This window comes from Panthera pardus, unplaced genomic scaffold (genome assembly GCF_024362965.1).
Source record: "Panthera pardus isolate Hobbes unplaced genomic scaffold, ASM2436296v1 HiC_scaffold_25, whole genome shotgun sequence".
Taxonomy (NCBI): domain Eukaryota; kingdom Metazoa; phylum Chordata; class Mammalia; order Carnivora; family Felidae; genus Panthera; species Panthera pardus.
In genome coordinates, this window is record NW_026526821.1 from 3553597 (window position 1) to 4128474 (window position 574878).

Below are 574878 nucleotides of genomic sequence, written 5' to 3' on the forward strand. Positions count from 1 at the left end.
GGGTGGTTCTCTGTGGGGGGTGTCCTGTGCCCTGCAGAGGTTCAGCAGCACCCCAGCATCCACCCTGCCTGTGCCCGCACACCCACCCCCTGGTTGTAACAACCAGAAGTGTCTGTAGACATTGCCTGGTGTCCCTGGAGGCACAGCCACTCCCGTTGGAACCACTGACCTGTGAACAGGCTGGTAAAAACAGCCCTGGACAGGCACCTGGGTGGCTCAGTCGGTTAAGCCTCTCTGACTTCAGCTCAGGTCATGATCTCAGTTTGTGAGTTGGAGGCCCAAGTCAGGCTCTGTGCTGACAGCTCAGAGCTTGGAGCCTGCTTTGGATTCTGTGTCTCCCTCACTCTTTGACCCTCCCCTGCTCACGCACGCGCTCTCGCTCTCTCTCTCAAAAATAAACATTTAAAAGCAAAAAAAATTTTTTTAATTTAAAAATTAAAGAACAAAAACAAAAAAAAAACCCTGGAGCTCTCAGTAGATACCAGCTGAAAACTTCGCCAAACTGGGTTTTTCCCCCAGAGACTGGTGCTTGTGGACCGTTGGAGGTGGCTCATTAATGTAACGTGAATAACCCTAACAACAAAATCATTCTCCTTTCTTTCCCCTCAGTCAGGTCACCGGTTAGTTAACACGGGCACTGCAGTGTCTGGAAAGGGAACAGTGGCCCCAACGATATGGTTCTGAGAACCTAGGACCTGCTCACCGCCCTGTGCCCAGTGGGGGCCTCCTTCGTGGGTTCAGATTCATGTGTGGATTTTTATGTCTCCAACCGCATGACATAGCAGCCTTGAGAAATTTCCTCTTGGTTAAAGCAGAGACCCTGGTAACACCACCCCACCAGGTAAGCGTGCTCATTTGGGATCCAGGGGGCCCGACCGAACGTCTCAAGGCACAAACTATAGAATGAAGCTCCTGGTCTTAAAATAGGGCATATCGGGACCTCAGAGGGCCAGCTGGGCACGGTGAACCCACCCAGCACGGCTGCCCAGGGAGCCCACAGCTCAAACATCTGACAGGTCCCCTTGAGAACTTCCCCGGACCCAGCTCCTTCCCGGTCTGGCTACCTTCACCCCTACTCCCAGCTCTAAACAGAATCACTGACACCCATCACTCACTGCTTACCCAGCAAGGTCCCGAATGACTTTTGGCAGTTTCCAAAAATCTAATCCAGTGCCAGAAAGATACTATGTAACCTATGCACTATGTGTCCTTATATTTTAAAGGATCTGCCACGGGATAGTGACAGACATTTTTGTGTGTGTTTATTTATTTATTTTTGAGAGAGAGAGGGAGAGACAGAATCCCAAGCAGGCTCCACAGTGCCAGTGCAGAGCCCGACACGGGGCTCAAACCCACCAACCGTGAGATCGTGACCCGAGCCGAAATCCAGAGTCGGATGCTTAACCGACCCAGGCGCCCCTGTAACAGACATTTTTAAAAAGAATTGTAGAAACATATTAAGGAAAAATGCAGCATGTTATAACTGCAAAACACTAATCATACAAAAATGTGTTTGAACATAATGAAAAAATATCTCTTCGGTGGATAAGACGAACTAACAAAGGTAACTTCTCTAAAGCATAACGCACATTAGTACACACACAAGGGTTTTTTCTATTTATAGGTTCGTTTCTCAGGTCATATAATTTAGGTGGCTTACTATTCTGCTTGGCTGTAAGTGACAGACAGCCCTCCCCACCCCCAAGTAAACAGTGGGCTGCGTTTATTTTCCTCTCCCGTAAAAGTGCGCTGATCCGGGCCCTTGTGGCTGCCGGTGTGAGGGTCTAGGCTCCTCCCAACATGCGCTGCGTGGTGGGTAAAGCTCTACACGTACATTCCAGAACCCGGTTACCTGGTCGCATCCAGGTCAGGCAAGTCCGGGAGATGTTTGCATTTGAGGAAGCCATACTCTGGCTAAAACTCAGGGACTTTATTTCTTAGGAGAAGGAAGAAGGCACGGGGTTGTGGGCTGGGTAGCAGTCTCGGCCACCGCCCACCCTGCAGCCACCCACATATCGGCGCTCGCCCTTCTGCTGCACCCACGACCCACCCCCACCGCACCCCCGGACACAGCGGCAGAGCCCCAGCCTGTCCCCGCATGTGCCTCAAAACGCAGGGTCCCAAGGATAAGGCGGAAAACCTCCCCACCAGAAACGGTTCGAAGCTACGAACCAGGCAGTCCCCGGCTCCCAGTCCACCCAGCATAAGGCGGGTGAGTGGGAAGGAGACGCCGGCACGAGAAACGCCCCTCTGGAGCGAAGACTGAGAAGCACAACCTCCCCTGGTCCATCCACGTGCGCCAATCCGAGCAGGAGGAACAGCCAGGAGGCCACGGCCCCCCGCCGGGGTCCTCGCGAGGTGCGTCTCTGCCGCCCCTGCCCCATGTGGGCGTCAGAGGGCGTGTCGTCCTGGGGTCTCTGTGGTGGTGGCTCCAGGGATTGCTCTGGGGCTGGGCAGTCCCGGGCTCTTGCAGACCAGGCTGTGGTTTCTTTGGCAGAGTGTTTGTTCCAAAACGTGTGGACCTCGGATCCATCAGTTGCCCATCAGCTCTAGCCGTCAAGGCAGTTTCTAACCCTGAAGTGTCGGCCGTCTTCACTCACTGGCCTGCACGCGGCCCCCCCCCCCCGTCTCCTGGCACGATGTCCTGGCCACCCCGAGCCTCCGGGGGCCACGGGCTTTGCTGCGAACTTCACACGTCAGTGGGACGGGGCTCGGTTTTCTTTTCTGCTAAGTGTGCTGCTTTGTGGAAGACCATCCCAGTTCCGGATGCCGTGGGAGAGCCTAGCAGTTGCTTTTTCAACCCTGCAAGGCTCCAAATTACCAAGCTCTCGGTCACTTTCGGTGGCAGGCTGCAGGCAGGGAGCATCTCCATCATCACAGGGCGTCCCCTCTTCCCACGCCTACGCCGGCCGCTCTCTTGTAAAGCTTTGCTAAGGGCAGCAAGCAGCGGCTACCACGCTTCTGCGTCATGGCTCTCTCCTGTCATCCCTCCCTCGATCCGAGCTCAGAACACGGGCTGCTTTTCAAAAAACAGCAGGGGACAGCTGTTAGCAACTGCTTCATTTCTCCACGCTGTCGCCAGGCCTCTGGCCCACAGCGTTTGAGTCCCTGACACCTGCCAACATCCACGGAGTCGGTGCCACATGTCTCTGTTCTGCTACTCACAGCTCACCTCTCTTGGTCCTTTTTTTTCTATCAGTTAAGATTAGATTTGCCCGGAAAATCCAAAGGAGCAGTGGCTTCAATGGGACTTTTAAATCTCCCGCATTCTGAGTCCACAGTAAGGTGGTCCATGGACGGTCCAGCGGGACTCCATGGCGGCAGGAACTGACCCGTCTTCTGTCTTGCTGGCATGCCATATATCAGCACTAATGGTGATGCCCAGGATGGCTGCCTCAGCGCCAGCCATCAAATCCTCATTCCAACCCAGTAGAAGAAGAAGAGTGGGAACAGACAGACACATCTGCCCTCATCAGGGACACTTCCAGGAAGTTGCCTTCCGTTGGCCAGAACTTAGTCGCATGGTCATACCTGGCTCAAGGGAGGATGGAAGGGTCACTTCCATTCTGGATGGCAGAAAAGTCAAGTTTCTGTTGAGGAATGAGAGGTGATGGATTTGGGGGCAATTAGGCTCTGCTAATGTGGAAAAGTTCAGTATCAGTGTCTCTCCTATTCTAGCTCTAGAATTCTCTAGCCTCCTCCTTCTTCAGGACAGATTTATGCCTCTGACATGCACCTTGCAGAAGAGACAATGACCAGACAAGGTGTGCAGTCTTCTGCCCACGCATCATTCTTGAGGTTGCTTTTGCTACACCTACTTCATGGGGACATAAAGTGAGGGTCTCCGGGCTACTGTTTCTGTTGGGGAGGTTTTAACAGCTAGGAGGGCTTCTGTGCTCAGTGAATCACAGAAGTGACCAAAACAAACACCTCCGATGAGAAGCACCCATAAAACCAACGAGACTATTAATTCAAATGGAAAACCAAAATTGATGAAATGCAAAATATTTAACTTCCCAGACTGCAGCTAGCCTTGGACTACTAAGTCATTTAGAGGCTAATGTTCTTAATAAAATCACATTTTCCCTGAAAATATTTACTATTTCTGTTTTTATTGCCTTCTTCATTGCTATTAATAAGATTTTGATTTAGTTCACGAATATATGTAAATTCAGCATTTTCACCAAAACCTCCTGATGCCAGTGTTTCTAATAGAAACTTCTTATTTTAAAAATTTTTTTTAAATGTTTATTTATTTTTGAGAGAGAGAGACAGAGTTGGAGCCAGGGAGGGGCAGAGAGAGAGGGAGATGATGTCGAAGCAGGCTCCAGGCTCTAAGCTGTCAGCGCAGAGCCCGACATGGGGCTCGAACCCACAAACCATGACATCGTGACCTGAGCCGAAGTCAGACGCTTGCCTGACTAAGCCAGCCAGGTGCCGCAGAAACTTTTTAAGTCATGTACACAGACTTGAGAAAAACCTTGTGGTGAGAACATCCATGAATCATGTCAGTCGGGGAAAGTGATCATACATAATACAGACCGGCATCCTAAAGGGAGGGGCTGTATGCCTCGTGTGTGTTACACAAACATCGTCTCTGCTGGACACCACGCCCCCAACGCTCGAGACCTATGAAAATGGTCAAGATCTGAAAAAATATTGCCTTCCAAACACACTAAGGGAGCAGCAAAATTAAAATTAATAAATGTCTAATTAAGCATCTACAAAATATAATACTTTGTTCTCCTCATTAATTGTTAAATTCCGCATTCATGAATTTTTCATCGGTATTTTATTACTTTTGAAAACAATTAGTTGCAGAGTCTCTCATAATGCAAGAATTCACAAGTATACGCAGCTGCCAAGATTTCATAACCAGTAGTAAATGAAGCAAGCTGCCTGTAGCCAAAAACAAACTTATTTAAAACCTTTCAGAATTTGTACGGCAGTGTGTCTGTTTTTAACACAGGCTGTGGATACATCTTCAAATGTGTGATACGGGTGCGTATCCGCCTTACGCGCCTGGGTGGCTCAGCCGGTTAAGCATCTGACTCTTGATTTTGGCTCAGGTCGTGATCCCAGGGTCCGTGAGATCGAGCCCCTGCGTCGGGCTCTGTGCAGACAGTGTGGAGCCTGCTTGGGATTCTCTCTCTCTGCCCCCTCCCTGCTTGCACACCCTCTCTCTTTCTCTCAAAATAAGAAAATAAACTGAAAAAAAATTTAAAACATAAAATGCAAATGTTTGATACGATACGGGGTTTCCACTAAAAAATGCCTTCACCAAGGGTTGGCACACGTTAAATATGTTTGGCTTTGTGGGCATACAGCTCTACCGTGACAGCACAAAACCAGTCATAGATGATACACAGACACTGCAAGAACATAGCTGTGTGCTAATAAAACTTTATTTACAAAGGCAGATGGTGAACCATATCCGCCCCACTGCCCTGGTTTTCTGGCCGTTGCCTCAGATCCAGGAAGGTCTAATGACCACCTACTGATCCTGGCAACAATTCAGTCTCAAAAGGCGTAGTTTTCTAAAAAGTTACTTTTATCCCTAATTACCCAGAAAATGTCCTAGAGTCTCTCCTGAATCGTTGAAGCATTCGCACAGCTATCGTACACACTCAGGCGCCACGTCGATGTCCCAGTGTTTCCGAGATGGTTTTCTTCCTCTTCAGTTACCCAGAGCCCTAGGTGATGAGTGAAGTAACCACGTACAGACCCTTGAGATTTCTTTGAAGGAAATGCTTCTTCAGAAAGAAGGGGAAGTTGTGACCCTGAGTCAGCTGAAACTGCTTAATGTAATACTTCACTGATTCCACAGCCAACGTGTTTCTCCTGATACTTCCCGGGGCGCGAGAGGGCACGGCAAAAGATGGTGCCTATCAATTATATACTTTTTTTTTTTTTAATCTTGGCCCTGGGCTTTTAGATAGCCAATGTATTTATTAAAGTGTCCTGATAGCACTAGGCTTTTGCTGAGCAAAATTACTCACACAAGAAAACTATCTTGTTTGTATTTTGTTACTATCAACATCATCATACCACTGTTACTCTACTGCTTGGCGGTTCGCTTCTCTTGGTCCTTTCTTTTGTTTTGTTTTGTCTTGTTTTGCTTTTATTTTTTTTAATCTTTATTTATTTTTGAGAGAGAGAGACAGACAGAGCATGAGCAGGGTAGGGGCAGAGAGAGACGGAGACACAGAATCCGAAGCAGGCTCCAGGCTCCGAGCTGTCAGCACAGAGCCCGATGCGGGGCTCGAACTCACAAACCGCGAGATCATGACCTGAGCCGAAGTCGGACGCTCAACCAACTGAGCCATCCAGGTGCCCTGCTTCGTCCTTTCTTTTGTATCAGTTAACATTAGATTTGCCCAGGAGTGGCAGAAAATCCGAAAGAGCTGCAGCTTAAACAAGACATATTTAAATCTCCCTCATTTTGAGTCCAGAATAAGGTGGTCCAATGATCGGTCCAGCGGGGGCTTCCTCATGTGAGGAACATACATTCGCTTCTGTGCCACACATACATCTGTTACCCAGACAAGAGAACTCTTTATAGGGCAAATGTCCTGCTATTTAAATTTTTTTTAAAGAATTTTAAAAGAAACTACCCTCCCCACCCCCCCCCACCCCCCCCCCCCCCACACACACACACTTAAACTAGCAGTAAGTAGACAAGTAAAAACTCAGTTTGGGGTTTTTTATAATACTTCTCTTTTCTTTATTTTATTTATTTTAAGAGAGGGAGAGATAGGGTACGAGGGGTAGGGGTAGGGGCAGGGAGAGGGAGAGAGAAGCTTAAGCAGGCTCCATGCTTAGCACAAAGCCCAACTCGGAGCTCGATCCCACGACTCTGGGATCGTGACCTGAGCCAAAATCAGAGTCAGGCACTCAACCGAATGAGGCACCCACGTGTCCCAAGTTTGAGTTTTGCTTAAAGATAAAATCTAATTGGAATGTATTCATTCCATGGCTACTAAATTCTTTTACATATGTATATAAATTCTTTCATATGTAATAAATACAAGTTAAATCATACCTATTCATGTTTTAAAGTATGTACAGCTTATAAAGTGATAACCATGATCCTTTGTCTTACGATAACATATTTCTTTACTCAACAAGTACAAAGGAACCAGTATTTGTTTTTTGACCATCACTAAAAATACTGCTCACAAATATTCCAAAAACATTTCCCTGTTTACCTATTTTTTTACTTAAACTGAAGCAGAATCATACTTATAGAAATAAATAATCACTAAAAACTGTCTAGTTTACATTTTCCCCCAGTATTAACCTGTTGTCACGAAATTGCTGGCTAATCTATAAATTATCATTTCATTTCCCCTCAGAGCTGGGCTGTTAACAGAAGGAGGGAGTCTCTCTTAAAAAAAAAAAAAATCTGTCTGACAAGTCACATTTATAAAAAAGCATAACCTGTTGTTTTGCTTCGGCTCAAGATGCCTGGTCCGAAAATATCAGAATCCAGCCTCACAGTTTACCCTTAGTTTAGGACTAGGAGGAGGGTTGGGGAGAAGAAAAGTCCCTTGACTAGCATAGCAGGTGAACTCCCTTGAATACCCTCCACGAATTATCCCAGTTGTCCAAAATGGGCTGTTCTAGGCAGGACCACCTGACTCAGCATACATTTCTTGAAGCGGAGCAGCCTTTGAAGCCCGAGTCCGGTTCCGAGCAGGCAAGAGAACTGAGGCTTTCTGCTCCTTCGCACTCTCCCTCCTCCGCGTAGATGTGAGGCCGGTGACCAGTGTCACCTGCTAGGGCGTCAACGCCACAGAGCTTCTGGAGAAAAACCAGGGGAAGAGAAGGTAAGTGCCAGGTTCTTCCACACGCCGTCCGTTTTCTCCAGGGTCCACGGGGGGCCGGGGGGGTTGGGGAGGGGAAGTCGGGGGGGGACTGCCCCAGTGCAGTGTTAATGGCGCGCTCTTCTTTGTCCCCGGCTGTCTCAGAAGTTTCTGCAGACTCAGAAACGGCAGCCGAGGGGAAGGAGACCACCCTCCCGGTCCCCAGCTGCTCTCCCGGAGGGAACCGTGGCGAGCTCGCGGCCTGCGCGTCCTGGCTCCCCCTCCCACCCCCGCCTTGACCCCTTGGGTGAGCCTCGCCCCCCGCACCCCGATGCCCCCCCTCCTGGCTCCCGCTGTCCCGCCCCCACCTGCCAGCCTCCACTGAGCAAACTCCCGCTCATCCTTCAGGGCCCAAGGCGTCTCTCTGCGAAGCCTTCTCTGGCTTGTTCTGGCCCGAGAGACTCGCTAAATGTTTGCCGGACAGACTCCCACCTGCTTGCTTTCCAGCGCCTCGGGGAGGGTGCCGTCTGGACCTGAGCCACGTCAGCCCAGGGGGGAGCGGGTTTAGCGGCAGATCCCGAGAGGGCGAGCTCACAGAGGGCACGGGGACGTTCAGAACCAGAGGGCCCAGAGCCCGAGGAGGAGGCGGGAGGCGGGAGAAGGCCGGAAGGAGGAAGTGGAGGGGTCCTGGACACCATCCCTGTCCCCAAGCTCCCCGCTGTACCCAGCTTCCTGGGGCTCACGGGAGCCCCTCCCAGGCTCTGTGTTCAGCGGGAGACGCAGCGTCTCAGCCCCGTGTCCACAGGCGCCCACAGGTAGGCCCCTGCCCGCGTCCGCTCGCTCGGGGACTGTGGTCACCGTCTGGCCCTCACCCCGGGGGGCGGGGGGGCGGGGGAGGAAAGGAAGCGCCTCCAGCTGGCGACGTGCCCACGCTCTGGCCGAGGCCTCACCAGTCCCCTCACGTCCCCCCAGGGGCGCCGGAGGGATCATGAATGACAACCCGCAGCGGGGTCCGCACTGTGCAGGCTCAAAACCCCCGAGGCTGACGACGCGGCAGCGGCCCCTGGGCCCTGATGCAGCGATTTCAGAGGCCCCAGAAGATCAATAGTTGATCATCAAGCCCCACCTAAGGTAGAAGGCTCATCGGGGAAGGAACCAGGCCTTTAATCTGTTTTCCTCCACCGATTCCACCGAGCACAGCGCTCCGGGCTCGTACCCAACACAGGCCGCCTTCCTGCCTGGAGGATGGAGGACGACCCGGGCTGGACCCAGCGGGCGGGCACCTTTGGCCCTTCCCCACGGCCCCCTGGGTGCAGCTGTGTGCCACTAGGGGCTGCCAGATGCCACGTGACCATCCCCAGGTGCCGGTGACTCTATCTGCCGGGTGTGCAGTGAGCCGCTCGCTCGGGTCTCCCTGCAGGCGGGTGGATGGGGGGCCCCCTGGACGTTGCTCAAAGCTGGGGGTGGTCATTCAAGGAGAGGGGCCCTCGGCGGCCCCCGGTCCGGCCTTGGGTCTGAGCACCTGTCACCTGCTCTGTCCTCCATCCTTGGCCACCACGTGTCAGGCGTGATGCGGCCCTGTCCCCACAGGGAGAGACAGGCAGACGCTGTGGTCTGGGTGGCCCATTCCCCGTCCTCCCCGCCCGCAGCGGGGCCGATGACGCCTTGGGACGCAGCCACGACCGTGCGGGACACTCGGCCCCCTCCCAAAGGCGCCTGGACCGTGTGCCTTCGCTCCCAGACTTGGGCACATAAAGTATTTGTGGTTTTGTCCATCTGCTGGGCTGGGGAGGGACCACGCTCCCTGTGGCCTCAGGGCCTCACTGAAGTTCGGAGCTCCCACCCCAGGGACTGGCCGGGCCCCAGAGGGACCTGACACAGGGCAGGCCCCAGGCGGTGACTGTGGAGCGCCAAGGTCTGGTTCCTCAAGCCACAGTGGTGCCGCCCTGCCTGCCACCCGTCCTCACGGCCAGGGGAGCATCACCTGGCTTCACCAAACAGGGTCCGGGGACCTGGAGTCAGAGGCAGAAGCAGAAGGCACACTGACAAAAGGAAGCCTTTCCCACCTGGCTCAGGGTCTCCGCCATCATCCCCACGCTCACTTCCGGGCATCGTCTGGGCACCACGGCATCCCGGTACACCTGAGAAGCCAACCAGCAGAACCCCAACACCAGTGAGGGGGGCCCTTCACTTTGATGACCTCCGCTGCCCGGCAGGGACAGGGCCACCTCCCAGCCGGAGGGCCACCCCAGGGACTGGCAGGCCAAGGACTGTGTGCACACATGTCCCCTATTTGAGCGTTGGGAGAGGGGGAGGCCCGGCAGGTGCCGATGCTGGACCTTTCAATGCAGCGGCTCTGGGGGGCTGGGGAAGGGAGCCCCGGCAGGACCAGCCAGCAGGCTTTAGGTAGGTTCGCAAACTCCGTTCAGTGACCAGATGATTCTGGAAGAGCTGGTCCTGGCTCTCAGTGGTGGGCAGGCACCCTTCACTCACTTGGCAAGTGTCTGCGGGTCTGGGGCTTTGGGCCTGGCAACGGCTGGGGCACCACGGTGGGGAAGCGCGCTAAGCCTGCAGCTTGCACAACTGAATCATGGGAGTCGGGGCCACTTGGGGCCAGGCAGGCAAGGCGACTGGGCACGAGAGCAAGGCGGCCTCACTCCCGTGCTCACACAGGTGCAGGGGAGCACCTGAGGGTGAAAAGGAACAAGAGTGAGGCGCTGGGGAGCAGCGGTGAGGGGGACCCCGCCCAGCCAGGGCCAGGGAGGCCTCTCGGGAGGAGGGGGAGCGGGAGGAAGGAACACCAGGGCCACCGAGGAGGAGGGCCTTCCAGGTGGAAGGCCCAGCAGAGGCCCGCAGTCCAGGGGGAGCACGGAGAGACTGGAGCCCGAGCGGCAGGTGGAGGCCAGGGGTGAGCGGAACATCCCAGAGGACCCTGGGCCACAAGGCTGCGGACTGTTTCCCAAGTGCGGCGGGAGGCCGTCGGGAAGTTTTAAACTGGACGGCAATTCCATACGATTTGTGTTTTAAGACACTGACGTGGCTCCCGGCCATCCCTGAGTGCAGGGGTACTTGTGGCGGTCCAGAGAGGCGTGTGAAAAATGGGAAAGTCTGGGACAATTTCATGTATATATAAAACCTCACATGTCCACATAAGATATAAGTTGTACAAGTTCATGTGTAACACACACACATGCATACACACACACACACACACACCTACACACATATCTGCCTACCTGCCACATCACACCCACTGACCTGAACTAAACTCACTTAGCCAGAGAGCAAGTGTGGACGGCTACAAAGAGTGCTGAGGACCCGCGGCCCCGACGAGGGTGCTGGCTGGGGATGCCGTGCCAGGTTTGGCTCCTGGAGATAGAGACCTCTCCTGCCACCCGGGCCCTTCACCAGGCGCTCACTGGTCGGACACTGGTCCTTCTCCGTCTCCAGTGAGACTCGGGGCCATTCTGCCCGAGCGCAGACAGCATGTGCCCCCGCCCTCACCAACGGGACAGCTTCCCGACCTCCACACTGAGTCACTGGCTTCAGCCTGTGTCCCCGGGGCCACGACTCCCCCAGGACACTCCAGCGAGAGTGCTTGAATTTCATTTTAAATATATGCACATTATTTGAACATATTATTGAATGTTATTTTTATAATATAATGGAAAATCGTTTACCTCTTTTTAATCGAGTCCTCCCCCAACATGTTCATAAAAGCAAAAGTGTCACAATTTGCTTTCATGAACTTGGATGAAATTTTCATCTCCTGTTTGCTTAATCAAAGGAGATACTGATATTATAAATCGATCTACCTAAAAACTTAATATTTGAAACTGCCTGTTGGCGTAAATTCAGATTTTCTTGATATTTTAACAACCGATTTACAACAATGTGGGGCAATGAATCAGGTGCTGGGATAACATGATTTTGCATTCTTCATCCACAACGTCTCACTTGTATTTTTTGTTTTTCAGCAGGACCACTGTTTCCACTGATTGCTCTGGCAATGGGTCTATGTTGTGAGTGTCGGTATCCTCAAAGTGGGTATTAATAAGAAGCCTCCCTTATCTGTTTTACTTACAATGGCATTCTTCCCAGGATCTTAGATGAACAGAAGAATTTTGCTGCTAGTAAGGTCTAGGAACAAAACGAACCAGAGGGCCTCTGGGGCCCTCTTAGCTCAAAACTTCTGTAAGCCTGTGAAGAGGATGGCAAAAGAATATTCGGGCCTTGGCCAAGTTCTTAGCAACTCGGCAGCAAAAGGAATTTGCCAGGGACTGAAAAACTCTATGCTTCCAAGTCTAGATGTGTGGTTTTTTACTTATTTCGAATTCATCCTCCACACTCACGCCTCCTTTTCGTTCATTTGGGTGTTGGGCAGAATTTCTCAAATTTCCAATTTTCAGGGCTTTCCACAGCTGTTAGCAAGGTAAGGGAACCCTCTCCCTGGTGACACATCCATCTGTACTTACGGGAGTAGAATATTTGTTCCTCGCGCCTCTTGGCTCAAAAGGCATGTCACAACCCTTAATTTTAAAAAGGATGAAAAATACATAAATCAGTAAAGGAAAAGTAACACGGATGGAACGTCTATTGGTTTCATATTAATTTTCCAAGGAGGCAAACGTGTAACTAGACATTCTTGCAATCACATCGCTTCTAACTTTTGTACTACAGGTATAACAATTCCAGTGATGGCAATGTTGTTGTCCATAGCAAAAATCCACAAGACAGCTACATGGTGCTTTGTGGAGATGGAGGATGAACACGTGAGATTTTCAAGCCCCATCTTTGGTCTAGGAAGGCCCAGGAAGGCTCGCTTTGAGCCATGGGCGTAGGCTCAACATCTGCGTATGAGGCACATTCATCCCTGGGACCCAGAACCGGCTACACGATTTGCAGGGCCCGCTGCAAAATGAAAACGTGGGGCCCCTTGTCCAAACAGTAAGACTTTCAAGGTGGTGACAACAGGGCTTTAAACCAGGCACGGGGCCCTTGTGAGCACAGGGCCCCGTGTGACCGACCAGGTCCAGGCCCACGAAGCAGCCCTTCCAGGGTTAGAGGGGCACGTTCACAAATACACAAGCCCACTCAAGGGTGGGTCCACGGCATCATCTTTGTGCAAAAAAGAACAGCACGTTTTTATCTCAAACACAGCCTGAGAAAAGAGAATGAAATGATAGAGATCATGAATTCTTTTTTAGAAGTTTTCCATCATAGAAATTGTGGCTTTTTGGACCTTGAATACCTCTTTTAGTTGTCGTCAAAACTGTACATTTTTTGTTAAAGTCGTACCTAGTTATGCTGGTGAAGTCCAAGTAAGGTCTCTATTTGAGACCCGTATTAGTAGTTTTGTACCGGGGCACGTGGGTGGCTCAGTCGGTTAAGCATCTGACTCTTGATTTCAGCTCAGGTCATGATCTCATGGTTCCTGAGTTCAAGCCCCACATTGGACTCCGCACTGACAGTGTGGAGCCTGCTTGGGATTCTCTCTCTCCCTCGCTCTCTGCCCCTCCCCCAGTTGTGCCTGCTCTCTCTCTCTCTCTCTCTCTCAAAAATAAACATTAAATACAAATTTAAAAACAATAGTGCTGTACCAAAGTCAGTTTTCTGGTTTTGATAAAATGTTCTGGTTGTGTTATCTTTGGGGGAAGCTGAGTGAAACTGTACACAGAAACTCTCTGGCCTATTTTTACAGTTTCTTCCAAGCCACATGATTTCAGAAAAACCACTTTTTAAGGCCCCACGCCCAACATGGGGATCGAACTCACAACCCTAAGATCAAGAGTCACGTGCTCCACCGACTGAGCCAGCCGGGCTCTCCCCACCCCCGAGAAAAATCATTCCAAAAATCAAAACAATAGTTCTAGAATTTGTACATAGAGGGCATGAAGACACGATGCAGGAGGATGTCAGGGCTCAGTCGGCAGGAGGGCTGAAATGTGATTGGGGCCAAAGCCACGTGTTTGTAATCTTATGGGTTATCTCAGGTACCCTTAGGTGGACACAAGAAAATGTATTTCTTTGTGGGTGTTCTAAAAAGAAGCATCATATGGGGCGCCTGGGTGGCTCAGTCGGTTGGGCGGCCGACTTCGGCTCAGGTCATGATCTCACGATCCGTGAGTTCGAGCCCCGCGTCGGGCTCTGTGCTGATGGCTCAGAGCCTGGAGCCTGTTTCGGATTCTGTGTCTCCCTCTCCCTGACCCTCCCCCATTCGTGCTCTGTCTCTCTCTGTCTCAAAAATAAATAAACATTAAAAAAATTTAAAAAAAGAAGCATCATATTTGATCAAAACTATCAAACAACAACTCTTAACAGCCAACAATAACCATAGCTAGTTAGGTAAATGAGAAGGTTTTCATTGACTGTGTTTGTTCTACCGGCAACACAGAATCTTCTACAAGGGCTGCCTCTCAAGGGAGCCAACTGTCAAACATTAGGGGTCCTTACCGCAACAGGCGGTGAGCTTCTGTAATGCACTGAAGTCCCCAAGACGAAGTATTCCTGCTCTGCTGTTCTTGACGCAGGTGCGAGCACGTCGTGTGCATCCTGGGGGGCGGGGGAGGCAGATGATTTACTCGGAAGATAATGCATTTCCCCCCAGCTGCGAGCAGAGCGCGCGCTGTGCGCATCCTTCCGCACCTTTCCCTCGGGCTATGCTCATGTGCAGATAGAAGCTAGTGTGAGGAGAAGGGGGTGGAAGGGGACAGAAAGGTGGAAAAATGCAAGAGCAGGGCTGGGGACAGAGCAGGTGGCCCACCATGACTGCAGGCGGGGACTGGAACATTCCATCCGTAGTGCCGTGGATGCCCGAAAACCGAGGGTGTGCGTGCACAAGACCTAGCCGGTGACACAGACCAATGAAGCTGGATTCGAGGGTGGGGCTGTCGGCAATTTCTGCTTTGGGTGTCTGTTATTCTGTTAGGCCCTTCGATGGCGAAACAAAATTTCCAAGGGAATAAAGCAGGGAGTGGATCTTAATGGTGGCTTTAACAAAGCTCATGCTTTGCAGCAGATTTTAACGTATCAGGTTACCCAATAAATCATACGTGACACCTTGACCGAGGGAAGGTGTGTGAATGGCACTGTATTTAACCCGTCACCACAGGGGAAGTTACTATTTGCAGGACTTTCACTTTCTGGGTGAAAGGAACCCAGAGGCACATGGAGAAGCAGAAGCGGCAGGCCTCGATCACCCTCCCCCGGGGGCTCTGGGAAAGAGCGGGTGGGGCCTGCAGGGTGCATGCCTAGGACACGCTCAATGCTTCTGGCCTCTGGAAGCTGACAGGCCCACCGACGCAGCTCACACGTATCGGTGTGCAAGGTGTACAAGAGAGAAGGAGCAGTCGTCCTCCCCCAGGGGCATGGATTGGTGGGCGGGACGCCCGTGGACCGGCCCCTGCTCACCCCCAGCCAAGCACCTGCTCAATAATTTATGGCAGCCCGGATTAACTCGCTGTCTTTGAAGTGGGATCATCTATCACGTAGAGAAGGGAAGATTTGGCCGGTTTGGCAACACGGGTTTAAATGACATTGAGTTGCAGGGTGAGACGATGCTTCCCCCTCTGACTCCTCATCCACACTCCTGATGGCATCGGGGGTGGGGGGGTCTCCACCCAGTGGCAGCGTGGCTCTCCCGTCTCTGCCTTCTTCAGAGACCTGAGCCTTTGGCAGGCGGCATTTTCTACCCAGAGTTATGGGGTTCTAGTTCAATTGTATCTACTTTCCACTTCTCAGCTCTTCGTACAGGTAAAACTAGTTTTTTTGTTTACCGTTGAAATATAGGATTTCCTGTTTAAAGAAACGTGCTTTATCCGGACAGAAATCCACTGAGAGAAAGAAATATTGTAAAAAGGACACTGGCACGGGTGGCATGTGCGTGTGGCAGAAGGTCGTGAAGGTGGCACCGCTGAGGCTGAAATCTGGGCGTGGGGTCACCCGATGCTGCTGACCTGTTAGGCTGAGTCACAGGGCTTTGCAGGTGAGGCAGGGGGCAGGCAGGCGCGGAGCGGGCTCGCAGAGGGGCGTGAGGGATGTGGGCCGGGGGCTCCCTGCCACGGGAACCCTCCGCAGAGCCGCCCTCCGTCTAAACCCAAGCAGCCGGTGGGCCGTGCTTACCTGAGCACCGAGCTCGGCCTCCGCCCCCGCTGTGTTTAGCAACCGGACTGACATCTGATCCCTGACATCTGGCCTTCCCTGTGGGCACACGGAAAGAAATACGACGGGGTTGAAATTACAGACGGCAGAAATAAAGGCAGAGAGCGAGGAGTGGCATCCCAAACACGGATCAACACCCTCACGGGAAACATCCCGACTCTGGAAAATACACCGATCCCGTAAATCCAGACAACGGCTTCGGAACTGCTGGTCAGGAGGCAGAGTTTCTTGTTGTTCCGCGTCTCACAGGAAATGATGGTGAAAAAGACTCCTGTTTTGATGGGGCCTCAGAGTCCAAAGCTCATTCTCTTCCAAGGCTCGCGGCGACGCTCTCGGGGTCCCCGGGGTTGGGCCGTGCTGTATGTACTGGAGAGTTTGTACCACACCTCCTGCCTTCTCGACCCCACCCCGGGAGGGCTCAGAGCAGTCCTTTGTGGGCGCACAGGCAGGTGCACCCACACCATGGCCCAAGGCGGTCGCTTCCCTTTCCCTCACGCCCGGAAGGAAGAGAAAATGTGAGAAGAAGCCGAGGGGTCTGGCTCACCGCCAGCTTCTCCAACCACCCATCACTTCTGAGAACATCTCCCTGTTTACTCAAGCACGTGGCCAAAGTGAATTGGACTGTCTTTTCCCAAAAATGTCTCACTTGGCGCGACAAGTCTCTTGTTCTCCCAGGAGAAAGTTGTGGGTGGAGATCCGAGACGAGAGCAAGATGGGGCGTCCCGTGTCCCCCGCGCAGGAAGGGTGGTGCTCCCTCCGCACGTTTCTTGGCTTTCGGTTTTTAGATCAACCACCCTTAGTTCCAGGTGAAGTCAGGCAGGAGAGCTCGCAGCGCCTTCCTTGCGCTGCCCGGCCGACCCCAGCCCAGGGCTGCTGTGACGACACCCAGCAAGGTCAGCGGCGGTGGCAGCAGCTTTGCAAACCCAACAGTCACCTGCCGATCGCCTGTGTCTTGGGGAGGGTGAGAAGCTTCCACGGGCAGGTCTTGCTTGATCCACAGCCGGTCTCTAAGGTGGACTTTGCCATCCCTGGCGCACAGGTGAGGATGTGAGGGTGAATGGCGCGCTCGCTGTGACGAAGGGAATGAGAAGTCCCTGCCAGGCTGGTGAGCTCGGTGCCCAGCCTCGGCCGGGAGAGGGCGGAGGGCCGGGTTGTGCCTCACCCCTGCCCCAGGCGGTTCACGGGTGAGCCTCACACACTCTCCATCTAGAGAAGCTCCACGCGGCAGACACCATCTGCCTCTGAGCAAGGCTTCTGCACCTCAGCGCGGCTGGCACCTCGGCCAGCCCCCTCCCTGTCCTGTGCACTGGAGGACATTCGGGAGCCGCCCTGGCCTCCCTCCACCCCCTGGAAGCCAAAAACACGTCTCCCCAGCCCAACCGGTTACGACCATCAGAATCGTCTCCGGACATCACCACACGTCCCCCGGGGGTGCTGAATTGCCCCTAGTTGAGAATTGCCAACCTAACGCAAGAAATCGATGTAGTTGAGCCGGACAATTTTCATGGGATTTTTTTTTTTTTTTTTTTTTGCCCATTTTCCACTCAAACATGCGTGAGTTTGAAGAGATGAGAGAAGGCACGATGAATGGGAAGGTGTGCCTGTGAATTGCGGACATCACCAGCATGAAACACGACGCGTGAGGCCCCGTTACCTGGGTCGAGATGGCTTGGCTCTCATCGTTATACATGATCAGCGTCTGCTGGCCTTGGTCACGTGGGACAGACCGTCCGTACCCCGTGGCTTCGGAGCCACAATAGCACCGCAGCAGGAACAGCAGAGCCACTACAATGAGACCAGGCAGGACAATGAGTTGGACGGGGGTTTTGACGGGATCTGGTTCTGATAACTTGCAACTCGGCCATGAGTGGACACGGCCAAACTGGGCCGCGATCGTCTCCGTAGCTGTAGGACTAGTGCAGCGTGGGGCCCGAGCAGGTGCCAGATAACTATTGGTTGAATCGATTCATACCATGCGATCGATAATATCGTATCGTTTATTTGAAAATCTAGCATCCTCGTCAGCCCGCTCCCAGCCCAGGAGCCTAGATATCTGTACACTGTGGCCCCCGGCGTTACTGCAAAGCATAGCGTTCATCTACGGGCTCCGTTGCTATCAACAGCCGCCGGCTGAATAGAAGCTGCTCTCGCCGGACAGGCAGCATGTCCGACCAGGTCGGGAAAGTCTGATCTGAGTCCGTGACTCCGATGAGCCTAGGGGTCATCCTCAAGGCATTCCACTGATCTCTGCCATCTTCTGCTCCCCGCCCCGGAGGGAGGACTCCACACTGCTGGCTGACAGGCCGGGGAGAGGAGCCGCATCCCGAGGACAGTTCCGCAGACCACTGACCTGCTAGAGCCACGAACGCTGCAAAGGGAGGGACCAGGGCCCCCACGAGGAGCCCAGCTCCTGTGACCGACGGCTCCGCACATGTGACTCCATCAGGGCAGGAACAGACCCTCACGTGGACGGACTGCTTCCGGGAAAGTCCCTGTTTGTCTCTGATGAAAAGTGGCACAGAGTAATTCCCAGGCGGGAGGCTTCTCAACATCCAAAGTTCAACCGACCGACCTGCAAAAGGAAACGGACCTTGCATGCAATTCACTCGTTCATTTGCTTATCTGCTCAGCAGGTATTTACTAAGTGCCTACCATGTGCCAAGGCTCTGTACAAAAGTTAGCCAACTTCGAAGGGAGAGGGAACAGTCACCAAGACCACCCCCACTTGTGACACCTGCTACAAGTCCGCGGCTTCTCAGCCAGGCTCAGGTTTGAACATTTTCTCCAAGGACCCATAGAACTCACTGAAGGCTGTGTGCTCATAGTTATGGTTTATCACAGCAAGCAGATAGAGATTAAAATCAGTCAGGGCAGGAAGCACATAGGGCAGAGTCCAGAGGAGTATCCGTGGAGTCAGGACGGTGTCACTTTCTGTATCTGTCGGGACAGCGTCACTTCCCGCATAGGTAAGTGACAACATTCTTGGAGCAAGGCCAACCAGGAAAGCTCACTGAGCCTTGTGTCCAGAATCTTTCTCAAGACTCAGTCATGTAAACCTGGCCGGCCACCCGTACGGCTGACCTCGGGCTCCAGCACTTTTGGAGACCGCCGGACGCCCACAGGACCCATAGCGTCCACCCTAAATCCCAGTGTTCCTATCCGATTGGCACAAGACCCCAGGTAAGCAGAAACGCTCCTTTCAGGCAGGACGTCCCAAGGGCCTAGAGAGCAACTCCCGGAAGCCAAGGGCAAAGGCCAGAGTTCTTGTGGGAAGAAGTTCAGTGTTTCCCTACACACTCTGGGTCTGGGAACCATAAACATGAGCTCACAGTGGCAACGAAAAGACAGGCGACATTCTGCAGATACGCTGCTAGAAGCTCAAAGGAGAATGTTGGCAATGGATGCCAGTGGTTCCTCCCGCTAACAGCACCCCCGTTTTCCTTTGGGAGAGCCGCACCTCCGGAACCCTCAGCCCAGGTGGGTCAGGAGGCGTAAAGCCCAGATCCCAGCATGGTTCCGCGTGGACTCGGAACCAGCCAGTCCACGTATCTGCCCTTCCCAACTCCCAGCAGGCGACCCAGGTCACACAGTGACATACGTCTTCTTGCCAGGTGCTAGGATGGGTCCTAGGGACTCCCGGAAGCCACCCTGCCACCCCAGAGGAGAGCCTGCGTGCAAAAGAAGAAACCCGGAGGGGCGCCTGGGTGGCTCAGTCGGTTGGGCGGCCGACTTCGGCTCAGGTCATGATCTCGCGGTCCATGAGTTCGAGCCCTGCATCGGGCTCTGTGCCGACAGCTCAGAGCCTGGAGCCTGTTTCGGATTCTGTGTCTCCCTCTCTCTCTGACCTTCCCCCATTCATGCTCTGTCTCTCTCTGTCTCTAAAATGAATAAACGTTAAATAAATAAATAAATAAATAAATAAATAAAAAGAAGAAACCCGGAGAAAGGCAGAGCCACAGTAAGGACAGACATTGTCCAGGGATGTCCCTTGAGCACCTAGACCCAGTTCTGCTGGAACAAAGGCTTACCTGGCATCTTTCTCAGTTACATAAGCCAATAAATTCCTTTTTTGCCTGTGTCTGTGAGAGTCAGGTTGCCTTCAATCCTCTATCCTTGGCCAGAACAAATACTCACCCCGATTTTCCCCCAATTTCCATGTGTCTTCTGCATTTCCCCACAACTTGTCCAATTCAAACGTGAACGGGTCTGCGAAGGGCTCCAGATCGCCATCCTCCGCCTCCAGGAGGAGCGTCTCGTTCGCCGCAGACTCACAGACCTCCATGTATCGAGAATGCGGATGGAGAGCGGGGGCGTTGTCATTGATGTCGGACAGGAAAAGCATCAGGGTCCCCGTCCCGGTCTGCGGCGGGAGGCCTTGGAACACAGGGATTCCAGACAGGGTTGCTCATTAATGAAAGAACCTTTTCCACTCGCACAAATCCCTGGAACATGAGCCCTGCCGCCCTCCGGGGAAGAGAGCCGATCCACAGAAAGACTGACTCCATTTCCCTTTCAACGTCGTAAGCTTTACAGTAGGTGTTTGACCTGTCTTCCTGCTTTTTGGAAAATTTGGAATCTCTGGGAAGGGTACGTGAACAAAACGCTTGCCACCCAAAATCATTTGTAGAACCAGGTGGGATAGAATCATTCGTTTTTCTGGGTGTCGATCATGCCAGGCATCAAGAAGGGGGTGGGACAGGAGTGAAACGGGTGTGAGGTGGTGACGGAAATGGTCTGTACCTTGGCTGAGTCCACATCAGAATCCTGGTTGTCACTACAGTTTTATAGGGTGTCAGCCACCAGGGGACACCAGATAATGGGTACTCTGGACCCCACTACATCATTTCTTCAGATCCCTGGAAGATGGACCCCTTTCTTTCTCCTCACTTAAGACTGATTGGGGGATGCCCGGGGGCGGGGGAGGGGCTCAGTCAGTTAAGCATCTGTCTCCCGATCTCAGCTCAGTCCATGATCTCACGGTTTGTGGGATCGAGCCCCACATGAGGCTCTGCACTGACAGTGTGGAGCCTGCTTGGGATTCTCTTTCCACACCCCCTCCCACTCAAAATGAATTAAAAAAAAAAAACGATTGGGAACACAGATTTAATATCTTCCTAACCTAACCAACATTCTACTCGTTAATCGTGCAAATGGGATATACACCTACATTTCCCTTAAAACCTGGGTTTGAATTCACAGATTTCCTTCAAGGCAATTAACTAAAGTTACTTGAAAGTTGTGATTTATTCAACTTTGGTTTCTGCAGGTTTTTAAAAAAATTTTTTTAATGTTTTTATTTATTTTTGAGACAGAGAGAGAGCATGATCAGGGGAGCGGCAGAGAGGGAGGGAGACACGGAATCCTGAGCAGGCTCCAGGCTCTGAGCTGTCAGCACAGAGCCTGACACGGGGCTCGAACTCACAGAGTGTGAGATCATGACCTGAGCTGAAGTCAGACGCTCAACCGACTGAGCCACCCAGGCGCCCTGGTTTCAGCAGGTTTAAAAGTTCAGCCATGGGAGATCAGAGACAGTAGTGTTGGAACAGGCTCACAGAACTGCCCGACCAGGTTTACAACAAATTTGTCCCATACGGTCACACTTGTCAGAGCTTATAAGCCATTCCCAGTACAGAGACCCTGTGCTAAGTATTTATCACCCACCACCGGCTTTGAGAAAGAGCTAAAAAGCTGCTTTATGTCTAGATGGAACAGACACTGGGTCCAATGGTGGCTTCCTCATCGGCTCAATCATCTTCTGAATGAATACTGCCCCTCTTCCCATGGCATTTGTCTCGAGTCTGCCATTTCAAACATTATCATCAAAAATAGTTGCCAGTATTAAAAAAAATAAAGGAGGGTGCGCCTGGGTGGCTCAGTTGGTTAAGCGTCCGACTTCAGCTCAGGTCATGATCTCACGGTTCATGAGTTGGAGCCCCGCATCAGGCTCTGTGCGGACAGCTCGGAGCCCGGAGCCTGCTTCCAGTTCTGTGTCTCCCTCTCTCTTCCCCTCCCCTGCTTACACTCTGTCTCTCTCTCAAAAATAAATAAACATTAAAAAAAAATAGGTTCCAGTAGCTGCGTAGTGATAAAAAGATTTACAGTTTTCCAGGTTGGGCTGAAAGACTGTCACTAGAATTATTTTCCCTCAGGAAGCCAGGAAACACACTTTCCCGCCTAATTTTGGGTCAACACTTACCATCGTCAATAGCGTGAGCAATGATTATGTAAAAGCTATCATTTACGTAAGGAGATTCTCGGTCAATTTGCTTCCTGGTGGTGACTGTTCCTGAGAGTTCATCTACTGTGACCCAACTTGCCGGGTCACGAACCAGTTTATACCTTGTAGAAGGAAACACACAACGATTTTAAAAAGTAAAAAGTTACATCAAAAGGCAAATCAAAATATATCACGGCAGACACAGATTCTATCGCAAGTAATGTGGGAAATTGTAAGTGAGCTCAAATAGAATTTGTCCTTTTGTGTCTGGCATATTTCACAGAGCGTAAGGTCGACAAATTCATTCATCCGTGTCGTAGCATATTACAGAATTTCCTTCCTTTTTAAGGCTGAATGACATCCCATTATATATATATACCCCGTTTTGCTTCTCCACTGACCCGTCAGTGAGCACTTGGGCTTCCTTGGCATTTTAGCTATAGTGAATAATGGAGCTTTGAGTGTGGGTGTACAAATATCTTTTCGAGGTCCTGCTTTGAATTCTGGGAGCATATAGCCAGAAGTGGAATTATGGGTCACATGGTGTCTACTTTGAATTTTTTGGAGAACCACCATCCTGTTTTGTGCAGTGGCTGCACCGACTTCTATTGTCACCAACTGTGCACAAAGGTCCCAATTTCTCCACATCTTTGCCAACACTTGTTTTCTGGCTTTTTGATAGAAGTCATCCTAATGGGCGTGGGGTGGGGTCTCATTGTGGTTTTGAATCGCATTTCTCACATGATTGGCGATGTTGCGTATCTCTTCACGTGCCGACTGGCCATTTGTAGATCTTTTTTGGAGAAATGTCTATTCAAGTCCTGTCCACTTTGGGACTTGCTTGTTCTTGGTTTTCTGTTGCTGAGTTATAGGAGTTCTCTGTATATTCTGGATATTAATCCCTTATCAGATACAGGACTTGCAAGGACTTTCTCCCATCCTGTGGTCAGTTTTTTACTCCATGAATGGTGTCTTTTAATGCACAGGATGTTCTGATTTTCATGAAGTCCAATCTGACTCTTTTTTTCCTTTGTTATCTGTGTTTTTGGTGTCACATCCAAAAAATCATTCCCAAATCAAGGTCATGAAGCTTTTCTCCTATGCTTCCTCTAAGAGCGTTTATTGATTTTGGTCTTACATTTAGGTCCTGATCCACTTTGAGTTAATTTTTGTGTATGGTATCAGGTGACCTGTTTGTGTATTTGGATCTTCATGTGAGTTTCCTATAGACGGCATCTAGTGGGACCACATGTTTTTTTTTTTTAAGTGATTTATTTATTTTGAGAGAGAGAGAGAGAGTGCATGAGCATGATAGCATGTGCAAGTGGGGGAGGGGCAGAGAGAGAGTGAGAGAGAGCATCCCAAGGAGTCTCCATGCTGTCAGCACAGAGCCCAACTTGGGGCTTGATCCCACAACTCTGGGATCATGACCTGAGCCAAAATCAAGAGTCCGACTCTTGATTCAACCGACTGAGCCACCCAGGCGCCCCTGGACCATATGTTTTTATACATGCTGTCGATCTCTGTCTTCTGATTAAAGAGTAGAATCTGTACATGTGTAAAGTAATTCTTACAGTAAGTCCCTCATCACCTTTCTCGTTTCCTGTTATGTTTTCTGTGTCCTTGTTACACGTCTTTGGACTTCCTCCACAGCTTCCTTATCTCTTGGAGCGTTTTTAAGATAGCGGTTTTGAAGTCTTTGGCCAACCCATCTGCCATCAGGTATTTTTCGGGAACAGTTTCTGTTGATCTATTTTCTTCCCTTTGAATGGGCCTTAGTTTCCTGTTTATGTGCCTTGTGATTTTTTTTTTTCCTCGAGCACCGGACATTTGCATCTAATAATGTGATGATTCTGGAAATCAAATTCTGCCCCTTCCCAGAGTTTTCTGATTTTCCTTATTGTTTTTATTTTATTTTATTTTCGTTTGTTTGTCTGATGTCATAGGCTGTCTCTGTGCTGAGGCCCAGCCTCTCAACCTCAGGCCCTCTCACGCCTTTTCCCTGAGCCTTTCCTTGGGTGTGCGTGGTCCCTTTCTAACTTTCCTCCTATCTGTGCTTCATGTTGACTATCCTGGCCTTTAATGTCTGGCTTCTGAAACAGGAAAAAGCAAAAAATGAAGAGGGGGAAATAAAGGCATCGGACCTTCAAATCCCCTGAAGGAGGGAAGGGATTTGTAGCAATGAGGGTGGGGGACCAGAAACAATGGCCACCTGCCTCTTTGTCTGTACCTCTGGGACTGAAAGCAGCAATCAGTGAGCAAAGCACGGATCCCTGACACTTGGAGGCCAGAGGTTTTTGTGCCCACTCTGGCTCCTGCAAGCTGCACACTTGGCTGTTCCAGGAACACGTGCTAAGAGCTATAATTGACCAAAATTAACCTCGGTTTACCACCCAAGCCTTTCCCTGGGAGTTGCAGCCCTTCAACAGAATCCAGGGTTCCAAAACAGGTACATGAGACAGATTCTTCTAGCGCCCTTGTCGGTGGGGAGGCAGATTCCTGCTACTTCTGACTCCGCCATCTTCCTAGGGATTCTGGCAACTTTATTTGTAAAAGCAAAACACTGAGCAACTCAAGTGCACACCCACAGATGAATGGATGAGCACAGTGTAGTCTATGCAGACAAGGGAATATTACTCGGCCTTGAAAAGGAAGGAAGGTCTGCAACATGCTACCGTGTGGACGCACCTGGAGGACAGTATGGTCAGCGAGATAAGCTGCCAGAAGACAAACACTGGATGATTCCACTTCTGTGAGGTTCCTAGAACAGTCAAACCCGTAGAGATGGAAAGTAGCGTGCTGGTCGCCAGTGTCTGGGAGAGGGGCAGAGACGGGGGGAGGGAGGTTCTTGTTTCATGGGGACAGAGTCTCAGTTTTATAAGATCAACACGTTCTGGGGATGGACAGCGGGGACAGTTGCACAACAGTGTGAATGTATTTAATGTCACTGAACTTAAAAATGGTTAAAATGGGGGACACCTAGGTGGCTCAGTCGGTTAAGCATCTAACTCCCCTGATTTTGGCTCAGGTCACGAGCTCACAGTTCATGAGTTTGAGCCCCAAGTCATACTTATGCTGACAGTGTGGAGCCTGCTTAGGAATCCCTCTCTCTCTCTCTCTCTCTCAAAATTAAATACATAAACTTTAAAAAGAAAAAAAGAGGCCTCCTGGGTGGCTCAGTTGGTTAAGGTTCTGACTCTTGGTTTCAGCTCAGGTCACGATCTCACAATTTGTGGGATTGAGCCCTGCATGGGGCTCCGCGCTGCTTGGAATTCTCTCTCCCTCTCTCTCTGCCCCTCCCCACCTCTCTCTCTCTCTCAATAAATAAATAATAACCGAACAAAAAAATGGTTAAAATGGTAAACTTTGTGTTAGATATATTTTACCACAATTTAAAAAAACAACCCCTTCTGTTGCCAGTTTACAACCTTTAGTAAAAAGGGAGATCGAAATGCCCAACAAATTATTTTAATACAAGAAAACCCGTATAGAAGCGACGTATGCTAAGTGCAAAGGAAAATGAGCAGGTGAACCCCACCTGGGGAGGGGGGCGCAGAGAAAGCTATGGAAGGAAGGTGGCATTGAACCCGGGCCAGCGGGCCTCCTGGTGTCTTGAGTCCACCTCACCAGCCGCCCAACGGCAGCGCCCTCGGTGTGACTAATTCTCTTTAAACGACCACTCTTCCGGGCCCTCTCTTCTCACCTTATCCGGCCGGCGGCTCTGTCCGGATCTGTAGCGTTAAATATTCCCAATTGAATTCCAGGCCCGGCGCCATCGACTTCACTGACGACCAAGCTCCTGGGGTGAAAGGCCGGGGGGTCGTTGACGTCGGTCACCTGCACACTCACAGTGGCGCTCGCCGCTGCCTTCCTGGGCTCCCGAAGCCGGCCCCCCTCACAGGAGAAGAGGGTCTCCTCGTTCTCCACCGTGATGACAAGGCGCCACACGGGGTGAGTTTCATAATCCAAGGGCTGCAAGTCCCAGAGAGAGGATCCCGTTAGCACCTGCTGCTGCTTCTCTGGCCGGAGAAAGCCCCGTGCCCACTGTCACGCACACGCACACCCCGCACACCCCGAGCGCGTGGCTTTTGCGCTTCATTTATTATTCACAGTGCCTCTGGTAGTGATCAAAAGACCGTTGCCGGCTCATTTTCAAGTCATTTATGGAGTTCTTTTTTTTTTTTTCCTCCCCCTCTCCTGGTTGAAAAGAGCCACCATCCATCAGAGGGGAATGAAAAATGCAACAAAAACCATAACCTAATGAAACATTAATGTGGCGACTCTGCTATAAAAAGGCGGGGGGGGGAGCTTAAGGAAATACAGATACTAATGATCGCTGTTACTCAGGGCACTCACTGCCTTAAAAGGATTGAAAAGCCAGGAGTATTTGAAATATTCAATCCCAGGCGTCTGAGATAGAGTCCCCCAGAGCCTTGCTATTCACAGCGTGGGAGGGTCCCAGGGGCATCACCCGGGAGCTTGTGCCTCCGATAGACAGAAGCTCAGGCCCCACCCCAGACCTACCGACTCAGGGCTGTCTGTGAACCTGACCCCCAGGCTGACTCACCAGCCCGGACCCAGAGGCACTGGTCACTCCAGGCTCTAGGTGAGAGTAAGACTAAAAGCAATAAAGTCAGACTGCCTCAGTCGGAACCCCTACTCCAGCTGTGAGACTTTGTGAAAACAACCCGACCTCTCTGGGCTTTGGTTTCCTCATCAGTCAAATGAGAAGATAATACACTTTCCTGCAGGGCCAGCTCCTCATTAGGCACAGCAGCAAAGTGCCAGGGGCCCACGATACTTTCAGGGGTCCGTGCAAATGTTCTAATGTCTTTTCAACTCAGAAGAAAAAAAAAAAAAAAAAACAGACTCCCAGGATTAGAGAAAATGTTTTAAATATTTTTAGCATATCAGAAAAAAAAAAAAAAGTTTTAGGGCCCATATAGATCTATTAAATTTTGTCTCAAACAATAAGAAAATTAAATGTTGACGTACTTAACACCATCTCAAAAAACTAACTTGTAGTATTGATAATATTTTGGTGAGAGGAGCCACGAAGTCCAAAGGGCCGAGGGCCCACGGCAGCAGGGGGTCATGACACAGCCTGCCCTCCTCACTGGGTGCCACGGGGACACACGACATGCCACACCTCATGTGCTCGGCACACGACAGGCATCTCGCTATCGGGACTCCCGCGGCCACTGGTAGGTGCACATCCCCTGATGGCTTTACCTCGATAACATTTAAAATCCCTTCATTGGTCTCGGGGTCAGTCAGAATGTCAAAACGTCCTTCTTCGTCGCCTTGCGATATGTTAAACTTGACCCTCCAAGCTGAGGTAAATGGTAAGTCAGCATCTTGGACCACGAGACGCAACACGCCCCAGCTGGCGCGGCCTTCAGAAATCTGAATCTTATACTGGGAGCGGCCATCGTCATTTCCGTGTCACGGAGACAAAAGCAAGAAAAAGAAAGCAAGGAAAGAAATGCACAACAACATGGATATTAAGGATTCTTAGGAAAATAGTGCGTTGAGTTTGATCTAACACGGGTATTTATTTCTCTTGCTATTGAACTTAACCTCAAGTGATTTGAAACTCTGCCTGACCCAGCACACCCAGGTCCTTCCTCTGTCCCTTTCCCCCGTGACTTGTGTCTACAGCTGAATGGCTTTTTTTTTTAATTTTTTTATTTATTTATTTTTGAGAGAGAGAGAGAGACAGAGTGCTGGTGGGGAGGGGCACAGAGAGAGGGAGACACAGAATCCGAAGCGGGCTCCAGGCTCCAAGTCAGCACAGAGCCCGACGCAGGGCTCGAACCCACCAACGGTGAGATCATGATCTGAGCCAAAGTCGGACGCCCAACCGACTGAACCACCCAGGCGCCCTGACAGCTGAATGACTTTGAAAGTACTCTTAAATCCAACTCAATGCACTATTTTTCTAAGAATATTTAAAATAGTAATACACATCCTAGTTTGTGCTGCTAAAAAAAAAAATCCTAGCTCTTCTCCTAAGATGGAACTCTTACGGTTACTTAGATTAAGGCAATCATTTTTCTAACACATGTAGATCTCGAACTTGTTATTCAATACTCAGGTGACAAGATAATTTCTCTTTAACAAGTATATCGAAACTGGGTGTATTTTCCCCACCCTTACTCCAGAGCAGAGCTTTTTACTAAACCAGAGAAAGATTTTGAAATAAGGTTGAAACATAGTAAGTATTTTTTTTCAGTTATTCTATACTGTTTGCTGAGGTGTTTTCATCTGAAAACATTTCAGCTTTGGTCTATTCTATTTCCTTTCAAAGATTTTATTTTTAAGTAATCTCTACACCCAACATGGGGCTTGAACGTACAACCCCAAGATCAAGAGTCTTACGTTCTACTGACTGAGCAGGCCGGGCTCCTCTTCTCTAGACAATTAAAAAAAAATTTTTTTAATAATACTTTCTCAAATAATTGTTTGTAGCATTTATTTATTCAACAAAGGTTATGATGTGCCAGATTCTATCTTAGGTGCTGTGAACGGGATTGGCAAAACTCCATCCCCAGGGAGCTGATGATTAAGAGAGTGTGTGTGTGTGTGTGTGTGTGTGGGTGTGGGTGTGGGTGGGTGTGTTGGGTTGGGGGGTGGGAGGGAGGGGTGCTGGGTTGGGGATCTCTCTAGGTCTTCCAGAAAGTTCTCACTGAGAGGGGTCAGGAGAAAGAAGTAAAGTGGATATTTTTCTCAGAAAAATTCATATAGAAGAGCACAAAATACAAAATAGGGGACAGATCCTGAGTGTTTTTAGCAATCTTGCAGATCTCAAATGGCGTGGCATTTCCAAATGGTCTGGAACAGTGGGTTCCAGTGCTTTCTTCAAGCGTGGGGATGTGTAGCATGTGAAATCCCATGTCAGTCTATAAATCAGATGAGCTGAGAAAGGCAAAGCCAGAACCCACCTGCTCATCTTCCCTATTCTAGAGCTCTGGATGTTGGTTAAACGCTCAGGTCTAGATTCTCACGAACTTGCCCCCCCTGCCCGGGGAATATTGGGCAATGTCTGCAGACATGTTTGGGTGTCACAACTGGGAGGTCCATTGGCATCTAGTGGGTAGCGGTCGGAGATGCTACTAAGCATTGGGCAGTGCACTGGGCGGCCTCCCCTGAGCCTACAACAACGAATTTGCCATCCCACGTCCACAGTGTGGAACTGAGAAATCTCGTGGACAGTGAGCACGGATTCTCTATCTTCTCTGTGCCTCAGTGTCCTCATCTGTCAAATGGGAATCGCGTGCTAGTCCCAGCAATTGAAAATGAAAGCATGCATGTAAAAGTTCTGAGCACAGGATCTAGCCCAAAATAGTAAAAAAAAACATAAAAAATAAAAAATAAAAGTGAGCTCCCCAGTCTATTATTGAGGGATTCTGTATCAGCATGGCTGGCGTGTTCTTTCTGGTTTAAGTTATTTTGGAGAATGACATGTATCTTTGGGGGTATGGCCAATCCCCTCAGCAACACTGAGCCTAGCACTTGAGGCTGTTTCTGTACGGACTGGGCATTCGGGGCAAGCCTGGGTGCCTTACGTTCTCCTGGGTAAACGTGGGCATGTGGTTGTTGCCTTCTTCCACGTTGATGTGAACCGTGGCCGTGGATGACAGTGGTGGTTCTCCAAAATCCCTCGCACTGACTACCAGTGTAAACCGAGGAGCCGTCTGTGTGGGGAGGAAATGAACAGTCAAGCCCTTCAAATGAAGCAAAGGGAAGCGTTAAAAAAACAATCCACCATAGGGGCGTTTGGGTGGCTCAGTCGGTGAAGCATCCGACTTCGGCTCAGGTCATGATCTCACGGTTCGTGAGTTCAAGCCCCACGTCGAGCTCTGTGCTGACCGCTTGGAGCCTGGAGCCTGCTTCCGATTCTGTGTCTCCCTCTCTCTTTGCCCTTCCCCTGCTCACGCTCTGTCTCTCTCTGTCTCTCAAAAATAAATAAAAGTAAAAAAAAAAAAATTAGAAAAAAAAATAATCCATTCTAACGATCTCAATAGCAAGCCTAGACACAGAGGGTTTTCTGCTGCAAACATAAATCCTAAGTCTGGGGCTCAGAGATAGAGAACACATTTCATTTTTTTAAAATAATAAAATCCACATAACCTCATAATCTAAGCATCCTGAGAGTTGTATTTCTCCACTGATACGGTCGATATGGAAGCCACTTTCTTTCAGTATTGGCGTTTGAGAAATAAGGAAATAAAGGACTTCAGAATTTGGAGTATTTTCTTGATCCAAATCAACTGTTAACATCCGGAAAATAGGTTGACCTGGAAAGAATTGTTTTAACGGTTACTATTGACCAAAGGCAGCCTATCGACCCAGTAGAATGACGATCCTTTTGCTAAATGGCATGGAGGCATACACCAGAATGGATTAAATATTTATAAAATCAAACTACAGACATACTATAAAAAATAAAGAGGAATATTTAAATAGTCATAAGAACTTTCTCATCACGATTGCAAGCGCAGGAGACAGGAAGGCCTGAGTTGATAGATCAGACAGATTTCTAAATGTGTGGCAAAAACAAAAAAAACCGCAGACAAAACTTAAAGAGAAATGATAAGCCAGGAAAACGTATATAGGGCAGACATAAACATCCTTCATATAGAATAAGAAGGTTAAAATCAAGGAGAAAAACGACAGGCACGCCAACAGGAAGTAGACAAAAGGAAGGGACACGTGGACAGGAAACCTATCGACACAAGCAAGCACTTAGTAATCCAAGACGGACAGCAGCCAGGCCCCCTGGGATGTGCTGGGAGGTGACTGGAGAAGAATACTTAAATGTCGTGTGCCGTCGTTCTCTGCATTTATGCCAAGGAAACGACGCTTGAATGGGATGCAGATTTAGCTCAAAAACATCCACGGAAGCGTATTTTGTGAAAATAACATGAAGTGGGGACAAAACATACATGTCTAACAATAGGAGGTTAGTTACTGGAAAAACACATCCATGAAATAAAGTATTACACAATAGGATATGCTGTAGGAGAACAGTTAGTTTACAAACAGCAGAATTGCACTTTTAGAAGAGAAAATTCATAAATCTACCCATGTAAAAAAAATACACCCGTACATTTGTAAATATTTAATATACACCCATTTACATTTTGCACTATGATAAAGATGAAAAATGTATGTATATATACATATTTGCATTTGTGCTTATATGTAAAAATCCGGGAATATATACACATAGGTAAATATAACATACAGTGTGTTTACATGCACACATATGTAAAATGCAAAGAAAAATACTGAAAAGAATACAAACGAAAACATTAATGATACTTATCTCTAGAAGTAGTAAATATGCTTTCTATTTCAGTCTTAATTTCTTGGAATTTTCTGAGTTCTCTAAAGACTATTTTGTGCAGTAAATCATGCTTTTCTGTTATTAAAATAGATGCACACTCTAGTATGAGTGGTTTGGAGTTAAAGACTCACAGAATCTGTAGCTCAGAAACTTTGGATGGCATCTCATTGCCATTTTACAGGCGAGAAAATACAGAGACTATCCGGGAGCCCGCCGTTCAGCTCGGCATTCTCCCTCGTTGCATTTGGCTTATTTTATTTTATTTTTAATATTTTTAACGTTTATTCATTTTTGAGACAGAGAGAGAGAGCATGAGCAGGGGAGGGTCAGAGAGAGAGGGAGACACAGAATCCGAAGCAGGCTCCAGGCTCTGAGCTGTCGGCACAGAGCCCGACGCGAGGCTCGAAATCATGGACCGTGAGATCGTGACCTGAGCGGAAGTCGGCCGCTTAACCGACTGAGCCACCCAGGCGCCCCTGGCTTATTTTAGACTGGTCTTTACCTATCGGCTTTTCCGACAGACACGATTTCCATATCATTTTATTGCCAATTCAAAATGAGGCTTACAAACCTCCAAGCATTTCGCTGGAACCCAGGGCAACCTTCAGGATGTGAACAGTAAACCGTCTCCCTGAGGATCAAGCACCCCCTCAGAATCAAAGCGGGAAAAACCTTTATGGAGCAGAGCAGAGAGGACACCCCACTGCACACACCTGCAGCGTGGTTCTCCTTCACGCTGATGTTAAATTCCTTCTGAGGGAACTGGGGTGCGTGATCGTTCACATCACTGATCCTAATGTTGAAAATCAGGGAACTGTCCATGACTCTTCCTGATAGGCGATCCAGAACATCAAAGTAAACCTAGGAAGCAGAGAACTGTATTAACCTTGCAGGATCATTTTCTGGATGCTGCTGCTCAAATCACTGTTCGCGTACTCGTATGTTTTGCCCCCGCTCCTGAACTTGCCGGGAAGTTTCTGAGGGTAGGGATCACGTCGCTGTCCTTCGCCATGTGACCCCAGGGACCGAGCACAGGGCTGGCACAAAGACTGTGGGACAGACCCATGCACTGACTGGAAAAGTACACCACGAGTTACAATTAGGTTCTAATCTCAGTCTCTCTACCCGGGTAGACGTGGCCAGATTGCATAGAAGCCTCGGCCGTGTCAGCACGGTCATGAAAAATACATACGCTAACCAGTATTGCTGAAATGTCGCGGAGAGCAGACACTTAAAAGTTTTGGGGAAAAGGAACGTTGAAAGTAATCGGCACCGCTGTTGACCTGCGGTGGGTTCTCGAAAGGCTACTGCTGTTACTTCTGTGCTTGAATAAGGAGGGTGCATCACCCCAAACAGGCAGTGGGAAGTCTTTGCTTTCAAAAGATCTCAGATTAATACTTTAGGCTTCTCTCCCTTCGGTTTCTTAAGAACCTGGGAAATTAAACTCAAACAGAAAGAAGGAAATGATAAAGATATATCAATAAAGTTCAAAAGAGCAAAACAGAGCCAAGAGAACCAAAAGCTGGTTTGCCTCCCCATGTAAATTTTGGCACAGCTTGTCGATACGTATGAAAAGTTCTGCTAGTCTTTTGATCAGTCTTGTGCAGAGTTTACAGATACATTTGGAAAGAATTATCCCCTTAATACTCCATCTTTCAATCCATAAACTCAGTCTGTCTTTTCATTCAGTTAGACCTCCCTTGATTTCCTTCATCAGTGTTTTATAGTTTTGAGGAAACATATAGTGCACAGATTTTAGATGAATACCTAAGCACTTCGTCTGTTTTGGTGATATTATAAATGATATGGTTTTTAAAATATTGATTTCCAACTATTCATCGCCAGGATACAGAAATATAATTGATTTTTATATATTAACTTTATTTCCTGGGACCTTGCTAAAATCGAATTTCAAAGGTTAAAAACAGGCAAAGTTTTGAACAGACCCGTTTTCTCCAGAGAAGACGTACAGGTGGCAAAGAATTCTTCATTCCTTTGGTGGTTTCTTACAAAACTAAACATCCTCTTACTGTGCAAACCAGCAATCATGTTCCTTGGCATTTATGCAAAAGAGTTGAAAATTTATGACCACCCCAAAACCTGCACACCGATGTCTATAGCAGCTTAATCATAGTCCTCAAACATCGAAGCAACCAAGATGGCCTTCACTAGGTGATTGGATAAACAGACTGTGGTCCATGCAGACGATGGAATATTACTCAGCACTAAAAAAGCATGGAGTATGGAGGAATCTTCAGTGGCCGTTGCTAAGTGAGAGGAGCCAATCTGAACAGGCTCTCCACTGTGTAATCCCAACTATACGACGTTCTGGAAAAGGCAGAGTATGGAGATCGCAAAAGGATCAGAGGTTGCCGAGGGCTCAGGAAGGAGGGATGGATGGAGATGGGGAGCACTGGGGAATTTCAGGGCAGTGAAAACACTCCGTATGCTACTGTAACGGTGGATACGTGTCACTACACATTTGTCCAAACCCATAGAAGGTGCAACACCGAAAGTGAGGCCTAAGGTGACTAGCGGCTTCGTTGATAATGACGTATCATATTGGCTCATCCCCTGTCATAAACTCAGCACCCACGCACGATGTTAATAAGAGAGGAAGCTGGGTGGGGTGGGGAGGGCATGAAGGGCAGACAGGCGCTCTGTACTTCCCACTCTACTTTTCTGTAAACCTGAAACCGCTCTAAAAAAAAAAAGGTCTACTCCCTCTCTCTCTGCCCGTCCCCCGTTCATGCTCTGTCTCTCTCTGTCCCAAAAATAAATAAAAAAACGTTGAAAAAAAAAAAATTAAAAAAAAAAAAAAGTCTACTCATTTTAAAAAGCCCCTACGTATAAAATAAGAAGTGGGCAACCATATATATTATGTATTTATATGTTTCTAAATATGGAACACTTCACAAATATGCGTGCCATCCTCTGTCCTCACACAGGGGCCACGCTAACCTTCCCCGTGTCGTTCCAATTTTAGCCTGTGTGCTGCGAAAGTGAGCACCATGTATAGATAGATATAGATATAGGTATAGATACAGATACAGATAGATATAAAAATATATATAACGTATACCTATCATATGTATATGTATTTTAAAGTAAGTCTAACGAGACTTGCTGCTGCATCTCTGTTGCTCTAGGATAAACAGAGCTTTGATCTGTCGAAAGCTGATCAATTGTGGGGAAAGAATCAGCGGTGAGAGAGAAGTCCAGAGCCCCAGGAAAAGGAGTGGGAAGGGGGACATTGACCGGAGGACCTCTCAAGGCGGAAGACCGTCTGCTGTGGGAACGCTGGTTTCTCAAGGGTTGGCCGGTTGTAGGTGCGGAGCCCGGCTCGGGGACGCTGAGCAAGCACGGGGTTTATTCTGGAAGAAGCAGCTTCAGGGAGGCCTGGGGCTGAGCTCTTACACAGATCACCTCCTTTCTATCTCAGAGAAGCCCTAGAGGGAGGCATCCCCAGCGCTCCACTCTGCGACGCCGAGAGGTTCTGCGGCTGTCCACTCTCAGCCCGGCCCAGGTTCATTCCAAGAAGGTGTAGACTAGACTACACCGCCAGCCAGGTCTTCACCGCTCCCCTCCATGGCTCCCCCAGGGCCCAGAGCAGGCAGCTTCACCAGACAGGGGTCTCAGCACCTTGATAGCATCGGGCAATGGTCTCTCCACGCCTTTCCCAGAGCCCACGAGGTCTCCGAGGCACGTACCTCCCTGGGCGTCTTTTCTGCAGACACGTTGCTTCCTCATCGGCATCCACCATGGTGGCCCCGCCAGGTGTCCTGCAAAGTGGCCTGGGCGTGGGCTCTCCTACTTAGCTGTCTCCTCTCCCCTACAAGACTACTGAACCAGTCCGCCCCGGGGAATCCAACATACATTTTTAAATTTTTGAGCAAGCAAATTGGCCTTCTCACACGCCATTTCCACATGCTCTTCCATAATTTATGACTATGCTGGCTGCCGCATCACGCGGACTTCTGGCTCCGAAACGGCGCCACCTGTAACCCTTCCACTTAAAACTAAGAACCGCGTGTTTGTTTTATGTTTATTATTTTATGTTCCATGTATCATCCTAAAAGCGACTTCTGAGACAGTAAGTTCTGTAAGATGCCCGAGAGGCAAAATAACTGTTTATTCTTTGACAAGATGCTAAGAGTTTCTGGCGCCTCAGAGCTGCAATGGAGAGAGGAAGCGTCATGGATATTTTCTGCACTTGGGAAGGGTTTTCAGCCTTTTGTTATGGCCTTAAGATTTAGATCTTGGATGACGCACCATGGAGCAGTGACGTGACGGAGGGGTACATGGCTGTTTAAATGGCACGTGCAAGATGCGTACTCACAGTCACTGGTGAGCACGCGGAAATACCTTAAACGCCGAACACACAAGACAAAATCACTTACGTGCATGGGCTCTAAGTAGGCAAAGATGGGTGCGTGGAGATCAAGACCCACAAATGACTATTTCAAGGAAATAAAAGAATGATTTTCTTGAGTGTATCTGTAGCCTATGGGATTGTGCATATTTTGATATAAACAGATGAGATTCCTATATAGAAAAAATCTGTTTTTTCCCCCCTTTCCAGCTGTGTCTTAAATCTTCCAGCAATTCTCAGCCGCAGTTACCGCCCTCTTGTAGGTTTACGGAATTAACAAGAAGATAGCCCCTCAACCTCCTCTCAGCTCCCAGTCACAGGTTTTTAAATGCTCTGGCTGGTTCCAGTGACCCCTCGCTGCCCCCCAAGAACACAGCAGCGCTGCCGGGAATGGGGCTTTGCCACCTCCTCGGGTTGACTGCGTGCCTAACACGCCCCAGCTTTGGGGACAGCCAAGACCCAGAAGTAGGTGGTGGACCCGGAAGGCCTGGCTTGTGTGGTGTTTCGGTGACACTTGCTTGTCCCACTCTTTGCGGCTGGGAACCCTTCTCATTGGCCTGTCTTGTGGCTCCCTAACGAGTAGGTTGACCCCTGCGTGCCAGTCTCCTACATCCGCTGCAACAACTTACCCCAAACCGGGCGCCTTACGACAAAATGTGTTCTCTCGCCCTTCTGGAGACCAGAACCACACCCGGGGGCAGCAGGCATGGCTCCCTCCATGGGAGGCTCTTAGGGAAATTCTGTTCCGGGTCTCCCCCCCAGCTTCGGGTGGCTGCCGCCAATCCCGGTGTCCTCGGCCTGCAGGTGCATCACCCCAGGCTCTGTCTCCTGCATCTCCCCTGTGTCCTTCTTGGTGTCCAAATTCCCCTCCCCTTATAAGGAGGCCAGTCACTGGCTCAGGATACGCCCTGATCCAGTATGACCTCGTCTTAACTTGATGACACCTGCAAAGACCCTATATCCAAATAAGGTCATATTCACAGGTACCACGGGGAGGACACGAACCCCTCTCTTTAGAAGACACAGCTCAACCCACAACACCCTCGAAGCAGAGAGTACATGCCACTGTGCTCATTCATTCATCCAACATAGTTAAATGAAAACCTACAATGTGCAGAGCCCGATTCCTGACCCGGGGGGTAGTGGCACTGGAAAGGACACTCCCTCCTCTTAGAATGGGCCTCCAGTGGGGAGAATGGCCACTCACAGAGAACCAAACACGTGTCAGGTATATGCTTCAGGCGATGAAAAGTATCAAGGAGACCGAGAACCAAGGGCGTGAGACAGGGAGCCACGGGGTGGGGGCACGCCTCCAAATCCCCACCCTGAGTCTTCCCTCATGCAAGTTCACAGTCAAATGAGGGGCCAGCTAGCAAGTGATCGCAGAACTCAGTGTGAAAGGACGGCTGTGCGCGGGCTGGGTCTCCATCTGGCCGGGCAGGTCCAAGCACAGGGCCCGGAAATCCTGATAGAGCAGGACCCAGGGGGACACCGCTCAGGTCCCCACGTCTTCCCCGTTTGCTCGAATTGTTCCCTGGGACCTCCCTGTGACGTGCCAAACTATTCCACCTGGGCCTCACGTGTCAGGAAACACTCTTACGGATTTGGCTTCGGCATCATCTGCTGCCGGCACGAAGTCCCACGTTAAACCTTGTGAGACGCAACCCTCGATAGGTCAGTAAAGACGTTAAAGGCAAACAACAGCAACCAAATCACAACAGCAAGACCAAGAACACAGCACTAAATGTTTTGTTTCCTCCCTGCACGGAGTCACGCCCACTATTTGTCGGAGCCGCCCCAGCCCCCGCCCCCACCGGGCTCAGCCGGTAGAAGCCACGGACCAAGCTTCCCTCTCCTGGGAGCTTCTTGGAGACACAGAGTCTACGCTCCACGCTGACTTGCGGACACAAAATCTGCATTTTCCCAAGATCCCTCGGTGACCTGTTTGCTCATTCCAGATTTAACGGTGCTGCCCCACGGTCCCCCTATGACCACTCCATATTGCTTCTTTTTAACAGACACTGCACGTTCCCTAGATGGGGCAAGGATTTCTATGAATAGTGAAGACCCGGAAAGTCTTCTGTGCAGGACTTTTGGAGTTTGGGGAGAATTTCTGCCTGTTTAAAAATTAGAGACTCAGAGCCTATCAATGAGTTAAGGGCAAATATCCTATTATGTATATAAATGGTTTGAGATCATTGGAGACAAGGTATTTAAATTACGTCTTTCATTGTTCTTTCCCACCCTGAAGGAGTTAATGTGCAGACAGGCTCAGTGTCCAGCAGAAGTCACAACATAACAAAGGCGAAAATGTCCTTCTATCCCCGTGAGGTGAGGCTGGTAAGGTGACACACCACCATGTGGTTTGGGCATTTTACTTTACAATTTCCTTTCCTGGCTTAGAGCCTGGATTTCAGATTCATAGTAGACCATGGTGTTGGGGTTATGAGATCATAAGAAACACGCAGGCTCACGATGAGAAACTGTCGCCAGGTGTACAACTGTTCATCCATCAGTCGTTAGATAACTGTGGACTCTGCCTGTAGCTCCTGCCCACATATTTCAACGGTGACTCATCAAAAATCAGATTAGCCCATTTTGTAAACATCCTATAGCCCTATCTCCAAGTGCTTTCGGATATCCTGATAGTGCTGGGAATCCAGTCATTGGAAGGAAGATCCGTAGCAGCTCCCATGAATCCTTTGAGTCCAGAACTTTAAAAGAACATTACAAAGTCAACCTCTCTGCCCACGCATACTTTTAAAGCTCACCATGGTGTATAATATACGGTCTCCCAGGACGTGACGTGTGGACAGCTTCACTAATGCCTAGCTAATACAATATTCCCACAGCAGCTTCACAATAAACCCAAGCTTAAAATATATCAAGTTTTAGGTACCGTGAAAGATGGCGTTGTCTCTCGATCCACAGGGCGGTGAACGTACACTTGTCCGTTCTTGTGATCTTCTATAGAGAACAGCCCAATCTCTGGATACTCATCCACACCGGGTCCACGGATCAAATACATTAATGACGTGTTCTGAGACATATCATTGAACAGCTGAAAAGGCCAAAATAAAAGGGGGGGGGGGAGAAAAGAAAATGAGAATAAATCACAAGGCGCATTGAATATCAAGGCTAAGATGCCAGGCGCATTGGGGCCCAGAAGCCTCGGGTCCAGCCTGTCCCACGCTAGGGGCCCAAGCAGGTGCATCGCAGCCTGGGTTCTGAGGCAAGCACCTGACTGAACAACACACACGTCCCTCCCCAGGGAAAGAACCCTAGAATGGTACCCCCTTCACAGGGCACGGGCCCCCAATCTTTCAGGATTTACACGCCCTGCCCCAGGGAGGGGGCTGTGCCTTACTGTTGAACCAGAAAGGCAACTTGCAGAACAATATACGTATGGCAATCCCATTTGTCAATACAGACTCACATTAGTGAGGCTATGGAGAAGAATCTGGAAGCATACATACCGATCTGTTAACATTGATGATCCCTTCAGGGAGAGAGGAGAAATACTCATAAACCTAACATTTCGAAAGGCCATAGAGTGAGCCAGGTCACTATATGCCTCACTTGCCCTGGCCTATTTAATCTTTAAAACAACCCCATAATGGAGGTGCCATCATGGCCTGTACTGGGCAGACAGGGAGCAGCGAGTGTATCTAACTCCTATACTAGGGATACGGTACCTCGGGAATAGGAGCCCACTGTGTTCCCCTGACTCTTATGAGGATACAGTTTTAACCACTGAGCCCTGAAAACTTTCTGTATGGTTTTTTTTTTTATATATATAGCATCTACTATCTTTATGAACACTGCAAAAAATACAAATTGTTTTCATTTGTTTCTCGAGAAACCATAGGATGTCAGAGCTGTAGGGACTTAGTGACTCAGTGCATAATGCACAGGTGCATCAGGTCAGGACTGTCATGGGAGGGAATGACACGGGCCAGGCGGAAACGTTCCGGCATTGCGACACCGTCAGGTGACCGCTTTGGCGCATGGGCCGGCGCTAGGCCTCAGAGTGCGGGAGGCAGCAGGGAGCGGTGGGGACTGGGGGTGACACGAGCCCCACCTCGTCGTTGCTCCGTGTGGTCAGATTTTCCAATTTTCAAAACACCTCTAAAATTACACAATTTCTAATACAATCTTCCTATTTTTTCCCATTTTTTTTATTATGGGAAAATACACACAACATACAATTCACAGTCTTAATCACCTCGGAGTGTGCATGCCGGCGGTACTAAGCGCTCCGGGTGGGGAGGCCGCCACCACCATCTGGGTCCACAGTGCTTTTCGTGTGACCAGACTGACACCTGTCTGTCCCCCTTAGACAGCCAGTCTCTATGAACCTCCTCCCGCCAGCCCTGGCTGCCACCTTTTTACTTTCTATTTATTTATTTTCGAATCTCCCTTTTGTCCCCACTTCCCACCTCCGGTAACCACAATCCCCTTATTTTTAAAGAATACTTTTTTTTTTTTTTTTTTTTTTTTTTTTTTTACCAAAGACTTTGCCTGGGCCGAATACAGCAGGCCTGTGGGCTGGAATTAACCAGCCCGCTGCCAGATGTGACTGACGTTCTCAGCACCCACTCACGTGAAGGGACTCGCCCGAAGTCGTCCCGTTAGGTAGAGGCACAGTGGGTTCTAGAACCCAGTCCGGTGTTCCTCCCATCACTGACCTGGCCCCCCTAGCACACAGCCTTTCAAGACTTAACCCGCCTGCCAATCAGAGAGGATGGTGGGGGCCTTCCTTACCTCACCAACAAGTTTGGGAAAGGGTCCTGGATCTTCCTCCTCCAGTTCCAGGGTGGTAATAACCCACCTCCTCTTGGATCGCCGTAGGGGCCGGTGGCTCTCTCCCTGAAATTACAATGCCGGCAATAAGGAGGTGATGGCGAGGTGGCAGGCACTACATTTGCATTATCTCTCTTGTCCTCACAACAGCCTCCGTCCGATGCTTAGGAGTTAAAAGTGACTGTTCTGCTCACAGCTGCAGAGTCGTTCCTAGACGGCGGGGCACCGGCCACCCAATGGTTTTACATGGATCGTGACATCGTCTTAAGGGCTATGCAGACATAACGTTGAAGACCGTTGCCTACTATGTGCCAACCCCTGTCCCACGGCAGACACGCAAACAGTCGCTGAATGAACGAGAAGGTTATTTCCCCCATTTGTCTTTCCGTCTTTTGGAAATAGTTGAAGAACAAACTGAGGGTTGATGGGGGGTGCGGTGGGGGGAAATGGGTGATGGGCATTGAGGAGGGCACTTGTGGGGATGAGCTGGGTGTTGTATATAAGCGATAAATCGTGGGAATCTACCCCCAAAACCAAGAGCACACTGAACACTCTGTATGTTAGCCACCTTGACAATAAATTATATATAACAAAAGGAAAGAGTTGATGACAACATCTCCATTCGGTGCTGATAGTGTGGATAAAGCTCTGGGCTGGCACTTCGTCTATTACTCTCCCTTTTAACAAAGACAGGAAGAGAGAGAGACTCAGACTCAGGTATCAGGCTCAGAGACTTGTCAGGCAAAACACCACAGATGGAATTTAACCATCTATTTATTATAAGCGAAGCTGCTTTCTAGCCACATTAATTTTTTTGTCCACAAACATGAAGCTTTTTAAAAAATTACAGTTGATCTTTGAACAATGTGGGGATTAGGGTGCTGCCCCCTGGGGCAGCCAAAAATCCACATGTAACTATTGACCCCCCCAAAACTTCACTACTAACAACCCTACCATTGACCAGAGAAGCCTTACTGATTACATGAACAGTCGACGAACACATATTTTGTATGTTTTGTGTATTATATGCTGTACGTAGTAAAGACAATGTCATTAAGAAAATTATAAGAAAGAGAAAATACATTTACAGTACTGTCCTGTAAAAAAAAAATCTCCATGTAGGGGCGCCTGGGTGGCTCAGTCGGTTGAGCGTCCGACTTCAGCTCAGGTCACGATCTCACGGTTCGTGAGTTCGAGCCCCGAGTAGGGCTCTGGGCTGATGGCTCGGAGCCTGGAGCCTGCTTCCGATTCTGTGTCTCCCTCTCTCTCTGCCCCTCCCCCATTCATGCTCTGTCTCTCTCTGTCTCAAAAATAAATAAACATTAAAAAAAATAAAAAAATAAATCTCCATGTAAATAGACCCATGCACTTTAGTATATGTGCTGCCGAAGCGAGCACAAGACCCATGCACTTTAAACCCATGTTGTTCAAGGGTCAACTGTATTCAATTAGAAAATGAGTTGATCACAAGACAGGAAGGAGATATTCATAAGGTGGCACAAGGTGATTGGGGGGTGTGGCTGCATCCCTGGACTGTCCAAAGCTCACATACCAGAGAATGTTAAGTTCAATATATTTTAATTGCATAAAGAAGAAAATAGCGTGGGTAAAGCTCTGGGCTGGCACTGGATGGCTTATTTCTGATGTTCACAGATTGTTCCTATTCTAGCAGACATAAAAGCATCTTCTGCAATTCTCTGGAAATCCCTGAAGATTCCAAAAGGCCACATGTAGTTACTAATTTATTTCCTGCAAACTGAATATCGACCAGGAACTAAAAACCTTAACATTGCAACAGAGTCCCTGAGTGAAGTGTGGTCTCACGTGGCTTAGGAAGAAAGTGACCTCCAAACCCCACCTTTGTTTGCTGAGTGAGATCATCATTTTCTTGTCGGAAGCTGTTGACGCTGTTGACCTTAAAAATAAAAATGGCATGAATTAGTAGGGGATACACTTATCAGGACCTGCCTGAAGTCACACTAGTCTTCTGGAAGGAGAAAAGGAAGAAAAGGAACTTTATTTCATTTTGATAAGTATAATTTCTTTCTCTTATCATCTCAGTTCAGAATTACCACGTTTCCTCTGCAACCATAGGGGAACCATGAAAAAGGATTTACGCAGAGTATCACTGATACTGGGACTTCTAAAACTGTAACTCGGGAGATCACCCTGTCTATTCCGGACGAGCAGAGATGTCTTGGTATGTCACACGTAAATACCAAACGTTAATTGGAGAGATCCAACTGGGCCTTTTCTCCTGTTCTTTTTTTCTCCCCCGCCCCTTAATTTTAGACTCTATCTTATAATAATCAATAAGATAATAGAACTTGGTACTTTTTGTTTATATAATGATTTACAATTGAGAATTATTTATTTATAACTTACATCTCAACAAACTCTCCCCCCACACATACACACACACAAAATAAAAATAAAACCCACACACGTGCAGTGAGGTTGTTGAAAAAAGACAGACCCTGTAGAGGATGTCGGGACCAACACTGAACGAGCATGTGTGTGTTGACATGTATGGCCCTAATCCACTCACTGTCACTACCATATACCGTGTCATTGCATGAACAGAGCCAATTTATTTACTCATTCTTCTGGGGATGGTCATTTAGACTTTTTCGGTTGTTTGTTATTACCAAAAACAACAACAAGAAAAAACCAAAAATGCTGTGGTAGTAAACATCCATGTGCATAGAGAAGTTTTCTCCAGAGTGGCAGTTTTGAAAGTGCGGTACACCGGGGTCCCTGACCCTGTTACAGGAGGTGGGGGAGACGCTGGTCCCTGTCTCACGGAGTCAAAGAATGAATCTCGCAGACAAGAGAGAGTGAGCAAAGCTTTAGAGCTAATTGAGGGAAGGTACAAAGCTCTCAAGAGTGAGAGGGGTTCCGACTGGGGAGCCTCCGAGGACTTTTGTCACTGACCTTCTATTGGGACCTGATCTGAGAGGTTGTGAGGCTCCATGCGTGGCACCTGGCCCAGGCAGGTCTGGCATATGTTTATCCTTTTTTTAATTCCAAACCTCGCTGCTTCTTCTGCCTCCCACTTGCAGCTCCGGTCAGCCTCCCCGAGGGCCCCTGGTCTCTCCCTGCCTAGCGTCAACCCTTCCCCTCCTCATCCCCATCAGAGTCCACAGGGCCACACACTTCCCTAGTGACTCTAGGGTATCATTTGCCTGTTTTACTGTATGACGTTTGCACCGATGGGACAAATCACTGGGGCCTCGGCACCGAGGAAGCCAAGGGCACCAGCGTCACCCACAGTATCTTCATCGGTACGCGTGTGCAGGAAGAAAAAGGAAGAAGGGAGAAGCCTGTTGCATTTAAGAATGAATTGGTGAGGGGCGTCTGGGTGGCTCAGTCGGTTAAGTGTCCGACTACAGCTCAGGTCATGATCTCGTGGTCCGTGGATTCGAGCCCCATATCGGACTCTGTGCTGACAGCTTGGAGCCTGGAGCCTGGAGCCTGCTTCCGATTCTGTGTCTCCCTCTCTCTCTCTCTGCCCTCCCCCCCCCCCCGCCCTGCTGTGTTCTCTCTCTCTCTTTCTCTCTCTCTTAAAAACAAATAAACATTAAAAAGAAAAATTAAGAAAGTGTGTGTGTGATCGTTGGAGGTACCAGGTGAATGGGCCACTTTTTTATAGAAGAGCATTTTACTTGAAAGAATGACTGACAAACCGTGTTGTCCAGGATCGGGCCCTCGATGGACAGCTCTTTGATAGTAAAAAGCCAGCCGATCACTTCAAGGAAAACAGTGGATGGCGTCATGTTGCCAATGATAAAACAAACATAAGCTTTCAAGCAAAAATTAGAATTTTGGAAAACTTCTGTCTGCTACAATGGGCTTGACAGCTTCCCGATACTTAGAAGAATTTTCTGATGATGCCAGTAGAGCTATTAATGAATGTGATTTTCTGATTTTGTAGAATGAAATATGTCAACATTTGGAAGATCTGCATAACTCAATGAGCCAAAAGGATTTCCTAATGATTAATGCATGACCTCCAAAATCATGCTCTTGCCAAAAGGCAAGAGAGACATGGTTTTAACGTAATGGAGCAGGGCAAGTGTATTAACATGTGTTCAGATTCCACATGAGAAGCAGTTGTTAAAAAATACCACTTTGTCAAGTTTTGGTGTAATATCAAAGAAGGATATCCACAATTATCCATTGAAGGCTATTCAAATATTCCTCCCTTTCCATGTGCGTACCTGTGCGAGGCCAGAATTTCTTCATTCTTTTAACTAAACAACATTTACAATAGACTGCAGACTCAGAGAGGAGAATCTGGCCGTCTTCTTTTAGGACAAGAGATTTGCAAAAATATAAAACGGTGGGGCGCCTGGGTGGCTCAGTCGGTTAAGCGTCTGACTTCAGCTCAGGTTACGACCTCCCAGTTTGTGAGTTTGAGCCCTGCGTCGGGCTCTGTGCAGACAGTGTGGGGCCTGCTTGGGATTCTCTCTCTCCCTCTCCCTCTCTGCCCCTCCTCTACTCACACTGTCTCTGTCTCTCTCAAAATAAATAAATAAACTTTTTTAAAAAAGCATTGAAAAAAGATTTACATAATGCTTGTAGAATGCGGCGGGGAGAAAACTTCTTAGAGGCTGCTGTCTCTGGCTGCAGTGGCCACCTAATGCTGTGTGGCAGGCAGGCATTTGGCTGCAAGGGCCACGCACAAATCATATGACAGGCAGTGCTGGGCCTGGGGACGTGGAACCAGGACTGTTCAGGCTGGCCTGCATGAGTAACTGTGGCATCACTGGTGGGAAATGATCTGGGTATACAGAGGCTTTGTGTCTGCAGAGGCTACTAAAGAACTAAGAAGCCTGCATGGAGATAATTCCTTCCTGAAAATATTTATTTTTGTTAATGTTTATTTCTTTATTTTGAGAGAGAGAGAGAGAATATGAGCAGGGCAGGGGCAGAGAGAAAGGGAGAGAGACTCCCAAGCAGGCTCTGCATTGTCAGCACAGAGCCGGACATGGGCTCGATCCCACAAACCGTGAGATCATGACCCGAGCCAAAATCGAGAGTCGGACATTTAACTGACTGACCCCCAAGGCGCCCTGAATATATTCCATTTTTCGTTGCGAATTTGCATTCAAGGAGAATTTTTTTTAATAGAGGTATAATTGGCAAACACCACTGTATTAGCTGCAGGTGTACAACAGAATGATTTGATATTTGTACGGACTGCAAAATGATCACCACAATGAGTCTCGTTAACATCCGTCACCACACGTAGTTACGGAATTGTTTTCCTTGTTCTGAGAACTTGGAAGATTCACTCCCTTAACGACTTTCAGGTATGCGCTACGGTGTGGGGACTACCCGTGGCGCCATGCTGGACCCTTCTGTGGCTTGGAGCCTTCCCGTTTGGGGCACTTTGCCACGGCAGGCCTAGGAGATTGACACGCTTCCCAAGCGCATCATCTACACAGAAGCGCAGGTGATCTTTAAAAGTGCAGACTTGGGGCGCCTGGGTGGCGCAGTCGGTTAAGCGTCCGACTTCAGCCAGGTCACGATCTCGCGGTCCGTGAGTTCGAGCCCCGCGTCAGGCTCTGGGCTGATGGCTCGGAGCCTGGAGCCTGTTTCCGATTCTGTGTCTCCCTCTCTCTCTGCCCCTCCCCCGTTCATGCTCTGTCTCTCTCTGTCCCAAAAATAAATAAAAAACGTTGAAAAAAAAAATTAAAAAAAAAAAATAAAAGTGCAGACTTCGACACGTCACTGGCTTCCCAGCGCTCTGTCCAGCCTGCTCTGTCCCTTTGAGCGCCCAGCTTCAGCCCTGCCACCCTGTCCCTCACCTTCTACAACCCACTGACTGTTCATCTTGAATGAAGGGCTTAGCAAATTAATCGGGCAGACCAGTGATGCTGACAATTTTTGAAAGAAAACTCGGTGTAGAATTTCCCAGATTAAAAACCAGCAACCACGACATTGCTCACGTCCGATTTCATTCCCTCAGTCCCTCCCTCCTCTGTGATCTGGGGAGCTGGCCACAGTCCAGGCCTGAACACTCCCGAGTCCCTGGGACCAGAAATTCCCTAAGAGAAGGGGGCAGGGCTCCCCTCCGAGGCTTGTCGCTGAGTCTGGAGCAAAGGTGAAAACCTGCCGGAGGCTCACAACGTCGTCCTCTGCTTTATGCCCCCCCAGGCAGCGAGGATGTGGGGGTTCACGAGAAAACCATTGGAGACAGCAGAGCTCCAGCAGTGCGCGTACTGACTTTGCATTTGGAGATCAGAGAGGGGCAGTGGGTAACTGTTTTGGAGGTCAGGGATGGTTGTAAGCCAACCCGGGGGGCGGGGGGACGAGGGGAGGAACGGGAAGGAATTGGGTTACTAATGGCCAATGGCCGATGACTGAGCACCCGATGGGCGGAAAGCTCTTTGCCCCGTTAAGGGTCCAGAATGGAGATTGCTAACCACCCCCCACCCCCCCGCCCCCGGTTCCTACTGCAGCACATTCTTTTTGTCTGTCTCGATCCCCTGGAATCAGCAGAAAGCTGCTTCCAACAAACACTGGATTACTACCCACAGTCCAATCGCCGCTGCCCACCCCGACTCAACACGCCCCTGGACGCGAACTAACTTGCTTGGGCTCGGTCAGAAGACGAAAACGCACCTCTGTTTTCTGATGAGACCGGTCAGGGGCAAGGGCAGGGGCAAGGGAAAGACAGAGCCAGGGTTTGATGATTAAAACCGGCTACGAACGGGATTCAACAAAGTCTCCTGGAGGTAAAAGGAGTGCTGTTGAAGAACATTCACAACTGGATGTGGCAACGAGGAACCAAGAAAACCCTCCAACTTCCGCGCCCCTGGTGCCACACGTGGTGCTCGCGTCAGGAGCCAGCTGCACTGGCGTGGGCACCACACAGGGGGTTTCCGTCCACCCCCCGCCCCCCACCTTGTTCACTCGGCCCAGAGCAAGTATCCAGTACATAGCAGCAGGGCGGGCGCTGGATGCGTGTGACCAACCATTTCCCCGTGGCTAGAAAACCAGAGGGACACAGACATGCGGGCACGCCAGCCAAGCCCATCTCCTCATTCACTCTTGTGACCGCCAGGGCAGGGGAGAGCAACCATTAGCCCCGTTTGCAGGTAAAGAAGACGAGGCTTAAGAAGATCAAGTTAAAGCCATAAGGGCCAGGCCACCCCCCAGACCAGCTCAGTCCGAACCCCTAGGAGAGGTTCCCAGGCCTCGGGAGTTCTGCAGCAACCTAAAAGGGTCCACCTCGAGTCAAGGTGAGGACCGAGGTCCTCAGGCAACCCGATCCAGACGTACAGCTGGCCCGCGGCCGGCTCCTAAGGGAAAACTCCGTGGCAGAGTCTCGCGGCTGTCCCTCTCTGTGGCAGAAAGCCACGGAGCGGGGGTAACGACAAGCTACCCAACGGCGAGTCTCCCAGGGTAAGTGCAAATCCAACAAGCCCCTGTGCTTTCTAACCTTGAGTCCACTGTTTGTATTTCCACTGGTGCTAGGGGGCAAGCGGTGGGGGGCAGGGGGGATTACGCCCTCCCACCCTCCTCGTCTGCTCAGATTGTCCGCCACACGCACAGCTGAGATTTTCTCAGCCTTATACGAGGCGTGAGTAGAAGTGCCCTTAGGAAGCTTGGGTCAACCCAAATCTAAATAAAACTGCTGTGTACTATTGAAACCAGTTTTAAGATGAAGTCACACCTTAGCCCATCTCCACCACTGCCCCGAACAGGTTGTGACCCTAAGCCAACCCCTCCCTTGTACACATTCGGGAGCCCTGCTGCCAACGCCCCCCTACGGGTGCGCAGACCCCGGGCTCCCCCGACACCTGCCCTCCCCGCGGGGCTCGGCCAGAGAGCTCTCCTCGGCCCCTCGCCCAGCCTGTCACCACAGCAGGGGCACTTGAGCCGTGCCTTCAGTCCCACTGTGCATGGATCCCCGCCTGGGTTCCCAGCACCTGCCCAGCTCACCTGCAGCAGCAGAACCAGCAGCAGCACTGGAAGAAGTGGCAGCGAGGGGCGGGTCCCGGAGCCCATGTCCGAGTGGGGGTGCACGCAGGCGACCGCAGGTCCCCCCCGAGCCTCTGATCCCCGATCACTTCTTTCCCAGCCTGGTCCTCCGACCGCTCTGGGGGCACTTTGTCCCAGAAACCCTCATCTCCTCTCGCTCCTCCTCTATTTATCACAGTGAGCGGCTGGGCTGAGCCTTAAGCTTTAACCTCGTGATGACAATCCAGTTCCCGGGAAGGGAGTGGAGGGGAATAAAACTGCCCTGCCTCGCACACATAGTTGCCTGCTGGGTCACGGGCACAGAAGCCCGGCTGGGGCCCGACCCCGGGGGATTAGATCAGCTCCAGGAACATGACACCGGCACCTGTGGTTGGTTTGTTTGACTTTAGTTCCAAGCGGAATGTCCCGTGACCTCTTTCTGAAGCAGGATATTTCAACGACCGTTTCCTACAGCGCCTGTGCTTTGAAACAGAAGCAGTGCAAAGGGACTCCAAGAAAGAAGAACCTTGTGAAGCGGGGAGAAAAACGCAGACACCGTCCACTTTCCGAAGCACCAACCATCTCTATTTACCCCAACCGTGTCTCCGGGCTCCGCGGCGTGCAGACCTTTTCTACCGAAGTCTCTGCTAGGCTTAGCTGACTCTGTGACTTTAGGATTGGAGGAGGAAGAGATAAAGAGAGGCGCCCTGTGGGCAGGGGCTCTGTGCCAACCTGGGGGGTTTTGCACTAAACTACCAGAAAAAAAGCGCAGGCAAGGATTCTACCCAATCCGCACTTCAGGTTGCAATGACTGAGTTTTAGATGAACTCGGAGCTCCGTTCACCCGATCACTAGTACTGTGGGTACTAGTAGCTTGGTACCCCAACACCTTTAAAATAGCGAACCGTTCTTTAGCGAGTGGAGAAGGTAGCCTTTCTTCCCGCCCATTCATGGTTCCGTGAGATGCTGCTGAGCATTATACTGTGAGCAGTTTGTTCCCTTAATCCAAATTAGTAGCTTATTATTAAACACAGTAACAAATGCAATTTGAAGGTCTGTAAATACCTCCCGCGCGTAAACAGAAACAGAATAATAATTACCGAATTTATGACTTCATGCTTATTTTCAAAGTGGGTATTTTTATTCCGTTTGTTCTACTGAAATGTTGCTAACGTTAGAATCCCTAATTCAGAATTTCTAGACCCGGTAAGCTAAACCATGTGGAACATTTGGGGGAGAAACAGAAGTTGCAAGCTGGGCACCCCTTTGCTGGAATAATGCTGAGGGAGATAAAATAGAGCCGGAAAGACAGTGTGCTGACCTCCAGGTATCTGGGGAGGGGCTGGGGAATGCTTATGATGGATTCTACTCTCAATTTGTTTTCAGTTGAAAGAAATGGGTATTTTAATGTATTAGAAACAGCCACATTTTCAACATCCTCAAACATTGAAAAATAACTGAGCAAGATGCCAGTTTCCCATAAGGCGTCCCTTCTCTCATTTGGGTTGAGAGACGCTGGGCTTCGCCTGCCACACGTCCCCCGTGAGTCAGAGCTAGAAGGTGTCAGTTCCCTTTCCTCGTGAGCATCTGATTGCAGAGAAGACTGTCCAGGGTTCCTGTGCCCTCACAAGTGCACTAATGCTTTGAAGCCACAAGGTGGCAGCTCCCGGATCCACGTACACAGTTGAATGAAATGTGGTTGAAAGATAAATAAATGGTGTGGGAGGGTGAAAAGGAAGGAGTGAGCCACAGAGAATTACCTGGACTTCACGGTCTCACCTTGGGGTGTTCAAGGGGTGCCCAACCCAGCACAAGTTCTCAGCATTTAAAAAAAATATTTTAAATATTTATTTGGGGGAAGGGGTGGGCAGAGACAGAGAGGGACAGAGGATGGGAAGCAGGTTCCGTGAGATCATGACATGAGCCAAAGTCAGAGGCTTAGCCGACTGAGCCATCCAGGAGCCCCAGAACCAGGTTCCGAGCTGTCAGCACAGAGCCTGACTCGGGGCTCGAACCCACGAACCTCGAGATCATGACCTGGGCCAAAGTGGGCCGCTTAAACGACTGAGGCACCCAGGCACCCCTCAGCATTCATTATAATGATAAGCACACCACAAGTGCTGCTAAGGATTAATTTCATCTTGAATTATCCATGTCAGTTAGGGTTCCCGCACCTGCCAGCCTTCATTTTCAGGGTAATTGGTGACGGCAACTTAACCGTATCCTTTCTCCGTCTTTGCAGAGAGAAGCACGTGGCACGGAAGGTGTGTACTTGCCCAGGAGTGAGTAGGACCCCGAACTGAACACAAGGAAGTGTTACATTCACTACATTCTAAAAAGAGACCCCAACAACTAAGACCAGACGCTTCAGGACTCTAAAAGATGGCAGGACTGGTCCTGTGGACATGAGGGGTCACGGGGCAGGGAGTCAGCTGCCTTCCGCTTGCCTCAACCGGGGAGGGATGGGAAGCTTTCTTTCCATCTCTGGAAATCAGTGGGTGGGGTTTTCCCAGTGAGTGGAATCACTGGGAATGGGCGGGGGTGACGGTAAGGCCGAGGGCCTGGCGCCCCATCCCGGCTCTGCTCGGACGGGGTGTGGCCGACCAGGCCCTGTGCCCGGCTGAGGAGACCAGAAGTGTGGCCCTAGAGAGGGCACGGGAAAATGCTCTCCATCTGGCGTGCCAGGAGGCGGACTCTCCCACGCGGTCAAGTAAATGTCAACAGAGGAAAACAGTGGGACGGGAGCCTTCTTCCTGCCCCCTGAGGGGGCTGCTGTGCGGACAGGTGGAGACGGGTCTGGTGTGTGACGTGTGGATGCCTTCTGCCCAGAGGCGAACCAGCCTCGGTGAAAGTGTGGAGGGAGGTCTGTGAAAGAGGAAACACGGCTGCTTCTGCCTCAGTGTCCCCTGTCTGTGCTGGAGGATGCAGGGCCTAGGAGAGGGAGGGAGTGGAGGCGGTCCTCCTCTCTATGCCAGAGGGGAGGTTGGAGAAGAGCGGGCCGAGCCCCCACACCCACCCCCGACCGCTCACCTGCTAACCGGGAGACAGATGCCCCCACGCTGGGGAGCCTGGGGAAGAGTGCCCACAGGAGCTGAGGGAGTCAAACAGCCTGCTTTAAAGTCAGATTCAGGGGCACCTGGGGGGCTCAGTCGGTTGAGCATCTGACTCTTGATTTCGGCTCAGGTCATGATCCCAGAGTCCTGGGATCAAGCCTCGAGTCGGGCTCCTCTCTGAGTGTGGAATCTGCTTGGGATTCCCTCTCTCTCTCTCTCTCTCTCTCTCAAAAATAAATAAGTAAAACTCAGATTCAGAACAAATTACATGGCTCCCGGTTAGGCTTTGCCTTGGTTGGTACTTCTCCATGTATGTCCCCTCATATAAAATTTATTTTCCCGTCAAAGGATTCTCAATTCAAGTTCCTGTTTCTCCAAAGTCATGAGTCTTGGAATAGTCTCAAGTAGAGTTAAGGAACGAAATAGAACAGTAACAAAAACCCAAGGGAAAGGCTGTGTCCCCAGTCATGGGAACTGGTTCCCCAGCCCAGGCCTGCCACAAAGAATGACCACCGCTCACCAAAACACAGAACAGTGATGCGGGCGCACTGGCGAGCGACCAGAGGCAGGTGGAAACTGGAGGGCGGCAGGTGCTCGGAGGAGGCAGGTGGGTGGGTGCGGGGCGGGGTGGGGGCACAAGGCAGGGAACGAGCTGTGAGCTGTGGCATCTACACAGTGAGCATTAGGTGTTCGCTGTACGGGTCTTTTGACCTCTCTCTATGTTTGAAGAATTTTATAACACGATGTTGGGGGGAAAACATCAGAAAAGCGAATTTGAGTCCCGCATTGAAAAATGCAACTTATGACTAAGCGTATTCTGAGCCTACAGTCTAATATTGTGTATCTAACACTGTACCACGATACCTGCCATGTGTGGGAGTGAAGGGTAGACTTCACGTGAGAATAAAATTATTTGTCATTTGTATTTCCTGATTTGCTGTAAGGGACCGAGAGATATTTGTCTGTCCTGTGTTGATGCTTTCGTAGTCACGTAGGCTGGCCGATGAGAAAGCGTGGTACTTACGTTTTCGTATTTTGTCAGCCACCAAGAGCTGGCCAGAACATTTCCTTGGAGAAATTTCTTGCCCCTATTTGTTCAACTAGTAACTGGAGATGAAAGGGTGGGGGTGCTTAGAAACACTGCCAAATACAACAGATTGAAGTGTTTCTCGCTTTCTGCAAGTATGTTTTATACTAATTATATTGATAGCAGACGTACTGAGCTCTTTTTTTTTTCAGTGATTTATGTATATAAATATTTTTATGCTTTTTCGGGAAAGAAGAGAGAACTTTGGGGCTATTTAATCTCCTCCCACATCAAAACTGTCCTGCTGAGGGAAAAAGACATACTTCCTTTAATTAGAACATCTTCAACTAAACTTGGGAGACCATTCAGCTCATTATTGTGTGAGACCTATAAGTAAAAAGCATTTCATTCCAGTATTTAGAAAACTGAGCAACACGGGACAAAAGCAAAGCCCTCCTTTTCTTTCTCCTTACTGTGCTGGGGCGGGAATGTTGCAAGACAGGGTTTCGGAGGAAAAGCTTGGTGACAGGTGGCAGTGAGTCTTGTAAACGTGGCCAGCATGATGAAGGCAGTGGGAAGGCGAGCTGAGGGCACGGTGAGGTTCTCGCTCCTGCGTTTACAAGCAGAAGTGTAGGGGTACCTGGGTGGCTTAGTCGGTCGAGCGTCTGCTGACTTCAGCTCAGGTCATGATCTCAGTCCGTGAGTTCGAGCCCCGCATCGGGCTCTGTGCTGACAGCGCAGAGCCTGCTTGGGATTCTCTCTCTCTCTCTCTCTCTGCCCTTTCTGCCCTCCCCCGCTCTCTCTCTAAATAAAAATAAAATGTTCACACTCTTTAAAATAAATAAATAAAAGTGGAAGTGCCTCAAAGTAGAAGTATGTTCAAGGTGGACATGTTCTGAGAAACCTCAGTTCCTTGGCACTCGCTTGCCCCACAGGTTATCAGAGGCCATAAATCAAGCCACTTAATGACCTATTCTTGGGCAAAGAGATAGCAGAGGGCTTGTAAGCTCCGGAGAAAATAGGATACAGATAAGCAGACACACTTGTTAGTGTGGCCAGAGTGCAGGGGGTCCAGCCAGGGCTGTGTGGTCAAAACAGTTGTTTCAGACTTTTTTTTTTTTTAATGTTTATTTTTGAAGGAGACAGAGACAGAGAATGAGCTGGGGAGGGGAAGAGAGAGGGAGGGAGACACAGAATCCGAAGCAGGCTGCACACAGCTGGACACGAGTTCGCGGACCGTGAGATCATGACCTGAGCTGAACTCGGACGCTGAACCAACTGAGCCACCCAGGCGCCCCTCAAACTTGCAGACTTTTAAGTGCCATGAATGTGAGTTTTGTCAAACATTACCTGCCAAGGATCTTGTTCAGATGCAGACTTTGATTCTGTTGGGGAGGTAAAATGTTACCCTTACCTTCACAGGAGATGAAAAATTATCTTACTTCTACCCATGTAGGTTCTTGACTGAGACCTCTGGACGCGGACAGATTAACAGAGGAACACAAACAGAAGTTTAATAACACGTATGCCTCCTGCATACATGGGAGAGACCCAGGAAATGGAGAGTCCTTGAAATGCCTCACGTTGTCACCTTCAATGTCACCTCCACCAAAAAACAAAAGATACGAGGGGTGGGGATGGGGGGGGGCGCTTATATGAGGTTACTAGGAAAAGTACAATAAATGGCCGTGGTTGTTTTGCAGATGTAAGTCCAGGCCTTAACGAGATAAGAGTTGATAAGTGTTTCTAGAGATTTCCTCATCCTCTTCCTGGTACAAAAGGGAGGCACCCTTACAGATGGAGATCTCCCCCACGTGTCTCTTACAAAAGGGTAACTTCTCAGTTCTCAGAGCTTTTCCTATGTGTATGCTGTTTCTTAAATATAAGGAGCCTAAAATCATGCTTATGTCAAAGAGGTGTATTTTGGGGCTGCAAACACGGCTCCCCTTGTACCCTCTTAGGGTTCTGTTTGGCTGGTCCTGAGAATTAAGTTGACAGAAGACAGATCAGGGGGACAAAAGCATGCAAATTCTAGAATACAAGTTTTCCATGATGCAGACTTCCTAAGGAACCAAGACCCAAAGAAATGGCCACGGTTACCTGCTTTGGTATTAGGTTGGACAGAGGGAGCCACGTGGGGAGACTAAGGAAGAGGAGGGAGCGAGAAAGACAGAGAGACTGAGGGCAAGTGGGGGAGAGCCAGAGAGATACATAATCCACGAAGCAGGCTCCAGGCTCTGAGTTGTCAGCACAGAGCCCGACGTGGGGCTCAAACCCAAGAAACGTGAGATCATGACCTGAGCCGAAGTCAGATGCTCAGCCGACTGAGCCACCCAGGCGCCCCAGATAAGGGTCATTTTAACAAACAAAATGCGTGTAGAGTCCTCTTGGCCTCAGCCTCTCATCCCTGATGAGAAGCACATTACTTCCTTTCTGGCGCAGGGAGGATGTCTTTCATATAGGAATTTCATCTCCTGCTTTGAAGAAAAAGGAAGGGAAGAGTGTTTTCCTTTGAGTTGCTGTTTCTCAAGTGCCTTTGGCTCAAGGCAGTCAGTTCGCCAGAGTGTCACGTTTTGGGGTGGCGTGTGCTGAACTCCTTCACGTGCAGCAGGTCTGAGGTGGGGCTCACAAGCTTGGGTAGCACGGCATGAGATGGCTCTGGTTGAATGTAACGTACAGAGAAACGTACACTGGCTTCCTCTCAAGTATCATTCACACGAGGACGACTGTATTCATGACTATTCCATTTTTAAAATCCCACTTATATTTTCCCAGCGTTATCAGAGTTAATTCCTTACATATCAAACCGCCGAGGACAGGGCTATTTGAGGCCTATTTTTTGAAACAGGGTCTCTAGGAAGATTTTTACAAATTATTCATCCATGTTATTTCATTGAGCATTATTCTACACTTGATATAGTTGTTTTAAGGTGTTAAAGCAATCAAACAGGGAGACGGCAGACTGAGGTTGTTTTAGGTTAGGTCTAGAGGTTAAGTTGTTACCTTGTGGATAATAACACAGCACCATCCGAAAACAATCTACTGTCTTATGTACAAATTTAGGACTTAAAACTTCCAACGTGGTTAATTTTCAAACTACCAAAAACTTACTTTTAAACCCCCGGATAACAAGACTACCAGCCCGTCACCGAACCCAGCTTTACTCACAGTCTTGCCTCTCCCAGAGCAGGATCTTAAACCAGATAGTCAGGAGTCATGTGATCAGCACTAGTGAGGCCACCTGCCTGGTAAGACCTTGGCCACCCCAGAAGTGAAAGTGACCTTGTACAATTTCCTCGTGCCCACTCCCTTCTGCCTATAAAAGTCCTTCCCTTTTGGACGTACCTTGGGGCTCCTTTCCATCTGCTGGATGGGATGCTGCCTGACTCATGCATCATTAAATAAAGTCAGTAAGATCGATAAAATTTTCTCAGTTGAATTTTTAACACCCCCAAAATTATTTTTTAAACCACCACGATTTGGGGGCGACTGGGTGGCTTAGTCGAAGCATCTGACTTCGGCTCAGGTCATGAGTTCAAGCCCCATGTCAGGCTCTGTGCTGACAGCTTGGAGCCTGGAACTTGCTTCGGATTCTGTGTCTCCCCCTCTCTCTGCCCCTCCCCTGCTCACACTCTGTCTCTGTGTCTCAAAAATAAATGTTAAAAATTGTTTTTCTAAATACCACTATTTGGTAGACTCAAAAGAATTCACCTCCTTGCCAGATATGAATTTAGAAGAAGGAGCAAAGAGTTTAGGTGAAGGAGCAAAGGGCCTTTCGGAATGTCTGCGACACCCAGGTGCCCTCCTTGGGACAGCAGGCGCTCAGTCCTAGACGTGCAAGCTAAATGTGAGCCCCTTCCGTCACATGCCATTTTACTTTTACTGAATTTCCATCCCGGTTCCCCAAGCGTTCAGCACCTTCTGGGGGTATAAGAGGACGAGGGACTCAAAAACACACCGGCAGTGGTTCTCAGGTGCATCCAGTCATGTCACATACGTCGCTCAGTATTAAGAAAGGATTGGGGCCCAGTCCCCTCCCCTGTGGTTCTGTGAGGTGATCCGGGAGAATAGAGACAAACAGGAAGAGAACTGCACTAAAAGCAAAACAAAACCATATCCAAAAAATGCAGACGATATCTCCTACTGTTTAACTGATCTCAAGGAAAGAAATCCAGACTCACAAAAACTTGCACGCGCTCTGTATTATTATGTACAAAACCAAGCATACAATAATTATAACAGCAAATAACAAACATGCCCCACAGAGTCAGGCCATTTGAAACGGAGCTCTGTACGTGCACGTGAATACATAATAAATACTGCTTCTCTGTTACCGTGAAATCCAGTACCACCTACCTAGAGTTTTCTATTTTTAACTACTCAAGTAGGTGAGCATAAAGACGACTTAGGCAACATTTAAAGCATGAAAGGTAAAGATTCTTCCATTTCTCTGGAAACTAACCTAATAGCTTAAGAACCACTCCAAACCTTCCTCCCTTGAGCCCGTAGCTGCCATAAGATCAACCACGTCCCCCGATCTTTGCTGACACGGGGCACCCACCCTGCCCTCGTAAGTGCCCAGTCACTTACGAACCTTTGGCCAATCAAGCCGTTGAAGATTTGAGAAGTAGTCTCAGTCTAAATAACTGTACTAATACTGATATATTTTTGCAGTTTGTTTTTGTATGTTTTTACATTTTCCACTGGTTCTGAGCCGGAAGCAATTAATTCTTACATTCTCTACATTTTTTTTTACCTTGCATCATTTTAATTGGTTGAAGCATAACATGGATGTAAACAATTCCCCAGAAATGAGAGGCACTTCTCTGAATGCTGAATGAACGACTCATGTCCCCAGACTAGCAGGACACTCGGTGGCTGCGACCGGACCAGCCAGAGGAGGTCCCGACTCCCACTTGCCAGGGCCATCTGCGCGAAAATGGCCACACTCCTGTCTGCAGCGTTTACAAAAGGAGGCTGTGCTGGGGATGTGTACCAGAAGTCACAGAATTCAAATTGTGCTTACGTTCTGCAGTGAACCTATGCGGTTCATCAGGAGCCCCGATCCCGTTGCAAGAATACTGGTTAAAATAAAGCATCAACCTGAGGCAAAAAAGTAAACAGGCAAAGTCACTTTCACAGGCTTTTAAAACGGTCTCAACAGGTGACATTATAACTATTCCCCAAATTAGGCAACCGACTTCAAGTCAAAGAGCAAGGAACAAATGGAACATGTCAGGTGCCACCTGTAAATTTCTTAATCATGTTGGCTCCGACACACGCGAGGCAAAGAAGCCCGACAGCCTCACCCTGGGGGGTGTCCAAGAGTACCCAAAGGGAGCATTACCAGAGAAGGCAGCGACGCAGCCTAAACCCCATAGTATCGGTAACAGGAGTATATATATGTGTGTATAACGTGCTTACAGAGATTTATCGACCCTGAAATGTTATCAAGAGCTGTGTAAAAATCTGAGTAGAGAAAGGATTGTGCACGAGGTGCAGTACCAGCCGTGTATAAAGGACCAGTCCGTGTGCACTCACGAGCAGCAGGTAGGGTGCAGGACACACGGGGTGCCACTCAGGAAGCACAGAAAGGTGAAGTAAGATCAGCGCTGTTTTCAAGTTACAACACAGACACCGGGTGTGGAAGTGACAGCGTCACCGAGAACTCGGGAAGGGATGCCCGCTGGATGCACGTCTTTGTTCACATCCAAAGGTACAAGATCTTCGTGTGAAGAGCATGCTTTCTCCCACAGGGTGCTGTGAAAGATAAAGACTCTAACAGGGAATCTGTAAAACTCTAGAAATAAACTCTTGGAAGAAAAAAGTGACCTTGAAAATGTGTATATGTTGTTTAACGTTATCAAAGTCAGATTTTAAAATGGCACCTTAATATTGAACTTCTGCCCATGATTATTTTATTTATAAATGCATCTTGTCCTTAGGCTATTAACTCAAAGCATCTTAGATGGCGCTTGGATGGCAGGGTCCACGGAGCCTGCAGGCCGGTATGCATTTTCAAATGAAAAGAGCCAAGTTTTTAGTTTGCCCCAAAGGTGAAAAAATCGAAACCCATGTGTATGAAAACAAAGAGAGTGATCATTTAAAGACATAAAATCAGCTACAGTCATCAAAACATACTGGATATCTAGTAGTCAACCGAAGGTTTTAAAGATATTCACAGTAGCAACAGAATTGAATCTGTATGTGACTTGTATCACGGCACAAGTGTATGGACAAGCAGGCATCACTTAAGGACAGTTAAATAAGCAGCATCTAGGATCTAGGAGAGCCAGGGAGCCAGGGACCAGCTAAGGATGTTAAGAAGACACTCAGTAATCCCTATTATTCCTATCCAATTGCCCCTCTCCATCCTGAAATGTGTCCTCACTCCTCTGCCCCGAAGCAAGGTGGTAAAATCCTGCTCTTGCAAAGTAAAACAGATCCTTATACTGACTACAGACAGCAGGATATCCAAATCAGTAATGGAATGACTGTGACAGTCACATGTGGCTCTGTGTGTGTCTGACTGTAGGCCTTTCATGTACAAACTCCAAAAAGGTGGTTTTTCCGTGCACCTTCTTCCAGAAGCCATACACGCCGGAAACACCAGGGTGCCAAAAAGTTCATGTTTATCTCCCACCAAACAGTAGCGGTCCTGCTGAGACCCGCTGACTTACAGCCGGACAAAGTCTTGGCACCTTTGTCCGCAAATACAAAGACCCCAAAGGCAGACTTCCCCACCACCTCGACATTGAAAACACTTTAAAGAAAAAAAAACAACAACTGTGAAAGTGCTAGAATCCATGGTCTAGAAAGAGCAAGCAGCTTAGTGATACATAACTTGGCTCAAAAGAGATGCTCCCAAACTTAAGAGCTGAAGCTTCTCCTCGGGCTGAAGTGGACACAACTTCTGTTTGGACAGCTCATGAGGAGGACACCAAGAACTCGATCTCAGACGTTTCAGATCCTACAGGGGTCCAAAGCAGTACGTATGCGCTACTTTCTACACGCAGGCGCACTGCAAGTGGGGAGCTGAACGGTACCCGCCTGCCTTATGTCGTGGGCTGGCTGCTGTTTCCAGTTCAGACCTCTCTTTCTTTCCCTGTCATTTTCTTTATATGGCACAGATCTTGGTTAAATTTTCCTCAAAAGGGCTCTCACTTGCTTAAGACAGTCAAGACAAAGAAAGGCTTATTGAAAGACACCTTTGTTTGGAAATAAGCCCAGTGTGGCTGGGGTAAGGGTGGGGATGCGCTTAAAGGGCCAGTCAACGACTTACATGTCAGTCATCATAAAATGTCCTAAAATGCACCGTATTGTGACTTGTGCAAGAGCTCTCATGTTTAGGTATCCACGGGTCTTTGCAATTCGTTATTTCACTTGTTATTTGAATCTGTATGTGCTTTGCTTTACTCCATTGGTTTTGAATTTCTTCTCACTGGATATGGTGGCCTGAGAGCAGGTGCTGGCACTGCCCTTCTTCTTCAGGTTCCCGTGAGCTTGCGCTCTGGGGGCCCCGCAGGAGTCCGGGGTGGTCACCGCCTGCGCCGAAGCACCGCCACCGCCGCTGTCCGCGCGGGGGCCGCTGTCACTGCAGGGCAGGTCCCGGCGCTGCGGCCTGGGGCTCTTACTCCATTTCTTTCTCTGCTCCTCTGTCCTGCCCTCCAAGGCCGGCTTCTGCGAACTTGGTCCGCCGCTCCGCGCCACGTGGACAGCTTTGCGGGGGGTGTCAAAGGCGTAATAGGATGGACGGGCTTCCTCGAGGTGCAGGTCTCTCCTTCGGGAAGCGCCTGGCTTGGGAGCCCCCTCTTGGTGAGGCCTGGCGGGAGCGCTGACCACCAGCTTGCTTCTGCCTGGGCTTTTCAGAGCCCCCGCCATGCCGGGGGCGGTGGGAGGCCTGGCCTTGGCGCCCTTCCCCTTCTCACCCTGCACGGTCTGCATCTGCAGCCACTCGAGCTGGAGCAGCCTGTCGATGTACCTGGCGAGCAGCCCCGCAGCGCCGCCCTGAGCCGCTGGCCTGGGCTCGGCGCCCGGTGGCACGGCCAGGTCGCGGAGGTCCCAGGAGCTGAACGGGGCCGGGAGGAAGTCCGCGTAGCGGTAGGTGGTCTGCGTGCCCCGCGGGTCCGGGTCCGGGTCCGGGTCGGCGGCATCGATCTCCTCCGCTCGCAGGTGCAGCTCCGGGGGCGCGAGCGCGGAAGGCGGCACCGGGACTCTCTCCGAGTCCGACAAGTCGCTGGCGCTGTCCTCGCCCTCGTCTGCGCCCTCCTTCATGATTTTCATGCACTGAAGGTCGAGAAACAGCTCGTTCCCCGAGGCGCCCCGACACCTGGGGTCCAGGGGGCTCCTTTTGGGTTTGCCTTCCTGGGAAACACTTTCTCTGAGTCTGTCCACAGGCAGATGGGGGGACACCTGGGGTGCCTGGGATTTGCTCTGCCTTTTTCCTGAAGAGTTTTTTGAACGTTGTGCTTTATTCCAAGATGGGCCAGCATTCATATTGCTGTGAGAGATAAAACTGTAATTCTTAGTTCACTGGACAAGACCTGGCCTGCCGGTGATTAAACAGACAACAGGCACCCGCCAGTGGCGTTTCGGTTGTCCCCAGGAAGGCCCGCACGGCCCCTGCCCAGCCGGTGGCGCTCACAGAGCAACTGGGCACACAGGACGCCACTCAAGAAACGTGACAGGACACAGGTGCCCAGAGTGGATGCATGGATTTTGTCTGATACCAGATACCTTTAGGAAAAACACTGACAGTTCTTAAAGTGCTTGTAATTTTAGACCAGTCGTGTATATTCCAAAACAAACAAACAAACAAACAAACCCCACCAGTTTGGAAAAAATCTATTGTAAACTCTCAACCTGTTCTGTTAATGATGAACAGTGTTTAACAACACTGACAAGTAAAAGCCACAGCTTTCTTTGACAAGCCTATTTTCAATGAAAAGTAAACAAGGTATAAAATGCAAGTTGTATAGAACTTAGTCACTGATTGGTGGTGATTCTGAGCCTGAACCACCTAAAATCTTAACATGAAAGGGGCACCTGGGTGGCTCAGGCAGTTGAGCAACCCGCTCTTGATTTCAGCTCAGGTCATGATCCCAGGGTCGTGGGACTGAGCCCTGCAGCGTGGAGTCTGCTGGAGATTCTCTCTCTCTCTCTCTCTCTCTCTCTCTCTCTCTCTCTCCCTTTGCTCCTCTCCCCCCTTTCACTCTCTCTCTCTCTCAAAATAAATAAATAATAAAATCTTTTTAAGAAATGTTTTTATTTATTTTCGAGAGCCAGAGAAAGTAAGTAGGGGAGGGTCAGCGAGGAAGAGGGACAGGATTCATAGCAGACTGTGTGCTGACAGCAGAGAGCCCGAGAGCCCGATGTAGGGCTCGAACTCACAAACTGTGAGATCTATGACCTGAGCTGAAGTCCACCGCTCGACTGACCGAGCCACCCAGGTGGGCCCAATAATAAATAAATAAAATCTTAACATGAAAGAGTGTAGCATATATAACATCGAAAGCTTATTCATGTGTTTTCAAATAGGAAGTGCACTCAGAAAAACTGTATTTAAAATGAGAGAGAAAAAATCATATGGTGCCTTAAAACACCATATGAATGAAAAACATAGGATTCATGCTCTCTTGTGAATGGCAGGAAATGGGAATGACGGATTCTGTGTGCATTACCAGCACAGCTGCAATTCCCCCGGAGGTGATTTATTCCCAGGCAGGATCTCATATCAGAGTGGAAAATACTTTCTTTTCTTTTTACCCAACACACAGCATCTCACTAGGATTCATAATGCTTCTCAGGAACATTAAGTCAGGTAGGGTAAAAGAAAATGGGCAGTAAACAGGCTTTCTGGAAAGCTCAGAGGTCACCTGTCCAGTGGTTTCTGCCACACTAAGCAATTGTTTGAAAATGTGTTACTTTTTTTAATAAATATGGAGAGTGTTGAATCATGTGCAATAGCTAACATGTGCTTAATATATATTGGAAAGATGAATAAAGGAATTGTCATTACTTAGAACTCATAACCAAAACCGTTATAACTTCTGTTTACTCTGTCAGTGTATATCAGTAAAAGTTATTATCAATATCCGTTTTATAAAAAAGGAAGCACGCATAGAAGGATGATTAAGGGGCTTACCTAAAATTATAGATTCTGCTAACAGTGGCAGAATTATGGCCTCTGGAATTTTTACTAACTGGTACTGTTTAAAACCACTTTGTCCACTCATTTCTGATGGGTCAAAAACATAAGTACATATTTCGTATCCACAGACATTACTTTTTTTCCAGCCACACATATTCGGTCTGGAGAACTGATATAACGTGCCATTTGCGAGAGAAAGCAATTAAAATTATTTACCTGCTTTTCTGATGACACTGATTCACCCGATTCCCTTTCTTGAAAAAATCACATGGCTGATCATCATCTAGGGTTTGACGGACTGTCTAAAAAACAGACATGCAGTAATAAATACCATGAACACACACACACACACACACACACCCCAAACAAAACAGCAAAACAAATCTAAGTAAGATTTCCCCTCAAAATTCACATCACCTTTTCTGTAGTGCTTGAAATATTCTTGCTCAATCTGTTGGCAGATGATGACAGCTGGGGAAGTGACTTCTTTATTCCTCTTATATTTGGAAAGGACTCCTCCAGGCCACCGGAACTAGAAGTAACAGAACATGGTAGGTAAGTATGGATTGCAAACGGCTCTGCCACCGGTACTGGGCTGGTTTTCACTTGTTTGTTTTGAAATATTTGCATAGTATTGAAATGTTGGTGGGGGGTATTGCCTTCTGTTTATAGTTTCATCTTTTTTGCTTGTTTATTTTTCACGGTGGATATTAGATACAAAATCAGACCACTATAAATGCTGCCAATGGAATCCTTCTCTCTCTCCTCACATACACACAGAGTCTCCTTGGAAATAACACCTTCAGGAAATGTGCAGGGCTAATTAAGGTCAGGTATTACTCTAATCTCCCATGTCCACTCATTCATTCATTCAACAATTACAGGAGAGCCTAGAAAATGCACATATCCCTGCTCTCATAGAACTAAAACTATTAGGGAAGCTCCCCTTTAATCCTCCTGCCTTTTCGATCACATCAATCCAGTAAAAGATTGTCAATCTAGTAATACCTATCACATAATGCTATCTCTGTGCACAAAATGCTATCTCTGTTGACTCACAATAGAGAATGCTGCTTTCCCTGATTTTCAGTGGGTGGCCTACAAAAAGTGCCCTGATTTCAAAGTGAATATTGTCTTTCATAATATCCCCTGCCTCTGTAAAACAGAAAAAAAGGTGGGATTATAGAAGACTCTTTTGTCCTCCTGAAATTCTGCTGTATTACTTTTCATAAGTATGTGTGCCTTTTCAGGCTCTCACAGTTAATGACTTCTATCACAATCAACAGGCTGGGTTCATCTGAGATGTAGAAAAGGTTCTTCCCTTTACCAGCCCTCCTTCAATAGTTTGGTTTTCCTTCTGCTTTCTCCCTCTGGACAGCGAAAAGGGCCCCTCTACAACGCCTGGCCCCAAACTGCTGTCGGGAACGTGCACTTCCACCTTTTTCCCCCCCGGTTCATTTCACCTGGCATGCTCTGCACCATAAGCGGCAGCGTTTTCTGGGCACGTTACTGAGTGGCACAGGAAAGGAACGCTTGTAGGGTCCTAAGATGCAGAAAGCAAGCTCCCGGGCTCCCTGATGGTTCAGGCTTGCATTGGAACAAAGCTACAAGTCTGAGACTGGCTACAAAACTGCTTCCCAAGCGCCAGCGGCTGACTAAGGGCAGCTGCATAATTCATCACAGGGCATTAACTCGCCTTCCCACATCTTCCTCTCAGGCTAGGCGCCAGGAGACGGACAGAGGCAGCACCGCCCCTCCCCACCCTCCAGGGAACTGGCCGGCCGTCTGGGCGGCAAAGCATTGTGGGTGATGTGTGGTCAGGTCGCCTGTCCTCTACGCAGCGAGGCTCCCTGGATCTGGACGGGGTTCCAGGTTGCATTGCAGTGCACACGTCCAAAGAGCTGGCTAGCCCAGAGACTTCAAATTGGCCCGGGGACCAGCTCCCGGGGAGGCCACGTTTTGCGTTCACCCCCCACCCCACCCCCAGTAACCCAGAAATCCAAGGGCCCGCCGCATGCATCTTCCTCGTCCTCCGCTTGTGCAGACACAGATCTACGGTCGATAGGCGCAGGGGCCGGGCCGACGCAGACAGAAATGGATCAGACCTGTTCCGCGGTCGCCGAGGACACGTGACGAGGCCGTCCGCCGGCCTTCCCGGCGCCGGGCGCGGAGGTCGGACTGCGGCGCGCTGCGGCAGGGCCGGGGAGGCGGCGGCGCGCGGCACGGCGGGCTCCGGGGCTGCGCCCCACCGGCGGGGCGGGCGCGCGGCGGCGTCACGAGGGGCGGGGCGCAGGCTCGCCGGGAAGTTGCGCCCCGACAAGTTGCAGCCATGTAAGTAACGCAGCGGGCGGGGAAGGCGGGAGGGGCGGCTCCACGGACGCAGCCTTCCCCCCCACCTCCGCCCCCGAGAGGCTCCGAGGCGGCCAAAGGGAGGCGCCACCCCGCGCTCCCGGGGGCGCCCGGAAAAACCTCCTCTCCCCTGGAGAAAAAGCACTCCTCTGTCTGCTTTCTCGCTGCCGGAGGCGGAAGACCCGCGCCAGGACTCGGGGGGCGCGGTGGCGGGCGAGGGGAGAGCTCAGCCCGCCCCAGACGCTCCCTGCACGCTGCCGTTCCGGCCCGGCGGGGACCCCGAGGTAGGGGGCGCGGGGTCCGGAGGCCGCCCCTCGTTTCCCCCTCCCCGTAGCCCGACGGCTGGCCGGGCCATGTCCGGAGGTCTCGGCCCGGCGACGCCGGTCCCGGGGCCCCGGAAGCCCGCCCCGCGGAGCCTCAGCTGCCTCTCAGACCTGGACGGCGGCACGGCCCGGGAGCCACGGCCCTGCAGGCCCCCCGGGAGCCCGGGCCGCGCGCCGCCGCCACCTCCGGAGCCGTCCGGCTGCGACCCCCCGCTTCGGCCCATCATCCTGCGGCGGGCGCGCTCGCTGCCCAGCTCGCCCGAGCGCCGCCAGAAGGCCGGGGGCGCGCCGGGAGCCGCCTGCCGGCCGGGCTGCAGCCGGCAGCTCCGCGTGCGCTTCGCCGACGCGCTGGGCCTGGAGCTGGCGCAGGTCAAGGTGTTCAACGCGGGCGAAGACCCGTCGGTGCCGCTGCACGTGCTGTCGCGCCTCGCCATCAACTCGGACCTGTGCTGCAGCAGCCAGGACCTGGAGTTCACCCTGCAGTGCCTGGTGCCAGACTTCCCGCCGCCCGTCGAGGCCGCGGACTTCGGCGAGCGCCTGGGGCGGCAGCTCGTCTGTCTGGAGCGCGTCACCTGCTCGGACCTGGGCATCAGCGGCACGGTGCGCGTGCGCAACGTGGCGTTCGAGAAGCAGGTGGCGGTGCGCTACACCTTCTCAGACTGGCGCAGCGCGCACGAGGCGGTGGCCAGGTGGCGCGGGCCCGCGGGCGCAGCGGGCACGGAGGATGTCTTCGCCTTCGGCTTCCCGGTGCCTCCCTTCCTGCTGGAGCTCGGCTCGCGCGTGCACTTCGCGCTCCGCTACCGAGTGGCCGGCGCCGAGTACTGGGACAACAACCACGGCCGAGACTACAGCCTCACGTGCCGCAACCACGCGCTGCACATGCCTCGCGGGGAGTGCGAAGAGAGCTGGATCCACTTCATCTGAGCGAGTCCCCTCTAAGGCCGCCCCGCAGTGGTTCCCGCGCTGGGCACTCCGGGCCAGGCGGCGACGCTTCCTCACACGCCACCCCCTGCCTGAGTCTTCTGACCTCCTTTCCCGCTGCAGGGTCCCTGGGAAGTGGCCCTTCCCGTCTTCTACTTGAACTGCCTGTGTCGCTAGGTCTCAAAAAGTAGCCTCAGGTGGCCAGAAGGCCGAGTAGTGTCACGCCCGGGGTGGGGGGAGGGTGCAGGGTAGGGGGGGGGGGGGAGATGCATGGCAGTGTTGGCCCCTCCGGCGACGGTCCAGGTGGGGTCAGTTGGTTTGTTTTTTGGAAAGGCCTGTGGCTTGTGCATGTGTCCTGATTGGGTCTCTGTAAACGTAGCTGTTATTTATTATCATTGTGATGTTGGAACATTTTACCCTTACTGGATGCCTTCTCAGGAACATTCTGGGTTTAACAAGCTAAAGAATAAGTCAGTCTGGTGTGTTTGTGCCCATTGTAAACAGAACGCATGGTGTGACTCCCACCGTGCTTCCTTGAGGCATTTCTGCCCTGGGACAAGGAAAACCTGAGACTAGGTTTGCTTGCCAAAGCCTGTAGACCTCTAACAGTGGGAAACTATTAATAGGCAAGAAATTTATGCCTCATCAGTCATCATACAACCATTCCTGGGAGTTCAGGCTGCCCTGGTTAGGCCGTGGAAGAGGAAAGGAAGAGCCAAGGAAGAGGGAAAAGCTTAACTTTTAAACTAGCCAAACAGCCCCTTCTCTTGGAGTCTCTCTTCTCTCTTTGTGAGTTTCCCTTCTTCGTGTTTGACAGTTCTGTATCTGCATGTGATCAGGCCATTCTGTTTAGGTTTGAGACTACCTAAACATTTTAAGAAATTCTGCCTTAAGTTATTTCAGTTTCCAGGCAGCTCTATAGAGTAATTTCAGGCAACAATGCCCTTTGCAATTACCTTTTTGATGATTAAGGTGACTCTTTTTTATGTCTGCTTAAGTGTCAGAAAATTCCCAGCAGTCATCTTTCAGAAGTCAGGTTACCAAGTGGAACTAGAAGGTGTTTTCATCAATAGCCAGAGCCCTAGAGGAAAAAAGTCACAAACATTTATACTTTTTAATCGTTTTAAGTTGTATTTATATATGCCCAGTTTTATCAGCTATCTGCCAACTTTATTCAGATAGAGTTTCTAACATCCTTGTGCCTTCAGATAGTTTCTAACATCCGTCTGGGCTTCCCCCCCCCCCACTCCCCCCCACCCCCCCAGTTTTTAAACTGTTAAATGCTTTGTCTTCTTTGTTTTGTTTTCTTTTTTAAATCTCCAAGAAGTCAAGGCCATTGTCCCCTGCTGAATGCCACAATGACTTCAAACACCCAGCAAGGCGCTGATCATTTCTTTTGGTGCTGAGTGGTGGTTTCTGACAGCAGATGCCAGCACTGAGGGTGTGAAACTCCAGCTAATATGAACAGGGTCTCCAGCTTGTGACGTTTGGTTCTGATACAGCTGAAACCGGTGGGATGAATCTGTGATAGCTGTCACCAATAAATTCACTCTAAATTTTTGAATACTTACTGACATTTATCAAATCAATATGTAAAAGATGTGTTTTGCCTTTTAACCAACTTGTTTTTATAACTGCAACTTCTGGGTTTCTGAAATTCCAAGAAGAGGGATGGCTTTCTTTGGTACCTTTTGATAATAACAACACTGAATTTTGATTTAAGGTATGGTAATTAAATTGAACAACCTTTGGCTATTAGCACTGCGCACTACATTGATATGCAAGAGAGGCAGAAGCCCGGTTCCATTTCCTGCTGTTTAATAAACTGTCCAATTAGGTCAGCGAGCCTGTGAGAGCCTTGGCTGCTGTGTCGTTGGCCCCAGCCCAGAATGCAAGACAATTGTCCAGAGTTTTCAGGTGTAAGAGTTAGAGCTGCCAAATGTACTGTTGTGTAAAGGCATGTAAGAATCTTATCCACGTGACAGTCACTTGCCAAAAAGGTTCTGGTCACGGAACATAAAGTAAATGTTTTGTCTTCGATATTAAGAGAACCTCAACGTGCCTTTAAAAAAAATCAACATTTAAAAATTTAAAAACTTAAATATACCTGCCTAGTTGATTCAGGAGTTGATAAAAGTTCAGCTTAAGGAGAACTTTCAGACCCTAAAACAGTTATATTGCTTACAGGTTAAACTTTTGCAGTGGATTGTGCAATTGTGGGGTTGTCTCCCCAAACATATTTTAATGTCACTTAAGATGATTTCACTCAAGCCTAAATATTAAAGTATGTGCATACATTGTTATCTGAGGAGTGTTTTTCTTGTGGCCTAATACAGAAAAAAGACTTGAGAAACTTCTTGTTTAAATCATTTCATATATAAGTGTTGTCCTTCCTAAAGCACTATCAAATTTAGGGCCTTACCAAAAAAGAATTGTGATTGTACCTCAGCTTCAGCACAGTTGTGTATGTCTTTGAGAAACTGAGATACAGTCTTTTTTTTTAAATTTTTTTAATGTTTATTTCTGAGACAGAGACAGAGCATGAGTGGGGGAGGGGCAGAGAGAGAAGGAGACACATAATCAGAAGCAGGCTCCAGGATCCGAGATGTCGGCACAGAGCCCGACGCGGGGCTCGAACCCACGGACCGTGAGATCATGACCTGAGCTGAAGTCGGTCGCCCAACCGACTGAGCCACCCAGGCGCCCCGTGAGATACAATCTTTATGCCAGGTCGATGCTAACATAGGAAGAAAGCTCTAAGGGAATGTAGGGTATGGGATACTCTACTGCTCTTTCAGTGCTTACTGAATCCTGTGTATGGAGTGATGAGTGTGTATCTGCCTTCCCTCACCCGGTGCAGAGCCTGGCACGTAGCAGAAGGAAACTGTGACATTTATTGTGCACTCACTCATTCTCACTGGCTTGCCCACAGTGATAGCTACTGCATGTATTTGATTTCATTAGACTCTGAAAATTACCAGGTAGATAATGCCCCTATTTTCTTAGCTGATGAGAATGAAGCTCAGAGAGGCTTAATTCTTCGAAAGACCCACAGCTGGTAAGGAGCAAAGTCAGCATTCAAACCTATACCAGAATCCACCTGCTCTGCCCTGTGATGGGGTGTTCCCAATAAGTGCTTGTTAAATTTAACTGAAAGTCCAATTATGATTGATTGATGAGGTTTTTCCAACACCACATTCTAAAAACCCATTTAAAAACAATTCAAGTAAGATTAAGTTGATCTGCTTTGATCTTCCATGTGGTATTACTAAACAATCCTTATGCTTTCCAGACACATGAAACAATAGAAAGGACAATTATTTTTTTCTGTCTACTAAAAAGTGGCAAGATGAGAAATCAGTAGTTTAAATTTTGAAGTGCTTGTCTGCTGTATCCGTGTATCCATGCATGTTTTTAAACACCAAGCATCCATTGTTGATCTTATCGTTTAAACTGACACTTCAAATGGAAATGTTCTAGAAGCCTGGAATATATTGTCGATGATTGTGCCCAGTACCGCCCCTAGATGGCCTGGGCCTGGTGCCCCTCAGGAGTCTGGGGTTTGGCTAATGAGGACAGCAGAACCTGGCACCTCCTGCTTCTAGGAAATGAAGATGGGGGCGGGGCGGGGCGGGGCGGGGCGCCAGGGGGCGTGGTCTTCAGGGCGTGACCTCCGGGGGCGTGGCCGGGTGGAGCAGGTGGCCGCCCTGTAAAGTCAAGCAGCGGGGGCAGTACGCGAGAGTCAGTGGGGACCCGCCCGCCCTGCCTCTGCGGTCGTCCGCGGGCCACAGTGTGTGTTCCTCCAGGGAGTCGGACCCTCGCCCCCCTCGCAGGTTAGGCTGGCACCCCGGGTCTCTGCGGCCCCGTCCAGCCGTCGACGTCCAGAGTGGTGGTGGATAGCCAGGGAGTCTCCTGGGGCCGACCCGCATCCTGCAGAGGCAAGTCAGGGCTCCTGGGGCGCGTCCGCGAGGCCGGGGCAGGGGCAGGGCTCGTGGCCTAGGCGCGGCAGTCCACCTCCCCAGTAAGGCCAGGAATCGCGCCCCCCTTCCCCCCCCCCCCCCCCCCCCCCCGCTTCAGGCGACCCCGGCGTCGCTGACGGGCACGAGGGGCGGAGCCAGGCCTGCGTGCCGCGCTGATAGGACGGGGTCCCGCACGCAGGCGGCGCCGATTGGGCAGACGCTTCCCGCTCTCCGTCGGCCTCCTGAGGTGAGGAGCTGAGGCCTGAGACGCGGGGCGGGGCGGCGACGGTAACGGCGGCTCCGTGGGCGCGACGCGGAGGCCTTCTCCAGCCGCAGGTTGAGCCGGGGGCCGTGGCGGGCCACCCTGATTGGCGGGGCTGTGTGGAGAAGGACCGCGGCACCGGGCCGGCCTCTGGCGGCGGGCGGGCGGGGGGGGGGGGGGCGGCCATCCCCCGACGGTTGAGGCGGAGCCGTTGTGAAAACGACTTGGGCGGCGCGGTGGCGGGATTGAGAGGCGGACCCCGGCCGGGCCGGCCTCGCGCAGATCGCGGAGTGGGCCGGGAGGAGCGGGGCGGGGCGGAGCGGGGCGGGGTCGGGTCCGCGCTGCGCCCCTCGAGGGACGCGGGTGGGGGCGTGCCGGCAGCCGCAGGCGTGGGTGTGGCGGGTGTGGGCCGGGAGGATCTGGGCGGGGCCCCGCCGGGTCCGCGCGCCGCCGGTCGGGGGACGCCGGTGGGGGCGAGCTGGCCGCCGCTGGCGTGCGGGTGGCGGGGTGGTCCGCGCTCCCCGCTGGGGTGCGGGGCTGGGCTGGTAGCGCTTCCGTCTGCGGGCGCCGTTTCCGCGCGCCGGCTAGCCCTGGCCAACGTGCTCCCCTCCCCGGCCTTGCGTGCCCCGTGCGGCCTTCTTCCTGGGCGCCGCCTGCCCTGCTCGGATAAAATGGGAGCGCGTGCTGGCCTCCATGGTAGTACCATCGCGGGGGTTTGATGAGACACTTGGGGTTAACTTTTCAGGAAGGTGGTGCTCGCTCCTCTCCCGTCCTTTAGGCCCCCCGGCCCGCCCACCCCGTCACCCCCACCCGGCCCCCCGCGCGCACCCGTCCTCCCGTTTCCCAGACCCCCGACCCTACCCCCAACCCCACCCCCAACCCCTGTCCTCCCGTCTACCCCGTTCCCCACCCCGTATCCCCGGTCTCCAGCACCACCCCCCCCCGTCCTCCTCCCCCTTGCGCCGTCCTCCCGTATCTCCATCCCGTCGCCCCCGCCCCCGTCCCCCGTTGCGCACCACCCCGCCTTCCTCCCGACCCTCGGGCGGGGTCGGCCTCCTCTTTGCCTTTGTAAATGTGAGCCGTCGGGCCGGTGCTGGAGGGGACCTTGTGTTGATCCCAGGCTGCTTAGTGTCTGTTCCGCTTTGTGGGGAAAGTACACGCCCCTCCTGTTTGTCAAGTCGTCTGGTCGTTTCTCAAACTTCAGTCCTCATCCGCCTGCGTGTTCGCATTCATCGCCTCACTGGTTCTGTCTTGCCCCTAAGTGGACCGGGGTTCAAAGCCTGCTTGGACACAGCCCCACACTCTCTGTGAAAAGTGTTCTGTGCCGGGTTTCTTACGTCATCTTGGTGTTCCCGTTCTGTTGCGTGGTACCTCGGAAGCATGTTTTAGGAGGGGGTCACTCGTTCTGGCAGTTGAGTGTATCCCCTTTGTTTCCTTCTAGAGTCGGCCTTAATCGCTCAGCTGCAAATGTCTGGCTTGTTTAATGAGTGGTACTCAGTTTTTGGCTCTCTTGAGGCCAGTAGGCATTCAGCCTTGCGACGGAGGGACAGGTCACCGGATTGTTCGGTTTTCTCACTTTCAATCGACCTGCGTAGATACCAATCAGTTTTCCTTGGCTGACATCTTGCAGGAAGGTAGTCTAGGAACTAAACCATCTTGTTAGCATTTTTGTGCCTCTTGGCCTTAAGTGATTTTTGCTGTATTTCATGTCTCAGGAGTACTTCGTAGAGTACATTTTAGATTCAAATCCAAATTGTTTTATTTGTGGAGGCAGAAAAGCAATAAGGACGTAGGCATGCCTGCCCCCAAAGTTGCTGGCCCTAGGAAAGAGTACAAATTGATGTCCCTAAAATATATTTTAAGTATTTAAACTTTTTAACCAAGTTTTCAAATGTTAAATAAAATGTTCTAGTCTTCGGTTTTACAGATATACCTTCATCGCAATAAAATAGACAAATATGTGTAAAGCTGTTATTTTTAGGATTGAATGTTGGCAAAATATCAAAGATTAACTGAATCTTTGGTGATGGACTGGTGAATTTTGGATAGGTAATAAAATATCGATCTATGTAAGTCAGAAGTTAGATATGCCATAATTTTTAATTTTGGATAAATCACCAATATGTTACAATCAAGACTTTTGTGTTTTATAGACCGTATGATTTAAGGATTAAAACAATATGTAATTGCTTTCAAAATCTAATTTGAGAATATTTTCATAAGAACATGACATAGTATAAAAATATTTTTCCTTAAAAATTTTTGAAATATTAAAATTCTCTTAAGATTAAGATAAAATACAAATTATTAATGAACATTAATCTTAAAATTCTTTTAATAATGCTGAAATTATTTTTGAATAATTGAATCTTACTAAATTTTTTATAAACATAAACTTAGTCATCATTCTATCGTTTACTTGCCCTCTGCTATGATAGAATCCATATTATGCTCATGCAATTTATGTCTAGATTTACATGTGTACAAATTAAAGAATACTATGAATCGCTTAGAACTACAAGATGTTCCTCAGTCACCATGCGCAGCAGCTGTGCACTGAGTTGCTGGTACTTGTAGAGCCACAAGTTGAAATGCAAAGAAAAGCAAGAAAATGGGCATTTGGCACTGTTAAGGATCAGTTCTTCATTATGCAAGAATCAGCTGTATTCTTGTTCCGCTAACAGAAGGATTTGACAGTGAATTAATGTCTTTTCTCATACTTGACCACTTAGGTTTCTCAAATTCTACCTCCATTCTAAAGCAGAAACAAAAATGTCAGTGTCAGCACAACCTGCAACCTTCTCAGCATTGTTTTAGCCTCCCCCCAAGCCTTTAAACTTTTAAAATAGAAGATTCTAACATATGTAAAATAAACAGAATAGTGTAATTAACTAAAGTCCCCTTCTTCCAAGGGCGTAGGCAAGGAAAGTGTTTCTCTGGGGCCTGAAGATGGTGAATTACAAGAATTAATGTGTTCGTGGTTCTAGGACTTGCTGGGCCAGTACTGGATTCTGAATGAATAGAGATTCCTGTGTGCTCCTTAATAAAATTGCGTGTGTGTGTAAGAGAGAGACAATGATGTACAAAAAGCTCCTATTTTTATGCTTTATGCTTTTTGTGTCTTAGATGCCTCTGTATTTCAAGGTCATTGGGATATTCTCCTGTATGTATTCCTTCTAGTAGTTTTTAAACACTTACTACATTGGATAGTTAATTCATCTAGACTTTATTTTTGTGAATGGTGGGAGATAGAGGTCTAATTTGTTTTCACGTGGTAAGTCAGTTTTCCTAATACCAGTTATCAACTAGTTTACCTTTTCCCTCTGATTTATGAAGCTTTATGTGTACATGAACTTACAATATATGCATTGGGTGTGCATTTGCATTCTGTTTTGTTTTATTGGGCCATTTGTTTCCTATTCTTAACACTGTTTTTTTTTTGTTTGGTAATTGTGACTTTGTAATATGTTTTACTATCAAAAAAGATTATTCTTCCCTTTAATTTTATATTTTATCTTATTTAAAAATTTTTTAAATTCCAGTATAACTAATGTGCAGTGTTGCATTGGTTTCAGGCATAAAATATAGGGATTCAACAATTCTATATGTTACTCAGTGTTGACCACAATATGTGTACTCTTGATCCCCTTTACCTGTTTCACCCATCCCACCGCTCCTTCCCGCTGGTAACCACTAGTTTGTTCTCCATATTTAAGAGTCTGTTTTTTGTCTCTTTTTTCCTTTGTTTGTTTTGTTCCTTAAATTCCATATATGACTGAAATCATATGGTATTGGTCTTTCTCTGACTTACATCACTTAGCATTATACCCTCTAGATCCATCCATATTGTTGCAAGTGGCAAGATTTCATTTTTTTTTTATGGCTGAGTAATATTCTACCACATACATATGTATGTGCATATATACATACACACACATACATACATGTGTATATATACCACATCTTCTGTATCTGTTCATCTATCCATGGTCACTTGGGCTTTTTCCATAATTTTCCTACTATAAATAATCCTGCGGTAAACATAGGAGTACATAGATCTTTTCGAATTAGTGTTTTCGTACTCTGGGTAATTACCCAGCATTGGAATTACTGGATCATATGGTAGTTCTATTTTTTCTTTCTTTCTTCTTTTCTTTTTTCTTAAGGGAGAGAGAGAGTGGGTGAATGGGGGAGAGGGATGGAGAGAGAGAGAAAGAGAAAAAAAGAATTGCAAACAGGCTCCATGCTCAGCGTGGAGCTTAACGTGGGGCTGAATCCCACAACCCTGGGATCATGACCTGAGCTGAAACCAAAAGTTGGGTGTTCAACTGACTGAGCCATCCAGGCACCCTGATTTTTACTTTTTTGAGGAACTGTTTTCCACACTGGCTGCACCAGTTTGCATTCTGATCCACACTGCAGGAAGGTTCCTTTTTCTCCACATCCTTGCCAAAACTTGTCGTTTCTTGTGTTGTCGATTTTCACCATTCTGACAAGTGTAAGGTTATATCTCATGGTGGTTTTGATTTGCATTTCCCAAAGATGAATGATGTTGAGCATCTTTTCAATGTGTCTGTTGGCGACTTGCAGGTCTTCTTTGGAGAAACGTCTATATTCATGTCTTCTGCTCATTTTTTGACTGGATTGTGTTTTCGATGTTGTATAAGTTCTTTATACATTTTGGATACTAATCCCTTATCAGATAATATCATTTGCAAATACCTTTCCCCCGTCCAGTAGGTTATCTTTTTGTTTTGTTGATTGTTTTCTTTGCTGTGCAGGTCTTTTATTTTCATGCGGTCCCAGTAGTTTATTTTTTATTTTGTTTTCCATGGCTTAGGAGACCTATCTGGAAAAATGTTGCTATGGCTAATTTCAGGGAAATTACTGCCTGTGCTCTTTTTAGTATTTTTATGGTTTCATATTTCACATTTAGATCTTTAATCCATTTTTGAATTTATATTTGTGTATGGTATAAGAAAGTGGTCCAGTTTCATTCTTTTGCATGTAGGTGTCCAGTTTTCCCAGAACCATTTGTTGAAGAGACGGTCTTTTTCACACTGCATATTCTTACCTCCTTTGTCAAAGACTAATTGACCATTTAATTGTAGGTTTCTTTCTGGGCTTTTTTTTTTTTTAATTAATTTTTTTTTTTAGTGGGGAGACAGAGTGCACACAAGCAGGGGAGGGGTAGAGAGAGAAGGAGAGAGAATTGCAAGCGGGCTCCACGCTCAGTGCAAAGCCGGACATGGGGCTTAATCTCACTACTGTGAGATCATGACCTGAGCCAAACAAAACCAATAGTGGGACATTCTACCAACTGAGCCACCCAGGCACCCCTATTTCTGGGCTTTCTGTTTTGTTCTATTGATCCATGTGTCTGTGTGCCAGTACCATGCAATTTTGACTTCTCTTTTACGCTTTGTAGTATGCCTTGAAATCTGGGATTGTGATACCTCCATTTTTCTTCTTTTTCAAGATTGATTTGGCTATTTGGGGTGTTTGTGGTTCAATCACATTTTAGGATTATTTTTTTCTAGTTCTGTGAAGAGCATTCTTGGTATTTTGACAGGGATTGTATTAAATCTGGAAATGACTTTGAATAGGAAGGGCATTTTAATAATATTTGCTCTCCCTATCCCAGTATCATTCCATTTATTTGTGTCTGTCTTCAATTTCTTTCATCAGTGTTTTATAGTTTTCAGAGTACAGGTCTTTTACCTCCTTGTTTAAGTTTATTCCTAGGTGTTTTATTATTTTTGGTGCAATTGTAAATGGAATTGTTTTCTAAACTTCTCTCCCTCTACTTTGTTATTAGTGTGTAGAAATGCAACAGAATTCTGTATGTTGATTTTGTATCCTGCGACCTTACTGAATTCATTTATCAGTTCTAGTAGTTTTAGGTTGAGTCTTCAGAGTGTTCTATATATACTACCGTGTCATATGCAAATAATGAGAGTTTTACTTCTTCTTTGCCAATTTGAATGCCTTTTATTCTTTTTCTTGTCTGATTGCTGTGGCTAGGACTTCCAGTACTGTGTTGAATAAAAGTGGTGTGAGTGGACATCCTTGTCTTGTTCCTGACATTAAGGGAAAAGCTCTCAGTTTTTCACCATCGAGTATGAGGTTAGCTGTGCATTTTCCATATAGGAGTCTTTATTATGTTGAGGTATGTTTCCTCTAAGCCTCTTCCCTTTAATTTTGAATAGTATTTTTGCTGGCTGTAGAATTTGTGTTTGTAGTTTCTTCTTTCAGTACTTCGTAATTTCTTGTAGTGTCGTTGTCTGGCTTTGGTATCAAGAGAATGTTAACTCATAATTGGAAGTGTACCTTCCTCTTCTGTTTTTGGGAAGAGGTTGAGAAGGATTGGTGTTAGTTCTTCTCTAAATGTTTGGTAGAATTTGCCAGTGAAGCCTCTTGCCCTGGACTTTCCTTTGTTGGGAGTTGTTTTGTTTTTGGTTTTTTGCCTCAAATTTTTTTAACATTTTGTTTATTTTTGAGAGGTAGAACATGAGTGGGGGATGGGCAGACAGAGAGGGAGACACAGAATCCCAAGCAGGCTCCAAGCTCTGAGCTGTCAGCACAGAGCCCAAAGAGGGGCTTAAACCCACAAACCACAAGATCATGACCTGAGCTGGAGTCTGAAACTCAACTGACTGAGCCACCCAGGCCCCCTGTTGGGAGGTTTTTACTTATGGATTCAGTCTCCTTACTAGTGATTGATCTGTTGAGATTTTGAATTTCTTCACAATTCAGTCTTGTATTTTTCTAGCTTGTATGTTTCTTCTAGGTTTCATTTCTTCTAGGTTGTCCAATTTATTGACATGTAATTGTTAATGTGTCTTATGATTTTTTTATATTTCTGTGATATCAATTGTAATGTATCTTTCGTTTATAATTTTATTTGAGGCCTCTTTTTTTCCCCTTGGGAACTCTAGCTAAAGGTTTGTCTATTATGTTTATCTTTTCAAAAATCCAGCTCTTATTTTCATTGATCTATTGTGTTTTAAGTCTCTGTGTCCTTCATTTCCACGCTGATCTTTGTTATTTCTTTCCTTCTACTATCTTTGGGCTTAGTTTTTTCTCCTTTTTCTAGTTCTTTGTGGTGTAAGTTTAAGTTGTTTATTTAAGATCTTTTTTTCTCTTACTGTAAGTGTTTTTCAGTGTAACCTTATCTTTTAAAACTGTTTTTGCAAACATTTTTAAAAATGGGGCACCTGGGTGGCTCAGTCGATTCTTGATTTTGACTCGGGTCATGATACCAGGGTTGTGGGATTGAGCCCCAGGTCAGGCTTAGAGCCTACTGGAGATACTCTCTCTCCCTCTCGCTGCCCTCTCCCTCATCTCAAAATAAAGAAATATTTTTAATAATTGTTTTTGCTGTGTTCCATAATTTTTGTTTTGTTGTTTTTCCATTTCATTTGTCTCAAGGTATTTTTTTTTTAATTTCTCCTTTGATTTCGTTGGCTGTTCAGAAACATGTTCAGAAGCATCTCCACATAATTGTGGGTTTTTGGGTTTTTTTTTGGTTTTCTTCTCATAATTGACTTTTTTAAATGTTTATTTTTGAGAGAGTGAGAGAGAGAGAGGGAGAGACAGAGCATGAGTGGGGGAGAGGCAGAGACAGAGGGAGACACAGAATCCAAAGCAGGCTTCAGGCTCCAGGCTCCAAGCTGTTAGCACAGAGCCTGACGCGGGGCTTGAACCCACGAACCACAAGATCCTGACCTAAGTTGAAGTCGGATGCTCAACTGACTGAGCCACCCAGGCGCCCCTCTTGTAATTGATTTTTAGTTTCATATCGTTGTGGTTGGAAAATATGCTTGATATGATTTACGTTTTTAAAAATTTAGTAAGACTTGTTTTGTGGCCTAACATATGACTTATGCTGGAGAATGTTCCATGTGCACTTGAGAAGAATGTGTATCCTGCTGCTGTTGGAAGAAATGTTCTGTATGAATCTGTTAGGTCCATCTGGTCTAATGTGTAGGTTAAGTCTGATCTTTAGACACTTTAAATTTTCTTTTTTTTTTTTTTTGAGAGAGTGTGAATGAATGGGGGAAGGGCCGAGAGAGAGGGGTTCAGAGGATCTGAAGTGGGCTCTTCGCTGATAGCAGCTAGCCCAACGTGGGGGGCTCGAACCCACAAATTGCGAGAGCACGATCTGAGCTGAAGTCAGATGCTCAACTGACTGAGCCACCCAGACGCCTCCTAGGCACTTTAAAGAAGATACTGTTCTAAGCCTTCTGGCTTTCATGGTTTCTGTTGGTCAGCTATCAGTCTTATCAGGCTACTTAAAAGTAAGCTGTCTTTTTTTAGTCTCTGGCAGCTTTTAATGTTTTTGTATTTGATTGTTAGCAGTCTTCTGTGGTACACTTGGGTATAGTTTTTCTTTTTCCTTCTGGGGTTCATAGGGCTTTTTGAATCAATAGTGATGTCTTTTATTGGTTTCGGGAAATCCTCAGTCATCATTTTTTAGCTATTGTCTCTGCCCCATTCACTATCTCCCAGGGATTTCATTTACAGACATAGGGCTTTATTATTTACCCTCTGTGTTGTTCTGTCTTCTAGTCTCCCTCCCCATATTTTTGTGTATCTTTGTTTCTTTATAGATTTTTTTTTTTCTGATATGGCTCCCATTTCTGTAATTTTCATTCATCTGTGTGTCTTTCTGTTTTGTTCTAAATAATTTTGTTATTGACTATTTTTTTGTTTCTAGAATTATGTGGTTCTTTTTCAAATTTTCTGTGGCCTTCCTTACTCCCCACCCCAGTTTCTAGCTCTCTGCCAAAGTTCCCAGTCTTTTTAAATAATCCTTATGTACACAGTACTTATAGTTACTGTAAAGTGTTTAATAACTTTACCATCTGGAGGCCCTGTGACCCTGTTACTTTAAGCTACTACTGTTGTTTGTCACTTTTCAGTAGATTGGCCCAAGTCTATGAATTTCACTTTAAATATTGCTTTGGTTGCTCTTACAGTTTTTTGTATATACACATTTTCTCATTCACTAAATATTTATTCATTTCTCTGTTTTTATATCATGAGGACTATTCACATGCACATATTTTAGTTTCTAAATAGATGGGAAGTTTAAAGCTATCTTTGTAGCAGATGTCTAAATTTATTTTTTTTTTCAACGTTTTTTATTTATTTTTGGGACAGAGAGAGACAGAGCATGAACGGGGGAGGGGCAGAGAGAGAGGGAGACACAGAATCGGAAATAGGCTCCAGGCTCCGAGCCATCAGCCCAGAGCCTGACGCGGGGCTCGAACTCACAGAAATGTATTGTATTATGAAAACAGGGTATCCTATTCTTTTGCATGCTTTTGTTTTTGCTCTTGTGACTTAAGATTTTTTCTTTTATTATTCAGAAATATCCTCACAATGTTTATAGATGTACTTTTAAAAATTTGTCTTCTTTGGGATTCAGTAGACTCCTTAAATTCCTGGATGTGTATATTTATTTTGGGGAAATTCTTGCCTGTTATTCTGTTACCACCCCCACTGTCTTTTTAAGATAATTTTTGGCATTCTTATTGAATAGGTACTGGAACATCTACATCTCTCCTTCATATATCAACTTTTTCTTGTATACATTTTATCATTTCATTTCCTTGTGATATTCTGGATCATATTACCCAAGGAATAGTCCCTTATACAGAGAGCCACCCCCTAAGCTTTAGGCTTATGATAATAGTGGCAGTAATGGATACTTAAGGTTCTCTAGCCAGTGCTGTTCCTCATTAACCCCCATTTGGTTGTTGACCTTCAGTACTTATTTTTTACTCCTGTGTTTGAGATAATATTTTTCATGTCTTTCCCCCACTATTTTCTATATATGAAGCAAGTCTGTTGGGGGGGGGGTGTACTAAAATCTTGTAAGTGTATAGTAAAACTTTCTCTAACAGGACCAACCTAAATTTCTATCTTCTGTGATGGCCTGGGGAGAATTAAAGAGTTAAGCCAAATAGAAAATCGATAAACCCCTTCTTTGGAATTGGGGAAGCAAAGAGTGAGTCCCTGTATTTCCAATATTTTCTGGGTCATATCTCTCTGAGTTAGGCAAAGTGACAAAATGACTACCAGCTACTTAGAGATCTTGGAATCCTTGCTGGTATATTGGAATTCCCAGCTAGCCACAGACCTAGAATTGCCCCTTTAGTATGCAATAGAGGCCAGAGCGGACAAGCACAACCAGGGGGGACAGAATCACAGCTGGCCCCTGAATAGGTTTGGATGGAGCCAGTTAGACTTCCCACCTGCTTAACTGTCGAGGCTGGCCTTGGTCATTTTTGTCCCCTCACTATAACCCCACCCACATTTTACATCTCCCATGTTTTGGATTCCACTTACCTATATTTCGGCAAGAATTTATCGTACTTTTAAAAAGTCAGGTAAGCATAAATTACAAGTAAAGCCTGCCTCTGACAAATAGCAAGTTACATTGCTGTGGAACTCACTACTCTTCCTCACCAGTAAGCTAACTTTCCAACTGTCCTGAAATGGTACAGGTGTCTATCTCTCTCTCCCTCTCCCTCCACCTCTCTCCCTTTCTCGTTCTCTCCCCCTACCACACACACAAATACACACAAACATATGTGCAAATATGTGTATACTTACACCTAGAGATCTAATCATACGTAAGACAATGTTTCTTTTTTTTACATAAATGCCATTACACAGTATGTATCATTTGGCAACATTGTTTTTTAATTTAACTTAAAATTGACTGCAGATATCTAAAATTCTGGTTCATCTGTTACATTTACAAAATTGATTATCATATACCACATTTTATTTATTCATTCTTCACTCTCCCTCCCATTCCCAACGCCTATCTGGGTACTTTTGAATTGTTGCCACTTACCACAGTCCTGCAAAAACATCATTAGACTTGGCTCCTAATAAACATGGAGCGAATGTTTCTCTGAGGATCAGATATTTCCCCCTAGAGTTAATTTGAAATTATAAGAGATTTTTTACTCATGCCTTTTCCGTGCCTGATATGTGTGCCCTTGTTGGCACTTAAATTTCTCTACTAGCGTGTGCAAGAAAGTAGACTGTGACTAATGCCACTCGTTCTCTTAGGAATACATGGTCCTGTATTCACCTTGGATTAATTAATTGCCTCTCTATGGTGGATTTCCTGGTGTTTCTGTTACAGAGCTCTTTAAGTACAGATTATTTTTAAATTGTTCCACTTATAATGTCTAGGAAAGATGGTATTTCTTTTCCTTTATAGAGCTGACATCTAAATTACATTTGAAAATGTTAGATGCTTTTGTGAAAATGTTAGATGCTTTTGTGAATCAATCAGGGTAACCCGATTGATTCCTGTTTTCCATTCTTCTTTGAAGGGACCATGTTCTTAGGTTTTCTTTTCCTCATTCCCTTCATTCCATATTTGTCTATTCTCTTATATCCTGTTCTTTGGTAACGTACTGGGATATTCCCCCCTTCTTATAAGAGTATTAGGTTACTAGACTGAATTTCATTTACACGTTAATTAAAGATTAGTTTTCCTCTTGTTCCCAAAGTTGAAACACATACAGCAGGAATTGCTCATGAAAGTCCAGGTTTGTATTCTTTCACTAACTAGTTTTGTGACCTTTCGGCAAGACTTTGGACATTTATTTAAGTAATCTACAAAAAGAGAAGGCTTGAATAAATGATCTTCAGGCTTTCTTCCAGAAACTTCTTTGGTCAAATTCAAATGTGTAAGTTCATGTTTAAATGGTGAGGCACTTGAAGAAATTATTTATTGCCTTTGGTATAAGCTTATTTATGTGTGTTAAGATTTTTGAACTGTAAATAAACATATATAGAATAGATTATAAGGTATTGAAAGCATATATTTTGTTTTATAGGTGTTTGTTTTGTCTTGCTGTTTTAAAATTACATCAAAATGCCAATAAGACCAGATCTCCAGGTATGTAGTCCTAAACCAAAAGGAAATATTTTAATTCCTGAAATCATTTTGGTTTATTTATAAGTGTTAAGTGCTATATTTTTAGGAAAGACAAAGCCTGCTTCTTTTCATGAAATGGTCAAGAGTAGAATAGTTTAAAATTTTTTAACTAACATTTTTTTTTAATGTTATTGATTTTTGAGAGAGAGGGAGAGCAAGCGCAAGCTGGGGAGGGGCAGACAGAGAGAGGGAGAGAGAGAGAGGGAGGCACAGAATCTGAAGCGGGTTCCAGGCTCCGAGCCGTCAGTCAGCATAGAGCCCAATGAAGGGCTTTAACCCATATGAACTGTGAGATCATGACCTGAGCTGAAGTTGGATGCTTAACTGATTGAGCCACCCAGGTGCCCCTCAAGAGTAGAATAATTTAAATGAAATGTTATTCTTTCAGTTTTTTTGATAAATTTGTTTTCAAAACCTATTATAACTTGCGAGGTATGAAAGATGCGGGTTATTTACATATACCGTTTACATTGACAAGAATTACACAGTGATTCATATATAACCAGTGCCTGGGTATTTTTATGTTAGGATTTAAAATTGTAAGATACTACCATTTAGGTAAAAAGTTTTGGTATATGTATTTAATGTGTATGTAGTTCACCACCAAATGTGGGGTTTAGATTGTAGTATGAAAATTCCTGATTAGTGATGTATGCTTTAGTAGTAACGATGGTGGATTCTGTAAAAGTTAAAAAATGCACAGTATACGAAGTAAATTCTTAAATTATCTTGAGTTGTGGTTTCCAAACAGTGCTTTTATCTGTCTTTAAGCATTTTTAAAAAACGAAACCTCATTAAGAAACTTATAGTCAGATGTGTTAGGGTTTTCTCCATGGTGTTAAGTATTAGTTACTGTATAGTTTATTTCACTTCTTTTATTAATAGGGTCTTTGTTTTAAACTTAAAAAAAACTTTTTTAATGTTTATTTTTGACAGAGAGACGGAGCATGAGTGGGGGAGGGACAGAGAGAGAGAGGGAGACACAGAATCTGAAACAGGCTCCAGGCTCCGAGCGGTCAGCACAGAGCCCAATGCGGGACCTGAACTCACAGACCGCAAGATCATGACCTGAGAGCCGAAGTCGGACGCTCAACTGACTGAGCCACCCAGGCGCATCCTAAACTTTTTTTAATGTTTCTTTTTTGAGGGGTGGCGGGGGGGGAGAGAGAGAGAGAGAGAGAGAGAGAGAGAGAGAAAGAGGGAGAGTGCGTGTGTGAGCGGGGGAGGGGCAGAGAGAGGGAGACACAGAATCCAGAGCAGGCTCCAGACTCCCAAGCTGTCAGCACAGAGCCCGACATGGAGCCCAAACTCACAAACTGTGAGATCATGACCTGAACTGAAGTCTGACTCTTAACTGACTGAGCCACCCAGGTGCCCTGGGGTCTTTTTTTTTTTTTTTTTTTTTTTTTTTTTTTTTTTTAATTCATCGTACTGATGACTTTAAAGGATGTGAAATGGAAAATTACTAGAATATATATATTTTATATAGAATCTTGGCTATTATCAAAGAAACTTGATCTCTGTTACTTCAAACTTCATAGTGTACAGGTATTTTTTTTTTAATAAAGTGAATTGACATAAGATCTGTTGAGAATTTTCATGTGAAGACTAGACTGCATAAGGTGATAATTTTGGTTTTGATTCAATATATGTGCCATTAACTATATTTCTCTAGCAGTTGGAAAAATGCATTGATGATGCTTTAAGAAAAAATGATTTCAAACCTTTGAAAACACTTTTACAAATTGGTGTTTGTGAAGATGTAAAGATTAAATGCAGCAAGCAATTTTTACACAAGTTGGATGACCTTGTATGCAGGGTAAGTACTCCTTTTCTTTCAATGACTATTGAAATTATTAGATAGCACTCTACTTTCTAGGAAGAAATATTCCATTGGAAAAAATGAATAAAAAGGCTTTGGCAAATTTGGTTATAGTTATATAAATAAGTGCTCATTTTTTAAAATATTTATTATTGAGAGAGAGAGAGAGAGAGAGAGCATGCATGGGCAGGAGAGGGGCAGAGAGAGAGGGAGACACAGAATCCGAAGCAGGTTCCAGGCTCTGAGCTGTCAGCACAGAGCCCGATGTGGGGCTTGAACTCATGATCCACGAGATCATGACTTGAGCCAAAGTCAGACACTTAACCGACTGAGCCACCCAGGTGCCCCAGTAAGTGCTCATTAAAAACCAAAAAAAGCCTGAGGAATCCCAAATAACATATCGGTCTGCTGTTTTCTAAATATAATGTACACAAAGCTATGTTTACATAGTGATCCCATAATTATTAACTGTTACCTAAACTGGGGAAAAATAGTCTACCTGTTTGAAGTTTGAGCAACTTTTTAAAAAGCCATCAGCATATTCTTCATGTTATGGGTCAGAGCTTGGTGTTTTCAAAAATAAAACAAATAAACAAAAATTATCTACAACCTTGGACTTGATTTATCATATGTAAGGTATTTTTATACATGAGAAAAAGTGAGTATTGACAGTCTCCCCCAGTAGGAGATTTGTTATCATGAATCTAAAAACTGAGTAAAAATTTCTTTTATCCATTAGTTACATACATAGAGCTTTGTAGAATGGAAGGTAACTGATGCATTGCATCATAGTCTAAAGTTTCAGGAATTTATACAAATCTGCATTTTTATACTGAGTTTGTCACTCACTGGCTGGGTGGCTTTAGGCCACCCTAGTGCTCTCCTAAACCACGCTTTTGTACTTTGCAATATGGACATTATGATAATGGCAAACTTACAGGATTTGTGAGGATTATAAAGCTCCTAGCACAATGCCAATTCTGTACTGTTTTGTGTTTACAGATGTTTACATGTATCCTTTTGTTTCAGGAGCTTAATAAAAAGGACATCCAAACTGTTTCAACCATTTTTGTTTCTTTTGGAAGATGTGGTAAAAATATCAGTATATTGGGGCAAGCCGGACTTTTAACTATGATAAAACAAGGACTAGTCCAGAAGATAAGTACGAAATGTGTGATGTTGATGTGAGGAAGTATGATTAAAGGTGTGTCGTTTAATAAAATTAACAGCTCAAACAGTTGAAAAATAAATTTGAGAACTTTATAAAAACTTTTAGATAAAATAAATGTTTCTATAACCTGTGCTACGTGTTACAACGATGAAGATCAAAAGGACACTCTGTACATAGGCTCCTTGATAATCATGTGAATTTGAGATCACAAGACTCCCTCAGGCCTTTGCATGCTTTATTTTATCTGTTTACTATCTAGCATTATTTGTTTTTCTTTTTATATTATTTTCTACTTCCCATGCTAGAATGTGGGTTATTGATTTTTTATTTGTGTTGTTCATTTCTGTGTACCTAACACTGAGAACAGTACCTGGGATGTAATATCTACTCAAATATCTGAATTCATTAAAATAAAATAATTCATTAAAACAAATTCATTAAGGGGCGCCTGGGTGGCTCAGTTGGTTAAGCATCTGATTTTGGCTAAGGTCGTGATCTCACAGTGCATGAGTTCGAGCCCCGCGTTGGGCTCTGTGCTGATAGCTCAGAGCCTGGAGCCTGCTCTGGATTCTGTGTCTCCCTCTCTCTCTCTGCCCCTCCCCTGCTCACATTCTGTCTCTTTCTGTCTCTCAAAAATGAATAAAATGTTACAAAAATTTTTAAAAATTCAATAAAATAATACTAAAACTTTTCAAATAGTGATAATGCCAAAATAATCTAATATATGATGATAATTTATTTTTATCTGTTAATGAATGTACCTGAACTAGGTATTTGAAGGGGAAAAGAAAGGTGGTCTACCTAGAATTAGGATTAGTTCATCTATTCCCATCTAAACAATGGAAAAATATGGTGAGATACCAAAAAATGAAAACAAGAAAGATGTTTAAAAACATAAACTTATTTTCATATAATACTGGAATTTTTATTTTTGATGTTTCTTTATTCCTAGGTTACTGTTTATGCAAAGATAAGTACATTCTTAAAATTATTAAAATTGAATTCAAAGTAATTAATATGCACATTTCTTTTTTTACATGGTTGCCTGGTTTGAAAAATCCAAGGAGATTATTCTCAATCGAGGAAATTCAAAAGATGAGGCAGCTATAAATATGATAGAAGACTTATTTGATCTTTTGATGGTAAAAATCATATTGATTAACTAATCTTACAAGTCTGTTTACTTAAAAAACAATTTGTGGGGCGCCTGGGTGGCGCAGTCGGTTAAGCGTCCGACTTCAGCCAGGTCACGATCTCGCGGTCTGTGAGTTCGAGCCCCGCGTCAGGCTCTGGGCTGATGGCTCGGAGCCTGGAGCCTGTTTCCGATTCTGTGTCTCCCTCTCTCTCTGCCCCTCCCCCGTTCATGCTCTGTCTCTCTCTGTCCAAAAAATAAATAAAAAACGTTGAAAAAAAAAATTAAAAAAAAAAACAAACAAAAAAACAATTTGTGTTCTATATGTTCTGAGCCTAAAAGTCACTAACAAATTGGCTAGTGACTTGATTTAATTACTCTATTCAGATTGTTTAAAGCACTTATCCTGATTAATATAATTAAATAGTTAATAAATAAAAGTTAAATAATTACATGGTGAGTTCCAATGTGATCTGTTATTTTAATACTATTTTTAATGGCTTATAAGATAGTAAATTACAAACTAAATATTATTCACTTTTTTTTCAGGTCATACATGACACCAATGATGAAGGTATAATAAGCATTTTACTTCTATTAAAACAATAATTTCCTATTAGAGTTTTAGTATAATTTTGCAATCCTCATAGTAGTGTGCTAATATTAGGAATCTACTAGTTAATTTGGGGGTCAACAACCTTGTTCTGTAAAGGGGCAGATAGTAAACATTATAAGCTTTATATTAGGACCAAGAAAAAGAAAGTGAGAATATTATATAGCCACTTATATAACAAGAAAGAAAACAAATATCCACAGATGTTTTATTTATACAATTCAAAATATTATAAAATTGAGTACAATGTTTCTGTAATAGGTCAACTAATGAGAATAGTACTCTTGAGGGGATGACATTTCACTTAATTACGGTTCAGAGTTAGTGTTTGCTGTTATCAGAATTCATTGCAAATGTTCATTTTTTTATGCTTATCTGTAATGAGATTTTATGTATATTGCATTAGAAACTGTCTCTTCATGTAGATAATGCCAAATATCAGTTCATGAGCACGATTTTTAATTGAGCGTGTTCATCACTTGGAAAGCATTTGTAGAAGATTAGGTTCCTTTCTTAATATTTGCTTTTTAGAATGTCATTGCATGCAGATGAATGACTGTCAACTGAAGGTTAGGTGGACGCCCCTCAATTGCACATTTAAATGGGTTTTGAAATATGGGAACGTCCTTTGCACTTTGTCAGTGTCCAAAAATGCTGCTCAACCTGTAGCTGGAGCTTGGAAAAAATGTACTCCTGTAAATTTGTGTGAGAATGGAGATGTCACTCCTTGTTTTAATTTTTGACAGCCTGGGAAATGTATAAAACAGTTTAGCATAACTTGTAATTCAGATAACCTTAGTTTCATTGAAATGACTTCAGTGAGGTGTAAGTTTGTCATATCAGCATGATTTTGCCTTGTAATTTTGTGTCAGATTCATTAAGAAACATCAGCTCTGCAGCCCATGCTAATTAATTACAGAAACCATTCAGTGGTAACTGATGTTGGCTAAGTGCATGAGAGTAGAATGAAATTCACTTTGCTACTGCTGGTTCAGTGAAACATGATTGAATCAAATATTTCCACAGAGTCACCTGCTGATGAGTAATACAGCCATACAAAATGGGCAGTGGGGTGGATTTGGTTTGTGGGCCATAATTTGCCAACTCTTGATCTAATGGGACAAAATTTTCAAAATAGAGAACACATTACAACTCATCCTCACTTGTGAGTAGCGCTTTTTTTGTGCCAAGCAATCAGTCCAAATTATTTTATCTCTGTTGGTTGAGGAAGAATTACCTAGGATTAGTCATTGAGGCTGGTGAATTGTTTGTAAATAAAGGAACAATTTGCCTTCAAAACCAAAACCTTTGAAAGGCTCCATTGCTATTTATTTCAATCGTAGTTGATGCTACCTTTTCATTGATTGCTTTGCAGTTGATTGAACAGTCTAGTCTAAATTCTTAAGTTTTTAGGGAAGAAAACCGTCCTAAGGCACCAGTGAGTATGAAGTAATCAAAAAAAATTTTAAGTAAATCATATCTTTTTATCTCATTGAATGATTTTTTTTTTACCTTCAATGTAGTCACTTTGGAAATTTGTATATTTTCTGTTGCAGTATTGCCATTATTTAAAATTATTTTTTATCTTTGCATTATAAAATAGCATGTGGCAAATTCCTCTGAATATATTTAGTATTGATAAAGCCTGCTCTTTTGAGAATAGGGTTAACTTTTAGAAAAAGCTCAAATATTTGGATCTTTATATCGACAAGAGTTTATGGCCATTATGGAATTTACAGTATACAGTAAAACCTTGGTTTACGAGAATAACTCAGCCCGAAAACATGCTTGTAATTCAAAGCACTTGTATATCGAAGTGAATTTCCCCGTTAGAAATGGAAACTCAGATGATTTGTTCCACAACCCAAAAATATTCATATAAAAATGATTATGATATTTTAATATAGTACAAAATTATAAAATACAAAATATAAAGAAAAATACACAAATGAACCTGCATTTACCTTTGAAAACTTTCGTGGCGTGGATGAAGGAGACAAGAGGGAGGAAGGTAATTGTGTAGGACAGCTTTCGCTGTCACTGACTGAATCACTGCTATCTATGGAATCTTTTTCTTTTTGTGCAACTTAATCAAGGAACCTATCCCATGACACTTACTTTTGCCTTCTTTAGAGGATTTTGCAGAAGTGTGACATTGCGTTGTCGTTAAACAGATTCATCGCTTGCTCTGCTACAGCCTTATTCGGGTGGTGATTTTCTACAAAATCTTGTACTTTTTCCCACATTTTACACATCTCCCTAATTTCATTTGAGGTGAGGGATTCCCCCGCCTTTTCTCCTCTTCCTCTTCTCCTCCTCTACAGACGAGATGCAGACGTAGACTTCTTACAAAATCTTGCAGTTTTGGCCACTGCATACCTCATTCGTACTTCTCGATGGTTTCCTTCTTAACTTCCGCCATAATCCTCTCTTCTTCTAACCACCTTTCTTTTCAGCCTTTTTCTGCTGGGAGCCATTGTATACGCTCGCCCAGATGTTGACTACAGTATTAATAAACTCTTGCCATATACTGTATAATGTCACTGGCAATACGGCAGCAGAGGAAAGGATCTGTATCTGCAGGCAGCCTGACCTAGAATGAAGCAAAGCGTTCCTAAGCTCACTCTTGCCTGGAAAAGCAAAGGCCTGTCCATAGGTGCTTCAAAGTGACAAAAAATACACTAGCACCAATTGTGGGCACCTTCCAATGTCCTGAATAATCACTGATTTCTGCCAAATACCACGTCCTGAAACTGAGCATCTGAGCATGGGAGATGGTCACCCATGATCCTTCAGAGAGAGAAAGAGAGAGAAGAACCATTGGCTGGTTGTGATCAGGTGACATTCGGCATCACGTACGACTCGTATTGCGTGACCTTGCTCATTTATCAAGTTAAAGTTTACTAGAGATGTTTGCTTGTCTTGTGGAATACTCGCAGAACAAGTTACTTTTAATCCAAGGTTTTACTGTATGACTAAATTAATGAGGCCTGTTTTCATAAGAACGTCACTATAGAAATTTCAACTTTTGAACTGTAAGTCAGTACTGCCTTAGGTGCCCAAAAGGAGAAGCTGAATCTGGGGTTTTTCCTTTGCCATTAAGATGAGTCATTCTGTTGAATGGTGTTTCTTCGGAGCCACATAGCTAGTTCATAGAAGAGGTAGGATTGGGGGCGCCTGGGTGGCGCAGTCGGTTAAGCGTCCGACTTCAGCCAGGTCACGATCTCACGGTCCGTGAGTTCGAGCCCCGCGTCAGGCTCTGGGCTGATGGCTCAGAGCCTGGAGCCTGTTTCCGATTCTGTGTCTCCCTCTCTCTCTGTCCCTCCCCCGTTCATGCTCTGTCTCTCTTTGTCCCACAAATAAATAAAAAAACGTTGAAAAAAAAAAAAATTAAAAAAAAAAAAAAAAAAAAAAGAAGAGGTAGGATTGGATTTCATGTTTTCTGATGCCCATCTAGACAGTGGGCCATGTCTGAACTAGTGCATTCTTTCATTAACTCAAATAAGAAAAGACTGTCATTTAAAATGGTTTAAAATATACATTAATTAATGATTTAACACTTTCAGGTAAAAGGCAAGTAGCGGAAAATTTTATACCTCAAATCTGTGTCCTGGTTATCGACTCAAGAGTGAATATTTGTATTCAGCAAGAGGTGAAGTCATTTGTTAGATTTTCTTTTAAACCCTAAAAATGAGAAAGTGAAGAAAATATAGTAGCAATTCATCAAATTGAATAATCATTTTATCTTGGTATTTAATTAATTATGTATTATATTTCTGCTGTCTTAATTTATTGCCTGAAATGATGAATAAATGTTACCTAAATATTTATTGAATAGTCATAGCCATCTGGGTTTATGTACACATAGCTCAGATGAAAATAAGTTCAACCATCCAGATATTAGGAGTTCTCAGTATTTAAATCCTAAAAACAACCTGTATTATTATATGTATGTGTGTACGTATAGGTAACTGTAAGAACAAATAATAATTTTGCTTCTTGAGTTCTTAAAATAGAGTAATAGAAAACCTATGTCTTATTGCAAAGAGTAGAACTGGACTCATGGTATATTCTGATAAATGTGGGTATCGTGGTATATTTTATTTTTGATATCCTTGTCATGGTTTTTTGTATTCACTGTTTTATAGTTTATGTTCTTTCCTCCACCCTTCTCTATTCCCCGCATAAAATGCTGTGCTAAATAGGCTCCTAAGTTTGTATACCTAGAATATTTCTTTAAATACTTAAATATACACATGTATATATTTATATAACTGAATATATAAAGTTGATGGATTATCTTTTTTTCTTTTCTAGGCTCTAAAAAAAATGAATGCTATGCTTGACAAAATGCCTCAAGACACCAGAACAATACTCTCTGAGCAAGAAATGTTTATTCTCATGTAATAATTTGTATTACATTGCTTTCATTAGGGTTCAAGTCAATAATTTAAAGGATATTTTACAAGGCTATAGGCAACCATGAGTTGCATTAATAATTAAAACTGATAAGCTGTTTTAGATTTGTAATATAATTTATGGCTGTATGTCCTGCAGAGGTCTGTGATACTAGCCAATTGTAAATTTTAGTGAAAATTTCCCCCCCAAATACGTGGGTTTTCTATTTAATTGATACTAGTTTAGTATATGATCTGTTATTTTGGTTTACAGGAGTCGTATGGGAGAAAGGATTTTAGATGCTGGAGGTAAGTATGTTTTTTTCAAATGTTCATATTTGAAATTATTCAAGATTTATTAATAGAATATAATATCTCCTTAGTCAAAATAACATTAACATTTTAATGTAGTGAGATTATGTGAGGAAATTATAAACTCTGTACAATTGAGCAATTTTTAATTACTAATAAGAAATTAAATGGTCTGTATCTATGGGGCTAACAATAATTAAGCACGATAATAGGAGTTGTTAAATATAATTTATGCCTGTTGTAGATTATGAATAATAATTTAATTTTCTAATAGATTTGAATTACTTTTCCTAAGAAATTCCTCAAATAGTGTTTTATATTTGGAATTGGGAGTTTTAATATTTTGGGGACTAATAAGTTTGTTTTTAAACAATGTGTTTATTAGAAGAACTCAAATTTTCTTTTGTAAGTTTCATATGAGAACATTTTGATGTAGTGATTTACATATAGAACAAACCACTGGTTAAAGTACTTTGGAATAACTATAAACATAGTACAAAAGTAAAAGATTCTGTGATTTATAGATTATTGTATGAGTTATTTTGCAATTCACAACTCGAATAATGGAATGGCAGAGCCTTTGAATATTTAGGAGTTTCTTTTAAATATCCTGTTTTGGGGAAAAGTTTTACTCCTTTTTTCTGCTAGTAAACTTATTATTTGGACTGTGTTCATTTTTGTGATGATGGGATAGATCTAATTCTTATAAAGAAAGTGGCAAAAAAAAGAGTGAATTACACTAACGTTTTGTTTCTTTCTCCTGCTTGTTCTAATACCTTATAAATGATGACGTGTGAGCTTCTTTTTCACAATTTCAAATAACATATTAACGATTTTTTTCAAGATTATGACTTACAAGTAGGTATCGTAGAAGCGCTATGTAGAATGACTTCAGAAAAACAAAGGCAGGAACTTTCGTGTCGGTGGTTTTCAATGGATTTTATTGCTAATGCATTTAAAGGAATTAAAGACTCTGAATTTGAAACAGTGAGTAGTATAAAAATATCAAATTAACAACAGTTTTTAAAAACCACTCTGCTTTTTAAAAGTCTCTCTTTTTTTTAAAATTAGGATTGCAGAGTATTTCTCAACCTTGTAAATGGCATGCTTGGAGACAAGAGAAGGTAAGCATCATACAGAATTCACCCATTTACTGACAAAGAACTAGAGCTCAAAGTGTTGAACCTTTAAAATTTATTTGTTGGGTTGGAATGTAAAATGCACAGAGGTACTTAAAACAATATCCTATGGTAACACTGTGTAATAAGGTACTACATTGGTAGGCTGAAATAATCTTCCACTGGTCTTATTTTACTTCGTACTTTTTAGAGGAAACATGCATTTTTAGTTAATATTAATAACTTTGAGTGTCTGAAATTGATTTACTATAATTTAGAATTCCATTTGCATTATTATAAAAATCTAGCTATAAATATTACTTGAGCTACCTCCTTTCTCCACGTACTGTAATAAAAATATACGACAAATACATTTTTTTGTGATTAACATACACTAAGGCTAACCTTTCTGAGGTTATCTAATCTCGGGAGTGGGCATGAATGAAAGGTAATTATCATAATTATCAGTTTTGTTAGTAACAAAAGAATAGTATTTGGAGTTCAGTGTCTTGCACTGTATTTTAGATGCTCAGGATACATTTATTGGATGTGTGAGTTCACATTTACTTGAGGAAACAAAAGACAGGCTGAGGGTTAAGTGCAGGGACTCATGCTATTTGGATTTGAATTATAGTTCTCCTCTTCCTATTCTAATGTTGGGCAAAGTACTAAACTTACTTGTCTCAGTTCCTTAGCTGTAAAATTATACTAACACCTACCTCGTACGTTTGTTGTGAAAATTAAGTTAGATGATCATATGCTAAGTGCTCATAATATTATCTGCCCAAGAAAGCGTTCTGTGAATTCAGTCTTTTTTTTTTTTTTAAGTTTATTTATTTATTTATTTTTGTGAGAGCGACCATGTGAGCTTTTGTTGGGGGGGGGGGTGGAGAAAGGGGGAGAGAAAGAATCCCAAGCAGGCTCCACGTTGTCAGTGTGGAGCCCGATGTGGGGCTTGGACCCACTAACTGTGAGATCATGACCTGAGCTGAAATCAAGAGTTGGGACACTTAAACAGACTAAGGCGCCCCCTAGGTCATTTTTATCAGCAGTATTATTTATTTCTACTCTTCTTTTCCCACGTAAATCCTATGGGAGCTTCCACTGTACTGAAAGTATCTGCTAAATTAGGAATTTCTACTCTGAGTCGATGGCATGAAAAGTAAATTGGTACACTCACTCGAGTCAGAATGGAAGGTTGAGTAGTATCCTCAAAATAATACACAGAAACAAATTTCCATTAAACTCTTATTTTAAAATGTAATAAAGAAGGATAAGGGTTGGGCGTCTGCCTTCTGCTCAGGGTCATGGTCTTGCCTCTTGTGGGTTCAAGCCCTGCGTTGTGCTCTGTGCTGACAGCTCGGAGCCTGGAGCCTGCCTTGGATTCTGTGTCTCCCTCTCTCTGCCCCTCTGCCACTCGTGTTCTATTGTCTCTCTCAAAAATAAGTAAACATTAAAAAAAAAGTAATAAGAAAGAAAAGATGATTTGATTTCAGTTGTTATGCCTACTTCCTGATTTCCTTCTGATCCTAGATATGCTCTCTATGGCTGGTCAAGATTACACTGTGAAGGCCTATTAATCTTTAGTGCAAACTACTTTTTTATTCCAGGGTCTTTACATTTCCTTGTTTGTCAGCATTTCTTGATAAACATGAGGTGAGTTTTGAATTTAACATGTTTTAGTTATTGGATGAATTTTGATACCAGGGTCAAGTGAATTACAGCTTATAAATTGACAAGAACATTAAAAATAGTCATAATTTGATCACAGATACAGCTAGTCTAGTCTAGTATTCTGTGTGTGTGTGTGTGTGTGTGTGTGTGTGTGTGTGTGTGTGTGTTTTCTGAAGTGATATATTTATAGCCAAGGATAACTTAAATAAAAGTCTGTGCTTCAGATTTTCTTTTTTTCCCTTAATCAAGCCCACTAATTGATTTATCATTCATTAATATATTCAGACTGATATTGTTAACCTTTATTTGCACTTGGAATATTTGTGATTTCTTAGAGCTCATTTCTGTGTAAAATATTAAAGAAGCATTTCTTTTGATTGTTTCTAAATTGGTTTAAATGCTCTACTTGTCTGCCCTTTATCTTCCTCACCTTTCTCTTTTCTTAAAAACAAACACACAAACAAAACTGAACCATGAACATAACATAGGCCTCATTTTCTGTTGTTGTTTTTAAAATCGTAGTCTATAACAGTTTTATATATTTGTTTTATTAGTTGAAAATACCTTCAGATGAAAAACTTGAGGAATTTTGGATAGATTTTAATCTTGGGAGCCAGGCTCTATCATTCTACGTTGCTGGAGATAATGACGTAAGCTTTATTCCATCTACCATTTTATATGTTTGTTTATGTGTGTCTACAATGTCTTAATTTAAGAATGTGGATTTTTTTGTATGTTTATTTTTCTAGCTATTTTAATAGATTTTAGTATTAGCCCCATAGTTTTGATTAGCATGGTAACCCTTTAGCAGTTAATTAGAAATGAAAATTATTTCTGATGTTTTATTGCAACAGAAAATGCTAAATTTTAATACTAGTTTTTCAATCTAAGCTTTTCAGAAATAAATTACATGTTAATGATATAACATTTAACATTCATATGAACAAGAGTGAAATTTAGAAAAGACACCAGTTACTCAAATACGGAGGCACTCACTTAAAAATATTAACAGGGAATGACGAGTGGTCTTATACCTTCTAAAATCTTCTGTTTGAAAATAGAGAGGTATTGATTCTTATGGTGGTATTTGGAAGAGATTTACTTCTTTATGTGCTATATTAATAGCTATGTTTAAACTTTCCAGCCAGATGGTATATTTTCTACTGACTTCTTTTTAACCTGAGCCGAATTCTTGAGTCATTGTTTCCAAATAGCTATCCTTAATATTTGGTCCGTAGGCAAGCTTCTAGTCCTAACCATATAGTCACTTCGTAAACATCCAACTAAGAGTTGATCCGCATTTACTAATCAGATGTGGTTGCAGATACTTTAATGAGGATTTAGTCATTTTAGTCTGCTCTTGTAAAATACTGCTTTTTGTTCCAGGTAAACTATGGATAGACCTTAACAAAATGCTCCTGAAGATTTCCACATTATTTCTTTTTATGTTAGAGTATCTTCATAGAATACTTAATTAAAATTGAGTTCCAGATACTAGCACTGCTTCTCAGGGTCACTGATAGTTTTTATTAGTGTATTTATTCTTTTAGGGTTTGTAGGAATATTTTTAACTGGATTTTTAGGAGGGGGATTTCATTTTGGAAGAAGATAGAATAGGATTGATATAGTCCCTACCTTTACTCAGTTTGATGTTAAGGATGATTCCAACAAGAAAATAAGCAATTATAGTATGATACATGGTAGGGATAGTATAAAATGCATTTATAAGTGTTAAATCCTGCTGTGTTTCAGATACTGATCTAGAAATGTAGGGAGATTCTTCTTCCAAAACATATATTCAGAATCCCCTCCTTTCTGGATTTCTGTAGCAATAGTACATTCTCCCTGTATTCTCTCTGACTTTCTTAGAATCCATACTCTGTAGAGTGGCTGCTTAAAACCCATCTTTTGTCTCTTTAACATTGTATATGAGGGTCTTTATGATCTGGCCCCTGGCTGTTTCTCTGACATCTCAAGACCATTCTCTATGCTTACTATGTTCCAGCCACATTCATTTTTTTTTTTTTTTTTCTATTTCTTTAACAAAGATCATGCCCATTTCGGATCTCTCTACTTGCTGGTTCTTCTGCCTAGAAGGTGCCAGATCTTTGCATCTTCGTTTCTTCCCATTTAGGTTTCAGTACAAGTATTGCTTCTTTATGGAGATATTCTCTGGTAACTCAATCTAATGTCTAAAGTTGCCTCCCAACCACATTATATCACATTGTCTTGTTTTATTTCCCTTACAGTAGTAATTGTTGCTTAAAATCATTTTGTTTGTTGTTTGTTTTCCCCCAACAGAGTATAAGATTTATGAAATCAAGGACTTGTGTCTTCTTATTTATAGCTAATCAAGGACTCAAATTTATTGCAAGAATGAGTGAATAGAAAACTCACAGAACTGAAAGATTTAGGGTATGGTTAGTACATAGAGTGGAAAGGAGATTGGAGAGAAATAAAGCAGTGTGGAGCCAAAGAAGGGTTACAAGTAGGAAGTAACATCAATTCAAGGAATATTAAGTAAGAAATTACTCTGTGCAAGATTTACGCTAGGCACTGAGGCTCACCTTCTTGTTAAAGATTCTTCTGGCGGGGGGGGGGGGGGGGGAGAACAGATTAAAAAGGGACAAGACCAGTGGCAGGAGACCTGTGGTAATGCTGGTGAGAAGTCATGCTGGTGTGATCTTGGAAAGTGACAGTGGAGATGGATGGAAATGAATGGGTTCCAGGAAGACTTGAAAAGAGATAGAATTGAGCAGACCTGATTTTTTTCTGGCAAAAAGAGAAATAAGGATTAATAAAGCTTGAGTGGGTGGCTAGAGCTGTGTCACAGGAGGATGCGTTCTGTAGCAGAAATAGGGGGAGTTCAGTTTTGCATGGGTGACGTGGAGATCCTTGTGGGACATTCGGCAAAGATGTCTGCTAGGCAGTTGGATATACTGATCTGAAGTTCAAGTGAGGGAAGTGTGCACAGTGGAGATTTAGAAGCCATGTATGTATAGATGATAAACACGATCATGGGATGTAATGACAGAACTGGGAACCACAGATATACGCAGCATAGGTAGAAGGAATGCTAGCCCGAAGGACACTTACAGAATCAGCCAACAGAGAACAAACTGGAAGGGTGTCATGAAAGTGAAGAGAAGGGTGTTTTTTATGAGGGTGGAAATGGTGGACAGTGTCAAATCAAGTGTTAACTGACATCAGAACTGGTGGTCCGTGAGACAGCAGTTCTATGGAAGCCATGCGCTTTGGCCATTCCTGGAACGTTTGCATGCCTGCAAGAAGTCAGGACGCCAAGTCAGGCGAAGGCACAGTAGTCGCTAAAGTGAGATTGGATTCAAAGGAGGGTTTTCGTGAGGTACTTGTTTTACTTTAAGAATAAGAGCTTTTCCAAACCGATGGCCAGGATGATAGATTAAATAAAAACCAAGGTCGTGGTGCCTGGGTGGCTCAGTCTGTTCAGCGTCCGACTTCGGCTCAGGTCATGGTCTCGCAGTTCGTGGGTTTGAGCCCCGCGTCGGGCTCCGTGCTGACAGCTCAAGAGCCTGGAGCCTGCTTCGGGTTCTGTGTCTCTCCACCTCTCGGCCCCTCTCCTGCTCATGCTCTGTGTCTCTCTGTCTCTCAATAATAAATAAACGTTAAAAAAAAAAAACAAACAACACAAATAAAAACCAAGGTCAAGAGGAAGAGCATACGATGGAGGGAAGGTAGGCAGTGAAGGTGAAGCAAGATGTGCGTAGCGTACCGGGGCCTGTGGAGGCTCGGCGAGGGCACAGTTGGTTTTGTTATACGAGGGCTTCTACTTTTAACCAATATGAAAATGTCCCTGAGATAAAAATTTCTTAAAGAGGAAGGCAGTAAAGCAGGAAGCATCACTTTGGAGTTAGAACCTGAAAATGGCCAGCTGCATATGCCTCACGGGAGCAAGTTTTTTTATACCCAGAGACCTGAAACTGCTCGGAGTGTCGGGCAGAAAAGACAAGACCGACCCTTTCCTCCCGGCCCTGAGGTTTTGCGGTACGTGGGGCAGCCAGCACCGTAGCCAGAGATGTGGTTGCAGTAGCGGTAGCCGCAGTGGGGCCCTCGGCCTGTGCACCGGTTTCAATCCAGGCCGAGAAGTGGAGGCAGTTAGCAAACACATGGAGGGTTCAGGTGAATTCCCTAGAATGAATTGTCCTGAACCACAAAAGGTCTGGGTCTGTTTTCCTCACCAGATGAGTGGGAGGTTTTCGGATCCCATCTCTTAGCAGTGGAATCTAATTTTTCCTGTAGCTTTTGTGCATGTGTGAAATCAGTGTTACCCCGTTATACAAATTTTCAGCAAAAACACTGGGAAGAGAGAAGGGGGAAATATTTCCGCTATTATTCGTATGCATTCCGTGTTCGAATCTAAGGACAGTCAATCAATTGAGTGGGAATTGATGAATGTGCATGATTTCACACAGTATTTCAAAGGCAAGATAACAGGATTTGGTAACATTCTTAAAAAGGATATTCTCCAATATATATTAATGGTAGTTACTCTTTTTTTTTTTTTTTTTTTTTTGGTCAAGAATAGAAAACCAGGAAATTATACCATCAAATTTTGTTTTAAAAGTGAACAAGCAGGGGCGCCTGGGTGGCTCAGTCGGTTAAGCGGCCGACTTCGGCTCAGGTCATCATCTCGCGGTCCGTGAGTTCGAGCCCCGCGTCGGGCTCTGTGCTGACAGCTCAGAGCCTGGAGCCTGTTTCGGATTCTGTGTCTCCCTCTCTCTGACCCTCCCCAGTTCATGCTCTGTCTCTCTCTGTCTCAAAAATAAATAAAAACGTTAAAAAAAAAAAAAAAGTGAACAAGCAGATTAAATGTGGCCTGTAATGTATTTATTACACGATCAATTGATGGAGCAAGAAATAGGTTGTATCAACTGGTTCCTTAGTGGTACTTAATAAAAAATAAACTTGATTGTATAACTTAAAAACTGGTGTTTAAAGAGGGTGTAAAGCAGGGGTAAATTATTTATTTATGGTCAAACCTGTTTTTGAATTTAAGGATCATCAATGGGAAGCAGTGACTGTGCCTGAGGAAAGAGTACAAATATACAGCATTGAAGGTATTAAGCTTATTTTCTACTTGATTCTTATCACATGGCAGTTATATGCTCTCTGGGGTAAAAAAATACTCATGAAAACAAAGTCAACAGTTTCTTGTATTCACATTGCTAACAGAATTCCCTGAACCCACATTTCCCTCACCCCCAATTTCCTGATTCCTTTTGGAACTTATTTTTGTTATCTAGTCTAAAACCCATGATCAGTCACTTTATTGTCAATATATTCAAGGCTCTTGCCTTTTTCTTCTATTAGTATGATTAGATCCAGACATCTAGTTCCTGCACTTTTATGACTGGCATTGTGTAACATTGCTGGACAAAGTCCTACAACTTGTAAGACTGGCCCCACTACAGATTCACATATCGAGATATATTTTAGTCATTTCAGTGGGGATGTAGTGGTATGTCATGATAGTCTTTTGTTTTTAATTAAAAAAACTTTTTTAATGATTGTTTATTTTTGAGACAGAGAGAGAGAGACAGAACATGAGCTGGGAGGGGCACAGAGAGAAGGAGACACAAAATCCAAAGCAGGCTCCAGGCTCTGAGCTGTCAGCACAGAGCCCAACGAGGGGCTCAAACTCATGAACCATAAGCCGAGTTGGACGCTCAACCGACTGAGCCACCTAGGCACCCCAGTCATGATTGTCATTAATTGCAAATAACTGGTGACCAGAAATGCTAAGCACTTTTATTATTTTTTTAATTCAAATCCAAGTTAGTAAACCTATAGTGTAATAATGGTTTCAGGAGTAGAAATTAGTGATTCATCACTTAAGTATAACACCCAGCGCTCATCTTTAATGACCATCACCTGTTTAGTCCAAGACCTCTCCAGCAACACTCAGTTTGTTCTTTGTATTTAGGAGTCTCTTATGGTTTGCCTCCCTGTTTTTATTTTATTTTTCCTTCCCTTCCCCTGTGTTCATCTGTTGTGTTTCTTAAATTCCACATGTGTGAAATCATATGATATTTGTCTTTCTTTGACTGACTTATTTAGCTTAATGTAATACCCTCCAGTTCCATCCATGTTGTTGCAAATGGCAGGATTTCAGTCTTTTTGATCTGAGTCGTATTCCACTGTGTGTGTTTGCGCACACGTATACATACACACACATAATAACACACACACACACACACACACACACACACACACACATAAACATCACATTTCCTTTATCCATTCATCAGTTGATGGACATGTGGGCTCTTTCCATAATTTGGCTATTGTCAGTAGTGTTGCTATAAACGTTGGGGTGCATGTGCCCCTTTGAATCAGCATTTTTGTATCCTTTGGATAAATACCTAGTAGTGCAACTGCTGGGTTGTAGGGTAGCTCTATTTTCAATTTTTTGAGGAACCTCCATACTGTTTTCCAGAGTGGCTGCAATAGTTTGCATTCCCACCAGCAGTGCAGAAGGGTTTCCTTTTTGAACACTTTGGGGTGTTCTCTCGCCAACATCTGTTGTTGCCTGAGTTGTTAATTTTAGCCATTCTGAAAGGTGTGAGGTGGTATCTCATCGTGGTTTTGATTTGTATTTCCCTGATGATGAGTGATGTTGAGTCTCTTTTCATGTGTCTGTTAGCGATCTGTATGTCTTCTTTGGAAAAGTGTCTCTTCATGTATTTTGCTCATTTCTTCACTGGAATATTTGTTTTTTGGGTGTTGAGCTTGAGAAGTCCTTTATACATTTTGGATGCTAAGCCTTTGTCTGATACATCATTTGCAAATATCTTCTCCCATTCTGTCAGTTGCCTTTTAGTTTTGTTGATTGTTTCCTTTACTGTGCAGAAGCTTTTTATCTCGATGAGGTCCCAATAGTTCGTTTTTGCTTTTGTTTCCCTTGCCTCCAGAGACGTGTCTAGTAAGAAGTTGCTCTAGCTAAGGTCAAAGAGTTTGTTGTTTGTTTTCTCCTCTAGAATTTTGATGGTTTCCTGTCTAACATTTAGGTTTTTTATCCATTTTGAGTTTATTTTTGTGTGTGGTGTAAGAAAGTGGTCCAGGTTCATTCTTCTGCATGTCGCTGTCCAGTTTTCCCGGTACCACTTGCTGAAGAGACTGTCTTTTTCCATTGGATACTCTTTCCTGATTTGTCAAAGATTAGTTGGCCGTACCTTGGTGGGTCCATTTCTGGGTTCTGTATTCTCTTCTGTTGATCTATGTGTCTGTTTTTGTGCCAGTACCATAGTATCTTGATTACAGTCTTGTAGTATAGCTTGAAGTCTGATACTCTACGTGGAAAACCCAAAAGCCTCCACCAAAAAACTGCTGATACTGATACATGAATTCAGCAGAGTAGCAGGATATGAGATCAATGTGCAGGAAGAAATCAGTTGTATTTCTATATACCACTTATGAAACAGCAGAAAGACAAATCAAGGAATCAGTCCCATTTATAGTTGCACCAAAACCCATAAAACACGTAGGAGTAAACCTAGTTGAAGAGCTAAAAGATCTGTATGCTGAAAACTATAGAAAGCTTGTGAAAGAAATTGAAGAAGACACAAAGAAATGGAAAAACATTCCATGCTCATGGATTGGAAGAACAATTATTGTTAAAATGTCAGTACTACCCGAAGCAATGTACACATTCAGTGAAATCCCTATCAAAATATTACCAGCATTCTTCACAGAACTGCAACAAACAATTCTAAAATTTGGGTGAAATCGCAAAAGACCCCGAATAGCCAAAGTGATGTGGAAAAAGAAAACCAAAGCTGTAGGCATCACAATTCCGGACTTCGAGCACTTTTACATGTGCTTGGTTGTCATTCATATATATTCCTTTGTGACGTATCTGTTTAAATATTTTGTCCTTTTTTTTACTGGGCTGTCTTTTTTTATATTAAGTTTTTGGATTCTTACAAATATTGTGCATACCAATCCTTTGATAGATACATATGTGTATTCTCTCCCCATCTGTGTCTTGCTTTTTAAGTTTGTTAATGGTGTCTTTAATGAGCAGAAGTCTTTAAGTTTACAGTCCACTTTATCACTTTTTTCATTTGTGCTTTTGCTTTATGTAACTTTTGCCTACTACCAAATCATAAAGAACTTTTGTTTTTCTGTCAGAACTTCGTGGTTTTAGCTTTTATGTTTAGGATTATGATCCATTACAAATTAATATTTGGTTCTGGTATGATACAGGAGTTGAGGTTCATTTTTATTTTTCTATGGACATGCAGTTACTTCTAGGACTATTTGATGAAAAGTCTTTCCTTTCCCCACTGGATGTCATTGATTCCCTTCTTGAAAGTCAGATGACTGATAGAAGTTCACATCTTATTTCTTAAAGCTGTACTCCATCCCACGGATCTATTTTCCGTTCACTATGCCAGTCCCACACTGTTTTAATTACTGTAGATTTTTAGTTAGTCTTGAAATTGGGTAGTACAAGTCTTCTAAAATTGTGGGTTTTTTTTTTTTTCAGGAAATTCTAGATCTTTTGTATTTCCATATAACTTTTAGAGTTGACCTACTACTTGCTACAAAAAGCCTGCTGGATGTATGATTGCGATTGTAGTTTGAGAGGGGGAGAGGCAACATTGTGACGATAGTACGTATTTCAGTCCACTAATGTGGTATATCTTTACATTTATTCGGGTCTTTAATTTCGCTCCACAGCGCTTTGTAGTTTTCAGTGTAGAAATCTTACACACCCCTTGATGAACTTATTCCTGAGTCTTCGATCTTACCTTATATGATTGTAAATGGAATGAATCTTTAATTTCATTTTCCAAATATTTTCTATTAGTATATAAAAATATAACTGATTTTGCAATACTTACCTCGTATCCTACAATCTTGCCAAAGTCACTAGTTCCAGTGGTTGTAATGTGGATTCCTGAGGTTATTCTAGGTAGTCGGTCATGGTGTCTGCAGATAGATAGGGTTTTACTTCTGATTCTAAGGCCCTTCCTTAACTAACTTCCTTCCTTTATTCCTCTCTTCCTCCATTCCTCCCTCCCTTTCTTTCTTTATCCTTCTTTTATTCTCCCCTCCCTCCCTTCCTTTATTCCTCCCTTTGCACTATTGCAATGGCTAGAACTTCTAGTACAATATTGAATAGAAGTGGTAAAAGTGGTCATCTTTGCTTTCTTCATCATCTTTGCTTAAGGAAGAATATTGAGTATTTGACCACTAAGCATGACGTTAGCTGAAGGTTTTTGTAGATAAACTTCCATCGGGTTGAGGAAGCTGGTGAGTCTTCACATGTATAAACACACATTGAAACCATTAGGGTATTCAAGTTAGTAAATATATCCAGTCTCCCTAAATGTTCTTTATGCTCCTTTTTTTTTAATTTTTAATTTTTAGGGGCGCCCGGGTGGCTCCGTCGGTTGAGCGTCCGACTTCAGCTCAGGTCACGATCTCGCAGTCTGTGAGTTCGAGCCCCGCGTCGGGCTCTGGGCTGATGGCTCAGAGCCTGGAGCCTGCTTCCGATTTTGTGTCTCCTTCTCTCTCTGACCCTCCCCCGTTCACACTCTGTCTCTCTCTGCCTCAAAAATAAATAAACGTTAAAAAAAAAAAAAGATTTATTAATTTTTAATTTTTAGAGAGAGAAATAAAGCATGAGCACGGGAGAAGGGCAGAGGGAAAGAGAGAATCTCAAGCAGGCTCTACACACAGTGTGGAGCCCAAAACAGGGCTTGATCCCGTGACCCTGGGATCGTGACCTGAGCCAAAATCAAGGGTCAGACACTCAACCCACTGAGCCACCCAGGCACCCCTATGCTCCTTTTGATCTGTTCATCCCATCTCCTACTCTATCCCCAGGAAGTCACTGATGTTTTCTGTACCTTGGATAAGTTTACGTTTTCTGCAGTCTCTATAAATAGAATTATACAGCATGTAGCAATTTTTTCTGGCTACTTTCTTTTAGTAATGCATATGTGTATACATACATACTTGTATCAGTATATGATGTATTTATGTATACTGTCTATGTAATATATAATATACAAAATCTACATGTAGAAGTATATATTCTACATATTTTACATGACATATATTACACATAATATATACATTTATATAGGACATATTTTGTATATACATTTGTATTTTTTTTTTATTTAGCCACATCACATGTATCAAGAGTTTAATCCTTTTTATTGCTGAATGGTATTCCAGTGTATGGTTTTACTTCAGTTTGTTCCGCCCATTCCCCTGTTGATGACTATCTGGAGTGTTCCCTGTTTCCAGCTATTATAAAATGCCACTGAAAATATTCATGTATAATTATCTTCATGTATGTGTGATTATATATATGCTTTTATTTCTCCTGGATAAATATCAGGGAGTGTGATCAAAAGCACAGGTATAGGTTTACCTTTTTCAGAAACTTTTAGACTTGTCCAGAGCAGTTTTATCATTTTACATTTTTACCACCAGTGTGTGAGAGTTCCAGTTGTCCACATCCTTGACGACACTCTGTAGGGTCAGTCTTCCCTCCTTGCCGTATTACGCTGCCGGGAACCTTCAGTACCATGTTGAGTAGAAGTGATGGGAGCCTATGTCTTGACCTAGTTTCTGATGTTAAGGGGAAAGCATTTTTTTTTCACTATGACCTATTTACGGTGACACTTTTTCATGTGTACCCTCTATCAGACTGAGGAAATTCTCTTTTATTCCTAAGCTGCTGAGAGCCCTCCTTGATAATAAAGAATGTTGGATTTGAGGAAATGCTTTTCCTGCATGTGTTGATGTAATATATGGTTTCTCTTGTTAGGTTCCTAATAGAAATACATTGATTTTCCAATGTTAGACTAACTTTGCATTCTAGGGATAAACCCCACTTGGTTTTGGTATGTATTCTCCTTTTCTGTATCATTGGCACTGATTCCCAGAAGTCAGGCAGGAATTTGATGTTCTGTATGCTAGGTCTATGTCTTTCTGTGGCAGAGTGCAGGCAGTGTTACTAGCCTCACGGAATGAATTGGCAAGTTTTCCATAGTCTTCAGGTTTCTTTTTTAAGTTTATTTATTTTGAGAGTGGGCACAAGCAGAGGGGAGCAGAGAGAGAGAGAGAGAGAGAGAGAGAGAGAGAGGGAGAGAGAGAATCCCAAGCAGGCTCCGTGCTGCTGGCACAGAGCCTGCCCGGTATGGGGCTTGAGCTCACGAACTGCAAGATCATGGCCTGAGCCAAAATCCGGAGCTGGACACTTGACCGACTGAGCCACCCAGGCACTGCATAGTTTTCAGTTTTCTACAAGAATGTGTGTAAAATTGGTATTGTTTCTTTCTTAACTACTTGCTAGTATTTGCACCTTTCTTTGTTGTGAAGGCTCTTAACCACAAATTCAGTTTATTTAATAACTAAGGAATTTTTCATGTTACCTATTTCTTCCTGAGTAAACTGATAATTTGTGTCTCGTAATCTCTCCATTTCATCCATATTGTCAGATTTATTGGTATTAAGTGGTTTATTGTGGCCCCTTCCTGTCCTTACTGTCTGTAGACTATAATGATGGCCTGTCTGTCACTTCTGATGTTCATAACTTGTATCTTTTTTTCCTGATCAGTCTGATGAAAGGAGAATATCGATTTATTGATATTGTCAAAGAACCAGCCCTTGGTTTTATTGATTTTTCTCTTTTGTTTTCCTGTTTTCAATCTTGCTGACCTCTGCTCTCATGTTTATTGTTTCTTTATTTTCAGCTTACTTTGGTTTTAATTTGCCTTTCTGTTTCTGGTGTCTCAGGGTGGAAGCTGAAGTCATTGATCTGAGACTGTTTATTCTTCTAGTATAGCCATTTCAGCTTTATTGTATTGTACTTTATGAAGATGCTTTTAAAATTTTTATTTATGTTTTATTTTAGAGAGGAGGGGAGAGGGGCAGAGGAAGAGAGAGAGAGAATCCCAAGCAGGCTCCATGCTCAGTGCAGAGCCTGATGCAGGGGCCCAATGTGGAGCTAGACACAGGGCTCAATCTCACGACCCTGGGAAGATGACCTGAGCCAAGACCAAGAGTCAGGCGCTCAACTGACTGAGCCAACCAGGTGTCCTGCCATTTACAATTTACAGCTTTAAATTCTCTCCGAGTACTTCCTAGCAGCATCCTGCTATACAAATTACCATATGTTGTATTTCCATTTTCATTAATCTGATTAAGATTTTTCTTTTGATTTCTTTTTTGACCCATAGTTTTATTTAGAAATTTTTTATGTAGATTCCATGTATTTGGGATTTCAGAGATAACTATTTCATTGTTATTAGAGGGCATACTTTGTATGATTTGAGAATCCTTTTAAAAATCTTGACACTTATTTTATGACCCAGCATGTGGTCTGTAATGATAAATCTTCTGTGTGCACTTGAAAGGAATGGGCATTCTATGGTTGGGTGGGAGGGTGGGTTGACAATGTTATTTGAGTCTTACATATCCTGTTCATCCGCTTGTCCTGTGTTACTGAGAGGGGGGTATGGAAGTCACCATTGTAATTGTGATTTTTTTCCTGTTGAGTTCTATCATTTTTTGCTTCAGGTATTTTCACTCTCTACGATTAGTTGCACAAACATGTAGTAGAATCTTTTCTTGTTAAATTGACCCCTTGATCTTTATGAAATGACCCTGTTCTTCCTGTAGTTAAATTCTTTGCTCTGTAATCTACTTTAATATTAAGATACCTTCTCCAGCTTTCTGTTGGTTAATTATGGCATGGCATATCTTTCTTTATTTTTAACTCATTTTTGTCTATTTAATGTGGGTTACTTGTAGGCATCATATACTAAAGGCATTGTTTTTTAAGTGTAATTTGACAATGTCTGCCTTTGAATTACGGTGTTTGATGTGATTCTGAATACGCTTTAAATTTACCAGCTAGCTCTTGTTTTTTCTCCCTACCACTCCTTCTGCCATGTTTGTTTTTCTGTCTTTCTTCTTTTGTATTAATTGATTTTTCCAGTGATTTTATTATGTCTCTTTTGTTGGCTTTATACCCCCTTCAATGGTTGATTTGGGGTTTATTTTATACATCTTTAGCTTGATAGTGTGTAATATTATGCCCTCTTATGTGTAGCATGGGAACTCCGTAACAGTATACTTCCATTTTTGCTTTCCTGGCTTTTGTGCCATTGCTGTCAGTTGTACAAAAAAGTTCTTTGTCTGTCTGTCGTTGTTGTTTTGGTTTTGCGTGTGTCAGAAACTTTGCAATATGAGTAAGATCATGACCTGAGCCAAGATCAAGAGTTGCACATTTAATGGACTGAGCCACCCAGGTGCCCCTCACATCTTATATTTTTATGGTACCCATATTTTTATGATACATGTGTTACTGTATTTTCAAACAAAAAGCCTACTTGGATCCTCTGTCTTCCTCTAGCCCTCTTACTCTTTTTCCATTTATAGCTAACTTTGAGAGTTTTTACTAAATCTTTTTTCTCCTGCTTTTCAGTCCTGCTCTTACTACATTCTGTTTTCTGTCCCACTCCACTGAATTTTAGATGTCCAAATAATAAACTTTATTATTAGTATCAGTTTGCACACTTGCAGTCCTCGTACTGACCCTTCCCTTACATTTGACACTGTTGACTACACTTTGATTTTTGAATCTTTTTTCCTAATTTCTTAACTAAGCTCTAGATAGAGATGTGAGCAATAAACTATCCCACCTTTATATGTTTGCAGATGTCTCAAATATCTAAACCCACGTCTAAAACTAAACTCAATTAAAAATAGAACTACCCTAAGACCTAGGAATACACTAGTAGGTATTTATCCAAAGGATACAAAAATGCTGATTTGAAGGGGCACATGCACCCCGATGTTTATAGCAGCACTGTCAACAATAGCCAAATTATGGAAAGAGCCCACATGTCCATTGACCAATGTATGGATAGAGAAAATGTGGTACACACACACACACACACACACACAATGGAATATTACTCAGCATCAAAAAGAATGAAATCTTGCCATTTGCAACAACATGGATGGAACTAGAATGTATTATGCTAAACAAAATAAGTCAGACAAACAACCCTAACCCTAACTCACTCATATGTGGAATTTAAGAAACGCAACAGATGAACGTAGGGGAAGGGAAGAAAAACTAAGATAAAAGCAGAGACGGGGGTAAGCCACCAGAGGCTCTTTTTTTTTTTTTTTTTAAGTGTTTATTTATTTTTGAGACGATGCAAGAGACAGAGTGCAAGCGGTGGAGGGGCAGACAGAGGGAGACACAGAATCTGAAGCGGGGTCCAGGCTCTGAGCGGTCAGCCCAGAGCCCGACACGGGGCTTGAACCCATGAACCGTGAGATCATGACCTGAGCCGAAGTCGGACACTTAACCGACTGAGCCACCCAGGCGCCCCCAGAGACTCTTAAATACAGAGAACAAACTGAGGGTTGCTGGAGGGGAAGTAGGTGAGCGGATGGGCTAAATGGGGGATGGGCATTAAGGCGGGCACTGTTGTGTTGACCAATTGGTGTTATATGTAAGTGATGAATCACTGAAACCAACGTTACACTGTGTGTTAACTAACTTGAATTTAAATAAACTTAAAATTGATAAAAATGAAACTAAACTCATGATTCTATCCCACCAAACTCCTTCTTTATTTCCTGTTTTGACAAATGGTAGGATAACCTTCCAGCTCCCCCCGCCCCATACAGAAGCCACTCTTGATCGTTTCCTTCCCTTAACTGATCTTTTTCCACATCCATTTTTTACTGTCTCTTAAAATCTTTTGAATTTCTTCTCTCTCCTCTATTTTCACGCCAATCACTGCTGCCACTTCTTAATGCGGTTCTGTCTTGCATCTTGCCAAGTGTAGCTGCACATAATTGGGCAAAAAAAAAGTTATTTTCATTGTTTTAATAGCATAACTTGAAGCTGATTTTTAAGATTTTCCGATATAAAACTCATCCTGATTTTACGAGGATACTTTTATAAAAAACATTAAGTTCTTTATATGTGGATTAAAAGTGTTTTGGGGGGGCTTCCTGATTGGTGAATAAGAATGTATCATTGTGCCAGGAGGGTGGTACAACCTAAAATTCACAGGGATAGGAGCTCCTGTCTCTGGACCCTTCCAGACCTCACGCTACTTATCTCTCTACCTGGCTGTTTGTTTGTATCCTTTAATATCCTTCATAATAATGTGGTAATCTAATGTAACCTGTATGGAGCAGGCAAGACCGAATTTTTACATGAATGGCACCCATGGAAGTAAAAAAAAAAAAAAAAAAACAAAAAAAAAGCAAAACCTCGAGATCAGTTAGTATACTTGCAGACTAGGGGATGAGGAGGCAGCACAATGGGGTGCATGCAGTTAGACCCTTTTGTATATAATATGTAAGAATTTTTATTTATTTAGTCTCCATGGACGATCTTAAAAATTTTTTAAATGCCTTTGCAGGAGAAAGCATATTATTATATTCATGTACCTATAGTGTATTGGAATCTCCTATGGGAATGTAGATAACATAAGGTCCAAATATGTTTATCTGTAAATACTTGGATTCTTTAGCGAGCAATAAAATGACTTTTCTGATATCTCAGTAATATTGCTAATTAAAAACAAGCCATGACATAGTCCACGCAGTCAAAGGAAATACCAGAAGTTTCAACAAAGCTGACAATAAAAGATAACAAATATCAACTAATTCTTATATAGTTACAATATATGTGGAGGACACTTTGCACATAAAGGCACAAAGCATTCAGCAACATTTGAAGTAATTTCTAATACCATGGTTAGGTAAGCAGCGAAGTAAATGTTTCATTTACTAGTTCATAGCAAGCTGCAGAAAAAAATCAGATCAGAGCGATACAATAATCAGCACAAATATACATCAGGATTATACATTTTCTGATATTCATCATCAGCATTCAAAACATTATTGTCTTCAAAGTCACCAAACTTTCATCTCTAAAGTCTGAATACCTGTTCCTGTTGACACACATGACTTTTTTTCCCAAAATAAAACCACCGCACTCTTTAAATTAGAGACTGTCACCACTGTCTTCAAGCAATTAATAATTCTTATTACCGTGACAGATGTTACTCTGGAAGCTCTCATGACCATATCGTTGCAAAAACAACCCATATTCTGCTTGAGTAAGCCTCATAGGAATCAGAATTTTATAGCCAATGGAGACAGTTATCCCGTGGGTTAGGTCATGGAGTAGCCAGTAGAGCTTTCCCTGATGCAGAGAAATTTTTCTACATGGTGTGCTCCATTTCCATCAGGGTGTTTTCCTCCTGCCCCAAAGTGTACACTGGGGGCAGGTGTGACGACTTGCCAGTCAACAGGAGCACTGGCAGAGTAGGACAGGACCCTGGTGGCCTGTAGTCCATAGTACAGGCACTTGAATTGGATGCCAAGTGATTCCGAAGGGACGTAAATCCCTCTTACAAACTGGCACTGACTGTTTTCACTGGATCAGTGAATTCATGAGGAATTGCACCGTATTCTTCTTCAGTTTCCTGGCACTCAAGTTGTTTGACCGTTGTTGACTGTCAACTTGTTTGTAACAACTGGATTTAACAGAAATGTTTGAATAGATGCTTTTTGCCTAAAAATATACTTATTTATGCATGGAACTGAAGTTATTTTGTTTGCCTCTTTTAAGTTAAGCAAATAGTTCCCTTAGATGTGTTCCAGAAATATTTACTAAGAACCTGTGAGTGTCCAAAACATATTTATGGCTTTAGCTTATTAGTTATTAGCCTGTAATTCATCGATCAGAAGACTCGGAAAAATAAATTGAATTGATTTGTTTGCATATTGTTAGATCCAGAAGTTAATATTATTTCGATTTAATGAATATGCTGCATGACTTTCTTATTTATACTGTACCTATAGAGTGGCAGCATAGAAATGAATGTAAACTAATCAGTATGATTTGTCTATGTGCAGTGAGAGAATCGAAGAAGCTACTGACCATAATCTTGAAAAATATAGTAAAAATTAGTAAAAGAGAAGGGAAAGAATTGCTTCTGTATTTTGATGCATCATTGGAAATTGCTAGTGTGACACAAAAAATTTGGGGTGCAAATAAATACAGGGTAAGTGTTTTAATTCTTTTTAATACATACTTTCATCAAATTCTTTTAAATAAATATTTATTTTCATAATTCTGGAAACTTTTAGTTATTTGGGGCTATAAGTTTCATTGATTTTTTTTCCCTAGAATTCTTAAAATGACATGTAGATTTTAGTTTTTAAAATTTGTAATGTGGAATAGCCATCAGATTGTTAGTTGTATCCTTGAGACACCTGTTTAGAATCTCAGATCACAAAATAAGCTGCAGTACTCAAAACATCTGACAAAATTCCTGCTAGGTGTTTAAAAAGTGAATTGAGACAAAACCCTGTTTTTACGATAGTAAACATTGGGAGAATTACAGACTGTACCCCAGAAGAAGTGAATGAGTGGCATAGGGAAAATAGGGTATAGAAGTTGAGGAAAGAGAATGCTTGTTAAGAGACTTAAAGGAAAGGCTTTGGAGATGGGGCTTGATATGGCTTTGGAAATTGATGGGTGTAATTTAGATAAGGTGCTTTCTAGAATTGTGGAAGACATCATGAGTTCGTAAGGTGACAATTCATGTTAAGTTTGAGGGAGATATCCCGTTGACAAGCTTGGGTAATGCATGTCTTAGTCTGTGCAGGCTGCGGTAACAAAAATACCATACACTTGGTGGTTTCAGTGACACACATTGACTTCTCATAGTTCTGGAGGCTAGAAGTCCAAGATCAGGTGCTAGCAGACTTATTTTCTGGTAAGGGCCCACTTCCTGGTTCACAGTGGCTATCTTCTCGCTGTGTCCTCACATGGCAGAAGGGGGTGAAGGAGCTCTTTGGGGTCTCATGAGGGCACTGATCCCATTCATGAGGGCCCTGCCCTGATAACCCACTCACCTCCCAAAGGCCCCACCTCCTAATACCATCTCTTGGGGATTAGGTTTCAATGTGTGAATTTTGGGGGGGACACATTCAGTTTATAGCTGTGGGAAAGATTTATGGTAAAGAAAAAGAGACTATGTTTCTGAGGGACACTCACCAAAATGGCAGGCTAGGAAGACTGATTAGTGAAGAGACATTACGGTATTCTGAGAAGGGTATTTACATACACAAAATAATGATTTGAGATAATACAGCAGTTTTGAAAGGAAACAGGAAATAACTGCATTAAAATAGAAGGAACTGAGAGAAAATGACATCTCTTTGAATTAATTTTAGGAATTTACCAGAAAACAAGGTATTTCCGTTGCCAAAACATCTGTGCATATAATTTTTGATGCAAGTGGATCACAGGTATGTGTCTGACTTACTTGATTTTTATCGCTGGGCTAAGCTGAACCATAAGTACTAGGACAGTATGATGTTAGAGGGTGAGTAGCTAAAAGATCTCTTGTCTCAGCATAGAGAGTGCCCCAATAAGATGTATGGGATTTTTAAAGTATGTTACTATTTTAGTACAGAAGATAGTTATTAATAGTTTTGATAACTTTAAAAATTAGAAGTATATGTCCTGCCTCTACTGCCAAAGTTGGTTTTCTGTCTGTTGACATTTGAAACGTGGATGCTTTTTTGTTGGGTCAATCTGTAGGACTAAGTACACGGAAGACAGAAAGAATTGACCCAAGTGTGGGATGAGTAGGCGCTTGATTAAGACATCCAGTGATTTTTAAATTTTTTTTTTTTTAATGTTTATTTATTTTTGAGACAGAGAGAGACAGAGCATGAACGGGGGAGGGGCAGAGAGAGAGGGAGACACAGAATCGGAAGCAAGCTCCAGGCTCTGAGCCATCAGCCCAGAGCCCGACACGGGCTCGAACTCGCGGACCGCGAGATCGTGACCTGAGCTGAAGTCGGACGCTTAACCGATTGAGCCACCCAGGCGCCCCAAGACATCCAGTGATTTTTGAGAACTTTGTGTGGTTTGGAGTTTGAAATACTTTTTTCCACATTCTCTCCAACAGATTCTGGTGCCAGAAAGTCAAATCTCACCCATGCAAGAGGAAATCATTAGTTTGAAGGAAAAACCTAACTCCCAAAAGGAATTCGCTAAACCTCCAAAATGTATCAAAAACAGCAATCAAGGGGACAGAAAGAATAGTCAGCTTGGGGTAAATACGGTGTCAAAATAGTTGTTTATAAAACGGCATAGATCAAATCATTGCTGTATGTAATTATAGAAAAAGGTATCTAGAGTTTACATTAATGGTCGTCATCAATAACATTTCAGAGTATTTTCCCCTGCCTTTTACAAATGCAAACAAAAGCATTGTGCTTTAGCAATTCTGTTTATGTGTAAGTGTAAGAGAGTAACTACCACTTTTTACATTTATCCCCTGTTTTGTATTTGCTTTTGGCCTTATGCAGAACACAAATCCATAATGCAGTGTCTCTTTATTCACACAAGGACAGAAAGCAAAGTAGTAAGCTCTTCCTCCTCCTCCTCCTCCTTCTCCTTCTCCTCCTCCTCCTCCTCCTCCTCCTCCTCCTCCTCCTCCTCCTCGTGGAGACTCCCTTCTAGGCCACACTCAACAGAACCAGCACTCCACCTTCTTCCCTCGCTGTGACACTTGACATGGCCAACAGCCCTGTCTTTCCTATTGTCCTCTCCTCCTCTGATTTCTGCTAGCATTTTAATTGTCTCCCTACTCTGTCATTACGTTGGAGGTACTTTCCCTCCCTACATTCTGGATGTAGATTTGCTCTAAAAGCGTGGCTCAGCCTCCTGAACACGTCTGTGCCTTCTCGCTTACAGAGCTCCTTCACGTGCCCAGTGTAAACTCTTGAAATGTACCGGACCTCTCTTCAAAGTGCCACAGTGACGCCTCGCTCTTCTGGTGTTTCCTTTGGTGTGTCCCTCCAAGTCTTTTCCTAAAGTCTGGCTTCAAACTCTTTTAAATCTTTTGTGTCAAATTCGCATCTGTCTGCATACTTCAGTGAGGCTACCGTTAGTGTTTGGATGGCGTCCTGAATCCAGCCTCCTCTCCTGTCACACCTAGGACCAAGGTACCCGCGGTGGTCCTTTCACAGCATCTCTCAAGTCCTGGCCTCCTCACGCCCTTCACTGTTGCTCATCTTCGCACACCTGGCTTGATGCAGCCACCCCCTCGTTGTTCTCGGACACGGTTGCTTCATCCTGTGAGCTACCCCGTGTGGTGTCCCATGCTTTTCTTAATACCGGCGTCCTGGTAGCATTCTTCTGCTCAGAAACTTCGTGATCTCTGTGTTTACCTTCCTGCCTCTAAACTCGGACTCGATTCTGGGACCTTCCGCGTCTCATTTTACTCTAAAGACCACTTTGAGTCACTTGCTTTTCTGCCTCTTTTTTATGTCGCACTAATTTTTGCGCCTCTACGTTCATCCGTGTTGTGTGTCCTTTTTTTTCACTTTTCCCCATCTCCCCCCGGCCCTTACGTTTGCAAGGCTTGATGATTAATTTCACTTCCCTTCATGGACCTTATCCAGCTGCAGTTTTTACTGACTTCTCACCTTTACACAACTGGAACTCTCACAGGCTCCCCCATACACTTTGACGTGTTGGTGTTACTGTCCTTTCCCGTTAATCTTGTTTCTTCGTTAAGTGAAATGTCAGTTTTCCTTAGACAATTCAGTTATAAAAGCCATTTGCCATTTGCTGTGCCTTTTGGTTTTTTTATGTGATATAATTTATAGTCAAATTGGTTTCCATACAGCACCCAGTGTTCATCCCAACAGGTGCCCTCCTCGATGCCCATCCCCCATTTTCCCCTCTCCCCCACTCCCCCATCAACCCTCAGTGTGTTCTCAGTATCCAAGAGTCTCTTACGGTTTGCCTCCCTCCCGCTTTGTAACTTTTTTTTCCCTTTCCCCCATGGTCTTCTGTTAAGTTTCTCAAGATCCACATATGGGTGAAAACATACGATATCTGTCTTTCTCTAACTGACTTATTTCACTTAGCATAATACCCTCCAGTTCCATCCACGTTGCTGCAAATGGCCAGATTTCAAATGAATAAAGAAGATGTGGTTTATATATACAATGGAATACTACTTGGCAATGCTGTGCCTTTTATATCCAAGTTGTACCTTGAGTAGTTATTTAAAATTCTTAGGACCCCCACCTTAAACTCAGTAAGTCATAAACTCTGGAAAAGATCTCTCTAAAAAACATTGCACCGTTGTGAAAGACCCACTGTGTTTTCGTTCAGAATTAACTGTGAAGCATTTACATGAATAAGTGACTTTCCAGGTCCCATTCACTATGCCGCTAGGAACTATCCTTCTTTGCACAAGAATCCATTGGTTCAGTAGTTTGTTTTCTGGTCGATCTTAGAATTCCCCCTTTTCCTCTCCTTTCCACCTTTCCTTCTCACCCCATTTACATACCTATTAAAATTCCTGCAGTATTTTTTTTTTAGTCTCGGGGGCAGGTGCCTTTAAAAAACAACAACAACAACAACACGGTTCTCCTCTGCCTCTTTGCAGTTTTTCATCATCTCCTCCTTTATATGACGCCCCCTGAAACTCCTGTTCCTGCAGCCCTTGCCTCTGCTTGCCTCCCTCTGTTCAGTCACTCTAGAATGAAGTCAGAAAATGTGCATCTTTATCAGAGCCACTAGCTCGTGCGTGTGCTGCTGAGTCTCTGAATCCCTGCAGCTACCTTTACTCCAAAGTCAGTTTGGTCTCCACAGATTATTAATACAATTTTTTAAAATATGTGAAAGTTTTGAGGAATGCTGAACGTTATGAAAGCATTCACGAACAAATTCGCCTAAGTCTGTATCCAAACATCACGCCCTGAAATAGAATAAGAAACTGAGCCATTGGTTGTAAGATACACCCAGTATCAGTAAAATATTTTCAGCTGGTATATAAAGGTGCTGTATTCCATATATCTGAATACTTTATAACTACTTTTTAAAAAATTATTTCTTAGCATGCGAGCAGGGCGAGCGGCAGAGAGAGAGAGGGAGAGAGAGAATCCCAAGCAGGCTTTGTGCTGTCAGTGTAGAACCTGACATGGGGCTTGAACTCACAAACTGTGAGATCATGACCTGAGCAGAAATCAAGAGTCGGACGCTTAACTGACTGAGGCACCCAGTGTCCCTCTATAAATACTTTTTAAAACAACATTCCTTGTTTGGGCTACCTATTCAATACCAAATATTTAGGATAGAACCTCTCAAGTCAGCCTAAAACAGAAATTTCTTGATATGATGTCATTTATAAAATACCATATGTCTTTTGGGTGTAGTCAAGGTAAATGTTATGAATAAAATTGTAGGACAGTTCATTTCAAAAGAGGATGTGTGTTTACTGTGGCTGCTTCTCATGGTTTCAGATAATTACTCCTAGCAAAAGAAAAATGTCTGAAGCATCAATGATTATTCCTGGTGCAGATAGATACACTGTGAGAAGCCCAATACTTTTAATCAACACATGTAAGTTTTATATTCTTGAAAGATTTCTAACATACATATTTATATATATGTCTATACTTTTGTGCATATATATATATATGCATATATATATATATATATATATATATATATATATACACTTTTTTTTAATGTGTTTATTTTATTTTTGAAAGACCACAAGCAGGGGAGGGGCAGAGAGAGGGGGACAGAGGATCTGAAGTGGGCTCTGCGCTGACAGGGTGACAGCAGTGAGCCTGATGTGGAGCTTGAACTCACAAACCACGAGATCATGACCTGAGCTGAAGTCGGACACTTAACCGACTGAGCCACCCAGGTGCCCCAGACATTATTATATCTTTAAAGCAGGCATTTTTTAATTCAGAGATATTCTGGGGATTTAATTTACACAGAGGATAAGTTAGAGATATGGAAATTGTTAAGATACAAACCACAAACGTCTTCTAATTGCCAAGAAATTTCAAATTTCGAAGAAAGGTCTGACAGGTATTAACATATAAGCATTATTCAAAATATTAATACCCAGATTAATAACTTGTAATTTAAGCAGGAGTCAGCCATAACATAGCAGCTAAAACATTGTGTCCCTCAGGCTGCTTGGGCTTGTTCCCCTGCTCCCAGGTGTGTACTTTGTACAGATTATCCTCCAGGTGAGTTTAGAACCAGTTTTCTTTTCTTAAAGTGGAGCTAAAGTGTCTATCTCATCAAGTTGTTTAGAAGACAAAATGAAAATCATTCATTCAATGAGGAATATCGTGAAACATTTAGACAGTGCTAGTACCTACTAAGAGCTGAATAAAAATGAAAACATAATGCTATGTACTAGCTGCTATAAAACAGTCATATTTATTGTTAGTCTTATGACACTTTAATAGTGACCTTCTGTTCCCAAAATCCAGTTGCCTCCTGGGCAATTGTCTAATATCCAACAGGCTCCTCAATTTTAACAGGTCCCAAATAAATTGATTTTTCCACCCTCCCTGCTAGTTTTTTGTCCATTTTTTTACCTTGGTAAATGGCATCTGTATCCACTTATTCTTCTAAACCAGAAGTCTTGGGCCCATCCCAGCACCTCCCTTTTTTACATTCCTCATCTAAAAAGTGCCTCAGTAATAGCATGTGTAATTTTAAAAATTTTATTTTGAGAGAGAGAGAGAGAGAGAGTCCACACGGGGTAGGGGCAGAGAGAAGGAGAAACAGAATCCCAAGCAGGCTCTGCACCATCAGCACAGAGCCCCATATGGGGCTCAAACTCATGAACTGTGAGATCACGATCTGAGCGGAGACCAAGAGTCGGACGCTTAATCGACTGCGCCACACAGGTGCCCCGCAATATGTAATGTTTAAAACCCTACAAATACGGCAGTCCTTTGTCCTCCTTTTTAGCAACACCACGAAGAGGAAGAGTTAAACCACCGCTGCACATGATGAGTTCTGCAGAAAAACCTGATATTCCTAAAACGTCCGAAAGTGGGGTGGATAATGCTGAATCACTTACATCCAGACCATCTGAAGAAAGAAAGAGCAGAGATAATACAGACAAAGTAATTTTACTTTGACCACATTTTAAAAAATTAATTTTATCAAGTTACTATAGAAATACATATTGAGCTAATTTCTTTTGCAAGTAGTGTCTCACTTTGTTTAAAATATTACTATATCTATATATCTATATATCTATATATATATACATATGACTTGTTCTTGAAAGTCGGTCCTTATGACTTTTATTTATTTTGCTACCAATAAAATTTAGGAATATCCATTCAATATAACTTTGATTTATGTATTCGGGAGGAGAAATGGACTTGCCATCATTCTTTAGTTTATTATACAAGTTAGTGTCTGCTAGAAATGTAAAATACAAGTGGACTGTGTCCTTAAGTATCTCAAAGTCTATTGTGGAAATTAGATAGATTAATAAGATAATTATAATACTGTCTAAATGTTCTCAGACTGTACATAAAGGAAGCATTAGGAACCTAATGGAGGGGCAGATGCCTAGCCCCAGAGCTGGAGGCGTGGGTGAAGACCAGGAAATGCTCTTGAAGAACAACAGATAAGAGAATAGGGAAAAGAAAGTTATTTCCTGGGAGATGTAGGAGGTAATGAGAGATACAGGTAAGTTAAGTTTGTAGATGAGGAGCACCTAACAGGTCTGTTTTCTCTGAAGTGTCAGGTGAGCTCGGTGAATTTCTATCGCCTTATGTCGCAGGAGAGGCTCAGAGACCTGTAAAGATTGAAATAGCTACTAAGAGATAATGGAGAGAAGGAAGAGTAAGTAAAGGTGTGAGGCAAAGTGAAGGCCTTCTAAATGTAAGGCTGAATTCTATCACATGTATTAGTTCAGAAATATGTGTAATTTTCTCCAGCAAAGCTTAACAGCCTTGTTACTGCAGTGAAAAAGAATAGGTGGTGGGTTTGAGAAAGATGAAATGGTATGTGGCAGAATGATCAACGGTACTAAGAAAAGAGTCAGAAGGAGTTGTTCCGATTTTCAGGCTAAGTGTTCCTTAATCCGGGCACTGTCATTCATTCAGTGGTGTGGCGTGGTCCTGAGTGTTCTAGGCCTGTGCCTTTTCGTCAGGGAGCCCTTCGGTCCTCGTGACAACCAAACGCACCAGCACGTGTTCCCACTGCTCCTCTCGCGACTTAGAGACCCACTGGCCGGATTCAGTAGGGGAGACAGGCAGGACGAGGCACGATGTCCCAGCCTGTAGGGTGTGTTTTTCTGATAGTCACGGCAGGTTTTTATTTGATCTGGGTACATGTGTATCTGTGGCTATGGAAAGAAGGAAGCTTCGTGTAGGCAAGAGGTCGCCTGCCCAGTGGCCACAACTTTACCAAATCCTTTAATGTTTCATAACTTCCCAATCTTCTAGGCATGTTGGTGAAAAGACCAGAATAGGTGCAGGCTGTGAGAGCAGCAGCAGAGCAGTAGATGTGCCGTGGCGATTCTAGAGAGTGTCGGCTACAGATGGAAGCCGAATTACTGTACTAGCCCTGGATGAGTCCAGAAAATTTGTAGAATCTTCTGCCTTGTCTGCAATGAAAATGGTTTTCTTGTGTTTTAGGATAAGCAATATCCTGGAATGGGCATCCTCTTTATGAAACAGTAGAAGTACTATCCAACTTTTAATAGCAAGGCAAATTTATTTTAAAGGTTTTAAACAATAACACGGTGACTTTTAAGGGTTGTTTTCTTATAATACCTTGTTTAAATTAACATTAACATGTCCCCTATGTTTTATAGCGTATCAAAACTGCTAAAGCTGTAGAGAAGACGGAAAACAAGGACACTGAATTCCTAAGCCAAAATTTTAGTAAGTACTTCTTAAATTTAATTTTACTTTCTCTTTAAAAAAAATTTTATTCTTTTCATAATATTATAATATTTATATATTTATAAAATTTATGTATTTATATATAATATTTATAATATTTATAAAATATTCTTTTCATATTTTCCTTCAATTCCACTGACTTTCGTTGATTTGAAAAAGAAAGATTCATAATGAATGCATTTGGCTTTATGCATTTAGAAACGTAGAGGTTACAGGAAAATATTCTACAGTCTCTATTTGCAAGAACATCAGTCTCTCCTTCCTAATATGTGAACCTTGATCAAATTGTATACCGACTCCCATTTTACCCTGCCAGCTGCATACAAAACTGAAAATGCCAGAATTTTGGTTTTATTTAGATAAACTGCCGGATGCTGTTCCTGACTCACAGACAGTGGGAAAAAAAGATAAACCTGGGTAAGTATCAAAAACCATCAAGTAAGTCAGCATATATGAATGTTGTTTTAGATTAATGTAATAAATTTAAAAGAAAAGGCCCATGTATTCTTAGAAGGTGGGATTGGCTGTAGCTCTGATCATCACATGTATTACTATGACTGCACAATGGGGAATAGTCTGCTTTTCCATAGCAGCCAACAGAACTGTTTTTCAAATTGACTCAAAATGAATGGGATTTTTAAAAGAATAAGGTATGAATGTGAAGAAATTTAACCTAGTTTAAATGCACAGTAGTACATGTAAGATACGAGACATATTAGTAGATATCAAATAGTGGCGATAATAGACCTTTTGTAACAACATTTTTTAATCTCATCAGTTATATAGTAAATTTTAACTTTCATCATGACTTACCAAAATATTTTCATACTTGACTATTAACAAATGACCATCGATAAACATTGACTAGATACAAAAAAAATCAAGGTCTCAGGTCAGAGTCCTAGGCTAATGTTTTATGATACGTTAAGCAGGCTATTTTATTTTCCAGGTTATCTGATGTGTTGGACAACGTCTGTGGAAATAAGATGAACTCCAAATGGTCATGTTGGACCCCTGTAGCAAATATTAACCTACGTAATAACAAAAGAGCAAGTACTTCATCAGGAGATACATTCAATCAAGGTGAGACATCGTTTTTTCTGTATATAACAGGAGCTCAGGGAAATACTCATTTCTTTAAATGTCTAATAAACATCTTGGATGTTAACAAATTTATGTGTTACCAGTTTATTAGGTTCATAAAGATAAATGTTTTATTTTTCCACTAGGTATTATTGTCAAAAAACTTACTAAACAGAAATCATCCTCTTCAACATCTGGTGATAATTGTGAAGAAACAGAAAAGGTGCAGCATAAGAAAAAAACAACGCAGCATAGCGAAATAGATAAAGTGGAAGTAGGAGTTTGCAAAAGAGACAGTCAGCAACAACTAAATCATCCTAAACGTTCAGAGCTGAAAAACACTGAAAATACCAAGCAGAGTGATTGGCGTATTGAATCTGAAACTACTTTCAAATCCGTTCTCTTAAATAAGACAGTTGAGGAATCTCTGATCTATAGGAAGAAGTACATATTGTCAAAAGACGTGAATACCGCTATTTGTGATAAAAGCCCTTCTCCTAGAAAAAATGTGAAAAGTCACAGAAGATCAGGGAAAAGATTAACGTCTCAACTTGATTCCTGGGATCTGAAACAAAAACAAATGGTGAGCTTTCAGTGTGTTTGGTTTCTGCATACTTACGATATGCCTACCTAATAACATAGACAGTGAAAGACGCTTTCTTGAGTGCTGCAGAGTTAACATTCGTGAGACCTCGTTCTTTAACTCCGGTCTCCAGTGTGCGAGTGAGTACCTCCCGACTCCCTCACCTCGTCCTGGCACCAGCCCCCACCGAGCCAGTGTGCCTGCAGGCGCAGGGCAGGTGTGTAAATGGGTGTAGCAAGAAAGCACCCGGCAGCCCCTTGTCTCCTCCCATTGGCTCTCCTTCACTGGGCCCCGCAGGTGCTCTGAGCATGTGTATGCAACCGTCTGTGCCTCTCTCACGGTGCTTATCTTTGTTTTAAAAACTGGTTGTCTCTGTGTGTTCTTTTTCCTCCTGCTTTAACCTCTTAGAGTTTAAAGATTGTGTTTTATCCGTTGTTATCCTGAACGGCCTAGCAGTTTTGCACACAGTGGCATCTACATTTCTTGAATGATTGCATCCAAGTTTAGCAAGATTTTTCAAGAAAAGATGTAGGTGGAGTGCAGGAGTCGATCTTCTGTCCTGTTGCTCATCCCCTTTGGAGCCTTTACCTCCTACGTGAGGTTAATCCTCCGTAGGACATCTCTAGTAGGAGTTTGAGCGGCACCATACTTTAGGCTGAAAGTTTACTTTTTGTAGCAGTTACAGGAAATCTTTTTCTTGTCATTGCTGTCAAGATGCAGATTAAGAAAACTCTGTAATTAGAATACATTTCCACTGCCAGTCATACAGTCTGTTCCTCACTGCTCCTTAGAAGATCCAGGGTTTACAGGCTTCTATTTTCATTTATCATCCAGAGTGGTATTAATACCTGGATAGCCAAATATCTAGAGCTGATGTAAAATGTTCATGTGTTGCGACATCTCACCATGCAAATGAGATACTTAAGAGGTAATTTCCGATTGTTCTTTTATGATTAGACATTATTTCCTTTGTCTCAACCGGCCTTTGTATTTTGTCTTTAATCTGTATTTCACTTTGCCTGCTTTGGCAACTTTCTTCTTTGACCAAATCCTTTTGGGTCACTTTTTCATGTTTCTTAGTAGGCTGTTCTTTCTAGTCTTAGCTATTTAGTTCCTTCAGACCCAGGGAAAGTAGGTTCTTTTTGTCTGAGTGCTGAGCTTTTATTTTCAGCTGTTTTCTTTGCAGTTTAGAATCATTCCACAGAATTTCCCTAAGCCGGCTACTCGTTTTTTCCTGGGAGCATGGAAACTGATCATGTCTTTTAAGCTGTGCTCTGATTTTTTAAAATCCACTTTCCTGTCTTCGGAAGTTCTCTTCAGTCTCACACAGTGGTGCTCCCTGTGTTATAAGACTTTCTGCCACTCGCATACATGGATGACTCTCTTTTTAAGGTAGGCATCCGATTCTGCTTCTTGTTTACTGTTAATCCAGAGAAATAGAACCTCTGTAGCACGATGGTACACATTTCCCAAGTTGGCTCTAATTATGCTGGAAGTTCTTAAATCACACGCTCGCTATTTTATGGGGAGTTCATTTTTGCTACATTTCGAAGCCAAGTAGAGTAATCTCAAGAAGAGATAGTAAGTAATAACTTACTATCTTTGTTACATATAAAAACATACACGTAGGGGCGCCCGGGGGGCTCAGTTGGTTAAGCATCTGACTCTTGATTTTGAATCGGGTCATGATCTCGCGGTTTGTGAGGTGGAGCCCCGTGTCTGACAGCGTAGGGCCTGCTTGGGGTCCTCTCTCTCTCTGCCTCTCCCCCCCCCCCCAAGTAAACTTTAAAAGACAAAACAAACCCATAAACTTAAAAATGGTTAAAATAGTAAATTTTGTATTTATGTTCATGTTGTATTTTACCATAATTAAAAACAAAACATATGCCTGGTTCCCTGAGAAAGGTAAAACTAAAGTTAAGACAAGAGAACTCATGTCTTTATTATAGGGAGTTTTCTTTCAGCCGAATTACCTAAAATTATGCAGGTAATAATTCTTTGTAGTCCTTCCATTTTTAGAGTATTATTCGTTTTTACTTTTTTTTTAAGTAATCGCTACACCCAGTGTGGGGCTTGAACTCACAACTGCATGATCAAGAGTCGCACGTACTACCGACTGAGGCAGCCGGATGCCCCTAAAATAATGGGATTTTTTAGAGCAGTCTCAGGTGTATAAGTATACAGAGTTCCCATATGCCCCTTCACCCACACCCCAGTTTCTCCTGTCATTGACATCTTACATCAGTGGGTATATGGGTTACAAATTATGCACCAACATCGTTACATTATTATTAACTAAAGCCTGTAGTTGAGGTTAGAGTTCATTCATTGTGTTGTATGTTCTGTGTGTTTTGACAGATGTATAGCAGCCTGTACCTACTGTTACATTATCCTACATAATCGTTTTCCTGCCTACACTTCCCCTGTGCTAACTCCCTCCTAAAACTCGTGTCGATCACTGATCTTGTTGCTGTCTCCGTAGTACTTTTGCCTTTTCCAGAATGTCGTAGAATTGGAACCATATAGTATGTAGTCTTTTCACATGGCTTCTTTCACTCAGCGACATGCCGTGACGTGTCTCTGTGTCTTTTCAGGGCTTGACGGCTGATTTCTTTTTGCTGCTGAGTAACATCCCATTGCATGGTGTACCGAGATTTGTTTATCTGTTCACCTGTGAAAGGACATCTTGGTTGCTTCCGTGGTTTAACACTTAATAAATAAAGCTTCTGTAAACATTCACGTGCAGGTTTTAGGTGGACGTAAGCTTCCAACTCATTTGGGAGAATTGCTAGATCGTGTGTTTAGTTTTGTAAGAGACCGCATGTCTTCCCAAAGTGGAAAAAGTGGCTGTACCATTTTTGCATTCCAAGCAACAGATGAGTGAGTTCCTATTGGTCTACACCCTTGCCAGTATTGGGTGTTGTCAGCGTTTTGGATTCTAGCTGTTGTCGTATGTGCTCAGTGGTGTCTTGTTTTAATTTGCAGTTTTCTCATGATCTATGATTTTCAGCATCTTTTTATATTTTTATTTACCCTCTGTATGTCTTCCTTGGTGCATTACGTATTCAGATCTCTTACTCATTTTTTAAGTGAGTTCTTTGTTACTGTTGAGTATCAATAGTTGTTTGTATAATTTCGATACAGGCACGCCAAACTTTATTGCACTCTGTAGATGTTGCATTTTTTACAAACTGAAGGTTTGTGGCAACCCTGTATTGAGCAAGTGTATCGGTGCCGTTTTTCTAACAGCATTTGCTCACTTTTGTCTCTGTCACATTTTGGTAATTTTCATGATATTTCAAAGTTTTTCGTTATTATTGTATCAGTTATGGTGATCTGTGATCAGTGTTTTTTGTTCCGATTGTAATTGAAGTGCCACAACCCAACCACACCCAGAGAAGATGGCAGACGTGACAAATGTGACAAATGCGTTCGTCTCGCTCCATTCACTGGCCACTCCCTCGTCTCTCTCCCTCCCCTCAGGCCTCCCTATTCCCTGAGACACCCAGTAGTGAAATTTGGCCAGTTAATAACCCTACCGTCGTCGTCTCTCCGTGTTCATGTGAAAGGAAGAGGCACACGTCTCTCAGTCTCTCACTTGAAGTTGAAAGCTAAAAAAATAGGATTAAGTTTAATGAGGAAGGCAAGCAGAAAGCTGAGATAAGCAAAAAGCTCAGCCTCTTGTGAAACCATTTTACTGCTGACCTGGAGAAGGTTTTAGTGGCCCGGATAGAAGCTCAAACCAACCGCCAAATTCTCTTCCGCCAAAGGCTAATTAAGAGCAAGGCCCTAACTCCCTTCAATTTTATGAAGGCTGCGAGCGGTAAGAAAAGGTTGAAGCTGGCAGAGGTTGGTTCATGAAGTTTAAGGGAAGAAGCTGTCTCTAGAACCTAAAAGGGCAAGGTGAGGCAGCAAGTGCTGACGTAGAAGCTGCGGCAAGTTCTCTGGAAGATCCAGCCGGAATAAAATAAGTAATAAGTTTGGCTCCATTAAACAGTGGATTTTCAGTGTAGACAAAATAGCCTTATCTTGGAAGAAGGTACCATTTGGGACTTCGATAGCTAGAGACAAGTCAATGTCTGGCATCAGAGCTTCAAAGGACAGGCTGACTCTTTTGTTAGGAACTAATGCAGCTGGTGATAGGAAGTTGAAGTCAGTGCTCATTTAATGTTGTAAAAAATCCTAGGACCCTTAAGAATCATGCTAAATCCCTTCTGCCTGTGCTTTATAAATGGAACAGCAAAGCCTGGGCGACAGCATACCCGTTTATAGCACAGTTTGCTGAATGTTGTAAGCCTGCTGTTGAGACCTGCTCAGAAAAATATGATTCCTTTTAAAATATTATTACTCCTCAGGGCACTTTTGTGGCTCAGTTAAGTGTGTGACTCTTGGTTTGGGCTCAGGTCATGATCTTGCCATTTGTGAGTTCGATCCCCACATTGGTCTCTGTGCTGACAGCTGTGGAGCCTGCCTGGGATTCTCTGTCTCCCTCTCTCCTCTCCTCCTCCTCCTCCTCCTCCTCCTCCTCCTCCTCCTCCTCCTCCTTCTCCTCCTCCTCCTCCTCCTCCTCCTCCTTCTCTCTCTCTCTCTCTCTCTCTCTCTCTCTCTCTCTCACCCTCCCTTCCTCTCTCTCTCTTTCTCAATAAACACTTAAAAAATAAAATATTATTTCTCACTGACATTATATCTGGTCACTCAAGAGCTTTGATGGAGATACACAACAAAATTAACGTTTTTATGCCTGCTAACACAACATCCATTCTGTAGCCGGTGGATCAAAGAGTAATTTCTACTTTCAAGTCTTACTGTTTAAGAAATACATTTCCTATGGCTACAGCTGCTGTAGATAGTGATTCCTGCGATGGATCTGGGTAAACTAAATTGAAAACCTCTGGAAAGGATTCACCATTTGAGATACCATTAAGAACATTTATGATTCATGGAAAAAGGTCAAACTATCAACATTGACAAGAGTTTGGAAGAGTTGATTCCAATCTACATGGACAGCGTTGGGGGATTCAGGACTTGAGTGGAGGAAGGAGGTACCTAAGTAGCTACAGATGTGGTGGAAACAGCTGGAGAACTGGAATTAGAAGTGGAGCCTGAAGAGGGGACTGAATGGCCGAAATCTCACAATCAAATTGAATGGATGAGGAGTTGCTTCTTATGGAGGAGCAGAGAAAGTGGTTTCTTGAGATGGAATCTACTCTTGGGGAAGATTCTGGGAAGATTGACCACAAAGAATGTAGAATATTACATGAACTTAGCTGAGAAAATCATAGGCGTCGCTTGAGAAAATTGACTTCAATTTTTGAAAGAAGTTCTGCTGTGAGTAAAATACCATGAAGCAGCGTTGCATGCTACACGGGAATCGCCCATGAAAGGGAGAGTCCGTCAGTGCAGCCAACTTCATTGCTGTCTTATTTTAAGAAATGGCCACAGCCGCCCTAGTCCTCAACAGCCACCGCCCTGTTCAGTCAGCAGCCACCAGTGATGAGGCAGAACCCTCTACCAGCAAAAAGATTACCATTTGCTGAAGACTCAGGTGATTAGCATGTTTTAGCATTGAAGTATTTTTTAGTTAAGGTATGTACTTTGTTTTTTTAAGACATAATGGTATTGTGCATTTAATAGGCTGCAGTATAGCGTAAGCGTAACTTTTATATGTGCTGGGAAACCAAGTCCATTGGACTCATTTTAATGCATTACTCGCTTTATCTCTGTGATCTAGAACCAAACCCACGGTATGTTGTGGTATGCCTGTCCAAATCCTTTATCAGATATGTGTTACACAAATATTTTCTGTTTATGGCTTATCTTTTCATTTTCTAAACAGTGTCTTTTACAGAGCGGAAGTTTTTAATTTTAGTGAAGTTCTACTTACCAACTTTGTGTTTTGTGGATTGTGCTTTTGGTGTTATAGACAAAAAGGCATTGCCAAACCCAAGATCACCTAGATTTTCTTCTATGTTACCTTCTAGGAGTTTTATAGCTTGCATTTTACATTTAGGTTTATGGTCCTTTTTTTTTTTTTTTTTTTTTAATGTTTGTTTAGTTAGAGAGAGAGAGGCAGAGGGAGAGACGGAGAATCCCAAGCAGACACCACGCTCAGAGCAGAGCCCGACGTGGGGCTTGATCTCACAACTGTGAGATGATGACCTAAGCCAAAATCGAGAGTCAGATGCTTAACTGACTGAGCCACCCAGGCGCCCCTGTGGTCCCTTTTAAGTTAATTTTTGTGAAAGGTGTAAGGTCTGTCCGGATTCTGGTTTGTTTGTTTTGTTTTGTTTTGTTTTGTTTTTGCATGTGGATGTGTGGATGTCCAGTTATTCCATCGCCGTCTGCTGAAAAGACTGTCCTTTCTCCATTGCATTGCCTTTGCTCCTTTGTCAAAGATCAGATGACTATGAGGGCTTATTTCTGGGCTCTCTGTTTTGTTCTATTATTCTATTTGTTCTTTCATCAATACCACACTATAGTGATTGTTGTATCATTTTAGCAAGTCTTAAAGTAGGGTAGTGTCAATCTGACAACTTTGTTCTTCAACATTATATTGGCTATTCTGGGTCTCTTGCTTCTCCGTGTACATTGTAGAATCACTTTGTTGATATCCACAAAAATAACTTACGGGATTTTTGTTGGGATTACATGAACTCTAGATCCAGTTGGGAAGAACGGACATCTTGACAATATTAACCTTCCTATCTGTGAACCTGAAGTTTCTCTCCATTTATTTAGAGTCTTTGATTGTCTTCATTCGTCGTCATATAGTTTTTCTCATATAGAGCTCATACATGTTTTGTTAGATTTATACTTGAGTATTTCATTTTGGGGGGAGTACTAATGTAAACGGAATGTAATTTCAAATTCTAGTTGTTCATCACTAGTTTATAAGAAAGCAGTCAACTTTTGTATATTAACCTTGTATCCTTCAGCAATGCTATCACAGTTGTATTTTAGTTCCATTTATTTTTACATGGATGGCAACTTTTCTTTTGATCTCTACAGAGCACTCTGCATGGTTCTCTTCGTTAAGTTTTATCCTGTGTTATTTAATGCCTAACAAAGCCCAAACTTACTAAATCATTTCTTACCCGCTTTATTTCTCTTTGTAGTTATATATAAAACCAGATTTTTCTTAAACATTCCTTTCAGCCTTTATTTTCCTTTGAAGGTTAACTGGTAGAGTCTTAAAGTAACTTATGCATTGTTTCAGAGGGAAAAGTCAAAAGAGAAAGGATTTACCGATGCAGCAGACTCCTTGATAAACCAACTCAATAAGAGATATAAACCCAAGGATGACATAAAGTCTACAAGAAAATTCAAGGAGTCTTTGATTGATGGGTATGTACTTAAATTTTAGACATAAATATTTTTCTGACAGATCCAACTAAACTATTTCACAGTTACAAGAAGATTAGTTTTGAACATGTTCAAATAGTATAACTTTCTAGTAGAAAACACCTAGTTACTTACTTTTGTAAATAGTAGCTGTTTTAATTATACAGGAAGGGAACTAAATTTGAAATTAGTCATTGTAGTATGTGATTATATTTTATAAAGTATCAAAATACCATATTGATAGAGCATACCTTTTCATAAGTCTTTAGGCTATCGACATTTTCAGATTTTATTTATTGAGCCTAGTGATGAGTAAGACTAAATACGTGTACATATGTTGCTTGAACGGAATAGGAAATCGAAATGAGCTGAGCTGAGTCGCTTTCATATAATAAATATTTTTTGTCTGCAGTCTTTCTGAAGGTTAGGTCTTTTCTTATTAAAAGATGTTTCTTTACAGGTTGTAGGTGGTTAATTCATGTCTAAATTAATTGTGGCCTTATTACAAGGCATGAAACCCTCTCGTGGCAGAACCATTCATTTCAAATTGCTCGGCACCTTTTGCCGCATGCGTGGTTCAGCTTAGAATTAGCGGTTATGGTTGCTGTTTACGAGGAGGGAGGTTGCAGGATTATGAGACTAGTCTTGTCACACTGCAGTGATTTACAGCGTATCGAATGTAAACTTAGCGACCCAAATGTTTTACCTTACACAACATGGCTTTTACGAAGAACATTCCACTGATGATTGCTTGTTTCATTTTGACAATATCTCTTTTATAGTGGTTTTTCAAACAAATCTGATCTACAGCTCAGTAAGGTAGGTTTCATTTATTTCACTACACCAAATGTATAGTCAAACTCTGAGAACTGTAAACATAAAACGGAAGCACAGTAGGATGGAGTTAATGTTTTCAGCATGTTGATAAATGGGTTAAACAACCGCAAGTTTGTGACAAGTACTCGAAATAGTCCTTTCTGTTCTGCTTTTCAAAATAAAAGTTCCTTTTTCTTAAGTTATTTATTTACTTCTTTTGAGAGAGAGAGACCGAGAGAGAAGGGGCAGAGAGAGGGAATCCCAAGCGGCAGTGCAGAGCCCAGCGTAGGGCTTGATCTCACCAACTGTGAGATCATGACCTGAGCTGCAGTCCCGAGTTGGACACTTAACTGACTGAGCCACCTAGGTGCCCCCAAAATGTTTCTTTTACATGTGTGAGTGTGATATTTTCACTTTCTGCCTTGTGATTCAATAAATCTTTGTTTTCATTTGTTTTCCTTAGCTAATCTCATCTCTTCTGACAAGAAGATCTTTCTTAACTCTGTATTTCTGTTAAAAAAATTATTTATGCAGGCTTAAAATACCAATTGCCTTTGAATTATTCCTCACAATTACTTCCTATCCATTTAATTTCGAGTTTTGAGGTTCACCTTCTGTACGTTCCTCTTACATCACCCTCTGCCGCCTTATGTAGCTCCTTTATCCTAGTTTGAGTTCTAATTTCTAATCCCTGGATTATTGCAGTGGCATTTATGTAATTTTTTTGCCTCTAGTATTTCTCTTGTCAGTCCGCCATTCTGTTCAGTGCCAGCTTTTTCTCTTTTTAAAGCACACACTTCAGCTGTGCCATTCTGTTCAGATGCCTTCTCTGGTCCCTGTTGCTTACTGAGTGCAGACTTAGGCGGGCTCTCTAGTCCCTTTAAAAGTCTGTCTTTATTTCCGAGTATTAGTTCCCTAGACATGTCTCCTTTAGCTGAAGCATAATAACTTGAGATTACCCCGAAGTGTTTTCCCTAAGTGCTTATTCTCTTTTCTTCCCCTCTTTATGAAAAACCGAACTGAGTCGGGATGCTCTCACACTCTTTTCTGCTCATCAGAGCTTGATTTCTCCTCGCGAGTCTTGCTTCAGAGTCCGCCTTCTTTTTGAAAACTTGCAAACCCCACATGGGCAGAATCTGCACGCCAGTTCCTTTGTACCATTTTTTGATACTTTACTGAGTCTTGCAGTTCTTTTTTCTCTCTGGTGTCTTCTATTAGAGTGTGTCTGTTTAAATCATCTTTGTATCCTGTGTGACACTTCTGCTTACTTTTGTATCTCTCTTTATATCTTGGCTTATCTTTGTGTCTTCTGTAATACCTACACACACTAGCGTGCAATAGACGAGTTTAACAGATATATCTAAACACTGGTAAAAATCATATGGGAAAGGATAACTCAGATAAGCGATCAGAGGAGTAATATATTAAGGGATAAACTTTCTGGAATAATACACATAATTATATATAAGATAGCCGAAGTACATAATCAAATTGAATATAGTTAACAACTAAAATGAATGTTTTGTTTTAATATTTCCAACTTATTAGACTTCTGAGCATCTCTTTTCGGTAAGCAATCATTTAGTGATATTAGTAGTGATCTTCCATAAACCTTAGTCTCTCCCAAAGTTTTTCTGTTGAAGACTTTAAAGCAAACAAGTCTAGAAAAAAAAGAAGCATGTTTGTTTTGTGATTCTGGAATCACTAAGGTTCAGCTTGTTTTGAAACCAGTGAAAAGGTCATTTACCTGTGTACAGTGATGGCAGTGCATATTAAAAAGTAAGGATTCTATGTTTGTATTTAACTTACTTTCAGTCATATTCTTATTTAATACCTAAGTCTTCAAAATTTATAACAGTGTGGATGTTTAATACTTTTATTCAGTTTACATTAAGGCAACAGCTACAGATGGAAAATATGAGTAGAAACAGGTAGAAAATAGATGAAAAATACAATTGCGCATGTTGTTTGCCAAGTATACTAATGTACAAGTTTCAATGGTTGTATATAAACTTCTTTTGTATTTAGGAAAAAGTTCAGAAAAAAAGTTATAGGCAACTGAAGACTACTTTTGTTAATGTTACTTCTGAATGCCCACTGTAAGTAATTTTTCATAGATCTTGCAGTTTTCTTCATATACGAAGAATATTTATTATATAATGAAGTTAATATTTCTCTTCATTTTTACAGGAATGATGTTTACAATTTTAACTTGAATGGCGCTGATGAGCCTATTATAAAACTTGGAGTAAGCTAGAAATCAGTATTTTGTATTGGTTATTCAGTATTTATTTTGTATTCACTAGATTGTTATTACAGTGTATGTTTTTTGGTTTCCATTCTCTCGTAGATATGCTTTAAAGTATGTTTAAATACTTTAAAACTTCTTTTGTACCAACTTAGGCATATTTGGTTTCCTTTAAAGCCTTTTGGCCTGAAGTAGAGAAAAATGAGTAATTAGGACATGGGAGTGGGGACTCACCCTACTACTTCAAGAACATCGCTTTGCTTCTTGATACAAGACATTTTAAAACCATTACTCTTACTTATTTTTTTAATATATTTTTTATATATTATATTATATAATTATACATAATTATATATAATTATATATATTTTATATTATATTTATAATATATATTAAATAAATTATATTTATATATTATATATACAATATTTTTATATTTATAAAATATATTTATATATATATTTATATTTATAAAATATATTTATATATATATATTATATAATATAATATATTTTATAGTATTAACTTTCTTTTTATATATAAAAGTATTTTAGTAAGCTTAATTTAATTGATGCGTCTTACGATAGGAAGTGATAGAAACTAGAATTTATATGTTTATTTTTTAAAATGTATGTTTACCTTATTTTGACACTAAGAAAAAATTTTTAATGTTTATTCACAATCTAGATCCAGGAATTTCAAGCTGCAGCTACAGAAGCCTGTGTGGATAATTCAATAAAATTGTAGGTGTTTTTATTATAATCGGATGGATCAGAGTAAAATAAGTTTCTCAGCTGTTCTTTTTCTTCAGTATGTCCTCCCAGTTTGTGTGAGAGGCTCTACCATACTGAGAAGAAGGATGGGGAACGTTGTTGGTGGGACTGCCCCCTGACGTTCCTGACACTTCGGCCTTTACTCCTGAAACTGACATGTGCGTCCTCTGCACTTGTCATGTTAGCTGTGCATGTCCGATGATGAAGCTGGAGGGACTCAGTCCTTCATCCAACCTTGTTATTTTTATAATGAACCGAGGTCAGAGAGGATGAGCGATTGGCCAGAATTATACAGTGAGCTAGTGAAAGAGTAAGGCTGAAGACCCGTGTCTAGCTGTTCGGTGCATGTTACCTTAAGGAAAAAGTAATTAAATTAAAATTAATGCATCTTTTTGTTTAAGGATAGGTTTGAGGAATCATGATGAACTTGAATCTTCTCTCAAAACAAAAGATAAAAAAGTAAGTTACAATATCCTAATGTGTCCGTTAAGAACTTTATTTTAAAAAATAATTTTCTGGGGCACCTGGGTGGCTCAGTCGGTTGAGTGTCCAGCTCTTCGTTTTGGCTCAGGTCATGATCTCACGGTTTGAGATCGAGCTCTGCGCTGACAGCACAGAGCCTGCTTGGGATTCTCTCTCTACTCCTCCCCCCGCGTATGCACACCCTCTCTCTCAAGATAAATACTTAAACAAAAATTTCCTGTGCCAGAGATGATCACAGATCTAGAAAACAAAAATATTTGGGTTTTTCCCCCTCTGTTAGACTGTTCATGTGCCCACTATGACTCTGTTATGGTCTCCGAGCTATTTGTAAGTCATCTACTAACAGAAGATATGATAGCTTTAGTTACTTTCTTTGATGGCATCAGCTCGTGTCTGTGTGGAAGTAAGCTGTTTTAACTTTCAAACAACAACAAAATAGGAATCTCAGTCTCTGATCTGGGTTTCTGGGTGATTTGTTTGTCTGGATATGTGTTCTTAATGCCAGGTACATTAGTATGCTAAAAAATTAAGTTAGTTTTTCTGTTGCTTGGGTCGTTTCTGTTTTTTTGTTTTTTAGCTTAACTTTAAAAAAATTTTTTTTACATTTATTTATTTTTTATTTTTATTTTTTTTAACGTTTATTTATTTTTGAGACAGAGAGAGACAGAGCATGAACAGGGGAAGGGCAGAGAGAGAGGGAGACACAGAATCTGAAACGGGCTCCAGGCTCTGAGCTGTCAGCACAGAACCCGACGCGGGGCTTGAACTCACGGATCGTGAGATCATGACCTGAGCCAAAGTCAGACACTTAACCGACTGAGCCACCCAGGCGCCCCTACATTTATTTATTTTTGAAAGACAGACAAGCACAGGTGGGTGAGGGGCAGAGAGAGAAAGAGACACAGAATCCGAAGCAGGCCCCAGGCTCTGAGCTGTCAGCACAGAGCCTGATGCGGGGTTCAAATCCACGAACTGTGAGATCATGAACTGAGCCAAAGTTGGATGCTAATCCAACTGAGCCACCCAGGCGCCCCTAGCTTAACTTACCTTTAATGGTATATAATGAGACACGTTTCTTCATCTATTATATGGATTCTTTTTTTTTTTTAATAGATTGTAGCAAATCATAAAAAGAAAAATCTCTTTAGTGATACTGACACAGAATACAGATGTGATGACAGCAAGACCGATGTTAGCTGGCTGAAGGAACCAAAATCAAAACCACAGCTGATAGACTATAGCAGAAATAAAAATGTGAAGAAACAGAAAAGTGGCAAATCAAGTAAGAAATGACTTCAGAGAAATATTGGAAATGATTTTACCATGTCAACTACTTAAAATGCTTTGTTGGCTGACAAGTATATCTGTACATTGTTAGTGTTGATAACTATGTAGTCTTATGAGTAGAAGAGTAAATACACCACGACACTACAGTGGTTTTGTTTTTTGTTTTCTTTTTAGTAATATGGTTGTGTAGAAATTATTTTTTTTTACTGGAATCTTAAAGACAGAAAATGTGATTGTCGTATTCTTTGGTTCATGCATACTCTTCACCATTTGTCCACTCGTGGCCTGCTGTTCTACAGTTGTTTAGCAATTATTGTGGATAGTGTGTTATTAAACACTCATGAACCCAACACTAAGCAAAAATCAAATCTTGGACATGCCATTTCCTGTCACAGCTAACACATGTACTTTTTAGGGATGCATATAAAAACATATTATAAGGAAAACCATTTTCTTGCAGAAATATTTTTGCCTAAATCTTCCACAGAATGTCTTCCCAGCATATGGCTTTTGCTTTGTCTAGTGAATCTCTTAAAGCAGTCGGATAAGAGTTGGAGGTATGGGTTTTTTGGCTAGACATATGGACCATTTTCCTAGCTTGTTTACTAAAACACAGAGATTTTATATATTCCATTTTTATTTTTTTTTTATTTTATTTATTTTTTTTTTTTAAATTTTTTTTTCAACGTTTATTTTATTTTTGGGACAGAGAGAGAGCATGAACGGGGGAGGGGCAGAGAGAGAGGGAGACACAGAATCGGAAACAGGCTCCAGGCTCCGAGCCATCAGCCCAGAGCCCGACGCGGGGCTCGAACTCACGGACCGTGAGATCGTGACCTGGCTGAAGTCGGACGCTTAACCGACTGCGCCACCCAGGCGCCCCTCCATTTTTAAAATAAGACCTTTTAAGTTGATATTTAAGAGAACCAGCCTTTACTTTATGTCAGGATAAATATAACCAATAGTAGCCTCTGTGTATGTGGGGGGTGGGGTGCATGACGGCGTAAACAGAAGTAAAAACAAAAACCTGGAAATGAAGCTTGGCACGTATTGGTGAATGAGGCTGAATCTTGAAAAGAGATGAGGCCTGTCATCTCCGCCAAGACGAGAAGCAGCAGAATCATCTTAATACGAGAGAGAGAGAGAGAGAGAGAGAGAGAGAGAAGTCTGAGACAGCAGCATGTGCTGGTGCGGGGAGTGCAGTGGGGGTGGGGGGTGGGGGGTGGCCAGAGCCCAGACAGGACCTGTGAGAAGAGGCCGAAAGATGCACCGCACCTGCTCTGGGCAGCGGCGTGGTATCAGCCAGGAGCTGATAAAAGTCACATGCTCTCAGGGAGTTTATACTCATTTGTAACATCTTGAGACACTCAAGGTTAGAGTACTGTGATCAGTACAGACTTTAAAAAAAAAACTGGACTTCTGAGTGAATGGTTTTGTTTAAACGGCTGCATGTCTGCAAGTCATATGTAGGGACTGGCTTATCGCCAGGATTGGAAGACCTTTCTCCCAGAACTTCATTGCTTCCTTGGCTCGGATAGTCCCATTTCTTAGGCTTCAGAGAATATTCAGAAAGTTGATTGTGCCCGAAAGGCAAAAAAAGGAATAGGGACTAAAGCTACTCTCAGGAAATATGCATGAATCTTAGAAACAATGAGGGGCGAAAAATAAAGCACACCGTAGAATATTACATAGGAGAGGATACTGTTTTATAAAGTTCATTATATTGTTTAGGGATACATATCTGTGAAGTAAAACTTTATTATTTTTTTTAAGACCAAATGAATGAGAAACAATTCACGATAATGAAAATACTCCCTTTTGGCAGAGGGGATATTGAGCCTCAGAGAGAGTACACATAAATAGATAACATCATTATCCATAATCTAGCTTTTAAATTGATAGATGCATAGGTGTTCACTTTATAACTCACATTCCCTCTTCTCACGCATGTTGAAGAAGTTTCATAGTGTAAAGGAGAAAAGAAATTGGTCGTTTATATCCTACCAAACACTACAAAGCTATCGATGTCAGTTTAGCCTCCAATCATCTCGAAATTCAAATTTTTGAATGAATTTAAATATGTATTCTTGTTATGATTTTAACTTCTATGCAGAAATATTCTAATAAATTTTAATACCAGTTCTAATCTATTTGAAAAATGTAACTTTATTTTCTTGCATTGCAGGACCATCGTTGGAAAGGGGACAACCAAGATCTAAAATGGTAAAACCAAGACGTTGGTGTTCAAACATCCCTTGAAAATTATTTTTCTCCTAGCATGTAGAAAACCTCATTTTTCATGTTATAATTTTATCCTTGTTGTTACTTGTTTCTCCATAATTGTTCTAGCCTTTGCATGCATACTCTTACTTTCTGCCTTTTTGAATCATGTTGGCCTGTTTTAGGTCTATTTTATTTTGTGATTCTAGTACCTATAGCTGTTCCTCTTTTTTCCTCTCTTTCTCTTTTTTATGTAAGTTAGGTAATAGATATACCAGACCCCGCAGAGCTTTGGTGATAGGAATAAAAAAGGTGATGGGGAAGTTATTTGGACGGAAGGATAAAATCCAGTATTTTTAAAATATTAATCAGGAATTTTATAAAATACAAATATTTTATGTATTGTCACAGGGCCAAGTTTATAGCAAATAGCTTGTATTTCTTACATCTCACATATTGACCTACTAATTCAAAAATTTTTCTCCTAAAGACACCCAACAAAAACACCACCAAAAAGGTAGAGGAGACAGTTCCAGATGGGAGAACCAGACTTCCACGAAGAGCGGCAAAAACCAAAAAAAATTACAAAGATCTCTCAAATTCAGAATCAGAGAGTGAACAAGAATTTTCACATTCATTTAAAGAGAAATTGCTAGTCAAGGTAAGTAAATAGATATAATTCAGATTAAAAATTTCTAAAAAGCCTGTTAAAATACTAAATAGAGAATGTATTTTTACAGAAATGTCGAATTTGTCACATTTTAAGATTGAACCTTCTATATGAGAAATGTTATATGCTAAAAATTGATCTTTACGCAGTATGTTAAAATGTGTGATAAGTTGGCATTAGTGTTACAAAACAGATGTTTGACTCTAGTAAAATTAGAACTTTAAGATAACATTTTTGAATTAGAAAAGGGCTTGAATTTTTCCAAATTATACGTCAGAAAAGTGCAGACTGTTGGAAAGCTGTGACTCTTTCTGTTGAATGGAAGCAAAAATACTAGATCTGAGGTTCTTCCCACACACTGCCCACCTGTGTCTATCCTTGACTTCTTTCTGTCTCTTAATGTTACAGACATATCCCCAGCCGTCTGTGCTTGAAAGCTTTTTTAACAAAGTCAAAAAAGAAAAAAAGAAAAATAGTGCTTATAGTTTGCCAGGTGCTATTCTAAGTACTTTATAGATTTAACTTCTTAAAATCTCTTAAGTACCATAGGTGACTAGTACTATTATTGACATCTCATTTTACAAATGAGAAATTGAGGCTCAGAGAGATGAAGGAACTTGCCCAAGGTCACACAGCTAGGAGGTGGTAAAACAAAGGTTTGAACCCAAAGAGTCTGGCACTGAAGGTAGGTCTGATCATTACACTGTTCTGACTGATGGCACATAATTAAAGTTGTACCTCCCTTTGTTTGTAACCTTGTTATTCTTTACTTGGAAGACTTTAAGGACTTCATAACTTACGTCTGCATTTTCTATCACTTCTTACTTTAATTTACTCTCCATGTAGTCAGATGAGTCTTCCCAAGCTCCCTGTCGTCATCTCCCTCTTCAAAGAAAAACGCTGACAGTCTCTATGTGGTCAGTGCAGCAGAATACCTTTGCAATCTCATTTCCCCTGCTCCCCGGTGTATGCTCAGAGCTGAAACAGCCAGATGGGCTAACCTGGGACTCCCACACTAGACTGTGCAGCTCCAGTCCCTGCACCCTGTCGGGGGGGGGGGGGTGGGGGAGGGGTCTCCCCTCACCGTCTTCTCTATACCTCCCGAGCACGTCAAGTACCATGAAATCCAGGAACTGTTTCTAGTTTCCCTAAACTGGATATAACCTCCTTACGGTGCTTTATTTGCATTTCTTAGGATATTATAGTCCATGTATATTTTCCTATGAATTTGTCATATGCCTTCTACACGCAGAAAGTCCTTCAGTACTCATGTTGAAGCCCCTGTTGTGCTCGTGTATAGTAATAGAAGATATTTGATATTTCAGCATAATTTGTTTTATGCGTCCAAGTATAAATTTCTTGCATTCAAGTATAATTTAAAACTTATCAATACAATTAGGAGGAAAATATCCATTCCAGAAGCAAAACCATAAAGCTGCCAAAGAAACAGAAGAAAGCCTTCTCTGCCGAATCACAGAAGGATATATCAAAAGAATGGAAAAATTCATCTCTACTAAAAGATGCCGTAAGAGATAATAGCCTTGGCTTATCTCCTGTATCTTTATCTGGGAGCCCATCATCTATAGAAGTCATGAGAGGTCAGTATCATTTTTTTCTTTTAAATATTCAACAAGTTTCTATTATAACTCTGTGAAAACAGAGTTTGAAGATTAATCTTAAATATGTGCCTCAAAATTATAGGTAGTCAAACTTCATTTTGTGAACTAGTTAATGCTAGTAACTTAGTCTTTGCTAAGTAGACATGGCAACGGTGTCACTACGACACTCAAGGTTTTCATGGGAGGACGTTAAAGACCAAATGGTTCAATGTGGAAAATACTTAATGTATGTTTACAAATTGTAATGTGAAAGCTTAAATCAACTTTTAGGTTTTTAATCCCCAGACACATTTAATGTGAAAATAATGATGGGGATTTCTACTTTTTCTCTTTGACATTTCATTGACAAAAAAGTCTGCAAGGAACATCCTAGTCATACTGTGGACCCATAGTGGATTATTTTTGAGGTTTGCTTTTATTGAAAGACAACTGACAAAGAAAAATTCATATTCTTTGGAGCTCTGGTACACACACACACACACACACACACACACACACACACTTTTCTAATATAGTAACTATAAGTTTGCACTTTTTTTCTGTTCTTTTTAAGGATATTTTAAAGCATTTCCAAGTATCCATAAGTTAATATATACTTCCTTCAAAGTAGCTATTTTGTTCTTTACTAGAATATTTTCTCAGCGCCCAGGACCACTGACATCTCCGATAACCGCACACTGTAACAGAGACACACATGCCCTGATTTTATCTGAAAACTAAGAGTCCATTTATACTAAGACTTATTTCAGCCATGAATTTCCTCACCTATATATGAAGGATTTAGATAAGATGATTTCCCAAGCCATCTCCAACCAGAAAATTCTGTGACTTTATAACAGTTCTGGCTGTGATGTCAAAATACTCAAGATAATGCTTAGGTTGATCATTACGGTGCAGCTCATACTATAGATATTTTTGTTTGAGCTTTTGAAAGTTCTTATACTTACATCTTAAATGGAGCCATTAATATTTTTCTAAGCCTTACAAATCAAATGATTTTAATATAAATTAAATTTGATTTATTAGAAATTTATCTTTTTAAATACAAAGAAGATGAGGATTTGATAAATCATTGTAGTCTTAGAGTTTAACATCTTACTATTTCCAAAGCAGACATCAATGATAATACCTGTCATCTGTGTTTTGTGAGGCAATATAGGTATAGAGAAAATAACAGAGAAGGATTTTACTCAGGATTATGACTGTATAACAAAATCCATATCACCTTATCTGAAAACTTCATCACCTGAATCTTTAAACAGTAAATATAGAGTCGGAGGTCCAGCAAAGTCACCTAAAAACAGTGACAAAAATGTATGTGCACGAGAACGTTGCTCACCAATTCCACGATCCTTCTTGTTGGTAAGAATATACGCTATTTTCCTCCTTTATCAGATCTATCTGAAGTGGGGAAATCATTTCCCTCTAATTTTAATCAAGTACACATTGCTTGTCCACCTAACTTAGGGTTCTGGGTTTGGTCTGTGGGACAAGAATAACGTACTGGTAAGTAGAACGGCCTCTGTGAGATTGACAGACTAATTAGCTGTCCAGGAGGAAGGGTGCGGTGGCGTGAGAAGTAGCGAGTGTGTCTCTTCTCAAGGAATGATCACTTCAGCAGAGGCACTGCTCACTCGTCTATGCATCAAAACCACATAGTTCATGAATGAGTGAATATTAAGATGAACAGAGTTAGTGATACGGTGGAAAATTCTTCATTCTTCTTCTCTTGTGTATTGTTACGTGTACCATTTCTTCCTAACGTGTAGGTATGTTCAAAGTGTTGTAAAAAGACATTAAAGATAGGAATCAATTACGGTCAAAGTGAGGTTAAAATACTGTGCCTACAGAGAAGAGTTGTAAGTTGTGGATACTTCGGTACCAGTTTAAAACCCACCCCACTGCCATCCCCTTTTGACTTGGGTTGTGTAGATGGCTTAATTTGGAGAATTTTATAGTTCTCTATAGGTCTCTCTATAAAGTTATAGAACTGATTGCCAAGATAGTATAACTGGGTATAGCTGAAAGAGTTCTGAGTGAGACAGAACTGCATTTAAATACTTGCTAGCTGTGTAACATTTTACAAGCTAATGAAGCCCGCTCTACCTCAGTTTTCTCATCTGTACAGTAGGGTTGTGAAAAATTAGTCTGATTGTACAAGCAGAATACCTGATACGTAGTAAGTACCCAGATACGTTATTCTCTTGATACGTGTGGACCTCCATATACGGACATGGAATTAACGAGAGTTCAGTGTACCCACAGCCCAGATAGGAGACCTCTGATAAAACCAAACTCTGTCCTATCACTTTGAACCGAATATTTGTATTTCTGCAGGATTTTAAGGTCCTTTTATTCTGTTTAGTAGTTTTCACAGAGCACATTTTTCTAACCAAATCTCTTATGAAACCTCCAGTGTGCCAAACAAGTAACAGTGGAGCTACACCATGTAAAGCAGACAGGTGTAAGCCCCCCTCCTGGGTAACTCCCAAAGCACCTTCGCAAGGCTCGCAATTGCAGAACACCAGTTTTCCACTAGGTCACCATCCCATGGTCCTTTGCTGTACCATCGTTCGTGTCCCTGAACCCTTTAATCCCTCCAGTGTCCCTCCCGTCTTGCAAATCTCAAAACGTAGGGGATTCCCTGCCCACTTTTCTTTCAGGCTACGCTGTACTAGTCAGAATTTTAGCTGTTACATATTCATCGGCCATTTGTTTCCCGTTGACTGTTGACTCTGAGATATTAGAAATTTGCTATATAAATTAGTTCTGTCAGCTTATACTCTCCGACACTCTCTGTGATAGTGGCAGTTTTCTCTACAGTTTTAACCGTTACCAGATGTTCTGTTTGTGATCGCCAATCTGATGTGTAGTGTATAACTTTGATTTGCATTTTACCGATTAAAAACATCAGTGAGTACTTCATGTTTTTTGGCCATTTTGTGAATTGCCTTTTTTTGCTAATTTTTAATTGTTTGACTTTTTTTTTTATAGACTTGTAGTTCTTAAAATAGTCTGGATATTCTAAATTGCTTATGTATGTGCAGTGCAAACATTCTTTTTCCAGTAGCTATAATTTCACTTAAATGAAAAAAAATTTCCATATGACAAAACTTGTTATAATGGAATTTACCAGAGTCTTTCTGTGATCAAGAAATCCCTCAGCTATGGTCATATTTTCCTTTCTTGTAAAAATGTTAGTTTTAACTTCTAGGTTTTCAGTCTTTCTCGGGCATTAGTGCAGCATCATACATGAAGTGCCTTCCTTTGTCCATCGTTCGTAATGCTAATCTGGGCACAGCCTAGGCAACCTGGAGGGCCAACTGCTGGGCACTGTTCCGTGTGACTGGCCAGTCTGTCTCTGTGCTAATGCCCCATTGCTGTCGTTGGTATAGACTTTAACACTTGCAGGCTGTTTCACCAACCCTGCCCCTCTCATTCTTTTACTTAAAATCTTCATGGCCCTTGAATCATCCATGTAAATTTTGGAATTACTTTGTTCAAGGGAAGAATGCCATTTCCTAGTATTGATACTGGGTGCTTTCTCACCCATATATTTTTCTTTCTACATTTTGGTGTTATTGCCAAAAAATGATGCCAGATCTTCCACAAAGAAAATTAATTCCTGTATTTTATGGATTTTCTTTTTGCTGTACTAAAAAAAAAACCTTAAAATTTTTTTCTGGGTTTTTAATGTTTTTGCTTTGTATAGAAACACTATGGATTTTTATATCTCCACCTACCTTCACTAATTTTGTCATAATTCCCTGCCTAGGTTCTCTTGGATTCTGGATATAGACAGTTACTCATGATAACTTGTGTATTTCCCATTCCAGTCCTTATACTTAAGTTTCTTATTGTTAAGGTGACTGTGACCTCTGGGGAAATGTTAAATAAATGCCATACTAGCAGACACACTTAACCCATCGTTTTTGGTAGATACTTATCAAATTAACGTTGTAGTTGTCCAAGGACTTTTTCCCTTTTTGTTATAAATGGGTGTTGAGTTTTAGCAGCGAATGAATTATTCCCTCGAAATATAAGTAGTTTGGGTTGAATATTGTTGTGGTTTTGTTTTGGGCTTTAAATAATTTTCTAATTTCCTCTGGGTTTCTGTAGGTCTTGCTCATTCATAGCCCAGGCATACTCCAATTTATAATACTGTTGTGCATAGAAAAAATAATAAGTTCCGTGGTGCTTACATAAGAAACACATAATTTTCCACCAGCTATTCAGATGGAAACACAGTTTGGGAAAAAACAGTATATCAAAGTTGAACTTGCACGTAACAAAGAAGATCACATACAGGAGCAATAGAGGTTTGAAGGACACTATAGCCATCAGACTTAAACTAAGATGGTTCTTATAAGAATCAGACTACTGGCCCTAAACAATTAATATATTTTAAATATTTTTCAACGGTTATTACTTGAAAATCTGATGTTTAAAGTATTTCCATGTTTAAAGATCATGGAAAAAAGTTGAAATTTTTGAAATGAGAAGTTGTCAGTTCTCAAATAGTGAAGATATAGTTGCTGAGCCACTGACATGTATTTGTAATGGGGACTTTCTGGTTTCACGACTATTTAGGAATCGGTTGAACTTCGTGCCACTACCACAGTCCATAGCCCATCAACAAAAATATTTTTAATAATCTGTAAGACACAGAACGGTAAATGCAAAATTTTACAGCTTGGCGGAGGAGGGCTGGGAAGGGACCTAAACAAAAGTATCTGAAAAAAGAATGGACGATTGCAAATTGACTTGCTTTAGGGTTTGAGAAGGATGATCAAAGGTGAAGCCAAGAGGACTTACAGAATTTTTTCCCCCAATTTCTAATACTTGTTTTAGGGAAATCATTCCGCGTCTCCACTATCTATGTCTAGTGAAGGAAGAGAGCAAATACGGTGCGACATTCCTTGTGACTCTACTCATGTATCAGGTTTGTAGTCGCAGCATTGCTTTAAAAACAACATTGTTGAACTACTATGCAATTTCACTTTCTAAAGGAATTACATTTTAAGTCATACCATTTATTCAATGTGGCTAATGTCAAATTGAAAATAAGCTGGAGAGAATTTAATGTACAGCTGCCTAAAACAATGCAAACAAATAACTGAAAGGCTTTTTTAATAAAAGCAAGAAAATTATTAGGTTATTTTTGATCAAGATTGTAGCGCTATTGTTTTTTAACTGTTCCTAAGGCCCCACACAGCATTTTAGTCGCAAACGAATGTACATAGAAGAAGATAATCTAAGTAATGCTGATGTAGTAGAAGAGGAGGAGGAAGGGAGAGTATACTTGCTTCCCAAAAAACTATCCAGAACTGAAGACACAGACAATCACACTTATAAAGGTAGGTAGATCAAATGCCTGTGTCAAAATGCAATTAGTTGTGGAAGATGGTTTTTGAGATCTTAAATGATACACACACACACACACACACACAAAATCCCCTTTGTAAAGAGCACTTTGGATGAGTCTCATAAGGATGATGCTCTATCACCAAGTTCACTTTATGTGAATAATATAGTTAGTAAGGGTCTTTGTGCCCTAAATCTTCTTTTTAATTCTATTACTGATTACCACGTTTTACTAGAATGTAAATTTACAGATACATTGGTATGTCACTAAATATTTGGTTATTAACATGGAAATAGTTAAAAAAAATAACCATTCCATTTCACCGTTAACATTTTTGCCTCAATACCCATGCCAAGAGGATTTTTTAGAAATGAAAATATTTTTAACTACCTTTTATGTCATATTATTAGATCACACATAGAATCTGAAAATAAGATTTTTGTCCTCAGCCTCATGACAAGTAAGGCTAAATTTGTAATAATGCATATCTTCAGCTGATTGTCTCCATTTTTTAGTATCTGAAAGTATATCTCCGTTATCAACAAATGACTTGTCTCTTCCTGCGGAGAGCTGGGAAAGTGAAATTTCAGGTGTGGGGATGATGTGTGAGAAGCTCAATACAGAATTTAGGAGGAAATTTCATGTAAGTTACCATTCTTTAAATGACAATTTTATACCCAATAAAATAATATGCCACCTGTCTACTAGACGAGCAGCTCGTTTGATCCTTTGGCAACAACACACCCGTTTAGGAACTCGCTTTTCCTCACGGACTGGTGAGAAGCGGAGTGATTTGTCTTCTAAGCCTGGTTTCTCTTCTCAAGTCTGTGCATTTTCCATAGTCTTTCTTTTCCTAGATTCTTTATTTTCCTTTTCAGTTTACCATTTTGACCCTTCCGTGCTTTTTCTTTTGGTCTGAACAATTTTCTTTCCGTGCCTCATGTTTTCGTTGCGCGGAGATGACAGCTAGCAAGGTTGCTGCAGTCGAGGAGGAAGCCAGAGGAATCCTCTCGCACTGCTTTACCAGGTCACTGCTCGTGGAGCCTTAGCCACTGAGGCTCCAGTGAGGTGATGTTTGCAAAAATACTTTCTAAAACAATCAACTCTTGTTTTCTCCACCTACCTCTTTATCTCACATGCCTGTGCTGGGAATACTTGTCTTCGCCTCCTGTTAACCCGTGTGGAAAAACACCTTTTATCATCAGCCCCTCTCTTGTCTTTGTCCTTCGTCTGAAATAAGATTCTGTATATTTTAATTATCAAAGGACAACCTATAAACAGAGAAGCCGCCCTGATTTATGTGTATCCGTTCTGTTCTGCATCTGGCTAGATCCAGCAAATATATGTTTTTGTGGAAGACAGTCATTCTGAGTGTGAATTTGGGCTTTGTTCCTGAAGAGAATTATAATCACTAGCGTTTTTATAAACAGAGTGTGGTGTCCTTATGGAAACAATGATCCAGTTCAATCCTTAGAATTTTCTTGATGGAACCAGACACTGCCCTGACTGAGCTTTTTTATTAACACTTCAGTTTAAATCACCAAGTTTTTCATTTTTTACTTCTCTGAGTTTTTCTTAGTCATTTGCATGGTAAAGGCTTTGTTATTAACAGTCTTGGTTAAATTATTATTTTGTGAAGAGTTTTCAAGTTAAAAATGTGTTTTTCAGATCCGCCAAAAAATGATGGATTATTTTGCAAAGCAGTCTTGGAAAACAGCTCAACAACATCTGACCAACATGAACCATCAGATTCAGGAGTACAGGTCTGTACTAAAAGCCTTTTTTGCAGTCTTCTGAATGCTATGGTTTAAAATTTTTTTTCATTTTGTTTCCTTAATAGGATCAAAAAACTCGATAAATTCCAATTCATCATCATAGAGGAGCTGGAGAATTTTGAAAAAGATTCACAGTCTTTAAAAGATTTGGAGAAGGAATTTGTGGTTTGTGCTTTTAAGAATTTTTTTTTAAAGAGCCACACTCAGGAAAACTTCTGTTAATTTTGTTCTTTAGAAAATTGTTTTAGGGGTGCCTGGGTGGCTCAGTCAGTGAAGCGTCTGACTTTGGCTCAGGTCATGATCTCATGGAGCATGAGTTTGGGCCCCACACCGGGCCCTGTGCAGGCCTGCTTTGGATTCTGTGTCTCCCATTCACACTCTCTCTCTCTCTCTCAAAAAATAAACATTAAACATTAAAAACAATAGTTTTAGGTTTCATATACACACACTTAGAGACTGAAGCTTATGATGAGTACCTTTGATAATATGGGGGAAACCCTGAGACAGTGTATGACATCTAGAATATGCTCAGCATCTAGCCAAGTTTATTTAAACTAGGAATAGGAACATAGGAATTCTGCAAGTTTTATTTTTTTGTATTTTTAAATGTAGGAATTGGGGGAGAAGATACTTCAGAAGTACAGTGCCTATCAAAAAAGTGAGCTGCAGAGGTTGGTGTGGCATTCTTAATGACTATGACCTACATACACTTTCAATTTTTAAATATAAACGTCATTGCAATATTATAGCAATTCAAAAGTGACTTCCTCTGCTAGGCTTCACCACTTGAGAGCGTCACTGGACAAAAATGTCTTCTACAACACTGATTACGAAGACGCCGTTTTTACATCTGAGGTACAAGCTTTTTTACACTCCTATAATCGATACAGCTTCGCTGTGAAAATGTGACGGTAAACGTCATGGGTGCAATGCTGCTTTACAGATGTGCTCGATGAAGGAGGACATGAAGGTGCTGCAGGAACAGCTTCTGAAGGACACGGTGGGTCGGCTGCCCCCTGGGGTTCACGTGCTTCCGTCTCTCGTAGCGGCGACTTCTCCCACAGCCTTTTCTCCTGTGGGGATGGAGAGAGGCTTTCAGCCCAGTGGGTTGAGTTCTCTAAACTGGAATAATGGGAGCAAGTCGAGAGTACGATAGTCACAGAGGTGATTTAAATGAGTCCCTCCTAAGGGAGTATCGGTTCGGAAATGTTTACATGAGCTAAGAGCGTAACTTCTTTGTTCTTTGTTCTGTACCCGGCAGCAGGCCTGTGCCTTCTGAAGAAGGTGTGCCAGGACAGAGCCCCCAGAATCGCTGTCTGCTTGGACAGCAGGACTCCATTAACTTAGATTGGAGGATGGAAGTAGTGGACTTTGACCCAGAGGTCTAGTAGCCCAGCAGCTGCTTTCTGGGGGAAAAGACCCTTGGCGGGGAGGGGAGGGGCCCAAAGGCACTGCTCTCAACGATGGCAGACATTTTCCATGTAGACTTGAAGACTTCCTGTACACAGAGCACTAGTGTACTTGCTCCATTAATAGAACCCCAGCAGACTGTTGTGGCGAAGACGGTCTGGAGGGGAGCAGTCTAGAAAGAAATGTCAACAGCAGTTTGGGCTTTAAAAGACCGGATCTCTACATTGAGCGCCTAGAATATCCGTGTTGAGCCCTGAACTCCGGAGACACCTAGCAATAGATCCTGGGGGGCTAGACAGAATGAGCGCTGATACAAAATACCTTTAGGAAAGGGGTTGTTTTGAAAAGAATCCCTAATAACAGCTAGCTTTTTTCTTTCCGTTTGATGGTTTTATAGTGATCATTTAAAATCTAAGTGTGATTTTTCCCCCCCCTCCCCGGCTATAGCAAGAAGAGGAGCTTCTCAACGTACGCAGAGGACTGATGTCATTATTCATGGCTCATGAAAGAAACGTTCATGTGTGATGTCTGGGTGTTAGCGATTAGTTGTAGCCACTTACCCCTTTTTGTGTATACCAGGAAATCCCACAGTGGCTCTACCGAGAGAAAAACAGATGTCACCCAGGCAAGAGTACTTTTGTAGGAGCCTCCAAATCCAAAAAAATTGTCTTATGGATGAGAAAGAACCACTCTAACATGACTCCAGCCTCAAAAGACCTTTGTCTATATAGTACTGTTCTTTTTTTAGGGAAAAATTTTGGGAAAACCAAATAGTGAAAGGAATTTTGCTTGTTTCTGTAGGACTATGTATGTTGGACAGACAAATCTTACTGAGTTAACTATACTCACAAAACTAGTTTCTTTAATAAACTAAAACTTACCATAGAAAATGTACTTTTAAATGAATACAGTTTGGACTAAATATAAGGTATTACTAGTTCGGAGTATACTACATGCAATAAAAACTTGGCCCTGCTGAGAAGGGGGAGAAGCCTCTGATTTCAGATGCTTACCGGAGTGTGAGTCGGTACTTCTGGCCCACTGCTGGAGAGTGTATTTATTCAGTTATGGCACCTGTATTAGAAGGCATTAAACAGCCTATAAGAGTTACTGTATTTTCTAAATATTTTAATTCCAGGTAGATACCTTAACTCCTAAGCATGCTCTTTTGACAAGTACTTTTTAAGCTCCTACTATTCACTATAATAATATTTTGCTAGAATATAAAAATACACTTAATGTATTAAAGTTGAAATAAATGCTGTGCCACTTGGATAAGGATTATAAATAAAATGTTATGAATCATTTCCCCATTTTACGAACATCGGATCAGACGAAACATCCTTGTACAGACCTCTGAAGTATGAAATTAAGCAGCCTCACTCACTATTTTAATGGTAGCAGAGAATTTTGCTACTACCAGCATTGAAGCAGCATGCTAGAAGTGGCTTTTCTCAGTCTGGACAAGCAGAGGCAAAGCCTTTCCGTCTTAGCTTTATTCCGTTACTGATAGGGTAGCAGGCATTTTATGGCACGAGACCGCGACAGCCGTCCAACAGTAAATCCTGCCCGGAGGAGTTGCCCTGCGAGACATGAGGGCTGCTCGCCTGACGACCCACCTCCCTGCGTACCTCCTCTGCGGCCACACTCACTGTACGTGGACGCCAGCCCGAGTGTGAGCTGTGGGCTGGCCAGTGCCAGTCGTGGCTCCCCCTCTGAAGCTCCGTTTCCAGCCTTCTTACCGCGCCGACCTTTGTCGCGTCTCTCCAGCTTGCTGTCTAGCGTGGTCTGGGCTGTTGACGCCACCACTGCTCCGCTAAGCCTGTTCCCTTCCTTGTCTGTCTTTGCTTCCTTACCTATTCTCGGCTCTTCAGTCGAAAAGAACTCTCTCCTCTCGCTGCATCCGCTAATTCACACCCCTCATTCCACAACCTGAACGTCAGGATGGCACATTTCAAATGGCTGCTTGACAATCCTCACTTGCCCCTTTTAATTGGCTTTGCCTCTTTTCCGGAGTATCGTTGCATCTCAGTACCTCTGTCCTTCGTTCTTCCCCCTGTAGCTGAGGGCCTCACTTCCCACTTGCCCATCCTTGCTCCCTGAATTCTGACCTGTTACCTGCCAATACCGGCATTTCCCGATTTCCCACGTGTTCCAGTGGCACATGTGCCTCTTCATTTAAGGACCGTCCCCACCAGTGCTCTGCATCTGACCGTCTCTGGCATCTCTCTGCAGGGTGTGTAGCCCACACTTACACACACACACACGAAACAAAACAAGGCCTTTAGCACCAAGCTCCCCTCTGACTGCTGCCCGTCCCGTGTAATTCTCTACTCACCTCCACACAGACCATAGGGAAAGAATTTTCCCCAGTTACTATCTCAGCTTGTACACTTCTTGCTTGCGCTTCACCTTCCCTCAGCCCAGCTGCTTTACTATTTCCCCGAAACGACTTTTTATGAAAATCATCAGTGATTGATTTTACCAAGTTTAATCTCTATCTTCTTCTTAACTCAGCTTCTCAGTGCTTTGTCACCCAGATTTGGCCTGGCATATTTTCCATTCCTTGTCTCGCTCCCGGCTTCCCCTTTACCTCTGGATGTGGGGCTCATTCCTCAATCTATACTTCCTCCTTAGGTAACTGCATCTGGTTCCACGTAATCACCATCTCTGTGTTGATGACTTCCAGATGTATCCAGGTTCTGACCCTTGCTTTGGACATCAGCATCTCATACACACTCATTATTGACAGTTCTAACAAGCATCTCAGGTCTCAAAACAACCCTTGATTTCTCTCCCTTGGCATTCCGTCTCAACACCAAAGGAAAAATAAACATCGTCTCTCCATCTCAGTAAATGTCGCTTTTAGCCACCCGACTATGCAAACCAAAACCTAGAAGGAATTTCTGATTTCTCTTTTTCCCTTAACTGAACTAAGTGGCCACTTAGTTGATCAGATCCTGTGGATTTTACTGCCCAAGTATGTTCCAAATGTGTAATTTCTGTCACTTGCACTGTCACTACTATTGACAGTGTCACTATTTGTCACACAGACTACCATACCAGCCTCCTGAATGGCTCTCCAGCACTCACACACGTGCTCCCACAATACTTTATTTACTTTGCAGCCAATATATTCTTGCTAAGTCATAAATCCTAGCGTGCCACTTCCTTACTTGAGACTCCAGTGACTGCATCCTCTTACCTAATGGGTCAAAGAATAAATCAAAGGGAGATGAGAATATACTTTGGGACAAACAAAAATGCAGCATCCTGGAACTTCTATGACACAGTGAAATCACTGAGAGGGAAGTTTACAGCTGCAAATTTATAGAAGTTAAAAACGAAGAACTCCAATCAGTAACCCAACTTTAAAAAACTAGGAGAAAGAGTGACACCCAAAGCTGTTAGAAGGAAGGAAATAATAAAATATTGGAGATTTAAGAAAAAAACACAGAATAGAAAAGCAACAGAAAATCAAAACCAAAAGTTGGTAAACCATTATTAGACTGAGATACACAGAAGACTAAAATTTCTAAAATCAGGAATGAAAATTTGGGACATTACCACTGACCTTAAAGAAAAAGGATCATGAGAATACTGTAAAGAGTCATATGGCAACAAATTAGATAATTCATGGGAAAGTGGTGAATTCCTAGAAACACAAACTACCAAAACTTCAGGAGAAGCAAAATCTGAACAGTCCTATAACACGTGAAGAGATTGAATCCATAATCAACAAAGAATTCTACCAAGTATTTAAACAAGAATTAACACCAGAAGATAGAAGAGAGAACGTTCCTAACTCACTCTATGAGATCAGCATTCCCTTGCTCCCAAAATTAAAGACATCACAAGAAAACCACAGACCAGTATACCTTATGAACACAAGGTAAAAATCCTCCACAAAATAACAGCAAGCTGGATTCAGCAGCACATTAAAAGGAATGCATTTAATGAAGGAGGTAAAAGATTTGCACATGGAAACCATGAGATGTCAGTAGAAATTAAAGATCTGAGTGAGTGGAAAGACATCTTGTGGTCGAGTGCAAAACTTAATATTGTCAAGATGGCAGTCCTCTGAAGTAATTTACAGATTAAATGCAATCCCTGTCAGAATGCCAATGGCCTTTTTGCAGAAATAAAAAAGCTGATCCTAAAAATCAAATGGAAATGGAAGGGGCCCCACAAAGCAAAACAACCTCAAAAAAATAATACAGTTGGAATACTCACACTTTGTAATGTTAACACTTAACTACAAAGCTGCATCAATCAAAATAGTGTAGTGCCTCAATAGGGAAAGATACCTAGGCCAGTGGAATAGAAACGGGGGTCCAGAGGTAAGCCTGCTCGCCTGTGGCCAACCGAGTTTCATCGAGAGTGCTAAGCCATTTGGTGGGGAAACGAACAATCTTTAACACATAGCTCAGGACAGCTGGCTAGCCCCATGCCAGACAGTGAGGTTGTGCCCTGACTTTACACACACATAAAAGATAAACTGATCCAAAATTCTTAGGAAAGTACAAATGCTTAGGAATAAACATAGGAGTAAGTCTTCATGACCTTGGATTTAGCAGTGGAGTCTTAGATAAGACACCAAAAGCACCAGCAACATAAAACAAATGGGACTTAAAAAAAAAATAAAAACCTTTGTGCAAAAATACTTTAATAAGAGTGAGAAGACAGCCTACAGAATGGGAGAAAATGCTTGCACATACCTGATTAGGATCTAATATTGAGACTATATAAAGAATTCTTACAACTAAGCAACAGAATGACAGATGACCCAATTAAAACATGGGCGAAGGACTTGCGTGACCATTTCTCCAGGGAAGATGTACACCTGGCCAACCAGCACACGAACATGCACAGAATATCATCAGTCGTTAGGAAATTGCAAGTCAAAACCATAACGAGATGGCACTTCACACCCACCAGAATGGCTAGAGCCAAGGAACAGAAAACACGCGTTGGCAAGCTTGTGCAAGAATTGGAACCCTTGCGTGTTTCTGGGGAAGTAAACTACTACCAGCCGCTGTGAAAACCAGTTTGGTGGTTCCTCAAGAGTTAAATGTGGAATTATCCCATGACTCAGCAATCTCACCCTTTGGTATCTACCCTAAGAATTGAAGACATATTTAACAAATACCTAAGAATGTGTACCAGTCACAACGGCCAATGTGGACACGACCCAAGTGGGCATTAAATGAATAAACATATGTAGTGTATCTACACATGGACTATTTACTCAGCCACAAAAGGAAGAGATACTGATTCGTGTTACAGTGTAGACGAGTTTCAAGAACATTATGCTAAGTGAAAAACTAAACGTGAGGTTACACCATAGAACTGGACTATTATGCAATCTCCAGAATATGTAAGTCCACGGAGACAAAGCAGATGAGTGGCTGCCAGGGGCTGGGGGAGGGGAAGCTGAGGAGAACCTGCTTCAAGGGTACAGAGCCTCTTCGTGATGGAAATGTTTTGGAACTAGATAGAAGCAGCGGTTGTATGGGCTTGTGAGTGTATTAAATGCCACCAAAGTGCACTCAACATGGTTAGCTTTAGGTCGTCTGAATTGCACCTCACTTTACTTCAAAATGAAAAACCACCACCCACAAAACCCCTCCAGAGGTGTCCTTTGCACTTTACAACCCGCCTTTATAGCGGGACCTAAAAGTCCCCACGTGAGCTGGCCTCTGTCCCTTTCCTCACCCTTATTTCCTACCCCTCTTGTTCAGACTTCAAGCAACGTGTCTTGAACAATCACATTCCTTCCTTAGAGTCTTTGTTCCCAGGAACTTGCTGTCCTTCAGGTCCCATGTAAGTGAGACCTCTTCAGAGAGATCTTCCCTCACAATCCTGTTAATGTTAATATCACTCCAGAAATTTCTTTCTTCTTCCCTTCCATAACCCCACTCCTATAAATCCTACAAGAACAGGAAGCTTGTCTTATTCACTTGTGAACAGTAACTTACACCACTATTTCCAGAACCTAAAAAGTGCCCTAAAAAGCCAGCTTGCAACAACGTGAACAAGTGAACAAATGTAGCATTTCTAGATAGGACTTTACTGAAACCAGAGAGGGCCAATGTACCTAAAACTCAGACCCTCAAATTTTATGGAGTTGCAGCATTCCCATTAAAATTGATAACAAAATATTAGCCAATCAGCCACTTGAGCCTCTGTTAGAGGGCACATACTGTGCTCCACTCTAGACACAGATGAGTGAGAGATCAACCCTTTCCTTTTACTTAAAAATGAAATTCAAGGTAGTGATGCAGAATCCTAGGGACTTCCATTTGCTTGGCCCCTTGGAAGAAATGTGTAGGGGTATCAATTGTGCATAGATGTTATCAAAGAAGAAGTTATATTTTTTTTATGGCTGGGCTTGTAATGTTTCGTTTGGGGAGGTTTTAAAACACATCGGGTCAAAATATCCATGGAAATATTCTAAAATAACATCTAGAGGAAAAGAATTCAGTACATCCCCGCCCCCCGCCCCCCGCCCCCCCCAGGAATACAGATGTTTATTTTTTAGTGTTTATTTTTGAGAGGGGGTGGGCAAAGAGAGAGGGAGACAGAATCAGAAGTAGGCTCCAAGCTGTCAGCTGTCAGCACAGAGCCCGATGGGGACCTCGAACCCACGAACCAGGAGATCATGGCCTGAGTCAAAGTCAGGCACTTAACCGACTGAGCCACCCAGGCACCCCAGGAATCAGATGTTTTTAATGAGATTTGTCTGTTGTGCTATCTTGAACTTCAGATACTAGAATTTTGGTTTATGCTGCAATAGCATTAATTTTAAATGCAAGGGAGTTGGAGGGGTGAGGGTTTTCACACTAATGAAATGCCTGCCTTAACATCAATAGGGCCTTTATTATTCACCTAATAAAATGTGCATTTTATGCAAGTCAAGTACTGTCAGTATGAGATTACAATGAATACTGATGTTTGGGACAGATTTCATGTTTAAACAGTTTTAAGCTTATTTAGAAACAATGTAGCTGTTTCGCTTTGTTCTGTGTAGTTGATTTTTAACATTTTCTATTATATATTTATTTAAACTTAAGAAAAATTAGAGCAGCCGTTGGTAAATTATCTAAAAGACCATACAGGAAATGTTTTAGGCTTTGTGGACCGATAGGAAAATTTGAGTGCCGGAAGCCGAGCTATCCAACCGGCCTGATGGCAGGGCCCGGGCGGTGGACGGATCGGGACTGCAGGGCAGCCTGCCAACTGTAAAGCTTCTTGTGCTCCGGCTTTTATGTAATCTTGCCTTAACAAAAGTACCTGGGGATTTATGTGTTGGGGAATTGCCCTCGACAGGCCTCCTGGGAAAAGAACCATTGGGAAAGAAAGAAGGTTCCGCAAGGAGACTGTGTGGCCTTACATTTAGCCCTTGCCACCCCCTATAAAGACTCCTCTACCCAAAGGAAGGATAGCCTCATACATTTCCCAGCCAAGGAAGAAACAAATGGATTTGAAAGCCCCACTCTGGCAACAAAGGAGTGTATCTGTGGGCACAAGTTACTCCAACCCCTAGGCCCGCTTGGCCCCCAGGAGGCATTCCAGATGATGACTGAACCTAGTCGGTTAAGGTACAGAGTGGTTCATTAGTTCCTAGGTGCATTGTCTCTCTGAGAATGTGTAAGGCGTGGGTTCCTAAGGCCCTCTTGGCCCCCTTCTAGCACCTTGGACCGAGGCGAACACTTTTGTTCCTCAAGCCACAAGTGGTTCAGGGAAACAACTAAGAGGTCATGTCCCTGTAACTGTTCCACTTGAGGTGTTGAGAGATAAATGACCTTTCATGAAAACAGCAAGGCAAATGCTTTATAGATTATAGATAAACGTACATAATGAAAATAATGTAAGAAATTAATAAGCAAAGGGCAGGAGGGAACGTTATGAGAAAATTACCATGTTATTCCTTAAAGGGTGATTATCCATAGGAACATTTTTAGAATCAGGTAATGCCAGAAAACATAGATGACGCACAGTACAAGGAAATTGCCAACAAATATGCCACGTTTGCCACAATAAAGCGGCCAGTTCAACGCACTGCTGTGGTCTGTGTTCATTTTTATTTTTGTTCTATTTTTTTTTTCACTTTTTCGCCGACGCTGTTCATCCTTCGGGAACCCCTGGACCTAATGGAGCAGGACTCTGGCATTTGAGAATATATATAGGTCTTGTATAAACATGTCAAGTTGTAACCGTTTAAAAATGTACGATCCATTTTTAGCCTGCAGGGCATTAAAAGGAAAAAAAAAAAAAGGCAGGCCAGATTTGGTCTGTGGGCTGTCGTTTGCAAGACCCCTAGTGTAGAAGAAAACTTTTAAAGATCAGCTCTCTTCTTTATTATAAATTTCTTTCTTAATGTATCTTACTATTTAACAAAAATAGTGATTTAAGTCAATTTTGCATTAGCAGAGGCTAATGATAATGTTAGTTAACTAACACAGAAGTACGACTTCTTGATCCTCCTATTTCAAACACGTTAAAAATAAATGATCATTATAGCCAATAATTTATATTTCTTACCTGGATTGCAACTTAACACCATGTTGGTGTAGGTGTATCGCACCTCCTCGACCCAACCGAGCCGTAAAGTGGTAACTATTCCAGAAGAACATGTGGAAGAAAGGGAAATTTTGCGGCATTAGTATAGCCAAGCAGACACGTAAATCCTTGGCTCTACAGACGTTACCAGACAGCCCCAGATGCCACCACATCCTGATACCACAGACGGCGAGCAGACCCTCTGAGCGGTACTCGACTGTGCGGGTTCCGTCCAGGGCTTCATTCCACAGTAAACTGGAGGTCCCCGGTGACGAAGTCGGCTCCAACCTCAGCACAAGGCGTGAGGCTCCCAGCTGTGGGAGGGAGTTCTTCACCCAGCTGTCAACACCACCTGTTGGCCGGTAACCCACTCACGGTTACCGTCCACGAACTCATACTCCGTTCTTTAACAGCGAGTGGAAAGTTCAAGAAAGCAGACAAGGAATCATAACTCCCATGAGGAAACAACGAAAGTAGAATTCTGATCACAATAACACATTAGGAAATAGTAGCAACAAACAAATGTAAGAGCAAGGTGTGAGGTGTTCCCGAGACCGTCTGTGCCACACCGGGGGTCACCAGTGTCACCCGGTTCTCTGGGTGGAAGGCAGGGAATGGACCATTCTCTCAGGGCACACACCTGCGCTGAAATAACACTTCCAGTATATGTATCTTTGAAAAAGAATAAATGCATTTAGAAGGCAATAATGCATATATAATAGCATGTTTCTAAGAATTATTAGCATTATGCCACATCCAGCTTTCTCTCCCATTGCCTATTGTCAAGAAAGTGTGATTTTTAGAATTTCCCTGTTCACCTTCTTTCATCTCAACTGAAAGACTTAAAAGTTATTATTCTAAACATAAAACAAGATTGTTTTTCATAAAGCAGTGGACCTGATAGCTAGTAGCTTTTCCATTGTTCAGTCTAACATCATCTAAATATGAGCTAGTGATCTGTTCCTGAGATCACTATCAATAAGTCCACAGAAAAATTAATTTATGGTAATTCACTGTTTAGAAATATTTTCATATGTTCTGTTGGACTCTCAACATGTTCAGTTTCTTATCAACGTCTCAGAGGTCTCTTTCACACGAAAAACTGAAAAAAATCTCTGGAAAAGAACTTGGGTAAGTGGAGATTAGAAGCATGTGAGACTAATGATATTATCAATAGAATTATCCATTACTGGACTTGAATTTGCTATTAAAGAACTGTGGGTATGTAGCTAAAAACTTGGATTTTCATCTCCCAGAATTTAGACTTGTAATTACCACATATTTCCACAAGATGGACTTCTTGATGTTAGGGTTTTGGGTTCAGGGGGCTTTAGACATTTCAGTTGTCTCAAAATTATTCATGTATAATTTCAAAGCCCCTTTTAATGTTTAAAAATGTAGTTTTTACAAAGACTTATAATGTACTATTTCTCCTATATTGGATTAAAACTTGGTATTTCTAAAAGTGACTTAATTTCCCCCATAAAATAATCAATTATGGTTTTTAAATCTGTTCAACTGCTTAAAAACAATTTCTTTAACGACTTCATGTTGTTACTTTAATAGCTGATCTTATTTTGTAAAAATTAGAACAAATGATTTGTGAAGTCAATGCATAAAAACCTCATTAATGCCTCCCAGTTGTGGAGAACTGTGATAACTCAGACACTGTATGTGATTGTTATTGAATAAGAAGGCAGACGTGGTTTTTCCTAAGTCTCAAGGCTCTTAAGTACGTACACTTTCTCCTCAAATTTATCGAACACATGTGCGTTTATATACACATGCATGTGTATCACCCATTCCGTGAGATTTATACGCTGCTTTTTCATCTTGTTCCTCCAGACAGGATAAGAGACATTCGAGATGGCATACCAGAGCCTTCCTTAGTGCAGGGTGGACACACTCCATTCACGGTTTCAGTTCATCTCTTGACCTCTAGGATAAGAATGTGAACTTCAGAAATACAATTTAAAGGAACAGTTTATGATTAAGACAACGTAGAAGTTAGATACTGTTGCTAAAAATTTTGATTACAGTGAAGATGTCTTCTGGTTTTAGGATATCTTAGAGCCCTCGAGCCTGAACCACACCAAACCCTCCATCGGGTATCCTGTATCTTAACTTTTGAATTTACCCATTAGTTACGGAACTAACTGTACTTGGGCAAAACTACCTGAACACGTGTCCCATCTGCCGAGCCACCTCTAACCAGAGGCCTAGTTTAGCCATCTTCTAAACAGTACCGGTCCCTTCTGCTTTGGGGGCCAGGATGGTTTCGAGCAGAAGGACCCCTCTCTGTTCCTCATTTCATAGGAAGTAGGTGGGTATTTCTATATGAAAGAGATGGAAATCATAGTGTTACACAATCTGGGCCCCAGCTAATACTTTAAACGGAATAAAACAAAGTAGGGAGCTGCTAGTATGTACTTTAGGTTGACTGGCTACAAATAATGGCTTATGAATACAGTAAATATAGGTATATGCTAAATACACCATATATATATATATACATACACATAAACGCTCGCAAAAGCATAACCAGGCTTCTGGTTAGAAAATGTTTACATATCATCTCGTCTCACAGGCAAAGAAATTGAGGTTCCGAGAAGTGAACCGATTCACAGAAGGTGACACAGCAAATTAAGAGGTAGCTGGAAGTTTGCGACCAACAGCGATTGCTTTCAAAGAGTCGAATTCAACCAACTACCACTGTGTTTGCCAGCAGCCAGGATCCAGCGCCTGTCCCTTAGGACAGAGTGCTGCCACGAGGGCCGAGCAGCTTCCACGGGCACCCTACCCGCTTCGGTCATAAAGCAGTTGAGCAGGAGGGGTCGTGGGAAGCAGTGAGGCCGTGTGTGCAGGAGGAAGTCATAGGGGACACGCACCTGCTCCGGGGCTCCCTGGCAGGCCCACGAGCAGGTAACATTCGCCAGATGCATACAACATGCCGGGTGCTGTTCCCGCATTTAGAAATTACAGCCATGTGTTGAGAGAGAGACAGAGAGAGAGACAGAGAGAGCGATGATCTTCCTAGAGAGAAAGTCGGAATCTTGGTGAACAGCGCAGAGCTGGGATTTAAGCCACAGGGTCTGCAGGCTTCTCAAGGCATGCTCCGAGCCCTGGGCTTCCCGCCTCCCCATGTCTCCAGAGGCTCTCGGGTGGGCAGGCGGGCTCTCTTCTGTGAGGACACTTCTCCAAAGGCCAAGTAAAACTACCTTTCGGGGAACGTTAATTTGTATTTATTTTCCCCCTTGGTGCCAACATTCCTTTTTACCTTTGTGCTGGGGTAACTTTCCTCTTTATAATCTCCACTCCATCTCAACCTTTGTCTCTTCTAACGGTTTTCAACAGTGTTTACAAATGCAAACCTGAAGATACCCTTAAAGAGGGCCTCATCTTCATCGTGGTAGAATTCTCCCGCCGAGCTGGTACTTACTTCCAGGGTCATTTCTCTATGATACGTAAACTCAAATTAACTTGACAAAGATAATTTGATTTCCCAAGGCACAAATCACATACGCTACCAGAATTTACAAAACAAAAGCACACAAAGTTGGAATTCTCTTTCGCGTGTTTGGATTTGATGGCTCAAAAGTAAGAAAACTGGACTTCTATCACAGATCTCCGATCTAACACACCTCTCTCATCCCACCTCCAAGAAAACGTAAAACCCAGGTTCGTTGCCTGCAATAAGTAGTCATTTAATTAAAGAACAAAATTAACAGGAATCAAAATGTTGCAGCTGTATTTTTTTGTTAGACATTATATAAAAAAAGAAAAGTATAATACAGTAAATAATTTTGTATAACGTGAACTTAAAGAGTTCTCAAATTAACTGTGATCAGAATAAAAATGTCTTTCCAACAGAATACTGAACGTCACTGTGCCGCACGTCCCGTGTCGGGGGCCCGGAGGGGTGCCGGCGCCTGCCCGTCGCCCGCCCTCCGTCTCACCGCAGGGCTGCGAAACAAGGTTCAAAGGCAAAGGACAGTTTTCTTCTGGGAGAGCGACTCTGGGTCGTAACTGGTCCGACAGTTCCTACCCCTCAGACACCAGAGAGTGAAGGCCGTCCCCTGGTTTCTCCTCGTACAGGTGAGCACAGCCCAGACCACCTGCCCGCGTGATCCTGCTCCTGGCGCTGACACAGCAGGGGGTCTGGAGCTGAACTTCAGGAAAGTTCCCTGACGAATGTTCAGTGTTGGTATCAAAAATTAAACAAAAATTCTTCTCAGAAGAAAATCTCTATGGCCTGTGGAATCTAGGAATTACGAAAAGACAAAACAGTTTAAGGCTGTACACTTCTAAGTGAAAACGGCCAAAACCTTCCACTATTAAAAGCTGCTCAGACATCCACCATATAAGACCCAAGGATGGACGTGCTCTGTGTCAAGCAGCGGGGGGCCCAGAGGGCTCCCAGCTCCCAGGCCCACGCTGGGCCCCCAAAGGAATTATACGCTGAATTCCGAAGACTTCCTAAAACTCCGTTTGAAGGGCTGCCTGCCAAGCCCTTGGTGTGCACAGAAAAGGCCAAGGCTTTGCTACATCGGTAGAAGTAATGAAATGACGGATGAAACAAACTATTGGAAGTCCTAGTACAGCTGTGGTTTGGTTTTATTCCGGTAGTGCTGGTAACGTGCTTGTGGTGACGTTGAACACATCGAAGAAAATCTCATGTGGCTGGTGGTGTTCTTTTAACAGTTTATACCAAGTGCTGGCATGCGGTATATACCACCTTATCACTGTTTCCTGATGTCCAGGTTTGGGGTTAACTCTTAAAATCCCATCATCTAAGAGAGGCATTCAGGGCTTACAAGAGAAAATAGATCTCTTTGGTAAACAACCCTTAATAATGTGCAATGAGAAAACGTATTAAATGTTAACATCCAGAAGACCATGTCATAATTGACAGCCTTTTTCTTCAACACAGGGTGATCACTAAAAATAGCTTTGGTTTTACTGGGCACGGTTTATTTCCTAAACATTTTTGAGTGTTTTGAATAATCAAAACTAAGACGATCTATTCCTGCCAAACGTATGCCAGTCAGGGGGGAGGGAAACCTTAAAGTTTTTTAAACTATTTATTTGTATCATTTTCTCCTGCTTTTGCAACCTCAACTTCCTCCCTCAATATATTCGTCCTAAAACTGCCTTGTGGGATAGAGTTCCATCACACCTGCCTCTGCTCCACAGCCGCACTGACCTTACAGACGGAATGTTTTAGAGAACTGCAGGGGCCACCTTGGGACAACCAGAAGAGGAAAGGAGTCCCACTATTTTAGTTTAAGGAAGTATCTACACCCAGGATTTCCATTCTCCTTGCATCTGGGGCTGGAGCGCCTTGAGGCCAAGGGAGAAGTGATACGGGAACTGGTTCAGGTGAAGGCTGGTAGCCACACACCCACACTCGTCAGGATTAAACAGGAGGACTTTCATCGGGCGTTACGACTCGTGGCCATGCAACGAACACGCAGCCAGTGAGCCAGGGCCGCTGCGTCACCCAGAGGCCACCCCGTGGCATCTTTATGATCACACGAACACGGAGCGCATTCACCTTGAAGTGGAAAGTCTTGGGCATGGATGAAGGCCAGTGTATTCCCACCGGAACAGAGGTTCCCTGCAGAGGGGGCCTCCGTTAGCTGATGCAGGGCTACGTTCTCAGCACCTGCAGATGCACTTGGCACACGGCAGATGCTCAAATATGTGAGTGATGGGGAAGCATCAGCTCGTGTTAAAGATGTGAACAGAAATTCAAGCCAGGAACAAGTACCTGGGAGAGACTTCACGGCCTCCTGTCAGTATCGAGGAGTGGGGTTCTATAGTGGGGACGTCTGGCCTTCACAGGAGGCGGAGCTAATGTGCTGGCAGATTGCTCACATTACTTTGAGGCTTTTCTTAAAGGTACATTCACTACTGGGCACCTGGGGGGCTCAGCTGGTTAAGCATCTGACTTTGGCTCAGGTCATGATCTCACAGCTCGTGGGTTCTAGCCCTGCGTCGGGCTCTGTGCTGACAGCTCAGAGCCTGGAGGCTGCTTCGGATTCTGTGTCTCCCTCTCTCTGTCCCTCCCTGCTTACTCTCTCTCTCTCTCTCTCTCTCTCTCCCTCTCTCTCAAAATAAATAAACTTAAGGGGTGCCTGGGTGGCTCAGTCAGTTAAGCCTCTGACTTCAGCTCAGGTCATGATCTCATGGTTCATGGGTTTGAGCCCCTTCTCCGGCTCTGTGCTGACAGCTCAGAGCCTGGAGCCTGCTTTGGATTCTGTGTCTCCCTCTCTCTGCCCCTCCCCTGCTCGTGCTCTGTCTCTCTCTCTCTCAAAAATAAATAAATATTAAAAAAAAAAAAGTCCTACTGTTTTAGTTTCTTTTCTTTTCTTTTTTTTATCTTATAAAACATAACTAAAATATAAATTTAAGGAGGAAGGCACTAAAGGTAAAAACATGGGGCGCCTGGGTGGCTCAGTCGGTGGAGCGTCCGACTTGGGCTCAGGTCATGATCTCGCGGTTCGTGGGTTCGAGCCCCGTGTCGGGCTCTGTGCTGACAGCTCAGGGCTTGGAGCCTGCTTCGGATTCTGTGTCTCCCTCTCTCTCTGCCCCTCCCCTGCTCGCACTCCGGCTGGCTTGCTCACTCACTGGTGTGCGCACTCCCTGTCTCTCGCAAAAATAAACAAACGTTAAAAAAAACAACAACCGTACGTTAACTACTTAAATAAACCCAGGACCCACGGTCTACACGCCACCTTCCCCCAAGCCCACAGGAGCCGTGACCAAGAAGCAGGCGCACCGTCTATTCAGTGCATCTCTCAGCAGAAATACGGGATCTGTTTGCCTAATTACATAGATCTCTGTGGCGTTTTATCTTTTCTTTCTAAAGGAACACCGTGTTGTAAGTACCATGAAATCCACACGAACATCTAGAAATCTGACCTTGTCAAATGCTTGCTTGATGCATGGACCTCCATCTCGTTACTTTTGTATTCATTGAGCTCTTTGCGAATGGCTGCCTGAAATGTAAACACAGGACAGGAAGAAGCCGACATAGGAAATTAGTACCCTGGCTGTGGCTCAACAACAGTTCGCCATCCTGGTTGAGTTCTGGTGTTTTGTAATGTAGTTCAAACAAAGAAAAAGAAACCACTTGTGGCCCAGCATTCAGCCTCTTAGCACGTGCACGGCCCTGATGCTGGTGTCCGGGAAGAGGTCAGTGAATTGATTTGCTATGTCGGAGAAGGAAGACAACGCCCACCTTATGTGACAGGTGGCCCCGGCACGTGCTTATGAACTCCAGGAAGTAGGGACACCAAATTCACGAAGGAGGTCGGGCTTTTGGTGGACTTATTTGGAATTCTGCAATTAGATCATTGAGAAGCCATTCTAATTTCAGCATGAGGTCAGGCTTGGTGTCACGTGAAAAACAGTATCGTGGCTACACGCGGGTGGGGGTGGGGGGCGCATCGCAGTGTTTCAGGGCGGGTCCTCGGGCTCTTCCAGCCGTCCCCTGCCCCCTGGGACCGTGCACTCCCTCACATAAACCCTCAGGGGCCAGCAGGGGGCAGGGAGAGGCTCTGAGCCAGGGATCCCGGGGAGCGCTCCTCCCGCGCTCAAACCCGGGTGCTGCCAGAGACGTGCTCGCTTCTCCCCTCGCCCAGGGAGCCGAGGCTCGGTCCGCCTGCCGGCTGGCTGCGCCTGGCCAAGGGGATGCGACACCTGCGTGCATTTACATGTCACCTCACTTATTCACGGTCCGCACGCGGGGAACAAGGAGCAGTTAGCACGTTCGGCCAACTCGCTGGCTGAGCAAATGATTTTGCTCTTCCTAAAAGCTGTAAAATCATGAGCGGCCAGAGGGGATGAGGCTTCAGTCCTGTCCGTCCACAGCATGGGACCATGGACAGGAACATACCCTCTGAGCCCGTCCAAATCATCTGTCCGATAGCACCTCCATAGGGGTGATAATGACACATCTCTCACGGGGACTTTCTGAGGATTAAATGAAATAATAATGCCAGACAGGCCGGTTCAGTCCAGGACAGGGCGAGGGTTGGGTGAACGTCCATTCCCTCTGCTCCGTCCCCGAGTGTCTGGGACCCACTGCTTCCTTGCTCTCGTCCCGCACCCAGAGCGTTCAGGCCACACTGCCCTGGAGGCTCCCGGGACCTCACACCGGACCAGTCCTGGACGCATCCAGAGCCTCCTCTGTCTTCACCGCCAGGGTTTTCCTGAGGGCCTCGGCTGTCTCCCTCTCTTCACCCCTCTCTGTCTCACTGTAGCTAAGTCTGTTTAAACCTCTGTCCCCTGCCTCTTTTCCTCCAGCCTTGCCTGCTTTTGGTTCATCCAGACCATAGTTCCTCAACTTCCATACTCTTGACACTCAGGATTGGAGAATTCCCTGTTGTGGGGCCATCCTGTGCATTACGGGACGTTTAGTGGCATCCCTGCGTTCCACCCGCTACACTCCAGTAGCACTTGTCACTTGTGACAGCCAGAGATGTCTCCAGACATTGCCCCCTAGTTGGAAACACAGCCGTGACCCCAGATTGGCTTTGTGAGACCAACAACGGGGCTCAAAGCACAGGCTTAATTTCCAGACCTGGCGGCATCCGCTTTGGTAGGGTCCCCTCTCTAAGGAAAAAAAAAAAAACCTCAGGGCAACCTGGCTATTCACGTAGGTGACAACATCCCTCACGACCTTGTAACATGAGACCACTTAATCAGACTGCAAGTTTGTATGTTACCATATATGAGAGACAAAGAAGTAAACATATAAAAAAACTACACCACATGGGGGCACCTGGGTGGCCCAGTGGGTTAAGCATCCGACTTCGGCTCAGGTCACGATCTCGCGGTTCGCGAGTTCAAGCCCCGTGTCGGGCTCTGTGCTGACAGCTTGGAGCCCGGAGCCTGCTTCAGGATTCTGTGTCTCCCTCTCTCTCTACACCTCATCCGCTCACTCTGTCTCTGTTTCTGTCTCTCTCTAAAATCAACATTAAAAAAAATTAATAAAAAAAAACAACCCTACATCACGTGGCGTTCGGGGCTCAGTTCTTCGGGTACGAACCCAACTGAGCGGTGCCGGCACGAAGAAACTCAGGAAGGAAGAGAGAGCCTGGGTGTCAGGACTCTCTGGGCGAGAACCCCGCTCACCACCATCCAGGCACGAACTCCCTGGCATGTCGTGGCCTGCCCTCATCACATGCTGCCATACCCCACCCTACCCCGACCAGCAGACGGGTCTGCTCTGTACCTTGTCGGCCGCTGACAGTCGTGTCCACGGCTTGTCTGCCCGTCTGTCATAATCCTGAGCTTTCGCCACCTCCACATAGTCACTGAACCGTATCAGAATCTTTCGGTCTCTTAGCTCGTCAACTGTGGGTCTCTGATTAAGCTGAAATACAAGAGCGTCACAGTGAGCTATTATCACCTGCCAGACCAGCTTTCTCCGGAAACTCCGAACAAACACGTTTCTATAGGTAAGCGGGAAACTCTGCGACTGTGAAGTAGAATGACCTAACGCCTACAGTCTCCCACGTGAAGGCTCAGATTACACGCTCTTAAATTGCAGCCCCCCGGCACCTTCCCTCAGAGGGGTCACTCCCAGGAGCCTGGCTGCACCCTGTACACCGCGCAGCCTCAGGGAAAGGGCGGCGAATGAATGGCGAGCAAGCTGTACTCCAGCAGCCGCCTCTTCCACTCTCGTTAGAGGAGCTCTTGACAAAAAGTCCCCGACAGAGGGGTCGCTGCCACACCAGACTCGCAAGTCGAGCTCAGGAAGGATAATCGATGAACCTGAAGCCCGTGGGTCGAGACGTCGTCGTCATCACTACGGAGCACAGAGAGCCCCCAGGACGCTCGAGTTCAGACACGGTGGGCACCCCGAACCAGATGGGACTGTGCAGCTGTCACCCAAGCTGGCCGGGGCCAACTTCACCCTGGCCGTGTGCATCCCTGATGCACGGCCCGGACGCCAATAAGAAGTTTCTGCCATCAGGAGCTTCTCGACAAACTGAACGTGCCGAAGGGCGTCACAGGGACCCGAACGCTGGCACCCAGGGGTGCACTTCTCAGGCACCGCGTAGAGATCCAGGGGGATGAAGAAAAACGCCTTTAAAAACTTATCCCTGGACATAAGTGGTGATGGCATCGGGCTTGTCCCTCCACACGAGCTGTTCCTGTGCCCGGTAAGGGTCTCACCCGCGGGCACGGAGGGTCACAGCAGGGGTGGCAGGGGCACTGGGGAGTGAATCCGCTGCTGGCCAGGAAGACGTCGTCCAGTGACACAGGGACGCCCCCCCTCACCCACCCCAGCACCGCCCAGGCGGCTCTTCTCCAGCGCGCCTGTCCCTCGAGATTCAGGGCGTAAAAGGCGCTTAAATCACAGTACCTTTCTTGTCAATCTCTGCTTGATTTCTCTTCTTTCTTCCTGCTCTGTCTGATCGTTCCTTTCTGTGAAAGGTTAACACAGAAAAAAAAAAAAAGAAAAGAAAAAGAAAAATGGGTTTAGACTTTCTTCTTTTTGGTGGAGAAGTGAGCTCACGGCCTCCACTTTCTTGCGGCTGAGGCGGGATGTCAAGGACGCCTCACGGGGGGCACTTTTTTCCATGTCACAGCTGGCTCTCCTCCACTCCGCCAGCCACGGCTCAGACCGTGGTCTCACTGCCACACAGAGACACGTGCGCGGGGGTTTGTTCTGCCCCCATCCCAGCCTCCCTCCTGCCCTTCCTTGGGGTCATCGGTCGCTGGCCCCCCTCGGCTGTGCATTTATTTGCAGGAGAAGCAGGGAGTTCTTCCCTCATCAAATATCGCATCTCTTTACGTCCAGGAACGTAGACGGCACGCACAGACGGTTTTGGTGGGACGAGTGAGTGTGCACACACAGGTCTACTCACGTATATCATCTATGAATATTATACGCGGATACTAACAGAACTGTCCCTGCTTGCTGTTCTCTTCTCCTCCCCCCGAGGTATGCGGACTTTTCGCCAGCCAACATCCGACAAGGAACAACCTCTCCAGACTCTGGGCAACACGGGCTTGCCTGGAATTTATACTTCCAGGGTGTATTTCAAATCTAAACATAGCACGAACCCAGCCGACTCCCCGTGGCAGAAACGAGCACGCTTAGCACACTCTACACGCCGTGCCTTTTAAAGGAGCCTCCGTGCCTCACGGAGCTCGGCTCTGCTGCTGAGTTGTTACTATTAACATTCAAGCTGTCCTCGTACCTACACCCGGGAGCTAAAAATAGAGAATTGGGAGCTGCGGTGTAAAACGCAGGCTTTGCCCTGGGATATGAGATAATGGATGTCCTATTTCTGGCACTCTCTGTTGCTAAAGAAAGCCTCGGGACCCATTCTGGGAAGGGACGCTCACCTGCCAGCACTCACTCCTAGAAACCCGGCTGCTTGGAGGAAGGGAGGGAGGGGAGGGAGCCCGCTGCCCGCAGGTGACGCAACCCCACGTCGCCCGCCTTTACTTAAGACATTCTGCACGTGTGTGCACTTGCGGGACTGGGTGCGGGATGTAGGGTACATTTCAGTAAGTTTTTGAAAAGGGAGATTTATCTCCTGTTTGGATGTTTTAGAAAAGGAAATGAAACCCTGTTATGTTCTTGGTTTTTAATCCAAGTGATAAACCAGAAGAAAACCACAGTTGCAAGGTCTCATCAGGAAGCTGATGATACGGTCAAGAAAAAAATGGTGAAAGTATCCATTCAAGGCCAACCGTGAGGGATTGAAGGGGTGATGTGAAGCGAATTTTTCAGATTTCTTGAAAAACAGGCCACGGGCAAAGTCCAAGCAGTACAGGGACAGAAAACCAGACCTTTGTTTTTCATCATCAGCGACGTCATCACCAAGGTCATGGTGCTTTGGAGCGCTGGTCTTGGAAGGCGGGGTCCCCTCCCCAGCAGGGTCCCCTCTGCGCCAGGTGCTCTACTGGGCACTGACCCCAACAAGGCCTTCCCCAAAGCCCGAGCCCCCAGGTTGTCTCCGAGCTCCACCTAGCGATGGCTTTGTGGGCCTTTTGTTCCGAGACCCAGAAAGGCCCCCAGCCTTATACACAACAAGGGACCCATGACCATGGTCTCCACACCCACACGTCCGGAAAGAGTGCCAGCGGCTTGGACAGCCACATTCGACTCTTCCACAAATAATCAGAGATGCATTGCTGCTTCTAAGGCAGGGGCCAGAACTGGCCCGTGGAGCCAGGCAGCCTGCGGCTCTACCTCTTTGCCAAGGAAATGGGACAGCGGTGCAAACCACAGGACTCCGTTGTAAGGTTGTAACGAGTAACCGGGCGGGCACAGCAGGGGGGCCTAAGGCGGACGTATCAGGTTTGGTGCCTTCACCTGGAAAGGGGCCTCCGCGTCTCATCCAGGAATAACAACCCAGGCCGAGCTCTAAGTGTCCCTGAGACCCGATCGCAGTCAGTCACGAGCTCCCCGCTTGGGAGGGGAGCAGATGCGACGTGACAACATGCTAAGAAGTGATTATAGGTAGGAAACACACTGTAGCAGGAACGTTTGGAGCCGGTGTCGGGGGCCCGTGATTATATGTTGTGTGCTGAACCACATGTGGTTACCCTATTCTCAGCTCCCCAGAACAAAACAGAGCCAACACCCGCCATGAACTAGCAGTGACATCCGCAGATACTCCCACTCAGGGGCCTTGAAAAGCTTCCGAACTGTGGCCGGCTCGATGGCGAAGCAGGGATCGCCATGGCCACGGCGGAGGAAGCCCATTTCTCCCTTCCTCTCGCAGAAGGTGAGTGCAGAAAGTTCCACGTAGCCACTTACCCCCTCTATTCAAGCACCGGTTCTATTTTTAAGGCTCTGACGTTTCATTGTGAAGGCTGCTGCGATCCGAGGTGCTTACTGGCCAGAGGACCTGGTGTCCCCAGCAGCAGGGGAGAGGTCCACACGGAGGCAGAGCCCCCTCAGCTCACTGGGAAGCCCCGCCCCCTGCCCCCCGCGGTGGCAGCAGACCCCTCCCAGGGCTGCTCAGTGAGTCCACACCTTGCCCACCAGCTCCGAGCTGCTTTAAGGACACCTGTGACTTAGCAGCCTTATAAGTAAGTGATGGGATTTTTAACAAACCAGATACTTGGGGGGCGGGTGGGCACCTGGGTGGCTCAGTCAGTCAAACATCTGACTCTTGATTTCGGCTCAGGTCATGATCGTGGTTTGTGGGATCGAGCCCCGCATCGGGCCTTGGGCCGACGGCATGGAGCCTGCTTGGGATTCTCTCTCTCTGACCCTCCCCCACCCTCTCAATATACATAAGCTTTTTAAAAAATTCAAATACGTGATAACTTAAATAGCTTGACTTTCTCATCTGTCTATGTGATTAGGCAGGTAATCAATGACAAGTTCTTCTTTAAATCCCCAGACGTGACCAAGTCGATACAACACAGAAGACCAGGTCCCCTATCTTAAATTTGACAACAGAAACGTGCAATCCCTCGGCATAGGGTGAAATATTTCCAACCGTCTACGAAGGAGGGGACCCCCTGGCAGGTGAAGGTGCCCAGGCAGGGACAGGAGACAGGGATCAGCAGGGACTCGGAGCCCAGACCGTCAGGAGGGCCCACCGCGTCTTCTGGCACAGAGTCAGCGTGGGCACTGCCCTAACTTTGTGACAAGATGTTCGCAGAATAAAAAACCAAACTCAGAGGATATCTGTAGTGTGCATCATGTCAAGACGAAAAACAATGAAGCACTTTAAGGAATCCAGGCCCTAAGAAGACACTTTTTGCAGAAAATGTTTTGAAAACTAAAGTCTGTGGACCAGTGAACTATCTGAGAAACGCTATCTGAGAAACACTTCCAAAGGGGTTTGACTGCCCGGAAACCACCGTGGACTCTAAGGAGCCCGAACAGCATTCCCTCTGTTGCCGAGGCAGTTTGTGGACACCGATGATCACACACCTGGGGACCCCCATGCGGGTGGAGCCGGGGAGGGGGGCCAGGGGATCCCCGAGACAGAGTTGTGACCCCCAGGGCAGGCTTCCTGTGACTGCGCCCCTTGGAGGTGTGGGCTTCCTTTCCCCTCCTGTCTCGCCCTGGTGCCACGTCCCCCTCCCTACACTTTCTGACACTGTCCACACCCTGCCCGTGACCTCTGCGGCCGTCAGAACTCCCACCCCAAACTGCCACGGAGACCTGCGTGAAACCCACAACGCAAAGAGAGAATCGAGCCATTTCCCTGAGATCTACAGGGTTAATTAAATAACCCTGAAAACAGGAATATCTTTAATTATGCTGGGAGGCAAGCTTTTTTTTTTTTTCCTCTTAATTTTAAAAGGAGATATTTCCGACCAAATCAACTTTCCTCTAGGGTTTCCTTTCGCAGCCCGGTGGGACCTCACAGGGCCACGGGGAGCGACAGCCTGCAGAGCTGGGTGCACCTGCCACGGACTCGCCCCCAAGAGGAGCCAGGGGTCACAGCTACTCACGTTTCAAGATATTTCTTCTCTCCAGTTCCTCCACGGCAGGTCTTTGGCTCAGCCGTCTGCGGAAAAACACTAGAATTACATTTTGCACCATGGTGGCCGCCTGCAGATTCCTCCCGGGCTCTGCCGGGGGCAGGGGTGGCCGGCGCGCCCCCGAAGATGGTGAACCCAAAAGCTGGAGGGAGGGAGGGGACCTCTGGCAGCCGCCTCTTGCTGGCGCTGGAGTCAGATCCCCGCACAGGAGGGGGGTCACCGGCTGTCCCCGAGCTCCGGGGCCGACCCCCCGTGCCACCTCGGGACCCGAGAGCGCTGCCGGCCGGCGGGACGCTCCCCCCGGAAGGGAGGAGGCCCCTCCTGCCCAGCCGAGCAGCGGTGGCACCTGCTTCGGCCCCAAGCAGCCTCGCCAGCAGCCCGCGCAGGGGGAGTGACAGCGAGCGCCGCCTCCTGAGCCGCGCGGAGCCAGCCGCAGCCCGGGGAGGGCCCCCCCCCCCCCCCCCCCCCCCCCCCCCCCGGCGGCCTCCCCCGGCCCAGCCGTCCCCACCCACGGGGCGCAGGACCAGCCTTTCAGGGGGATTCGCGTTGAAGGAGTCGGCGGTACAGCGAAAACCAAATACATACGGCAAATAAAAGGCTTGTCAGGAGCGGGAGTCATAATTAGCCAGAATGAGCGCCAAGCTCCAGTTGTCCCTGTAACTCCGGCGACGCTGTGCTTGGGTCCCAGCCAGGAGCCGCCCCGCTTCCGGACCCTCGCGCCACCCCAGGGCGACGACAGGGCTGAGCCTGCGAGCGCCCAGAATCTGGGGCCACGATACTTTGCCCCGAAGAGGATGCTGCCTCCAGAAATATCGGTCTCCTATTCACACTCCCTGTCCCGGCACAAAGCCGAGGGCGTCCCCAGGGCTCAGCTGCTCCCGCCTCCTGGGAACACCACAGGCGCGGGCTTTGTGTGCGCCCTTCCGGGGGCGGCCGCTTTGACATCTTGTCCTGATGTCTGGTGGGGACCGAACCCGCCCCTCCCCCCCCCCCAACAGCTCCCCATCTGCCCCGGGGAAGGGAAACCTGGCTCTCAGGCGGGGCTCCCTCACCGTCCCCCCGAAACCTCCCAAATGCCATTCGTTGGTCAGCAAAGGACTGTGGAGTATCCGCTCTGTGCCAGGCAGTTCCAGCCCCCAGACACAGTGGCAAACAAGCCTCCCCTGTCCTGGAAATCTCACAGTCTAAACGGGGAAGGCAGACAAACAGTAAAAGAAAAAAAAAAAGAACAAAAACCATTGCAGAGAGCGCTAGTGCCCCGGAGAAAATAAAGCAGGGGCTGTGACAAATGAGTGACCAGGCAGGGGGAGGAGGAGTTTGGGGAGACCCATCTCCTCCGAGGCTCACCTGAAGAGGTGCCGGCCCTGGGAAGATCACACCCTCCAGCCTCAGTGTCCCCTAACTGCTCACACACTGGGCTTGAAGACGGTGGGGAGGGAGGGGGGAAGTGATCATGGCAGGCTTCACGGAAGAGGAAACTTTTGGCAGAGCCATGGAGAATCTACAGGGGGCAGAGCCTGGTGCCTAGTGACTGCCGGCTGCTTAGCCAGGATGCCCGCAGGGACACCCGAGCGCTGAGGCCGAAGATTTCCTCAAACCTGAAAAGTATCTCAGATCTACACTGGCAACGTCCCCCCACCCCTGAGCCTTTTCTTGCTGGAGGACCGTCCGCTCTCCCAAAATGACAACCCAAACAGACTTTCCCAGAGGTGTGAGAACAGAATGAGCCAATGCACCGAGTGTGTGTTAAACGCCTGCTTGGTACATAGTAATCTCTCACGAAAACCCAGCCTGTGAGTCCTCAGTCATGGAATGAGTTCCCAGAAAGGCATTTCATCTGATTCCTAGTTCTCTAAAAAGTGTGGACAGCTCGTCACCAAAATCTAAGCCAATGGCCTGAGGGGTGAGGCAGGTCGGGTCCTACCACGCACTGCAGGGCTCCTCCCAGAGGCCACCAGGCTGAGCACACAGCTGGCCCCCGGGGTACCTCTCAGCGAGCAGGGAACAGCCCTCTGGGTGGACACAACTCCGCGGGTACAGTCGTGGGCACTAACCGACCCTCCCCCTCAGAGTCAGCCCAGGGCTGGAGCAGAGGACCCCAGCCCCTTCCCTGTGTGGTTCTTCCCAGGAGGCAGGAGCCCAATCACCGAGGACAGGTGCCCCTGGGGGCGGCGCTGCGTGTCCAGAGTTCCAATGCAGACCCAGCCCTACCCGGGAAGGCCAGCGGGCACCGGGATCCCTCTTCATGAGACTGTGAACTTCTGCCTTCATCAGACGTTCTGTGCACACTCATAACATGCCTGGCCCCTGGTGAGAAGTGAGACACAGCCCTGCCCCCGGGGCCTGCAGGCTCCCTCGGGGGACACACCCTCTGCCATCACACAGTACTAGGAGGAAGAACCGAAAGTGATATGAAAGCCGAGTGTAGGCGGGCTGATCTGGGCAGGGCCGGCTCCCTGGAAGGTGACCCCTGAGATGAGAGCCAAAGTGTAAGTGGGGATTGCTAAGCGAGGAGGGGAGGAAAGAGCAGGTGCAAAGGTCCTGAGATCGGGAGGAATTCGGCAAGCGCCCTTTAGACTGAGTGGAGGGTGTGAGCCTCTGTGGGGCAGGGAGCTGGGTGGGGCACAGCCTGGTGTCGGCGGTGAGGAGTCCGAGAAGGCGGTTTGAGGCAGGCAGGGGTGGGGCGGGGGTGAAGGGATGCCAAGACTGGATCAGGCTTCAGAAGCACCCTCTGGATCCCTCCAGTTTGCTGTCCGAGAAAGGACGGGGCGGAACCAACCACCAGGAGACGCAGGCCTTCCCGGGGCCAGGACCCCCTTCGGACGCTCAGGGCAGGTGCTGTGGACCCACACGTGGCCGAGGGCCCCGTAAAACGTTCAAGACGTGCGGAAGATGTTGGCCCTGGAGGAGGGCCGGTGCCACTGCAAGTGAACACCCGTTAGACTAAACACATAAGCTCACCGTTCCGTCCACTTCCTGCCTGGGCAGGATGGGGCTTCCGCTGTCCAGCAGCGACAACAGTCCCACGTGCCTTCCGACGGCAGGAGGCCGGACTACGCCCACTTGGCAGAGACGACCGTGAGGGCTCAGAGAGGCAAACGTGATCAGGTCTGACGGCCCACGTAGACCCCGGGGCCCGGCACAGGTGGGCAAAAGCAGCGAGACCGAGGGGCAAAGGGGCGCACGGAGACCCCTCTCCCTCCGAGGCGTGCTCCGGCGGAGCCTGGGGGGGTGGGGGGCGGGATGAGGCCGGACCATCTTCACTCGGGAGCCTCAGCCGCGAGGGGCTCTTGGAGGACCCGCAGACCCAGCCCTGGGGGGGGGAGGGGGGGCGAGGCCTCGGGGAGGGGTGCGGTGGGGTCCAGCTCCCGAAGGGTTTCCCCCGGCTCCTCCTGGAGGCTGCTCCCTCTCCTGATCCAGAAACACAGCCCTGCCGGGAGGAGTGGTGCGCAGGGGCCACTGGGGAAGCCACGGTCTATTTCTGACTCTTCCCGCTGAGAAAGCTGGGGCGTGGGGAGACTCTTCCCGCTAAGCTGGGGCGTGGGGCAGCACCAGGAAAAGAAACGCCGGGGTAGAGAGAGGCTCCCGCCCGTCTCCCCGCCTGGTCCCCACCTGGGCACACTGGAGAGGTGCGGATGCCAGCGCTGGGCCAGGCCCAGGGATGCGCTGGACGGGCCTTGGGGACTTGGACGGAGCACCCGGCCAGGGGCGGGGCGCCCGGGGGAACTGTGTGCACCTGTGGGTCTGCGTCCTCGGGGGGGGGGGGGGGGCCCACTCCCCCGGCACCAGCTCGTGCCCCTGGTCCCCAGGGCCCGCCTGCCCGTCTGCCGAACGGATCCGTGAACTTCTGCTCCGCACCGGACCCTGTGCCGAGAACACGGCAAACGGCGGAACAGGGACGAGACCGCCCGAGCAGATGACGGGCGGAGAGGACGGGTGCGTGGCGGGGAGCGGACGCGGGCAGCTGGCCGACCGGAGACGCCCGTGTGGGTCGTACGAGAATCAAGGACGCAGCAGCACTGTCCCCCGCTCCTCAGGCTCTGCGGAACGCGGTCCTGTTTCCATCCCCCCAGAACCGGCACCGAGTCTCAAGGGGAGCCTCGGTTCTGCCACCTGCCAATGCCCTCTCCCGCCTGAGCCTCCTGTCCCCGGCCCACCTGCCCCTGCGACCCACGGGGTACTGAGGGGTGAGAACACAGAAGGCAAGGGGCTGGCGCGCACACGGGGTGTGTTGTTTATCATCACTGGCATCCGTATAGTTCACCCCGGTCCCTCCGGCCTCAGCCAAGGAGCTGCAATCTCTGTCCTGCCAGCAGCCTCCGTGCCGCCGGGGTCCCCAGGAAACACTCGCCCACCAGACGCTCACTCACCCCTTCCTCCACCAGACACTCACTCGCTCCCTCACATGCTCACAGACCTCTCTCCCTCGCTTGCCCCTCCCTCCCCCAACAGACACTCACACAGGCCTCCCGCCACCAGACACTCAAGGCCTCCCTCCATCACTCGCTCAGTCGCCTCCATCAGACACTCACCCCCTCCTCCATCGGATTCCTGGTACCCCATCCCACGGCCCCCGCCCCATCCCCCTGCCCCGTGACCGTGGGCTCCGGAAGCCGACCTGGGCCAGCCGCGTGGACACGTCCACTGCTCTCCAGGGTCTGGGGTCTCTCCGCATTCGCCAGCCCCCTGCAGCCAGGCAGGGCCGCACGGCCGGTCCGGAGCAGCGACCGGGAGCAGGACGGAGGCCGGGTCTGGGCTGAGCCCTAGAAAAGCCGCGGGACCTTCCACAGGCTCCCTTCCCCTCCACGGCAACCCGGCCTCGCCCCAGGCGGCGGAGCCTCCAACCCGAGCCGCACGGGCCAGCCTCGGTGAGAGGGCAACTGCCCGGAGGCTCGCCCTGACCACGGTGGGCCGTGTGTGCGAGACACGCCCCGTGCCGGGGCGAGGCCGCTGGGGTTCGGGGCGTGACCGCAACACCGTGCCGCCTCGCCTACCCTCATACACGGAGGCACGGCTCGGACACGGCCGTGACGCTGGCCCTGCCCCGCCCCCCCCCCCCCCCCCCCCCCGGGGCAACCTCCTCCCACCTCTGCCTGCAGCCGGGAAGGCCCGGAGCCTCCTCCAGCACCCGGCCGGGGGCAGGGAGCCCTGGAGCCCAGGCGGGCCCGAGGTGGGCAGGCACTCCTCCGCCTGACCCCGTCGGGGTGGGGGGGGCGGCCTGGCCCCCAGACCCATCAGTGCTTCATGTCCAAATACAGCAAGCAGCTGCATTTCGGGCTCACACGATACTTTAAAAAATGAGAACGTGAAGTGACATTAATCGACTGGACGTTTCACTTTTAAAAATCCGTTTTCTGGCTTTCCTTGAAAATGCACAAGAATCGGCTACTGGGATGCGTGCCCCCCGCCCCCAGGCAGAGCGGGCACCCTGGTGGCTGGTAGTCCCCAGGGCTCGCCTCCCCGTGGCCTCACCCCCATCTCCCGGGCTGTCCGTTCGCCCTGCCTGCGGGGCCCGGCTCCAGAGCGAGCCGGGCCCTGGGTACCACCACCCGCTCCCTGTCCCGAGGACCCCCTTCCTGCCTCCCAGACGCACCTGGGGGGAGGGTGACTTCTCAGCTCGGAGGCCCAGACAGCAGGTGCAGACCTGAGCTGAGGCCAGGAGTGAACGGGCCCACCTGGCGAGCAGCCCGTGGGAGCACCTAGCCGCCCAGGAGCTACTCCGCACAGACGGGCCTCTCGGCACGCCAGCTCGATTCCGGAGGACCTGGGATCGGACACGGGGGCATCGCTGTGGCCGTGGGTCTGCCATTTGACACCCGTTTCTCCACGGTTGCTCTCCGGGGGACCCTCTCAACTAGGGGCACGCGGAGGCGAGCTCCCGACGCCTTGGGAAGGGGAGAGGAACCAGGTGACGCCGTGCTTCGTGCTAAAACTCAGGGACCAGAAGGAAACGGGGTTGCGGGAGCACAGGGTGAGGGCTGAGCTCTTCTGTGCATAAAGCCCCCCTCGGACGGCATCACGACGTTCCACTTTTAAACAATAAAAGGTCACACGATAAACAGGCTGCAGCCGCCCCCCGGCTGGCCTGCCGTGTGCCAGTCACAGGCTCTGTGGCCCCGCGGGAAGGAGGATCCAGCTGAAGACCAGGCTGCCCGCCACGGGGCCAGACACGGCAGGACGTGGACCCCAGGCCCCAGCCAGCAGAGCAGGGGCACCTTCCGGTCCCAGGCCGGGGACAAGCGGCATCTCAGTAGCTGACAACACAGCCTCTTCTTCCAGACACTGGGCACTGGGGGTCCTGGTGGGCGAGGGGCTGGGCTGGCTGGCGTGAGTGCTTACAGGCTCTGAGCCCCCCCGCCCGGGGCGACTCCAGGAAAACGGCCATCGTCTCCTGGAGGGACCAAAGCTGTGGCCACCAGGCCTCTCCTCCTTCCGGACCGGTCAGCGGTCCTGCCCAGACCCCGAGCCCAGGGCCCCAGGAGAAGGGGTCACGATGGGGACCAGAGCCCGCTCGGCGGCCGGGAGGGAGGCTGGTGAGGGTACAGGTGCCGCCGGCGTGCCCACCCCCAGGCCGTGCTCCGGGCGGTTCTGTGCCCAGGCCACCCGGCCAGCTGCTGGTGGGGGATTCGTGCGAGGGTCCGGTCATAGTGCCCAGCCGGTGCCCGGGAACCCCGACTCAGCGACCTGTGCTCACCTCACCACCTCTCATCTGCAGGGAAACTGAGCCACAGGATCTGCCAGGGAAACTGAGTCACAAGAATCGCAAACTCCAGGTCACCCTGACCCCCGACCATAGTGCCACCATCACCGCGCCCTATAGGTCTTCTTTTCACCTGCAGCCTCCCCTCGACGCCAGCCGCCGACCGGGCCCTTGGGCAGACGTGGAGGCTTGGCTGCCACAGCCCTGCCCGTCCCCGAGGCCCGGGACTCCCCCAGCCCCTCCCTGGCCCTAGACGCTCTCACCCACTTCTGAGTACCCCTTGCTTTCTAGCAAGGGTTTTTCTAAACCACAGAACCCCCAAACCGAGGTCCTCATGAAACTGCTAACGAGAAGCCAGGGGAGCCTCCGAAACCGTGTTCCGTGGCACCAAGCCGTCCCTCACACCGTGTGCCTGCCTGATTCACTGAGTCAGCGGCTCCTTTCCTGCAGAGCAAGGAGCACCGGGAAGGAGCACCCGGAAAGGGGCATTGCTGGGGCTCAGAGCCCGAGCCCTCGTGTCTCACTGTGCGACCTGCTCGGTCCCTCGAGCCCGGGCCTCCCTTTCCTCACCTGCCCTATGGCTTCATGTCAGGGCCCCAGACGCACACTGGGCTTATCCTGCACTTCTCGGCCCGGCCCAGCTTGCCCTCGCCTGCGATGGCCCCCGTGCCCCGTGTCACCTTAGGTCTAGGACTTGCACACCTGGGGCACCTTCTGCCAGGTGGTGACGTCCCTGCCTTTGCCAGGGCTCACCCCAGTGTCCCCACGTCCCTTCCAAGACTCCCAGCCCCTGACGGTACATCCGAGTTGACTCAGTCCTGCCTAGAAAAGTGTTCTCGGGGTGCGGCATCTGCTGTCAAGGTGAAGGGCACGCATCTCGGCCCAAAAGTCATTCCAGACCTTCGGTCCCGAGCTGCCACCTGGCCACTATGTGACACAGGCCTTCATCTCCCCCCAAAACAGGAGGATGGTGACACCCGCCCCCCGGGGCCGCTGCCTGGTGCCCGGTGCCCGGCACACAGCAGGCCCAGGGCTGTGGCGGCCGCTGAACTGTCCCCGCACTGCTCTCGGGCTGCAGAGAACCGGACCGGCAAAGGGACACCCGGCTGGGCGGGGAAGGGGGGGCAGGGGTCAGAAGCAGGTGCTCCAGCAGCCCCCTCTGTGCCCGAGCCCCAAACCCCCACTACACCCACGGCTGAGGTCCTGACGAATGACTGAAGTCACCTGGGCGTCAGGCGACAACGGAGAGCAGATTCCTTCCAAGAGACAGAAGCACAGCTGCACAGCCGACATCCCCACGCCCACGGGCCGCCGGGCTGTTCCCCGCGCTCCTTCCCGGGAACACCGATCCCGCTGCTGCACCAGCCTCCAGTCAGCAAGCCACGCTGTGTCCCCGCCTGGGACGGGATTCCCCCCGCCCCACCCCCGGCGCGTCTCCACCGCCATTCAGCGGGGATTCCTCCTGCCACACGCAGGCCCGCGCTGGGGAGCCCCACGGTGGTGCTGTTGGGGCAGCAGAACCCCAGGGCCTTGTGGGCCGGCCTGAGAGGGGGCGGGGAGGCCTCTCTGGGGGATGACCCTAAGACCAGGCCACAGAAAGAGCAGGGACAGGCTGCAGGGTCTGAGGAGGGGCCTTCCACGTTGGGGAAGAGCAGCCCCCCAAACTTGAGCCCCCTTCATCCTCGCAGTCACCCCACATTGGTTCTATCCCTCACTGTCTGTGCCGAGAAACGGGCCCATCCACGGTTGTCTCTTATACCAGGAGACAGGAACCCGAGGCCCGGTTCTGACACAGCCGCGGGGTGGCCCGGGGTCAGCCACTGGCCAAGCCTGTAAAGGACGCGCCCACGGCTCCCCTACCTGCCGCACATGCTGGAGATACGGAGGCCGTGCGCGCAAACCCAGGACAACGCGTGGAGTGGCCTTTCAGGGACCCGAGACTCCCGGGGGAGGCGGGGGGGCGCTTCGTCCATCTGGCCTCCTCCCTCCCCCTTATTCCCTCGGCTGCTGCCACATCCCCAGCACCTGGCACAGTGCCAGCCACTCAGCCAGGGGTCCCGGGACACCCTAAGCCTCCCCGGGGGACACTGGGCTGCAGCTGTGGGGAAAACCATCATCCCTCACCCAGATCCCGCGGCAGTAACAACGACGGACCACCAGTCGCCGGGTTACCGCAGAAGAGCGGAGAGCCAAAAGGGAGGAAATTCGGTGTTGGCCGGAGCGTAGACGAAGAGTCGCCCCCATTGGTGGGACCATCGGTGCCGTCTGCCAAGATTATAAAAATGCCCGCGTGCTTTGACCCAACGGTCCCAGTTCAAGGCTGATGTGTTCAGAAGTGCCCTTAGGGGCACAGACGCATTAGAGCAAAATGCAGGGAGAGCCCTTATGCCCATTTAGGGCCTGGACAAAGAGAGCAGCCGGCCGGCAACAACCCTGTGCAGACACGGGAAAGTGCGGGCCGCGTCTACCCTGGCCTTTCTTGGAAGGGTCGCCCAGCCGGACTCCGGAAAGAACGGACAGAAAAGCAGATGCAAAAAAAACACAAAATCACGTTGTGGTTGAAGAATCTGGGTTCCAGACCCGGCCCCGGCTGGGATTCTCACTTCTCCAGCGATCAGCTGCGCGACCTCCCACCTGCTCACCAACGTCTCACTGCCTTTGGCTCTGTGACAGTCAGAGGTGTCCATCTGACAGGGTGACAGGCCCAGGTGGTCGTTCCCTCATCCAGGTGCTGCGGTGGAGGTACTTAGGAGATGCGAATGATGTCCACTATCAGGCGACTTTACGTAAGGGAGACTGTCCTAGGTGCTCTGGGTGGGCCTGGCCCAATCAGTTGAAAGGTTTTAGGAGCTGGCTCAGGCTGTCTGGTGAAGAAGCAATTCTGCCTGTGGAGAGCGGCCTCTGCCTACGCCTGAGGGTTCCGGCCCTTCCCAACAGCCGTGTCACGGATTCCAGACCTGCCTCGCCAACGCCCGCACCCGCAATAAATCCCTTATTGCAGATAAGGGATTGCAATAAATCTCTTTATTGCAATAAATCCCAGATCCTGCTGGGTCTGTTGTCCTGGTGCCTCACTGACACAACCCCCTTGTCTATATGGGGATGGCAGTACTACGGGGGAGGCTCTGTCCAGTATCCCCACTCCCCGACTCCGGGTGAATCACCGTCCCCATCCTGGAAAACCAGGACCCGATGACCACACTCAGTCCGTAGCCCCTGCCCATCGCTGTCTGTCCTCAACAGCGAGCTCTGTGCCCGTCAGAAACTGGCTCCTCTGTCCCCAAACCTATGCGCCAGGTGTACTTAGTTTGATAATTAGGAAATTTAATCAAATTTTATGCACATTGATTAAATGACTTACTACGGGTGTAAAAGGAAAACGTCATTTCCAGGAGAACGGGGTTGAACGCTTGGAGTCGGCAAAGGCACGACGCTAAAAATCCTGCCGTTGGCTAGCGCGGGAGAGAGTGCGAAGGTGGGGACGGAATCAAACACTCAGGAAGGATCCTGCACTCAGATCCTTCCAAGCACCTCTGAATCCTCAGCGCTCCTCTGGGAAATCGACCCTAGAAATCGTCCAAGGTGCGTCCCACGCTTGTGTCACAGAAGAACTCCAATGTCGGTCCCTCCTCAGCGGAACATTCTCGACTCCACCTCAGAAACATGGCTAAGTGTGCACCTGTGTGACTCGGGACAGTAAAGCATTTGGAGCAACACCAGATCGTGTTGGTCCTTTCTTCTTCTAAGCGGCTTTTTGGTTCATCACGTCTCTCTCTGTCCAGTCTCCTTCGTGGGCCTGGGGGCTGAAGGCGGGGCTGGCACAGGGCGGGGGCCCGGCGGGGCCGCAGGAAACGGCCCATCCCCGAGACCAGAACACCAAGGCGGACTGAAATGAGAGCTCCACTCGAAGCCGTCCTTGATGGGACGCTGCCACCCTACACGCCGGATGACTTCTACGGGACACGGAACTTCGTCACGACCGCGTGGAGCGGCTGGCCCTCGCAGCCCAGAGCGGGGGAAGCTGGTAACCGCGGGGCAGGGGAGGGGGACACAGGAGGACCCGCACAGCAGCGCCCCTGCACCTGGCCTGCGAGGGGCACTTCCTGTGTCCCACAGCCACACGCTGTGTCCCCGCAGCTGTCACACACCGGCTCGGCTCACCTCCCTCCCCCGCTGTCCCTCGTCCCGAAGGCAGCGCCTCCACCCTTCCTCTGTCCCCAGCGCTCAGCGCAGAGGGCGGCACACAGAGGTCGCTCAGGAAGCGTCTGTCCTTGAGCTGAGATGTCGTGGGAGGGGGTCTCCCTGGGGAAGGACAACAGTATCTGTCCGTGGCACCCCAGCTTCCCGCCAGCCCCCCCAGATCGCCTCAGCCCAGTGCTGGACTGTGCGCGGGGCACCGATAAACTAACAGGTGTCAATCTCCTGAGCCCAGGGGCTCCACGCAGACTCCTTGGACCAGACCGCATTGGAAACCGCTGGTCCCTAAGGCAGACTGTTTTCATTCACTCGTCCGTGTTTGCTCGTTCCTTCCCCCTCTCTCTTCAGTCTGTCCACACAACAAAATTAACTTGAACACCCACAGGAGCACAGGCTGCTAGTTTCCCGCCCAATCTCCATTCTCCCTTCCGATGAAGCATCAGAAAGAGGATTCTGCTGAAGACAACCTCTTTTTCAGCTCAACATCACCACATGGAGGGGTTCCAACCTTTAAAGGTGTGCTGAGGAGCCTCTGGGAGCCTTTTCAGCTTGGATATGTGTACCTCTGGGACTTAAATATGATGTCCGGTGCTCCTGCAGCCATCTTAGACCACAGAGGATAAATGCCAGTGTGAGCATAACTGAGCACCTGCAATAAATCCCTTATTGGTCTCCTGCTGGGTCTGTTGCCAGTGGAACAAGTGACCGTGGAACAAGCATGACAGACCTGATGGTCTGCAATTACTCCACGAAGCAGAGAGTCTCCAGGCCCAGTGTTCAGAGCCAGCCTGCCTGGGTCAGATCTCAGCTCCATGGCATCCTACTTGTGTCACTCTGAACATCTCCCTACCCTCTCTGAGCCACATTCCCTTAGCCATAAGATACAACTGACAAAGTACTTATGTCTTGGGCTTCAGTGAATACAGGCAAAGCACAGTCCGCGGCACGTAACACAAGTTAATGAATGTTACAAGCCACCCGATTCTCGGCAAAGCAGGGCAGAGTTTTGCAGTCTCCGTGAATGCCTTACACACCCATTTCACAGGCGCAGACCAGTAGTGTGATTCGCCTGTGCTCAGTCTGCAAGTCCCAGCCGGGGGACCTTTCACCCACCAGACCACCTGCTCTCCTGGTTTGGGATTCGTGTTTTATTCATCCTGAGGGGAGGGTGGGCGTCGTTTTGCATTTCCTTACAAAACCTGCTGTACTTTCCTTGACAGATTCCCAGGCAACCCAGGAAAACAACAAGCAGCTGGCCCGGGGCTGACTCAAGGCCATGGGCTCACCACACCGTGGTCCAAACAAGGGAGCCTGGGCCCCGCCTGCAGGGACCGCTGAGCCCCACACACCCGTGACCCCTGCAGACCATGAGCTCCTCCCAAAGACCAAGACTGATCGTTATGTTCCCTGAGGATCAGAGGGGCCCAACTTTCCCCGATTTGGAAGCGCAGCATCTCGGTCTAAAAGCAGAATGTCAAGGCCCACGCTTTACAGGCACGGCTTTGACTGGATCATACCGGCCTTGCCTGCTCCCCAGGCCTGGCAGGACCACCTGACACCCTCCACCCCCCCCACTCCAGGGCAGAGGGTCAACATCCCACAGAGCCTGCTCACAGCCCTGCCTCTCCAGTTCCTTTTCCATTTTTGCAACAGACCCAAGAAAGTGCCTTGATAGATGCAGGCATTTCTCCTGACTTTGGGGGCCATGTAATACCGGCAGCAGGTCCCTAACCACAGCGGGAGGGGCCGGCGGGTGCGGTCAGGATGGCACCCGAGAGGGTTTAGCAGGACAGAGTAGACCTGACCGCATCGTATCTTGAGTTTCGAAACAGATAGAGAAGGAAAGTCCCCGGAATGCGCCGGAGCCCCCGGCGGGGGTGGGGCTGGGAAGCAAGTCAGGTAAATCGGCCTCACCAAGAAGGAAAAGAAAAGCAGAGAAACTGCTCAACAGAGTCTTTGTTCCTAGGATCTCAAAATCTAAAGACAGTCATAGAGCTGGCCCTGCACACCCCGGCCGAGGGGAGAAGAGAGCATCATCCAACCAGGGACGCTGCCCGCGACAGTGACCTGAGCCAGGCACGCAGGGTCTGTGATGTCCCGGCCCCGCCCCACCGCTTCCCGGCCTCCCTTTTGCTGCAGGCAGGGGTCAGCGTGAGGCTCCTGACCCGGCCTCAGATGTGCACTTCCGTCCCCCGAAAGGTGGAGCCCCTGGACGCCAAGGGGCTGAGAGCCAACGTTCCCTAAGTGCTTTCTATGCAGCAGACAGGACACGTCAATGACCACGATGAAGACAGTGAGAAAGATCCTGGGAAAGATGATCGAGTCCAATGAAGACAAAGCTGAAGGAGACCTTGACACTAACACTTGGTGACGTCCAGGCCGGGCCTTTACAAGCAGCCGCCCTCCAGCCTTGTGACCATAATCACTGTGCATTCAGTGTCCCCGTGGTGCAGGGACCGTCCGGGGGATCGGGCTAACGGCAGGGCTGCTTCTGGCAGGTAATGGAAATGGTCTGACATTGATGCTGGGGAACACACAACGCTATGAGCACACAAAAACCACTGAATTGCACACTTTGAAAGCATGCGTTGATCGGTACAGAGATTATAACTCAATAAACTGTTGAGACAAAAAGCCAACTCCCCATTCTCATGGAACTCTGTTTTTCCCTGGGTGCTTCCTCCCCACCAGGCACTCGTAAGCATTTTAGGGGTCCCATCTTACGGCATCCATTCTGTGGTCCCGCGAGACAGACTCCTCTGTAATCACCCCCATTTTACAGAAGAGCAAAGGGAGGTGCGTGTCAGGGGGGTGGCCGCCCGCGGTCACACAGCTGGAAAACAGGGCCGGGACAGGAACCAAGGAGTTCTGGCCACAGCTCATGCCTTCACATCACAAGGGGATGCTGCCCTCGATCGAGGTGAGCCGAGGATCAGACCCCAGGTCTTTGAGTCGCTGCTCGTTGCAAAGGGAGTGAATTCCATAGACCATGCACGGGACATCGGTGGTTACACCTGTGGGTTTTGATGCTTCTGCCGTTGACAGCCAGTTTAGATCATGGTGCATTATTTCCCTACGCAGTCAAAAATCCCCTAATCTCAGGGGCGCCTGGGGGCCTCAGTCAGTTAAGTGTCCGACTTTGGCTCAGGTCATGATCTCATGGTTCACAAGTTCAAGCCCTGCGTCGGACCCTGTGCTGACAGCTCAGAGCCTGGAGCCTGCTTTGGATTCTGTCTCCCTCACTCTCGCTCTCTCTGCCCCTGCCCCATTCATGCTCTGTCTCTCTCTCTCTCTCAAAAATAAAGAAACATTAAAAAAATTTTCTTTGATCCTCTAATCTCAGAACAAGAATGAGCTTCTCATAAAACGAGCACATAAGGGACTTTATATCAGAGGCGCAAATAGGTGGCCCCCAGGCCAAATATGGCCGCAAATGTGTTTCATGGGGTCCATGCTTTCCCGTTTTTAGAATGTTGAAGAGACTCCCAACATTTAACGGAAGGAAATTTCGCATGAACATTTCCGGTTTCTCTTGAGAGATCCCACCGCACTGGTCTGGCGTTCCAGGGGGGACACGCACGCTTGGCTGGACAACGGCTGCCCCCTCGGCAAGGACACACACTTTCCGCCCGCCACAGGTCCGGCCTGGCCCAAGTCCCTACGGAGCCCCTGGGATGTGACTTCTGCTCCGTGAAATCAGCTGTGGAGACAGTCTGACTCCCCCTCTGGAGAGTCACAGGTTAAGGTGAGTCTTTGTCCTGCAGGGAAACTCCACTTCCTCCTGAAAATGCTCAGGAAGCTTTTGGAGCAGCCCTGCTGTCCACCAGCTTTCCGGTGACGGTGAGGGGGGACCTTGGGGTACTCCCACCGCAGGGCCTGAGGCCCTGCAGCCCAGGGGAGGCCCGGCCTGGCCAGCTGGCCACAGAGCAGCTGTGCAACGGGATGTGAGTCCCTGGCCAGGACACACCCCCAGGACAGAACCAAACTCCACGTTGAGGAACGCCCTCTGTGGACCCGAAGGTTCACACCACTCACAGATGTGCTTCGGAATATGTTGGTTATATATCAAGCCGGTGAAAGGAATCATTGCTTCAAGTTACCTGAAGACCCTACTACTTAAAGCAAATCATTCATTCAATACATATTTACTTTGTGGAATTGAATTTTACTGACTTGCATTCTATCCACGGAGCCGGGTCCACCTTGATGGCCATCCACCCAACCATCCATGTACCCAACCACCCATCCACCCCACCCATCCATCCATGTACCCAACCACCCATCCACCCCACCCAACCATCCATGTACCCAACCACCCATCCACCCCACCCATCCATCCATGTACCCAACCACCCATCCACCCCACCCATCCATCCATGTACCCAACCACCCATCCACCCCACCCATCCATCCATGTACCCAACCACCCATCCACCCCACCCATCCATCCATGTACCCAACCACCCATCCACCCCACCCATCCATCCATGTACCCAACCACCCATCCACCCCACCCATCCATCCATGTACCCAACCACCCATCCACCCCACCCATCCATCCATGTACCCAACCACCCATCCACCCCACCCAACCATCCATGTACCCAACCACCCATCCACCCCACCCATCCATCCATGTACCCAACCACCCATCCACCCCACCCATCCATCCATGTACCCAACCACCCATCCACCCCACCCATCCATCCATGTACCCAACCACCCATCCACCCCACCCATCCATCCATGTACCCAACCACCCATCCACCCCACCCATCCATCCATGTACCCAACCACCCATCCACCCCACCCATCCATCCATGTACCCAACCACCCATCCACCCCACCCATCCATCCATGTACCCAACCACCCATCCACCCCACCCATCCATCCATGTACCCAACCACCCATCCACCCCACCCATCCATCCATGTACCCAACCACCCATCCACCCCACCCATCCATCATGTACCCAACCACCCATCCACCCCACCCAACCATCCATGTACCCAACCACCCATCCACCCCACCCATCCATCCATGTACCCAACCACCCATCCACCCCACCCATCCATCCATGTACCCAACCACCCATCCACCCCACCCATCCATCCATGTACCCAACCACCCATCCACCCCACCCATCCATCCATGTACCCCACCACCCATCCACCCCACCCATCCATCCATGTACCCCACCACCCATCCACCCCACCCATCCATCCATGTACCCAACCACCCATCCACCCCACCCATCCATCCATGTACCCAACCACCCATCCACCCCACCCATCCATCCATGTACCCAACCACCCATCCACCCCACCCATCCATCCATGTACCCAACCACCCATCCACCCCACCCATCCATCCATGTACCCAACCATCCATCCATCCCAACCATCCATCCATGTACCCAACCATCCATCCACCCCACCCATCCATTCCAAGCATCCATCATCTACCCACCCACATAACTATGCAACCACTTAACTGTCCAGCCATCTCTCCATCTCTCTGTCTACCCACCCACCCACGCAACTACGTGACTATCCAAATCCCTCGTCTAGCCATCCAGCTACCCATCCATTCAACAGCTGCCATCTGAGAGCCTGTTGTGTTCCAGGCACTATGGTAGGCACTGAGGTCAAGGCATCGAAGAAGTAGGGTCCTCCCTTCCCCTGCCTCGGTGGAGAATCATGAGCAATTCAGCGGTTCTGAACCAGGGATGGCTGGTGGGCATCTTTCAGGGTGCTGTGATGGGGCTACAGGCCGTGGGTGCTGAGGGACAGGACTCAGCTGGGCAGGCTAAGCTCAGGCCCTCACTCACTGACTACTAACAACTTTGAGCCTTGGTGTCCTCACATGCAAAATGCAGCTTGTGACATCTATCACCTGGGGATTGGCTGCCATGACGTCACAAGGTCCCAAACCCATGTGGACTGTGCCAGAGAGGCAGTGGCTACGAAAGTAAAATTCCAGAAATGTTTATAAACTTTAAACATAAGTGTTTATATTTTATGCATAAAGCTTTCATCAAATTTTAAACCCATGACCTCGAAGGTTAATCATCACGGGCATGATCCCCCCTTTTGCAAATTGGGGATTCACGGTGAAAAGGAAAGCCCATGATAGGTCCAAATTCATGCTCCACAGCACAGCTGCATTTCTTTTCGAAGATGCCCAAGCTATTCATTTTTGGCTCGTGAGTTATCTTGGGCACACCCAAGATTCTATTCTATTCATCCCCCTTCTTCCCGCCATTCTCTGAAAACCCCTTTGGAAACCGACCCACCGGCAGCTTCTGGGACCGAGCCCATGAACGTGCTCTTGTGCATCAGGGAGCTGAGCTCACCCTGTGAGGAGTCTCACCAAGCAGTCAAGCTGGTGCCGGAGAGCATTCTGCGCTCTCCTCGTGGAAGGCTGCTGCCACTCAGGAGCGGTCCTCAAACCGACACCTCTCCTGGCTCTGAGTCCCAGGTCACCCCTGATGGGTCAGGAGAGCCCAGGCCCCACCCTCCTCGGCATCTGAGGATGACTGAAGCCTTCCCCCCGGCCCGTCTTATCCAAACAGAAACACTCGGCTCCTAATATGCCCAACCCCAAATCCCGAATTATTCAACAAGGGCCAAGCGCTGGAGCCCTGAAAGCACTTAGAACAAAGAAAAGGGGATTCCAAATCCTCTCTGTTTTCCTTTGATTGCTTTAAATGCTGCCCCGTTTCCAGGAGATGGAGAGGCTTATCAACCCTAGCACAGGGACTTGTTCTGTCCCTGGAGGCCACTGAAAAGCCACTGACCACTCGATCTCTGTGAAAGGAGCGTGAAGTCAGAGGGACGACAGCGTTGTAGGAAATGAACCGACATTAACAGGAAACACCCTGTGAAACACCACACCTGTCTCCCAGTGCCCTTGGTCCATCAGTTCAAAAACTGCCAGCAGAGGCCCCCACGTGGTCTGCACACTCCTTTTTTATTTATTTATTTTGAGAGAGAGAGAGAGAGAGAGAGAGAGAGAGAGAAGGAAAGAAGCAGAGGGAGAGGGAGAGAGAATCCCAAACAGGCTCCATGATATTGGCACAGAACCTGACGTGGGACTTGAACCCACGAACTGTGACATCATGACCTGAGCCGAAGTCGAGAGTAGGACACTCAACCGACTGAGTCACCCAGGCGCCCCAACCACACACCCCTTCCACAAGCCCCCCCCGCACTCACGGATTAACTGCAGCTAAATGTCAAAGGGACCACCCCCCCCCCTCACTCTGCCCAAACCCGGACACAGAACCTCCCTCACACATCCCCCTTCCTCCTTCCTGTGTCCCCTCTCCCGGGGTAGAGCATCCCAACCCACCCGGCAGGTGAGCTCCTCAAGCTCTCGCCGCCTACCCCAGTCCTGTACCCCCCCAAGTCCAACCCCCCAGCCCCATCGCCCACATGACAGTGCCCACCTCCCCGGCCAGAGGCACTGCCCCATCCTGCTCCCCAGCCCCCCTCGTGTTAGCACAGTGGTCTTTCTCAAGACACCCCTCATCCCGCCACGCCCCTCCTTGTGATCCTTCAGGCATCCCTGTGCGCCACTTAGCACCAACTTATCGAGCGCCTACTGAATGCATCGGGGACACGTCAGTGACGAGACAGAATCCAGCGTCCTGTGGGAAGACGGACCCTGAAGAGGCAAACCAAGATAAGAGCTAATTTCGGGCAGCACTACAAGAAAAAACCACAGAACGATGTCTGGGGGAGTCGGGGGGGCGGGGGTGGTCACAGCAGGTAACCTCCCAGGAGGTGATAAGTTGGGGCCGGGAGGAGCAGAGGCAATCACGTGCGGATCGGGAGCACGGAAGGCCCACACCCGGCACTGCTGGGCCCTCTGGCCTTGCGCCCGTCATGCCCCGCACAGCCCCGCCCCACGTTGGCCACAGCCCCGCCCCATGCTCCCCACAGCCACGCCCATTCAGTATTTGGCACTTTTTTTTACTTCTGCTCGAAGCCTAGGACACGTGACACTCCTGCCCGCACGCTAACGGACACCTACCATCCTTCAGCTCTGCGCTGGGAACAAACCACGCTCTGACACCCTCACCCATCCCTGCCTCCTCCTCTCCCTCCCAGGCCCTGCGCCTCTGTGGCTGGTGTAGACATTTGCCTTTGAGTGTCTTTTCAAAAAAAAAAATTTTTTTTTTACCTTTATTTATTTTTGATAGAGACAGCACAAGTGGGGGAGGGGCAGCGAGAGGGAGACACGGAATCTGAAACAGGCTCCAGGCTCCGAGCTGACAGCACGGAGCCCGATGCGGGGCTCAAACTCACAAACCCGGAGATCATGACCTGAGCCGAAGTCCGACACTTAACCGACTGAGCCACCCAGGCGCCCCAGACATAGTTAGGGCTCCCAGGCGGTTCTGCACGTCGCAGGAACCTGGCGTTTCTGTACCCGGGGGTGGGCGCCCCGCACATGTCCCAAAGCATTTGGTGTAGCTGGAAAGACAAGGCCTGTCTTCCTGCGGTCCCAACTTCCCCCTGTAAGTGATTTAAACCCTCACCTTCTAACCTCAGCAACCACGGATCAACTGCAAATTTTCTGAGAAGTTGTAAGGACACAGCATAACTTATCATGAGGGCAACATACCCCACTGGCCGTGGCCAGGCCCTGGTCTGGGGGCATGATGTCCGCACACATGCTCAGTGACGGCTGCAAGGTGGGACCGGGCGTGATGTTCTAAGGACCAATGCAGAGACACGTGCACAATGTCTCAGGCCACACGGGACACAGAGCCAAGTCCCAGGGCTGCTGACACTGGAGCAGGCCCACTCAGCCCGGCCGAGATGGCTGTTAACAGCTTCATTAGTACGACACCTACCAGAAGCTGGACCGTATCCCAAGTCATTAGCCTCCTACACTGTGTGCAAGATGAGGGCAAGACACCCTGGGATCGGGTGGGGGCAGGGGCTCTAGAACCTACCGTCTGGCTGCTCGCTAATCCTGAGATGCTGGGACACAATGTAGCCTCTCCGGCCGTTTCCTCATCGGCAGAGGGGGGACAATAGGCTCTGCCTGGGACTGTGGTCAGGCTTAGAAAGCGATCAGCTCAGCACCCTACCAGCAGTCAGGGGCCAGTCTGTCCAGGATGCTGCTGCTGTGGTCATGACATCTGAAATTTACCAAAAGACACTTCTGTGGACGTGAGAATCATGGGCTTCAAGGGTTCAGGTGCAACAAAGAAACAAAGGCCCAGCAAGACCAGGCTCATCCCCGCCCTCCGCTGGCCCAGGGTGATTCTCCCCCCGGCCAGCCTGAGCAAGGGCTCCTGTGGGCACCACGTCTGCGTGTTAGCATGTTCTGTCCCAGGACCTAACGCAGACCTGCGTCACCTGCATCTGGAGACCGGAGATTCTCCCGACTCAGCTGTCACACTATGCTCTGCAGGGAGGAGACCACACCTGTGGTGATGCCTTGTCCCCACGAGGCTTTGAATCACAGCAGGTGTGCAGACAATGGGCAAGTGTGAAGACAGCAACCAGGCTCTCAGGCCACATGCACTGGGGACACCCTGAATCCGTGTCCCCTGTGCAGATGTACGGTTAGGGCCCCCGGGCGGTGAGGGCAACAGGCCAGAGGTTTAACGACCTACCTAGGGCTGCACAGCCCAGTCCAATGCGGGCCAGCCTGACTGTGGGGTCCTTGCCCCGGGCAGGGCTGGATCCAGACCCCCACGTAGCAGTGGGTAACCCGACCCAAGTCACCAACATTTGCTCAGATCGGGCCGACCTCCTTGCCTTGATGTTCGTGACGTGTCGGAACAGTGTCGCCCAACCGAAGCAGCCGGGGTGTCGGCTAGAACTGCCCCGGTTGCTCACGTCTCGGCAACGGTCCCGAAAGCCAAGAGGCTGGGGAGACTTGGAAAGTCAACTGGCCCATCGTCTGCCATCACCCGCTCCCCAGGGGAGCAGAACCTGCTGAAGGTGACGGGTAACCATCACAGCATCCTTCTTCTCCTTCTTTAAACTCCCAGAAGTGGAGGGGCACCTGGGTGGCTCAGTCGGTTGAGCGTCCAGCTTCGGCTCAGGTCATGATCTCACAGTCCGTGAGTTCGAGCCCCGTGTCGGGCTCTGGGCTGCCGGCTCAGAGGCTGGAGCCTGCTTCCGATTCTGTGTCTCCCTGTCTCTCTGCCCCTCCCCCGTTCATGCTCTGTCTCTCTCTGTCTCAAAAATAAATAAACGTTTAAAAAAAAAAAAAAAAAAAACTCCCAGAAGTGGAATGTTCGGTTACAATGGGCCAGCTGTCACAGAGCTCTCCGCGAGCCCTGCTCAGTTATTTCTGGGCCACACGGCTGCCAGTGGGGTGTGTGTGTGTGTAAATCACCACCTCACTAGGGCTGATAGCGTTCTATAGTTTCATTATTATTACTTCTATTAATACGGATAGTAAAAGGTACGATTTCAAAGCAGTATTATTTAAAAGTTTTATTGTCGGGGCGCCTGGGTGGCTCAGACGGTTGAGCCTCTGACTTCGGCGCAGGTCATGATCTCGCGGTTGACGAGTTTGAGCCCCACATCGAGCTCTGTGCTGACAGCTCGGAGCCTGGAGCCTGCTTCCGATTCTGTGTCTCGCTCACTCTCTGCCTCTCCCCTGGCCATGCTTTGTCTCTCTGTGTCTCAAAAATAAATATAAACATTTAAAAAATTTTTTTGGTTTTATTGTCATTTTAATTGAGGATGAAAGGCTCTTTGTTACTATGAATTTTTACATCTGCATTTCCTAGTGAAGCTGAGAGCTTCCCATGCATTTGTTTACAAGCTTTGCGCCCTTTCTCCTGAGCCCAGCGGTCCAGGCTTTTTCCCCCAGTCGGATCTGTTGGGATCCAGCTGACAAGTGGGCCTTATTCTGGAGTAATGACCTTGTCTAACTCAATGTTCTTTTCCTCCTCCTGCTCTTATGTTTCTTCTCTTCTTCCCATTTCTTGAAGTGTAGCTCATGAAAATAATCCATAAAGAGGAAGACATTGACGTGTGAAAATGAGCCTTGTAGTTTTACCTTAAAAGCAAAGATCCCAAGTCTGTGGATTGTTGGGAGGGAAGAGCGAAGCCGGCAGACTTATCTGGTCCTGGGATACGAGACACTATTAAAAATGAACATTTGTAGGGCGCCTGGGTGGCTCAGTCAGTTAAGCATCCGACTCTTGTTTCGGCTCAGGTCGTGATCTCGCAGTTCATGAGTTTGAGCCCCGCATCAGGCTCTGTGCTGTCAGCAAGGAGCCTGCTTGGGATTCTCTCTCCCCCACTCTCTCTACCCCTCTCCTGCTCACACATGCACATGCTCTCTCTCTCAAAATAAGTAAATTTTAAAAAAATAAACATCTGAATACTGTGTCACAGTATGGAAACACTTCTGACATGACACTACATGGTAAAATCTCATATACCCTAAGAGGGCCTCCATAAAAAAATATTTTTTTTTACAGTATTGCCATGGGAACCTGTGCACTTGACTCTGAGAGTCCCGGCGGCCAAAGCAAAAAGGGAAACGCAACTGATTACAAAGTGTGCATTCTCCTTAAGATACCACCAGGCAGCTGTGGTGCAGAAACACAGCACAGTGTGATCCTGAAACCTCAGAGAACAGTCTTCCAAGAGTCCCGAGGCAGGGATACAGAGCATCGTCAGGCACCGGGGACACTTGGGGAGGAAGGGCCCGTTACAATACAGATTCCTACTCAGGAGGTCTGGAGCGGGGTCCAGGAATCTGTGTGCTCCCAAAGTCCCCTGGTGATCAGATGTGCACACTGACGTGACCAGGTGACCAGCTACCCGCCCACGTTTCCTGCTGTGCGCGCAGGGGCAGGTGACTGCGCTGTTCTGAGGCACTTCTCCTCATCTGAAAAATAGGACCATTAGGAGTAGCTACCCCCAGAGTCCCTGTGAGGCTTCGAGGAGATAATGTGTATGAAGCACTCAGCAGGAGGCTGGTACAGAAAAGACGCTGAATAAATAACTAACAACCATATTAATAACCACGCTGCTCTGTCCCCATCTCGGAGGATGCCTGTGGGACTGGATTCGAGTCGCCCAGGATGAGCTGGGTTCCCATGCTGCAGGTTGGGGGGGGGTGCACAGAGCGACGGGTCCTCAATCGGCAAATATTTATCAGTGCCCCGCTGCTATCATAACCCCCCGGCCCTGCAATGAAGCTTCAACTCTGCCCAAATGAGTGGCTTCCTTTCCAGAAATTAAAAGCCATTTTTTTCTTCCTGGGAAGCCCACAAAAAAGAAAGATTTCTGTGTTTTCCAAATTCTGTGTCCACAGAACTGAGACCCTGCACGGGGTCCCCACTGCCTGTGAGGCCTCAGTGGACAACAGGCACCAAGGCTGATACTCGGGTCCCATAAAGCCGTGCCAGCCTCCACCCCTGTCCTTAAAGGCCTCCAGCCAAGGGGGGCGCCTGGGGGGCTCAGTCAGTTAAGCCTCCAACTTCAGCGCAGGTCATGATCTCACAGTTCACGGGTTCAAGCCCCGCCCGTGTCGGGCTCTGTGCCGACAGCTGGGAGCCTGGAGCCTGCTTCAGATTCTGTCTCCCTCCCTCTCTACCCCTCCCCTGCTCATGCTCTGTCTGTCTGTCTCTCTCTCTCTCTCAAAAATAAATAAACATTAAAAACATTTAAAAAAACAAAACAGCATCCAGCGTCTTCCCTAAAATTCTGCAGGTTTCGAGGTGACCATGGTGGGTGGGGGCAGCTGTGCACGACACTCTTTTTTTCCTGCGAACTTGTTTCCATGGAGGCTGAGTGGTGGCAGCCTGTTCCGGATGCAGAACGAAATGTACAAAGGGACACGACGAGGAGCATTTAACTCCCATGGTGGCATGCTAAGGACCAAGTCCCGAAGGACATCACTGAGCCTTAATCAGCTGCTCACAACACAGCCCCAGAGCGGAGAACCCCCACCCCCACCCCCACCCCCACGGGACACTTAATAGAAAGTTCGTGCAGCACTCAGGCCCCTCTGTCTCCAGGCGGGTCACACGACAGTCACAAATGAGAACAAACGAGAACGACGATCGCATCATCATTAACGAGGATGCGGGGCTGCTCCCCGACCTGTAGAGGCTTCTATGGCCTCCACTCAAGCCTCAGTGCGGCCCACCGGGTGGCCTCCTCCTCTATGGAGGTGACAGGTGACAAACAACCCAGGTGTGTCCCAGCCAAGCTCCTGCCAGCAGCAGCTCTGTCTCCCTGAGCGCCTCCTGCCAGGGATACACTATTACATTCTTTCAAAGACTAATCTAGAACCTCCCCAGGAGCCCCAGGGGTGCTGCCGCGGTCTCCATATGCAGGCAGGAGGGGACCCAGAGGCGGCCCTTGCCCGACTCCCACCGCTGTGACAGCGAGGCAGGGATCGAGCCCGCCTGGCCCCGGTTCCCCAAAGCCTATGTGCGGCTAAGGGGCCCTTTCTGGACACCTTCACTCACCCCCACTGCTCCGCACCAGGGGACACTTTGCATCATCTCTGTGCCCCCCCCCCCTCCCGGACACAGGCAGGAAGGACTGGGAGCCCAGAGGCCGGACGTGTTGGCCGGAGGCCAGAACGCACGGTGATGGGAGCCAAGCCAACATTGGACCGTGCAAAGCCCGAAGCGGGTGAGGCAGCGCTCCGGCAGGAGGCCTCCCCTGAGCCCGGGTGTGGTTCCAGGGCGAGTCCCCTAACTTCTTGGAAAGGCTTAGTTTTCTCCTCTGTAAAGTGGAAAGAAGACCCATCCTCCCAGGTTCCTACGAGATTGAATCAAAAGAGGGAAAGTAAGTGACACTTACTGCCCGGGGCCAGCACTTAAAACTGAAAGTGCGCGGGCGTCCTTAACCGTCGCTCCCCTTACACCGTGCGCACGACACTCCGCGCCTGTGGGCATCATGTCCAGAACACGCCTACTGTGTGACACACGAGGGCTGGGGGTCCTTAAATGTGGCGGAGTCACTGACAGGGTCACTCACAGAGGTGAGCTGGGCTCCCGTCTGGAGAGATGCCCCCCACCTCGCGGAGCCCCCACACCCGGCACCCGGCAGGTGCCTGTGTCAGGGAGCCGGGGACAGCGGCCACTTCACCCGCGACAGCCCTGGGAGCGCCCGGAAGAGAAACCATTAAAGGTCTGGAAATTAAAGAAAATAAAACAAAACAAAAACACCCATCGCGCTTCAGGCTGCTTCGGTGGAGGGCACGTTGCCATGGCAACCAGGGCTGAATTATTCAGCAAGTGATGGCGCAAAGACCCCGCAAGGAGGCAAAACAAAGACAAAGGGATCCAATTAAACCGTGTCTGTGGGGAGACAGCAGCTGACCCTCCTCCCGGATGCGGATGCGACTTCTCAGCTGCCTCCCTCTCTGGGTCCCGGGTTGCTTTTCTGTTTGTAAACCTGGTGACAAAAGTCACAGGAGCTCCTCCGTTCTAGTCCAAGGTTTAAGATGCGTGACAGACTCAGCGAGTAAGGGAGGAAACCCGGTCCGGGACATGTATTTCGGGTTCCTCGAAACTGGGGGCCTTCCAGGCCCTCAGGCTGGTTTCTGGCCCCCCCCTCCTCCCACCTCCCCTCCTGCACCCACAGGCAGGGGTGGGGTGGGGCGGGAGGGGGTGGCCTGGACTTCTCTTACACCAAGTGTCCTCGTGATGATTTTGTCCTGGTTTTGAACCACGTATATACCACCACTGTTTACTATTTTCCCTTCAGATCAATTCACGTAATACTCTATTTTGAAAGAGAACCTGGTCTGTTTATTACATAGAAAACCATTATCATTTGGCAGAACTAGAAGGCAGGTGCAAAAATAGTACAATAAGTGACTCCATTCTTGAGGCACCTGGGGGGCTGTCGGTCAAGCATTGACTTCGGCTCAGGTCACGATCTCGCGGTGTGTGAGTTCGAGCCCCGCGTCGGGCTCTGCGCTGACAGCTCAGAGCCTGGAGCCCGCTTCGGCTTCTGTGTCCCCCTCTCCCTCTGTCTCTCTCTCAAAAAAATAAATAAACATTTAAAAAAAAAGAGTAAGTTTATTCTGTACCTCTGGGTAGGGAGGGATTTTTTAAACATGACACAAACAGCAGAACCATAAAGTGTATCGGAGGTCGGCAAACTCTGTCCCACGGGCCGCTATCTACATTTGTAAATACAGTTTTCTCCTCGGCACAACGCCACACACACTCATTCCACACGGGCTAAGCCCACGTTAGTGCTACAGTAGCACAGTCGTGTTGTTACAACAGACACTGTAGGGTCCACAAAGCGGGAAGCATTGACTTGCTGGCCCCTGACAGAAAAGCCCGCTGATGCCTAAGGAGTATGACTGGTAATCCAACGACCTTACAATGAAATACTTCTGCACACAGGGAAGTATGACCTAAATGAAAACACGAGCCCCAGAGAACGGCTGTGTAACTCACCAAACTGAGGAAGGAGTCGAAGCCACAATTTCCAAAGCAAACTCCTAAAATCATTAACACAAAGAAACCTGCAGGTGAAGTTCATGAAAAGAAGAAACAACCAAGGAGCCAACAAACACTGAAAACACGTCCAATCTCACCAGAAATAAGAGAAACAGAAGACCAACCCTCACGCAAGTGCACATCCCATCGAGGAAACCAGCAGCTACGCAAGCCAAGCTTGATTAATGAGCATGTTCCCTCGGCCACGGTGATCGGTTCAGTGATGAGCATGTGATCTAAACGTGTCCAGGGAGCCCCTTCCGTCCCTTTGGTCAAGGTGATCGCTTCAGGAATGGGCTCCCATATAGAGGTAAGCCTGGAGCTTCCTGGACCAGGATGTGGAGCAAAATAGCCAGAGAACGAAGCCACACGGAGCACAGCCAAGCCAAGAATCAGAAGTAGACCAACTCCTATCAATGCCGTAGGAGCATCTGGATCCAGCCATGCCTGCAGCATACTCAGGTACAGTAAGCCCCACAGGGCAGAGACTACCTCCGTCTTGTCTGCTGGGACACCTCACGCCCAGCAGCGTGTCGGGCACGTCACAGCCATTCGGCAAATACCTGCTGAGTGCATGACTGCGTGAACGTGGCCGGTGCACCAACGGAAAGGGGAAGGCCGCAAAGACGTGGCGGAGAGAGGGTCAAGACAGGCCATTCCAGGGGCACCTGGGTGGCTCAGCCGGTTAAGCAGCCAACTCTTCATTTCGGCCCAGGTGATGATCTCACGGTTTGTGAGATCGAGTGCTATGTTGGACTCCACGTTGACGGCTTGGAGCCTGCTCGGGATTCTCTCTCTTCCCCTCTCTCTGCCCCTCCTTTGCCCCCACCTTCTCCTCTCAAAATAAATACTGGGGGCGGGGGGGGGGAAGATCATTCCAGCACACCTGCAGGAGACTTTATTCAGGACGCACACCCCCCTCCCTGTGGCTTCTCATTTGAGGCTCAGAACCACCCCCACCGCACCCCCTACCCAGGTGAAGAGTTAGGAAATCTCTTCTCCTTTATTTAAAAAAGAAAAAACATGTAACGAGAACACGGGACTCAAGGCTATCACTGATGAGGCTGAGGCCAGGGTGAGTGAAAGGAAACTGAAGGTCGTCAGGCACTCAGGGGGCCGCAGACCGAGAAGCCCCCTCAACGGTGCCTGCCGTTCGGGAAGCACAGACTGTCCCATTCACGTGAAACGCTGGAGCTAGACGTCCACGGCGGCCTGGGGTCAGTCAGTGCTGGGACTATAGCCCCGGCGCCCGGGAGCCGGACCCCAGCAGCCTGCGGCCCCACTGCAGGGCCGGGAGCCCGGCCCACAGGCACAGGCAGCCGGGGCTCCACTGAGGCAACGGCCATCAAAGTCCCCGGGTGGTGGCACCAAGTCCCCAAATCATCCCAGGACGTGGAGACTGTCCCCACTGCCTCCCTGGCCCACGGTCTGACATTTTTTCCACTGTACCAGCAGCTCCCCAGAGGGGTACAAGAACCTCCCTGCCTGCCGTGGGTGAGGTCTGGACACCCCACGGCCCGCCCACGGCGCCTGCAGCACAGCTGAGGCCAGGCATGGCGACACCCCACGTGGCCGTGGACGTGGCTGTGCCCGTGCCCTCAGGTTCCCCTCACTCAAGAGGCCTCCGGCACAGCATGGTGACTACAGCCGCGACCCCGAAAGGGGCCTTGCGACACCCAGGAGGAAAGGCCTCGGGGCCCCACAACCGGGCCCAAGCTGCACCTCGGACAACCGCTCACACCCGACACCTGCCATCTCTCTCGGAAATGCTGGTCCAGACCCCTCTCCTCAGGGGGCCTCTGGGACACCCCCCGGCAGCAGGGGCAGACCTTGGTCTGGGGCCCTGTGTCCACAGGGGTCCCCTCCGGCGGTCCAGGCCTCCTCCCCGTCTGTGATAGCTGGACCCCTCCCGAGGGGTTCATGCATTTGCTTCCTAGGCTTCCCTCCCCGCTCCCTCCCGCACGTGTTCCTCCGGCATCTGCCCCACACCAAGCAGGGGGACCAAGCACGGGGGCGGGGGGAGGGGGGGCGGTTCAGCCACACAGGAAGAGGTCTGAGGCCGTGGCTCTGCAGGAAGGCGCGAGCTGACAGGAGCGATCTCCGCTGCCCAGGGCCCCTCACACGAGTAAATTAAGTCCTTGACGCGTGACCCAGATGCAACGATAAGGGCTTGAGGGGCATCACAGCCTCATTCAATCCGCTAATATGGGCTCACACTGGTGGCTTGCCTCAGCCCACCCATACCAGGCAACTTGTTAGAATGTTCCGGTCTCGGGTCTGGACGGGGCTCACCAATCTGTTTTTTTTTTTTTAATTTTTTTTCATGTTTATTTATTTTTGACGGAGAGAGAGAGACAGCGTGCGAGCAGGGGAGGGGCAGAGAGAGAGGGAGACACAGAATCTGAACAGGCTCCAGGCTCCGAGCCGTCGGCACAGAGCCCGACGTGGGCCTGGAACCCAAAGACTGAGAGATCGTGACCTGAGCCGAAGTCGGACGCTCAACCGACTGAGCCCCCCAGGCGCCCCATCAATCTGTATTTTAAGAAGCTTCCCCGTGGGGTTCCTGAGCCCCAAGTAGCCACCAGACACCTTGAGAGCAGTCTGTGTCACAGACACCGTTGGCCACAAGGCTTAGAGATGACGCAGGAAGAGGCCCCAGCTCGCAGAGGTCAGCAGCCCAACCTGCCGAGGGGCAGGTGCTGTGTAACACGCCTTCCTTACGGGATCTCCCAGAAACAGACGATGACCTTGGAAGGTCAGCATCCCACCTTAAAGATGAGAAAAGACCCAGACAGGGGTAAGGTCACCCCGGACATCAGCGCAGAGTGGAATTTGAACCCAGGTCTGTGTGTGTGACTCCAAGTGTCTAGGACCCCAGCTTGGGGCCCCTGTGCCCTGCTGAGCCGGTCCCTCCTCTGCCATGGGCCTGGCAGCTGCTATCACCCCATTTTACAGGTGAGAAAACCGAGGCACAGAGAATCCTAGCACCTGGGGTCTGCACATTCCCCGCCCTCCCCCCTGACAACATTCAGTGAGGGATTTCAGTGGAAGATGGGCTCAACAGGGCCCACACTCCCTGGTGCAGAGCGGAACAAGGGCTGAGCCACCCAAAGAGCCCCGTGCCTCAGGCAGAGGAAAGACCCCCGGGGGGAAGAAGTCCAAGTTGACCTTCAGATCAGTGCTTCTTGACCGGGACGATTCTGTCCCCCAGGGGACACTCGATAATGTCTCGAGGCATTTCTGGCTGTCACAGCTGGGTGGGTGGGAGCAAGATAGGAGTAACCCCTCCCCCCCACCGGGCGGAAGCCAGTGTTGCTGCTAAACGTCCTAGCCTGCCCAGGACACCCCACCACAAACTCACCCGGCCCCAAGTGTCAAGGCTACCGAGGCTGGAAGACGCTGAGGGTGGCCCACAGACCAGCGGCACTGGCGTCCCCTGGCGCTTGTCTAAACACAGACCCCCAGGGCCGCTGCAGACCTGCTTCATCGGAACCTGCATGTTCCCGTGGTCCCCGCAGCTGACCTGGGTGCAGGGGTCAGTGAGAAGCGCCCGTCAAGGGCAAATCGAGGGTGAGGCACGGGGACAGCGGGTCCACCATCGGGATGCCATCCCTTCCTGCTCTGCAGGACCAGTTTCTGAGGGTTAAAGGGGGAACGGGTAGGCTGAGGGAGTCCGGGACCCTGTCCCTCCAAGCCCAGCCCCGCCCAGGCCATACTCCAGAAGGTGCAGCAGGGAGGTCAGGGAGATGGCAACAGGTGTGTGCCCGAGCCCCGTTAATACGTCCTTTCTGACACCCGCACCCCCAATCCTGGGGCTACGATCCAGAAGGCTCGAAGGGCCTGATTCCCACAAAAGCCCTGTGGTTCATGTTCAGCTGCTCTGGGCCAGCTTCGTGGCAGGGGCCGCCGGTGAGAGCGGGACTGCCCCGTGTGTTCTGGCCCCTGGTTTTTGGGGAGCAACCTAGAAAGTCCTCCAATGCTGGGCCCACCACGCGGTCACAGCCTGTCCCCCTACTGGTAACAAAGCATCCTGTCCCAGGGCGCATCCCTGGACCCTGGCAGATCCCAGCCACAAAGACCCACAGCTCCACGCTGTCCGGGCCCATCACACAGCCAACCCTAGTGACCGCCCTAGGGGACACCTGGGGGCTGTAAAGCAGAGGGCGCTCACTCGTGGCTCTGGGTCACAGCCAGACAGCAGATGGGCTCAACTTGGTGCACGTACTGTCCCCCCAGTAGATTCCAGCTTTCCTTGCAAAACTTAGGCGATCTGGCAATACGGGATGCACATCCCTGCAGGAAGGTGGCCTGGTGGAGGCGAAAACAGAGCCTCTCCCCCAGGTCCGGGACGCCCACAAGGCATGTCCTGCCCACGCTGTCACAGCCCCTCCCAGCCGTGGCCCCTTCACTCCTTCAGGGGGCTCGCTTGCCCTCTACAGACCGGTGCTCTCTGCTGGGGGCGATGTGCCCCACCCCCCCCCCCCCCCCCCGCCACAGGCAGGTGGAGATGTGCGGGGACAGTTCTGACTGTCACAGGAGGATGTCAGGCGTGAAGACAAGGACGGCCCCCAGGACAAAGGACTGTCCGGTCCCCAGCGTGGACGGTGGCGAGGCGAGAAGTCGCGGTCAGAGCCCCGTCTGGGAGCCCTGAGACGGCGCAGGGCAGGGAAGACAGGGCCTCAGCGGGGTGCGGGCTGCGAGGGGGCCCCCCCCCGCCCCCCGCCTCTGCCTGAGGCGACAAGCCACTACTTACTTGGAGAGTTTCATCTCAATCTGCTGTCGGATTTCCTGTCTCTCTTCGTCAGTCCTCCTGGGGAAAATGTTCCGGTCTTCCAATTCCTGCTTGCTGGGCCGATTCCGTAGCTTCACCGCCAAGAGCTCCTTCTTGCATTTTCTCGGCAGTGTTCCTGGGAGCCGCCGGAGGGACGGGAGGGAAGGGACAAGGACACAGGTATTAGTCGGGTGCTGGCCTGCCGACCTAGCCGCCCCCCTGCTGCTCGAAGGAGTCTGCACCAGGGCAATGGGGATGCGTCTGTTGGCTTGTGGCGCCTTCGGACGGGCACGGGGGCGATACCGGGAGAGAGTGATGTCACCGCCTGTGGGCCATGCGTTCCACGGGTGGGCGATCGATCACAGAGGACCTCCAGGGGCAGACCTGTTCCCCCAGGGTGACTATGAATGGCACTCAGGCTTCCTTCTGAGTCTGGACCATAACCTACAGTTACTTCCCATGGCGGTCCCCTCCCCTCCCCTTTCCCCTCAGGGTCCACTCTCCCCGCTTCCCCAGTCCCGAGAGCAGCCTACCCCGGGGCCGTCGGAGCAGGTCTGCCCCCCACAGGCCACCCGGCTCTGCTGGACCGTCCACAGCCGGCCTCCGTCCTTCTCAAAGGGGCCCGCGGGGACTCCAATCACCACGACACCACACCGTGAACTCCCCCTGGATCTGAGCTCTTCCCCGTCCGTCAATTTATCGTCTCCTTCACCAGACTTTGAGGTCAACAGCAGTGTGCCCTCCGCGGGCCCCGGAACAGCGCTGACGCAGCATGTTACCAACGAACACAGAGCGAAGGAAAGGATGGGCTGACTCCGGGTCCCCAGGCTGAGGCTGATCTTTATTTCCACACACGCCCGGGCTCAGCCAACATCCGGGTGCGAGTAAGATCTTAGAGGATGGGATGTCTAAATTAAGAGAAGTGGGCTCGGCGGTGTTCACAGGCAGAGAAGGATGGTATGCTGGGAAACGGTGATGTGCGGAGTCGGTGAGTTTCTGAATGAGACACCCCCCCTGCCCCCCGCCCCTGGCAGGTAACTGCAGGTGGCAGTTCTGCAGCTTTACCAGGACATGGATTTCAATCCGGGGGTTCAGACCATCCCCCAACACCCCCTGGGTGGAGGCCAAGAAAAATGGCTCCCCGAGAAAGCCGACGCCTAGCGTCGAAGACGGGGGTACAAAGCCAGAAATGAGTCTCAGAACGTGACAGTTTCACAGAAGTTGGGGACAAAGTAAGACACAAAAATAGGGGGCTCCGCTGAGGTTTGAATTTCTAATATGAGCTTGTTTGCTATGCTTTATAGAGAAAGAGGAACATAATGGCTCCCCAAACCATTCCAGCGAGGGCTCTAGCCTGAATTTGTTTTAATAGCTTTATAAATGGCTAGAGTCCTACATTTATAGGATCACAAAGAGCCTGAAGGAGTCACGTGCATTTTTCGGTTAGTCTTTACTGTGTGTTCCGGGGGAAACTGACAGCTTTGGTGGCATTCACGAATTAAGGGCATCTCAAAGGTCTCGGGACAAATCCTTCATGAATGTCAAGGGTCTAATACTCGGCAAGAAGGGATTGCCATTTTCAGAGACCCAGAGTATGCTCAACTATGAAACCACACTGAGTGTGGTTTAATCTTTTAAGCTTTTGATAACGAAAGTCTTTTTAAGCCCATGGCAAATGTCTTGGGCTTATTACAAACTTTAATCGTATTTGTTCTTAACTGAGAAAAAGAACCTTCGTCAGAGATTTCCAGATGGAAATGAGAATTCGCTCCACATAAAGTCCCGGTGCCGGGAGCAAGCAAGCCGTTCTCCCAGCCTCTCCGGGCACGGCGCGGGCACACAGTAGGGACACGACGAAAACTTAGAGCCTGGTATCAGGTCTTCTCTAGCGTGTCAGGAGGTTACTAGGTTTTGTTACTGAGAAGTCAACAAAGGAAATTTCCAAATAGCTTCCAAATGAGGCTTTCCACGAATCCGGCCAGCACTCCCACCCAACCTTCAATTGGGTCAATTTGGGTTTTTTGTTGTTGTTTTAATGCTCATTTATTTACTTTTAGTATTTTTTTATTATTTATTTTGCGAAAGACACGGAGAGCAAGTGGGAGAAGGGCAAAGAGAGAAGGAGACAGAATCCCAAGCAGGCTCCGAGCTGTCAGCACAGAGCCCGACACGGGGCTTGAACCCACAAACTGTGAGATCATGACCTGAGCCAAAGTCGGACGCTTAACCAACTGGGCCACCCAGGCGCCCCTAATGTTTATTTATTTTGAGAGAGAGACAAAGACACAAAGAACACAAGCAGGGGAGGGGCAAAGAGAGAGGAAGAGAGAGAATCCCAAGCAGGCTCCACCCTGTCAGCGCAGAGCCCCACGTGGGGCTCGATCCCACCAACCGTGAGATCGTGGCCTGAGGTGAAATCAAGAATCAGACACTCAACTGACTGGGCCACCCAGGCGCCCCCAGAATCGCTCTGAACGAGCACACATCCCAGAGCGGTCTGACTCGGAGAAGATGTGAGGCTGAGGACCCGAGGTCAGGAAACCTTTCTGTCCCGACCGTGGGAGGCAAGCAGTCCTCCCTCCCCAGATGCCCCCAGACGCACCGGTTTCCCTGTTTTGACACAGAAAAGTGGGACAAGCACAGAAAACCAGATACAAGGGTGCTCGCCCAGCGTCATTTATGAAAGCAAGAAATTAAATAAACCAAGATACCCAGGATGACACCTGTCAGATGATGGCACATCGTATGTACCATGAGCCTCCGCAGACCCATCGACAATGGTGGCATGTAGGTCACTGAGTGCCAGAAAGGCATCCACGGGATGCTGCTGACGACAGCAGGGGTACGGATGTGTGTGTGCCATCCCCAGAAACGTGTCTGTAGATGTGTAGGTGCCGAAATTTTAAGTACATATGACATTATAATTGGCCCAGGGAGGTCAAGAATTCATCATTTTCTGTACTAATTTTGCTTTTTAGTATTGTGTGTTTTTTTATCATAATTTCCTTAAATGAAAATGAATAATTATTTAAAGAGAGAGAACACTGTTGAGCAACATTAGGAAAGATAGTAGAGAAACTCTCTCCTCCATAAAAGCAACAACTGGAAAAAATGGTCAGGGTCACCTTTTCCAGAACTCTGTACATAACCCACGGCCGCAGCCACACAGGGCAAGTTCATCCAAGAGGAGGAGGCTGAGTCTCTGTGAGAGGGTCTCACTCGGTCTACGGTAACATGCTCCTCCCCTCCAGCCCTGCGGTGGTCTTGAACTCTGAGAGTGTGCAGATCTCGGCGGAGACCGGCCGCCTGGCAGTCAGCGGAGGGAAAACACTCGTTTTCTCGCTCCCGGAGAACAGCCACCATGTCTGCTGGCTCCCCCAAAGTCCCCACGGGCAAGGCTGGCTTCTGGATGTGGTCAGAGCTCACCTGCCTCAAAATGTCTTTTCCCTGGGTGCATCTGTGGGAACCAACACTGTCTTTCCAAGGGCAAGACTCTCATCTACCTTCAGACCGGTCCTGCCTAACACCCTATGGAGTTATTGGCAAAAACTAAAATCAACGTAGAAGCCAAAAACTTAAGTAAATTAGAAGTCTGATGGTACCAGATCTAATTTGACTCCGGTGAACGTTGGGGGTGCCTTTCCAATGTGCAGCAGACAGGCGGGGCAGAGGAGGTAGGGTGGGGTGATGCTGCCTGTCCCCTGGTGCCACAGTGGCCGGGACAGCGCTGGGTGGCACTGCGAGGGCCCTGGCTCAGCAGGCAGGAGGCAGCCTTGCACGCACCTGCTCATGGGCACACCAGCAGGTATGGAACTGCCAATGTGCCCCAGGCCCCTGTCTCGTCAGCTCCTATTACCTACCCCAGTGGGGCAGAGGGTGCCTTTGGAGACCCAGAGGTGGTCGGCACTCCCTTCTTTGTGAAAGGCTCCCTTCCCTTTCCCCATAAGCCACCACTCCGGTCGGCTGTCCTCCCACCTTGATGGCCCCGCCTCAGTCTCCTTTGCTGGCTCCTTGACGTCTCCCCACCTCTACATGTCCGTGTGTCCCAGGACCCTCTGTCCACACCTGTTCCCCACATGACCTCCTCTGTCCCATGAGACACTAAGGCCCGACTGCTAATGGCTCGGGATTTCCATACGTGGTCTCACCTCCTCTCCTGTACTCCAGGCTTGCTTTCCAGGCTTCCTTCAGGACGTCCCCCGCCCCCGCCCCCCAGTCCCTATCAGGCACCTCAAACTTCGGCTCAGGTCATGAGCTCACGGTTTGTGAGTTCAAGCCCCATGTCAGGCTCTGCACTGACAGTGAGGAGCCTGCTTGGGATTTTTCTCTCTCTTTCTGCCCCTCCCTCGCTTGCTCTGTCTCTTGCTCTCAAAATAAATAAAGTTAAGAAAACAATTTAAACCTAAGAGCTGCATTCAGCACAAATAGTCTGAATACCCTCCTGGAAGGCAAAAACTCTCAGATGGATAACAAAGCAAGACCCAACTCTATGCTGCCCACAAAACACATACTTTGACTATAAAGACACAAACAGATACGAGGGGAAAGACGCACAGCTCTGAACCCATCGAAGGAAAGCCAAAGGCACTCGTGAACATCACGCAAGGTAGATTTCTGAGCCAAGAACCTTCTCAGGGATCAAGGGCGATCTCAGAGTGCTAAAGGGACGGCTTCATCCGGAGGACGGACCAGTGCTAAAGATTTGTGAACCTGTTGAGAGGTTCAAAACCGAAACGCGACACCTGACAGACTGAGAGAAGAAACAGAGAAACCTCAAGGCGCTGTTGAAGATCTCAAGACCTCTCCTGAGGAAGTGATAGAACAAGGAAGGCGAAGTGGAAGGGAGTGGAAGACACGAGAGCCACTAACCGGCCACGGGACCTGCTTGACATTTAGAAAAACCCTGCCCGGGACACACGCTCTCTTCCCACGTGTGTGCACGGCGGCTGCCAGAAAACCACACACACGCTTAGAGGCAGGTCCCCATACGTGTGAAAGTGCTCCCTCCCGTCGCAGAAAACACACTCTCTGATTAGAGTGAAATAAAACTGGGAATTGGTGACAAAAAGCTCTCTAGAAAAGTACCCCCATCTTTGGAAACTAAATTAAAAAAAAATCTTCTGACTAACCCATAGTCCCAAGAAGAAATCAAAAGGGAAATTAGAAAGTATTGTGAAGCAAATAAAAAATACAATATATCAAAATGGTGATGGGGGAGATTTTACATCATTGAATACCTATCTCCAAAAAGAAGAAAGCCTTCAAATCAGTGCCCTCATGTTCCATCTTAAGACACTAGAGAGAGACGAGCCAATTAAACCCAAAGAAGCAGAAGGAATAATAAAGATCAGAGCAGAAAGCAGTGAAAACTGGGGGTGCCTGGGTGGCCCAGTCGGTTAAGCATCCGACTTCGGCCCAGGTCATGATCTCGCGGTTCGTGGGTTCAAGCCCCGCTTCGGGCTCTGTGCTGACAGCTCAGAGCCTGGAGCCTGCTTCGGATGCTGTGTCTCCCTGTCTCTCTGCCCCTAACCCACTCACACTCTGTCTCTCTCTCCTTCAAAAATAAACGTTAAAAAAAAAAGAAAGCAGTGAAAACTGAAAATACAAAAACGATGAAGGAAATCCTTGAAACCAAAAGCTGGTTCTTTGAGAGGAGCAACAGAATTGATAGAACTTTAGCCAAACTGATTGGGGGGGGGGGGTGGAGAGAAAGAGAAAGAGAGGGAGACAGAGAAATTACCAACATCAGGAAGACGAGTGGGCTCTCCATCTGATTCTATACCATCTACCAAGGCTCACTCAAGGAAAAAAAAAAAATACAAAACCGGAATAGACTTTTATCTATTAAAGAAATAAAATCTGTAGTTAAAACGCTTCCCCCCTCCCGCCAGACAAAAACGCCTGCGGGCCCAGAGGCAAACATTGACAATGAAGCATGTACTAAGTAATCCAATTCTGCATAAGTTATTTCAGGAAGTTGAAAGACAAGGAGGAAGGGGGGGGGGGGACTTTAAAACCCCTGCTACGAAACTAGAATTCTCATTGATGTTAAAACCAGAAAAGATATTTGAATCAAAGAAAAGTTAAAGACTGACAACCCCACGAACATGGGTGTAAAATTATAAACAGTTTTTGCGAATCAAACCCGAGGATTTGTAAAAATGACAACGATACCATGACTGACAGGGGTGCAAGGTGGCTTAACATTTGGAAAACAATCCAGATAATTCACGACATCGACACGCTTAAAGAAAACCCGTCCGATGACCTCAGGGGACCACCCTGCACCTACAGGGAGCTCGCCCCGACTGTCGGAGCCGGAGGGGGCCCACCAGGCCCCAGCCCCCCACGAGGGGAGGCACCAGAGGGGCCACGAGGCTCACAGACACAGGAGCTGTCCCAGGTCACAGCGGAGAGCAGAGAGCCACCTGGCTGCCTTCCGGCTCCCGCAAGTCTGTTCCCTCAGCTCCAAAAAGAACAGGTACCTGCAGACAGCTTAAGCCCAAAGCAGCAGCAGGGAGGGAGAAGACGCCCTTTCCGCCCACGTCTCCCCTCCAGAAGAAACCACTGCTACGTTCTAGGAGCCTTACTTCCACGCCTACTTCTCTACAACTAACCACTTACTCAGACTTCGCTCTTCTGTCTTACAGAAGTGGAACCACACCGCACACCGCACCTGCCTCGCTCACACGTTGGGCTCCGGTTCCAGATCAGGGTGCTTCAGTCCGGCTCCTGGCCTTTAAGGGCCACCAACTGTCCCAGAGAGTGACGGTCGCGTAACCCCCCGGAACGGACACACAGGTGTTCCTTTTGGTCCTCTGGCCACAGCTGCAGGGACTGTCCTCCCTCTGTCCCCCCAGCACAGGGGTCAACGCTCCCATCCCCCCAGTCCCCGGGAGGGGGATTCCTGAGCCAAAGTGGGGCTGATTGTATCTCTGACAGGTTTTCGTCCCCCCACCCGCCCTGCTTGCCTGGCCTGCTGCTGCCACCAGAGCCACTGTCTCCGTGCCTTCCTGGGAAGGAGGACGACACATAAATGGGGCCGTGGATACATACGAACATATGGCTGAGAGGCTCCGCGGCGACAGACAGACAAGCCAGCCATGAGAAAGCTTTTTCTCAATCAGTCCCACGTTGGAACTGATCCTGAGGCTGTAATCACGGGGATGCACAAGTCTGAGCTCCGAGGACGCACCGCCTCCTGCCGCTAATGCAGCCGCTTCCCAGCCGGAACCGGCCATCCTGGGGCCCGCCGGGCTCGGCCCACAGGAGCTCGCGTGCGGGAAGCGTTGGCATCTGAGTGGCAGGGGGCGGAAAAGGGGGCGCAAGGAGGGCTGGGTGCCAGGAGAGAAACGAGGATGCCAGGGGTCCCCCGCCCGCCCCAGGTCCTGGTTCACGAGCCCCTGCGTGAGAACGGCCCCCCAGCCTGTCTCGCACGAGAAGCTGACACTGTGGGGCCCTTTTCAATTGGCTGTGAAATTTCCATTTCAGCCACTGTATCTTTTCTGTCTACAATTTGCATTCGGCTCCCTTATAGTTTCTGCTTCTCTGCTACGACTCTCCATCTGTTCCTCCATCTTGTCCTTCAAGACCCTGAACACACTTCTAGCAGCTGCGAATCTATTTTGGTTTTGAACGTGGTCCTTCATGACACGCTCCCTGCTCCTAAGACTCAGTCTCTCTGGACTTTCAAGAGACCATCCGTTGTATTCATCCAGGGCTCTCCGTGGACTGGGCTGGGTCCCCCTGCACCCCCCGACCTCCAGCGTCAACATCCAGGGCTCTCCGTGGACTGGGCTGGGTCCCCCTGCACCCCCGACCTACAGCATCATGGTTCCATCCTCACTCCCTTAGGTGACCTCTGCCGAGCCTCGCGGATCTCTGCCTGCTGGGGAGCACCCCGGCCTTGACCCACTCAATCCCCTTGCAAGTGTCTGAGGACCCCCTTTGCACAGCTCACTCTTTTCTTTTTTTTTTTTATTTTTTATATTTTAAAATTTACATCCAGATTAGTTAGCATCGCTCGCTCTTTTCGAATTCCCTGTCCTACAAATTCCAGCTGCTTCGACAGCCCAGAAGCACCCTCTCCACTCTCCTCATCTCAGTGAGGCCATCTCCCTGCACCTGCACAGGAAGATGCCGGGGCGGACAGCCGGACAATCAGTGCAGGGCTCACTCTGCGCATCTCCCGTCTTCCAAGGATGACCGCCCTGCTCTGCCTGCCGTTCAGGGCCCCACACAGTGGCCCCCCGCACTGCTCTGTCCGGGCCAGAAGGGTCAGGGCCGGACCCCTTCTAAAAACAACAGCGATGCCTTAGAAATGCTTCAGTTGGACTCCCAGAGTCTTGGAGTCTCAGACTCACTCCTGCCCATCTCTCCACCCGACCCCACACGCAGGCAGGACACAGCATGTGGCTCACATCTCCTGACTCAACAGATGACTGTGTTAGGGGGAGACGGGGAAGGGGAGGAGGAAAATGCCGCGGCTCGAACATCTAGAAACACGGCCAGGACATCCACAGAGAATGGAGGCCCAGGAGGGCGGGCAGGTTTCCGGGTTGAGGGGACGGCGTTGGCTTTGGTGCTTGTGGAGTCAGGGGGAGGTCAGGGCATCGACGGGGACACGAGCAGAGGACAGACGGACACAGGGGGCTTCAGCGCCACGGAGCCCTGCAGCCAGGGCTGAAGATTTGAGCCCTGCCGCGTACAGGGAGAGGCTGTGGGGACAGCGTGTGCGGGTGAGCTAGAGAGGGACAGGCAGGGAGCTGGTGGCACACCCACATGTGTGGCGGGGCAGGCACAGGAACCGAGGGAGCAGAGAGCCAAGGAAGCAGGGAGGGAGCTGGGGGCGGGGGGGCCGGGGTCACGCAGAGCGAGTCTGGAGACCGGTGAGCACGGGGACCACACACAGAGGGGGCTGTCTGGATGCCCCTCTCCTCCCGCCTCGGGGGGGGCCGCAGGTTAGGAAGTCCGCCACTCTCGTCCACGGGGCCCAAATTCCTGCCGTGCCTTCCCAGAAAGCACGCGGTGGAGCAGCCTGCCTTCTAGAACTACTTCTTCCTCCTCCTTCTCCTCTATCTTGTTCAAAAGGAGACGGCACTTCCTAAGATTTCTCAGCCTGATGGGGGAACCCAGAGACCGGCATCCTGGGCTGACGACCTTCCCCAGGAAGAACACGTTTTCCGGCGTGTGCCTCACACGTGAGCTAGTGCTGCAGTCGTGTGGATCCCGTGTTTCCACGTCCCCAGGGCCAAGCCTGGTCTCAGGGAGGAGCACGGGTGCCGGTCACAACGAGGAGCTCGAGGGTGTCCTGCCTTATCTAGCTGTCCACTTCCTGACCCCAGAAACTACGAATACGTGACCCTACCCGGCAAAGCGACTTTGCAGATGTGACAAAGGACCCTTAGATGGGGAGAGAAGCCTGGATTAGCCAGCGGCAGCCAATGTAATCAACAGGGTCCTTATTGGTGGAAGAAGGGGGCAGGAGAGTCAGCATCAGAGTGACGAGACGTGAGAAAGTCACCACTAGCCACTGCTGGCTTTGAAGACGGAGGCGGGACCGCAAGACCCGGAACGTGGCAGCATCAGAAGCTGGGAAGGGAAGGAAGCAGATCTTCCCCTGGTGTCTTTAGAAGACAGAGCCGGCTGACCTTATGATTCTAACCAAGTGAGACCCTCAGGATTGTGAGATAGTAAATTCCTCTTATTCAAAAACGCCAAGTACGGCGATGTGTTATGGCGGCAGGGAGAGGAGACTAACAGGTCCCCAAAACTCTGATCTCTGACCCGTATCCTTTCCATGTCTCTGCGGCTCCATCCTCGTCTGGGCCCCGAAGGGTCTCGGGTTCTCTAACTGTCCAAGCGAGGATACCACGTCCTTCTGAGGGAAACTGAGGCTCTAACAAACGTGACCCCCGAGGCCATGCATGCCAGGGTCTGAGCGGCCAATGACAGCTGAGAGCCCAGGGCCATCCTGCTGCAGTGGACCAGCCCCCGCTGGGGGATGGGGACGAGGGCTGTGGGGGAAGGGCAGGCGAGATAGGGAATCACCTAGAAGCCTTGATCATCACATGGGAAGGATATTCGGATTTCTGAACCAAATGGAGTGTGGGACTTAGACTGCATGATGCTTGGAGACCCGTATGAGCGAGCAGAAAGGTCATGTGCCACTTGGGTTTCACCGGAAGGAGGGGATGAAGAGGGAGTGAGGAAAACAAGACCCCGTGGCCCCGAGGATCACCCAGGTGCACACGCTCACTTGTGTCCCCCCAGTGGCACTTGGCTTCGCTCACCACGCATGCAGAAGGTGCTTAATAAATGCTCTTGAGGGACTGTGAGGTCCCTGGTTGATGATGAGCTGGGCAAGTCTCCTCCTCTTGTGAGTTCCTAGTGCAGGGGACCCCTCCTCTCCCCTGAATTCTGAGCTAGCGGCCTCCCCCCACCCCCACCCTCCTGCTCTGGCCAACCTCTCTTGACTTAGTGCCCCCTGCCCCCCCCATCCCAGCACTATGGACTGAATGGAGCCCCCCTCAAAATTCACGGCTGAAGCCCTGCCCGGATATGTGCCTGTGTCAGCAGACAGGGCCTCTGGAGGGGATTAAAGTTAAGAGAGTGTAAAGGCGGGGCCCTGATCTGATCAGACTGGTGTCCTTAGAGGAGACACAGAAGTTTCCAGGCCTCCCCTTGTGCACACAGAGGAAAGGTCACGGGAGGACACGGTGAGGAGGTGGCTATCTGCAAGCCAGGAGGGGGCCCTCAGCATAAACCACATCTCAGACCTCCAGCCTCCAGAGCTGTGAAGAGAGAAATACGTGATGTCTAAGCCGCCCCGTCTCTGGCATCCCGTTACCGCAGCCCGAGCCAACTGGTATACCCTGTTAGCCTCCCTCTGCAGGCCCCCCCTCGCCGGACCAGGGCCCTCCTCGCGGCCCCTCTCCCACCTTCCTCCCGTTGCCCGCATCCTGACACAGCCTGGACGCCTCTCTGAAGCGGGGTCAGGACCAGTGGGTCCACAGTTTTGATGCATTTCCTCCAGGATGGGACGCGCGTCAGAGCATTTTAGGGCACAAGCCGGCCCAAGAGTGGAGGCTTCAGGGAGGAGAAATCGCACACGTCCTTGGCTTGTGCACATCCCGGGACTCATCCCTCAATCCTGAAATTGCATCGAGGGGGTCCTCCCTCCCCCGCCTGCTGTGGGCTGGCTGTAGGCGGGGCCTGGCCGCACCTCCTCCTTCACAGCACAGCGGGAGTTTGCCGATGGAGGACAGAGTGACGCTCCCAGCAAGACACGAGAGGGAGCGGTGCTCCAAGTGGCTCCTTCCTTCCCCTCTTTGCCTCGGTCAAAACGGGACAATACCCTCATGAGGCTGCCACGGGGACCAGGTGGTGACAGCCTGGCGAACCACCCGGCGGGAAGTGACGGCTCCGAGAAAATACGGCTCGGCTGCCGTGGGCCATCACTGGGTCTGTGAGCCCCTCCCCCACAGCGCTGCTCGGTGCCCAGCAAGATTCACCCACACCTGAGCCTCCACCACAGAGGCCACCAGGTCGTCCCAAAGGCCGGGCCTCCAGAGCACCTGCCCGAGCTACCATCTGCAGCGCCACCTGGTGTCCGTGGGGGGGAATGGCCGGTGCCATTTGGGCAGGGAGCAGGCGCTCGCTCTGTGAAGGGGCCTGGACCCTGGGGAGGGCAGGGGAGTCCTAACTCCGCACAGGTGACTTCACAGGGGTGACTTCACAGGATCCATCGCGAGCAGCTTTTCACACGCCCTCTGCTACATTTAAAACAGGATTCAACGAACACACTACATCTCAGCTTTTGCTTTTCACTAAACGTGACCCCCAGGAGAGGGTCCCGGAGCCCGCAGGGCATCACCCCTTCTTCCAGCTCTGCCAGAGCAGGAAGTGCTCACCCTCCCCTCTCCCCACACCCAAGTCCACCCAAGCCCCGCCCAGGGTCCTGGGATTTCCCACCCAGACACGCCCCCTCCTCTGACTCCTTCCTTTCTGCTGATAGGCAGCTTTTCAACTTTAGCCAGGAGCCCCCGGGACAGTCTGGTTTATCCTTAAAATGCTTGGCCCAGAGCTGGGACGTATAGTACTTGTTGAATAAACAACAAAAGCATTTGTAAAAGCTTTAAAAAAAAAATTCTAGTTCTTACACTATTTCACATCAAGGATGAACTCTGGATCAAGTGCATCACAGTCACCCCCCAGCCCTCCCCCAACACGCACACTTGTGCGCTCAGGGACCTGCCAGCTTCTGGGCCTCCTTCCCAGGATTCCGTAGGTCAGGCTGCGGGAAGAGACAGAGTGTGAGCAGGGGAGGGGCAGAGAGAGGGAGAGACACGGAATCCGAAGCGGGCTCCAGGCTCCGAGCTGTCAGCACAGAGCGCGACGCGGGGCTCGAACCCACGAACCGCGAGGTCACAACCTGAGCCGAAGTCGGACGCCCAACCGACTGAGCCCCCCAGGCGCCCCTTCCTTACCATTTCTGTGTACATTTTATGACGTTTACAATATACTCACATCATACCACTCATATAGTTTACAAATAACATACATATATCCGGGGTGGACTGTTTTGCCCTCTGCTACTGGGGTGCACCATCAGAAAACTTTATGAACTTCTCTTTACACTGTAGGTTCCAAATGCCAATCTGGTCACGCTCCTACTGAGCGGTGTTTGATAGGCGCCCCATCCTCAGGGGGAAGCCTGGCCCCTGACCGTCACCACCTGTGGAGCCGACCACAGCGGTCCTGTCTCGGTTCGAATTATCATTTGGATTCACAAGACCGTCACGGACCCTGTGTCTCCCTCATCTGCTCAGGACAAAGGAGTTCAAGGGGCCAGTCCTGGTAGCAGGTCACAGAGCTCCCAGAACTGTCCCCCCCCCCCCCCAGGTGATGCAGTTCGGGAGGGAGAAGGATCTGGCAGGTGTGGGAGCCGCCCCACAGCCGCTCAGGGATCACTTCCTCCAATCCCAGCTCCCTGGGGTGAGTTGCCAGGGTCCCCTCAAGACTCACTCCACTTGGGGTCCAGGTGCTTGCTGTTTATTTACTGACTTTCCAAAACAGATGCAATTTGACAAATAGGGTCTTTTTTTTTTTTTTTTTTTGCCATTAGCAATATTGGCTAGTGACCCCACGGCTGGTGTCCTTAGCCTTGTCGGGTTACCCGGGAACTGGGAAAAGTGATAGAGAGTAAGACCCTCCCTCATGCGCACACCCGGATCCCAGGCAGCCCCACCAGCTTCCTGAATGTACCCACCTCTGCCGAGTCTCAGAGACACTGCACACGCCTGGCAAGTTCTTCTTCGTTCTTCAAACCCACAGCAAACTCCTCTGCCAACCCCGTGACATCCGCCCCCCACCCATCCTGCTCCTAGCCCTAGGGTCTGCTCCCTGGTTTGGGCTCTGTCAGGTTCACTTGGCACCTGCTCAGTGTGACTGAGTCCTCAAGGCAGGCAGGGGACCTTTTCACAAACAGCCTTTGTCTGTTCGCAAATGATAAAAGCAAACAGGCCCATTCTGAAAAGCAGAACAGTAAGAAACTGTAACAACTTCCTCAATCCCTTCCGATTGGGCGGTTTCCCAGCCCTCCTCTCGCCTCCCTCCCCAGGAAAGGGTGCTGAAGGCAGTGGGGGGACTGGGGGCTCCCTGCTCTGCCTGGAGAGGGGAGTTCACACAGCCCTCACCCAGGCTTCCCACCCCCGGTCGACGTGCAAAAGGCACAGGCATATCGACCTGGCATTTCCTTCCAGGACTTCCTTCTAGAGATGCGCTCACCACACTGCCTGAAACAGGAAACAGACCAGACGTGGTGCATCAAGCCCGGGGACAGGGATCCAGACGCACACAGAATTCTCTCTCTCGGTCTCTCTCACACACACGCAAACACACAAGCCCTCCCTCTGCGGGCCTGGGCACCTGCGGGAGATGCTCTCACCCACCTGTGCTGGGCCAGGTGGCCACAGCTGCTCTCGCTCCCCGGCCCTGGGACCGCGGCAGCTCGCAGCGGGGAGGCTCTGCCCTCCCGGTTAGTCCTGGACCCTGGCAAACAGCTGTTTCTTTCCAGATCTGCTTAGGAAAGAAGCAACAGGAAAGAACTACAGTAGCACTGTTCTCCCGAACTTTGTAACAAGTACAAAGTAGGCGCAATCTCTACGGATCCAGGAGAAACTCGGGCACCCCAACACTTTCGAAGATTACTTTCCTTGGCACTTTCTACAAAGTTTAAGATAACAAGGACTAATGTAGTTTTTACTACTCAAAGAACTGGAAAGAAGCAACATGGGGAAGGAGTGAGCTCCCACATTGCTTTGGGAAGCACCTCACCTCCTACTCTGTCTTCTAGAACTTGAACTAGACACCACAGAAGGCACACAGTGGGTGTGTTTTCTGCAGGGACCTGGGGCTCCGGTCCCAAGGCTCCCAACGGGGCCCCGGCCCACGACAAAGAGGGGCAAAGAAACGTGCGTTTGTGTGTGTAGGGCTTTTGGTATTCCTGCTTTACATTGAAATGATTTGTTAAACACAGGTACACATCATTTTTAGATTTCCAACTTTCAGCAGCTATTTCGCCTAAAACATAATTGGCTGACACACTCGGTAAGAAAATGCCTGCTTTCTCTGGTTTACTCTTCTTCCTTATAATATAGAGTATGGCTGTGTGTGTGTGTCGGGGGGGGGGGGGGTTATTTTACATGGGTAACAAAACAACAATCTTCCAATCCTTTCTGTCACTTGACAACACACTTTGGATGCACTTCGTGTTCCAGAGCTGAAACATTCTGTGAAGTACCTGTGTCCACTGCAGATATGGGGGAAAACCTGTTGAACTGGTCCCTGACTGATGCCCACTGGGAGGGTTTCAGTGCTCCTATCGCAGTGAGGACACAGGGGACGTCCAGATGCACCGGTGTCTCTCCCCCACAGGTAGCCGCCCTCCTCTGTGGACATTTGCCAGCATCTGGAGACATTTCTGGATGTCACGACTGGGGGGCGGGCTGCTTCTGGCTCCAAGGCTGTACAGGCCAGGGACGCTGCTAAATATCCTACAACACATAGGGCCCCCTCTGCCCCCCAGCAGATGACTAACTGGCCCCAGATGTGACAGTTCCACGGCGGTGAAACGGTCGTGCATATGAACCATTAGGTGTGAGGGCTGGGTTACCGGGGGATAAATTCCTGGAAGCCAAGTTGCCAGAAGAGAGAGCGCATGCACTGAAAATTCCAACCGCTCTTTCGGGAGGTCATGTCCATTTGCGGCTACACCGAAGGGCACGAGTGCGGACTTCCCGTCCCTGGGTCTCGGCACGCTGTCCTGTGCCACTAAGGGGTCTGAGGGCATAGGGGTGCATGCAGACTGCCCCCTCTGCCACCTTGGGCTTCTCTTCTGACCTTGACTGCCCACAGAATAGCATTCGGGGCACTCACGCCTCACAGATTACTTCACCAGCCTCAGCACAGCCAGGAACAGTCACCCCTTGTCTGTGGTTACTGTCCTCACTGACGACCCGATAAGTGCTCGTCAGTGCTCGCTGCTGATACGGTCAGCGACACAGGCAGCAGGATGTGGCTCCCTTAGAACACAAGCAGACGTGAACGTGGGGTTCGGAGTGGGGAAGACACACACCGGCAGGTAGTACAAGGGCCGAGCTAAGCGGACAAGCCGCTCCCAGGACTGCTCCTGCCCTAAGCGAAGCCCATGGGCCGTGCCTCCCTCCACCTCTCCCCCCACCAGAGGTCCCACCCACTGCCATCGTGGTTGGGGCAGATCTGGTGCCTGGATGGCACCTGCTATGTGTCAGGGACGTTAAATAAAGGGATCCAGGACGCCTGCTGTTACAGGTACATGGGCATCAGGATCTGGGGCTCAGACAAACGTTCCTTGTTCTCAAGCGAGGAGGAGCAAGGACGACACATGATGGCGGCCACCACGGGAGCCCTGCAGGTGGTCACAGGTGACGGCTTGTCAGCCTCCCGGCAACCTGACCAGGGAGGCCCAGCCGTCTCCGTAAAGGAGGCTACGGCCTGGGGGTCCTCCCTGGGGGTCCTCCCCCCCCCCCCCCCCCCCCCGGTCAGGGACAGGTGCCACCGGAGGCCTTCTTGTGGCTTTTCTGCCCGGGGCAAACAGCCCTCGGCCTGTCCCGCCAGGGGCCCACCTGGCAACTGTCTATTCTCCGTGTCCTCGTTCCAGCCTACAACCATGTCCAATGACACAACTGTTCAATTTCACTTCCCAACGGAGAACAGACATGCCTGCTTGGCTGCAGGGACTTTGACACTCTTTTTAAACTAACGAACTTGTTGAGGGAACGAGGAACAAATCAACTATGGAATATCCACAAAATCGGAGGCGAAATTCATTCAGATCCTGGGCACAGTGGCACTCAGGCCCTCCCCTGTTCCTCTCCGCTCAACGGGCGACGACGGGAACAGGGATGGTTATTACTGCAACACCACTCACCCAGCATGATGAGCCAGGACTCCCCTGGGTGAACTGATCCTTTTAACCATCAGAATAACCCTCTCATCAACCCCATTTTACAGATGCTGTAGCTGAGGCACAGAGAGGTTAAGGAAATTAACCAAGGTCACACAGCTAGAAAGGGATACATTGAGACAGGTGGAGTGAGTGCAGACATCTGTCTGTGCACTCAGTAAACCCCGAGACAAAGGCGCATCTGAACACACAGTGAGCCCTCAATCACGAAATTCCCGATGCTTCAGATTGAATGTTTGTGATGGTGTAGGGAGTGGGGCCTTTGGGAGGTGCTTAGATCACGAGGGTACAGCTCCTTATAAAAGAGACACTAGGGGCACCTGGGGGGCTCGGTCGGTTAAGCGTCCGACTTCAGCTCAGGTCAGGATCTCAAAGTTCGTGAGTTCGAGCCCCGTGTCGGGCTCTGTGCTGACAGCTCGGAGCCTGGAACCTGCTTCAGATTCTGTCTCTCCCTCTCTCTCTGCCCCTCCCCTGCTAACACTCTGTCTCTCTCTCTCAAAAATAAACATTAAAAAAAAAAAGACACTAGACTGCTCCCCCCTGTCCCTTCAGCATGTGAGGACACAGCACGAAGATGGCCACCTGCTAAGCAGGAAGTGGGCCCTCACTGGACTTTAGATCTGCTGGCACCTTGACCTCAGACTCTCAGACTAAGGGTGAGAAACACAGGTCCTGCTGCTTCGGCCCCTCAGTCTACGGTATCTTGTCACAGCAGCCTGGACTACGACACCCCACACGGGTGAAGTGGGGGGACCCGCTCCATCAGAATGCGGAACACGGCCAGGATGCACCTGTGTGTCCTGTCTCTGTAGGCTGGCTGCGGTGAGTATCTGGGGCAGAGACCGTGTGCACCAGAGGACACGTGGGTCAGGCCGCGGACAAAGGTCTGGGACCCTCTGCCCTCCCACACCGGTGACCCCGTCTCCCGCAGCCCCGCTTGCTGGGAAGCCCCTCTGCCCCTTGCTCCCCCTCCCCCCACTCACCGAGCACCTGTCGTGTGTGTGTCATCCACTGGGATGGTGCAGGGAGAGTGGCACAAACTAGACAGATGGGGTCCCTGAGTTCAGGCCAGGAGAAAAGATAAAAAGCAAACTTCTTGGCCGGTTTGAAACTTGAATCTTGGGGTGGCAACAGCGTAAAAAACTGTTGCTTGTAGAATTCACCTCCAAGCGAGGAAAATCTGCTTTTCGGGTCTGCATATAAAGAGCCCAGAAGTCACCACCCTGTTCTAACACTGAGTAAAAAGCTGAACAGACTGGAAATTGTTACTTCCTCTTGGATCCACAAGAGAAGGAAGACACGGGAAGTCTCTGCCCCAAGACTGGAGACGGGTGAACACAGAGCAGAGACTCCCCAGCAGCAGCCTCCACGGGAACCAGCGCCAGGGGCGGGGGGATGCGGGGGGAGGGGGCGCGGGGAACCCGAACGACGACTGGGGACTTGCTGGGGGCTCAGGTGGACGAGTCGGAGATTAAAAGCTACAGATCCAGTCCTAGAGGCCCCCGCGATGCTGTGCATTTTACCACCGGGAGTTCGACCAGGTTCCCACACTGAATATCTGAAAAGGAATCCCCTTCTGCTTCCTTCCAGCAGGGGAGCGGGGAGCAACCGTTCCGAAATACCCCAGACCACTCTGTTCTCCTTCACAAGGTCTCCCTCCAGGGAAACCAGTTAACTGCAGTCTAACCTGCTGGGGTATCATCAGAGCCTAACAGACCTGGCGGAAGGGAAACCCCCAACTCCAGCCCCAAGAGCCATCCTGTCCCACCTGAGGTGGAGAATAAAACTGAGAAACACTTGTGAGGGTCACAGCCCAGAGGCATGGCTCCCTGAAATACTGAGACCCTGTCACAGGCTACAGACACCTGCCTCACCCCCACACTACTGAAGCGCAATTTAAGGCAGTTCCTTCCACCCGGGACATCACGTCCAGATATCAGGAAAATCTTACAAGGCATACCGAAAGGCAAAAATCACAATTTGGAGAGACAGAACAGCAAAACCAGGCACGGCAGGGATGTTAGCATCACCAGACCAGGAATTGAAAACAACCCTGATTAACATGCTGAGGGTGATGACAGAAAAAGTAGACAGTTTTCAAGAACAGATGAACAACAAGAGCAGAGATGGAAATCCCAAGAAAGAACCCAGAAGAAATTCTAGAGATCACAAACACCGTGACAGAAACGAAGAACGCCTTTGACGAGCTCATTAGTAGAGTGGACCCAGCTAAGGAAATAATCACTGAGCTTGAGGACATCTCAACCGAAACTTTAAAAACTGAAAAGCAGAGAAAAAAAAACCCTAAAAGAGAACGAGAGAACAGAATGTCGAAGGATTGAGGAACAATTACGAAGGATGTAGCATTCACGTAACGGGACTATCAGAAGGAAAAGAACAGAAGAAATACTTGAAACGATAATGTCAGAGAATTTCTTCAAATTAATGTCAGACACCATACCACAGATCCAGGAATCTCAGAGAATGGCAAGCAGGATATATGCCAAGAAGAAGAAGAAAAAGAAAAAGAAAAAGAAAAAACCCAACAACTACACTTTGGCATAACATCTTCAAACCACAGAAAATCAAAAATAAAGAAAAAGCATTCTGTAGGAAGCCAGAAGAAAAAACATCTCCAGAAACACAAAGAAAAGAATTACATCTAACTCCCCAGAAGCCACACAAGTAAGAAGAAAGCAAAATGAAATATTTAACATGTTTAGAGAAAAAACCCCACCATCCTAGAATTCTGTACCCTGAGAAATTATTCTTCAAAATGGAGAAACACACACTTACTAAGATCAAAAAAATGGAGGGAATTTGTTGCCTGCTGACCTGCCTTGCAAGAGATGTTAAAAGAAGGTTTTTTTTAGAGAAGGAAAACAATGTAGAGTAGAAACTTGGATCTGCATAAAGGGAGCGCATCAAAGAGGAAATAAGTAAAGGTGAAAGAAAAGCTTTTATTTTTCTTATCCTTAATCTATCTAACAGATAACAGCTTGTTCAAAGTGATAGAAAATGTATTTAATTACTTATGCTTATGTAAATATCATACAAAATATATTCGTACACTTGTGCATACCTTATGTGTACATATGGGCTTATATGTGATGAAATGAATGACAGCAATGACACAAAGGATAGAGGAAGGAATCAGGATGATCTCATCACTATGAGGTACTCATGTTACCTGTGAAGTCATCTAGTGTTATTTAAAAGTGAACTTGGCTTATATGTTATTATATACAATCTATAAACTCAAGGACAACCACGAAAAAAAAGTATAACTGATACATAAAGAAAGGAGAGACAATGAAATTATACCAAATGCTGAATAAAATAAAACCCACAAAAGGTAAGGATCACTGGGAAGATGGCAGAGTAGGAGGACGCTAAGTTTACCTTGTCCCACGGATACGACTAGATAATACTCGGGTCGGCATAAGTAATCCAGAAAGCCCGAAGACTCTGGCAGAACAAACTCCACCACTAAATGTGGAGAAGAGGCCGCATCAATGGAGCTAGGAACTAAATGGACCACAGGACCGTATGTGGGAGGGAGGAACCCACAAGTGTGGAGAAGGAAAACAGACGATCACGCCAGGGAGCCTGTGTAGGGAAGACGATTCCCCATGATATTTGGCTTTGAAAACCAGAAGGATCGGATTTCTTGAGTTCTTAAAACCAGCCGGGCTTAAAACCTGGAATTTTGAAAATCAGCAGGCAAGAGGAAACTGAGTCCCAGCCCTTAAAGAGCACCACAGACAGTCTGCAGAGATACAGTGGACTGTAGAAGTAGAAGCAGCAGTTTGAAAAGCTCCTGGGTCACAATGGAGGGAGTGTTAGTTACTCATTTCAGGGCATGTTCTGGAAGGACAGAGATTGTAGGGAGACTCCTCTAGGAGCCAAGGAGCTGCCAGGAGCTGTCTCCTTCTCCATCCCCCAGCATAAATACACGGCTGCCCGTGGGAACCAGCATGGCACTAACACCCACTTCCTAACTTATTTACCCCTGCCCTGCCCCTGCCATGCTTCAGCGGATCTGCCCCCTCTAGCTAGGCCTGCCTCAGTCCCAGTACTGCAAGTCCCCTCCTCCAGAGGACCAAAGCAAACCTTGCTAACACTACGTCTCACCCCACTCGCTTTGTGGATCGTCCCCTCCAACAGGCTCCTGGCTGGAGCCCATCAAAAGGGGTGCCACAAGCCCGGCAGTGTGCAAACAGCCCCCGACAGGGACCAGGGCCACTTGCTGTCCTCAGGAAGAGGGACACCAGTCGGACTGCAGCCCCAGCAGTGGGCACACATCCGGTCTGATTGCAGGCCCTGCCCACTAACGGAAGCATCTCGGGGACAACACAGATGCTACTGCATCTCTGGCAAACCCCTGGTCTGACTCAACTCAAGCTCAAGGAGGCCCCAGGCCCACTAACAACATGGCGACCGAACACCGCCCACAACATGCAAAGATTATCATTGCAGACAACAGGACTGAAGGAAAAAGTGGCTCGGCCACAACAGTAGGGTGCCCGCAACACACATGGGAGACACCCTGAAGCGTCAGGTTCTGGTGAACAGGGGACACGGCACTGCAGGCCGCACTTCATAAGGCCTGGGCCTCTGCTTCCTAAGGCCACAACGTTCAAGAGAAGGAGACGACGTGCACCTCATTAAAAGGAGAAATGGAGTTAGACAAAATGAAGACACAGAGGAATTCTCCCAAATGAAAAAAACAAGACAAAACCACAGCAAGAGACCTAAACAACATGGAGATAAGGGATATGCCTGATAGACTATTTCAAGTAATGATCATAAAGATACACACTGACCTTGAGAAAAGAGTAGAGGATTTGAGACCCTTAACAAAGAGATTTTTTTAAAAGAGGACCAATCAGAGATGAAGAACACAATAAATAAAATTAAAAATACATTAGATGGAATAAATAGCAGGCTAAGGGAAGCAGAAGAATGACTCAGTGGCCTGGAAGACAGAGTAATGGAAAGTAATCAAGTTGAGTAGGTGAAAGAAAAAAAAACATGCCAAATGAGAACAGACTCTGGAAACTCAAGAACACTATCAATAATAACAACATTCACATTACAGAGATTTCTGAAGAAGAGAGAGAAAAGGGGGCAGAAAATTTATTTGAGGAGTAATAGCTGAAAACTTCCAGAATCTGGGGAAGGAAACAGACATCTGGATCTAGGAGGCAAAGAGATCCCCCCAAAAATTCAACCCAAGGAGGACTATGCCAAGACACACAGCAATTAAAATGACAAAAAGTAATGCGAGAGAATTTTTAAGCAACAAGAGAAAAGAAGACAATTACATACAAGGGGAAACTCCACAAGGCTAACAGCGGATTTTTCAGCAGAAACTTTGCAGGCCAGAAGGGAGTGGCATGCTCTATTTAAAATGCAGAAAGGGGGGCACCTGGGTGGCTCAGTCGGTTAAGCGTCTGACTTTAGCTCAGGTCATGATCTCATGGTCTGTGAGTTCAAGCCCCGCATTGGACTCTGTGCTGATGGGTCAGAGCCTGGAGCCTGCTTCTGATTCTGGGTCTCCTCCTGTCTCTATCCCTCCCATGCTCATGCTCTGTCTCTCTCTCTCTCTCTCTCTCTCTCTCTCTCGGTCTCTCAATAGTAAATAAACATTAAAAAATGCAGAAAGGGAATAATTTGCAGCCATGAATATCCAGCAAGGCTATCATTCAGAATAGGAGAGGTAAAGTAAAAAACAAAGGTTTAAGGAATTCATCACTACTAAGCCAGCCCTACGAGAAATGTTAAAGGGGACTCTTGGAGTAGAAAAGAAAGACCGTAAGTAAGAGTACGTAAAGTAGGAAGCACAAAAGTAGTAAAAATGTCTACAAATCAGTCAAGGGACTCATAACATAAAAGGATGTAAAGTATGATACCATATACTTAAGTCACGGCAGGGAAAGGAGTAAAGAATAGGTTCACATGTAAGTGACCATCAGCTTACTACAGACTGCTATATGCATAAGATATTATATACAAACCTAAGGGTAACCACAAATCAAAAACCAGTAACTGATATGCAAAGAATAAAGAGAAAGGAATCCAAGTACATCACTAAAGAGAGCAAAATAACCATGAGAGGAGACAGCAAGAAAGGAACAGAGAAGAACTATAAAAACACTGATAAAACAAGTAACAAAATGGCAATAAATACATCCTATCAATAATTACATTGAATGTAAATGAACTAAATGCTCCAGTCAAAAGACATTGAGTGACAGAATGGATTAAAAAAATAAATAAGACCCATCGATATGGTGCCTACAAGACACTCATTTCAGACCTAAAACATATGCATATTGCCAGTAAAGAGATGGAGAAACATTTATCATGCAAATGGATGTGTTAAGAAAGCTGGGATAGCAATACTTACATCAGACAAAACAGACTTTAAAACAAAGACTGTAACAAGAGACAGACACTATCTAATCAAAAAGGGAACAACATGGGGGGGGGGGGGTGCCTGGGTGGCTCAGTTGGTTGAGCATCAGGCTCCTGCTCAGATTGTGATCTCGTGTGGTTTGTGAGTTCGAGCCCCTTGTCAGGCTCTGTGCTGACAGCTCAGAGCCTGGAGCCTGTTTCAGATTCTATGTCTCCCTCTCTCTCTGTTCCTCCCCCACTTGTGCTCTGTCTCTCTCTCTCAAAAATAAACATTAAAAAAGAAATTTAAAAAAAAAGGGAACAACACAAGACATAACAATTGTAAATATTTATGCACCCAGCATAGAAGCACCCAGATACATAAAACAGTTAATAACAAACACAAAGGAAGTAATTGATAGTAACACAATAATAGTATGGGACTTTACTACCCCACTGACATAAACGGACAGATAATCCAAACAGAAAATCAATAAGGAAACGATGGCATTGAATAACACTCTGGATCAGTTGGATTTAACAGATACATTCAGAACATTCCATCCTAAAACCATGGGATACACATTATTTTCAAGTGCGCATGGGACGTTCTCCAGATAGATCACATATTAGGCCAAACAAATTCACAACAAAGTCTCAGTAAATTCAAAATGATCAAAGTCATACCACGCATCTTTTCTGACCACAACACTATGAAACTAGAAATCAACCACAAGAAAAACTCTGGAAAGGGCACAAATGCATGGAAGGTTAAATAACATGCTGCTAAGCGACAAATAGGTCAACCAAGAAAGCAAAGAGGAAATCAAAAAATACATGGAGACAAATGAAAATGAAAACACAATGTTCCAAAATCTTTGGGATGGAGCAAAAGCTGTTCTAAGAGGAAAGTATATAGCAATACAAGGCTACCTCAAGAAGCAACAAAAATCTCAAACAACATAATCTTACACCTATCAGCGCTAGGAAGAACAAAACCCCAAACCAGTAAAAGGAAGAAAATAATAAAGATTATAACAGAAATAAATGATATAGAAATTAAAACACACACACACACACACACACACACACACACACACACACACACACACACACTATATATATAACCAATCAGTGAAACCAGGAGCTGGTTCTATGAAAAGATCAATGAAATTGATAAACGTCTAACGAGACTCATAAAAAAAAAAAGACTAGAAGAGAATATTCAAGTCGGACAATCTAGAAGAAATGGATAAATTCCTAGAAGCATATAAGCTCCCAAAACTGAAGCAGGAAGAAAAAGGAAATTTGAACAGACCAATTATCAGCAATGATATTGAATCAGTAATCAAAAAACCCCCAACAAACAAAAGTCCAGGACCAGATGGCTTCACAGGTGAATTCCAAATGTTTAAAGAAGAGTTAATACCTATTTTTCTCAAACTATTCCAAATAGAAGAGGAAGGAAAACTTCCAAGTTCATTCTATGAGGCCAGCATTACCCTTATACCAAAACCAGAAAAAGACACTACCAAAAAAAAGATATTGGCACTATAGGCCAATATCTCTCATGGACATGGATGCAAAAATTCTCGGGGCGCTTGGGTGGCTCACTGGGTTAAGTGTCCGACTTCAACTTAGGTCATGATCTCACAGTTTGTGGGTTCGAGCCCTGCGTCGGGCCCTGTGCTGACAGCTCGGAGCCTGGAGGCTGCTTCAGATTCTGTGTCTTCCTCCTCCTCTGCCCCTTCCCCACTTACACTCTGTCCCTCTCTCTCTCAAAAATAAATAAACACTAAAATAATTTTAAAAATCCTCAACAAAATATTACCAAACAGAAGCCAACAATACTTTAAAAAATCATTCACTACGTCAAGTAGGATTTATTCCAGGGTTGCAGCGGTGGTTCAATATTCACAAATCAACAAATAGGGTACATCACATCAACAAATGATAAAAATGACATGATCATTTCAATAGATGCAGAAAAAGCATTTGACAAAGTACAACATCCTGAGGGAACATACCTCAACGTAATAAAGGCCCCATATGGAAAACCACAATGAACATCATAGTCAATGGGGGGAACCTGGGAGATTTGTCCCTAAGGTCAGGAGACAAGGATGTTCCACTCTCACCACTTGCATTCAACATAGTACTGGAAGTCCACCCACAGCAATCAGACAACAAAAATAAAAAGCATCCAAGTTGGTAAGGAAGAAGGAAAACTTTCACTACTTGCAGATAACATGATACTATATAGAGGAAACCCTAAAGGCTCCACAAAAAAACCTACTAGAACTGATATGAGAATTCAGTAAGATTGTAGGACAGATGCACAAATCAATGTGGAGAAATCCATTGCATTTCTATACACTGATAATGAAGCGGCAGAAAGAAGCATTAAGAAAACAATCCCATTTACAATTGCACCAAAGATAACAAAGCACCTAGAAATGAACTTAACCAAGGAGGTGAAAGACCTGTGCTCTGAAAACCATAAAGCACTGATGAAGGAAATTGAGGATCACACAAATGGAAAGATATTCCATGCTCATGGACAGGAAGACATATTGTTAATATGTCCATACTACCCAAAGCAGTACAAACTTAATGCAATCCCTATCCAAATGCCACCAGGATTTTTCACAGAACTAGAACAAACGGTCCTAAAATGTGTATGGAACCACAAGACTCCGCATAGCCAAAGCTATCTTGAAAAAGAAAAACAAAGCTGGAGGTACCACGACTCCAGATTTCAAGATATGTGACAAAGCTGTAGGAATCAAAGGAGTATGGGACTAGCACAAAGACAGACACACGAATCAGTAGAACAGAATAGAAAACCTGGAAATAAACCCATGATTATATGGTAGGAGGAAAGAATATACAATGCAAAAAAAAAGAGTCTCTTCAAGTGCTGGGAAAATTGGGCAGCGACAGGCAAAAGAATGAAACTGGACCACTTTCCTACACCATACACAAAAAGGAACTTAAAATGGATTAAAGACCTATGGGGCACCTGGCTGGCTCAGTTGGTTGAGCCTCCAGCTTCAGTTCAGGTCATGGTCTCATGGTTCGTGAGTTCCAGCTGTGCTGACAGCTCAGAGCCTGGAGCCTTCTTCGGATTCAGTGTCTCCCTCTCTGCCCTTCCCCCACTCATGTTCTGTCTCTGTGTCTCAAAAATGAACAAATGTTAAAAAGTACAAATAAAAAAAATGGATTAAAGACCTAAATGTGAGACTGAAACCATAAAAATCCTAGAAAAGAACACAGGCAGTAACTTCTTTGACATCAGCCATAGCAACTTCTTACGAGATAGGTCTCCTGAGGCAAGGGAAACAAAAGCAAAAATAAACTATTGGAACTTCATCAAAATAAAAGCTTCTGCACAGCAAAGGAAACAATCAACAAAAGTAAAAGATATGCTACCAAATGGGAGAAGATATTTGCAAATGACATATAAAGGATTAGTATCCAAAATGTATTATATACTTATACAACCCAACACCGAAAAAAAAAAAAAGCCAACCAATTCAATTAAAAAATAGATAGAAAGCATGAAAAGATATTTCTCCAAAAAAAACCATACAGATGGCAAATGGACACATGAAAAGATGCTCAATACCAGTCATCATCAGGGAAATGCAAATCAAAATGACAATGAGATATCACTTCATAACTGTCAGAATGGCTAAAATAAAAAAAACACAAAAGCGGCAATTGTTGGCGAGGATGTGGAGAAAAAGGAACCCTTGGGCACTCTTGGTGGGAATGCAAACTGGTGCAGCCTCTGCGGAAAGCAGTATGGAGGTTCCTCAAAAAATTAAAAATAGAACTACCCTACGACCCAGCAATTGCACTACTAGGCATTTACCCAAAGAATACAAAAACTTCACATTCAAAAGGATAATGCACCAATACGTTTATAGCAGCATTACTGACAATTGCCAAATTATGGAAGCAGCCCAAGTGCCCATTGATAGATGAATGGATAAAGATGATGTGGTGTGTGTGTGTGTGTGTGTGTGTGTGTGTGTTTATGTGTGTGTATACACACACAATGAATATTTTTCAGCCATCATAGAGAACGAAATCTTGCCATTTGCAACAAAATGGATGAAGCTACAGGGTATAATGCTAAGTGAAATAAGTCAGAGAAAGACCAATACCATATGATTTCACTCATAGGTGGAATTTAAGAAACAAAATAAATGAACAAAGGAACAAAAGAGACAAACCAAGAAACAGACTCTTAACAATAGAGAACAAACTGATGGTTACCAGAGGGGAGGTGGATGGGGGGTGGGGGAAATAAGTGATGGGAATTACAGAGGGCACTTGTGATGAGCACCGGGTGATGCATGGAAGCGTTGAACCACTATGTTGTACAACTGAAACTAACATGTAACACTGTGCGTTAACTATACTGGAATTAAAATGAAATAAAAGCACAAAAGGTAGTATAGAAGAACAAAGAACAAGGGCAATAAACAGAAAACAGAAACATATATGGTAGATATTAACCCAACTTTATCAATAATCACTTTGACTGTCATGGCCTAAATATACCAATTAAAAGACAGAGATTGTTAGAGTGGCAAAAAATAAGACCCGATTCTATGTTGTCTAAAGAAACTACTTTGGATATAAAGACACATCGAGATTAAGAATAATGGATGGAGAGAAATATGCCATGCTAACCCTAACCTAGAGGAAGCAGGCGTTTCAGACAGAGCAGACCTCAAAGCAAGAAAGGCTGTCAGGGATAGGAAGGGCATTCCATATGATAAACGGGTCATTTCTTTTAATACTCTTTTTTTTGAAATTTGTTAATGTTTGTTTATTTTTAAAAGAGAGAGAGAGAGAGAGAGAGAAACAGTGAGTAGGGGAGGAGCAGAGAGAGAGGGAGACACAGAATCTGAAGCAGGCTCCAGGCTCCGAGCTGTCAGCACAGAGCCCGACGTGGGGCTCGAACTCAGGAACCGCAAGATCATGAGCTGAGCTGAAGTCTGACGCTTAACCAACTGAGTCACACAGGCGCCCCAAAAGGGGTCAATTCTCAACACGTAACGGTTCTTAACAACTACACGCCCAACAACAGCATGTCAAACTTTGTGAGACAAAAACAGAACCGTAAGGAGGCACAGACGAACATATGATCATAACTGAGACTCCAACACCCCTCTCGGAAGTGGGCAGATCCAGGAACAGAAAATCAGCAAGGACATGGTTGAACTCCACAGCACAGTCGACCAACTGTGTATAAGTGACACCCATAGACTACCTCACCCAACAAGAGCAGGGTATACGTTGTTCTCCAGCTCATGAGGGACATTCACCAAGACAACACCACATTCTGGCCCATAAAACACACCCTCAACAAATACAAAAGAATACAAATCATATAACGTCTGCTCTCAGACCACAATGCAGTTAAACCAGTAATCGGTTACAGAAAGGCAACCGGAAAACCTCAGTTCCCATGGAGGTTTAACAGCACACTTTGAAACAACGCATGGGCCAAAGAAGAAAGGTCAAGAGTAATTTTAAAATATTTTGAACTAAGTGAAAATGAAAACACAGCTTTTCAAAATTTGTCAGATGGAGTAAAAGCAGCGCTTAGAGGAAAATTTATAGCACTGAATGCATGGATTGGAAATGAAGAAAGAGCTAAAATCGATACCCTAATCTCCACGTTAGGAAACTAGAAAAAGATTAGCAAATTAAATCCAGAGTAAGCAGACGGATAGAAATAAGAATTACAGCAGAAATCAGTGAGAGTCAAAACAGCAAATCAATAGAGAAAAATCAATGAAACCAAAAGCTGGTTCCTTGAAAAGGTCAATAAAATTGATCGGCCTCCAGCCAAGATACCTAAGAAAAAAAGACAGAGGCCACAAAATTGCTCATATCAGGAATGAAAGAAGGGGCAGCTGTATGGACCCCCTGGACATTAAAAGAATAAAGAAATACTATGGACAACTCCATCCCCACGAACTGCATGACCTACATGAAACGGGACCAATTCCTGGAAAGACACAATCTGTTCAAAATCACAAGAACAAATAGATGATCTGAACAGGCTTATTTTTATTTTTTTAAAGTTTATTTTTAATTATTTTGAGAAAGAGACAGAGAGCAAGCAGAGGAGGTGCAGAGGAGGAGACAGAATCTCAGGCAGGCTCTATGCTGTCAGCTCAGAGCCCGATGTGGGGCTTGAACTCACGAACCGGGAGATCGTGACCTGAGCTGAAGTCAAGAGCCAGACACTTAACCGACCGAGCCACCCAGGTGCCCCTGCACAGGCTATATTTATTAAAGAAATTGAGTCAATAATTAATAACCTTCCAAACAGAGAGCGCCAGGCCGAGATGGGTTCACTGGTGAATTCTACTGGACTTATAAAGAAGGTATTATGCCAATTCCCTATAATCTCTTGCAGAGAACAGAAGCAGAGGACAGGAGGCTAACTCATTCTATGAGGCCAGCATTACCCTAAAACCAAAACCAGACAAAGATATTACAAGAGAAAAACCACGATGGACCAGGACGTCTCATGAACACAGGTGTACAAATCCTCAACAACATATTAGGAACAATTATTTAAATTGTTAGCTATTAGGGGCGCCTGGGTGGCTCAGTCGGTTGGACGGCCGACTTCGGCTCAGGTCATGATCTCGCGGTCCGTGAGTTCGAGCCCCGCGTCGGGCTCTGTGCTGACAGCTCAGAGCCTGGAGCCTGTTTCAGATTCTGTGTCTCCCTCTCTCTGACCCTCCCCCGTTCATGCTCTCTCTCTCAAAAAAATAAATAAACGTTAAAAAAAAAAAATTAAAAAATAAAAATAAATTGTTAGCTATTAAATATGTTAAATTTAAATGAAACATTAGAATTCTATGTTCATCTTAAATAGCAAATTAGCTAGAAGTGGACAGCCCATGCAGAAAAATGAATCTCGATACATACCATGCGACATTCACTAAATGAATCACAGACCTAAATGTAGAACTCCAAAGTATAAAACTTGGAGGATAATGTGCGAAAACCCAAGTGAGCTTGAGTATGACGAGGTCTTTTCAGATACACTGCCCAACGCATGATCCATGACAGTTAATGGACAAGCTAGACTCCATTAAAATTAAAAACTTGTGCTCTATGAAAGACAATGTCAAGAGAATAAGACAAGCCACAGACTGGGAGAAGATATTTTCAAAGGTTACATCTGAGAAAGGACTGCCGTCCAAAATATAAAGAAACCCTTAAAACCCAATAGTAAGAAAAGAAACAACCCGATTAAGAAATGATGGGTCCAAAACCTTGCCACCTCACCCAAGGAGATGCACAGAGAGCAAGTAAGCGTATGGAAAGTTGCTCCGCAGCGTCGGTCATCAGGGAGACGCAAGTCAAAACGACGAGACAGCACGACAACCTCTTAGAGCGGCCCAGATCTGGAACCCTGGCGACACCCGATGCTGTGGTGAAGACGTGATGCAGCCGGACCTCTCGTTCATTGCTGCTGGCAATGCAACGCAACATGGCACGGCGCCTTGGGAACACAGTTTGGCGGGTTCTTACAAATCGAAACATAGTCTTACCATACTGATCTAGCAATCTCACTCATGGGTATTCACCCAAAGGAGGTGAACGCTTATGTCCACACACGCAAAATCGCACGTGGACTTTTGTAGCAGCTTAATTCATAATTGCCAAAACTTGGAAGGAACAAAGATGTCCTTCAGTAGGTGAGCGGGTCAACTGGGGCCCACCCAGACAACGGAATATTACTTAGCACTGAAAAGAAATGAGCTATCAAGCCACAAAGAGACACGGAGGAAACTTGGATGCACGGTACTACGAGAAAGAAGCCAGCCTGAAGAAGCTACACACCACAGGATTCCAACTCTATGACATTCTTGAAAGGTTCAACCACGGAGATAATAAAACGATCCATGGTTGTGGGGGTGGGGGGGGGGAGAGTGGAACAGGTGGAGCACAGGGGATTTGGGGAGCAGCGAAAATTCTCTGAATGACAGTATCATGATAGACACCAGTCACTGCACATTTGTCTAGATGCCCAGAGCGCACGACATCGGGAGCGAACACTTAGGGTGACGAGGGGTCAACGTCGGTTTATCTGTCGTAATAAACGTACCAGTCTGGTGAGTGAGGCTGGTCACGGGGAGGTGGGGCGGGGGTGGTGGTGGGGGAAGGAGGTTGGAGGAGGCACATGGAAGTCTCTGTAACTTTCTCCTAATTTTCTTGTGACCCTAAAGCTGCTCTTAAAAAATTAAATCTTAAGAATTCACCTTGGACAAACCGGAGAATGTTCTCGGTGCCCCGTTTTCACCCAGCACCGACTGCGCACAGCTGTGAGGGGTGCCCCTGTGTGCACACCGCAGTCTGGCAGGAGGCACGAGGTAGAAACACACGGTCTGTTGCGCCCCTTTCTGTGCTGACCACGACAATGAAGTTGCCCTGCGCGCAAGTCCAACCGTCAGACTCACGACAAGAGACATTTTTCTCTACAGCTCAGTCAAGCAGGACGGTCTTTCCGTCTTCCAGCTGATTCACGAGGCAACCTGCCTTGGGTGGGGTCACCACCAGCTCTGGAAATGAAACTCTGGTGCCACCTTATTAGAGAATTCGGGTTGGCCCATCCTGGGACTGCTCACGTGAGACGGGACGATGCCTCCAAGGTTCCGTCAACAGTACGCTAAATAGATAGGTAACATTGCGGGGTTTTTGTGGCCATTGATTGGTGAATCTACTGCTTTGCTGTTTTTCTGCCTCAGCACCACAGGGACTGACAAATAACCTACCAGCCTTGGGCGCAGGGCTTGAACCCGGGAGAAGCAAGTAACAGCCACTGCTGTCCTATCGAGCAAAGCAAAATACTTTCATGGGTCTTTCCTACGATAACATTCTCCCTAAAAGTAACATTTCTAGGCTTTGTCTAGAACCGAAATAGGTTCTTTTCCCCCCTGCAAGTACTTCGGCTGAGAGGTTCATAACTTTGAGGGAATTACGGAGACACGTAAGAATGTGTAAAAGCAAAGAACCCATTCTCCAGACTGGTTCCCAGGCTTCAGGAGCCCCGGACTCTCCTGGAGATGAACACCCAGAGGCTGAATTTGCAGAAGACCGGGGTCTCCAGATATGCCTGATGGCGCGCGTAACAAGCCCAGCCCACAACAGGATGTTCTTGGGGTTGAACGTGAGGCCTCGACCGTGAGGCGGGAACACGGGTGCCCGCGGAGGAGGGGACGGAGGACGGGGTTGCTCTGCTCAGGGTCTGCAAATGCAGTACGCGCATCACGTTCCCCAGGAAGCTGGGCAGCGAGCCCGCGCGCGTTAGCAACAGCAGGGTTTCTGGAGTGAATTCTACCCCCCCTGCTCCCGTCAGACCACAGTCAAGCGCTGCTCGCTTGAGGACACATTTTGAGGCACACGTGACAAGAGGTGCAAGTTTGGCCCATGCCCCAGGAGAAACCCCGGGAGAAACAGCTAACTGCCCACGCGACAGCGCAGCTGAGGACGAGGGCTCCCCAGGCTGGTACCTGTTCATACGTGACAGGCACCCTCCCCTTGAGCCCCCTGATGGCCTGGCTCCACTGACATCTAGTGTGCACTTGGCACCCCCAGATTGCAAACACAGCACGAGCTACTGGACGAAGCCCTTGACCTCGTGGGGTCTATGCTCTGGGAGGGGGGGCGCGTAAGCCAAGTCAGGGGGACACGGAGCCGCGGGGAAGGTCAGGTGGAGCGAGGGGCTGGCAGAGCTGTGGTGGGGAGAGCCTCACTTGTGTGCCCAGGGCCAGCTTCCAGGAAGAGGTGGGTTTTTTTTTTTTTTTTTTTTTTTTTTTATTATTTATTTTTGGGACAGAGAGAGACAGAGCATGAACGGGGGAGGGGCAGAGAGAGAGGGAGACACAGAATCGGAAGCAGGCTCCAGGCTCTGAGCCATCAGCCCAGAGCCTGACGCGGGGCTCGAACTCACGGACCGCGAGATCGTGACCTGGCTGAAGTCGGACGCTTAACCGACTGTGCCACCCAGGCGCCCCAGAGGTGGGGTTTTGAACCCAGAGGAGCCACACACACAACCCCCGTGCAGAGGCCAGGAGGATGCTGTGGTTGGCAGATGGTCGGTGTGTGTGAAGAACAGTGAGGGCCCGTGGCCGCGTCCAAGGGAGTTCAGGGAGAGGAAGAGCCCAGGGGTGACAGGGACAGGCAGGGACACAGGGCCCGGGGAGGACACGGCCAGACCTGGGGTCTGCTCCAAGGAGGAGTCCAGAGGACCCGTGACCACCTTGCCTGCTTGGCAGGTTCACTTCAAGAGAGCGTCAGGGTGGGTCCGGGCCACAGGGAGGGCAGAGGTGCTGTTTTCAGGGACGGACAACAGGCCAGGTTTGGGGGCCAAGATCAAGAGCTCAGACCTGAAGATCTAAGGCTGGAGACACCCACGAGACCCTCTGGTGGACACACGGAGTCGACACAGCAATGTCTCGGACCTCAGGGGACCCAACGGCCTTGCAGACAGTATATAAAGCCATTCATCCATCAGCTGCTCTCTCACTCCTTCCGACCAGGCACCGTGCGGACAAGGGCGTACCACTGTGTGATACTGACCCTCCTCCAAGTAGTGGGCACCCAGCACGGCCCCCAGGGCCCGCAGGTGACCCTCCCTGCTCCTCCTGGTCCCGGCCTGCACATCCTCTGCCCCATCGGGGCGGCCGCGATGCGCTGCCTCCCTGAACCTGTGTCCTCAGGGTGAGACACAGCAGTCACTCTGGCTCCGACGCCTGTCATCTCAAGGCCCGTGACCCTGTGTTCCCACACAAGCAGGTGTGGTCACACGTGTGCCACGTCCGGGATGGCCGCCGGGCCCCATCCCCTTCCCCCTCCCCCTTCCACCTCATTTCGCTTTCCTGGTAGCATTTTTTACTATATTTCCAAGCACCGGACCTCCGAGCACCGCCTGTACGACTTTCTGCCGTGTGTTCCCAAGCAGCGACGCTCTCAAAGCCGAGCCTCTTTTACGTGTTTACAAAAACGTGAAAATCAATACGCAGTTACCAAAATAATAGAGGCTCGGTCTGCGTCTCCTACTCCCAGCCCAGGGCCTGTCCGCACACACCCCTGCTCATCCTCGGAGGCGTGTCTCCCTTCCTTCGCCCCCACCCCTCCTCCGCGCCAGGGGCAGAAGCGCCTGGTCAGCATGGCCCCGGCGACCCCACCCTCCCCTCACCAGAGATGATGGAGTCGTTCAGAGCCTCTTCATCCTGATACACCAGCAGGTCGTCCTTGAGTTCGGAATTCACGATCAAGTTCTCCTTGTTCTCCTCCGAGCCCTTGGCTGCCGTCCGCTTGCTCTCCGAGACGCCGTCAAAGCTCCAAGCCTCCTCCCTCTCCTTGCCCCGCTCCATGCTGGACGTTCTCGACAGGCGGACGTCCACCCGCTTCTTCGGGGACGCTTTACTGTCCCGTCCTGGAAAACTGAAGCGGAAGACAGTTTGGGTTATACGCTGTCCGCTTCGTCCGAGGACCCAGCATATCGACTTGGGGGCTTCCGATAATATTGCAAATTCCCCAAGTATGTGCAGCGTCCAGCTTCTGATCTGAATGCACAGGGCACGCAGCCCCAGATGGCACACAGGCTTTGCGTCCAGGCACATGGCTGTCCTGAACAGCATACACACGCCCATGATGAAGCCTGACATGCTTAGTACGCTCGGGGCCAGGACTTCCCGAGAAAGGACGTGTGCAGCATTTCTGCCAAACCACACGTGCGTCCCATTCCCTATCTGCTTTGCCCTCCGTCCACTTCTCCTTCACAGCCTGCCTACAGACACAGGAAATGAAAACTAAATGTGCAAGCTTCAGGAACAGGCTTACCTGTACTCCTGCCTAACGAAAACTCAAAGCCTGCAGAGGCCGGGACGGCTACTCCTCCTCCACGGCACTCCCTAACCTGGATCCTCCCGGGGAAATGCAGGGGCTTTGTGGTCAGGCTCCCACGGTGTCCAGCCCCTGAATGTCCTCTCCTGGAGTGTGGTACCCAAGACCAGAGCCCGGGGCGAAGGGAAAAGGCGGGGCTCTTGTCCCAACCTTAAGAATTTCAAGACAGTGACAGCAGCGCATGGAACTCAGTCCGGGCGCATGACACGAGACTGGCCTGGATGGAAATCTGGGCACACAGGTCTCCCTACCAGGGCGGCTCACCTGTCCTGGCGATGCTTGGTGGCCAGCGCCCTGTGCAGCTCCTCAATGACGCGGCTGGGGGGCAGTGGCCGGTGGACAGTGGCAAGATGTGGAGACCCCGTGGGCGTGGAAAGCTGTCCTCGGAGGGGAGGGTCAGTGTTTTTCCCGCCAGAGCCTTGGAAGAGTGCAGGCTGGCCTGGAGCACGAGAGGGACCGAGAGGAACGTGAGCCCCCGGGAGCAGGGAGGAGGGACTCTGCAGAAAGACATGAGCCCAAGGGCAGAGGACACAGCTCCCCCCACCACCCGGCCAGGTGACCTTGACGCCCTGTTCCAGAAGTTGTGCCAGGTCCCCTGCCCCCAGAGCCAGAGACAGGGCTCACCTCTGGCCGGTTCCATCCACGAGACCCCCCGCCCCCAAGCCTGGGGGATGAGCTCCACAGACATCAGTGCCAACGAGCCCCCTGCAAGGTCTCGGGCACAGAAAACCGGACGCCCCTCTCCTCCCACTTGGAATCAGTGACTTCACTGGGCCTGCCCTTCTCACCCAACTTTGTGACTCTGGGCAGGGCCCAAGTCTACCTTTCTTACTGCTGTATCCCCAGGCCTGGCACTTAATACATGTGCAATAGACATCCGTTTGTATGAAATGATTTTGAAGACTCAGAGTAGACTTGCTCAAACCCTGCCTGAGAAGGTGAGGCTTCTCTCGCTCCTCTAACAGATGCTCCCTGAATGTGCACTCCAAGTCCCACATGGCGTCAGGCGCTGGGGGCAGCAGAAGGCGTGGGTTTGGTCGTTACGCGGATCTGGCCTCCAGTCTCAGTCTGCTACTCATCAGCTGTAAGACCTCCAAGGCAAGTCCCCAAAACTCGGGAAGGCTCAGCCTTCTTATCTGTAAAATGGGCCGACAGTTCCCTGGCGGGGCCAGCAGGAGCCCGGCAGCTGGGTTAGGGCCTGGCACCTGTTACATCTTCATACACGGACTCGTTCCCAGAGAGGCTGAGGCAGGCTCCCACTAGACTGATACAAACAGACCAACCCCTTCTTAGCCTCGGCAGGAAGAGAGAGAGAAACAGAGAGACAGACACAGAGACACAGAGATCGAGACCACTCCATAAAAAACAAAGACTTTCTGACGCCATCCTGGAACGTGGATGCCACTAACAGGAAGACAGAAGGAAAACTGTAGGTCTCATCGGGACACATCATTTAGCGGTCTTTACAAACACCCGTCTTGGTGGGCACGGCCAGGAAACACGCACGGCCCAGGCCTTGCCCTCGATGGGCCTCTAGGCCGGCCAGGTGGGGCCAAGAGAGGAGAGGCAGACAGAAAGCCACTGGAGAAAGAGCTGTGCCAGGAAGGGGGGCTGAGAGCACCTGGGGTCGGGAGCACGTGGGCTGGGCTACGGAGGTCAGGCGAGGCCTCTCAGCAGAAGGGGACATCTGAGCTGATGCCCAAGGATGAGACGGTGCCAGCCATTCACAATGTGGCCAGACACGGGCAGGGCGGGGGGCGGGCTCCACCCGAGAGCGGCCCCCAGGGCCGTCCCCAATTCTCCACACTCCACCAGCTCATCCCCCACCAACCTCCACCCCTCCTGGGGCGGCCCCTGCTCATCACAGGGACCGCCTCCCCTGCAGGTGTTGCTCTGCTGCCTGGAATCCTCGCCCACACCTGCTAGGAAGGCATCCCCGGTCCCAGCGTACAGGTGGGGAAACTGAGGTGGCGTGGCTTGTCTGTGCTCCCTCAGCCAGGACCCTCGCAGGGTCGCCACACGCTGGCAATCACGAATACACTGAACGAGCGCCCCCCATTTCCTGCTCTGCTGAGCGCTGTACCTGGCCCGCCTCGTCCAGCCGCCCAGGGCACCAGTTAGCACGCCCCTTTCTCAGATAAGGAAACTGAGGCTCAGAAGCCAACCCCAAATCGTGCCTCCAGGGTATGACAGGGGCCGGGATTGGAACTCGGTGGCGGGATTCCAAGTGTGGTTGGCAGAGGCCGTGGGACCCCCATACGTGGAAGCGACCGTCATCCAGCTGGACAGGGAAAGCTTTGTCCTGAGGGGGTGAACTCACACGGGTCCAGGGTCCAGGCAAGTGAAACGCAGGTGAGTCAAGGGACCTCACGCAATTCATACGAACAGGGGGCGAGGGTTTTGGTAAATACAAGAGCACCTGCTCACCTTAATGGGGCTGTTGTGACTCAGGGGTGGCCAGATATGAAGACTTTTCAAGAAAAGCCAGAAATCTGGATTCCAGGTAAAACTGACATGTTTTACACATGTTAATGTTTTAATGCTTAAATAGATTTTAATGTTTAAAATGTTGGCAACCCGTTAAAAAAAAATTCGACACCATGCTGACCCGGCAAAGCAAGTCTGTGAGTGGGTCTGGGTTGGGGGGAGGGGGAAGACAATGCCCTGACCTCTGGTGGAGGGTCGGTGAGGAGGCCTGCAGGCAAAGACCCCCGTGGGGACTCAGCTTGTGTATGCTGTCCCCCCCTGGTCCCAGTTAAGCCCAGCTAAGGGGCCTCTCTCCTCCTCTGCTGCCACCTAGCGCCCACACGCTGAAGCAAACACTTTCCCCCCAAAGAGAAGAAAAAAGAGAACAGAGGAAATAAGACAGAGTCGCCAAAATGTGGTCTCAGCTGTCAAAAAGAGATCCAGGCTGAAACCACCCTCCCATGCCCTCCAGCTCCTAGTCTAGTTCCCCAGATTAATCCCCCCGATGTTCTGGAGCTCCTCAAAAGGGAGAGGAGGGTCCCAGAGCACGAGGCCCTCGAAATCCAGAATTTCAGCCGTGCGGACAAGCAGAGGAGTCACGGCAGAGGAACCTCACCGTGCGGCCTTAGGTCTGATCTGTCCAAAGCACAGAGGAGGCAGGACATCTGTGAGTTATCGAGGGTCCAGAACAAACTGTATGGGAGCCAGAATAAAACATGGTGGATAGTGCCTGATCGGATGGATTTCCAATTGTTTCAAGTCTCAACGGATGGAGAAGAAAACTCTCAGAAGATAGCAACAAGTTGCAACAGTGTGATTCTGCCTCGAAACTTTGACTCCTATCCGTGCAGCCACGTCCCCGGAAGACTATAGGCTTAGACTCATCCCAGAGAGGTAGGAACAAGCAGGCGGGGCTCAGATCGTCGCTTGTTCCTTCAGTCACAGTTGCGCGCACTCGCTAAGCACCTGCTGTATGCCAGCACTAGGACGTGGTAGGGTCCCGGGTTGCGGTCACAAAATCCCACAAAGTGGGTAGCTCAGAACCACAGGACGTCATCCGCTCGTAGTCGTAGAGGCCGGAAGTCTGGAATCAAGGTGTCAGCAGCCGGATCCTTCCGACGGCTGAGAGAGAAAGACGCCAGGCGTCCCCCAGCTCCGCCGGCATGGCACGACTTGCAGACAGCTCGCTCCAGTCTCTGTCTCCACGTCCAGGTCGTCTGGTGGGTGCTCTTGTGTCTCTTATAAGGACACGCTCGTTGGATTTGGGGCCCCTCCCTCGCCAGGACGATTTCATGTTGATCCCGATCTAATCATGTCTGTGAAGACCCTCTTCCAAAGAAGACCGCAGTTCTGAGCTTCCAGGTAGACGTGAGTTTTAAGGGCACACGACTCAGCCCACCGGGTGAGGTGAATGAAGCATGTGGTAAGTGCCCCAAGGCCAGGCGCATGCTGCTGTGGGGTAAGGGTCAGGGACAGCGGCCCTGAAGGAGGGACAGAGACGCATAGGCACTGACCGCGTGACGCCGGGGAAGAAGGTTTTAGCAGGAAGGGCGGTATGGGGGTTACCAGCCTCAGGCCCAGAACTGGGTTCCAGTCTCCGTTAGCCGTGGGACCTGGGAGACGTTGCTGGAGCCCCCGAGCCTCGGCCTCTTCGAGGTGCTGGCCCGTGCGTTAGGAACGGGCGGTGTGTAGCTGGGCCTCCTTGTGGCCCAACGAGAGGGAAGGAGTGGTGCTGTGAGTGGTGGTCAGGGGCTCACGGGCAGCAAGACGGCTCAGGTCCACCACCCACGTTGTCTTCATGCTACTCCCTTCAGGCAGCAGGTAAGGATCGACTCTTCAAAACAGCCACCTCGTACTGAAGGGTCTGCTTTTTCCCTGAGACCAGCAGCGTCTCCTATTTTCAGCAGTGATGGGACAAGAAATACCCAAACTCCGAAAGCAAACGTCTCAATTTCCAGGGATTATTCAGCCAGTGTGGCCAAAGCTATAGGAGCAGATGCCTCTTGGGGCCTCTGCGCAGCCATGCTCCCCTCTCTGATCTCCACCCTACCATCCAGTGTTTATCCCTGCCTCCCTCTGCCTTTCAGGATGGGCTCACTGGAACAAGGTCATGAGACAGAGCAAGCAGAGACCACGAGAGATGGAGCCATCGGGGAGAAGTGGAGACAGACTGGGGAAGGAAGGGGAGGAGCGGGGGAGGGAGAGAGAATGTGAGACAGAGAAGACACCTGAACATACAGACAAAATCTCCCTCCTGGGGGATGGCTACACTTTTGCATTCAGGTTCTGGAAGACTCCTTGGACTCCTGCCAATAAACTGCCTCATTTGCTTAAGGGAGCCCAGGGGTCTGCTCCTGACAACCACAGCTCATTGCTAAGAGCAGCCAGGCCTCCAGCCTCCAGTTCGTCTCCCCTGGGACTGCCTAGAGCCCGGATGGCAAAAGCAAAGGGTGAGAACCAGCCCGCAGCGGGAGCCCATCAAGACAGGTCGAAGGCACGGATGGCTGAACGGACGGAAGGATGCATGCATGCAGACCCACCTGTGACATTTTTCGTGGTTTTGCAGCCTGCCTTGGGTGGTGGCGTGGGCAACAGCGGGGGGCTGGGGAGCTGGCCCACGGATCTCTCCAGGGGTCTGGGAGGGCTGTCCAGGGAGTCAGACCCGGCTAAGGCTTGAGAGGGTTCATCCGCGGTAGGCGGGAGGCTGCCGGAGGCGTCTGCTTCTTCACCTCTGGATGCTGACGGCATCTTGGCTGGGTTCAAAGGCAAAACAGAGAGTTCACAAGCCATGCTGCTTCTGATGGGGTTGGACATGAGCAAGGACAGTAAAGTGGCTTGGGTGGGGTGGGACTGTTAACAGGAGCAGGGTACAGAGGGGCCGCTCAACGTACAGACCTGACTTCCTGTGAGTTTAGAAGTCAATAGAACTGTTGGGGGTGGGGGAGGAGGGAGAAGAGGAAAGAATTCAGGAGCAGGAGTAATTCTGTAATTCTGTTCCTTTTCTCGGTCAACAGGTGGCGCCAAAGCTCCTGTCCCCACCTGACCTGGGGATGGTCACGATCAGAAGTTTGGGAATGAGACACACCCAGGCTCCAGTCGGCCCCTGCACTGTCATCCTGGGAAGTGACTCAAACTCCAGTGTCTCCATTTCCCCACATGGGAGATCTGACAAACACCAGAGTCCCTCCCAGGGTTGCTGCAAGGTTTAAACGGGAGGGAACGATGTCGTGTGGGTCTGGCACCTGCAGACCCTCAAATTCAGCAGCCATTGACTTTACATGTGTGGTTTTCAGCAGCCCTGGCCCCTGGTACGTGTAGGTCCCAAGGAGTGGTTCAGGAGGCAAGGAGGTCCAGCTCAGAGGAAGGGCAGCCCGCCCAGCGCCCCTGTCCCCTCTCCCTCCTGCTGCTCCTTGAGCACCGCCCCCCAAGACTGTCCATCCCTCCTCTGCTTTCTCCCCATCCACGAGCACTGTCTTTTCCCTTCTCCCTTCATCTGACTCAAGTCCTACTGACCATCACGCACCACGCATCCCACCCACACCCCCAAGTCCTCTGCCTTCCTTTCATTTGGGCTCACCCTGCTGAGTGCTGCAGAAGACGGTGAGACAGAAACCCCAGTGGCGGCCACCTCAGGACTGCCACGGTCAGGGCCCTCAGCTCTGCCTCCACCCTGCAGTCACGGCCTCAAACCTGCCTCCAGCTCCTCACCTCCCCACTCCTGTGTGGCCTCACCTCCAGGAGAAACTGAGGCCTTCAGACAGGGGTGGGGGTGCTGTTCTTAGATGCCTGACTCCAACACAACTGTCCCTGAAACCCCATCTTCCTTCCTTCCTCCCTGATACTAGAGAGGTGGACCCCCAGCCCCATCCCCACGTGGGGACCCCAGCACACCCTGCCCTCTCACAGCAGGTGCCCAGCCTGGTGTAAGATGCCTGCTGCGCATGGCCTCGTCTCATTTTTTACAACCGGCCGAGGAGGAAGATACAAACACTCCCAGAACAGCTTGGCAGAGCTGGGCCCACAGTCACCGCCTGGGGAAAGGTTCTGGAGGCCCTAAGGGGCGGAGCGCTGGCCGTGGTACTGAAAACACGGCGCTGGCCTGATACCTGCCCTTGGAGAATTTCCACGGAAACTCTGGAAGCAGACACTGTGCATCCCATGGATCCCAGGTTACTACCATTTCTGTGCCTTTATTGTCCGTGGCCAACTCCATGGCCGTGACACTCTTGTGGCACAAGCCTGGGTCCTGCCATGTGCAAACATGGACGGGACAGTTTCTTCCTCTGAGTCCCGGGGGTCTGGACAAGGTGAGCAATGTATGATCTGGACTCCACAGGTTCCCTTAGCCAGGCTGCCAAGAGATGGGTTAACTGGGAGACTAGGCAGCCCAGGGCAGGGTCCCCATGCCTACGTCAGGCGGGGCAGGGCCGCTTGATCTCAGTTGTCCTCAGTTTCCATCACGTTCCTCTTTGGCTCCCAGACACCTGTTCCCCAGTTCCCGCCTGTCACGCTGTCTGCACATGCTCAGCCCCCTGCAGGCTCCATCAGGGCTGCCCAGGAGGACCCAGCCCTCAGCCTTCAGCCTAGGACCCATTCCTGAGTCCACAGCTCCAATCCTCTCATCTCATTTTCCCATCCAGTCCTCTGGCTTCAGAATCCAACCCATCTCTCTGTCGACCCCTGACCTTCCCTCCTAGCTCCAGACTCATACATTATCAGCCACTGTGACATCTCCATCTGGAGGTCAGAAAGGCAAAATGAAACATTCTCAAACCCATCTCTTGATTTCCCAAGGGAAAGCCCTCTCCAGCCTTCCCCTTCCTTCAGATGCATTCACCCATCAACCCATCTTGCAAAGGTCCTTCAACAATTATGGGGTTCGGGCACCCTTCTAGGAGCCGCAGACATGGCACCAAACCAGACAGACCCCCACCCCCACCAGGCTTCCTACACAGCTCAGCAGCCGTGCAGCCAGACTGGACACCCACTACCTTGCCTCCCGTATGTAATTCACAGATAAATCCTGTGTGCTCTCCTTCCAAAATATTTCTCAGCAATGTTCACTTGTCCTCCCTACGCAAGCTTCCCTGGCCTCTACCTGGACCTCAGCAATGGCCTCCTGGCTCCTTCCCTTCCTGCCCCAAATCCACTCTCTAAACCAGGGGTTTTGCAAACTTTGTCCACAAAGGGTTTTGCAGATCAGAGTATCTGTTGGTGCAGCAACCTCCAGAGGGCTGGCAGTTCAAACAGCAAAACTTCCCTGCCTGTGCCAGAAGTGGATGCACACATGCCCAGTGCTGCCCAACAGAAATGTTTGAGATGCTGGAAATGTTTCCTCCCTGTCCATTTCAGTAGCCACCAGCCATGGGTGGTCAATGAGCAACTGACAAGTGGCCAGTGTGAAGCTGAATTTTTTTTATTTCATTTAGTTTTAATTAATCGAAATAGCCATGCAGCTAGTGAGTACTGGTGAGGACAGCTCCGGACTTCTGGGAGTCCGTGGTCCCAGCCCCCACCCCTCAACCAGAGATTGCAGGGCAAGCTTCTTCCAGCCCCACAGAGGTCTCCTCTGCCCACTAGCCCAAGGTGGAATGCGGGTCCCCCACCTCTGCTCCGAGAGCCCTGGGACTCAACACACCGGCAGGTCTCACCAAAATCCCCTCCAACATCTTCCCACAAAACTCATCCATGCCGGTCACACACTGACCTCTATGTCCCTGACCTGTCGGGGGCTCCACAGGCTGAGAAAGTGGAGCTCTGAGATCTTTTAGCCTCTATCCTCTGCAGTTCATGTGAATGTGTAGCTACCGTTACAGTTTGGAATCTTGACATGAACACCCATTAAAGTCTTAATGCTATATCAGAAAAAAGATGTAGAAGACAAGGTCAGTTTCACATGTTTCCCACATCTGAGATCCTGTCTGGAGCATGGGGGGGGGGAGGGGGGGGGGCACTGTTCCTTTGCTCCCCTGACCAGCAGAGGTCGCTTCTCACCAACCAAACTCTAAGCCAAGGCTCCCATGTCGCTGCACAAACCACAACGTAGGGCTCAGTTGAGGAACAGACACAACCGAAGCTCAACCAAGTGTGCACATCCAGGACTTACCAGCATACTTTAGGAAACGTTCCAGTGACATGCTTCTGTGTGGCCTCCACTCACCTTCCTGAGCAGGGGCTGATAAACTGTTTCATGTACAGGGACAGATAGTAAATATTTCAGCCTTTGCAGGACAAGAGGCCAACTCGAGAATATTATGTAGGTGCTTACGTAACAAGAGAAAAAGCTCTACCCTGCCCTTTGGTCTGGGAAGTGCCTCCCAGGCGGTGGGCATGCTTTGAGCCCAGTTACCACTCACTGGAGACCTTCCAAGACCAAGAGTGACCGGTGAGACAGGAAGGTCCCGGTGGGCTGGGGACAGCTGCTGTGAGTAGTTTCATGGCACCCCAAATACCTGGCATGTCTCAACTGGGACAGCTGGCCAAGGGCAAGGCAGCTGGCTGAGTCCCAGATGCAGGCGGGACGAGCCCAGGGTCTGAGCAGTGCTGAAGTGCACCCACCAGTCAGGGAGGGGCAGACTCGGCTTGGTGTCTGGGTTTACAGAGCCAGCACACTGAGTGTGCCATCCAGACAGGTGGCAGCTGGGTCTCACCTATAGCCTGCCATTCACCATCCCCTCCTTACTTCACAAACAACCCATATTACAGAGCATTCCAGAAGCACCTCTAGTTTGGATTGTAGAGTATTATGTTGTTGTTTTTTAAAGTTTATTTTATGTTGAGAGAGAGACAGCCGAAGCAGGGGAGGGGCACAGAGAGAGAGAATCCCAAGCAGGCTCTGTGCTGTCAGCAGAGAGCCCGATGTGGGGCTCAAACTCACACAGTGTGAGATCATGAGCTGAGCCAAAATCAAGAGTCGGGTGCTTAGCCAACCGAGCCTCCCAGGCGCCCTGTAGAGTATTATGGTTAAAAGCATGTCCGGGGATCAAACCCCAGCTTGCCACTGATGGGCTCCCTGGCCTTAGATAAGCAACAATCTCTCTGGGCCTTTGCTTTCTCATCTGAACAAATAGGGTTGTTAAGAAAATACAGTGAACACAGTACAGGTTTACTGAATGCCACTTTCCTTTTTTAATTCGTGCGTTCTTGAGAATGTCAGAGCACAGCCCTGCCTGGCAACAGAAACGCGGGACAGCCACCTGTCCCATTTAAAGTTAAAACAGATCCTTCTGGGCTTTTTAGGGAATGTTAGGCCACCGGTATAACACCATCCAAGTAAAACCAGAAAAACAAAATCACCCCAAATACAAGGGTCCAAAGTCAACCCAAACTCAAATCACCAAACTCAAAGTGAGGGTCAAAAACCAAAAACAATGGTCAGGATCTTTGACAACATCCTTTTCCTAAGAGACCTGTGGTTCTGGACAGAACCCCCACCCCTCCCCTCCAAACGGACACAGCAGTTGGGGACACATGGAAATGACAGCCCCAGCCCAGGTGTTACCACCTGGCCAAGGAGTGACGTCCCCTGAAGCCAGGAGCTTCTCCACGCACATGGACATGGGGCCCCTCCCGCGCCCCCTCCCCCAGCAAAGTTCGCAGGACGTCTGCTTTCTAAGAGAAAGCAGCTAACCTTCCAGGACACCGTGAACACCACACGAGTCCCCAGGGGAGCCCATTCTGGGCCCCTGGATGTTTCCATGAACTTCCTGGGGTCAAGAAGAGACCCCAGGTGCAGGCTTGAGCACTCCCCAGACACCGTGGCTGCCCAGAATGCAGCTTTCTCTGCCACACATCGTTCCCAGCACAGAGGGACAGGCCTCCCTCGGGCGTGGAGGTGCAGGGCGCGGGGACAAGAACGACGGCCGAACAGAGTCTGATAATAGCCGGTCTCCTCCAGCTCTGCATAGTCCCTGCAGACCTGGGTCCCATCGTGCCCCCACAGCCACCTCACGCTTTCACTACAGCAGCCCCACCCCCGTATCTGCAGGGAAGACGGCCCAGGCCCCCCGCGGACGCCTAAAACCACGCAGAGCGCGCCGAACCCAGGAGGTACGAGGTTTCTTCCTCTACGCGCACACCTAGGATGACGTGCAATTTACAGATTAGGCACAGTAAGAGGTTAACGAGAACCCGTGAAACACGAGCGTAACAACAACTGTCATCTGTGATAAAGGGTATGTGGTCTCTCACTCTCTCTCGGGAAACCTCCTTGTGCGGTACTCGTGCTACTTGTGAAGGGAGCTGATAGAAGCCTAGGGAAGGAGATGAAACGAGGGACGGGTGCAGGCCCGGGAGGGAACACTAGGTCACCGTCGACCTTCTGACGACGTGTCAGGAGGAGGGGCGTCCGCGTCCAGACCAGTGGCTCACGGCAGGTGACTGAAACCGCAGGTCGGGAGACCACCGTATCCACCACGTGACAACGAGGCCCAGAGCGGGTCAGCCCCTGCGGCAGCACAGGGACCAGGCTCCTTACCTTCCCAGAAGGGGCCGGGCAGGAGCGGACAGGGGAGCCCCTTGAAGGGAGTGGCCCCTTCGCAGCCCCCAGTGACCCCGGCTGCGTGGCAACGGCAGCCCGGGGGGGCCCCCAACGTTCAAGGTTTTCGCAAAAGCTCCGTATTTTTAAATGCTGACTTACAATTATTTAAGCGGGGAGTTTAAAGCCTGTTAGACTGTAATCCGCTCCCTCACTGCAGGGCTCTGCTCAAGGCCAGGCTTCTCCCTACAGACCTGGTGCTCCCGGCGGCGGCGGCCTCGCTCAATAGCACAGCGCAGGTGGACACGCCTCCCAAAACACACGTGCTGAACGAGGCAGGGGCTCTGGGGCGTCTGCAGGCAGCCGGATCCTGCGTGTTAATGCCTCGCTCCCCAAAAGTTGCTTTTCCGTAGTGACGTCGACAACAATCACCAGGAGCAGACACTTCCGGAGCGCTCAGGATGTGTCCGGACAGAGTTAGGGGATTCCTGCGGAGTACCTAAATGCAGCAACCCCAGGACATGGTGAGGCATTATCCTCACGTGTAGTTGAGGACACAGGCTCAGAGAGGTTGAGTGACTTATTCACAGTCACACAGCTTAGTGAGGAGTTGAGGCACGTCTCAGACCCAGGTTGGCCCGGCAAACACGTTGCCCTGAATTCCCTAATTCTATACCCCTGGGCGAGCTACAGACCCCTGTACCTCCGTTTCACCTTGAGGGAAAAGGCAACGACACTAGTGATAAAAACCCAGAGGCATTTCCAGCATAAAACGAGCTAATGCATGTGCTCAGAACAGCGTCCTGCACACAACCGGCATCCTTCAGAAAAATCGGGCCTTTTCTCTGTGTTCCTATACTTTGGTTTGCTACGTTTTCTTTTACGTGAACTCACACTTTTCGTTTCAACTTGTTTGTTAGAAGAAAACCCGAATCACCACCCGCAGTGAGAAACCTGTTCCACCTGTGCTAATGAAAATAAACTTCGCTGTTAAAACGTTCTCTAGCTATTTGCCACAAGCCACCTCTGGAAACTCCTCTCCCACACCCTGGGGGCACAGGACCCACACCGAAGGCAGGAACGAAGAGTCCAGCTGAGGGGTGAGGCTGCATCTCTGGGGCCCCACACCGACCAGGGACAATGGTCTCGCTCCCCAGGCCCTGGCCTGCCCTGCAGCCCGGTGCTTCGCCCGCAGCACAAATCCTCTGTGGTCCCACCTCCGTCCCGTGCCCCAGGGCTCCAGCTGCCTTCAGCCCCTCTCTCTCTATCTTACCCTGGCTCTGGCCACACGTACAGACCTTTAGCTCTGCACAAGTCCCCTGGTCTGTCCTGCTCCCTGGCCAACCACAGCCCCCAAATCCAGCCTCTGGGCTGCTTTCGTAAATAAGATTTGCTGGCACCCAGCACATCTTCTGTGGCTGGTTTTGGGCTACTCGGAAGCGGTGGGCAGTTTCACCGGGAACCTTCTGACCCACGAAGGCAACCGTAGTTAACTGGCTCCGTGCAGAAAGTTTGTGGACCCTGTGCTCTGTCTTTGCAGATGTCCTTCTCCCAACCGGGATGCTCTTTTCCTCACTCTCTGCCTGGCCAAAGCTTGTTCATCGCTAGGCTGCCCCAGCCCCCAGACTCAGGGAGGGGCCCCAGTGTGCACGCCCGCTGTCGTGGACTCAGCTCAAGGAGATCGGCAGGTTTGTCCGCCTTCCCCCATCACTCTGGGAGGACGAGACCCAGACACATTCGCCATTAGGACCCCCGACCCGACAGCACATCCCGTCCAGGAGAAAGTCCTTCACACGAATCTGTGGCCTCAACAAGCCAACTGTACTCTCGAGACTCCATCCCCAAACCAAGCACACAGGGAAAGAGAGCGCCGGAGGTTAGCAGGGGCGCCGATGGAGCAGGCAGAGCTGAGCAGCAGAAGGAACCTGCCAAGGAGAAGTGCCAGGCGCCAGTAGGGGGCTGGGTGCAGCAGCCTAGCACGCGGGAGGCCGGGCGGCCAAGGGGCAGGGCTCAAGCCGGGTCAGGCCGACCACCACTTTGACGCAAGCCTGATGCCTGGGGCCACCGGGGCACAGGCATATGCTGAGAGGGTCTCTGCAGGAGAGGCCAGGACTGTCCCAAGGGTCACAGCCCTTCAGACCGCAAACTCCTATCACATCTTCAAGCTGGGGTAAGACTGGGGAGGCACAGCCACCCCCAGGGAGGGCGGGGCACGGCTCTCAGCAGGCGCCCACTAGTGCCGGCCGGGGCGGCCGGTGGAAAGCGTCGGTGTGAGCCTTGTTTGGCAGAAGAAGGCAGCAGAGAACAGATGCCCACCTGGCTCCAAAGCCACAGAAGCCCCAGCAGGCCTGTCCTCACGGCCTGGATTTCCAACCTGCCACGCTTGTGCAGACGGTTCAACTTCCAACCCCCGCCCTGTGCCTGGCGTACTTATAGCTTGTAATTTTACGAGGGGAGAAGTTCCCAGCTTGACGGTGAGGTCCCCCCGAGTATTTCTGCAAAAAAGCTAATGGGTCAGAAGAAGAGGGGCGGGTGCTTCAAAGCACCACGGGCTCCTTCGGGGGGCTCGTGTTTTGCCTCCTCTCTGCCTTCCCTTCCTCCCCACCTCGCCCACAGCTGGCCCCTGTCTGGTCCAGTCAGTGAAAACCACCATGGCCACGGCCCCCGCCGTCCCCACGGAGGCTGAGAAGGGTGCACACTACCTTCTTCCCGCTTAAGAGAGCTGGGAAAAGAGGTTTCAAGCAACACAAGCAGCACGCCCTGCGGCGAGGTGGCGAGGACAGCCCTGCGCGAGGAACACGGCATCCGACGCCCCACATGCACCACACGGCTCCGGGCGCTGTGCGCCGGGCACCGAGGTCATGCTCTGTGGAGGACACAGCCACCTGCTGAGGATTTGGGCCACTCGGAAGGTCCCTCTACCCCATCCCGCCCTCCTGTCTTGGGGTCAACGAGGACGCCCCTACGGACACCGGCTCGCTCCCCTGGAGAGGATTTTCCTGCTCAGACGTTCCCAGTGGCAAGAGACTGTCCCGGGAAGAGCCAGAGAAAAATGCCCCGGCAGAGTTTAAACTGCACACGGCAGAGTATGGCCAGAGCATGGCTGTGCCTCCGAGGACAGGATTCTACCAGAACTATTGCCCAGGCCGTGGCCAGGGACCTCAGCTGCCACCCAGCCGGCGGCCATCCCGGCAGCGGCTCAGCCCCGCACGGTTACAGCCGTACCTGCGTCGTCAGAATGGGAGTCCGAGGGCAGTGGTGCATCCAGGGAAGGCTGGTCTGCCCCGGTGGCCAAAGGGCTTCCTGGCTGGGCTTCTTCTGAAGTCAGCATCTCCTGCTTGGGGGTGGACGGTTCGCTCTGTGCCGCTCGGGGGCCCCCGTCAGGATTGCACACTTTGCTCTCAGCATCTGTAAGGAAATGCGGCGGTCAACGGAGCCCGCGCCTCCCTTCCGACATGCTTGCACTCACGCGGGGTGCCTTCCTGGGAGACGTGTCATCCCAGGCCCTGCTGTGGTGCCCCTTCAGTTCTTCCCCACGCCGCCCCCCGGAGTCCCCCTCCACATCCGGTCTTCTTAAGGGGGTCCCAGCACTGCCTCACCGCCCCCCCCCCCCCGCCGTCCCCGGGGCCTCTGTGCACCACCTGCCTATGGGAGCCTAGGAAAGCCTCCACCCACCTCCGTGGTGCGCGCCCCCCACTCCCGCGCTGGCCTCCGCCCTGCGGCTCGCTCGACCAACAGCGCATCCGCAGGTTGGATGCAGCTGTGCCTTTAAAAGTGCTCGCAGGCTCCTGCAGTCAAGCCACCACTGCCCTCGCTGCTGGGACACGCAGGGCCAGCGGGCCGGGGCGAGAGGCAGACGGTGCAAACCTGAGCTGCTCCTGTCCTGGAAGCAGAGGCCAACCCAGACGGGACAACAGACCCTGGCTGCCGTATGCCCTGAGGTGCTGCAGGCGTCTGCCACAGGACATTGTCACGGCTACCGGTAACCAATCCACGTTTGCACCCACCATTCCACAATCAGGTCCCTGGTACGCAAACCTTCTCAGTCCCCCACTGTGAGTCTGGGACTGGGCCCACCCAGGGAGGCGGGGATCAACAAGTCAGTCCTTGCCGGCAGGGGGCTCACACTCCCAGGCACCGCAAGCCCAGGACTAGGGGCAAAGAGCAGGGAGTCCCTCGGTCTAGACAGGTGGCCTTCTCAGAAAAAAATAACCCCAGGCTCACGGTGCCTGAGTGGCTCAGTCCGTTAAGCGTCCGACTCTTGGTTTTGGCTCAGGTCATGATCTGGTAGTTCATGGGTTCAAGCCCCACGCCGGGCTCCATGCTGACAGTGCTGAGCTTGCTTGGGATTCTCTCTCTCCCTGTCTGCCACTCTCCCACGCATGCTCCCTCTCCCTCTCAAAATAAATAAACTTAAAAATATTGTTTCAAAAAATGACCCCAGGTTCCCAGTAGGGCTGAAACAAGGATCCAGTGTCTCCCCCTTGCTTGGGGGCTCGGCTGCTGGAACTTGGAGGGTGTGGCCTTTGAAAATGAGGGGCTTTGTGCCCAGGTGCGTAACCGGCCCAGTCGCACGGCCACCAGAGGGTGGGTCCCGGCTGGGACACAGCCAGCTGATAACCATCACCCCTTCTGAGACACAGAGCACCGACCCATGCACGGGGCACCTGCACGGCCCCCTCAGGTGTCACGGCCAGTTCAGGGAGGTCACAGAGCAGCAGTGTGACCCACACACGTCCCTCCGTGGGGAGACGGCACGGCGGGGAGGTCAGCCTGGCTCGGGAGAGCTGCCTCCCACCCGCGTGGCCGGGGTGCGGGGGTCAGTCTCAGAGTCAGGCCCCTTCCGCCTCCGCCAGTCTCACTCCCTACCTGCTGCCCTCGTGTCCTCCAACAACGTCCCTTTCACCCCCAAAGTTGGACAAGAAGTAGAAGGTCACCCTACCCATGCCTCCCTTCCCACGGCAGACACCTCTGGGCATCCGCTTCCCGGCCTCCGAGACGGGGGTAACGACATCACTACTTGCTTCACGGCCTCCACGTGGGAATTAAAGCAGTTCCGCTACGCCACGCACCTGGCCAAGAGCAGGCACGCGCCATGTGCTTGCAATTATCGTTACTGCCGTTGATGAGGCCTGACGAGGAAGCCTGAGGGCCCGGCCCCTGGGCTGAGCCCGCGCGCCCACGTGAGGGCGACAGGCTCCCTCGGCAGGATCCTCGCCGCACCCGGACTTGGGCCTGGTGCCCGGCGTGGGACCCCAAAGGGACGGGAGTCGCAGCTGCTGCCCCCCGGCTGCACAGCCCTCTCCCCAGGGAAGGGCAGAGAGGCCGGCCAGCGGGAAGTCTGGAGATCTGGGGCTGGGAAGGGCTCGTCTATGCAGCCAGGTCAGCTGACCAAAGGTCCTGGACGAGGGGCCGGCAGCCTCTTCCAAAAAAGGAGACGGCTGGTATTTTAGACTTTGTGGGCCACACGGCAGGTACTGCGTTCTTTTTTAATTTTCACAAAACCCTTGAAGTTTAAAAACCGTGCCCAGCCCGAGGGCCTTGCAAAACCTGCTCCCGGGCCAGACCTGCTGCAGACTTGCCAACCCGCCCTGGTGCGGGCAAAGACCCAGATGCCAGCCAAGGGCGCAGACCCAGTGGGCATGGCTGAACGTCACAAAGCTCAAAACTACACTTTCCCGGACGCCGCTCAGGGCTGGTTTACGCGGACTCGACATGCGGTCGTGACGGTCTCTGCCGCCAGCTCACTTGGTCCTCGGTGGCAGGGCGCAGAGCACCGCTGGCACCGAGGGGCCTGCCTGCCGGGGACACAGCACCGTCTCGGCCGGACCCCACACCTCCGCGAGGGGAGGCTGCCGCCCGCCGCTTACAGAGGCACACCCCTCCTTCGGAAGGACAGGCCGCTGGCGGCCAGGGACGACCGCTGTTTGAACCCACGACCCTCCCCTAATCATCACCAACGACAATCACGTGACCAGAACTCGCACGTGTGGGGCCCAGAGGCCTGCAGCCCGTGGCCAGCTCAGCCAAGGCTTCGTCCTCCCCAAACACGCGGACTTAGGGGCCCTCCCCTGCGTCCCCGCTCAGCGCACTTGTAGGACCTTTCTGGGCTGCGCTCAGAGCCCCGGTTCATAATCACGTTCAATGAAAAGTTGGCAGTTCCCAAAATAGCCCTGCTGGCAGGGCCGTTGCCTAGAAACGCCGTTGGGGGGGGGGGGCGAGGAGATGTGGGTGGCTTGTCCCCTGTGCCTCGCCGTTCAGCCAGCCCTCCCTCCCGGCCTGCTCTCCATCGGATGTCCGTCCTCCCCCCGGGGGCTGTGGAGGGGCGCACGGTGGACCACCGGTGTCACACAGAGCAGCCACGGCGACAGGAACGTGCCACACACACACACGCACCGCGCCCGGCCTTCCCGCCACGTAGCAGCCAGACGCACTTGACTCGTCGCCGCCCAACCCCCCCTCCCCGAGGAAGGAAACCACGCGTCTCTCGGGTCACCGAACACAAGTATCTTTTTTACACCCGGTGCTGGAACGGGAGATTCCTCCAGTTACCGAAGCAAATGCCGAGTGGGCGGAGCAAAGTCACTGGGGGGAAATGTGCAGGCTCCTGTCCCGTGGGCTAGGACGCGGGGGAGGGGCTGGGACGCTGCTGGCCCTCGCCAGCCACCCAGGAGTCGGCGGAGCCTGGCCAAAGCAGGGAAGACAGTGCGGGAAGGGTCACCTGCCCCCTCCCCACCCACACCCGGCACATCAGCAGACTTGCAGGAACAAGGGGGGTGGGGGGTCAGACTGCCTCATAAAACCACACACCCAGGAGGGACACGGGCTCATCTCCAGGGGACCCCAGGGCTCTTCCCTGCAGTCCCCTCCCGGGGACCAGCTCACATCATCAGGCTGCTGACTGCTCTAGGAGTGGGCAAACCCCCAGGTGACACACACGGAGACCGTGCGCGTGTGCGGCTTCGTCCTGGCCAAAGAAAGGCACGGGTGAGGTCTGGGGCAGCTCTGCAGGGTCTGTGACCCGAGCCCGTGGCGGCCTCTCTGGGCCCCTTGGTCACTGTCACCCACACCCACCACCCAGGCGCCCGCTGGGCATGAAGCCCTGGGTACCGCTTGGCCACAGGGAGGTGCTCCGGCTGCAGACAAGCAGCCTGGCTGGCAGCAGGTGGTGGCCACGGAGTCCTTCCTCCGAACCCCGGAGGGGGGGCTCACCCCCACACCGAGGCTACGCGGAGGCCAGTGGAGGGAGGAGGCTCAGTTCCAAGCCCAGAGCCGGAAGGGGGCACTCGGCACCCCCACCAAGGATTCCCAGCACCCAGCCGGCCATCCCAATACCAGGACAAATCTGGGGCACACACGGCCTCAAAAGGACTTGACCCCGCCCCCAGTGGGAAAAGGCATTTTCTAAGCAAGTGCTTGGCACGAACCCCAGTGTGGGGCAGGAGGCGCCCCAGGAGCCTGATGCCAAGCACCGTCCTAGATCCTGCTGTCCCTGCAGCCTCAGGAGCTGGAGCACATGGAGGAAAGAGCACGACAAGAGCACGTCCCCCTCCTCCCCCTGGCCCCAGGCCGCCTCCCAGAGGCACGCTGCTTCCCTAGCATGCCCCCCTCAGCGACACGCTGGGCAGGCTCACCGCAGACCCGCTCGGCCCGTGCCCCTGTGCTGCCCTGGGCTCCTGCGGCCACTTGGAAGTGACTTTGTCACCCGGTAGCTTCCGGGGAGGGGGGTCTCATTTTGTTGAGGGGGTGCAGGGAAGATACAAGGCTCTGTCAGACCCAGGGCCCCCTCCACGCTTCCTACCTGCTTGCCCCTCACCCACCTTCTCCCTTCCACCGCGGGCCCTCCAGGGCTGGAAGATACGCCCCACTTCCCCGCTCTCTCTGTTTCTCAGCCTTGGTGGCACCAAAGCCGGAGGCAGCTGGGGAGGTACCGTGAAGTCCAGGTGTGTGGGTCCCGCCCCCAGGGCATTTAATCCAAGAGCGCGCCTGGCGAAGCTAACGCACAGCGCAGCTCGCTCTGAGAACCAGCCTGCTCTCCCGGGGCCCTGGGATCCCCCGCAGACATGACCCCGTGGCCCCCTGCCCAGGTCGGGTCCCGGGGTCTTGTTCTCCGGGTGCTCACCCTACCCCCCTCCGTGGTGATCCTGCATCTGTGGGACCATCTCCTGTGGCATCACTTAATGAGCACGGTTTCAACCCCTGAGGAAGGAGACCGTGTGTCGGACCCACCTGGTTCCCGGTTCATAATCACTCGGCGAGACAAAGTGTGATCTAAGGGGGGGGGGGGGGGGGGGCGGGTGGCAGATGACACTCTGGGGGCCAAAGCCAGACGCCGCCTGCTCCATATGGCCCATCAGTCACCAGACAAAACCGTTTAACAAAGGTTCAGAGCTGAGGAAAGGCAGACTGCTCTTCTGGAAGACTCCCCTTCGGTTCTGCAGCCACCCCTCTGTTTTCCTGACAGCAATCAAATCCATCCACTTACTTTTCATGCACCAGCGATAGTATTTTCTATGATAGATGATACACAGGCCTCAAGTCCGTTTTCATTTCCCATTCCCCTTCCCCAAGATCCAAAGGAAGGTTGGCTGGAAACATGCTCAAAATGCAGGATTTGGAGCTGTTTTGTCCCACCCAGACTAACACAGTCCAGGTTCCTATCAGCAATGACATCCCCCCAAACCCGAGAGTCGGAACGTTCAGCATCTGAACCCTGAAGGACTGGGTACCGAGCTCTCCTCTTACACGCAAGTTAGATCATCAGTCGTAAGCCATCTGCTACGTTGGTTTCCCAGGAAGACGGCGTCATCAAAATACTTCACTCTTTGGGCACCTGGGTGGCTCGGTCGGTTCAGCGTCCGACTCTTGATCTCAGCTCAGGTCATGATCTCTCGGTTTGTCGGACCGAGCCCCGCATCGGGCTCTGAGCTGACAGCACAGAGCCTGCTTGGGATTCTCTCTCTCCCTCTCTCTCTCCCAAAATAAATAAATAAAATTAAAACCAAAAATACTTCACTCTTTGAAGCTGAAGAAGAGACATGAGGACAAAGACCACAGGGGGTTTGAGAGCAGACAGGCAGGACGGGGGCAGAGCCTGGTATACATCCAGATGCCCTGACTTCGCGAGGTCCCTTCCTGGCCCTGATTCCTGGGCCAAACGACAAACACCCTAGTGAGATCTAGGACAGGAAGCGGGTAGGGGCGCCACGTGCCCTCACACCCTCTGGGAACTGGCTCCGGGAGGCCAGGACCCTTCAGTCAGGAGGCAAGAGCTTGGTCCGGCTCCAGAGAGAGCTCCCAGCGGCGGTGAGGTGGGGGGGACACCAGAGTCCCAGAGGAGGAGGACCCACAAAAGGTGTGCGTCGGGCCCTGAGTCCCGTGCCTCGTCATCACCCAGAGAGCAGGACGAGGCGGGGAGGCCACGAACGTTACGAATGACCCGCGAGCCACAACAGGTGGTGATTCTCAAAGACGCAGAGGTGGCCACGCAGACATCACCGTGGCGAGGCCTCCAGGGCACAGCGTGAGCAGCATCCGAGCGCTCCCGGGGGGCTGAGGGTGCTGTGAAGGGGTGAGGGTGAGGACGCTCAGCACCCAGAAAGCCGTCCACACGTCACAAGGACCAGCAAGGGTACTAGACGGCCGTGCGAGTAAAAACAACTTGCCCGCATCAGGAACAATGACGTCAACAGGAAAAAACCAAAAGCCAATCCTGCCACTTCGTGGGGAACCGGGACCCAGCAGCGGCCTGGCCCGGGCCCAGCTAGGGCAGGAAGCCGCCGGCTGTGGCCCCAAAGGCGTTAGCTCCGGGCCGCTTGCAGAGGTGGCCCCGTAACCTCACGGAGGGACCCGACGGTGAATGGCCTCCTTCGGGTCCAGCCCCTGTATCCCGATACCCGGCTTCCCGGATCACCGTTCCGCCCTTGACCTTTGCCGGGCGCCCTGGCCCAGCACCTGCCACCGTGGCGGCCCCACTTACCCCGCTCCATCATCTCCAGCAGACCCTTCTTGATGAGCTCCTCCCGACCTTGCCTGCCGGCCATCTTCTTCTCCAGTGCTGCACAACATACAAATAGGCCGGTGAGTCACGGGCAAGACCACGGGGCCGGGGGCCACCGGGCGGGGAGCGCCGTTGGGGACTTCCAAGCTTTCTTACTACGCAGTCTGATGAGCGTTGCACGTACGCACGGCGGAGGGGAGCACACTGAGTGCACTGTTCAAGGCAATGATTTCTGTGATTCATCTGCAAAGCAACGCCTCGGCTAACGCTTCCTTACGCTGACTCCTGCACATGCCTACCCTCCGCCAAAGGCTCCCCAACTTACCGGCCCAGGACCACACCCTCCCTCCACCCCCAAGACCCGGGGGCGCTTTTCTGTGGGTCCTGTTATGTTTCCAGACACCCTGGTGGCTCTAGAGCTCTGGTCAGAACATGGTGTTTTGTGACCACTGGCTTCCCAGAAGTTCCTCCGAGAAAACCCCGGGTTTTAAAGCTTTCAGAGAAGTTGCCAGACAGGGAGGGAGGACAGGGGCGGGGCCGGCCAAGGTGCCAGCTCCCACTCACCCCTACCCGTGAGGCTGGGGGCTCACTCTGCTTGCCGGTCTCCTTCATCCGTCCAGGAAACTATCTGCCTACAGTTAGAACTCAATTTCCAAATATGACCCCATGCAATTCCTTGGACCCCCTTCTTTGAAAGATGCAAATTTCTGGCTACTAAGCCTGATCCCAGAGGGCCTATGGGTCACCCGTGTGTGCCAGCGCTCTGCCCGGTGAGAGCTGCAGCGGGGAGCATAGACCGGAGCCGGCCTCTCCCCTCGGAGCTTAAAGACCGGCAGCAGAGGACAAACAGGTAAGGACGAGGAAGTTACTTAGCCAAAAATATCTACTGAGCACGCGCTGGGGTGTCCCTGGGAAGCAGAAACAATTCAGCCCCCCTCCCTCCAGGGCTCGAGTGGGAGCCAGCCGGCAGGGATAACAGAGCTGCTCAAATGCTTAGAACTAATAAAGCATTAACTGAGCACCTACGTTGTAAAGGCATGGGGGAGCCAGACAGGCATGGCCTCCGCCTGGGGGCAGCGCTGGGGAAGCTGGATGAGAAGCATCTACACCTGGGGCCGTGGAATGACCCAGAAGGGATGAGAGGCATCTACACCTGGGGCCGTGGAATGACCCAGAACCAGAGGGACTGGGAGGTAGGGGTCTGGGAAGCCCAGGCTGTGCTGGAATGTCCGGGCTGGCCTCCCTCAGGGCGCTCACACCGACAGCTGAAGACGGACAGGGAAAAGCCAAACATACCAGCAGGAAGACGTTTTCCGGCAAAGGGAGCATAATTTCCTTTTTTAGTCCAATTTCCAATCCAATGTCCGGGGGCCAGAAGTATGCACGAAACTGAGACACTGAACTCTGACTTTGGGAGGTGTGAGTAGAGGGGCTGCTGTCCAGCCTCACAGACAGGGGTGCGCAGAACGGGGGTGGAGGTCCAAAGAGTCGCGCGATCATCCAGCCAGCTCGGGTCGCGCTCACGGGGGCCCGGCTCACACACAGGACATCGTCTGCTCTGACTCCTGAGCCCTCCCAACACCCCAAAGAGGCAGCTGCGAGGGTCTGCTGTCCCGTCTCAGGGGGCCGCCCCTATCACTGAGCCAGCCCCCCACAGCAGGTGCCAGCTCGGGGCCACTTCCCAAACTGCAGCCTCTGGGAGCCGTCCCCACGACGCTGCCCCTCCCGCCCCGCCCAGACCACTGCCGGCTTCCTTAGTGTCTTGAAATCACCTTCCTCTCACGCTAACCAATAGTGCTTGTGAAATGGCGTTTTTGAAAAGCTGAAATAACTAACATCCCACACTTCGGGGGGAAGAATGGTCTGGAATAAGTAAACGAAATGCAGTCCTCCTGAGATGGCCAGATGCCTGATAAAGGGCCTCCAGGTGGGGACCCTGCAGGTGTTAACCTGGAGACCTTCCATGCATCTACAGGGACCCCGCAGCATCCTGACGAACCTCCAGGCCACTCAGTGGCAGCACAGTGCCGAGGGGGCCTGCACGGCTCAACCCTCCAATCCCACGGCCCAGAGAGCATCAGGGGCTCCCCAGGTCACGGAGGCCACCCTGCTCTGGGCCCTGGTGCCTTCCCCAACTCCATGCCTTTGCGTGAACTGTTCCCTCTGCTGCAACGCTTTGCCCTGCTTTTCTCAAGGGGCCAATCACATCTCAGTTCAACGGTGCCTCCTCACCCGAGCCTTCTCAGATCTGCCCACCCACCCCACCCCTCCGCACTCCTCCCCGGCACCTGCTCAGCTCCCCTGGGGCCCCACCGGAGCCGTGACGTCTCGCATGCTTGCACGCATGCTCACTGGTCTGTCGCCCCACTCCCCGCTGGGCAGAGCCCTAAGTGCGCAGGGCCTGGGTCCCCCGTCTACTCTGTCCCTGGCACACAGGAGGTGTTTGAGATTCCTGCAGTAACACTGATGTGCTGCCCTTGTGGACAAGGAGAACGGGTCGATCAGCTTCTCAGGGGGTTAAAAATAATTTGTAAAACGTGCAACAGGTGTGAGGGAAAGACCTGTTGGGGTAGCCCTGTCTCTGCACGCCGCACGGCTTCAGGGCTGGGAAGGAGACAGGGGCCCTGGGGACCGTCAGAGACAGCAGGCCGAGACGGGCACTTACCAGGCTGGTCCCCAAGGCCTAGACTAATTCCACATGCGCGGCTCCCTCACTAATTGTTTCCAGCCGTAGCTAACAGGTGCACAGCTCAGCGGCGAGGCCCGTGGGGTTTGCTTCTCACGGCACCGGCCCCCCCTCCCCTTCACCAAGGACACCCTCTCACCCGGGAACCAGACCTTGGCCGTGGGACCGGCCTGCCCTCCCTGAGATGGGCGGGGTCACGGTAACGTGGGTGACGGGGGTGCTCTGAGTGTCTGGTTGGTCACTGCTCACTATCACGGCCTGTTGTATTTGCTGTCACATGTGTCCGCGTGGTTGTCTCGTGGCCGTAGCTCCGGTGTGGATTTCGAGGGGGCAGGGGCAACGGTCCAACCCGCCGCGACCCAACTTCCCACAGAGCTGGGACCAGCAGGGTGTAAGGATGGGGCCGCAGGTGAGTGACGGAAGGGGGCTTCCGGATCCGGTGGTGGGAGGGCGTTGGGGGGGGCACTGCCTGTGGGCACCCTCCTCGGGAAGAGCTTAGGAGCCCTGGAGCCGGCGGCCCTGGCTTCCAGCAAGAGGAGGAGCCTGCGGGAATTGGGGCCAAGATGCGGGCTCCGGCCCTCTGAATCACCTGGGGGGCTCCTAGGGACGGCAGGCCCCCGAAGTGCGGGTCCGGGTGTGGGGGCTGGGCGCGTGCTACTGCAGTGTGGTCGGCAAGGACTGCCGTCACCAGCTGGCCTCCCTGCCCCGCAGGGACCCCCAGGTGCGCATGAACAAGGTCCCATCCACCTCTGTGCCCCGTGGGTCTGGGCGGGCAGTGGGCTGCAGGTGTGCCCGGTGCTGGCCCCGCCCCCAGCCGGGTGGGTGGGGCCTGTGCCAGAGGAAGGAAGGGACCCAAAGGCGGAGCAGCCCCTGCTGTGGGAGCCCGCCCCCCGTGGGGGAGGGGAAGACAACATCAGCATCGAGAAGCTCGGGGACAGTGGCACCGGCTCCCTGTCCCCCATGCTCACCGGATGTGGTCTGCTTCAGTTTTTCGTTTTTCTTCTTCCTCCATTTCCAGGGCTTGAAGATCCTGCCCAGGGTGGCCAGTTTGCTGTTCCTCCTCACAGGGGGGGTTCGGGTCCCTGAGACCAGATACTCGGAGCGCGCTGGGGGGACTGGGTCCATCTCATCTGCAAGGGGAGCACACCAAGGAGGGGCCGGGTGATCACCAATCCCGCGTGGCTCCCCTCACCCACGGGGCCACCGGTGATTCTCCAAAGCCCGGGGCTGGCCCGCGCCCCTAGCATGCTGGCACGTGCGGAGAAAACGTCCGTGAGGCCCTCGAGCAACAGGGGCACTTGCTACTGTGGGGCCCGGGAAGAGAAAGACACATGCTTCTCCACAGGCCGCTCTGTAGTTCACGATGTGTTCATTGTTTAAGGAAAAAGATGGGTGAGAACGGAAAACATTGCAGCGGACAAGACGGTCAAAGTGCAGAGTCACATGAGCCAGACGGCTGCTGTCTCCACTGCCCGCCCGGAACCCTGTCCCACAGGCACAGCTCAGACCAGAGCTCGGGCCGGCACCCGGGAGGATGGGGGAAAAGCTCAAGATGCCCCAAACCCCTCCTGGGACAGGGCAGTGACGAGGTCTTGGGTGTGCTGAGTTTTAATCTCCCAGTGTCACTCGGGTGGGGGTTCACAGACCAGCCAGTGCTCCCCACCCAGCATGGCTGCCGGCACCGGTGCCCGGACCCCGGCCAGGACACCCCACGTGCACACACACACGCACACACACGTGCCACCCAGAACACATTTAGTCCCACAGCCAGTGGGTTAATTCACTTCATTGCGATGCACAAGCAGGGGCTGGGAGCCTGAGTTTATAAAGAGACAAGAAGCCCCAGAGGGGCCCAAATATGCTGGATGAGCAGGGCTGGAGTGAGGGGGTATTGGGAGGGTCCTCAGTGGGAGTCCACCAGAGGGGCCAGACCTGGCCCGGCGCCCCAGGTGATGGACGCCCCAGAGACGAGCCTCCTGGGCTAGGAGCAGCCAGACAGGGCTCACGGCACCCAGCCCCTCCGAGCCTCAGTTTCCACACGTGTAAAATAAAGATAATGATCGTCCCTGACATCCAGCATTCAAAGGAAAATGCAGGGTGGCCCCAGAGGCTGGAAACTTAGGTAAACATATATAACACACAGTTGATCGAGAGTATGTTACAATCCATGTAGAATGATATTAACTACGTTTTAAGACCGTATAGACACTCTGATGTCTAAGACCATGCCAGCATGGCTGTCTTCTGGTAGAAATTTTCATAGTAATTTCTATTATATGAGGAACAAAAGAATTATCCTGGAGTAAAAGTCACTGCTTGTTCCTGGCCAGGTACCAACTAACTTTACCCTCACAATAAATCTATGAGATACAGGACTCCTATCATATCCATTTTACAGATGAGCACACTGAGGCTCAGAGCAGTGAGTCATCTTGTGGACCCACAGAGCGAGAAAACGCTGGAGGTCGGGCATGACCTTGCGGGGCCTGAGCCCGGACCCCTCTCGTATCTGGAAGCTGCCTCTACAGTGACTGTGTGAATTTATCTCCCGGAGCAGGACACAAATGGGTAAGACACCAACAGAAGGCACAAAGCAGGACTGTCCCAGCCACCCAGGTTGCGTGGCCTCTGTCTCTGGCTGTTATTAATTGAGTATTAACTACATACCGGAGACTGTCCCCGGTGGTCTACAAAGCAACCCGCGTGGAAGAACAAGCTTAGGGGTGTCTTGTTGAGAGAAGAGCCTGCTCGAGCTTGTCCCCAGTACCCGGCACCCAGCAGGGGCCCGGTGGGGGGTGGAGCCAAGGAAGCCCCAGGGCACCTGTCGCGGATCCCCCCCCACCATCTCCCCAGCACCGTGCTCCAGCCGCGGGATGCAGACAGGCCCTTCTCCTCCCAGAGGCAGCTTACTGTGTGTTACCATCCCCTCCTGCCTACGGGTGCCAGGTTCAAGCATGTGGGTCAGAGCCACACGGCACAAGGAGAGCTGCTGTCCTGCGGAAGAGAACTGGCCAGGTCTCCCCAGGCCTTGGGCTGGTGTGAAAATGAAGATCCCCAGAGATGTGCAGAGGGACAATGGACCATTGTCACCACTCCACAAAAGGTGGCGTCACAGAAACACACATGCCCCACACGATGAGTGCGGAAATCCAGAGGAGGGCACACACATGGCTCCGAGTTTCCTAGCAGCCAAAGCAAAAACAGAGCAGCACAAAGTAGAACCCGTGACCCCGGTCCAGGCCCCCAGCCGCCGGCGGCTCCCCCGCATGCCCCACAAGGCCTTCCAGCCGGTCTCCCCGCGATCCCCACCCTCACAAATATAACTGATCACATCGCCGTTCTGCACGCTCCCTGCCCTTCCCCTTCTCCTGTAGCACAAAGTGCAGATTGAGCACCACGTCTGTGTAGCTCCCCAGAGCTGCTCCTGGTGGCCACCCACTCATCTCCGCCCCCTATTCACAGTCGTCATCCCTGCGCGGCGACATTCACGGCACGCAGCATGCTATGGGAGGCAGTAGGGTGCAGTTGTTAAGAAAGCAGGTGCTACAACCAGGCATCTGGGGTTCACATCCTGGCTCTGTCACTCACTAACGGGGCAGGGCGTGCTGGCACCACCCCTCCCTGCACCCTCACGCCTGCCCTGGCCTCGCTGGGGAACCGAGGGCACGGGACTTCCCAAATCCCTGCCCGGGGCTCGGCCACATGGCTTGCTTGAACCCATGGAAGGTGGGCCGAGGGGCAGAGTCTCCCTCCTCGCCATCGCCTTCCTCCCCACCCTCCTCTTCCTCCCCACCATCATCACGTGAGTCCCTGGACTCCCTGCCCCCCCCACCTCTGCCCCCAGTGGCTGGAGCAGGTACCGGGGTTCCCAACGCCCCTCTGACACACAGGGTCCTCACGCACAGCCTGGAGCACAGAAAGGGCAGGGGCCCCAAGGGCTCGAACTTGACTCGAAATTCAGCAGGGAGCCATTGAGGGATCTTCATCTCATTAAAAACAGAATAAACTGAGGGCTGATGGGGGGTGGGGGGGAGGGGAGGGTGGGTGCTGGGCATCAAGGAGGGCACCTGTTGCGATGAGCACTGGGAGTCGTATGGAAGCCAATTTGACAATAAATTTCATATTAAAAAAAAAAAAGATCTGATTTGTCCATTTAGCAAATATCCGCCTCGCTCGACCAGGACAGACACGTTCGTCTGAGCAACGCCTCAGGGACCTGCTGTCATCGGGGAGCAAAAGCCCAGGGCAGCAGGCTCCAGAAGGCTGAGGGCTGCACCCCCAGCACCCCCTCCCTCCTCCACCTCTCCGCCTGCGGGGCTCAGCCCAGGCCCAGGCGCAAGGACAGAAACGTCAGAACAGACGCTGTACCCTCCAGCGAAGGGATCACAAGCACCTCGAGGACAGAGAGGGCACGACTCTCTCCGACTGTGCGCCCGGGGGTCTGTGTGAGCAAGAGGCGGGTGTGTGTCCTCCTGGGCACACCAAGGGTGGGTGTGCACGGGGACACGTGTGTACGCAGGAGTGGCTGTGTTCTCGCATGTGTGTGTCCCGGGGCGGGGGGGAGGGCGGTTGGCGCCCCTGCCCTCCTCCCTCTACCTCCGGCCCGTGAGTTCACCCAGTGTCTCTCTCGGGCTGCTGGGGAGCCCCCTTCCCCCACCGGGGGCATTCCCGGGGGTGCAGACACATTAGCACATCCCTCCAGCCTCCGAATGACACAGCGGGGCTGTTCCCGGGCCACCTCTGCCACCTGTGAAGCATTAGCAGTTAATTAATGAAACATGTTTCCCCACATCTGCGTGAGGAAGTAAAACTGGCAGCCACAGGGCAGGCAGGAGGCCTCCCCGGGTTCCCAAATGACGGATGGGGCAGGTGGCCCGGCCTGCTGACACGAGACAGGTCCGCCCCCCACACTCCAGCCCTCTCCTGGTCCCCAACCCTGCCTCCCTCCCCCACCGATGGATCCCACAGACCTACATTGAGGCACCGCTCTAGGACAAGGCCGGGAAGGCCACCATGACTGAGCTCACTGAGCTTACGGGCTCATTTTCATGCCTGGCCCTGGGCCAGCCCCTTCCTTCACGATATCCCCTCCACCCTCGCTCCCATAGCTCTCGGACATCCTCCCGGGACGTACCGTTTACAATTGCCATCTGTCTTTCTCACCTGGACAAACGAAGTCCTGTCCGTGAGAGCGGGAGCTGTGGCTGTCTCGTTCGCCGTGGGCCCCTGGCATCTTTACTGGTGCCTGGCACACGGGAGGTACTCAAATAAACACCTGCTTGGCCTGTGACTCTGGCGCCTGGATCCGACCCCCGTCCATCGGACTCTGGAGTCCACTCCTTAGTGACCCCGGGCATTTCTGCTTCCCCATCTTCCATCGACTGACCTGTCTCCCTCTTCTAGCACGTGGCCTCTCCCCAAAACACACCACGGAGGGGACCCCCACTCGCGGATGACCCCCACAAGCTGAGTGGCTGGCCTCGCAGGGAAGACAGACAGACACCCTCTCTATCAGCCAAAATCGGAAGACCGCTCTCTGCTTGCTTCATGCATTCATTCATTCCCAAACTCAGGCAGCAGGCATCAGCTGAGGCCCGCCCGGGGCCAGAGCTGCTCTGCATGGGGGGAGGCGGGCTCTGCGAAGGCTGCTGGGGGGCGGGTGGTACTTGGTTCCGGCCTTGGAGGTTGAGGAGCTGAATAAAGGGTGCGAATCCATCAAAGCACGACAGGACGTGGTATTTGGGCGATGGGAGATGAGGCAGAAAAGCAAGGTCTGGCGTCCTCATCTCGGAGGTCCAGAAGCCCCGTGAAACTTCCACGTGGGAGACTGACGTGCTCAGAGATGCCAACTTCCTACACTGCCGATTAACGACCAACACACGCACGCACACACCTGCACGAGACTGTCACGTATTATCACCACCACTGACCATAAATAATAGGCAGAAAAGAACCTCACGGTAAGAGAGGACTCTTTTAATTAAAAGTATATTGATAAGTGAATAAGAAACGACGCGGGGGGCGCCTGGGTGGCCCAGTCGGTTGAGCGTCCGACTTCGGCTCAGGTCATGATCTCACGGTTGGTGGGTTCCAGCCCTGTGTCAGGCTCTGGGCTGACAGTGTGGAACCCGCTTCAGGTCCTCTGTCCCCCCCACTCTCTGCCCCTCCCCTGCTTGTTCTCTCTCTCAAAAATAAACATTTAAAAATACACATAAATGAATAAAACTGTGTCGTCCTTGGTGTTACCAATTTGCCAGCGTGGGTCTGTGCACTCGAATCTGAGAGCCTTCATCCTGGAGCTCGGGGTTTCCGGAATGGGGAGGGCAGGGGAGGCACAGAGGACCAGCGCTGTGAAGGGGCCTCACCGAGTGCCATGTGGATGACGGCTGCAGGGAGCCAGGCTGCAGGCAGGGAGGCTCTCTGAGAGGGGACAGGCAGCATGAGGGTCGCAGGCCGGCACAGAAAGGAGGGAGGGATCCAGAGATGTTGCTGAGTGAGAGCCCTCATCAGAGCCGGGAAAGCCCTCCACCTGGGGCATTGGTGCACAGGGAAGGATCAGGAACACCCAGGTCTGTTCCAGCAACAGCACATCTACGGAGCACTTGCTGTGTTGTGCGACAAGCCCCGTCCTGAGCACCGAACACGAATCAGCTCCTTTCGTTCCCATCAAGACCCTAGAAGGCGGAGGCGCTTGGGTGGCTCAGCTGGTTGAGTGTCTGAGTCTTGATTTCAGCTCAGGTCGTGATCTTGAGTTTGTGAGTTTGAGTCCCATGCTGGGCTCTGTGCTGACAGTGGAGAGTCTGCTCAGGATTCTCTCTCTCCGTCTCTCTCTGCCCTCCCCTGCTCATGTGCTGTCTCATTCTGTTTCTCTCTCTCCAAATAAATAAACTTAAAAAAAAAAAAAAAAAGACCTCAGCAGGCAGGTCAGTCTTTTCATCCCCCATGTGACAAGGAGGAAGCCGGAGGCACAAAGGTGTGAGATAACTTTCCCAGGTCACACAGCTAAGGTGACAGGATGCTTACAAGTCAGGATGTCGGCTCCAAAAGCCCTCATCCTAACCCCCTCGCTACATCACATGGAGCGGGTGAAGACGGCACTGTCGGGGATGAGGGGCGAAAGCCAGGGCTGGAGCACACCTAAGCATCAAAGCAGCGTGGAGCAAAACCGTGGCACTTAGCATCGAAAGACCCACGGCTTGTGGCCAGGCCACGAACGATGTGCCCCGACAGCTGTCTACAAAGGAAGTTCTCAGTGTTTTGATTGAACCACCACCAGGACGCGTCTGAACCTCCAAACCCAGATTTTCAAAATGGATTTTAAGTCTCCCAGATGTACAAGGACTGTGGTTTGACTTTCCCCATTCCTGGAAAATTCTTGAGTGACGACCTTAGAGCAGGATATCTGGGGAGCACTGATCAATACGGACAGAACCAGGGCCCAGAGCCGAACACCTACGTGAGCCCACTCCACGTAACCGTGGCCGGGCGTGGAGGCGGGGACAGGTGGCTGGGGTGGGGAGGGAGAGGGCGGGGATGCAAGAAGAAGGGTGAATTTACTTAAAAGGGGAGAAGAACTTCTAAGGGCCGATGGCTCTATTCCCAGGACCTCTGCGGGATTTTCCTGCTGCTCTGCGAGCCTGTCCATCAGAACCTGTGGTCCCTTACAGCCCCCGTGCAGATAACCGCAGCCTCACCAGTAAAGGCCACGAGGACCCCAAGAGCAGGCTCCCACTCCTCCTCGGGCGCCCAGCACGGCACCCGGTGTGTGGGATAAATGAATGATGGACTGAGTGAATAAATGAATGAATGAGACACATTGATCCTGCGGTAGGAAAACTGAAGTGGAATCCAAATGCAGGTCACTGGTTATGAACAGCGACCCTGAGTCACCTCTGCGCCCCTGGACGGCAGGAGATAATTACAATCCCTAAGCAACTTCCAGGCTTCATGCTGGCTCATCCCCTCCCCCGGCGGCCGCCACGAGCAGCCCTTGACACAGACGGAGGCTTTCTCGGCCCTGCCCGTCAGCCGAGGCGCCCAAGAAACACAGGGAAGGCAACAGGAGACCCTGGCGAGGCGTCGGAGTGAACACGAGCCCCGGGACCCTGCGGATCGAACGGACGCTTCGTCGTAGGAGAACACGGTTTAGAAGGCCGAGGGCAGCCGCCAAATTCATTGGCACGTTCATTCCAAGCAAACGACCCCAGGAGGCAGGGGCTACGTTTCCAGCTCCATTTGCCGTTTGGGAAGAGGAGGCTGAGGGGACAGGACCCACGTATGGAGTCACACAGCTGGTAAGTGGCAGGGCTGGCACAGGAGCCCGGGCTTTTGGATGTAGAGCTCGCATTGGGGCGACACCAGTGTTTCCCAAAGCATGTTCCATGGAACCCTAGCTTGGGAGATGCTCTACGGATAAAGACCGATGGGAAAACGCTGCCTACACTAAAAGCCCTCCCTGAAGGGCTGCCGCGAATGATCACAGTGAAGGCTCTGAGAAGTCCTGCAGTAAGCAACCACATATGGCTGCTTCACCAGCTCTTCCTAAACAGACAGATCAGGCAACCCCAATTTACACCTCGTTGCCCAGACAGCCATAACCATAACCACACACAGGCTGGGGCAACAACAGACTTCGAGCAGGAGACGTGAGATGAAGCAGTTTAAACATATATCCTGCAGGGGGCGCCCGGGGGGCTCAGTCGGTTGAGCGTCCGACTTCAGCTCAGGCCATGATCTCGCGGTTCGTGGGTTGGAGCCCCGCGTCGGGCTCTGTGCCGACAGCTCGGAGCCTGGAACCTGCTTCGGATTCTGTGTCTCCCTCTCTCTCTGCTCCTCCCCTGATCTTGCTCTCTCTCTCTCTCGCTTTCTCTCTCAAAAAGAAACATTAAAAAAAATTTTTTTAATGTATTCCTGCTAAGAAGTGTTCACGACAATTTATTTTTGGAATATAAAAGTCTTATCCCTAATATCTGTGTTCCAAAGATAACGGGATTCTCTAAGAGCTTTGCAGAAGCTGGGCTTTGAAACTTCCCACGGCTCTGAGCCATGTAGCTGCCCGGGGCCCCCGCACAGCAATGGTGAGGAGAAAACGACGACGGGACAGTGGGTACCATCTATGCCCCGACGCCAGTGCAGAAACCAGGGCCTCCTTAAAGTGGTTTCTTTCTGCCTCGCACGTCTGGTGGGAAAACCAGCGCACGGGACGAGAGAAACCATCCGTTTAGCATCAACCCCGTGATCCTGCCAAGGGTCGCTGATGTCTGCCACACATATGGCCGGTTCTCCAAGTGAAAATCAGCTCAAATCTGCAAACCAGGTGGGTCTGAAAAGGCTGCGTGGGGTTTGCAACGAGGAATTAGACCACGAGGACCGTGGAGTTGGGGACGGCGAAAGGGGGGACCCGGAAGCCACCTTTGGCGTCTCGGACACCGGTGGTGTTGGCATTGCGCTTAGTAGGTTGGTCTGCACTTCGGCAAACTCCTGCAGAAATTGCTTAGCAAGAAAAGCCCATGGGCTTTGCAAAGACGAAAAGCTGCTTTTAGAGACAGCCGCCTAAAGATCTTCTTCTACAGAGGAGAGAAAAACGCGTATTTCAGAGAAAGGATAAACCGTAAAACAGCGCACCGAGAGATGTCAGCATCGCACTATAAATGGAGATAAGTAATATTCCCCACTGCCTTCAAAGCCCAAGCCCCAGCCCAGACTTTCCACACTAAAGTGTGACATGAGGCTCTTACATGCCAGTCAGAGCTTATGGACAAATGTTAATTTTTAGAAATACGCGTGCTTTTAGCATTTCTGAGAGGAATTACACACATGTCAAGGCTGGGAAGAGTCTGAGCCAACAGATTTGCATCTTGAAAATGGGTCCCACATGGGGCGCCTGGGTGGTTCAGTCAGTTGAGCGCCTGACTTCAGCTCAGGTCATGATCTCACAGTTTGTGAGTTCGAGCCCCGCGTCAGGCTCTGGGCTGACAGCTCAGAGCCTGGAACCTGCTTTGGATTCTGTATCTCCCTCTCTCTCTCTGCCCCTTGCCCACTCACGCTCTGTCTCTCTCTCTGTCTCAAAAATAAAAATAAACATTAAAAAAAATTAAAAAAAAAAAGAAAAGAAAAGAAAAGAAAATGGGTCCCACGTTCATCTCGCTCGGGTCAGGGATGGGCAAATGCTTTCTGTAAAGGGCCAGACGATCTCTGTGGCAACTACCGGGCCACTGCATGAGAGCCATCCGTGATACCTAAATAATAGGCACGGATACGCTTTAATCAAGCTTGATTTATAAACACCAGTGGAAGGCACAAGTGCTCTGGGAGCTGACTCCTGCCTTAGGTGGTCCCTTCGGAAACGTCTTCGGGAAAAGTCCCACTGGACGCTGGGAGAAGAAAGAAGGCGGGAAGGAATGGCTTTGGCTCAGGATCCCTTACCTTCACTCTCGCTGCTGACCCCTAGGGTCCAGCCAGTGTCACTACCCACCTCCAACTCTAGCCTCAGACTGGTTTCCCAGCATCCGCTTAAGCCGGCCCGCCCCCCCCCCACCCCCCCCCCCCCCCCCAGCAGGGCCTTGCATTACTTTCCTGCTTAATGTCACTGTGACTTTTCTGGTGAAACACAAGACCCCAACTGGGACCCCAATCCTTCTACTTTCTTTCTTTTATTTATTTATTTATTTATTTATTTATTTAGAGAGTGAGAAAGAGTGCGGGGGAGGGGCAGAGAGTGAGAATCCCAAGCAGGTTCCACGTGCAGTCAGCACAGAGCCCGAGGCGGGGCTTGAATTCATGAAACCGTGAGGTCATGACCTGAGCCGAAATTGAGAGTCCTTTGAGCCACCCAGGCACCCCCAGGTGACTGCTTCTTTAAGCTGTTCTCCACCCACGCCCCCTGCTTCCCTCCACTATCTCCCTTCTGCTTCCCGCTCAATTTCTCCTGACACAGGGCTGCCCCCATGCCAATCCTTCTGGAGGCAACACTCTTCCCTGATGAACTCCTACGCGTACCTCACGGTCCCATCCTCCATACCCACCTGTTATGGGTTTTTCACCATAGACTTCAGTATAATTTAGAATTAGCTCTTGATTTGCCTATCCGTGAACTGAATGTCCTTCTTGGCTATGTGACCAGGAGAGCAGGGACCAAGTGTGTCCCATGTAACCGCCCCCTACTCAGGCCCAAACACAGAGCTCAGGAGGGTTCAGTGAGGGCTCAGCAAGCATTTGAGAACCAACTGTCCCTACCCAGGGACCTAGTGCAGGCGTAGCTGAAGTTTATAATCCTACACAATCAGACGTTTCTCAGGCTTTACTAAGTTGAGCTCTTTCTGAACTTGATGCTTTTTAGCCACACTTTCTTGCCCCACGCCGCCTCCTTCTGGCCCCTCAGGGGTTGATGTGACGCTGCCCCCAAGACCCTCCCCTGAGAGCAAAGGCCGCCCTGCCTGAGCACCTGCACTTTGCTGTTCCCCTGGCTCCTAGCTTCACCACAGGCCCTGTCCCGGCCCCGGCTCCCCTGGTGCCATCACAGAAGTGACAGCGGGGCCGAGACGGCTCAGCGACCCAGCAAGTCTGCACAGCGCACACCTTCTGGGAACAGGCAAGAGCCGGTGACACCTGCCTGCTCGGAGCATGCCCAGAGTCTCTGGCTGCTGGGAGACGGCCCCCGGGGGTCCCCCAGGCAGGGCCAGCCCCAGCTGATGGCCGCAGGGCTAACCCTGGCCCCAGTCACTGCTCTCCACCGCTGCGGGGCCCCCGGGAGCCGCTCTCACGCGGCAGCCAGCTCTGTCCACCCCCCACCGCACTGCACACCGGACTGACGGACTCACACTCAAGTGCTCCTTCCTGAGCACCGCTCTGGGCCCGAGACCCGGCCCTGCCCTCCCAGACCCAAGGTCTAGGGGAAATGGGTGGCAACAGTAGAACGGACAACTAGACGTTGACCTGCACTGTCTTCTGCTCATGCACCCAGGCCCGGCCCCCCTCATGGCTCCCAGTTGCCTGCAACGTCTGACCCCGGTCATGTCATGCCACGATTCCTTCCCCCCACCTCACCCCGCTTAACCCGCTCCAGGGGCTTCCACGGGCATCAGAATAAAATCCCACTTTGTTCCCCAGCCCTGGCCTCTCCCTCACCAGCAGCTCCGGCCGCCGGGGGCTCTTCCCACCCCCGCAGCCCCACGCTTGGCAGCTCCTGGAGGGGCCCATCCCTCCCTCCTCCCTCCTCCCTCCTCCGCAGGCCACCTCTTCTTGTCCCTGGGTTCCCAGTGCCAGCGCGTCCTGTCCTTGGCTCCGTGGGCCCTGCTCCTCTGGCGCGTTCTCTCTCAGACTCTCCCCACTGGGACGGGCCTTGCAGGCTCGGCCCCAGCAGGTTCCCGAGAGACATTCTGGAAGGAATATCAGGCAAGGAGCCGATGAGTGGAAGGGGCTCCGTGACACAGAGTGAGGCTGGTGGCCCTGTGCCAAGGAGAGGACTGTCTCCGGACGCAGTAAGATTCCTGCCAAAGTGACAACACCTGATGCGATAAATACTAAAGAAAAGGCCTATCTCGTATATTTTACTTGTCGGTCCACCACAGCGCTGTGGGAATACTCGTGGACCAGTGCTCGCTTGAAGACCTATTTCTAGTGCTTTTGGGGTATACACCTAGGAGGGGGATTTCTGGTCTTCTGTTCCAGGTTTTGTTTTGTGTTTTTTTTTTTTTATTTTGGAAGAGAGAGAAAGAAAGAGTGCCTGTGGGGCAGATAGGGGGACAGAATCCCAAGCAGGCTGCGTACTGTCAGAGCAGACCAACGCGGGGCTCGAACCCATGAACTGGGAGATCCTGACCTGAGCTGAAGTCAGATGCTTACCCGACTGAGCCACCCAGGCGCCCCTGTGCCCTGTTTCACGGGCCAGCCCGTTTCCCACACGGCTGCGCCGTATCACACGCCCAAAAGAACGACGCACTGACACGCGCCACGACGTGGATGAGCCCCCAGGACGTGATGCTGAGAGAAGCAGGCACAAAGACGTGTCTGTCCACTTACACGAAAAGGCCAGAGCGGATGTTAAATTTAGGTAATTTTACCTCAATTTGAACAGACACTATGTCCTGACCCAGTGGAGCCCTCTGTCGTGTCATAAAGCCAGAGTCAGAGCCATAAAACCCACCAAAAAGAGCGGTGGTTTCCAGCAGAACAAAGAGCAGACAGCCCTCCATTTTTCCATGCACCTGCACCTCGAGCGGTGGCCTGACCCAGCGCTGACGAAACCGATGTCCCGGAGAACGAAGCGCACGATTGTTCCGGCCGCGGCAGGTCAACACCAAGCCGAGCAGGCTCCCTGTGCGCCTCCCGGCCTGGCCTCTGCGTGTCAACCCCGCCCTTCGCAGCATCAGGACTCTGGGGTCCAGAAGGAAGGAGGCCGGGGTGCCAGACGATAACCCACACGTGCGTCAGGACTGCGACTCACGCAGATGTGAAAGAGCCATAAAAGCATAAAGTCTCACGCAAACCTGGCAATGACCCTAAATTAAAAATTGTGAAGGATCACGAATTTCAAAGCGCTCCGGCCGTGGGAATCCGAAACTCCACGTCCGCTGACCATCGCAGACCTTCTCCCGCGTCAGAGCACCCCAGGAACCGCAAATTCGGAACTAGGTGGCAGCCCCATTCATCCAAGCACGACCAGGAGGACGTGGGCAGGACCCTGGGTGTGTCCTGAGCCCAGGGCAGGCTCTCCCCGGGTCCCCACCGTCCCGAGGCCACGACCTCGGGCCCTCCCAGTGTCCCTGTGAAAGAGCGGGCAGTGCTGGGGGTCGACACGGCCCGGCCGGCCTGAGCCGGTGACTTGACACGAGTAAAGCGCCGTCCCCTCGCCTCCGTTAGAGACAAATCTCAGGAGCTGCTCGCGCTCCAGGGTCCCCTGTGGGATCGGGGGCAGTGGCTGTCTGCACAGCCCTGCCCGAGACCACCCCGACTCGGCCTCTTCCTCTTCCCGACGTGACTTCCCCTTTCGGTCCCTCCTCGGACCGCTTTCTTAGGAGTTACTTGCTCTCAGACCCACGTCCCAGGGTCGCCTTGCGATAAACCCAAACGAAGACCCCCATCTGCTCTGTGCCACGTGCTAGGGTGACACTGACAAGCAAAACCGGGGTGACATGGTGCCTGCCCTCGCTGGGCTCATAGCCAACCTGGGCTCACTATCTACCTGCACTCAGTCCACCTGGGCTCAGTCTACCCGGGCTCAGTCTACCCGGGCTCACGGACACAGGGACATCAATCAAAGAATTGAATTCACAGCTGTACTGTGACAGCCCAAGTAAGTGCTTGGAGGGAGAAAGGTGCCTGAGGGCGATGATGGAGGTCTGGACAAACGCCCTAGAAGACATCTGACTCGATGAGAATGAGTTGGGGTGAGCACTTCCAATTCAGAAAAAAACAACGTGCGAAGCCACCTGGAAAGCGGCAGCTTGGAATATCCACATTCCCACCTTTCTCCAGAGAAAATCTCCACTGCCTGCTGATCTTAACGTGCATTTCCGTCGGGAGCCAGGCGCCAGAGAGACAAATGTAGCCCAGCAGGGCTGAGCGACTGGCCCGGGACCACACAGCACCAGTGACGGCCCTGGACACAAACACGGGGCTGCACATCTCACCGGGTGAGGGAGACTGCCGCACATCTCTGCTGCTCACCCGCCCCCGAGACCAGACCAGGGTGGCACAAAGTGCGCCCCGCGTCCAGCTGCTTTTACAAGCTCCACACACACTGGGGACCCCAAAATGACCCCGATCCTTCCCGCTCAAATGCCTTTTTGAAAGTCATCATTCTCAAACTCCCTTTATGAACATCATACGTTGAAAGGTCTTCGGTCACGGTTCCCAGCCTAATGAGTGAATCCCCAAGTGGAAGTTTAAGTGCATTGTTGAAACGGAGTCCATGGGGACTGCTCTGGTCTCAGAAATCATTTGGCCTCAGAAATCATTTCCTTCCTCATCCATTAAGTAAATGAAGTGAGGCCTGAGATCACCAGTCCTTCCGGCGGGAGCGGGGGGTTGAAATGAACACGGGCAGGAGAGAATGCGAGGGCCCTGCCCCTGAAGGCGTCCTGACCCCCCGGGAGCCTGTGGATGTGCTGCTTCTCGTGTAGCCGAGAGCTGGCGGGTGCTATCGCCAGGTGCCTGGTTTGTACATCGCCGGGCAACCGCCGAGGACGAGTGTGACGGCGGGGGTCAGGGATGCTCAGGGACCCTCACGAGTGTGGGTGAGGATGTGAGGAAGTGTCACCCTCAACACACCACTGACGGGAACGTAAGGCGGGGCAGCCGTGGGAGACGGTCGGGCAGGTTCCCGAGCGGTTACACAGCGTCACCATCTGAAAATCCCGCTCCCAGGTGTTTACCCCGAAGAACTAAAAATATACGTCCACACGAAAACCCGCGCGTGAATATTTGCAACAGCGTGGCTCACAGTAGCCAGAGAGTGGGAAGAAATCACCCAAACTTCCAACAACCGATGAATGGATAGAACGCGGTCTGTCCCTACAGGGGACTATTACTCGGCCATAGAAAGGAACGTCACACCCACTGCACACGCCTGAGCCCCGGGAAAACATACTAAGTCACGGAAGCCCACACGGTACAGGATTCCATTTGTCTGCATTTTGGGGGTGGCGGCACACCCTGGGAGCGTGAAACCCCCATTCACCGTCCTCTGTAGCAAGAGCTAACCCCCTCCACCCAACCTCCGCGCTTGCTGTTCCACAAGCCACCGGTTGCACAGAAGTACAGTGATGGTCAGAGTTACAAATAGGGCCCGCCACCACCTGCTTAAACTCCCTAGTGGCTCCCCGCTCAGTTTGGGATCACACCCAAACTCCTTGAGGACACTCTGGCTTCCCTCAGTACCGTTTCCACCCCATCTGACCCATTCCAGCCACGCTGACCGTACTCTGCGTTCCCCGAGCATGCCCGGTGGGCTTCTGCCTCAGGGCCTTTGCACCAACTATCCCCTCTGCCAGGAATGCATTCCCCTGACATGGCCACAGGGCTGACTCCTCATCCCCAAATCTCAGCTGTCCCCACGTGCCACCCCTCCCCACCCACCTTCTCCATGTGTCTTTCCGGTTCCTTTCACAGCTCACTCCAAGACGTCACTTTGTTTCGCCTTCTTTGGCACGTGTCGCTCTCTGACGTGTTGTGTATCTGTTTACGTTCACATTGGCACAGAAGCTTCTTGAAGGCAAGGACTCTGTGGACCCAGCATGCTACAGCAAGGGCAGCAGGAACTCCATAAATTTCTGTTGGATCCCAGTAACCGCCCTGCTCAAGGTCAGCTGCCCTCTGGATGGGAGCCCAGGAGGTCCACAGTATCCCCCCTACGGGATCTGGCCTTGCCTGCTCTTGGCCTCCTCACCGATCACCCAACCAGACTGGCCACTTCTTGGTTCCTGAGCGCCTCTTCTCTTTTGCTTCAGGAACCCTCCAGGTGCCTTCCCAATAAAACCCTTTCGCCCTGCATCTTAGCCTGGCCAGCTCCTACCCTGGCTCGCAGCTTACACCTCGCTTCCTCCCCAAAGCCCTTCCCAGGGTCAGGGCTGGGGGCCCTGCTCTGTGCGCCCCGGCCTCCGTCGCCGCTACCCTCCACCGTGTCTCACGGAGCATGGGAATCTCTGGCTTCGCTGGATTTCTGGCCACGGTGCCTCTGTCGGGCGTAGATACGGGTGGGCGCTGCTCACACGACCGGTCAGGACGGAGCCCCCCCCCACCGACCCCCCGCACAAGCTCAGTCCCCCCCAGGAAAGGCTGCCGCAGGCCCACTCTGAGCTCAGCTCCACAGCCAGACGGACGGCCCGTGGCTGCGCTCTCGTCAGCTGCCGAAGCGAGGCCAAGTCCCTGGGCCTCTCCGGGCCTCCGTGTGTGCAGGGGGCATGACGCCAGCATGCCACTGGCCGCCGGCAGGCTACGCGACCTCACGCGAGTGGGAGTACAGCACGGTGACTGCACGCGGCCACCTGTCACACCCCACCACGAGCGCCCCCACCAGCTCGTCCTCGGTCTCTCTGGGCTCCCTGGGTGGCCTTCGTGCATCACAGTCTCTGGCACACGGCAGGCACTCAATAAACACCTGCCGAACGCATGAAGACACCACAGAGGTCCTGGGCAAAGTCGCACAGTTTTCAAGGGAATCACAAGAAAGCAGTGCTGTGACTCAGTTTTTGATTTTCAGCCGTACGTCCTTGGGGGCCTGACGGAGACACGGCTGCCGAGCCACGCTCCACAGCCGTCACCCCCAGGAAGCAAAGGGGATGGCAATGGAGAGACTTTGTGGAAGGGGCCGTGGCCTCTGCCTGTTTCAGGCCCCACTGGCCTGTCCACGTGAGCCTGTGGCCTCCTCGTGGGTGCTTATAACGTCTACTGATGTGCATGTGTGCACCGTACCGGCCTGCGGGAGCCCTGTGTGGGGTGGGGGCCGCTGTGGCGGGGGGGGGGGGGAGGCTCACCCAATAAAGTGGGGAGTTTGGGCCTCCTGGGAGGAGCTGTTTGCTCTTGGACACAGTGCCCTCCAATGGTAGCGTGGCGATGCCCCTTCCTCATTTCAGAAGCCACCCGGCACCAAACGGCCTTTCTCTGTGCCCGTCACACACCTATGATGAGCCAGAGCCGCAGGGACACCAACAAAATGAGCACAGGGCCTGCTTCCAAGGAGCTCACAACAATCTCATTCAACGACCTGAAAAGAGCCGGGGCTTCAGAGCCAGGACATTTGGGCTGGCTGTACCCTATGCTGGCCCCATGGCTGTGGTCCAGCCACAGACTTCTCCAGTGGCCCCGTGGCCGGACCACAGACCTCTCCAGTGGCCCCATGGCGGTGCTCAGGCCACAGACCTCTCCAAGTGGCCCCGTGGCCGTGATCGGGCCACAGACCTCTCCAGTGGCCCTCAGTGGCTATGGTCGGGCCACAGGCCTTTCCAGTGGCCTTGTGGCTGTGCTCAGGCCACAGACCTCTTCAGTGGCCCCGTGGTGGTGCTCAGGCCACAGAATTCTCCAGTGGCCCTGTGGCCCTCACCACATTGGTCATGCCCACGACAGAACCAGGGGAGGAACCAGCCATGAAAACCCATGCTTCAGCAAGCCAAACGAATTCCCCAATTGTGTTCAAACCCCCCAGAACAGAGGCTCAGTTGGGGACCACAGTTTGATCTGACCATTGCTCTGGAAGAAGGAGAGCAAAAGGCCTACTCTTGCTGCAAAAGTGCCAAGTCCAGCTAAAACCCCCACAGAATCCGGCCAACTTGAAATCACCTCAGATAGAAAAGTCAAAGGCAGAAAATTCCCTTGAAGGATCAGCGACAAGAGAAAGTGAATTTCACACTGAGGGCAGCCTGTGGGCCCCACAACCCAGTGGGGGCGGGGGGGCATGATTAATTTATTCATCTGTGTTACTGAGGGATACAAACTAATTTGGTGGGAAAAAAAAAAACAAAACCTCATGCAATACACGTTGACACATTCAATTTTCATGAGATGCGATGGGTTCTTCTCTAGGGAAGGAAAGGCCTTTACGATTAAATCCCTGTCCTTTGGGGAGGTCTAGGGCTTTCTGGTGACAACAGGCCACACGTAGGCCAACCAGTGTGCCCTACCCACTAACCACTGCTCACCACACATGACAGAAATATGCTGAAATCCGTAGATGTCCTTTTTAAAACCCAGAGCCATGCAAAGGGCTAATCGGCCTACTCCTCAAAGTTTAATTTAACTTGTATTGGATTGAACCATTCGAAACTGCCAATATTCATCTGTCACTGCCTTACAGAAATGGTAGGTTCACACAGAGCAGCCTAATGCAAGATGAAACCAGATCCCATTCTAGAATGAAATACACAGAGATAGGAATATGACCGCAATGGTTCGGGGAGCGTTCTCCTACGTCATCAATAGGGGCCAGACCGAAGTTTGCGGGATGAGCCTCACTGCTGCAAATGATCGCCCTGCTCCTCTGCCCTCAGGCACGTGCACACAGGGAGCCAGCCTGGCCCATGGCCCAGGCAGGTGGCCCCACTGGCCCTGGGGCCGGGTCCCGCTGGAGCTCAGTCACAAGCACAGCCCCCACAGCTTCGCTGCTCTGCGATGGGACCAGAGGGAAAGGTCAGTCTGGGCAGCAACAACTGCCTTGACCTGAGGTCACCCAGAGCCACATGGTGAGCAGGAAAGCAAGCGGGTGGCCTTGGGCGGCACTCACGGAGGAGGAGGGAACTTACCGCCACAGGTGTCCGGCTCCCAGGCCTTGGGGAAGCCGTTTCCAATCTTCCAAGGGAGAAAGTCTTGGGAAGAAAGGCAGGAAAGGGGGAATCTTTTTGCTCTTGGCCACCTAACGGCTAGGCTGCGTCAGCCAGCTGGCTGCTAAGAGCCTGTGAGAACATCACAAACCCAGAGTTCTTACCCCCTGGGACCTTTTCCCGAGCCTCATGGGACATCTGCAGACCTGGATGGGAGAGCTATTCCAGGACACGAGGACAAGCATGGAGGATGAGACTCGGTCCACCGCTGAATTAAAGGAACATGAATGATGCATGCATCCATTCAAAGAGTTTCTTCAAAGACTCGGGTGCCCTGGATTTTTGCAGTTTTCCTGACACGTTAGACTTACGGAAAGTATGATTCTGGAAGAACACTTGAAAACACAGACCAAAAAAAAAATTCTTTTTGTTACTTATGTCATTCTCTTCTTCAATGAACTGTAAGGAGTGACAGAGCCGTGTGTTGTCATTCACATCAACGTGGTTAAGAGCTTCCTGGGGTGAATCAGCAACACGGCGTGGAATGTGCCCGGTGGGGCAAGTGCCCTCACCTCCGTAGTGCCCCGGGCTCTAGGACACAAGCAGTGACACCGTCTCCCTTGCAGGGCCGTTGTAACAATGACATGAGAAGAAGCAATCTGCACGGCACCCCAAATGGGAATTAAAAGCTAACTGAGCGTGAGAAATTCAGGGGCTTGCCACCATGTCAATATCCTGGTTGGATACTGACACATAAACTAAACACTCTAGTTCGCACAGGTTGGGGGTGGGGGGGGGGAACCGGGAAAGGCCACACAGATCGCTCTGAACTATGTCTTAGGCTGCACTCAGGTCTAAAACCATCTCCACACAAGTTTCAGCTTAAAAACTTTTTTTAGTGTTTATTTTTGAGAGAGAAAGAGAGGGACAGAGCGCACGCAGGGGAGGGGAAGAGAGAGTGGGAGACACAGGCTCCAGGCTCCGAGCTGTCAGCACAGAGCGCTACGCGGGGCTCGAACCCGTGAACTGTGAGATCATGACCTGAGCTGAAGTTGGAGGCTTAACCGACTGAGCCTCCCAGGCGCCCCCACAAGTTTCAATTTTACAAAGTTAGCAGGCTGTTTTCATTATTAAGATCATTAATCCTGCCCCAAAGGATACAGTGAATGAACACTCAAGGGTTCTTTCAATTTTTCATGAAAACAAAAACTAACTGTCTCTAGGTACTGTTTGTGGCAGAAACAAGAGGAGCGTAAGAACAAAGTGACTTCCAAAATAATCTCACTGTGATGAGTGTTCTGTCTTCCTCTTCGAGGGAAGGAAACGTCAATTACCTTTCCTTCACTCATTCCACCAACGCTGACGGCAACGTGTGCCGGGCTCAGGGACCCACCGGGACCAAGCTGGGTTTGGTCTTAATCTGCATTTGGGGTTGGTTTTTGGTTATTTTTTTTCTTTTGTGTGTTTGTTTTGTTTTTTACCTACTAATGTCCTTCCACAGCCCTTCGGGAAGGAAGAGAAGAAGTGCACATTTATTGAGCACCTAGTGTGTGCCTGGCCATGCATGGGGCACAAGGGCTTCACTGCTAAGCAGAACGAGGACAGTCTGTGTCCCTGGGAAGCGCCACAATTTGGTGAGAACAGGTAACATTAAAAAACAATAATCGCACGATTAAACTGCATGTTTGTAAAGGGATAGGCGGGAAGAGAACGCGGCTCTGAGGCTGTGGCCTGAAGATTTAGCCTCAGTGGCCGTATTGCCGTGGCTTTTATTTTCCGTATTCTGATGCTCTGACATCCAGAGCCTTGCTGGCCCTGGAGGGACTGTCCTTCCCCACACTAGCCAAATCTTAGAGACCGTGAACAGCTTGCCCACGAGCGTGGTTGGCAAATACAGACCAACCAACCCTCAGTGCGCTTCCTCATGGGGTCTCATTCTCTGGACAACCGCCCGCTTGCCCTAATCGCCCCAAGGCCAGGTGCCAGACAACAAGGGGCGGCCCCCGTGCCCCAGAGCCCACTGGCATTATGCTACCTGCTCACTGGGACTGGGTTGCTTCTCCGGGACACACAATAAAGGCTCTTGTCCCCACTTTCCCCTCGCTCCCTGGGCCTCCCGACCGACCCCAGGGCTTCCCTCCCGTGGCATGGTGTGGCTGTCCCCTTCTCTGGGGACCGGTAACAAACTATCTTTCCGATGGCAATCGTGGGCCTTATTACATTTCAAATTCTCTATGCGTTTACTACATTTAAAACAGCAGCGAGCGAAGCCCTCGCTGGAGAAGTGACCTTTAAGAATGTGCAGGGCTCGCGGAGGAAGAGTGAAGGTCAGAGCAGATCGTCAAGGGCCCCCGAGGCATGTGGGGCACAGCGCACCCGGGACCTGGAAACACGGAGGAGCCCGGGAGGAAGGGAGCAGGGCGGAGCCGGAGAAGGGGTCAGGGCCAGCACGCGCAGAATGTGGGGTGCTGGGTGCGGGGACACGCACTCTCAACCTCACGTTGAAAACACTCCTTTGTCCTAAAGGCAAACTCCCAGGCACAGGGCCTCTGGTTTGGCTCCCACCACGCCCTGAACACCCATCAGTGCCTGGTGCGCTCAGACGGTCACAGTATTTTTGCCGAAGGAACGAATCCTTCCCACTAAGGGGAAATCTGGACACGTACCTCTGTCTCTACCTTTTTTGATTTTTCTTAGTTTGCAACCATCTGACAAGGATGTCGCCTTTTCTAAATAGTTAAGTATCTGTTGAAGCATCAGTTGGATTGACAGGGAATCCCTCCACGCTCTTCGGGGAGAAATAACATCAGCCTCGGAGAGAATAAAAAGAGAGAGAACTTATTCTATGAGGCCAGCACAACCTTAATACCAGACTCGAAAAAGGGCGTGCCTAGAAGCAGAAAGGGCAGGCCAGTCTCTCTCGGGAACATACGTACAGAAATCCTACACACAAAGCTGGGAAATCAGAGACAGAGGCAGGAAGACATCACATACCGCTGGGCTTGTTCCGGAAATGACTGTATGACTTTTCCCCCGGATTCGTTCAACATTCGAAAACCGATCCGTGGAAATCACCACATTACCCAAATACAGGGGGAAAGTCACATGATCATTTCGATAAATACAGAAATAGCATTTGATAAAACTCCACGTGCATTCATAATTAAAAAACCATCAGCAAATTAGGAATAGGAGGGAACTTCCTTGACGTCATGAAGAATAAAGTATCCGCTGCAAACTCATACCTAATGATGAAATATTAAAAACTTTGCCTCTAAGATTGGGAATGAGACAAAAGTGTCCTCGTCTAAAATTGCACTAAGAGACATTAACCAGTACGATAGGAACAAAAAGTTTAAGTACACGATAGGAAGAAATGAAGCTATCTTTTTTTTTCCCAGAGTAATGTTTTTAGAAAATCCAAAAGAGCCTCTAAAATTAGAATAAGTTAATTTAGCAAGGTTATTACAGAGAAGGTCCCTTTTCAAAAATAAATTATATTTCTACATGCCAGAACTGAAGATTCAGAAAATGATATTTAAATAATGAGATTTAAAAGTCATCAAAAAATATAAAATATACCAGGATAAACCTAAGAAAGATGTTCATGAGGCATCTACAGAGAAAGCGTTACTGAGAGAAAAAGTATATAATGTCAATATTAAGTGAGGCCCACCATGTTCACAGACCAAAAATCTGAATGTTTTAAGGATCTCATTTCCTCCCAGACTGATTCCCAGGGTCAGTGCAATCCCTGTCAAAATCACAACAGATTGTGTTGTGTGTGTGCGTGTGTGCTTGTAAGAGAGAGAAAGAGAGAGAGGATTGATTCACAATTTAATAATTTTACACAGAAATGCATAGGACCAAGAATGGCCGAGGCAATCTCGAAGAAGATAAATAAAGTGGTAGGATTTACGCTATCAGAACATCCCAATCGACTATAAATCCACAACTACTATGACAATGTGCTGCTGTAGTGACAAAGAGACCGACGGAACACGGAATGGCGTAAACGGACCCACACCGACACGGTGCGGGATCCCGGGAGAAGGGAAGACAGCCGTGCAGTGGGAAAGAGATCCGCCTCTCCAGGAAGAAGAGTGCTGTATCTATGGGACAGCCATAGGGGAACGCTGATTCCTGATCCCTCCCTCACACCAAACCAAAGTCGGCTCTGATTCTAAATGTCAGAGATAAAACGACAACACTTCTAGCAGAAATCCTTCATGGCTTGCGGATGAGCTAATATTCCTCAAACAAGATACAAGGACGAAAAACTTAAAGTGACCCACATTAAAATTAAATATTTCTTTTCATCAAAAACAATACCATTAGGTGAATGAAAAGGCAAGTCACGTCAAGGGAAAAAATTTGAGATCTGTATCTCCACTCAAATGCTCAATCTAGAATATACCTTTTTTTTTTAATCCTAGAGATTATTCCAGATTGGTACTGCTCTCTTCACGCTATTAGTGAATGTGAAAGGCATTTCAAAACGAAGACACACGAAGAACCTAAAGAAAATGAAAAGATGCTCAAACTTACTAGTTTCCAAGGAAATGCCAATTAAGCCACAATGTAGTATGCCCATACACACGCTACAACGACTAAGTGTTTTATTTTTTTTTAATTTTTTTAACGTTTATTTATTTTTGAGACAGAGAGAGACAGAGCATGCATGGGGGAGGGACAGAGAGAGGGAGACACAGAATCCGAAACAGGCTCCAGGCTCTGAGCTGCCAGCACAGAGCCCGACGCGGGACTCGAACTCACGGACCGCGAGATCATGACCTGAGCCGAAGTGGGCCGCTCAACCGACTGAGCCACCCAGGCGCCCCAACTAAGTGATTTAAATAGCCAACTGTATCAAGGGCGGTGAGATGGACCATCGGACGCCTGTGCTGCTGGTGGTGAGGGATGCTGGAGCGGACAGTGGTTCACCCACTTTGGAAGCCTGTGTGATAGGATCTGCTTCTGCCGAACATATACAGACCATGTGACCTAGCAAATCCACACACACACACAATAAACTAAAAAAGGAAAAGAAGCCAGCCAATAAACAAAAACAAAGAATGTTCCGAGGGGCACTCTTCATAGCAGCCAGATGCTGGAAAGAAGCGAAGGTTATCAGCAGTAGAGCGGACACAATAGTGACCCAAAGGAATACTATACAGCGAAGAAATGACTGGCCTATCGCCACGTCCAACAGCAGGGGGCGCTCTGATACAAACTAGTATGTATCATAAGGGTTCTACCCGTGTAAGGCACGGAACCCAGAAAATCTCATCTGTGCTGTTCCGTCATGACAGTGATTCTCTAGGCGGTTTGCACGCTTAAGAGTTTTGCACTTTTATGTGAGTGCGACGTGTCAATAAAAGGCTTCTAAAACTTTTTGAGGTTAAAAAAAAAACCCGTCTTTTGAAGATCTATTCTGTGCAAAAAAAAAAAAAAAAAAAAGAATGGACACCTCCAGAAATGTATGTAAGCGTTAAAATGAAAACAGAAACACAAGCACACAGGAATGATTAAATTTTCTCCGGGTGTCTGCCCACCTCCCTGAATGTGAACAGATGCCCCAGTTAGCATGTGTTCAAAGAGCGCTTAGAAGAGCCTCGAAGGTCATTCGGTTTCCCCGCATCCATCGTGGTTCAAACAGGGACTCAAACCCAGACCCTGACGTGAGAAAAGGAAGCCGCGCCTTGTGTCGCTCACCCAAGGTCTCCTTTCTGGCTGTTTCAACATCGTTTTATATCCCAGCGTGATCTTTCGGTTTGGAATACGAATAAGGAAATAAAAAAAAATTAAAACGATAATGTTTCGGTTTGAAATCAAAAGTAAATAATTTTTTCAGAGCGACTATAAATGACTGCTGGAAAAAGCCATCGCTAATGTACTGAGTGTCTGGTAATTACTAACAGTGCTGGGAGTTCAATTAGCTGGGATTGTCGTTTGGAGACAAAAGCCTAATAAAAACGGCATACGTTTGCTTCCTGAATTGCAGGTTGCCGAAAAATACAAGTAAACCAGAAAATGACCTGAAAGAAATTGCATACGTGATGTGACAAATACGTATCCCGGAGTTCTATTCCGCCAGCGCTGGGGGTGGGGGACACGCTGTGACTGAAGACACAGTCCCTGCTCTCAAGGCGTCAGCTGAGGAAACAAAAGCACGGCCACAAATCAGCAGAACCCCCGGAATGTGGAAGTCCCTCCGAGAGGGGACCGAGGTGAAAAGGAATGACCACAGGGGTCCTTCCCAGACCTGGAGACTCATTGCAAATCTTCAGGTGTTCCTATCCAGACCCCAGGACGTGGCCCCCTGGACCACCTCCAGTCAGCTCGCATACATCGCTGGAGAGGCGGCCTCAAAAAGTGATGGGGAGCCTCGCACACCTCCACAATGCAGCACGTGGCAGACTCCTAACCAGATGTTTGGGAGAAGGTCACGCTGGACCGTCACCGTGTAGTTACAGTAAGATAAACTCCAGTTTAAGTCATTTAAGTACAATGGTAGAAAGTCTGGGAAAAAAATGAAACGAATGGTAGAAAGTCCGGAAAGAAAAAATGAAAAGAACTAAGATGAACTTTGTGAACTTAAAATGATAAGTACTCATGGGTGCCTGGGTGGCTCCGATGGTGGAGCATCGGACTTCGGCTCAAGTCATGATCCCGCAGTTTGTGAGTTCGAGCCCCGCGTCGGGCTCTCTGCTGTCACCCGCAGAGCCCGCCTTGGATCTTCTGTCTCCCTCTCTCTCTGCACCTCCTGCTCATTCTCTCTCTCTCTCAAAAATAAATATTTAAAAATGTATGTAAGTAATAAAGAATGAAAGAGTGGATCGTCCAAATTATGTAAGAATTTTTAAACTTTTCATTCAAAATCCACGTGAAAAACAGTCAAATGAACTCTGGAATAGATTCACAAGAAATGACAAAGCATAAAATCTTTAATATACAAAGACCTCTTTAAAACCAACAAGAAAAACAAAAGCCTCCCCCTGGAAAATGTATGGAAGACGTAAACAGTCTTCTGAAAAAAAAAAAAAAAATAAGTAAACAGTAAAAAAAAAAAAAAATTAAAGAAAATTCAGTTCTACAAGTTACCCCAAAGAAGCTAATTACATACCGTTTCCCATTTTTGCCAAATTGGTAGCTGATTCTTTAAAAATCAACTCATCAGGGTCTGGAAAGATTTGGCAAGACAAACATATGGTACAGATGTGAGGGTAGAGTAACACCGCCTTCCCGAGAGGCAATGTGTGTCAAAGGCTTTAAAATAGTTTATATACCTTGGGCATAATCATATTTCTTAAGATACGGACAAACATTTATGTACGAGTATACAATCTAAATAGTCCAAGAGCTGTATTTAAAAGCAGGATATGGGGGCGCCTGGGTGGCTCAGTCGGTTAAGCGGCCGACTTCGGCTCGGGTCATGATCTCGCGGTCCGTGAGTTCGAGCCCCGTGTCGGGCTCTGTGCTGACAGCTCAGAGCCTGGAGCCTGTTTCAGATTCTGTGTCTCCCTCTCTCTGACCCTCCCCCGTTCATGTTTTATCTCTCTCTGTCTCAAAAATAAATAAATGTTAAAAAAAAAATTAAAAAAAAAATAAAAGCAGGATATGTAATTAGATCTACAATATGGCATCGGTATCATAAAATATTTTCTGTGTACGCTTGCATTAAAGAGGATGAATGTAAAATGTGTAAATATTTGCAGTGATTCACTGGGTGATATGACTGCAGGTGATTTTCATTTTATTTGTAAATATTCTATAATAAGCATGCGATGCTCTCAGATGCAGACAAACGCTGTTCTTCTCGAAGTCTTCCTGAAGGTACAGCCCTTGACCTCGACCTCGAGGGTGGGGAATGGCTCTCCGGAAAGCTGCGTTGCAGGAAGGACAGGTGTGGGTTCGGGGGCTGAGGGGAAGAAACGGTAAGAGAGGTAAGAAAGGAAGGGAGGGTGTGCAGACCCTGAAGGGACGTGGAAGCTGAGCTAAGGGCTGTGGAGCGTGAAAAAGACAGAACTGGAAACGAGGACGTCACTGATGGAGCCATTGGGTAAGGCGGTGGGACAGACGACTCTACTGCAAGGGGTCAGGTATTTCCAGGAGCCAGAAGTGAAAAAGAATCGAGAGGCTAACTGGAGACTGGGGGGTGGAAGGGGGTGGGGGGAAAAAGTGTATGTTCACCACCTGCTGCCTCACAGACTCATCCCTTCTGAGGTCCACTCAGACCCTGGAAGCGTCCAGCTCGGGACCAAAAACGAGAGAACACAGTGAATCCATGGGGCCACTTCTATCTGTGTCTTTCTTGTCCGCAATACCCAAATAAATAGGGTTCTCTGGGCTTATTACAGGATACAGCTACTGAATCAGGCAGTAAACCCTGGAAGATTTAAAGAAATCTCTCCAGAAACCAACCCGAAAAAGTAAAGAGAGGCAAGAGCTCCAAGCTGGAAAGACTTGATCATCCGACTGGACTTCGCCACCTACCAGTGCCTTCCCTGAAACCCAACTCTGTGGGTTCCACAGAGGACCAGACAGTACGATACATGTGACAGGACCCCAACAAGACGAGGTCCCAGTGACTGTGAGTACCCGTTACCTGCCCTTCAGAGACGTAGAGTCATGCAGGCTCTGGGACCTTGACTCGGGGGACCCAGAAGTGCTGAGTCAGTGTCCACAACCCAGTGTCCCATCCGCACCAGCTCCCCCCACCTCACCCAGAATTTCCACTGGCTTCTAAATGCATCGGGGACAAAGGGAGGCATGAGATACGAAACATCCAATTGCTCGTTACAGCATGTTAAGGAGAAGGGCGCCTGGGTGGCTCAGCCGGTTAAGCGTCCGACTTTGGCTCGGGTCATGATTTCGCGGTTTGTTGAGTTCGAGCCCCGAGTCGAGCTCTGTGCTGACAGCTCGGAGCCTGGAGTCTGCTTTGGGTTCTGTGTCTCCCTCTCTCTCTGCCCCTCCCTCGCTGTCTCTCTCTCTCTCTCATTCTCTCTCTCTCAAAAATAAACAGTAACAACAACAAAAAAGACGTGTTAAGTAAACTCAAGTCCCAAGTGGATGCTAACCTCAACAATGTAACCAATATATATGGAAAAATGCCCCCCCTGCTCAGCAGCAGTGAGAGAGAATTCAGAAATTCAAAGATCTGCAAAATGGGGAAAAGCCCCCTGCTTCGTTAGCACCAACAAGAAAAACACAAACACAAACCCAAGAAGGCTTTGAGTGACGAAGGGTGGCTTGCCCCATCTGCTGGCACACCCCCCATTAAAATCCCGAACGGATTTATTTGCTGTCTAGTAAATACTATCAACGGCCAAAATTGCTCAGCAAAGGGTCCGTGGCTATGGCTGTTTTGTGGGAGCCTGACAACGTCAGAGCACCCCAAATCAGACTCGCAGGGAGGGCACACCTCAAACAGAATTACAGGGCGTGGATGCTGGCAGATGAGGCCAACTAGAACCCATCGGGTAAGATTTGAGAGGTTCATACCTGCCCCAACTCTCACCAGATGACGAAAGCAGCTACCGAGAGCTGCGTGAAACGATCCTTGGGCCTCAGCCTCCAGGCTGCTTGCAGCCCAGGACAACCCTGTCCTTCACCATCTTCCCTTAACGTAAGAACCATAAGAGAAGAGGGCATCCTAAGAGGGGCAGCTAGGTGGGTTAAGAACCGTGCCCTGGGGGGCGCCTGGGGGGCTCAGTTGGCTAAGCGTCTGACTTTGGCTCGGGTCATGATCTCACGGTTCGTGGGTTCGAGCTCCGAGTCGGGCTCTGTGCTGACAGCTCGGAGCCTGGAGCCTGCTTCCGATTCTGTGTCTCCCTCTCTCTCTGCCCCTCCCCCGGTCACGCTCTGTCTCTGTCTCAAGAATAAATGAACGTTAAAAAAAAATTAAAAAGGAAAGAACCGTGCCCTGGGAGCCCGTCCCAAGGGCTAAACCGGGGCCTGACCGAGGAACTTCCCTTCCCCCAGGGAGGGGAACAGCTCAGCAGCCGTGCCGACCTCCCTTCCGTCCCCTTCTCGAGTACTTAGTGCAGCACCCTGTCCCTGCACCCACAGTAAATCTTCGGTGTGGGGGGCGGGGGGCGGATAACATGTCATGTCTCTGAACCAAGAGCCCCATCCGAACGTGGCAGAAGATGGGGATCCATCCCCCAAAGGTCCTGGACCCAGAGCTGTGGCAAGCGGCTGGGACTCTGAGGTCATGTCCGTTGGGACGGGGACAGGAACTAAGCATTTGGGGACCAGCAGGGCAGCCTGTTCGCAGAAGCCTGTGCCTCTCCTGGGAGAGAACTCCACGCCCCCATCTCGCTGAACTCGGCCTGCACACGTGACTGGCTCTCACCGGACGCTGCGGGGAAGTTATCTCGGGTGCCACTCTGGGCGGATGCTTCGCGGGCCACGTTTCCCGCCGCTGTGGTCATGGGGACCCACGTTGACGTAGAGCCTCTGTCAAGCTAGGCCCCAGAGCACTTGGATGAGCAGAGTCCCCTTTGCTGCCCCTCGATCCACGTGGACGATCGGAGAGGGATACACGTCACGGCTGTGAGCCCCTCAGACGCTCGTGTTGTAACCGCAGCACGAGCCCCGCTGACCCTAACGCCCCTCCCTCCCACCCTCCGCACCCCCTAGACCCCCTCCAGCCGCACAGACACACGGCTCGGGCCTGTGCATCCGTTCAGAGTGTCTCGCCTCACCGGCCACAGTGACCGGCTCCGGGCGGCACGCGACTGGCCCGGACCGATGAGAAGCAACCCCAGGACTTTTGACAGCACTGCAGAGACTAACATCTGTCTTCCCAAGGAAGGGCTGCTGAACTCGGGGAATTCGAGCCCGCCGCTCTGGACAGCTCTTTGCTCCCTCGTGGGGAGTGCCTGCCGGAGGGGGGTGGGGGCAGCCAAACCAGGTGGATGCAGAGAAGACCCGAGAGCCGATTCTGGCCTCCAAGGTCCGTGCCCGGGACGCAGCTGCCTGACCCCCACCCTGGACGGTTTGGTCCCGCGAACCCCCCACCGCCCTTTCTCACCGACGCTCCCCCTGCACCTGTTACTACACACAAACAGAGTCTGCATTCTGTTTGGGAAGAAAACATAAGATGCTCCGAAAGAAGCACCGAGGAAAAGGCCCACGGACAGTCTGGGGGAGCTGGGCCCGTGCGGATGTTTTCTGCCCAGGAGACAAAGGCGACGGGCCGCGCACTCAGGGAGCCAAGGGCCTGGGCCGCAGGGACCCGGGCTGGGGGCGGTGCCCCCTCTGTCGGCCGGGCGTGGGTTTCTCACGCCAGAGGGCCCTTGGCTGTCCGGCCTTTCACACTCTCGTGTGACCGTGCGTGCTCACATGCAACGGGAAATCGCAAGATTAGAACGAGCAAAGCAGAACAAACACTTCTTTTCCCAATTAACAGCTCTTGGGGAAATGGCTCCATTATCTTCCCAGGCCCATGCGTAACGTCCATTAACGCTAATGGGATCCAGGCAGGAGCCTGAGGGACACTGACTTCTGGGAGCCAGAGACGCCTGGTCTCTGCTGTGGGAGGGGTGAGGACGAGCATTCGTCGGGCCCAGCCACCTGGGGGGGGGGGGGGGCACAGTGCCATTTGTCACTATTCCCATGTTTGCAAAAGCCCCCAGGAAAGTCTGCATGCCCGACCGGAGAGGCACAGGGCACAGACGGATCTAGAACGTCCGGCGGTTCGGGAACTTCTCTGTGCCATATCCTTGTTGGCACTTAGCTTCCGAAGGGTGTTGTCAGCCTATCACACGGATTCTTTCCATTTCCCGGGACATAAGCCCATAGTCTGAACCCCCCGAGTGAACTGTACTGTCCTTCACGGGCGTCCAAACGCTGCAGGCTGGCACCTTCAGCGGCCTGACTATTGGGGTGGGGGGACCCAGACTCCGATACCAACGAGACCCGGGTGGCTTCCTAAATTCTCTTACGGCACCCCATTATTCTCCTGGCACCTGCCAGCTAGATGGGCAGAGTGCTCACTATAGGCCGGGCCTCATCAGCGGACAAGACGCCAGGGCCCCTGCCTCAGGGGAGAAAGGAAAGCGCCCTCATGGAAGCGGGGACCAGGGAGACCGGCTTCGTGGCAAGGTCCAGGAAGACTTCCTGAAGGAGGCGGTTCTGAATGCACAGTGGTGAGCAAGATGGGGAAGGAGGAAGGGGCCTTGTCCTGGCAGACAGGGTGGCAGGAGAAGAGGCGTGAGGGAGGAGATTTCGCTGGGTCAGAGCGGGCGCCAGTACAGGGAACCAGCACAGCACAGGAGTGGAGCATCCTGAAAAGGCCGGAGGAGGAGACAGGATGGGCCCAGCCATCGGAAAGCTGGGGTCCAGTCCCCCGTGGCCACTTCCCGACTGAGTGCTGACCTTTACTTATTCTGGGATCACTGCCTGCAGGAGGGCAAGGACAGCTTAAAGCCGGCCAGAGGGCTGTTCCCTGCACCTGCACGAGGGCCATCCCCGAGCAGGCCCCGGACATGTATGGGATGCACTCACCCCTTTTGGTACTGGCTCTGTGGGCTGCTGGTCGATCTCATCCACACTCAGAGGACTGTGCCAAACCACCTGGCAAGCTATTTTAAACACTAAGAGAGTTTCTAAGGTAACTCGTTACAAAATGAACGGATCCAAATCAGTATTTTTCCCTAATTAGTCAGCCACAGTCACCCAGATAATTCAATAGGGAACTAACAATCCCGTTGGCAATAACTGACGTACCGCATTGAACACACACAGAAGGCCTAAGACAGTATTGAACTCCTCGGGAAGAAGCAATAAAATTGAAACTTGAGAATACATTGATTTTTAAAATAGCAGAGAGACGTAGCGGGTTCCTGAACGGGATCACTCAATTTGGTAAAGACGGTCATTCCCCAAAATGATTTAAAAAGTCTCATGCAATTCTATTGTAATCTCACGGGATATAAATCATAATATTCTTCTTGTAGGATACATATGACAGAATGGACAGGTCTCATACTAAAAAACATAATGAATATACTTTGATTAATATACAATTATAATTAGTATATAGCATATAAACATGTAATCAGGGAGGTTGTATATTAAAATATATAACTGCAGTCATTAAAAGGACAGGCTCAGGCAAATAAAAGAAAATTAAAAGTCCAGAAGAAGAACTTAGTATAAATCAAAGTGGATATATTATAAAACATGCATTTCAAATCAGTGGCAAAAACGGAGAGTTTAAATGATGGGGTTCACACCCTTCACACCTAGATGCGTTTTCTACGAGCTAAAGATCAAGTATAAAGAGAAGGAATGTAGAAAAGAACCAGAAGAAAATAATCAGTCGCTATTCATCTGACCTGACAGTGGGAATGACCTTATGAAAACACACCATTAAACACTAACAACAACAACAACACAGTAGAAGGATACTCGCTAGAGCAAATATGTTTAGCATACACAGCAGGAATCCATCCACCCCGTGAGAGTGCCCTCAAAGTCACTTTTCATGGTATAAACAGGGGAGCCACTTTACGCTTTGCTGAGGAGAGTGAACCTTGCCGCCTTCTCTCTGGAAAGTTACTTAACGAAAATGCACAAAAGCCCTAAAAATGTTCAGGCCCTTCAAGCCAAGGATTCTGCTTCTAAGGACTGATTTCAAGCCAGTGAATGAAGGTGGTCTTGGAGAATGAGGTAGAAAGGGGTTTCGAACATGACTTTTCATGCAATGAAACATTCTCAAAAATCGTGTTTTCAAAGAAATCTTAAAAATAAGGAATCACCGGCATTAAATGAAAAACAAGCAGGATGCAAAACTAAATACAGAGAACTCTCCAAATTTTGCTTTGAAAGATGGGACAGCCATATACACTTAACTTGATTTCAGCCAGCAAACTGGCCATGGGCATCTCAGGGGTAGACAGACACTCTAGAGAATGACAAGACAGACAAGGGGGCTGCCTGGTTGGAGTCTGTAGTCCAATCTGTAAGATCTCACACACACACACACACACACACACACACACACACACACACACAGCAAATATCAAAAATGTCCATGATATTCGGTGAAACGTGGGTAATAATTTTCTTCCTGACACTTACCCGAAAACATTTCCATCATGCACATGTGTCGCTTTCATAATCAGCAATGAGACCTTGGGTAAAGTCCTCACCACGTCCTACCTAGGACACAACCCCTCCCCCCATGAAAAGATATGTGTCACCAGTGTGTGTGTAAAGCTATGTTCTTCCAAGGCTGACTGTGCACCGTCTCAATCCTCCCTTCTCTGACAATAATTTCCTTTGTAACCATCAAGAATGAGTGAGGAGAAAGAATTTGAGACAGTGATTTGCCTACTATATTTGAAAAATCTAAATGACCTTTCAAAAGACTTCGGCTTAAAATAAATGCATGACTCAGGAACGAGTGATCCCCAATGACTCAACGTCCTCACAAAAATACCTTCAAACTGTCCCCAACTATAGACAATTCCCCACCCCCCCCCAAAAAAAAGGCCACATCCATGCTCACAAATATTAACAAGAAAATGGAAATTATGTCAGTAAATTTCAGGACCTGTTTGAAAGTAACATATCTATGGTGCTTATCGGCACGCCAGGAACGGAGAATGGCAGAATCAACATAAAACTTTTTCAAAGGCTAAAAAGATGGGAAGGAAAAGGAGAGAAGTCTCATTTTAGGAGCATCCCTTTGAAATTGATTCTTGCAACACGTTTGTTTAGAATGCTACACCACGGCGGGCTCTATCCCTTCTGTTCCGGAGGGAGGGGCATGTGGACAAAACTCCAGCAGAAGCTGCACGAAAACTTGTCACGCTCCCCACCAAAGCTCCCCGAGACGCAACCCACACCACTTGCCCATCTCCTCCTTAGCAGATGGACGCAACCAGCGTAGAGGTCAGGCTACCGACTGGAGGGACACTGGAGCGGTCGGACTGATTACCGCCACTTACTCATCCCACAGATATCCTTCCAGCCTCCGCTCCCCACCCCCGGCACCACTCAAGGGCCTGGGGTGGGCCAGATGGGGCCCCTCCCTCTGCGCGGACACAGATAATAGACAAGCAAACAGACGGGATCATGTGGGGGAGTGAAAAGTGCAACAAAGGAAACCAAAACAGGAGTGTTTTGTGAATCCTGTGAAGGATTCCTGGGCTGTATAGATTCCTTCCGCAGGGGGGTCAGGGAGGGCTTCTCAGAGGAGGTGTCATTTGAGCTGCGTGGACCCGGCCAGTGAGATGGCTGCCATAAGGACAGAGGGACAGAAGAAGCGGGAGGTGCTGGTGCGGGACCCAGCGCGGCACTGGGAGGACCAGGAGGAAGGCTGGACCGCTGCAGAGCAGGGTGGCCATCCTGGTCTTTTCCAACCTACTGGACCCTGCCTACTAACTAAACCCTCAGAGCGACTAGTGTCCACGGAGCCTGGCAGACAGGCAGTGACCAGGGACAGGTGCCGGGCAAAGGACGGCCGATCACAGCAGCCTGTCGCTTTGTGAGATGTCTGGCTCCTGGTTCAGCTACCTAATACTTAGTCTCTCAAACCACTGTTTTCTCATCTGTAAAACCAAAACAAAACTATCACCACTCACACTCGGTGGGCGGGGGGGGGGGGGGGGGGGGGTGCCAGGAGGGGCAAATGAGATGATCAAGGAGGGCACTCGGCCTGCCTGGCACATGACGAGTTTTTCCTAAAGGCAGGCAGAAAAATTAAAAATCCATGATGGCTTATCATCCAAACTTGTATTGTGTGGGTCAGTGACACTGTTTCACATCTGACTTGAAAATTTCTGTTATAAAAAAGTATAGAGACAGGCACACAGTCTCCCCTCGACCCCTGCCCCCCCAGCCCACTGCGTGGTGTTGAAGCCAATGCAAGACATCCTCCTTTTCGGCAGTAAGTGCGGCTTGAATTTCAACTGAAAACGACTTCTTAAACACTCCTCTTATTGACCCGTCTTTTAGAATATTCAATTCGCCTGGCTTGGTGACAAGAAACAGAGCCCCTGCCCATTTCTGTGTGGTTATAAATTGGTATGATGTCTTCACAGGTCAGGTTTTTCCATTCCACCCAAATGAAACTTCTTGACCGAGCGGCCAACAATCACCAGAACACGGGTCACAAATAAACCTGAACCTGAGAACAACGATGCTTACACAGGTGAGTGTTCGTGCTAGAGCCGACTTGATTGACGACTGTTTGGAAGCAACCTCAGTATCCTGCTGGGGAGGGCCCTGGGGGAGGACGAGGGGCCCTCCTTAGAACAGGGGGCAGCACACAGAGAGAATGAGACAGACCGACATGGACCGATACGGAATGATCTACAAGAAATGTGGCCAAGTAAGAAAAGATACCAAATACGGTGGACAGAAGGCTATTATGAGTGTTGGAAAGCAGGGACACACGCACGTGTGTGCTTATAGGCTGCACGACTTGAGTATATCTTCAGGGAGTCAAAGAGGAGGCTCTTAACAGAGGTGGCCTTGGGGGAGGAGAACTGGGCAGCCGGCGAAGAAGAGGAGGGAGGGGCTTCCCGGTCTAATAACTGATGATGGTGATGGTGATGATGGGGATGATGGGGATGGTGGTGATGATGATGCTATGTGTGTATTATCTATTCAAACACTTTAAAAATAAATGTAAGGAGGAACAAGAAAGAAAGAAAACCATTTGCCAGACCAAGGATAAGACCCAGCCCCCGTGGGGATTTGAAAGGAACCATACACATAGGAGACCAGAGTCAAGAAAACTAATAGCATAAAAAGGAACATCAGGACTTCACAGGTCACAGGGATGGGGGGGAGGGCGTGGTCAATGTGTTCCTTGGGAATCAGTGACTTCTGGCTTTGAAGCTGCTGGTTCAGGACATGTTTCCTGTAGCTCTTGGCCCTGACTCTAGAGGACGGCACATTGGACACAACCCAAGACTTAACATAAGGATGCAGTGCTGTCTCCTTGCGAACCACACCCCTTCTCCATGCCTGGCAGCAGAAAAGCACAGTGGCTAATGGCTTGCATATCTGACCTCTCCCAACTCGGTGTGGGACATTTCCCTGCTCACGCAGTCCTCCGAGCCCATTAAAAAATAAGAAGCAACATCCCTTTCCACTTAATACTCAAGCAATGTGCACAAGTTTTTACAGCTCAGACGTGACCTTCGGACTTATTGCGGCCTTGGGAATCTGAGGTCTGGGACATCTGGAAGCAGTCGTGTTTCCGAGCATACATCCCAGGCACTGCTGATGGGCTTTCAACCTTCCGCGGCTTAGGTGGCCCAGGGCATGGCAACTTGAGTTCTTATCAAACGGAGAGAAAAAAGTCATCAAAGATCAACTCGACCGGAGGATTTATTTGTGTGCCAAGAAGTTAGAAGAACCCTCATGCACGATACGCAATTAACAAGCGTCTGCTGAAATATACGTACGCGTATGATACACGCAGCGAGGCAGCGCTCGTGTGCGCGTGTGGTGACGATGTAACACGTATAGTATACGCGGTGAGGCAGCACTGATGTGCACGTGATGACATATATATAATATGTACGTTGAGGTACCACAGGGGTGTGTGTGTGTGTGTGTGTGTGGACACACGTATGTGTTCTACACGCAGCAAGGCACCGCTGGCAAAGCCAAGACGCTCCCCTGCTCCTTTCGACTCTCCCAGAAGGAATGAGCCACACGGATGTGGTCCGTGCCTTTCCAGGCCAACGCTTCAAGTGCACACCTGCTTTGCACACATGCTTGCTCACACACGCTCTCTCCTTCTCTCCTAGCCCCCTTCCCACACCTACTTACATACGTCTGATATTACCTGGGGGGGGACGGGGGAGGTCAGGTTTACAAACATGTTATCACCGTACATTTTGTCGTGCAACTTGACCTTATCGTAGAAATTTAGTCCATTGCTTTTCACTAACTGCCTGGCGTCCCGGGTGAGAACACATCACATTTGATCTGTGTGGCCACGTGGGTTGTTTTCAGTTATTATTACCTGCAGTGCCCTCACTGTAAGGACCCCCGAGCACGGGCCTCCTCGCTCACGTCTCCTTGCCTAGAAATAGACGTGGGGGGCACGGACATTTCTAATTTCACTGGATTCTGCCGAAGTGCCACTCCAAAATGACCACGCCACCTGCACCTGAGACGTAAGAGAGCTGTTTCCCCGCATCTTTGCCAACACTTGACGTCGTCAAAGACTTAGATTTTTTTCTCAGTCCCTTGGGTGAAACAAAGCCCTGCCCCTTCCTTCTTCTTCTGTCTTCTTCTAATTGTCTCTGATCCTTTCTTGGCTGGGGCACTGCCTCTAACATCATACACGACTGTTTCCCCGGTCCTCCTGGGTCACTGACGGCAAGAGCTGCTGCGTGAGGCCGCGGAAGGGGGTGTGACTCACCAGTGGTCCCGTGGCTGAGAGAGGGCAGTGAGTCTGCAGGCAAGTCTCCTGTGGTCCCATCAGGGGCCTATGTGTGCAAAGACAGGGGTGGACAAGCAGGCCGGGGCCGCCGTGAAAAGGAAGTATCTTCTCCCTATTTCCACAAAGTCCCGACGTGAATCTGTGGAGCATCGGAATTCAGTCTCCCTGCAGCAACCGGTGAAATATGATGCTATCACACACCGAGAAGGGAGGGAAGGAGGCGCCCGCTGGGACATGCACATGCCTGCCACCTTAGGAGAAGGCTCTAGAGAAGGCTCCTGGGCTCCCGTCCAAGCCTAGGGCAACTCCCCTCAGCCCTCCGAGCCTCAGCCTGGCAGCCCGATAAGTGGGGCCGTACTGCTCCCCCAGGGCCCCTGGTAGAACCGAAGCAAACCATGCTCCTGAGCGATCAGCGTCACATCACCAGTGAGCTACCCCCAGGCCTCTCCCCTCTCTGCCCAGACGTCTGCATGAAGCCCGTCACCCTCTGCTCCACTCCAACACTCTTCTCTGGACTGCTGCTGATAGGTTCGGTGTCCCTCCACTCGTCCAGCCGGAGACCACCCAGCAGGAAAGCTTGACACCTTCTAGTGTCCCAGTGTTGACTGGGGTAAAGCAAGAATGAGGTGGGAGCAAGTTCACCGGCCTTTAGGATCTCCCCAAAGCAGGTCAGGGTTAAGCTGAGAGGCCGCTCTGGGCCCTGTCAACCCCGAGGGGCCCACTGCTGGCCGGCCCCTCTTCAAGGCCGCTGGCTCGCATTCTTCGTGGGCAGCTGCCCAGGGCGCCTGGCACGGCCGAGCCTCCTTAGTATTCACCAAGCTGCTCCGGCCTCCTCGGCAGAGCGGGCTGGAATACAGATGCCCCACATTGGAACGCACAAGCCCCACTGAGGCAGGCGGAGCATCCCGGCAAGCGGGGGAGCAAAACATACCTGCCAGAGCAGACTCCAGCATGCCTGGCCACTTGGGAAGAAGGGACAGGTCACACCCTCTGTGGGGTCAACCCGCGTACGTGGGAGGTGGTTCAGGCCATCACTCCAATCCCACTCTGCCGCTGCCGCTTTCTAGAGGCTCTCGGGAAAGCCCTGGGAGAGGCTGGCTGTCCGTCTGCCGCTAAATGATGCTGTGTTTACAGTCACAGAGGCAGCACAGCTGGACCATGGCCGTAATTTACAGCCAGTCACCGTGGTTCGGAACACTTCGGGAATCCGTATGTGCTCTCTGCTTTGACCTCTATTCTAGTTTATTTTGTGCTCATACCAAAGCATATAAAGCATCTCTCTCTACATGGGACCTTCCAAATACAGGTTTCCCCTGCTATCCGAAAGTAGAACGTTCCTCGTGAAACCTTTCAGAAGCCGAAATAACATGAAGCAGAGAAGCAATCGCCAAGAATTTATATGGAGAATTTTCTTTTAGCATTCCCAGACCCCAAAACGAACCTCTCTTGGACTTTTCTGAAATCTGAGCACCCAACTCAATAAGAGACGCACAAAATAAACCGAGATGAGGCACAGATGATCACAGACACAGTTTAGACTCTGGCGGTCGGATGCTGAGATTCTGAGTGCGGCTCCAGGGGAAGGAGCTGGGGGGAGGGTGTGGGGGGGGCGCTACCCTTGCAACCTGGGGTGTGCTCCCACGATGACAGCTCACTGCAAAACCAACCCTGAATGCATTTACGAAAACCTTCTTTGGATTACTTCTGGTTAGCAGTTAGCCAAAACAAGCGGGTCTTTCATAAAAGTGATGTGGCCTAAGACCAGCTTTTGGAGGGGGCGGGGATACCTGGAACCTAGCACATTGTCTGCTCTGATCCCCAATAAACGAAAGCTACGTCGAACGTGTAAGGTTGATGGTTACAGGACAGGGCTAAGGCATCAGCTCCTAAAAGCCTCCCCAAAGCAAAGCAAAATAAACACCCTCTATGAGGTAGATACTGTTAAATCCTCATTTTCTAGAAAGACATGGAGTTTAAGAGGTAAAATGAGGGGAGCCTGGATGGCTCAGTCGGTTAAGTGTCCAACTCTTGATTTCCACTCGGGTCATGATCTCACCATTATGAGATTACATCCCGTGTCAGGCACTGCACTGATAGTGTGGGGCCTGCTTGGGATTCTCTCTCTCTCTCTCTCTCTCTCTCTCTCTCTCTCTCTCTCTCTCCCTCTCTGCCCTCCACTACCTCTCTCAAAATAAATAAAAAATAAACATTAAAAAAGAGGTAAAATGAAAACTACGTGACCCCCAAATCCTCAGTCAATAAGATATTCATGTGAAAATGTTCGCAGAATAATGTGAGGTTAACCCACAGATACAGCCAACCGCATGATTCCATTTGGTTTACAGAACCCGTATCTGCACACAGGAATAGGGAAAAACACAAGGGGCTCGCCCAAGACGCCATCGGCGTTCACCTCTGGGAAGTGGGGCTACGTCTGGTGTGGTCTTTATCTTCACATAAAAGGAGGCGGGGGGAGGGAGCTGTGGCCAGGAGGTGGCTGTGCCATCCCCCCTCTGGGGCTCAGTTTCCCCATCGGTAACGTGGAGATAAAAACAGCACCTGCTTCAAAGGGCTGTTTGAAGACTGAAGGATTACTTCGCGGAGAGTGCAGAGAACCGTATCAGACGTGCCGCCCAAAAATGTTAGTTGCTGATGTCAGCAGAATCCACCACTGCCTGACTTCCCCCTCCTCGAGGTCACAGACACCCACGACAGAATCACGACCGAGCCACCGGTCCGGGCCTCCGGCAAGGGACAGTCAAGATCATCATGGGCAGTTGGCCAGATGCTATTTATAAGCCGATGCTGAGCGAAGGCACAAACAAGGACGCCTTTGGAGCCCAACTATGTGTGACCTTCGGGACTCTCACCCACTTCTGCTTATTACGATTCCAGTCCCGTGGCCCCGCTGGGTAAAACGCCCGCCAGACCTTTGCGGCCCAGGCTCGATTTCACACCCCTCTCTCCCTCGCTTGGGCACTTGCGAGATCTTTCCCACAAGCTGAGTGCAGCCAACCCCTCTAACAGAACTCGCTGCCGACATTAACACAAAGAAGGGGTGCTGGCTACGTCGCAGCTTTGCTCAGAACGCGAACAGCAAAACGAAAATCAAGGTTGAATTCCTTAGCTCCATGGTCTCCTCTAAAATCAACACGGCGGAAGGTGGTGCCCTGACCTAACAGAGCAAATGTTAACCAAGGCAGGACGCAGGTCACCTCCTGGCTGAGCGCTTCCTTGGCAGTGGGCAAGACCAGCTTCAGAGCTGGAGGCTCAGGCTGGGGAGCGGGGTCCGGGGCGAATGTGGGGCCTTCCTGGTTTATCATCAACACTCACTCAGCATCGCTTCGGCGAAATCCGTGCTCCCTCTAGCAAAGGAGAGCCACACCAAAGGCTTTGCAAGCATCCCTCCAGGGGTTCGAACCCAGCAAGTCCTGTGTGTCCAAACTCCCATGCTTATCAGAGATGCAAAAGACCTAGGGGAGATAAGCTACAATTTAAATTAAAAAAATAAAATAAACAAGAAACCAGGAAAAAGCTGAAAGAGGAATAAGGTACGAGGGGAACAGATCGCTCTGTTATGAAGACATACAATACAGTGATAATTAGGGGCGACTGGGTGGCTCAGTCAGTCAAGCATCTGACTCTTGATTTCCGCTCAGGTCATGATCTCGCAGTTCGTGGGTTTGAGCCCCATGTTGGGCTCTGTGCCCAGCATGGAGCCTGCTTGGGATTCTCTCCCTCTCTCTCTGCCCCTCCCCCACTCATGCTCGCTTGCTCTCTTTCTCTCTCTCTCTCTCTCTCTCTGAAAATAAACTTAAAAAAACACAATGATAATTAGAACAACGTGGTTTTGTGGCGAGAATAGTTGTCAATGAGACAAAATGAAAAGTCCAAACACAGACCCCAATTCACATGGGAACTTAATATCTTTGTAAAGAACGAAGACGAAAATCAGGGAAAAATGGGCTCACTCAGTGCATGGAGTTAGGACAATCGGTGGCACGTGGGAAGAGAAGTAGGTTTGCTCTGTCCCTCGCGTTTTACACGAAAGTAAATTCCAGATTTCTCAGAGCTTTAAACACAGGAAAAATGAAAGCGTAAGAAGAGTAAACATTTAAAAAAAATAATCTCGGAGTGGAGAAGGCCTTTCTAACCATGAGACGAAACCCAGAAGCCATAAACGAAAGAACATCTTGATAAACTCACCTACATAAAAATGAGACTTTCTGTACGACAAAAACTGCGATAAGCAGTTGAAACGCCAGCATCAAAAAATCCTTGCAGCTCGCATCTCAGACAAAGGGCCAAACTCCCTAATGTACGAGAATTCAGAAACAGAAGACAGAAAAAACAAGCAAACAACAGAGAAGTGAGCGGAGAGAAAGTGGCCCCTGCCACAACCAGAGGACGTCCCGGCAGCCAGAGATGTTGCCGCCAGGACATGCAGAAAACCGCGTGGTGGCCGCAGTGACCCCTTCAGTGGCTGAGTCCCGCCTTCTTACCCATGACCTCCTGACCCCGTGACCTCCTGACCCCTCCTGTTCTACCACCTTCTGCACCGGGACCCCACAGTGGAAGGGCCCCCTTTCTTGACAACATCCCACCGAGCTGGCCCTTGCTTCCTGCATTCCTTCTAGAATCATCCGGCTCATGCCCCAAACCGCACAAGCAGCCCCTCCCCGCCCTTCTCACTGGGAGGCTGCCAAGGCCCCCGGAAGCTAAGTCCTCCCACGCTGCACAAGTTCAATAAAACTAACTTTATTTGACGCCCACGAGTGTTGCTGCTGGCGTCTGAGGGCTAATCTTTGGGAGCCTGACGGACAGAAAGAATTAGTTAAACATTGATTAGCAGTAGCAGCCGCACCAGAGACCCTTCCAGGAGCCAAAAGGATCCTAGGATTCTAGGATCTAGAACCCTTCTAGGATTCACTCTGGGGACAGTGAACGGAAGATGGTCCCTTGGCCTGGGGACCCCGAATCTACAACCGTTTCAACACGATGCTTCAGCGACCCCAGGGAAGGAACGTTTGCTAAGAGGACAGTGAGGAGAGAGAAGACGTCTCCTGCTGGGACGTCACGCTTCGACGTATGCACACGGCCTCCACCCGACACTGAGACACTGAAGGGCCGTATCCATTCTGCATGGATGACCGTACCCTGACAGACGCGGAGCTAAAGACCTGGGACGCGGGGCATGAGGCAGGCGGGCTCGGCTCTCGCGGAGCCAACAGTCCAGTGGGTGAGAGAACCAGACGGCACCCCAACTCAGAAGTGATGGTAGGTTCTGGGTGTCCCCAAGGACCGAGGAGGTGTGATGGATCCTGGTGAAGAAGTTGTTCTTGGACGAGGATGGGAAGGGGAAGCAGCACTCAGCGAGGCAAAGTCCCAGGTGTGCACATCTGGGGGGGAGCTCACACCTTGACAGCTCTGGTGCAGGTCATAGCACGTGCCAAGGTCCTGAGGTTGGAAGGACTGCTGTGCCATCACGAGGCCAGAAGTGCAGGGAGGGGCCGGAGCAGGCAGGCCAGACGGGCCCGGTGAGGGGCTTGGGTGTTTTCAATCTGACAAGTCATGCGCGGTCCCTGGGGAATTCTGAGCAAGATGGGCACATAGGAGACAGGCTGGAAATACTGGCATAATGAGATTTGAGGTTTAAAAAGATCATTCCAATTACCCAGCAGAAACCCAATTAGATGGGCCTCTCAGAGGAAGCAGGGGGTGGGTCAGGATGCAGCTGTCTCCCCCAGAGGAGACACGAGGAGGCCTGGACCCCACCGGTGGCCGGAGGTGGCAAGAAGCAGGTGGATTTGAGAGGCTCTCGGGAAGAGTGCAGGACGCGGGGCTACTGGGGGTGATGCGGGGCGAGAGGGAAATGGCCGAGGCCGGCTGGCTCCCGGGTTTCTGGTGTAGCGGCCAGGTAGAAAGCAGTGCCTTCCCTTGGGAACACTGCAAAAGCACAAGGGACCGCAGCTCGGGACCCTTCCAGAGCCTCAGTTTCCCTCAGCGTCAAGTGACCAGGCTGGACTAACTCGGGGCTTTCTGTCTTGTCTCACCTGCCAAGCATGGGCTCCCGCCAATCCACACAGCCCCCGAGGATACAAGCCAATCAGACGGGAGGGCACGGGGCACGGAGCCTGGCGCGCCCCCCAATTCTAGGTGGGCCTGTGGGGCACCGCCTCCAAACTCTGAAAAGTCTCCCCAGTCAGCATCGGTAAAATGCCAGACTCCGCAACTCGGCCAGCCCCCACTGCCTCCGTCCGTCTCCGCCACCGGAGCGCGTCTGACTCACCCTCCCCGCCTGGCCGCCCTCCTGTCCCCCGGTCCACGGGGCCTCCTGGCCCTCCCGGCACCCGGCACAGGAGCACCGGGGGCCGTGGCCCGTGCAAGGACGGCGGTCTCCACCCAGAAGTTAATGACTTTGCCCTCAGCCCTGGCGAACCCACACGGCAGCTCCCGTGGCACAATGATAAGCCTGTACCCTGCAAAGAAGTTGGCTCTTAAGACGTGCATTTAAAAATACCCACGGGATGGTGCGGGTATATATAGAGAGAACGGAGCCAGGCACCTCAGCCCACACAGAATGCAAATGTGCGCCTTGAAGAAATCTGTGTTGTATCTTAAATAGAGGCCCGAGATAGGAGCGCCACCGAGTAACAGACATTAGTGTTCGGAGCAGCGTGACGGCACCCGGGCCAAGCCTCGGGGAACAAGGGCTCACATCCCAGTGCTCTGCTTGCTCCCTGGTCCTGACCCCCTCCGAGTATCTCCAGTAACACGGCTGCCCCCCAGTGTGAGAAAAGACTGGCATCATTACTCATTTACCGGCGTAGTCAGCATGTTTCCATTACCTCCACCATGTTTCAAAAAGGACATAAGCTACCTGACAAAAATACCAGTTTAAAATTAAAAAAACGATTGGGGCGCCTGGGTGGCTCAGTTGGTTAAGCGTCTGGCTTCGGCTCAGGTCATGGTCTCACGGTTCGTGAGTTTGAGCCCTGCATCAGGCTCTGCACTAACAATGCGAAGCCTGCTTGGGATCCTCTCTCTCCCTCTCTCTCCCTCTCTGTCTCTCTGTCTCTCTCTCTCTCCCCACTCCTACCCAATGTGCTCTCTCTCTCTCTCTCTCCCTCTCTCTTAAAAATAAACAAAACTTAAAAAAAAAAGATAAAACACATGGAGGAAAGAAAATCCATGATTCCATGGTTTAAATATACAAAACACATAGTAGAGGATTCTGCGCAGAGACTGGAAGTTTGAATTGAACTTAGATGCCGGGCTTCCTAGCAGCCCCGGTGAAGAAAGAAACAAGATCAGCTGCGACACTCTCCACATGCCCAAAATAAAGCAAACCAGCCTTCCCTGGCACCAAGAATAATGTCTTCCTGTGGTTTCTCACAAAGAAGGTGCAGGGAGCTGGGGGAGGAGCGGACCCAGCCCCAAGTGACCCTCGGACTTCCATCCTATCTATTTCCACTCCCCTCCCCCCACCTCCCCCCAGGGTTCTCTGAAAACTCATCAACATTCTTTCTCCTATCACTTTCATGAGGTTTTGGTCACATATGCCCACTCAGTTACAAGACGATTTACTTTATATTTTAAGACCACTCGCTTTTGCACCTAACTAAAGTTATCTACTAAGGAAACTTTGCACCTCTGCTCTAACAAAGAAAATCAGAATCAATTTCCAGAAATGTTAAGTGACCACAAAATAAATACAGTGGAAACAAGTCAATGTAATTCTGTTCGGGCACCGTACCCTCCCAGGGCTCCATGCCTGAGGCTGTTCTCCGCTTGTTAGAAACGGCAAATCAGTTAGCACTTGGGGTCAGACACACCAGCCACACGCTAAAAGCTTCTCCTTGATACTCACAACCAGAAGCCTGAAGGAGAATTCAAAGGGGACAGCCATCTGACCGCAGGATTCTGACATCAAAGCCCCACCTGAGTTACACAGAAGACAGTGGTGCTCAAAGGGCATCCGGACCACCACCCACCTGGAAAGTGAGTGTCGCCACGGCAACCAGGTAAGGCTCTGTCCCAGGTACCCATGCACACCTCCCCCCTTCCCTTAAGGGTCAAGTGCCACAGGGCTTCTCTTCCCAGGAAAGAAAGTATCAGTTTACAACAGACTGGAAAGTTTTAAATAGGTCCTACCCCACGGAGCTGTGAGATGCGCTGGCGGGAAATCTCTGGTACCTGCTGGGGCTGTGTCCACCTTCTAAGAAACAGGGGTCCTGCCATCAGCCTCAGGAAATGTCAGTTCACGCATCGGAATTTACCTGATACCGTGACTGGTCATATTCATTCCCTGGCCAGCACCCGCTGTGCCCCAGCTTTCCTTTCATCAGCCCCGGAGTCCTTTCTGGAAATCTGCTCGCGCCCACCTTCTGAACTTTATTATAAAACAAGACCACCGCCACCCCCCCCCCCCCACCACCAACGCTGCCATTATCACAGCAGCCCCCACCCACACGGCAGCTACCATTTGCCCGGCACTAACCCTGTTCCGGACCTGTACGGACCACCGACCCATTTAGTCCTCCCAGCAGCCCTCGGGGCAGGTCCTATCGTTGCTTCCCTTTTGCAGACGAGGAGACCGAGTTAACAAGGGACGACATCAAGCTGGCCGATGAGCGGCAGGAGTCCGCGCCACGCGCGGCGGCCAGGATCCCGACCCTCCTTCTCGACGCCTTCCCGCCTGATTCCTGACACTGTGCTGTCTCACTGAACCTGGCAGGGCGGCCGCCACACGGCGTGAGGTGTGCCTACCCTTGAGGCCGGCACCTCATGAATTCAGAGGAACAGCACTCGTACGGAAGAGGCAGGCAGGGGGCCCAGCCCATGTCCCCGGCCCTCACACCGCCGCTTGTGTCTGCATTCGTGCCGGCATCCACTCTTTCATTTCTCCCTCCCTCCAGAGTCACTGGCTCCAGTCCAGGCACGACCAGCGGTGGACACGGCAGGCAAGGCCCCCATCCCGTGACGGACCAGTTCTGGTCGGTGCGAACATCACACAGCAGCCGACAAAGGCATCAGGGATTGTGGCGGAGAGTGGGGACAGGGGGCCCACTTTAAATGGGGTGCCATTTAACCCGAGACCCAAAGAATAATGTGCTGAGCAGGTGACAAGCCAGGGACAAGGGTCCCTAGTGAAGGAGAGACAGGAGCAGCCAGGGAAAGAGCCTGACAAGGTCAAAGGGCATGGAAAAGGTCACAGTGGCCGGAGCGCTGTGGGCAGGGGGGAGGAAACAGCAGACCGCGTGCCAGGAGGGGTGCCCGGCTCTGCCTCCTCGACCCGCCCATCCTCAGAACCACCTGTGAGGTGGCTAATTTCGCCGTCACCGTCACCAGTAAGGAACATGAGGAGCAAAGTCACGAGGCAAGCAGCCGGAAGCCAGGCTTCCATCCCACACGGCCTGGGGCTCCAGGACCACACCCCCGACCCCCGGCCACGTGGTCACCGCGCCACAGGGATGGAAGGCGACATCGGCAAGGAAGCCTGGATTCGTTCCACTCGAGGGCAGTGGGAAGCGGGGCAGGATGAGCTCTGATTTGCACTCTGAGAGCCGCTCCTGGCTCTGGGCAGAGGGGGGCCCACAGAGGACAGGAGAGGGCGCAGGAAGCCGGCCACGAGGCTGGTGACGCTGTCCAACAGCCACGTGAAACCGGCGGCGGAGAAACCAGAAAGCTCACCACGAGCTGGGGGAGGAAGTGGAGGTGGGCAGTCAACATTTCACAAAGCAGGGGGACGCACAGGCGGGATCCGGGGGGCTAGGGAAGGGCAGAAGGGACCTTGTAGCAAAGACGTGGGGGCCAGGCTGGGCCCGGGGGCCCTTCGCCCTCAGTGGCAGATTCTTTCGCTCTCCCTTCCATTCATTCCACATTTCGGTGAGTCCCCCAGATGCACGAGCAGGGCCGGGTGTGACGGGACCACAACCAGCACTGCCCAGAGTCGCCAGCAGCCCCCAGCCCAGAGGGGTGTCAGAAGCCCGGAGGCTCCCTCGGGAGATGTCGCAGGGACAATATGTACAAATGGGCGGCAGGAAGGACCCCAGAGGCCCCCTAGACCCCTTCCATCGCAGGAGGGACCGGATCCTGTTTACGTACTCCTGGTGATGGTGAGCTTCTTCTCTCACCCCAGCCGTCGGTGGGCGGTGCTTAACACGGCCGGCTCCCATAGCCAGGCACACCATACTGGGCCACCTGTGCCTGTCCCCAGGCCAGCGCCAGGCCAGGATGCCCTGAAGCAAACCTGCCCCCGGGAACCCGCCTGTGGCGTGTGTACCCAGCTCCCTACCGCTTTCTTCTCCAGCAGAAAAGGTCAGCCATGGCTGACCAGGCACTTGAGGAAAGCCTGTCACGTGCAAGAGACCACAATAAACAGACAGGAGAAAGAAACTCCCCAGAAGAAGGAGAGGAGTCAGGACGCAGATTATTTCATTTAAAAGTACAAACTCCAGTGAGAATTCTCAGAGAGGAAGTGTGTGCTCAGAGGCCACAGAAAGCTGGCTGCCTGCTCCTCCCCGCAGGTCCCGGGGCCACCCTCCGGAATCACACGGGACAAATCCCACCCTTTCTTTCCAAGGCTGTCATCCCCCAAGTCTGTTCTAGAATAAATAACCACAGCCCCCGCAGTGTTCTTGCAAATGCCGGTTTGCCTAAGTACTTGGGAAAACACAGGGTCCTGAAGTGAACCCAACTTCTGGCAGAGGGTCAGGCTGGACCCCAAGCTCCCTGACCCTGTACACTCCCCAGCACGTCCCCAAGGTCTGGGCATAGACCTGCGGGTGATGAGGCGATTTTAGGGGGTTCAGGGACCCAGCACACAGGGCCACAGAAGTTCGTCCCTTTTCAATTTCCCTCTAACCTTGCAGAGGACATGGAAACAGCCATAGCTGGTGCTACCATGATTCTGACACCTGCCGACATTCGTAGCTCTCGGTGTTTTAACCTTGGCGGGAGGTCACATCTGGTTTGAACTAAATGTTGCTTTACAGTCATGCAAGCGATCCCAGTCTGCCGCTTGAAGTCTTAACAAAAGATTGCCTTTTAAAATGAGTTTAGGTAAAAATAAACTTGAATTAAAAGGCAATATTCACCAAACTACGCTAAGACACAGGCGGGAGAGGGCTCACAGGCATGTATTCAGCCCTCGTCCCCCTGAGTCTTGGGGTTCAGAGCGCCAGCCCTGTGCACCTGCACCCAGACCCCACCTCTCTCCGCACACCTCTCTACAGGACAGGTGGGGAGCTCTGTCCCCCTGGCACGCAGAGCAAATCCTGCGGGGGGCGGGGGGACATCCTCGGTTCACCCATCCCTTCCTTTCCTTTCCCTACGGCGACCCGTCACAGTGGCCCCACCTCACACCTGTACCTGCACAGGCCACCCTCCCAGCGACCGGTCGCCAGCTCTCACCTGGACCGCACCAGCGACCTCTAACTGGTCGGCCCCTTGCTTCTGCACTTGCCTGCTCCAGAGCGGTGGCCCTGGTCCCTTCATCCTGAGTTGGACGGTGAGTCTCTGAGTTTCAAACCCTCCCAGGGCTCCGACCCTGGTGGTATGCCCCTCCCCCACCTCCCTGGCTCTCTCCCGCCACCACGGCTCCTAGCTGTTCCCGGACCCTCCGGCAGACTCCGCTGTGGTCTTCACACTGGCAGCTCCTTTCCCCTTAGGGCCCCTCCAGCCCACAACCACAGGCTCCTTCCTCACTGCCTTCCAGTCCTGGCTCAGGCGTCACCTCCTCGGGGACCCCGACACCCTATTCAACACCCAACGGTCTACCGCCCACTGCACTTACGATTCCCGCACCTGCCCCACTTCTCCTGTGCGTTCCCCCCCAACACTCATTCCCAGCATGCGGGATGACTCTCTACTGGCTGTGGGTACTGGTTATTGTTTGTCTCTCCCACCGGGATGCAGGCCCCGGGGGGTCGGCAGTCCTGTCTGCTTTGCTCAGTGGTGTCCCAGCTGCCAGAGGGTGCTCGAACACTCTGAAAGACTCGGGTCCAGCCCAGGGAACAGGCCTGACTCCCACCCGAGGCTACTCCTTACAGGGCCTGGCAGCGAGCTTGGTGAACCTCAGTGCGGACCTCACGCTCCGCAGCATTAAACTCCTTCCCGTTGGCTCGGCCGCCCAGGCCGTCTATCAAAGTACATGTCTGACTCCGGAGTACGTGGGCCAGACTATTAATGCTCTCGTCGATTTCTATCGTCAATCAATTAATCAGTTGACTAACCTGTCAAGCTGTTAAGGCAAATGTTGATGGGTCAGGACCTAGAAGGGAGCCTTGTGGCATTCCTTTAGAGATCCTGGGGTGGTCAAACTACCTATGAAATTTTCAAGCATACAGAAAAGTAGGAAAATAAGTACAACGAACAATCATATACACAATATCCAGACTCTTCCATTAACACTTTGCATTTCCTTTGTGTGTGTGTGTGTGTGTGTGTGATCTCCACCTAGACAGATACCCTATAGGAAAATTCAGGGGTCGGCAGATTTTCTCTGCAACAATCCAGTTATAAAAAATACATAATGGATATGGTTGTGTTCCAATAAAACTTTATTTACAAAACCAGGCAGCAGCCCACAACCCTGGGAAACACGACAACTCGCCCCTGATGAAACTTCCTCTGAGCAGATCCAGCCCCCCCCCACCCCCACCCTGCACACACACTCACGCAAGTCCTGGATGACAGCCGTGCCGCGGGGGCCAGGAGGCATCGACAGCCCATGGGACACATGACGTGAAGCAAGGGGCAGTGAGCTGGGCCGTCGGTTTGGGAACTCACAAACTCAGTTGGGAACTCCCCACTGAGAGGAGGATGCCCACTGGTCTGTCCCCAAGCTCAGACGCTGAGTGCTCAGCCCAGAAAGGCTCAGCAGAGGGAACAGACTAGAAGACTCCCCAGCCCGTCCCACTCCCTTCACCGCCGCAGGGGAAGAGACTGGACTTGGAGTCACTGGGCTCCAGACTGGGATTAAGAGCAAGTTGAACGCCTCAGCCTCACTTTGCCCGTCTGTAAGATGGTGGCAGTGGCAGGACCTGCCTCCCAGGCCCCGGGGAGGACGAGGGGAGAAGGGCCTACTGCCCCGCCACGGGCTGCCGGGAAGGAACGGACGAAACGTTTTGTTTCCCAGAGCAAAGTTCAACACCACCAGATTCCTACTGTGCCATTTGCTTGTGTCAGAAAGAAGCCAGGTGGGAAAAAGAAGGGAAGACTTGAGGACAGAAGGAGGCAGGAGGGAGGGAGGCATGAGAGCTTCTTCATAAGTCGCCTGGTGACAGTGACACCCTGGGCCCCTGGCGGCCGTCTCACACACACCCAGGGGGGCCTTTCTGCTAAATGGGAGCCCTGCAGTCTTGACTCCAGCCAGCTTCCTGGGGCAGTAGCTCTAGCTGGTACTCATTCTATCCAGGTCCTTGTCCCCAGAAGGGTTCTGGAAGGTTCTCTTCCTGGTGCCTCAGGCTGTGCATTTAAGGAATTCTTCTGTTAACGACTGGGAGGGTTAATTCCCAGGGAAACAACTGAAATAGGGAATATACAGGTTGGGTAAGAATTGGCACATTTTTTTTCTAAGGTATTTTTTTAAGTTTTTTGTTGTTGTTTTTGAGAGAGAGAGCGCGAGTGGGGTTGGGGCAGAGGGAGAAAGAGAGAGAGAGAGAGAGAGAGAGAGAGAGAGAGAATCCCAAGCAGGTTCCACGCTGCCAGCATGGAGCTCAATGCAGGGCTCGAACCCACGAACCATGAGATCGTGACCTGAGCCAAAATCAACCGAGTCACCCAGACGTCCCCAGAATTGGCACATGTTTAACCCCAGCTCCAGGAGAGAACTTTATACCAGTTTTAGAAAGACAACCGCAAGCAGATGTCAGCCCGGTGCACGGTCACATCCCAAGGACTAACTGACCCAGTGACCCACAGCAGGTCAGAGCTGCGAGGGCGCCACCCATGCGTCCGTAGCACCCACAGCAACTGAGCTCTAAACACATTATCTTGACTTAATCCATTTCACACACACACAGCAGAGCAAATCTGAGTCCTAAGCCCTATTATTGTTAACACGTTAATATGATTTTGGAACTTGCAGAAAAGAATTAAGAATAGCATAACAAACGGGCCACGTTGAGCGATTAGTATTTTGCTACAAGTACTTCATATGTTACCATACGTGCGCCTGTTACAGGTCATGGGCACGGCTCGAGGACGCTAAAGCAGAGGCACTCCACCTCTAAACAGTTCTTCCCCCTAAAGTAATATGATCACATCTCTTTTTTAACGCTCATTTATTTTGAGAGACGGCACGCATGTGCACAGGGGAGGGGCAGAGAGAGAAGGAGAGAGGGAACCCCAAGTAGGCTCCGTGCTGTCAACGCAGAGCCCGACTGGAGCTCGAGCTCACGAACTGCGAGATCATGACCTGAGTCGAAATCGAGAGTCAGACGCTTAACCGACTGAGCCACCCAGGCGCCCCCTAATATGATCGCATCTAACACCACTAAGAATTCCTCCTTCGCTCCCCGAATCCCAGCTCCCTTAGTCAATAAAGTTTTTGTCGAAACTTTGATTTATTTCCCAATCACGTTCATCTCCAACCACATGGACAGGATACACAACCAGCAGAAATCTCCAGCTCTTCTGTCTGAACATTTCTTACATGGGCTCTCCAGGCGTAGGCATCCTGCAGCCCCTAAATATTTACTGACTCTGCACCGTGATCTGCATCAGTGATTCCGAGCAGAGCCTGGCCAGCAGCGTCAACTTGGAACACGCTAGAAATGCAAATCCTCACAGCCAGAAACTCTGCCGGCGGGGCCTGCAATCGTGGTGTGACAAAGCCCCCACCCCCACCCCCCTCCGATTCACAGGCAGGGTCTCAAACCCTGAGGACCACGGCTCTCTGTCCTCTGGGCTAGCAGCTGGAAGAATGGGCCTCCCCTCAGGTGCTCCTGGCCAGTGAAATCAGCACAGAAATAAAAGGCCACGTTTTATTTTGTTTGTCCCTTTTGACGTTAATCGGCAACATCTTCACTTCCCGCCTGAGTAAGGCAGTTCACTAAGCTCAGGCAAAGACTGTTTCTGCCCCACGAAACACAGATTTCGGGAACACGGGAACCTCTGTAAAAAAGATGGGATTCAGCTGTGACATGTCAGATTATGTCAAGAAGCCAGGAAGAAAGGGAGCTAAAAATAGCACCACGAGGCTGAGCTCTCAGGGCTCCGACAGAAACAGCGCCCGGGCCACTCCTCAGGCCCCCAGAGGCTCCAGGCAGGAGAGGCCGCTCTGTCCCCAAGTCAGGTGCCCTCATGCCCACCACACCACTGGGGTGCAAAACGTAGGGCTCTGAGGGAGGCAGGAACGAGCAGGTTGCTCCTGAGAAGGATACTTTATAGTTTTAAAAATAGAATGTTCTGAGCGCACACGATATGAACAGTCACCCCACGAAGCAAAGCTATTGCGTTATTGTAACAACGATGTGATTAAAACCGATGAAAAACGCTGTGAGACTCGGGTTGCGGGTCAACAAGGCAGGTCAGCCGCTCGGCAACTAAAGAGTCACTATGGAACAAAAATAGAGAAACAAGGTCTCCATCTCCTGCCTGCAGACGGGGGTGCAAACTGCCAGACTCCCCCGATAGGTGTGGCTCAGGGAGGGGAGATGACGGGTGGTTACAGAAACGGTGCATTTTCACACAGGCTTATTTTAGTCTGCCTGGTAAAAGCCGGGAAATTAAACAGCAGCCGACGTGCAGAACGCCTCCCTGGCGGTGTTTGCTTCTGCCGAGAGTCACCCCGAAGTGACAAGGGAGATGGTGCCAGGGCAACGTTCCCCTGCTCCTCTCCTTAATCAAACGGTGCACCCTTGATTATTTCTGAATGAACTTCAAGCATGGTGTTTTTTTATGAGTGGTTATTCTTAGACTTTGGAAGTGGTTACCATCATCATGCACGCGCAGAATTCCGCAATTCATCTCTGCGGAGCAACATCCCAAGGGCACCGCACAGCACAAGTGCTTAATTCCCATCTCTCCTCCCCGCCCTCTCCCCACCCCAGAGGAAAGCCAGCATTTGGGGAGGGGGGGGAGGGGGTTGATGTGCAGACAACTGCCCTCTCCTGAAGTCCTTGGGATCCAGAATCACCACTTCCTTCCGAGTCCAAAACCTTGCAGCTTAGAAACAGACCAGGGCGCCATCGGGGACCGATTTGGCCTCCAGGAACCTCACGTGACCCATATTAACACTCAGATTCGCTTCCCCATCTCCTTCTTTGGCCCCAGCTCCTGATACCCAACCTCACTTGTGAACCATTTTTTAGGACCCAAAACCCGCAGACGGATACTTAAATGCAAAAATCAGGGGCCCCTGGGTGGCTCAGTCGGTTAAGCGTCCGGCTTCAGCTCAGGGCATGATCTCACGGTTTGTGAGTTCGAGCCCCGCATCGGGCTCTGTGCTGACAGCTCGGAGCCTGGAGCCCGCTTCGGATTCTGTGTCTCCCTCTCTCTCTGCCCTTCCCCTGCTCACACTCTGCCTCTCCCTCTCTCTCTCAAAAATAAATAAACAGTAAATAAATAAGTGCAAAAATCACAGAAAAGCAAAATGTGTGCTCCTCCCCACCTCCCCCCTCCCAGGCAGGATTCCGGGGTAGAGATTCCCGAGGGACAAAGACTCCACTAGAGCAGTGTTTATTCCAAACACGAAATGAAGGTTGAAAATCTCTACTGTCGGAAACCTTCCGTACTTTAAATTTTTTCAAAACCTGGCTTTAGAACAGAACCCTGTGCTGTCAAAACGTACATCGAGGACAATCTATTATTTCCTGGAAATTTCCTTACAGGCTGGAGATAAAAAAGCATCCAGGTGGAATTTTTATTTTTAGCCCAGAGGTACTAGGGTCAAAATAACATTCACGTGGACACGAAAGAGCCGGGCTCTGTGGCTGGTCCTGGGCTGCTGGCAAACACCGGCCTGACGCACCAGAGGCGTGAAAACGACCCACCCGCCAGGAGGCGGGCAGCACCCAGCTCCCAGCCCGGACTCCACACGTGGCCATTTGATTCAAGGGGGCAAACGTGCCATTTCTTCTCTGGCTGGTCTTGCTGCTGTTAATGTCTACAAAGCCTTTGCTTTCAAGAGGCCTCCCCCCAAAAGATGCCCACTTCTCCCCTCCACTGCACCCCAAGCAGCGTCTGGGGGAATTCTGCTCACCTCAGGGGCAAAGTGTTGTGAATTACAGTCCTCATCCTCCCGGGAAACTCTGTCTCCCTGCAGGCCTGGATCCCGTCTCCCCAAACCTCCCTTGGAGGTAACGCTTGGCAAAGTGTCCCCTCCCCCAGCACTCAGGACTAGCTTAGCTCCCGCAGAACCAACCCCCAGCCCGGCACAACACTGCAATTGTCAGGAAGCTCCTGTCTGCCTTTTGGGGCTGAACACCATTATTATCTGTAAACATTTTTAAATATAGATGTTGCAGGAGTACAGGCTTGGGATGGGGGTGAGGAGGGCCGCCCAGGGCTAAAGAGCCAGCTCTGTGGACCAAGCACCAGGCTCAAGCCCCCACCAAGCCCCCTGCTCTGCTCGGTGCCTGGGATTTGTCACACAGCACTGTCAGGACATCGCTTGGGCCAGCAGCTGGCAGGAATCGCCAGAACCCAAGTCTGAAATCCCACCCATAAAACCCACCGTGCCAGCAGCCTCTCCTGGCCATTCACGATGGGGGTGCTCTCCCTTCTCCTCCCCCTGCCCCAGCACTGCCTCGCTGACCTTGGGGAGAGGGCACCTCGGCCATGCACAGTGGAGATCTGGCTGCTGCAGTCTCAGACCAGGGAGATTGCCTGGAGCCCCAGGGACCACAGCGGAGAAAGGAATCCTGCACTGCGGCCTCAGGACAAAGACGCTGAAGGCAGGTGCCCGGTGAGGAGGGGTCCAGAGCAGGGTTTCTGAGCTTCACACTGCTGTCGACTGGGGCCACACATCTCTCTCTTACGGGCTGTTCTACGCACCGTCATACGATGTTGGGCAGACTCACGGGTCTCTCCCCACTAGATGCCAGAAGCACCCCTCCAGGGTAGCAACCAAAGCATCTCCAGACCATGCCCCCTGGGGCCAGAGGTGCCCTGTTGAGAACCTCTGTGCCGCAGAAAGGCAGCTGTGGGTCTGAATCAGGAACTTGATGACTGCGTGCGGGAACTTGCGAGTTCATCTGTCTGAGCCTCAGCGTTCTCATCCGCGAAGCGGGTAACACGACCATAAAGAACTGAGCCTGGGCCAGGAGCTGGCTAATGGACCTCTCGGTGTATGAGTCAGCTTCACAGGGGCCCTGGAGGGGCTCAGACCCTTCCCGCTCAGAAGAGGGGCTGGGCTCGGCCTCCGCACACTGCAGTGGGGATCACGCCCCGGTCTGCACTTCTGCTCGCCCAGCTGTACAAGGGCACAGCCCTCCGCAGGCTGGGTGACGTGAGCTATAATAAGGTGTGCAGGGCACCAGGAGCTGGGGGAGGGGAAGGAGACGTAGGAAGGAGGGGGAGGAGGGGGAGGGGGAGGGGGACTAGAAGCGGGAGGAGGGTCATCCCGAGGGCAGGGCTCAGAGGAGAGCCAGGTCTCCCCCAGAACAGTCCCTGGGGTAAGCACACTATTCCTGAACATTTTTCACAAGCTATTGCACACTTGGGGTCTCTCTGGAAACCTCTAATTCCAGCAGCCAATGATAGGTTTCTTCTGCCTTTCAGAAAAGACGCCTTGGCTTGCTAATAACACCTCTATGCTCCCCCGCCTGGGAGCTGGGGGGAGCGGGGTACACGCTTAGTGCTGAGGTTGGTGGCCCATTTCTGCCCTTTTCAGTGTGAGGACAGCAGAGGGGAGCGTCAGGTGAGAGCAGAGGATGGAAGTTTAAACAGGTCACGTCCCCTGGACCCCAGTTCGAGGTAGCCCCAGAGGCATCGCTGGGCTGCCAGGCCTTTGGCAACGTGGGGGTCTCTGCCAGGCACTGTGTTGCGGCCTCACCCCCACTTACGACGGTCCCAAGGGCCAGCACGTCCAGAGGGGAAACTGAGGCCCAGAGAGGTAGAGGGAGCTGCCCAAGGCCACTCATTAGGAGGTGGCTGGGGAGGGCGACAGAAACTACCTCTGTCTGACTCCGGGCCCAGATATGACCCTCTGTGGCTCAAGGGCGCCAACACCCAGGGCACTTGAGTCACCGTCCCAGTTCACAGCCAGTTCCAGGGGAGCAGCAAACAAAGCCTGGAGCAAGTCCTGAGCCCGAGGCCCCTCGTGGGGAGAATCTGCGGGCACCATCCCAGATGCCTTTTTGAACCAACTGAGCCCTTGCCTCACGCTGAGCCCCAGAACTGGCCGTGAGCAGGTACAAGAGAACCCAAGGACGTCTTCCCCAGCCCCGTCACTGGGCCACACGAGGTTAACCGCAGAAACCGCTCGGCACGGTACCAGGCTCCCAGGAGGCCTTCGGCACCGCTGGGGCTGGCTTTCACGATGATGAGCCATTATCGGATTCCTCCCATCTGTATTTCAGGAGCCCGTCTCTCTGCCAGGGACTCCCAACATCAGGTCTGCTGAATCCTCACAAGAAGCCATGGAGGGAAGGATTCTATCCCCGTTCTACAGATGGGGAAACTGAGACCCAAAGAGGCTCAGCAAGGCAGCAGGTGGAGGCGGTCCTGGAACCCAGTCTGAGGACATTCCTGCCACTCCACACATAAATCAGGAGAAGACAAACAAATTAGGGTTGTCTCAGAAAGACGCCCAAGAGCTCCAAGGTTATTGAAATCCTAGTCTCTGCCTCCTCAATGCCAACAGAACGTCCCTCCCAGTTGTGACAACCCCAAACGCCTCCAGACGTTGCCAAAGCCGCTCCCAGTGGAGAAGCCCGGCTCTAGAGGTTAGAACACCAGGGTGTTAGGAAGCGGGTGTGCGCGGCCTTTGCCTCCAGCTGGGGTCTGAGACTTACTCTCCCTGGACGCTGAATAACAATGGGAGCATCTCTGAACACACCTCATCTTTCTGCTCCTGCAACAAAGCCACGTCACTCCGCGGGCACCGCCTGGCAAACAGCAACAAATGCCGTCCACCTGACCCCTCTCCGGAACGTGGTCCTCACGAAGGCTGCGCCCACAGCCCCGGCACCCAGGCTTGCTCAGGCGGAATTTCAGGAAGCACGGGGAGCTGTGGTCTGGATGGACCACGTTGTAGAATAGGAGGCACAGGGCTGTTACCGAGAGGCCGGGCTGGGTACACAGGGAAGGAGAGGTGGCCGGGGGTGCGTTCTCCATACAGGTGGCAGGGACTTTGCCAAACTGGACGGGGTGGGTCTTGATCAGAGCGGGCAGCCACCACTCAGCTGGTTGTCCGTTTGTGTTCACTGACCAGCACCTCCAGGCATGATGTGAGGCAGAGAAAACAAAGCAGTGAACAAAACAGACAGAAACCTTGTCTTCGTGAAACGTATGGTCTGGCAGCCCAGCCCTGCCGGAAGCCCTGAGGTTTTCTTTTAACTTTTCCTTCCTTCCCTCTTTTTAATTTTAATCCCCATCGAGTTAACATACAGCGTTGTGTTAGTTTCAGGTGTACAATAGGGTGAGTCAGCATTTCCATACAACGCCCTGTGCTCATCACAGGTCCGCTGCCTAATCCCCATCACCTACTCCCCCCATCCCCCGCCCACCGCCCCTCTGGTGACCGTCGGTGTGTTCTCTACAGTTAAAAGTCTGCTTGTTGCTTCGTCTCTCTTTTCTTTGTTCATTTGTTTTGCTTCTTAAATTCCACATGAGTGCAATTACATGGTATTTGTCTTTCTCTGATTTATTTCGCTTAGCATTATAGTCTCTAGATCCATCCATGTTGTTGCAAATGGCAAGACTTCATTCTTTTTACATCTGAATAATATTCCTATACCTATCTATCTGTCTGTCTGTCTGTCAATCTGTCTATCTATCGATCTATCTATATACACACACACACACACACCCACATCTTCTTTATCCATTCATCCATTCAGTGGACACATGGACTGTTTCTATAATTCGGCTATTGTAAATAATGCTGCAGTAAACACAGGGAGGGGTTGATCTTTTCCAATTAGTTGTTTTCGTATTCTTTGGGTAAATACCCAGTAGCGGAATTGATCACCCAGAATTACCATTTTTACTTTTTTGAAGAACCTCCATCCTGTTTTCCACGGCGGCTGCACCGGTCTGCATTCCCACCGACCATGCACGAGGGCTCCCTTTTCTCCACATCGCCGCCAACACCTGTTGTTTCTCAGGTTCCTGATTTTAGCCATCCTGACAGGTGTCGGGTGGTATCTCACTGCGGCCGTGATTTGTATTTCCTCGATGATGAGTGCTATTGGGCACCTTTCCGTGTGTCTGTGGACCACCTGGGTGTCTTTGGAGAAAAGTCTGTTCGTGTCGTCCACCCGTTTTTAATCGGATTATTTGAGGTTTCTTGGGGTTGAGTTATATAACTTCTTCATATATTTTGGATGCCAACCCTTTATCAGAGACGTCATTTGCAAATATCTTCTCCCACTGAGGAGGTTGTCTTTTAGTTTTGTTGACGGTTCCTTTCACTGTGCAGTTTTTATTTTGATGAGGCCCCAGCTGTTTTATTTTTGTTTTTGTTTCCCTTGCCTGAGGAGACACATCTAGAAACACGGTGCTATCGCTGATGTCAGAGAAATTCACGCCTGCGCTCTCTTCTAGGATTTTTATGGTTTCGGGTTTCACATTTAGGTCCTGAATCCATTTGGAGTTTATTTTTGTGTATGGTGTAAGAAAGTGGTCCAGTTTCATTCGTTTGCATGTAGCTGCCCCGTTTTCCCAGAACCGTTTGTTGAAGAGACTCACCCATTGCACATTCTTGTCCCCTTTGTCGTAGATTAATTGACCATATAATTAATCACAGGTTTATTTCTGGGCTTTCTATTCTGTTCCATTGATCTATGTGTCTATTTTTGTGCCAGTGCCATACTGTTTTGACCACTACAGCTTTGTAGTATATCTTGAAATCTGGGATTGTGATGCCTCTCGCTTTGTTCTTCTTTTTTTAAAACAAATATTTCTTTTTTTTCATGTTTATTTTGAGAGTTCTTTTTCAAGATTGCTTTGGCTACTTGGGGTCTTTTCTGGATCCATACGAGTTTTGGGATTATGTGTTCTAGTTCTGTGAAAAATGCTGTTGGTATTTTGATAAGGATTAAGTCTGTAGACTGCTTTGGGTAATGTGGACATTTTAACAATATTTGTTCTTACAACCCATGAGCAGGGAATACTTTTCCATTTGTTTGTGTCATCTCCGATTTCTTTCATCAGTGTTTTATATTTTGAGAGTACGGGTGTTCTCACCTCCTTGGTTAAGTTTATTCCTAGGTACTTTATTACTTTTGGTTAATAATATTTGTTTGTAAAACTTGTTTGTTATATTTTGTAAATGGGATTGTTTTCTTAATTTCTCTTCCTGCTACTTCATTATTAGTGTATAGAAATGTAATGGATTTCTATATACTGGAAATCCCTCAACTTTTAAATGTTCATTCAATTAAACACACACGCACACACACATCAAATCAACGAAGTCTACAGGCTAACCTTGGCCCACGGGCTTCCTATTTTGAACCTTGGGTTTCTCCCTTCCTTTCCACCAGATTTAGAGAAGAACAGAGCCAAGCCACCTCCCTGGGCTGCTTGTAGACTTGATGACTTCCAACCCAGACTTAAGAGAGAGAGACAAGAAAGCATGATAGCTTGGGGGAAACTGTGATCCCACATTTGACTTTCCCTGGCCAGGAGAGGGGAGGTTTGCCCAGCAAGATGCTACGCCTCAGCCCCGATCACGAGGCATATGGATGGCCACGGCTCCCACTTGCCTGGGCCAAAGAGGCCATTTAAGGAAGGCCAGATATTCTGGAAATCTCTTCCAGTTGGCTCCCATGATTTCCCATGCTGGGAAGTGAAGCTAAAAGAAGGAGAAAGCTCAGAATAAGCAGAAGGAGAACCACGTGGCACTTCATGGACCAAATGTTCTCTCCCCCTGGAGCAGGGGAGGAGCCGACGGGTAGTGGGGCAGCCCCTCAAGGTCACTCAGAAAGCAAGGCCACACGAGTGCACACAGCACACCTCTAGCTTGGGAGCAAAAATGCGAGATTGCAAAGAAGCAGGAAGAAAAGTGGGGGAGGCCACGGGACCTGTCCAGGCAGAAGGAGCGGGTAAGCCAGGCGAGGGTGGTGGCAGTGAGGGTGGGAATACCCAGGCATATTTGGGAGATATTCTGGAGATAGAAACCACAAGACCATCCAGGGCTACAGACCTATAAGCAACTAATTACAGTGGAAGACGGCATGCGCTGTAGGCTATAGGGACAAGGTGCCCTGTGTGGTTGAAGGTGGGTATGGTGACCGCCAGCCTTCCAGGACGGAGACATGGCAAGTGCCTATCCTCACCCCACACTCCTGAGAAGGCCCAATGCAGAGAAATCATGGAAGCATTGCGGAAGCTGTGTCTACATTGTTGCTCTTTAAAAAAGAATTTGTAATGTTTATTAATTTTTGAGAGAGGGCGTGAGCAGGGGAGAGGCAGAGAGAGAGAGAGAGACAGAGACACAGAAGCCGAAGCGGGATCCAGGCCCTGAGCTGTCAGCACAGCGCCCGATGCGGGGCTCAAACTCACAAACTGTGAGATCATGACCTGAGCCGAAGTCGGACGCTTAACCGACTGAGCCACCCGGGTGCCCCTACATGGCTGCTCTTTCGACTCCAGAGTGTTGAGGGTATGGGGTGCTAGACCAAACGTGAGGCTTTTCACAGGAAGTAAAAAGAGCCTTTGGCCCCAAAATTAGCCCCAACCTCCAGCCCTCTGAAGGCTCATCATAACCCACCCATCTCCGAACTTGACCCAGACCGGCGGGATCACGGCTTTGCTTACACCCCTCCTCAAAGGGGGCCTTTCCTAGCAAGCACATGAGAAACAGACCTGGGCACCTCCCTCATCTGCCCCTGGCTTGATTCGCCGCCCAGCACTCACCGCCCCCCCCCCCCGCCCCCCGACATACCACCTAGCTGTTTGCACACGGGTCACTAGAGCGTGGCCTCCCGTGACGCCGAGGGGCTCCTCTATCTCATAGTGCCTCACAGAGCACTCAGAACATACTAGGTGCTCAGTATGTATATGTTGGGCGGACACAGAGATGGGCCTTACAACGGAGACAGATGGCAAAACGAGAACGCTGTGAAAGGTTTTCAGTTTGAAAAAGTGAAGAAGAACAACTCAAACATCCGTCAGCTGATGAATGAATGAATGAACAAAACGTGGTCCATCCATACCGTGGACCGTTATTCGCCACGAAAGAACGAAGCTCTGACACACACTACAGCGTGGATGAGCCTCAGAGTCATTCTGCCAAACATAAGGAGCCAGTCACAATGGCCAATATCACATGAAGCCACTGACATGAAACTTGCAGGGAAGGTGATCTGCAGAGACAGAAAGCAGCCAGGTGGCACTGGGGGGGCAGGGGCGGGGCTGGGGGCGGGGCGGCAGCCTGGGCGGGGACGAGGATGGGGGCGGGGCGACATCCAGGGGCGGGGAGGGGGCGGAGCGGCAGTGGGGCGAGGGCGGGGATAGGGGCGGGGCGGCATCCGGGGCGGGGCTGGGGCGGGGAGGGGGAGGAGCGGCAGCCGGGGCGGGGGCGGGGAGGCATCCAGGGGCGGGGCTGAGGTGGGGAGACGAGCGGCAGTGGGGCGAGGGCGGGGCTGGGGGCGGGGCTGGAGGGGGGTAGCTAGTCCTAATGAGCCAGGGGTTCCTTTTCCCGGGTGGAAGGGGTCGTTCTAAGAGTGATCATGGTGATGGTTGCACATGTCTGTGAATTCCGAAGGCACAAAACAGGATGCTCTCAATGGGTCAACTGTATGATGGGTAGACTACATTTCAATAAAGCGGTTACCAAAACAAAACATTACAAGAAAATTTTCCAGGCAGCTCATCCATGGGTCAGATGCTCTCAATGTGGAAGCTACATCCTGAGTATAAATTAGGCAATAAGGAAAGCAGCCCTAATTACTCTCCATCCCCAGGTGATCAGTAATTAACCCCACCTTCAGTTGCTAAAAAAAATAACCAAATGTCTGAGACGTGGAACGCTGGTAAATCTCAGAGCTGCCCATGGTGTCTTCATTGGCTTTTACGGAACACCTCCTCTGTGCAAGTGCCTACCGAGACCTCTCCCTGCAGCCCTACGGGAGACAGTCTGTGTCCTCATTTTCCAGAGGCTCAGAGAGGTTGAGGCGCCAGGCTGAGGTCACAGACACCCCCGTAGCAACTCCATGGTCTCTACCTCTGCATGCCAGCTGCAACCAATTTCATTCTCCCCCCCGTGAAGGTCCTCCTCCCCCTCCCTCAGGCCCTGGTGTTGGAGCCACAGCAGACTGGATTGATTCATCTTGGTGATCCTCTGCCTATATCACCCCACATCCCCACCATCTTTGTTCAACACCCCCACCCCCGAAGCTCAGGACCTGCAGTTCTCCTAGTTCCCATCTCTGCCATCAGCCTGTCCTGGCCATGCCCCCAGGGCCACGGGAGCCCAGCCACTGTCTTGTCTCCTCCCGACCGTCACCCAGGCAGCTCCCATGTCCAGTCCGGTCCCTGGAATCATGAGTCCATCACACCAACCCACCTCCAATCACCATGACCAACATGGACAGGGCTTCCCCCAGATCTTTCCCCCAGCTGAAAACCTGAAGCCCCTGTGTCTCAACTCCCCCCAGACCTCCCGCCCTTCCGTTCACGGAACCCTGGGGGCCATGTGGGCTCTCTCTCCTGCACTCAGCCCCTCAGCCAGCTCCTCCCCAGGGCTACTTCCATCCAGTGCAACGTGATCCCCCACGGGCAGCGTGTCCGACCAGCACCTGAGGCTCAATATGCCCCTGCCACAGCCTTGCTGCCCCTGCCATCTGCTTTTTCTCATTTCTGCTCCCAAGCACATAGTTTAAAAGAGGCTGGAGAAAAATCGCAATACCGTGCTCCACGACAAATTCTTTTTATTTGACTTGAGCTGGGCACTGAGAACCTTCAGGCTCTCTACTCGTTCCCAGATGATTTTCTATCCCATTTTCCAGTCCTCATGGGGTGCAGTGAAATCAAACCCCTTTGTGCATTGCTGAGGACACTGTAAGTCAGCACATCCCTACGCGATGGCAATTCCACATTATTTTTCAAGAGGCATAGAACATTTAAGTTCTCAAATCTGTGTCTCAGAATCTATCTTGAAGAAAAAGAAATCCTAAATACGGAGAACACCACATGCATGAAGGCTTTACCATTTTATTAGTAATCACACCGAAGATTCCGAAGCACTGAAAATATCCAACAGGAGGAGTGCCAGTTAAGTAACTTTTACTGGAGTACTGAAACACTGCCTATGTCTGCATTTTGGAAACGAAACTGCAACTTAGACCCCGTGAAATAAATCCTTTTATTTCATTACCAAATAAAACAAAGGGAGCCGGGTGCAAAGGGAGCGTACTGTAGTCTTAGGGCTGAGGAGAGAACCAGCGCGTGATGCACACGCAAGGGCAGAGAACGTGAAGGGGGCCGGGAGAACCCACGTCCAGACGGAGGTTAGGTTAGCAGGACATTCGCTCTCCCCTCATGAATCAGGGCAGAGGCTTCACAGACAGGGTCAGATTCTGGGACCTGACGGGTGAAAGGTGGCATCCACGTGGTTGGCAGAGGACGTGTGGTACTTCCAGTGAGGGCTGGAGGTAAGACCTGAACCAAGGTCTTAGCAGCTTTGCAATCCCGGGATGGGACGTACGAGATAGGTAAGCAGCCCTCGGGCCTTGGCTGGGGAATGGATAAAAGCACGGTCAATGTGATTTCTGCCATCAACAAGAAGCCGGCTCCCTGAACCACAGGAGGGACGTTTGGAGGTTGAGGATGAAGGCTGCGGGTCAAGGCGGAGGTCCAATGGAGAGCAAGGCTGTCTGGTCCTAGGACCCGGACTAGCTCAGCGAGGACACTGGGCCAGGAAAGGACTACAACATGAGAAGGAGGAGGAGGGCCGAGGGCAGGGTCACAAGGAGACGGAGGGCAAGCCAGCTGGCTGGGGGAGTTTACCTCTGGAGGAACAGCCATTCTGCGTGATGTAAGGATCAAGGTCAGGGTCCATGCAGGTGGGTTGCGGAAGGAAGCCGGCTAACAACTGGACCTCTCAGATCAACCAAAATTAAACGTTCTTTGTCACTGCTCCTTTTGTGGATTTTTTTCACTTCCTTGCCCTCTCCCCATGGGGGAAGCTGAGTGTTTTTCTTTTTTTTTTTTTTTAATGTTTATTTATTTTTGACAGAGAGACAGAGCGTGAGCAGGGGAGGGGCAGAGAGAGAGGGAGACACAGACTCTGAAACAGGCTCCAGGCTCCGAGGTGTCAGCACAGAGCCCGATGCGGGGCTCGAACTCACAGACCGCAAGACCATGACCTGAGCTCAAGTGGGACACTCAACCGACTGAGGCACCCAGGAGCCCCTGATTGCTTTTCTTATTCGTGAGCTTATTACTTATCCCTCAAGCACCATTTCCCCAGGCTACTAAATAAAGTATACCCTTAATAGATAAGAATCCACAAACAAGTTTCATTTTTTTCTCTCCTGAGTGTTCAGGAAAGGAAGAAGAATCACAAGAAAACAAGCACTTGTCGGTAAGTGATGCTAAATAGCGAGATGGGAGTTCGAACGAGCATCCTATGATCACAGACACCCTCCCGTTCAGGTATTTGGTAAAATACAAAATATAACCTTCATACATAATGCCTCCATGAAAAGTAAAAACAAAACAGAGACCAGACTGGTTCTCTGCTTGGCACTTTCCAGCATTATATGGTCCCTGCCATGGCCCCGTCCCCAACTGTTTCCGTCCCCACTGCACAAAGGAAGCAGGTTGAGCTCAGAGGAGCTCAGGTCCACACAGCTAGAGAGAGGCAGGGCTGGTCGGCGCTGCAGACAGGTGGGCCGGGCCCCAGGGCCGGGGCCCTCCCTGCCGCACAACCTGGAACCTGGCACTGGGTGGCTCTCGGTGGCCGTCACACTATCGAAAGCGTACAACCTTCACTGAATTGAGCTTAGGTCTACGCGTCAGTTTACGGACGCCTTCACTAAGTGCGGGTGAGCTGAGCCGGTTTCGGCGTAGGATAAACAAAACACAAGGTCAGCCCGAGGTGAAGGGAGTCTCTCCGTCCGCCTGGTCATTTGCCCGCACCCACGTGGCCCGGTGGCCCTGCCGTCTCTGTGCTGCTCTCTGTCTATGCTACGTGTCCAGCCACTCAGCCAGAAAGCCGGAGCCTTCCTTAACAGCCCCTCCTCCAGCAGTCCCCCAAAGTCATGTCTACCCAGAACCTCGGAATGAGACATCCAGCTCATCCCCCCTCCCCCGGCCCCGCGGGGCCTCCAGCTCTCCCGCCTCACCGCTGTCCTGATCCCTCTCTCACCTGTCACCCCTCACCTGGGGAATGTTGCTTCTCCTGGGGGGTCTCAGAGGAAAGGCTGCTTCCTGGGGAGACCGCCTCTGTCCCCACCCCACCCCAGACTCGGTCAAGTCTCCCTGCTGGGGGCCCCACCGTATCCTGGGCTTCTTCATACATCCCCCTGTGTAATTGCCTGTTCACTCTCTCTCTCTCTTCTAGGCTGCAAGCTCTCCTATTTACCCCCCATGACCCTAGGGGCTAGACCTTGCACAGAGTCTAACGGATATAGGGGTACAACAGATAGGGGCTGAGAGAATGAATGAATGAATGAATGACCACAGATGCACACAGAAAGCCCCTGGAGTACAAGGTTATGTCTCCAAACGGTGTCCCACGCAGCACTGAGTATGATATGCCACCATGATTCCCTTTTGAAGGGGTCGAGAAAAAACGATCCAACGCGAGGCAATCCACCCAGAAGACGACGGGCCCACAGCAAGCCGGGTGCCGCTCTTGGTCCCCTCTTCCCTTGAAGAGGGAAGCCAAGGCAGATTTGGTCCTTGCCCCATCTCACTGCGGAAGCCAGTCATGCACACAGGTCAGATTTCCATCTGATTAGACATCCCGTAAACTCCCACCGAGAGGCAGGTCTGTCACTGCACCGCCAGCCCGAAGTCTCAGGGAGCCGAGGCCGCAAGCATAGGAAATAACATGTACGGGCTCCTATGGCGGCAGAAAGAACACCCTATGGAAAGCCAAGCCGGACACGTTTCCAACACAGTTCAGAAGATCTGGCCAAACACATTCACTGACTCAGGCTGCCGGCGTGGGGGCCGAAGAGTCAAATCCTAAAACAAGGATGCTGGCAATTGCCCAGGGAGCGTTACAATGGAAACGACCACTTGCCCTTGTCCTTACGCAGGGGATGACTTTGGAATCACACACCTCGTATGGCGGAATCACACACCTCGTACGGCGACAAGACAACAGCCCAGCTGGAAATGACCAATTTCTCTCGCTCAAACGTGCTTAATTCCGAGCAAAGTCACGGCACCTGGGTGAGGACTTCAGCCCATTGTGTCCTTGGCCCCGAGCCCAACTTTCCCTCACGACCAGGGAATAAGAGGCTTTGGAAAAATCTGGACAATCCACTGCCTGCTTGAAAATTCTGGAATTTGACACTGGGAAAACGAGAATCCCAGTGTGAAGAGACAAGGTCAAACAGACTCTGAGGCCAGCACCTTCTCGTCCTCGTCCATCAGATTTTGGAAAAGTAAAGGACATCTTAAGGCAAATAAAAAGTATCCTCCAGAGATGAAGTCATGATTCCCCGAATCCCTTCTCTATAATTTTCTCGGGCAAAGCAATGACTATTGTAGCATTTCTGGTTGCGTTCTTTTTTTTTTTTTTTTTTTTTATTGACTAAATTAGAGATGTTTCTTAAAACACTTCACTTTCTGGCTCTCTAAGAGAACGATGTCCTTTCTGTGTCGATGCAGTGTTTACGTATGACTAACATGAGTATGAAATCCAGAGAATGGCAATGAGTGATAGACGATATTTTTTAGGGGTTTGGCAGCCGACTGCTCCCACCCCTGAGAGAACGGTGACGGGACAGGAGGAAGCAGAGAATGATATCTTAGTGAATTTCTGATGGCCACATAACATCAGAACATGAAACAGCCCGGCCCCTGAGTGAGTTTTCACCCACAGGAAACTCTTTCCCACAGGTAAAGCAAGAAAACTGAAAGACCCCCTCAGATGTGTGGTGTCTCCCCGCAGTGAAAGGAGGCAGTTCCCCCGAAAGTGAGGGAAGAAAGTCAGGAGAAACCCATCCTGGAAACGCCAGGCATCAGCCATTGAAGGCTGGGGGCAGAGGCAAGCGTGGGGCGGGAAACCCCACCAAGGCACTAAGCGTGGGACAGCTAGATTCTCCAACGTCGGGAAGTAGCAGAGAAGGCACCATGGAGAGCTCCCGGTGGGACTGGAGAGCAAGGACACGCTGTGCCCCCCACGTCTGCTAGCTGGTCTATGACAAGGTTCAGAAGAAGGCTGGTGGCTCGGAGGAAAAGCACTGGAGGACCTGCACACAGAGCCCGAGCAGAGCTGCGGGAAACTCCCAGACGGTGCCGAACCAAATCTAAATAAAGCTACGGGAAAGCCCAGACTCAGCTCAACTACGAACAAGCTTGACTCAGGGCTCCAACTCCGACAGCCTGAAAGAAGAGGAATATAGTGTTATTGATACAAAATGTCTGACGTGTGGTAAAAAAAATAAGATGTGTGAGGAAGAAAATGTAATCTGTGATCATGAGAGGGAACAGGCAACAGAAGAAGACCCTAAAATAGTTTAGCCGTTGAAAGAATCAGATGGGGCGCCTGGGGGGCTCAGTGGGTTAGGCATCAGACTTCGGCTCAGGTCATGATCTCACGGTCTGTGAGTTCGAGCCCTGCGTTGGGCTCTATGTTGACAGCTCGGACCCTGGAGCCTGCTTCGGATTCTGTGTCTCCCTCTCCCTCTGCCCCTCCCCTGCTCATGCTCTGTCTCTCCCTCTCTCTCAAAAATAAATAAACATAAACAAAATTTACAAAAGACAGCATGAATGCATATTTCTTCTGCTTTCTTCTGTTAACTGATTTAAAAAAACGGCCACAAAAAATCACACACACACACACACACACACACACACACACACTCTTATTGGGGCTGCAGCTCACAGCAATGTAATGTGTTTGACAATAATAACACAAAGGAAGTGTGTGGAAACAAAGCTGCATGGGGGTAAGGAAATCACACCAGATGGTAACTTGAATCCACAGGAACAAATGAAGAAAACAAGAAAGAGTAAATAGAAAAGTTAATATAACAAATCATATTCTCTTAGCTTCTTTAAAAGACATAAATACATGTGATGTAATAATTACATAACAATGTATCACAGGAGTTGTAACATGTAACACGTAATATGTATAATAATTATAACATGGGTAGAAAGGAACAGAGCTATACCAGAGTAATGTGTCTCTATCTGACTGAAATTAAGTTAGTATAAATCCGAAGTGTTCTGAAAAGTTACCCTGAATACAGTAGACCCTAGAGCAAGCACTAAGAAAATAAGTTTAAAAAGCCATCAAGGAACTAAAAATGTTACCCGAAAAAGTATTCGCTAATGCAAAATAAAGCAGTAAAGGAGGAACGGGAGAACAAAAGAGATTCGAGATGTAGAAAACAAAGAGTAAAATGGCAGATGCGAATCCACAGTGTCAGTAACACTAAATGCGAACGGATTCAACAACTCGAGGTCGAGATTGTCAGGCGATAAGAAATCAGATCTCGCCACACAGTGTCCACAAGAACACACTTTAGATTCAGAGATACAGCAGGTTGAACACAAAAGGATGGAAAAAAGATGTATCGTGCAAACAGCATCCACTGAAAAGCTGGAGGGATTACACTAATATCAGGTAAAGTAACTTTAAAACAATGTTAGTAGAGACAAAGAGAGTCATTTTATAAATGGGGTCGACCCATCAGGAATGCATAACAATTACAGGCATACTAACGACCGATAGCCCGAATACGTGAAGTACAAATTAATGAAGTTCAAGGGGAAATATACAACTTAACAACAATAGTTGGAGAGGTCAATAGCCCACTTTCAGTCATGAACAGAATAAGCAGGAAGCAGTTCAGAAGGAACAGAAGAACTAAGCATCACGACAGACCAACTGGACCATCTACAACTTGACAGACATCCACGGATCACGTTCACCCGGCAGCCGCAGAATACACACCGTTCTCAAGTGCACACAGAACATTCTCTAGGACAGGCTGTGAGCTAAGTCATAAAACAAGCCTCGGTAAACTTAAAGGGATGTAAATTATAAAAAGCATGACTTCTGATCACATGGAATTAAGTTAGAAATCCTTAAGAGAAATTTGAAGGATTCACAAAAACGTGGAAATGAAAAGACATGCTCTCAAATAACGTGCGAATCAAGGAAGAAACCACAGGGGGAATCAGAAAGTACTTGGAAATAAATAAAACGAGGAAACAGCAGACCAAAATGTATGGGACACAGCATGAAGGGAAGTTTACTGCTACAAAATGCCTAGGGGCCCCTGGGTGGCTCAGTCGGCTAGACGTCCGACTTCAGCCCAGGTCACGATCTCGCGGTCCGTGAGTTCGAGCCCCGCGTCAGGCTCTGGGCTGATGGCTCAGAGCCTGGACCCTGCTTCTGATTCTGTGTCTCCCTCTCTCTCTGCCCCTCCCCTGTTCATGCTCTGTCTCAAAAATAAATAAACGTTAAAAAAAATTTTTTTAAAAATGCCTATATTAGAAGAGAAGAAAAATCTCAAAATAATAACCTAATGCTCCAGCTGAAGACAGTAGAAAAAAGAAGAGTAAACTAAACCTAGGAAGGAAGGAATGGATAAAGATTAGAGCAGAAACCAGTGAAATAAAGAACAGAAAACAGCAGGAAAAATCAGTGAAACCAAGACTTGGATGTTCGAAGCTTCAAAAAAGGTTTACAAATCCATAACCGGACTGATGAAGAAAAACTAAAAAAAGAGAGAAGACTCAAATGACTAAAATAAGGACTTAAAGAGTAGCCTTCACTACCAACATTGCAGAAATAAAAAGACTGAGAAGAGAACACTGAATAATCGCATATCAATAAACCAGACAACTTGGGTGAAACAGACAAACTCCTAGAAAGTCACAAACGATCAATTGAGCGATGATATAAAAAACCCACATCGTTTTCAATGTGTGAATTGCATGGTATGTGAATCTCAATAAAGCTGTTTGGTAAAAAAATAAATTAAAAAAAATCGTTAATGGGTGCCATTTCCTATTAACCCGAAAGGCAAAATTAAAATGACAAACACCCACTTCTGGAAAGGGTGTGAAGCAACTAAAATCCACATCACTCAGAACTATTTTAAGTTCCTTACAATGTCCATCCTATACCTACTCCGTGATATAGCAATTTCACTTCTTGAAAACTTACCCAAGACAGATAAAAACATATATCCATAAAAAGAATTGTACAAGAATGTTCACACACGGCTTTATGTACATCAGCCAGAAACCGGAAACAACACAAATGTCCATCAACAGAAGAATAGACAAATTAGGGGATACTTATGTAAGGAAGTACTACTCAACAATAAAAAAGGAACAAACCAATTCTATATATAAACACACACACAATATGGAAGAATTTCTAGAACATTATGTCTAGAGAAGGAAGCCAGAGACAGGCACAGATGCACCCTGGATGCTCCGTTTACGTGATAATCTCTGGCGAGATCTACGGAAAATAATTGTTTCTGTGAGCAAAGGTGGAATCGGGCGGAGGAGGAAACCAGCAAAATTTCCGGCGTGACGGAGCTCCTCCCCATCTTGCTTCAGAAGGTGGTTAACGTGCCAACATGTTTCTTCAGCCCCCATTTTTCCTGCAAGCTGGTAGTAAGAGCTAGAAGCTGGATGATATTCAGGGTTCATTTTTCTAGGCAAGAGCCCTGTCCAGATGGTGACGTGTATTTCTGATTGTTTCGGGAGGCGTGTCACGTGCGACTGTCGTTCTTGTAGAGGGGTGAGCTGAGATCCGTTGATGTAAGTCATACCTACAAGATGCATCCATGATGCAACTGCCCGTGTATGTGCACATAATGATGTTAACACTCGGTGGTGACAATTGCCTCGACCTGTTATTCCACTCGAGGTGTCAAACGGGAGTTTTCAAATTGCATCTTTCCTTCTGCGGGTCTTGATTAGAATTCTTCTCCAAAGGCAAACTTTCCATCACCCGCTACTTGGTTACCCTGAAACGTAAGCCAAACAAGGAGGCGGCAACGTGTGACTCTTTCCCCTTCTCTGGTGGCCGGCAGCGTAAGGAGCTGGTGCCCTCACAACATCCAATGCTGACCAAGTATTTTTTGAAGGATCAATCCGAAGGCATGGATTTTTTGTTAATGTTTCAATAAATTTGAGTCAACATTCTGTTTGATCTGCAAGTATCTCGACTCCTTCATTCTAATTCCTACAGTCTTCTGACATAATCCCATTAATTGTTGATAGCTTTCTTGCTTTCTGGTGTAACAAAGAACCCCAGACTTGGAAGCAATCATCTGGCCAAGGAGCTCTGCTTCCTTTCCATGGAAACGGTACTTAGTGAGCAAATGCTGGGCAGGAGGAGGTCTCCACCTGCCGTAGGGTCATCCCTGCTTCCAGAAACCTTCAGCATGCGGACTATATGACATAGATAGTCTGAAGAGCAAAGGACAGAATTTCAATTCAAAGTTAAGATTATAGGACTTTAGGCAACTTCGAACAACACTCTACCTCATCCCTGTGCTATCACGCCAAGGCTCTCGATTCCCAGCATTAACACGTCGCTCATTTGCTTCCTCTAACACTATTCCTATAATCATTTCAAAGTCACAATATCAACATTATTGCTAATGAGGCCAATGAATGGTGCTTAGGGTTTCTTTCCATGTACACGTGCATGTGTATCTTTTTTTTAACGTTTATTTATTTTTGACAGAGGGAGAGACAGAGCACGAGCGGGGGAGGGGCAGGGAGAGAGGGAGGCACAGGATCCGAAGCAGGCTCCAGGCTCCGAGCCGACAGCACAGAGCCCGACGCGGGGCTTGAACCCACGAACAGCGAGATCACCGCCTGAGCCGAAGTCGGACGCTCAACCGACTGAGCCACCCAGGCGCCCTGCGAGCATGTGTATCTTTAAGCTGTAACTCACCAGGGATGGGCGGTTAAAATATCGCGTGTGAACGTCACTCGAAGAAATACCTGTGTCTGAGGTTGAGCCACCGACTTGATACACAGTTAGGCTCAATGATTACGTACCTTCCGGTTTTTTGCCCTTTATCATTTAATTTTTTGAATATGTAACCTATTTACACGCTTCAAAGCTCAAAGTTATACCACAAAGGACACTCACAGAGGCCTCAGTTCTGTTTTGTGCTCTTCATACCGCGGGCTTCCTCCCCTATACGCAGCCACGGTTCGTAGTTGTTGTTTTATGCCCCCAGGGATTCTTTCGGAGAATCTAGGCACACGCACGCGTGCACACGCATGTACATCCACACGCCCACACACATCTCCCTTTTACGCAAAAGGTAGTATTCTATAGACACTGTTCTATACCTTGATTCTTCTCCATTCAAGGACCCTGAGCCTCCCTCCTTTCTAGTATAAAGCAATCCTCACTTCTCTTGAGGGCCACCCGATACTCTGACTCCCAACATCCATGTGGATATACATTGCTTGGCCAACCAGTCCACTATTTGCTAAGATGTGGGTTGTTTCCAACATTTTGCTGTAACAAATAATGACAAAATGAAAAGCCTTGCATATGTGCTATTTTTTGCCAAGATATTCTGGGATAGATTCCTAGAAGTGGGATTAATGGTTCAAAGGTCTATGTCATCCTGCTAAATACAGCCAAATTTCCTTCCATACGGTTTATATGGCTAGTTTGTAAAGACAATATAACGTGGTATTTTAGTTTTTCGGATTCCAACGTTTCTCTTTTTTATCAGTTAATACACACTGGCAGGGTATTTTGGCAACCAAACTAGAGACAATGGTTCATAATTTACTACATAACTTCAGTGGCTTGGTTTATTCTAGTTTATGCTATAAAAAAAATTCCACCACTGGGGCACCTGGGTGGCTCAGTCGGTTATGTCTCGGCTCAAGTCACGATCTCATGGTTCGTGAGATCAAGCTACAAGTTGGGCTCTGTGCTGACCATGTGGAGCCTGCTTGGGATTCTCTCTCTCCCTCTCTCTGTGCCCCTCCTCGAGCCCTCTCTCTCTCTCTCGCTCTCTCAAAATAAATAACTAAACTTAAAAAACATCCCACTACTTTAAAAAATGCAATCTGAATGTATTGATGGCTTTTAATAAGACACCAGCACAGAAAATAAACATGCATATGTGTGTCCAGTAGCCAGAATTAGCGAAGATTCACATCTTGACGTAAGTGCTTAAAAGAGGGTTTCTTTTCATTAGAAGAAGCAAACACTGCAGGTGGAATTTAGGCCCCTGAAGTAACCCCGGGAGCCCAATCACATCGCTGACCCGGCCACCACTGCAGAGGCTAGGACTGTAGTCACAGAGGTGTGGGTCCTTTCTGCCATGATCGCCCATTCCTCTGCTATGGCCCCTCCCATGTTTTGCTACTGCATCCATTCTGCGGGAAACATCCCTGGATAACTCTCCTGCTACTCAGGGATGTCACTTTCTCCGAGGCAAAGGCCCAGGGCATTGCTGGGGTGGTACTGTGAAATCAAGGCGAGATGTCGTATCGCTTGCTCTCCGAAGTGGTCATATCCATTTATGCTAACATCCGCAGTGCATACAGTTGTCTCTCCAAATTTTGCCAACACGTCCCATTGTTACATGTTTTTACTTTTGCCAGTCGGATGAGGGGAAATTGTATCTTGTTTTAATTTGCATTGAATGAGATAGCGTTTTAAAACAACAGTATCTATCTTTAATGGGAAAACTTACTTTCAGTTGGCTTTTTAAAATTAATTTTTATCCCCACAGGAACAATAGGCATAATGCAAAAGAGACAGCTTTTCATATTTATTCTCATCGCTAAGAACTTAGCATCATTAGAGCTTATCTTAGATATGTGCAGATACATAAGGCATATACTTTATTAATTTTAGAGAAAATGTAAGCATAAAAGCATGCAGATCCATTTGGAAATTCCCCTGATTTGTTTTTTAATTGATTGTTCTCCTGATGTTTAAGTATTTCTTTGTTTTCTGTTTCACAGCAGAAACAGATTTCTAAGAACTCTGTCTTAGAAAATATGAACAAAAAACTCTCACATTTTGTATCATGATTATTATTCTGTACCCAGAGCCTAGTATTTCATTCTTTTTTTTTAATGTTTATTTATTTTTGAGAGACAGAGAGGTGGGGGGGCAGGGGAGGGGCAGAGAGAGAGGGAGACACAGAATCGGAAGCAGGCTCCAGGCTCTGAGCCATCAGCACAGAGCCCGATGCGGGGCTTGAACTCACGAACTGTGAGATCATGACCTGAGCCGAAGTCAGACGCTTAACCAACTGAGCCATCAAGGCATCCTTGGTATTTCACTCTTTATAGTTTGATTTGTTTTATGCTCATTTGCCAAAAGGAAATCCTTCCCAGGTCTCTTTTTCTCTATTTGTATACCCATAAAAATTAAATACATGCATGTCTATAAATTATTCATCGATATTTTGACCGATGTGCCAGATTTACCCTTTGACCTTCAAGGGCAGGGGGAGGATGTACATAGGAAAATACCACTTGACTTTTAACAATGAAAAAATTGGAAACTTATCAATTATCAACTGTGTAATACAACCTCTAACATAACTCAAGTAAGTCAGACAAAAGCTAATTTATAGAAGTATGTCCCCACTGCAAACAAAGATAATGTGGAATGCCACAGTATGAAGTCTTTCTTCTTATTTTTAACACGTGAAGGTAAACATTAAGCAGGCACTTATGGGACAATTTGTATCTAATATGGAAGGCGCTCTAATTTATAAGCGGTACTTTCTACTACAAGAACTACACCACTGAATATTACTGAGTCATGAACTGGCAAAAAGTCTTCAAAATAACCAGTCTGTACCGGCATCTGAGCTCCTAACAGGAATAAGCATTCCTAACTGGGATTCTAACAGGATGACCCTTTTTTTTAATAGATTGAGGTACAGAGAAGTTCTTTAAACCCAAACGAAAATACACAGAAACTCAACAAATCCCCACATATCCATTACAGTACCAAAAAACCCATCTTGTATAATGCAGACCCTAATTTACAACACAAAATACATACCGCACTGGAAGAAAGAAATCATGGGTGGGGGGGAATGGGCGTAATGGGTGAAGGGGGTTAAGAGGTACAAACTTCTAATTATCAAATAAATAAGTCAAGGGGACAAAAAGTACAGCATAGGGAAAATAGTAATGCCGTAATCATTTTGTACGGTGACAAACGGTGACTGCGTTTCCTGTGTGAGCGGTTCATAATGTATGTAATTGTCGAGTCAATCGCTATATTGTACGCCCAAAGCTAATATAATATTATATGCCAACTATACATCAAAACAACAACAACAACAATCTAACAGAACAAAAAGAAAAGCCAGCAAGCATGGGGCTTCTGCAGGTGGGTCACTCTATGGAATTTACCTCATTAAGACATGGGACTATGCGTGATAGAAAGCACATTAAGGTGTGTGCCTCGAAAAATCTTTTAAGAAAAGTACATTTCTAGATCTTGGTTGGAATCTCCCTATAACCATCAAGCATTAAATAGAGTTGTTGTGTTCTAACTATTACCATAATAACTTTTCTTGTAACAATTTCATAGATGGGTTATTTGCTATTTGCTTTTCCACATAGTTGCCATAAAATTTTGCTCTCATTAGTTTTTTTTTTTTTTTAATGTGCGGCCAAATCATAGAAAGAAAACTCAGAGACTAACTCAACTAAGTAATCCATTACCCAGCACATAAGCTCTGGGGGAAAGACATTTGGTTCCTTATCACACTCCTGAGTCGACAACACGGTGCTGGACAGAGCCAGGGGAATGAAGTTTCCACGTCCACACTTCGTGGCTCATCATCTCCACGCAGGTGTCTCCAGACAGAGGAGGTGAGGGGTCTCTAACTCAAGCAAGTCTCTTGGAGGAGGTGGTTACAGAGTCACCCCCTGAAGCAGGCTGTCTGCACTGCTCAGGGGCTTTTCTCTAAGAGCGAGCTTCTCTCTCTCACTCACCCCGACACTGACTCACATCCACCCAATCTATCATTTTACTAATCCAACATGTCCTCTTTAATTAGCGCCCAGAGGACATGACAGTGATGGATGTTGGTGAGCTAGGGAAAGGACGGGGCCCACGTTAAGCCGCAAGGTCAGTGCGAGCCTGTTACCGGGCAGGAAAATAAATGGTATCACCAGCCCCCAAAGGTCAGGCCTTCCAACTGCTTCCCTCCACCCCAACCCTGGGATAACGAGAGTCAAGCCATCCTCTCTCCTGTTAAGCAATCATTGGGAAATTTTAGAGGAGAGATTTTTAGACACGGAAACGGGCTTTCTCCCCGCTACCCAACAGCCATTACACCCTTTGCTGGTGGCGGCCCCTGGATTTCCCTTGGGGGACCCACCCCTTGCCCTTCGGTCCGTATGGCTTCGTAGAGGCTGCCCAGCTCCAGGCCAGTAAGACAATTTCCTAGAGTTTTGTTCTTAACTAGTAGGAAACGGAAATTCTCCTCTTTTCATCAGTTGGCCTATGACGGTCCCCAGAGGAGGAAGAGCTGGCCCAAGAACAGGTGAACACAGAGAATGGCGACACGAGACGGAGGGGCAGCAAATGTTGGTGTGCTCATATCCTCTGCATCGGGGGGCCTGAGGCCAAACTGCCCCCACGCTAACTCCGTCTGTAGGTCACTCAATACCTTTTACGGTGAAGCCAGGGTGGTTGGTTGAGCTTCTCAAGGGCAACTAAAGCCACAGACAACTAAAAGAATCTGGTCTGGTAAGATGAAGTACCTTCCAAAGGGGAGGCACCTTGCCTGCAAGTGTTCTGACCCCAGCCGTCTACACGGACCAGAAGCACGTGGAACGTTTCTGAGCCGGAAGGAAACGGAGAAATGGAATAATCCCAGCCCCGGATCCCACAAACGAGGAAACTGGGCCAAGAAAGGCCACCGAGGGCCACAAGCACATCGGCGGTGGGACCGAGACCTGGATTCGGGGACCCCAACGCTTAGGACATCCAGGAAACCAGGTTAGGAACGTGCACGTTGCAGGAGACGACTTTCTACAGGGTGTGTGTGTCCACACAGGGAAGCGTGTGCTAACACCCCTTTCCTTCTGGAACTGCTGGGCCCGTTTGTCAAACGGATACAGGGATTGGTGGGCGAGGGGAAGAGAGGGGCAAAAAGATGGAAAGGGACCCGAGCCTGACGCTGTCTCTGGGTCAGGGTTTCTGTCAAGAGACACGCGCCATGGGGCCTTCTCAGGAATCGGGGGCGTTAAGATCGTGGAGTCGCATCAGCTAGTGAGCTCCGGACGGCGGGTCCTCCTCACTGAGCCCAAGCGCTAGAGCTGGCTGGCGGTGGCCAAGGGTCCTGGGCTCCATGGCCCAGGGGAGGGAAAGGGAACTCCTTCATTCACTCATTCGAGTTCTGTCTAAGCCTTCAGCATGCTAGGTGTTGGGTGCCGGAGAAGACTGTCTTCATTTTAAATTATATTCGGGTATATAGGGACAGGGACGTGTGCACGCACAAATATATATCACATGTACAAATGCTTGTATCTTATATATAATTAATAGAAGCGGCAGTCAATCGTGCATAAATAATATATTTCTAGACGGTGCGAAGTGTGCTCAGGAGAAAACACAGCGGGACGAGAAAGGATAGTGATGGTGGTGATCGGAGGGGACAGCGTCTGAGTGACAGAGGCCACAGAGGGTCGTCCGGAGCTGAGACATAAATGAGGAGAAGGAGCCTGGGGCACTAAGATCTGATGGAAGGTCTTTCCTCCTCGCTTCCCTCCCCCCTCCTCCCTCCTTCCCTCTTGAATCTACAACAGGACGGGCGTTGGTTCTGAAAATACTGAGCACCTCTTACCTGGGCACATGGAGGGGAGCCCAGCCCTGGTAAAGACCTCCCAGCACATCAGTACCGGCCCGGTGGGGTGGGTGATATGAGTTGGGGGCGCAGGTACAGAGGCAGTAAAAGGGAAGGGACAGGCTGGGAACCCTCAGGAGAGCTCCCGAGAGGGTGTGGGGACAGCCTGGCCGTGATCCGCTCTGGGGACACCTAGACAAATGTGCCTCTGCCCGAAGCCCCACCCCCACGTGCCCAGCCCACACCGCAGCACGGGACGAGCTGTGCTCTGGGCTGGACCCTGGAGTCCAGCCTGGGAACAAAGGAGACGCAGTCCCGCCCTTTGGGATTTTTAGTGTGTGAATTCCACATTCTTGACATCATTTGCTATCACAACAGCAGAAGTTAATTCAAAACGGTTTTCACCTCAAAACACAGCACACACGGTATCTGTCCAGACACACAGCACGCCTGGCTCCCTTTTCCACCACAATCTTGCTGGTGATTGACTACTGTCTGCCTCCTCCATCAGATGGCAGTTCTGAGAAGGAAGGAGGATGTCGTGTCCCGTTTGCCCATCAGGGCGCCGGCCCCTAACTCTGTGCCAGCACACAGCAGGCATCTGAGGCGCCTCGACTCGTTAAAGGAGCCTCTTCTGCCCCACTGGACCTCAAGCCCCACATTGCCTCCATGACCTTTAGTAGTCACGCGCTAAATGTTTGCAGGGTGGATGGAGGCACTCCTACGGAACGTTCTGGGTCGACTGATGTCATTGGAAGAAAAGCTGCTCAAGCCCCGGGGTGTCTGATCTACCTGCTTCCTCCAGCGCAGCCACGAATATTCTCTGACAGGTGCACAGAGCAACACCGCGTGCGCCCTCACGCCCCCTCAGGGCTGCCCTCGCGGATCTGCAAACCGTGACCACGCAGATGTAACTGGAAGGGTGCACACCGCTCCTCCTCTCCATGTGGAAGTGAATCCTTTTAGACCAAGTGAAGGGACCGCCTCAGCAGCACCCACGCACGTGTGTGCGTGCTCCCCGGGGTCGGCGCGCACGCGTCACCAAGAGAGACGAGTTCTCCCGCCGGGATTTTACTTACGTGCATCTTTAACATGCACCGTTTGCCTTCTAATTTAAGCGTCTAATTACCCTGTGAAGATCGAGGCAGATGTCCACCTTCCTTTTGGACTAGGACACAGTTTCACGCAGAACTCAAGAGATAGACAAAAGTTAGCAAAATGTGGAAGAGTGCAAAGCATGATTCTGAAAATAATAAAAACAGATTGCTGTGTGTGTGTGTGTGTGTGTGTGTGTGTGTGTGTGTGTGAGAATTTCCCCCAGTGCTTTGTGGGATAACACCCATTTAAAGCGACGAAGAAATCAGTTATAAGCTGAATTCTCAGAGATGGAGAAAATCGCTATAAATGAAGAAAGGAGTCATATTCATCTCGTGCACACCGTGTGCTGGGGCGCTGTGCCAGATGCGCCCCCCCACCCCATCACTCATCCCCAACTTTCAGGGGTAGAATTAAATTTCTACTTGAGGCTATTTGGTTCAGCTAGATAGACCTTCTCTCCACAAACAACCCCACCTTCAGCAGGAGGGCATCTAAACGCCTCCAGCCTTCATCCTTTTGACTCAGGAACCGTGCTTCCAGCCTAAAGAAATCATCAAAGATGTACCCCAAATGATACCCAGTCTGAAGTCCATCACGGAGTTATTTATTATAGCAAGAAACAAAAAGCAAACAACAGTGTCAAGCCAGACCAAGCCTCCGGTGAAAGCGGACGGGCAGTAAGTAAATAAATAAATTTTGGCACATGCATATCGGGAGCATCACAAAACCACCACAGACCGTGGTTTCAAGCACTGCTTATGATACGCTAACTTAATAAAGAATACACTGAGTAATCCCAACACAGTTAAAAAAAAAAAAGTTACATAGAAAACACAAAAAAGGAAGGAAACACAAAAAAGTAGCTGTAAGAGTTATCTCCGGGTGGGGTGGGGAGCTTATGAAGGGTTTTTATTTCCTTCTCAGTATTTTTCTGTGTTTTCTGAATTTTCAATAATGAATATAATCGCCTTTGTGAGCAGAAAAAAAAAAAGTCTGAAAGAAAGGTATAGACAGACATTAGAGCAACAAGCCAGTAAGTGAACACTGAGATAACCCAACACTCCCACAAGTCCGGGAAGCCAGAGAAAGAAGAATCTGGGGTGACATGCTTGCCTGTGTCTCAGTTTCTTTTTCTCTTTGATCCAGACCCCGTCTTTCCCAAGACTTGCTCCCCACAGACAGCCAGGCACAGCAGCCCTATGCCCCCTGCCGATCACAGGACAACCAAACCACCCAGACCCAGGGGGTTCGTCCTCAGGGAAGGTGTCACAGTCTCCCTGAGAGCTAGAATTGCCATCCATCATCTGCTTGGGTTTCCTAAGTGACAGGGACCTGATTTTCGCAGGAGGAACTGGGATTCCATGAAGTTTAATTGACTTTAAACAGACTAACAGAAGAGTAATTAATAAGACAGGACTAGGGCATCAGTGCTGCATAATTTATTTGTACATAAAGAGACGTTAGAAACCACCAGGTCAGAGGTAATCGCTCCCTCAAGCCTGTGAGTCATATCTCGTATAATACAAGATAATTGCATATTATATACATATATACACACACATCTACAGATATCTACATGTGTGCATGCCTCTGTCTATCCATCCATCCACTGAAAGAAAGACAAAGAGAGACAGAAACAGAGGGAGGAGGAAAAGAAGGAGGGGGGGTAACAATAGTGCCATATGCTCGATCATGTGTCCCTGCCCTGCCGGTCCCTTTTTGGCACGTTTTTATAACTTGGAAGTCAAGGGCTTAATTTCCAAAGACACATTTATGACGCTTTTGCCATGACAGATGTACCTGTCCCTCTTCTCCATACAGCTCGTCACATTTGCAAGCTGCTCATCCAAGGTTGCACCACATTTCTGCAAGGTGCAAGCTAACAGTCCACAAGATCGTCTCTCCAGGACTCCAAGCCAGTGTGCCGTGTGATCTCTCACTAGAAACAAAACGTATGCTGCCTTCGCTCCCGCGGACTGATGGACTCATCGCTGAGGCCACTCCTATTTTCCATTTCCTTCTGTCATTTGACTTCTCACCTCTATTCTCATCTCTGCCTTCTACAGGGCCAGGTCAAGAACTAGGCTGTTGGGCACGCACCCCGTTTTTAAAAAACGTGAATCGACAGCAAACATTTTTAAAGAGTCAAGACATTTCATATGAAAATCTAGACGATCAAGTTCTCTTAACAGCCACGAGCCTGGCAACCTTGAGCTCGGATTCCCATGTGATCACCACAGCAGGCAGGGCAGGGGTGCTGGGGGCTGCGGTCCTCCCTGCTCCCGGGGTCTCCCCACCCGGCGCTGGGGCCGGCTGCAGCGTCTCCCCACGCCTGGGGTTGCCCGCCTGGCCCCGGGATATCTGCATCATCTGCTTGTGCTCTGAGCCCAGCCCACATTCTCCGGGGAAGTCTCTGGGACTGACTCGTACGATGTGCTCAGGCTTCCCACCCTCCCTGAGCCTGGCCGTCCTCACCCTCCAAGGCTGGCACCGGAGGAGGTAAGACCTCTGCCGAGATTGCTCAGCCACTGAGTGGCTGACCCAGGCGGGTCTGAATCGAGACCCACACTATCGACCCGCCTGCCTCGCTCCCCTCTCCTGCTGCACACACCATGGACTCAAACCCGTGTGCACAGGATCGAGGACACCCGCTTTGCCCTCTTCCACAGGAGGCCCTCAACCAGGGCCAGTGCTGGACCCAAGAAGGCTCTGCCAGCCCAGGGGGCACAGCGGCAGGCCTGGTGAGTCCTTTTTTTTTGCATTTGAATGGATAATATGGGGGACAGAAGAGACTAGAATTCTAGAAAGTTAATTCCAGCACAGTACATCTCTTCCAAGAGTTTTCTGAAAAGGAAACAAGGAGAGTGAAAACAGGGAGTGAGCTAAAGGCAGGTCACACCTTCTAGACACCAATTTTGCTCCGACTTTTCTCCGTGTATGTGTGTGCCCCTTCCCTCCTTAGCGGACCCACAGGCTGGCATTCTGATGTGGAAACTGAGGTTCAGAGAGGTGAGGTGACTGGCCCCAACCGCACAGTGAGTAAGCGGTGGGGCTGTTTCTCAAACAGAAGTCTTTCTAGTGCCAGTCGTCTTTGTGGCTGCCTCCAAAGATACTTCAAAGTCACCTGTGCGAATATTCTCGTTTCAGTCATCCAGCCCAGAAAAGGCCCAAGGCAGGAAGGGGGAGGATGAGGTTCGAAATCAGAGATTCGAGTCGGCCGGAGGCCTGAAATATGGCTGCTCTCCCCTTGGAGTTTTATGTGGCCCGTAGAACCTTCTCCTGACTGTGACCAGGGCACTGCTGTGAGGGTGTCTCAGCCAAAAGGAAGGAAAAGACATACCTGCAAAGCTCTTCCTCCAAGTGCTTCCTTCTTTCTCCAGAAGCTGAGGGCAAAAAATTGGGGGACCCTGAGGGGAATCCCCCTAATCTGTCTGGGGAAATCCCCCCAGACAATATGTCTGCTTCTTTAAACATCTGTCCTTGCGGCTGCCCCTCCTTCCATCAGTGTCCATCAGTCCTTCCACCCACCCATCCATCCACCCACCATCCACTCATCCATCCATCATTCATCCGTCCATCCATCCATCCATCCATCCACCCATCCATCCATCATCTACTCATCATCTGTCCATCCATCCCTTCATTCATCCATCCAGCTGTTACTAAGACCAACTATGTGTGCAGCATTGCAAAGGCTCTAGGGTGGAGAACAGGCTGGGCACTGCCCCCATCTTCACAAGTCTATGGCTCGGCCTACACGACGGACTTCTGACCACCAAGTACTCAAAAATCAGTTACAGCACGGCTTTGGTGACTGCTACAAAGGCACTTTCCAAAGGCTAACGGGGCTCATACCAGAGGACTCCACCCCACCAGGCGTCTAGGAACCCAGGCGACATCTAACGTAGACCTTGGGGTCTGAGGCAAGACGGCCAGGACTCAGATCCTGGCTCTATGGATACACAGCCTCCCTTCCCTGGGCCTCAGTTTCCTCACATTCCAAATAAGGATAATGACCGTGGGAGTCTCCGAGGGCTGTCCTAAGACTTCAGCAAGGGAAGTGTGGTGCCTGGCAGGTAAGAGCAGTAAAGACGTTAGCTGCCGTCATGGGCCCATCACTGACCCTACCTTCCAGCAACGTCTGCACGAGAAGAAAATGCATCCAAACCAACCACAATAAGGAGGACAGCTCTGCCAAAGAATGACTTTTTCCCTGCTGCTTGATGTTTTCTTCCTTTTTTCTTTTTTTCTATGTGGCATGTCCGTTGGTTTTAAGGCTCATTTCCAATCTGTTCAAGTTGAGCATAATGGTTGGCTGGGATGAAGACAGGGACAGTCAGGTGTCAATGATGAGGCTGTCGCCTTTAAGAAGATGTCTTTCCCAGGGGAGATGTATATGTCATAGACCCAAATTTCCAGGGAGAGTTTAGTCCATAGACTTTTCACCAGCAGTAAACTCGGACAAGTGGCAGCTGTCACGGCCAACTCCATAACCCCAGGGGAAGGTGGAAGGCGCCTCTGCACTGAAAATGAGCGTCACTCGAGGATGCGCCCGCAGACCAGGCCATCGGTCCACACCGAGAGGGAGCTAGCCTGCAGCAGAAAAGTCCGGAGCCACCCCTGGACACAGCCAGTCAGGTGCTGCGGGACAATACTGGGGACCCAGAAGCACCAGTTCTGGAAGGCCCGGGTCCCACCTCCCACAGGCACTAGGTTTCTCATCATTAGATCCCACACGCAGAAACATATCCACCAGCCTGCAGAGGTGTGACAGGCCAGGGAGGACAGCGACAGCCACCACGGAGGCTGGGAGAGCGGGCTGCTTTGGAAGCACGGTGACATTCTTGCTTCAATTGATCTAAAATGCTACCGGCCACAGTGGACTGTGGCCGCTGTGGATCAGAGATCTGGATTTGTGACTACCTAGGGCCATCAAGAGCTTTCTAAGTATCCTTGGTGGGCAGAGTTTTCACTGTTAATTATGTCACAGAATGTGGAAATACACCATGCAACATACTAACAAAATAAATACTAGCTAATACCCAGGGAGCTACAAAGTTCTAGATGCTTCCTAGTCATCATCTTCACTGGCACACATCGTTGTGCCAATAATCGTTGCTGATAACAGAGATAACAGACACCATTTATCACGGATGGGGTACAAGGAATGGAGCCAGGGCCCTTCCTCGCTTCTCCTTAAGACAAAACCATCCTTAAAATGACCCCACAAGGTAACTATCCTGGTAACCCTTTTTGGAGCTGGGAGACTAAGGCTCTGAGAGAGGCCACCTCACTTCGTCCGGTGGAGAGCCAGGAAGTGAGCCCTACCCCCGCTGGGTCTGCCCTGCAGCATCTCGCCCACCTTCCCCCCTCCCCACCGCACCTCCCCCTGGGGGCTGGAGGTGTGTGAGCCCCGGTGGCAATCTGTTTCCATCCAGACTGTGGCTGAGTCGCCAAAGGCTTGAGGGAGTCCTCACAGTCTCATCCATAAAATGGGGATAATAATGCCTGCCTCATCAGGAATGGGGGAGCTAAAAGCTGCCAGGAGCGGAGTAAAGCCCTCGTGAAATACGAGCTGGGCATGAAGCCTACTAAAAAAAAAAAAAATCCGAACTACTATAAAAGTCGGCTACCTGCACACCCAACCCACGCCCCCACCAAACTACCCAAAGATTCAGTAGCTGGTTCGTAACCACTGACCCAACCCAGAGATTACAAGGAGCAAGACAAATGACCAGAGGTATTTCCAAGCACTGATTTCTGGGGACACATCTAATTCAAAGCCAAAGCAACGCAGATACAAGAGGGGTAATTTCTCACTGCCAGACTGACAAAGGTCAGGAAGGTGGGCACGATTGAGCGCTAACTTACATGGGAAGAGCAGAGGCTTCTAACACCTTTTACAGCAACAAAAATTGATAAAAATCCCTTAGGCGGGCGCATGGCAACTCCACATAAACACGAAAAACAAAACCACAAAGACGCTTTCGAACAGATCACTGCACGGCGTACAGAGTCCCTGACTGTGACCAGTCCGAGCAGGGACCACCCCACCGGGACCCTTACAGACGTGGATCATGACTCCACGGGCCTTCACGTGTGCGCCTGACCCGTGGGCAAAGTGGGTGACGATGTCGTCACCCACGGGGACGTTTTCACCCCCTCTTCCATAGGCACACAAACATATGAAAGTGACACCAAATGCACAGGCCAGCCTACGGCCACGCCACCCTGAGCACGCCCCATCTCACCAACGTACAGACCAAAACGTTTGCGTGGCTTTCTCTCTAAAGCAAGGGGTTAGATGTCTCAATTTTTCCCTTCACACTTTCTACCTTTAGCAAATGTGTCACAAAAGGCTTTATTTTTTGTAACTAACAAAGCAGGCAGCCTCCCTTCCCTCCTCGTGTTAGCCAAAGCCAGCGCCCTCCACCCGGGACTCCAGAAGGGGCCGCCCAGGGTGCCACCTGTCTGACACTCTGACATGGCAGAAGGAGCATTTCACCGCGTGCCCAGAGCGCAAGCACTACCAAAGGGATCTCTTACACTCTCAATGTTAATTAACTAAAACGAAATAAAATGTAATTAAGACATCTCCGCATGATGACTCGATTAGGCCACAGTCGCGTGCAAACAGCCATAGGGCGTAAACTGGTGTGTGCGGCTGTGTTCTAATAAAACTTTATTTGCAAACACAAGGGGGGGGCCCACGGGGACACAGTCTGCTGATGTTTGCTCTAGCGAGTATTACTGTCACCACAATAGCTGACGCTCTTAACCCATCACCCTGTGCACCCTGTGCACCCTGTGCCGGGCCACACCTGCATTTTCTGTTACTCTTGGCAGGAGCCCACCCAGCCTGATGCTGCTATGGCATCCCCATTGTACAAAGGCAGAACCTGAGCCAGAGATGTGAGAAGTCCACCCACCTGCAGGGAGGGGATGGGAGCCACACCCAGGCCACCCTGACCCTAGAGGCCACTGTACTTGTAACAAAGGACTTGTCCTTTGTCACCTGTACAGAACACAAGCCATCGGGAGAGGGCCGAGCCTCGGGATTGCATTTCTCGCTCTGGGGGAATTAAAATATCGCTCTGTGTGGTCAAGCCTTCCAAAGGCTTCACAACGTCTGAATCTATTGTCTGTATTTCACAGGCACTAAAATGAAGGCCAAAAGCTTTGAGCTGAAGAGCTACACGATAACAAGAACACCGACAGGTAAACCTAGTAAAGGAAAGACAGAGACATGAGACATTCTCTGGTAACTTTATGCAGTTGGGTGATCGTAGATAAAATACTGTTTGGGAAATTCACAGTAATAATTAAAGTCAGGAACCGATTAGTTCCTCTGTTGACAAAGTCTTTGGTTTTATAAGAACCTCCTGTCTCCGTGCTCTAAATAATTCATCACATTATCCATTAACCGCGAACTCTTACACTGTTCAAAGAGCCAGAGCAGAAAGCCACAGGAGGTAATAACCGGTGAGCATGAGTGTCTCATTATTAAAATTAAATATGTCATTAGCACCTCCCGAGTATGCCCTTTCCAGTGACTTACAGAGCCCTCCGTGACACACAGACCCAGACAATATAAAAGTGTCCGAGCAAAACCCGACTTTCGTGAAGAAAGCCTGAACCCCTAGCACCTGCTTAGTCGTCGGGAGTCGTAAGGTCCTTCCAACGGCAGAGGCCACGACAGATGCCTCCTGTCACACCCCCATCAGCTCTCTCACTCTTTTAGACACTCCGGTGTGAGAATCCCCAGAAACCTTCAGTGGGGCAGACACCCTGAAGGCCGACGGGGAAGACAGGTCTCCCTCGGCGGGGCCCGTAGAAGTGCTCGGGAGGACAGAGAGCTCAGTGTCGGAGGACAGGCCTAGCACTGGGACTCTGGCCCTGCCACTTACACAGGCCCTGGGGTCGGGGCGAGGGCCCTTCCCTCCTCTGAGTGCAGCACATGGACGGTGACCTCAGTGGAGGGCAGCACGGAAGGAAGGGCCCTCTGGCTCTTGGTCTCACCCGGCCCAGGCTTTCCTCCCAGGACGGGTCAGAGCGGCCCCAAAGGTGCCACCCGGGGCCTTCTGGGAGCACCCCCCACACCGAGGACCACGGAAGTCCCCCCCGTCTCACAGCTACAGCCCCCACCCGCGGCCTGTCCACCCACGCCAGCCTGTGGGGACGTTTCCCGAGACCCCCAGACAGGACGACGCAGCAGGGCGCCCCTGGGGCTGGCTGCGTGGACTTTAAAACACGGCCCTCCACTGGTGGGGACAGCCTTCCTGCTCTTCGGACTGGGACTTCCATTCCTTTTAGGGAAACCCCGGTTGGTCAGGGCTGGAGGTTCCGATTTTTCTTCATTGTTGTCCTTTTGTTTTAAAACATCCCCATTCGGCCAAAAGTATACAGCTGGCAACCTGCGCCCACCCTTCCCTCTCGGCCGAGTCACGCTTCACGAGTGACAAAGGCTTACCTCCAGACAAAGTGCTCCCGTCCCCTCCCGCCCACCCCAGCACTCCAAGGACTCGGCTCCCGGAGTGAGCGGAGCAAACCTGTGTCACTGGGGTGGGGGGTCAGCAAGCTTCCATGGGGGTCGGGGGCTTGCTGGAGGCCTGCTGTAAATGCAGAGGCCCAGGCCGCACCCCGGAGCTGACGAGTCAGAACCCACGTTGTAGCAGGATCTCCAGGGCATCCGAACGCACACGGAAGTCTGGGAAGCATAGGACCCGACTACCTAGGACCTCTTCTCGCTAATTCTGCCACGAGGGGGCCCCACGAGCATGGGCGCTTGCCCAGGATTCTTAGCTCAAGGCCCTGCTTCTCAGAGAAGTGATTCTCTCCTGGGGTTGGGGGCGCTACACCACTCCGCTGGCTCCCAGAAGCCCACACCTTGACTTCCGTTCAAGGATGACAGTCTCCCAGCCTGCGCCGTGGCGGTCATTTCACCTCCAGAATCCCCACACACCCATCTCTGGTCCTTCATGAGCCTGTTGCCAAATGCCTCCACACCCCCACCTACCCGTGAGCACAACCTTCCTCCCCGAATCCCCCCAATGCCAAGGAGCTTCCGCGGCAGGCTTATCAAGTCCCTGCCTCAGGGTCCACACCTCCCATGCCATCCCGTCCCCCCTCCACCCTGCAAGCTCCCTGAATGCGTGCCGGGACCGTGTCCCCGCGCCCCCAGAACCTTCAACAGTATGTCTGCCCAGACAGGGGCTTTGGACCTCTGTACCACACACCTCCCAGATTTCACCAACTCGGCCGCCGCTCTCAAGGATTCTGCCATAATAAAACCACCTGGCCTGTAATTCATATATTCTTAACGTTTTCTTAAGAATAAAAGGGAAAGAGTCTCTTATGGTTTGGTTCCCTCCCTTTTTTTTTTAAACTGAGAATAAACTGAGGGTTGATGGGGGAGGCGGGAGGGGAGGGTGGCTGATGGGCATTGAGGAGGGCACCTGTTGGGATGAGCCCTGGGTGTTGTATGGAAACCAATCTGACAATAAATTTCATATTTAAAAAAAAAGGGGGGGGAGAATAAAAGGGAAATTTGGCAGCTCCTTTAATGGAAACACGGCATTTTTTCCAATAAAAAGATTAGACAAACATACACACTCTTCACAGAATAGGTCATCACCTCCTAAAATCACGTACAGACTCCCGGATCAGGACCCTAATGGGCCGACTGGCAAATGGGCAGCCACTGGAACCTTCTCGTAGGGAACTGGCACACAGATCACCGCTGAGGGGGCTTCAATCCTGCGTGGCCATTCCTTCTCTCCTCGGGCCGCATGGACGGCTGGGTCCAGAGCCACACCCACGGGTGCGACCACCGCTGTTATCACGAGCTGGGACTGACTTCCCATCAGTCACAGGTGTCAACAGAAGTCCGCAGCGCCCGTCTTCCAGAGTGGGATGCTCATCCAGGGTCACCCACTGGGATTATTGAGAGGACCGTTAGGGGCTGGAGGGGGTTGTTTGTTTTTCTCTTTTTCTTTTTCGAACAGCTCCCCCAGAACCACAAGAACTCATCTCCCGTTCCAGAGACAAAGAAACTGCTGTTCATTCTGCCCCACGTCCTGCTGCGGGACAGAAGCTGCCTGTCGCAGGTGTCCCTCCAGAGCTCCCGGCAGCAGCCTGAAGGCTCAGGGGTCTGTTTGGGGCCCGCGTGTAGCCCACAGCCCATGAGGCCTCTCTTGGCAAAGAGCACAGAGGCAGGACACGTGCTCAGGAAGGAAACATTGCTCTGGCTGAAGGATGAAGCGTGTTTACGTGAACAGGGACGTGGCTGACCGGGAGGGTGACAGCCGAGTCCTTAGGATTAACGATAAAGCACAGTAGCATGACCTACACTCACGGAATCCAGATCCCAGGCTCTTCGTTCGTTTCCTGAAGGACGTTTTGCACTTGCTTCGAGGCGGCTCGCTCCAGAGCAGTGCCATCTGCCTTGTGGTCTGACAGTAACCAACGCCAAGGACAACAATACCTAACGCTTCCGTGGGCTGTTCGGAGCCAGACACGGTTGAAAGGGCTTAGAAATAGGTAATCCCCATAGGCTGATGTTACCCCTCCTCTCACTTTACAGATGAGAAAACGGAGGCACAGAACGACGAGCCAACCTGCCCCAGCTCACCCAGCCAGTAAGTGGTGAAGCTGCATTGGAACCCAGGCAGTTGCCCCCCGAACCTCACCGCCACGCCCCACCCCCGTCACGGTCACGCCAGAGCAGGACGGGTCTGCTCAGCTCTTCCCAAGTGCTGAGCCCCAAACGCTTTCCCAAAGGGTGTCTCGTGACATTGTCACCACAAGCCGGTGAGGTGACAACCATTATCACAGGTAAGAAACGCAAGGCCAGAGAGGTCAAGCCACTTGTCCCAGGCAACACAGCCATCCCGGAGCACACTAGTCGCTGTCCAGGTGCTGGCCGAGGCGGGGGAACCACGGAGACGGGACCTCTTCCTTCCTGGAGCTCATGATCAGGAGGGAGAGGGGGGGAACCACGGAGACGGGACCTCTTCCTTCCTGGAGCTCATGATCAGGAGGGAGAGGGAGATGTGGGAACAAGTAAGAGTTACAGACGCAAAAAGTTCACTGGAAGGAAAAGAACAGGACAGTGGCACAAAACACTCAAGCTTTGAGAGAGAGAGAGAGACAGACAATAGAAGAAGAGAGCCCAGGAGTTGTCCTGGGTGCCTGTCCTTGGAGGCTCACCCCACTATCGGCCGAGTGGCCGCCACATCCCCACTCTCCCTGCATCCTGCAGCGTCGCGGTTTCCTGAGGACCACCCCACCCCTTCTCAGCGCGTGGACTTCAACGCAGCTGCCTTACCTCGGGTGCTAGAAGGCAGGCACGCAACCCAGCGGGCCCGTCGAACTCCTCTGCCCTCCCATCGACGACTGGTCGGGACTGCACACGTGACCCAGGCAAGCTGAATCAGCACCAGCCCCAAGCACTTTGCCCACCTTGCTGGGGGACCCCCTCTCCGCAGAGACCGCGAAGCCGTAAGCAATGAGTCTGGAACTGCCAAGAGCCATCCTATGGAGACGCCTTCCAGAAGACAGGAATCCAGAAGACAGGAAAGCCGAGAGGAGCGAGGGAGAGAAAGATTCCCAATGCCAAGCTTTGAACACTTGGCTCCCGCTGCGCTTGAAGTCCGGGAACACGAAGCCAGGCTCGTTTCCCACTTGAACCAGCAAATTCCCTTCCCAGGGCAAGCCAGTTGGAAATTGGATTGTTTGACACTTGTGACTGAAACCTGGCTGGTCCGGCTTCGGGCGGAAGTGCTGTGAAGGCACAGGTGATGGCGGGGTTCGTGGGTGACTTCTGCCAAAGCGAGGCATCCCTGAGCATGTCTGCACCCAGAGGAGGAAGGAGAAAGGAAGCCTGGGACGCAACGGGTCCTAGCAGAGATGGTGTGGACAGAGATGGGCTGCTTCTCCCCTCGGAGGGAAGGGAGTGAGGGCTGCTCTTATGGGATGAACTGTCCCCTTTAAATTCTCTGGAATCCCTATGCTGAAGTACCACCCCGCCCCCACCCAGATCCCTGGTCTCTGGCCTTATCTGGAGATGGGGTCTTTACAGAGGTGATCCAGTCAGAATGAGGTCCTCCTAACCTCACTTAATGGGTGGGCCCCAACCACCCCACCCGGACGCAGAGACAGATGTGCACAGAGGGAAGGCGATGTCCAGAGATGTGGGGGGTGGGGGGGAGATGCGGGACAGAGGCCTGGACAGGACGCGCCCTCGCTGCGCTCACGAACCGGCCCTCCGCCCCCCTTGATCTCGGACTTCCGGTCTCCAGACCCGCGAGAGATGAAGTTTCTGTTCCGTAGGCTGCCAGGGCGTAGTGCCCTGCCACAGCCACCCTGGGAACCACCACGGCCCCAGGAGGGCAGCGACACAGAGGAAAAGTCAGCCTCCTCTAGCAGCCGGTGCAGAAGGGGGCAGGGATCCTGAGCGCCGGTGGGAACCAGGGGAGCAGGGGCCTGGCGGGGAGAGGAGGTTGCCTGCCCCCCGCCCCCACCACTGCCCAGCGCCAACATCAGCCCTGAGGCACCAAGGCCGACCTAGGAGCCAAGTGCTTTCAGTCTCTGGGACGCACCTGATGGTGGTTAATCTGCAAATGCACCAACATTTCACACAACTCACACACAAAATGTGCAAGGAAAGCCTGGTGACACTGGCTGCGGCCTCGGGTCTGGTTACAGCACACGGCCAGTCTCCCGGTGTCCATCGGTGTCCTACGCGAGCTAAGGCGTTACTGCTTTTTGGTAACTTCCGTGGGAGTTTAAAATTACGTCAAAATGAAAAGCTTGGAAGACGTAACACAAAACGTAACAGGCCAACTCCTGCGTCTTTCCAGCAGCACACGGCTGCCGCTTCCCTTGGTCTTATTAACGTGCCCGCGGGTCCTCCTTGAAGCCAGCCTCCTCTCGGCCCATCTGAAAATGAACTGGGGGGAAGCTTCCAGAACACCCGTTGGAACCTTCCAGAACACTCATTTCCCCCACAGGCAGGTCCGGAGGCCCACGGGTAGCCCGGAGAAAATGAACCAGTCCTCTGGCCGCTTTGCATTTCTTTGTGTTTTTGTTCATTTTGTCACACAGAGCCCCAGGAGGGAACAGCACCGGCTTTCTCCCCGGGATCAAGAGAAGCCTGCTCAGCTCAGAGCCGCGGCCGAGAGCAAAGGGCTCATTCACGCGCAGGCACGCAGAAGCCCGCCGCGGAGCCCGGGCGCAGGGCTCGCTCTCTGTGAAATGCCTAATTTTAGTTTCTAGCCATCATTCGCTCGTGCACAGTGTCCCCCAGCCTGCCTCAATGGCGGGCCTTGTCCACGAGGAGCACAAAGCTGCCTTTGCCCGGGGAGCCAAGAGGAGGGAAGCTAAAGCTGCAGCTGAGGTGGGGGGTGCCCCGCCCCCCCCCAGTGACTGGCCCCATTCTTCCCCAGCACAGCGAGGGCTGCCCTGCCAGGGGACGCACGGCTCTGAACTCCCAAGTGCCTCTCTCCTGGCAAGTGGAGAGTGTAAATAAATCTTGGGGCGAGGAAACGGGGGAGAAGTGCAGTGCCCAGAGGACAGTGCGCTCGAGTGGTCACAGGAGTTGGACACTTCCAAGCAGGATCCTTAAGAAGTAGGGACTTGCCTGTCACTGGGGGCATTCAAGCAGGGGCAAGGCTCCAGCTGGGCGGAAGTGCTAAAGAAGGGTCGGAGGGAAGCGAGCGATGGACGGATGGAGGGGAGCGTGACAGACACACAGACGGGTGATATGCAGATATAAGAAAGCAGATGCCCGGAAGGGAGGGAGGGAGGGAGGAGGGACGGAGGGGAGGGAGGGAGAGCTTCTGGCAGGAGGGCGCAGCTGAGTGTCAGATGCCAGGGTCCCGACCACTCAATGCTGTCTCACCCCAGGCGAGCGTCTACACCTCTCCCAACTCCGCACTGTTTCTACTCAGGCATCTGATAGGCCGTTGGATCAGAGGACTGTCTAGAACTGAAGGGCACACGGATTTGCCCAGACTGCCAACCTGCTCACCTCCGCGCCCCCCGCCGCTGCCCAGGACGACCTCCTTCTTCCAGGCGCTCAGACCAAAGCCCTCAGGTCATCCCTTCCAAAACACCACATTCCAAATTGGCCACGTTTCACATCTGGCTCCCCCACCGTCTGGCTCTGATTTCCCCGGAAGCAGAGCGGGAGGCGGCTTTGGAGTAGACAGTCTGCTTGGAAGATGGTCTGGGAAAGTGGGAGTCGGGGAGCAGGACGATCCATTCAGGTGCAAGCTCGAGGTCACTGCTGTAGACGCGGGAGGGGGGGGGGTATTCTGCACGAGCTCCAGGAACCGCCCCCCTGAAGGAAGGGAGGCCAGGAGACACGCCCCGTCCCGTCAGCTGACGGTTGGCCCTGAGGCACCACCTCCCCCGATGCTCTGGCCACACTTCCGCTCCTGGGGAGAAGGCCCCGGGCACCCAGTGCAGGCCTGAGGTGGGACCCAGCACTGGGTGCCGGTGAGTTTTGACCACGACCGAGGGGGTGGGGGAGTGCATACATAGCACCTGCCAGTGTCAACGGTGCAAATACTCCCACGGTGGCCGATATCAAGCCACCAACATGACGGCCACCAGCAACCACGGCACTTGCGGGGCTGGTGCAAGCCGGGAGGGTTCCGGAGCTGGAACCACAAAAGAGGCAGAGGTGGCCCGAGGGAACAGGACGCAGGTACAGAGACGTTTGCCACAAGCAGCGCACCCCCAGCCACCACGATCTCTGACTACATGACCTTCTACTCTACTCCATTCGGTCCGAGTCCCCCACTGCAGCCCAAGCACACACCTACCTCAGGACCTTTGCACTTGCTATTGCTCTGCCTGGAGGGCTATTCTCCAAGGCATTTACATGACTAATTCCCTCATTTCTGCCTTGTCTCTCTGGCCATGCTACGTCAAATAGCTGGCCTTTCCTCCCTGCCACTCTTCTCCAGCCTGGCTTGGGGGCATTTTTAACTGCCCAGTGTCGCCCCGTACATCTATTTCTTTCCAATCTGTTTCCTCTCATCCCACTAGATGATTCATTCTGTGAAGGGAGGACAACATAGTCTTTACTGCTATATCCCCAGCACCCAAAACAGTGACAGGGACAGAACAGGTGCCCAGTAAATACTTGTTAACAGCCGGTCATCACAAATTCCAGGGAGAAAGTTCAGATTGATTTCATTTGTAAGCTCCCCATAGGGGACCGCAAAGAACATTCCCGGCTCAGAATACCTGCGTTGAACGCCCTTCAAAATCCAGCCCGGCCCTGTGGCCCTCTGACGGGCCGGCCTCTTCCCAGCACTAAGATCCCCGAGCTGGTGGCTCTCAGGATAGAAAGCTTCATCGCCGTCAACACAGGCCAGGTGCACACAGTCAGAGACGTAGCAGGCGCACCCTCCAAATTCAGGGCCCACCCAGAAGCCGGCAGAGACAGAGACACCTTATTTAAAAGTCGGCACCTGCCCGGCAGCTGGGAACAAAGGACCGCACCGTAACTCACCGGGGGAAATCATGCCAGGCTACGCAAACATACCGGTGAGAGTTTGTGCCGGCTATCTACAACAGGCACGTAACAAACCACCCCACCACCCAGGGGCCTATTTTAGGGTTTCATTGTTCACTTGCTGTGGGCCAGAAACAGGGGCAGGGGCTCATCTGCTCGAGGTTGGGGGGGGGGGGGGGGTTGGGGCTGGGCTCATTCGCGTAGCGGTGTTCAGCTGGAGGCCCGGCCTGGGCTGGGGTCCTCGGGGAAGGCTCCACTCACAAGCACGGGTGTCACGGGGCCACCTCAGTTCCCCTCTGGCAGGATGGCCCAGACGACCCTACATGGCAGTCAAGAGGGCTACGGTAGAGGCCACAAGGCCCTAAGTTCTAGGCCCACAAGTCATACTGTGTCACTTCTGCTGTGTCCTATTGGTCAAAGCAAGTGACAGGGGACCCAAGGGGGCAGGAGCACCCCGCCTGATGGGAGACATGGCAAAGGGGAGGGTGGGGTCGGAGGTAATGGCTGTGGCCACCTTTGGAAACAAAGTGAATCACACCGTTGTCCCCTTTTGCAGGTGGAGGAGGGCACAGAGAGGGCAAGTAACTCACCAGAGGTCACAGACTCAGGACTCGAAGCCACACGATCTAACCCAGCATCCCCCCCCCGCTGACCCACCCCTCCCGGACTTCGTATTCTGACTGTGACACAAGCCACCCGGTGGCCAGCACAAGCCACTCAGCCCAGCTCCATGAGGACAGGGAATTTGCTGGACTGTCCTCAGCAGCCAGCACTCTGCGTGCGCCGTGGGTGGACAGAAGGCTGGCTGGCTGGTCAGCGTCCCCCCGTGTGACACTACACAGGAAAGAGTCTGGGTGACATTTAAAGTCACTCCCAGAGTCCCACACCCCGACTGTGCAAGGGAAGCACAGAGCCTCGAACTCGTATGTCAGCGGGACCTACCTCTCTGCAGCCCCGGTGCCCAGCTTATACTGCCCATTCCTTCTTGGCATCTGCCCTGGCCTGCCTCCTAAAGTCGAGCTCTTCTCCTCCCCACCCCAGCCTCGCCTCAGTCTCCCTCATGCGACAGCACAGGTCGCCCGTCCGGGCGTCCCTGTCATTTCCCTGCCCCGCCTCAGGCATCTTCTCTCTCAGGCAACAACCTCCCCCCCACACACTCAGCCCATTTACCCCCAAAGCAGGGGCAGCGTGACCCTTCCCAACCTCGGACCAACCGGTCACCCTCTCACACAACCTTCCGTGGCTCCACATGGCTAACAGGATGAAGACCAAAATCCTCAGTGAGGTCTTTCCACCCACCTCCATGCACCAGCAGTCTGGCCCGCACTCACATAGGATGCCCCTTCTGCCACGGGGCCACCACACATGCTGTTCCCTCTGCCTGGAACAGTCACCTTCGAATGCTGGTTCGTTCCTACTCATCTTTCAAATTTCACACCTATATCTCGCAAGACAGTTTCAAGAGGAAAAAGCAAGGTGGAGAATGGGGAAAAGATAGCAAGAAAATAATGCAGAGAAATCTTCTGGAAGCACACAGAAAAACTCAGCGTGGCCGAGTCTCTGGGACACAGGCTGAGACCCCATTTTCAGTACAAGGAGAAAGAGTCAATGCCACCTGAAGGCACAGAGTGTGACAGACACCTGACAGACTCATCGAAGGCAACCACCAGGTGTGGATACAGCCACAGCGTTCCCATTTTACAGGTGGGAAACCTGAGGCCCAGAGAAGAGGAACAGACCGCAGAGAAGAAAAGAACAGACCACAACCCAGGGTGCCGCCGACCCTCCCCCATCCTGTCTCCGGCCGGCACGGATTTTTCTCAACATGTGCATGTATGACTTTTCCAGTTTTAAAAACCTGTTTATTTTCTAAAAAGAATGGTACCTGCCACCTCCCATGGGAAACATTTACTTTTCCTTCTCTGCCTATATTTCCAAGGGGGGGTGTGGATTACTTTTCAAAGTTTACACTTCACACATGGTTCTGAGAGTCTGCTGAAGATTTTTTTGATCCAAGTTGATAAAAATTAGAACACACACGGAAGGGGCACCCGGGTGGCTCAGCCAGCTAAGCGTCCGACTTCGGCTCAGGTCACAATCTCACAGTCCGTGAGTTCAAGCCCCGCGTCGGGCTCTGTGCTGACAGCTCAGAGCCTGGAGCCTGTCTCGGATTCTGCGTCTCCCCCTCTCTCTGTCCCCTCCCCTGCTCACACTCTGTGCCTCTCTGTCTCTCAATAATAAATAAACGTTAAAAATTAAAAAAAAAAACAAAAACATACGCAGAAGCCCTCCTCAAAATAAATGCAACGCTGGGATTGCATATCAGCCACGGCTTTCAGGAGGGACACACGTGTCCAGGGATGCAGGGACAGCCTGACCGGAGCTCGCTCTGGCTGTGCACATCCTGCTCCCCGTGCGACCCGCGCCCCGCTCAGCGCACAAGACGGCTCCGACCCCGCCTGTCCTGCCGCTGGAGAGGCGAGAAGCGTGCGAGGCCTTTCCATGCCCAGTGACACGGTGACCCGTGCCACGGCACCTGGGCCCGGCAGGCACCGAGCAGCACCCTCGCCAGCCGGGGCGGCCTGTCACCAGCCTCGCCGCCCAGTGGGCACCAGGAGAAGGCTGCTACCCCAGTGGCGGGGGGGGGCCTCGCTTTCGCCTCCACCTGCTGACATCCACGGGGCACGCGCCTGGAGGCCACTTACAGCTGACCCACTGGCCCGAGGCCGCACGCCTCATCCGCGCCTCGATACCACTCCAGGAGGTGGGAACGTCACTGTGTCCATTCCACGGAGCACGAAACTGAGGCACTGCCTGACGAAGGCACGTGCGGAGGCCGGCCGGCGGCAACGGGCAGGGCGGGGGTCCGAGCCTGCCCGGAAGGCCAGCTCCTGGGCACCGGCCGCCGGCTCCAGCTGTCTGCAGGAAGGACAGACGTGGGGCCTGGCCCAGCTCCTTTCCCACCCAGGCCTTTGAAAACCATGAGAGGTTACAGCAGTGCATGGACGTGTGCACACACACGTACACAAATACACACGCATGTGCGCACACGCGTGCTAGGACTCACTCCTCCGATGACTTTTGACAAAGCAAGGACAAAAAGCTACGTGAACGTTGAAAGACAGGTGGCAGGTTGACCTTGAAAGGGCCCTGGTGAGTCTCTGTGTGACCTCCCCCACTGCTGCCTCGGCCTCTCAGGAAGGGTGGAGGGAGGAGCACGGAGAGGAGGGAGGAGCATGGGGAGGAGCACAAGGAGGGAAGATCACAAGGAGGAGGGAGGAACACAGGCAAGAAGGAGGAGCATAGGGAGGAGGGGAGGAGCACAGGGAGGAGCACAAGGAGGGAAGACTACAAGGAGGAGGGAGGAGCACAGAGAGAAGGGAGGAGCATGGGGAGGAGGGGAGGAGCACAGAGAGGAGGAAAGAGCATAGGGAGGAGCACAAGGAGGGAAGATCACAAGGAGGAGGGAGGAACACAGGCAAGAAGGAGGAGCATAGGGAGGAGGGGAGGAGCACAGGGAGGAGCACAAGGAGGGAAGACTACAAGGAGGAGGGAGGACTACAAGGAGGAGGGAGGAGCACTGAGAGGAGGGAGGAGCATGGGGAGGAGGGGAGGAGCATGGAGAGGAGGGAAGAGCATGGGGAGGAGGGAGGAGCATGGGGAGGAGGGAGGAGCATGGGGAGGAAGGAGGAGAACAGGGAGGAGGAGAGGAGGGAAGATCACGAGGAGGGAGGACTACAAGGAGGAGGGAGGAGCGCAGGCAGGAAGGAGGAACACTAGAAGGAGGGAGGAGCACAGATGAGGAAGGAGAGGGAGGAACACAGGCAAGAAGGAGGAGCATAGGGAGGAGGGGAGGAGCACAGGGAGGAGCACAAGGAGGGAAGACTACAAGGAGGAGGGAGGACTACAAGGAGGAGGGAGGAGCACTGAGAGGAGGGAGGAGCATGGGGAGGAAGGGAGGAGCATGGGGAGGAGGGAGGAGCATGGGGAGGAAGGAGGAGAACAGGGAGGAGGAGAGGAGGGAAGATCACGAGGAGGGAGGACTACAAGGAGGAGGGAGGAACGCAGGCAGGAAGGAGGAACACTAGAAGGAGGGAGGAGCACAGATGAGGAAGGAGAGGGAGGAACACAGGCAAGAAGGAGGAGCATAGGGAGGAGGGGAGGAGCACAGGGAGGAGGGAGGAGCATGGAGAGGAGGAAAGAGCATAGGGAGGAGCACAAGGAGTCAAGATCACAAGGAGCAGGGAGGAACACAGGCAAGAAGGAGGAGCACGGGGAGGAGGGAGGAGCACAGGGAGGGAGGACTACAAGGAGGAGGGAGGAGTGCAGGCAGGAAGGAGGAGCACTAGAAGGAGGGAGGAGCACAGATGAGGGAGAGGGAGGAGCACAGGCAAGAAGGGGGAGCACAAGCATGAGGGAGGAGCACAGAGAACAGGGAGGAGTGCGGAGCAGGGAGTGCAGAGAGGAGGGGGAGGGGACAAGGAAGGAAGGCTGAAGGAAGGAGGAAAACAAAGAAAGGGAGGCAGGGAGGGAGAGAAGGGGGAGGAGGAAGCCTGACTTAAACCCCCAGAGACTCTGTGAAGGAGACCCTATTCCTCTGTCTCCGGGGCCTGCTCCCTTCCTCCCGCTTAGCACAGTACAGGCACCCACCGGAGCCTGTGCTCAGCATCCTGTGCACGGGCACGTGGGAGAAAAGCCACCATGAGGGACACGGGAAGGGTTTCTGGAGCACCCACAGAGGGAAGACGGGGGTGAATATGGGCTCACAGACCCCTCACCGCAGGCCAGAGAGACTGGGTCGGGGGGGAGGACAGGTGGCATGTGCCCCGACCACGGTCCCAGCCCCGATGCTGAGATGGTCCCCAAGCTTCCCAAGGGGGACAGGGACTACGCGGAGGTGGCCCTCCCAATCCTTGCAGTGAGGCCTGATTCCAGGCTTCCTTCCCCAGGGAAGTCCCATCCACGTGCAGCCAGGGTCCCTCACCTACAAAAACCCTCACAGGGGTCCGTGAGCACAAGGAAAGCAGGCTGGACGCCTGGAGCTCTCCACCGCCTCCCCCTCCCTTGCACGCGGGTGCACACATGCGCACACATGGTGACATGGACCCCCCCCCCCTCCAGCCACTGGCTCACTTTACCCGTTGAGCATCCTACCTCTGGGCCTTTGCACGGGCCATTTTCTCCACCCAGGAAACCCTGCCTTTCCCATCACTCATACCCACTTTTCAGTTCTTGACTCAAGTGACACCTTCCCTGAGCCCCCCCAGCCTGCAGGCCCCCTCATAGCACCAGGGCAATCTCACCTCGGCGTGACTAGTATTCGCCTATGGGATATTGCAGTCCCAGCTCGAGGCCCCCGCTAGACTACCCCAGGGGCATGGGGCGGTGCCTCCGCCTCAGCTGTCCACGCCGTCCCCATGCTGCCATCACACCTGGCCTAAGAGAGAGCACTTGGTTTGCTGGATGGGAGGGAGGACGGAGGGGACGTGGAGGGGAGCACCCACTTGCAATGAGCCACCCAGTGTTGTCACGCACGTGTTCTGTGCCTGTCCTCTCCAGTGACAGCCTGGACTGGGGAAAGGAGCCACCCAACAGCCTCTCTGCAACCAGCGATGTCCCACCCCGTGAAATGTTTGGTGGCTGGGCTCCTGGGTGCCTGTGGGAGAAACGACCTCTGCCCCCTGGCTAACGGGCTCACCAAGCAAGAGCCAACGGCAGCTCCGCCCAGGGTCAGAAAAAGGAACCAGAAACAAAACGACTGATTGGAACCTGCATTTTCCTGAGAGAACAGCTGCTCTGTGCTAATATCCCCCTGGAATAAACTGTCATTAGTTAATTTTAAAAACCACACAGAGACTAATTATTAACAAATCTGTAGGCTTCTTTGTAGCAACGCGCACTACCGATAAGTCGCGCTCTGAGCGGCCGCCCTTTACACTCGGTCATCTGCTCTGGGGATTTCCGGAAGGGCAAGACCATTCACCCCGACACCCCAAAGCCGTCGTGGCCTTTTGTTGCTGCTATCTGGAGGACGTTTGCCCCTCAATTTCACCTCTGCGCGTGGCTACCCGCGAATGGCAGCCATACCATGGGTGACATGGGTGTCATTACCATACACTCAAGATAAAAGCCACGTTCCCTGAACGCCTACTCCGGGCAGGACTGTCCTGGAGCGGGGAACACAAGGGCGGGTAACACCAGTCCTAACAGACAGAGGCACAAAGAGACATCAGAGGCAAGTTGTCACGCAGAGATGCCACCAGTGTCTGCAGTAATGACCTTAAGGAAAAGACGAGATTGCCGGGGACACTAGCGGGAGAGGGCCTGCGCCCCCACCAGAGGGGCTGCCCGGATGGACCGAAGCACCAGGCCAGGCCCCTCGTTTGTTCCATGTTGGAAATATTAAATCCCACTAAAAAAGGAGACAAAATAGTAAATTATCCCTAAGTCTTTCATTGCTTCCTATTGAGGCAGAACCAGCTACCCATGAGGATGGGGGGGGGGGGTGGAAAGAGGGACAGGAGGGTCCCCTCTGTCCACATGCCCCCTCCCGAGCCCAAGGCCAGCACTGAGCATCAGCCCCGGGGCTCTCAGCCCGGCACCCCAGCTGTGGCTGTGACTCAGCCTGCGACCTTGCCTTTTGACCTGGCCCTGTTACATCCTGACTCCCCCAGCTCAGCTCCCCAACTAGGAAGATGCACGTGGGGCCTCCGGAGCGGTGTCCCTCCCGTACCAGCGACGCTGTGAACCAGCCCCAGGGACGAGCAGGGGCCAGGGTGAGAAGGCGGGAAGGAACGGCTGATTTCGCCAGGCGGCGGTGACCTCAGGCCAGGAGGGACTCTTCCTGCAACGTCGTGAGGGCACCAGCGGGACACGTGGGGGTCAGAGCCTCAGTGCTGCAGAGGACCAGGGCTCCCCAGTGTCCCTGGCCAAAATGCTCAGGGGCCACCAAGACGCCTTGAGGGGAAGCCTGTCCATAGTGACGGGCACCGTGCTCAACGCCTTACAGAAACCAACCCACCGGGTCCCCACGGCCACCCTTCACCGTAGGCAGCGCTACAAGCAATCTTCATTTTACAGACAGGGAAACCGAGGCCAAGAGATGTAAGGAGGCACGTGGACCGAGGCAGCCTCATGCCAGAGCCCACGGACCCGCCAGTTCCCCCCCACACCTTGTCGGCCAGCGTCCCCATGTCAGCCCCGCCATGTCAGACGCGGCAGGGGATGGTGACGTCAAGCCGGCCGAGCCCGTCGTCTCTGGGCGCTGGCGGTCTACGCGGGGAAGCGAGCCCACCGTGGGGTCTGCGCTACGGCCCCCATTCCCCACCCCTCCTGCGTCCACGTGTGCCCCGCCCGCTCCGCCCACCGGGGGCCGAGTGTACATCCCTTGCTCAGCACACCGCCCACGTGCCTGTCCACACAACGGAGCCGGAAGTGAAGGCGCGAGACCGAAGAGCCCCCCCCCCCCCCCCCGTGCGTCTCCACCTGCCACGAGACACCACTGCTGGGCCCACGGAGGATGCGGCGCGTGCGGGAAACAGGTGCTGGCTCTGCATCCGGCGCCCATCCTGGACCTGCCACCCTGCAGACACCTGCTCGCCGGTGAGCACTCCGTGCTGCAGACCCCCGATCGCCAGGAGGGAACGAACTCGACACAGCACAGAAGGAGACAAACGTGAGGGGTCTGGGCTTACTACGCAGGTAACCTGTCGCTCCGGACTCGTTGACGTGCTACGTCGCTAGCCAGACCGTGAGCCTCCAGGACAGGCAGTACGTGTTTCCATCGCCCCCCCACGCCGTCCCCCCTGCACACAGCAGTGCTCGATACGGCAGCAGAGGGAGAAATGCCAACCAGGGTCACAAGCCCAGGACGATAACATACAGCATCTCCCCCTTCCTCCGAAACCTACGCCCCCTTTGTGACCTCTGCCGTGCCTGCGTCTCCTCATGTTTCCGGGCATTACCGCAGCTACTTATAATGTTTTGAGGCCGTCTTCTTCTGTACGTAAATAAATTTGATTTAAAGGAAGATCATATACCACCACTCTCTCTGGAGAGCCCACTTCCACGGTCATACCTAGAGTCCAATGAAAAAATAAAGAACGTGGGGCAGGGCCAGGCGACCCCAGCAGAGCGGCACCCAGGTGCTGAGACAGTCCTGATGCTCGCACACGCTCAGGAGCTTTGCACAAAAGACCCTGACCAACATGCCGAGGTCAGCAACAACCTGACTCATGTGGCTGCAGAAACAGTCATCCCAGAATTAACATTGCCCGGGACGATGTTTTCCTGCCAAAGGGAAGCAAAAAAGATCATTTCTGGCACATCTCTCTGACTTTATTTAAATCCCCTGAGCTAGTGATTACAACACGGCAAAAATTTTTTCTGCACATAGACACAAACTTCCAAGAAGTAACGGCCCCCCAAAATAAAGTAATAACACAACTCATCAGTAAGAGTATTGAGAAAGATTGTGACTTTAACAAAGCGTTACCCTTAAAACAACTGCATAACAACGCGTAATAAATATATTTATTAAGCCATGTAGCCACAGCTCCCGTCCTCCCCTGGGGTCTTGGCAGATTCATTTTGCGACTGCCCACTCATCAATGTCAAAGTGTACTTAATGCAGTGCCCACTGGATAAGGGACATGCCAAGCTGCCCATCCAACGACTTGCTTTAACAAACAGGGACACCGCCCCAGCCCATTAAAGATAAAACCTTCAACGACTCAGCCATCGGCTGAGTCTCTGCCATCACCTTGCCTGACTTTCAATAAATAAATCTTGTCCTGGTGGCCATTCTGGTTAAATGGACTGGGAAATGGAGGAGTATGTCTGTCTGTGTGTTTATGTGACTACAGATACATATACATCTGTCAGATGGATTGCCTGAGCCAGGAAAGGGAAGAAGCAGAGGAACCTGTTCCATCTCAAAGACTGAGGCCCTTCAGGGAAGGTGTATGAAGAGGCCAGCAGAGAATGGGCGAGACAGGGCCAGGTGGGCGGGGCAGGCAGAGTGGGCGGGGCAGGCAGGTGGGCGGGGCAGGCAGTGGCTGGGATGGACAAGGGTGAGAGGGGCAGGGTGGGTGGAGCAGGGAAGGGGCGGAGTGGACACAGGTGGGTCAGGTCAGGCAGAGAGTGGGCAGCTCAGGCAGGGTGGGCAGGGCACAGTGGGCGGGGCAGGCAGTGGCTGGGATGGACAGGGGTGAGTGGGGCAGGGTGAGTGGGGGGGCTGCGTGGGTGGGGCAGGGAGTGAGCCCGGCGGACAGGGGTGGGTCAGGCAGGCAGTGGGCGTGGCAGGTGAGTGGGTGGGGCATCAAACTCACCAGGATCCAAGCTTCCACCACCTCCCCCCCCCCCCCCCCCCCCCCCCCCCCCCCGCCAAGTGTGCCCCCGGGTGGGGTCCTCAGCCTCCCCAGCCCTCTGGTGCTTCCTCGAGGGTTTAGAGGAAAGTGAAACACAAGTGTGATGGCCCCGTGTAGAAAACAGAGTTGACGATGAGCACATTTTCACTCCAGCTATCAATAATTCACCAGACTGTCAGCTCTGTGAAGGCCAGTGACCTTGTCAGTCTTGTACCCCGAACAAATATTATCAAATAAAATTTGGATGGACATAACGTTCAGGCTTAGATCACACATCTTACTCCCAACCTTTAATTTCTCGGTAAAGAAATGTCATGAAACATAATAATTGCTTCAGCCTTCCCGAGATGCCTTCTATGTAATTTTCAAAGGGCAGCCTGCGGGCCACATGCATCCCCAGATGTGCGTGGTTTGGCTTGGGGCTTTGTTTGTTTCTAGGCTGCCCTGGCAGGGACCGCAGCTGATGACCCGCAGCCACTCTTATTACCCCCTTCTTCACCGTTCTTGTTAAGGGTAGCCATGCACCTAAAACAAACAAAACCAACCACCCAATGCCCCGCGTTCCCCAGCCCCCTGCAGCTGCCGGTGGCAATTTGAACCCCTTCTGGCCAATGACGTGTAAGCAGATGTCACTGGGTACAGCTCCCAGGACAGGAGGGTCATGACTCAGCAGCCGGACACCCCTCAACCTGTCCCCAGCCCCTTCGTCCTGCCCAGAAAGTGTACCTACTGCGAGAGGTGCAACCACCCTGTAACCAGCAGCTACCAGGAAATCACAGAGCCCTCAACCCACGACCAGGAAGCCGGTGGGCTATCTGCGCTTCCCTAGACCAAAACCCTGATCCTAATCCAACCCGGGGCTCTACTTGGCTTTCCTGTTACGTGAAGCCAAACCGATCCCTAACTGATAAACTAGACATTTAAAAATCACATTTCACATCAAAATCTGGATTTCCAGCATAGGTCTTAAAACGGGGTGTTGTGGTAGCCCTGGGTGCCCTCTTCCCAAAAGAGCCTGCCAGGCAAACACACAAAAGTGAACCATTCTCTCCCCCAGAATACGTATTCACATCTTCTTCCGAGACCACCCAAATGCTGTCCCAGAATTATAGGACCAGAGGCAGCGACCTGGAGGCGAGGGGACTCTGGATGGACCGCAGTCTGGGGAGGGGGGCTGGCGGGCAGCTGGGGAGCAGCGTCTGAGGAAGGGACCCGGGGGCTGGACAGGGAGGAAGCCACGGAGGCAGAAACGGCCCTAGGAAAACAGAGGTTATGGGAAAGGGCAGGTGAGGTCTGGAGCCAACGGCTGGGTGGGAAGAGACGGGTAGAGCCAGCCCATCCACACAGCAAGCTACTGCAGGTGCCCAGGTAGACCAGAACCTGAACCAGAACCAGAACCTTCCTCCTCCTTCTGATCGCCATTTCCTGAGACACTGCGGGGCCCCGGGTCCTGACCAGCCCCCGCCGGGTCAGTACGGGCTGACCCACAGCCACAGCTGCAGACAATGAAACACAGAGAGGCTGACAGCTCGGCCCTGACGTGGAGCCAGTCATAGGAGGGGTTGCAAACAGCCCCGGGAGCTGCCCCTCCTTTGCCTCCTGCCCTCCTCGCAGGGTCCACTGCCTCCTGACCTTATTCACTGAAGACGGAACCATCTCAGAGGATGTCGGGAGACGCGTGTCTCCTCAGAGCTGAGACAGCAACGAGCAATGTCTCAAAATGCATTCACCAGTACAGACAACAGCTCAGTAAGCCTCACCCGCCGGGAGTCAGGAACAATAACTACCACTATGTGACATACAGGAAATGGAGGTTCAGACAGGTGAGGTGACTTGTCCAAAGTCCCTGAGCTTGCGTGTGGCAAAGCCAAGACCTGGACCCACCCGTCCAGCTCCAGGCAAAGTATCTGTCTGGATGGCATTGCTGTCTTCGTGGAAGACAGCCATCCAGCAAGGACCCAACATGGCACATTTTAGCTTCTCTGGGGAAGCTCACTGAGTCGAAATAAAAGAATCTTGTGCGGATAAGAAATGATCTCTGTTTGGATGTCCTCCCTTAGGAACATGAGAAGATCAGACTGAGGGAGGCCAAGGGTCCCTCCAGAAGAAGAGCTCTGGACCATGACCAGCTCGGGTGGACTCAATGCCATCAACAAACATTCACTGGGAAACAGCCAAGTGCGGCATAACCAAGAGGATAATGGGCAAGGCCCTGCCCTCAGGGGGCTTCCCATTCAGAACAGTGCTGGCCCAACGTTCCGGGACGGGATGTTCTAGATCTGCATTTTCCAGTATGGCAGCCACCAGCCACACGTGGCTACTGAGCTCTTGAAATGTGGTCGGGGCAGCTGGGGCCAGGAAATTTTCGTTTTCATTGATTTAACTTAGATTTCAATTGCTACAGGTAGCTAGTGACTGCCGTACTGGAAGGTGCTTGGGAGACAGAAAATAAACTAGGCTGTCAAATACATCAGTGAGATCATTTCAAAGAGTGACAAGACAGCGGGAAATTGGCTAACGTGATCAAAAGGGGCGCAGGGTGGGGAGGGGGAAAGCCGGGACCCTAAACTGTGGCGGCTGACCTCCTCGTGCGGGCACCTGGCAAGGCCCCAGCGACAAAGCCGTCCGCGGTCGTGGCCTTCTGTGCTGCACTCAAGTGAGAAGGGCCGGGGAACAAAAATTTCAGAAGCATCCCATCTTTTCCGGCAAGGAATGTGCAGTGCTTTCATCATCAGACAAAAACTCTTAAGTTCTTAAACCCCATATATTTTTTTAACGCATCTAGCTTTTAGTTTTAATAAGCCCGAAGAAGCTGGCAAGGTTATTACCGCGTAGTTTCGCTCCTAATTAGGCCAAGCGGACACTCTGCGAGGGGCCAGAGGGAGACCCCCGGGACTCAGGACTCGGGGAGGAGGGCACTGGAGCAAGGCGGGGGGGGGGGGGTGGGGGGGGACTGTGGCAGAACCACCAGGGAGAAAGGGGGCACGTCGCCCTGTCGCCACCAGGCCGTAGGGCTGAGGCAAAGGAGAGACCACACCACATTTACACTTTGGAAAACGCTCCGTCCCACCAACGGCGGAACCAGGCAGAGGGAACAGAAAACCAGGACTTGGTACTGAGCAGTCCAGCCAGAAGGCGGCAGGGGCTCCCGGTGGCCGATGGCCGGGAAATTGGAAGCAGCAAGAGCACTCCTCCTGGGAGGAGGGGAAGGGGGCCCGCTGGAGCACGGAGGACGCAACCAGCGAGGGGCCACCCAGCGAGAGTGTGGCCTGGCACGTGTCCGTGTGTGGCAGCCCGCAGCTCAGGAGGGCACAGGACGCTCCGGAAGGCTTCTCCCCCTCCAGGCAATCAGGCAGAAGTAGGACTGCAGAAGGGAGCCGTTGCTGGTCTCCGGCCACCCTCTGGCTGTGCCCGAGCTGATCTGCACAGAGGCCGGTCCAGCTGGCCAGCCCCAAGCCTCGTCAGCTACCCCTGCGGTCCGGTGCTTGCACCCATGCATTGCACACATGCTCGCTGGAGCCTCCTGCGTGGGAGCTCCGTGCGGGGCTCCGGGCCTAGAGGGGGACAGTCCTCATGGATGACACACACCGGGATCCCAGGAGGTGAAGAGTGCCACGAGCGAATCAGAAAGGAGGGACGGGAGGCAACATCAGCCCGAGACCTGAAGGATGGGAAGGGGACCGCGGGACACCGAGGGGCTGGAGCTCAGGAGGCACACAGGGCAGGGCCCACGTGGGCACACACATGGGCACACACACGTGGACGGGGACACACACACGCAGAAGCTGTCAGCACAGAGACCGAGGCTATGGCTCCCCCAGGGGAGGTCACCTGAGCCCCACCCTGTCACTTGTTAGAAATGCACGTTACCAGGGCCCCTCCCGGACATGCCGAAGCAGAAACGCTGGGTTTAACAGGACTCCAGCTGACTAATACACACTGGGAAACGACGGTCCACATCAGCAGCTCTCCGGGGAGACGTTGCCCCCAGGGGACACCAGGAGATGTCTGAAGACATTTTCGGTTGTCACGACTAGGGGGTGGGGAGCTCCTGTCGTCTAGTGGGTAGAGGCCAGGGATGCCGCTTAGCATCTTAAGGGCCCAGGGCGGCCCCCACCGCAGAGAGTGAGTAGGCACCAACGTGAAGGGGGTCAAGCCCGAGGAACCTGCCCAAAAGCACAGGTCCCCCACTGGTTGGCCCCCGGAGCAGAAGCTTCACAAAGGGAAACAGCCAGGCCCCACAGAAAGGGTGCAAACGGCAGTCCCAGGGGACTCTGGTCCTGCGTCTGGGAAAGGGGGAGGGGTGCAGAGTGGAGAAAGAAGTCAGCAGAGGGCCCTACAGGAACCCCGAGTGTGCCCGCTGCAAGGAGGAGGATGAGACGGCTGAGCAGGGAGCCAGGAGAGCGAAACGCAGCAGAATCCGAGCAAAGAGAGGGTCAGGAAGGGGCACCGGGCAAGGCCAGCGAGGGGACAGGATAGGGACAGTGAGGGAAGGAGGAGGACAGGGAGGAGGTCACAGACCACCTTCTCGGTGCAGGGGGGCAGAAAAAAGCCTAGCAAAACTCCCCGCGAGTAGGAACTCCTCGGAAGGATGAAAGGTCACGGGGTGCTGTCTCACCTTGTTTCCAGCTCAACTGGGGGAGAAGGCCTGGCCGTGCCTGTGGGCACCGAGCAGGGATTTACAGAGAAGAGTCTTGCGAAGATGCAACATTATTGTTAACGCAGCGATGATGCGGAGAGAGTGGAAGCATGGGCCCTCGGGGAAAGCCGTTCATGCCTGCCACACAGTCCGTGGCCACAGACGTGGCCACTGAGAGATTTAATGCACTAATAAGGCCACAAAAAGCTGCTCGCGCTCACCAGCGATCAAGGATCCACAAATTAACACAAGGAGCCACCATTTGTCACTCTTTGTGCGGGGGAAAAGGAGATTGATGACCTCAGATGTTGGCAAGCCTGCAGAGAAAGGGCGCTCTCGGAGACTCTGGAAAGAATGTCAATCGGCACATTTTCCAGGGGTGCGATATCACGACAAGAAAATGTGGGTGCCCTGTGGCCCTGGCATCCCACCAGATGGGACACGCCCTAGGGGCACACAAGCACACAAGCACAAGGAGGCTTTGCCTGGGCATCCACAGCCAGGTTGACTCTGATGGGTAAACTTTGGAAAGAACACCAATGCCTAATATCCAATGAAAAATGTATTCCTTGGTATACTATGTGCCTATTAGAAGAGAGGAAGATGAAAATGTTCCACAGGACAAGACCTCCCAAGACCCAGTGTGCAGCAGAAACACAAGCTGAAGAACATGACATACAGTGTTTTCTTAAAACCTTTCTCCAGGAACATGAAGATATGAACCTGTAGGAAAGATCTAGAGAGGATTCTCTATGCTCCTCGCAGAAGTAACCTCTGGAGAGAGAGAGAGAGAGAGAGAAGGATATTTTACCTTTCCGAGAATGTTCCTGAGTATTTACTAAGAGCATAGTGATGCGTTAAAAATGCATTTGGGGTGGGGGGGGGGGGGGGGCGCAGAGTAAATGCAACCTTGGGCTGTTTTCTAAAAATACAAAATCTAGACCAAAGGAGGTGACCCTTCTCCTTGACTTTGTACTGGGTTATTCCACAGCTGGTTCACCGGCTTCAGTTTTCAGGAGTAGATCTTTAGAGCGGCAGGAAGACAAACGAAGAGGTCCTGAAGGGAGGACAAGATAAGGGCTGGGACTTTTCAACCCAGTGAAGAAATGAGTCAGAACGGTGTGGTAACTGCCCGCGAAGAGCAGACTCTCTGAAACCCCGAGTAACACACACCATGAGAGGACCCCATCAGGACTGATGGCTTGTACACTCCTATGAGCCACCTGAAGAATTTTTAGACACATCTGCCCCAAGAGAACCATGCACTGCCCCATAAAGAAGTGAGTCCCCCATCAAAAGAGGTATGCAAGCACCTGCCAAGGCAACCAGGCAAGGCAGTTATAGAAAATGCTCCCCTGGTCCACCCTGCCTGCTTCCAGCTCCCGGGCTGCTTCCAACTCGAAGATTCTGATTCTCTTTCTGCCAGAACTCCTCTGCTTAACACAATCCATAAATACTTAATTGCCTGATATCTTCAGCAAGGTTCTACCACTCACAGAACGGTACATGCTCTAGACTTTTCGCCTCAGACATCTGCTCTCGGGGTCCCATTCTGACCATCTGAACCAGAGACTAACTCCAGCGTTTGCCCTCCCACGGGCAACATTTAATCATCCAAGCCTGCCACCTCTCCCTGGTGGGCCAGCACCAGCCACCTGCCGAGCCCTCTGTTCCCACCCACGGAGGCATCAACTCACAGACAGCCAAAAAGCTAAATCCTCCATAATTTCCGTTTCAAGTTTGCTTCCTTTTACTGCCAGGGAGACAAAAGAAGCTGGAAAGGATTCTCTCGTGACGAGCCACTCAACTTCCATAATTGGAACAGTCATGGATGTACATCTCCGACACAGAGAGAACCAATCCATCATGGAGTGCCGAAGGCTTAATCCCCGATTCCTAATAAAAGGATTAATTAAAGCCTTAAGGGTCTGCTCATGCTCCGCTTGAAACTCCCAGGAAATCAACTTACCCTCCCAAATGTAGAAGCGGAGGGATTTTCCTCGGCTGGTACCTTAGTTTGACCAAATGACACAGTGTCAACAGTCCTAACAAAGAAATCTTACAAGCCTTGCATGGCTTTATTGTTTAAAATGTCAAATTGGGCCCTGGTGCCCACAGAGCTGCTTTACTAGGTCTTTCTCTGTAGTTAGAGAGCGAAGCTCCTATGCGGTGCAGGGAAGTGAAGGAATCCCTCCCCACAAAGCCTGCCTTCCGCCCCAGCCCCAGGGACCATCTAGATTTTGATGCCCACCATTTAACGTGTCCAGGTCCCCATCTGGGGGGGGGAGGGGGGCGCATTCAGAGAAAACAAGTCTTCTGCCAAAGGCAACGGCAACTTCTCGTCAAAACCTAATCTGTGAGGGGACGCTGTGCTTCTCCCATAGGAAATCGCGTCCAGTGGCTGGATCCCAAAACACCAGCCTTGATTCTTTTTTTGAACCCTACGTTTCAGAAGCTCAGACTTCTCTCTGTGAAGTGAAAATTGCCTTCTGGTGGAGAAAGGTTTTAATGATCACTTTGCTTCCTGCGTCTCCATGGCGACAGGCCCCGCACAGCCCACCCCCCCTCCTGCTTTATTAGGCCTTTCTTCCTCTCTGGAAAGTAATCAATCAAGCCATATAGACGCCTTTGTAGCCGGATTTATCACCTAAACAATCGAGGCTGCGGCGGGGGCGGGGGAGTGGGCAAAGTCCGAATAATTGAACGCAAGCGGGCTCCAGCCCGGCGCACTCCCTTCATCTCCCCGCCCGCGGCTCCGCCGGGCACACCTGTCCCGAGAGGCGGCCAGGCCCCGCCGGAGCCGGGCGCCCAGCGGAAGCCCCTCGGCGCGGTGGCCGCGGGAGCGCTGCCCTGCCCGGGCCGGGGTCGGGGGGACGCCCAAGCCCCGGGCCGCGGGAGCTGGGGCCGCGGGGAGGGGGCCAGAGCCTCGAGCCGGCGCCGGCGGAGGCGGCCACAGGTCTGACTCTCCTTCCCCAGCTGGTCAGCCACGCAAGGCAGGGAAGCCCCTCGGAGGGGCGGGCAGCGCCCCCCAAGCCTGCAGGGAGGGCCGATGCGGGGCGCCCGGCTCTGCCCGGGGAGCTCGGTTCTTGCCCGGACAAAGGGCTCCGCGGCGCCCCGGCCGCGTTCCCGGGGACGCGAACTGCGGCGCCCGAGCGCCCGGGTCCTGGCGCGGCTCCCCGATTGCAGAGCGCGGCGCGGAGCGGCGCCGCGGACGAGCCCAGCGCCACCTGGCCCCGGCCTGCCCACCTGCCCGGCCGCCCTCGCCCGGCCCCCGTTACCTGGGTTTTCCCCGGCGTCCGCGGAGGAGGTGGCCGAGGAGTCGGTGAGGACGCTGGGGTCACTCTGCGAGCGGCCCCGCGACACGAGGCAGCCGCTCCCGTCCTCGGACGCGGCCATGGGCCTGGCCGGCGCGGGGGCAAGTTGGAGGAAGGCGCGTGCAATCAGAGCATCCGAGGCGGCCAAGGTCACAGGCGAGGGGGCTGGAGGGGGCGTCTTTTTAAAAAGGAAAATCAAAAGGGCCAGGGAGAGGGAAGGAGCGGGGGGACAACGCCAGGCTGGCTTCAGGGCGGTTAGACAATAGCCTGGCGGCTGCAGCCAGGCGCATCCCGGCGCGCGCGGCCTCGCTCTGCTATTTATTCGTGTTTATTCCCATTCTTCAGTCTATATTCCAGGGAAAAAAAAAAAGTTGAACCAGGAAATAAAAACTTTTTCTTGCCAGTGTTTATTGCGTGCTTGGGGCAGGGGGTGATGTCCAGGAATTTCTGGGGGCGCTCCCTCCCCCCACCCCACCCCCCACCCCCCCCTGGAAAAAAAGGGGAAAAAAGGAAAATCTTTGCTCTTGCAATTGCTTTAATCTGAAAGCTGTTCTTGGAGCATCTGTTGGAAAACATTAGGATTCTCCCATCATGCCACGCGAGAGGAGCATGACGTCACGAGAGAAGGGGCTGAGAGCCAGCGTGGTGATGGGGAGGGGGTCTCGATACCTGGGCCGCCTGCCTCCTGCCGCCTGCCTCCTGCCCAGGGGAGGTGGGCCCCCCCCCCCCATCCTGAGTTATGCACTGCCCACCCACCCCGAACCCAGCAGGGCTCTAGAAACAAGAATGCTCCCAGTCCTACTTCCTCCCCTCCCCAGCAGGAGGGGAGGAGACCCTGAGGGTGCCTCCCTTGGAGGCAGGGCCTAATCTCCCCAGCAGCTCCAGGCAGCTGGTTTCCCTAGCCCGCCCTCCCTTAGGGATATGGAAGGCCAGTAGGTCCTGCTTCCGAGACTCCGCCATGGTGGGGGTGGGGGGGTGGAGGGGGTGCCCTCCGGAGTTTTACCCCTGCCAGCCCTGCTTCCTCCAGGCCCTCAGCCTCCCTTGCCTGGGAGAGACAGGCAGGAGGGGGTGCCTGGTGCCTTCCGGGAGGCTTCCCCCAGATGCCTTGATGGAGTTGATGGGCCAGACAATGGAGGTGACACCCCCCCCACAAGGGCTCCCACTTACAGAGGTGTCCTCCGAAGTGCTAATGAGCAATTCTCACCAATCCCAGATAGTGTGTGTGGGGGTGGGGGGGGGGGGGAGTGGGCAACTCCAGCTCTCCTCTAAGGCATGAGGGTAATGAAAAAAAAGGAAAGCCCAGTAAAGGCACAGAGAAGCATGGGGTGTGGCCCATCACCAGGTCTGGGAAGGTGCCCAGAGGAGAGGGCATTTCACCAGATGCCCGGATGGCAGGGCCACGGGGGGGACTGGGGGGGACTGGGGGACACTGTTCCCACCCAAGACTTGCTGCAGGGCAGAGGTCCAGTCTCAGCCCCTAGACAGCTCCAGGGGCTCCCCCACTCCAGGGGTTGAAACTGAGGTCAGAGGAGGAGGTCAGAGGGGTTCCACAGCCAGTGACAGCAGCACAGGACGGGACCTTCCGGAGGGCTGTTCCTCTGGATTTGGCCAGCACCTGAAGCAGGGCTGGGGCGTAGGGGGAGCACACTGGCAATGCTGGATGAACCCCAACGAAGGGCCAAGGACAGAACCGAACCGTGATGTGGGGAAATAACATGGATTCACGCACAGCTTTGGGCTGTCAGCAGCAGGTGCCTCCAGAGAAAACATTCATTCATTCATTCATTCATTCATTCATTCATCATTCAAATATTCCAGAGTCTAGTGCATGCTGGGTACCACATCGGCATTAGGGATCCAACAGTGGACAAATGCAGAAACACCCCCACCATGGGTCTTCCAGGATTGCAGGGGAGGGTAGAGCTGAGAACTGTCACCGATAAACCAAGAGATGACCCCCAAAACAGTTACGCCTGATGTTACCATGAAACAAAGAGGAAACTGGTAGGACATCTTACCAAATACTTTTTATCCACATAGAAACGTGCAGATGGTGACGTGCCCAGCCCCGGGCTGAGCGCTTTACTCCAAGGCATCGCCTCTTCCTCACAACGCCCGAGGAGGACTTACCGAGGAGGTAAGTCCCCACGTTAGACATGCGGGCAAGTCACAGGGGTGAGTGGCCTGCCAGGAAGCCAGGACTGGCCGGGCCAGGGCTTCTGGTCCAAGGTCTCTACGAGTGGGTCCTCAGGCAGCCCCCTGGAGAGCCGGGCTGAGTCCTGGCCCCAGGGGCAGGCTTGCGAACCCCCTACCGGGCACACCGTCAGCTCCTCCCTCATGGAGACGAGGAAGCCTGTAGCTGGTCCAGCCGGCAGCAGGTGCAGAGATGGGACCAGCCCGGGGCCGGGGAGGATGGCAGACAGGGGCCTGTCCCGGAGAAGAGAAGGGCTGTTCCAGCTACGTGCCGTCCACCCTCCCACTTTTCGGACTGGCCTGCTCAGAACCCGTGCTGCTACTGACTTCAGATTTTTCCTTAAATCAACTCTTTGCGCTTACATGCATTTTAAGGGAAACCATCGCCACAGCGACAGAGGTGGCCCCTCTGTTGTCCGCGGGAAGGACTATGGTGCCGACTGGGTCGTGACAGCCAGGTCCCCTGAGGGCTCCACCTTCGCTGAAAAGGGAGATGAGCAATGGTAGGAGAGGCATTCAGACACTCGGGCCCCAGAGATGTTCTTAATGTTACCAGAAGGACAAAGAATGGAAAGAATTTTCTACGGAAGCCAATGTCCGTCCGTGCACCACCTACAATAATTTCTGACCCCTTCAGACGCTCTTTACTGCAGTGCCACTCAGCTGCCCTACCAAACCGTCAGGGCCGGACTTCAAAGCCTATGAGGGCACCTGGGTGGCTCGTCGGGTGAGCGTCCGGCTGTTGCTTTCGGCTCAGGTCATGATCTCACAGTTCATGGGTTCCGGCCCCGCGTCGGGCTCTGCGCGGACAGTGTGGAGCCTGCTTGGGAATCTCTTTCTCTCCTTCTCTCTTTGCCCCGCCCCTGCTCTCTCTCTCTCTCTCAAAATAAATAAACTTTTTAAAAATTTTAGTTGAAAAAAAAAAAGCGTATGAAAGGAAGCAGCTTGGCATTTGCTCCAGGAGTAGAGAGGGAGAAGACAAGACTGACAACCAAGATTCAGTTTCTTAAAAAATATGCTTTAGCAAAATATTGTGATTTGTCAGAGCTGGGTAGACACGCAGCTTGTCATTATATTTTTGTCTGGCTTTGCAATGTTCCATGATAAAAAAAAGAAAAGCTTTAAATTAAAAAACAAAAATGTGACCCCTGCTACCGGTCAATAGAGACTAGACTGCTGGGTACGTGCCTTCGGGGGAGACCTTGGCCTTCCAAGGCATTCAGCCCCAGAGCAGGACAGGCTGGCAGGAGGATCCCGCCCACGGGTGGCAGAGGGCAGCTGTCGGCACAAGGTCCCAGCCTCGAGAGTGTCCTCAAGGGGTCTTTGTGAAAGTTACCAACCATCCCTCCCTGCAGCAAGATCCCCGTAAGCCCACTCTGGAAGCCTTACAGGAACCAACAAGGCTGCATAACAGATAAACAACCCAAATATCCATCAACTGACTCATGGATACATAAAATGTGGCGTATCCATCCGCTGTAACATTATTCGGTCATGAAAAGGAATAAAATACTGAACCTGCTGTAATACGAATGGCCCTGAAACAGTATTCCAAGTGGAAAAAGAACAGAATTCCAACACGAAGGGCTACGTATTGTATGATTCCATGTATGTGACGTGTCTCCAGACAAAGAGGCAGAGTAGTGACGCCTCAGGCTGGAAGCTTGGCGGGGGGGGGGTGGTTGGGAAGAGCTGCTAAGGAGTTTGACGTTTCTTTTTGGGGTGATAGAAACACTTCACATGTTCTAAAATTAGGTTATGGTGAGGGTTTCACAACTGGAAATTTCAAAAACCGGTGAGCTTTTTGGCATGTTCAGTATTTCAATAAAGCCGCTTAAAAAAATAAAACGCGACGAAAACAGCAACACAGCACACGAAGGGACCCAGGCAGAGCTTTGGATGTGAAGGCAGACTGGGTTCACCTCTCACGTCTGCAGAGTGGAATCCTCCTTAAAACCCCTCCTGTCCCTGCCCGGGGCTTCAAATCAGGCTGGAGCCCTCGCCGCGCAATCCCACCCACACACGTCTCTAGAGTTGGTTCTATTCTCGCACAGTGTGCAGGGCAACGTCTATTCTGTGCCAAAAGGCATGACTTTCCCAGAACACCGCAGTGAACAAAATAGGATAGGTCCTCGGCTCCGTGGAGCTCGTGGTCTCAAGAACACAGGACAACAACCAAGAGGTCAGGTCAATCCACTGATGTCCACAGGCCCCGCGCTGGGGGTGCCTCGCCGGGGCAGGGAGGAGCCTGGGCTGAGAAAGTGACGCTCTTCCTGAAGCTAAAGACTCAGCACAGATGAAGCAGACGAGTCAGGAGGCAGCGGGACGCAGGCCCAGGGACCTGTCTGGGCAGAGGCCAGGAGGAGAGAGCAGCATGGGGCTCTGAAGTCCCCGCAGGAGGCCTTGTGAGGGGCCAGGGCGTGAGCCAGGCTGCAGACACGGGCGGGACACAGACCACGCATGCAGTGTTTCGTGCGGCTCCTCCCGAGTCTGGATTTTGTTCCAAGGACGGTAACAAGTGGCTGGTGGCAGAAGTGAGTCCCCAGAAGATCCCCCCAGCTGCTGATGGAGAAGGGACCTCAGCACCCGGGGACGGACCGGGAGACCGGCAACCATCCAGGCGGGCCTGAGGGTGCTGAGTCTGGGTCCAGAGTGCTGCACGACTGGGCCCAGCGAGTTGGCAAAGGAGGGGCTGAGGAAGGATGGGACGAGGGGAGCCACAGGTCACGGCCAGATTGTTGCTTTCTGGCGACTAACTGGTTATGGGGCTGCAGGGACGTCAAGGTGCCTGTCAAGTCTGATCCTGACAACAAGGTGGGCATTATGCTCTTTCCTGGGCAGGGAGGGCCGCAGAAGGGGCAGGATGGGACAGAAGGACAAGGAACCCCATTTGGACACACTGCATCAGACACGACATCGGAAGAGCCTGCGGCCTGGGCTCAACACCCACGGGACTGCCGGATACCGTCTGTCCCCTTACGTGGGGACAATGAAAGGACATGAGCTTCGGCATCTTAGCTCATCTTAGAAGGAGCATGGTGGTCACTCCTGCCCGGCCGTCCCGTGACGCTCACTCCAGGGACCAAGTGACAAGTGCTGAGCCAAGCGTCTCACAAGACCCCCTCCGTCAAGGCTTCAGCTCTGACCGCTCCGCTTCTGCAGACCTCAGTCCCCGGCGACCAAACGCACTGAGAAGCCACCCGGAGAGCACAACAGTGGGATCGAGACTTACAGCCGGCCACCAACATAAGGCTGCAGGCACTTAGACGGTCATTCCGGGGTGTGGTTTCCTCCTGCGAGAGCCCACAAACTTCTTCCCCAGGTCCCTCGTGGTTCGAGGACCGCCGGAGAGCTGATGGCCCTGGAAACTGGGCTGCTAGGATTTCAGCGCCATGAGTTCGAGGACCTTTGTCAAATCTGCTCACCCGAGAATGCGCCTGGCACACCGTGGGTGCCCAGGAAACAAATACGTGTTGGCTGAACCAACTCACAGATGCACACGTGGGTGTGAGGTCCCTACCCCGGGGCAGAGGGCTCACCTCCCCCGTGGCCCACGTCAACAGGAACAGAATTCTCTCTCTCTCTGACTGGCATATTTCGCTCAGCATAATACTCTACAGATTCATCCGTCGTTGCAAATGGCAAGATTTCACTCACATGGGGAATTTAAGAAACAAACGAACAAAAGAAAAAAAAAGAGACAAACCAAGAAACAGACTCTTAACTACTGAGAAGGAACTAATGGTCACCAGAGGGGAGGTGGGTGGGGTGCAGGGGAAACAGGTGATGGGGAGGGAGGAGCATACTTGTCATGAGGAGCACCGGCTGTGGTACAGAATTGTCCAATCACTGTATCGTACGCCTGAAACTAACATAACGCTGGATGTTAAAGACACTGGAACAGGAACAGAATTACACCAGCAAACTCAATCTCTTGCAAATCCCTGCTCAAGCTGCCATCTCTGTCCAAGCTCTTAGAGAACAAACAGAAGAGGGACAAGAGGGCAAACCCCAGGGTGGGGACTGGAGGGCCAAGGGGATGGAGGGACCAGGGGAACACAGCTCCCCAGCAGAGCCTGGCGGTGAGGAGGGGAGCCGCGCCCTCTGCTGGTCTCTGCAGAAACTGCGTCCAACCCGTCACCCTGGGAGCCTCCTGGACCTGGCTTGGGGACCCAGCCTTGCACTTTGGTTTCTTCTGCCCTTCGGCCACGTCCTTGATGGGGTCTCTACCTACGGCCGTACCCATAAGGCTGCCCAGGGTGGTACTTCAGGCGATGCCAGGTAGGGCTCTTTGTAAAACACAAGCAAACTCTCTTCAAGCAAAACTCTGTTTCACCAACCGTGCTCTCCATACGGAAAGGCACCGGCAGCCAGAGCTGGCCTGAAAAACGTGCTGTGGGAGACCCCTGACCTCCTGTGATGCCCCCAGCCCTCCTCGGAGTGCTGTCCACCCGCAGGCTCTCTAGTGAAGCGCTTCTGGGCAGGAGCTGAAGACCTGGGCGTGAGACAGGGTTCGATCACTTCCTCTGTGTGGCCCTCTGTGCCCGGTGTCCAAGTGAGGGAAGGGGACAGCCTCGCCTGAAGGTCTGGGCTTTCGGTCCAGCGCCGAGCACACAGGACGCGTCTACACGTGCCAGCGGCGATCAACACAAAGTGTCTTCCGGTGCAAGACAATTTGTACACACAGTGGGTCAGGGAAGGACATAAAAGCTGGCGGTGATGGATCTGGGGCCGGAAGCACAACCAGGGGAGAGAAGAGAGCACTCCCGGCAGGAAAGAGAAACCAGCCGCCGTGGGCTCTGGCTAACCTGGGTCAGGGGTGTGTGGTCAGCTCAAAGCCATAAACCTCAGGTGACCTCTTCCCCCATCCTCCTCTGTACGTCCGACGTAGTTCCCTCGGTGCGTGTGTTTGGGGGGCGCGGCCCTTCTCTGCAGCTAATGAACGCACAGGGTCTGGCAGCTGAGGCCTCCGGGAAATACTGGTACACAACCGGGGCCACTTACAGAAAAGCCGTTTGTTGTCGTGGCCACTGCTGAGAGCTGGGCTCCTGCTTCCTGCCTCGGTGCGTCCCGTGGGGTCTGCACCGCAGCAGCCGACCCGCGACCCTGCAGGACCACACGTGCCGCAGAACGCCCGCCACTGCAGACGGAGACCTCGGACCGCCTCCCCCCCAGATCTCTCGTGGAGGAAGCAAACATCCTACAGTTTCTGCCATTGCTACTGGGTGTTCCCTTACTTCATACCCTCAGTATGTGCCAGAGAGCATTCTAAGGGCTTTATGATTATTAACATGACTGGTGCTAAAAATGACCACATAAGGGAGATCCCAGCACATCCCCATTTTGCAAGTGGGATGCAAAGCGCTTAGTACTTGGCCCGGATAACAGAGGCAGGATCTGAGCCCAGGTCTCCGCTCCGGAGCTCAGGCTGTTACCACATCAAACATAGCCTGGGAGGCACAGGCAGGGACTTCCTGCTTTCTGGATCCCCCGAAAGCCACCGACTTGGTGCTGATGCTGATGACGGAAGATTGAACGACAGCATTTTTGCAACATACGGCTTAGCGAGAACTTGACATGCATGCTTCACAATCCTGTGAGGCTGGCATAACTGTCCTTTTTTTACAAACCACGAAGGGGGTGTGCGACTTCCTAAGGGTCCCAGAGCGAACAAGTGACAGCAACAGGACAGGAGAGGACCCCTACCATCTTTCCACTGTACTAGCCCATGCCTGATGCCCCCCATCCCGCCCAATCACCCACCAGCAACGCCAGCTTACAACGAAGCCATGTGCTTGCAGAAGCACACACAGAACGTGACCCCCCTCCTGGCCGTGTCGGACTTGCTAAGGGGGACAGCAAACGCTGGGGGCAAGGGGGCTGGCTGCCTCTGCCGGGACGGAAAATGCCACACCCCAGCCACCCAGATCCCCCGTCATCTTCTCTACGGGGACCCAAGTACACAGGAAGGTGTGAACGAGGCACATATACTGAAAACAACCCAACGTCTCTCAAAGCCGAATGGCTGACCCAGGACATGTCCGAACTGGGGAATGTTCCACAGCGGCTTTTTTAAAGTGAAAGAAATCTAGGTATTCTAACATCCCTGGAACTCTGTTACTTTCCAGGCAGGTGGCTACCTTGCGGAATAATGCAAGGATGCCCGAATCACTCACGCCAACACACGTACGCCCAGGCACCATACGTCGTCCACGGGCTCCTATCACCATGAACGCACGGACACGGGATTCTGGGCTGCTCTGTCCTCCGTTGCCGAAGCGGCTGCCTCTAGGAGAGGGGGGTCCCCCACACCCCCCACGAGAGACGCTTTCATTTCTTTCAGGAGCAGGAGATCTTGAAACGTCTGCAGGATTTATAACGTTAAAGAAGAGGGTGAGTCTGTACTTCTGTCCTGCGATCATGCCGGTAGCCTGAGCTGTCAGCCCGTCTCACCCTTTTCCTTTTAAGAAAAGGTAATTCATGTTTAAAGAATGGTCTTTGTCACCCAAACACTCAATCCTTCCTCCAACAGAATGTGTACATTTTAATATGTTTACCAGATTTATATGCTAAAGACACATGTTTGTCTTCCCACAGGAGACGGCAGAGCCGGGCTCATTGACCAAAACCAGAGCATGGATTTATGTCACCGACAGCCTGTCGCAGCAACAGCAGACCAAGTGCTTTACAGTGTAACAGTTCAAACACGGCGTCGAGCCTGATCTATAAATTACAGAAAATCTATAGCACTAGGTTTATGGGCAGTGCTTTAAAAATACATCATAAGTCCTGTAGCTGCAGTGAGAATCCCAAGAATCCACTTGTACAAACCCATAAATAACGCTGGCTCCGTCTGTATTTGCAGAGAAGCCGTGATCTCTCTCAGAACCCACCGTTCATTACAACGGACGTGTGCCGTAAAGCTGGTGGGTCTACGGGACTCCGTATTTGGGGGAGCCATCGTTTAGGCAACCAGATTCGGGAGCCCCCGGCAGGCTCCAGTCTGGAATGGCAGTGCCAGCCCCAGGGATTTCGGCAGCCTGTGGGGAGACGGCATTCGTTTCTGCCTCAGCAGGGGACACTTGAGTCAGCCAGCCTCTGGGGTGCGACAGAGACCGCTCCTGGTGATTCACGATGCAGTTTTGGGGCGTTCTGACCCTCTTGCTTCTTCACAAGGGCTCCTCGGGGGACCCATGTGTCCATTCAGACCACGGCATAAAAGGGAGCCTCAGAGGGGCGCCTGGGGGGCTCAGTCGGTTGAGCATCTGACTTCAGCTCAGGTCACGATCTCACGGTTTGGGAGTTCGAGCCCCGTGTCGGGCTCTGTGCTGACAGCTCAGAGTCCGGAGCCTGCTTCCGATTCTGTGTCTCCCTCTCTCTCTGCCCCTCCCCCACTCATGCTCTGTCTCTGTCAAAAATAAATTTAAAAAATAAAAAATAAACTCCTAACTGGGTTTATAAAGAAAGAAAAGAAAAGAAAAGAAACGGAGCCTCGGGGGTTTAGGGCAGCGGGCCCCAGGAGACAGTCAGCAGGAGAGGGTAAGAGTGCAGGGATCTCCAGTGGGGCTGGCCCCTGCTCCCACCACCGCCTGTAACACGTGGTGAAGATGAGAAGCCGGTCCTTCACTTAGAAAGGCAGGGGCCTGAAGACCACACAGACCCACCAGGCTTGGTCTATGAGACACACCCTTGAGAACATAAGGCCCGTGTTGGGTCTGATCCAATGATTCGCTCATTCACAGATTTGCTTCCTTGCTAGTCATTACACAGTAAGTGCCAGGCATTGTGCAGGGGGCAGGGGTGGGAGGTGAGGGAGGGGACGGTGCTCCTGACACCGGCATGTGCAAAGGCCCTGAGGTTGCGCAGTCTCAGCAGCTGAGAAAGGGCCGGGTGGCAGGCAGTGGTGGGGGTCCAGGAGAGGCCCCAGAACAAAGGGCCTCATGGCCCGTGGGGTTAAGCATGGATTTTATCCTGAGAGGAATGGAAAACCCAGGAGCGTCTCCAGACAGGAGACAGACAGGATTTACCTTCTCTCAAGAGGCTGTGGGGCCACCGGGTGGAATACGGAAGTGGAGGGAGGCAAGAAGGGGCCGGGAGACAAAGGGGTGCATGGAGACGCTGCAGCCAAGCTGGAGGTCAGGGAACTACAGAGAGGTGGGCAGAACCAGATGCACTGCAACCATATCCAGGCAACTCCTTATTCAGAGGCACCTTGCAGCTAAAACTATAAGAAAGAAAAAAAATCCTATGCACCATTACTATTAAAACAGACCATTAACAACCGATTTGTGTGCTCTGTAAGTTAGAGGGAGGTCTCGTCCCCATGTTAGGATTCCTCGCGGCAGGACTCAGCCGCCACGCCCCCGTGCCCCCGTAAACTCGTGCCGCTGGGGCAGCCTGGTCCCACATGCTCGCCTCACCCCGTTCACCCATCCGTACTGAGCAGCTCACTGTGGGCCAGACCCTGGGCTAATCCACTTACCCAGAGTGTGGACCGCAGAATGCTAATCCCCCGGGGCTCCTGACCCTTGGCTACTCAATCACACACTCCTCTAGGCACTGCTCTGGAGGCTTTAGCAGACGGAATCAGGGCTACAATCGACAGACGTGAAGACTGGGAGATTATCCTGGATCATCCGGATGGCCCAGGGCAATCACAGGAGCCCTTCAAAGCAGAGGGGAAGGCAGGAGAGGAAGAGAGAGGGGCAGAGGGGAGGGAAGAGGGACGTGGAGTCTGTGAGAGGGTCTCGCCCACCACCTCCCCACCCCACCCCGGCCTGCTGGCCTCAAGGAGCCACAAGCTGGGGAGCAACGCAGAGGCCTCCAGAAGCCAACAGCCAGCAAGAAAGCAGGGACCTTGGTCCTACAACCCACAGAAATGAAATCTGCCAAGAACCCGCATGAGCAGGAAGCAGATTCTCCCCCAGAGCTCCAGGAACGAGCACAGGCCTGCAGATACCTGATTTTGCCCTGTTGGGACCCAGGGTAGGGGCTCCGTCGAGCCCACCGGACTCAGACCCACAAAAGGTGGTGAAAATAAATAGGTGTTGTTCTAGGCTGCGAAGCTCACGGTGATTTGTTTCAGCAGCCGTAGAAAACAAATATACACATCTTCCCTTTCATCCTCCCGAGTGGCTGAGGACGCTGGCTCTGTGTCACACTGCACTGACCAGGACAGCAAGGAGCAGGCGGGGGAGGTCCCACACGCAAGGTCAGGGGTAGAGCGGGAACCAGCCACCCGCCTGAGCCCAAGGCTCCTTCCCCTGCTGTACCCCTCCACCCTGCAGACACGATGCCCAGAAGAGACTTACGTTCACGTCCGAGGTCCACTCGAGACTCGGACAAAGGGAATACACCGCAGAGGAGGACAGGCATAGAGGACCCCTGTGACACCCCACCTGCGGGGCACACAGCGTCCCGGTGTGGAGCACGGCTCTTTCCTGCCACCAGCCTCCTCGTTTCCAAAGCAGGCGCCTCCAAGGGGCAGCGGGAAGTGGGTCATCCGTTAAGGACTCCCGAATGAGGCACTAAGAACTAGTCCTGTCTTCCAGAACAGGAGGAAGAGAGCGTAAATTTCGAGAGTGGGCTAGCAAACGGCTGGGCACCCAGAGTCTGCCAAAGCCGACTGCCCAGGTTCAAGGGCAGCACCACCAGCGGCGAGGTCTTGGGCAAGTTCCTCGGTCCCCCCCAAGACCCTGTTTTCCTCCTCTGTGGCGTGAGGTCACAGCTCCCACACAGATGAACGAGGTCAGCACTCAGCCTGGAGTCTGGCCCTGGCCAGCGTGATGACCGCTGTCCCTGCAGGGTGACTTCAGGGTGACTTCCCTCTGGTCCCACGCTCTGGGGACTCGCGCGAAAACCCAGTGCGAGCATTAAGGGTGAAGCTTTCGCAGTTTCACCCGTGGCCATAATTCTCCACGTCGAAATCACTTGAATCTACGCTTAGGAGAGATATTTCTTATTTTTTTTATCATCCCGATGTTTAACCGAGAGGTAAAAATCTGCCATGATTTTTTGTAGGGGGAAAAAAGCACAGACAGCAAAGTCACTAAAATAAAAACAGAATGGAAATTTGCAGCAAGCCTCGGACATCTTCATTAGCTGAGTGAGCATGAATTACAGCAGTTAAAGAGACTCACGGCCGACGGATCCCGCTCAGCTCACACAGCGGTTCTGGACGCTCACAAGCGGGAGATACAGTTCTTATCCTGTCTCAGCAGCCTATTTTTAGTTCTTGCTCTTTGGGGAAGCGGCAGAGAACTGCCACGAAAACCTGTGATGCACAGTCCTCAGCCAGTAGGACACCTGTCTGTCCACCTTCCGAGAGACCAGGCCTGGGGCGGAAGGAATGGGTCGGGGTGCACAGGGTGCGACGAGGAAAGGCAGGGACGCTTTGAGTAGGTAACGCATATACAGGGCACGGGGACCGTCCCGGAGAGTAGGGCCCCTGTAGGTCTACACACCCCCGGTGCAAGTTTTCCTGTAGAAATGGTACGTAAATAATTCAACACAGTCTAAAAATGCGATGTGCTTTCAGGAGAACACGGGAGCCACGCGGTGATGCATATGAAGAGGCCGTAAGCCTGCCTCCCACCTGTGAAGGTTCATTGCTACTGAATTTGGGGATTCGTGGGCCAAACGGGTCCCCTCTGGGGAGAAGCCAGAGGCTCTGTGTCAAAACAGATGCCACCTGAAGGAAAACTCGAGGACGGCTCTCTCCACGGGGCCAGGAAAGAAGAGGTTTCCCACCACTGACTGCTGCCCGTGTACTCGGTAGGGCCACAGAATTTATAACGCACCTACTATGCGCCAGGCACCGTTCTGCGTGCTATGCACGTCACTGCTAAAACAGGCCAGACACTGGGCGGGGAAGACGGGTCATTAACAAGACAGCAAACAGAGGACTAGCGTAGGGGGTCTCCGAGACCGCCTCCAGGGTGGGGTTCACCAGGAGAACGCTTAGATACAGCCACACTCACTGCCATGACCTATTACCGTAAAAGGATACAGAGCACAATGCGCAGAGGAAAAGGTATGCGGGGTGAAGCCCAGGGGAGACCGGGCACAAGCTTCCAGAATCCTCTGCCAACGGAGGCATGCTGACCAACCGCACCCACCTCCTCCAGCGACAAGTTCTGACAACACCCGTGAACCGCTGTCTCCCAGGGAGGCCCCTTAGAGACCCAGCACCCAGGGCCAGCACTGGCGGCTGGCTCCACACGCCCCCTCTGCCCACCTGCCAGAGCCCCAGAAGGAAAGCAGGGGTTCGGCACAGACCGCGTTGCCTGTGCAGACAGTTGAGCCGCTCTGGTCGGTTAGAGGACGGTGGGGACTGTTCAGGGCCAGCTGAAGGCCAGCCCTGCAAGCAGGCCTTTAAAGGGAAGCAGACAGGCTGGGTCAGTCAACCCTTTCTCGCCCAGTTACACACAGGGGTGAGGGCTGTGCCGGACTTAAGAAGGGTGCGTGTTCCCTGTCGGAATGGCTAAAATTAACAACACAAGAAACAACAGGTGCTGGCGAGGATGCGGAGAAAGGGGGACCCTCGTGCACTGTTGGTGGGAACGCAAACCGGTCCAGCTGCTGTGGAGGTTGCTCAGAAAACTAAGAATACAGCCACCCTAGTATCTACCCAAAAGACACAAAAATACAAATTCGAAGGGGCACATACACCCCGATGTTTATAGCAGCACTATCAACAATATATGGAGAGAGCCCAAGTGTCCTTCGGCTGATGAATGGATAAAGAAGATATGGGTTATATATACGCAGTGGAATACTACTCAGCCATCAAAAAGAATGAAATCTTGCCATCTGCAACGTGGATGGAGCTAGAATGTACTATGCTCAGCAAAGTAAGTCAGAGAAAGACAAATACCGTACGATTTCACTCATTTGTGATTTAAGAAACAAAACAGATACACATATGGCAAGGGGGGAAAGAGAAGAGAGGGAAACAAACCACAAGAGACTCTTAAATACAGAGAACAAACTGAGGGTTGCTGGAGGGGAAGGGGGTGGGGGGATGGGTTAGATGGGGGGTGGGCACTGAGGAGGGCACTCGTTGGGACGGGCACTGAGTATCGGATGTAAGCGATGAGTCACTGAATTCTACTCCTGAAATCAATATTGCACCGTATGCTAACTAACTAGAATTAATTTTTGAAGAGAGTATGTTAGGGCTGGTGCAGCGAGAGGAAGGGGTCGTTTGGACAGCGTGGCAGATGGTAAGTTCCAAATACGGCCACTTCACATGCACCTCCCCCAGTGGGGGATGGGTGTCCGCGCCCGCCCCTGAATCTGGGGGACTTCCAAGGCCAGAGCATCGAGGATGACAGAACGTGAGTCTGTTTCTCTCGGGACGCCGCCTCTGGGGACCCACGTTCCCGTGCAAAGCCCGTGTGGCAAGGATCTGAAGCCCACAGCCCCGGCCGTCTGAACTGTGTCCCTGCAAAATTCATGTACTTAAGCGCGTGACTATTTTTGGAAACAGGACCTTTAAGGCTGTAATTAAGCTACAATGAGGCCCTTGGGGTGGGGCCTGATCACCAGTCTGTCTGGTGTCCTGAGAAGCAGAGGAAATCTGGACGTGCGGAGAGACACCAGGGGCATGCCCAGAGGACAAAGGCCACGTGAGGAGGCGGCCAAGTGCAAGCCAAGGAGAGAGGCCTCAAGAGACACCAAGCCTGCAACACCTTGATCTTGGACCTCCAGCCTCCAGAACCGTAAGAAATCTACTTTCCGGTGTGTGAGCCCCCCAGTCTGCGGTATTTTGTTAGGGTGACTCCCAGCAAACTAGCGGCCCATCTGCGTTTGTCAGCATCCCCCAGAGAAACGGAACGGACAAGAGATCCGTAGACACATACGAAGAGACTTGTAGGGACTGGCTCACGCGGATCGTGGAGGCTGAGACGTCCGACCATCTCCCGCCATCTGCCACCCGCACGCCGGGGCCCAGCTTCAGCCCACACGGGGAGACTCAGAGCCGATGTCCCAGCGCTGAGGACCCAGGGCGGCTGGATTCCGCCCGGAGGAAGGCCTCATGAAGACACACGTATTCGAGCGTACCCAGGGGCAGGTGGAACCAGTCACCTTCCCTGGAAATACCGCAGTGACACAAAATCAACACCTTCCAAGGTGCTCCAGGCCACCGGCCTACAAAGGCCCACACACCCCCCACAACTGCAGAGCGTGTGGTGTAGACCTGAGCCTGCCAGAGCCCCGCAGGCCCCATCATATAATCCCAGCCAGGCCCCCAGTCCGGCTCAAAGCAGTCTGAGGCGAGGGGTGTGCACCGCTGCTGTTACTGTTCCCTTAAAACTGAATTTCCTGCAACAATTTTGGTAGAAATCCCAGATGCAGCAGGTTGCCTTAACGGAGCTCAAACAAAAGAGGGATCCAGGGCCCCCAGTGCCCTGGGTTTACCAGGAGTCAAGTCTCAAGGATGCTTATCTTGGTGGGCACGTGGGGAGGGTCTCCGTCCGGGGGGGGCCGGGCCTTCAAAAGCAGCGAGGAGGCACATCTGGGATTCTCTGAACAGCTGGCCCCTTTGGGTTGCTGCTCCTCAGTAACGGGGATTTATTAAACGCACAACCAAAAGGTAACCGTATCCGTAAGTCACATACGATACGAAATCAGAGAACTCTTGCCTAAAACCCACTTCCATTGATGATACTGAAGACATGATCTGCTTTGTGATCTGTGTCCAAAGCCCCCCACCGCCCCTCAAGACCACCTTTCCTCCTGTGCTAATGTAGAAGACTTTCACCAGAGTCAGTAGCTCCCTGGATTAAACTCTCTGACTCTGGAAATCCCTATTAAAAATCTGGATTCTACCTCAAACTCTTCACAAAAGTAAATTACAGGGGATTAGAAACATAACTGTGAAGTAAACATCTATTCAGCCACTGAAAGGAAACATGTTTATGACCAGCCACCCTGGCTGGGGAATCAAGGGATTCTAGGGACACAGGACTTTTGGTCCTAAAAGCAGGACCATCCCAGATAAACTAGGAAGGGTATTCACTCTAAGCTTGAGGCAGAAAGAGATTTCTTAAGAAACAAGAAGCAAAGACTTAAAGAAGCAGCTTGATAAATTTTACTCCATCAAAACTAAAAACTTGGGGATGTAACATACAGCATAGTGAGGGTAGTTACCAGCACCAGGCTAAAGATTTGACAGTTGCTAAGCAGGTAGATGTTGGGGCACCTGGGCGGCTCAGTGAGCGGGTTAAGCTTCTGACTTCGGCTCAGGCCATGATCTCACGGTTCAGGAGTTCAAGCCCCGCGTCGGGCTCTGTGCTGATAGCTGGGAGCCTGGAGCCTGCTTTGGATTCTGTGTCTCCCTCTCTGTGTCTCCCTCTCTCTCTGCCCCTCCCCTGCTCGTGCTCTGTCTCTCTCTCTCTCTCCCTCTCTCTCTCCCTCTCTCTCTCTCTCTAATATAAATAAAATTTTAAAAGAAGGAGAGGAAAGTAGATCTTAAAAGTTCTCATCACAAGAAAACACTTGTCACTATGTGAGGTGACGCATGGTCACTAGACTTTCGGGATCTGCAATGCCTACATGTATCCAATCCCCACGCTGTACCCCTGAAACTAATATAATGTTATATGTCAATCATATCTGAAAAAACAAAAACCCTAAAAATTTCTGCTCCACTAAAGGCACTATAAACAAAGTTAAACGCTGAGCCACAGAGACAGCAAAAGTATCTTCAGCAAGTAGAGGGTTAGAAACAACACACGGTTCTTACAAACCAATTAGAAAAAGACTAACAACCCCATAAAAAGACAGGCAAGACAGACTGAGAGGTAACTCAGAGAAATTGACAAAATGGTTGATTGACATTAAAAAAAAAAAAGCCCTCTCTCAGGGCGCCTGTGTGGCTCAGCCCATTAAGCATTCAACTCTTGGTTTCAGCTCAGGTCATGATCCCAGGGTCATGGGATCAAGCCCTGAGTCAGGCTCCCCACTGAGCGTGAAGCCTGCCTAAGATTTCTCTCTCTCCCTCCCTGTGCCCCGTGCCCCTATGCGCACGTGTGTTCTCTCTTGCGCAAGGAAAAAAAAAAAAAAACCCTCTCTAACAACCTAGGGAATACAAATTAAACCAAGGAAGTTCCACACTTTTTCTGCAGAACTGATAAAACGTGAGGATTGGAACAGTTCAAGATAGCTGCAGACACAGGCACCTGCTTTTGGGAACAACACAGCCCCTTTGGGAAACAGTTTAGCCGCACCAAACACGATGTGAAATGTGTGCATTTATGCCCCAGAAATTCCGATTCTTAAAACGTGCCCTACAGAGAAGCGTGTGCACACGGGATGCTCGCCGTGGCCCTGCCTAAAACACAGAAGATCTGAGAACGATCTCTGAGGCCAGCAGCAGCAGAAAGACCGAAACAGCAGTGGAATGTTCTAAAGCAATTAGAAAGAATCTATTAACCCAGATAAATCTCCAAGACACCTTGGTGAGCAAAAACAATGCATTTCAGAACAAGATGTACTGTCTTCAGATGCCATTTCTTCAAAATACTTACAGGAAACGATGGTGTTCGTTTTCTGAGACCCACATACACAAGTCAAGACGGTCTGCTGGGAAACACAGGAAGTGGTCATAGAGGGGTTACCTCTGGGGGGTAAGGGAGAAACAGAGAGCAGTGACTCCTTATCTGTAGTGTTTTCACTCCTCCCTTGGAGAAGGCAGTCTTGAAATACCAGTGTAATTATATTTTCCCCCAGAGAAGCCTGTTGCCTATACAGGAGGATACACTATGTACGCTTCATCCAACAAATATTCACTGAGTGCCAACCATAGGCCAGACCTGTTCCAAAGCCTGAGGGTCACTCATTGCCCTTAAGACAGAAATGGAGGGGCGCCTGGGTGGCTCAGTCAGTTGGGCATCCGACTTCGGCTCAGGTCATGATCTCGCAGTTCGTGGGTTCGAGCCCCACATCGGGCTCTGTGCTGACAGCTTGGAGCCTGGAGCCTGCTTGGGATTCTGTGTCTCCCTCTCTCTCTGCCCCTCCCCTGCTTGCACTCTCTCTCTCTCAAAAAAAAAAAAAAAAACATTAAAAAAAAATTTTTTTAAAATACAGAAATGGAGTGGGGCACCTGGGTGGCTCAGTTGGTTAAGCATCCGAGTTCAGCTCAGATCATTCATGGGTTCGAGCCCCGTGTTGGGCTCTGTGCTGACAGCTCAGAGCCTGGAGCCTGCTTTCGATTCTGTCTCCCTCTCTCTCTGCCCCTCCCCTGCCCGCGCTCTGTGTCTCTCTCTCTCAAAACTAAATAAACATTAAATAAAAAACCAGAAATGGAGTGAACAACAAGGTCCTCCGGCCAAGCTCATCAGCAGACAGCTATCATTTAAAGTAACAGAGTGGCAGATACCATGGGACAAGAGACAAGCAGAGAGAAAAGGGTCCTGGGCCCCTGGGCAGGTGACAGCGGGAGAGGGGAAGTCGTAAGCTGGATGGTGAACCCTGGCAGGGCCTCTGCTGCCTGAAGGTCACAACTGCCTTTGCCTCCAAGCACACACCTGTCCCAGGAGAGAGGGCCGGGGCCCGCGGGAGGGCTCCACACCCATGGAGGTCAGGTGAGCACAGGCGTGGGGTCCCGCACTGCTGGGGGGCAGCTGGAAACACGCTGGTGTTTGTGCTGTCTGGCACCCACCCTCCTTCTCCTGCAGGCATCACCCTGATTTCTTCCGGGGGTCTCAGGCCTGGCTACGGAGAGATGTGCACTCCGCACCTGGCCTCCCCCATCCAGCTCCAGCCCGGTCCCAGGCCACCCCGACGGGTTCAAGGGCTGGCGACGTGACCCAGCCCAAGCCCTGGACTACTGAGCCACCCAGCTGTGGACTTCCAATGTCCTGCACGGACAAACACTCCTCTCGCTTCTGAGATCCAGTCACTAGCTAGCCCCACAGCCTGCTCTGGACAGCTGGCTGTCATCCTGACTTCAACAGAATTGGGCAGCTCTCACCCTAACCCGGTCTTCAGGGTTACTGCTTTGGGGGAGCCTGGTCCAGCCCTAACTCTGAGTCCTGAGCTGAGCCAGGGAAACAAGGCATACATTCCCAGCTGCCTTTCCCAGCCCCTAAAGCCACAACTTTTAAGGACCATCAGCTGGGGCGTGTCAAGGTCTCATCGATCATGCCTTTGCCTTCAAAACAAAACAACCAAAAAAAAAACCAGAACCTCATTTGGTACAGAAATATCCCATTAGGAGTCAGTGCTTCCAAATCAGACTTCGAAGTCTGGAAGAACGAGTGGCTAATTCATTCCTAAATTAAAGTGGCTCTGGCCACAGAAATAGCACATTATCCCTTTAAGGTTGGGAATTAGGATACACCCAAAGTAGGCTCCAGGGGGTAGCCTCGGGGAGCTGAGCTCCAAGCAGCAGTGGGAGGAGTCTTCCAGCTCCTGGCTCCTTATGTCCCAAGGTTTGGCCATCAGAACACACAGCTGTGGGGGCACCTGGGTGGCTCAGTCGGTTATGTGTCCGACTCTTGCTTTGGGCTCAAGTCACCATCTCACGGTTTGTGAGTCTGAGCCCTGAATCAGGCTCTGCATTGACAGGGCAGAGCCTGCCTGGGATTCTCTGTCTCCCTCTCTGCCTCTCTCTCTCTCTCTCTCTCTCTCGTAAATAATTAAACAAACATTAAAAAAAAAAATGCACAGCTGTGGACACACAGCCAGGCTCTACCCTGGCTCCCTGGACCCTTGCTCTAAACCAAAATTTGGCATTTGGACCGGGTCCTATCTGATGCGACGCTGAAACCCAGAAATTCAGCCCCTTCTGCCCCAGGCCCTTTCCACCTCCCCGGTGACTTCCTTCAGGTGCCAGCCCCACCCTGATGAATCTCAGACTGGGGGCTCCAGGCCGACCCATGCCCCAAGCTCCGGACACAGATATTCCACAGCCCACACCACACGTCGTCATCGTCCAACTGGGGTGGCTCCCCCACCAGCCTCTCCCCCCTCAGCCTCTCTCCTCAATGCCTTTGAGGGCCGGAAACGGAGCCCCCACCACCCCCCCCCCCCCCACTCACCCCAGATTCAGTTTCAAGAACACAAGGCCACAGTGCTGCTCACCTCCCCCGTCTCTGTCCTCTGGACAGCAGGTGTCTCCCCTGCCCACCAAGAGCCTTCTGCCACAGGACAGCCCCGTGACTTCCAGACACAGCAGGTGAGGCAGTTTCCCCCAGGGCCTCAGACTGCACTTGGGAAGGCCCTACAGCTCGTGAGGGGGTCCGGGGTCCACCTGCCTGCCTCCCCTCCCCTCACCCATGGGTCTGCAGCCCCAGTGACCCTCATGTTCCCCATTCCCTAATCCCCATCTCAGGGTGCTTTTCCTCCTGCCAGCAATGCCCGCACCCCCTTCCTCACAGGCACAGGGCTCCATGCTTCTCCCCAGTCAAGCCCGCAGCCAAATATCCCTCTTCCAAGAATCTTCCCTGCCCCCCCCCCCCGGCTCAGGCAGCCCCAATCCTCAGTCACCGGCCCTCGGTCTCTGCCCTTCTTCTCAGCCCTTCTCTGCACAGGGATTCTCTTGTACTGTCTTCTTTGCTCCTCTGCCTGTTATCTGTCTCCCGCCAGCTAGAATAAAAGCTCCCTGAGGGCAGGAAGCTGACCTTGCCCTCCGCTGCATACCCAGCATCTAGGGCAGCGCCAGAGCCATTTTCAGTGATGAGCAAACATTTGCTGACCCGCTCCCTAAGCAGTTGGCTTTCTCCCTGGTGAAAGTGGGTTAGCACAGGCTGAGCCCTGCCATCCTTCAAGGCCTACACGGAAGCCACAGAACTATTTAAAACACGTCCAACAACTGGAATGAGTTCATAATGTCCACAGGCAGCTCATATATGGTGAGAGCTCTGAATACACAGCCGAGCTGCCGGAGGTCAGGATTTGAATTGTCCTTTCTCAAAATCCAACCCCATATACACCTTGCTGTAAACTCAGCACCCAAAGGTGGGGGCGGGGGACGCTGCTTTCCGGGAGGAGGCTAGCACTGTGCACCTCCTATGTGCAGGCACGGGGCGAAGAAATTTCTGTCCCTATTAGAGGTCGAGTGCCCTGGGTGGGGCATCTCACTGGTGGTCACCGCCTGAACCCCCAGGGCTCGACACAAGGTCTACGAGTAGTGGGTGCTTGGTATTCAGGCCGGATGGATTCAACAGCCCCTTCCTTCCTCCCGCCCCATGCTGGGACTCCAGATACTCCAAAAACCACACCTAAGTGCCCCAAAGCTTCAGTCTCAGGCTTCTCACCGTCAGGGCACCAAGAGGGCTTGGCGAAGCAGGCTGTCATGGGACACCTGCTGGTCCCAAATCCCTGTTGTTCCCTCCTAGACCCCCTGACTCTGTGTATCTCAGTTCCCAGCCTCTGCCCTACTGTGTACTACATCATTCTTTTTTCTCTTTTGTGGGGTCCTGGGCATCGTAGGACATTTAGCAGGGTCCCGGGCTCCTCCCCACTAGATGCTAGTAGTAATTAGGGGAGAGTTGCAACAAGGAAAAATGGGGGGGGGAGGGGGCAGAGAGCTCCCAATAAGTGTTTCCAGTTTCTCACCAAGCGGCCAGTCTGGAAACAGTGGCCTGAGTCTCCTCTGCCCCAACAGCATTCAGCCTTCTGATCACCAAATGTATCAACGGCCACGGCGGTCGGGCCACACTCTCTGGCCTCCTCACCTGGACAGCTGAGCCCCAGCCCAGTCCCAAAGCCTCTTCTCGGCCAGGTGGTGCCCTCACCATTTTCCGGCTTCCTCAGCCCCTCTCCGGAGATCCTGTCCCTTTAACTTCAGCTGAACCCGCTCCAGGACCAGGTGTCTGCCTGCAGGGGCCCTGGCCTCTCCTGCCGGACACAGGTGGTGCCACCCCCCCCCACCCCCCCCCCCCCCGCTGTCCTCCTTGGGGAGGGGGAGGGGAGCAATGGAACACGTGTGGAACTCTTACTGGGTGGGGGGCGCTGCTCACGTGATCCCAACTACTGCCCCAAGACTCAAGCATTGGCTCGCCCCCATTCTACAGATGCGGCCACGGAGGCGAATGCCACGCGCGCAGGACACGCAGCCAGCCGAGGTGGGTTCCAAACCCCGACGGCGGACCCCAAGACCCCAAGGCCAGCGTCGGACCACTGCGCACACAGCCCACGTTTGGGGACGGGGTCGCCCGCCTCCTCGGCTGCAGGGACAGCCCGAGCCGGGAGGCGCCCACCTCTGGGCCGGGGGGCGCGGCGGGCATCCTGGCCGCCCCGCAGCGGCGGAGGGCAGGGCGCGGGCTCCCGGCGCGGTCGCCCCGCAGCCCCGCGGCCCCCGGCTCCGCGCCCCCTCCCCGCGGCGCGCGCTTACCTTGCGCGGGGCCTCGGGCGGCGGCGGCGGCGGCGGTGTCCCGGGCCCCGAAGGCGCGCAGCAGCGAGCGCACTGGCACCGGCCAGCGGGCGCGCCCCCCGCCCCGGCCGCGCATCGCGCCGGAGGGCCGCTCGGGGCCGCGTCCGCGGGGGCCGCCGAGCGCCGCGCAGAGCCCTGGGGTGCGGGAGACTGGGCGGGGGTGCGCGCGGGGGCGGGGCTGCGGGGGCCGGGCGCGGGCGGGGCACCACGCGGGCACGCCCCTCCGCCGGGCGGGCGGGGCGGGGGGGGGGGGGCGCCTGGGGGCGCGGCCTTGACCTTGATCTCCCGGGACCCGCCCGGCGCCACAGCCCGGGGCGGGGGCGGGGGGGGGGGGTGGCCTCAGGGCCGGGGGCGCCCTGGAAGCGTTAAAGGGACTGCGGGCAGGAGGCGGAGCCGCCAGTTAATCACCGTGCGAGGAGGCTGCTGACTTCGAGCCGCCGTGGGACCCTCTGAGCGCCGGCGTGCTGCGGCGTGACATGGACCCGACCCCAGGGGAAATGAGAGGACGGCGAGCGTAGACCTGTGCCAGCGCCCCTCTCCCCAGGGTGGGAGACGCCGTGGCCGCCCTCCGTGCACCTGCTGAACATGCAGAAGTCATTGCTGCACTCGCACACCGTGGCCCGTGTGGTCTCCTTCGGGAAAGATAAGAAACGTGGCCCGTGTGGTCTCCTTCGGGAAAGATAAGAAACGTGGCCCGTGTGGTCTCCTTCGGGAAAGATAAGAAACGTGGCCCGTGTGGTCTCCTTCGGGAAAGATAAGAAACGTGGCCCGTATGTCTCCTTCGGGAAAGATAAGAAACGTGGCTGTTCAGTTTAACACATACTGGATGTGGGACCCCTTGTAGCCACCAGCTAGCTCAAGAACTAGAAGTGCCCCCTGAGAGCTCCCGCTGGTCACAACCCCCCCCCCCCCCCCCAGTCTTCAAAGGGCTCCCGCAGTCGCTGCTGACCTGGGGGCTTTTGCCTTGAAGCCACAGAGTCTCTGGTCTGTGATGGGCTCAGGACCCTCCTCGGCACCAGAGTCATCTGGAGAAGTCCTTGCAACCATCGGACCCCCCGGCCCAGTGGAACAGCCAGAGCTCCTCAGAGCCGCAAGGGGACAACATCCCTCCAGCCCCACCACCCAGTGTTTTCCACTGTGCAGCTCCCCCAGGGCCGTCCCGTCAAACCCTAGCAACTCCATGACCAGGTGCAGTCATGCCCATTTCACACATGCAGAAGTGCGGGCGGCAGAGAGGGAGGAACTGACCGGGGCCACGTGGCTGGCCTTGGGTGCTGTGGGCCATCCCACCCACCTTCTTCCTCCTCGGGGTACATGGCTGCTTGCTTCTGGCATCTCCTGTCCTGACCTCTCCTCATCTTCAGAACTTTGTAACGATAGCAACGACAATTAGCAGCTAATGCTAGGTGCCAGTGCTAAGCACATATTCCTACCACCGTGAGGACAACTGCTCCAGGAGGCGGCAGTTACCATCTTCACTGTACAGATGAGAACTTCGTCCCCGGCTTCCTCCCATGTCCTTCTCCATCAGCTCCCGCAAGGAGCCCCTATGATCAACCCCTTTTTAGAGGAAAGAACTGAGACTCAGAGAGACGAAGTAACTTGTCCTAAGACGTTAGGATGGGAAGGAGCCTGGATTCAAACCCCCAGCTGATGTGTCAGTGCCTTTGTTCTCTGCCCAGTCCACTGGGCATGGCCTGGTGAACTCCTACTCATCCTTCAAGACCCAGTTTAGGTATTGCCTCTTCTCTGAAGCCTCCCTTGCTTCTCCTCCCCATGCATTTGGTTCCTGCTTGTGCACCCTTCCACTCCCACGCACTGTGTGCCCCTTCTGCTGGGCGTGCACCCCATCACGGTGCCGTCACGTACCCACACACCTGCCTGCATGCCCGCCCCGGGCTAGGGTTTTAGAGGACAGGTGTTGGCCCTGGTCACTGCCTTCCCAGGCCCACTTACAAGCATGAACATCTGTTTTGCAGCCTCTGTCCCCCTCTGCTGGTAACAGAAGTTCTAATTACCTCAGAGCAGCTACCCTCCTCAACACCGGTGGAGCCAAGAACCCTCCCTGGTGCCAGGGGCGGGCGCATGACCCAGTCTGACGGGTCAACATAGTCCATTCAGCTGGCCTCGGTGGTTGGTTCAGGAAAGTTGGTCCAGGGAGGCACCACACTTGGGACTTTCACTGGACTAGGAGAGACAAGCCCTTTTAATCCACTGGCCTTGACAAGGATGGGCTGGGATTCTGGAAGTCATCACATACTTCAGAGTTCAAGCAACATGGAAGAGAAAGGGTCCCAGAGACGAAGGTATATTGGGACTGCTGGCATTGTCTGAGCACCTAGTTCCAGCTGTGCCTGAAGGCAGCCATATGGAGGTTTGGAATTTTCTTTCTTTCTTTTTTTTTTTTAATGTTTATTTATTTATTTATTTATTTATTTATTTATTTATTTTTATTTTTTTTTTTTGAGAGTGAGAGAGAGTGCAACAGGGGAAGGACAGAGAGAGGGGAAGAGAGAGAATCCCAAGCAGTCTCTGAGCTCTCAGTGCAGAGCCTGACTCAGGGCTTGAAATCACACACACTGCGATCATGACCTGAGCCAAGATCTAGATAGAGTCTGACGCTTAACAGACTAAGCCATCCAAGTGCCCGAGGATTGGAATTTTCAATCCCACCCTTCCTGCCACTTCCTTTCCCTTGAGCCCCAGTGGGAAAAAGAGAGTAAGAGGAAGACAAATTAGCATAATCACAATCGAAGGTGTTTGATGGGCAACCCACAGAAGTGGAGAAAATATTTGCATATCGTATATCTGATAGGAGATTCATATCCAGAATAAAGAACTCCTGAAACTCAGTGGTAGAAAAACAAACAACCCAGTTCAAACATGGGTAAGGGACTTGAACGGACATTTCTCAAAAGAACCCACGCGTGATGTCACTCATCATTAGGGAAATCCAAGCCAAAACCACAATAGGATACAGCCTCGCACCCACTGCATTTTGAAAATACAAACAAAAACGAAAACAAAAACAAAAAACAGAAAATAAGTGCTGGCAAGGATGTGGAGAAATTGGAACCCCCGTGCACTGTCGGGCAAACATAAAACGTACATGGCAAAATGTAAGTCTACTGTATAAAGTGTAAGTTGTCACACTCGTGGGAAACAGTGTGCGGGTTCCTCAAACAACTTAAAAACACAATTACCCTTTGATCCAGCAATTGTACTTCTGGATATATATGGAGAGAGAAAAGCCTTGAAGGCTGGGGTCTCAAAGATACCTGCACTGGAGATGGAGGGCAGAGTCGACAGCAGGAGGTTATGGGTGTATGTAATTTGCTGAACTGCACGTTTAAAGATGGTTAATTCTGTATTTGCGACTTTGCTGACTTAGTTGGTTCGACCTCGCAAGTTTGGGTGGCCTCCTTAGGATTTTCTACCTATAAAACCATGTCCCTTGCAAGCAGAGATAATCTTATTTCTTCCTTTCCAATGCTGGTGCTTTTATATTTTTTTCTTGCTTGATTGCTCTGATGAGGAGTTGCAGCACTGTGTCGAGTAGGGGCAGTGAGGCTGGATTGGATGCCTTGTCTGGTTCCCAGTCTCAGAGGAGGGCTTTCAGCCTCCAGCACTGAGTGGATGAGAACCACCACATGATCTGGCACGTATCCGAATATATATGCAGCGTGTATCTGAAGGAAAAGAAATCACAATGTCAAGGAGGTATCTGCGTCCCCCCCACGTTCATAGCAGCCTTATCCACAATAGCCAAACCATGGAAGCAAACTAAATGTCCACCGACGGATGAGTGGATACGGGAAGTGTGGTGGGTATACAGCCGAATACTCTTCGGCCGCGGAAAAGAAGGAAATCCTGTCATCTGTGACAACGTGGACGGACCTTGAGGGCATCATGCTGAGTGAAATGCGTCAGGCTGAAAAAGATAAATACCGTGTGATCTCATTTATGTGTGGATCTGAGACAAAAAGCCAGACTCATGAAACAGGGATCAAATGTATGGTTACCAGAGGGGTGGGTGGGGGGTAGGGAGATTGGAGGAAGGTGGTCGAAGGTGGGAGCACCCAGCCTGAAGATAAGTGAGTCCTGGGCATGTGATACGCAACATGAGGACCAGGCTGATGCAGCTGTACGACGTATTTGAAGGTTTGCTAAGAGAGTAGATCCTAAAAGTTCTCGTCAGAGGGAAAAAACATTTTCTCTCTCTTCTCCGCATCTCTGTGAAACAATGGATGCTAAACTTACTCCGGTGATCATTTCACAATATATATGTAAGTCAAGTCACTATGCTGTGTGCTTTAAAGTTATTTAGGGCTGTAGGTCAATTGTATCTCGATACAACTGAAAGAAAACAGAAAATACAAAGGAGTTTTGGTGACAGTTGTTCTTTTAAGATGAACACTGAGTAAAGAATGTTCTAAAAATAGGGGTGCCTGCGTGGCTCAGTCAGTTAAGCCTCCGACTTCGGCTCAGGTCATGATCTCACGGTTCACAGGTTCAAGCCCCACGTTGGGCTCTGTGCCGACAGCTCGGAGCCTGGAGCCTGCTTCAGATTCTGTGTCTTCCTCTCCCTCTGCCCTTCCCCTGCTCGTGCTCTGTCTCTCTCTCTCTCTCAAAAATAAATAAACATTAAAATTTAAAAAAATTAAAAAATTGAATATTCTAAAAGTAGAAGTAAGCACAATGATTACTTTTATATTACATGGATTTTACCTCGGTAAATTTTTAAGAGCGAAGTAGCACCCCTTAAAAAGAGTCACCGCGTGTGGCTTGGCTGACAAAGACGATGGAATCTGAAGCAGATGCACTGAGCAATTGTGTGCGTGTGTGTTTGTCTCCTGGTCCCTGAGAATCTGCCTTCCCTCCCGAAAGCTGACGACAGACATTCTTAACCTACAAAGCCAAGTCAGAAGAAAATCAGTGAGTACTCTGCGGTGATCTAGGACTGAAATGATCAAATTCCAGTAAGTCTTTTATCGTAAAAATCCGTGAGACTTTCACAGTCTCTTCACACGCGTAAAATTTCCCTCCAAAGGGCCCAGTGGAACTGACTCCTGGGGGGCAGGCACTCAGCCCTGTGGGTGGTCCCGGAGGGAGGTGCATCCGGGAGGCCAGGAGCCCAGCACTGTGACCAAACCGGAGACGACTTCTCCAGAACAGTCCCGGGCCCCATTTCCTGCCCTGCTTCTCAGCACCTTCTAGAGGTGGATGGACACATAGGCTCAAGGTCAACCACGCGGCCACAGACAGGTTTCAAGGCCAGGCTGCTCTGGGGCGAGCTTTGCCTCCAGCTGTTAGATTCTCACCCGCCCTCTCGTTTGTCCACGTGCTAATTGAAGTTAAGAGTCTGAGGCTGTCACTGTCCCCCTGGGGAGTTTTGGGGTGAGCACTAGAGATCAGCTCTGCTGACGACATTGGAAAGAGAGGAACTCAGAAATCAAGTGCGTCCAGGAAGGTGCGTCTCGGAGAATGGCGGGCGCGCCCTCTAGTGGCCACTAGGATGCATACAGCAGAGCTTGTCCCAGGTTCCCCAAGCCGGGGGTTGGGGGGTAAGGCCGGGCGGGGGAGGTGGTGTGGCGGTAGGGGGAATGAAGGTGCCTGATTTGGATGGAGTATCTGATGTCTGGGAGAGTGGGGGTGGGAAGAGCCCACAGGGCAGCATGCAGGCAGCTGATCCCTTTGCTGAAACCCACCCCATTTGCCATTCTAGCCAACGTGTCCATATTTCTTTCCACATATAACCAACATTTCCTTCCTTCTTCCATTTTCTGCTGTTTTAGGTATGAGGGTAAGCTTCCTCAAGGCCTTTGCAGAGCATCGCAGGGATATCAATAAATAGTAAAAAACAAATCCTCATAATGCAAAATGGTGCAGCCACCTTGGAAAACAGTCTAGCAATTCCTCAAAAAGCCCACAGCTGGGCTCATACCCAAGGGAAGTGGAAACGCGTCTCACCAAAAAACTTGCCACGGCTTTTCACGGCAGCGTCACCACCACAGCCGTCAAAAAGTGGGAACCACCCAAATATCCATGGACCGATGAATGGATAAATAAAATGTAACGCATCCGTATAATGGACTCTGAGTTGACAGTAAAGAGGAAGGACATACTTATGCTACATGATGAACCTTGAGAACACTGCAGAGTCAAAGAAGCCAGACACAAAGTGCCAGTGCGTGTGTGGTTCCATTCACAAACAAATGAGCGGAGGGGCTCAGTCGGTTAAGTGTCTGACTTCGGCTCAGGCTCAGGTCATGATCTTACATTTTGTGGGACTGAGCCCTGAGTAGGGGTCTGCCCCGACAGCTTGGAGCCCGCTTGGGATTCCCTCTCCCCTCCCCTCTCTCTGCCCCTCCACGTGTGTGTGTGTCTCTCTCTCAAAATAAATAAGCACTAAATAACAAAGAAAGAAAGCAATGAGCAGAAGAGAGACAGGAGGCAGAATCGGGACTGCCAGGGCCTGGGGAGTGGGGAATAGGGGGGTGGCCACTAATGGGTATGAGGTTTCTTTGGTGATAAAAATGTTCTGGGACTGGATAGTGGTGATGGCTGCACAATCTTGTGAGGATACTAAAAACTGAGTTGTACACTTTCACATGGTGAATTTAGGATACATAAAACCACATCTCAATTAAAAATACAGTTTTCCATGCAGCCACCTGACTGAGGGCCTACGGCGCAGCCAACGTTCAGAGGCATTCAGTTAATCCCCCCTCCGCTCCACACCCCCGGCAGGTGGAAAAACGAAGCTCTTTTACGGCAAGAACAGTGAGTCAAGAAAGGCACGGCGTTGGGATTGTGGGACCAGGCTCCAGGGTTACCATTGGTGCGGGGAGGGGGGGGGGGTCCCTCGGAAGCCGACTTTGTGAACCGTCAGGCCCCTGGAGCTGCTACAGCGAGAAAGACACTCATTGGAATTCATCCAACCGCGCCAGCACCCATCTGCCCGCCCATCTGCCCACCCACCCACCCTTCCATACCTTTGTGCCTCTCTCCTAGTCTGTCTCTCTCCCTTTCCCTTTGCTGCTACCTCTGGGTCTCCGTCAGCTTCGGTCTCTCGGATTCTCTCCTCTTGCCTCTCTGTCTCTCCCCGTCTCTGTTCCAGCCTTCCCCTCCCCCACCCCCGACCCCTCTTCTCCAGTCTGCCTCTCTTGCCTGCCGCTCATGTGGTCTGGGGGCTCCTTCCCCACGTCCCTCCACCCGGCCCTTTCCTCCCCTCTGATTGCTGCTACTTTACCCCCGACAGCAAGATACCCCAGGCTGAGATTTAGGGGGTAACTGGAAACTAGGGGGGCACCCCTTCCAGGCTTCTCCCCAAACTTGGAATTTGGCAATTTCCACCCCAGGCCCCTTCACACGCGTCTGGAGCGCCCCCAGCGCTTCCTAGAACCTGTTTCTCCTTATCCCCCCAGTGCCCCTTTCTTAGAAAGCCCTCCAGCCCGTGCTTGTGCGTTTCTGTCCCTCTGCTGTACATGCACGTCCTCAGGGCTTTGCGCCTGCTGGGTCTGCGAGGCCCCGCTGCACCCTGGCCTCCCCTTCCTAACATCTGGAAGGCTCCTGCCTCCTCCCCCTCCCAAGCTGAGAGGGAGGGGGCTGGTCCCTCTGCGGGCAGGGGAAGAAAAGGATCTGCCACCGCCGCCTGTGTCCCCTGCTTAAAGATTTGCTCCCTTGGACGCCCTGCATCTGGGCCCAGAGCCGGGCCCCACAGCAATTCTCAGTGTCTGCACGGAGGCCCCTCCAGCTGCGGGGGCTCCGAGACACGCAGCAGGGACAGGTGCGCTCCAGGCTGGATCTCTGCGGCACAGGGAGGAGAGGGCGCCCCAGAGCCCAGCCCGCCATGGCCAGAAACACGCGCAGTTTAGGGAGCATGTTCTGTGTCCCCTCTGGCCGGGCCTGCAGGCCTCTGCGATTGGGCCCCTCGCTGAACCCGCCTGTCATAAGAGACCACCTGATGGCAGATGGTTCCCCCTCCCAGGCCCCATGGTGGCAAAGATGCCTTCAGGCTCACTCTTGATGCTGAAGGCACTAGACTTGGGAACCTTCGTCCTTCTCAACAGCCAGTTGCCTCTTGGTGGAGCCTGTGGGTCAGGGCACTGAGGTGTCCCTCTAGTGGCGGCAGGAAGGCGGGAGCAGAGTCCCAACATTTCTGGCAGAGACCCTCAACTCAGGAAGGAGAGGGAGGGGGAAGGGTCTGCAGCTGAAGCAACAGAGAGCAAGGACCCAGCGTCTGAAATGTCTTCTTTCTGCGTGTAAAAGCACGTGAGTTTGGCGCTCTGCCCTCTTTGGGTTAATGTAAAACCACCAGGTATGCCTGGGGCTCTCCCTTGCTGAACACCTGTCCGCTGGAGGGGGGAGGGTCATGCGCGGCCAGTGTGACCGACTGGGGCCCCCAGCCTCCCCTCTCTCCTCTGCCGCTGGATTTGCCAGAGGTCTGCACCTCGGCCTTTGGACCAGGGACGGTTGTCGGCTCTGTGACCACACGCCCCAGTTGACATGGGACTTACCTTCCTGTGTTTGTTGTCCTGGAAGAATTATCAACAGCGCTCCCTTTCCCTCTTGAAGTATCCCCGTTTGGGTGATAAAGTCTCCCTGGTGTGACCCGCCTGGGCTGGGTCATGGGCTGCCCAGATGTCTGGTAGAACACGATTTCCGGGTGTGTCTGCGAGGGTGTCTCGGGGACAGATGAGGGTTTGACTCAGAGGACTCAGTAAAGATCACCAGTGTGGGTGGGCATCGAACTGTCTGCTGACGTCCTGGAAAGAACAAGAAGGTGGAGGGAGATGAGTTCCTTCTCCGTGCTTGAGCTGAGACGTCCATCCTGTCCTGTCCTTGGACATCGGCGTCCTTGGCTCTTGGGGTTTGGGACTCAAACTGGGACTCTACCATCGTCCCCCCCTCCCTGCCATCAGGCCTTTGGACCGAATTACATCACCGGCCTTCCTGGGTCTCCAGTAGCAGATCATACGACTTCTTGGTCTCTGCAATTATGTGGATCCAATTTCTGTAATAAATCTCCCCATACACACACACACACACACACACACACACCCTCTCGGTTCTGTTTGTCTGGGGAGCCTTGACTCATACAGACTTGGGCACTGTGTTCTAAAGCAACAGAATATTAAGGACGAGCTTTCTGAATTGGCTCTGGGTTTCTGGAAGTGGCTCTCTGGTCTGATTCCATCTAAAGACGCCAAGGGCTGTTTTCCCTGCGGTAAAGAGCACGACGGTCACGACCTGAGGTGTTCACAGAGATGCACAAAATACCTGCGTTGGATACCAATGCACCTCTCGACCCCTCTAAGGTCCCACCAACCCCTCTAAGAAGCAGGGAGGCTCAGTGACTCTGTGTGTGGTTCTTTTGAACATTTGGGGGCAAAGCAGAGGGAATTGAGCGAGGTTCGTTGGTCGCTGTTAATGTCACTGGGCAAAGTGGCGGGAGAGACAGGTGAGGCCCCGGCCGGGGGCACCGATTCTGTGACCCACAGCTTCGAGGTCTGCCCCGAAGGAGAACCTCACTTCCTGCAGCCTCAGGGCTGAAACTAGTGAAACCAAATGCAAAGATTCATCCAGACTCGAGCGGTGCGTACCGGTGGGGGGTGGGGGCTACGGGGGAGGAGGCTTGCATATCCATACGGGGAAGGCATCCATTGCCAAGAACGGGATCCGGTGAAGAAGCAGGGAGGCCGGCCCACGGCCTAGGTGTGGGTGTGGGGCAGGCATGTGCTGGGCTGTGGGACCAGCCCACCTTGTGTGAGAGACTCTCTGTCTCTCCATGTCTCTGTGTCTCTGGATTTTGATCTATGTCCCTCTCTGTTTCTGTCTCTCCCTGCACGTCCGATTTTGCTCTATAATCCTCCGGGTCTGGTGAAAGGGCGGGCCTACGCCAGCCGACTCCATCTTGTTCTGTGTCCTTCACCTTGACCACACCTCCTCCCCTTGAGTAACCCCCCCCCCTCACCTGCCTAACAGGACTCGGACCCTTCCCCAGGACCCTTCCCCAGCCAATCGGCTGAGGCCATAGCCATTACCTCACCAACTGCCCCTAGGCCCCAATAAAACCTTTGTCCTTTTGAAACTCGCTCTCTCTCCCTGGTATCTCACCGCTGCATCAGTGCAGGTAGGGGATTGAGCTCGAGCTAGCTTGAATAAAGGCTCTTTGCTTTTGCATCGGACTCGGCTCCCTGGTGGTCTTTGGGGATCACGAATTCTGGGCATAACATTTGGGGGCTCGTCCGGGATCCCCAAGACCCCTGAGGGACCCCCGACCCGGAGAGCCTGACTGGCCACGGTTAGTGTCTGTTTGTTCTGTCTTTTCTGTGTGAGCTCATTTCTGGAATTCTGGTAGTGCCCGACGCGGTCTAAGTGGACGCACTGGAGGACCACGGGCTGGGAGTTTCGGAAGACGTTCCGATCCTCCCTTCTGGAGGGACGTGGAATCCCCTCAAAGGTCTGAGACGAGGCGGGTCGCTCCTGCTGGTCGGCGTGAGGCCGTCATCTTTGGAGGGATGTGGAATCCCCTCATCGGTTTTGGAGGGACATGGAATCCCCTCAAATGTCTAAGCTAGCTCTCAGTTTTGCTTCCATGGAGTTGGAAGACTTTCTAGGGGCCCTCTGTTTATCTGTTTTCGTGTTTCTCTGTTTTGTTCTGTGGACTTACTGGACGGACATTATGGGACAGACTCAGACTACTCCTCTAAGTATTATGATTGATCACTTTAAGGATGTGAGGGGAAGAGCTAACAACCTCAGTGTGGAAGTCCGAAAGGGTTGGTTGCAGTTTTTTTGTTCTAGCGAGTGGCCAACTTTCAATGTCGGATGGCCACCGGAGGGGACCTTCGACCTCCCTACCATCCACCGAGTCAGGAGTATCATCTCTCAGCCTAAGAGGGGCCATCTTGATCAGCTCCCTTACATTATCACTTGGCAGGACCTTGTAGAAGACCCACCCTCTTGGCTTAAGCCCTTCCTAACCCTGCTCCCTCCGGAGCCAAAACCCATTCTTGCTTTGCAGGAGACAGAGAAGAGGAAAAGTCTTACCCAGCCTTCAGCACCCCTCTACCCTGTCCTACAGGGGCGTACTGAAGAAGAATTAATTTTTCCTCCCCAGTATAACCCCTCTAGGATGCCGGAAGAACACCATCCTCCCCCTCTGGGGGAGGCAGACGCCGTTCTAAGAGCGGGAGGCGGAAATGCTCCAGGGGGAAGCCCGCCCTTTACCAGACAAAGGGCTCAGAGGGAGCAATCCGCCTCCGCCGCCGACTCCACTATTCTGCCCCTGCAAGACACTGGACCCCCAGACGCAGAGGGGAATCAGCCCCATCACTATTGGCCTTTCGCCACTAGTGACCTCTACAATTGGAAAGCTCAGAATCCTAAGTTTTCCGAGAAACCAGCAGGGCTTATTGATTTATTAGACTCTGTTCTTTTTACCCATCAGCCCACGTGGGACGATTGCCAGCAGCTTTTGCAGGTCCTGTTCACGACTGAAGAAAGAGAAAGAATCCTCAGTGGGGCCGAAAACTAGTTCTGGGCGCAGACGGGAATCCCACCACCAACCAGGCTCAGATAGATGCCTCCTTCCCCTTAACTCGGCCCCAGTGGGATTTCAACACGGCAGAAGGTAAGGAGAGGCTCCGGGTCTACCGCCAGACTCTAATGGGGGGTTTCCGAATGGCTGCTAGAAAGCCAACCAATTTGGCCAAGGTAGGAAATGTACAATAGGGAAAAGATGAATCTCTGGCTGCCTTTTTAGAACGGATCATGGAGGCATTCCGTACCTATACCCCCGTGGATCCAGAGGCTCCGGAAAGCAAGGCAGCTGTTATCATGGCCTTTGTAAACCAATCGGCCATAGACATTAGGAGAAAATTACAAAAAAATAGATAGACTAGGAGAAAAAAGTCTGCAGGACTTACTGGTGGTAGCCGAAAAGGTATATAATAACCAGGAGCCTCCTGAGGACAAGCAGGCTCGCACTATGGCGGCTGCCAGCAGTAAGCAGACTCGAGACCTGGCCAGAATACTACTAGCTACCACTGCTGACTTCCCCGAGGAATGAGACCGCCGTCTCCGGCAGCTGGCAGACGATGCAAGAAAAGGTAAAGGAACCACCAAGGGGGGGAAGCAGAGGCTGCAGAAGGATCAGTGCGCATACTGCAAGGAGATAGGGCATTGAGCCCGAGATTGTCCGAAAAGGGCCGGCGGGAAGGGAAGCAAGACTGATCGAGTAAAAGTCCTAGAGCTAGATGAACTAAGTGATTAGGGGAGTCGGGGTTCGGACCCTCTCCCCGAACCCAGGGTAACTCTTAAAGTGGAGGGGACCCCTATTGACTTCCTTGTCGACACCGGAGCACAACATTCGGTCCTCTGCACCCCACAAGGAAAACTAGCCAACAAGAAGTCCTGGGTACAAGGGGCAACTGGTATGAGCCAGTATTCATGGACTACCCGAAGAACAGTAGATTTGGGAACGGGCCGGGTATCCCACTCCTTTATGGTAATACCAGAATGCCCCTACCCGTTGTTAGGACGGGACTTACTCACCAAGATTGGAGCTCAGATAACTTTCAGACAAGGGGGGGCCTCAGGTCACCGATGGCAAGGGCCACCCCATCCAGGTCCTGACCATGAAACTGGAGGATGAATACCTCCTCCACCAGGAGGCACTCCTGAGAGAGGATAATATAGACAGATGGCTACAAGAATTCCCCTCGGTTTGGGCAGAGACGGGGGGATGGGACTAGCCGCTCACAGGACCCCAGTCCTGGTAGAGCTCAAGCCAGGAGAGAGTCCGGTAAGGATCAAACAATACCCCATGTCTCAGGAGGCCCGGAAGGGGATCCAGCCACACATCCGGAGACTACGAAGCCTAGGGGTACTAGTTCCTTGCCAGTCTGCCTGGAACACCCCCTTACTGCCGGTCAGAAAGCCTCACGCAAATGACTACCGACCGGTACAAGACCTCCGGGAAGTAAATAAGAGGGTCGCGGACATACACCCGACTGTTCCCAACCCATATACTCTCTTGAGCTCCTTGGCGCCCTCCAGGGTCTGGTATACTGTACTAGATTTAAAGGACGCCTTCTTCAGTCTGCCGCTGGCACCCCAGAGCCAACCCCTGTTCGCCTTCGAGTGGCATGATCCGGAGGAGGGCTACAGTGGGCAACTCAGCTGGACATGGCTGCCTCAGGGATCCAAAAATTCACCCACCATCTTCGACGAGGCACTACACGAGGACCTGGGTGAGTACAGAAGGGAGCACCCTGGCCTCACCCTCCTACAGTATGTAGATGACATCCTGATTGCTGCCGACACGGCCAAAGACTGTGAGTGAGGGACCCAGGACCTGCTGGCTACCCTGGGGGCCTTAGGGTACCGGGCATCCGCGAAGAAGGCTCAGATATGCAGGGAGAGGGTAAGTTACCTGGGATACATCCTGGAGGGTGGACAGCGGCGGTTATCAGATGCCAGAAAAGAAACTGTCCTAAAGATCCCTACTCCCACCTCCCAAACAGAAGTGAGGGAATTCCTAGGATCAGCCGGCTACTGCCGCCTCTGGGTTCCAGGGTTTGCTGAGATCGCCAGGCCCCTATATGAAGCTACCAAAGAGGGGAAGACATTTAAATGGGCTGAAAAAGAAGAAACTGCCTTTAATCAGTTAAAAAAGGCCCTCCTAAGTGCCCCAGCCCTGGGCCTACCAGACATTACGAAGCCCTTCCACCTCTTTGTAGACGAACATGAGGGAATAGCAAAAGGGGTTCTAACTCAAGCCTTAGGCCCCTGGAACCGCCCCGTGGCTTACCTGTCTAAGAAACTAGACCCAGTGGCTGCCGGCTGGCCACCATGCCTAAGAATTATTGCGGCGACAGCGCTCCTAGTCAAGGATGCAGACAAACTGACCCTAGGACAGGAGATCTGGATCACGACCCCACACGCCATTGAAGGGGTCCTGAAACAGCCTCTGGATAGATGGATGAGCAATACACGTCTGACTCATTACCAGAGCCTCCTACTCAACCCTCCACGAGTGTGGTTCCACCCCAGTGCAGCCCTCAATCCTGCAACCCTGCTGCCCGACCCTGACCTAGGTGCTCCACTACATGACTGTGCGGGGATCCTGGAGCAAGTACATGGATTCCGGACGGACCTGACCGACCGGCCCCTCCCCGATGCCGAGGCTACTTGGTTCACTGATGGCAGCAGCTTTGTGCGAGACGGACACAGGTATGCGGGTGCAGCGGTGGTCACCGAAACGGACACCGTATAGGCGGAGGCTCTACCCTCCGGAACGTCAGCCCAGCGAGCGGAGCTCATAGCCCTCACCAAGGCGCTGATGCCGGGAGCTGGAAAACGGCTTAACATCTACACAGACAGCCGTTATGCATTTGCCACAGCTCATATTCATGGGGCAATTTATCAGGAGAGGGGGTTACTGACGGCAGAAGGACGGACTATAAAAAATAAGCAGGAGATACTTAACCTGCTTACGGCCTTATGGCTTCCTGCCAAGCTAGCCATTATCCACTGCCAAGGGCACCAAAAAGCTGATAACCCAGTAGCTAGAGGTAATCGAAAGGCTGACCAGGCAGCCAAGGCAGTCGCCCTTACTCCAGTCCCCACCATGACCATACAACTACCGGACCCGGGAGACCCAGTTTTACCAGACCAGCCCAAATACTCCCAGGAGGAGTTACAGCGGATCAAGAAACTCCCCATGGCCCAGGAGATAAAGGGATGGTGGTATACACCTAACAAGGAGCTCGTGCTGCCAGACCAGCTCGGGGTCTCAATATTAGAGCGCATGCATCGGTCTACTCACATGGGGGCCCGAAAATTAAAAGCCTTAATCCGACATGCCAGAATCAAGATTCACCAACAGGACACCAAAATAGAGCAAGTTGTATCTGCCTGCAAGACCTGCCAACTCACCCACGCGAGACCCACATCAAATAAAAAAGGAACCAGGCTCAGAGGCACCAGACCGGGAGCCCAATGGGAAGTCGACTTCACTGAAGTCAAACCAGGAAAGTATGGTTATAAATATCTTTTAGTATTTACAGACACCTTCTCTGGCTGGGTGGAGGCATACCCAACCAAGCATGAAACGGCTCAGACGGTGGCTAAGAAGCTACTAGAAGACATCTTACCCGGGTCTGGTTTTCCTGCCATGGTAGGATCAGACAATGGACCAGCTTTTATCTCGCAGGTAACACAGGCAGTAGCCAAGGCGGTGGGGGCAAACTGGAAATTACATTGTGCTTATAGGCCCCAGAGCTCAGGACAGGTAGAAAGAATGAATAGAACCCTAAAAGAGACCCTTACCAAATTAACCATGGAGACTGGCGGGGACTGGGTGACTCTCCTACCGTACGCCCTTTACTGGGTTAGAAACACTCCTTACACTCTGGGTTTTACTCCCTACGAGATCATGTTTGGCAGGCCACCCCTGTTATTCCCAACCTTCAGGCTGAACTTCTTGCTGAGTTTAAAGATCAAGAACTTTTTCTTTCCTTGAGCGGGCTCCAGAGGGCGCACGAGGACATTTGGCTGCGCCTCCGTGCCATCTACGAGGCTGGACCGATCCTGACACCTCATCAGTACAGGCCGGGAGACTGGGTCTATGTCAAGAGGCACCACCGAGAGACTCTCGAGCCGCGCTGGAAGGGACCCTACATCGTGGTGTTGACAACCCCCACCGCTCTCAAGGTAGACGGCATCGCGACCTGGGTCCATCACACCCACGCTCGGCCAGCGGACCCCTCCTCGATCCGGAAGGACGTTGTCATGCGATGGGCCATCAGTCGGGACCAACACAACCCGCTCAAGCTCAAGCTACAGCGCATTCGACCCACCTAATATTGGTAACTCTGTTAACTCTGCCTGTCATTGCTCATGCTGCCGGGAGTCCCCACGCCCCCCAAAATGTCACCTGGCAGATCATAGACACCAGCTCGGGGACAATACTTAATCAGACGTCCCAGAGCCACCCCAGGGACACTTGGTTCCCAGAACTTTGCGTACACCTCCAAACTCTGTTCCCCTTGTCACCATAAATGCAGCCGGTCCCATGATTGGGTCCCTAAGCTACATGACAAGGGGGGAATGAAAGGGCGGGCCTACGCCGGCCGACTCCATCTTGTTCTGTGTCCTTCACCTTGACCACACCTCCTCCCCTTGAGTAACCCCCACCTCACCTGCCTAACAGGACTCGGACCCTTCCCCAGGACCCTTCCCCAGCCAATCGGCTGAGGCCATAGCCATTACCTCACCAACTGCCCCTAGGCCCCAATAAAACCTTTGTCCTTTTGAACAGAGAGGTCCTTTTGAACCTCTCTCCCTGGTATCTCACCGCTGCGTCGGTGCAGGTAGGGGATTGAGCTCGAGCTAGCTCGAATAAAGGCTCTTTGCTTTTGCATCGGACTCGGCTCCCTGGTGGTCTTTGGGGATCACGAATTCTGGGCCTAACACTGGCTGCCTCTCCCTCCCTACGCGCCCTCTTTCTCTCTGCTGATGTGATGATACGAAAGCCCTGTTCTCACGCAACCCCCTCCGCCCTGTCACGGGCCCAGGTCAGGGCCCGGCAGGTGAGGCCTTGTTCTCCATCTCCGCCTGGGGTGTTTGGACGTCAGATGCATCTGCGTGGGGGAGTGGAGGGTCAGAGCCTGGGGACTCAGCAGGGGAGGGAAGAGGGTCTCTTGTCACCTGGTGGAACCAAGGCCCCAGCCCGTGGCAGTCTTGCCAGGGCCCAGCCCGGGCCTGCAGCCTCCAGAAGGGAGGGCAAAATGCTCGTGGGAACGCAAGCCTGTCCCGACTCTGGACATTTCACGACACCCACATCTAATTCCTTCCAGGGGCCGTAGACAATTCGTAGCGTTGAGACTGCAATGTTTCATCGATCATTTTTAAAGACGGAGGCCGAGAGACCCCATCCCCTGGGCAGCCCCCCACCCCCCCCAGGGACGTTGCTGGCCAGTTTCTAAAAGCTCCCATAAATCTTCCAGTCGACGGCACACTCGAGCATTATTGATTTGGCTAAAGGATAATTTTTTCGTATGCAAATAGAAATGAACAGGTGGATGTAACTGTAGTGGGTCAAGCCCTGTGGGTAAAACTCCGTGCTGCCCTGCGGTCCCTAAAGGTCCCTTTGGGCGTGTGCTCTGCTGTGTGACCGGGAGGCTCTCAGAGCTCAAGTCCCGGCCCTTCTGCAGGAAACAGAGAGGAAGGACCTCAGCACGGAGGGGTGGTAGACGAAACACAGCCGTCAGTGAAATTTGAGCTGCAGATAAACACGAAATAATTTTTCAGCCTATGTCCCAGATGTCACATGGGATGAACACAGAGACAAAGCATACCAAATTCTGCAGAACCATCGTCCGACCCCAGCTTGGTGGGGAAGCTGCTCCAGTGGGTGCTGAGCCCCCCAGATGCTGTTTTCTTACAGATCCTGTCAGTTTTATTTTTATTTTATTATTTTAATTTTACTTTTCTTTATTTTGAGAGAGTGAGAGCACATGCAGAGGAGGGGCAGAGAGAGAGGAGAAGAGAGAATCCCAAGCAGGCTCTGCACTGACAGATGCGGGGCTCGATCCCATGAACCATGGGATCATGACCTGAGCTGAGATGAAGAGTCAGACACTTCTCTCTGTCTCTCTCTCAAAAATAAAGAAAGAAACATTAATTTAAAAAAAAAAATAATAAAAAGGGAGCGCCTGGGTGGCTCAGTCGACTTCGGCTCAGGTCATGATCTCGCAGTTTGTGGGTTCAAGCCCCGCGTCGGGCTCTGTGCTGACAGCTGGGAGCCTGGAGCCTGCTTTGAATTCTCTCTCCCTCTCTCTCTGCCTCTCCTCTGCTCATGCGCTCTCTCTCTGTGTCAAAAATAAATAAACATTACAAACATAATAAAAAAAAGAGTCAGACACTTAACCGACTGAGCCCCCAGGCGCCCCAGATCCGAACAGTTTTAGAGGTGCTTTGCCAGGCTCATCGGGAGCAGTGGGCTCAGGAGGACGACCAGCCTCTCTGGAGGAGTCCCAAGCGCCCAAGCTCAGCCAGATGAGAGTAAAAGCGGGTCTGGAGGGGCTGCAGGGGTGCGGCTGACAGCCTCCACCCGGGCCGGCCCATCTCCCGGCAGTTTCCACCTTCCCTGACAGCGGGAGGTGCCGGCAGTGACACGAAGGCCACTGGTTCTCCCGCGGATAATCGAGGGCTGGCGAGGGGTCCGTCACCACCTGGCTGGCGCGTTCAGCTAGTCGTTGTGTGTGGCCGGCTGTTGCAACGGGACCGGGGACGTCTCTCATGAGGCGCCCGAGCCCCCGCGGACACCGCCCGGGACCCCCGGGATGCCGCGGCAGAACCCCCGGGGCCAGGGAGCACCTTGCCAGCCATCACCCCTGGGAGCCGGCACCGCCCCGGGGCAGCGGGGCCGAGGAGCCCGTGTGCTCCCACCCGCCTCGGTGCGCGGCACCGGTGATGTCACTCACCGCACCAAGGTGCCAGCACGTGGCATCCGTTCTGTCACCTGAACTCTTCTGCCGGCTCTGCCGCGTCTCGGTAGCAAAGTGGCCAAGGCAGACGCGGCACCGTGAGGTGCTGGGCAGAACGGCTTTCCACACGGGAGAAGAGGCAGAGGGACCGGCTTCCGCAGCGGGCATCACGCCCCCGGGGCCCCAGTCCCTCCCAGGAGCAGACACGGGGCCATCGGCCTGCACGCACCCCTCTCGCGCTGCACCCGAAGGACCCCGTGCCCTCCCCACGGGGGACAGACGGAGCAGCGCTGGGCCAGGTGCCACGGGACGCACACGCGTCAGCAGAACAGAGGAGCACGCGGGGAGCGTGACGGGGGGACAGATGCTCTGCACCAGGGGACATGAGGACTCTGCCTCCCGGCGAGGAGGAGCTCCAGGCCCCTGTCCCCATCCCCACGTAGCCGCGCGGGGGGTCGAAAGTCGGCACGCGAGAGGCCTCTCCCAATAATCACCACGATCCGGCAACCCCACCTCCGAGAACAAACCCAAAAGAAGTGAGAACAGGGTCTCGGAGAGATATTCGCACACCCGCGTTCACAACAGCGTTACTCACAACGGACAAAAGTTGGAAGCCACCCAGACATCCATGGAGGGTGGCCGCGCAGGCAAATGTGTAGACGTGCCGTGGGAGGTTATTCAGCCTAAGAAGGAAGGAAACCGCTGTGCTCGTGGCTGAACCGCGAGGGCGTTAGGCTAACAGGGCGCCACCCCCAGCTAACGCTGCCAAGCCACACGCTGGAAAACGGTAAGGGTGGTAAGTTTGATGTGTTCTTGTGACCATCAATAAACAGCATCTGTTTATTGTCCTAAAAGTGCTGTGTGCAGACCTCAGGGTGGGTCTCGTGACTTGCGTACTGAGTCCCAGGACGCTGGCCTCCCAAAGAGGCCCTCGTCCTCCAAACTGGTGAGGACAGTAGGTTACACGGCCAAGGGGGATGAAGGCTGCAGAATTAGGGTGGCCCATCAGCCTAGCTTTGAATGGGGGGATCGTCCCGGATTACCGGGGTGAGCCTGACGTAATCACAAAGATCCTTAAAAGAGGAATGAGGAGGCCAAGGAGGTCAGAGGGCTGTGACATGAGGGGGTGTCATCCTGTGCTGTGGATGGAATCGTGTGTCCCCAAAATGCATAAGCTAAAGCCCTAGGTCCTGGTGTGGCCGGAACTGGATCTAGGGGCTTCAGGGGGCGATTAAGGTCAGACTCGGCCATCGGGTGGGGTGCCCAATCCCAGAGGACTGTGGCTCCCACTCTCTCCACCACGTGGGGACAAGAGGAGAGCCGCTGTCTCCAGCCAGGATGTGAGAACATACCAGAAGCCACCAGAAACCAACCGGACCATATCTACATCTGGGACTTCTCACATCCAGAGCTGTGAGGCAGTACGTGTCTGTGGTCAAAGCCCTCCATTCTGCAGAGGCTGAGCTGGCGGGCGCTGGCTTTGAAGACAGAAGAAGCAGGGGGAGGGGGTGCAGCTAGCAACGGGAGAGAGCAAGGAAATCACTTCTCCCCTAGAGTCTCCAGAAGGAACACAGCCCTGCCGACACCCGTGTCAGACCCCCCTGCCACAGAACCGTGAGGTAATAGATTTGTGTTGTTTTAAACCACCGATTTTGTGTTAATTTGTTGTGGCAGCAATAAAAAACTAACACCTATACCAAGCTTGAATGAAAAAATGTTAGGCTTTCCCTCAGCCTAACATCTGTGGTTTTAGATTCTAGCATATTCTCTTAACCTCTTTAGAACTTGCAGTACGAGTCCAGTTGTTTTCAAAGTCTTTCATAATAGCCCCCAATTGTTATACATCTCTCTTCCTCGGTCTTCCTTCTCTTCCTTGCCCATGGACACAGTGAGGGAAACTACCCACAGAATTCGGGATTCGGTTGTACAATGGCTTTGCGTGAGGTCATAATGATTTTTGCTTTGTTTCCAAAATTGACTCCATTATGGTGCTTACCCAGATGCTGTGAGCTGTGTTAGTTTAGGAGCAGTGATAAAGCCAACGTCTGTGGGAATGACATACAATGGCTCTTTATTGCCTTTGTAACTGATTCCTCATAGTTATTGTGAATGCAGAGTTTCGGTCCCTAAATGTAAATATGTAACTGAGGCTCATCTGCCATATTTTAATTGGTTTACAGTGCATGGAGGAATTTGCATGCATTCTGCCACCTGGAAGAACTTTACATCATCTGTGAAGTTGGATATTTACCAACACACTCTCTATATAGCTACAGTGTAATATGATTTTAAATAGACACCAGCCCTTCCCAACACTCCACACTGGTAGTTTGAGAATAATCTCCCTGTGGAAACTGGAAGGAGCTTTTTGTTTTATGCATTTTTCACCTAGGTTATTAGGTGCATATGCGTTTATGTTGTTATATAACTTCCTGGTGGGTTAACCCATTTATCATAGTGAAATGACTCTCTTTATCTCCAGTAATGTGTCTTAACTTAAAGTCTACTTCATCTGGAGCTTAGTGTCAGTATAGATAAGCCAACTTGCTTCTGGTTAGTTCTTCCATTTATCGATTCCAACAGTCCACTTCACATTTTCTCAGCCCTAGGTTAGGTAGTGTACCTTGAAAACAGCAACAAGTATGTGTGGTTTCTTTTTATCCAGTCTGAAAATCTTTGTCTTTTAATTGGGTTATTTAATCCATTTATATTACATAAAGTTCACAATTGTTTGGATTTATTTCTTATCCTCTTACTATTGGTTTTGCTTTTGCCCTACATTTATTATCTCCATTTATTCTCTTCATTCTTGCCTTTAAAAAATTAATCAAGTATGTTATATATTCCATTTTGCCCCTCTAATAGTGTGGTGGCTATAAATGTTTTTACTATACTTCAAGCCAAGATAAACAACCCCTGTAGAACAAATTATAAACCCATTCTGGAGTCCAGAAGGCAGTCAGCCTAGAAGATAGCAATCTCGAAGCATCTTTTGATGGCAGAGAGAGGAGAAATGGCAGTGGCAATTTTGATAAATTTTCTGGTCTGTAGTTTGAATGATTCTTGTGATAGCAGTCGATATTCTTGTAACGGAACCCAAGGCTATCTGCCTGATGCACAGAAAAGCCAATCACTGGGACATCAGGTACACAGCAAGGAAAGAGTTTATTCGAGAGGCAGCCAAATGAGGAGATGGGAGGACAAGCCTCAAATCCACCTCCCAACAGGGGGAAAGAACAAGTTTTTTTATAATCATAAGAGTTGAGATTACATATTGGTGTAAAGGGTGGGGAGACATGACTATCCATGAGGAATGGTGGACCCTGAGCATTGTCCTATGTAAGATACATCCCATGTTCACTTTGGGGTGGAGACTTAACATCAGGATGAGGCAAAATTCAGCCTCTAATGCCAGGAGGTGACCTTAGGACAAGGAGAAGGGGTCATGGGCATATGCTCCAAGAGGTGGTATAAACTGGATGGGGTCTTGGGCTCGTCATCTTGGGTAAGGAATGCACGGCCTTGCTTGTTCAAAGGCTAAGACTATATCAGGTGACCTTGAGTCTAGCTTCTGCAGAGACAGCCTGTGGGTTCATTAGCGGGGTCTGAAAAGACACAGTAGCCGCTTTGGGGGAAACAATTCTCTGAAAAACAAGTTTCAACCCCACACTGCCGTAGGTATGAAAGTTGTCCAAACGTGATCCATTGTGGTGATTTCTCTAAAGTTTATATGAAGTCATTCAGCTTTAGCTTGTAGGGCTTTGGGGAAAAAGGCAACTTTATTTAAGATTGAATTCAAAATTTGTTAAAAACAGATACAAATAAAAAGGCAATTTTAGATGTTAATAATATTATGTCAGAAGCATGGGAGAAAAATTGAAAATGTTAATTATTGGGGCACCTGGTGGCTCAGTAGGCTAAGCTTAAGACTTCGGCTTAGGTCATGGTCTCACGGTTCGTGAATTTGAGGGCCATGTTGGGATCTGTGCTGGCAGCACAGTTTATTTACCCACTCGGCTACTAAGAGACATCTTGGTTGCTTCCGAGTTTCGGCAATTATGAATAAAGCCACCATAAAATATACGTGTGCAGGTTTTCGTGTGGCCATTCTGAGAAGTGTGTAGTGGCATCTCGTTGTTGTTTCAATTCCCATTTCCCCGATGAGTAGGACGTGAAGCATCTTTTCATATGACTATTTGCATTTCTATATCTTCTTTGGGGAGGTTGGGATGCTTGGCCCATTCTTCAACCAGGTTGTGTGTTTTCTTATGGTTGAGTTTTAAGAGTTCTCTGCATGGTTTGGTGGTAGCTTATGGTTGAATTTTAAGAGTTCTCTGTATGGGTTGGTGGTAGTCCTTCATCAGATGTGTCTTTTGAGAATATTTTTCCCACAGTCTGTGGCTCTTCTCATTTTTTGACTCCCATTCATGAAGACTGACCAGGCGACAGCCACTGCTGAGTCCCGATCTGCCCACAGCAGAGACCAACACTGAATCCCCAATATGGCACCATTCCCTGGGCACTTGGGGCTCCCCATGCCTCTGAATCAACAGGCAAAGAAGGGAGTGACAGTGTTGGCTACAGTGATTGATCCTGACTACCGAGGGGAATTTGGACTGCTACTCCCCAGAGGAGGTGAGGAAGAGCATGTTGGGATACAGGACATCCAGGAGGCCTACTAATGGCTCAGACTCTCCAGGAATGAGAGTTTGGGTCACCTGCCAGGAAAGCACCACAAGCAGCTGGGGCAATGGGAGCACTGAATGGGGAGTGGGAGGAGCAGATTCTAAATAGCCGCTGTGACCGCGTGACCCGTTGTAGGAAGTGAGGGCTGCAATTGTCATGAGCGTTTCCTCTCATTTTGTCGTGAATAACTTTATGTATATACAGATCTGTATCGGGCAAATATCCTTGCCTTCTTTCCTCTCGTATTTCCTTATCATGTAATGTAAGCTTTATTCAGTTTATGTAAGTGATTACGTAGCGTTAATTTTCCATAATAGTATATGTGAGTTATAACTTATCAGGAGGAGAGTAAACGTCACTCAAGGACTAGCCTTCCTCCTCTGCGGAAGGAATTAGTGCATTTCTGATGTACGCAGGATGGTGGTTGTATCACGTTGGGAGAAATTATTACCTCGTTATTGTCTTTATTTGGAGAGTAGGTTTGGTTTAAGGGGATGGATATGGGTGCCCAGGTGACAAGCAGGGGAAGTGTGGTGATTAATTTTGTGTCACCTTGACTGGGCTAAGGGGTGCGTAGCTGGCGAAACATTATTTCTGGGGGTGTGTGTATGATGATGTTTCCAGCGGAGATTAGCATGTGAATCAGTAGACTGAATTAAGAAGATGCCCTCACCAGTGCAGGTGGACGCCATCCAAGTCACTGGGAGCCTGAATGTAACCAAAAACCAGAGGAAGGGAGAATTTGTTCTCTCTGCTTGAGCTGAGACATCTGTCTTCTGCCCTAAGACATCTGTGCTCCTGGTTCTAGGGCATTTGGACTCAGACTGGGACTCAGCATTGCCCCCCACCCTCAGATTCCCAGCCCATCTATGCCACTGAATCACATCAGCAGCTTTCCTGGGTCTCCAGCATGCAGACAGCACATGCTTGGACTTCTCAGCCACATAACTGCATGAGCCAATCCTATAATAAATTCTCTCCTCCCTCCCTCTCTCCCCCCACTTCCTTTCTGCCTGCATGCCTTCCTTTCCATCTATCTATCTATCTCTTTCTGTCTATCATCTGTCAATCTATCATCTATCTATTATCTATCAACCTATCATCTATCTATCTATCTATCTATTATCATCTCCTGGTTCTGTTTCTCTGGAGATCCTGACTTAGCAGGATTCTTGTTAAATTGGACAGCGCAGAGGTGAACAAGGATTCCAGAAGTCAGAGCTAGTTGGGTAGTGTTTGGTCAACCAGAGCATCTTTGTCCCTGTGGTGTGACACACGTGTGCTTGCACACTTGAAGGCCATTATGTTTGTGACCATTTGTTTTACACATTAAAAATCACTACTGTACGACCCAGCAATTTCACTACTAGGTATTTATCCAAAGGATACAAAAATGCTCATTCGGAGGGGCACATGCACCCCGATGTTTATGGCAGTGCTATCAACAGTAGCCAGATCATGGAAAGAGCCCAAATGTCCATCGACTGATGAATGGATAAGGAAGATGTGGTATAGACACCCAATGGAATATTACTCGGCGATCAAAAAGAATGAAATCTTGCCATTTGCAACTATGTGCACGGAACTATAGGGTATTATGCTAAGCGAAATAAGTCAGTCAGAGAAAGACAAATATATGATTACACACATTTGGAATTTAAGAAACAAAATAGATGAACATAGGGGAAGGGAAGGAAAAAAAAAGATAAAAAACAGAGAGGAAGGCAAACCATAAGAGACTCTTAAATACAGAGAACAACCTGAGGGTTGCTGGAGGGGAGGGGAGTGGGGGGATGGGCTAGATGGGGGATGGGCACGAAGGAGGGCTCGTGTTGGGACGAGCACTGGGCGTCTTATGCAAGTGACGAGTCACTGGGCTCTGCTCCTGAAACCGATACTACACTATCTGTTAACTGGCTTGAATTTAAATGAAAGAAAACAAGAAAAAGAAAAAACTTGATACACTGCCTAAGATTCCCCTTTGCTTTTTGGCGACTTTCCGTCTCATTTTTCTGCCTCCCGACCCCACGTCATAAACGTGTGGCCAACTCCCTGTGGCTTTTCTCCGGATCTGGCCCTGCAGACCTCGCTGACTTGGCACTCCTGAATCCCAGCTGCCGTCTCCCCAGGCCTGTGGGATTTCCAGAAACCCTGGTGGCCTCACTGCCTCTTTGCAGGGACCTGGGTTTCTCGGTCTCTCCCTCGTGTTAGGAGTCAGCAGACGCCTGAAGGGAGAGCAGAATGTGGGCTCCCACAGCTCTTTCTTCCCTTTGCTTGGAGACCTTAGCCCCGAACGTCCTGGCCACCCGACAGCTCTCCGCACGTCGCCCAGACCCTCCTTGCCTTTTCCTGATGTTCTCAGGCAGCGACAGCCCAGGGCAGCTGCTCCGCGGAAATCTCCCGGATCCTAGAGGCTTCACCTCTGGCTATGCCACCTCCCGAATACAAATAATACAGACTGCCAAGTCAGAGCGGGTCGTAGGGCGTCCGGAATCCGTTCTGATTTTATTATATCACTTCTGTGGATTCTGAAGTGCAGGGTGTCTCATGCTGTGTCTGCGGATGTTACAAAAGTAGTCCAGAAGGTCTCAACGTCCTCAGAGGATTTTTCAGATTTCTGTGTTTTCATTTCCAAAGTAGTTTTTAAAAATCTATTGCCAGTTATTAAAAAAACAAAACAAAACAAAACAAAAAGCTCCTCACTCAGTGTTATTTGCAGTTGAGAACATATTCCTAAAAGGCCTTGGATTTTTCCACCATGATTTCACAGTCTGGGGCCACACATTCACTTAGGGGACGGAGGGCTCTCTTCAGGTTGAGGGAGAACCCTTCCTTCAGAGGAAATCCCACACCAGGCAAGGGGGCCGGCGTGACAGAAACAGGTGCATCTCCGCGAAGTCGGTGTCTCCTGTGGTCGTTGAGAGACGTCCCTGCAAGGATTCCTCTGACATTTATGCTGAGGCTTCTGTAAGGAGAGATGACCTTTCATTGGCTCCCAGCAGGGACGAGATAGTTCAACATGGTGCATGCAGTGTGATAGCCACATATTAACAATGCAAGCAATAATATTTGTGGTGTGTCCCTTGTATATTATTTTTTAATGTCTATTTATTTACTTTGAGACAGAATGAGAGTGAGTGGGCAGAGAGAGAGAGAGAGAGGGAATCCCAAGTAGGCTCTGAGCTATCAGCACAGAGCCCCACATGGGGCTCGAACTCATGAACGGTGAGATCGTGACCCGAGCTGAAAATCAAGAGTCAGACTGAGCCACCCAGGGGCCCCTCCCTTGTCTATTCTTTAAGAACATTTGAATTGTGCCATCTACCCCACATCTCTGTTCCTGTTTCAGTATAAAAGTAATTATCCACAGCTCGGCCCTCTCGGGAAAGGTATGATTTTTACATTGGGAATCTCGGGAAGGTTCCAGAGTGCACCTGCCCCTCGAGTGGCCCTGCTCTGGTGGCAGCTGGGCTCGGCGGTTCCTGGCCTTCACGGACGGGGTTCCCTGACGTGGGGCAAACCCATGTTGCCATCGGAGACTCCCGGAACCTCATGCCCCCTCTGCAGCCGGGAGAGGCTACCCGGGTCTTCTGGTGGCACAGACGCCCCCACACCTGCTCGACCTACTGTGCTCACTTCCTCAGGTGCTTCCCGGTCACACACCCACGTCTCAGGCCTTGTCACCGCCATTCCTGCCTCTCTTGAATGCTGCTGACCTCCCCCGTTCGGTGCTGACCTCCCCCGTTCGGTGCTGACCTCCCCCGTTCGGTGCTGACCTCCCCTGTTCGGTGCTGACCTCCCCCGTTGGGTGCTGACCTCCCCCGTTCGGTGCTGACCTCTCCCGTTGGGTGCTGACCTCCCCCATTCGGTGCTGACCTCCCCTGTTCGGTGCTGACCTCCTCTGTTCAGTGTTGACCTCCCCCATTGGGTGCTGACCTCCCCCATTCGGTGCTGACCTCCCCCGTTCGGTGCTGATCCCCCCCGTTCAGTGCTGATCCTCCCCCGTTCGGTGCTGACCTCTCCCGTTCGGTGCTGACCTCCCCCATTCAGTGCTGACCTCCCCCGTTCGGTGCTGACCTCCCCCGTTCAGTGCTGACCTCCCCCTTTCGGTGCTGACCTCCCCTGTTCGGTGCTGACCTCCTCTGTTCAGTGTTGACCTCCCCCATTGGGTGCTGACCTCCCCCATTCGGTGCTGACCTCCCCCGTTCGGTGCTGATCCCCCCCGTTCAGTGCTGATCCTCCCCCGTTCGGTGCTGACCTCTCCCGTTCGGTGCTGACCTCCCCCGTTCAGTGCTGACCTCCCCCGTTCGGTGCTGACCTCCCCCGTTCAGTGCTGACCTCCCCCTTTCGGTGCTGACCTCCCCTGTTCGGTGCTGACCTCCCCTGTTCAGTGTTGACCTCCCCCATTGGGTGCTGACCTCCCCCGTTCGGTGCTGACCTCCCCCATTTGATGCTGACCTCCCCCGTTTGGTGCTGACCTCCCCCGTTCGGTGCTGACCTCCCCCGTTCGGTACTGACCTCCCCCGTTCGGTGCTGACCTCCCCCGTTCGGTACTGACCTCCCCCGTTCGGTGCTGACCTCCCCCGTTCGGTGTTGACCTCCCCCGTTCGGTGCTGATCCTCCCCATTCGGTGCTGACCTCCCCAATTTGGTGCTGACCTCCCCCGTTCAGTGCTGACCTCCCCCATTCGGTGCTGACCTCCCCCGTTCGGTGCTGACCTCCCCCATTCAGTGTTGACCTCCCCCATTGGGTGCTGACCTCCCCCGTTCGGTGCTGACCTCCCCCCTTCGGTGCTCAGCTCCCCCCTTCAGTGCTCAGCATTAGGCACCCGGTGCTTCCTGGGCACGTGTCTGCGCGGGCCCTGGGCTAGCAACAGGTGCCAGACACAGAGCAGGCACACCAGCAGAGTGACCCATGGTGGTGACAGTGTGACAGCCCCGTGGGAGCAGTGAGCTCGATGTGCAGCCGAGCGCGGGGAGACGACACCTAACTTAGCTGACTGTTTTGGGCGGCACAGGGTTTTGCGATGGTCGTGAATGACAATTCCCGAAGGCCATCGGTGGGGACGGGAGTGGGGGGAGGGGCTTAAAGTCCTTGGCCACTGCGATCTCCACGCTCTTTAGCAAACATTGTCCCAGATCCTTGTGAGCACTTCTGACGGGGACAGAGCGGGAGGGTGGAGGGGCCGGGAGCGCCGGCTAGAGCCCCTCAGGGCACCCACTGCGACCGGGAGGTCCGGCGCCCTCCTCCGCCCTCCGCCGGCTGGTTTTGCTGTCCGGTGGGTATGATGGGATGTCGGCTCACCCGGCCCGGCGTCCAGCACATGGTGGGAAGCCTTCAGCCCGCGGAAGCTCTTTCCTCCTCAGATTTTCCCACTATTTTATGGCCCATCTGACTCTGACGCCAGCTTCAAATGGGCCATGCTGGCACCGAAAAGGCAGCAGCAAAAGAGGCCTTTGGAGCAGAGAGATCAGAAAGACAGGCCGGGAGGGAGGGAGGGGCCCAGGGCTCCCGTCCCACTCGCTGGCTCCCCTGCCCCATTTATCCCTTCAGACTGGGGCCACCTCTCAGCCCCGCATCAGGCCTCAGGGAGGCCCTTGTATAAACATCATGCGTTTTCCTAGGATATCTGTTTTACTCAGATTTTTTTTTCTGACGAATTGATCACTTTGGTGTGAACACAAGAGCTGAGAATCGAGAAGGCAGAGGGCAAATGATCTATGATTTTTTTTTTTAATTTTTTTTTTCAACGTTTTTAATTTATTTTTGGGACAGAGAGAGACAGAGCATGAACGGGGGAGGGGAAGAGAGAGAGGGAGACACACAGAATTGGAAACAGGCTCCAGGCTCCGAGCCATCAGCCCAGAGCCTGACGCGGGGCTCGAACTCACGGACCGCGAGATCGTGACCTGGCTGAAGTCGGAAGCTTAACCGACTGCGCCACCCAGGCGCCCCTGATCTATGATTTTTAAGGGCTTATGGGGGCATCACCATTAACCAAGGCTCTTGCATCATCAGTACCCCACCGCACGGCCCTCTCCTCCCTCCAGAGCCCAGCAGAGACCCTTTTTCGGGGACTGCTCCCTGCAGAGGTGAAGTTGAGGGCCTGTGCAATTCTCCTGTCAACCACTAGAGGGACACACGCCAGAACCGAGCAGCAGAAACACCGTCTGAGTTTCTGAGCCCGGCTGACCCTGAGCCCAAGGGTCCTGCCTCAGTCACACCCGGCTGTCCCTGGAGATCTGGCCTGCGGTATAAACATAGTTCTCGGTGTCTAGATGCAAGATAACACGAAGTTTCATTTCAGACCCACTTCCAATCCATCGCAGGGAACACTGCGGTTAGGGAAGCTCCCTGAGAAGATAGGGAGGTTTGAGGCTGCTCGGTGATGTGTCTCGTGAAGGGGGGCGGTGCCAGGAGCTATTGCTTTAAGATACTTTAAGAAAACAGGGGTTTATAGGCGGGATGCTTATAATAAAATTGGCCAAATGTTGGACACTGCTGGGGCTTGGAGGAGGGCGTGTGGAGATTTATTATTCTATTCTCTTTACTTCTAAGAGGCTTGGGCTTTTCCAGAACGAACAGGAATGTTGATACTCCCGTGCATTTCTCTTGGAGACGCTGCCCATCCGGGATAGGTTCACGATCCCCTCTAGTGGTGGCTGGGAAGACGGCGGCTGAGTCCTGCAAGCCTGGGTCAGAATCTTGGGAAGAAGGGCGCCAGGTGCCCCGCAGAGGGCGTGGGCTGGGCCAGGGGGCGGAGGAGGGTTCAAAGCCAGAGAATTTTACATACCAATTGCTACACAGTGCTTCCAAATTAAGTGCTTACATGGGGATGTTTTCTTAAAAAAGAATTAAAATGGAATTTTTCGTTCTCAAATGTTCAAGGTAAACAATCTTGCAGGCTTGTACTCCCGATTCACATAACTTCCAGCTCAGGCCGAGGACCCCCCCCCCCCCCCCGCCCCGGGTTAGTGAGTAGCCATCACACTGAGAGCCAGGAGCTCGGAGCCCACATGGGTCACCGCGTGGAGCCAGTCCCGGACCCGGTGGGCGACCCAAGCCTCGCCCAGGTCTGTTTCGTGCCCTGACCCTGGTTTGTATTCCCCCCTCTCCCTCACTGTCCTGCTCTCTTGTTGGTGAGCCGTTCTGAGCCCCCGTAGTGGTCTGTGAGAGGAAAGGGGCACGAGCCAACACCTGACATCGGTGATATGATTTTAAATTAGCTTCTATTTATGGAAGATCCTGTGTGCTGTGCAGTCTCCCGTCACCGATGCCGGGCACACGGAAGGCGGGGGCCACGCCGTCCGTTTGCAGGAGGACACGGGTGTTCGGGGAGGTCACATGGCTGCACCGGATCCGGGTACAGTGTGCCCTGGGGTCCACCACCTGGGGATGGAGGGACGGCACAGCTGCAGCCCAGGTACCCTGGGCCCCTCCTGGGGCACCCACTCGGTCCCACGGAGTAACCGCCTGCAGCTCTCAGGGACCGGGGAGAACAGTTACGACCCACCAGTGGTGCAAGGGCCCAGGAGGTAGGCGAGAGCATAATGAAACCGTCGTCATCAAATATGGAAAAGAGGGCTTTCTCTAGAGCAATCCGTTTGCTTGGATCTCACGGTCACGGAGTCGTGTAACTCAGTCGGTCTCAAACGAGCGTTTGCAGACCCAGGGGGGACATGCCAGGTGTGTTTGGGATGAGAAAAGCGTGGGGCCCTTCCCGAGAAAGTTTTCGTATGGCAGGTTTGTTGTTTGTTGTTTTTTGGGGGGAGGGGTTGGCTTTTTTTTTTTGGCGAGGAAAAATGTAAATCAGCAACAATAGCAAAAACTGGCTTTAGCAGCCTGGTGACAAAACCCGCCGTTGCAGTGCCGATACGTGACTGAGACGTCATAGTCCTGAGTTTCATTCTCCTAAATCAGTGTTTTTGAACCTCATGTCCTCAGACACGGTCTGGGAGGCTCTGAGAAACTTCTCATTGAAAGTGAACTGGGCTCAAGCCCGAAAACATGGCAGCAGGGGATCGGAGCTCCCCCTTGTGGCTGCTGGAAAAAAAGACGCATTCCACTTCCTCCATTTTTCCCTGAAACCACCGTTTTTCTCTGAAACCACAGTTCTCAATCCGTTTGCTCATGTGACTCCTTAGCACGCTTAACAAATGTTGAGGCTCCTAGGGTGCCTGAGTGGCTCATTGAGCGTCCATCTTTGGCTCAGGTCATGATCTTGCGGTTTGTGAGTTCGAGCCCCGCGTCGGGCTCTGTGCGGATGGCTCATTGCTCGGAGCCTGCTTTGGATTCTGTGTCTCCCTCTCTCTCTGCCCCTCCCCTGCTTGCTCTCTGTCTCTCTCTCAAAAATAAATGAACATAAAAAAGGCTTTTTTTAAATGTGGAGGATTCCAAAGAGCTTTTGGTTTCTGCAGAGTAGACAGGTAGAGGGATTTACGGTGTTTGATACAAAAATCTGAAATTTTAAAAATGTTTATGTATTAATTAAAATTTAAAAAAATAGAGCCAATATGTTGCTGGGGAGAATGTCAACAGTGAGGCCACTCTGGAAACTGGACGGCAGCCCCTTGTACCGTTAAGCGTATGTTGATCACAGGCCCAGCAATTCCACTGCTGGGTGTTTATCCCAGAGAAACGAGGACACAGTCATCCACGCACAGTACAGGAGTATATTCATATACAGCATAATTCACAGTAACCAAAATTGGAGAGACCCAAATCTCCAGCGATTGCTGAATGGATAAACACACTGTTGGCACATGCAAACGATAAAAAATGAACAAAATATTAATACAGATACCAACATGGATGGGCCTCAAAAACTCCTATCTCTAACATATGGAAGAGTCCTAAAATCTGAGAAGAAGTCAAGGAAAGCTCAAAGTTTAAGAAACAAGCTGAAGACGTAAACGAAGAAGTCACAGAAAAAGAAGTACAAATATTCCCTAACCACGTGAAAAGATACTGTGCCTCATTTATGAGAAATACAAATTAAAAGCATATCAAGATGTAATCATCACTTAACAAATCGAAAAAAAAATCCAAAAGTTTGTAGCACGCCCTGCCGGTAACGCTGTGGAGAAACAGACACCCTCTCTCGCTGCCCTGGGGCAGCTCGTCCCCAGCAGCGGGAAGCTTCGGCTTCCAAGAGGCAACTGCTTGGAAGACCACCCTCTGACCTGCCCATTCGACTTCTAGGACTCTCCCCAAAGAAACAGAGGAAAAATATCAAAAGCAGCATGCAAAAGGCACATATAAGCATATCCACAATGAAATAATGGAAATGCAGACAGAAATCTAATAAACTCAGTGGCCGTTTGGGGAGGAAAACACTGGAACAGAAATGGTAGGACTGATGCATCACTTCTCTGGGTGCCATATTTATGTAATTTTGTGTTTGCAATTCTGTAAATGTTTTTGTATGATTTACCAAAGATTTCGTTTAAAAGGAAAAAAAGCAATCCCTAAAATTTTAAAACAAAAGGAAACACCCAAACCCAAATTCTATCAGACTGGTAGCGTCATAACATAGAGAAAATCCTTGGTTCAATGGACGTTAAAAACACATTTTTGAGGGGTGCCGGGTGGCTCAGTCGGTTGCGCGTCCAGCTTCAGCTCAGGTCATGATCTCAAGCCCCACATCAGGCTCTGCGCCGACAGCTCGGAGCCTGGAGCCTGCTTTGGATTCTGTCCCCCTCTCTCTCTGAACCTCCCCCCTCGCACTGTGTCTCTTTATCTCTTGAAAATAAATAAATGTTGTAAAAAAATGTTTTAAACACATTTTTGAATATATATTCCTAATAGAATGTATTCTTTTTTAAAATGCTTATTTATTTATTTTGAGAGAGAGAAAGAGAGAGACAGTGTGTGTGTGTGAGAGCCCAACTCAGGGCTCAATCCCATGAACCACAAGATCATGACCCGAGCCCAAATCAAAAGTCAGACTCTTAACCGACTGGGCCACCCAGGTGCCCCCCTAATAGAATGTATTCTAAGGACAAGAGTGCCTCAGAGAAATTTAAATCTGAGTTCATTATTGGTACAGCTATTTTGAGACTATTACAGGTATATTATAGGATAAAACAAATGATTCTGTTAATGTGGTTAGGACCCAAATTTTCAGCCTAAAAGGACATTGTAAAATCAAAGAAGTTAAGTAACTCTCGGGAAACTTTTTTTTTAATGTTTTTTTTTAATATTTATTTTTGAGAGACAGAGCAAGACAGAACAAGAAGGGGCAGAGAGAGAGAGCGGGGGACACCGAATCCAAAGCAGGCTCCAGGCTCTGAGCTGTCAGCACGGAGCCCGACGCAAGGTTTGAAATCACAGACTGCGAGATCATGACCTGAGCTGAAGTCGGACACCCAACTGACTGAGCCACCCAGGCGCCCCGTGACCCTCGGGAATGTTAATTTTGAATTAAAAATATCAGCATAGGGGCACCTGAGTGGCTCAGTTGGTTGAGCGTCCGACTCTTGATTTCGGCTCGGGTCATGATCCAAGGGTCAAGGGATTGAGCCCCGAGTAGGACTCCATGCTGAACGTGGAGTCTGCTTAAGATCCTCTCTCTCCCTCTCCCTCTGCCCATCCCCCTGCTTACATTCTCTTCCTCTCTCAAATAAAAAGATATATATCAGCATAAACTTATCAGTTTTCTTTGAAATAATTTTTCTCTAATAAAAATATTTAGAAGAATACGACCCAGTATATTTAAAAATGAGCACCCCTAGCATGCGATGGTACTTTCTAAATACCAACTCCATCATATTATCCTGAAAAACTGGTCGAAAAACTATCTCGACTGTCCCGTGTGGTCCAGAGTTACCAGCTGTGGAGAAAGAAAGAGTCTTCTCTGTGAGGAATAAGCTTAAGAATTCCCTGAGCTTGCACAATGGGTTAGCAAGGCGTAAAGAAATAGGAAGTCACAGGATGAGAACATCCAAGATGAGGTGAACAAGATCAGGTATTCAGGGCAGAAGCGCCTCCCAACTTACTACAATAGCAGAAAGCTGCTTTCAAAGGAAGGAAGGATCAAAATAGGTAAACAGGATAATAGGGCTATGGGCAGTGGCAGGGCGAAGTTGCCCAGAGAGGAGCTAATTAGCAAAAGAAAGGTGCCTTGTTGACCCTGAGGTAGCAGTCTCCGTCTTGTCTCCCAAGCTAGCTAAGATAAACAGATGTGGTGCCTCATGCCTGTCATAAACAACCATCTGCCCGGTACCAGGACTTTGTTTTGTATTGACCCAAACCCCTAACACCACGTATCTTCAAAACCCCCTTTCTCTCACACCCATGAATTAACGTTCATAGTTTCATTGGCTCTTTGTGCACGGCCATCACGCTTGTAAGTCTTCTGATCCTAATAAAAACGGAGCAAGGGCCCTTGACAAGGCTCTTGTCTCCTCCTGGACGTTAGCCTCTCTCGCATTTTAATCCTGCGTCTGCTCTCTTGCCGGACGAGAGAGAACTCCAGGCCCGGAGTCTACGACACTTCTCCAGCTAAGAAGTTCAGGGGGAATGACAGATTTTTAAAAATTACCTTTTTTGATCCCCCAATGACAGTGGATGTAGGCAATAACTATCCCTGGACGCTGAAACCACGACGTGCAATGTCGCTGGTACCATTATACTGGCTCAGCCAGCTGACAACGCTCGGGCCAACTGTTGTTCAAGTTCACCTTCACGAAAGTGAGACAATGAAACATGCACCACACGGCGCTCGCCTGTGAAAGATTCTTGCCTCATACGCTGAAGATGAATCTAATGATACTTCTGGATTAGACATCGATTTGCACGAACTACAAGAAACAGAGGAAGAGTTTTAAGTACCACACAAAGGAGCCATCAGCCAAATCCAGAATAGGAGTCATTCCAACAACTGTGTGGCAGGGTCTGTGCTGGAGTGGAGTGGGGTGGGGCCCACGCAGGGGAGGGGGGCAGCGGCCGATCGCACAGCACAAGGGAGTTAGGAAAAGCACACCAAAATGCAAAGGCAAATGGCAACCAATCAATCGATGCTGAGCTTTGCTTATCCCCAGAGAAGTGCTGATTAAAAATTCATTGAGACGGCACTTCCCTTTGGTCAGGTTGCCTCAGATCCAAAAGTTTGACACCTTCTCTGTTGGCAAGACTGTGAACTAGGCATTCCTGTCAGCTGCTGATCTGAACTAAAAACAGTTGGACCCCTGAGAAGGGGAATTTGACGTTTCTTGGTTTAGGAAAACAGCAGTATGTGCATTTCCCCTTGAACCCAGGATTCCGACCTCCAGGAATTCATGGTAAGGATTCATGGGCAGAAAACACAAAAAGGCATATGCATAAGGCTAATCATGGCAGCTCTTTTTGCAACGTCAAACATCTGGAAACGATTCAAATGTCCACCAAGACGGGCCTGGTTGGATACGGCGTGGGAAAAGGAGCATCATTCTGCCGATGAAGGAGTGTTTTCACATACGGCTCTGGAGGGCTCCCGGGATGAAGTATTCATTGAAAATGCAAGTGGAGAAAATTGTATACAGTCTGCTATCATTTACCCAAGAAAGGGGGGCACAAATGTGTGTGTATGCTTGAATATACTAAAGAGCAGGAAAGTGTTAAAAATGTAAGTCTACTTATAGAAAGAGAAGGGACCAGCATGGAGGAGACAGGGGTATGAGCTAGACTTGTTATGAAAAATCCTGTCTGTAGATAAGATTCTGGAGCCAGGCAAATATTTTTATATAATTATACAAAATTAATTTCACCTACATAAAATGAACAATTAGTAAGTAGCAGTAAAATGATATAATTATGCACTAAAATTATGTAATTATATAGGGATGATTCTTTTTTAAAAACATCAATCCTGACTACCCACAACGAAGAGGAAGCAATGAAATCTCTTTGTATATCAAGTTGGTTAGAATAGTGACACAGAGGAACTCTCGTTGCTGACTTTAAAACAGTTGACAGTGTATATCCTTAGGATATGATACCAAAAAAGAAAAAAAAATGTATCAGAAGCAATTCTTACGCTGATTTTAGTAACCTGAATTTTGCTGGTAGTGATGTATTTTTATTCTGAGAGTGTTTGCTGTCTGCTGTAGGAGAAAGCAGTTGTGGTGACTTTGACATTGGGAGCAGGAATTTTAGGCTGGGAGAAAGAAGATACACCTATAGGATCCATGAGGTCAGTGAAATTTCTGCAAGCCTGAAGTTGATTTGAAAGTACCATTGTGACTCAGGATGCATTTTATCTTTAAAAAAAATTTTTTTAATGTTTATTTATTTTTGAGAGAGAGAGAGAGAGAGAGAGAGAGAGAGAGAGAGAGAGAGATAGAGCACAAGTAGGGGAGGGGTGGAGAGGGAGAAAGGCACAGAATCTGAAGCAGGCTCCAGGCTCTGAGCTGTCATCACAGAGCCCGATGTGGGAATGGAACCCACACACTGCGAAATCATGACCTGAACTAAAGTCGGACGCTTAACTGCCTGAGCCACCCACGTGCCCTGCATTTTATCTTTAAAATATGCATATTTCCCAGTTCTGTCCACTGACGATATCTGAAAACAATGGCCTCGACATGACAGAAGTGCTGGGCACCCACAGCCCACAGGTGGTGGTCTCTACATCCCTGACCTGGAAAACCAGCCAGAACTCCCTGGAGAAATAAGTGATTCCAGGTCTGGGGCAGGACATGTCGCACACGATCCCAGAATACTTACGCTCTCCAAGCGTGCTAAGCACAAATAAGAAAGGCTCAGCCGCCAGCCTGAATGAGGTCTGCCCAAAAATGGGCTAATTGGAGCTAATGATTGCAATGAATTAAAATACACAAACAACGTTGGAGCAGCTGGGTGGCTCAGTCGGTGACGTGTCTGACTCTCGATTTCGGCTCAGGTCATGATCTCACGGTTCGTGGGTTCGAGCCCTGCATCGGGCTCTGTGCAAACACAACAGTGCCTGCTTGGGATTCTCCCTCTCCCTCTCTTTCCGTCCCCCCCCCCCCATCCTTCTCTCTCTCTCTCTCTCTCTCTCTCTCTCTCAAAATAAATAAATAAACTTAAAAATGCATACGCACAATGTTTAAATCTACAAAATCATGACAAGGCTAAGCAAAGCCTAATTGGTCATGTGTTAAGGATGCTAGGAAGCCAACCAATATTTTGAAAACTGGTTTAAAAGAAGAGAAAATAAGATCAACCCTTTTCTTGTCCTTCCTAAACAAACTACACCACAGGGTGACAGAAGGGTTGGTGAAGGAAACCTGACTTTATGAAGTATTTCAGCTCCATGTAATCAATGAAGAAGGAACAACGGATTGGGAGTATGATGCTGTCGCAGCCCCTAACGGCAACAGATTCAGGCAACGGATTCAGGCGGTAGTTGTAAATGGCTCATAAAATGAGGGACAGACATCATGGGCCCCTGATGGCTGCAGACAAGTTCTCCTAGGAAACACTCTCGTCCCCTGCATCGCCCGAAACGAATAAGCCTCTGGCTCCAGCTATCAATTTATAGGAGGGGCAGAAATCCGGAGGACAGGGCGCCTGGGTGGCTCAGTTGGTTGAGCGTCCAACTCTTGGTTTTGGCTCAGGTCATGATCCCAGGGTCGTGGGATCAAGCCCCATGTTGGGCTCCACACTGAGCACGGAGCCTGTCTGAGATTCTCTCTCCCTCTCTCTCTCTCTCTCTCCCTTTGTGTCCTTCCCCAGCTTGCTCTTGCTCTCTAAAATAAAAAAAAAAAATTCAAAGAAAGAAAAGAAATACAAAGGAAGAGGGGTGTGTTAAAAGGCCACACAGGGGTGCCATCAGCAAAATCCAAGTTGTAGGAAACTCTCCGGACAAATGACCTGATTGTGCGAACAGATTGCAAGAGGTTACGGATTACAGATTCCGAGACCGAAGAGACATATAACTAATTGGGATGAAAGCTCCTTATCTGGGTACTTATTTGAACGAACAACCACTCAGCAAAACCACGGGGGCCATCAGAGCGTGTGCAGAATCCATGGAAACTTCACACGCTCACTTCCACAAGCCGGATGTGTTTGTGTTGAGTAAAGTGATCCGATTTTGAATCTTCTAATTGGAGGGTATAAGGGGGCCTCGGTGTGGCCCTGACGTCACCTAGCTCCAGCCCATGGACAAGGTCCCCTGAGGGGGAGCAGCTCCCACCTGAGAGGCTGGGCGCCCCCCGCCTCACGCGCAGCCCCCGTTCCCCGGGCCCGGGAGGCAGGTGGCTGGGCTACACCTCACCTGGTCCACTTCGTGTCCCGACTCACCCCGCATCTCTGTCCTGCTCCCACGTACGTGACCCTCTGAGCCCCTCCAGCAGGCAGCCACAGCGATTTGATAAAGTAGGAGCCCTCATGTACAGGGTGGCCGTCATGTGCCAGGGCCTACGTGAGGCATCCCTCACACTCTCTCCCGCTCGGTCCTACAAAGCAGACGCCGACTATCATGTGACAGAGGACATTGTAGCCAGAAGTCTAATTAATTCACAAGCGGTCACGCAGCTGCCCCCACATCATTCATTCATCCTTCCCGGTTCTGAGCCCGAGTCACATCGTACTTGGGGCAGAGGCTTGGAGGGTGATTATTCCCATCTCGTGTGCCGACCGCTATCCCCCCCCCCCCCCCCCCCCCGCCAGCCCCGTCCTAGGCCAGTAACCAAGCTATCATCACCCTCTTACTAGCCACCCAACTGCAAGGAGAAATAAACCCACATTGTTCGACGACAGGTGTGTTCCTGGGGTCTTTGGCTGGAGGACACAGACACGGACTTCCGTGGCCTGTTCTAAACGGTGACCCTCAGTCCTGAGCTGAGCACCGTAGAGGCCGCGGCCCTACTAAGATTAATGTCCTTTAAAAAATTGGACGTGAGACAGAGAGAGCGTGACGGGAAGATACGGGGAGAACGCCACGTACAGGAAGATGGCCATCCACGCCTGAGGCCGCCAGAAGCTGGGAGGGAGGCCTGGAACGGATTCTCCCCCAGGGCCCTGCAGATACCTTGACCTCAGACTTCTGGACTCCAGCCTGTGAACAATACATTCCCATCGTCCTAAGCCACCTGCTCGGCTGAGGCAGCCCCAGCAGACCAACACGTCTCCGGACCCACGGCAGTGTGCAAAGTATCCCGGAGGGAAAGTCCCAGCACATCGCATAGTAAAAACAACTTCCCATCAGGGATACGTGCTTTCAACAACAGCCAAATCATGGAAAGAGCCCACATGTCCATCAACTGACGAATGGATAAAGAAGATGTGGTTTATATACACAATGGAATACTACTTGGCAATGACAAAGAATGAAATCCTGCCATTTGTAGCAACGTGGATGGAACTGGAGGGTATTATGCTGAGTGAAATAAGCCAGGCAGAGAAAGACAGATATCGTATGTTCTCACTCATATGTGGAACTTGAGAAACTTGACAGAAGACCATGGGGGAAGGGAAGGGGTAAAAATAGTTTCAAACAGAGAGGGAGGGAGGCAAACCATAAGAGACTCTTAAATACAGAGAACAAATGGAGGGTTGATCGGGGGGAAGGGGGAGAGGGGGAAATGGGGGATGGGCACTGAGGAGGGCACTTGCTGGGATGAGCACTGGGTGTTGTAGGTAAGCCATGAATTACGGCAATCTACTCCTGAAACCAAGGGCACACTGTATATGCTGTGTGTTAGCTAACTTGACAATAAATTAGATTAAAAAATTAATTAACCCCCCCAAAGTAAATTCTCTTTCCAAGTATAAAAACAAAATTACCCTGAAAAATCCACTAGGAATGCATTTTCACAACCTAGTACGCTGTATTCTTTTTTTTTTTTTAAGTTTATTTATTTATTTTGAGAGAGACAACAGAGACAGCATGAGTCGGGGAGGGCCAGAGAGGGAGAGAGCGAAAACCCCAAGCAGGCTCCATATTGTCAGTGCAGAACCTGACTCGGGGCTTGAACTCATGAACCACGAGGTCATGACCTGAGCCCAAAACAAAAGTAGGGTGCTTAACCGATTGAGCCCCCAGGTGCCCTGAGTAAGTTATATTAAGTGGAGGTTTTTAGCACTGGGGTCTTCAGATCTGTCCTGAAGGTTTTAAGGATGATTTTCACTCGGAAGTGAAGTTTCTTGGGCTTGAGGTATACAGGTGCCTCTCCGTGGGCTTCCCCTGGGGCAGGTGCCAGGCGAGGACGTGGCTTCTGGGGCCAGCGGCCTGGCCTGAGTGGGTCACCCGATCTTTCTATGCCTCCGTTATTCTATCTGCAAAATGGGGCTATTGATAGTTTATCACTCGGTGTGTTTGTGTGGATTAAATCCGTCAACATTTGTGTGATCGGCTGAATAATGTCCCCTCCAAACGTGCCCGCGTCCTCATGCCGGGAGCCTGCGAGGGCAGCCTTACGTGGACAAGGCATCTGTGCAGACACGGCGAAATTGAGGATCTTAGATGGGGAGGTTACCCTGGATCAGCGGGTGGGCCCTAGTGTAGCACCTGCCTCCGTGTGAGACGCACCGAGGAGAAGGTGGGGTGGGGACAGAGCGCCCGCCCGTTAGTTAAGGCAGGAATGACAGGAGTCCAGGATGGGGCCACGAGCCGGACAATGCGGTCACCAGGCCTGTTAGCTGGACGGCTGGTTGGCCCATTGGCTGAGACATCCCCACCCCGAGGCCGGGGCCCAGGCGGAGGAGAGGCCCACGTGTGAACGTGCGGGTCTGCAAGGGAGGCAGAGAACGTGTTGTGATTCAGAGGCAACGTTCGGGGCTGGGTGTCCAGTGACCGGGGTCGGGCCGGAGGCGGCCAGAGGAAGGGGCAGATGTGAGAGGGAAAGCGGGAAGCGGAGACGGCCCTGCCCTTGGACCTCAGAAATGGTCCCCGTCCTGCCCTTCGTGGACGACCCCGTCTGGACGGGCAGCCGGTTCAGCTGCTGAGGTGGCGACGGGGGGAATGGGGACGGCTGGCGGCCGGGGCACCGTGTGGACGGCAAGGGGCTTCCTTCTGGGCTCAGCGGGAAGGACAGTGCTGGGCGTCTGGTCCAGGAGGAAGGGTGTGCCAGCAGCTCCCGCACATGCTCCGGACAAGGGCTGTGCGTCGTTACGACTGCCGGAGACTGTGAAACAGCCATGCCTGGGCCCCTCTGTCCACTTGAGTCGCTGAGCACGTCCTCAGGTCCATCCCACGGGAGGGGGACACGCAGTCAGGCTTCAGGACTCTGGTAGGGAGGTGGCCCCCACCAGGAAACCAGGACCCACAGAAGCATCAGAGGGAGGCAGGAAGCAGGCAGGGGCCCCGACCTGACTTGAAAACAAGTGAGGGGCACCTGGGTGGCTCAGTCAAGGTTGAGCGTCCGACTTCGGCTCAGGTCATGATCTCACGGTTCGTGGGTTCGAGGCCCACCTTGGGCTCTGTGCTGACAGCTCGGAGCCTGGAGCCTGCTTCCGATTCTGTGTCTCCCTCTTTCTCTGCCCCTTCCCGGCTCATGATTGTTCTCTCTCTTTCTCTAAAATAAGAAAGTGGGGGCACTCGGGTGGCTCAGTTGGCTAAGTGTCCGACATCAGCTCAGGTCATGATCTCATGGTTCATGGGTTCGAGCCCCGCGTCGGGCTCTGTGCTGACAGCTCGGAGCCTGGAGCCTGCTTCCGATTCTGCATCTCCCTCTCTCTCTGCCCCTCCCCTGCTCACGCTCTGTCTCTGTCTCTCAAAAATAAACATTAAAAGAAGAAGAAGAAAACAAGCAACAATTCTAATATCCAAAAGCATCCAGAACAGTCAGCTGTCACTGCTCTGCCCCCGGGGGCACCCTGCGCCGTGGAGGTGATGAGTGAAAAGGCTACTCCAGAGATCGCAGGAAGCGTCACGGATTTTCCCATCAAAACCCTCCTGAGTCGAACAAATAGAACTCACCACCTCCCCTGCCAAGTTACGGGGTGAGGGCATGAACGCATTCAATTTTCTTCATTTCCCCCCTTGAGCTTTACAATTAATGGAAATTTCGTGTTTACTGCCTAATGTGGGCATGTTTCTTTGGGTATAAAATGGTGGCATTTACAAAAATACCTTGCAAGTTGCAAGTTAAAAGACGTACCAGGTCTGTCCTCAGGCTTTCTGTCAGCCCCCTGGAGGCCAAGTGACCCACAGGCTCAGAACCCAGCACGCGGCCACCTGCCTCGGGCGGGTCTGGACAGTAAGGGGAGGGATGCTCGGTCCACCCCCTGCCGTCCATCTGCGGCCGACTTTCTTGTTCGCCCCAGCTTTCGAATCTACCTCCGCTTTGGGCTCCTGAACCCCTCTCGGGTCGGAGAGAGGACACAGTCAAATGCCTCACAGTGGTGGTTTGACTGACCCAGGAGCCGCCATTACGTGAAAACCCGGAGGTTCCCTCTCGGAGGTCTGGATGGGGGCCCGACACGGGAAGAAACCAAGTCACGCGTTTTAGTGATTTCTTCGAAATGCATTCAAAGTCTGTGTTCCAGGCACAACACAACTGCTTTCGTGTACATGGAAAATTTGTTTGTTTGATCAAAGACTTCACACAAAATAAAGTTCCCCGTGCAACCAAGGCATGAAGAACTCTGATCTAGGAGATGTGCCTCAGGGGCTCGGCTCCCCTGAGTGCTTTCCACGTGTTCTACTTTGAAAGCCATGAGAGAGGGAGCTTATTGTGCCTCAGTCTACCCACATTGCAAATAGCAGGACGGTTAGGATGAAAAGCCATAGTCCACATAACATACATGGGATCCTGCCTGCACCGAATGGGCTCTGCGTATCACCGTCAGTGAGTCTTAGGCTCTCACACGCGTCACATCATCCACACCTTCCCCGGTCCTTGGCATGCAGCCCCGGGCTCCTTGTGGGACCAAGCCCAGGCTGACAAGAATGAGTTTAGAAATAAGTCAGCCGTCCCTCCTAGCCGGTAGACAGTTCTCGTTCCTGGTTTCAGTCGACAGTGCTCTCCATTTTTCCCCCTTTGCCTCATTTCTGATTTTCTTTGCCGTCTGTGCCTAATTTCTGTCTTGTTGCTATATTCTGCATTTCTCTGTGCCCCATCTCCAGCCAGCTTCAAGCAGCGACGTCTTACCTTTATGGAAGGTCTTCCGGGCACCGCGCTGGGCGATCCCGTTCACGGCGTCACATCCTCAAGACAAGAGTCTCAGGGAGAAATTATGGCCCGTATTCTATGGTCACGTGCCCCGAAAGTTTACATCATCAACCCTCGAACATATCCCTGGAGCTACCAGCGGTGAAAAGCAGAGAGGGGAAAACCCGTTGAGTCACTGAGTCACAACAAAACAAAGCATCAGGACGCGAGTCAGGGGGCAAGAGCCCGAGACCGCCAGCAGCCCACGTCAGGAGCGAAAAGAGAACGCTGTGACCATAGACACTGCACAGATAAGAGAATATGATGAGGAAATTGGTGCCCAGAAGCTTGAACGTTCCGATAATGGACAATTTTTTTTTAAGCCAGGTTATTAAAACTGACACAAGAAGAATAAAAATCCAAATAAGCAGCCCTGGCTCTTCCCAGGAGTGGTTACATCAGACTCTCTGGATGTGTGGCCAAAGCACCAGGGTTTCCAGACACTTCCTGGTGACTGTCAGGTGCAGCCGGGGCTGACAACCTGGGGCCGGCGGGCAGCCCTAGGTCATGTACAAAACCATGTACCTCACAGGCCTTGCAGCGAGGGTGACCGGCACTCCAGGCTCGCAGGGACTTTCAGGCCAAAACTAGGGGTCCGGTACAGACCAGGCAGCCGGTCACCCCCATCTACAGCCTGGTGGAGACGCTACAGAGGCGGGAGCACAGGACGGGTGCCCAGCTCATGCCCATGTGCCTAGGGCTTTCCTGCCTTTTGCAGGGGAAGTCATGTGCCAGGAAGCTCCAGTCCCGGGCAGACTGGGTGGTTGTTACCCTAGCTGGTGAGAGCAGAGAGGACAAAGAGAACCAGAGAAAATAACAATGACAGGGGCGCCCGGGGGGCTCAGTCGGTTAAGCCTCCGACTCTTGGTTTCGACTCAGGTCACGATCTCACAGTTCCTGAGCTCAAGCCCCGCGTTGGGCTCTGTGCTGACCGTGCGGAGCCTGCTTGGGATTCTCTCTCTCTGCCCTTTCCCCAGCTCGCTTGCTCGCTCAGTCTCAAAATAAACATTTAAAGAAAAGAACACGGAAGTGTCACGAGACAGACACTTTCCTCTCTCACACTGATGTCCTGGGGTCTCCTCTGGGCAGCGTCTCTTAGCCCTGGCCTCGTGTTGGAATCGTGAAAGGGGGCAGGGAGGGCTTTTAAACTCCAATACCTGGGTCCCAGCCCCAAGATTCAGGTCTGTGTTTCCTGCGCATCGAAAGGTCCACGACCTGGGCGGCTTAACGCACCAGGAACGTGTGGTCCGGTCGTCCGGAGGCCAGAAATCCGAAACCAAGGTGACGGCTGAGCTGCGCTCCTTCTGAGACCGTGGGTTGGACCTGTCCTTGCCGCTTCCCCCGCTTCTGGAGGTGGCCTGCACTCGGTGGCTTACAGCTGCCTCACCCCTGTCTCTGTGGTCACGCGGCCTTCTCCCTGGGTGCCCGTGTCTCTTTTCCTCTTCTTGTAAGGTCACGAGTCCTTGACAGCCACCAACTACTTTCCATTTCTGTGAATGCGACGACTCTGGACCTTCTGCAAGTAGGATCCTACGGTGTCTGTGGCTGGCTCACTTCGCTTTGTGTCATGTCCACAAGGTTGCATTTTTCAATATAAATATACTTTTTCCACATCAAATTCTTTTTAATGTTTTTAATGTTTATTTCTGAGAGGCAGAGAAAGAGACAGAGTGTGAGCGGGGGAGGAACAGAGAGAGGGAGGTAGACACAGAATCTGAAGCAGGCTCCAGGCTCTAAGCTGTCAGCACAGAGCCCAATGCGGGGCTCGAACCCACAAACCTTGAGATCAGGACGTGAGCCGAAATCAGTTTTTTCACCAACTGAGCCCCTCAAAAATTTTTCTTTTAGAGAGAGAGAGAGAGAGAGAGAGCATGAGGGGGAAGAGAGGGGCAGAGAGAGAGAGAATCTCAAGTAGGCTCTAGGCTCAGCATGGAGCCCTACACGGGGCTCGATCCCACAACACTGGCATCACGACCTGAGCTGAAATCAAGACCACCACATCAAACTCCTAATGAAAAGATGTCCTGGCTTTGTCCTGCAGCCTTACATAACCCCCAACACACTGATGGGGTCCCCTGGGAGTTAGCCCAGCATGAGCCCGTGCCCCTGGGCACAGCCTGGGCACCCACCCCGGGCCCATCGGCCATCCTGGCCCTGTGCTCACCCCCCGGGCAGCCCCTCTTTCCCCTGCTCCCAACCATAGGCTTGGTTCTGCCGCTCTAGTTTATGAGCCATTGTGAGCCCAAGGGGCCCTCTTTGAAAGGAAAGGAGTGTGTGAATAAACCCCTAACAATGGGGATTTGATTAAAACTCTAGCTCCCGCCATCGAGGACCCTTCAGGCCCCTCGTGAGGGGTTTCACACACCTCTCCCACTCCATCCCACACCAATGGGAAAGATGAAGGTTTATTACTCTCATTCGATAGAAGCCATTATCGTCCAAAAAGGTTAATTAATTTTCAGAAGGTCACACGGCTGGGTTGAAATGAATCTTTCAGGCCGTATCGGGGTGGAAGGACACAGGCATCACCCAGGTTTGGGTGGTAAATCGCCTGCCCTGGAGTCCAGGCCCATGGGGAAGAAGTCTGTAATGCAATAACGATGCTGGCCAGGGGCAAGGGAGGGATGGGACCCTAACAGATGACCAACCAAAATGGTTTGCCCAAGACTAGGGCATTTTCGGGGGGGGGCGGGGGGGGGGGAGTTGACTGAGTAAGGGCCCCCCAAGGTGTGCACTTCCTAATCCTTTGAATTTGAGAAACAAATTCAAACACAGGTCCGAGAAACACAGGTAGCTGCTCAAGCCTCTGCAGATCCCACGGACCTCAGAGCTGTCTCTGCACCGTCTAGGGCCATCGTAAGGGGATGGGGTGCCTGTCAGCTCTGGAGTGGGCAGGGGCAATTACACACCAGCAAACCCCTAAAGATTGGCTTTCCAGAAAACCAAAATAGGCACACAGGTATAGGCAAACATGTTTGTGTTTGTTACAAAGCCTTCTGACATAAAGGGTATGTAGGGAACAACCCACAGATCCTAAGTTACAATGCTCTATTGTAAATTCATCACAGCTGTAACTTCAGCCGACATTGTATTTCTTGCAAAATCCATTGTCAACTTTTGAAATTCTATTGCCAACAATAGAATCGCATTAGCAGGCTATGAATGAGCACTTGACTGATATGGGAGTCGGCATAGAATTCGGCTCCCATCGTTGACAAACAATTACAGTTCCGACCTGAATGTGAGTTGATATTTTCATTTATGTTAACTAGGACGATAGAAGTAAGATTACAAAGACACGTGTCAAAACCTCAGTCATCTGGCAATGATGCGAGTGCCTTCCTTGCTGAATTAGATAATCGTTTTCAAATAGTGAAGGAATATTTCCTCGATGTTTTTGTGCCCTTCACAATGGAACAGCTACAGACGGGACATATTCAAGGTTAATTTGCGTTATTAACCTGGTTCTATCACTTTATTAAGTCTAGATAATCAACAAAACAATATAAGAAGGACTGACTTCTGTGGTGTAAACACTCCCATCAGAGACGATTTTAAGGTACTGACGTGACGTTGCTGGTGACTGTTTGGGAAGAGACGCAGACCAGCGCTCGGTATTTCTGTTGCTCAGACACAATGGGTATAAATGACCCCAAGGACACAGATAATAGCAAAATGGAGTTTAAAAATTAGGAAGTGAAAAAAAAAAAATAAAAATTAGGAAGTGATTTTTGAGGGTTTTTTTTGAGCTTTTGAGTAATTATTTGCTTTGTTTTGTTATATCACTTATTTAATTTTAAGACTGAAATTTTTTATTTTTAATAATGGCTATGGTTACCAAACAGCTTAAAAAATTCCTAAAAATTTCACCACCGGCTCTGCTGAGCCATTCCTTGTACAAAGCTAGAGAAGGTAGCTTAAAGTAGTTAACTTAAGCACCATTTTTGTTTTGAAGTGCCTTGTAAATGTCTTAGGAAGGTAGATCTCATGTTCAGTGTTCTCCTACACCAAAAACAAACAAACAGAAAACACAAAAAAACAAAGAGACACAAGGAAACTCTGGAAGGTGGTGGATATGTCCATGACCTTGACTGTGGGGAGGGATGTGTCCATGATCTTGACTGTAGGGAGGGATGTGTCCATGACCTTGACTGTGGGGAGGGATGTGTCCATGATCTTGACTGTGGGGAAGGATGTGTCCACGACCTTGACTGTAGGGATAGATGTGTCCATGACCTTGGCTAGGAGGATGGCATCATGGGTATTTGTATATATCCAAACTCATCAAACTATACACGAGATATGTGCATTCTTTGTATATGAATTATAACTCAATAAAGGCGTTAAAAAGAGGGCACACCATTGATACTAAATAGCATTATGTGGATACATTTCATAAATTAGATGAAATGAATGAATTCCTTGAAGGACAAAAAGTTCCAAAACAGATTTAAAAGGAAGTAGGAAAACTAAATACGTCTATATCAATCAAGAAACTATGGGGTGCCTGGGTGGCTTAGTCGGTTAAGCGTACAACTTCTGCTCAGGTCATGATCTCACAGTCTGTTGGGTTTGAGCCCCTCATCGGGCTCTGTGCTGACAGCTCAGAGCCTGGAACCTGCTTCCGATTCTGTGTCTCCCTCTCTCTCTCTGCCCCTCCCCTGCTCGTGCTCTGTCTCTCTCTCTCTCTCTCTCTCTCCAAAAAAATAAACAAACATTTTAAAAAATTTACAGAAACTGAATTCACAATTGAAAACCATTCCACAAAGATAACATGATAATGAATGTTAGCAAATTCCAAGGAATCAAAAAAAGCTCTATTTTTACAAGTTTCATATTCGTTGTAGTAACTAATAAATGAATTTTATCATCTTTGCTAATTTTTACAAAAGAAGGTCGACTAGAATCTGGAGAGGGATTGCTTTGATCAATATACAAGACCAATTGTGTTTCTACATACACTAGCAAACGACTGGAAAAGGAAATTGTAAAATACCATCACAACACATGAAACAGTGACAAATTTAACCACATAGATTCAAGATCAATATATCGCCAACTACAAAACCTTGCCGGGAGCAGCTAAAAAGGACCACAACAAATAGAAACATCACATTCATGATTGGGAGACTTGGTGTTAGTCTGTAGATTTAGGGCGACCGCAATCAAACTCTCAGCAGGCTTTTTTTTGTAAATTTAACAATCTGGCCGTGAAGTGCACGTGGACATATGAAGGACCTAGAATCGCCCAAATGACTCGGAAACAGAAAGACAAAGCTGGTGGGCTTATACTGCCTGACTTACGGCTTTTGGTAAAGCAGTCATCAAGACAGTATGGCGTTGCTTTATGACAGACAAATGGGTCGATGGAATAGACGAGTGGGTTCAAAAATGGATCCTCACGTGGATGATCAAGTGATTCTCAGTAAGGTACCAAGCATCTGCCATGAGAAAGGAGAATTTTCAGAGTGGTGCTGGAAAAACTGAATATCCATATGGGGGGGATTCTTGATACTGTTAACATATAATATATACAAAAATGAGGGTGTCTGGATGGCTAAGTCTGTTAAGAATCTAACTCTTGATTTCAGCTCAGGTCATGACCTCAGGGTTGTGAGATCGAACCCCGTGTCAGGCTCTACACTGGGCATGGAGCCTATTTGGGATTCATTCTTTTCCTCGCTCTTTGCCCCTCCCCCCCAACTCACACACACACACACTCTCTCTCTCAAATAAAATACAATAAAAATACAAAAATGAACTCAAAGTTGATCAGAAACCTAAATATAAAAGTCAATATTACCATGCGTCTAAAAAAAAAAAAAAAAAAAAAAAAAAAGCCAAAGGAGAAAATCTTTACCATCTTAGCAGAGACCTTAGATCTGATACAAAAAAACATGGGCCATAAATAAAAAGTTGGTATATCTTTAATTTTAAAAACGAGGTCTAATGGAAGCGTTCACCTAAGAAAAATGAACACCAGGTCAACAGAAAGCATACGAACGCTCACAGGAGCTTTATCCATGGTGACCAAACTTGGAAACAACCCAAATGTCCCTCCACAGATGAATAGATAGTTACACATCCATGCAATTGAATGCTAGTCAGCAATAACAAATAGAACCAATTACAGATACACTCAAAACATGAATGGCTCTCAAAAACATTTGCACGATGAAAGAAGCCAGGCGCGGAAATGGCTGTGCGAGTTCATTTATGTGGAAATGAAGAAAATGCAAAATTATCTATAGTGACAAAAGGGGGCAGGAGCGGACGTTGGGAAAGAGATGGAAATGTTCATTATCTGTATGTTGTGGTCACACACGTGTGTACCTCTGCTAAAATTTGCTGAAGTCTATACTTTAAATGGATGGTTTCCATGGTGTAGAATCTAAAAGGTAGAGCTGGGAAGAGATTCTGCGTAAGAACAGGTGTAATCTGAATGGTGTGTGGGTGAGTGGAGAGGAAGGATTGACAGGAAGCAAAGGCAAAAATGTCCCCATAAGGTACTTACGGAACGAGAGGGACCCTTTCCGTGGGCAGGGCGGGAGCGGGGGGGGGGGGGGGTCTGCTAAGAGCTCTGGCTGTTTCCAATGAAAAATCAGCCTTTGCCCTCAACCTGGATCTCAATCCCCCAAAGCCTGGAATTGCTGTGTCCAGTTGCCCCAAACAAGGCCACCTGAGGGCCATGCTCCCTCAAGGGCCATAACTAGATTCTCTTGGAGCATGGGTCTCAGGAGCCCGACGTTTAGGCTGGGAGTACACGCGGGGGTTGCTTGATTCTCTGACACGGTATTCTGGAAAGTGTGGTTCTGTAACAGAGCAGGGTCTCGACAGGGACAAACAGCCAGAAATGGTACCCGAACCGGTCAGACTGAGGAAAGGAGAGCTAAGAGCAGAATTATTTACAATAAGAAAGAAACCGTATGGACCACACCTGAGCAAAGGCTTTACTTTTGTCCCAGGGGCTGGAGGGTCCCTGGGCGCCCTGCAGGGCTGTGGGTGCTGCCCGTCGCCGCCCAGGGATAGGAGGCAGTGCCTGCACTCCTCGGAGTTTGTGTGCTTTGTCTATCTATTAAAACTCATGAGAATTTTATCTTTTGCTTTCTAATACAGTGAAATTTTTTTAAATATAAAAGTTAACCGTGTTTCTCATTTTCGAACATTTAGGTGAAAAGATGCCCCGGGTTTGTCTTCACGTAGACCCATGCACTGAGCCAGGACCCCTGGGTCTTGGAGCCCCACACGTGGCCCATGCACCCCGCTGGACCTGCTCCTGGGCCAGCTTGGAGTTCACTTCCACTCTCCCGTCCACGCCACACTGCCCGCTGCTCTGGCCCACGTGCCACGTGAGCTCTCTCTGAGAGAAGCAGAGTGTGCACGCGTACCTGACAAAGACCGTCTGATTAGAATTAGCTCCCATTTAGAGAGTACCTCTTATGTGCCAGGCGCTGGCTCGCACCCCCTCCTCCTAACGCCGCAGGGGGCTGTTTGTCACTCTGACTTCACAGAGGAGCCAGAGGCCCCAAGAGATGGCTCTTAATGCAAGATCCCAAGGCTGGTCCTGCTCGCCTCCTGGGCAGCCAACAGCACCATCACAGTGCTGGGGCCGAGCCCTCCTTCCAGCCACTGCTGCTAAGTCCTCGTGGACATGCCACACTCACACGCACACACATACACGCGCACACACACGCACACACACATACACACACACACACACGCCCTCCACAGCGTTCCTTTCCCGGAGTGCACTTGCCCAGTGCTTTCCAGACCCCAGCGTGACCCTAACACCTGTCAGGACACGGACCAGTATCTGAAGCCCCTACTCAGACCCCCTCTCCTTCCCAGCTCCCTTCTCTGTCTCTGTAGCCTATACTGGCCCTGGGGGTACAATGCGTGTGGGTGGGCATCCTGGAGCTGCCCCCGCAGCAGCGAGACACTTTCCCATCCGCATCGTTCCCCGCCGCCCCCCACCCCCACCCCTGGGACAGGCACGGGAGTGCAGGGAGAGGCAAAGCACAAGCCAGCATCTCTGGGGGGCTCTCTGGGGGGCGTGGTGCCACCACATAGGCTGGGGGTCAGAAGGGAGGCAAATCAGTAAGAGAAACATAGCAGGGACCCATACAGCCTGTGCAGCCTGACACAGTAATCAGACAATAGCAGCTTTAGTCAAAATCAAGAGAAGTGGCCTGAGTGTCGCTTCTTGGGCTTTTTCCTTTGGGGCCTTGGGAATCTTGGAACCCATGGTATTGCCCACTTCCCCCCAGTGTGAAGATTGGTGAGCAAATGCTAGAGGTTTCTGAGGTTCCTTGTTTTATCTTAGGAATGCAAGTGATTTTCCAGTCTCCTTCAAGCTTTGTACGTTTTGGTTTAAAAATAAAAATCAGGGGCAATGGGTGACTCAGTTAAGTGTCTGACTTCAGCTCAGGTCATGATCTCGCGGTTCATGGGTTCGAGCCCCACATCGGGCTCTGTGCTGACAGCTTGGAGCCTGGAGCATCCTTTGGATTCTGTGTCTCCCTCTCTCTGTCCCTCCCCCGTTCACACCCTCTCTCTCTCTCTCAAAAATAAACATTTAAAAAACCTTAGAAATAAAAATATTTAAAACACTCCCTATAAAAATACCAACAGTACTCTTCACAGAACTAGCACAGATAATCCTAAAATTTGCATGGAACCACAAAAGACCCCAAAGAGCCAAAGAAAGCTTGAAAAAGAAGGACAAAACTGGGGGTATCATAATCCCACATCGCAAGATGTATTACAAAGCTGCAGTAACCAAAACAGTATGGTACTGGCACAAAAATGTCGATGGAACAGAAGAGAGAGCCCAGAGATAACCCATGATTATGCGGTCCGACAGTGTCCGATAAAGGACGCAAGAATATACAATGGGGAGAGATAGTCTCTCCAAGAAATGGTGCTGGGAACACTGGATAGCAACACACAGAAGAAGAAAGAAATTGGGCCCCTTTCTTACAACACACACAAAAATAAACTCAAAATGGATTAAGGCGCTAAATGTGAGACGTGAAACCATAAAAATCCTAGGAGAGAGCAGATAGTAATTTCTCTAATGTCGGCTGTAGCAACATCTTTCTAGATATGTCTCCTGAGGGAAAGGAAACAAAAGCAAAAACAAACTGTTGGGACTTCATCAAAATAAAAACCTTCTGCACAGCAAAGGAAACAATCGACAAAACGAAAAGACAACCCCCTGAACGGGGGAAGATATCTGCAAATGACATCTCTGATAAAGGGTTAGTATCCAAAGTATGTAAAGAACTTCTACAACTCAACGTCGGAAAAAACAAATGATCCAATTGAAAGATGGGCGGAAGTCACGAACAGACATTTCTCCAGAGGAGACATCCGGATGGCCAACAGACACATTGAAAAGATGCTCAACACCACTCATAGTCGGGGAAATGCAAATCAAAACCACCGTGAGAGATCACCTCACACCTGTCAGAATGGTGAAACTCAAAACCCGAGAAACCACAGGTGTCGGTGAGGATGCGGAGAAAAAGGAACCCTCGTGCACTGTTGGTGGGAATGCAGACTGGTGCGGCCGCTGTGGAACACAGTATGGAGGGTCCTGAAAATATTAAAGATAGAACTGTCATGTGACCCGGCCATTCTGATACTGCACATTTACCCAAAGAATACGAACACACTGATTCTAAAAGATACATGCACCCCGGTGTTTACAGCAGCATTGTTTACAATAGCCAAGATGTGGAAGAATCCCAAGTGTCCATTGATAGATGAATGGATAAAGATGAATGGACACACACACACACACACACAATTACTCAGCCATAAAAATAATGAAATCCTACCGTTTGCAACAACATGGATGCATCTAGAGGGTATTACGCTAAGTGAAATAACTCAAAGACAAATATCACATGATTTCACTCATATGTGGAATTTAAGAAACAAGACAAATGAGCAAAGAAAAAAAAAAGACAAAAAACCAGACTCTTCAATAGAGAGAACACACTGGTGGGCACCGGAGGAGAGGTGGGTGGGAGCATGGGGGGAAACAGGTGACGGGGATGAAGAAGCACTTAACCCTGATGAGCACGGACTCACGTGTAGGATTGTTGAGTCCCTATGTTGTAGGCTGTATGTTAATTACACTGGAACTAAAATAAAAATAAAGACCATATTTCCCTTCAACTCTTTGCGCTTGGCCACGGTTCCGGAGGGCCCACTTTTCTCCACCTCGCCCCACCTTGGACTCCAGCAAGCTTCCCTGGGTCCTGAGGCCGCGAGCTGGTGGCGTGGTCTCCCTGCCCGCTTGTTGGGCGTGTGTGGACCCCAGGGTGGGTATTCCACGCACAGGGCTCATTCGTGGGCCCACCCCATGTCCTTACTCTTGTTTTGCTTCCCTGTTTTCAATTCTCCCTGGAGTTTCAATTCTGTTATGCTGCCGTATTTATAACAATTACAGCCAATATTTATCATGTACTTATGATTACTTATCATCCGCTTATGACTTATGAACACCTTGAGGTGGCGACTGGTAATATCCTGTGTAAAGAGAGGAAACCGAGGCAAGAGACCCATGCGACAGCCCAACGCCACACAGTGAGTGACCAGCAAAACAGAGACTAGAATGCCAGCAATCAGACAAAAGCTCTCCGAACGGCTGGGCCATTCAACATTCACACACACGTATGCGGTACGGCTCGTGTAACGTGTCAGTAGAAGCCACCTCGAGCCCTTTGTGACAGAGAATGGCATGTCGGCAGCCTTCACAAGAGCCCCGAGCCCACAACCACCCCAGTGTCCCCCGACTGTAGCCTGCCGAGAGCAGGATTTGTTCGTGCGATGGGTTATCACGTTGCACCGACAACAAAGCGATCTCACAGACGTAATGTTAAACGAAGAAACCAGAGATAAAGAAACACACATACTGTATATGATGCCTCTTAGAAAGTTTGAGAAACAGCTAATGCAGTTCAGAAAAGGGGTACTTTTAGGGGCGCCTGGGTGGCTCCGTCGGTGAAGCACCCGACTTCAGCTCAGGTCATAATCTCGTGGTTCGGGAGTTCGAGCCCCATATCAGGCTCTGTGCTGACAGCTCAGAGCCAGGAGCCTGCTTCTGATTCTGTGTCTCCCTCTCTCTCTGCCCCTCCCCTGCTCACACTGTCTCTCTCTCAAAAAAATGAATAAACATTAAAAAAAAAAAAAAAAGAAAGAAAATGGGTACCTTTGGGGATGGGGGAGTGGAGGAGTGGGGGAGGGCACAGGGAGGCTGCTGGGGCCCCGGAATGTTCTGTATGCCGCTCTGGGTGATGGTGGGCGCGTAGGCATGGAGACAGTCACCGACGGCCCTGTGCACTAAGATTCCTGCGCTGGGCTGTGAGTCTGCGGTCAGCCCAACGGCCCCAAAGACAGCCATTCCCTCCTCTGGCACCTGTGAACGTTATGTGACTTGGCAGAAGGGACTCTGCAGATGTGTTTAGCTTCTAGACTTTAAAATAGGGGCGTTATCCTGGATGATCTGACTGGGCCCAGTGTACTCTCCTGAGCCCTTCAAGAAACACACCTTCCCTGGCTGGAGAGTTTTGAAGCCCGTATTCATTTTCAATGGTCGCTGCAACAAATCACCACAAACGTAGCAGCTTCAAACAATGCAACCTTATTGTTTTACTGTTTCTGGAGATCAGAAGTCCAGGTGGGCTCTTCTTAGGGTCTCTGGAGGCCGAAATCAAGACGTCGACCAGATGTTCTGTGCTGAAGGCTGGGGGGAGGGGAGGGTCTCCACTCTCGAAGTGCCCAGAATCTCCTTCCCCTCTCCCCAAAGTTTCTTTCCACAGAAACCCAAGGCTGCACCCCTCAACAAAAGCTGGAAATAAATGCATCTATCCAGCAGGGCCACAAACAGCGAGGTGCAAACCTCAGGCACAGAGGTTGAGGAGTGAGTGCCTACTGGGTGCCTCCTGGGGACTCAGCAAACCTCACCCTCGTCCCGGCCCTGCTGAGCAGACCCTGGGTTTTTGAGCGAGGGAATCAACCTCCCAGCCACACTTCATTGCCCCGAGGGCTTAGCCAAATGAATGAATACCCATTCATTCACTCCTTCATTCCCTCCATCCTGACTTCTGTCCCCAGATGGGAGGACGTGTCTACTTAGCACAAGGGCTGTGCTGGGGGCTGGGACCCCGGAGAGCTACCCGCTTGGGCTGGGGTCCCCCTTCTGAGTAGGGTCCTGTGGAGAGCCACCACACGGAGCAAATAAAAATACAGGGTGCCCCTATGTGACATGTAAAATACATGCTCCATATTTGGAGCATACGGATAGTAAAAATAAGTATGTGCTGTTAATTGAAAGTCAAATCAAGTGAAATAAGCCATACAGAGAAAGACAGACACCATATGTTTTCACTCTTATGTGGATCCTGAGAAACTTAACAGAAACCCATGGGGGAGGGGAAGGAAAAAATAAAAAAAGGAGGTTAGAGTGGGAGAGAGCCAAAGCATAAGAGACTCTTAAAAACTGAGAACAAACTGAGGGTTGATGGCGGGGGTGGGGGTGGGAGGGAGGGGAGGGTGGGTGATGGGTATTGAGGAGGGCACCTTTTGGGATGAGCACTGGGTGTTGTATGGAAACAATTTGACAATAAACTTCACATATTGGGGGAAAAAAATGAAAGTCAAATCTACCTGGGCACTTGGTATTTTACATTGTCACCAACTGGAAAGTCACTTTCCTTAGTTACTCGGTCACTGTGGGACCTGGCCTGCCCCAGGGCCCCCTGCAGGGGACAGCTGATCACAGGAACAGCCATCTGCTGGGTGGTGCTCCCATCTTCCCGCCCAGCCTCGCTGCTGATGTGGCTCGGGGTCCCCTGAAGCCCAGGGTCTCCGACGTGCCTGTGCGGTGAAATCCCCAGGAGCTTAGGGACCTGGTGCCACCCTGGTGCCTCCTCTGGGCTTTGGACTGAATTGGTCTGGGGGCATCAAAAAACTCTCAGAGCTGCCGGAGGGATTTGTAGTCAGGTCGGAGACCTCCCCTCGGGGGCTGCCCTGAGTGCCCCCTCTCAGACACCTGTCTGAGAAGAAGCCTCGAATGAGAAGCAGGGTACCTGGCTGTGGTTCGTGGCTTCCGGGAGCCGCTGGGCCTGGGTTCCAGTCCCGCGTCTGCCATTTTCTAGCTGCGTGGCCTCGGGCAGCGCTCTCCGAGCTCCAAGTTCCTCTTCCTTCTCTCACGAGGCCGTTGTGAATGCCAATCAACACAGCAGTTCTCGAAGCTCCCTGGACCAGCAGCATCAGCAGCACCTGGGGCCACGGGAGGAATGCAGAGTCTCCTAAATTAGCAACCTGAGGCTGGGGCCCACATCCCGCCTTTGAACGAGCGCTCCAGGGGATCCAGCTTCCCGCCCAACCACAGGCGCAGGTGACACGTGTCAAGGGGAAGCTGTGGAAAGATGGATACGTGAGGAGAAATCAGCTCCCACCACCGAATCATGAATCGGGGGGCTCTCTCTCACCACCCACCAGGAGCTCCAACGTGGCCCTGCCCCTGCCCCTGCCCCTGCCCCTGCACAAGTTCAAGGTTGCTCTCTATGCAGGCTCTTGCCAGTGGCCTCAAGACTCAGAAAAACTCACTCCCCCTCTCCGGGCGGATGACTCTGCAGCTGTGCCCAGGGTAGGGGTCCCCCCCCCCCGACTACGGCGAGCACTTCCGGCCCCAGCTGTGCTTGGCTGCCCTGGGGCTCCCCCGAATTCTCCAGAATCTGGAGTTGGGGCGCACTTCTGGGAGAAAGCTTCTCAACCCACCTCCCGATTCTTCAAAGCCTGCAAGCTGCCTGCTGCTTGAAAATAAAAATGTAGAGTGATTGCTGATTGTGACCTAGAACTGAAATAAAACCAATTTTCTGACTTTGGCTAAGTTGAAATAGCTGCCATCTTGGCCTGGGGCTGCGGAATCACAGAAGCCCCGCTCGGCCCAGATCGACTGGACCAGCCGACTTGTCTGGGCCTCGATTTTCTCAGCTGAGATGATAGTAATAATTACTACCACGATGATTGGGATAATAGCAGAATTTGTAAGGGCTTCATCCTCCCGGCACTCTCGGAGGCGGTTCAGCCACGTGCCAACTCGGTGGCTCGTTAGAATCACCTGGGGAGGTTCTACAATCCAGATTCCCGGGCCCACACGGGGACCAAGAGAACGTTGGGTGGCTACACCGCCCAGGACCCCAAAGTGCAGCCAAGCTGGGGGGCCCACGGGCTGGTAGCCCGGATCCCGGCCCACCGGGCCCGCCTTCCCCATGTCCGGGGAACAGCGCCTCTGTCGTCTTTTGGGGCCCGCTCCCGCAGACACGTGCACCTCGGGGGTGAACGCGGGCCCTTCGGGGACCCGGCCCTCCAGCGTGGGCTCACGCAAACTGCTGCAAAGGAATCGAACAGAAGTCAACATATGGCGACTTAAAAAACGATTAACTTCATTTAAGAAAAAAAGAAAAGATGGCTTTTTGTTGCGTTTAGAAAAAAAGAACAACAGAGCAAATCTGTGTCATTAGCTGGAAGCAGATGGCAGCCTCTGTGGACGGCGTGTGCGTGCAAGGTTCTTCCTGTTCCCTCTCCAGCTCCCGCGTGGAGGGCTCCGTACTTAACAAGGCTGGGCCCCCCCATAGGTACAGAGCCACGGCCCTGAGCGCCCCCCTGCCTCGGCTTCCTGCAATCACGGAACATCTGCTGTGCCGAGCCTGCGCCTCATCCCCAGGGCCTGGCAGGGTCATTAGTCATCGTCTCATCTGGCGATGTCACAAACGCCCCCTCGCTCTCTCTGCTCCAGCTGGTTCTGGGGGGTCCCCGGGGGGCCTGAAGGGCAGGGCTGACTCCAGGACCCCCTCCCGCCTCTGCATCCCCAGCCACATGGGCCCTGAAGCCAGGACTCTGAGTGACAGCCCCTTGGCACAGACCAGCGCCATGCGCGTGGGCAAGGCTCTTCAGTGATGGAGGGGAGGATACGGCTCTCTGGCTGGCTTTCTGGGTATCTGTTGACGGCTTCTCTCCTTTCGTGTAAGATAGGCCCAAGCAGGGGTGCCCGGCCGGCTCCGTCAGCAGAGTATGTGACTCTTGACCTTGGGGTTGTGAGTTTGAGCCCCGTGTTGGGTATAGAGACTGCTTAAAAGGAAAATCTTTTCAAAAAGATGGACCCAGGCAGGCCCTTAGCCCAGAAGACCAGAGTGGGGTTCTCGGTACATATATTTTTGTGAAAGTCCCTGTATTGATGAGGGCTCTTCAGATTCAAGGAGACCCAACCCACACTGGCTTGAGCAACAGGAGGATTGGTTGGCTTGTTAACTGAGAAAGCCAGTGGGTGGTGCCAGCTTCGGGCACGGCTGGATCTAGGTGTCCAAATATGTTACGAGGAATGTGGCATCCTCCTTCTCTCAGTGCTGCACTCCTCTGTGTTTGCTTCTATATAGTTACAAAGAAATAGTTTAATGTTTACGTATTTTTGAGAGAGAGTAAGAAACGGCACGAGCGGGGGAGGGGCAGAGAGAGAGGGGGACCCAGAATCCGAAGCGGGCTCCAGGCTCCCAGCTGGCAGCACAGGCCCTGACGCGGGGCTCGAACCCACGAACCGCAAGACCGTGACCTGAATGAACCGAAGTCGGACGCTCACCCGACTGAGCCACCCAAGTTTGCTTCTATATTTACTACCTATCACTATGTAACGAATTACCCCAACGCATAGCTGCCTAAAACAATACACGTCTATTATCTCACACAGTTTTTGTGGATCAGGAATTCAGAAATAGTGTCACGGTTCGAGGTCTCTCACGAGGTGAAAATCGAGACTCCGGCCCGGCTGTGTCATCTGAGGGGTTGAGGGCTGGAAGAGTGGCTTCCAATATGGCGCACCCCGTGGCTGTGGGCAGGGGGCTGCAGCGTCCTCCCCTGCGGACCTCTCCACGCAGCTGCTCGCGTGTCCTCACAACACGGCCGCAGGGCTCGTGACCAAGGAGGGGGCTGCGATGTCTTTGGTGACCCAGAAGTCACATTTGCTCCTTTCTACAATCCTCTCTTGGTGGCACCAGTCAGCTTCACCCGGGCGAGCGGGGACTACGTACGGCGTGGATACCCGGAGGCGAGACTCATCGGGGGGCGTCTGGAAGGCTGGTGAGCTCGGCTTCCTTCTCAGGTCCCGCAGAAAAGCTATTTGAGGCTGTGACTCCAGCGGAACACCACTTTCCCATGCCATGCCCGTCGCTGGCCCAATTATCGTGACTCCACTTGGCCGGGCTGAGCCAGGGGCTCACCGCTCGGGTCAGGGAGGGGGAGGGTAAACCCCACCCAAGCCGCGTGGATGGAGAGTCTGAGAGGAGCTCCTCCCTGAGAGCAATCAAGGGGTTGCTAAGTACAAGACCAAGGGTCAGCCAAGCCTTTGGTTTGGAAACCGTGTCTGCCCTGTCTAGCTGGGCAGACCTCCCTGTGCCTCGCTTTCGGTATCTGTAAAATGGGCCTTCTATAACCCTCTTGGAGCCGTCATTCGGGACGATCACTCACATAAACCCTCTCACGTAGTCGTTTAGAAACATAATGAGCCACTTAATCGAGAAAGCGATTATCATCACTAAAGCGTAGAGGCTCAGAGCTGGGCCCCGGAACCCGCTCCGTGGGTTCAAATCCTAGTTGCCGTGTGACTGTGACAAATGGTCCGTCCTCTCTGAACTTCCAAACTGTGAAACGGAGGCCATGCCACCACCTACCTCGGGTTGTTGTGAGCGTTGGACCTGGACGTGGGGAGCGGAGGCAGCTCCCCTGGTGGGTGATTCGTAGCCCTATCATCCCGCACGTGTAACGGGGCCTGTGTGGCCGTCACGTTCATTCACAAAATTCAGGTTATGGCTTTCAGGAGACTCGGTTTGCCACTCACCCTGGGATAATTACCCAAGGTGTCACTCAATCGTGCTCAGAGAGGCAAGCAGTTCTCTGAGAGCATCGCAGGGAGCTTGAGGGAGCAGGGTCGGAACAGCACGGTCATTGAGCTGCCCTGTGGGGCCCCGGGACCGAGACCTGGGGAGCAAGCCCGGGACCGGCCACCCCGCTCTCCTGGCTGGCTGGTATCTCCGGGCCCCAGGGAGACGGAGGCAGGGGGCCCAGTAGAGAAGTGGGAGTCCCAGCACAGTGACCCGGCCTGTCCAAGATCTCAGGGGTCATGCCACCCCTCTCTGCTGCCCTCCTTTAGTGACCATCCAAGGAAACCCCTGGAAATGCTCTGCTGTCTCCTGAGGGTGGCGAGGCAGGGGTCCACGAGAGGGAAGAACTCGCCCTTCCCTTCAGACGTCGTGCGGGGGAGTCTTCGACAAATAAACAGACCCCCAGGAGGGCCTGGCTTTCTGGAATTTTTCAAACCAAGCCACACACAGGTTTCCCTGCTTGGGGGGCAGGAGATGTCGGTGCGAGATGGGCTCCAGTCAGCCCCTGGGTGTTGCAAAAGACCAGAAAAAATAAAACCCGGATGGTGTTAAGTGAGAGCTGGCCCCGAGGAAACTGGCCACGGAGGGGAGTCGGGGAGGAGCGGGGAGCGTTGTGGGTTTCTCTACCCTCCGCGTCCCCAACATCTGCGTTCAGAAGGAACGACCACTGGGTACCAGAGCTGAAAGGGATCGTGCTGGCACACATAGGAGGGGCCAGCGGAGGCGAGCCTCCCTGGGCGAGCCCTGCCCTTGTCCACCCTCACCACACACCCTCTTACTCTTTGCATGCAGGTGCTCTGAAACCCCAGGGAACGTTCTAGAGGAAATACTGCTTTCTGACCACAGGGGGTGCTGTTGCCTCACAAATGAGCTGCCCCAAAAAAAGTGGCTGATGGAAAAAAAATTTCTCTCTGCAGTCCAAAGACTCTCGAAGTTTCCATCTGCAGACAGTTTTGGAAGGGGGCCCGAACCCTGATGAATCCTGAGCCTTTCTCCTTCCGGAATCTCTTTCCCAGGGAAGGCTCCCTCTGTGCTCCCATGGGTTTCGGGGAGAGGAAGAGGCTATCGGAGGGAGGGAACACTGCAGCACAGCTCACAAGTTGCTACCCACCCACCACGACTAGAGTCCCCAGCTTGTAGGGGGCAACTAAGGAGCTACACTGTGTCCCAACGTAGCAAAGCCTGACCCTGTAACCCCCAGACCACCCCAGCGGGGTGGATACGATAGCAGAAATGGCCCAGCACCTGCCTGAGCTCACAGGCACCCCGTCAGCGAGACAGACACCATCGTCACCCGTGTCTCTGTGGCTCCAGGACAAAGGACCCCAACCGCTCTACTCTTTGGGGCCCGTGTGGCAGTTGGGCCTTAAGGTCCAGAGTGGCATTTCTATGCCCCAGCCACATGTCTCGTTCTGTTAAGAGGAGTGTGTGTCTGACGGCCTGCGTGGGGACGTGGCCTGGGCTGCCTTTCCCGGCTGGGCCACAAGGGCCTCTTAATGCCCGCGCTGCCCTGGAGGGGTCTGGCGTGCACAGAACCCCTGGAGAAGTTTCCATTAAACCATCAGTTCTGAGCAGATGTTCTCAGTTTTTAAGCCACATTTTTTTATGACCTAGGAGGGACCCCCTTCCTCATTTTTCTGGAAGAAAAGGAGCACAAGTGAGAAAATGCAGCTCAGGCCGCCTGGTTTACATGGCAGTGTTCTAAAGGAGGCCAAGGTCCGGGCCCCCGGCTTCAGCTGAGCCAGCAATAAGCAGTGTTCAAGCCCATGAGTCAGGCAGGGGAGATAGGAGCGGGGCGGTGTGTTTTCTTTTCACATTTATGCATTAAGAAGAACGAGATGGAAAATGGGCCAGGCGGCCATTAGCGTGGCTCCTCCCGTGTCTGGGTTTGGGGAAAAGCATACGTCAAGTCAATGTTAACAAAAACGGACTTTTTTTTCCACCGTGGACTGCTCTGCCAGCTAATCTGGTCCTTATCCTGGGGCCTCTGTTCGTTTTTGTAAATAAAACCGATGAGGACCACTTGTAAAAATGAACATTCTTAGGCAAAACTTGCTAATTTCATGCCAACTGGAATTAACCGGGCTTACCGAAATCCTGGAGGCCTCAAGATGACTCTCAGGATGGGGGTTCTAAATGACTTGACATCTGTCCAGGGGTGCTCGCTCGGCCCCGAACGAGGCTGGCTGGCAGGGAGTCTGGGCCCACATCCTGGGTCCCAAGAAGGTGGATGAGGCGGCAGCTGAGAGGGTCTCTGCACAGCGGCCTCTTGGGGGTCCCGGCGGGCCTCCGCAGGCTCTGCTTAGCACATCTGAATTGCATACAGGAAACACATGTGTTCTGGATCCTTCGCCTCACGTCATCAGCCTTTCTTGATGCTTCTTCCTACTGCAGCTGCAGAGGCAACCAGCACGGGAACGCCGTCCACAGTGGCCTCCGCCTCTGTTCCCCGCTGGCGATAGTCCAAGTCCTCACCTCCGGACCCCGCTGGGGTCGCCTGGGAGCTCTCCCCACGGAGCTGCTGCCTTCGAGGGAGGGGTTCTCTCTGGGCCTGCTTGGACTTCAGATCAGTAAGGTCTTCTCCCTTCTGTGGGGGCCATATAACGTGGCGTAGCATACATGCACTATAATCCAGGGGTTCTTAACTGGGGGGCCAATTCTGCCTTCCAGGGGCATATTTGACAATGTCTGGGACATTTTTGGTGGTCACAACCGGGAAGGGGGCCTCCTGGCATCAAGTATGTGGAGGCCAGAGGTGCTGGTGAACATCCCACGATATGCAGCACAGCCCTACCCCAGAGAATTATTCAGTCCCAAACGTCAGTAGTGCTGAGGTTGAGAAACCCCGCCATACGCTACTCAACCCGTTCCCTAGAGATGGACAGACATAAGGTCCAAGTCATAAACGTTGTGGCAACGTTTACGGTTTACAAGACTACTTTACAGCTAGGTTACTCTGCCGCGGGTCAGCGGAACGAACAGAGAATGTAGTGCAGTGCCAGCTGGGCAGCAAGAAGAAAGCAAGAACACACATCTCTATTCACAAGGTACCTGTGCGACACGATACAAGAAGGAGGTCCTTTGGTCCTTCCCGACCCAGGGAGGTTGAGAAGGATCGGAAAGGGGAGCCAGACGGACCAGGAGGACTGGACCGCCCACATCGTGCGGTCCTCCCTGAGTAACTCTGCCGGCTGTCCGGCTGTCAGTCCTGCTCAGGCCCAGGAGACCTGGCCTGGCCCCTCGAGGCCCCCCCACCCCGCCCCCCGGCCACCCTCCGCCTCACCTCCACCCTCTCGCTCCCCTGCTTCAGGACCCGCCTGTCCCACACGGGCTGGAAGAGGACCTTGCATGTTCCCTCTGGTCTTCAGCAGCCCTGCTTCCAGGACGGAAAGCCAACATCACTGCTTTGGGACAGCCTGCCCAGACCACCCTGACCACGTGCTGGCCTGGCACCGTCCACCTCTCTTGCCCTCGCCGATCTTGTCATTTTGTATTTGTTTTTGTGATTCTTTGGCGGCCAGCCCTCCATCCCCCTGGACGGCCAACTTCACAGGGGCTTCCACGGGTGTTCTTCTCCTGCAATGATGCACCAGACCCCGCACAGCACCTGGCAGAGGGATCGCTCGGACCCACCTGGCACCACCAGGAGGGGGCACAGCCCACGGGTAGGACTTCCCTGGCTTGGTCGCCGCTCTGTGTCCAGGGTCAGCGTGGCGCCTGCTCTGTGATAGGAGCTCACGATGGATGGACGGGTGGGTCAACAAGTGAGTGAGGGAGCGAGGGAGTGAATGAACGAGTGAGTGAACAAACAAGGAAGAGAGGAAGGAGAGCTGGGCATAGACAGGCAGGCTGGACAGGATGCCAGCACTCTGCACCGACGTCCTCTCGTGTGACCGCTCCACGCGTGAGCATATGCATCCATTCTACAAGCGAGGAAACTCGTGCCCTCTGACTAACAAAGCCAGTGAGTAGAGGCGCCTTTCCGCACCCGGGGTCCTGTGTCCACATTCCGCTGCCTTTTGAAAACCTTTTGACAACCAGGGGGTGAGACCCCACACCCACCTGAGGAACCCAGTGCTCACTGCCCCCGTGCAAGTGCATCACCTCACATAGGAGCTAAAGTCATAAATTCATTCCTTCCCTCCCCAGCTGCGTGTTTATTCCACTCAGTCTGAGCACAACTGTGTCCTCGGGAGAGAAAGGAGATCCAAATGTCTCCGTGCCAAGAGTAATCATCGTTTCCTATGAAATTTGAAAAACACTCAACTTCCAAGTGTCATTCTATCCACTGGCAGCATACATCGTGGGGCGACTCCCGGCCCCCCTCAGGCCCTCGGGGGCCCGCGCCCGCAATCCGAATGCGTCGGCGTCCCGAAAACGGTGACCGACGGGGGCCCTTGTAACTACCAGCACCTTCCTTGCTGTTGCCGCTTTAGAAGCAGTTATATGTTTTCTATTTTAGACGTTGTTGACACTTTAAGTCTTAGCTATTTCAGAGTACAAATGCAACTATGTGTTTGGGCTTTGCTTGCTCAAAACGAGGGAGAAAGGGGTGGGGGGAGAACGAGAGAGAAACAGTATCAGGCATGAAGCTTCACAGGTGTTGGAGGCGATGTTTGGGGAGGAGCGCAGGAAGCCCGAATCTGAGAGCGGACTAATGGTCCCCCCGGTACATTGTGGTGGGAGAAACCTTGACTTAGCGCTTAGTTTTAAGAACCTTGATAATAAAACACTTGTGCCTGACAGCTGTGTTATCTACAGCCAACTTTTTAATTTCCCTTTGCCAGGTTACTCATTCTTGAAATGTGTGTTCTTTATACCCAGAGGAATGGTTTCTATTTTCCAAACTTCCAGAAGGCTGTTTGAATAGAAAAACGGAGATGTTTGAGCCAGGCCATCAACAGCTTTTTAAATTAAAGTAGAAGCAGCAGGAAGAGGATGGGGGGGGGGGGGGGCGGAGGGGAGAAGGGACGTTTCCCAAGGCTACCTGGGGGGGTGCCTGTCAGGGTTCCGACCACCGCGGGGTTGCCGAAGATGCTCACGCGGTCTTTCCCCGTATCGGTTCCTTCTTTCCAGTGACGCCTATCAGCGGGGATTTTATGCATCCCTCCATATGCTCCCCTGCCAATGGGCAATGGAGGAGTTTCACCCGGGTCAAGGGCAGCCAATCCAATGGTCTTGTGCCAAACCTCTGACACCTGTCTTGGTCTGCGTCCCCCCCTCCCCCGCTTCTGGTCCAGGCTTCCCACTACCTGGGGTGAGCACTCAACAGCGGAGATCAGCTCACACCCTGCTCCTTTTAGAGCCTCTGTTGACTGCCCGCTGCCTCTACGTGAAAGCCCAAGTCCTTAGCATGGTTTCCAAGGCTCCTCGTGAGTTTGCCCCAACTCAACCGCTCTCTGCCACCACACCGTGGTACGCACGGGCGTTGGCTGCCTCCACCCTCCCGCCACCATGTCACCATGCCTCTGTCCCTTGCTTGTCCACGATGGCCAACCCCTCGTCCAGCTCTCGGTCTTCCCCAGCCCTCCTAATCCTCTCTGGACACACAGTCCCTCTCCCTCGCCAAGCTGTGGGCCCCGTGAAGAACCAGGGTATCTTTTCCCCAATGTCCCCCAGCGTTTAGCACGAACTTCACACTCCACAGGAGCTCGACCAACGAAGCTTCTGAATGAACGAACGAGAGCTCCCTGCGTGTCTCTCCGTTGTGTACATAGACAGACGGTAGCCACCGGTGTATTCGAGATTTGAAATTCGTTTGTTCCCATATTTGTGGGAGCTACAGGTTGTTTTTAAAATTACAGCGCTGACAACCATTTTTAACGGCCTTGTTGTCCTTCAGGGTTTATTTCAGGGGCCTCCCAGGAGGAAGCGCTAAAGCTCCCATGACTTGATAGACATAAGCCAGGTCCCTCTCAGAGGGAAGAGGGCAACCTCTTTTTCACTTGCCTTTTCAACAGAGCACACGTGTTAATAGTCATGATGAGAAACACTGTTCTGTGCACCTCGTAACAGTTCGCTGAATACGACGAGCGTCCGAGGCTGATGTTACTGTTGTCTGCATCGTGCAGATAAGGAATCCGGGGCCCCCACGGGAGCAGGACTCCACAATCTGCTTTACACTTTACCCTCCGCTTCCACAGCCCCCCTCTGAATTCCTCCGCGTGTCGGGAAGCAGGCAGAGCAGGGCCGGGCGTCCCCGTCTTACAGCTGAAGACGTGGGGTCTCAGAGAAGTGCGGTGGGTCGTGGCCAAGATCGCACGGCTGGTTGGTGGCAGAGTGGGACTCGAACACCGTCCTTCCGCTTCTTCACCACGATCCCGACACATCAGCAAGCTCGCTCAGTGCCCGGAGCCTCGCTGTGGGGCACGGTGGCACAGCGGTGTGTGTGTGTGTGTGTGTGCGTGCGCGCGTGCATGACTTAAACGAGCACTTCGCACGCGACCTGTCTCACCTAAAGGAAGCCGTGCACGATGTGTGACGCTTCGGCAATTTCATCTGGAGAATGTTGCTGGCCTTGGACTTTGTTGAGCCGTTTTCAAAAGCCACTAGTCCGCCATTCCACACGCGTCAGACTCCCATTCAGTAAAGTGTTGCTGCCCAACTGGCTGGAAGGCATTAAAGGAAAAAGCGCCGAAGATCACTAAGATAAGACGCTCAAGAGTTAATGAAAGTCTGACTTTCGGAGGCGGCATTCCGAGCCGGCACAGGCTCTGCCCTGGCTTTCTTTTCCAACCCCCCTTTAAAGGCAGGCTCTTAATTGGACTTTTAAAATACGATGCTTATACACAGTTTGACTCCTGTTATATCTCTGAAGATAGACTTTAATCGCATCTATTACTTTTATTGTAAGTATTACTGTTTTCATGACTACGTGTTCTAAAAATAACAGCACTGCGTTATGACTGCGCACATGAGCTGACTTCATTTCCCTCGGTGTCAGAGTTCAGGGTTCAGATGATGGGTCTTTGGGGAGTGTTTCAGCCCGAACAGAATGACATTTTTATGAAGACCAGGCCAAAAAAAAAAAAAAAAAAAAAAGTGATCACAGTTGGAGGGCAATTTGGGGGGTTTTCAAGTCTATGAATAGTGCATATTCTGGAACTTAGGGCGTAGTCAATTAAAGGTCCCAAGGAGAAAGCGCCCGAGACCAAAGAGGGCATTTTTTTGAATTTTCTCTCTCCGTGCGGACCCTGATGGTCTTTCAAGCAGAAAGTAAGCTGGCGATGGGGTGAGCAGGGCCAATCTCTCCTCCAGCCTTCAGCAGACCTTTGCTCTCACACGGCAAACACAGATCTTAACGGGCTTCTATCTTCCCAGCACTAGTATGTGCTTGGTGTTGCTATTTTGGACTAAAACCTAAGTGGTGAGCCCATAAGCCCACATTCCATTTTCTTCCATTTTGTATCTCCTCTCTCTTGGAAGTTAAGAGAGGAAGGACTTTTGGTAAAGCCCTTGTTATCCATTTGCTTCTGTGATATTTGTCGATGGCCCTTGCCTTCTGCGACTCCGAATTCTGTCATCTTCAACATTTGGCAGAAACACAAATAGCAAATAAATCAATATTGCCATGGAGACTATCATTTCTGAGCCAGACTTAATTATGAATTATTAACAATGGTTCAGTTGAATTAAAAGAATTAGCAGGGCTCCTCTGTTTAATGCAGGCTCCAGTGATGCATGTTAAGTAGCAACTAGGTTCATTACCAAAAGTTAGATTCATTAGGTTATATAATTTGCAAGTTTCTATTCTTAATTTCTTCTAGCCAATTCCAATTATTTTCTTGAAATAGCATAATTAGTGGCAGGGAAAAAAACACATTAACATGACATGAAAATAACACATTTTTCTTTCCATTTGGTTACAAAAGTCTTTCGCACGCATTTTTTGGCTCGTATCTAATGGCACTCTTGTGCGCAGACTTTTGCCACAAAGGTGTCTCTTCACGTTCAGACGCACGACTCATCCACTTAACCTCAGTAAGCATTTCATCTCAGCTTCTGGAAGAATCTAAGATTGGTATTTGCCTTTTGGTACCTAATTAAAATTTCCGCAGAATGTCTTGGTGCCTTTTTTTTTTTTTTTTTTTTTTTTTTTGCCACCCGCTCTTCCTTTCATGAGAAAGTAATTGAGGCTCCTAGTGAGCCTTGTGGACCTGACCTTTGAAAACACCCACATTTTGCATGTAGCGCTGGAAATTTTAAGGAGGGGTGGCATCTGGCAGCCAAGGGAAAGAATGCAGAACCTTTCGGAAATGATTTTAAATTACGGTCCCTAATAGGCAATTTTATAACCTGTTTGTCTTCTCAATGCTTCTGTGGCTTTTGGTATTTCTTATTATCTTGCGTGAGTAAGCATTTAGCTCAGGTAAGGCACTGCTTGTTACGAAGCCAGAGAGAGAAACGGACAATCAGCCAGTTGATTTCAGCTATATAAACAACTGGAATATTCCAGCCAAGAAAAGGAGGAAGGAGGGAAAAAGTGAAGGAAGGAAGTTGGGGGGGGGGGGGGATGAGGAGAAGCCCATCCTATGGACCTAACGATCAGTTGATCCAGACTCAGAGGGTCAGGTATAATCTTATCGCTATCAGACTTTCTCTTTGTTTGGACCAGATGTATTCAAAACGGCTTCTTCTCTGTAGCCTTGTCCATTCCGGACATAGACTCTGCATCATGGTGGGCAAGGGAGAACTTGATGCCTCGGTTGTGTCTATTTATCTGGGAACTTTTTCCCACCGGATGCATATATTTCTAGACAGCTTTGCCTCTGCATCTGGGAATGGCTTGGCCATGGAATGGAGGTGCCCCGGTGACCACATTCCTGCAGTTCTGAGCCTGGACACTCCAGCGGCTTTGCCCAGACACATGGAGTCATTTACCCGCAGCGGGGGATGGGAAAACCATTGGGTCCACTCCAAAGAAGACCGGAATGAGTAATAAGAAAGAAGCACTGAGGTGATCTTTCCCCTAAACTCACGGAGAAGATGAAGTGCTCATTTCCTGTAACTGTGTCATTCTAATATTATGCCTTCATTGATTTCGGAATCCTCCAAAAACTTTCTAACACCAAGAGAAGGGAAGGATCTGGTTGAAAAATAAATGGTGAACTTAAAAAGGCCACCTTTCCGTGTTGTCTTCCTCCATTTAAGAAATTCGAATGGCCTCTCCTCTTTTTTCCAGCCAGGCTCTGGGTCAGCTCCCCATGGCTCCATGACCTGCTAGAACCTCCATTCAGTTAGCTACCCAATAGCTGCAGCCCCCCCTCATCTGGCTCAGTCAGAAAGCTCACCATCAATCTTGCTCTCCAAATTAGAGCGGCCTTGAAAATATTTCATTTACAATAAGAGACAAATGCTCATTTTGCCATGTTTCGACAAGATAGCTGAGCTGAGGAGGCACGTGGTTGGATTTAATCGTTTGGTCCATTAGGTGGGTGTCTGGAAGTGTTTTTAATGGCCTTTTCCTTCTTGCAAAAAGAATTACATGGGTCAGCAAGATGGAAGCGTGGGGCATGGAAGGGGGGCTTCTGGCGAGAGAGTGAAAGCTCTTTTTCTCCCCAGCTTTACTGAAGTGCAATTGATAAGTAAACATGGTCTAGATTTAAGCGTGCAACGTGATGGGTTGATATACACATGTGCCGTGAAAGGATTTCTCCAACCAAGCTAACTGGTCTACCCGCCACTCACATATTTACCTGTTTAATTCGTTGTGTGGTGAGAACACGTAAGATCGCCTCTCTCGGCAAGTCTCAAGCGTACGATACACTATTGTTAACCATCATCATCCTGCTCGAGTTCTTCTTGTAGCAGAAGAATGCCTTCCAGCGCTCCGAGCGGCACCCCCAGGAGGCCATCTCCCCCGCTTTGCTCTTTCGGGGATCCCACGCAGCCTCAGGGAGCCTTGGGGAAACAGATTTGCATGAATCCCAGGTGATCAGGACGCACCGCGAGTACGGTTCTCTGCCTTCACTTCTGTGCTTATTTTCTTCATTTGCCAAAGAGTGTGGTGAATCACGGACGTTTCATCCTAATTAAACCCATGCAAACATATGTGAGCTGAGAAACGAGGTAGAAAACGGGCCCAAAGATGGAAGAGATTTAACCCAAGGAAGAGACAAGGCAAGGTTATTTTCAGCGTGGGAGCCCCTTTGGCCCCTCTCTCGAGGAATTTTTTTTTTACATCCACTTATATCTTATCAGCAGGAGGATCAGAGTCCAAGAATTCTGAGCTCCGGGGTCACCATGTGACCTACGCTCCTACATTCCTAGCCTTTCTGCCTTCCGGAAAAGGTCACAGAAGCTCTCATGGAGAGCGTGTGGCTCTCAGGGGCTCAGCTCTGGGGAGAGAGTGGCGTTTCCGTGTGGCAAGCTGGGCGGGACCCCCACTCACGATGGAAGTGTCCCACGTGGGAGGCCGGATAACCCAACTCCCAGGTGGGGTCTTCCTACCCAGAGCTCTGCAGAGGGCCCCGCTCCACGTGAAGGCCCCCACCTGAAATGTCAACACCCTCTGATGAGAAAGTTCCAGAAAATCCAGGTCAAATAAGTTGCTCCCCAGGAAGAAAGACCATCCTTCCAGGCCTTTGCCTTTGAGCCCCACGGGAACCACTGGCCGGTAATGTCACCGTCATTAACAGTGATAACAACCAACACGTGTGAAGTGTTCGGGCCATACATTTGATGGTTCTCACTGCAGCATCGTGGGAGGTCGGTGTTATTAGTCCCTTGCAAATGAGGACGCCTGAGGCTGACAGGTTAAGCACTATTAACCTTGGGGACCGTCACCCGGAGCCCCGCAGCCTCTGGGATTTTGAATTTCAGGTCGTTCTGAACTCCCCCTCCCAGTCGGCTCCCCATGCTGTTTCTAGCACCATCTCCAAAGGATCCGAGCCTCGGACATGAGAAGCCAGGGCCGGCCCAGCCTCAGCTCCAGGCGCTTAGGAAGCAGAGGCACACGCTGTGACATTCTTGTTCTCCTAATCACTGTCTTATTTAATCTGCCGGCTGCAATACCGTTGGAAGCATCCGAGGCCTGAAAGACGGAAAAGCTGAAGCCAGAGGCTTGTCTCAGATGTCCAGATACAAGTGTCCTCAGACCATGAAAGACAGGAGTGGCTCCTTGGAAACATCTCCTTTCTTTCTAGTCTGGCAGGAGAAGAATTTTTTCCCAACCTCCCGGACTGCCTTGCCTTGTTCGAAGGGGATACTTGGACTAATTAGAAAAGTATTGCACGTGTAGGGCAAGCGGTCTTCGTTGGAAACTCGGTGCAGAAGTTTGCATCAGGCCGAATGCACAGTTTTTATGGGCCTCTGTCTTTTAGGGACACTTCAATACCAAGGCTTTGTAAAACACGTTGGTGAACTGGGCAAATGAGTGTCTCTTTCCTGCTTCCAGACGGCCAAATGTTCTGCCACAGCCTCGTACCGAATGAAACTATTTCTAATCAATGCAGCCCCCTTTGGGATGGATTGTTTCAGAACACGCGGGGCCGCACTTTGTTAACGAGGCGACTTTCCACTCTGCCTGTGCTGCCTGAAACCTTGGGCTGTCATTTATCACAGCACGGCCAACTCGATACAGAACCAGATGGCTTCATTTCTTCCTGGGGAGGACATATCAGCGGCTGCGTAAGAGATGTCACTAGATACTAGAAGGGACCAAAATACACCCCGGCTTGAGAAGGGTGTCACAAACATGGACGGAATGCCTTCTCTTTCAGTGACAGGGGTATCACAGAAGCAGAGATGGTGGAACTCTGTCGGGAAATCTGGGGGCGCCCACCCAGGTTCCCGTTTCCTGGCTGATGCACCCATCCCCAGCTGCTAACAGCTCACGCTCCAGCCCTCTTCTAGAAGATCGCCACGGGCCGACGGGAGCCCCCTCCCCTGCACCTGCGGTTTCACGGGGGGCAGGGATTATTGAACGATGGAACGTGTGCATGAACATAGCCGACGCATGTCGGACGTGGGGATCAGAGAGCTGAGGTCTCTCACCTCTGCGGGGGTCAGGGGGCGGGGAGCAACTTTTGAGGAGTGACTCATCTCCAGAATTGTGTGGGATCAGGTTGAGACTAATTGCCCTGAACTCACCTCTTTGCTAAGCTCTTTCTCCCGTCCCATGCCTGACTCCCCGACAGGGTGACAAGTGTCTGCTGAGAGCATGCCTTCATTGCAAGAATCCCCAGCGGAGGCGCCCTCCGGGAACTCCATCCTAGGACAGACCCCTCCACGGCTCAGTCATCCGCTTACTCGACACTGAGTTTGCTTGGAGAACTTGGCGTGCGGTAGGAGTTTCAACAAATGTCCCACAAACCTACTGCGCCTGTCACGTTTGTACCCAAGACTCGCCTTCCCCTCGCACAGATAGCAACTGAGCGAGCCGAGGAACAAAAGGGGATTTGCAGGGTGCTCCAAGGTTCCCCCACTTGCCCATCTATACGTGGGGAGGCAGAGACACAGAAGGTCAGAGGCCCTGCTCAGGCCACACAGAAAGTTGGTGGCCGAGCCAGGATGAGAAGCCAGGTGGGGAGAAGGAGGAGAGTCTTCAAAGCAAACCTTCTGAGCTCACCATACTCTCTCCCTGTGAGCCAGGACACCCCGTTGTTTTGAGACCGAAACCCAACTGCAGAAAAAAGCTGAGCAGGTGGCCTGGGACCTGCCGACGGGGAGAGCCCACCTCAGGTTAGGACTGTATTCCATCTTTGTTTTGAACCACTCCACAGTGGAAAGCATTCTGCAGTGAGGGAGATGCTTATATCAACACTGGCCAGTATGGGGGACACCGGCCATGTGTGCCTGTTAACTACTAGAAGCACGGTCAGTGTGCAGTATCGCTAGAAAGATGGAATTTTAAAGATTTTTTTAAATGTTCATTTATTTTGGAGAGACAGAGAGAGACAGAGAGCGAGCAGCGGGGAGGCAGAGAGAGAGGGAGACACAATCCGAAGCAGGCTCCAGGCTCTGAGCCATCAGCACAGAGCCCGATGCGGGGCTCAAACTCATGAACCGCGAGATCGTGACCAGGGTGAAGTCGGATGCTTAACTGACTGAGCCACCCAGGTGCCCCCGAGGAAAGGAATTTTAAATTCAACTTCAGCTAATTTATTTACTTTTAATCTTTTTAAATTTTAATTTATTTATTTTTGAGAGAGGGCGTATGTGAGTGTGGGAGGGGCAGAGAGAAAGGGAGAGAGCAAGAGAATCCCAAGCAGTCTTCAATTGTCAGCACAGAGCTCGATGCTGGGCTTGAACTCACAAACAGGGAGATCAGACCTGAGCCGAAGTCAGACGATTAACCGACTGAGCCACCCAGGCGCCCCATCTTTAGCTAATTTAAGTTTAAGTAGCCACCTCTGTAGCTGCTGCAGATGGGGGAAGTTTTAGACAGGAGGGCATAGGGTCTGTAGAGGCTCAGGAGCCCTCCTGGGTTCCAATCCCCTTCTCTGAAGCATGGTCTTCCAACTCCTTTGTGACTTAGTTTCCCCATCCACAACTTGGAGAGGACCTTCCTTATCGCGAGGGTTCAAGAAGGTGAGCCCTGAGAAGTGCTTTGGCTCAGGACTCAGTGCCTCAGCAAACCTCAGCCACTGTTAGGTTGTTCCCAAAACACTGGCTTCTAGGACTGGCCTGGTCAAGACTGGTGTGCACGTGGGAGACGAGCAGCTCCTGGGGCTTCAGGTGCAGGATTGTTCAGATCATCCTAGTACCTGCTAAGATAACTAATTTCTCAGAAACGTACTTTATACACTCTCTCTGTAATCCTCACCTCAAGCCGGAAAGGCAAGCATCTTTGTCCCCATGAGAGCGAGGGAAGCAGAGCGAGGAAGGCAGAGCCAGACGGAGGCCCGGGCACAGCCGTTGTCCCCCCACGTCCCCAGGCCACGCCAACCCGAACTTCCAAATGCAAGCCCATGGTGGGGGTGGGGGGTGTCTCCCTCCTAATCTGTGCCCAGACCAAGCTATGAAAATCGCTCTCTCCCCTGCGGCTGCAAGCATTGTTTGGTACTCACGTGTGCACGGTGGCAGAGACCCTATCGTCCTGACCTGCGTTATCAAGATCAGATATGAGAAAACCTACAAAAGAAAATTGCAACACTGCAGATCGAAAGCAGCCCTGCCCCCTCTCGCTCGGTTGGCGCGAATACTCTGGATTTTTTTTTTTTTTTTTGTCCCGGGCAATTGCAAGACTTCCCTTTGGACCCCCACCCGCCTCAACCACCGCCCCAACCTCCTGGGAAGCATGAATCTCCTTCCCAAATGGGCCCCCGCCGAAAGCTGCCCTAGGTCTCCTGGGTTTGGCATTTTCCAAATTTCATCTAATTGTCTTCATCGTATATTTGATTTCCACTTTAGAAGTTCTGAAGAAAACATGTTTCTGCATATGGTCTCTGGGATGACATTTTTGTGGTTGACGAAATCTGGATTCAATATATTGGATAAACTGTGGCTCAGAGACTTTTTTTTTTTTTTTTTTTTTGTTACAGCTTGAAACTTTCATTCTAAAGCTTCAGTCTACACAATTGACATAACATGGCCCTCAGTCCTGAACTCACTTTTCTAGTATTTATTTGCTGGTAGAACTCTAAAAAGTGCAGCTCGATGTGGAAAAGATTGGGTACCAATTTCCCCGTGTGTGTGCGTGTCTTTAAAACATTTTTGTTCTATCGTGTAACTTTAAGTCAAGTGCTTGAAAAGAGAGGGGTGAGGCTTTTCTTTTTCTTTTTTCTCTAGAATCTTCCCCTGAAATCAAGACACCACTACCCTCCGTCCCGTCAATCCCGTCCCAGCCAGGCCAGCTCACAGGGAGATCAGCGGTGAGAACCTCGTTGTCATTTGTTTGAATTTCCCCGAGAAGTCTCTAGAGGTGGTTCTGGTGGCGTCGGTGAAATCAGGGCTGAGCCAGGTTGAGCCACACCGAGCAAGAGGCAAAGTGCGTGGTCGCTTTCACGCGGCGCATAAACATTGAGCTTCCCAGACGCTGGCGCTGAGAGCGAAACATCACATCTGCATCAAGAAGGCAATTAAAAGCCCATTGCAGAAGAGAAAGACGGGGCTTTCCCTGCGCACCCTTGAACATGACGAAGAATAATGTGTCTCTGCTGCAGGGATGTGTGTGTGCATCTGCAGGGGAGAGGAGAGGCAGAGAATATGCAAATGAGTCGGTGCATATGGCTTTTAAATGCGTTGGAGATGTGATGGAAGGAAGAATAATTCGGGAGCATTTCTCTGGTAACCTTTCCTGCATGGGAAATAAGAGCCTCTCTCCTCGCTTTTATGTGTGCTGTGTCCCGCTCGTATTTAGTGGGGTAATTAATTCATTTCTAACATTCCTTGACTTGTAAATCTGGTTTGAAGGTTAGGCAAGGGAGAGCCCCTGGGGCTTTCACAAAACTATTATTAAAGCTGGAGGAAAGGTAGATCGGCTGTGTTTGCATTCGAGAGGCGGAAGGTCTCTTGAAAGGCAAAGAAAATCACTCCTCCATCGCCGTGGGAAGCACAGGCTTCCCCGGGACTGAAAAGCGGCGCCACAAACGCGCACACACGCGTGTATCCGGACGCGCACGAACGCGGGCACGCGACTTCCACCCGCGGGTGTTCGCGTTTCCGGATAAACGGCAAAAAGACAGTATTTGGAGACGAATCTGTTTAGAAATAAAATGGGTGTGTTTGACATTCATAGCGAGGGCAGCGGCGTTCTCTCAGCGGGACGACATCTACCCGTCCCTCCAAACCAGCTGTCTGTCATTCTGCGCCAAACGGGGCAATTCGGGAAGCCTGGGGCTGAGCCTTGTTCCTGTTGATCCCGGGCGACTAGCCCAGGACCCGGGCAATCGTGTGGTGTGGAGAGAGGGAGGCAGGGGGAGGAGAAGGGGTGCAATTTCTCTCGAGAGTCCACCTGTTTACATGGTTTAAGCGAGGAGCGTTGAAGAACCCCGAGTGAAGGGTTTGGGCTGTCCTCGCACAGGAAGAGTGGGCAGATGCTGCAAGTTTCCTGAGTGCTCAGGTCCACGGCCAAGAGCTGTTAAGTGAAGGACTGTGGCTCTCTGCACGGGAAACGCTGGAGTGTCAGAGGGTGAATGCCCTGGACCCAGCCCTCCACGAGCCACAGGGGCTTCGGTCTCAGGAAGGACGACCTCAGGCTCTGCCCGGTCTCCCGGGATTACCTGGGGGGCCGGGGGGGGGGGGGCTGACAACTTATACCAGGTGCCACCTTGCTCACTGGTCTTGCGCAGCACCTCCCCTCGGGGGTTCCTGGGGCCACCTTCCAAATAAACCACTTGCATTCGGTTCTCAGGATCAAGGTCAGCTCCTGGCAGAACGCGACATAAGACCCAACCTGCGACAACGTGGTCCAAGTGGCATCCACCCGGGGCTGCCCAGCCTGCCGCGCAGCTGGGTGTGGCCACCAGATGCTTTAGAAGCAGGTGTGCCTCCTTCTCATGTTCTCCACCCTCTGCCCCCCGGGGGCCAGAAGGGGAGCGACCAGGCTGACCGTGGAACCCAAGTGTAGACGGCAGAGTCACCGCCCGTCTGGGAGTAAAACTGTCCCAAACCGAACAACTCTCCCCTTGCACAGACCGTCATCTGAGCGAGGAGCAAGTGTATACAGACGCACAGCACTGATGATTGCTGGGTCTCTGTTACGGGTTCAGTTCTCTAAAAGCAGATGCTGAAATGGAAGTCGAATACGAGCCGTTTATCAGGGACCGACACTCGTGCCAGGCAGAGGCGACACTGAGCAAAGGGGGACCAGGTTCGGGTTCAACTTCGACCCGGGTTCAGGCCCCCAAAGCTCTGGCTGGCAGCAGGGACGTGGGAAGGAGCAGCGATGCCAGGGTGGTCCCCATCCGTCCGGAACGGCCAGGCCTCTGTGCCCTTGCCTGGCTAACGGCCGGACATTGGCCGCCCTGAGCAAGCAGCGGGGGCCATTCCGAGCAGGAGCTAACAGCTCAAGGCATCTACTGGCCCCCTTCCCTGCAGCTGGGAGCAAGGTCTTCCTTGCAGGGGGCCCCTGGGGGCTTCCTTCAGCACGTAGAATGGCACAGCTTGTGCCACCTGCCCGCACGGCTGGCTTGCACCCCCTGGTCCCGCCCGTCCTCCTGCCAGTGCAATTTCCGCTTCATGATGTTGTTGGGCCAGCTCAACCCCGTGGCTCGGTAGGGCCAGGACCCAGCTCGTGATGGACGGTCACGATCTCGCGACCGTGTGATGTCCCACTCACCGGCAGGCATTCTGTCACCAGTAGTTTTCCACGAGGCGTAGGCCTCTCCGGTGGAGACGGACGCACGATGTGGCTCCCGGATGCTGAGGCCCGAATTGTGACGCTCCCACCGGGCTTGCCTCACGCTCCACACGATCCCTTTTCCCACCACCCGCATCCCAACCTCACGGCGTCCGCTGGATTCGATGGTCCGTGCGGCCAAGTCGCTCGCACCACGGCCGGGGCTTTCCGCAGAGCCCGGCCCTGCTCTCGGGCCCCACTCGAAGGCCCACTCGAAGCTCTCCGCTCGGTGCCCTGTGCCGCACAGACCACAGCAGGGCCCAGGCGTGGAATGTGTTGCCTCCAGACCTTAACAGGGGTCATGCTCCTCCCTTGACGGTCGGAGGTACAAGGCGCAGTAAGTTCTCTGCCTTCTGTCTGGAGAGAATGTCCTGGCATGTTTCCAACTGCTGGAGCCCCCTGACTGCAGCGGGGCCCAGAACCTTCACGGGGCCTAACCCAACCCCCTGCGGTGTGTGTCTTCTCAAGGCCTCCGGGGGGCCAGCTGCCTCTCGCTCTTTCGGCCCAGTCAACAGGATGCTGCCGATGCAGTGGATTAGAGTGATGTTCCGCAGGGGTCCAGATGACCCTGATTTCGCCGTGACACAGGGTGGGACAGTCAGCCAGCTCAGGGGCACACCTGCAGAGGTGCGCACGTATTCCACATCAGTGCAAACTGTGTCGAGACTTCTTTTCTGATCGGGATGGAAAAGAACTATTTGCCCAAGCCATGGCCGCATACGTTGTCCCTGGGGCCAAGCTAGCTTGCTCCGGCGGGGGGTGGCACGCGAGCATCAGAACTGCTTGGGGACACCGTGCCATTGGGTGGGCTTCTGCTGGTCTACAGCCACCCTCCTAGACCTCTTCTGTCTCTGCAACGGCCAAACAGACCCGTCGCACGGAGAGATGATGGGGACCCTCACCCCCGGATCTTTCAGCTCTTTGAGACTGGCACTGATCACCAGCCCCTCCTAGGTTGTGATGTCCAGTCACATGTTGACAAGGCAGCGGACTGAGGGGCCTCCGACAGCGCCATCGACAGCTGGACAGGCAGGCGAGACTGACGAAACAGCCTGTTGTGAGGCCGGTGCCGAGGCTGGGAGATAACACGACGCTCTGTGCTCTCGGTGAGCCGTGTGGTGCCATGTTCTCCCGGCCCACCCTCGTCTCTGGATGCCTGCCACCTGACTCCGGGCGGTGCTCTACGCTGGTGGTCTAAAAGTTAACCAGCAAGTTCGGAACAAGAGATTAATGTGCTCCTGGCTCGGAAAATTGGAGGCAAAGGTATTTTCCAAGCCTGGAAGGAGAAAGGACGTGGCTAGCCAGTTGGGATCAGGACAGAGGCACGGGAGGAGGCAAACGCGGACTGGAAGGTGCGGGGAGGGGGGGACGGGGTGAAGTGCAGGGGTGTGGCTCCAAGAACGGGGGCCACTGGGACCCCGTGGAAGACCCGAACTCGGGTCTCCTGACTCGGAGGCAGAGAACCGAAGGAAACCACATACACGTGCCTGTTCGGGGCTGTTAAGCCCGACGTGTCTCTCTCTCTCTCCCTCTCCCTGCGTGACAGACAAATGAAATTGTTTTTGTGATTATCTCTGAAGAGGAAAGGAAAAATGAGAACAAACTTGACAACCAGAAGGCCCTTCAAATTGGGCTCTGGCTGCAGACGGGAGAGACACTCGCAATGACTCTTCACGGGAGCATCTAATCTCCAGGTGGCCGTTTGATTACAGAGCAGGGCGGCCGGAACGTACCAGACAGTTACAATTGCTACGAAACCGGCTCTCAGAATGACAGCTCCCACACTCCCCGCAGGTCTGATGAAGCCCGGGGTTCAGATAAACCGGCAGCATCCTTCCAGTTCTGGTTCTGAGACCAAGACTTCCCCTGCCTGGGGCAGAGTCCTCAAGATCTTGAAATTAGCCAGGAGATAAGCAAGGGGGTGGGGGTGGGGTGGGGAGTGATAGCCCAGGGGTTGGGTTGGGTTTTTGTTTTGTGTTTTTTCCTGTCCACCCCCCACCCCCACCTCTACTGCGGCAGCCCGTCTTTCTCCACCTTCCAACACCAAACTCACACAAAGGCGTTTTCCTAGAGTTTCCCCACTCACTCTCTCCTCTTTGAAAGCTGAGACTGATTTCTTTTTCCAGGCAAGCTTCTCAGGAAACTTCACATTTGCCATTATTAAAAGAAATGGAAATACACAGACATTTCATTTTTGTTTAATTGTCTTACAATCCGGTTAAAGAAAATTGCCGGGGGCGGGGGCGGGGGCGGGGGGGGGGGGCGCCTGTCAAAGGCCCCAGCAGCGGCCCCTGCCAACAAAAGCCATCCCACCTGAACGCGAGCCCGATGGGCACCGACGGAGCAGAGACAGCGCGGGGCCGGCCGTCTGGTGTCTCATCCACTGCGCCTCCCCTCCCGCACCCTTTCCCCTCCGTCTATATGTCACTGTATGTCAGAGCATGTTACCGTGCTCCACAACTGAGTTGAGCTGTTCCTTTTCAGTTTAATTACCAATTACTGACCCCTTGTCTGTTTTATTAAGATGTTGTTGCAGATAATGAATAATTTGAGAGGGGAGAAATTCCAATTTCCTGTCTAGCTGCCTCTGGGTGAAGCCCTCTCCAGGATGGTGACAAGTCGGTGTATATCTAGTACCCGCCCAGTAGGACAGATTCACTCCGGCCTTAGCCTCATCTCTTGCTCTGGGGCCTAAGAGAAAGAGAAAGATACCTTGATTATTTCTGCAAAGACATTGAGGGCACCAGGAGAGCCAAGTCACCACTCTAAGGGTCAAAACCCGTCCCACCAGCAGCCTGGGACACGGGGCTGTCCCGGCCCCAGGGGCCTGGACGTAGGAGTAACCGGATCCCGCCCAGTTTTCCAAAGGAGGGTAATTCCTTCACGAACTCCCAGGACAATTTCCCTCTGTCTTGTGTCTGCTTCCTGTGGGATCTGCGCTTTCTTCGTGGGGATTAGTTCATAGCCACCTCAACCTTCTTCCCGACCCCCAGATCCAGGAGGACACCCAGGGCACAGAAAACATCATTAATGTTATTATACTTCCCTCGCTGGGCGCTCGGACCCCACTTTCACACTAATAAAGTCAGTGCGTGAAAACCAGGTTATGGAAGGAGCAAATGAGATGTGTTTCATGAGGTGAGTCTGTGACGGTCCATTTCAGGCAGGAATAATTGGTCTTGGGGTGCATCTTCAAATACTTTACCGAAATGTATTCGTTTACGCAGAAGGCAGCAGGCAGGCCTGATTGCTTTCATTTCTCCAGTCAAGAAACCGGAAAACCTGACTCGGGGCTCTAGAGAGCTCGAGGGCCGTAGGTTCTTGTCTTTTGGTGCCCGTGTCTGTGGGCACAGGCGGAAGAAGGCAGGGGCAGCGCGAGGGAGACCGAACAGACGCGCAGGCTTCCGAAGCCCATCGAAACTCGTACTGCACGTGACCTCAGAGAGTTTTCTCTGGGGCACGGGGCTAGTTGTGGGGGCGGGGAGAGACCTGGCATCCTTGGGGGTCCTCAGGCTGCAGGGAGAACTCTCCGGACCCACGCTCCCCCCTCCTTCTCCCTCATCAGCCCTGCCTCTGAGCCTCGTGCCTTCGTGCCTCGCCCGCCTCCTTCTGACACCCTACTTCGTACCTTGCCTGAAAACCTTCTCTGCCCGTCCCCCTCCGCCCAATGGTGGCCCCGTGGAAGCTACCAGGGCAGGTGCTCAATAAAAATCCGTCGGATGGAACTAAAGCAAGAAAGGTAATTTCTCCGGGCCCGGCGGCCAGCCTGCGTGCGCCCAGAACAGGAGGAGCTGGGACCTGCTCACCCCGATCCCTATTTCAATACGGTTTGCCTCAGGTCAGGGTTTAAACTTCCATTAAAAAATAAATAAATTGGTTGTTTGGTCGCCTGAAATAGAGCCGAAAGACACTACCTAATGAACCCTCAGTGGGAAAGATCCTCCCTTCGGCAAAGAGGGGAAGGAACTAAGACACCAGTTTGACTCACCAGCACCTCTGTACGTTTAACGTTGGGGGTCGGCACCTCCCCTCCGCCTCGGTTTCCAGGGCCTCGCTTTGTTCGTTATGATGTGCGAGGTGTGGCCGAGTAGGGGAAAGAGCGGCACCTCTCAATTGCGGCCCGGATGACCAGTGGCCGGGACTCTCTGTGCAATACTTAGCAGGGTGTCCGGCCTGCCCCCACTTGGTGCCAAGGTACCCCTTCCCTGAGCTGTGACACCCGAAAATGTCTCCAGACACTGTCAAATGTCGCAGGGCTGAGGGAGAGGGCCAAACCAGGCCAGGTGACAACCACTTGGCCACAAATGCCAAAGAGTCAAGCCTTCAGATGGATTTGGGCTATTCACTTAGAGATGACAGACGTACTATTAAATAGCAAAAGCACGTTCGTTGTGCTTCCGTGTGCTTTGCTATTCTCAGGGCCGACGATCTACTTGATTCAGTCCTTCATCAGACGCGTTGGGTGACACCAAAGTTGTTGACAGCGTGCTGACCACCTGGGGGTGAGACACGAGGCCAGGGGCAGCCTGCCAGACCCAGGGTTGACACTCCCAGCTCAGTAGCAGTGAGGTGACCACCGTGGGAGCCCAGGGGGAGCAGAACACTCAGTGGAAACCGTCGGAACTGAGCAAATCCTTCCAAGTTCCGGTTCTGGTTCAAGAGAAGGAGGGTGCTGGGGGGCGGGGGGGGGGGGGCGGGACTCCGCGAGCAGCACCCATCCAGGCAGATCCTCCATCACCCATGCTTCGATTTCCTTGTTCCCCAAATGCAGACGTCACTAGTGTTATTCGGCCTGTCCCACACGGTTATGGCCAGGCTCTCGGCAGATTATTTATTTATATGAGAGCACCTTGAGGAAGGGAACACTTTGAGCAAATGAAAGGCCTTTTATTATTCTTCGTCTGGGTCCCGTCCTTCGTGGACCCTGGATGGATACCAGACTCTGTAGATGGCATTTCCTGTTTAATCAGGGAGAACTCCGTTTCAGACAGCTTAATGGTCTAGTAGAAAGGAAGGTGTCACATTGCCGAACAGAGTTGATCGTCTGCCACTATTGACATCTAACAGAGGAATGACCCCACGAACATTTCTGAATACAGACCTTCGTGGCCGGATTCTACAGTGATTAAGTGATTTTCTATGCGTCAGACTTACTGGAGTGGCTTAGAGAAAAGGAAATAGCTTACCCTCTGCATTATTTAAATAATGCAATTGTTAGGAAAATGTGTTCACTTTGAGCTCTTTGAAAGAAAAAAGCCAAACTCAGTTAAGTTTGAATTAGTTGTATGCGACAGCAAAGACATTTCTTAACTGTTTATTGCCCTAATTGCTGTAAAACGCAATAGAGCAGAGGCTCTCAAACTTGGGCTGACGTCAAAACCCTCTGGAGGGCTGACGCCTGGAGTTTCTGATTGGGCAGGTCTCAGATGGGGCCTGAGAATTCGCATTTCCAAGCAAGTGCCCAGGGGACGCTGCTGTTACTGGTCTGGGTACCGCCCTGTAGGAACCGGGACCATGGAGCTACCAAGAAGCAAAAACATTCTCACGTGGCAGCTGCTGTCGGTGGCCTGTCCACGGTCTCCTGGCGTGACCTCCATGCCTGACAGCTTCCCTGCCACCCACCGCTGCGGGAACACACTAGGTCTGCAGAGGAGGGCTCGCACACCGGAGGGCTCATTTCCCTAGAAGCAACGTTTATCAGTTGCAGGCAGGATGATGATGGATGAACATCCCAGGTTCCCTACCTCTGGGACAGGGTCATCTGAGCCGTCCTGTTCCAGGACGTGTGGTCCTGGAAGCAGAGCTGGCTGGGTTCCTGAGCTGTTTATTAATCTGATGGAATGGAATGTGAGCATTTAGAACCTTTTATAGCATTTTGATACATTAATTTTATGGCTGTTGAAGCTGATAATTTAAAAAGGGAGGGATCGTAGGGGCACCTGGGTGGCTCAGTGGGTTAAGTGGCCGACTTGGGCTCAGGTCACAATCTCACGGTTCGTGGGTTCGAGCCCCACGTCGGGCTCTGCGCCGACAGCGCGGAGCCTGGAGCCGGCTTCGGATTCTGTGTCTCCCTCTCTCTCTGTCCCTCCCCTGCTCGCACTCTGTGTCTCTCTCTCTCTCAAAAATAAACATGAGAACAATTTTTTTTTTAAATGAGGATCGTATTTTGTGCATCTTTGTTCCCATTTGTATTGTGTTGTACAAAAACACCAGTCTTTCATGACGTGGCAAGACAAAAGAATTCTGTACCACAGATAGTTTGAAGAGCCCCGTCTTGTTTGAAGCCCCATCATGTACCATCTCTGAGCAAACCACCAGGGCTGAGCCTCTGCTGCCCATAACCGTGACCCGTTGATGAGCAGAGCAGCTGCTGGCCTCCTGCCTTCTCCCTGCCCTCGAGTCCCTGGGGGAACCCAAACGAAGACACTTAACTGACAGGATTTCTTGAAATTCTTTAAAAGGAGAATCTCTCTCTTTAAAAATTTTTTTTGAATGTTTACTTGTTTTTGAGACAGAGAGACAGAGCACAAGCAGGGGGAGAGGCAGAGAGACAGAAGGAGACACAGAATCCGAAGCAGGCTCCAGGCTTCGAGCTGTCAGCACAGAGCCCGACGCGGGGCTCGAACTCATGAGCTATGAGATCGTGACCTGAGCAGAAGTCGGACGCTTAACCGACTGAGCCACCCAGGCGCCCCCCCCCCACCCCGTCTTTTGAAATATTTCAAAATGACGAGATTTAATCCAAATATTTAGGTCTTAAACTTCCCCTTGAAAATAACACAGGACCGGCTTCCCCACATGGCTGCAGGTGGCTGTCACTGAGCCCCCATGGGAGGGACCTTGATAATTTTGCCACACCCCCCACCGCTCCCTATTGCTTCCCCAAGCTGGCTTTCCTTGCCAATTATCATTTAGTTTCAAGGCGTTCTCCTCAACTTAGATAAATACTTCTTTTTATCATAGTCTCTGTTGAAAACGAGAACAGATACATCAAGGGAGCTGTGCGTTCTGAGTAAAAACTTGCAGAAAGCACACATCTAGAAAGGAATGCGGAGAATCCCTGTGTTTCATACAGGAACAAAGACCCTCCCCACCAGCTCTGGCCTCTGAGGGAGTTTGAATTTGTCTTCTCGTGGCCTGGAGATGAGATGTCAACTTTGGCCAACAAGGGATTATCAGCTCAAATCGGCAGTAAATATGACAGATGCCACCAGGCCGGACCACATCCAATATGGAGCGAACGTCTTTGGGGAAACCGGTGGGGTGTGGGGGGGAGACACCCTCCTTGTCTCAGAGGACAGAATGGACCCCTCGCCTCAAGCCCCTTTTTGTCTCCGGGGGCCTCAGGCTCAGGGACAGGGCTCCTTACCTGAGATTCGCCGTGTGGCCTTGGACCCCCAGCAAGATCATTGATGGCCTTCTTCCATCCAGTGTCCCCCTGTCATCTGGTGGCAAGAACAGTATCCTCACTGGCTTGTGTTGAGCAAAGCAAGTGGCCTCACGTGAAGATTTTTCTCCGCCCTTTCTACATGTCGGTTATTCGTAGTAGTGACGGAAGAAAATATATACTTCCAGACATCTCTCGTCCCTTGCACCAGAATTCCCCCAAGACGTGATTCCGCATTCTAGAGACGGCGCCATTGCTCCAAATGCTATTGCCTCCCTTTGAGAATCACACTATAAAGGAGAGGGCCCAGGTTTCCCCGTGCTTCTCTTCTTGGCCCTTTGCGTTTTTTTATTTCTCACAAAGATGCAGTTTTAAGCCCACACCAGGGGAGAGACCCTTCCCTCCGAATCCCACGAGCCTGTCGCAACAGCGGTTTTCCCAACGGGAGAGGGCACCTACAATTTGGGGGTCTCGGGTTCTTTCGCACACTCTCTCATCAACGTTTCTGTGTGTCTGGGACCATCATTATGGTGTCCGCGTGGGGGGTCTGGGCCCAGGAGGGCTTGCAGACCCCATTCGGGGGCATCGAGGTTGTCGATCGCTCTGCCTGCTTGTTTATTTGTTCAGCTGTTACCATCAACACGCCAGAACATCTCAATGCAGGCGGCATTTTTCCCCCCTTCTTAGGTATTCTTTCCTTCAGATAAATAACCAGGAGAAAGAGGAACCCCAGAGGAACCCCAGGATCAAAGGATGGGAGCTTTTGAAGGCACACAAGAAAATCAGCCTCAGGACTTTGGTGATTTGCTTCATCGTCCAGAATTTTATCTCAGAGCAGCATCTTCCCGGCTTATCACTAAACTTGTCTTAGCTTCAGTTTCTTGTTTTAAAAAAATCCAGCCCTCCCTCAAAGCAGGTAATTATGATACCACAAAGAAGACTGAAAAATTGTGCCAAGGTTCTTGGTTCCCAAAAGGAAGGATGGCACCTGCAGAACAAGGCTTGGGCTCCCTGGGCACCTGATGTCGGGGGCGCACTTCCCAAGGAGCCCCCACACACTCGCGCTGCCTCACATCTTTCACTCCCGCCCACAGCCACCTTTCCCGCCACAAAGCGGGCTCCGACACGATGACCCCGTACATAAAGCCTCCTTCGTTTTTGTTTCTCGTTTCCAGTAACACCAGGGGTCACCCCCAAATCAACATTAAAACAGCAGAAGACTCCAGAAACCCAAGTCTTTCTGCAGTAAAAGCCTGGAAATTGCATTTTATACAATTAAGAAGATAGCATTTTAAATATAATTCTATTAATTCAGCTAAATGCTCTTAAACTATGAGATCCGCTCTCTGAAACAAAGGAATACGTCTTTCTAATCAATATAATTACATTTTTAAATGAAATTTTTAGAGTACCCTTTCCAGGAGGCATGTCAATTGTTTCCAAATGCTTGATTAGGTTATTAATCTCCTTCCCCTCCTTAGCAATGCACTTCGAGAGGCTACTTTATATCAAGTTCACATTAATGAAACAATTAAGATAATTTAAGGTAATATAGCATTGCTTTTTTTTTTAATTTTTTTTAATGTTTATTTATTTTTGACAGAGAGAGAGAGACACAGCATGAGCTGGGGTAGGGCAGAGGGAGGGAGACACAAAATCCCAAGCAGGCTCCAGGCTCCGAGCTGTCAGCACAGAGCCCGACGTGGGGCTCGAACCCACAAACTGTGAGATCATGACCTGAGCTGAAGTCGGTCGCTCAACCGACTCAGCTACCCAGGCGCCCCTATCATTTCAAAAATATATGATTCCAGATGCCTGAAAGCATCTCGTAGAAGACCCGAGGATCTCATTGCAGAAATGGACCATCAAAATAGAATTATGTCTTACTGTATTCGAAGGACCCAGATACTCTCCCAGCTTGGGGTGTTTTGCCATAGCCAGTGTTTTTCAAAATCGTTCTAGCTTCTTTCCCTTCCCTGAAGATTTTCTGGATTCCCATGGACCTGAATAATCTCCAAGAGAAGTGGGAAAATCAAAGAAGAACATGTTTCTGAGATACAAACTCCTACAAACGTACCTACTGGTGCTAGGAGTCAGGGGCACTGTACCAAAGAACCTTCTGGAGGATGGAAATCGTTTAGCACACCACAAGGACTCATACAGACACTAAAAAAAAGTACTGATTAAGATTTCTGAGCTTTGCTGTTTGCATGTTATACCTTAATTTAAAAGGGCAGACAAATAATAATTAAGAGAAAAACAGGAAAAGCTGTCACAAAGTCATTTGGCTGAGAAAAAAAACGATGGAGACACAGAGAGAAGAGCCAGGTATAACAGCCAAATCCCATAATCAGGTCCAGCCACGCGATTTGTGGGGCCCAGTGCCATGAAAGGCAGTCCTCTCGTTCGAATTGTGAAGAGTTTCAAGATGGCAACAGCCCAGGATTAAAGTAAGTGTGGCTTCTTCGGAGCTCGCCACCCCCCACCCCACTCACCCACGAAGCCCGCCCCTGTCTGTCATCTGTCCCCATGGCCAAGAAGGGACTGATGGATCTTTTTTATTCCCCCATTTTAAATTTCAGCCTAATATAATTGCTCGTTGCCATGGTTAAGTCATTGCTGCAATTTGTGCCCCTATTAAATGCAAATTAACCTCCCTATGGAGCCGTCCCTTGGTTTTCAAGGACCTGCAGGGGTCTGTCAATGCGGAGCCCAGAGGAGGCCTGGGAGGGCTGGGGTGGGAGAGACTCCTCTGCCGCTGGGTTTCGGGCTCAACCCCTCCTGCCTTCCCTGTGCTTCAGTCATACCATCCAGGAGCTGGTGGCTTTGCCTAACAGGTCCCCCCAACAGGCAGCTTTCCCTTAAGCATCTCCAGAATCTTCCTGGGACCCCCTGAGAGCAGCAACATCCCCAGAACGTCCGAACTCCGCTAACCGGCTCTGCGGCGGCCTCTGTCCCGACTCGGGGCCACAACTGCATTTCGTCCCTTCTGTCCGCGGAGCCTCCCAGGACATGGTTTCCAGGGACGAGCTCAGACTCCATCAGCGATGCGCTGGGAGGGTTTACTGAGCAAATACAGCAGCAGGTGCCCCGAGTCTCAGCCGCCACAGGCTTCTCACAGAAGGCTCCTCGCTGCAAACGTTTTTGGAAAGATTTTGATAATGTGGCTCTTCGAGCGATTTGGAATTTTACTCACAACAAAGTCACACATCACCTTCGTTTGTCGTGACATTTTTCTTACGATGCTTTATTTTGCGTTCGAACATACCCTGGTTTTGCTCATTTTGTTCTGGTGACAACCCTTAGTGTGAGCGAGCGACCTGAGGCTGCCTGTACCTGTCCGCTTTCCTGCTCTGATTTCTACCTTTCAGAGGACTTCGAGGAAAGCAGGTACCTTAAGGGAGCCCCCGCGCGGGGTCTGAGGGATGAAGGTCACGCCAAGGCCCCCAGGTTTGCCCGCTGAGACCCTCCCGCCCGCACTGGGGGGGCCAGGTCCGGTGCTGGAGACCCTGGGCCTGGTCCCCGTGTGTCAGGAGCCCTACCTGTGTCCTTCCGGGCCCCCCGCAGCCGTGACGGCCAAGCTCCCCCTTCCTGCCCCACCTCTCCTCAGGCTGCCCAAAACTATATGGATAGAAACTGAACTGTCAACTGGAGAAAGGAAAAGACGCTTCTGCCTTTTTTCATCTGACCCTTTAGCCAAAGCAGCTAATAGGAATTATAAAACAATATAACGATTTAATAATTCGACCCAGGACACATGCGGTCCTCATTATTATAGTGATTACTTTTCAGTAACATGAGGGAAAACATGGATCTTAAAGTAATTCTCAACAATTAAATTAAGGTCGACCTTCCCCTAAAGAGCGGTGGCTTTGTTTGGGAGGGATTTAGGAGAAATCCTGATAATGCACTAATAGGTATTCGGAACAGCTCTGTGAGACCGTGCACTTTTTCAATAGGAACCAGGGTGGGACACTTCACTGGGGGGTGGGGGGGGGTGTTGTTTTGTTTGGAGAAAGAGAAAAACAACCCAGTTCCCAAATGTGTTAATGTTACTAAAACCCAGCTGTGGCCGAGCAGGTCAGACCCATCAGCACTTTCCATTATCCTCTCTGTGTGCAGGCCTTTATGATTCTCTCACATTCCAGCTGCATTGGGGTCATTGGACCGTCCATTAATTCCTAGGTTCTGTGAAGCTAAATTAGTTTAATTTAGCTGGAGCTTAAATTAGAAAACGTGCCCAATTCTCCCCAGTAAAGGGCAGCGGAGGTGGAGAAAACACTTATCCCCTCTCGCTGTGCTCCTACGGTCCGTTCTCTGCACGGCGGCCGCCATCATCTTTCTCAAATGGAAATGAGACTCCCCGTGACTTCTGGCCACGGCCCCCAGGGTCCATGGCCTGCCTGCCCCCCGGCTTCATCCTCTTCCCCTCCCTCCCTCCAGACCATAGCTCTGTCTCAGGTGGCCCTACCTGGCAACCAGCCATTCTGCCACCAGCCTGAACCACGTCCTGCTGTCATGGCCGCCTGCCTCCCTCTGGCCGGCCAGTCTCAACTCCGCAGCCGCCTCCCCGACCCGCCTGCCGAAAGCACCACCTCATTGCTCCCTCACACCACCATCCCCCCAACCCCGGTCATTGCAAGAGAGGCCCTAGTCACCGCCTGTGTTTTCTTTCTAGATCTACCATGGTCCACCCCCACCGATGGGTAACCTCCGTGAAGCTCTTGTCTCCTTGGTCAAGGCCATTCCCTCAGCATGAGGACCGTGCCATGTACGGTGTGAGGACCAGAGAACAGGGTCACTGCAGGGCACGGAGGCCCCACTGTGCGAGACAGGACGTACTTCATGCACGGAGGCGACTGTCTTCAGGGTTGGGGACTCTGGGGAGCGAGGGGGATGAGTAGTGACCAGAGCCCAAGGGAAAGCCAAGGCTGGAGGAGAGGGCTGCTTCAGGAGGAGGAAGGCATTCTGCTGCCTGGGGGCAGGGCGTGCGGGGGACCATCCTCTGGCCCCCCCTTCAGAGCTCTGGTCCTGATGTCCCTGAATCTTCGCCCCGTGCCTGTAAGCCAGATACGGCGATCATCCCCATTTCCCAGATGAGCTCTGGAAAAGTGAAGGACGTTTCAGGGTGGCTAAGCTTGAGCCGTGGCTTTTGTCCGACCGGGGTCCGTGCGGGTGAGGGCAGGCCAGGGAGCTGCAGTGGGAGGCTGGTCTGGGGGCCCACAGGTGGGTTACAACTAGGGACGGACACTTCGGGCCGTGAAAAGAGGGGTCCAGCAGGGCTGAGCACCCCCTCTGCAGCCAGGACAGACGACCACACGGCCGTGGGACTATGCGGCCGCACTGAGTCTGGGGGAGGCCACACTCATGAGGGGAAGGGCCCTTCCTGTCCCAGTCTCCAAGCTGCTTGCTGAGCCTCTCTGCCCCCTCCTTTGCTCCCCATCCAAGGCCCTGTGGCGGCTAGCGCCCCACCCAGCCCACCTTCCACATGTGCGGTGATCGTGTGATTTTCGGGAAATCTAAGGACAAAGGCTGGGGCCTCAGGCCCTCCCCCAGGCCCCCAAACCCACCAACCCGACCCGTAGACAGAGGACCCCGGAGGTGTCTGATCTTCTGGAGGTCACCAAGTTCACGGCGGCACAGCCCGGCCAAGAGCAGAGGTCTTCTGGGCCAGGCACGCCCTGCCAAGTCACAAAGGCTTTACTGTATATATTCCAGACAGAGGAGGAAGAAATTTAGGTTTTTCCACCCTGACAAAGTACTGTGGATTATTTGCAAGAAGTCTGGGAAATTCCAGAAGTCTGTTTTCAAAAGCCGCCCACTTGGCTGCCTAGAGTTCTGTGTATAACCCCTCGTTCAGGTACGGAAGAGGATGTCTTCTGAAATTGCCAGACCCCACGCTCGACTCCTCGGGTGGACAGATCTGGAGACGGAGAGACTGCAGATCCTAAATCCTGCTGTCCCTCCCTCGTCCCTCATGTTGGCCCCGGCTCCCCCCCGAGAGTGGGACCCGTGCTCCCCAAGTCACCTGCCCCAGTCCAACACCTGGCTCGAGCTGGCATCCAGCAGAGGGCCGACGTCTGTTTTACATTACTCAAATTCTTCCCGACTCTTGTCAGCTCCCCTCCCTCTCCACCCCTATAATGTGCCTTGGCCCCTACATGTCAACTCCGAGATCAAACTGAAATTCCATTCACGGACGTAAATTGTCCATGTGATTTGAGTAAAGTGGGACAAGGCCCTGGCTGGTTATTTTTCCTGGATTCTCAGACAGGGCTATTCACATGTTGGAAGGCACTGCTCGCATAATTGGGCTGTTGCTTTTGGATGAGTCTATACATTGCTCCTGTGTTGGGGGAAATAGCACAGGACCACGAGGGGGAAATCGGTGCCTGGATTAAGTGAATCTGTCGGTGGTACCTAAGAACTATTTATAAAGATATAGAAGGAAATTTGTAAAATATACAAGTGTAAGAAAACCTGAAAGTGAAATCCTTTCTTCCCAAATAATTTAGACGAAAACCAAGGGTCCTACATTGAATATTTAAGGAGCTGGCTATGGTAGGTCATTTTAAACATGTAATTATCATGGCACTCTGAGAGTTTGATAATGTAGCTGTAATTATTCCATTCCTAAGACTTTATTTTGTTCTTTGATGAACCAATCTTTATTTAAAACATTTTAAACACAGAAAAGTTCAAATACAAGTAAAACAAACACCTATGAACCCACAACTGGAATTTGACAGCTGTGAACATTGATTTGTTTTGCTCCAAATGTATGTTTTTTCAACGAAAGAAGTGGAATCTTAGGATCAAGGAAATTTTATACTACTCACTCCCTATCTTGGACTCCCTCTCACAGACCATCTCTGCCATGAACTTTGACATCTTTCCAACAAAATAACTATACATGAAATGTGTGTGTGTGTGTGTGTGTGTGTGTGTCCCAAAATAATGTAGAGCAAGGGGGAGCAAACTTTTCCCGTAAATGGCCTGCTAATAAACCTTTTCCACTCAGCAGATCATACGGTCCCCACCACAGCTAGTTGTCTCTGCCATTGTAGTGTGGAAGCAGCCACAGGCAATATGCAAACAAACGGGCAGGGCTGTGTGCCAATAAAACCTTATTGACAAAGGTAGGCAGTGGGTGGGTTCTTTGCCGCGTCCCGTTATACGGTATTATGCTGTGTGTGTATTTAAATATGTATCAACGGGGCTGTGGCTCATTCATTTTTAACGGCTAGTTAGAATTCTCTCAGATGCAATGTTTCACGTTATTTAGCCAGTCTCCTATCCATAGGCATCACCTTAATGCCTATCGTGTTTCTTTTAAAGGCCCTCCGCAAACTCAGACAGGCTGGCTGGATTCGATGGAGCCCAGCTGGAACGGAGCCACCCCACGGACTCTGGGACCGTTTGGTGTAAGCTCAAGTTTCGGAGGATGTGGTAGTAACATGATTAGCTCGTGCTCTCATGTGGACATCGTCGCATTGCGCCCACAAGCTTCTGGCAAGAGCTAAAACTTCCGCCTCTTAATTATCCGTGCAATTTTTTGTCTCCTTTTTCCATTTGCCTTGGAGATTCGGAAGGATGCTTTGCCCGAAGTGGGTGGCTCCTGGCAGAGAACAGGTATCACACGCTCAGACACCCAGGGAGGGCAGGCCAGAGACGTGGCCAGAGGCCAGATCCTAAGTGAGGGACACGGTGGGGCGGTGGGGGGGGGGGTGCCCCGTCTCAGTGCCGGCACCACAGGGGAACGTGGCCACAGCTGCCGGGTCTCCCGACTCTTCGAGAGAAGTTGTGCATCTGGGTGGCGACACGAATCCTCCCAATTTTCAAAGGCGACCAATTCAGTGGAAGGAAGGGAGGGAGGGACCCCCGTGGCAGAGCCACGGAACAGATCTGGCCCCAGTTCCTGACCTCTGAAGGGGAGCAGGGACAAGGAATCCCGGCGTGGAAGCAGAGTCCAGCCTTCCTCTGGGGGAGCTCAGAAGCCCGTGGCTCTGTCCCTGCTTCAGCCCCGGTCCACCTGGGCAAGCCTACCAGCCTCGCGGGCTGAGGAGTTTCCGGTCTGTGAAGTGGGGGCCGAGGATCTGCGTGGAGCTGACCTATTTACGAAGCTGGGGCGCTTTGGGAAAAGCAGAAAGGAAGACGTTATTGTCATTACCCTACAAAACCTCTGAAACGTAGTACCAGAAGCAGTGCTTTCCTCCAACAAACCCCATCCGCTTCGTTTTAGGGCGTGTGCTTGTGAGGTCAGACCACACCATCTGCGGACAGGACCCCGGTTCTTCCGCTAATTCCGCAGGGCCGCCTCCCTGGAGCCCGCCGAGTGCACGATCCGGTGTGGATCCAAGAAAGACTCTCCTCAGCTTTCTTGCGAGACGTTTATTAGAGCAAGTCCTGCCCTCTCCCCAGCCTCCAATAAATTACGTTCTCTCTTCTACTCCATCCCCCTCCTCAACTCGGAGAAAATACTTTTGCAACGATTTCCCAACGTTTTGCCTTCTTCATTCTTAATTTCATTAGGGTCCCAGCCAGCTGTGCAACCCAGGCATCTTCCCAGCTCCTTGGGATCATCATTTTACAGTTTTCCCCTAAGTTCCAAAGAAACAAAACAAAAAAATCCTCTTATAGAATGCCAGGCTTCCCAGCAGACCGGAGGGGGTGTCTTCCTGTGGGCTTTCTGGCTGCTGAGTCTTCTGGAAGAAGCTGGAGCTGTCAGGGGGCGATCACGTGCCTGGAACACATCCCTCTTCTCAGAGCTGACCAGAACAGCTCCTTCCCGGGAGGCTGGACACTTGGTCCAAGCCACAGGGTCAGTCGATCTTCAGGAAGACACAGGTGGAGTCACCATAGCATAATTACAACCTAATGCTAGAAAAATAGAAAGCTGGAACATGCCGTAGCCTCCACGGGCAGGCCAAACGCTTCTTTTCTCAGGGCCACCACCTCCTTCTAGAACGTGCCCTGCCTCCCCTCTTGGCCCTCCACTTGAGTGGTGGTGGGGAGGGGGGGGCTTCCGAGGGCCCACCTGGGCAATCGGATGGCACAGACCTCAGGACTGAGATTTCACTTGGTGTGGGAGGCACGCCGGTCGAGGGGTGCCGGGCCACAGGACTGGCTGATCCCGGATGTGACTGCCATCTGAGGCTGGCTGGCCTTGGCAAGTTACTTATGGTGCCTCTGGAGTCGGTCGCATCCACCTGGGAGGGCTGTTAGGACTCTGGGCCAGCAATGAACGAATGAAAGAATGGGCAAGACTGAGCACCACGACCGGGTAGTGCCTGCCCCGGAGCAGACAGCTCACCGTGCACCCAGGGGTTGGACTCTGACCCGCATCCACAGACACCCCAAGCTGCTGAGGCTTGGACGTTCACTGAACCCGTCCTGCACAAGTCACGGGGCATCTCGGGGAGGGGGGTGACAGAAAGACCTCCTTCTTGCTCTCAAGGGGCACATGCCGAGGTGGGGTGAGACCAGGAGCCCTGCCCCACAAAGCCAACACTTGATGTGCTGACGGGAACCGTAAGTGCTGGGTGAGCGGAGGGAGAAAAGTGAACCCAAAACTTCATTCTGAAACCCCAGAGTCCTCTGGGCACTCTCTTGCCCCTCAGCCTTCTGTGGCTCTCTGCTGCCTGTGGAACGAGGCCCGATCGCCCAGGGCAGGGCCCGCTCTCTCCTCCGCACGGAGCGTGGCACATAGTGGGGGCTGGTAGGACAGATAAATGGCATTCTCTGGTTGGCTTTCCGGGCCCCCATCCACTCAAAGTCCCTGGTGACGCCCGCTCCACCGGCCTCACTCAGGACCATCCCCGCTTCTTGTGTTCCGGACCGACCCAATGCTGTCCAGCTCCTCTACTGGGGAAGGATCACACCCTTCGTGTGCACGATTCCGGGTCCCCAAACACATGGACAGCCCTCGGTGCCCAGGGTGGAGATCTGCAGTCACAGGAGCTCCCACTCTTGGGACAGGCTCCGACTTCTTGTCCAGGTCTCACTTCTTACTTCTCCCTCTTTGGGCATCTTTCCCGGCAGTGTCTGCAGACGGGACCCTAATCCATACTGGCCCTTTTCTCAGTTGCTCACTTTCTGTCCTGTGTCCATCCATGAGATTTCCGCTTCTCCTCCTGTTAGCTCCCCAGTTCTCTGTGGGTCCGGCAACACCCTGACCCAGGTGGAAACCATGTGTCAAGGTCAAGGCAACCTTTAGGAGCCCGGGTGCATCACAAGACCCCAGGGTGGGATATGCACCTTCCGGAAAATAAAACCCAGCCGCAGCAAGGGCTACGAGGAAGCCATGAGACCACTTGGTTCTACAGATGACTTCATGGTTGACCCCGGACTTAGCTCTGCCATTTCTCAGCCTCTGAAATCGTCTGTATTTGATGGGAAAAGAATAGACAGGCTTTGAAACCTTCAGACAAGAGGCGCCACCTAAATCCTGCACAACTTTTATTCTTAAATGTTTAATTGTACCTCCTTCTGGGATAATACGGCCAATTTCTGAAATACAGCCATAGCAGTAAATTTCCTGTAAGAATTTACTGCCAGAGTAATAGTTTTGTAGTGCAGCTATTATTGTTTTAATAAGGAAAAAAAACATCTGAAAAGGCTCTGCACACAATATATGTATGTTCCAGGGTGAGCTCACGTAGGCAGGCAGCCAGCTGGACATATCAGCCAGGGAACCAGCAAGCAGGGCTCAGGGTGGCGGGGCCATGTTGGTCTCACTGGGAGGAAGGACAGAGGCACCTGGCTTCTCACTACCTGCTCCCCAGCCCCCAGGAGCACTTCCAAACTTCAAGGTCTTGAGAACCGTTTGACATAAGACTCTCTAGACACAAGGAAATGGAGAAATTTCTTCTGAGCATAAGCCGTAGCCCATGGTCCTCTGGAAAGTTCTACCTGCCTTTGGACTCACCACCAGACAAGGACGTTGGCATGAGACACATTTGTGACGTTGCCCCCTCTGGCGGGCAGACCCGCCCTAGGGTTTCTGGAAGAAAGACCGTGACAGGCTGTGGAGTCTGAGTCACCGGTGGGCCAACACAGCTCATCCGATGACCCACCCGATGCCTCCTGGCCTTCATCTTAGACCTAACCACCGTCCTACTAACACATCGCCTTAAAATTCAAAGACCCCGCGAGGCGTGAAAGGACATGGAAGGAACCTTGAAAGCATATTGCTAAGTGAAAGAAGCCAGTCTGCAAAGGGCTACACGGGAAGGATGCCAACCACATGCCATGTGCAAAATGCGAAGCTGTGGAGACAGTAAAAACATCAGTGGTTGCCTGGGGTTGGGGGTGGGCGCCCCGGGAGCCCCCGAACCTAAACTCCAGCTCTACACACAGCGTAAGACCGGCTACTGTGTCTGCGTAGATGGGGAGCTGGGACAATGACGGGGCCTCGCACTCTCTGGCCGTGGAATGGCCCCTGCTCACCCTAATTAAGTTCTGGTCCTTTCTAAGCTGGGTTCGAGTGTTCAGCCTAAGAATTTCCCTGAAGCTTTCTAGGGATCCAGTGTGGGGATTTCTTCATAACTGTATTAACACTTCGTATGTAGCCTGTACTAAAGAGGGATTTTCTTGAAAAATCATTAATCCCAGGAACAAGCAAAATTTCCTTTGGTGATAGAAGGCAGGATAGTTGGGGAGGGGCGGGGTTGGGAGGGAAGCGGCACACAGGAACCTTCTGGATCGTGGAAGTGGTCTTCGTTTGATCTGAGTATATGTGGCGGGCTGAATAACAAACCCCCCCATCCCCACCCCGCACCAAAGATGTCTACGTCCTAATCCTCGACACCCATGAATATGCTGCCTTATAGGGCACGGGGGACATTGCAGGTGTGAGGAAGTTATGGGTCTTGAAATGGGGAGATCATCCCGGATTATGGGGTGGGCCCAATGTCATCATCAGGGAGGCAGGATGTAAGAGGGAGAGGCAAGTTGGTTAGAGACAGAAAAGAGGTGCACAGATGCCGAGCTGCTGGCTCAAAGACGGAGGCTGGGGCTGTGAGCTGAAGGCTGCAGGAGCCCCTAGGAGCAGGAAAGGGCAAGGAAATGGATTCTCTCCTAAGACTTCTGACCTCCCGAATAGTAAAATAATACACGTGTGTTGTTTTAAACCAGTAGTTGGTGGTGAGTTTTACAGCCGTATTAAGAAACGAGTAACGCGTGTCCGTCCGTGGAAAGTCATTGCCATACGCACTTAGGATTTGTAAAGCTTGCTGTATGTCAGGTGAGATCTCCACCTCAGCACTACTGGCATTCGGGGTGAAATTATTCTCCGTTGTAGGACGCTGTCCTACGCATTGTAGGGTGTTAAGCAGCATCCGGGCCTCCCTGATGCCAACAGCCTCCCCCCAACCCCAGATGTGACGCCCCAAAATGGCCCCAGACATTGCCAACTGGCCCCTAGAAGGCCAAACCACCCTTGGCTGAGAAGAACTATTATTCTCCAGCATAAAAAAAAAAAAAAAAAAAAAGTTAGGGGGCTCTTGGGTGGCTCAGTCGGTGAAGCGTCCGACTTGGGCTCAGGTCATGATCTCACAGCTCGCGAGTTCGAGCCCCGCGTCGGGCTCTGTGCTGACGGCTCGGAGCCCGGAGCCTGCTTCCGATTCTGTGTCTCCCTCTCTCTCTGCCCCTAACCCACTCACATTCTGTCTCTGTCTCTCTCGAAAATAATAAATAAACATTTAAAAAAAAAGTTAGTATACCTGCTGTAAAAGAACACAAGCCTTCGTCCTCTGCTAACCCAAGTAACTGTAGAGCCACTCGCTCTATTCAAGGCGCAGACGAGACTTCTCCCTCGGAGGAAAGCTTCGGAGAGAAGTGATCACCTGGCGTTGTCTTAGAGGGGCCTCCTGAAAATGGCTAATTTTCCCGTGAGTGCGGGGTCGGGGTAGGCTGTGGCATTGGGGCACACGTGCCAGCCTCTAGAGGGCCCCAGGTGCCTGGGCTGAGGCCCCACAGGGCTGTGAGCTGAGGGGGGATGGGCGGTGGAGGCCCCCACTTCAGTCCTGGGTCCCTTCTGTCTTTCCTGCCCTGGGGCCGCAAACCAGAGCCCTTTGGAGAGGGGTTGACGAGGGTCTGGAGTGTGAGGGGCGTGGGGGGCTTTGACGCTTCCCAGCCGGCAGTGTGGGGGGAGAGCACTGGGCGACTGATTAGTTGGAAGGAAAACAGGGCTGAGAAGGGACAGCTTTCATAAACAAGAAGTCTCTGCCTGGCAATTTCCCTCTTATCCCCAACCTTGAACTAATTTTCAGGAAATCTTTCTTCCCCAATTACCTAATTGCTGCTAAGTGACATTTGAAGAGCTCCAAGGGGCCTGGGTCGGGGGGCTGCCCCCGCCTGGGCCACCTCCTTGCTGGACAGCGTGGCCCCCGGGTCCCGGAGGCAGGGGGGGGGGGGGTCTGCAAGTGTGGCCGGCCTGGCTCGTGCAGCACCCCCATCGAGCCCCCCGCCACATTCCCACTTGATGGAGGTCAGGGGGGTCGCCTGGGAACTGGGGAAGGAGACACCGAGAGGCTGGAAAACGAGAGACAGACACCCTGCGCGAGGCTTTGGGCGGCCGCTCTTGTAAACAGGGACCAGCAGCTTCTGGATGGTTCTGCTGCTTCCTGAAAAGCAGCTCAAGGTGGCGCCAGAACCCTTTCCCAGGCCGCTCAGGCCAGGGCCGGAGGGAAGCCTCGGCTTCCCCTTGTCCCGAGGGAGCTGGTTTTCAGGGGGTTGGGTGGGAGCAAAGTGCAGAGGAGAGGGGCTCGTGGCCCCAAATCTTTCCTGAATTAGGGAGATCCCATCTCTCCCTCTCTTCGGGTGGGGTGTCCTCACGCACCCCAGAAAATCGGGGAAATGCCGGAGGAAAACAGTGATCTCCTCGTGCTTGCTCCCGCAAGGGCGCTCTGGTGCCGAGCTCTCACGGTGGAATAAAAATTTCCATCCTCTCAAAGGGGCTTCGAGAACAGGGAGCCCTAGGGAGGGGTGTGGGGTCAGACCCTCGCAGGACGTGTCAGCAGCAGCTGGCAGCTGGCCGGTGTTTACCAGTGAGGCCACTTCTGCCTCCTCCTTCCGGGCTGAGATTAAATGTACAGAACAGCCCAGCTGTTGGGAAGGCTTTTTGCAGGGTATTTAACAGACCGTGTCACTGTCCAGCTTAGCGGAATCAGGAAAAAATAAAACGGGCCCTTGTCCGCACGACCCCAACTCGGGATCGTGCCGTCCGCGCCTCTTGCCCGTGGACCGGCTCCGGGCCCCGCTGGGCTCCTGGGTGCGTCTGCTCCCGACGGGGAGCCCCAGCACGGCCCTAACAGCCAGGGCGTCCCGAGTCGTTGGACCAGGTCCTGTCTGGGAGGAGAAGGGGAGTGAAGAACTTTTCTGTTCTGTCCTGGTGTTTATTATTCAGGCTTCTTGGATTATTAAATGCTAAAACACATAAAAATGCAGATGCTGCTGTTTTTACGATCCAAGAATGCGAGGTTTAGGCAAGACGCCTTCACTGAGTTTGGCCCAGGCTCCCGTGACGTCGGTCCTGCAGGGGGGGGTTTGCTCTGACCCCTGCCTTTATGGTTTTCCCAAACCACTTGTTCCGGGAACCAAGAGGTCACAGCACCAGGTGCTGTACCTCCAGGCCTCTGGAAAGGGGGGCCCCTGGATCGGCCACTCGGGGGTGGTCTCCAGCCCGTGTGGAGAGACGGGGGTCAGGGCTGGCAGAGTGAAAGGTGGCGTCACCTTGCGGGCAGCTGAGAAGCAGCCGGGCCTGGTGCCGTGTGGCCCGGAGCAAGCGACCGCCCCTCTCCGTGTGCTTTGTTTTCTCACCTGTAAAATGGGGGCGATGATTCAACTTCCCTCAGGGGTTCTCAGCTTCCGGATTGATAGTCATCATCATTCTGAGTCGTGGGGGCTGGCTGGGCACCGTGGGAATCTCCCCACCGGATGCCAAGGCACCCCCTCCCCCCCAGCGGACAAGCAAAAATGTCCCTAGATGTCGCCAGAGGCCCCTGCCCTTACTTCGAAGGCCATCTTAAGGATTCAAACGGTTAATATGTGCAAAGCTCAGAAGCATGCCTTACATGGGAAGTGCTTAAAAACACCCGCCCGTGGAACTGGGGGTGGAGGGCACTGCCCACACATTCCTCTGGCTCCGAGGGGCAAGTGCCCACGGCCGCCCCGTGGGCTGTGATGTGTGACATGTGCATCGTGTCCAACCGCGACGCTGGCGTTTTCCCTGCAAAGTTGTCTCTCCTCTACGGAAACCAGGTTTTGAGAATCCAACGGGGGCTTTGAGCTGACGTTCTTTTCCCTCTCCCTTGGCTCGTTTACACCCAGGGCACACGGTGCTATCCCTGGGGTCCTCGCTGGCTTCCCGAGGGGAGCAAAGGCATTCCCCTGGATGATGGAATGACCGAAACTTCGGGTCTCCCGACCAGGCCTGGGGAGCCAAACGTCGCCTCCCTTTGCGATAATGGCTGCTCGGGAACAAGGTTCTCCCAAACTGGAAATGTCAGAGAATCTGCTACAGGCCTTTGGAAGGGGTAAAGTTGGTGGCCATAGGCCCAGAGGGTAGGTACCCCGGCTGGGAGGGTCCAAAATGGCAGGCGGAGATAGGCGCCAGGAGGCCAGCTTCCCCCTGGGCAGCGAGCAAGGAGGTGCAGGAGGACGGAAGTGAAAAGGAGACCTCTTAGCTGGGCCGGGGGTCCTCGCATGTGGTCACGAGGCAGCATCAGCCTACTTGGTAAATGCGCTGGTGGGGAACGCTTTTGTGGGGCGTTCTGGGGGACAGCACCTGGCACCCACTGGGCAAGGCAACGTTGCTGCTGAGCTCCGAGGCCCCGGATGGAGCCACGGGGTGCGATCCGTGTCTTCTCTGGGTCCCAGAGGTGGAGGGCGGGGGTGGGGAGAGCAGACGGCAGCTGGGGCGCCTCTGGCCCCGGGACTGGGGCTCAGCCAGGGGCCCTCGATCCGGGCAACAGCGAATATGCACCTGATTTCTCCACAAACAAGGAGAAATCGGTCGTGACAAGATACACACTTTGAGGCATCAATTCCCCATCGTAATTTCAAAGCGAATAAACGAACCAGGGTAATAAAGTGACAACTAGGGAAGACGTGAGTCCTTAATGGGGGTGCCCTGCACGCTTATCTCGGTTGCCCTGCTGTGGTCACCAGAGCCCGAACACCGGGTGGATGTAAATAAACATTAATCAGCTTCTCCAGGGGCCGTTTATTTGCTGAGCCAACGTGAATGCTCTTGGCAATTTTTTCCAGATCACTCTTGACGGAGACTCTCACGGCTTCTCAAACAACTGCCTTTAATGTGCTTTCAAAAGTCTCTCGCTCTCTCGCACACTCTCTCCGACTCGTCTTTTTCCGCAATCACCTCATTAAAAGAATTTGAAAATGGATGGCAAATTGCCAGCTGCTTTTTAGAATGATGACTCTATCTCCACGGCGAGGGACTAATTTTATGGGGGAGAAAAGGAGACCCTTACACGTCTCATCAAGACGCCAAAGTCCGTCCTTCCTTCCTGGGGTCGTTATACAATCATCACCAGTCAGACATTTTCTTGCCTAACTCATGGCATGGCTCACCGACTCACCTCTCACAAACGGAGAGGACAACACACCCCTTGACTGTTTCCTCCCAGGCCCGTCGGGTCCTCTCGGAGTGCGTACGACCTTGAGAGGTTCTGCCTGTTGCTTCCGAACGTCCCACGGCAGCGGCACCCAGCCTCGTGCCCCTGGGTGTGAGCGCGTTCGCCATTTGAATGAGCCCCCTCACGACGCACCATGCCTGATCAAAAGTAGAGGGAATCCGTCCACAAAATGCGTGGTTGGTTTGTGAACGAGCATCCCAGACCGCCACGTCTAAATCACGTCACGGAGCACAAGATACGTGACCGCTCGGGTTACAAACGTGTGTCAAGGATATAGACTGTGGGTCGCCAGCTGGGCTCCTTGGATGAATGGGACTCCAAGTTTCCTCTCCCATCTCTGTCCTGCTTTGTCTCGGCCCCCTCTCTTCCAAAGAGATGGCAGCTGAGGACCACAAAGATATTGAGACTCAGAAGCTGTCCCCCTGGGAGGGTGGGCACCCGACTGACTCACTGGGGCCAGGAAGCCAAGTGAGAGGGTCAGGGCCGTGTTCCGGTCCTTCTTTTCCCAGCCCGCGGCCCTCACGCACCCACTCACTGTTTCTTGTTGACGATGAAAAATCGTGACCTTTGTGGCTCTGTTCCTATTGACAGCAAAGGGACGGATCTGCCTAAACAGAAAATAAGACTTACCAAGAATATTTCACGCCCCTCGAGACAGGCGAAGTCAGTGAGACCTTCTGCAATCAACCAAGCCTGCAGCCAGCTTCTGTCACCATACGTCACTCATTCGTTCACTGAGGACACAGCCAGGGCCCCACAACGCCCCCGAATCTAAAGTACTTGTGTTCTCACCCAGCTCGATCCCGGAATCCCTGAGAAGGACCTCCTTCGCCAGGTAGTTTTCTAAGCCAAACGTTTAAGATTAAAATTGGGCCTCCCAAAATGTGACCAATGGAGCTTTCGGTCTTATTTATTCCGGGAAGCATGATAGGTGTGCCCGGAAAGAACCTTTCCCATCGAGACCCCCAGATGCCAAGGAAAGCGCGTGTGTGGGGAGAGAGTTTCGACACACCACGCACCCATTCTTGCTTAAAGAGCACGTGACAAAAACATAATGCGAGACGGTCGATGAACAAAAGCATACTTCTGGGTGTGCCGTGGTCAAAGCCAGACAGCAGAGTGGGGAAGGGAAAAGCGAGATGTGGATCTGGGGCCAGGGCAACGGAGGGGGGATTAGAGAGGGAGAAGGGGAGCGCCAAACACAGGTGCACAGAAAGGCCTCGCCTATCCGGCTCCCCAGGAGACCAGGGACACCTTGAGGACACAGGCCAAGTCCCGCTACTCTTTGTGGCCTTGCAGTGCCACCCACTACCTAGTACGCAGCAAGCACTCGATAACTACTTGAAACTGAACAGGAGCCAGAAAGACTCTCATGGAAAATCCTCCCTCATTTTGTGGCTTAAATGAACTCAGCTCGATTCAGTTCTACTGGACGCAGTTCGCCTCGTCTCTCCTTTCTCTTCCTTTCCTTTCTTCTTTTCTACCCTCCTCAGGTTGAAGAGAAGATACTACTCCCCCCCCCCCCCCCGGTCCTTCTTGCATTATAGCAACTGGGGGAGCCACAGCTCCGGAAAAATCCTACATCCAGGTAGGAGGTCCCAAGAGCCAAATGCAAAGACCGATGTTTTGTTTGCTTCCTCACCTCCATTTTATTTCTGATGAAATAAGACAGAAAGGTTTGTCCCTGATGTAGGAAACCCTTTGTCCGCCTCTCTGTCCTCGACAGAGGGCTTTGGATGGGAAGGATAGCTTGTGAGGAGGAAGGTCCCTCTGGGCTGGCACGGAGGCCCGGAAAGGATAATATGCACCGCGGGCCTGGCAAGGCCCTCTTTTGCCAGCACTGGTGTCCTCATCTGAGAAGCGAGAGGTTTGGAACAGGCATCCAGACCATCCCTCTGTGGGCCTAGAACTCGGCTGAGGTCACATGGTTACTGAGAGGGGGGCCAAGACTCACATTTAGGACCTCTGCTTTCTTAGCACACCTTCCCTCTCTCTTGAGGAGTTCTCGCCGGTGAGGACCAGCCCCTGCCTTTCACTGGATGGCCTTTCAGATTTCTCAAAGGTCCTCAAAGACCTTGGGAGCCCTTCCTAGTCCAGGGAGTGTCTTGCCCCCAAAGCGGTCTTCAGGCTTTAGCAACCACAAGACTCCTTCACTGATCATAGCAAAGTTGGCATAAAAACCTGATCTCCTGAGGTTCACGTGGATTCGTGGTGGAGAGCTGGAACGAGTGCCTCTTATTCTAACTAAAGTGTAAAGGGTTGATATAATTCCATCTCCAGAACATGAACACTGCAGATGAGGGTCAGCAACTGAGATACATATGCTATGAGGGGATTCGTGACAAAGAGGTTGGGGTTCCCCCCCAAGTTCTGTTTTTGTTTCCATTTCACCTAATGCAATCAGGTCTCGTCTTGGGGAGTTCCCACAAGGTCCGACCTGGGTTCAAAGCACTTCTCATTTGCAAATTATTATGGAACTGAAACTTGTAAAAATAAACATTGTAGGATTTGTGGCAAATTGAAGAAGCCTCCTCCTTGAAAGTGGATTCTCAAGTGAGCCAAGTGAGAACAATTGTGCTGAGCCGTCCAGGAAATGTTGGCACTGGTGGTTATTTCAGAACCGTGGTTCTGTCTCCTGAACCCTGGAGGCTGGCAATTTGGGAATTGGGCGTTCGTATCGATGACCATCACAGGATGCATTTTAGACTGTCATTTTAAATAGCATGGGACAGGTTGTTTAAATATCTCGTTTCAAAGCTGCAGCCGGCCGTCTACACTGTGGATCAGCCCCTCTCCCTCAGATGCTCCACAAGGAAGTCAAAGACCCTTAAGTCAACATGTAGGAAAATTGGGGAAACACTAGTCCCACAAGGAAATTGTTTCTCAGGGCACCACTCAGCCCTCAGAGGAACAGCAAGGGGGGCTCTGAAGGAAACCCCAAAGCAAGAGGTCTTTGAAAGCCAACGCCACCGAATGGAAGACAGTAGAAGGGGGAAGCTGACTTGGAAAGCCTTTGGCCATCTGGCCAACCGCTGGTGGCCAGACTAAATTATCATTCATCCACCCAACACGCGTAGCTTAAGTGCCGACTGCGTGGGCGTGTGCCCTTTGAGGCACCTGCAGGGCAGCCGTGAACACAGCAGACGTCGCGGGCACTGTCCGCGAGAGGGGCTGTGGGAAGACCTCGCAAGGAAGGTGAGGGAGGCAAGAGGAAGTTACTAGCCCTGCCCTCAAGGGAGCAAGACGCGAACCTCAGGGAGGCTCATCAGCATTAACAATATACCTGACTCGAGGCAGCAGCAGAGAAGCTGCTAGACAAATGACAGCTGGCGAGCAGGGGCCGTCCCCACAGCAAGAGGTGGGGCTCTAGCCAGACTGCCTCGCCTGCACTCCAGTCTGAAGGCCCAAAGAATGGAAGAGTCTTGCTCCGTGAAAGATTCCACAGCCTCTGCCTCCCAAATTGGACCACACTTGCCCGTCTCCAACACCTCCAACCGTCGTTTCGCACCTGGACTTCAGCAAAGGTGTTCTGACTGGTCTCCCTGGGTCCGCACGTGCTCCCCAGCCTCGAGCTCCCCACGTAGGCCCAGAGAGACCTCACGACCACTAACCATTCTGTCCTTCCCTGCTCGAAAGCCACTGACTTCTCAAAACTTAGGCTAAGAACCCAGTCCCTCGCCTCGTCTTCACATCCAGCACGTCCCTCCTGCTTCCTCAACCTCACCTCCTCATGCTCACCCCAGGACCTTTGCATGCGCTGTCTACCCAGAACGCTCTTACTGCTCTTCTGCCCATAACCAGCTTCTTATTATTCAGAGAAGCCCTCCCTGTACCCGCCTCTTGTTTACAGGAGCCCCTCCTGGTTCATCTCTTCCCTATTTTGCTTCATTCATATCTGTTTACTGATTAATTTACTTGTTTGGGGTCCTCTCCCCCAAGAGCATGGGAGCATCTTGAGACGGGGGTTTTGCCTTGTTCACGCTATATCCCCAGCAGGTGGCACCATTCCTAAAAGATAGCAGGTCCTTTAGAAATGTCTATCAAAGAAAGAAAGGTTCTTTTTCACCCACCTCCGCTGGCAGGTCTTGAGGGCCAAGGGGGGTAAGTCACAGGAGTGCTTCTGAGCATCACAGACGCGCGTTGCTACCGCAGAGAGAAAGGTGATGCTGTGTTACCAGCTGCGGGGGGGGGGGGGGCAGGAAGGTGGCAGCTTTGCCTCACCCCCCACATGTGACTGAGAAGTCCCAGCAGACCTGGCCCACAGCGGGTCCATCAGTGACCCGATGAGGATCCCGGTAACAGAACATATTTTATAGTCTGTCTACACTGCTGAGCTGATCCCGCTGAGAGGAGACGAGGGGATCACGAGGAGAGATTACCCTTGGCCTAGAACATCTTCCCCGGGACCCACGAAGCACAGATGACTGGACTTTCCACCCCCAGCAGAGCACAAATCCACTTCCCAGGAGCCTCTCCGCTTGAAGGGCAAGAGGCATCTCCCCTAAGCCTCGGTTTCCCTCGTTGGGAGCTGTGTTTGCCAAGTAACACCACCGCCATCTCCCCGGTGTGAGCTGCCGGGGCCCCACCCTCTGCCGGCGCAGGCCTCCAGGCTTCACGCTTTCTGGGATCGTCCCAGCAACCACTGGGGCCGCACATCCGCATCACGTCGCTTTACAGATGGGAAAACTGAGGCTCAGAAAAGCAGCAGGACTCTCTCAGGTCCCTGGAGTCGCCAAGTGGGAGAGCCCGAACTTGAACTTGGGTCTGTTTCCTTCTGGTACAATGGCATGGACCAGCGGCCTGCAGCCTTTGCCCAGACTTGGTTTTGGTTTTGGTTTTGGAGAGGGTGTCGTGGGGACAATGGGTTAAATCCACGAGTAGAGAGCAACGCCTTAAGTCCACAAATTCGAGGAGGGGGTGAGAGGAGACGAGCCCCTTTTCCCGGGGTCCCAAGCCAGGGCCTCCTCATCCCGCCAAAGGAAGGCCAGGTGGGAGCCTCTGGATGCGACTGCCTCGCAGTTCTGGTCTGAGCAGGGGCAAGGAGAGCAGGGAACTCTGCAGGGAGAGACCCTGGCCCCTGGCTCCCCCAGACGCCCGGCTGTGCGCCTCTGCCAGCGGCGGCCTGCAGTTCCGCCCGCGGCCGCGTGGGCGCGCTGTTGGGCAGCGAGTGAGCGCGACGCGTGGGGGGCGGCGGCGCCCGCGGTCCCGGCCTCCGCGGGCCTAGCACCCCCCACCCGGGTCCCCGGGGGCTCGGACGGAGTGGGTTCCGGGAAAGGGGGCCAGGGGGCCCGGCTGGGGTGGCTCGGCCTGGGCCGGTCAGGGCGGGAGACCCCCCCCTCCGGCCCCCGGGGGCGCCCCGAGTGCGGCCCCGTGACCCGGGGCGCTGGAAGGGGTTGGGCACAGCGAGGCGGAGGGAGGTGGGCGCGGGGGTCCCAGGTTCCCCAGGCGGGGCGGGGAGCAGGGGTGGGGGGGGGCGTCGGGGCTCCTGGATACAGCCCTGGGACCCCGAGGACCCTGGGCCCAGGGGGCACAGAGCAGCCTGCCGCAAAGGGGGACGCTGTGCCCACCTGGCCCAGGTGCGGGGGCGGCTGGAGGACAGCGAGGCCTGGGGACGCGGGGGCAGCGGCCCTTTCTGCTCCCTGTCACCTGCCAAGGTCACTGTCCGTTGTCAGGGTGGTGGGTGAAGCCCGACTCTGGGCCTGGATGATGACACAGCCATGCTTTCCAGAATGTGGAGGGTGTGTGTGTGTCTGTCCGTGTGTCAGAGAGAGAGGCAGACAGACAGACAGCCTAACTGCAGAGAGAAAAGCCGGCACAGTCTTCTAACTGCAAGGAAAATGGACAGGAGGCTTTTCCGAGAGGGGCCGACAGAGCCAGGCCTGGGGCTGTGGGGAGCGGGTGAGGTCTCCTGCCCTCGCGGGGGTTAGAGCGGGAGACATTCCTGCCGCTGGTAGAGAGGAATAAACCAGGATTTTTCCGCCAGGGGGAGAGACAGCAAGATTGATTTTCTGCCTCCCAGAGAAGCCGCAGCAGCACACGCTCACGCACACACATGCACACGTGTTTTCTGGGAGTGGGAGAGACGGCAAGAGACAGAGATCTCCTGCTCACAGCCACGGAGTGTTCTGGAGAGGGAGCGTGTGCATGTGTTTTCCTAACATGGTGTCTTTCTTGGCTGCGGCAGAGGAGACGTTTCCAAGAGGGAATGAGAAAGGGGGGGGGGGGGAGAGGGAAGGAACGAGACAGAGGGAGGACATTTTCTGCCCACGCACAGACACAAACACTCGTAATTTTCTGTAAACTGAGAAATCGTGTCTGTTTCTCAGGTGCTGCACACTTAGTGAGGGGAACGGGAGACGTGTTTGCCTGGCAGGGGGTCCCGATAAACACGCCCGTGAGCCTTAGTGTGTGTGTGAGAGAGACAGACAGATAGATGGAGAGACAGAGAAAGAGACAGAGAGAGAGAGAGAGAGAGACAAACACAGAGAAAGAGACTTCCGTTAAAACATGCCTCCCCAAAGGAACACAGAGACAGAGAATGTGAGAGACAGAGACAGAGAGAGTGAGCGAGTAACGGGCAGGAAGAGAGAGGACTTTTCTTTTCCATCTAGAAGATCAGCACGTGCATTGCTAGGTTTGCAGGGGGACAAGTCAACAGAGACCTTTTTTGCTTATGGTCACGCACACGTGAACACACACAGTTTTCTTCTCTTCCGGGGCGCATTTGTCCGCTCCGGAGTGCGCTTTCCTGGGGAGGCAGGGGGTGGTGTTGCCGGCGACGAAAAGCTGCAGGGAGAGACTTTGCTGGGAGGGAAAAAGAACGTTTTCTGCCCGGAGAAACAGGTCTCTGTGAGCTGAGAATTACAGGGTGCTGGTATTCAGGTGACGCATACTTAGTGAGGGAACAGAGACACCTGCCTGCGTGTGTGCGTGTGTGTGCACGCACGTGACAGGGAGAGAGAGAGACAGAGGTTCTGCCACATGGAAAACGATACACATATTGATACTTTTTTGCGTGCTGCAAGGGACGGTCCAATAAATTGAGGGTCCCCCCCCCACACACACACACAGACTCACACACACGCACAGTTTGCCGAGTGTGGAAAGAGGGTGTTTTTATCTGGTGTGGCCTTCGTGGGGAAAGGCGCACTTTTGCTCAGAGAATTTTTAAAAAGTGACTTTTTTTGAGTGAAAACAGGGAATGTAATTTTGCCGAGAGACAGGCACACGGATTGTTTTCTGCCACCTGAGACATAAGAGTTTGATTCTTGCCTTGATCATTTTCCAGGTATAGGAACGCAGAGAAGAGCCACACTGTGTGTGTGTGTGTGTGTGTGTGTGTGCACTCACGCGTGCATGCACGTGTCGGGACTATTTTTTCTTTCTGGAAAAAGAACGTGTCTATTTTTCTGCTTGCAGGAGTCGGCTCAACAGAGAGACTTTTTCCTGCTTTTAACCACACACACACACACACACACACACCTTCTCCTGCTAAGAGCGTGTGTGTGTGTGTGTGTGTGTGTGTGTTCATTAGTGGCCTGTCGGGGGGGCTCATTTCTGCCTGGTGACAGGGAGCTCGGGAGGGACTTTTCTGAGAGACAAAGAAAAGACGTTCTGCCTGGAAACACGCTCGTGTGTCGCAGCCGACGGCTCCCGAGCGGCGGCTCACCAGGTGGTGCCTCGTCCTAGTGAGCAAAGGAGGGTGCTGCTGCGCGAGCGTGTCCGTGTGAGACAGAAGGACAGACAGACAGGCAGACACGGGGTTTTTCTGCCTGGAAAAGATACGTATTTTTTGATCCGCAAGAAGACAAACCAAAAGCAGCGATTTTGCACACACACACACACACACACACACACAATGTCCAGCTGCAGAAAGGGGGGAGGAACAGGAGGAAGTGTCCTCATGGGGGGCATTTCTGTCCCGGGGGTAAAATGTTTGGAGAACGCCTCTTCGAGGGAAGAAGTCATTTTCTGTCTGGACAGATTTTTGTGAGCAGAGAATTAGAAGGGAAAGAGAGTTGGTTTCCAGGAGGTACACACTTCGCTGGCGGGGGCACGCTTCTGCCCGAGCGTGTGTGTGTGTGCATGTACCTGTGCACGCGTGTTTTATCTGACTCGCGCTCTCTCGGAGGGCATCTCTGACTCCCTTTGGAAGGAGCCCTGACAGAGAGACAGAGACAGAGAGGGAGAGAGAGGGAATGCCTCAGGCTGTAAAGCCTTCGGCAATTTTCTGTGACCCGCGAAACACAGCAGGGACACACATCCGTGGGGCACACTCGGGCGGGCAAGGGAACGTTGGTCCCAAGTGCCATGCACGCACGCGTGTGCGGGGGACAGACGCTTGTGTTTTCCCACCTGGGAGAAAACGTGTCTTTCTGAGCCCCCAGGGAGACTGAGCCAAAGCACACGCTGCTTCGCGGCCGGGTCCACACCGACAGGCGCGTCCTACACGATGTTTTCAGCAGAGGAAGACAGGGATGCGGGAGCGTGTCCCTTGCGCGTGTGCTCCTTACTAAGGGAGGGGCCGCTTCTGTCAGGGGACAGGGGTCTCCGGAGGGAGCCTCTTCTGCCGGAGCAGAATCTCTGGAGACACAGACACGCACAGACAGCGTCCGGGGGCCAGGACACAGGACAGAAGAGCCGGCTTTGGGGGGCACGCACTGGGGCAGGGGCGTGTCTGCGTGAGCGTGTGAGCACGCGAGCGTGTGTGGGCAAGATCGGTTTCTCCACCTGGAAAATGGCACGTACGGCCCCCTCGTCTAGAGAGAGATTCAGGCCAAGAGACGAAGGTTTCCATTTGTTTGTTTTCCCTGCACACACACACGTGCACAATTTTCCGAGCGTGCAAAGAGAGTGAGCGTGTGTTTCTCTCCAACGTGCCCCCCCCCCCCCCGCCCTGGGATTAAGGGTCTCGGAGACACCTGTGTGACTCAGGTGGAATGCGTCCTCTCCGGAGACAAGCTGTGCCGACGGCTTCTGTGGGCGGAGAGCGAGCCGGCCTCCAGGCTGCATCCTTCCCGAGCCGAGGGAGGGCACGGCCCGCGTGTGTGCCTGTGTGTGTGCACGTGCGTGTGTGTGCACACCCACGTGTCTGCCCGGAGAAAACACACGTGCGGCTTCTCCCGCCGCATTTTTCTTTGTGATGAAAGGCCATATATATTTTTCTTTGCAGAGAGAGACAAAGCAGCACAGAAAGATATTGACCTGCTTGCACACACATGTGCATATGCACACACACACACACACACACACACTTTTCTTCTTGTGCAGAGGATTTATGTGCATTTTTCCTCTGCTACGTACCTGTCAAGGGAGCCGACATTTCTGCCCAGGGAGGACGAGCTTTAGAGAGAGATTTTCTGACAGAGAGTAATTTTTGCCACACACACACACACACACACTTTTCTGTTTGCCGAGAAAGAGATAGTTTTTTCTCAAATGAGACCTCCCTAAATAAGGGAAGTAATTTCTGTCTCATTTTAGATCCAGTAGAGAGAACTTTCCGCGTATGTGTGTGAAAGACAGAGACAGAGACAGAGAGACAGAGAAACAGAGAAAGAGAGACATTTTTTCCTTCCTGGAAGAAAACCACATATAGATTTTTCAGCTTCCAAGGAAAACAGACAACAGCCGGGACCACTTTCCTGAGTGTTTCTCTCTCGCGTGTGCTTTCTTAAGGAGAGGGTTTTATTACTGCCGAGAGACCGAAATCTTCAGAGAAAGACGAGGAAGAAAGAGCATTTTCAAAAGGGGCTTGCATGACTTTGTAAGCACAGAAAACCAGCTTTTTGCAGTTTAGGTGTTGGATACTTCGCAAAAGAAATCTAGATGGTTCCACTGACGTGGGCCCTGAGGGAGAGGCATCTTCCGACCTGTGTGAGAGCAGGACACAGGTGTTCGTTCCTAGGGGAAGACCCCCGCCCTCCTCTCCCTGCGCGGGGGCCCCGGGGCTCACAGGTGCACCTCGAAGGTTCCAGATCCCCCCCAAGTGCAGGTCAGACTGGGCGGGTCTCTGTGCTACTTAAACTTTTCTTTCTACCTAAAGACAGAGAGTGGGGAAGAGGGAGAGACATTCTCTGTCTAGAGAGACACTCGTGTGCACCTGTGCACACACACAAACACACAGACTTTTTTATAAGCTGAGAAATGGGGAGTGTGCATATGTGAGAGAAAGACAGAGACCAAGAGAGAAAGAGAGAGACAGATAAAGATAGAGACAGAGATAGAAAGACAGAGGCAGAGACAGAGAGACAGAGAAAGAAAGAGACAAACAGAAAAAGATAGAGACAAAGAGAGCTAGAAAAAGAGAAAGAGACAAAGACAGAGAGAGAAAGACAGAGACAGAAAGAGACAGAGAGAGAGACAGAGACAGAGAGAGAGACAGAAAGACAGGGACAGAAAGAGACAGAGAAAAAGAAAGTTACAGAGATAGAGAAAGAAAGACATAAAGACAGAAAGAGAAAGATCGAGACAGAGAAAAAGACAGAGACAGAAAGGGAAAGAGATAACGACAGAGATGGAGAGAAAGAGACAGAAAGAGACAAAGAGACAAAGAGACAGAGACAGAGAAAGACAGAAACAGAGAAAGTGACAGAGACAGAGAGAGAGACAGAAAGAGACAGAGACAGAAAGACAAAGAACAGAGAGAGAGAGAGAGACAGAGAAAGAAAGACAGACAGAAAAACAGAGCAGAGATAGAGAAAGCTAGAGGCAGAAAAATATAGAGACAGAGAAAGAGACAGAAACAGAGAAAAAACAGACAGAAAGAGACAGAGAAAAAGACAAAGAGACAGAGAGAAAGAAAGAGACAGAGGTAGAGAGAAAAAGAGAGAAAGACAGAGACAGAAAGAGACAGAGAGAGAGAGACAGAGACAGAGAGAGAAACAGAAAGACAGGGACAGAAAGAGAAAGAGACAGAGAAAAAGAAAGTTACAGAGATAGAGAAAGAAAGACATAAAGACAGAAAGAGAAAGATCGAGACAGAGAAAAAGACAGAGACAGAAAGGGAAAGAGATAATGACAGAGATGGAGAGAAAGAGACAGAGACAAAGAGACAGAGACAGAGAAAGACAGAAACAGAGAAAGTGACAGAGACAGAGAGAGAGACAGAAAGACAGGGACAGAAAGAGAAAGAGACAGAGACAAAGACAGAAAGTTACAGAGATAGAAAGACAGAGACAGAAAAAGAAAGAGACAGAGACAGAAAGACAAAGAACAGAGAGACAGAGACACAGAAAGAAAGACAGAGACAGAAAAACAGAGCAGAGATAAAGAAAGCTAGAGGCAGAAAAATATAGAGACAGAGAAAGAGACAGAAACAGAGAAAAAACAGACAGAAAGAGAGAGAAAGACAAAGAGACAGAAAGAAAGAGACAGAGGTAGAGAGAAAAAGAGAGAAAGACAGAGACAGAAAGAGACAGAGAGAGAGACAGAGACAGAGAGAGAGACAGAAAGACAGGGACAGAAAGAGACAGAGAAAAAGAAAGTTACAGAGATAGAGAAAGAAAGACATAAAGACAGAAAGAGATCGAGACAGAGAAAAAGACAGAGACAGAAAGGGAAAGAGATAACGACAGAGATGGAGAGAAAGAGACAGAAAGAGACAAAGAGACAGAGACAGAGAAAGACAGAAACAGAGAAAGTGACAGAGACAGAGAGAGAGACAGAAAGAGACAGAGACAGAAAGACAAAGAACAGAGAGACAGAGACAGAGAAAGAAAGACAGACAGAAAAACAGAGCAGAGATAGAGAAAGCTAGAGGCAGAAAAATATAGAGACAGAGAAAGAGACAGAAACAGAGAAAAAACAGACAGAAAGAGACAGAGAGAAAGACAAAGAGACAGAGAGAAAGAAAGAGACAGAGGTAGAGAGAAAAAGAGAGAAAGACAGAGACAGAAAGAGACAGAGAGAGAGAGACAGAGACAGAGAGAGAAACAGAAAGACAGGGACAGAAAGAGAAAGAGACAGAGAAAAAGAAAGTTACAGAGATAGAGAAAGAAAGACATAAAGACAGAAAGAGAAAGATCGAGACAGAGAAAAAGACAGAGACAGAAAGGGAAAGAGATAACGACAGAGATGGAGAGAAAGAGACAGAGACAAAGAGACAGAGACAGAGAAAGACAGAAACAGAGAAAGTGACAGAGACAGAGAGAGAGACAGAAAGACAGGGACAGAAAGAGAAAGAGACAGAGACAAAGACAGAAAGTTACAGAGATAGAAAGACAGAGACAGAAAAAGAAAGAGACAGAGACAGAAAGACAAAGAACAGAGAGACAGAGACACAGAAAGAAAGACAGAGACAGAAAAACAGAGCAGAGATAGAGAAAGCTAGAGGCAGAAAAATATAGAGACAGAGAAAGAGACAGAAACAGAGAAAAAACAGACAGAAAGAGACAGAGAGAAAGACAAAGAGACAGAGAGAAAGAAAGAGACAGAGGTAGAGAGAAAAAGAGAGAAAGACAGAGACAGAAGGAGACAAGAGATAAAGACAGACACCTAAAGAGACAAAGAAATAGAGAAAGTGACAGAGACAGAGAGAGACAGAAAGACAGAAAGTTATAGAGATAGAAAGATAGAAACAGAGAGACACAGAGAGAGACAGAGAGAGAGACAGAAGCACAGAGACAGAGATAGAGAAAGCTAGAGGAAAAAGACACAGAGAGAAAGAGACAGAGACAAAGAGAAAGAGACAAAAAGAAAGAGACAGAGATAAAGAGAAAGAGACAGAAAGAGACAGAGAAAAAGGCAGAGACAGAAAGAGAAATAGAGAGAGAAAGATGGAGACAGAGAGAAAAAGACAGAGACACAAGGAGACAGAGATGGAAAAAGACAGAAAGAGACAGAGAGAAAGAGAAAGAGACAGAAAGACAGAGATAGAGACAGAGAAAGACAGAGATAGAAGCACAGAGGGAGAGAGACAGAAAGACAGAGACAGAAGGACAAAAGGAGACAGAGATAGACAGAGACAGAGAAAGAGACATAGAAAGACAGAGACAGAAACAGAGAGAGAGAAAGAGGCAGAAAGAAAGAGAGGGAGAAAGACAGGGACAGAGGAAGACAGAGACAGAGAAAGAGAAAGAGAGACAGAAGGAGACAGAAACAGAGAAAGAAAGAAAGAGACAAAGATAGGAAAAAAGAGACAGAGATAGAGACAGAAAATGATAGCCAGAGACAGAAAGACACAGAGAAAAAAGAGACAGAGAGACAGAGATAGAGACAGAAAGGGTCAGAGACAGAGATAGGGACAGAGACAGAGACAGAGAGAGAGACAGAAAGACAGAGACAGAAACAGAAACAGAGAAAGACAGAGACAGAAAGACAGAGACAGCAAAAGAGACAGAGACAGAGAAAGAGAGAGGCAGAAGGAGACAGAAACAGAGAAAGAAAGATAGAAAGAGACAAAGATAGGAAAAAAGAGACAGAGATAGAGACAGAAAATGATAGCCAGAGACAGAAAGACAGACACAGAGAAAAAACAGAGACAGAGAGACAGATAGAGATAGAGACAGAAAGAGACAGAGAGAGACAGAGACAGAGAGAGAAAGAGAGAAACAGAAAGAGACAGAGAAAGACAGAGAAAGAGACAGAAAGGCAAAGAAAGAGACAGAAAGACAAAGAAAGAGACAGAAAGACAGAAACAGAGAAAGACAGAGACAGAAAGACAGAGACAGAGAAAGAGACAGAGACAGAGAAAGAGACAGAGACAGAGAAAGACAAAGACAGAGAGAGACAGAGACAGAGAAAGACAGAGAAAGAGACAGAAAGACAGAGACAGAGACAGAAAGACAGAAACAGAGAAAGACAGAGACAGAAAGACAGAGACAGAAAGACAGAGACAGAGAAAGAGACAGAGACAGAGACAGAAAGACAGAAACAGAGAAAGACAGAGACAGAAAGACAGAGACAGAGAAAGAGACAGAGACAGAGAAAGACAAAGACAGAGAGAGACAGAGACAGAGAAAGACAGAGAAAGAGACAGAAAGACAGAGAAAGAGACAGAGACAGAAAGACAGAAACAGAGAAAGACAGAGACAGAAAGACAGAGACAGAGACAGAAAGACAGAAACAGAGAAAGACAGAGACAGAAAGAGACAGACAGAGACAGAGAAAGACAGAGACAGAGAAAGAGACAGAAAGATAGAGACAGAGACAGAAAGACAGAAACAGAGAAAGACAGAGACAGAGAAAGAGAGACAGAGAAAGACAAAGACAGAGAGAGACAGAGACAGAGAAAGACAGAGAAAGAGACAGAAAGACAGAGACAGAGAAAGAGACAGAGACAGAGAAAGACAAAGACAAAGAGAGACAGAGACGGAGGAAGACAGAGACAGAGAAAGAGAAAGACAGAGACAGAGATAAAGAGAAAGAAAGAGAGATAGAGAGAGAAAGAGGAAAAGATAGAGAAAGAAAGGGACAAGACAGAGACGAAGACAGAGATATAGACAGAGATAAAGACAGAGACAGAAAAAGAGAGACAAAGAAAGAGACAATGAGAATGACAGAGATAAACAGAGAAATAAAAAGATACAGAAAGAGACACAGAAAGACAGAGATAGAGACACAGAGAAAAAAATAAAGACAGAGGCAGAGAAAGAGACAGAGACAGAGAGACAACAGAGGGACAGAGAGAACAACAAAGACAGAGACAGAGATAGAGACAAGGAGACAGAGGCACAGATGGAAAGAGACAGAGACAGAGAGAGACAGAGACAGAAAGACAAAGAGAGACGGAGAGAAAAACAGAGACAAAGGCAGAGAAAGAGACAGAAATAAAAAGGCAGAGACAGAAAGAGACGGAGAGGCAGAGAGAGGGGTCTCGCCCGCAGACGGAAATGGACGCACTTCAGCTCGAGAGGGATGCCGGGGGCGGGCGCGAGTCAGGCCTGGTGACCCTCGCTGAGTCCCGCCCGGCCCAGCGCCTGGCTCGGTGTTACCCCCGGGGTTTCTCACGCCCCCCCTCACGGGTCGGAAGCAGGTGCACGCGCGCCAGTGCCTGTCCCCTCCCCCCTCCGTCCCTCGGACCCGGGTCAACGGCCTCTCGTCGCTCTGTCTCCTTCGGGTGGTCACCCCCCAGGAGCAGAGGGCCTGGATGTCCTCGGGGCCCCACGCCTGCGCCATCCCCAGTCGAGAGGTCTCAAGTGCACGGAGCCTGAAGGGGACCCAGAGGAACAGTCGTCACCAGTCACTCTAAGGGCCCCGGGAGGGCGGCGAGAGGGCAGGATCCCGCGCCTGGCAATCACTGTTCCCGCCTGGAACATCATGTCGCCCTTAAAGTCCGCAATCGCGGGACAAGGGCGCACCTGCGGGACACGGGCACCCCCCCACCCCCCCGCCCAGCCCCCTGGGCAGTGGCAGGTGGTTTCTGGCAGCTTCTCCCAGCGGACACACGGAATTCAGGAAGGGCGGTGGGCGCGTGGGGTCCCCAGCAGGCTGCCTGGTTTTCACCCCAGCCGGGGCCGGTGGGGCCGGGTCCGTGGGCCCTGCTCAGGGCTGAGCTCAGGGGCGCTCCCCTCCTTCCCTGGCCGACGGGAGTGAGACTCGGGACCTGTCGGGCCGGGCACAGGTTGTGAGAAACCAACAGAACTCGGCGACGGGCTCACAGCAAGCGCTCAATGAACGGAGGCTTTTTTCATCTGCAATTCTATCACAAGGTGCGGAAATACTGACCATCCACCCGGCACTCGTTCTCCTTTGTCCTTGTGAATAGAGCCCTGATTCTGTGTGACAGTGTGCCCAGCTCCTCAGAGAGAGCCCTGATTCATCTCAGCCGCTGAAAGCCCCTGTCCTTTTTTTTTTTTTTAAATCTTGATTGGTGTAGGGGTGGGCATATGACCTACTTCCAGACAAGGAAATGCAGAAGAACATCTACTAAGGGGCTTCCGGCAGAGAGCGTCACCCCCAGAATAAAGAGAAATTCACTAAAGAGAAGATTCTTTGGCGTCGACCCCCTTCTTTCCTGTTTGGAATATCTCGTAAGACCGTGATGCTTGGAGCTACGGCAGCCCTACTGCGACCATGAGGACGGCAAAGCAGGAAGACGGGCACAGCGTGAGCTGTTGGTTACATCACTGGGCTGTTGCCCATCTCCAGGCGGCCAGTTCTACACAATTCGTCGGTTCCTGCTGTTTGAGTCCCCCCTTGTATCTCCCACGCTTCTGTTCCACTCATGCCACCGCCTACGTGGCCTCTGTGCTGGGCGATCTCCACTTTACACATGAGCAGCGTGGGATGTGATGCGAGAGGCAGAGCCACCCACCCAAGGCCACACTGTCCACAAAATGCAGGACCTCCCCTTGAACCCAGATGTGTCTGTGAGCTTGGGCTTGGGGCTGCCAGGTTTAATGGGGAGGGAAAACGAGGAAAACAGGACAGCCAGTTCAATTAGAATTTCAGATCATAATGTTTTAGTGTAAGTATGTCTCGTGTCGTATTTGGGACACACTCGCACTGTAAAATTATGGTTGTTTTTCTGAAATTCTGATGGAACTATGCCTCCCGCATTCTGCTTGTGAGCCCTACGCACGCTGAACCCGCCACTCTCCTGGAGCGTGATGACAGGAGGGGTCTTGAACATGTTTATCAGCATCAACCAGACGTGGGGAAGAGACCCTTCCCTTCCCGTTGCCTAATTGTATGAGAAGTATTGGAAGCTGGAGGGGACATGTGGGACAGAGGCGGCCTGGGCTGGGAAGAGGGGTGGGCTTCCCGTCTCGTCGCTGGTCGTTTGGACAAGGCTCTGCTCCTCTTGGCCTCAGTTTCTTCATCTGTAAAATGCGGGAGTAGCTCTGACCCAGGGCTGATAGTCACGTGGGCGCACACGGGAGGTGGTCGAGTGGGGTGTGGGGAGTGCCGCTTCTATGGGTCGCGTGTACACACACATGCACACAAGCCGGCACTCTGCCTTCAGAGCTGAGCCACATGTAGCATGCCTATACCAGTCTCCCTTCCTCCTCTGTCTCCTTTTCCATGCCTGCAAACTGGTGGCTCCTTGGACACTTGACACCCTTTTTGCCAGCTCCTCCAGCCAAGGTCCAGGGCTCCTTCCTCTGCAACCCCCGGCCTCTCCGTTTGCCTCATCCCGGCACCTACCATATTGAATTGGGATCCTGCTCACCTCCCTTCCTCCCAAACCAGACTCTGAGCTCCACAAGAGAGGGACTGTGTCTTAGTCCCCTTTACCCCAGCACCTGACACATGGCAGGTGTCCTATGGGCTTTTCTACTTGAATGAATGAATGAATGAATGACCCAGGATTCTTGCTGTTGGGGGTATCCAAGCATCCCAAACTTTTTAAATATCATGGACAACCACCGTCATTGTGCCGGATCCTGTGGGATAAGAGAAGACAAATCCAAGAGATTCCTTTTCTGGAAGAGGAAGCAAGACCCACATCTAAGAAGTGAGAGAGTATCAAGTACTATGTGGTGAAGTCTCGCCTATAGGAGCAGGTGAAATTGGGGATTTGAAGGAGAGAGGCATTGGTGTATGTTGAATCAGGCAAAGGAAGCCATGTGGAAGGGATGAGAAGACCTAGGACAATGGGCTTTATCTAATAGGGAAGGGTGACCTATCTTTCACAGAGTAGGTGCTCAATAAATAGGAGTTGGTTTGATCCAAAGACCATGTGGATCTGTGCCCAGGAAAATAGTTACTGAAATCCTGTTGTCAGTACTTATTTATGGGATAGATGAATGATTGGAGGGATGGATGGATGGATGGATGGATGGATAAGTAGATGGATGGATATGTGGATGGATGGATGGATGGATGGATGGATGGATGGATGGATGATTGGATGGATATGTGGATGGATGGATGGATAAGTAGATGGATGGATATGTGGATGGATGGACGGATGGATGGATGGATGCATGGATGGATGGATGGATGGATGGATGGATGGATATGTAGATGGATGATTGGATGGATATGTAGATGGATGGATGATTGGATGGATGGATATGTAGATGGATGCATGGACTTGGGATGAAGAGAGGGCATTACAAGTCAGTCCCAGCAAGTCATGGGACAAGGCAAGGGTAGGGAATGTTAGAAGCAAGAGAACGTGGCTCTTCTGGGCTGTCCAAAAAGGAGGGGCCACATAACTCCCTCCCCATATCTCTGTGTCTGGATGGATTGGTGCGGCTAGTGACGTATAGTTCTCTCCCTGATGTAACCAAGTCAGAAGATACCAATCGTTGCCTCGCTGAGGGTTTAGAGCAACCTCCAGCCTGGAGTTAGTTCTCCAGGGGACTCAGATCCATAGAGTCTCTGAATTTCCCCCTTGCAAGTTCTGGGAGCAGGGGCAGGAGTGCTGGCTGCTGGCAGAGTTTTAAGAAGCTTCAGCAAAGCAGAGAAGCATTAATGGACTTTATCACTTTGTCAAGAACTTAAAATTGCAGTCATTTACACGACTTCATTTTAATTGCTGCAATAAATAATTTTTGGTTAATTAGGATGCATAAACTTATGTATCATTTATTAACAAAATTAATTCTCAGTAAAAATTGATGTGTTTTGCCTTTGGGCACACTCTGTAGTCTTTGGAAACTCTAAAGAATAAACAATGACACAAATACCAAGAGGAGGCAGCCTACAGACACAACTGAACAGTGTTTCTAACTGAACAGGTGCCTAAGTCTGGCACCGTGTTGGTGCAAAGGAGCCACAAACAGGGGAGAGCAGAGACCCAATGACAGCAAGAACTCTCTTTGGGAGTAACACAAGGGACCTTGCAGCTGCGTTTGTGTCTTCTTATCATTTGCCAACTGTGTGCCTTTGTGCAAGCTACTTAACCTCTCTGTGCCTCACTTCCTCATCTGCAACACGTGTCCTGATAGGACCTCCCTCATGAAGGTGTTGTTAGGATTTGCAAGAAAAGGACCCCAAGGGACACAAGGGCCTTTCGGTGACTTGGCATCGATTTCTTTCTTCTAGTAACCCAAACCTGCTGTTCCTGGAGGATCTGATTCCCTTTTCTCGGTCTGACTGGGGCTGACAGCCCAGATCTTTAGGAAGGGGTACCTCTCAACCCTAAATCGGTCAGCATAACCCTGACCACAGTGACCGGCTGAGGGACGACCACGGGACCCAGGCTGCCCAATCAGAGCTAATTCCAAGAATTGCTGGGGAGACAGGGGACATTCTTTTCCACCGGGAGCCTGGGACGTCGGGAGCCACCAGGAGCAGAGTCTCGGCACCAGCATAAGAAGCAGAGCCAAGAGAGTCCTCCTAGCTCCATGATGACGCTGGAGGTACTGGATCCAGCCACGCCTGAAGGTGGAATGCCCCTCGGTCTTTCAGATATGCGAGCCAGTGACATCCAATCTGGGCTTAAGCTGGTCTGAAGTTTTCTTTCCATGGGCAACCGAAATACTCTTAACCAATAAAAAATACTTAGAACGATGCCAGGTTCGTGGTAGGACTCGATCACTGTCAACTAACCATACAGGAGGCAAAACAAGCCAACCGTGACTCTTAAAGTAGCTCCCTGTCTATGTAACCTGATGATTCCAGGAGGAGGGAGTGGCCCTGCAGTTCAGGGGGTTTGTGTCAGTTCAGAGCAGTGAAAGGAACGTGAAATAGATGATAATTCAAGGCCCAGTAAAATCAAATGCTGAGCGTGTTGGAAGGTGCCTCCTGAGAGTTATTATTAACAATAATAGTAAACTGATCCAGAGAAAGGAGAGGTTAGAATTGGCTAAGGTGACTGTGGGGAACTTCCTGAAGACGGTGGGCTTCTCGTTCCCTCAGTCAACCATTGTGGTTAAACTTCATGCTTGGAGCCCCCTGCCTACATACCGCATCCCCAAAACATCGTGGGGAAGAACAATCCCATAAAATAGGTGCCATTTTTTTAATTCCCATTTTATAGATTCAGACACCGAGGCTCCGAGAGGTTAAGTAACCATCATGGGAGTCTACGGGTTGCAAGTAACAGAAAGTCAACTTCAGGGGAGAAATCCATGGCCTCGTGTAACGGAAAAGTCCCTGACACAGAAGTGCCCTGGCTGCAGGCACGTGTGACCCAGCCCTGAACGTCATCGGAACTGGGTCTCTCCACCTTACAGCTCCACTGTCCTCTCTGAGACCTCGTGCCCAGAGGCCACGAGGGCCACCAGAGCTCCAGGTTTGGGCCCTTCGGTGAGTGGCCGGGGAAAGAGGGTTTCTTATACAAGGTTCCCTGAGAGTCCAGGGCGTGAGTCTCAGTGGCCTGGGTGGGGCCAAGGGTCCCCGCTGCCCCCATTACTCCACCTGGGTCTCGTGCCCTCCCGGTTCCAGCTGGTGCCATCAGGCCCATAGCCTGAACCCCATGGATGGAAAGCAGGGGAGAAATAGATCCCAAAGGAAAGCCGAGGAAACGTGGCTGGAAACGTGGCTGGAAGCAGGAAGAGTAGACGTGGGCACCTGTGCCAGCTCAACGCCAGCTCACGCGTGGGGAGGGCCGTGCCCTCTGCTGCTCAGTTGTGCTTGGTCCCCGTGAAGAAGCAAGGGCCGGTCACTGCTTTGCCCCCACAACCGTGCGTCGAGGGACCCCTCCTTAGGTTCAGGCCAGCCTTTCCACTAACAGCGGGGCGCCAAGTCCAATTTGGGTCAGAGGGATGAGGCCATCTCTGGCTCTGACACCCACGGCGGGGAGGAGGTGACAGAAGACGTGGCCCCTCTAACCACTAACGGCACCGACTGGCAGTGACCTCCGAGATGCCAGCCCTGGCCTGTCTCCTTAGCCCTGAAGTCCACATTCTCAGCATCTGGCTTCCCCTCCCCAGTTCAGGGATTAGGCAAAGCTACTCCCCGGGGCTCTCCCCCGCTGGGGGTCCTAGGGGCTCTCAGACCCAGAAACGGCTCTCAGCGAGGGTGGTGGGAGGTGATGGATGAAGTCCCAGTTTCCTTGTCCCTCTGGGGGCGGCTCTGGGGACCCACTATGACCATCTGCCAGAGTTTCACCTCCCGAGAATGAGTTTTGGCCGCTCACTGCCATGACCTTTCTGCTCTCCTTCCCACTGCTTGTCCATCTGGCTTCTTCCCTTCCCTTTCCTCCCCTTTCCCCTACCCCTCCCCTTCCCCTCCCCCTTCCCTTCCCTTCTCCTGGGGTGATCTCCTGGGGTCACCTTCCAGTCTGGCTGCTCAGCTCAAAGCCTCATCTCCAGATCTGCTCCTGGGAGGTCCCAGTCTCAAGCAGCCAGCTCGTTACTCCCTCCATAGCGAGCTGAACGGTGCCCCCAAAAGATATGCCCACGTTTGAATCCCCGGAATCTGTGAATGTGACATTGTTTGGGAAAAGCGTCTTTGCTGATGTAACTAAGCTAATTATCTTGACGTGAGGTCATCCTAGATTATCTGAGTGAACCCTAAACCCCCTGGCAAGTGGCCTCATTAGAGAGAGGCAGAGGGAGGTCCGACGCATGCCAGAGAGGAGAAAGGGATGTGCACAGGGTCACAGCTGCAAACCAAGTGGCCCCTGGGGCCACAGAAGCTGGGGGAGGCAGGAAGGTCCTCCCCTAGAGTCTCCAGAAGGAGCATGGCCCTTCTGACACCTTGGCTTCAGACTTCTGACCTCCCTACTGTGCAAGAATAACTATCTGTTATAAGCTCCTCAGTGTGTGGTCATATGTTGAGGCCGCCCCAGGAAACGAATCTACCTGTCTTGCGGGAGGCTCTACCTCCCCGCCTCCTGGGATAAGGGTCCTGGGGTTACACTGAACTCAGGAGCCTGGACTTTATATTGAGGGGGAGCCCGTGAGCCACTGAGAGGTTGCCAGCAAAGGAGTGATACAGCTGATTGTGCCTTTAAAGGGCCCCTGGTCATTGCGTGGGACGCAGGCTGGGGCTGGGGTGAGCGTGGGCTTTCCGGCTAGGAGCCTAGAACACGGAGTGGTCCCTGATACCCTCGAGCCCTGAAGGCGCACCTCTTGGAGGCAGGCTTTGATGACCCTGTGTCCCAAGCCGCATCTACAGAGTTGGGCACCTGTTCTGGGCCAGCCAGAAGCTTGAGGTAACTGGAATGTTGGCCCCCAGTGGCCCTGAGCAGCCCCTGATAATGACCCCTGTCAAGGAGATGATCTACCCCCACAACTGCTTTGGGGCAGAAGGGCCTGGGGGACAGTTTCCAGAAAACCTGAAACCAAAATGCAAATTCCTTCCCTCCTCGCCAAGGTCACCTTCATCCTGCCCATCATACTTCCCAAGTGATGATCCTTCTGTTGCCCCGGTTCCTGACCCGACTTGCCCGAACCTGGGTGATAGGTCCCCGCCCCACGTGTGCAACTGGGGAGAAAGACAGCACGTCCTTTGTGATGCTGGCACATGTCCTTTTCGTGGAATGTATGGCCTTCCTGTGACCGCCAAGGTGGCCCAACCAACCGGAATGTATCCTTCTTTTACTATTTCAGCCAAGGACTGGTTTCTTTATGTTCCTTATTGTCTTTGATGAAGTTCTTAAGGGATTAGCTCTATCTTCCACCAACTTCAGTGCTTTCCCACCAGAGAAAGAAAAGGAAGGGGTGCCAATGACCTCATTTCCATGGCATTAGTAACTTCGGGGTCGTTTATCAGCTATCCCCGACCTCCCCTTTCCCACCTTCCTATCCCCACCCTCAAGACCCATTAGCGGGAGGGTGGCGCCTGGATGGCTCACTCGGTTGAGAGTCTGACTCTTGATTTGGGCTCAGGTCATGATCTCACAGTTCATAAGTTGGAGCCCCGCATCGAGCTCTGTGATGACAGCACGGAGCCTGCTTGGGATCATCTCTCCCCCTCTCTCTCTCTGCTCCTCCCCTGCTTGCACTCGCTCTCTTGCTCTCTCTCTGTCTCAAAATAAATAAACAAACGTTAAAAAAAAAAAGACCCACTAGGGCAACAGAGGTACCCATGGGCTTCCCCACCGTGTGCCTGGGGTGGAATGAGGGGGTGAGTGGCTGTTGATGGCAGATGTTGTCACGATCTTCTAGAATGCTTCCCCACAGAACTTGGAGCTCTTGGAGCCTCCTTGGTTGCCCCCCCCCCCCCACCCCACCGAGGTGATGAGCCACTACACGGGGCACACGAACGTTCACCAGATGGGAGGACAGCCCAGCGAGGGAGAGAGAAAAGGGAAACCGTCCATGCAGCAAAGAAGCCAGGCCCAACGAGACTTGCATTCCCAATGGCCGCCACTCCCTCCATCCCCCAGGTCACCTCCAGCTTAAACATCCCTGCTGGTTTTCCAGGAGGAATTAGGAAGATGCATCCTCCTTTTCCACCGACATCAGGCGTCTGGGGACACGACTGCTGTGGGTTTCTTCGGCAGACAAGTGGAGAGAGCCACAGTCAGGCAGCGGAAGAGGCCAGAGGGGCCCGGGGCCAGCATGGAGCTGAGGGTGGGGCTTAGCGCTCTTCTCTGACGCCTGACCCACTGAGGCTGGGTCCAGGCAAAAGAGAGAAAATTGGGGCACGGGGGGTGGAGAATGAAGTAGAAAGGGGTGGACTCCCCCTTTGACCCAGGGCCTGTCCCTGGGCCACTTGCTGCCTCAGTTTCCCCTCTGGGGCTTGAAGGGCCGCCCTTGGTCTGGGTCTGCTAAAGGGTGCTGTTGCATCCGGAAATTGCATACGGAAAACTTGTATTTCCCTTCCAATTCTCTGTCATCTTTCTGATTACGTCCAGAAAAATCTCAGCCTAAAAAATCCTGTGACCCCCCCCAAGGCCCCTAAACCTCCCTTTGGAACAAAGCAGGCCTTAGGCTCAGAGTATTCTTTAGGCGAGGCCTCTAGACAGTTTTAGTAATATTTTTGTTTCCATTTTCTTTCTTTTCATGGTTACCGTCAATTTAATATGGCAAGGAGTAATGATTTTCCACTTCTGTCCCTTTGTAAAGAGATCTATCAGACTTCTTCTAAAAGGGTGAATTGATTTAGGGGCGCCTGGGTGGCTCAGTCGGTTAAGTGTCCCACTTCAGCTCGAGTCACGATCTCGTGGTTCGTGAGTTCAAGCCCCGCGTCGGGCTCTGTGCTGACAGCTCGGAACCTGAAGCCTGTTCGGGTTCTGTGTCTCCTCTCTCTGCCCCTCCCCTGCTCACGCTCTGTCTCTGTCTCTCAAAAATAAATAAATGTAAAAAAAATTTTTTTTAAAGGGTGAATTGATTTGGAAACAAGTTTCAGGAAATCAAATCTCTGGGTGTCAGGGAACAAGGTCAAAAAGTGGGCGCACTTGGGTCCAGTTAGGTGGGCACGGGAGCATGTCTTCCCTAATCTCGGCTCTGGAAATCAGTTCTGGGTCCCGGACGAGCATGTGAAGTTGCATAATGGGTGAGCGGGGAGAGATTTTTCAGGTAGACGCCCTCGTAAGGGTGGGGTCAGGAAGAAACACCACATGGTTGAAACAAGACAGAGACTAAGTAACACCACCAGCCTGGAAGAGGGGCCTCAGACCTGGGCTCTGGGCAGGCAAGGACAGGGCTGGTCACATAGCAGGGGGCAATGCTTGCCGGTCCTTAGAAGAAAACTGCCCATCTCTTTGGGTTTTGTCTGCAGCTGCCCCAGGAGTTTGTGCCCAGCCCTCCTTCCTCTGTCCACACAGGCCCTTCTAGAAAGGGAGCCTGCCCTTGGTTCCAGGGTGGCCCATGGCCGTTCCTGTGCGCCTCGTCTCCGCTCCTTACCCCACCACGTTAACACCTCCCTGGACGAGGCAAGCCTGGAGCTGGGTCTGGAGCCCCACAGGGCAGACATCCCAACTGGGGGCAACAGCCTCAGGAAGAGCGCGGGTGTGGCCCCAAGGATGGGGTGGTCTTCAGATTGGAGACAAGATCCTGACTCAAGACGGCCCCTTGGCCAGCCTTCGAGAACCCTCTTGTACCTTCCAATCAATCTTCACGTGGCGGGGACACAGGGGCTGGAGAAGCACGGCCAGTGGCTGGTCAGATTCGCAAACCCACCTTGGCCAAAAGCCTAAGTCCACCTGGAGGCGGACGGAGAGTAGTTTGTGCAGACAAACGTCCACACGCAGACGCACAAACACCCCCCAAGCCCACAGCCCCGCACAGCTGCCCCGAGGGCCCCGGAGTGGAGGACGTTTGGAAAGCAGCCAAGTCAGCGTAGTCCCCTGTTCTTTCTAGAAACTTCAACCACTCACTTCTGCAACCCAGGCGTCTGGTCCATCATTCCGTGCCCTGTGCACGGGCTCTGCTTCCAGAAAGGACCACTTCTGAGCCCTTGATCATCAAACCCCGACCCCCTTGTGCCAGGTTTTTTGATGCAGAGGGCCAGTTACTTGACAAAACATTTAGCAATTAATTTCGTGCCCAAAATGCTGGTCAGTAAATCACGGGGAAGATGGTTCCCAGAACCGTCTGCTTCTCGCCCAGAGAAGGACCAGAACAGCCCAGGCTTTGGAGCCAAAGCAAGCACGCGGGGAGCTCGATGTCTGTGCTGTGCAACTGTTCCAGACCGCTGTTCCAGCTCCATTCAACCACCCTTCCGTGCAGATACGCACGCACGCACACGTACGCACACTTTTTTTTTTTTCCTCGAAAGAACAGACCATTTACCTCGGAAAATGTTGCAAACCTAATGTGTAACTCCGGGCTGCGGCTGAGCCGGCGGGCACCTGCCGGGAAGGGGCCGGGTGAACAGCTCCGTCCCTCATCGCTTGACTTGATCATTGACTCTCTTAGTGCACTTGGCCATTTGCAGGCCCATCCTCCCTGGGAAGGTGACGCCTGAGCTGTCAGAACTGGGGCCGGAGCGGGGACGGGACGGTGACGGCCCTGCCCGCCGAGCCCCCTCCCTTGCAGGGGACGGAGGGGGGTCCTGGAGCAGAGGTGGGAGGTGGGATCGTTTGCTCTCTGGTCTCTGTCCTGCTCCTAGCTCTGCCCGTGGGGGCTTGTGCCCCCATTCTCGCCCCGTAGCGAGCCTCTCCTCAGAGCCCTGGCCGGTCGCCTGTCCCTGGAACGTCTTCCCAGCGGCAGACGCAGGCCAACCCCCAGGAGCCGGCTACAGACTCAGCCATCTCCGGTTTCCAGGTCCTCAGCCCACAGGCCAGGAGCCAGGAGGGGACCAGAGCGATGGGTGAGGAAGGGGCTATTTCCTCGGGCCGCACGGACACGACCCTGTGCTCAGGTCACAGGGTGCACCCTCTCCACTCCGCTTGGCCTGCCCAGGAAGTGGGCGGGGCAGACACGACCCCTCGTCTCACACAGGGGCCCGGAGACCACCTGGTTAGGGCTCAGCCAGCCTGGAATCTAGCCCAGGCCCCACCCAGAGCACGGGCTCCCAGCCTCCCCGCAAGCTGCCCGCCGTCCCTCATGCTTCCTGTGTCTTGCCCGCTCACCCGAATCACAGGTGTGTCCCATGGGCCCCCGTCCTAGTGGGGCTGGATGCCCAGGGAGCAGAGAAGGGTGAGGGAGCACCAGGGGGCCTGAGGCACGAAGGAAGGACCGGCCACGTCTCCCGAACAGAGGGAGCTCCGGTGCCGAGACCCAAGAAGGAAGGGAGCTCAGGGATGTACGGCTCCAGCTCTGGACTCAGCCGGAAGGCTGGGCTAGAAACAGCCTCTCGGGGACAGTGCGCTCCGAACCTGCAGGAGCCCCCACATCTCCCAAACTTGGCTGCCTGCACGCTGCCTCTGCGATCTCACCCCTCCCCTCACTGCGCCCAGGCTGCAGTCCACGGGGTCTGTTCCTTCCAATCAGCTCCGGACGAACGGCCTTCCAAAAATGTGACCTGCTCCCAAAAGCAATACTATCCGTGAGACCCCAAGGTGGACACGCCGTAAACATTTTCTAATGCCCACGAAGATCAGGAAACCCACAGCCGCTAAAATAATCGACTTCCGCAGCTTTCCCCTGGAAGTGTCCCCCACCCTGGGGTGTGCAGACCTCGGTGGGTGGTGCCTCTGAAGCCCTTAGCCCAACAGCGGCCGCAGTAGGCGCTTAATAAAGGCGAGTCTTTGCCGTGAGCTTGGCTCCGTGTGGGAAATGTCTTCTCTGGAAGTCTCCCTGTTAGCACATCAGCACTAACGTCAGAGGAAAGAACAGCACCCGGGGCATAGGAGGCACTTGGTAAATACCCGCGGGAAGGAGGGGTGGAGGAGGGAGGCAGAGAGGGAGGACTCCTGTGCGTGGCTGCTCCCGGGTCTGAGTCCACCAGACAGCCCTGGTGAAGGCTGTGTAGGCTCTTCCCGAGGATGCTGAAAAGTGCTTCCCTGCTTTGAGAAGGTCGGATGAGACCATTCGCGTCTCCCGAAGTCATACTAGTATTCTAGAACTCTGGGAAGCGCGAGGTCGGCAGTCTGCATTAATAATGGATGCTGTTAACAGGACCCTGAGTCATTAAGAAAAGGTTAAGCGATGCTGCGTGTGTTCTGTTAAGCAGGGCAGGGGCGCAGCCAGGGAACCTGCAATGTCGTCTGTCGAGCGTGGCTGTGAGGGGGGCGCCCGGGGGCTCGGTCGGTGGAGCGTCCGACTTCGGCTCCGGTCACGATCTCACGGTCCGTGGGTTCGAGCCCCACGTCGGGCTCTGCGCCGACAGCTCGGAGCCCGGAGCCGGCTTCGGATTCTGTGTCTCCCTGTCTCTCTGCCCCTCCCCTGCTCACGCTCTGTCTCTCTCTCTCTCTCTCTCTCTCTGTCTCTCTCTCAAAAATAAAAAAACATTTTTAAAAATTAAAAAAAAAAAGAGTGGCTGTGAGGAAGGAAGTGTGGGTGTTCAGTATGGTTTCTGCCGCCCTTCACCGGGAGGCTCCCTTATCCAGAACACTCTGCACCCCAGGAATGCCGTCGCAGAGCCTCTGGACGGTTCTGCCGAGTTCTGACACTCTGTAACCGTGCTTGCTTGAACTATTGATCAAAATCTGCCGCTCCGCTTGTAGTGCATTTTCTCAATAATGCTAATTTTAGTAATTCATTAAGTTAGGCCTGACAATGTGTCTGCATCTAACGTGTGTAATGAGCCAAATCATGAAATTAGATGAAGCATGAGCTCCACGGCGAAACAGGTAATTGGCCAAGCGTCGCCAATCGACTTGGCACAGGGCTGTGAGGACGCGAAACCCCCGCACGCTGAAACCCGCAAAGACCTCGAGCTGCTCCCAACCCGCGTCTCAGAGCCAGAACGAAACTTTTACCATTAGGACAAATGAGTCATCTTGTTTTTGAAGCTCTTTGTGTTAGAAAGACATTCTGCCCCAGACCATCATTATTCATTGCAGAGTTTAATATCCTGAGACATCAGGAGGCTTTCCACAGTATCTAAATTAAATTCTTTCTTCTGAAGCTCAGCTCCATTTCCTTCTGAGCAGATAGCAACCCGCCAGCCACAACTGTCTGTGATAACCGGAGATTCATAGATTTTTCAGGACTATCTGATCCAGACCCCAATTTCTGAAGGAAACCGTGTGCGTAGGTGGGCAGGTGTCTTGTGCAAGGCCACACGGACAGCTGGGCGCAATGCCACCCGTCACCCGCTCCCGCCCCGGATCCGCCCCGTCGCCCACGAGAGGGGATCAGAGGAGTGGGATGGGAGAAAGCCACGGGTGTGTCCTTTGAAGGACCAGAGCAGCTAAGTCACAGGGAAGGAAATGACAGTTGGTGTTGAAAGTATATGAAAGGCTGTCTGGCCTCACTCATAACAAGAGCCAAGCAAACAAGGCGTCGATCAGATTGATGCGATCACAGGTTTTGGCAACGTCTCGCTCTGCTTGGCATGGGGACGTCTGACGCCCTCGGAGGCTGCAACGTCTCAGGCACCACTGGCAATATCCCTGCAGATTAAAACTGGACACGCTTTTGGGACTTCGTCCCGCGGGCATTGTCCCGCCTCATCCGAAGTCACGAGGAGACCCCAAAACTACAGGTGGGCGGCGATGAGGGGACGGCCGACGAGCGGCGGCTCACTGCACACGGCTCTGAGCCACCCGGGAATGGGTCAGTCCCTCCGCACAGATGTGGAACTGTCTCCCGAACAGCTGCTCATGGAGAAAAGCGACGACGAAGGGAAAGTGCACGTGAGACGCAGCTATTTGCATAAAAAGTCAAAGGAGGGTCATTATGCATAAATATGCATGGCATCTGCATATGCATGGAATGTCCCCGGAAGGGTACACAGGAAAGTGTTGCCCACTGTTGCTTCCGAAGAGGCAGCTGGAGAGCCAGGAGGGGACGGAGACTGATCCTCCTTTGCTCCTTCTGTTGCTTGGAGGCGTGTCTGTGTGTGTGTTGCCTTCTCACGCGTGCAGTATGCACCTCTGTGTGTGTTGACACGTTGTAACGACCAGCGGATCACAGCCTCTAACGCCAGCCAGGCCTGGCTTGCGGGCCAGCTCCACCATTTCACCCTCCTAGCGTCTAGGACTCAGTTTCTCCATCCGTACAATGGGGGGAGCCCCGATCTTGAGAGGCTGCCAAGGCAGGGACACAGCTCCTCGGGGAGCACGTGGGATCTATGGCTTCCGCAGCCCCCTCTGGAACGACGAGGGGTGATTTTCTTTGGCTGCACAGAGTGTTCCCAGGCAGCTGAGATGCCCCGCACGATCTGATTTCAAGAGGTCAGAAGCAGAACACGCAGCTCTGGTGTGGCCGTGCCTGCTGGACCCGTGGCGCAGGACCTCGGCTGCGCCCCAGGGGCCTCCCGCTCCCCTTTGCCGGCCCCTGAGCTCACCCAGAGACCCCCCTGTCCACACCCCGCTCTTGTTTTCCATGCCCCGACGTTCTTCCCTCTCCGTCTCACGTCTCGCTAGAGACTGGTGCCAGGTTATGGGACACGTAGGAATTCTCGGAAAACCACTGATGGTGGTGGGCAAGGGCACAACCGCTTTGGAAATTCTGACGCCTCCTGATAAAGTTGAACACCCAGGTATCACACGGCAGAGCGATTCCGCTCCTAGGAATTTACCCAAGAGGAACGAAAACATCGTTACAACAGGGTTCAGAGCGGCTTTATCCGTAAAAGCCCCAGACTGGAAATGACCCAAATATCTATCAATAGGAACGGGGTAAACAGATCGAGAGACATCCAAGCAATAAAATATATTCACGCAAGAAAAAAAGAACTTCTGATACACACAGCAACACGGACGAGCCTCAAAGCATGATGTCTCGCGAAAGAAGCCGGACGTGAATGCGTACATCTGTGTCATCCCACAAGTCCGAGAACAGCCAAAACACTGATCTCTGGTCCTAGAAATTTGAATATTGTTGCCTCTGGGTCACCAGGGTGGACGTGGGGGACAGCAATTACCTGGGAGGAGGGAGGGTCACGTTCCGGAATGAAGGAAACGCCCTATGGCTTGATAAGGAAGGTGGCTACGTGGGTGCATACCTATGGGAATTTGGGCTGCTGTACCCTGAAAATGTGAACGTTTTTCTGCGGGTGAATCTACCTCAAACAAGCCAAAAAGATGGGACAAAAAAAAAAAAAAGAAAAGAAAACACAACTCCACATTTCCCAGGGCCGGATTTCTAGCCGGCTTCTCCCTCAGCGTCTCAAGTTTTAAACTGTCCTAACTCCGGATGCAAACACCCTCCCGGCAGGGCCCTCCTGGACCCCAAACGCACACACATGAGAAGCACATCTCTTAAGCACTCTGCCGCACGAAGAAAGCTGAGAATAATTTAGAGCCATTTCGACGGCGTGCTTGACATGCGTGGAGCTGTTCTGTGCACGTTAACACTTCTGGGTATTTTACGGCCTAATAAGGAGAAAGTTGCGCGTGCCACTTCTTGGCCTCGGAATTGTTGGAGCATTCTGTGAGGCCAAGGAAGATCTGCGTTATCAGCGGTGGAACTTTGTTTGGGGGGGAGAGAGGCACCCCAGAGCCCGCCCGCTGGTCTCATGTTGGGAACAGCCAACCCACCTGGTGGTGATGGCCTAACCAGCTTTCTTGCTCGCACAGCTGCTGTGCTGGGGCCGGGCCTCCGGACAGAGACTCCTCTGTGGACCTGCTGCGTTTGGTCCCCATTTCCGCCAGGAAATGTTGACTTACCCTGCCCCCCTCAGTCTGGCCCAACTCTACGCTGTGTCCCCTCCTTCCCGACAATTCCAAAGGAGCTTCGCAAGCCCTTGCTTTATTAGGCCCTCACGACAGCCCAGGGAGAAGGGGGTCATGAGCTCCTTACGCAGGAAAGAAGGAGGATGCCCTGGAGGTTTCTGTGAGACCCCGCGGTGTTCACAGGCAAAGGCCCTCTGCCTGTCACCTCCTGCCTCATCTCTCTCCGGCCCACTCCCTCTGGCTCTGCGCCCCCAGAAGTCTGCTCAAGTGTCTGCCCCCACATTCTACACTGGCAGAGCCTGTCCAATGTCCTGGACGGTCCACCCTTCAGTGTGAGTGAGTCTCATTACCCCTGCGAGATGCTCACCTCTTTGGACACCGGAGCCTCTGTGTGAGTGATGCAGGCATGTAGTTCAGGGCCGAACCGATCCAGGGGAGGGAGATGATAATACGGATTGACAGACTGATGGCTCGCACCCCATTGGCAATCCGTTTTACAAGACCCCGGGGGCACACACTCTTCCTGATTAGATTTTTGCTCTGTCAATTAAGGATGCTGTGTGTGAGCCTGCTTGTCAGCTAAAGATCAAACTCTAAATAATGTCTAGTGCCTGCCCGGGAACCATGGTTGCTGAGCCCGGATCCCAGGCTGGAGAGGCAAGACTGTGAAATGTCAAACACCCCGTGCAATGCAAACACACTGGGGAGGCTGTGCGTAAATCAGTGAAAAGGACAACCATTAGCATTTGGGTGAAGATAGCATACTCCCGATGTGTGATGGGCTACGAGGTTTCTGCTCAACTGCAAGGTCATTGTGCCTTCATCAATCTATCGACTGTCTCCCCCCACCCCTTCCCCCCCACCCAGAATCAAACAGTCGCATGTGTTACCAAACCGAAAATGCCACAGTAAAATATCTCTAGCACTCAAGTATAACTGCCCAGCTGTCGGCCGGGACGGTTTTGGGGGAGAGGGGGAGGCAGGTGGCTCTGGGATTGTTCCAGGACCCAGTTGTTCCTTGGGTCCTGACCCTGCGCAGAAAGTTTCCAGCAGGTGCTTAGATTGTGAAGTTCAGGGGTTGACAGCCGTCCCCAGGGAGGCCACTTGGCTGGCCACGCCGAGCTGGGACAGCAGACGTGCCCCAGCCAGCTGGGCCTGTCTGCACAGGCAGGGGCGCACCCTCGCTGGGCCACCAGCCCCTGGGGAGGGGTTGTTTGTTATTTTTCTTTCTTGGTCCCTCAAAAGATCCGTATGCTTTGGGGCCCCTGCTGCAGCTGAGCGGAGCAGCCCTTTGAATGGGAAATGAGCCTGGTAGGTTGACGATCAGCCCAGCCCTGCCCCAGACCTGGCTCCCCGCTCATTCCAGCCCAACATCAACCTGAGACCGGGGCAGCCCCAGCCGGTCTATCTGGGCGGGCGCGTCTTTGCCATCACACTAGGCTGGAGCTGCCAGACCCACAGAGGAGCAACAAGAACGTGGCCTTCAAGCAGCCAACATCATTAAGTGATCGAAGGAGTAAATTGGATTCCTGACATGATAAATTAAAAATTATGCTAACTTTTATTTCACAATGCCGACCCTACGAGCAAAACCACATTACAATGCACGGGAGGACGGCGAGGGAGAGGCTGGTCATGAGGTGGGACCCAGTGAGGGAGAGGCAGCAGCTCTCTCCACCCCTCCCCCATGCTGGAAGAAGATTCCAGAAAGTTCTTACCATGCAAATTTCTGACACCGAATGGAAGAGCTAATGTCGACAATGAAACAGAATCTGACTATAAATAACATACGCTTGTGGGGTGCCTCTCTGGGCTGGAGCTGGAGGCATCTGCCAGGTGGGGGAACATCTGATTGGGATTTCCTGAGTCTCTGGTCCCGGGTGGCGATGTTGGTTGCTCCCTCCCAAATTCTCCCAGGGCCCTCCCCAGTTCCAGGTGGCTGTCTCATGCTCAGAAGTTAGCCTGGGGGGCTCCCTGGGGCCCCAAATGATTTCTAAAATAACTTTAATTTGAATTTCTTCCCTACAGGGGTGCCTGGGTGGCTCAGTCGGTTCAGCGTCCGACTTGGGCTCAGGTCATGATCTCGCGGTCCGTAGGTTCGAGCCCCGCGTCGGGCTCTGTGCTGACAGTTCAGAGCCTGGAGCCTGCTTGGGATTCCGTGTCTCCCTCTCTCTCTGCCCCTACCCCGCTTGCACTCTGTCTCTGTCTCTCAAAAATGAATAAATATTTAAAAAAAAAATTTTTTTTAATGAATTTCTTCCCTACATTCCCAGGGTCTTCAATCCGTGGGGATCCGTGGGGATCTCCGGGGTTCCCGCCACCCTTGCTTCCTGCTCTCAAGCCTCGGGGGCTCAGTCCTGGCGGCTGCAGGCTTTCTCGGGAACCCCTGCACCACCAATTGACCTGGCTTTAAGACGGGGTGGCCAGTCGGGGGGTGTGGGCAGGGGGCAGAGACGTGGGGGCAGCCCAGGGGTGAGACAGCCAGCCCTGTAGGAACAGAGGGCTCAACTTGGCCGCAGGGCGCGGGGGACACGGGGCAGGGGCAGCCCAGTTCCAGCCTCGGAGGACGTCTCTGCTTCTCAGAGTAACCGGGCTTTCCTCTTTAAAGTCTTCACCACCATATCGTGTGCACAGAGAGGCACACGCTCCACAGGGTCTCACGCTGCCCCGCCCTGTTCACCAAAACCCCCCCGCCCCCCCCCCCATCATGAAACCAAACGGCAGAGATCTCAGGAGCCATCTGTCACTGGCCCCTCAGGAAGGGCAGCCACGTCCTGACCGAACAGCATCGATTCGCGTTCCCCTTTGGGCGAATTTGTTAAGTGGAACCATTTGGAAAGTTGCTTCTTGAATCTGACTTCTCTCACTCACCGCGGCTGTGGGATCGCTATGTCACGGAAGCCGCAGTGACCGCGTTCCTGTGCGGGATCCCGTCGTGCAGGTGAACCACACCTCATTCATCCAGACCCGTGGGTACCTCCAGGTTGGAGCTCCTGGGGACAATGCTGCTACGAGCATTTAGCGCTCAACCCGTGACAAATGTATGAAGTCACTTCTCTCGGGCGTGGGATACTCGGCCTTGACATTGGGCCGTCCACGAGGCATGTGTGCAGCCGGGAAGATACTCTGGAAGGCTGGCTGGCTCTCATCGTTCAGCCTCCACGTCAACGCCACGTCCCCCACCTCCCTCCCCCAGAAGGCCCTCCTCGTCTTGCAGAGCCCTGGGCACAACGTGTGCGCGTACATTTGCCTCCGTGTATTCGTTCGAGGCCCGTCTCCCTCCTGCGTCTTAAGCACCGTGAGGTCAGGAAGCTGGCTCAGCCTTGTTCTCTGCGCTCATCCGCTCCATCCACATTTATTAAGTGCCGGCTGCATGCACGCATGTGCCAGCATCTGTGACTCAGCCCTGAGCAAGACCAAGCCCTCATCCTCATGCAACTTGGAGCCCGGTGGCGGAGGGAGATTTTAAGCAGATGGAGACTGTGTCTGTATAGGGAACGGGGGGAGGGACAGGACCAGGGGTGGGGGCTGGGGTGCAAGAGAAGGAAGGCCAGAGCTGCCACAGTCAGAGAGGGTGAGGGCATGGGACGGAATGAGGGCAGAGATGGGGGTGCTGGTAATGCAGACTCTACAGGCATGTCAGGAGTGCCACTCAGAGGCTGGGGAGGCCCGGAGCCCAGTCCAGTGCTCAGCAGGAGTTTGCTGAGTGAGTGAGTGAGCGAGCGAGCGAATGAATGAACGAACGAACGCACGCACGCACAAATGAGAAAATGCCCTCCACATTGCCGTATACCCAGGCTCTCTTCCCACCTGCCACTCTTGTCCCTTCTGGCAGCTGCAGATTTCGTGGCTTCACCAAAGACATTTGCACGTGGAGGGTCTCTGACCGCCCCTCCCTGCCGCACGGCCCGCCCCACCCCTGCCAACACCTGGCGACAGCCACACGGAGCGGCACTTCCCAGGACGGTGGCACTGATGAGCTCTGCCGGGGACACGCGGAAACGTGTGACTTAGCAGGCACCGCCCCGTGAGGCCGCTGCCCGGGCAAGCCCCTTCCTTTCCAGAGGCCGCCGGGGTCGCCGGGCTCTCGGTCCTCACCATCTATTTTCACTTTCTAAAAACACGTCTGGCACGGCAGCAGGACAGATCCCTGCCGTCAGCACTGAGCCGGCGGCCGTGGCGCTGGGGAGGAGCCCGTGGGTGCCGGGCCTGTGCAAACGGCCACTTTCCATGGGAAAGAGCCCTACAGATTAAACAAAGATGGCTTGTTTTGGCCAAGCAAACTTGGGAGGTGAGGTCTCAGGGTAGCGTACGTCAGGCTTCACAGCTCCAAAACCGAGTTTGTCTCCAGCTAGCTGAGGAAATCCAGGCAGAGGTCAAAATTTGCTTGTTCAGCTGTCTGCAGGCACAGGAGGGAAGGGCTCGGCGCCCTGGGATGGGAGCCAGGGGAGACCAATTTCCCTGCACTGTGGTTTTTCAACGTGGGGATTGAAAACCAGCCCGACGGTTGGTGAGCTGGGAACAAAGGTAGTGTCGTGGGGTGGGGGTGGGGGGGTCCTCTCTCTTCCTCCAACCAGCTTGTCTCTCTCTTTTTCTTTCAAGAAACAAGCCAGTGGGGAGCATCCCATTCATCAGAGCTTTTACATTTTTAACCAGCCATCTGATCATCTAAACCTCTATCCCGATAACTAGCATTGTGTCTGTCCACGTTTTCAACTTTCCGGAACGTTAGCCACTCGTGCATTTAACCGTCTGTCTGACCACCTGCTGATCCGTCCGCCCCTCCCTCCATCCGTCCGACAGCCGACCGTCCACCGAGACGTGTAACCACCCACACGGCCACCCAGGCCTGCTTCCTACCACTCATCCACCCTACAAACATGTATCTTGCGCCCGTTGTGGACCAGACGCTATTTTAGGGGGTGCAGGGGTGCACAGTACAGACCCGGCCCTCCTGGAGCTTATTTGCTCGTGACAAAATGCAGCGAATATTCAATGACTGCCTGTTTCGTGGCTAGGCCTGGACGCACAAAGACAAAAGACCCAGTCTCAGCCCACAGTCCCCGCTCTGGAGGGAGAGACTCAGACGCACAACCGGCAGTCGTCTCGAGGTGCCCAGGGGGCACAGAAACTGTGAGCGTGTCACAGAGGCCGCCTGGCTCCGGCTGGCACGTTCCGGAAAGGCTGCTCGGGCGAAACGATACACAGCTTCCGGATGGTGAGCGGTAGTGACCGCCAGAGAAACCTAGCCTGGCCTGGCCCCCCCACTGCCCGGAACGGCACGTGACACACAGTAGGGGCTCTGTATTCACTCGGGTTGTTCAGTGAAAGTGAGAAAGACGCAGGCTTTTCGGCAACTTTGCCGTCGAGTCACATTTTTAACGGAATGCGAGAATGTTCAGAGGCACCACAGAGGCGCCTGGGTGGCTCAGTCGGTGGAGCGTCCGACTTCGACTCAGGTCATGATCTCACGGTTCGCGAGTTCGAGCCCCGTGTCGGGCTCTGTGCTGACAGCTTGGAGCCTGGAGCTGCTTCGGATTCCGTGTCTCCCCCTCTCTCTGCGCCTCCCCCTTTTGCACCTGTGTGCTCTCTAAATAAATAAATAAGTAAATAAGTAAATAAATAAATAAACAAATAAATAACACTTTTTCAAAAAAGAAAGCACGACAGTTTGTCCCTCTGTAAGATGGGGATGACCATGGCACCTGCCTCGTAGGCTCATGACTAGAATCACAGGTGTCAACCTGGGGATCGTCGGGCACCTTAACAGTGTCCTCGATGCTACTTAATCATTAAGGTTAATGATATTTGGTCACGAATAATATAACTCAGTAATACGACACAATAACGGGCAGTCATACTTGCTCTATTACAAGCACACGGCTGTTCTATTTTATTACCGTCGTGATACACAGCCGTTTATTCCACGATGCTTTTCTGTGCCCAGCTCTGCCAAAGGGGGTTTGCTCAGGGAGCCCGGGGGACGCCCGTGTGCTGCCTTCGGACCATCTCTCCCTCCAGGAGCCTGTCCGACGTGAGGGGGCCCGCGTGGGCCTGGCGCCATGCCCCCGGCAGGTGGGAGGCTGCAGCAGGTGCCTGCCCTTGCCTGCCCACGCGCCTCGGCCCTCGGCCACGGCCACGGCTGCGGGGGGCGGGGGGGTCCTGCTCTCACCTGATGATGCCATCATGCCCGTCGCCCACGCATTTTGCTCAAACCTTCCGGGAAATTGTACTTTTAGCTGAATGACGTCTTGGGGTTAAGAGTTTCCATAACGACTAATGGGCGGCCAGCATGCCTCCGCCGCTGGGCGCCGCCTGCTCTGGACGCGCATGGGCTGCGTTGACGGCAGTTCCCGCGGGCCACTCCGTGCCGGTGGGGACGCGGGGGCAGGCAGGGCTCCGCAGCACCCGGGCGCGTGAGCCTGTCCCCGCTGGGGGGCTGGAAGCCTACAGAAAGCATTCCTGGACCCAAGGTGGAAGGACCACCCGGCTGTCCCTTCATTAGGCGAACAGTGGGGGAAGTTGACAGCACGGGACACAAGTGCATAAATCAATGTGTCAGCACCCCCGCTGGCGTCTCCCTCCGCCCCACGTTCCACAGTGGGGCGAGGTGGAGAGGTGTCACAAGCAGTGGGAGCCATCGTGTAGGAGAGGGGACCGGCTGTGACCGACGTAGACAGGCCTCCGGTGACCTAGGCTGGTGGTAGTGGCCGGGGGGGGGGGGGGGGGGGGGCGGTTCTGGCCAGTTTGGGTCTAGTGTCCTTCACGGAGCCCTCCTGAGCTCGGCTCCCGCCAGAGGGGAGAAGTGTCCCTAAAGTATTTCAAATGCCAGAGATGAACTGGGGGCGGTTCTAAGGGAAGGACTAAGGGCACATCTAAGCCTGGGAAGCGCCCGGCAGATTTCCACGGCCACCGCATGGCCACTCTGCCTGTGACCTCCTCTGTCTTGGGAGCTGCGTGGCCCCAGCCAGAGGAACCAGGCTCTGAGCACGGGTCTCAGCTCCTCGCTCTGGGGCTGTGGTCACCACCCAGGCCAGGTGGCCCTGTCCCTGGACTCAGAGGCCATCCAGCACCTTCCTTTCAGGTCCCGCAGAGGAGAGGGGACACCTGGTGGCACTCCTGCAGGGGAGAGGGGACAGCCTGAGGACCCCACTAATAGCTACGAGAGAACCCTCCCGTGATGATCAACCCCTCGGAGACCTCTGCTCCCTCGTGTGTAAAACGAGGAGCTTGAGAGAGATGAACCCAGACTCACAAAATGTCCCAGCTGCGAAAGGCCCTTCGTGAGCGTCTGGCTCTGCTCCAGTGATCACAAACGCATTTACTCGCTCAGCTGACGTTTCTGAGCACCTACTACGCGCCAGCCAGGGGACTGGGTGTGGCCGTGCAGGAGCGAAGGAGCGTGTCCTAGTCAGGCAGGAGGATCTCACGCAAGTAAACGGAAAGGACAAAACTGCAGACCAGGATAAGGGCCGGGAGGAAAGTGAGGCAGGCAACGCCACGGAAGGGGCCTGTTTCAGACGCTGTGACCTGGGGCAGCAGTAGCCGAGCGAAGGATGGAAGAAGATGACCGGGTCGGCCGTGGACAGATTCAAGGCAGAGGAAACAGCACGGGCAAAGGCCCTGGGGTGGGAACCAGCTAGGAGAGTACCACCAATTGAAAGAAGGCCAGGGTGGCCTGGCAGGGTCAGGAGGGGGCAGGCAGAGACGAAGGAGGGACGACACTGTGGCCACGGTCCCAGCCCTGGTTTCTCTCCAAGTGAGGTGGGAGCCCCGGAGGAATTCTGAACCTGGTTTAGACTTTAAAGTAGATGTGGGGGCCAGGGAGGCATTGACCCCTGGAGATTGTGAGTCAGTCGGCCCGGGCAGAGACAGGGGTGGATATTTCTGTGGGGTGCGGTGTTTGAGCAAAGGGGACAATTCTGCGGCCTCCAGCCCCTCAGCCGTGGCAATGGGGAAACCGAGGCCCTGGAGGGTCAGCGACTTTCCCCAAGGCGAGCCGGGGCTGCCGACTTTTCCGCATGTCTTTCAGCACAGCAGCAAACCTGTGCCGACAAGGGCGAGAAACCAGAAGCCAGAAACTTTCTGATCCTCTGCTAATTGTCCCTCGGGCAGAATGGAAGAAAGGAGCTCAGGAAAGGTCGGAGCGGCTGTCAATGAGCAGCACAAAATTGGGCTTATAAAAGGAAAATCAATTTGTGCTCCTTCTCAGGAAGAAGGCCGCATGTGGCCTGAATTACTCCTCTGGCTTATTTGGTTTTGCCTTCAGATCAGAAAATTGTAGTTATTACACCCCCAGGATTGATTGGCGTGGAGGCAGCTTGGGGTCCGCACCTCTGTCTTTGTCTGTCCCGATCCGAATGGTCTCATTTCCTCCCTGGTGGGCCGGGGCATCTCCAGGGTGGTAGGCAGAGAGGGCAAAGGGTTGGGGCCTTCGAGGGGCGGATGGCCCGGCAAATGGCTTTCCTAATGCATCTGTGCCATGATTCTCCGGCCTGACAGGTGCCGACGCACTGCGCGCACAGGGTGTTCAAAGCCGTGTGATCGGAGCGGCCGCTGGCTTCCTGCCCCCGAGGCTGCAGAAAGCTGGCCCCCACCCTCCACCGTGGCGGTAATTGCCCATTGATCCCCTCAAGCCTCAGCAAATAACCCCTAATTCACAATCACCTGAAATGCTATTGATTTTTTTTTTTTTTAATTTAACTTGCAGGAAGTTTCCACCCACGCTGCCACGCAGAGGGAAAGGAACGATTTCAGACTCCCTCCCCAGGGCCATTAAAACACCCCCCAGCCCCCCTCTCCAAAAACATCCCTATCTCCCAAGCACCAAACAAGCATTTTAGTATTATTATTACTATTATTTATTGTAGCTCAATGACCTTTGAAATTCCTAACAACTCCACAAACAAAGGCAAGTCCCTCGCGGGCATTCGTCTTGTTATTAACTTGAAGTCCCGGGACGTGAACAACCACTTTCCTTTCTGTGTGTTGTGGGGACGTGGGCCACGTGGGCCCGATGGCCAGCCGGCCTCCCCCCCACCCCGACTGGATCAGGCAGCCACATGCTTTTGTCCACATGCCCAGACTAGAGACACACGTGGAAATCTCCACCTGTCCCGTCACATCAAGGGCCACGCACAGACAGCAAGAGACGCGGCACCAGGCTTTTTATTAAATCTCCCCCCCCCGCCCCCCCCAGTGCATCAGCTTCAGGGGAGATGAATTAGCAAGGAGATGTTTTACCACCAGCTGCGCACCGGCGGTGTAGTTTTTCAAGGGCTAAATTCACCCACAAGTGAAATCTTCCCTTGTCAGTTATTTCCGCAGTCGGGGGGCACCGGAAGGCCTCGCGGGGCGGGGGTAGGGACGTCGTTTCGGAATCTGATTCTGAGGCATCGTGGCTCAGCCACGGACTAGCTGTTCCACGTCGGGCCAGGCCCTTCAGCCCCTCGACGGTTTGCTTTCCTCACCTCTGAAACAGACGCAACAGCCACAATACTGCGTAAAATCACACACACACACACACACACACACACACACAAGCCACACTCACATACACATACATCCACTCACCACTCACACATATACATACACACTGCACACACACACACACACGCGCGCAGACACACACATGAACGCACGCACAGATGGAATGTGTAAAACCAGTGACATCTCAGTAAGGGCTGTGGCTTGAACCCGTGTGCCCATGAGATGTCACCACCTGGGAGAAGCGGGGCGAACGGTACCTGGGTCCTTCTCTGTACTATGTTTGCAGTTTCCTGTGAATCCATAATTATTTCAAAAGGCAAAAGCTGTTTTTCTTGAGGCCACAACAATGCCTGCTTCACCAGGTTTGGGACGGGATTCAGAGGGCTAAGTCAGCGCTGGGCACTTAGTGCCGAATCTGGCATCGGTATGTGTTTAACACACGGGATTCACCTTTGACCTATTGATCTATGTATTCAAACCACCAGCAGCTCCTTTTGCCGGAAAATCAGTGGTGTTTGTTGAAAGGGTGTCTGCCGAGCTTGGCGAGAGGGAACCTTTTTTCTCCCGTGACGGCTCATTATCCTCAAGGTTAACTGTCGCTAATCGCACTATTGGATTGCTGGTGGAAGTGTCAACGCAATCCGATCGGCTGTGCTGCGTGGTGATTGGCTCCTGGGACGTGGGCTGGATGCGGACCCGCAAAACCAGACCCGAGAAAACTCGGGGCAGTGGGGGGCCGGGGGAGGGGCGGGGGAGGCTGGACCGCTGGTTGGCGTGGTGCTCAGAGTCGTCCGTTTCCCCACCTGCCCTCTAGGACTTGACGTCTCCTCCGAGTTTTTGTAAGGCAAAGTCCCTCCTGGACGCAAATGAGGCTCTGACTTCATTCTGGTTCTTAGGCACAGACATCGCCTGTGGGAAAGACCTCCAGCCTTGCTCCCGGTTCGGTGGTCAGCTGGGGTGTCACAGGCAATGCTATAAACCCTGATCTGGGTGCCAGTCCCGCCACTGCTGTGTGACCTCGTACAGGTTCCTGAACCTCTCTGGGCCTCGGCTTTCTCTTCCACTGACCTTAAAAACACTTGCATGTTAACGCAAGGGGAGACTGGGTGAGGGTTTGACAGAACCCCTCTAGACTAGTTTTATACCTCTCTGTAAGTCGACAATTATCTAAAAATCAAAAGTAAAAATGAACCCAAACCCTTCCTTCAGTCATCCGAGGACTGGAGACGGCAAATGCAAAGTGCTTGGCATGTGCTTGGTGTTCCCCAGCCTCGGTGTGGAAGGAAACGGCCCAGCCATGGCATCTTTTTCCCTTTTTTTCCTATCATCCCCGTGCTGTGACCTATGTCTCAGCTAACCAGACAGATCCAGCTCTGAGGCGGTGATAGCAATGAAGGGAATCGTGGAGGGAAGCACATCCTCGATCCCCTGGCGTTGGGGGGTGGGGGGTCCTCCCCTTGAGATTACAGTCACAACCTTAAAAGCAAGTTCCGGGGCCCCGGGTCCGCAGGCTGGACATACAGCTGCTTCTCACTCTCACCAAGGGTTAGCGGCCACCTTCTCCCCAGCGCCACACAAGGCCAGCTGGCTTAGGACCCATCCTAAGGGCCAGCGAGAATAAAGGAAGGCCCTCCATCTTCCTGTGGCCGATCCTGCAAATCCTCTTTGGCAAGCTCGTCGCGTTGTGTCATTCTGGGAGGCGGGAGAAGGGGAAAACTACCTTCCGTCCATTTCTGCTATTGAAGCAGGGGTCCCTGCTTCTATAGACTTGGCAATGCAGAGGCAATTCAATTAAACAAAAGCAGGGCACAGGGGAAGTTTGGAAGGAGGGTCGATGGCCAGAATGCTTCGTCCAAATAGAATTCCGTCCCCCACCTGGAGACTGCAGAGAAGCTACGTCCAGCAGGAGATTTACAGCCCCGAGCGTCGCCTCCGCCGGGTAATAAACCGTGTCCTCTAATCAATACAGGCGCTGGGCTGCCCGCCTGCAGCATGGCCGCCCATTCAGCAAAGTCACTGAGTAATGGAAAACGCAATCAAGTTGTATAATGAATCTGGGTAATTGGACGGACTAGGCAGAATGATCCAGCTAAATATATTCAGTCCGGCACATTAATTAAAAGCCTGACACTCCCAGCAGTATCCAAAGCGCCTCATTAATGTTCTTCTGAATCCAAAGGTCAGACACGGTGGATGAGCAACAAAACAGTGCTACCATTGTTCAACTCGGGGGCCTTTGTGATGGGCGCGTCCGTGGGGGCTTGGAGTTACCTGGAGGTCTCGTCTCAGGGGTGCTCCTGGGCACCGCTGGGCCGGCTCAAGAGGCGGGGGGGTAGGGGGCAGGGTGAGTCCTCCTAAGTCAGAGGTGAGCAGGTAAGGGGTCAGGTCTAGGCCGTCTGGCTCAGGGCCATAACAAAGTTCTCATTTCATGGAAAAAGGAACAAAGGCATTTTGTGTAAAGCAAAAAAAAAAAAAAAAAAACAAAAAAAACAAAACAAAACAAAACAGAAGTGGGGCCCTATAGGAAGTCGAGAAGCTGTGTGTCCTTGGGCAGGTTGCTTTGCCTCTCTGGGCCCCGTTTGCCTGTCTGTTACTGAACAGACCGCCCATGTCTGAGATTCGAAACTGCTTGAGAGAGAAGGCCGTCAAGAGCAGTGGTCCGGCACAGCACCCCTCAACGATTCCGAGGGAACGCGTGCCCAGACGTGACCATTGGGCCTCTGTCCGGAATCTAATAAACTCGCACGTCAAAGATGGCACTTTGCTTCCCTTGACCTTCCTGGAGTAGAGAGCCCTCAGAACTGCTTGCTTCAGTGGGCACGTGGGCACCCTGGGGGCCGGGAGGTGGGCATCGTTTGGATAATTTTTGACATTTGACCCCGGGGTCTTTGGTCCCACCTGTCCCTCCTTGAAGACACGGACAGGTGCTCCTGGGGCTTACCTCATCCCCAGAGAGCCCGGGACTCAGGACCAGCAGAGTCCCACTGCCAGCTGGCCCCAGTGCTTCCCACCTGGGGGGCCCCGGATCAGCCCCCAGAGTATGTGCCACCAGTGACCCCATTGCCCAGATGGGGGGGTCAGAGGCTCAGTCGCGGCAGACAGCAGGACGGCCCATTCCTCCCTGCCAGCCCCGCTCTAGGGGCCCCCACCTTCTCCGGACTCTGTGCCTCCCGGCCCTGAGAGGGCCGCACGCAAAGAATGTACAAGAAATTCCGTTTTTCGGAGAAAAACGGAAGCCGTGCCAAGAGTCAAGGACCGGCCATCTCCTCTGACGGGTCAGCGATTTAACGCTCTCCTTAACAATCACTGACCTCGCACCCTCTGACTTAGGGACTGCACTCCTAGGAATTCACCCTCCCAACACAGTACGTGTCCACACTGCAAGACTCTTCCCCTGCAGATCTGTCACCGCCATCCACACTCCCAGCTCGGGGGGACCCTGAGAGAAACGAAGGGGTGTGCCACCGTGAGAACTCCACACAAGGGGGCTGATCTGTACTCCTTCGTGCAATGTGCACGTTTCCTGGGTGTGAGCTACGGGCCAGGTGCCGAGCTGGTGACCAGGGCAGAGGGACCTCACCCCGCTAATCCGGACTAATATGGAAAGACGTCCCAGTGGATCCATAGGAGAAAAATCTAGTGACTGGCACACGAGGGGATCTACTTTAGTTGCTATCATGTAAGATACACGTATGTGTGAGTGTATCTGGAAAATGTAACCCTGGGGTAAAGGAGGTGGGAACATGTTTTCTTGTTATTGTGTCTCCTTAATTTGTTTTTGCAGCATCATGAACAGACATTATTCTATAATAAAAAAAAAAGTGAATTTCAGGGCACCTGGGTAGCTCAGTCGGTTAAGCCTCTAACTCTCGGTTTCGGCTCAGGTCATGATCTCACAGTTCATGGGTTCGAGGCCCACATCAGACTCCACGCTGACAGTGCAGAGTCTGCTTGGGATTCTCTCTCTCCCTCTCTCTCTCTCTAGTGTCCCTTCCCCGCTTGCTCTGCCTCTCTCAAAATAAATAAATAAAATTTAAAAAATTAAAAACTTTTTACAAGAGTTTGAATTTCCAACTTCTATGGCCAACTCTGAAGTCAGTGGATGAGGTAGAGTTCTTCCTTGTTCTGGAACAGCCCCCTACCCTCTGGAGCTCTGAGTGAACCACACTCACATCAAAGTTCAGCAGTTGACAAACGGCATCGGTGAGCAGCAAGGGGCTGTTCTGAGCCTGGCTGGCCCTGGAACCCGGACATGTATGACTGACAGGAACATCACACACCTTGCCAAGACCCCGGGGCTGCCTTTTTCCCTCCTTCAGCCTGTTTTGGCCACACGGGCACCCTTTCTGTGTCTGGCTTTGTTCCCTCAACAAATGTTCACTAGGTAAACCAGTGAATTCTGTTTCCATGAGGCTTTGACATGGCTTTGGCTTTGACAAGCTAATGCCACGGGGGAAGTACCGAGTGTCCCTGACATCTAGTACAAGAATGCATGCATGTATGCATCCATCCTTCCACGCACCCATCCATCCATCCATGCATGCATCCTTCCACCCACCTATCCATCCATCCATCCATCCACCCACCCACCTATCCATCCATCCATCCATCCATCCATCCATCCATCCATCCATCCATCCCCCCACCTATCCATCCACCCATCCATCCATCCATCCATCCATCCACCCACCTATCCATCTATCCATCCACCCACCCACCTATCCATCCATCCATCCATCCATCCATCCATCCATCCATCCATCCATTTATCCATCTGCCCATCCATCTATCCATCCATCCACCTATCCATCCACCCATCCATCCATCCATCCATCCACCCATCCACCCACCTATCCATCTATCCATCCACCCACCCACCTATCCATCCATCCATCCATCCATCCATCCATCCATCCATCCATCCACCCACCTATCCATCCATCCATCCATCCATCCATCCCTCCACCTATCCATCCACCCATCCATCCCTCCACCTATCCATTCATCCATCCGTCCTTCCATCCATCCATCCACCTATCCATCCATCCATCCATCCATCCACCTATCCATCCATCTACCCACCCACCTACCATCCATCCATCCACCCACCTATCCATCCATCCATCCATCTATCCATCCCTCCACTCATCCATCCATCCATCCATCCCTCCACCCACCTATCCATCCATCCATCCATCCATCCATCCATCCCTCCACCTATCCATCCATCCATCCACCCACCCACCTATCCATCCACCCATCCATCCCTCCACCTATCCATTCATCCATCCATCCTTCCATCCATCCATCCACCTATCCATCCATCTACCCACCCACCTACCATCCATCCATCCACCCACCTATCCATCCATCCATCTATCCATCCATCTATCCATCCCTCCACTCATCCATCCATCCATCCATCCATCCCTCCACCTATCCATCCATCCACCCACCTACCATCCATCCATCCACCCACCTATCCATCCATCCATCCATCCATCCATCCATCCATCCATATGTATGAAGCTCTTGCTGAGTGCTGGGCACCATGCTGGGTTTAGAGGGCCTGGGCAATTAGTCCATCGCATGGGACTCTCCCCACAGGCTTAAGTTCGACAATGTTGCCAGTCATCAGGAAAGGGGAAGGCTTTCCAAGTACGGTGGGCATTCAGGGAGGGACCCTACCCCCACCTGGCACAAAATAGGCAGGGTTTGAAGGCAAAGGAAGACTGCCAAGGAGCCTGTGGATTTTCATCAGCTTCTTGGGACTGGAATGTAGACTCTGGAGCTGCCTGGATGTCAGTGGGGTTTTCTATCACTGTTTCTGTAGCTTCTCTGCTAACACTGAGTGCGATTCTCCTGGGGAGTGTGGCCCACTCCCTTCTGCCCCGCACAGGCCTTCCGTGCTCCTGACCCCCTGGGCCTCCAGGGCCTCATCTCTACACTGGGGATGGAACAGCTACCGCTTTTGAGCATCACGCGTGTAAGCTGTCTCCTAATCCCGGCCCTACTTTTCCACTGTGGCTCCACCAAGCGGCCCCTGCACAGCCTTCGGGTTTGACCCTCCAGCCCCAGTAAGGAAACTCAGACTCAAAGAAGTCCACGACCGGTCCACGGCCACGCAGCAGCCAAGTGGTAGAGCTGGGATCTGAACGCGGCCCCGTTCGACTTGGACGCCATGCCCTTGACCATCCGCTTCCTCCCGGGACGAGGTGAGGATGTGCTGAGCTGCTGTGCGTGAAGCCAGGGCTTGGGCCAGCCAGGCTCAATTACGGCTTCCTTCCTTCCCTCTGAGGTCCGGCCGGGGGACATGCCTGCCCATGTCCGGTCCGCGTGAAATATGCCACGGACGGCCTCACCCCCAGCTCTGGCCATATCCAGGATGTGACCTCGGGGAACGTGCCCAGAGGGGACCCCCTCCCAAGTTCCACCATAACCCTGGGCAGCGGGTTCCCTGTATTTTCACAAGGGCCCCTGGGGGACCCCACCAGGCAGATGCAGGAGTCACCCCCACTTTTGGAGAATACTCGTAGTATTCCATCACAATCTTATTCCTTAGAGGCTGGGCCCTGGTCCCTGAGAGCAGATGGAGGGAGGGAGAGAGGGAGAGGGAGAAAGGGGGCCGGGACCACGATTGTCCCAAAGATAATGGGAAGTGGAACAGAGGAAGCCTGGTCCTGACTGTGCGCCCCCGACTCTGACTTCCACAGTAGCTGAGTGGGGTTGGGGAGCCCGGCAGGGGTCAAAAAGGCCAAGGCGTATTTCCCTTCTGCTTTCCTGAATCCCAGGAGCCACTTGGCAAATGGCCCTGAGGTTCTCCTGGGCCCATCCCCGAGGCCCTGCAGCTGAGCGATAAACCCGTGACAATGGATGTCCCCTGAGGCCTCCTTCCTTCTTCCCCACATGGACTATTAATAATAATAACACCGAGCATATTACAAATAGTCACTTCCTGAGCTTCTCGTGCCCTGGGTATGGTAATTACTGTACTGAACGCTCACATCAGCCCCGCGGGAGGGGCGATAGGGTCACGTGCACTTTCAGATGTGCAAACTGAGGCTGCTGGCGACCAGGAGTCCGCTGTCCAAGGGCGTCCGCCAGCCGGAGGTGGCAGAGCTGTTGTTCTGGGGCGCGGGGACCCACGGTCTTGCGGCCACTCAGTTCATGCACCTGTTTCAGTTACGTTATTCACCTGACTCCTCCAAGGTGCCAGGTGCGGGCAATGCGGGGGGTTGTCTAAGCTCTCAGCCACGGAAAACCAGCTCCAGTGACCATGGAAAGAAATGACCAGCTATGCTATCAGGGGAGGCCACCCATAAGAAGCAAAGGTGTGTGTGGCGGGGGAGGGGGGGGGCCCAAGGAGACCTCCGGAGCCTCTAAACCGACCTTGAAAACAAATAGAACCATCCAGAATCCAGTGGGCCAGAGTGAGGTGCAGAGCGACGTCTGCTCTGGGGGAGGGAAAGGAGAAATCTTCCCATCATGTGCGGTTCTATCAGCCCTGCCCTCTTCTCCCGGGAACAAATTATTGATTGCCGACATTATCCCAGCGATACTAGCCCCGAATTCCTTTGCGGATTCAATACTGATGTCACGGTTCAGGGAGATAAACAGCCCTGTCCTTGGGGAGAAAGGCACAGAGCATCAGCCTCTCTTCCGAGGAAAGACTTCCAGACACGCGCCATACTGTTATTGCCACGCTCCGTTAGAGAAAGCAAGTTTAGACGATTCCAGGCCCTCGGGATTATGGAATGCCGCCATAGTTTCGGGGTGAGATAAAGTCATTTTTCTTTTGTTTGTTTCTTTTTTACTCTTAAAATTTCATTTCACACTAGAGTTTCCCACTAGCAGGCTGGATCCAAACTCAACCAGCTGGCACACAGCCCCACCCCACTGCCCCTCTCCCACCCGCCTCCCTCTGCCTCTGCCTCCCACCGTACTTGGGGAATGGGCCCTCTCTCCCCTGCGCCCCCTATGCCCTCTGTTACCACCCTTAATCTGACTGGGTTGAAATGTAGGTATTTATCTATCTTTTCCTACTGTGATTAACAAAGGACTTCTAGAACGATCCCTCTTTTATTCCTAAGGGCTTCGTACAGAGCCTTGTACCATGGTGTTACTCAGTGAACGCAGAATGGCCAGAAGGAAGGATGGAAGGAGAGAAGGCCTGCCGATAATTAAAGCAAAATGCTTATGTCCTAGTGGGCAGATTCCGCATCTCGAAAGTGAAAGCAAGAGTCATATTTTTATTGGGTCTGTTATTACCTCCACTTCACAGATAAGAAGGCTGGGGGCCTGGGGAAGTGAAGTAAAATGGCCCAGTCCCCACAGAGGCTGTCTCCTGAAGGCCAGAGCCCCCAGCCTCGGCCACCTACACGGTGAACAAGAAAGACACTCTGTGTGGTGCTCACATCTCGATGGGGACAGAGGTGGGCCCCAAAGATCCAAGCACATGACTTTCTCACCCGCGAACTATCACTGGGTGAGGACCCCAAAGACCCACGCGCATGACCGCCGCATCGGCCAACTGTCTCTGGGTAAGGGCAACAGAATGGTTAAAGAGTAGCTCGCTGTGGCCGGGGTGCAGGAGAGGACTAGACAGTTCTGGATTCCACTCTCATGATGAGTATTTGCTTTGATTGGCTCAGGGTCACTCTAATAGCTGTGAAACAGTGACCGAGCCCAGTGACTCTGTCAACACTATCCTCCCTTGAAAGGACAGCCCGGATAAGGAATTCCTGTACGAGAACCAAAGACAACTCTGACGTTGCCTCTCTCTCTGCGTCTCCCCGTTCTAGCGGACGTCCGCAGGAGCTGGGTGGTGGCCCGGGTGGCCCGCTGGAGCCACCGGCCCGGAGCCACCAGCCTTGCTCCCCCAACAAAGGGGCTCCCCCAACAAAGTGGTTGTGTCAGCCACGCAGCCGGCGACAAGCCGCCGCGGGGCCCCGGGCGCGCTGCATTACATTTTCATGCCATGATGCCTGGGTTTTGCTCCCGACAGCTTTGTTTAGTGACAACGTAGACCCTGGAAAAGGTAAAAGATTCCTCCAGGGCACAATTTTAAGACCCACTAGGAAAAATCTGCAGTGTTTCAATGAAACAAACAGGACCTGGCTTAGTCAACTGCTTATTCACGTTTGTTTTTAACTTGGCGTCCTAGGGCGTCGGGCCCGGTTGGCCGTCTCTTCTTCCAAGCCGTGTGCTTTACAGATGGGGAAGCTGAGGCCGCCCCGGAGCAGCTCTCTCACGGGGAGAGCAGGAGAAGCAGAGGAAGGAGGCTAAGGTGGTCCATGCTGATGGGTCACAGTTGGAGGCATCGGGATGAACTCACGTGGAGCCAAATATAGATACACGTGGTTGCGTCTAAACATTTTTCAGACGCGTGTGTGTGCACGCATTGGTCTGCTGTCAGCTGTTACAGCCTAGAAGCCCCACAGCCGGGAGCACACACGCCCAGCACCCAGGGGCTCAGTTTCTATCACCATTCTCCAGCAAAAGGACCCGGGGCTTTTTGCAGGAGTAGTTCATTCTGTCAAATGCCCATCGATGGATGAACGGATAAAGAAGATGTGGTCTGTACGTACAATGGAGTATTCCTCGGCAACCGAAAAGAAGGAAATCTTGCCATTGGCAACTACGTGGATGGAAATGGAGGGTGTTATGCTCAGCAAAATTAGAGAAAGACAAGTATCTGAGGACTTCACTCATATGAGGACTTGAAGAGACAAAACAGAGGAACATAAGGGAAGGGGAACAAAAATCATATTGTTTTTATATGAGGGGGACGAAACAGAAGAGACTCATAAATACGGAGAACAAACAGAGGGTTGCTGGAGGGGCTGTGGGAGAGGGGATGGGCTAAATGGGGAAGGGGCACTAAGGAATCTACTCCTGAAATCATTGTTGCACTAGACGCTTACTAACTTGGATGTCAATTAAACAATTAACTAATTAACTAAAAGAAAAAAAGAAGTAGCCTATTCTGCAAAGGAATACACAAGATGAGCTTGGGGCATCTCCTAGTGCCAGAAAGCAAGGGAATGGTTTAAAAAAACCAACAGGAATGATGACCAGCCGCCGCCATGGGGCCACGTCAAAGTGACCCAGGAGCCAGTTTGAGAGCTCCCGGTGGTCGAAGCTGGAATCCGAGTGATAAAATAAATAAAGCGGTATTGGGTTATAACCCAAAGTTAGAATAAATATCCATGAGACCATGCTGATTAAATAGATTATGGGACAAATAAATAAACTGGGGAGGAGAGACAAATCTCCCATGAAGAAGATTCCCAAACGGTCTATGTACCTTCCAGCTTGCGGGAGGTGGAGTGCCCCTCCAGGCCCTACGTGTGGCTTCCACGGTGACTTCCTCCCCAAGAGGACAGCAGGGAAAGGGAGGAAGAACCAGGAGAAATGTCACAGTGGAAAAACCTGCCAAACAGGACCTGAGTCAGGGGGTCAAGGCCAACGTCAACAGCCATCCATCAGGTTGAGAGTGTGGACCCTTGATACAACGTGATGGGACGGGCACCTTCCGTGGACCCCCTGCTCCAAACACCCCCTCGGTCTGGCCACAAGCAGAACATCAGACAGCCCAAGTTGGGGGACATTCTAGAAAACAGCTCACAAGGGAAGTCTCAGCAAGTACCACGGAGAAGAGGTGCCTAAGGAGACGTGACGAGCCGACATCATAAGGTGTCCTAGGGCACAGGGCGGAACCGGAGGGACCTGAAGGAAGCGTGGACGTCACTGCCTCTGCAAGTGTGATGCTAACAGGGGACACGGGGTGTGGGGTGCACGGGAACGCTCCATGTTTTCATCACGATGATCGTATAAACCTAAAACTGTTCTAAAATAAAAAGGTCATTTTTTAAAAAGTTCCTCCCCTCCCCGTTTTGAGCCAGGAAACTGTAGCATGCTGAATAATGGCCCCCCAAAGATGCCAGGTCCCAATCCCTGGAACCTGTGAATGTGACCTAATTTGGAAAAAAGGCCTCTGCAGAAGCCAGTCAGGAGCTGGAGATAACATCATCCCAGCTCACCCAGGCGGACCCTCGAGCCGTGACAGGCCCCCTCGCACGCGGGAGACAGAGGCCAGACCCAGACAGAGGGGCCGTGTGGCCACCGAGGCAGAGGCTGCCGGGACACGAGTCACAGGATGCCCGGAGCCCCCCCCCCCAGAAGCTCAAAGAGGCAGGAAGCCTCCTCCCCTAGAGCCCCCTCGATTTTAAACTTCAGCCCCGGAACTGTGGCGGAATCCAGCCCTCCCGATCTAGGCCACCCAGTTTGTGGGGCTTTGTTCCAGGAGCCACGGCGAGAAACGGACCCAGCCAACCACCTTGTCCCGGAGCCCCGCCAGGTGACCGCCCTTCAACCCTGACCGTGACAGCAGGTAAAGCAGGTTAAAGATTACAAGTGTTTGAGGAAGAACAACGTGCCGCACGACGGGAAGAGATACCGGACCGTGTGAAATGGGGGAACCTCACCTAATCCGGGAGAAGAGGCTCTGCTGACTCTTTGGCCCAGATCCGAGGAGGAGGAGGAGCTAGCGGAGTCTGTGCGAGGGGCCGGGGAAGAGCATCCGCGCACAGGGAACAGCGTGAGCTAAGACCCTGAGGCAAGAGGAAGGGTCTGTTGAAGGAGCAGCCAGAGGACCGGGGCGGGACTGACTGTGACACCCTGGACCCGGGTGCAGGCCGTCACCGGGGCGGGGGGGCCCCAGGCGGCCAGCCGCCAGTCGTCTGTCGGTGGATCGGGAGAGGTCCCCAGGGTTCCCGGAGGGGGGTGCTCCGTCGTCGGGGTGCTCAGGGAAGCCGCTCCGTAACAACCAGCAGGGACAGGTTCCAGAGTCCCAGCCAGGCCCCTGCAGACCTGTCCCGTGAGAGGCCACACTTCGTGAGCCACCACTCGGCCCTGCTGTTGCGCCAGGAACACAGCAGCGACGACGTGTACATGAACGGCCGTGGCTGTGTTCCAGCAAAACTTCGTTTGTGGATGCGGAAACGGGGACTTCGTGTCGCCTTTCATGTCATGAAATATTCTTCTTTTTATTTTATTTTATGTTTTTAGTCAACCACTTGAAAGTGTGAAGTGTAGAGCTCACGAGCCTTACAAATACAGGGCAGGGGGCGGGTTTGGCCCGCGGGTTGCAGTTTGCAACCCCCTCCCCCGGCCTCCCCATCACCGCCCATAAAGCCAAGCCCCGTGTGCAAGGATCAGCCCTGAGGTTTGTGTGGCCACGAGAGGACAGAACCGGGAGGCCACCGAGGCGAGGCGGGGTTACAGGCCTCAGCAGTTACTGCCTGGAAACTGGCAAGTGTCCCCCCAAATCTGCCCTTGGGCTTTCTTTCCAGAAGCCCATAAACCAGCATGCAGGAGAATGAGACCCTTTCCGTGAGTCCCACCGCCTTGGACTTTGTTTGCTAAAACGGGGTGGCAGCAACAAGGGGCCTTTTGCTGTAAGGCTGTGGTTTTGCCCTTGAACTCAGACTCCATTAGGAAAGGCTCACGTCTAAAACCCCATCTGAGGGGCACCTGGGTGGCTTAGTCGGTTGAGCGTCCGACTTCGGCTCAGGTCATGATCTCACGGTTCGTGAGTTCAAGCCCCGCGTCGGGCTCTGCGCTGACAGCTCAGAGCCTGGAACTGCTTTGGATTCTGTGTCTCCCTCTCTCTCTGCTCCTCCCTCGCTCACACGCTGTCTCTCTCACACAAATAAATAAAAACATTAAAATACAAAAAAAGAATTTTAAGATCGTGATAGCAAAGCATTAAACCAAGCGTGGGGTCCTTCTAAGTGAGGCCCCGTGTCACGGCACAGGTCACAGGCTCGTGCAGCAGCCCCTGCCGGAATGTCTTTGGGCAAGTCCATCTGCCTCCTGGGCCGTCGGTGTCCTCACCTGTGACGGGTGACGCACCGGTCACCTGTGCTGCGGCACAGCTTACCACAGACTGAGCGGCCTGGGGGAACGTGTGGGGTCCCCCCCCCCCACCGGCGAATCTGCAGCTCAGAAGCCCAGATTTCTCCAGGGTCTCGCCAGGCAGAGATGGAGGGGTCGGCCGGGCCGTGCTCCTTCTAGGAGGCTCCAGCGAGGAATCCGCCCCCACGCTCCTTCCGTTTCTCATGTTTGTAAGAACGAGGCTCCCGTTTCTGTGCTGGCTCTTGGCCCGGGGCCTCTCCCAGCATCCAGAGGCCACCCGCGGTTCACGGCCGTGTGGCCCACTCCGTCCCCGAGGCCAGCACCAGAGAGTCTCTCGTGTCAGAACCGTCTCAGGCTTTGGATCCCTCTCACTTCTGTCTCTGACCTCTCAACACAGACTTATCAGGCCCACCAGACACTCTCCCTTGTAACCAACTTGGAGTCAGCGATGGATAGATAGCCTTTCTTATGTCTACAACGTCCCCATGCCAGTGACATCACCTAATCCTGGTGTGACGGATATTACATTCCTGGGTCCCGCCCACACTCAAGGGGAAGGAACTACAAAGAGTGCCATCACAGGGGTCGGGGGTGGGGGGGCATCCTGGGGGCCATGCTAGAATTCGGCCTAGCCCAGGCCCATAAATACGGACTCATCAGGCAGGCGGTGAAGATTAGCGATAACGTATGCATGATGGCTCAATTTATGTGTCAACTTGGCCACGCCGTGGTGCCCAGCTGTTGGGTCAATGCTACCAGATGTTACTGGGAAGGCATATTATGGACACGATGAACATTGACAATCAGTTGATTTTAAGTCAAGGAGATAACCGTCAATAATGTGGGTGAGACTCATCAAATCGGTTGAAGGCCTTAAGAGCAAAAACTGACATTTTCTGAAGAAGGAGGAATTCTTTTTATTTTTTCGTGTTTTCTTTATTTTTGAGAGGGAGACAGATGGTGAGCGGGGGAGGGGCAGAGAGAGAGGGAGACACAGAATCCAAAGCAGGCTCCAGGCTCTGAGCTGTCAGCCCAGAGCCCGACGCGGGGCTCGAACTCACAAGCTGCGAGATCATGACCTGAGTTGAAGTCGGATGCTGACAGACCGAGCCGCCCAGGCGCCCCCCGAAGAGGAAGGAATTCTGCCTCAAGACTAACATAGAAATCCTGAGTTTCCCTCCTGCCCTACAGATTTCAGACTTGCCAGTCTCCACAAATGCAGGAGTCAATTCCTTAAAATCTCTCTCTCAATAGATGATAGATAGATGATAGAGATATAGATGTTTCTCTGGAGAACCGTGATGGCACTTGGTACATCATAGGTGTTCAGTGAATGACTACTACATTGTTTCTAGTGGATTCAGCCAGTATTTATCAAGAGCCTATCACACAACAGCCACTTTGCTAGGTGCCGGGAGGAGGAGGGCTTGGGGTTGACCAGGCCCAACATGGCCCCCGTCCCTAACCTCTGCCCTCTGGCTCCCACGCTCGGATGTTCTTGTCTTCCTTCCACGATGGGGACACTAGAGCTGGAAAAGTTAAGTGGCAGCTGCTAGGGCCCCTACGTGACCTGAAGTCCACGGTCTCGTCTGCTATGCCACACTGTCTCCCTGTCATACCTTCCTCTCCCTTCTTCACCTCTCGGGTAAGCGCAGTAACTACCCCACGTCACAGAGGGGAGAGATTCGGACACGTCCCGCAGAGGACACCGGCTCCGGGCCAGGACCCGACTGGCCACACTTCCCCCGGGCCTCCCTCTGCTAAGTAGAGCCTCGGTTCCCGGCGGCAGAGCAGAGAGTCGGGGAAGAGCGTCCGTACCCATTCCACTGAGCCACGCCTTTCCAGAAGCGCGAGGTCCCCCCGGCCATGTGTTCTGCCAGATGAGCTAGAGATGCTCTTGGAATCATTGTCTCTGTTGTGTTCTTCTTGCCTTCCTACAGCCCAATATGCTCATTTCCATGAGCCGGGAGGCCCCCGGGGGTGCTGAGAACAGAGTCTGAGCTCCAAATATGTCTGGATGTTCTCTTGCTGCCCCGTCTGGGAGACGAGGGCCACTGCAGATTTTCTAGGCCACGTGCGGTCATGACACGACGCTTATTTCTCCTGGAAGGTTTTCTAGGTCATTGAGTCAAACCTCCCCTGTTGACTCTGGTTATGTTACTAGGGGACTGGCTCCGCTGGGGGCAGGGCCCGTGTCCCGATCCAACACGTGCCAGTAGCGATGACTTTGGGCAAATCAAGTCTTCTGTCTTGGCCTATTCATCATATGTCAGTAGGCCTCTGCTGCATAACAAAGAGGCCCAAAAGTCAATGGCTTGAAACAAGAAACACATATTATTGTTCATGAGTCTATGGATCAGCCAGTAGTTCTAGAGTCAGCCGGACTCACGGTCCAAGGTCAGCTGCAGTTAGATGGACAGCTTCCCTGATCTTGCCTGGGTTCTCTCACATGTTTGGGGTTGGCTGGCTGTCAGCTGGTCTAGGATGGCCTTGGCTGGGTAACTGGTCTCTCCCACATGGGGTTTCTTATCCCCCAGGGGCTATTCCAGGCTTATTCTACGGCAGCTGGGCAGGATTCCAAGAGAGAGCAGAATCGCACAAGGCCTCCAGATGCCTGGGGCTCCGGGTTGGGACGCCATTGTCACGCTCACTCAGTTGACCAAAGCAAGCCCCCCGCCAGCCCGTACTCAAGAGACAGGGAAGCCTATGTCTTTATGGGACAAGCCACCAAGTCACGTTGCTAATCCAACAAATACACGGTGGGGTTAAGAATTGCAGGGGCGCCTGGGTGGCTCAGTCAGTTAAGCTCAGATCACGATCTCACGGTCCATGAGTTCGAGCCCCGCGTCGGGCTCTGGGCCGACAGCTCGGAGCCTGGAGCCTGCTTCGGATTCTGTGTCTCCCTCTCTCTCTCTGCCCTTCTCTCACTCACGCTCTGTCTCTGTCTCTCAAAAAAAAAAAAAATGAATAAACGTTAGAAAAAAATTAAAAAAAAAAAACAACACAATTGCAGACTTTTCTGCAATCACTCCAACCTGGTGGCCACGGGTTTAGCTTGTCTTTTTTTTTTTTTACTATTCAGCATCCAATTCCTCTGCGTCACGTCATCCTTCTGGGGCAAGTCCCTATTTCCCGCCCTTGCACACCCTCAGGTCAGACTGTGAGTGCAGAGTGCTGAGGTCTCTAAGAAGCAGACTCGCGAGCAGGCTGGCTCCTCAGACCCTCCCTCCCCGGGTGACAGATCCCAGAGAGTAACAGAGACTGAAAATGGCTGGATTCACGGAGTCCGGCAGTGATGCTGGTCTAAGTGTTCCTGCTGCCAAGCTGTCCCACACCTTCTCTGTGCCAGCCTTCGAAAGTGCCTCCCTCTGGCTCTGGGCCAACCCCAGGCCTGGTTGTTCGGCCTCCTCATCCAATCCTTGGGCCCCAATTCCTTAACAGACCTCCCGGGCCCTCTCACCCCACAGTCCGCTCCCCACCCTCCAGCCCACGCAGTCTTCCGGAAGCACAGATCCCGTGATGTTACTCCCCTGCTCTCAGCCCTCCGGCGGCTCCCAGCTCACCCGGAGTCCAGGGTCCTCCCCTTCGGCCTCCAGGCCCCCGCGATGCTGCTGCTGACCCCCGGTGACCCCTGGCTCGGAGCCGCGGCCCTCCGGTCTCCCTCCCCTTCTCTGCTGAGAACGCCACGCCCCCGAATATTAATGCGCTTCTGGTTTCTGAAGGTGACCGGTGCCGGGGTGGCCTTGGGGTCTTCGTCACCCGTCGGCTGTGGCTGAGCATGCTGTTTTTTCCGGATCCTCAAAGGCTGGGATGAACGGCCCTCAGCAGATACACCTGCACTTCTGGGGGATTCTTCCCGGAACGACCCACTCGATCCAAGAGCGCATCGACTTCGTGCCCTGGCGCCTGGCCACCCTCCAGAAAGGCGGCTGTCATCGTGACACGCGCCGCTAGGTCTGTGCACTCACCTCCTCACACATCTGCCTACGCCGTGCAGGTGACTCAAGATCCCTGGGATTCTGCCACGTGCTCGACCTTGGTCGCTTTGACCTGAGAGGGGCCTGAGGCTCGAGAAAGGGGCACGTGAAGGCCACCAGGCTAAGACGGGCTCTGTTGGAGGTGTCGCCGGTGAAGCAAACAGACCCGAAAGGCCGGCCGCATCACCGCCCAGCAAGCGGCAAGGCCTGCGCTCGTGTCAGCAGCTGAGACCCACAGACGGCGCTGGTGCTGAGGCTGGGTTGGAAGGAAAGGGGGGGCTGGAGGCATTCTGAGGTCACCTTCACCCCTCCCTGAGGAATTAGTTCTGGGTCAAGTGCGGTCAGTTTCACACATCTGGTCTGAGCATATCTTGGTTGTCACCACCAAGGGGTGACCAAACATCCCGTGAGGCCCAGGGCAGCCCCCACGAGGGAGAAAGATCCAGCACAAAATGTCAGTGGTGTCGAGGCTGGGAAACCCCGGTCTAGAAAGGTGGTGGAGAGGTTAAGACCGGGGGCTCAAAGGTCCAAAGTTCAAGTACAGCTTTGACCCCTTCCCTGCCTTTCCTATCTCCTCATCTGCAGGTCGGAGGTCAGCATGGCCCCCGGGATCGCAGTGAGAATTCCGGGGACCGCAGCCGAGGCCTTCACCCGGGGCTGACACGTGGCCCTCAGTAGACCCCGACCTCCATCACCAGGGGCGACGTCGCCAGGCGGAGTGACATCTTGGGGGCAGCGCGGAGCAGATGCCTCGGCTGCCGGCTGACACCCCCAGAGCACCTTGTTCTCATCCATCTGCTGGGGTGTGACTGGGCCCAGACGAGAAGATGCCACACGACACGTCCCAGGCACGGCCACCTGTCAGATGGTGGCCCGCTGGCCCCACGGCTGCCCAGCAGTGCCGTCTTTGACGTATGAACTTGGGCTGCACAACAGCTCAGCTCAGCCCAGAGGCTCCCGCGCTTTCCAGGAGAGAACCTGCATTCCACGTGAACCCCAGTTCAGTGGCGGCCAAGCTCTCCCCACGAGGGACAGGATGGGATGGGAGACGTCACCGGTCATAAATGTCTCCTGGGGACCAGCTTCCTGGGAGCATGCTGGTGGCACTGGGAGGGCCCAGCAGCTCCATCCAGCCCCCGGCACCCCTTGCCTAGCTGGGCAACAGTTCCAGTGCCCCAGGGTCTCCAGGGCCCCGTCTGACCCCCGTCCGTGCACCCCTCGTGGAGGACCCGAGTGCCCATTCCAAAGCGTGACCTTGATTGTCACCGTCCTTCAATGCGAAACCAGTCATGACTCCCCCAGGCCTCCAGGGGAAACCCCACCTGCTCTCACGGGGCCCTGCATGACCACAGCGCCTTATCCCCTGTTCCTGGCTGTTCTCCAAGACCCAGGTTCCCCCGCCCCCCACCCTGCAGACCCGCACCCATGCACAGACACACGCTCACGTGCACTCGCTCACCTGCCCTCGGACACGTCCCTCACGTCCCGCCTCGGGGGCCTGGACGCTGGTCCACAACACACCGTCTGCTCTCACAGCCCCGCCCCTCCCTCTGTCTGAAATGAGCGCACCGCCTGGGGCGCACCTTCTGGGGCGCTTTTACCCTTGAGGCCTCTCCAAAGGCCGCCTTCTCCGAGAAGTCTTCCCGATACCTTCCTGCGACACTGGGCTCACCATAGCAACGGGGAGTCTGTGCCGGTCTTCAAAACACTTACACGGGTTTCCTCACTTGACTCCCGAAAACACCATAGGTGAGGAAATCAGGGCACAGAGAGGTTGAGTAACTTGCCCCAAGTCACAGAGCCAGGTAGCAGGGAGCCCGGATTCGCACCCCAGCCATCCAGCTCTGGGCCCGTAGACTTCACGGGTGCCCCGCACTGCAGTCTCCAGAACGGCCTCGCCCCCCTGGGGCCAGCTCCAGCGCCCCGAGCACCACGCCCTGGAAGGCTGGACCCAGAGGACCAGATTCTAGAAGGCAGGCACCGACCCCAGAGCTGCGCCCAGAGCCCCGTCCCCGCTAGGTTCTGAGTAATTGTTTCCACGTCTGGCCCGTGTGCTCTCCCGAGCTGTGTCAAGGGCCGGCTGGGAGACTCGCTTTTCGTCCGCACCCGTCCCTCCCAGCTGCTCCCCGGAAGACACCCCCCGCCTCGCCACACCAGGTGCAGATCACGCCCCCGCCGAGGCGGAGAGCACCCCCGAGGGGGCTTCTACTGCAAGGGGTAGGGCGCTGAAGGGCCTCACTTCATAGCAGACCCGCAGAGACTGCAGACGTGGACCCTCCCTCCCCCGCTTCCCCTCTGTCCCCTCCTCGTCCCTTTTCCCGATAACACGTGCCCAGCACGCACTGCTCTGAGCACGTACACGCCTCACCTCCCGCGGCCCTCACAACCCCCCGACGAGAACGTGTCCTTACTGTCCTTACTTCACAGATGGGGAAACCGAGGCAGAGGGCGTCAAAGAGCTCGTGCGCAGTGACCTGGAGGAGTGGGACCAAGCCGCTGAGTCTGCAGAGAGACCACGGTCCTCATGGGCCCCCGGGCACCCTTGCCTTGCCGGTCCCCTGCCTCCATAAAAAGCTTCATTAAGTACATTTTACAACTGTGCTGTTAGTTACAAAGACTAATGTAATCCAGGCTGGGCTTGTTATTAGACATTCGTTATTATTGTGATACTCGTGTTTCTTCCCATTTTGCAAGAAGTCATGACACTTTTGCAGGAGCCGGGAAGTGCCGTGGGCCCAGGCCCCGGGGACTCCCGTGTCCCACGGGCAAGCCGGCGCGAAGCTGGCCTTGCCGCCCGGGAGGGGAAGGAGCCCCCTTGAGCTGCCTGAGCACAGTCTCCACCATCTTGGGTGGGGTCAGCTCCTTCTGGCTCTTGCCTCTTTCCGCGGGGGCTGCCGTCCACGCTGCAGTGGGAAGGGAGAGGAGGGGACCCCACCGGGACCCCACCCGCCCTCCTGTACCGTGTCCTCCGGGAAGCCTCGCCGGAGACTCGGCCCCCAACCCAAGGGCGTCAAGCAGTCTGTGAATTCCAGCTGGGGCTTGGCCAGGCCACCATTCACCCACCTAACATTCCAGCAAACACCCGAGACTACCTTTGCAGATAGAAAGAGCCAGAAGGAGCACACCATATTTCTGGTGCCTGGCTGCCAGGCTGATCCCAAGCATTTCTGGACCTTTACGCCACCCCAGACGGTCAGGAGCCCCTCACTTTGGCCAGGACTGTATCCCTGACAGGTTACGCCGTAACAGCCATTTTGTCTGAATTCTGTGTGTCTCTTGAGACTTCAGTCTAACGCCCTGACTTCCAGGTTCACTGAGCTTTGGGAACTTGGTCAAGAATCAAGAATCGGGGGCGCCTGGGTGGCTCAGCCCGTCAAGCATCTAACTTCAGCTCAGGTCATGATCTCACGGTCGGTGAGTTCGAGCCCCGTGTCGGGCTCTGTGCCGACAGCTCGGAGCCTGGAGCCCGCTTCGGATTCTGTGTCTCCCCCTCTCTCTGTTCCTCCCCTGCTCACACTCTGTCTCTCAAAAATAAATACACGTTTAAAAAAAATTAAAGATAAAAAAAAGAATCAAGAGTTGGAGTTGATGGTCTGGGGCTGAGCTCTGAACCACTGCGGACACCCAGAGACGTGCCTGTGGCCGTGCAAGGTCACGTCCAAACTGCCTGTTCCCAGGCCGACCAGAGCCAAACCAGGAGACCACATTTTCTTATTTGTTTGTCACTCCACCAAAACCTAAATTTCCCGACAGCTGTCAGAGAATGTCTCGCTTCTTGTTGGAAAACTTAGGGGAAATTTTCATATTATGAATATTATTTAAGCAATGGATTCCCTCCCCCCCCCCCCCCCAGCTATTTTGCTATTTTGAGTAACATTGTGAAGTACACTTTGGTCATCCGAGTTTGAGGTCTGAGCATTTTCAAGTTCCTCAAGAACTCTGACAAACTGTTTACGTGAGGACCAGCTCGGCTTACGCTTCGCCCAGGATGGGAAGAGAATGACAACGCCTCTGTACCGTTGCCAGGTTTGACGACTGCCAAAATGAGTGCTAGCCCTCAGAAACTGCTATTTTTATTTTTCAATTAGGGAATAAAAGGATAAACCACACCAGAGACAGACATCTGTTGGAATCTGAGGAAGTAAATCCCCTCGGTCTAGGATTACCAGATAAAGCAGAGGACGTGTAGTTCAATTTGAATTTCAGATAAACAACAAGTAATTTTCAACACGCTGCGTCCCAACTATTGCACGGGATGGAGGTATACTAAAATTCTATTTATTGTTTATGTGGAAACCAAATGGAACTGGGTTTCCTATATTTGTATGCACTAAATCTGGCAACCTAGCCCCAAACTTGCCATCTCCGTTTGTGAGCACTTAGTGGATGGTGAGACCTTCTGAAGAGCTGTCTCTGGGGGCGCCTGGGGGGCTCAGTCGGTGGAGCGGCCGACTTCGGCTCAGGTCACGATCTCCCGGTTCGTGGGTTCGAGCCCCGCGTCGGGCTCTGGGCTGACAGCTCGGAGCCTGGAGCCTGCTTCCGATTCTGTGTCTGTCTCTCTCTCTCTCTCTCTCTCTCTCTCTCTCTCGAAAATAAATAAACATCAAAAAAAAAAAAAAAAAAAAAAAAAGAACTGTCCCTGCATTGACTCATTCCATCCTCAGAAAAACTCAGGACTATTATTGTCGGTATTATTTTACTTACAACAATAAACACTTATCTTAAAAGTTTCTGCGAGTCAGGAATGCAGTCGTGCTAGCTGGGTGGTTCCAGCTGGGGGTCTCAGACCATTGGGAGGAGGCCGCGGGCACGTCCACCGCCCCATTTTACCATTGGACAAACTGAGGCTCAGAGAGATTAAGGAACTGACCAGGGAAGCAGGCGGCAGAGCTGGGGCCGGGAGCCAGGCCGCGTGACTCGGGACCTAAGCCCTTAACTCCTTCTAGGCGTCGCTGTGGCCAAAAAGTATTCCACGGGCATGACAAAGGACCGGGCTGTAACGAGCCACTTGCAATGCCACTGTGAGTGACTTCAAGCCCAACAAAAACCAAGAGAATGTCACCCAGCAGAATTCCGGAAGACCTAGAAAAGGAACCATTGGTAATTACCCTATTAATTTATGGCATCGTAACAGATGTTCTGAAAGGGCACAGGGTTTGTTCCCAACCACAGGTTAGGCCACGTCCCATGCAATCAGGATTATGCTCTTAATTTGCTTTTTCATAGATAATTCGAAGAGAAGACCCAACCCACGCCCTGTCGGAACAATTATAAACTCTAAATTTATGAAGTCCACGTTACTGGGTGTTGACCACATAACTCTGCAGGTGCAGAAAATGTGACGTCAGGGGATGATTTAATTGAGGCATCAGTGAAAACAGCACAAATTCCGCTGTTCCGGGCCTTTTTGGTAATTAACCCCGAGCTTCTGGGAGGTTTCCAGGCTGACCGCCCATCTCTTTAATCCTTTCAACAAACAGCGTCTTTCCGTTTTCTTCCAAGTTCCCCGCAAGTCTGCAGTGAGACAGGGCGGGCCTCCGACGAGGGTGAGAAAATGTGCTAACTGGAACAGGTGGTACCACCTGGGGTTGGCCCCCGTCCCGGGCCCACAGCTGCCGCCCAGCTGCAGAGACCCAAATCCCAAAGTTTGGAGAGGATTTTCCCACCATCTGGGCTCAGGAATTCCCATGCCCGGAAGGTTCCTCCTGAGCCAAAGTGTCCCATTTCAAATGTGACCAGCGTCTAGAGAGGAGCCATTCATAGCCCCTTTCCCTGAGCACATTCTAATCCTCTCCCACCGATGCCCCCACCCCAAGCTGCAATCTGTCTTCTGGCAAAGACTGGCCATCAGAAGAGGGCTTACAGTCAGTGCCTCATCTACACCCGGCTCAAGGGGCTTGGAACCTCTCCCATAATATTCTGTTACCCTGTGCTGTCGTCACGTTTTTACCATCCTAACAGAGCAAAGGAACATTTCAAAGTTCTTAGAGAAAGCCTTCTTCCCATCCTTCAGGAGTCTTGGGCTGGTCACCTGTTAGCTATATAATCGCCCAGGCATCGGACATGGGACAAGGGATCAGGGAGCTGTTTTGTTCCGAAAGAGATCCCAAGAGCCTGGCCATCTTTCCCTTGCCTGCTCTCCATTTCTCTTCTCTTGGAAACACTGGTCTCACATCATTAGCTCGTTCATCCAACAGACTCCCTGAATTCAGCAGACTTGGTGCCGGGCTCCAGATAGCCAGCCAGAAACCTCCTTGATGGAGGACGCTCAGTGCCGAGCCCTTGACATGTATGACCTCACGGAGACCTTGCGACCCTGTGGGAAGCTCACATCGGCATCTCCAGTTCACAAAGCAGTTAGGACTGGGAGGTTAATTCAAATCAGACAACGAGCAGACAGACAAGAGCGGAGTTACAGCTCCCAGAGCCCGGGCAATCATGCCCTCCGATGAAACTCCAGGCTCGGCCTGTATTCATGGACGCCCCATAGACCAAGGCTGGGAAAGACCATCTCAGCAAACGTGCATCTTGCATCTTTGTTCTTTGGCATGAGGTTGAGACGACTTTGCATTGTATGGCACAGACAGAATTTGGGTCGACCCAAGTATCATTTCTCCCTAGGGCTAAATGTCTCCGTGAAATAAGAAACACAAATGACAGATTTGCTCTTCAGCTGTGATAAATACCAAACTGTCACCCCCACCCTCCACTTCTCTCTAGAGCCACACTCTTCGCAATGTGATTTTGCGGTCACTGCCTCCAGAAATAGAGTTTAGGGGCTCCTGGGTGGCTCAGTCAGTTAAGTGTCCGACTTCAGCTCAGGTCATGACCTTGCGGTTTGTGGGTTCAGGTCCCACGTTGGGCTCTGTGCTGACAGGTCAGAGCCTGGAGCCTGCTTTCAATTCTGTCTGTCTGTCTCTCTCTCTCTCTGCCCCTACCCCACTCATGCTCTTTCTCTCTCAAAAATGAGAAGAAAGAAAGAAAGAAAGAAAGAAAGAAAGAAAGAAAGAAAGAGAAAGAAAGAGAAATAAAGAAAGAAGGAAAGAAAGAAAGAAAGAAAGAAAGAAAGAAAGAAAGAAAGAAAGAAAGAGAGAATTCATTGTCACACCCCTTGGATCTGGGCTGCCTTTGCTTTGCTTTGAACAGCAGGATGTGGAGGTGCCTGGGCTCAGGAACCCCACATGCCTGTCCCCTTACCTCCCCATTTTCCCGCTCTGCCACGAGATCAGGCCCAGGCTAGCCTGCTGGGAGACGACGCATCGCACAGGACAGAGCCCAGTGCCTCCAGGCACGGCCATGCCAGACCAGCCAGTCCTGAGCCAACCCTCAGCCGTTCCGCTACGGTCAGCCGCACCTGGCCTGGGGCAGCGGAACCACACAGGTGACCCACAGACTTATGGGAAAAATAAATGGCTACTTTTCGAAGCCACCAAATTTTGAGACGGTCCGCAACGAAGCAATGGCTGCCTGACAGAGAACTCACAAAATCGTCCGGCATGTTGCTTTGTCTCTCAAGACAGATCACTTGAATTTAGGCAGTACTTGGACCCGTGATAGTCCAGAACCCTCCTGGCAGCTGGAGCCATCTCACCATCAAGGCCATTTTCCTTCCCTATAGGAACACGGCTGTGGCTTAGTAACCTTCCAAGGGCCTATATGTGAGGGTTGAAAAAATCGTCTCTTGGCTGCAAAATAGAGACCAAGGACAAAAACTTGCCAAACGAAATGACAAATACTTTACTAAACGCCTTCCAAACAAACATTATGTCAGCTAGTCAACTGCGACCCTACCATATAAATACGTAATCATGTGAACGATGGTTAACACAACCGAGCAAATGAATGATTTCTTCTTAATGGAGTCCAAACTTTTTTAAAAATCACAAGACAATTCAGATGACCTTTCCACTTTCCCTGAGCCGGATCGAACATAAATTTCTCAAGCAAAAAAATAATAATAAGCCTCCCAGAAACTTTCACAGAAGAGTCTGGCCCGGGGTGGGCGTGCACTGTTACGTACTCAGGGCGCTGCGACCGGAGATCTCTGAAAATCCCAGCGGCCGGGGCCTGCAGGGGGTCTGCAAACAGCTCAGGGACAGCATCCTCACTGCTCAGGTGGACACGGCGAGGACGCCGAGGTGGGCACTCCCCTACGGGCACGGGTCGCACCGTCCTGGGTCGGGGCAGGGGAAGGTAGTGACTCACTGAGATCAGTGCAGGAGCCCCATCCTTGACAGCCCCGTCCTGGAGAGGGGACCCTGTTCCCCTTTGCTCCCGCAGTGCCCCCACGTGTCACTGAACTCCTGGGCCAGTAACAGTGGGTGCGCTTTCTTGTCCGATAGACCGCGAGACCCTGGCATGCTCGCTGCGTCTTCGTTCACAGGATGGATGTTTGCCAAATGCAGCCGAGGGCTAGGTGCTTGGCTAAGTACTGAGATTACAGCAGTAAACACGACAGACACCCACACCCTCACGAGGGAGGCGAAGGGAGGAACGGGCACTAAGCAAAAATGACTAAGTTATGGGCAGGACAAGCTATTTACGAATTAACAGTGAGGTCTCGAGCCTTGACCTTCGCCCCCCCTCCGGCTTCTGGTTCTACCAGCTCTGAGGAGGAACCTCCGCCTCTGGGAGGCAGAAAGTGGGGGCAGAGGCTGAGGACAAGAGGCTCTCGGGGCTGAGGGGCGGGGGGCAGCTGGGCTGGTGTCGAGAGAGAAGGTGTCTGGTAAATAGTAGGTTCTTAGGAACTGGTTTTGTGTGTGTGTGTTTAACGCTGACTTAATGTTTATATAAACCAGGACGAAGGGTAAATAAAGCCCCTTAGAACTCATCCTACCCCGTTTCTAAGCTAGGGTCACATTTAAAATGCCTGAGGCAGCATTAGTTACTGAATAACTTTGGAGAAGATTCAATGGCAATTCTGATGTATCCTGGGGTTCCCTTATCTCTAACCTATACCTATAATTAGGGCTCCTTGACCCCAAGGTTAGTCACTTAATTCGTAGGAAAATGTTCCCCCTGGTTTTTGATCCAAGCAACTAAATGCATGAGTACTTAAGACATTGAAGGTTCAACTTTGAAACTCTGGACGCCCCGAGCCTGGGTCTGACTGGGATATGGCTGTGGGCGGAGGTTTCCCAGGCGTCCTAGGATGACCCTGACACTCGTCGGCCTTGAACTTGTACTTGCATTGCAATGTGGGAGGCAAGCTCTTCCAACACCGTTTCTGAAAGAACGCACGTTTTCCCTTTGAGTGGTCTCCTTCCCTTATGCTGGACGCTAGGGGTTTCTTGGGCCACGGGGCACGGAGGGAAATAAAGACGCCAGCACGTCTCCTCCAGTAAGAAACACGGGCGGCGTGTGCTGGGAACGAAGTCTCTGAGCAAGCCGGTCAAGACGCCTTTCCTACTGGCAGGCTGGAAATTGATGAAAAGTGATGGTTCCACTTAATTCACTTAATTCAAGGCAGGCATGATGTCTTCATCAACACCCTTGGACTGCCAGGCACCTGAGGTACTTGCTTGTGGGGTTTGCGGCCCAACATCCATTTTCCCTGCTTCTGGGAAGGGCGTCCACACTCCCTCTGGTCCAAGAGCTTTGTGCATATCTAAGCCCGGGCCCATCCTTGCCCTGTATCGTCCTGGCCCCGTGATTGGTTGGGGGAAGGTCATGTGACCCAGGTTGGCCCGATCACCATAGAGCCAGGATTTGGTACAGGAGCAACCAGGGACAGAGCTCTCGCTTTTCCCTTGGACTTGAAGCAAAAGAGCTTGGTCATTACTGGATTCCTGCTGCTAAGTTAGAAGACAGTGCCCACGGGAGAATTTTTATCCCACGACATGAGCTTCCGGAACGGGAGGGATTTTGCTGAAAGGAAGATGTCTGATTGCGTGAAATCCACGTACAGCCAGTCCTCCCAAGAAGCTGGACCAGAGACAAGGCTCTGTGGGGGTGAGCTCTTCTAGAAGCACAGCTTCCCTGCTCCTCTGTCTCTAGAGTCTGACTTTCTTCAGTGCTCTTTGCAGAAGGGAGAAGAGGGAGCCCTTTCTGAGGTCCTTCACCCCCAACATGTGACCAGCTTGCTCATACCATTCCACTCCTGGGCTCCCGGTGGACAGTCTGTTCCCTACCGAGTCCTGGTCCATCAGATTGGCAGGGCAGTGGGGTCATGTGCTGCCAAATTTGCCACAGCGATCTCATCGGGAGGTGGGATCAAGTTTTTTAAACGGCCTTACAGACCCCCCCCCCCCCCAAGACGCCTGGTGTGCATGGTACAGACCTTGTGTTTCGCGTTCTCAGGGAGGAAAAGATTCTCCTCTTGGTAAAAAGATGCAAAAGCTATTTTTGTGAGATGGGGCCCCTGAGCTTCCAGAAAATGGCTGCTGTCCTCGACAACCAACCAAAGCAGCCCATGCTGAGAGTAGCTTTGACAGTGACGACAAAGGAACGAACGTATTGCGTTTTTAATGGTTCCCACTGCGCTTCCCAGGGTCAACAAAATTCCCCAAAGAAATCAGTCACCTCCCGGGACCTGATGAGGAGGGGGACTGACCTTTCTCGACAACCTTCGATGGCTCCTGCCTCCTTCCGTTCCAATCTTCCTCCCAGTTGCTGTTTTCCTAATGTCCCAACTCATAAAACCTCTTTATCTCACTTTTTCCCCCCTGGCAGCGTTTCCCACCCTAGTCCCCTCGCTTCTCCAACCCCTGAATAAGTTGTGTCCTTCCTACCTCCTTATTGGCTGTCAACTTTGGGGAAGTCACTTCTCCTTTTTGAGCCTCGGGCAGATTACTTATCTAGCGGTGGAGAAAATAACAACACATTCCTCAAACGTGAGGATTATCTACCACTTTCACACAGCAATCTCCCTTCTAGGAATTATTCCAAGGACAGAGGTGCACGCACTGTGGCCTTGTCCACTGTAGCATCGCTGGTCACAACAAAATATAGAAAGTGACCCAGTTGTCCACCATGGGTGCCCGTTGAATACATCATGGTATGCTCATCTCCTAGACATATTAAGCCAAATAGCAAAGTCAAAAAGAGTGTGGCTTCATGGCATAGTAGAAAATAAATGTTTGGTCTTTGTCTCCAGTGCCTGGAACAGAGCTCCTAAAACTTGAAATTTACTATCTTTTGTATGTTAATGAGAGGACTCATGGGAGGAGGGGAAGACTTCTTCCGGACGGAGGGCCAAGGGCAAGAAAGACCAAGCCAGGATGAAAGGGGGGGAACTTTCAGCTGCACCCCTTGACCTCCAAAGGGAGAGGAGCTGGAGACAGCTCAGTCACCAGCGGGCAGTGATCGAATCACTTGTGTCTACACAATGAACCCTCAATGAAACCCCCTAGGGGGGTCTGGAAGCTTCCGGGTTGGTGACTACATTGATGTGCTGGGCAGGTGTCGGGCTCAGAAAGGGCATGGTAACTCTGTGCCACTCTGCCACCACCTTCCCCTACAACCCACCCCCCACATCTCGTCCACGTGGCTGTTCCGGAGTTGTGTCCTTGATGAACAAAGCTGTAACGGTAACAGGAGAGCTTTCCTGAGTGCTGGGAATCACTCTACCAAATTATCAAGCCTGATGGGGGGCAAGGATTGTGTGAACCCTCAAACTTGTAGTCAGCGGGGCCGAAGCGTGGGTCACCAGGGGACCCCGCTCGCCCTGGTGTCTGAAGGGGGGGGCAGTCTCATGGGACTGATGGGAGATCTGACGCTCACTCTGGGTAGAGAGTGTCAGAACTGAATTGGATTGTTGGATATCCAGCTGGTGTTACAGAGTTGGAGAATTGGTGTCAAAAAATGACGCATAGGTGGTATCAGAAAAAAAAAACAAAACAATCACGGTGTGTCGGATGCTAACTTTTGCGGAAGAAAGCAGAGAGAAGCAAGACTGGGTGCTCGTTTTCGCCCGTGTCTTCACAATGAAACGGTGGCAGGTGGACCAGAAAGTAGCCCATGTGACTTTCTAGAGCAGGGTGGGCAGGAAAAGGGGCGGGGGTGATTTGGGGGGTAGTTTTCATTGTTGAATCATGTAAGGGTACCACTTATTAAATGCTTTAATTGTAAAAATCTTCATACAATGATCACGAGCCTTACTTTCGCACTGTGCCTTGCCACTAACTAATTATATACTCGCACAAGTGGGCGCTGTGCACAGAGCTGAGGACTAATGACCAGCGATGTGACCGTGGGCCAGTGACCTCTCTGGGCCTCGCTTTTCTCGATCATCTGTAACATGAGAACGACGACAAGGCCCGCGTCACGGAATGATCGTGAAGATGTAAAACGGGGGCACTTACTTTGGGGCGCCTGGGTGGCTCGGTCGGTTAAGCGTCCCACTCTTGATCTCGGCTCAGGTCACCATCTCGTGGTTCGTGGGGGCCGAGCCCCAAGTCGGGCTCGGTGCTGACAGTGCGGAGCCTGCTTGGGATTCTCTCTCTCTACCTCTCTCTCTGCCCCTCCCCTGCTCATGTTCTCTCCCTCTCAAAATAAATAAACTTAAATTAAATTAAATTAAATTTTTAAAAAGGTGGCACAGACTTTGAACAAATGGGAGAACGTAGTGTTCGCTGGGGCTCCTCAAGGCACCTTGCACTAGCAGAGTCCCTTAGCAACATCTGCTGAGTCACAGGCAGCCGGTCAGCTTTACGGGATAACGTGCTCTCCGGACGACCTAAAATATAGTCTAATGATAGGTCTGGATTTTCAAAACTACACTCAGACTCACATTAAGAAAGAAAAGAAGAGTATCTGATACGCAGGGAAGGGAGAAGCGGAGAAAGGATGTACTTTAAATGCAGTACATATTTTAGCACATACGTGGGTGCCCCGGAGAAGGCAGGACAAGGCAGAGAAGTGGCGTTGGGGAGCAAGCGTTAAAAGGAAGGTTCGGGGGCGCTTGGGTGGCTCCGTCGGTTGGGCGTCCGACTCCGGCTCAGGTCATGATCTCACAGCACGTGGGTTCGAGCCCCGCGTCGGGCTCTGTGCTTAGGATTCTCTCTCCGTCTCTGCCCTTCTCCACCTGCACGCCCGCCCGCGCTCTCTCTCAAAATAAGTGAAGACTTTCAAAAGTACATAAATAAAAGGATTGGGGGATGGCGGTCCCCAGATAGAAGAGTCCGGGCAGCTACTGCTAACTGCTATAAACCGGAGGAAACAAACACGCCCACGGAGACACTTGTTCCGGAAACCGCAAGGCATCGAGGATAAAGAGGAAAAGTCCTGAAGGCCCCAGAGAGAAAAGACGAAGGCCCGGCTCCGGGAGAGCGGTGGGTCTTAGCGAAGACGGCTAGCCGGCCGTGCCTGACCTCAGGAGAGAATGTGTCCCCCAACAGCCGAGGGGACACAGCAGTCAACCTGATACCCTAGCCAAACGAGCACCTAGCAACACCAACATAAAGACACTTGCAGGACGGGGACACAGAAAATGCACGACTCACAGAACTGTCTGTTCTGGGGCCGGGAAGGGAGGAGCCCACTGGCCGAATCCGCCCACCGGCTGTCCCTGGGGGTGAAGTTTTTCTGGAACGCGGCGGCGCCCTTCTCTATGGATTACCGATCGTGGTCGTCGCGGTGGCGGAGTGGCGGCCCCAGACGCGTGCGGCCCACAAAGCCAGAGACAGGTACTCTCCAGCCCTCTGGGCCTCGATATTTCCACGGGTGTTTACTCATTCGGATGTACTCCGCGAACACCCACCGTGTGTGCGCCAGACCCGACCCACGGGGAGGCGCACAATGTCGGGTTCCAGCTCCGGGCCCCTCTTTCCTGGGACCCTTTCCCGGGTGTTGGGCAGTTGTGAGCTAGGGGTGTGTCTAAAAACAACAAAGCACAAACCTTCTCGACACTGACACACCACTGTGTTACGAGACGGTCACCTGTTTCGGAGAGGGGGGCTTGCTGGGACGACCGTGGCCGTACATCCCTCGTTGCCCCCCCTTTCTTCCCGCCCACACCTGCTCTCCTCCCACTGGGCCCTGGGCCACCTGCAGCCGGAACTCCAACGCCTTCCCCGAGCCCCCCCCCCCCCCCCCAAGCCCCCACAGACGTCTCCAAGCCTCTGCTCAGGCTCTGCCCCTTACCTGGGGCGCCCTTCCTCTGTCGCGTGGCTCGGCTGACTCTTAAGCTCCTCCAAGAAGTCTTCCTTCCACCCCCAGACGGACCAACACCTCGTCTCGCCGTAGAAGGCATCACGAACACCTGCTGAGGGTGTTCCATCGCGGGACGATTCCTCACGCCTTGGCCTCCTCCATTGATCACCTCACCTGTTGTCATTTACTCAGTACGTCGTTCTGGAACGCTGGGAGGATTAACGACACACGCCTGGCAGAAGCCTAGTTGCAGTCACTCGTTCTGGCCCCTGACGGTTACTAACTCTTAAATTTCCCTGCACTAAATACCACTCAGATCTCAATAATTCCGAGCATTCCTGCCAGCAAGGAAACAAGAAATTGCATGTTCACTGACTGAAGGACCCAAGTGGGTTTATAATGGTCTGAATAACAGGCAGGTGATTTGCTTAAGCTGTGAGATACTTAAGAATTCATATAAAAGAATTTGGAGATTTAGACAATATATATCTTCTGGGGGTGGTGGGGGGGGAATCAACTATCCTGACAATTTCTATAAATCAAATTCTATTACTTTGAGGAACAGTCTAAATTCAAAGATGTGCTTCCATGAGAAACTTTTGGTAAAAACTAGGAGCTAGGGATTAATTCAGGTCAAACGTTGAAGAATCGGAAACTGTATCTTAATGCCTCCTGTGAGTTTAGGATTAAAAAAATTTTTTTACAAGACACCTGGGTGGCTCAGTTAAACGTCCAACACTTGATCTCAGCTCAGCTTATGAGCTCACAGTTCGTGGGATCAAGCCCCACGTCAGGGTCTGTGCTGACAGCTCGGAGCCTACCTGGGATTCTCCCTTCCTGGCTCTCTGCCCCTCCCCCACTCACGTGCGTGCTCTCGGTCTCTCTCTCTCTCTCTCTCAAAATAAATGCTCAAACATGTAAAAATGTAAAAACCTTTTTACATAGATTGTTTCTTTCCGTGGACCTCTGGATAAAGCAATGAGGTAGGCAGGCTGGTATTACCATACCCATTCGCTAGACAAGGAAACGGAGGCCCAGTTTAAGGCTGGGCCCTTTGATGATCTGGTGGCAAAGCCAGCTCTCCAGATGCCACCGCCCTCCCTGCTGGCCTCACGGGCGCACGACCTGGCGGGGACGGCCCACGCCTGGCCGGCGCTCCCCCGTCTCAATCTAGAAAAGTCCTCCACTCGTGACCCACGAGCCCGGCGTCTGCCTCCCGCCCTGGGCCCTGCCCACCCCTGGAGCTGGCCCCGCCCCCCACGTCCCGGACTCCCCTCCTCTTCCTCCACCCCGATCCCAGGAGCGCCGGGCAGGCCCGGGCCTCAACCGCTCCCGGCCGAGCTCTCTTCCTGCTTCCCGTGGCGTCTGCAGTCTGGCGGTGGCCAGCGCGACCTCGGGCCCTGCGCGTGCCTCCTGTGGACCCTGGCGGCCCCTCCCGAGCCGCTTCGCATCCTGCGGAAGAAAAATTAGTGCTGATGCCACCGGTTCATCCGAGTCAAAATTCTCCAAAATGAGCTTAATTAAAACGAGAGGCTCTTGGGTTTTCTCAGACTGGATGTGATCAAACCCGCTCAGAACAATGGGTTTCTCACTGCTCTTTAGCTGAGCGTCTGTCCCATTCCCTGCCCCTGGTAGGCGCCAATCCTTGAGGCAAGAGAAAGAGAGAGAGGAAACGGGAGGAAGGAGGGGAAGGGGACAAGAAAATGAAGAAAACCCAAATCCTTCCGGATGCTTCCAACCCCCTCCACCCAAGGCGCCCTTGTCGTCCTCAAGGCTTAAAAAACCATTGCAACCTGGGAGGATATCAAACAAAACGTGGTCACTTGAGCCTACTCGTTCCCACAAACCGTGAGCAGCAAAGCAAAAGGCAATGCCCATCTGAAGGGCTGAGAAGGTCAACTGCAGGTTGCTGACCGTGACCGCTCCGTCCCCGGACTCCTGTGCTGGCATTCCCATGGCCTCTGCGGTGCCACCAAGGTGAACGGGACAGGTGCCAGAGGAAGGAGCCAGTTCTCTCCCCAAGTTTCTCTCTTCCGAAACCGCCTTGGGTTCTCTTCCTCGGATGGTCCCCAAATCCCGCTCCTTCCTTAAAATCCAAGCAGCTCTTGTTTGCCTCCCTCCATAATTGACTTTGGATGGGTTCTACTTCCTGGACTGTAACTCCCTCCATCCTCTCCAGAGGTCCATGAAAAGTTGATGAGTAAGCAGGCATATAACACCAGCGAGAAGAACCCACAAATCAGAGCAAACTTCTAGATTTTTTTTTTTATTATGCATTTGACAGTATTTTCTGAGTGTTAGCACAACGGATGAATTTCTCTCCAAGATAGCATCCTGCCACAGAGCCAAACGGTGCCCATGCGTTTTAAAAATGTAACTCAAGCTCTAAGGAATATGCGTTTGGATCCAGAGCACAATTTAAAATCTGTCTTTATATACACAGCGGCTTTACTTTGAACAGATCCACATAAAGGAATCGAAATAAAGAGTTTCACAATAAATAGTTGCTTCTCTAAACTGTACACAGTCCTGCTAGCAAAGCACTGCCTCCTTTTCCGGGTGATAGGTACTCACTTTTCTATCCGTAAGAGCTCATGAAATAACGCACGCAGAATTTAGCGTTTGGTCAAGGCCAACGCTCTGTCGTTCACCACCTTAAATTTCCCCGCGTGGTGACCTGGGCATGCCTCCCATGTGGGTTCTCATCTCTCTGCCAGCTGGGGGCGGGGGTGTGTGTGTGGCGGGGGGGGGCATCTGCATCAATGACGTTGGCACCAAATACTTTGCCGGATACGCACGGTAATCTTGGGCCGGCCGTAAAAAGCACAGCGGAAACAGATCGCGACCTGCGGGGCGTTACAATCCCCAGCGGTTGCCAATTACACAGATAAATAGGAATTTACATAATTTACAAAGAGTTTGCATTTGTGGCTTATTTTGAAGCCGTTCCCCAAAGATCCACATTTGTTCATGAAAGCGAATATTCTCCCAAATGGCCTAGAGGGGAGGCCGGCGGCTTTTACTGCAGCTCTCTGGGAAGTGCCTGGCCTGCCTGTCCGCAGAGGGCTCAGAAGGTCACCTGATCGAGGACAGGCTCGCGGCCGCACGTGTCGGGGTTCAAAGCCCACACGTACTTGTGTTCTTCTTTCCTCGTCACAAACATCAAGGTTTCTTTTTTTTTTTTTTTTTAATTTTTTTTTTTTCAACGTTTTTTATTTATTTTTGGGACAGAGAGAGACAGAGCATGAACGGGGGAGGGGCAGAGAGAGAGGGAGACACAGAATCGGAAGCAGGCTCCAGGCTCCGAGCCATCAGCCCAGAGCCTGATGCGGGGCTCGAACTCACGGACCGCGAGATCGTGACCTGGCTGAAGTCGGACGCTTAACCGACTGCGCCACCCAGGCGCCCCAAGGTTTCTTTTTTCTCTTGTCCTCTCTTTCTCAAAGATACATTCTTCTAGTGGGTACCGTGCACACCTGAAAATCGCTGTCTAAATCCTCCTAGAAGCTTCAAAGTCCTCAACTCCTGCAAAGCTACGCTCCGCATTCAAAATCGGCGCCTGGCGCCCTCACTAGCCCACAGCGCGTGCCTTCTGGATGTCAGGACGGGAGCGTCGCATGCTCCCGCCGCATCGGTTATAAGGGGACGCGTGTTTACATTTGCAAAGTCAGCCTGGAGCCCACTTATACTCCAAGAGAAGTCAAAAGCCAGCAAGCGGCTGGATGTGCCACGGCGCTCCAAAAACAATTTCCTGCATGAAACCCGAGCCGCGGACGTCAGGCTCTGGGGCACATCTGGGATCATTTTACCCATTAGAGAAACTGGGTCGTTGGGGCTGGGGCATTCTTGGGTGAGGGGTGTAACTGTTAAGTGTGGACCTTCTGAGTGGGTTTTCCCCCCACCAGGCAAAACTCATTCCTGGTCCTCCAAGAGGCTGGGAACGGGAACTGGGAAGGAGCGGAAACTGAGGCCTCCCAGAAATGGGGTGCTGCTGGCCTGTGTCTGCAGGGGTTCCTGACACAGCAGAGGGGGAGGCAGAGCGCGGGGGGCCCGCCACCGGGCAAGCACGTGATGCCAGAGGCCTAAGGCCTGCTCGCTTGGTCGGTCCCGGACTTCAGCCTATCTTGGAGAAAGGGGCAAAAGAGAAAAAGAGGTACGTTACGAAGGAGAGCGCTTACCGGCTGGAAAAGGGGACATCTCTCAGCTCCCTCTCCAGCCCTGTCCCCTGCTCTGAAGTGACCCTTCCGACCAGCAATTTCAGAGCCTGCCACCCACCCGGGAAGGTGTGAATGAATCACACCAGCAGAGGCGGCCGCTGGGAGGTGCCCCACAGCCTGGTCCCGTCTTTGATTATCACAAGCTCAGGACGGTGGCAGCTTCCAATCTGAGAATGCTTATCTGGGAATTATTAAGTCGAGTCTTGCAAGAAAGCAGGGACCATGGCTTATAAGAAAAGACTTTTCTTCCCACGTAAAAGCTTCTTATGGGAGCTTTATGTGAATCGTGAAAACCTGGGAAGAGTCTCCTTTCCAGGCCCCAGTGGGGACACGTGTGCGTGCTTCCTCACCTTCTGGACGTTCAATGGAACAGTTAAGAGCAGCGACAGCAAAAGCAACTTCACGCTTTTTCCGTGCGGGGCTCTCTGGCCTTCCTTGAACAGACCCAGCATATTCCTACCACAGGACCTTTGCACTTACTGTTCTCCCTCCCTGAACTCTCCTCCCCTTCATCATCCCCCTGGCTCACCCCTTGACTTCCTGCAGATCATTCTGCCAAGGAGACCGCCCTGTCTACCCAATCCCAAACTGCAACCCCCAGCCCTGGCACTTCCTGTCCCGACCCTGCTTTCCTGAGTTACCCACAGTCAACCACGGCCCGGAAGTAGATGTTCCTCCTTCCGACACAGCGTCAGGAGGACAACAGTAACCTCGCGCTGTGTCACAGGCCTGTGTATTCAGCTCACTCACATCTTCACGCAGCATTTTACCACCTCTCCTCGTGACAAGGGGGGTGAGTACAAACCCAACGTTTTGGGAGAGAAAGAGAGACCACACTCACGTGACTTTTATTACAGGAGATTGCCATACTTGTCCTACTTTATGACCAGGTATCATAGTTACTCTCTCCCTGTGCCTGATTTATCAATGCGACGTCCTGATAGAGGTGTGTGTGTGTGTGTGTGTGTGTGTGTGTGTGTGTAGGGAAAAATGCAGGACCTATGGGCGTGTCCGTGGTTCTGGCCTCCACTGAGGGCTCTGGAACGAAGCCGCCATGGGGGAGGGGGGACGAGTGTTTTTGTCTGCGGTCAGCTCCCCACATTCTGTAAGTTCCGCAAACGCAGCCCCTCCGCCTTGTCCCCTCCCGCGTCCCCGACTTCCAGAGCGCTGCCCGGCATGTCGCAGGTGCACCACACATCTTTGCTGAATGAAT

At 51.0% G+C, this 574878-nt stretch overlaps 6 protein-coding genes, 2 long non-coding RNA genes and 1 pseudogene across 16 annotated transcripts in view; 4 read left to right on the forward strand and 5 right to left on the reverse strand.

Moving 5' to 3' along the window:
* Positions 1–6729: 6729 nt before the first annotated feature.
* Positions 6730–48991, reverse strand: CDH26 (cadherin 26). Its single transcript, XM_019426380.2, has 18 exons — positions 48663–48991; positions 42568–42624; positions 40671–40775; positions 38806–38967; positions 32248–32395; positions 30316–30482; positions 29751–29879; positions 27415–27600; positions 25886–26154; positions 22162–22304; positions 20100–20339; positions 18316–18537; positions 17620–17750; positions 15927–16004; positions 14259–14357; positions 12281–12334; positions 9872–9946; positions 6730–7803 (listed from the first exon to the last, which is right to left on the reverse strand). Exons 1-18 carry the CDS (start codon positions 48726–48728, stop codon positions 7642–7644), a joined length of 2493 nt encoding a protein of 830 aa, XP_019281925.2. The 5' UTR covers positions 48729–48991; the 3' UTR covers positions 6730–7641.
* Positions 19564–20043, forward strand: LOC128773440 (uncharacterized). Its single transcript, XR_008417674.1, has 2 exons — positions 19564–19669; positions 19919–20043. It is a non-coding gene; the product is annotated as an uncharacterized LOC128773440 (long non-coding RNA).
* Positions 34431–34544, reverse strand: LOC128773553 (U6 spliceosomal RNA; annotated as a pseudogene).
* A 7904-nt stretch (positions 48992–56895) lies between the features above and the next one.
* On the reverse strand, positions 56896–65149 carry FAM217B (family with sequence similarity 217 member B). Its single transcript, XM_019426381.2, has 4 exons — positions 65016–65149; positions 63328–63442; positions 63127–63212; positions 56896–61260 (listed from the first exon to the last, which is right to left on the reverse strand). Exon 4 carries the CDS (start codon positions 61254–61256, stop codon positions 60147–60149), a length of 1110 nt encoding a protein of 369 aa, XP_019281926.2. The 5' UTR covers positions 61257–61260; positions 63127–63212; positions 63328–63442; positions 65016–65149; the 3' UTR covers positions 56896–60146.
* Positions 65150–65190: 41 nt separating this feature from the next.
* On the forward strand, positions 65191–68806 carry PPP1R3D (protein phosphatase 1 regulatory subunit 3D). Its single transcript, XM_053890087.1, has one exon. The coding sequence runs from the start codon at positions 65613–65615 to the stop codon at positions 66504–66506; it is 894 nt and encodes a 297-aa protein (XP_053746062.1). The 5' UTR covers positions 65191–65612; the 3' UTR covers positions 66507–68806.
* A 1810-nt stretch (positions 68807–70616) lies between these two features.
* On the forward strand, positions 70617–84485 carry LOC128773441 (uncharacterized). Of its 3 annotated transcripts, none has more exons than XR_008417675.1 (3): positions 70617–70798; positions 82595–82656; positions 84374–84485. It is a non-coding gene; the product is annotated as an uncharacterized LOC128773441 (long non-coding RNA). The 3 variants fall into 3 exon arrangements; XR_008417676.1 differs by having other exon boundaries at positions 70690–70709; XR_008417677.1 differs by lacking the exon at positions 70617–70798 and adding an exon at positions 82280–82303.
* A 6471-nt stretch (positions 84486–90956) lies between these two features.
* On the forward strand, positions 90957–149328 carry SYCP2 (synaptonemal complex protein 2; the record flags this gene model as incomplete). Its single annotated transcript, XM_019426388.2, has 37 exons — positions 90957–91085; positions 91751–91836; positions 92105–92139; positions 92987–93129; positions 93214–93266; positions 94871–94916; positions 95489–95584; positions 99970–100030; positions 111897–112045; positions 113223–113297; positions 113966–114112; positions 117321–117420; positions 118804–118961; positions 120671–120740; positions 121121–121178; positions 121711–121844; positions 121991–122427; positions 129644–129771; positions 130551–130587; positions 132613–132683; positions 132775–132832; positions 133520–133575; positions 134007–134064; positions 135202–135370; positions 137561–137598; positions 138086–138256; positions 139665–139863; positions 141044–141246; positions 144736–144826; positions 145089–145241; positions 145765–145892; positions 146918–147012; positions 147090–147189; positions 147637–147695; positions 147801–147879; positions 147968–148024; positions 148882–149328. Coding segments are annotated over 37 exons (4005 nt in total), but the record flags the coding sequence as incomplete, so codon positions are not given.
* An 11351-nt stretch (positions 149329–160679) lies between these two features.
* PHACTR3 (phosphatase and actin regulator 3) lies at positions 160680–396509 on the reverse strand. 5 transcript variants are annotated; one of them, XM_053890088.1, is made up of 13 exons: positions 396402–396509; positions 262067–262228; positions 258392–258469; positions 251638–251820; positions 242477–242689; positions 237735–237909; positions 236761–237008; positions 202592–202745; positions 171445–171500; positions 167375–167436; positions 166238–166378; positions 163921–163997; positions 160680–161257 (listed from the first exon to the last, which is right to left on the reverse strand). In XM_053890088.1, the coding sequence occupies exons 2-13, from the start codon at positions 262221–262223 to the stop codon at positions 161242–161244; spliced, it is 1560 nt and encodes a 519-aa protein (XP_053746063.1). In that variant the 5' UTR covers positions 262224–262228; positions 396402–396509; the 3' UTR covers positions 160680–161241. The 5 variants fall into 5 exon arrangements, with proteins under 5 accessions (XP_053746063.1, XP_019281935.1, XP_019281937.1 ...); XM_019426390.2 differs by lacking the exon at positions 396402–396509 and adding an exon at positions 373829–374342; XM_019426392.2 differs by lacking the exon at positions 396402–396509 and adding an exon at positions 372520–372656.
* A 176353-nt stretch (positions 396510–572862) lies between these two features.
* Positions 572863–574878, reverse strand: part of EDN3 (endothelin 3) — a 21024-nt gene continuing 19008 nt past the window's right edge. Inside the window, exon 5 of one of the 3 annotated variants that reach the window (XM_053890089.1) lies at positions 572863–574868. In XM_053890089.1, coding sequence (XP_053746064.1) covers positions 574754–574868 — 115 coding nt within the window. In that variant the 3' untranslated portion in view covers positions 572863–574753. The remainder of the gene's footprint in view (positions 574869–574878) is intronic. The other 2 variants (XM_053890091.1, XM_053890090.1) reach the window with 2 other exon arrangements.

Excerpts from the sequence above, each read along its gene's own strand:
- FAM217B (XM_019426381.2), bottom strand. The coding sequence starts at position 61,256 with ATGAATGCTGGCCCATCTTGGAATAAAGCACAACGTTCAAAAAACTCT.
- CDH26 (XM_019426380.2), bottom strand. The coding sequence starts at position 48,728 with ATGGGCTCCGGGACCCGCCCCTCGCTGCCACTTCTTCCAGTGCTGCTG. Across the intron at positions 18,538-20,099 it reads GAAATTGGGGGAAAATCGGG|GTCGGTCGGTTGAACTTTGG; the intron begins GTGAGTATTTGT and ends TTCCTTTTGCAG. Across the intron at positions 7,804-9,871 it reads TGGCGGAGACCCTGAGCCAG|AAGCTCTGTGGCGTTGACGC; the intron begins GTGGGAAAGGCT and ends GTTTTTCTCCAG.
- PHACTR3 (XM_019426390.2), bottom strand. The coding sequence starts at position 373,946 with ATGGCCGCGTCCGAGGACGGGAGCGGCTGCCTCGTGTCGCGGGGCCGC. Across the intron at positions 258,470-262,066 it reads ACTGAAGCAGACCACATCCG|CACTGGAGAAGAAGATGGCC; the intron begins GTGAGCATGGGG and ends TATGTTGTGCAG. Across the intron at positions 202,746-236,760 it reads GAACGACTCCATCATCTCTG|GAACACTGCCGAGAAAATGC; the intron begins GTGAGGGGAGGG and ends GGCGGCTCCCAG.
- PPP1R3D (XM_053890087.1), top strand. The coding sequence starts at position 65,613 with ATGTCCGGAGGTCTCGGCCCGGCGACGCCGGTCCCGGGGCCCCGGAAG.